General features: G+C 41.5%; 14 protein-coding genes, 2 long non-coding RNA genes and 2 other non-coding genes across 47 annotated transcripts; 7 read left to right on the top strand and 11 right to left on the bottom strand.

The window, feature by feature from the left end:
* Nucleotides 1-9,931: 9,931 nt before the first annotated feature.
* LOC143842623 (uncharacterized) lies at nt 9,932-15,674 on the bottom strand. 2 transcript variants are annotated; one of them, XR_013233231.1, is made up of 3 exons: nt 15,565-15,674; nt 11,752-11,843; nt 9,932-10,372 (listed from the first exon to the last, which is right to left on the bottom strand). It is a non-coding gene; the product is annotated as an uncharacterized LOC143842623 (long non-coding RNA). The 2 variants fall into 2 exon arrangements; XR_013233230.1 differs by having other exon boundaries at nt 11,752-11,837; nt 15,565-15,669.
* A 17,273-nt stretch (nt 15,675-32,947) lies between these two features.
* On the bottom strand, nt 32,948-86,490 carry UGGT1 (UDP-glucose glycoprotein glucosyltransferase 1). Of its 3 annotated transcripts, XM_077349348.1 has the most exons (42): nt 86,316-86,490; nt 85,004-85,143; nt 84,643-84,725; nt 82,828-82,958; nt 81,591-81,703; nt 80,269-80,443; nt 78,409-78,505; nt 77,560-77,638; nt 77,253-77,353; nt 76,300-76,399; nt 75,132-75,192; nt 73,374-73,465; nt 73,101-73,251; nt 72,040-72,159; nt 71,318-71,403; nt 70,103-70,238; nt 69,141-69,272; nt 67,746-67,910; nt 67,192-67,312; nt 66,359-66,457; nt 60,598-60,621; nt 60,024-60,118; nt 58,811-59,017; nt 57,624-57,755; nt 56,190-56,320; nt 55,427-55,522; nt 54,738-54,840; nt 53,486-53,565; nt 52,363-52,552; nt 51,223-51,381; nt 49,723-49,808; nt 48,695-48,779; nt 45,535-45,623; nt 44,694-44,798; nt 44,065-44,149; nt 41,825-42,007; nt 39,179-39,339; nt 37,638-37,752; nt 36,498-36,614; nt 34,885-35,053; nt 33,852-33,895; nt 32,948-33,726 (listed from the first exon to the last, which is right to left on the bottom strand). In XM_077349348.1, exons 2-41 carry the CDS (start codon nt 85,126-85,128, stop codon nt 33,870-33,872), a joined length of 4,605 nt encoding a protein of 1,534 aa, XP_077205463.1. In that variant the 5' UTR covers nt 85,129-85,143; nt 86,316-86,490; the 3' UTR covers nt 32,948-33,726; nt 33,852-33,869. The 3 variants fall into 3 exon arrangements, with proteins under 3 accessions (XP_077205463.1, XP_077205462.1, XP_077205464.1); XM_077349347.1 differs by having other exon boundaries at nt 32,948-33,895; XM_077349349.1 differs by lacking the exon at nt 60,598-60,621 and having other exon boundaries at nt 32,948-33,895.
* A 4,909-nt stretch (nt 86,491-91,399) lies between these two features.
* Nucleotides 91,400-117,841, top strand: SAP130 (Sin3A associated protein 130). Of its 4 annotated transcripts, none has more exons than XM_077349343.1 (21): nt 91,400-91,579; nt 94,284-94,398; nt 94,536-94,768; nt 95,964-96,122; nt 96,350-96,461; nt 97,251-97,375; nt 97,925-98,049; nt 99,096-99,246; nt 101,147-101,237; nt 103,983-104,087; nt 105,054-105,195; nt 106,053-106,171; nt 107,983-108,273; nt 110,849-111,023; nt 111,269-111,373; nt 112,441-112,799; nt 113,578-113,823; nt 114,201-114,326; nt 115,202-115,305; nt 116,142-116,255; nt 116,918-117,841. In XM_077349343.1, the coding sequence occupies exons 2-21, from the start codon at nt 94,290-94,292 to the stop codon at nt 117,074-117,076; spliced, it is 3,150 nt and encodes a 1,049-aa protein (XP_077205458.1). In that variant the 5' UTR covers nt 91,400-91,579; nt 94,284-94,289; the 3' UTR covers nt 117,077-117,841. The 4 variants fall into 4 exon arrangements, with proteins under 4 accessions (XP_077205458.1, XP_077205455.1, XP_077205457.1 ...); XM_077349340.1 differs by having other exon boundaries at nt 113,575-113,823; XM_077349342.1 differs by lacking the exon at nt 91,400-91,579 and adding an exon at nt 92,113-92,204 and having other exon boundaries at nt 113,575-113,823.
* A 2,645-nt stretch (nt 117,842-120,486) lies between these two features.
* On the top strand, nt 120,487-143,212 carry AMMECR1L (AMMECR1 like). 2 transcript variants are annotated; one of them, XM_077349344.1, is made up of 8 exons: nt 120,489-120,913; nt 122,188-122,299; nt 124,175-124,619; nt 132,987-133,097; nt 134,170-134,284; nt 134,703-134,793; nt 135,852-135,948; nt 139,237-143,212. In XM_077349344.1, exons 3-8 carry the CDS (start codon nt 124,213-124,215, stop codon nt 139,346-139,348), a joined length of 933 nt encoding a protein of 310 aa, XP_077205459.1. In that variant the 5' UTR covers nt 120,489-120,913; nt 122,188-122,299; nt 124,175-124,212; the 3' UTR covers nt 139,349-143,212. The 2 variants fall into 2 exon arrangements, with proteins under 2 accessions (XP_077205460.1, XP_077205459.1); XM_077349345.1 differs by lacking the exon at nt 122,188-122,299 and having other exon boundaries at nt 120,487-120,913.
* Nucleotides 143,213-153,945: 10,733 nt separating this feature from the next.
* POLR2D (RNA polymerase II subunit D) lies at nt 153,946-158,990 on the top strand. The gene is made up of 4 exons (XM_077349346.1): nt 153,946-154,117; nt 155,252-155,432; nt 156,836-156,931; nt 158,290-158,990. Exons 1-4 carry the CDS (start codon nt 154,045-154,047, stop codon nt 158,366-158,368), a joined length of 429 nt encoding a protein of 142 aa, XP_077205461.1. The 5' UTR covers nt 153,946-154,044; the 3' UTR covers nt 158,369-158,990.
* A 3,247-nt stretch (nt 158,991-162,237) lies between these two features.
* Nucleotides 162,238-226,884, top strand: WDR33 (WD repeat domain 33). 3 transcript variants are annotated; one of them, XM_077349331.1, is made up of 23 exons: nt 162,238-162,410; nt 168,549-168,657; nt 174,468-174,689; nt 175,191-175,259; nt 175,629-175,733; nt 176,072-176,167; nt 176,549-176,700; nt 178,335-178,432; nt 209,023-209,149; nt 210,122-210,276; nt 210,869-210,947; nt 211,523-211,633; nt 212,208-212,302; nt 213,217-213,303; nt 213,783-213,922; nt 214,099-214,251; nt 215,064-216,056; nt 217,794-217,896; nt 219,210-219,678; nt 221,044-221,210; nt 221,332-221,412; nt 222,279-222,467; nt 226,228-226,884. In XM_077349331.1, the coding sequence occupies exons 3-23, from the start codon at nt 174,486-174,488 to the stop codon at nt 226,455-226,457; spliced, it is 3,903 nt and encodes a 1,300-aa protein (XP_077205446.1). In that variant the 5' UTR covers nt 162,238-162,410; nt 168,549-168,657; nt 174,468-174,485; the 3' UTR covers nt 226,458-226,884. The 3 variants fall into 3 exon arrangements, with proteins under 3 accessions (XP_077205446.1, XP_077205448.1, XP_077205447.1); XM_077349333.1 differs by lacking the exons at nt 209,023-209,149; nt 210,122-210,276; nt 210,869-210,947; ... (10 more) ...; nt 222,279-222,467; nt 226,228-226,884 and adding an exon at nt 188,824-189,667 and having other exon boundaries at nt 162,239-162,410; XM_077349332.1 differs by lacking the exons at nt 209,023-209,149; nt 210,122-210,276; nt 210,869-210,947; ... (10 more) ...; nt 222,279-222,467; nt 226,228-226,884 and adding an exon at nt 180,145-188,817 and having other exon boundaries at nt 162,239-162,410.
* A 7,105-nt stretch (nt 226,885-233,989) lies between these two features.
* LIMS2 (LIM zinc finger domain containing 2) lies at nt 233,990-265,685 on the top strand. Of its 4 annotated transcripts, none has more exons than XM_077349336.1 (11): nt 233,990-234,293; nt 244,078-244,237; nt 244,874-244,940; nt 245,370-245,490; nt 253,403-253,441; nt 253,633-253,782; nt 254,420-254,570; nt 254,999-255,091; nt 256,304-256,352; nt 256,482-256,557; nt 259,098-265,685. In XM_077349336.1, exons 1-11 carry the CDS (start codon nt 234,283-234,285, stop codon nt 259,243-259,245), a joined length of 1,065 nt encoding a protein of 354 aa, XP_077205451.1. In that variant the 5' UTR covers nt 233,990-234,282; the 3' UTR covers nt 259,246-265,685. The 4 variants fall into 4 exon arrangements, with proteins under 4 accessions (XP_077205451.1, XP_077205452.1, XP_077205449.1 ...); XM_077349334.1 differs by lacking the exon at nt 233,990-234,293 and adding an exon at nt 234,748-237,426; XM_077349337.1 differs by lacking the exon at nt 253,403-253,441 and having other exon boundaries at nt 234,002-234,293.
* On the bottom strand, nt 246,460-253,001 carry GPR17 (G protein-coupled receptor 17). Of its 2 annotated transcripts, none has more exons than XM_077349339.1 (2): nt 252,301-253,001; nt 246,460-248,558 (listed from the first exon to the last, which is right to left on the bottom strand). In XM_077349339.1, exon 2 carries the CDS (start codon nt 248,530-248,532, stop codon nt 247,516-247,518), a length of 1,017 nt encoding a protein of 338 aa, XP_077205454.1. In that variant the 5' UTR covers nt 248,533-248,558; nt 252,301-253,001; the 3' UTR covers nt 246,460-247,515. The 2 variants fall into 2 exon arrangements, with proteins under 2 accessions (XP_077205454.1, XP_077205453.1); XM_077349338.1 differs by having other exon boundaries at nt 252,325-252,999.
* Nucleotides 265,686-266,488: 803 nt separating the features above from the next.
* On the bottom strand, nt 266,489-333,518 carry MYO7B (myosin VIIB). 2 transcript variants are annotated; one of them, XM_077349329.1, is made up of 49 exons: nt 333,054-333,518; nt 331,957-332,005; nt 330,337-330,450; nt 329,852-330,004; nt 328,810-328,994; nt 327,227-327,348; nt 325,383-325,525; nt 324,980-325,093; nt 323,504-323,657; nt 322,791-322,867; nt 321,517-321,636; nt 320,161-320,303; nt 319,371-319,581; nt 318,641-318,776; nt 317,530-317,696; nt 314,274-314,411; nt 312,427-312,579; nt 310,550-310,648; nt 309,879-309,973; nt 308,649-308,733; nt 306,963-307,181; nt 305,864-305,950; nt 305,221-305,403; nt 300,494-300,709; nt 299,454-299,615; nt 296,332-296,409; nt 293,425-293,552; nt 291,402-291,528; nt 290,369-290,488; nt 288,119-288,292; nt 286,923-287,150; nt 286,494-286,661; nt 285,692-285,809; nt 285,469-285,595; nt 284,478-284,647; nt 283,632-283,813; nt 281,862-281,989; nt 281,133-281,290; nt 280,257-280,410; nt 279,177-279,332; nt 277,546-277,651; nt 277,094-277,207; nt 276,717-276,804; nt 276,114-276,220; nt 274,225-274,410; nt 272,641-272,757; nt 271,746-271,829; nt 269,265-269,384; nt 266,489-268,093 (listed from the first exon to the last, which is right to left on the bottom strand). In XM_077349329.1, exons 2-49 carry the CDS (start codon nt 331,972-331,974, stop codon nt 267,986-267,988), a joined length of 6,540 nt encoding a protein of 2,179 aa, XP_077205444.1. In that variant the 5' UTR covers nt 331,975-332,005; nt 333,054-333,518; the 3' UTR covers nt 266,489-267,985. The 2 variants fall into 2 exon arrangements, with proteins under 2 accessions (XP_077205444.1, XP_077205445.1); XM_077349330.1 differs by lacking the exon at nt 331,957-332,005.
* A 2,742-nt stretch (nt 333,519-336,260) lies between these two features.
* Nucleotides 336,261-353,406, top strand: IWS1 (interacts with SUPT6H, CTD assembly factor 1). 7 transcript variants are annotated; one of them, XM_077349324.1, is made up of 16 exons: nt 336,367-336,727; nt 337,876-338,165; nt 338,286-338,334; nt 339,504-339,619; nt 340,095-340,890; nt 342,701-342,899; nt 343,094-343,151; nt 343,423-343,517; nt 344,375-344,525; nt 345,445-345,527; nt 346,529-346,658; nt 347,574-347,691; nt 348,584-348,695; nt 349,050-349,106; nt 349,257-349,368; nt 352,985-353,406. In XM_077349324.1, the coding sequence occupies exons 3-16, from the start codon at nt 338,322-338,324 to the stop codon at nt 353,114-353,116; spliced, it is 2,172 nt and encodes a 723-aa protein (XP_077205439.1). In that variant the 5' UTR covers nt 336,367-336,727; nt 337,876-338,165; nt 338,286-338,321; the 3' UTR covers nt 353,117-353,406. The 7 variants fall into 7 exon arrangements, with proteins under 7 accessions (XP_077205438.1, XP_077205440.1, XP_077205434.1 ...); XM_077349323.1 differs by lacking the exons at nt 336,367-336,727; nt 337,876-338,165 and adding an exon at nt 336,261-336,343; XM_077349325.1 differs by lacking the exons at nt 336,367-336,727; nt 337,876-338,165 and adding an exon at nt 336,267-336,343 and having other exon boundaries at nt 338,289-338,334.
* A 1,250-nt stretch (nt 353,407-354,656) lies between these two features.
* LOC143843362 (coagulation factor X-like) lies at nt 354,657-366,152 on the bottom strand. The gene is made up of 9 exons (XM_077349326.1): nt 366,056-366,152; nt 364,920-365,038; nt 364,443-364,603; nt 363,564-363,588; nt 362,194-362,307; nt 360,110-360,244; nt 356,658-356,995; nt 355,883-356,000; nt 354,657-355,255 (listed from the first exon to the last, which is right to left on the bottom strand). The coding sequence occupies exons 2-9, from the start codon at nt 365,008-365,010 to the stop codon at nt 354,708-354,710; spliced, it is 1,530 nt and encodes a 509-aa protein (XP_077205441.1). The 5' UTR covers nt 365,011-365,038; nt 366,056-366,152; the 3' UTR covers nt 354,657-354,707.
* Nucleotides 364,589-366,529, top strand: LOC143843364 (uncharacterized). Its single transcript, XR_013233540.1, has 2 exons — nt 364,589-364,746; nt 366,049-366,529. It is a non-coding gene; the product is annotated as an uncharacterized LOC143843364 (long non-coding RNA).
* Nucleotides 366,530-368,141: 1,612 nt separating this feature from the next.
* On the bottom strand, nt 368,142-383,847 carry LOC143843363 (vitamin K-dependent protein C-like). 2 transcript variants are annotated; one of them, XM_077349327.1, is made up of 9 exons: nt 383,688-383,844; nt 383,074-383,160; nt 379,525-379,685; nt 377,966-377,990; nt 377,365-377,475; nt 375,478-375,618; nt 371,312-371,418; nt 369,552-369,669; nt 368,142-368,799 (listed from the first exon to the last, which is right to left on the bottom strand). In XM_077349327.1, exons 2-9 carry the CDS (start codon nt 383,141-383,143, stop codon nt 368,219-368,221), a joined length of 1,314 nt encoding a protein of 437 aa, XP_077205442.1. In that variant the 5' UTR covers nt 383,144-383,160; nt 383,688-383,844; the 3' UTR covers nt 368,142-368,218. The 2 variants fall into 2 exon arrangements, with proteins under 2 accessions (XP_077205442.1, XP_077205443.1); XM_077349328.1 differs by lacking the exons at nt 369,552-369,669; nt 371,312-371,418 and having other exon boundaries at nt 383,688-383,847.
* A 5,064-nt stretch (nt 383,848-388,911) lies between these two features.
* Nucleotides 388,912-465,004, bottom strand: DGKD (diacylglycerol kinase delta). 6 transcript variants are annotated; one of them, XM_077349313.1, is made up of 30 exons: nt 464,787-465,004; nt 442,665-442,775; nt 440,207-440,287; nt 421,023-421,127; nt 418,722-418,854; nt 417,694-417,800; nt 416,073-416,198; nt 414,894-414,996; nt 413,910-414,072; nt 412,502-412,610; nt 411,126-411,265; nt 409,951-410,035; nt 409,050-409,138; nt 408,850-408,949; nt 408,493-408,766; nt 407,280-407,441; nt 405,652-405,780; nt 404,519-404,615; nt 403,433-403,543; nt 401,630-401,726; nt 400,182-400,289; nt 398,687-398,800; nt 398,233-398,367; nt 397,902-398,053; nt 397,701-397,812; nt 397,487-397,579; nt 396,450-396,569; nt 395,721-395,838; nt 393,675-393,805; nt 388,912-392,283 (listed from the first exon to the last, which is right to left on the bottom strand). In XM_077349313.1, the coding sequence occupies exons 1-30, from the start codon at nt 464,955-464,957 to the stop codon at nt 392,194-392,196; spliced, it is 3,666 nt and encodes a 1,221-aa protein (XP_077205428.1). In that variant the 5' UTR covers nt 464,958-465,004; the 3' UTR covers nt 388,912-392,193. The 6 variants fall into 6 exon arrangements, with proteins under 6 accessions (XP_077205428.1, XP_077205427.1, XP_077205431.1 ...); XM_077349312.1 differs by having other exon boundaries at nt 409,050-409,144; nt 464,787-465,003; XM_077349316.1 differs by lacking the exon at nt 464,787-465,004 and adding an exon at nt 450,000-450,018 and having other exon boundaries at nt 409,050-409,144.
* A 14,370-nt stretch (nt 465,005-479,374) lies between these two features.
* SAG (S-antigen visual arrestin) lies at nt 479,375-501,007 on the bottom strand. 2 transcript variants are annotated; one of them, XM_077349310.1, is made up of 15 exons: nt 500,904-500,970; nt 499,704-499,772; nt 497,443-497,590; nt 496,966-497,026; nt 496,417-496,461; nt 495,142-495,335; nt 491,443-491,502; nt 490,005-490,072; nt 488,930-489,065; nt 488,257-488,341; nt 487,627-487,699; nt 487,154-487,291; nt 486,151-486,228; nt 485,451-485,474; nt 479,375-484,289 (listed from the first exon to the last, which is right to left on the bottom strand). In XM_077349310.1, the coding sequence occupies exons 3-15, from the start codon at nt 497,551-497,553 to the stop codon at nt 484,217-484,219; spliced, it is 1,146 nt and encodes a 381-aa protein (XP_077205425.1). In that variant the 5' UTR covers nt 497,554-497,590; nt 499,704-499,772; nt 500,904-500,970; the 3' UTR covers nt 479,375-484,216. The 2 variants fall into 2 exon arrangements, with proteins under 2 accessions (XP_077205425.1, XP_077205424.1); XM_077349309.1 differs by lacking the exon at nt 499,704-499,772 and having other exon boundaries at nt 500,904-501,007.
* Nucleotides 501,008-506,894: 5,887 nt separating this feature from the next.
* Nucleotides 506,895-529,526, bottom strand: ATG16L1 (autophagy related 16 like 1). 3 transcript variants are annotated; one of them, XM_077349306.1, is made up of 20 exons: nt 529,362-529,526; nt 529,036-529,233; nt 527,515-527,608; nt 526,797-526,902; nt 525,903-525,976; nt 525,547-525,798; nt 524,421-524,486; nt 521,972-522,058; nt 520,683-520,739; nt 520,443-520,490; nt 519,575-519,677; nt 518,428-518,533; nt 516,453-516,523; nt 514,155-514,226; nt 513,245-513,365; nt 512,055-512,160; nt 510,929-511,078; nt 510,617-510,664; nt 509,338-509,439; nt 506,895-508,227 (listed from the first exon to the last, which is right to left on the bottom strand). In XM_077349306.1, exons 2-20 carry the CDS (start codon nt 529,148-529,150, stop codon nt 508,134-508,136), a joined length of 1,872 nt encoding a protein of 623 aa, XP_077205421.1. In that variant the 5' UTR covers nt 529,151-529,233; nt 529,362-529,526; the 3' UTR covers nt 506,895-508,133. The 3 variants fall into 3 exon arrangements, with proteins under 3 accessions (XP_077205421.1, XP_077205422.1, XP_077205423.1); XM_077349307.1 differs by lacking the exon at nt 520,443-520,490; XM_077349308.1 differs by lacking the exons at nt 520,443-520,490; nt 520,683-520,739.
* On the bottom strand, nt 515,899-516,162 carry LOC143844118 (small Cajal body-specific RNA 6). Its single transcript, XR_013233819.1, has one exon.
* Nucleotides 519,159-519,431, bottom strand: LOC143844119 (small Cajal body-specific RNA 6). The gene has a single exon (XR_013233820.1).
* Nucleotides 529,527-542,119: the final 12,593 nt, after the last annotated feature.

Here is a 542,119-nt window from a genome sequence, read left to right as displayed (position 1 = left end):
AAGGTGCCACTGGTCTCAAATTTTATTCTCTTGCTTCAGACCAACATGGTTACCCACCTGATTTTATCATCATAGTAATGACAGCAGTAAAATGTACATACTTGGAAAGCAAAACAGTAGGCTTCTGTAAATGGAGCAAGTTATTATATACACAAGATAAACTTCCAAAGCAGAATCAAAATATATTTATGGGCACAGTCTATGGTCCAAATCCTTTCAAGGAAAGTCACGCTAAGCTATGACATGGTGAGTTCTCATTAATCTAATCAGGACTTTAAGTGCCACAGTAAGTGTTATGCCCTTCTAACCCCACTGACTTCAGTCATCTTAGACGAATGTAACTCTTCTTAAGGGGGCACTAACTTTTATCTGACTTGACACTCCATATACATCAGTGTTGTTCCACATCTGTGGTAAAACTATTGTTTTATATATAAATCCCATTCACTATGTTCCATTCATGACTGACTCTTTTGAATGGTAGTAGGGAAACTACCAACAATGTTCCATCTGTCACCTCCACACATTTTCTTTTCTTCTTGCTCCCACTATACTTGATTCAATACTCTTCTCTTCCAGACAGTCTTAGCTCTTGTCCTTACTTTCAAAGTCCATCAAAGCCTTGTTGTTCTTTATTGCTCATGGCCCAAGCCAGCATTGCCTGTGTACCTCACTCACCTCTACCATCCTCAAGCCATCCAAAGTCTTCCTCTCTCTTAACTCTTTGTATGCCTAAATCTGCCTCGTATCTCTCAGGTACCAGGCTTTAAACCAATTTTTCCATCAAAGTATTTTACTCAACTCCTTAAACCATCATTTCTCAACATTTTTACATTTGAGGAACCCCACATTCTTCAGGCTTCAAGAAACCCAGAAGTGATATTAGTAGGCCACACCTCCCTGCCACGCCCCTGGAAGTCACATCACCAGAAGTGACATCACCCAGACACTCCAAACAGATGTAACACCATGCTCCATAGTCCCTACCCCCCAATACCAGAAATGACCCAGGAGCCCCTTCCCTTTCCACCCCAGGCCGATCACTGGCCATTTTGGGACAGGGAGGTAGGTTGACATAACCATATATGATCATATCACCCAATAATTATCTTATTATTGTTCTGGCTCCCAGTTGAATTCCGGATCAGGCTTAAGGTTTTGGTTATCACCTTTAAGGCCATACGCGGTCTGGGCCCAGTATACCTGAGGGATCGCCTCTCCGCCTATACCCCTCAAAGAGCCTTGTGCTCTACTACCTCCAACCTCCTGGTGATCTCTGGCCCCAAGGAAGCCCCCTTGACCTCAACCAGGGCCAGAGCTTTCTCCATTCTGGCCCCCACCTGGTGGAACAAGCTCCCAGAGGAGATCATGATGGAACCCAAACAGTTCCACAGGGCCTGCAAAAGGGAGCTCCTCCACCAGGCATTTGTTTGAGGTTGACCTGGACCATCGCTTCCAATTGGCCCTCAGGCCCCCCCCCGCCTCCTATTATGACCACCACTAATTGCCTAACGCACTGGGTCCCAGTAAGAGTTGAGCTGAGGCTCCTTTGCAGTTCTATCTTATTATAACAGCTATTATCATGTTGGAGTTATTATTGCAGTATTGTTATTGCTGTTGTCACATGTGTTTCCTTATGTTATCTGTACCTGTTTCTTGTTCCCTGTAAACCGCCCTGAACCTTCGGGGAAGGGCGGCATATAAATATATATATATATATATATATATATATATATATATATATATATATATATATATATATATATATATATATATATATATATATATATATATATATATATATATATATATATAAGGGCGGCATATAAATATATATATATATATATATATATATATATATATATATATATATATATATATATATATATATATATATATATATATATATATATATATATATATATATATTAAAAATTAACTCCCACCCAATCAGCAAAACCTTGTCAAGAAACACCAGGATTTCACAAAACCCCTGTAGAGAAAGCCTGCCTTAAACACGTGCAGTGAGAACTGACCCTATTCCTGACCTCTCTTCCTGTATTAATTACCTTTTGTCAGATTTTCCATTGTAAGCTTCTTGAAACAAAAACCTGCTGCCTTAAACTCTCTCTAAAGCACCATGTACACTCATGACACTACATTAATAATTGTGTATGATTGGGCACATACGAAGCTGCCTTACTCCTAATGCTGGGAGCGATTGAAGGCAAAAGAAGAAGGGGACGACAGAGAATGAGGTGGCTGGATGGAGTCACTGAAGCAGTCGGTGCAAACTTAAATGGACTCCGGGGAATGGTGGAGGACAGGAAGGCCTGGAGGATCATTGTCCTTGGGGTTGCGATGGGTCGGACACGACTTCGCACCTAGCAACAACAATGAAGCTGCCATTCTCCAAGAGAGGCAATACAAGGATAGGTGGGACCCAGTGAAAAAAACAGAACTCTAGCCAAAATAGGGGACACTGGGATGCCTGGATGGAAGCATCAACTAGCTGAATCCAGCGTAGTGCGTTGACACCCACAGAGTCTTCAATATCTTTTTAATAGTTCCCTTTGTGTTTTGCTACACGGCACTTTGTCAAGGAATTCTACAAACTGATATGTATTAGTTTGATATGTATTTGTCTATAGTCTAAATTTTATAACAGCCAGTAGAGTGGCTTAAGAGAACAGTTTCACAAACAGCTCTTCAAAGCTTGTAGGCGTTCCAGACAGAAAGACTTTGCAGGAAAAAAGTCTTTCCTAACACCTGCTACCTGAAAACACTTTTCCTGGAGGTGCCAAGGATTAAATCTAGACTTTTTCCAGCCAAAGAGGTGCTCAAAGTTAAGCTCTATGGAAACCTGCAGCTCTTCTTTAAGTTAAGGGCATTTTCACACAACTTTTTCCTCCTTCAGAATAAGTTTTTTTTTAATATGTAGTTCACATTTTGCATAGATCCTCGATTATTCAATTACTCATTTGTTCATTTGTGTACCACCCTGCCCAGCGAGCCAGCTCAGTTCAGTGTACATCATGTTATCGACAACCACAGTTAAAATAATTAAAATTTCAATCATAAAATATGAAATAAATACTTGAAAAGATACATTGCAGTTTAATATGACATCCGGTGTCAAAAAACAAACCCTCACATTTTCAGAGCAAACTCTTCCCCAGCACTATGTGGGCCTCACTTATAGAGCAGAGCTCATATTTTAGAGGTGAGGAGGTTAAGTGAGCAAACCACCTACTACTACTATTATTGCTAAAACAGCTGCCATTGTGCTAGCTAAGTCCTCCAGGGTGGATAAAATATAGTCGATATATTTTGAATGAACATGCAGGCAGGCCTTAGGACAAGTAGGACAAGTTTTGCCAATGACCAACTGCAGATCAGTTTATTAGGGTAGAGATCCAAATGAACATAAAAATGAAGCCACCTATTCCAGGCTCATTAGATTGCATTAGCTCACTGCGAGAGGTGAGAACCTTGAGACTGGAAGAACAGGTATCTGCCTCTTCTGGAAAAATTGACAGGTATGCACCCCTAATGCTATACTACTGACACATGATCTGTTTCCATTATGCTTTGCCGTATTACAGTTTCCAGAATGGACCCATGGGACAAGGGAGGATTGCTGCCTTAGGTCAATTGCCTTAGGTCTTCCTACTCTATATATCCAGGGCCTTCTCCTAACAATAAGCAGCTGCTCATTATTTTGCTGCCCCAGGTGACTGCCTGCTCTTCGAGGACTGAAAATCTGACCCTAACAATCCCAGCACCACAGCAGAAGAGGCAATTGTGAATTGCTGCCCAGAAATGCACATCTTTCTTTATCATGAACATATATTCTGTGTCTAATCTTGGATTTCCTTTTCTGTTCTTCTACCTGGCCTTGGGGATTATTTTTTGTTTGTTTTATTCACAAAGGTAATACAATTTAGTTATGATAAAGCATGACTATATTGCCTTTCTTCTTCCATCACATTGCCAGTCAGCATTCTACAGGTTAAAACTGATTTAACCATCATTGTATTGCCTGGGATCCCTTGGGACTGTAGTCCTGTGAAAGGAGCTAGGAATATCGAGCAGAAACTGCTTGACACCTTCAGGAAACCACAAATGATGAACAAAATAATTACAGTGGCCTGTGAAAAACTGGGTTGACATTGGGCATGAAAGATGGGGACATGGGAAGATCTGGAAGGGGAAGACTGTCATTGACAGCTGTCTCTTTCTTGGTTTGTTTGGAAACTTTATCCTCTCTTTTGATTAATTGTAACACCCAAGTGGTCACAGCAATTGGAGAATATATAGACAGGCATTCCATGGCCACTTAAAATGCAGCATTCACTCTGCTAACCAAGCGATCTGCTTCTCAAACCTTTCATTCAGATTGATTGTGGAAAGATGGTCACAGATTGAGAGTGACTACTGTGATGCCAAGAGTGAACTCACTATGTGCTCTAGATGGGTTGTTAAATTATCTTGGCACAACATGAGAAAAAGGCAAACTGGTAATCAGTAGGCCATGCCAAGAATATAGGGGAGTGTTGTTAGAATATTTAAGAAGTAGCAGGATTTTCTCTCTGCTCTTCTGCCCAAGTGCATTCTTCAGTCTGGCAGAGGTGATGAAAACCACATGCTTTGTTACTGACACGCAATGCACATAAAAAAGAAAGGCCAGAAAGGCCATTCTTGGTGTCCTTTTGAAGACCTCTTACAAATATTACCATCAGGGAGTAATTAGCCAAAACAGTGGAGCTCAATGATGAGATTCCCATCTCTTTAAAGTTCTATAAATAGTAGCTACCATGTATGTCTTGGATCAGGACCATGATGATGAAAGAGAAGGTTACCCTGTCTCCCCACACAGTTTTCCCTCTGTACATTGTCCCTGTAGCTGTTATTTGACCTTATAGGAGAAATGTACAGGTACTTTTGTTTTATTTCCCCTCTTGGGGAAAATGGCTCTGGGAGAACAGCAATATACAATGAAAAAATGGCATAGAGGAGAGACTTAGCTTTGCTCTCCCAGCACCACAGTCCTGATCCAATTCTTCCCTATCCCTTACCTCTGCTGTTTATAGAAATGTATACAGGTAGAAGATCAGTTCACAGAACTCTTAATACTTCTCTAGCTTTGCCTCCTCTAGCTTAGTTCCCGCAGTTGAATATGTCAGCCTTCATCCAGGCTGAACAACTTTGGACTGCAAGTGGTGACTCCCAGAAGCATGTCCAAAAACAAAAATCCCTGTATGGGAGAAGGAAGACTCTATATCTGAACTGGTGCACTACAGAAACAAGTCTAGATGATCTGGTGTTTGTGACCCTAAACCAAGGGTGCCCATGAGACCACACTTTAGAAAGTGGACAGGGCCAGCTGTGGCTGTTGCCAAACAAAGCTTCATCAGAGATCTGACTGTCGGGGAAGACTTCTAAAAAGTTACTTTGGCAGCAGCTGCCCCCGCAGCACAGTAAGTTCATTTTAAAAGGTATTCTGTTAAAGTTTCTGTGTTGTTGAAGAGTTTCTATTAGAATTATGCATACCCCCATTCCCTGACATTTTGTGGTTGGCTCTTATCTCTTGTGTCAGTCATTTTGAGGTTGATTCTTTTTGGTGTAGTGTCCACCACCTTGTGTCAGAAATCCAAAGGTGCTCACAGGCTCAAAATGGGTAAGGACCCTGCCCTAAATTGAAGAGCTATTTCTCAATGCTAATTTAAGCTTGGTACGTAACATCAAATGTAAATATATAATGTTTACACCAAACATGAAAATGCACTTGGATTATAACACACTCAAGATGAAAGGCAGACAGCTGCGGCTAAGCATAGATGTCTATCCCAAGAAGGATGGGTCAAAGGACAAAAGCATGACTCAACCCCTGGGGGCTCTTCAAAAAGCCAACACATCATAGAATCAGAGTTGTAAGGGCCCTCCATGGCAACCTACTCCAACCCCCTGCACAATGCAAGAACTAACAACTACCTGCCCACCAACAGTGACCTCAAATTCATGCCCAAATTGTCCCCCTTCCCACCAAAAATGTCCAGAATCCAGCCTGGCCTGGAGGGAATTCACCTAAGATCCTACAGTGGCAATCAGCAATTCCCTGGGTATGCAAGGAAGGGCCACAAGAAACAAACACTGGGATGTCCCTTCCTGCTCACCCACTCATAATCTGCCTAAGTTCATAAAATCAGCATTTCTGTCAGATGACTGTCTAGCCTCTGCTTTAAAACCTTCCAAAGGAGAACTCACCACCTCCTGAGGAAGCCGGTTCCACTGAGGAAGCACTCTAACTGTGAGGAACTTCTTCCAGATGTTTAGCCAAAAGTTCTTTTGAATTAATTTCAACCCATTGGTTCTGGTCTGACCCTCTGGCAGATAAAGCACAGGAGGGGGATGTCCAGTTAAGAAAGGACTGTCCACATCCCAGCACTGTCTCAAGTATATCAAGCATACGAAATGCTGCCAAGCTCACACCCTGTCACCAGCTCTCTAAAGGTGTGGCTGGTGCATAGTGCAACCCTACTTCCAAATAAGCCCAAGCTCCATGGTTTTGATGCAGAAAATACCCTTTACATTTTACCAGCCAGCAGCTACCAGCATCCCAGCTCTACTCCTATGCTCTTGCCCTAGTCCAGGGGTAGTCAACCTGTGGTCCTCCAGATGTTCATGGACTACAATTCCCATGAGTCCCTACCAGCATTTGCAGGCAGAGGCTCATGGGAATTGGAGTCCATGAACATCTGGAGGACCACAGGTTGACTCCCCCTGCCCTAGTCCTTCAGATTGTCTGCGGTTCAGATGGTCAAAGAGTGTTGCCTCCACACCTGCTGACTCTGCCCCAAAAATAAGAGCAAGTATTCAGATTGCAGCCATGACAATGCCATTGCAGCCCAGGATTGGGCTGCTAGCAATAGCCACTCAGAGCTCATCTGGGGGGGGCAGGTTAGCTGGCTAGGTGGCAAGCAATGGGAGGGCATATCCAGATGGGCTGGCCTAGGTCACCCAAAGTCCTCTGGCAACCCCTGCTTTTCAGAATTTAGGATACTAAGGACTAAGAGGCTCCTCCACCCAGAGTTTCCCCTTCTGCATCTCAGCAGCTCACTCTTGTGCATTAGGCAAGACAGGGGCATAAACTACTTGTTACATCTACCATGTGATTGCCAAAAGAACTTGCAGCCACATGGCTACTGTGATTGCCCATTGGGGCCCAAATCAGAAGTGCCACAGGAGCCCAGTTCAGATCAGGACTGTGCTGCAGGGAGAAGAAGAGCTCCTACATCCTTCCCCCTGGTCATTTCCGTGAGGCATTATTTGTTTGGTGGGGAGGGCTGCATGTTCCTTGAATATTTGCTCTTGCAGTCCCAAACAGGGCAAGTTAGGACCTGCATGGCCGTTTTGGGTCCTTGGGAAGACAGGAACTCCTCCTCCATCCTGCTGGGGACCCCATCCAAATTATGCTTCAGTGGCACTTCTGAACTGAGTTCCCATGGGGAACTCACAGCTGGCACCCTACTGCAGTTCCCTGTGGCACTTACATGGTAAAAGCAACATTCAGTTTGGCCCAGAGGAAAATGCAAGTCAAACTGAAGGAAAAGGGGGGGGAGGGAACTGTCTGGCCCAAGTGGCTGCCTTATCCAAGCATAAGTTAAGGGGCAAAATCAATATTGCAAACTCTTTAGCTTCTGCACGGCTTAAAAACAGAAGCGCCGTTGACATCCGGAACATTATGTAGTATCCCCTTTCCCACAACCAATTTGTGATCCTTATAGGGGATACTGCTGAACAGGTCCCCTGGGCTCTTATTTTTATTGTAATATTGCAATGTAATTAGCGATGAGCGTTACATCCTCCCCACCACCACTTTGCGTCTTTATATAAAGATGTATTTTTAATTTTTTTAAAGAACACTGGATATCTTTGTTCCCCTGTTAAGCAAACTCAGCACTGAAGTACTCAATCATTAAAAAAAAGTCTAGCAACCAAGAGCAAAACAGCTTTCCCTACAGCTCCATTATCCCACCAGAGTCATAACTCCTCACAGTTTTCCTTTAGCTGATAGCGTGCCCGGTATGCACACAAACATTGGAGTAATCCTTCACTCCCATTTTAAGGAGCACAAGTTATTCTTCCCCAGCCACACACAGCACAAATACTCCCATTACTTCAGGCTGAAATGTCATAGTACTGGCACCAGGCACATGGTAGTATCCTTCTGGGGGGTCTTTAACGCATTTTGGCTTCTTAAGGCAAATAGATTTTTTTAAAGGCTTCATGCACCTTAAGGATAAAACACTCTTAGCCTGCAATTAAACTTTAATTCGAGTTTTCCAAAGCCTGTTTTGGTTCTTTTTTTTCTTCTGCATTTTATCCTTAAGGTAAAGACATCCTCCGGAGTTCTAATTGTTCAGAAAAGCTCTTCGTTTTCTTTCTTTTCCTTTTCCTTTTCTTTCTTTCTTTCTTTCTTTCTTTTTGTCCTTTGCAGTCTCCTTTGCTGTTAAACATGTAGATATTTCAATCCATTATAGGAAGAGATATTTGACAGGCAAGGTATAAATAAATAAATAATAAATAAATAGATATGTTAAGAATGTATCTCTTGCCTGTCAATCTAAATTCTCAACAAGGCTGACAAAAGTGAAACAGGAAAGTCAAACCTTCAATAGAGGCCTGCAAGAAAGATTAATAACCAATGAATGTATACTCTTGCAATGTTTGTTTCCATTCGGAATCTCGTTAGGCGTGGATATTTTTCTACTAGAGAATTCACAGTGGTATGTTTCTGGCATGGGTAAGTCTTATTCTTCTGAAAACTTCTAAACCTAGCCAAAGCAAGAAGTTCAAAACTGTGTTACATTATTATTTTTGCTCTGTATGGAAGAGTAGACTTGGCAACCTTTCCCTCACTGCTCTAGTAGTTTCATTCCATCTTTATCTAGAGATATAACATTTCTGGAAATGTTGGAGCTGAACTGCATAATTTATAGTTTAGCTGAAAAATATTTGGTTATTTGGGGGGGTCCCAAGGGGGGCAGAGTTTGGAGAGGGAGCTTGGGAGTGATGTGATATCATAGAGTTCACCCCCTGAAGCCAAATTTTTCTCCAAGGGAACTGATCTCTGTCATCAGGAAATTAGCTGTAATTCTTGGAGAACTCCGTGTTCTACCTGATGTTGGGAACCCTAAATAAGTATTTTGTTCCCTACACTTTGGATTTCCATTGGATGCTATGAGTCAATATTAGGCTTTCTGCATTTGAGCTTTCCTCTCCTCATTTCCTAGGCTGAAAGTTGTTATATGTTTTCTGGATCTGATTTGGAAGGAGGCATCCTCCCATGATGTTTTGCTCCCTTCCTGTTCTCCCCCCAAAAATATTTTTTGCAAAATAGTGTCTGCTTGCACCTTTCTTTGGTTGCACCCCTTAATTCCACCATTCTGTGGTCACCATTCACCTCCCTCCCTTTCCCCCAAGTATACTGGATGTGATTTTTAAGTAGCTTATCGCTTTACACTACTGCAGTATAATGAGCAAGACTGCCACTATTTGTTATAGTTAGAAACAACATTGTAATGTGATCACCCCTTTAAAGAAAAGTCACATGTTTCAGGATGGCGGGAGGGAGGAGGGGGAAGGGAGGGGAGGGGAGAGAGAGTATGGCAACGAGGAACAGGTATGCATTTTAAAAAACTCCGAATGCAAGCATTTCTCCATTGGGCAGCCCTGAATTAGATTGCACCGTAAAAAGTGACATTTCTGTAACCAAGAAATCCTTAACCACGGGATAAGTGAGAAGGCAATTTGGGTCTGTGCCTGGAAAGACAGATTTCAGTGCAGAAATGGATGAAAAAGTCATCCCTTTAAGAAAGCAAACCCAAGTGAAATGATCATGGTCACTATAGGTAGGACTACCAGCATCTTTGGATATTAAGAGAAACTTTATTACATTGAGAACACAGAATTCTTTAATTATGTGCAATCATTACACATAGAGTGCTCAAAACTGTTTAATTTTAACAAAATATTATTGAGCGTGTTGTATATGTCTATAGTATACACTAGGATTATCTTTATGTAATACTGTAGATTCTTACATTTAAAAATTTGTACTATGCATTTTGAGTAAAACTTTGTATTTCCTGCCATTCATTCCAAAAGGGGAAAAATCATAGCTATTTCAGTGCTTCCCAAAATATCTTGTTAAGACATGGCTTTTTTTCACTCAAAAGGAGAAAATATTTCATGAGAGGTTTTTTCTAGTGCTCCTCCAAACGTCACAATGTTTCTATTAGTCCTCAAACTTCTTAATGCCGTCCAATTCAATGTGAAACCCTTTGTCTTAAGCAGCACTTCACTCAATCTGAAACAGAAAATATTTCATAGAATTTTTCTTTCAGCATCAGAAAAATTGAAAAAAGGGCCGCAGGGGGGAAAGTTTTTTCAGAATTTTTTCAGGCCTTCATATTGCTACCTACCCAAAAGTTCACTTAATTCTGCTGAACCCTATAACTACATTAAATCTCTCTAGCACTTTAACAAGAGGAAGACTTCATTTCCTGCCTTTAACAGTCAAGTATGAGGCTCACAAACACCTCAGTATTAAGATTCATATGAAGTTGGTTTCAAGGAAGAAGATTCTCCTGCAATCCAGATGACTTTTTAAAGCTCTGGTTAAAATATTATAACATGTCAAAATCTAAAAATCATTATTAGAGTTATGTGAAGTCTGTTTAAAAACCCAATTAATCTATCAAGGTCTCCTTAAATATAGATGAGAAGGGGGTGGCAGTAATTTTTAAGGGACGATGATTTTATGACACTGATGAGGAAGTCTGAACTCTCAAACTCTATTAGCATGAACGAATTGCATAGTTTCCTTGTGAGTTAATTAGAAAATCATTTTTCCTAATATAATGAAGTTGTGTTTGATTCTAAGATTGCTGTGGCTGTCAGATTTATTATATCTCCAGATGGCCTGGTGAGCTCCCCCACCCCACCCAGCAAAGATTTCTCAACGTATTATGAAGTGAGGCTATAAGCGCTATTCAATTTCCATTGTGTTAATACATTTTCTAGGATTCCTTCAAACTTTGAAAGAAAAACCTTGAGAAAGGTACAGTTCACCTTTTGGGACTTCAATCAGTTCCGCATGAGGGATGATTAATAGTCTGACAGAAGACTTTTAATTAATGAGGGCCAGAGGTCATTTCAGCCATAATTCTAACAAAATATTAAAATTATTAAAGGCAACATGTCCTTTAGATAAATTCTCAGTGCTCTGACAGTTCTCAACTGGCTTCTTACCAACAAGAACATAAAATGGCTTGGGGAAATGGGAACTGGGAGGCAAGACATTTGTATTCTAACTGCAGATCCCGGTAAAGGAGGGACCTGCCTTGCAGAAAGATAGACTCCAGTGAAACTCTGAGAGAATCATAGAATCATAGAATAACAGAGTTGGAAGGCACCTCCTAGGTGATCTAGTCTGACCCCGTGCACTGTGCAGGACACTCACGACCCTATCACTCATCCACTGTAACCTGCCACCCCCTTGAACCTTCACAGAACAAGATAAAAAACAAGATAAAAAGAAGAAAATTGCCCTCAACCAACCACAAAACAGAAAATGGAAAAAAACCCTAAGAATTTGAAACCAATGGGAGTTTTTTTAATAGTCTGTTGTTTATTTATAATCTATTTAGACTCTTCCTCAACTTTCATTTTGGGTTTTGATCCTACCTGTTTATGCCTTGTGTCATCATCTGCTCAGCTCTTTTTCTGGCAGTCAGTGTGCCAATCCTTGTGTCACCGCAGTTGTCATGATTCTAGAACTCAGAGAGATTGTAAACCGTGACTTGAACTAGAACTCTGAGAACATTGGGCCTTTTGTCCCATCATATACCAGTATTTGAGCAATATAAATGTTATTTTTCTCTAAAGTTGAGCATTTCCCCACCCCTGTCACCAATTTAGCACAGACATGCTCAAGCCAGACTTTACAATAAGATGTCTTCCTCTGGCTGTAACTGTTTTAACCTTTTTCCTATTCATTTTTTTTACACTAGTTGTGTGAGCTTCCCACTCTTGCATTTTCATTTTAAATGGGAGGAAGGAGAAGAAACATCTGTCTATCATGCATTAAACTGTGTGATGGTTTTCTGAAACTAATCATCCCAAGGATTTTAGTTGTTTTCCCACCTTTCCCACAGCACCAGGTTTCCTTGCAGGAATTAAGATTTGGAGATAGAGTCTGAGCCTTAGATATAAGCACCCATCTAAACTTGTGGCTGATAACTGAAGGATTAAGTAAACTGAGATAAAATGGAGTACATTAAAAAAAAACAATAAGAACCTTTGGTTAAAACAACATAGACCAAGGTCACTAGAAACAGTAGAGACAGACAGTTTCCTAGCAATGCATGACAGGCTGATGACTCTTTTACAGTCTTGTTAAAAAATGTTACATTTAATCCATAGTGCCCCAGTGCAATTTGCAGTACTATCCTAAGTAGTTACATCCTTCTCCTTTTAGTTTAAATGTATTTAAAAGGGCATCACTCTGTTATCTCTGTTTCCATTTTCCTGTTACACTAACCATATTTCAAACTTCTTTCTCACTACCAGCTTCCATCCTTCCACTGATAAAAATTTTACTGAATCCTGTTGCTCAGCCCACGACTTACAGGTTCTTAGCATGGGTTTTTTGGGGGTTTTGGTTGCTGAATAAGTTTTTCTTCTCTCTGTTTTATAAATAGGACCGTTTCCTTATGAGGAATTTGCCCCTGGACAGTCTGTAGGTGCTGGCGGGTTCTAGTGCTGCTTCCACATGACATCATCAGCAACCTGAGGCTATACAGGGACTGGCATGAGTTTTAGCCAGATTTGCATCGTGAGGAGGGATATCACCAAAACTGTATTTGCCCATGTGGAGAGAGAAACACACAGCAGTCTCGCTAGCATCCTGCCCTTATACCCACCCTCCCCTCTCCATTTCCTGCTTGGGATAATTTTTTAAAAAACAGTCCACATTGCTGCGGGACCACATAGCTAATTCCCCAAGTTATAATAAAATGTTTTGTTCATTGTCCTCATCTGTTTTGGAATTAGTTAGCCAAGACACATCCCTGTTTGTGTTTTCTGGCATTTGGGTTTTCACGGGGAAAGAGGATAGGTGTATATGATAAAGCAGCCCTTTCCTGATCAGCTAGGTATCCGAGCTCCTCATTTTTGAGCCTTACTGTTCACACAAAATCACTCATTGGGGTTCTGTTACTATGGCACGCCTCACACAAATCTACCCAAATATAAATAAAGCCCAAAAAAATAAGAATCCCCAAAAGGTGGGGGAATGCTTTATTGTTTTGGAATTTCTTCATATCAACACTGAAGTGTTAATTTTTTTTAATGCTCTTTTGTTGTGGCATTACCGCATAGCAATGCAGAAGTGCCATTTTTTATTTTAAAAATTACTTTCAGGGCTCAGGAGGGAAGGAAGTTTGAGTCCCTGAAACAACCACTGTGCTGGGATTGGTGGCTTGCGGTGACTGACAGGCCAAGGAGTAGGGGGAGAAGGGGTGTTTTTTGTGATGAGGCAGTGGGAAAATACACAAGGGGTCTCCCATCAGGAAGCTTACAAATGTGCGGCTTCTAACTGCTCATTGGTCATATCATCCAATATGTGTTTAACATTTTTAAAAATATATAAAAAATTAATTATCTCCCACCCATTTGGGAAACCCTTCCAGGGCCCTCAAGAAACGCTGGTTGAAAAAGCCTGACCTAGATAGCTATCTACTTGTTATTTCTTGAGAAATGTCCCATTTAAAGAAAGTCCTATAGTTCTAATATTATATATTTTATACCAAGGGAAACTTACTCCAGTTCTAGTTTTGCACTTCATACTGACTCAACAGTCTACCCAATGATAGTTTATGCTGTGCTGGGCTGTACCAGTAAACAGGATTTTCCCATGCATGGCAAATTAACATTTTGTTATTCAATGATCTGTTAGAATTCCATTCCAAACTCTTTATGATAATCAAGATTTTTTATGTTGTACATTTAGGATTTATTTCAAGAGGCTAGCCTATTATTTTATTAAAAATTGCCCATGCTCTTGTGATTTATCTGTTTCATCAGCAATGAACATTCAGCTCTACCCTGAACATGCTCAGCTACTGACCTATACTGGACCTCTGGTGACCAGCAGGATTCACTGCTTTGCATTTTAATTCTTAATTGCAAATAATGAGCAGAAGAGTCAGCAATAAGAGGGGTCCAGGACTTGTATATCTCTTTGTCATGATACTTTTGATAGCTCAGGATTTGCTGACAATGACAACAATATGTTTGATCTTATCACTTGTTCTGCCTTTCATTAAATTAACTTAAAATGATAGAATAAGGAATTTAGAAGCCTTAGCACCCTTGACCTATAGATGACAAGGGCAGAGCATCTATGGCACATCATTATGTCAAGGTATGCTAGTGGATCTCAGACTTTAGCAACCCAGAAAAACCCATTTTGATATTAAATGTTCCATTGACCTCTAAGCTCTCCCCTCCTCCCTCTCCAAAGTCACAGGACAGAGTGTGAACAAAAGTCAAGCATGCCCCCAGTGAGGCCTCTGTCCTTTAGTGTGCTCTAAACAAACCACTGTTGTTGTTTTTTAATAACTTAAGATGTTTCCATTAGGGCAGTCTTCAACAGAGTCCCCAACATGGCACCCATCCAAAGAGTGGGTGTGGCCGGGCTGGGCTCTTGACTCTTGGTCAGCAGGGCTTCTGATTGACCACTGGAGATCTGATCAGTTGGGCAGATTAAAGTAAAGTTTTGGCAACAGCTGCCAACACAGTGTAGATTTTGTTCTCTCACTCTACTTTCCTATTCTAATTACTTCTGATTTCCCCTGCATTTGAGATTCCCCTGGCTGGCTGCAGGCTCTGCCTCTTGCAGCAGCCATTTGAGTTTGCCCACAAACTCAAGAGTTAGGGACAAGGTCAGATCTCAGGCAGCTTATTTTATAGCTGATTCTATAGTGCTACCACTCAACAGCTATAACTGAGTTGTAATCAATCTTATCCATTGCCTGGATGATATTTTGCTTCAGAGACAGAGACAGAGAAAGCTATTGGTAGTAGCTTTTAGGTGGAGGCTAGCTGAACAAGCTTGGAAAAACCTTCAAAGCTTCTCACAGAAACAGCAAAAGACCACCATCAGGTATAACCTGGACTTTCAGTATTCAACTGAAAACTACCGCAAGTTGTTATTGCTTATGGATGCAGAGTGGCAATACTGTCTCTGTAGTTAAATGATTTGCAATGGAAAACAGAGTGAATATCAGTTCATTGTAATTTATTATTACAGTTTCTAAATTGTTGCTACCACAAAAATAAATATATATATTCACGTGTGTATGCACACAGGCACACAGACACACACAGGGGTAAGTTTGGGTGTCATCACAACAAAATGCCAATGTCTAGTCCAAATATAGAACTGCAGAAATGTAAAAAAACGAAAATCAAGCAGAACCCCAGGGGTTAACTTACCAATATCCCTAAGTGACTATTAGGAAGTAAAGCTATTCTCCAAAAGGAGATGCCTTACTGCCTGTCACCACTGCTGTGGGAAGAAATTGCGACAGCAAAATACAAGAATTGTTCCCATGATGAGACACAATTCAGAAGTGATGCCATCACAATATTCCAGCATTCTCTGGTTTTCATAAAGTTTAGGGTGAATGCTAGAGCATCACCCCGGTGTGATGACATCACATCAGGGTGATACAAGAAATTGTATTATTGTGCAGGGACAATGATCACATTCAGGAACTTGTTGAGCAGCAACCACTGCTGAAACAGCTCTATAACTACTGGTGCACCAGGGTCATTTGTACCCACGGTTTTGTCATGGAATAGTTCCAAAGTAATGGGTTGTCCCCTTGTCCTGTCACATGGAACCCAGACAGCTCTTTACCCTGTGCATTAGGTGATAATTAGGCTGTCAAACATTCTTTCAAGTTATAATTACAGTAGAAGTTAGACACAGTGAGAACACTACCCCCCCCTTTCCTGCTCAAATAGTTTCATCTTGAATTTAAATTACTCTTGATGCTTTTTCTGTTTGGTGCATTTGCAGAAATACGAGACTGCAAGGGACACTGGTTTTCAATAGCAGCTGTTCATCCAACATACCAGTAGAAATCATTCAGAATGACCAGATACAAACTGGTGATGGTGAATAAATAAGCATCTGCCACCCCCCATCCACAGACAGCTGTAAATTCTAATGGGCCACCTGCAGGTATATTATTCATTTCTTTGAGTTATTAATGACCTTGTAACTCTCCAGTGACACAGCAGATCCTGTCCACAAGCAAACTATGACAGGTCATAAATATTAGAAATAAATAATGTATCAAGCAGCAGGCAATGTATGCTTCGCCTAAACAATGGTGGTTTAACTTTATTCTATTTATTTCCCCCCCCCTACTCCTGTCCTGCACTTGGCTGTTCTCTGTCCTGCTTGACTAGGTACACCTAGGCTCCTTATGGCACAAATATTCTTGGGCACAAATATCATCCTCTACAAAAGATATCCCTGGAGGGGAAAATTCCTGGAAAAGACTATTTCCACCTTGAACCCCAGTACAAAAATATCTAGGAAGTGGGTTATTGTGGTGGAAAGTCACAGCTGAAGACAGGCAAAAGACATTCAGAGGTGATTTGCCAATATCTGGCTCTGCATCATGTCCCTGATGTTTCTTGGAGGTCTCCTGTCCAAATACTAGCCAGAGAGAACCCTGCTTGCCTTATAGCAGGGGTAGTCAACCCGTGGTCCTCCAGATGTTCATGAACTACAATTCCCATGAGCCTCTGCCAGCATTTGCTGGCAGGGGCTCATGGGAATTGTAGTTCATGAACATCTGGAGGACCACAGGTTGACTACCCCTGCCTTAGAGATCTAGTGATATTGGGCTTCCATGGACTACCCAGGACAAGAAGTGGATTATACTATCTCAGTTTGGTGTAGTGTTTAGGAGCACCAACTTCTAATCTAGCAAGCCAGGTTTGATTCTTCACTCCTCCTTCACATGCAGCCAGCTGAGTGACCTTGGGCTCCCCACAGCACTGAAAAATCAGTTCTGACCAAGCAGTAATATCAGGGCTCTCTCAGCCTCACCCACCTCACAGGGTGTCTGTTATGGGGAGAGGAAAGGGAAGGCGACTGTAAGCCACTTTGAGACTCCTCGGGTTGAGAAAAGTGGCATAGAAGAACCGACTCTTCTTCAACAAGTTATGGAAGATCATTTATGTTAAAATGTCTTATTATCCTCTCATGCCAAAATCTCTCTGCAACACTGACACTAGGAAGAATGTCACACTAGAAATCTTCTGGTATGTTAAGTCTTTCAAAAGCAAGGAGATTTTCACTTAAAGTCATTTTCACATGGAACAATCCCAAATGGTAAACATGTAATTTGGAGACTGAAACATGTAATTTGGAGACCAATGACATAGACAGAACTGGGGAAATCCCAATAACTTCACAATTTTGCCTGCTTCTGTAATAAATATTGACATAAAGTGGATGTACATATTTTGTATTTTACTGAGACCAATGGGGTCTCATACAGCAAAAAGAAAATAAAATTTCTCAGAGGGGTGATTTTTGTAAATGCCCACTTCTCATGGCAGACCTCCAATTCACCTCTCATGGTGGTTTGGGCTGTTCCCCAGGAGCAGCATTTCAGGGACATTTGATCTGCAGCCTTAGAGGGGAGGTAGAGAAATCAAATGTGTGAAGAAGAAGAAGAAGAAGAAGAAGAAGAAGAAGAAGAAGAAGAAGAAGAAGAAGAAGAAGAAGAAGAAGAAGCAGTAGCAGCGTTGGTTCTTAGATGCTGCTTTTCTCTACCCGAAGGAGGCTCAAAGAGGCTTACAGTCACCTTCCCTTTCCTCTCCCCACAACAGACACCCTGTGAGGTGGGGGAGGCTGACAGAGCCCTGATATCACTACTCAGTCAGAACAGTTTTATCAGTGCTGTGGAGCAGTGGTCCCCAACCTTTCTGAGGCTGGGGACCGGCAGGGCATTGGTCCGTGCCCGCTCGGACCGCGCCCGCTCATCAGGCCGCGCCCGCGGGCTGTGCCCGCACGGCTGCGTGGCCCGGCCCTGATTCCCTCTCCCCGCCCTCCCGCAGTAAGAAGCTTCCCGGGCCGCAAGCTTGCGGCCTGGGAAGTTTTTTACTGTGGGAGGGGCGGGGAGAGGGAGCCGCGGCCCGGCGCCATGGCCTTCGCGGCCCGGAACCGGGCCGCGGCCCGCAGGTTGGGGACCACTGCTGTGGAGAACCCAAGGTCACCCAGCTGCCTGCATGTGGGAGAGTGCAGAATCGAACCCGGCATGCCAGATTGGAAGACCACACTTCTAACCACTGCACCAAACTGGTTCAGAAGGGGAGAAAATGGGCATATGATCTTATTTATCTATCTATCCATTCATTCATTTAACTAAATTCTATACCACTCTCCTAGCAATCTGGCTTAGGGCAGGAGGAGGGAGATATGGTAAAGAAGGTGTAACGGCACATCCACAGCAAGAGGCTGGATGCAAAGTAGCTCATATAATGGGGAGAGGGATCAAAATGAAGGACTGTGACTTTGAACATAGATAGTTTTGCACACATGAAGCTGCCTTCTACTGAATCAGACTACTGGCCCATCAAAGTTGGCATTGTCTACTTAGACTAATGGCAGCAGCTCTCCAGAGCCTCAGGTGGAAGTCTTTCATTTCTTTTATAACCTGATCCCTCTGTTCAGAGTTTCTCTGTACAGAGCACATGAGTACTTCACAGGGGGCAATAAGAGTTAGCAAGGCTCAATAGATCTGTTCCTATATCCTTCCCATTGCCTGTTTTTCTGCTGTCTCTTTGTCATCCAGAATACAGGATATCTCAAGCAGGAGCTATGGCACAAATCTATTGCTGTAGTTTTAAGGTGACCAGATTGTCCCACTTTTGGAGGGACATCTGGGGGCACCTGGCAAATTGTACTTATGTTGCAAGTAAAAATGTATACTACAATACTACAATACTATTTTTCCATTCTATGCGTTCTATGAAAAATTTTGTTACTCCATATAGACCAAAATTTTAATCAAGAACCCCCCCCCCCAGTCAATGGTGTCCCGCTTTACCAATGTTAAAATCTGGTCACCTTACTCTAGTTGCATGTGTTATACTCACTTCAATTTAAAGCCACAAGTGATTAGCAGTGTGAGGAAGGAAAGCCACAGACTATGGCATCAGGATAAACCAGAGTTACTCAACTGGAAAGACCCTTAAAGTCATCTTCATCCCATTTCCATGAAGCAGCCTTTAGCTGATAAGCAATACAAAATTCCAGTCCCCCCCCCCCCACACACACACACACTCACACACAGTTTTGTCCTTTCAGGTATCATTGCTTCTGAAATACTCCCTATTGCTACAGTAGCACCTCTGAACCCACAGCCACCCAGCTCAGGGTCAGCAGAGTACTCTGCTTAATGCACCATGCAGCCATCTTGCTTTGCAGTGCCCGTAGCAGAACAGTTCGATCTGATTTTCTGCTGAATGGGCATTTAATTTTACAGCCCTAAATAAATGAACCAATGAAAAGAACATGCCAGACAGTTCTTAAGTGGCTAGAAGGTCAGGCCCTTCCAGAATGAGCTTTTGAAATAGTGAAGTGACAGTTTATTTTCTCTCCCCCCTGCTCTCCAGTCTTTATTTCTCCAAAATAACTTTGATTTGTTGCTTTTTAAATAAAATAACTAAAATTAAAACCCAGCAGCTCCAAACATGAGAGCAGCTTGTGCTCGATAGCAAAGAAACTACCGCATTTGCCAGTGTATAAGACGACTGGGTATATAAGACGACCCCCCAACATTTCCACTCAAAATACAGTACTATGGGCCACTATGGGCAGCTATGTCTATCCCAACTGAAGTGCACCCGGCGTATAAGACGACCCCCCCACTTGGAGGCATGATTTCCAGGGGGGAAAAGTAGTCTTATACGCCAGCAAATACTGTATGTCCAAATCATTTTTCCTGCTTGCAGAGCATCCTTTCTGCTTTGATCAACACCATAAAGGGAACAGGAGCATGTATTGTAAAGAGATGGAGGCAAACAAAAGAATCCTTGTTCACCTGTTCTTCACCTTGCACCCCTCTCCCAGCTCATTTAATGGTCAGAGGATCACGTTTTGTTAGCATGGGGTAAATACTGCAACCTCTTCAAAACATATAATTATACCAAATGTTCCAATGCTAGAGTTTTGGCTTTACTGCAGGATACAGCTACAGTAGCTGAAGCAAAAGAGTTATTTTTCAGAAAGTATTAGCTCTTTCAACAAGGTATCTTCAGAGGACTGTGTACTCTATCACTGACTGTACTGGGAAACAGTTGGAAAACAACTGACTTGGGCCAGCAAAGCCAATGTTTTTTTTCCATCCACAAAAAAAACCCTGTTCTTACAAACAAAATGAATCCCACAATAATTTTTTTGAAAAACCAGATGAATAGAACCACGATTTTCTGTCATTAGCAGCCCAGTGGAGGAATTTGACCTCGTTTGACATAATGGAACCAGGCAACCGATGGAGATAGCTGAAATTATACATTTGTGAATTAAGATTTTTTTTTAATCCAAGAGACACTTCTCTTCCAAACAAGACACTGATGCTGTAACAGCTGTCCTCTAAAGCCTTTCCTGTTCAGAAAAGTGGAACAGGGTATGGATTCACCTTGGTTGTTCAAAAACAAGAATGGACCCCAAAACTGCTGGTAAGACTGTAATTGTGCTGCACAGATTTTCTGTGGTCATGCAGATGATATTTAAGCCAGTACTTTCTGACTTGAAATGAACAGTGAGAAAAAGTTACTACACAGTAACAGCTCCTGAACCTAATCATCTGGCCAACATACCTCCTTCATATTTCAAAACTAGCATGTGGTAGATTCTCACAGCGATTCTGGAGGCTCATATGTGAAACACCACAAATGGTGTTGATACTGAATAACTATAATGCATTTCCTATACTGAGACCCAATTTGAGGAAGATCAGTAAGAGCCATTTGCCTTTCTTGTCTGTTAATTTCCCCAAGTTAAATGCCGTTTCAAACCACATGGAACAAATGTGTTTCCCAATTTAAAAGCACTGCTGGGAATGGTAGCTGGAGAGAAGTTTTCAGTAGCGCAAGTACTCCACCTATAGGTATTGTCCCCAAACGGCTCTTAAAAACTGCTACAGATAAAACTCAAATTGGCTACATGCACTGTTGAAAGCGTGGTTGTAAATTATTTACATCTCTGTACTAATCTGATCAAAGTTACTGCTTATTCTCACACTCGCTGGATTTCCCCTGACCGGGAATCCTACCCTCCGACCCAAGCGTATGCTGCTAGCTCTTTATTGACTTCACTGTTTGCCAGGACTGAGTTTATATGCTAACAGATTTCAGAGCTAAGCTCCAGTGAGCCCTTGTCAAACCAATTCTTTAAATCCAAGTTAGCTGATTAAAACAGAGAACAGCAGTCTTTGTTTACAAATGAGATAATGGATCCTGTACATGCTTTCTCTCCCTAGGCCTTTGAAAGAGGCAGTTATTAGACTTCTGCTCAGAAGGTCTTCATTGGCTAGGAATGAAGTGGCCAATCACAGGCCAATCTCCAATTTACCTTTCACAGTGAAGGTAATAGGGCATGGGGTGGCAGGGCACTGACAGGGTTTCCTGGTTGACAAATCTGCCCTTTGGTTTCAAGCCTGGGTTTGGTACTGAGACACTGTAAAAGGTAGCTCTTTGTTTAAAACTGTTGATAATGTTGGACTTTTCAGCAGCCTCCGATACAGTTGAACATTCCAATCATATCCATTGACTTGAACGTGGAGTTGTTATTAAGGGCTTGACTCTTTAGTGGTTTTACTCTTTTCCATCCGTCTGGACACTAAGAGTCTCTAACGGAGGTACAGGATCAGCTGAGTGCAATTTATCTTGTGGGGTGCCATGCCCTTCTCTATATGAGGCTGCTGAATGAGATTGCCTGGAGCTGGGTGTCACCAAAATGCAGACCACACCCATCTCTACATTTCATTAAACAAAGCCTCCAGGGGCATCTGACTTGGTTCTGCACTCTTTGAGGCTGTAGCCTGGTGGCTAAAACAGAACAAACTGAAGCTGAATCCAGACAAGACAGAGAGACTATTGGTTGAAAGGCTGATATGGGACTGAATCCACTTTTCCAAATGGGGGAACTTCGGGGGAGTTTCCAGAGCAGGTTAAGATGCTCATAGTGGTGATCATAGATCCTGCCTTGCTGTTTGAAAAGCAAGTTGGCCTGGTGGCCAGGAGTGCCTTGTATCAGCTGCATCTGATTTGCTGACTATCTTATTGTTATATGTTTGTGGAAGGGTGGTTATAAAGGAATTATTATTATTATTATTATTAGTAGTAGTAGTAGTAGTAGTAGTAGTATGCTTATGAACATATTTAGAGACTATAACGTTCACATATTAAGAACCTCTTCCACTTAGGCTGGTTTTGGGTACTTGTATGAGATGTCATTAGAATTCAAATATGATGTTTCTATCCTTTTGGTTCTTGTGCTATGCTTTGCTCCTCACCTTTCTGTATAAGCAATCCATAAGCCACCAGGGGAGTCAGCCCTCCAGTATGATACAATTACTTAGCAATATGCTCCATTAAGCACATGCTTGGTAGAAATGTGTACTTGGTTTGCAAGTCATAATTTGGCCATTTGAAGCTTTTCTCTCTAAGACTGTTTCCAGCTTTCATCTCAAGATTCCTTCTATTATTGTGGGCATTCATACTAAGCAGAGATGATGAGCCTTTTGCTGTACTTGTTTGATCTCCGGTGCACTCATCAGAGCTGATTAGTCCCGCTACTCATGACTACTCTGAAGGAATATGCATAGTGAGTGATCCAGTTATAATACATGTAACACTTCTGTAATCACTGCAGTCTAAATTTGTCTAATGTTTCTAAATAATGCATAATACATTTGACAGTCTCTAGATGTGTGGGATATTTTCTTTGGAAACAATAAAGCGAACCAGATTTACTCTGCAAACCTACCAGGTAGAAAGATGGACTGACTACAGTAGACCTTATCTTCAAATATATTTATTTATTAAAACATTTGTACTCTGCTCATATTCAAGGCAGCTTACTATAATAGTTAAAACATCTCCAGCTAGACACAAATATAAAACAATGGACTGCAAGCCCCCCACCCCACCCTCCGGTAAAGGATGCCTTTTATTCATAAGCTCTCAAAACCCCTGTCAAATAGGCAGTCCTTGCCCTCCTGAAGATTTCCAAGGAGGGGGCCCTTTTCACCTCTTCAGGGAGCCCATTCCACAGAGCTGGAGTCATGATGGAAAAGACCCAGGGTTTGGTTCATGTCAGGTGATCATAAGTGGCAGGATGACAAACAGATGGCTGCCTGATGACTGTAGATGGTACATGGGAGGTCCTTCCAATATGAGGATCCTAGGTCATGAAGGGCTTTAAATGTCACAACCAAGACCTTGAATTGAACTCAGAAACAGACTGGCAGCTAATGAAGCTGTTTCCAAATGGGCAGCAAATGTTCCTGGTGCCTTGCCCCTCATAACAGGTAGACTGCCACAATCTGGACTAGATGTAGTTTCTGGGTTGTCTTCAAGGGCAGCCCCACAAAAAGTGCATCGCGGTAATCCAACCATGAGGTTACAGAAGCATGGATCTGCATGGACAGATCAGATGAGTCTAGAAAATAATAGCGCTATGTAAACATTAAACAGAAATATAAACATTAAATTCATCATAATCTCCAATTAGATTAGAACAGATCTTGTAAACCACCTTCTCTATTGCTAATGAGTGGGGTGATAAGAGGGATGATGGGTTAGCTGATGTTCTGGGCAGAGAGGCCAGATTTCCCAGATTATTTCCAGCCTTAACCATAGGACTGGCAGAACAGCTCTGTCTTGCAGGCCCTGCTAAACTGTCCTGGGTCCTGAAGGACCCTGATCTTGCCAGGGAGAGAACATTCCATCAGACCTAGGACCAGGGCCAAAAAACCCCTAGTCCTGGTTGAGGCCGGTTTAACATTTTGGGGGCCTGGAATTTTGCTCACTAGGCCTTAATTTCCTTCGGGTCTTCTATCAAAACAACTGACTAAGTTTGCATGTGGGGAGGGAGATGTTACACGTGCTGGGCAGTTGGCTCACAGCAACAGTGCAAGGGAGCTGAAGCCAGCAGCACAGGAGGCATGCTCAGCAGCAGCAGTGGTTGCTCCCAGCCAGTCTCCATGCCCTTTTCCCCAGCAGCCAGATGCTATATCTTGGGAAGACTCAGTAACCCTGGGGAGGAGCTCATGGACACACTGAGTGCCTTGGTCCCCCAGCAGGTTAGGCAGCGCTCCCTTTACCTCCTTGGACTTCACACAGCATTGGGAGGAAGGGGGGATCAGCCTGCCCTGCCCTGCTCTGTTCAACCTGGACCTTGCACTGGCTTTCTTTGGCTCACTCACTCTGCCCCAAGAGTTGGAGGAGAGCTGTGAACTTCCAAGCCTCCCTGCTTGAAGAAAGATGCACTTCCCAGCTGAACATGGCCTCTCCTCCTGAGGGCATGAACTTTAAGGTGACCAGATTTTAACATTGGTAAAATGGGACACCATTGACCAGGGGGTTCTTGATTAAAAATTTGGTCTATATGGAGCAACAAAAAGTTTCATAGAACGCATAGAATACAAAAATAGAATTGTAATATATATATTTTAATTTCAACATAAGTACAATTTGCTAGGTGCCCCCAGATGTCCCTCCAAAAGCGGGACAATCTGATCACCTTACTTTAAACAGCACTCGCTCATATACAAGAAACATTTAAACCTTTCCCTGTCACTTAATTTCTCCCCAGCAGTCAAAGTTCAGCAAAAAAGCTGTATAGCTATACCAATCCTATTTACATTAAAAAAAATTACATGGTTATACATCAGTGAAACTTTACTACAGACAAAGTGAGGAAGAATGGCAGGAATTGCAGAATGGGAGGGATGATGTGGGCATTTGGAGCAGCCTCCAAAGGACAAGAAAGGGGCAGAGAGGAAATCAGATTGAATCTTTATGTTTTTGAATTAACTTCAGCTTAGCTGCGAAGCAAGGGCAAAAACTGCCTCAACACTCCTGGAAAACCTAGGGAAACAGTGACCAGAAAGTGAACTGAGCACTGAAAGGTGGAAAATCAGTGCAGATTTAGAAACAATAAAACTCAATGGACGTGCATGATGAAAGTGCAAAATGGGGAAAATGGGAAAGAAAACCTGAGAGGTATGCACAGCAAAAGCACAGGGGAAACCAGTGCATAAAAGACCATAATAAATGAATTTCTCTTGTCCATTAATAGGGCTCATGGGGGCGGGGGTGGACATTAGGTTTGCAAAAGTTGCCACCACTCTATAAAGCAGGAGTGGCCAAACTGTGGCTCTCCAGATGTCCATGGACTACAATTCCCATGAGCCCCTGCCATGCCACAGTTTGGCCACCCCTGCTGTAAGGGCTTGTTTAGATTTTTATAATATTGATGTTATGAACATGTAGATCAATACAAAATTGTTTGAAAGTTTAATTCATTCGTTTTATTTTCTCAACTTCCCCTCTTCACTATGACAATTAAATCTTTTTGGAAACATCCCTCATTAAGCATTTTTATATTCAAAGGCACACACCATTTGTACACATCAACATGGAAAATAAGTTTAAATTCATATATTGCTGGCCCTGCTCTTGTCCCTTTGAGAATTTGATTAGTAAATTTCAGAATAAATTCCTGAACAAAGGATCTGTGACAGTCCAGTTTAACAATCAGCATTGATAGGCAGAAGCAGTTTTGCTTCAGGTTCTTCTTTAGTATCCAGATAATTGAACAGAGTTCTTTCATAAGCATCTGGCATGCAAGCAGGAGGTAGGTATGGTGAGAAGTTTATAATCTTGGAGTCAAGAAAGATCAGCAAGCTGACTTGAACCAGATGGAGTGAAGAATGTACTAGCAGAATGTTCACCTTAGCAAAATAGGACCTCCCATCTTGGAGACTGAAAGCAAAACTGGCAGGATCTCATATAGAGATCCTTATTTATTGAACAGGACACCTGAGCCGTATGGGAGGGCAGTATAAAAATCTAAGAAATAAATAATGTAAATGCTAGTTTAGAATTGTGTGACAAAGAACATGGATAAATGCACTAGATAAATCCCACTTGGAAATGAAGAATGTATGTAAAATAGTGTGACTGCATGATGTTTCAGAGTTTTTAAAATTGCACTCCAGTCCTTGAATAACCAGTTCAAGTCAGACCTTGTTCTTCAACAATGCAAAGCCTAACCTCACCTAGTAATTCATAGCTGGACTCTTATGAGGCACAAGTCAACTGTGTCTTGCAAGAATCTCTTTCTTTACTTGTCCTGCATCCCAGAGGGAGTGAATACAATTGTAGTTGGAATGCACATGGTTGGTTATAAGAATGCAGAGAGGCAGCAAAACGTTCTCATGGACTGGAAAATGTGGAGTGACTTTTCACATGATAAAAAATATAGGTAACAGCGCAACTCACACTCACCTATCGCCTTCAAAATGTATGTGAGAATAAAGCTTTATCACAAAGCATTTGTAGAAAAATGCACTGGCAATGGCTACGAAAAAATTTGCATTTAACATTCAGTCTTCAAGAGGGTGTTCAAGGAGTTACATGAAAGTCTCTCAACCAGGTGCTGTCAAGATTCAAACATGCAAGGAAACTATAGCATGAACCCTGAGAACACCACTTCATATAAATTTTCTCACTAAGAGTTTTGTGACTGGCATGGAAGGGTTTAGGGCAAGTGGATTAAAGTTAATTCACATTATATATATATATATATATATATATATATATATATATATATATATATATATATATATATATATGCATAAATAAAATTATCAAGTAATATGAATACTTAATTTTTCTATCCCAACCTTCCCATGAAACTCAGGGTAACTACCATCAGTGCAAAAAAACAGTAGTTTTAAAATCACATTTTACACATAGTTCAACTGACCCGTTTGCCAACTAATATTAAATATTGAGGGCATTCCTTTTTGTGTCGATGTATTTTCCCTTATTGTTGATGGCTTTTATTCAAGGATTGTCTTCAAGGGAGGCCAGCCAATTAGATGTCAAATGTATGGTCATGTTGACCCCCCCCCCCAGCTCCCAAAATGGCCGAGGATGGGCCTGGGGGAGTGGGAAAGAGAAGGGGGCCCAGCCATACAAATCCTTGCTGGCCGAGGCTCATCACATGTGGTGGTGACTGGAACCCAGAGAAGTACTCTCATCTTAACAGCGTGGGGGGAGGCATAGGCCTGTCCAATTTCTGGTGTTGGGAGGGGGTAAAGGCAATGCAGCAGCATAGGCCAGCTCCAGTTCTGTTTCTGGCATTGGGGTGGGCATGGGGGCAATGGATCAACATAGGCCTGCCCCAGCTGTATTTTTGGTGTTGCATGAGGTGTGGAGGCAACAGAGCTGGCTTTCACTGGAAGCTCCCTTTGGTGAAGAAGAACAAACTGGTAGCCAGCCCAGAGCGCAGGTATTGCTCATAAATCACCTGCAAATATTTCTGTGCTGCCACTTCCTGTGATGTGGGAGTGACATGATAATGTCACCTCCCTCACAGGGTGCCTGTTGTGGGGAGAGGAAGGGAATGCAATTATAAACCTCTTTGAGACTCCTTCAAGTGGCGTATAAAAAACAACTTTTCTTCTTATAGCTATGCTCGGTAGGCCACATTTTACAGAAATGTCACACTGATATACTATTCTGCAATAGTAGCATATCAGTATGCTGCTATTTCTCTCATGCAAGCTTATATTTTGACTTCTGCCAAGGCACGCCTTATATTCTGATTGTGGTTTGTTGTGGTCAGTAGTCTGCCTTTCAGGTAAAAAGTCAGTATTTATCCTGAGCCCATAAAGACATTGGAGTAAATAAAAAGGGAAATCCTTGTATCAGAATTGTCACCCTCCTTTACTATAATGAGTTGAAATGTGAAGGGCAACCGTTTTAACCACTCGACATGTATTATCAAAACTCACCCTAAGAAAATGGGACACAGCCAGCATTTGCAGATGCAGCAGGCTTCTAGAAATACAGATGTACAGCGCCCCACCACCACCACCACCGTAACTCATTTACTGGAGTCCAAGAATCAGACATATCTCAAAAGATGAATGATGAAAAGACTTTATTGTGTTGAGCAGAACTAGGAAAATCAACCCTAACTTACTTTCTGTTAACATTCTGTAGACATTGAACATTTTGTATATCAAAACATTTTTACTCAGGGTGGTATTGTCAAACACAGGCAACTGGGAGTGGGGGGTGGGGGGGGGGGGTTACACAAATCCCTTGAAATCCTTGTCCAAACCATTTTCAGGTCCAAAAGCCAGCTAACATCTTGCATCCAAAGTTTCTGTTCTGCTAACAGTGGAGCCTTCTTCCAATACAAGGGACTCCTTCTGCTGAGAAAGGCTCTGCTGTTAGCAAAACCTGAATCCAATGATGACCTTTTACACTTTTCTTTTGTTAAAACTGCCCATTTTACTGTTCGCAGATGGAGAGAGCAGAAATCACTGCCAAAAAAAAGGAAGTTACAAAATGAAATCTGGAAAGATAACTTTTTTAAAAGTCTGCCATCTTCAGCAGCCAATGGTACTTTTGTAAAGCACCAGGTACACTGATGGATTTGTAAAATAATAATTTTGTAAGCCAGTACCCATTCCAGTTTAATAATTATACCCCCTTATAATTAATATCACTTTTCAGGCATAATGGGTGGAATGGGTACTGGAGTGAGCCTGCTTAAGTGGTGTGCTGGAATCACTTTGTGAACCACTTAAGCGGGCAACATTCTGTGGTGACACAAGCAGACTAAGGCACAGCCCAGCTATCTTACTTTGCTAAGGCCCCTCATTTTTATTCCTCCCCCCCCCCACATTTTATCAACTTGTCCTGTCACTACCTACATCTTCAACCACAGTCTTTGCTGCCTTAAATCACTCAGACATCAATTCCCAAGTGCCCTCTTCCACACCAGTGATCTATTTAGTTGGTGGGTAGAAGCACCCAAAATGGGGTGTTGTTTTTAACTTCAGTCAGCATTTAAAAGCGACTTTTTTCATAAAGAGAGCCCATCCAGTAGCTAAGGCTTAAGGCTTGCAAATATGCCGGAGTCATAGCTAAACAAAAAGGTTCTGCACCAAGTGGAACATACCCAGACCTGGGCTCCAGGTGGTAAGAGATGTGGGGAGCCCTCTTCCTATGGGACCTAATGCACAGGTGATCAGTGATGGCACTCTTGGCTGGTCTTCAGCATCAAAACATGACATAAAAAGTAGCTAAGAACATACTTTTCCCAGATGTCTGCACACGGTAAGTGCTACAAATAATTTACTTTGCTACTTAAAATGCCTCTGTGCATTTTCCTTGTGCCACTGAATTAACAGGACACAATAGAAGAGGTGACTAGTTCAAAGTCTGATACAGCAGCTGTCAGGACCAGTGAACCTACCCCTTAGCAGGCATCAGGGATTCCACAAATCAGAGTACAAACAACTGTAACTGCTCTAGTATCCTGCCTGAGGTTCAGGAGCTGTAGTGTGGGGGAGTGGCATTACATTGCCAATTCTAAGAGAAACATGTTTAAAGGAGATTGGTTTCGATTTAAAAAAAACCCTTCTATTTACTCAATACCAAAGCAAGCCTCAAACCTCTATAAAACGGGAATATATGTTGAACTTCTTCAAAAAGCATAATAGACACATAAAGCTGTGTCAATAGTTTCAGCCAGCTTAATAAATAGCTTTGCATATGCCATAATTTATTAAAAATTGCACAGCAATGTCGTACTTTATGCTCCCTTGGTGGCAGATATCTCAAGAAACCACAGTCCAGTCGTTGTTTTTTAAAAAGCTGCAAATGATGTTGCCCCTAGTCCACTTAAAAGCTAAGAAATTACATTAATTTCTTCTTTAATAAAGGGTTAGAACTAGAGGTTCAGTACAACATTTTGATTAGGACACACAAATCATCACATCCACCAATCTTCCAATAGTAAACGAGTTTTCCTTATTTCCCAGCAGCCTTTCCCATATTGCACATTAAAGGTAAAGCACCGGGTCATGTCTGACCCTTGGGGTGCAAGCACCGGGTCATGTCTGACCCTTGGGGTGACGCCCTCTAGCGTTTTCATGGCAGACTCAATACGGGGTGGTTTGCCAGTGCCTTTCCCAGTCATTACCGTTTACCCCCCAGCAAGCTGGGTACTCATTTTACCGACCTCGGAAGGATGGAAGGCTGAGTCAACCTTGAGCCGGCTGCTGGGATTGAACTCCCAGCCTCATGGGCAGAGCTTCAGACTGCATGTCTGCTACCTTACCACTCTTGTGCGCCTCTTGTGGCACATTACAGTTGACCAATTACATACAAGGGCATTGTCATCTCTGACAAATCGGACTGAGCCCTCATCCTGAGCCAGGGAAGCACATTCAGTGATGGAACAGAAGCATAGGCAGTAGCAAGACAAAGAAATATTTATGTTGTACAGAGCTAGCCCAATCTCATATCTTTGGAAGCTAAGCAGGGTCAGTCTTGGGCAGTATTTGGATGGGAGACCTCCAGGGTCTCTACGCAGAGGGAAGCAACATCAAACCACCCCTGAATGTACTGGGTATATTCTGGTGGTCAATAAGCAGTCTAGAAAATCTAACTTTTTTAAAGAACATGGTTTGTTGGCATTGCGTTTCCAGGGCATGTGAATAGCCCAGGGGCAGTCAAACTGCGGCCCCCCAGATGTTCATGGACTACAATTCCCATGAGTGAATGCTGGCAGGGGCTCACGGGAATTGTAGTCCTTGGACATCTGGAGGGCCGCAGTTTGACTACCCCTGGAATGGACTGACTAGCCCCAATGGGATCTTTTAAAAACTGCTGCTAAGGCCAGCTAGGGATTGTTATTTTACAAAGCGGAATCTGTACCAATATGCTGACATTTAATTTTAATTTTTAGAAGTTATCCCACTTTTCTCTCTACTGCACATGAAGAGTGATCGCAAAAGCTACAAAACTAGCCTCTCCTCGTTTTTAGTACAATGCTTTTTTATGATTGGGGAAAACATGGAATGCTGCTACCCAATAAACTTTTTTTTTAAACTATAAATCTCTTGGCTATTCTGTTCTGACACACCTCTGGGTTTAACTATGTTTAATTATAGTATTAGGTATGTGACAAAAATGGTGGTACTGATCAATCATTTTTAGACGCTGTGTTTTCCTAGGTATCAAGGGAGAGTTTATAGCAAAGGTCTATACAATTGCTAGCATCACACTGACATTTCGAATGCAAAAGACCTGTTTGCTCATTTATGCTCTTACATCCACTTTCCAGCCAATTAGTATGTTTTTGAGATTTTATCGGCATTTTAGGAGAGATTGGGCATGTGCTGCCCTTTCAACACCACCACCCAACCCACACTGGTCCATACCACACTTTCTCGCTTGCATTTCTTAAGGAATTTCCTTTTCCCTTACCTAGCTGCCCTAACACTTTCAGTCAGTTTTAAAGCATTCCAGACACGAGATCAGAAACACCACTATCAGAACCATTTGAGCAGGCTTGATGTGTCCTTTAGAAAAGATTCACTGAGTCTCCTGAGTAATTCCTGACCAAAGTATGGGAATACTAAGGAACAAAGGGTAGTAAGTACAAAAATGGGAGTGGTGAAAAACAGAAATGGTGTTAAAGTTTGTATGAAAAACACAGTAGGTATATGGACTGGACGGGGGGGAGGGGATAGATCCCCCCCCACTACTGAAGTCAAAGGCTCATCCTGACTTTTTGATCAGGCACTGGTGCTTCCTAGTTATGAAGGCTGCCCTGGATTTCTAGGAGAGGAGCTATGTAATTATCATAAAGAAACTCATCCCTCTCCATCACAAGTTTAAATCCATAGAGATTTGTTGGACTTTCTGCTCTAAAGCAGATACTTCAAATTGCAATATTCTTGCAAGCTTACTCTGGAAGCAACGGAACTAAAGCATGCATTTTTTAAAATGTTCTTATGAGCCACAAAATAGATACATCCTGTAACATGAAGATATCCTAGACTGCTTTAAAAAAAGAAAGACCCACCCAAAGCTGTAATTACAAAAATGTAGCAGTCATACGAATGAAAAGTAGCATTCTGTTCTTTTGTCTGCATGTCAGCTGTAGATCTATTTGGGAAAATCCAGTATTAGCCATAAACTATGAAGGTAATACTTTCCCATGGCAGAGCCTGCTACCACCAATGTCCAGACAGGAATGGATCTACAAATATGTCATCCTTTATATCAGGGGTAGTCAAACTGCGGCCCTCCAGATGTCCAAGGACTACAATTCCCAGGAGCCCCCTGCCAGCGAATGCTGGCAGGGGGCTCCTGGGAATTGTAGTCCATGGACATCTGGAGGGCCGCAGTTTGACTACCCCTGCTTTATATAGTGGCTGGACTAGATACCAAAACCCGATCACAAATGTTCCAACATAGTGTGAACATAGTATTTTTGTGCTGATCTACTTGTAACACATGACAGGCGAGAAAGATGTTAATGGAGTTAAACCCTCCCCAAAAACTCTTAACTCAGTGCAAAACATGTTCTGCTCTGTGCACCTGAAACGTAAAAAGAATACAAGTGGACATGAACCAAAAATGTGAACTTAGAACAATATTAACAAAAGAAGTCAAATGGTGCTTTATGTTAAAAAGCAATTGAAACATCAAAATAAAGTGACTAATAAGTTTCAAGACAGGAGAATTAGAAAAAAGATCTAGGAACACTAAGGCTTTATTCATCTGACATTGTTGAATTGAGGAAAAATAAATGTATGAAATTTACAAAACCCAAGACGTTTCCACAGATTCCCATCAACAAAGTACATTCATGAAATGACAAGTTCGCAAGAGTATTAATGCCCTAATTATTTTGCAGTCTTTAGGAACTTTGAGGAAAGATGTTAAGAGGACATCTCGACATCCTTCCCAGTTGGGGGGGGGGGGGGGGTGCCAGGTTCATTAAAATACACATGAATTTGCAAATGTACTTCACTGAGGATGCTGGGATTGCACTGACATTTTCTTGCGCAATGAGTTAAAATGCAATATTCACAATGTCCCATTTTAAGTGAAAGCACTGCAGTTTTGATATCAAAGACGAGGGTGTAACGTAAAGGCGGGGGGAAACCTGACTCTCATTTGACACCCGTGTGTCCACCAAACCAACCAAACATGTGACCAAGCCCAGTTTCAACCAGAATAAAACAACCTTAGCTCTATCTCAAAACCTCTAGCAAGGTATGAGCCTGCATATTCTCTGTTCCACCCTTTTTCCAAGTAGCGCGTTGCCTCTAGCCGTTCCAGAAAAGTCGACACAACCTTGATGCTCCATGTGGTCCTCTTCCAAAAGTCAATGAAGAGACCTACTGCTTGATTTTCAAAACATTACCAAAATTTACTTTCCTCAATCGGCTCTTCTTGCTCTTGCCGGTGCAAATAAAGCCAGTCACACTCCTTTTAAGCCTCCAGTTCCCATTCCATCTGCAGAAATCAATTCAAACAAGCAAGAAACATCAAAAATCCCTTTCAGTTTATTCAGCAGTTTCACAAACATACTAGAAAAAAACTAGCATTTGATAGAAAAATTGCCTATGGAACAGTCTCACTTGGTTTCTCTCCATGGATCATAATTCTATGTGTGCTGACACTCCTGCAGGGGGAGAAAAAGGAGGAGTGAATAGAGGAAGTCAACAAGCAAGTCACAGCTACATAGTTTTGGCTCCAAACTATTGTTTGCATTCCAAATATATAGCATGGTTTGTGGTCCCTGCCTGACTCCTACCAAATCTCTATAATACCTATATTTTTCATATTAGAGCAAGGGGGAAATGCAGGAGGAAGTGTAGGGGGAAGTATTAGCCCCCACCCTTCGTGGTGTTCCCAAATCAAAACTGAAGCCCTGTAGCTTCTTCTTGTCTTAAGAGGAAAAACTGACATATCAAGAAGTCCAGTCTAATCATAGGGGTGGATCTCAATTTCTGTAGGCCACAAGTCCCCCAGAATCCTTTTGCTGGGGTCTCCTTTCCCCGAGAACAGGATTTCAGGCCACTGCAGGAGTAGGGGAAATCATGCTCTGAGGGTAGAAATTCCTGCACCCACAGAAATGTCTAGTCTGGACCCATGCCACAGTGTAGTCTGCTCTCAAAGGGCATCTTAGGAATCCTTTAGATCAGTAGTTCCCAACACCCGGTCCGGGGACCGGTCCCGGTCCGTGGATCAGTTGATACCGGTCCATGGCTCCTCCTCGTCCTCCTCCCCAGCTGCTGCCTCAGGGGCTGCCCTGCCACTCTGCTGCTGGCTCACCTTTGGTGCTCTCCAGCAGCCGCCATGGTTGAGGCTCTCCCTCGCCGTGGCACTGCATGGCACTGTGCAGCAGTTGCTGGCAGCGCCCCCCAGTGGGTGGCGGGAAAGCAAGTGGATCAGGGGTTCAGGCGGCAGCGACATCCCTTGGCAAAAGACTACACTTCCCCGGGCTTCAGTAAAATTGTCAAGCATTGACCGGTCCCCAATGATAAAAAGGTTGGGGACCACTGCTTTAGATATATAGCCACTTTTGGGTCGTTCTATGCTGTCAGCAAATCCACTTGGATTAGGTGTCTCACAGATGCTTCTTTAAGTTATGTGAAGTAAAAAAGGTACCTTCTTGACTTGACTGTTTTGTTTCATTTGTTTTAGAGGGTTCTCCTGTTGTTTTATCTTTCAGGAAACGTCTGTACAGGTGCTTGATTTCTTGATCATAGTCCTGCCACTCAGGGACGATCCGCACAGCTGCCTCCAGCTTGGGCTCTTTGGTCATTGGGTTATTGCACTGCAACATAACACAGAGGTCAATGCCAAGGAACGTGTGGTCTTTCATGCATAATGGAAGAAAACACATGTCCCAAATATTATCTGCCACGAATTTAGGCAAAGGGACTGAAGGACTCAAAAGCTTAATTATGCCTTTTTCTACAAAAGATAGTTAACATTTATTTTCAAGTGCATACAATTAACACTACATAAACATGAGCTGATATAAACAAAAAGTAAACAGATTTTTAAACAAATGTGGATTCTAGTTGCCTTATCAGATTCTAACCGAGGTGTGCATTCCACACTCTAATGTTACTTGTATCTGTAAAGAATTTTTTAGCTGAGGGGTATGTGACACAGTGTATGGTAATGACTGGGGAAGGCACTGGCAAACCACCCTGTATTGGCTGCCATGAAAACGCTAGAGGGCGTCACCCCAAGGGTCAGACATGACCCGGTGCTTGCACAGGGGATACCTTTGCCTTTTATGTGACATAGGGATTCAGGGGGAAGGGAAGGGAAGAGGAAGGTCTGAGACAGAGAACATTGCTTCCCCAGCGTCTTTGAAGCCACCTGACTGCCATTTGCCTCTAAACAGCAGCTCACTCACAATGGGTAGCTGCTACTTATGTTTGCTTCAGCAGCATGTATACTAAACGCTAGGCTGCTACCAGCCTATTCCTTTGAAATCTTATGCAGAATCTGACAGAAAATGTTCTTCCTCTCTCTGCCATACACCTGCATGAACACATCCCTCTGCACAAACAGCCTGGCTCAACCAAGAGCTGGCATGTACAGAACCCAGCTCTTTTGCTCATGAGCAATTTGGGGACAACACAAGTTTTCTTAGTTTAAAAAGTTAACTTTTCTCAGACAACAGAAGGAGGGAAGTTGCATACAACTACAGGTTTGGGAGTGTAATGGAGTGTAATGAAGGATTTCAGCCACGTGGAAGAATGCAAAACACAGATAAAACATAGTATGCTAACACAACTGGACTAAACCTGTTTCCTAAGCTTAATAGCTTACAGTTTTCTACAGAAGCTGAGCCAAGCTGGCCTGACATGGGCCTATCCCACATGGTAATCTTCTTCCCTTGCTTGCTTCAGGGAAAAGTCACAGTAACTCCCACTCAGGGCTTTAGACATTTTATTACAAACCCCATTGCATTTTCTCCTGGATGACAGCCACCTTTATTTGAGGCCAGTTTGTGTGGCAAGACATGAGTCCAGTCTCTATACCAGCATGTGGCAACTAGCGTAACAACCAAGAATAGATGGCCAGTCCTGATGTCAGTGACTATGCCTTGCACGTGGGGCAGGTGGGGCGCTTGCCAAGAGCATACAAAAATGAAAGAACAGCCATCCTGCTTTTATAATTTATAGCACTTGACTCAGTTAAAAGTGTTCCCAAATTGTGGCACAATCCCCTTCTTACTCGGCACCTAGCAGGAGCCTTACCAGATCAATGGTTTTTGCTCTCTTCTTTGATGAATCATCACACCACGTTTCGCACCAAAGCCACTCTTGTGGAAGTGATTTAATGGGCACCTGATGGATCATGTTATTGGGCAAGTCCTAATGGAAGGAAAACAAAGCTGCAATTCTCGTAACATGATTAAATATATATATATATATTATGGAGGGCAACCTGCATAGTTACAATCGGCTGTACAACAAAAGTAGCAGAAATGTAAGTATTAAATAAACAGCAAGAAATTATACAATGGGAGTACAATTGCTTAATGTGATTTTCAATATATATATTATAAATAAAGGTGAAGTATGATGACATTTTAAAACAGGAAAGAATATTTATTATTATCCTTATTTTCCTTGTTTCAACCCCCGGCACAATCCACCACCATAAATTTTAATCATTTAACTTATAATTATAATCACATTATGATTTTTGCTTGTCTACATTTGAAAATCCATCAAAACACCACTGAGTATGCCTGTTTCCTGCTATAAAGTACTACACCTGTCTCTACAAACCCATGTCCTCTTTTCACACGCTATGAAACCAATGTTACTCTTAGAGCCTCATTTGTCCGCTTACCTGCAGCTATAGGATTTCTGCATCCTTTGTCATTCAGTCTCTTCCTGAGGCTATCCCCTCTCTCTCCACCATCCACATTTTCTCACCATCTGCCTCCACACTGCCTATGTTTTGTGCTCCACATAGCAACTCCACAACAGCTAGAGTCCGGAATAGGGTTGTGCAATTCGGCCACCAAAGCGGCCATTCCCTCCGGGCGCAGCCAGCGCCGCACCGCGCCGCGGAGGGGGGAGGGCAATGCCGGCATCGCCCTTCCCCCCCCGCAGCGCGGTGTTGGCTGCGCCCGGAGGGAACAGCTACTTTGGCAGCCGAATCGCACAACCCTAGTCCAGAATGCCTTCAAATTAGACTCCTTACAATTAGCTACAGCTGTCCTAAAAACACAAAATTCCATAGTATGTGAGCATTATAAAGTTTTATGGGCATAGCTATCAGATTCTTAAAATTTAAATTATGGCCTTGGATCCAAGGGTACTCACAGAGGGGCATTTCACAGCTTACATACAATTTTAAATAATTAAAACCTAGGAAGTTAGTACCTGATCAAGGTTAGACAGACTATTGGGATCTTGGCTAAGGCCTTGATATTGTCCTCGGAGTCGGTCACCAGCAGCGATCTTTCTGAACTTCTTCAGATCTACCACGTAGAGAGCACTATGAACAGATAAAGCAACTCTTCAGGTCAGTGAACTTGTATTTTATTTATTTTATTTATTTATTTATTTATAATTGTATTTATATACCGCCACTCATGGTGGTTTACATACAAGATAAAAACCCAATACATATAAAACCAAGTAAAACATTCTAATAACAAAATTCTAATCCAAATATCAAAAAGATCATTTTAGTTTCCAAGATGGTGGTGCTAATGACATCCACCGAGCCTAGATCTTATAAGAGTGCTGCATAACAGCGCTGCCGACATCAAACCCATAAAATGACAGAGGAATATCAAAACATTGTCAAAAACAGGGGGGAACAGCAATTAGTGGGGAGGAGCATGTTACTTTAATAGACCAAATGCAATAGATTTCAATCAAACCCTCATAATAATTAAATCAAAAGTGGTTAACTAAAAGAATATTCATAAGAACAGAAAATGCCACACTTTTCCCTCCTTATATTTGTTCCCTACTACTGACAAAAAGCAAACCTGGGTGCTTTCACAAGTTTTTATAGACAATTTTTTTTTATTTATAAGCAACTCTTACCTAAAACACTCAGTGAAGACACTATCTGTGTAATCCTAAACAGTTATACCCTTCAAAGCACAGGGACATTAACATATTTCAAAGGATGACACTGTGTAGGACTGCCAATGACACAACAGGTTGTGACAGTTTCAAAGCCTGTAATTCATACTTGAACCCCAACAACATGATTTCATCCGATCCACTGATGGCAGCCGGTATGATCCCCAAGCTTTTTGAGCCTGTAGGCATCTTTTGAACCCTGACACAGGGTGAACTCTGACACAGGCCCACAAAATGACCAAGTGGGAGACAGAGTGAACCACACAAGTGCAGGGGATAAGAGGAGTAAATTTTTAAAATATTCTGGGAAGGAAGATTCGGAGAGAGAGTAAACTAAGTACAGTAAGTAAATAAATAAATAATTAAAAAACCCAATGCTGTAGTGGCAACTGCTACTGAAATTTTAATCTGTACATCCCATCAGATCTCAAATGGGCAATCAAAAGCCCACCTGGATTCACCTACTTTCTAAAAAAGAAACTTGAAGGGTGCCAATAAAGGTTTTTGGCAGGCATCATAGAGCCTTTGGCCACCATGTTGAGGAACCCTGATGCAAAGGTTGAAGTGCTGGACTCTGAATACCTAACTTAGTCGTGAAGCTCACTGGAGTGACCTGGACAAGTCACTCTCCCTTGGCCTAATCTACCACTAAGGATTATTGCAAGGATAAATAATAGAAGGGAGACAATAGATGCCACTCTGTGCTCTCTGGAGGAACAGAAGGATGAAAGTATAACAGATGCCTCACTCGATGAAGCACAGTTTTCATTATGCTTTTAAAAGTAAACAAAAACAGTAATGAGTCAGAAACAGACATCAGTCACCTGATGTGGTATTTTCTTCCAGCCAAGTGACTTGCCCAGTATCCCGACTGCCAGAATCTGTAGCCATCCATCTCTCGCCGGCTGTCACAGAATGGTGTATAACCATATGGGGCACCATCCAAGTTGAAATCTCTCAGCTCCTTGAGGTCTGCCCGAACAATCTGTGAAAAAGTAGTTCACAGGTTACATTGAGTTCCAGTGTTCTGATAGGAAGCCTAAAACAGAGACCTCTGAGATGTTACTAGCTAAAGGTCCATCAAGATTGGGGGAGGGGCAGGAATACAGATGAAGAGTTCACCTCTCCATTTGCACCCTTCTTAGGCCATTGCTATTAAACAGGCCAAAGCTAGACTTGGTTTTTTCTAAACCAGGACTTTTTCATTTTATGGTAAAGAATCCTTCCACGTGCCTCCCATCATGAAACTCTGCTGCCTCTTTAATCTCTCCTGCCTTCAGAAAGAGCTTCTTTGAACGATGTGTGAACAGAAGATAGTTTTCAAAATATGTAGATTAATAAAGAAAGAAATACGTATCTACTGCCTGCATCCCACATCAAAAAAGTGCAGGAAACCAGACTATAAATGAAGCTAATCATAAAAACAGTCCTAAATCCACAGTGTGGTGTCCATAATCTTTTAAACTGATTTAATCTAACCTCATTTTGATCAATTTATATTCAGTTCTCTGAGCAAAAGGGGAGGCTGCTTGCTTACAAACATAGAAAGAAACCATTTCCCAGAAATGTTATGCATCCTCATCTTTGTCTTTCTCCATAAGGTGCATGCAAGTAAGAAAGAAGTGAAGCCTAAGGGTGCCATGAATGATATAATGTCAGTTCTTGACTGGGGGTGCAAACAGGCAGACAGGTAAAAAAGAAATACTGTATATACTCACATATAAGCTGACCTGCATATAAGCCATCTAATTTCACCACAAAATGCTGGAAAACCTTATTAACTCACATATAAGCCTAGGCTGGTATTTGGATAGTGGCTTTTCCCCCTTCCCTTCCCTTCCCTTCCCTTCCCTTCCCTTCCCTTCCCTTCCCTTCCCTTCCCTTCCCTTCCCTTCCCTTCCCTTCCCTTCCCTTCCCTTCCCTTCCCTTCCCTTCCCTTCCCTTCCCTTCCCTTCCCTTCCCTTCCCTTCCCTTCCCTTCCCTTCCCTTCCCTTCCCTTCCCTTCCCTTCCCTTCCCTTCCCTGCTGGATCTTTTTTTCCCTTTTTTTCCCATCCTCCTCCTCCCTCTTTCCCTCTGACCCCTCTTGCCTTTTTATATCCAATCCTCCTTCTTATCCCATTCCCTTCTTCTTAGCCAGGTGTTCTGTTCCCTCCACTTTCCATTTCTTCCTCTAGGGGCGTTTCTTCCTTCTGCTCTCTGCTCTCCCTCTGAGACAGAGGCTTCAGAGCTTCCTGCAGCAGCAACACATGCTAGCCTCGTTAAGGCAGTGAGGGGGGGGAGGCAGAGACTGCTCTTCCCTCCCCTCCCACTGTCACTCCAGGACTTGCTGGATTTCTTCCTGCCTCTGCTTCTTCAGTTAAGTATACTTGTCTCCCACCCCCAACAGCATGTCTAGTCTGGCAGCTTTTTTAAAAAACCCACATAAAAGACTAGGGAGACTTTTTCAGCTTTAAAAAATGGCTGAAAAACTCAGCTTACATATGTGAGTATATACGGTACAGTATTTGTTTACTGACTACTGACTAGGGATGAGCAAAAACAAAATTATATTTTTTGTGTTTGGGAATTCTGAACCCCAAAAATATCAGTATTTCCCAATATACCTGAATCCCAATACCAGCATGGTATTCAAATGTGGTAAATATTCAGGAATTGTGAATTTTATTTGCTCCACTATACTCTATGGAGGCCATTATAGTCAATGGTCCCCATAGGATATAATGGAAAATCGATCCAGAGATATTTGGGGACCTGGTAGGGCACCAAATTTGCAGCATAGCTCAAAATAGTTCAAAAATATTGGACCCGGGGGACCAATTCAATGGGCCCCCAAAGATGGCGCCCCATTTTCCATTGCTTTCAATTTAAAGAAAAAAACAACATTTAAAGGAAATGCAGTCAATTTAAATGCCTTTTGCAATGCCATTAGTCAACATCAAAAATACTTAAAGGGCTTTAAGCACCTTCTGCAAAAAGCAAGTTCACTCAGACGGTATTTAAAGGGATTGCAGTCCATTTAAGTGCCCCTTAAATTTGACTATCTGGCTGCCCTGAAATATCCCAAATATTTTCACGATTTTTCAGGCTCAGCCATTTTGGCTAGCAGAAATGTAGCCCCAATCTATATCTGCCTGAAAGAATAGCCAGAACATACCAATAAGGTATTTTATGGTCATTTTTTCAGCTTGGATATACCAAATGCACACCCCTACTACTGAAGTCAAAAAAGGCACTCAAGTCAGGCAATCAAGGTGTTTTGTAGCACACTGGAGTTCTCAAGAGGAAGGAAAATTTTGAGTATTTTGTCCCATATCATAAGCTGAGGATTCCACACCCCTTCCCCAAGGTTTTCTTCCTCCAAAGCCTTCTGAGAGTACTTTTATTTTACATGCCAGGTTAGCAATACAATATTCAGCATCATTTATATATTACTGGTGTTTGCTAGTATTGAGATTTCAAACCCATTTACCTGGTCAGCATCTACAAACAGGAATTTATCAACTGCAAGGGGGAAAAGCACATCCAGAAAGAGGATTTTGTATCCCCAGATGATACGCTGTTTCTCTGTTTGCTGGTGGAGCCATCGTGGCCATTTGTATTGGACTAGTTCATACTGGAAACTGTACTTCTCAGCCATATATGGGATGAATTCCTGGAAAGATACAATGGTTACAGATCTTAGCAGTTCCTAATACTTCAAAGACAAGTTCAGAGAAAATGTTACTTTATCAGTAAGAATAAAACATCCTTTCAAAAGCCAGATTGTTAAATTTCCCCAATGATGGAAGTTGAAACTTAAAAGGGATTCTAAGTTTGATTGGTCTTATTCCCAACCACTGTTTCTAATAGTCACTAATGTCTGGCTTTCTCATTTTCTGCTCCAGAGGCAAAGTATAAGTGTCTATTTTAGACCAATTGCCTGGCAACATAGCTTTACAATGAAGGAACAGTAGGAAGGTGTGTATTTCTAGCAACACTTCTGCAACCCACACCTTTGGATGCTGCAACTCAGTATAAGAGGAAGCCTGCTGCTCTATCAAAAGAGGCATATTCCTAGTTTCCATCTGCAGCTGGTCCATTTTTTATTTTCCTGGCTGATCGCTAAAATTGAGTTTACGGTCACCAATAACATTTGAGTATCCTAATATCCAATTACCATGTCATAATTTGTGCTTCAGAGCCCATGTTTCCAAAATCTTAATCAATGTTTTGAAATATGCCTGGGAATCCTCTAATTTATTGTTGGAATAAAAAAGATTTATTAAAGCAAAGTGCCATTTAACAACAATTGATACGATAAAGATCCTGGAATTACAATGTACCCTGCTATGAAACACAGTCCGCTATCTGCTAAATCCCTAATTTAATTTCTTTTCTAATATTATAGCAGAAGAGGTAGCTCTTGGCTCTCATTAACATGAGAGTACTAATGCAGGAGCAAGTTTTTGATTTGTTTTTTTCTCACTGAACTGTTGTGGACAGATTGTTACTTACTTCCCTAAGGTTCCATTTCAGCTAGAATTATCCCCTTTCTCTGTCTTAATGTACAAAACACCAATTTAGAATTATCATCATCTAAACCAGACTGGATAATGGTTCACCTTGAAAATTTATAATGTCCCCAAAAGTTCAAGGTTTTTTTGCTAAGAAGTAATCAGTTCAATTAGCAAAGCTTGCATGAAATCGTACGTATCCAAGCTCCAGATAGTTCCATATATCTGAATTTGCAGTAAAAATGTGTCTGGGACTGGATGGTATAAGGAGGAATCCAGAGAACATCTTTGCCTAGAGGCTTGCCTTGGTGACCTTTAACTTCCTTAACCAAGAACCCTAAACTACTAGCATCAGACATTCATAATATATGCAAGCATCCACAATTATGTAGTGTCAGTTCATTTTTTTGGAGAAATCCACTAGGGTAGATGAGATTGTATTTGTCCTCTCAGGCACCCTCTTCGTGTTCCCGAAACCTTCCGGGTAAGGACACCAAGGATAAGGCTTTTTCAATAGTACCTTCTCACTCATCTTCAGCTATGAAATGCCCTTCGCCACTCTCTGCCTGTGCCCCCATCTCTTGACATCTGCCAGTACCAGCCCTTTTTATCTCCAGGTAACTGTTAACTGACTGCATGACTGATGATTTTTCGGTCTTATTTAATGGTTTAATATTGATAACAGTTCTGAGGTGCCGCTGCTTTCCAATTAATTTTGAGTTTTCTGTTTTAATTTTTATGGCTTTGCTCGTTATGATTGTGGAATTGTTTTACTTGTTGTTAAGAACAGTTTTATTATCGTGTGAAATGCCTTGCACATATTTCCATAGAGAGATGGCAAAAAGAAATAAAGACAAAGAAATAAAGACAAAGAAAACAAAAAAAATGAAGACACAGTATATGTTTATCAAGGCCTTCAATCAGATAGGCCTTCAATCAGATAAGCATCCTATCTATTGTGGGAAATTCCTTACCAACCGAATTTTTAACATTTACGTGGCAGTTACCGTATATACTCGCATATAAGCCGAGGCACCTAATTACATGCTGGCATGGGAATTGTAGTCCATGGACATCTGGAGGACCGCAGTTTGACTACCCCTGGTCTAGATCCAACCCACTGATATACAGATAATACATTTTTAGGACGAAAGAATATTTTACAAATGCTTTGATTTATCTTTGAAGCAGCTAACACACTTTTGTTTGAACAGACCTTAAACGTAGGTGACAAGTAGTTCTTCAAGAACCAGAACTTCACTGGAGTCTTTGTGTGTTTCAGCACAGATAACATCATTATGCTGTTGAAAAAGAAGCAGTTTTTAAGCATTTATAATAACCAGAGCAAACCAGCAGTTCAGATACTACAAAGTGATTGTGTTACAACTCAGGTGTTCTCCCAGGTATGTCAGTAGAAGTACACTGCTGTTGACAGAGCAGGAGGACAATTTATGTCAGTTCCCTCCATATACGTACAGACCCTGATCTTAATCTCCCCCGCATGCGGTTAGGAAAGGCCCTGTTTCTCCAAGAACAGAATTTGGGGAAATCTCAATGAGCTACATCACTAGGGCATGTAGGAAAGTCCAGTCCTATGAGATTCTCTGCTTAATGAACTCTGGATTCAAACCTAAATGTTTTCCTTTGCATATAAATAATTGGCTATTTGTATATGAATATGACAGGTTAGTGTTAATGCAGCAGCCACTGTACATTTGTATCATGTTTACTTTGTGTTAAGAAATGTAATTAATGGAGAGACAATATACCAAGTCTTCAAACTGCCTCTTACAAGCGGCAGTATATTTTAAAAGTGAAACACCATACTATTGATCCTCAACTCACCGGAGAAATCTCTCATATAGATGTCCTGATGCCACAGAAAATATATTGATCACATCATCTTTATCCTGTTTCAGCTCTTCTTTCTTCTGTCCACCAGTAAATCCCCTATAGAGACACAAAATAATGTTTACACTGAACCTGCAATGACACCAAGGACAGATGGGTTTCTCCTTTTGCTCTGCGGTTAAAGAGCGCTTGTTACTAAGATGGAGAGAAATCGCAGTTAGCAGATGTGCCCACTCTGGGAAATTATGACAGAATGAAGTGAACTGAAAACTTCCATTTTCATTCTCCAATTGCAGGGGTGGGATGAGGGTGTCAGGAGGGAGCACATGAGCATGACAACTGACTAGGTTTGTACCCATCACATATAAAGTGAGGCTTGCTCACAAAATCTAAACTAAGCCTAGCTCTCAAGTGAAACTGATATTATTTGGGATTCCATAGGGAACTATTTGCTTGGATTTCAAGAAAAAGTAATTGCTTAGATTTATCATCAGCTTAAGTACATAATGCCCTGTATGATACTAGAAGATTTTGGTTGTGACATGACAAATATAAGGAAGCCAAGTGACCAAAATTCAAAGACAGAACATTCAACCTTTCCCAAACATAAAAAGTGCATGATTCAAAATAACAAAGGTATCTGATGAGTTTTCATTACTCTTGCCTGTGGACGCTGTTAGTCACTTGCAGACATTCTCCTGAGCCTCAGCAGCAGCACTTAGTTTTGTGAGAGGTACAGATGGAAGGCAGGGAAAATCTGCTACTCTGAACTCTTTCCATCCACAGTCAAGTTCAAGCAATATGAAAGAAGCAGAAAATAGGCAACCATGTTTACCATTTAAGAGATCCCCAAAATCCAGACTCATTCTCACTAGTTCCATCACTTAGCAAATCTTCATTTATCATATCTAGTTTCTTCTGAACCTACAAAGAGATAATGTGCTTTGATATTTTTTCAAGTAGAATTGTTAAATGGTTGTCTTGCACTTCATCAAGTTTCCTGCTGTATAAGGACTAAAAACCTTAATAATAACAGACAGAAAGGAAATAGAAGCAGTTAAACAGGCTAATATACTGCAAGTTCTACCATGTGGGGTAGACTGCTACAGACTAACCATGTGCATGCATACTGCCATACCATCACAGTTATAGTTTACCCCCCTAATTAGACAGATCATAAAACTGTATCTTTATACATCTTTGCCACAAAGAAGCAACACTTTTCTGCCATCTGTACCATATAGGTCAGCAGAGCTGCTCTGGTTGGTCAGGAGCAGTTGGAATCTAGCCTACAGGAGGGGGCGGCCTCAGGTGACTTTTGCTCAGCATTGTTGCAGATAATAGATAAATAAATATTTTATATCCCACCCTTCCTGAATGCTCAGGGTGGGTAACAACATGAATCAACAATCAGTAAAAATATAAAATCATACATAAATTTATAAACATTAAAACATTCTCTTTCAGTAAAGGTAAAGGTAAAGGTATCCCCTGTGCAAGCACCGAGTCATGTCTGACCCTTGGGGTGACGCCCTCTAGCGTTTTCATGGCAGACTCAATACGGGGTGGTTTGCCAGTGCCTTCCCCAGTCATTACCGTTTACCCCCCAGCAAGCTGGGGACTCATTTTACCGACCTCGGAAGGATGGAAGGCTGAGTCAACCTTGAACCGGCTGCTGGGATTGAACTCCCAACCTTATGGGCAGAAAGCTTCAGACAGCATATCGCTGCCTTACCACTCTGCGCCACTCTTTCAGTAACCCCCACCTATTTTAGATTGGGGGTCAGATCTTTAGAGGGCAGATCTAAGTTTGCAGTAGTGAGGTTAGCACTTCACGATGGTCCATCAGGGCCTTGACCAGCTCCATCGTGCAGGCTCTGTGGAACTGATTAAAGTGCTACAATGCCTTGATCTCTCTTGGCAGAACATTCTAGTCTGTGGGTGCTCTTAGACCTGGTCCTACTGATGGATAAGCAGGTGGCAGCTGTGGACAAGAGTGCCTTTTAGCAGCTCCAACTGGCTGGCAGGTGCAGCCTTTCCTGCACAGAAAAAGATCTGGTCGCTACGGTACATGCCCTGGTTACGTTCAGATTAGATAACGGCAATGCATGTTTTACATGGGGATATTATTGGAGAGAATTTGGAAACTTCAGTTAGTACAGAAGACTATGGTCATGATATTGGCTGATGTGGGTCATGGGGGCCATATCAATCCAGTCTTGGCCCTCCACACTGTCTCCCAATTTGTTTCCAGGCACACTCCAAGGTGCTGTTCATGACCTTCAAATGCTTTGGGATCAACATATTTGAAGGGCTTTCTACTGTCTTGTGAACTATCCAACCACCGCGGTCAGCTTCAGAAGCCCTGCTTCAAATGCCCCCCCCCTTCTGAAGTTAGGTTGGTAACAGCTTGTGAGTGGGTCTTCTCAATTCCAGCACCAGAACCATAGAACTCCCTCCCTCAGGATTTTTCATCTGTTACCATGTTAGCATCTTCCACCAGCAGACTTTTTTTTTTGTGTTTCATTTGGCATTCCCTCAGCGATCTCTTCTTTCTGATCAATGTTTGGTTGTTTTTATGCCCTTCGGTCTTTTAGCTCAGTTTATACTTATTTTAATAACATGTGTGTGGTTTGTGGGACAGAGGTTAAATGGTTTTAAAATGTGATATTATTATGTATCTTTTCATCTTTTAACTGCATTGGTGCCATTTTGAGAGCAGAAAGGCAAGAAATACATTTTGTAAATAAATGAAAATATAATCTTTAATATGCCCACTAATATCTGATAACACAAAGTTAAAGATGTTCTGTGTGGTGTGTTAGTTTAGAACATGGTCTAATCTCTTTTTTACCATGGTCTAATCTATTTTTTGTTCCCCTTCTGTGTTGCTTTGTGAGTGGGAATTTCCCTTCCACCACCTCTTCTCCACAAGAACAATCTTCCTGCAACTACATGTGTCTAACAGAGTACATAATGTTCTAACTAGATTACTTTTAAATAAGTACTGTTCAATGTGATAAAAATCAGCTATTACTAAACCACAGAGAAAGCAGCATAAACTGTAGGGGGGAAAAGACAAGTGTAAATTTAAATGTTGCTATTATGTATCCAACTCTCTGTTCTGCCAATACAACTAATTATACTTCAATTTATATACTGCCACTCCCTTTTAAAAGGCTCGAGGCAGTTTACATAACAATGAAACTCATAAAACATGATAAAAATCCCAACATTAACCCCCTTGACAGCGAAAAAACTCCCTCCCCCCTGCCCCGCTCCACAGAATGTCTAAAACCAAACCTCCGGGGAAATCTTCCTAGGGGGGAGCCAGATGACCTAGGTGAGGGGCCCCAGATTTCCCTTATCCTGGCCTCAACCAAAAACCTGGCAGAAGAGCTCCGTCTTGCAGGCACTGCTCTACTGCTGCTCTATCTAATTCAGGGGTGGCCAAACTGTGGCTCTCCAGATGCTGGCAGGGGCTTATGGTAATTGTAGTCCATAGACATCTGGAGAGCCTCAGTTTGCCCATCTCAGGAGTAGGAAAGTGGAAAAGAAGAGCCATGTTCTAAATTAAAAATTTTCAACTCTCAGCATGCTGCTATAGATACTAAATTGAACCCTACTGTGTTCAGTGGGACATGCTCCCAGATATAATACCTATGAATGCTGCCTCTGCCTTTCACCTCTCACTGCCTCCATTCTAGTAGTCCTTGAAAGGATTACAAGGTAAGATAAAAATTTAGCATTGGCAGCAAAAAAATATCACTCTACTCTTTCTGGAGGCAAGAGAAGATAAACATTACTTAGCTTACACAGCTGTTGTTCCATTCCCTTACTGTCTATAACTGAAAAAGATTTAGGCTTTACATTGCCCATAGGGTCCTCTATAAAATAAGTATATAGGAGCATAAGAATTTTTAAGAGTCTCTTATCCCATTACAAAACAAATCTTTCAAATAAAAAGCTACTTTACGGGGTCATTTTGAACTCACCTTCACTTTGATAATTTTACTCTTGAAGCTGTTCATAACAACGACAACTTCACTGGCATCGGGAAGAGAATCTGTGCCGTCATGGCTAAAAATTAAATACAATAATTCAAGATTTAGAGCTAGAAGAAGAGCTGGGTTTTTATATGCTGCTTTTCTCTACCCAAAGGAGTCTTAGAGCAGCTTACAATCGCCTTCCCTTTCCTCTCCCCACAACAGACACCCTGTGAGGTAGGTGAGGCTGAGAGAGCCCTGATATCACTGCTCGGTCAGAACAGCTTTATCCAGGGGTAGTCAAACTGCGGCCCTCCAGATGTCCGTGGACTACAATTCCCAGGAGCCCCTGCCAGCAAATGCTGGCAGGGGCTCCTGGGAATTGTAGTCCATGGACATCTGGAGGGCCGCAGTTTGACTACCCCTGGCTTTATCAGTGCTGCGGCAAGCCCAAGGTCACCCAGCTGGCTGCATGTGGGGGAGCATGCTTTGGGCTGATCCTGCTTTGAGCATTGGCTTGGACTAGATGGCCTGTATGGCCCCTTCCAACTCTATGATTCTGTGAGCCAGGAATCAAACCCAGCACACCAGATTAGAAACCACCGCTCTTAATCATTTCACCAAGCTAACTCCCAGCTAGGAATGCCTAGCATTCTTGACTAGGATCCAAAAGTACAAATCCCCACATGGTCATAAAGCTTCCCTCACAGGGTTGCTGTGAGGATAGCGAGCCTGAGTGAACAATGATTGCTACCCTGAGCTCTTTGTACATGGAAATGGGAAGGAAAGATTTTGCTTCTGGTTGTGCCATTCCTTTCTTCACTGTGAGTCCCTCTCAAACATGCTTTTTCTATAATACAGTTGCAAATAGAAATCCACTGTGTTGGTTTAGAGAAGTTAAGTGAAGCCTTAGTTCTGGGCCACTGTATACCACTGGCTATAGTAAAATGGAGAGTATAACCAACACCATGTTGATGGGCCATATTATTCGGAACGGATCTTGACCAAACCAAAAGCATTAATTCCCAGTACTCCACCTGTAGATTCTATAGATTTCCTCAGATCTCCCCTTTCTCAGTCTCAGAATCCAGGCACCAGGATTGGCTTTTAACTGGAAGTAGCCCTATAAAAAAAAGGGGGGGGGGGAGAAGAAAGAGACAAGCCATTCTAATCCAGTGACAGGAAAGTTGTGTAATATCAAATGAATAAAATACAGTAAGCCAAAAGACTGCCAAAAGACTGCCAATAATGAGCATATCATAGTATTGACAAACTAACACAGCAAACACTCTCAAAAATATGATAGGCACCGAATTACAATTAATGAAGAATACCCCTTTCTTCTATGAAAGATTTAGAACTTAAAAATAAACACCAGATACTGGTCTTGTATCATCACGATAACTGCAAGAATGCAACAGCAAAGATCTTCAGAACCAATAACAGTTTTTAGAAAAATATAAACTGGCCTTTGTAAGATTCTAATAAGCCCTACAAATGCACAGAATAATGTGAGTGAATATTGCCATGAATAAGAAGGGAGTTGATCTGCAAATGCCTGCCACTGGTTATGATCTATGAAATCTTTTTGAAAACTCTGGACTAGTATACCTTATGAGGTGTATTCCAATACAAGGTTCACAGACATCAGATAGTGCTGCCAATTATGATAAAGAGCTTGTAAATGACCCACTGCTTGCCTTTATAGAGCTCCCGCTATAAAGACACATGTCTTCATTTTAAGAAATGCTGCACTTATTCTAGAAGGTGTACTGATTACTACTACCATATGGCTGTCCTTTTTTAAATAGAAGATTGTATATGGTTTTTTGTTATAAGCAGAGTTATTTTGGGGTGAAATTTATAGAATGTTATTGAGATTTGCATGAACAAATTCAGAAATAACCCTTAAAGGATCTTAGCCTCTGTTTGTACACAAGGAGAACAGCAGACATTCTGAAAAGCAATGTAATGGCATCACGTAAAATCAGTGCTTCCTTTTTATTCCATTTTTTATTCCATTTATTCCATTATTCTTAAGCAAATTAAAGGATTGATGTATCATGTATATAGATATGATATATCAGAAATTCCCATGATTCCAAGTGATATCTTGATACCCTCTTATAAAAAAGCTGGTGCTACTTCAAGGTCTAGGCAGGGAAGGTTCATGTTTTCTTAATGACTGCTTGTTTTAAAATCCCCTCAAAGTAGAAAACTAGTTCAACAAGGAATGGGCAAAGCTACAACCTACAGGTGCTGAGTTGGATCCTATGACTGTGCTGTGCTAACAGCAGTGCTTTCCTCCAACACGGGGCATCTTCCACTGAAAGCCCCTTGTGCCAGAAGTAAGCAAAATGTTCATAAGGAATTCCCAACTGGCAGTCTGATGTAGTACAGTATAATTTGACCATCTCAGGAATCTACCAAACTTCCTTTGGTTGCACCTGTAGACCATGCCAAAGTTTCAAGCCCGCTGAGTACTTGTAAGTTTGTTTCAAGTTTACTCCTGTTTGGTTTGCAAGATAATCACTTACTAAGTTGGCCATGACAATGGTGTCAACCACCACAGGGCTTGTTGATGTCCCCAGTGTAAACTGAAGGCCTCGGGGAGGCTGCCCTGTAGTGATGTCATAGCAGTGTCCTTCCAGAAGGAGGTGCTCTAATTCATACTCAGCTGCCACTACATTGTCTACCTGTGATAAGGAAGGAAGAATTACTATTTAAACATTTGGAAAAGGATGACAAGATAAATGTCTTAGTCGCTGGTAACTCTCTGTAATTGAAAACAGGATGACATGAAATTCTGTTATGCATCTTGCAATTCAAGAAAACCATATATTCTAAGCATGCTACATATAAGTATAATAAGACAGCTCCTGGCTTTGCAATTAACACCCTAACTCTGAGATCCATAATGCATCTTTCAAAATTTATAGTGAAATATATTCCTGGAAGATGCAGGTATGATCAGAAAAGACTTCTTATAAGCAGCCCTTCTGCTTCTAACTCAACTATTTCCTTCTCTGGATTAGTGATAAAATTATGTAATTTAAAACATTTAAATATTTGGAGTTATTGAAAAAAGCTACAACCTCACTTTGCAATATTAAAATGAGAACTTAAGATGATAAAATTCTTCCAATGACATCCATCTCGCTTGAGGATTTTCTCTACATAAGAAATGATAAAGGAATCCCCGACTCTCAAGTTCTTACTGAACCACCATTTGTATCAAGTATTTTATTTAATTTTGCTTAAACCTCAAACTATGAAGTATCTTTCATGCTCTCCCTCACACCTATTTTGGAATAAGAAATATAAGATATGCTCTATGAAAGAAACAAACTGATGGTCAACGGAATTCAAAGACATGTAGGTTAATCTTCCACTAGTTTAGACTTTAAGTGGAAGATTTCAGCTCAGCACTATCAGCTTCAATGGCATATGACTTTCAGTGCTATAAAAGCCATAGCAGTTTTCTCTGAAATGGAAATATCAATCTTTGGCATCGAGAGGTGTCTCCTCAAATAAAACAAAAACAATTAATCAGGATTTAAATCTATCATTAAACTTCTTCAAAGCATGCAAGCCCAATCAAAATATTTCTAATCCTGAATAGCAACTTCCTCTCCAAAAATTAATGCAAGGAACTGGGAACCTGCCTAGTGTCTTACCTCCTCTAAATAGATGTTGTCAAGATCATACGTTGTTCTTACAGACTCCACCATCCAGCTCTCTGGAGTATTCAGATTCAAAGTAAATAAAGGAGATTGAGGCATGTCCAAAAATGTGGCAACTGGGCCAGGAATGAAAAGTTTTTCTGGTGTGAAAGTGATCTCTGGCTCCAAAACGTAGCGATAAAAACTGAAGTTTAAAACAGCATCAGCATGTTTTAATATCAAAACACAGTAATTAAGTCCATGTACCTTAAATGTACAAGTTTTCAAGTTATACAAGGCTCTTAGGTATTAGATATAAAATAAAACACATTATGCATTAATATATCATGTACAGATCCTAGTTTGCTGTTCTTATTACAAGGTTGTGCAATTATTTTTAGTCGTCATTCAATGAAATTTCAATTAGGAATGATTTACCAGACTATTACATTGTGTAAGTAACTTTTTTTCTCCATCTCCAATACAACTGCACCAGGTTGAATATCTTGCAACTTTAAATATAAATTCATAAAGGCATGATGCTTTTAGCTATGGGGAAGAAAATAAGGCCACAGCAGTAGATAGGACCAAAAAAAGAACCCTTAACTACAATTTTAGCAGTGTGCAAGGACATTCAAAGAACAGTGCAAAATGGACGCTCTCTACTTTCTTCAAGCGATGTTGCTGCATCTCATGAAATGCCTCCCCTAAAGATCAGAGGGGTCATCAGAACTACATTTTAAAGCAGCTACAAGAACAGAAAAATTGGGCACATTAATGAACACAATTCCCCAGTCCATAAACCAGGTGTACCTGACAAAGCCTAAATCTCAGGCAAATTAACTGTTGCAAGTTCTGCAGGCCTGTCTCCAAATTGTCTGAAAACTTACACAAATGTAGTGATAAAAGAAATTCTTCGATTGTGCAAATCTTGTTGGAATACAAATATCATCACCTTTCACACGTGGAAGAAATATGCCAATCGAAGAGAAGATAGCTTTCTTGGACTATTAGACCTGCCCATGAAATTTTTTTTGAATAGACAAAGAAACTGCTCTTTTCTGGCAGAAAAGCACTGCAGGACACATTCATTTAACATTGTTTTCTGTCCTATTCTGTAAAGTGCATCACTTCTCACCTTTTCAAAGGCATGTCAGAGAGTCTGGACTGGCAATTCATAAAAACTACGAGGTTCATGTTTATTACTTTGCTCAACACCTTTAAAAAAGGAACAAGATACAGAAAATTAATATTTACAGCGGAGAGGGCAGGGTTTTTTATAATCTTGTTCTTCTTTCTTATGCCTCAAATTATAACTTTCTAAATTATATTTCTATATTAACTCACTAAAGCTGCAATGCTCATATCACATGTCCCACTGAGGCTATCACAATATAATCTGGAGAGAATAAAAAGATTAGATTTTAAAAACAGAGTCAAAATTAATTGTCCAAATAAACTAATGCAAAAATGACATTAAAATGCCCCCAGAAAATACAAGCCTTTAGCCAATCATGCAGTTCAAACTATTAAGCATTAATCTTAAGGGATGGCATTCCTTCCTCTCACTGCAGACCCCCCCCCCCCCCCACTTTGCCTTCTATGGTGTTCCTGAGGGCACCAGAAACAACATTTCTTAAAGTTCAGGGGACTGCAGAAAAAAAGAGGGACTTGCCAAAAACTGTCAATACCCTCTCAAATGTTAACATCTGCAAGTCTCTGGAACTGTGTGATTGGATAAAGGCAATCAACATGGATCCAGAGAAATGGACTACCTATTTCCACAGTAACCTGCCTTGTCAAGGACTCCAGGACTGACTTTGTAAGTTCCCAGAGCAGGTGTGCAGAAGAAAACAGTCATTTAATAGGCCTCCCATCCAAATAGTACCCAGGCTTGGCCCTGCTTAGCATCTGAGACCTGATAAAAACAGGCTTTCCTGGGATACTCAGGGCTTGAACAATAGGGTACTATTACGGGTACAGAAGGCAGCGTAACTCATACAGGGAGGCAAGGATCCCACCATTTATATGGAATTCCTCTTGAGCAGTAGCTTCCCCTGCCATGCAACAAGCTAAACCCCCAAAGTTACTCCAATTCCCAGAAGCTGCCAGGAAGGGGGAGGTGTGAAGGGGGAGGTGGTGAAAGATCCATCACTCAACTACAGCCCTACTTGCCGTTCCCTGGCTCCACCCCATTATCTTTTGCATGCCAGTTTTATATGCCGTGAGAGTCAGTCTGCAACACTGTAGGCCTCACATAAAGTATGTAAATAATCACCATCCTGCCCATGATAAAGAGCATGAAGGAAGAATAAAACCTGTTACTACAAAAATATCAGGCTGCTTCTTCCTCCACTGCTGATTACTACAAGCCAACAGCATATACATACCATAAGTAATGGAGCCAATCTTTGTGCTTCTCTTGTAGAAGGGTCAACCACAGCCACAACATCAAAATATGTCTCCCCCTCCTTTGGTCTCAACTTTATTGCACTACAAGGGGGGGGAGCAGATTTTATAATTATATATATATATATGCATGTTAAAACATTTTCCCTTCACCCCATGTTGGAAACATGAGTAAAGACATTTGTCAAGAAATGCTTGACATGTTGTAAAATTATGTTTATCAATTACTTTAAATAAAGACTGAATTGTCATGGCATGGGGAGATACAACCCCTTAATAACGTCCCACTTCCCAGTAATTTGTTAGCATTTTAAATAAGCCATCACATCTTAGTCAATATCTTTATTATTATTATTACATTAATAATTAATTCATTTTTGTGCCACACTTCTGGCAAGCTGGCTCAGGGCAGTGAACAGCAGAATTCATTACAGAAATACAGTTTTTAAAAATGATAACATTATAGCATTAATAGCGATATTAAACTAGTTAAAAACCACATTCCATAAACTAGCAGCAATATCAATTAATATATTCCTAGCATAACCTTTGCTCAGTGATGTTTACATGGGAGTGGGGGGGGGAACTGATATTATCTGTATCAATTGACAAAGAGAAGTTATATGTTCCGCATATGTACAATTTATAATTTGTTCCACTAGTTTTTTACCTATGTTTGTCTTCAAAAAAAAGGTTTTCCATCCTCGTCTCTCCTTTTGGCTGAGCAGAAAGAAGAGCATCCACCTTCATCACAAGATCACTTGCACTAAAATAAAAGAGAAGTTCCATCTGCCCAAACAGTTCCTTTCCCAAATCACTATTCCTCACCATATAATATCTTCACAGGAAGCTACCTAATATGCACTCAGAACACGGGGTCAACTAACTCAGTACAGCCTTATCCCAATGGTCTCAGGCAGAGAAAAGCACAAGATCCTCTAACTGGAAGTGCTAGGGACTGAATAGGCAAAGTATGCACTCTGCCACTAAGGCAAAGATATATCTTGACAATCAAATTAAAAATCATTGTGAAAAGCAATCCACGTGGATCCTAAACATCTACATCCATACTCATAAAATGAAAGAATTGGCAAATCACACCATAAATCAAAAAGACAACAATAAAACATATACCAGGTAATATCAAGAGCCAGTCAAAAGGAACAAGAGGACATATTGTCAGGAGTATTCTCACTGAGTATTACATTTCTACAAAATACTGGACAGGGCAATGCATAACAATGCCCAGTAGCTCCTGAGTCACACAGGCAAAGCTGTGCTCTATAAAATATGCTATATTTACCACTGATTGCCCAGTTTGCAAACAAAATAAAAACTAATCTACCCAAATCTATTCTGTTCCTCTTGACCAACACCAGCAGAAGCCAAATAAACAGATGCCACAACCTGTAGCTTCTTATTTTTTTACTTACAGATCTTCTTCCACTCCTAGCTCCTGAACATGGGTTTTTATTTTCTGCCCAGAAGTCTTTAGCATAATATTCTCTAGTAAGTGGAAGTCATCTTGATTAAACAGCTCACCATCTTCCAATGGACCAATAATCTAAGACGAAAATGAAATAATGGAGACGAGGTCATGAAACTAAATCAACCACACTAAAAACCATCTAGCATTTATTAAGTCCTGTGACATACCCAAGACACCACAACTCATTATTGTTAAGAGTTCAAACAAATCAAGTGCCTTCAGCTGGATTCTAGAAACACTAAAGAGTCATGTGCTGTCGCAGGGACACTTTGCCATTCTGCATACACAGGAATTAAACTGGTTTCACTTTTGTCTTGCAAAACAGATCTTATTCAGTATTCACCACTATAAATGCTATTCATTAAATTCTCAACCTTCAGGAACACAACCAGGCATCTTGGGGGGGGGGGCAGGGATTGAGGGCTTGCGATTTTATATTGATTTTAATGAAAACTATTTTAACTATTATTGTAAGCTGCCTTGAACCATGAGTAAAGGTGGAATATAAATGTTTAAATAAATAAACAACCCTGCAAACCAAATATATGACTAATGCAATATATTAATTGAGAAGCATGAATTTTTTAGTGGCAATGTTTGAATGCATCAGATACTGGATTATTAATATAATGGCTCTGGAAACGTGTCTCACATACTCAGAGGTAGAATGCTACTGTAAAAGTCATCTTAAAGAAGACTTGGTTTTTATATTCCACTTTTATCTCAAAGCAGTTGACAATCACCATCCCTTCCACTTGGTGAAGTAGGTGGGGCTGTAGCACTTCTGCTAGGATTGGCTCAAGGTCACCTAGAAGCCTTCAGGTGAAGGAGGAGGGAAATCAAACCCAGGTCTCCAAATCAGAGTCCACTGGTCTTCACCACTACACCACACTGACTCTTGAATGAAAGAAACAAGCATGAAGGCTTTAAGTAGTACTTCTTCTGGATAATCTTCCTCACTCTTCTGGGATATGTTATTTAAAATAGCTCTGACACTGTTCAACAAAACTAACCCTAAATACTAATTTAGATCTGAAGTATACAACTCATTCAATTTCATTTGTATGTTTTTTTTCTGAAGCAAGACATTTGTGAACTGGGAAACTATCCAACACAGAGTGAAATTAGTCACTTATTCCACCCTGAACAAAGGCTAATAATTTTCACTAATAATTAACACTAATAATTTTCAGTTCCAATGATTAAGTCATAAGTCAAATCAAAAGATTAACAAAGCATCCAGATTTTGTCAGGACATGTGTAAGTATAAAATCCCAAACTATCTAACCATTAAGGCATGAGACAGGCTAGGCACGTGATTCAATATGCCTGACTGTGAGTCAGATCCTCCCTCTTGCTTTGGATCTAGTTTGCTCACCCTTCCATTGCTGATCACTGCCCTCTGCCCTTTCTTCAGCTTAAGAACATCCCTGCTGTACATAGCATGAGAAAGAAGAAAATCCACTTTAGGAGACTGAAAGGCATCTTCAAAGGTATCCATGTCCATACCCTAAAGGGAGAAAAAAACTATTTTCAGTCAGTCATTCGAGAGACAACACATTATTTCTTCACAATGTTTTATGAACAAATATTCAACAAAGTTAGACAGGCATTTTTACAAGGCCATCTAAAAAGTCTTTCAACCAGCAGGAGCACTAAACCTCCTTATCCTAGCTTCAAGGAGGAAGTACTATTTTTAGAGACTACTCCTAGCAATCTACAAAACTAATTATTCTGTAGAGATTATTGTATTCAGTTGGTGGGCTTAAAGAGGAAATCTGACATAGATGAAACACAGGTTACTGTAAGATTGGGGAGGTTCCAACCCCAGCTCAGCCGGAGCTAATATAGCTCACCCACAACTGTAGCGGGAGGACAGGGGAAAGGAGTCCGCGCAGAAAGGTTTTTTATTCTTCTAAAGAGTGGTTTGGATATGAAGCAGCACGACCTTGAAGACAACTTTCTCACCTCTTCCCTCCCACAGCAGCCTTCTGTGATCAGTGAAATTGTGTTCCCACAGATGAATAAATATCCAGGAACAGTGTGGTTGGACGAGTAGGAGTCTGCAACAGGGAAAAAATAGCCCTCCTTCCTTCCAAAACAGAGTTGATGTTCCATTGGAATAACTGTTTTTGTGCTGGCAGAATGGCACTTTAAGATTCAAGCCTATGACCAAATTTCAGCTAACAACTGGTTAAAAGGGGGTGCCACTTGAATGCCCAAATGTGAAATTTACAGCACCAACAAACCAAACCCTATTTCCAGGCACTGTCTTCTTGCTGAAATGTCCCAAATTCTGATGGGAACAGCTAACAGGTAAAAGCTGAGACACATTCATTTGGTGACAGGAGCCAGAATCTGCACCTAGGTCTTCTTAAATTTCTACACTTTGCATACTGTAGGCAGTGGAAACAGAAGTATAGTTCTGGCATGTGAAATTCAGGGACCGCAGTTCTACCACTGCTGTAGCCAGATTCCCAACATATAAACCAGCTGTGTAATAAGTAATCTAAAAAGCTAAATCAAAATATCTGTCTCATAACAGCATCCACATTGAACACTTACTCCAACAGCAAATTCAGTGATAGCCGCTCCAGCCTTCAGCTCCTTGGCATTTTCCTCTTTGGTCAATTTTGTGACAAAGTTTTTGGCAATGTTAGATGTTTGTGTCTGCAAGGCTGCCCATATGGCCCTGGCAATTACTGTATTCTCACTGGCCGGGTCTTCGCTGGGGTTATTAATGAAGCCAATCCGGACATGGTTACTGGATTTCTGCACAACAATGAAATTTACATTCAAGCAATTCTGTTCCTACACAGCTTTGAAGTTCAGCAAATAAAGGACATAACACCCAGAAGTTCATCATTAAGACTCTACCATATATACTTGCATCCTTTTCCCAGCACTACTTATCAACATACCTTACAAGTACGTGTGCTCAGAAAAAATAAAGCTATGAAAAGTTGCAATTCAAAAAGACTGTCATAATTTCTCAAAGCTGCTTTTTCGTCTTTTCCAAAAACATGTATCCCTGTCATGTGATGCTGAACTCAAAAATAAAAATTCACCCCTAATTTGATCAGCAAGACCATTTGTGGAAGGTCTAATTTTAATAAAGATGAAAAACAAAACGGGAACAAAACCCTAACTTGAGAAAGCAAGTTAAGAACTCAAAGGTTGAGCAGGTCTTTGGTGGGCTGCTGCAGACTCTCATGTTGCCTGCTTCTGCACTGAAGCACCTTCTACAGTTCAGGAGTTACCAGGCAATAGTTCCCATAGTATTTTTTAAAGGAGCAACAATAGTAAAATCCCTTATTAGGATCAGTTAAAAAGTTAAATAAGTAAAGAAGCTTTCAAGTTTACCAGACTTTTTGTCCAGCAAAGTTGACAACATGATAAAAAGCCACAACCTGCAGGCTATGATAGCCACATAAAATGGACAAGGCTTAGAGTTCACTCCTGTGCAGTTACTCTAGTTTAAGATCAATGATTTCAGCAAGCTTAGACGAAAATAACTTTCTACGTAGGACTGCATTGTCAATTAGGTTAGATGATGCCTAAGAAAGTAAAAAGGGGAGGGGGAAATCTCAAGTTGCAACAAATCATTAGTAGTATTAGTTTTACAGCTTTTAGTGATAGATCCAAATAATTGCTGGATTTGTATCTTTAAAGACAGAGCAGTCATTACACAAAACTAGTAAGAGTGGGGAGGCTTATTTCCCACTATATGGTAATACTGATTTCCCTGCCTTCCATTTAGGTGAAGATTGTGACCTACCTGGTGTTTGATTGCATCATACAACAACTGCCTGCCAGATGGTTTGTCAAAGTCTCCAACAATCCAGAAAGTCACGGGTCTAACAAAAGAATCATCTATGTAAGGAAAAATAATGCAGTTATGGAAAAAAACCTGATACTGATGTAATCACAATGCACATTCCCATCTCATGCTGGGCACACGAGGTATTTTTTATCATGGAAATTAAAGACCATGTGCACAACCCAATGACATTTAGTATTGCCAAGGGAAATATGTTAAGTAGATTCGTTTGTGAAAGTATATAAAGTACAGTGCATGCATGATTTTGTTATGAATTTGTCACCCTCTTTTAGAATATGACAAAGAAACTGTAAATAACAAGGTTCTCCATTAGAATATAAATAAATAATTTTTAATGAAATACTATGATCAGTTTTTTTTCCATACAGGGAAAACATGCATTATGGGGGGGGGGGGGGGGTCAATGAGGAGCTATCCTCACGCAGATTCTAATAAATACACAACTGAGTATCTAAGAACGCAAGCGTATTAATACAATAACAGAAAAGGAAAAAGCTTTTAAGCTCATTACCATAGATTTCCTTGGACGACATCCCTGAGCAGAAGTAAAACAGGGAAGAGTGGAGGAAATATTATTAATTTAGATAAAATGGACCTTATAGCAAGCAAAAACAAACAGAAAGTCTGGTAACACCTTAAAAATAATATTTTTATTCTACCATAAATTTCCATGGATGAAGCCTTTAGCAGACAGACATATGAGTGAACATACCATGAAATGTAAGAAGTATGAATCATTATGTAAAATCACTATGTAAAAATTAAAATAGAATAGAAAGTACAAAGATCATTCAAAACAACAGTAATCAACAGTAATTATGTTGTCAACTTTTTGCTCAGCTGCTTAACATCTCCAACAGCAAAGACATCCCAGATCCTTTTTAAAGCCTTAAGAGATGATAACAAACTTCCTGATCAATTCTAATTTAGCAGTTTCTCACTCTGAAGTTCTTTTGATGGAGAGCTAGATCTTTAGAGAGCAACAACAGAATGTCCTCAAAAACTAAATTATAGTCCATTTCTCAAAATTTTACAAAATTTTATATCCACTGTAAATACACATTTTGTCCCCTTACTTTAAAAACTCACTGAAATACCTGCAAAGCTTATATAGCTCACCTGAACTGAATCTACATTCACTTTTGAGAGGTACCCCCATATACAACTATTTCATTTCAGCAAGCAGCACCCAGACTGTAAAGGTGTTATATGCTGTTAAGTCACTTCCAGCTTGTGGTGACCTTTTAAATCAGGCACCCCCAGTGTGGTACCTGCTGACAACTTTCGCGCTACCCACCAAGTATTTTAAGAATATGGGTGTAGCCACTTGTAGATTTTGCCTAGAAAGGCTTCTAGTTAGCTATTACAGATGTGACTGTTGAGTTTTTAACTGTAGCTTTGGCAACCACTGCCAATACAGCACAAGGATCTTTCTTGTTGCTGAAGGTAAGATGGTAGCCATTTTATGGCTGCACCCACTACACTGTGTCAGAATTCCAAAGTGCCTGCAGGTTCAAAAAGGTTGGGGACTCCTGCAATAAATTAATGATCTCAAAAATATCCTATTTTTAACAGCCTTGGTTTGGTCTTGCAAACTCAAGGTCATGGCTGCTTTTATTGAGTCAATACATCTCAGCTTAAGTCTTCCTTTTTTTTTTTCTACTCCCTTCACTTTTTCCTGATCCGCCGTTTCCAGTGAGTCATTTTCTCATGATGTAACCAAAGTTTGCTATAGCCTCAATATAGTCACTTTTGCTTCTACGGAGAATTCAGGCTTGATTTGATGTAGAACCATCTTATTAATCTGTTTGGCAGTCACTGGTATCTTAAAATTCTCCACATTTCAATTAAATCAACTTTCTTCCTGTCAGCTTTCAAATCCATACACAGTAATGGGGAATACCATAGTATGAATTATCTTCATCTTGGTCTCCAGCAACACAGCTTTATACTTAATCTTTCTAATGCCTTCATGGCTGCCTTTCCCAGTCTCAATTCCTGGTTATCATCTTCCTTTTGGTTGATGACTGAGCAAAGGAACGGAAAATCTTGGACAATTTTAAAGTTGATTGTTGAGACAATTAAATTATTCAGTAGTCACTACACCTGGCATTTCTTGTTCTATATACAGTAAGAGAACTTTTGAGCATCACTTTGCTTATGTGGGGAATTAATGCAATGGTTCAATTGACAATGCAATCTTTGATGTCTTCTTCATTCAGAACTGGAACACAGACTGAACAATTCCACTGTGGGTGCCATTATAGAATAATAGAATCATAGAGTTAGAAGGGGCCATCTAGTCCAACCCCCTGCTCAACGCAGGATCAGCCCAAAGCATCCTAAATCATCCAAGAAAAGTGTGTATCCAACCTTTGCTTGAAGACTGCCAGTGAGGGGAGCTCACCACCTCCTTAGGCAGCCTATTCCACTGCTAAACTACTCTGACTGTGAAATTTTTTTCCTGATATCTAGCCTATATCATTGTACTTGTAGTTTAAACCCATTACTGCACGTCCTTTGCTCTGCAGCCAACAGAAACAGCATCCTGCCCTCCTCCAAGTGACAACCTTTCAAATACTAAAAGAGGGCTATCATGTCCCCTCTCAACCTCCTTTTCTCCAGGCTGAACATTCCCAAGTCCCTCAACCTATCTTCATAGGGCTCGGTCCCTTGGCCCCAGATCATCCTCATCGCTCTCCTCTGTACCCTTTCAATTTTATCTACGTCCTTCTTGAAGTGAGGCCTCCAGTGAGTGAGTGCCATTGCTGTGTTTTCTTATGGGTTGGCATAGTACTGTTAGGATTATGATGGGCACAAATTTCTTTAGCTTAAAATATCTCTATTGATATTCCACCTACAACTAACTCTATGAATTAGGCTCAGACTATAACTGGTAACAAGAGCAACTTTTTAACAACACAGAACTATGACAGACCGAAAAGACCTTACTCTTCGGGCTAAACCACATGCTTGGCTAAAGAAGGGTACTGAGGCACAAGTTGGGGGTAAGCTGACAGAAAGGGCCTCATTCTTTGTCTACTCCAGATAATAGCATATCCAGTTAAACATTAGCATAATAAAGGTTGGAATTCAAATAATACAATTATAGGTAAGGTGGGCTGGAGGAACTTCATGAGGGTAAAAGTGCACAATTCTACTGTCCAGTCCTGAGAACAACTGGTTAAAGGACTGGGGCTTATTACCTAGGCTGAATACAGACTACGTTATTATTATTATTAGATTTATTCCCCGCCACTCCCGAAGCTGGCTCGTGGCGGGTTACAATGGTCCTTCATAAAAACCCCCGATAAAACCCCATTAAAAACAGGACATCCAACAATAACCAAAAAACCACAGATGGTGAAACCTAACCCGACCCTCCTACCAATATCAAATCACGTGGGCTAGGAGGGGGCCATTGATGTTACATGGCCCAGTGCTCGAAAACAACAGCACTAGCACTTGAAGAGGCACCCAAAGGGGGGAGGCAATAATCTTCCTCACTGCCCTGGCCTCAACCGTAGACCCGGCAGAAGAGCTCAGTCTTGCAGGCCCTGTGGAACCCCAAAAGTAGTATAGTAGTATAAAGCCTTGCCTCTAACAATCTTGGCTGAAAATCTAATCCAAGGGAAATATTTATAACTAGTAATCAAGCCCGCTGCAGCTAAATGCAGCGGGCGCTAGGCACTTACTGTGGGTGGTTGTGTTTCCTCGTCGGCGGTGGCTGGCTTGGTCGGCGGCGGTGGGCTGGTCGGCGGCTTGGTCGGCGGCTTGGTCGGCGGCGTTCTTTTGGTGGCGGTGGCCTGACGCGGCGAGAGACGCTTTGCGCCTCTCGCCGCGCCAGGCCGCCACGCAGGGAGCCACCGGCAGCCGCGCTCCGAGCGACTGCCGGGGGCTCCCTCGGGTGGCGGCCTGACGCGGTGAGAGGCGCTTTGCGTCTCTCGCCGCGTCAGGCCGCCAGGCAGGGAACCCCCTTCCTCGGGCTGCGGCCTGACGCGGTGAGAGGCGCTTTGCGCCTCTCGCCGCGTCAGGCCGGGAGCAACTGCGAGCCGCGCTGCGCGCGGCTTGCAGTTGCTGGGGCTGGGAATCGGAGGGACCAATCGGCAGGCGCTTTGCGCCTGCCGATTGGTCCCTCCGATTGTCTGTCGTGAGGAAGGGTCCAATCCAGACCCTTCCTCATCACGGACAAAGCCCACCTCAAGGCCCCTTAACCATTTATTTAGTCCGTGGCGTCCGCGGCGCCACGGGCGGTTTAAAGATAATAAAAGCTAAATCAATAAAACTTACACACACAAAACTGAAACAGCACTAATTTTTCACCTAAATTTCTTGACAAATATTGAGCTATTTCCTCCCCAACTTTTTTTGAAGGTGAAGTGGTAAGAAATTGAAGAGTGCATTGCCAAAGATAATAGTTTTATTCTTTTGGTTGTTGTTACTGTCTCAGCAGCAGCCCTTATCGAGGCCAGAATCTCATAAACTTCTAGGGGAAACATTCCCAACAGTGAAGCTGCTGTAAAAAAGGTATGTGACTGAGCAGAGGGCCACTTGAGCCAGTACTAAAAGATTTTGGTGTCTGGAGTACAGCTGGTTTAAGGGCCATTGCCATTGCCAGGCTACTGAACATTAGCAGCTTTTAATACCACCTACTTTCTTTTCCCAGCCTCCTCAGACTGCAGAAGTCAATTAGAGCTGCAACAGAGGACTGCAAGGGAGGAAGAGTTTGTACAAACCTGTTGCTCCCCCTTCTAGCCACCTGCCCTTATCAATGTATAGAGAAAGCCTCAAGAGGAACATTCAAAAACAAAAAGCATCTCCTTCCACTGTGCTGGCAAGTGGATTTAAATGTATATTTACTGTTGTTTTGTGAAATGAGGTCTTAGGGGAGGGGGAGGGGAAGGAAAAACAAGAGTAGTTTAATTTTTGTGTTTGTGTGTGCCTGCAGGGAAGGGCTGTACTTGAAAATCTTGCCTAAGCTGGTACCCACAGCCAACCGGCTTCTGTATTTTCAGTATGTGGAAAGGCACGAAACTTCAGGGAAAGGCAGTCTGCCAATTCTCAGAAATACTTTGTTTCCCATATTCCAGGAATTTGCCCTGGTTTTGAAGACATACTCCTGGGCCATGCCTGGTGAGATCAGGTGCAAATTAAGTCAGAGAAGAACAAGCAATGAAACCTTTCCCATCCTGAGAAAAGGCAGAGGAAGGAAACACAAGCCTATTTTTGTGAAGCGCTGTTTGTGAAGCGCTGCTTAAGAGCAGATTTGACTGTTTTAAGGAATGGAACACATTGTAAGTATTTTGCAACCTGTGCTTAAATTGGTGTTGGGCTTTTATCTGCAAAGACGACACAACAGTCAAATCCTGATTTTTCACTATAAGCGCACTGAGGAAGTGAAGCCTACATGGTGGCTTGGGAAAACACTCCCCAGATGGTTAAGGGAAAGCTCTCTGGACATGCTCAGCAGTACTTCTTCATTCCCATCTATGACATGAATGTACTGAATGGCAATTGGAGATATAACTCATTGCTTATGTCATCTGGAGCTACCCTGCTGATTGTCACATATTTAAGTTATTCCCACCCCTGTTCATCAGACCTTGCTGCTAAGCTAATAGATACACCCTCAATTCCAATACACTCATGCAAGGGTGGGCCCTGTAAATTGTTGGGGGTAATGACATTGATTCATACCCAGGGTCCTGTTTTTCTTTGATTAGGAAGAAGAGTTGGTCTTTATATCCTGCTTACACTACCCAAAAAAGTTCCAAAGTGAGTTACAAGCACCTTTCCCTTTCTCCCCACAACAGACACCCCATGAAGTAAGTGGGGCTGAGAGGGCTCTGACGGGACTGCTCTGTGGAAACAGCTCTGATAGGACTGTTACTAGTCCAAGGTCACCCAGCTGGCTGCATGTGGAGGAGCAAGGAATCAATCCGGCTTGCCAGATTAAAAGCCACTACACTTAACCACTACACTAAGCTAGCTCCCTTGTTCCTGATTTCAACTGTTCCTTATTTCAAATGTTAACACAATACTGTTAGATCTCTAGTGTCATACAACAAACACATTAACTTGATCAGATAGGCTTGGATGCATGTGAAGAAGTATACTCATTTTAAAAATGAAATGGAACCACAATATGGATAAAAGCGAAACACCTTACTGTGGATTGCAACAAAGTAATTCTTGAAAAAGTAGCAGCATAAGCATTCACATGCATACAATGCAGAAGACAGAAAGGAGAAAAAAATCTCCCTTGACTATACCTTTCTTGGACAAGTAAGTCATACTGTTAGCTATAGCTGCTGTCTTGTCTTTGGAGTCTAGAAATGTAAATCTGGCAAAATCATCCACAAAGAAGTTATCTGCAATAAAAAATGAAAAAAAAACTCTTATACCAAACACCTGTTTGTCCAATAAGAATAGGAAAGTCAGGAAACTGACACACATATACACATATTTTATACAATGTTGACTAGGTTATAATTGCATTTTATGCATTTAACCTCAATAAACTCAGACAGTCTCATGTCCTCCAATGTTCTCCTCACCTATTTATTTTATGTTTTAAAATATATCTAGGGTGGTTCATAGGGGAACACTGTTAAGTAGGGGGGGGGCTCAAGGCCAAGTAGGAAGAACTGCAAGAGGAGAATCTAGATTACAGCTACATAAAGCAAAGGGGAAAGGGGGGAAAGAATGGTGCCACAGGAAGACCTCAAAAAACAGAAAAGAGTGAAGAGTTACTGCAGTCCTATCTATGAATTTAAGCGCAAGCAAAAATCCCGACTGATTCAAAGACCCAAATATCTTTGCTGTCAGACAAAAGCGACAAATTAGGCCGATCGCAACTCTGAAGTGCTTTCAGTGCTTTCAGAATATTTGCACAGTCATGATTGAGCAAAGACCAAGAAAGAAAGGAAACAGAACAGGGAGACAGCAAAGCAACAGAACACGGACTAGAAAGTTAGGAAGCATCAAAAGCCACACATGCAAAGTATTGCCCCTTGAATAGATAAGTCCTAAAGATTTGCACACCCATCTAAGTGTCAGCTAACAGGCTCTCATATGTAGCATTTCAACAGCAAATGGGTCTTACTAGTTGCAGTCAAATCCAGGTATTCTCTGTCAGCCATCAAGATTCGAGAGTTGATTCTTGGAACAACATTAGGCTGGTTCATGATATATTCAACCACATCCTGATCATTTGACAGTTCGCCCTAAAAAAAAAACAAAAAAACAGATACAGTTTCAGCAGCTTGTGGGCTTTTTGAAGCAAGCCTGTTGCATCAGCTTAAGAAATGTGGAATAACCTTGAAAAGCAAAACATTCCCACAGAAAGTACCATCTTCCCCAAAATCAGGAGGTATCATCTTACACAATACCGAGGCCAAAAGAGCTACTTTATGTGCAGGCCTTGGTATTACTGACTTATGTCTTGGAACAAGCAAACCTCCAAAACGTGCCGCAAACTACTTCTGAATCCCCATTCCTTTCCAAAAATGGTTTGTCATGTGGCATAGGACATTGTTCCAAGAAATGCACATTCCTTTCATGTACAGAACTATTATGTACAGGATTTTTAACCCCAGCCCTCATATTTAAGTTTACTAAAGACCCTGTAAACCCATGTTTACTGCTGGTGTATCTTACCAAGTACACAGCCCTTTGGAAAAAACTGGTGGTTTCCAGTATCTTATGCATGGTCACAGTTTCCAGTTCATCAGGATCTAGCTGTTCTTTCTGGAAGGGCATCCCATTAAAAAGCACAATCGGTAGGGGGCCCACACCAGTCTGCTTATAATAACCGTGTCCTTCCTGAAATACAGAGACATGATCATTTCTTCTGTCTTTCTTGTCCTCATTGCAACACACAGCACAGTGAAATGCATTCTGCATAAACTGTGCCTAAAGGGCACTGCAGTCTCACCACATCTGGCACTTCCTTCATGCAGCATTATCTGCCCTCAGAAACTGGTTGGAAACAGACGTCAGGCTTTACACACAAGCTCTTTAAACATGAGACAAATCTCACATGGCTCACTGGAAGCGGTTCTCTCAATTTGCCAATTTGCCTGGCAGTGCAAGTGGGCACAACACCCTGGCCTTTGTTGATTTGCACTCCCAAGATGTGAGCTGGGCAGCAATTTTTAAAAGGGCTGTTTATTGCAACAGTCTCCCAGAGATGCACCTCTGTCCTACATACTGCACAGAGGTCACTGATCAGAGTCAGGGCCCATCCTGCCTTCCAGTCTCTGATTTCTGCCATATATTACTGGGTAGTCAGGTCTCTTATTCCTGTGCCAGTACAGTTCAAATATTTGCTGGCACACTGGATGAGTGCCAGAGGAGCAATCCTTTTGCACCAACAGAAGCATCCTTTTGCACCAACAGAGGTTATGCCACTGGATCACTGCCAGTGCAAGGGGAAAAACAGACTGAATAGGGAGGATCAATTTTGACAGTAAATAGGGGGGATCCAGCTGTTCCACTGCAGAGCTGCCACTTTTTTTCCTTGCAGGGTTCCATGCCTTTCCAGAATTGTATGACAAACAGAAGTGTTAACATGAACCCTATTCACAAGCAATGGGAAAGCTGTACCTATTAACCCAAAACACATGCCCCAATCTGTTATCGCATTTTCAACTATAAAAATGTAATGGCTGGCCAAATCATTCATCATGGTCAGATCTTATTGCATGCTGTTTCATAAAAACCAGTTTCAGCTATCCCAATAATATTGATGGCTGTCCCCCGCCCTCACTTGCTGCTCACTACAGCTGTTTCTATAAAGGAGAGGGCACTATGGGAATAGGAGTAAAGAATTCACTCACCACCACCACCACCACCACCACCACCACCACAACCCAGCAGAATCCTCTTGCTCTTCCTTGGAAAAAGTGCTCCAAAGAAGAAATCCAAACAGGAAAGTATCTTAGTCTGACCACTAACACACTCAGTAATTTAGCAGGTACCTTACTATAAAAAGCAGAAAGAAGTAGAGATTGTGGAAGCATGCTTGCTAACCTATATACATGAACTCCTTACCTTTCGATTTTGATCATAAGCAGAATCAACTCCCAAGATGCTGGTTACTTCTACATAGGGATACTGCTTCTCAAGAACACTAACCACATGTTCCACTTTCAGTTTTTCCCCTGTGCTTACTTTATTATATATCTGTGGAAGGGGAAAGACATTAATCATCACAGCCGTGACCTTTGGGCCATTTATCTCGTCCTTCAAACCCCAGGCCAGAAGTGATTTCTTCCATGAAGTCTTTGGCTGAATACTTTTAATCTCACTCCCAAATGAAATGGTAGCCTGAGAAGTTTGGGGAGTGACCTATGTTTTTCTGTAAGCTGCTTTCATAGCCCCTTCCCCATCCTTGTGGAGAGGCTGTTGCTCAGTGGTATAGTCCATGCTGTGTCTGAAGCATGTTCTTGCTTCAGGCCCTGGCATCAACAATTAAAGGACCTTAGGAAATTTTCTCTTCCTGCGGCCTGAAAAAGTAGTACCAGTCAGAGGACACAGCTGTAAACGAGATGGACTAATGGACTGACCCAGTCTAGGGCAGCTATATAATACCACTGCATCCTGGCATACTAGTGTGAAGTAAGGACTGATTCACATAACACAACATAGATAAGTGAATATAATAAACATTGCACGGGCAAGCCATGTGTATACATTTCAATAGTAGACCACTATAAGTTCTTTCTGCCTCTGTATTTCCCTAAATGCTTAAGGAAATGTAGAGCAGAATCTCCCAGAGGGGGAAGGGGAGAGCTGATGGTGGCATGAGAGACACCTCTAATCATTTTCAAAAGCCAACTTCATAAAGAAGTTCAAGGTAAAAGCTACAGCTTCAGTGGCTATTCCCTAGGGGAAACCATCGCACTGCAGACACATAAACCATGAACAATGACTGCTGATAAAATGCCAATTCCTCTAATGGTCCAGTGTCACATACAAGCATAATTGAATTGCTTTGGCAAAGGAATACTTACAGATAGAACTGTCTGAAAGGCATAATTATGATCTACTTCTTGGGCAACATAATTGTACGCTCGAAGGAGGGCAACCCCAGCATCCTGTAACCCATCAACATCTTCCGAGTCATTAACCACAAAGACTAGACCAATCCTATATAAAAAAGAAACCCATAGCGCAGATTAAAATCCTTATCAAACACTCAAAGAACAAAAGACGATGCCTGCCAGATCAGACAGAAGTCCGTCTAATCCAACATCTTGTTCTCCATAGTGGCTTGAGGTCTACAGAAAGCACACAAGCAAGGTACAAAGACAAAAGTCTCCCACTACTGCTGCTCAACCACGCAACCGGTGTTCACAGGAATATTGCCTCTAAATAGGAGGGCTCCATTTACCCACTATAGTTTAATAGCCACCAACAGGTCAATCCTGAAAAACACAAATCACTAATAGTGGGAAATCTTTGGGCTTACGTATATTACCGGTGACTCTGAACATTACTATGAACTAGTTAAAGGGATTGGTAATTTGTTACAGGATCACACTTCCTTCCCCTCCCCTCTTATTGTGTATACGTACTCTCTCTCCTCTTATGTGCAAACTCCCCCACCAATCCAACAAAACTGGATATTATGATATTAGCAATGATTAATACCAACCAGGGTTTTCACCTGGTTGAAGCCCATATCACAGCCTTGTTCTTATTTCTGAGTTAGGAGCAAATACCAGTTAGCACTAACCACATTTAACATTAAAACAAAGCTTGAGTCCAGTGACACCTTTAAGACCAGCAAAGTTTAAGATTTCACGTGCAAGCGTGCTGTATCTGATGAAAAGTGCATGCACACAAAAGCTTATACCCAGAATTAAACATTATTGTTTTTAAAGGTGCCACAGAATTCAAACTTTGTTCTATTGCTTCAGACCAGCACAGCCACATAACTGAACATATTTTAATGTTTAACATTGATGCAGAGCGGTCTAAAGTTCAAACAGGATAATTTGTACAAAAAGCGGACAGTAGAAGTGCGCAATCCTACACTGTTATTGCTGCACAAGCCACTGGTTCGGCTTAAATTTGCACACACATACACACACTGCCCCAAGAATCCTATTTCCCTGGATCCCATGACACTTTTTCAGCATTATGAAGTTGTTTCAAACATTAATTGCAAAAAAAGGAAGTTCTTCAGTACTTAAAACTATACACCCACACACATTCATAATTACCGCAGAGGTATGTGGTTACTAAGGAACATTTCAGCCAAACTGAGCAATTCGACTGTGTTTTCATGGGACGGGTCCACTATGAGAACCTGACAATGAAAACAAAACAAATACAAGCATGAACTGTCATCACTTTAGAACACACAGGGCAATGTTACACTATCTGAAGGATAAAAATTGTCTTATCTAAGGAACAGAGACACAAATAATGTAAACAGATTTGGCTAACAGAGCAAAAAAACAATACCAGTGACTGAGTATTTTCAAAGACAGAGACTTGCCTGTCAAAATTTACTGAATGTTTCCATATGAAGGACTATCATGGAAGAGCATTCAAAACATTCAGCGACAGCACAGTAGGATGGCCATACCCATGGAGTTGCAGAAGGGCAGATCCTTATGAAAAGTGCTGGCTTGAATTTATAAATCCCTAAACGGTTCTAGCTTTACACACCTCAGAACCCACCATCTCCTCTGCATTTAATCACGTTTCATATGAGCTGAGGCTGCCTTTTTCAATATAGGCCATCTATAAGGTAGGTCTTATGTGAAGGAATGGGGCAAAAATAGACACTCTCAATGATCTTCTAATCAACGCAGTGCAGTTTGTTCCTAGGCATTGGGCCCTTAGAATGAAGGTTCAAAATATATTTCTGTTTAGTCCCACTTTCAGCCCACCACTGAAAACAAAGCAACTCTGTCAAGTGAGCAAACTTGTTACTTACAAAATTATGAAAGTTTTTCCTGATTTGTCTGATTACACCCGGAAAGGTAGGGCGCAGGAGCTCCTGGACGCTGGAAGGCCAAGAACTGTATTTGCTGTCAACTTCGAGATTATTGATCCACTAGAAACAAACATGAATTTTTTAAAATTGCACTGCTTAAGCTACCAGAACCTTCTGCATATTAAAATAAGGATTAACATTTCTCCAAACGTTGTGCTTGGATGCTAGCAAATCAATGAGACAGATCTACTGTATAAAGAGTTTTTCATATGCAAGTCTATATCCTGGCATTCTATTCCTAACTTTCTTCTTGTCAATATATTGCAGTGCTTGTCTTGCCAGTCTTGCCATTTCAGACTTCACTAAAGAGGCTGATAATGAATAAAGAAGAAATGATCCTGAATGACTGGGGCTGCCTGGGGCTCATATCAAGCACTGCAGGAAAAACAGGATTCAGCTAGATTGTTCTGCCCTGCTTGCCTCATCTGACAGGAAAGTGCCCTTGCTATAGTGGTGCCTTAGCAAGTCAAAAAATCACCCTTTAGGTTGCAGGAGAGGTTACATTTGGACTGCATTTGCCCCAGGATTAACACTGATAGCTTTGGTTGCTTTGACACAGTGGGCAGGACTGGCCTCTATATAGGAGCAAAGGAGTGAGCGGCCCCCTTGCACAAGGCCATGGATGCCCTGAGAACCATCCCATCTTCCATCCCGTTTAACACAATATATGGGTGGGATTGAGGGAAATTACGACTTGGCTCCTGTAGTAGAACATTGCCCTTACTCGGCTGCATCTACATTGCCATTATCTCTCAATCACTATCTGAAATTCCGGCTGTGATGCAAGAAGCATAGGACCAACACACACAAGTTTCCTTGCATGAAGATTTCTAGCATAAAGTTGTATCTTTCAGTCCATTTGCAGATCCTCTACTAAGCTAGCAATGCTTCAACATTATGCTAGTTCCTCCTCTGTATCTCTACTGCTAAGATGACACACCATATTGTGATGGCTTAGATTTTATAAAGGCTATTTGATGAAGGCTGGCACCTGTACTCACATAAATAGCAGGACTCCTGATATCTACAGCATAGTCAGAGTCTGATGGCTGGATGTTTAGCTTTAACACATTGTGCATAGATTGACCTACGATTCCTAAACTGTGCAGCCCTTCCATCACACGAGCTTCATTCCGCAGCACATCAAACAAACTAGAAAGAGCACAGATCAGACAGAAACTTTAAAATACGGCCACAGATTTGCTCCAGCCTTTTCAACTGGCATTTAATATAAGCAAGAACAGACCCTCTGAAGCATATGAAGGAGTTCATACCTAAATATGTCCTGTGTGTCTAGATCTATCTGAAATCCGTTGATGAACAGCGCAGAATCTCCAGGTTGTAATCCTAATGTCCCTTTGAAGAACTGAAGAAAAGTGCAACACAGCCATTAGTAGAACACTAAGCACTAAAAATAGCTCATTGATGAGCAGGCTCAGGAGCACAGAAAATTGTATCAAACCTTACACTGATTTGTATTTGAAAGCTGTTAGTACTACATTTCACAACTCAAAAGCAGCATTCTGAGGTGGCAATGCCAATCGATCAGCACAGGCAAGTAATAGGGAGCCTACACTTTGCGACAGATGGCCAATAGCTACTGCCCTGTCTCTGGCCGCCTCCCCTTCCCACTGGGCTACCTCAATAAGGTCAGCTGGGAGGGAGAGGCTGGGATGCAGGGTAGCCCCAGGGATTTGAGCCCTAAGATCTTGGCGGAGGGAATGGATAATGGGGAAAGGCTGCCCTACTGGGCCTGTGGCAGTGTGCACAGGACTCTCTGAGGCCTGCTGTACACTGGGGCAGCCCTCAGAGGCCCCAAAAATGCCATTTGCCGGCCCAGACGGGTCAATGCTGACGTGCACTCACTGCTCCAGGGGCCATACTGCTTTGGGGTGGCTATTTGAGTCTGCTCATCTTTACCCACTTTACATACATGCTAGGGGCAAAGCCCATTGCACCCAGGAATGCACTGGACACTAGGACTCAGCGTTGCAGTGTGTCCTTCCTGGGTGCTGGCCAGAGGAATGGGAAGGCGACTCTAAGCCGCTTTGAGCCTCCTTTGGGTAGGGAAAAGCAGCATATAAGAACCAACTCTTCTTCTTCTTCTATCCGTTCCTAGTCTTGAGATCCAGCATGGTAAAGTGGGTAAAGATGAGCTGACTCAGTGAATCCCTACACCCAATGAATCCCTGCAAAATAATGTAAAAATACTAATACATCACATGGCCTTTCCTAAACATGTCTCTAACTCAACCTTTCTGAACTTTTTTACCATTGAAAAATCCTTGAAACATTCTTCGGGCTTCGAGAAACCCCAGAAGTGATGCAATCTGAAGACTATGGATGGGAAGCATTGCTGTGTACATGCCACCCAGTACCCCTCTACTTCCCACCCCCTCCAGGCCCATCATCAGCTATTAATTAACTCCCACCCATTCAGGAAACCTGTCCAGGGCCGTCAAGAAACCCTTCCTTTGAGGATGGAGGCTTCAGGGACCTTGTTAAGGTAGAAAATGTACTACCCTTTCAGATTTTAAAAGCTCTGACTTTAAGACGCAGCACAACTGAGACCAATACTAGGAAGCCGTTACCAGGTTACAGTATTTACCAGCCCTGGTGAAAAATATGTAAATTGTGTAGGACATATGATTCATACTGTTATTCATTATGTTTATATCTGTTTAATTCCTAGAACATTTCACAAAAGCAATTTGCACTACACATCTGACATACTGGTATTTGCTCAAAAGCACGCACACACAAAGCCAAATTATTGTTCAGTAACTATTACTCTTCCTATCCAGCTTGAGCCAAAGCTTTTTGTTGATGGTGGTCCTACAAACCCCGCCGTTCACAATGCTTCTTAAGGGGAATGGAAGGCAGGGACAAATTCACTTTATTGTGTCCAGCCCCCTTATTTATATTTCAGGATGTTCCACATGAACATCTGAAAATAAAATATGCAACTTTTAATACTGAGTTACTAAATATGTCTGAAAATGCTTCCAGGTATATTTAAAAGGGAATGTTACCTTTTGGTTTCCTTCAACTTCTGACCTGAGTTCTGATGACACTACTGTCCTTGTTATTGCTCTGCAAAAATCAGAGATTTAGTTTGATTGTTATCATCTATCCATCTAACATAATCTCCTACTTGGAATTCAAACACTTTTTTGTACACACACAGTTGTTGCCCTTATGAGCAAATAGAGGCTGTACAATTTCCTTCATTCCTAATATTCTTAAAGTACAATTCTATCATAACAAGGAAATTATTATGAATAATAATCATATAGTCAAGCTCTATCATGATTTTAATAGAATGTGCAGTTCTCTATAACCCCCGGTCCATGGATCAGTCGGAACCGGGCCACAGCTCCTCCTCATCCTCCTCCCCAGCTGCTACCTCGGGGACTGCCCTGCCATTCTGCCGCTGGCTTACCTTTGGTGCTCTCCGGCAGCTGCCATGGCTGGGACTCCCTCTCGGCATGGCACTGCACAGCTGCTGCTGGCAGTGTCCCCAGTGGGCGATGGGAAGTCAGGGGCGCCGGCGGGAAAGCAAGCCGAGCAGGGGCTCAGGAGGAGGCGACATCCCTCAGCAAAAGACTACCCCCCCCCCCCGGGCCTCAGTAAAATTGTCAAGCGTTGACCGGCCCCGGTGATAAAAAGGTTGGGACCACTGCTCTATAACTCTAAAATGGGTACTGATTAGTACCAAAAGCAATAAATGACTCAAGTGCTGCTACTAGAATCATCTTTAGCCCACGTACAGACAACTTGTAAAAGCCAACTAAGCACTGACCATTTCTCATTTCATAGTAACCACTTTATGATTTGTATTTTAATACTAAAACAATTTTAAAAATCCATCTGTGGAAGCAACCCTGGAGTATTAGCTACAAGGTTAACAAATCAGAAGCCAAAGCAGATTTGAGAACCTGAACAACCATCTCCATTTTATGGATAAACAAATGCAAGGGGGTGTAGCTCAGTGGCAAAACATTTGCTTAGCATGCAGAAGGTCCTAGATTCAATCTGATTAAAAGGATCAGTTAGTAGGTGATAAGAAACAGCTCAGTCACAGAGCCTGTAGAGCCAATGACAGTTGATGGTACTGACTTTGATGGTCTAACATTTTGATTCAATATAAGACAGCTTCAATACTTTTCACAGATTTAACAGAAGAAGAGTAGGAATTACCTAGCCTTAGTTGGAAAATTCTGGCTTAAATCTTTCATCACCATCAAAGCATCCACAGTGGGAGCAGCTAGAATACGGGCAGCCGTTTGGAAACTTAGATCTGAAAATGGAAACCAATTATCATTCAATCATAAACCAGTCCTTCAAATGACCAAAAATTGTAAGGCCAAACTATGCGAGCACTCCCTGGACAGAGAAAGGCTATGGTAGAAACTCCTAAACCTGAGGGCTGATGTCCAGTTAGTCTACCTAATTAGACAACTCCACCTAAATACGAGTAAGAGTCAAAGTAAGGACATCAGGCTCACTAGCCAATGAAATACCAGTTCAAAGAGGCATGAAACAGGGATGTGTGCTGGCTCCCCTATTGTTCAGTCTGTACATCAATGACATAGCGTCCAAGGTAGGTGGTCCAGAATTCATGTCTCCATCTGTTGGCCAGTCAAAGGTGTCAATCTTGCTCTATGCAGATTACATGGTGTTGATCTTTCTAACTAAAATTGGCCTAAAGAGACTTTTGGACAAGCTGGGACTATACTGCAAAGAAGAGAGGCTAAATATAAATTACCCAAAAACCAAGGTGATTGTATTTAGGAGATGCCCCAAAAAATGTGTATGGAGCATTTGGGGTACACCAATTGAACAAAGTAGCTCCTACAAATACCTTGGAATAACTTTCAATGAAACACTCACCCGGAATACACATCTCCCTCTGATACAAGTGTCAGCATTGAGAAGTTTAGGGCCTATAGCTAAATTCTTTTTCTCCAAGGGAGGCTATCTAATTGATCCAGCCATCAAACTTTTCAACAGTAAGGTGTTTTCTTGTCTAGTATATGGATTAGAAATATGGGGTTGGGAGGGAAGATATACTGGCCAATCTAGAGAGAGTCCAAAATCTGTTCATGAGAAGTATTCTGGCATTACCAGTGGGAGTTATATGGAGTTATCACCTTGTAATTGCCACACTTTTAATGGTGCCATTTCATTGGTACTCTCAACAAGATATTTCCTGAATTCTTTTAATTCTTCTTGCAGGGTCGGATATAGCTGCCTGGAAGGGGAAAAATTAATTCAGGAACTATCAATAAAATATGATCAATAATTAGTAGACCAAAACAAAGCTTAATAAATGTGGATTTCAGCTCTTTCCACAGTAGTTTTTTGTTTGAGAATACTTTTTAACTTCTTGCATGCAAGTCATTTTCTGGAATGTTATAGATAGAAAAGTGAAAAAGTGCACAAAGTGAATAAGTTTACCTTAATTTTCCAAACAGAAATCCTAGCACTTCATCAATGGGGTCGTTGTCCCCTATTACTGTTGTATTCATATCTGCACCTATTAACATGAAGACCAGCCTGATTATGATGCTATTCAGGATACCTTCAGACATGTATCTACTGCAGCCTCTCTCAACTTTTTTATCTCTGAGAAACCCCTAAAACATTCTTCAGGCTTCGAGAAACCCCCACAAGTGGCACAATCATGCAGAATATGGTTGCGAAGCATAGCTGCGTAAATGCCCCCTAGGGTCCCTTCCCTTCCCATAAATTAAGCCATGGGCCACTGTGAGAAGACAGGGCCCCTAAGGGAAATCCTGCATACAGCTAACAGGCACACAGGCACTGAGCAAGTTAATACAGAGTCAGACACATCCAAAGCTTCAGTATCTCCTGGAAACTTTCCAAAACCTGTTAAAGCTCAAGGAAAGCCAATGGCTGCTTGGCTGAGCAATCACCCTGTAGCCCCGCCTAATCCAGAGGTCTGTCTGATCTACAAATTCACCACCTAGGGCAGCAAAGAATTAATCCAAAGATTCCTCATTCCAACCCAACAGCTCCTATGTAACCTACTGAAATGATAGGAAAATCAACCCAAAGTGTCCTTTCATTAAGGGACCTTGCAACTCAGTATTGTTTCATATCGGGTTGCATAGCATAGTGCTAATATACTGTAAAATAATAATCCAGACTTTCAAAAAGGATAAAGATAGCATTAAAATAATAATGATTAGTTTCTTTCAGCAAGATGTTAGTGAATGCGTGAAGAGTTTGAAGCATATTCCATTTTGGGGTGCAACCATTGTTTCTCTTAAGGTAGGAATTCACCTTTCACCTGGGTATCATCCTTGGCCTTATATTCTGTGCTTTTAATGGCCAGCTCCACTCCATAGCCTGACAGATAGACTTTTTCTTTGCTTGGATTCTAGGAGAAAAAGTAAAGCAAGATAACACTGTGCCAGCAAAAGTTTCTTGGGAAATCATCTGACTTTAAACCGCTCTTCTGGGGTAGGTAAGTTAAGAGATTATTTATAGCTTCTCTTCTGGGAAGAGGAACAAGCACAACTTCTATATGACAAGCAATTAACATTGAACAAGTAAATACAAAGCTCCAGAATCTCCTGGATACTGGTTAACAGCAGACTGTCAACAGTTCTCTGTTGGAAATGATGGGATGTCTACTGATCTGAACCAATTCTGATGCTCTTGGGCCACATTTATATTTGCAAGAAGGTGACATCTAGCTGATTGTGGGGTAGGAAGTGGGCAAGTGCTCCGTTTAAATATATAAGCATGCGGACTACCTCACTATAAAATCTGTGTCCAGTTTCTTGGACAGGAAGGAACACGGCCACTATAGGAAACAAGATTGCGGCTCATCATTCTTTCTCAGTTAACACAACTGAATGCAGGAACAAAGAGCAAAGGGAGGTGCGCCTGGCCTCAGCCAGGACCTTTTCGGTCCTGGCCCCAACCTGGTGGAATGAGCTCTTGGAGGAGCTTCCATCTTTCCACAGGGCCTATAAAATGGAGCTCTTTTGCCTGGTTGTTGGTTGAGGTCAGGCAGCAAGGGAAATCAGGGGCCCCTGTGGGATTGGAGTAACAGTAGTGAATGCCAACAGTGGTCTCTTTCTCCATCCCCTCCAGTACGGTTTCTTCGGGGTGGGGTGTATTTAGTTATTGTTTTTACCACCACATCCTTGTATTGTGTTTTATTGTGTACTAGTAATCAAGCCCGCTGCAGCTAAATGCAGTGGGCGCTAGGGACTCACTGTGGGTGGGTGCTCCCTCGGCGGCGTTCTTCCGGCGGCGGCGGCGGTCCGATGGGGCGGTGGCTGGCCTGGGCGGCGTTCTTTCGGCCGCGTCAGGCCGCCTGGCAGGGAGCCCCCGGCAGCCGCACTCTGCGCGACTGCTGGGGGCTCCCTCGGGCGGCGGCCTGACGCAGCGAGAGGCGCTTTGCGCCTCTCGCCGCGTCAGGCCGGGAGCAACTGCGAGCCCCAGTTGCTGGGGCTGGGAATCGGAGGGACCAATCGGCAGGCGCTTTGCGCCTGCCGATTGGTCCCTCCGATTGTCTGTCGTGAGGAAGGGTCTAATCCGGACCCTTCCTCATCACGGACAAATCCCACCTCGGCAGCCCTTAACCATTTATTTAGTCCGTGGCGCCCACGGCGCCACGGGCAGTTTAAAGATGGGGATGGAGATGGGGATTTTTATTGGTTTTTTTTTAACATTGTAACTCACCTCAAGCCTTTGGAGAGAGGCGAGTAATAAATTTAATAAATAATAATAATAAAGCCAAAGAGCACTAAGATCTTCCAACAAGCCAAAACAAAAGGAACCCAACCAGAAATTATATGATTGCCTCTCTAATTTAAGATGAAAAGGCCCAATTGATTTCAGGTCTCACACAGTTCACATTCCGTTTCCCAGTTGCTTTGTAGCGACAAGAAGAAGTTATCACATCTTCTGAAGTCCTGTTGAGTTGACTATTAGTGAGTGTATCATACAATTATTGCAAGCATTAATAAACTGATATAAAAACAACACTGCATCACAAAAGTAGCATTTCTAATTTTATGTCTTAATATTTTATTAAATGTTTAAAGGTACTTAAGCCACATACTTTAATAACTTCATATACAACTCTTGAAAACCACATGGCCCCTTCTAAATCGTAACAGTACTTACATCAATGTAATGCCGAAGGAAATAAGTGATTTCTCCTGCCCTGGCTTTTGACACAAGTTTCCTGTGGTATCTAGAAAATTCTTCTGAACCAATTTCAGCATACATTATTACAACAGGGCTTTCAGGGTTTGAAACTGGATACTTGTGGTCACCTTTGAACATAAAAGGCTTTGGCCTAAAACAAAGAGGCATAATTATGTTGAAGTGCAACATTTCTAAGCTTCTATTTAAGAATATGATGATATACTGGCTTAGATGCATCAATATTTTTAAAAATTAGATCAAAATCTAAACATAGTCCTAAAACTCAAATAGTCTATATATCCTGGAGGAAGAATCAAAGGTGATACACCGAGAACGATCTAAGTTAAATATTCAAATGAAACTTTGAGTACTCACTGCTCTGTTTCCTTAAAATTAGGGAGCTGAATTAATACCACAGAGTACCATCTCTGCTCCCTTTAGGATTTGAGAATCAAATCTTGATTCATGTTTTTCTCTTGCTCCACGTAAGTAAGGAAGTAACAAAGCTGAAGCAACAGTCAGAGCCAGCGTGGTGTAGTGGTTAGGAGCAGCATCTTCTAATCTGGCTTGCTGGGTTTGATTCCCCGCTCCCCCACATGCAGCTAGCTGGGTGACCTTGGGCTTGTCACAGCACTGATAGAGCTGTTCTGGCTGACCAATAATACCAGGGCTCCCTCAGCCTTACCTAACTAACAGGGTGTCTGTTGTGGGGAAAGGAAAGGGAAGATGACTGTAAGCTGCTTTGAGACTCCTGGTAGAGAAAAGCAGCATATAAAAAACCAAGTCTTCTTCTTAAACCATACTATAAATCAAGTATGCTTAAACATTACAGAAAACTATTTGCTGAAAACATTTCACAAACTATCAACGATCTTTCTTAGGAAAATCAAGGTACGCAAAGTTTGTATCCTGAAAGTTCAAGGACACTTTTGCATCTACAAGTCATTTCCAGAACACACCTAAATTGGCCAATTTTATCATAATCTTCGGATGGAAGCAAAATCTGGCAGAACAGTACATGCTCACTATGATTTTATTAGAATGGTAAAAGATTATATACAGTTGTATCCACCCACTGGTGCAAGAGGAAAGTAGAGCCTCCATTAACTTTTGAAAAAGCAACTCAAGAGCTCATGGGATCAACAAGGACAAAAATCTACACAGGATACGGCTGCAGTTAGAATTATATAAAATCTACTTTCCATTCTTTTGCATCAATGGAAACGTTGGTAGGATTGAGTCCAAAAAAGGAATAGTTGATTACTGATTAAAGGTTTATTTAAGATATATATGTATACCTTTCTGAAGCTGTTTGTAAAAGTATTTTAAGTTTGTCAAATTCACAAGTCTTCTCACCATGGACAACAAAGAATGTGCTGCATCCCTTCAGTGAAGGCTCATCAGCAGCTATCTGCATTAAAATGTTAAAATATTAGGGACACAGATTCCAATAGATTCATCCTTGCAGCATACTTTTGGAAATGGGAAGTAATAGTAATGTATGTATGACACCTTTCTATTCAAGATTCCCAAGGCAGTTCACAACAAAATCAGAACACAAAGCAAGAACAATTCATCCATGACAAAATTAAATCACACAAGAAAAGCAACAGTTAAGATCACTAATTAAAACCAGCATTGGTAAAACTACATTGCATAACAAAACAAAAGGAGGGCAAACCAACATCACTCACCTCTTGTGCTCAGAGAATACAAAATTTTAATGTAGCACTTCAAACACAAAGGTGAAGGCACCAGGTGAATAAATACAGGAAAAGAGTTACACACACTGGGCTATATCAAAATTGGTCTTGACGAAGCATCAGAGAGCCTACATCACCTTTGTCCTTCCCAGCCCAGAAGATACAAGCAAGGAAGGCAAAATCAACTGCTCAGATTCTTCCAAAGACACATAGCAGGCAAAATAAAGATCACTCCATTGCAGAGGCAATCAAAAGAGGGCATTCATCATGGAGCTATATGGAACATAGAGGGGTATTCTTATTGTAACATTCTTCCACAAGCTCCCTCCTCCTCCCCTCCCCAATTCCTTCCTGTCACTCTTAGCAATTAATTAAAGACAGTGGGTGGGAACTGTGAGGGGCAAGGGCACAGAAACATGCACAGTACTGGGGAAGTTTTCTCTGTGAAAACAATTTTTAAACCATTAAGGAAAAAAGAAAGAACAGTGCTTTGAATTTCTACAGCCTAACAGGGTTTTTTTTCTTGGCTGACAGGAAAGAAGAGGAATAGTATATGCATAATTCATCTCAAAACTGTGCCAGAAGAATTCTGGCCAGCAACCTGGGTGGGCATTTCATCCCCCAACTCAGAGTGGGCCATGAGCATATGATCAACCCTGATATAAGCAGGTGTTTTAGTCATTATCAGTTAAGGAGCAGGTTCAAATGCAAAGGGAAGGCAGGCAGTTCAAGGGATAGGGTACTTCAGAATTTCATTTATAGGCATAGACATTGTCTGCATAGAAAAACAACACTGTAAATGTCAGAAAAATCAGCAGAACTCTGTACTAACCTGCTGAAAGGCTTGGACAGTAGAAGAATAGGAACGCAAAGACAAAGCAAATTTCAACAAGTTTTGCTGCAAAGGTGAAAGATTCTGAGAAGCGGCCATCAGGACTGCATTATAATAGGAATACGCAGTACCTGCCAAAATACAATGTAAACTGTTTACCTGCTACACAGATTTTTTTTTATGATCATGAGTTCTCACAGTTCATCTAGGCGGAGTAAACAAGCAGGGCATTTTATTTATTTGAAATATTTATATCCCCTTTCATACTACCCCAAGATGGAGCTAAGCAACACCATCACTAGCCAATACAGCTAGATCTATAATTAAAATGACAACGAATTTCTACATGGCTCTCAATATATTGCACAGTATTTTTTTTCTTGGAACCCCAAATTACTTTCCTTCAGGCCTGTCACTTAGAAATTCACTCTTGAAACTTTATTGTTTGGTCACTGCAGAAAGAATAGTGTCCTGAGCTGCCCTGGTTTAGCATGGGATATGAGCCCTCAGAGGAAGAGCTCTGCCCTCAAGCCTTACTTTGACACACCCTCCCAGTGAGGTGGACTAAACCAGCTATGCCAATACCACTCCCAGAGACAGCAGAGCCCTCAGGCTGGAGGCTCCAGCACAGACCTGCCCATGATCACACCTGCCTACTGTGTCTTGAAGAACCCCAGGAGCAAACGAAGCAAAGGGCAAAAGGCTGAGGCATGGGATCAGGAACTCCCACTCGGGGCTTCCCTTCTGCTTATGAAATGCTAGGAGAGACCAATAAGGCATCACAGGATCTGAGCTTCAATATGACTCCTGAGTAGAGGTGCTGATGCCACTTGTGAATAGGAACAACAACACCTGTAGGGAAGGCTGCGGCCAGGAATCAACTTGGCTGTAGTCTTGCTGATGATCTACTGGCTTGCTTAGCTCTAGCAACTCTGTTACTTGACCTTGAGCTGAGACTCTGGACGGTGCTACTGGATCCCAAATTTCAACTTTGGCCTGGAACACTAGAACGCTTGCTGGCAGACCTTTTAAACACTAGGACTGGCCGCTAAGCTGGGGAGCAGGACATACATTACACTTATGTGGCTGCACACACAAGGGTGTTTAAATATTAAAAGTTCATATACCTTCTGGGCACTGTTTTTGTAGAAAATATTAAGGATATGCCCACAAGGAATTAAATGATAATCAATTTCTGTGATGCCAAACACTTCCAAGTTCGAGCTCTAATGCTACATTGTTCATTTCAAAGCTCTGCATAGTTGACACTTTCAAACTACTAGTCAACTTTTGAAAAGAGATTCCCATTTCAGCGGCCTAAAGGGAGAATCAGTAGACCTTATACAGCTTGTGTGAGAAACAGAGGATAAGATTTCTGCTGATGCCACCTTCTGGCATCAATCCACAAACCAAATGTTTCATAAAATTACTTTGGTCACAGTTCTTCATGATGCATTATTTAATGATGGGCTGTACAAACTATACATTTTATCTTTAGAATGAGGGGGGAAACAATGATTTCCTCCAATTCTGTACTTTACCTGCCAACAGTCACTTTACTCCCAACGTTGTTCCTGATAGTCTGTTGACTTCCAGGAACAAAATGGGAAGGCAGGCTAAATGGGATACAAAAGGAAGGGGGAAGCAGAACAGTCCTGCTCCACAAGGTCTACTCTCTGACTAGATCATGATAAATACAAACCAGTCTGTTACAAAAAATAATGAAAATTCAGTTCTTAATATGTCTCCTAAACATTTTATAAATAATTATATTAAAAATACTTTAAAAGAGCTACCAAGGAAGGCATCGATTACCGTCATGATTAGATGATCCAAAGTCTTGACAGGTTTCAACAAAATTCCAGAATTTCTCTTGACTTTCTTCTGCTAAAAATTCACTGAAGAAAAGGTAGTAAATTAACAAATGTTTCAAGAAAGGCTGCAGTATGTTGATTTAGAGAACAGGCCATGTACCAGAAAGTATCTGATTAAAATTTTACTCTGTTATCAAGCATGTAGTTATTCTCAGACTAGTTATCTCTTAGCTACCTCCAAATCTGGTTTAATGAGAATTATAAATATTGGGTTTACAGGGGATTTGCCAAGGCTACAGAAATTATGTACATGAAGTGCTTTGGAAGAGACCTTCCCTACCTCTTCCAGCCAAATGTCTTACCTTGCTTCAAGTAATAAAGGTGTGGAAAACCACTTAGTAGTCAAGGAGGTCGTCACTGCTTTTGAATCTGCATTTACTAGGGAACAGCTCACCCAAATTCCAATAAGTGCAATAAGAATTCCCATTGTATACAAAAATACCTGAAGGAAAAATGAAGATATTTTATCTTTGAGATCTGCCTCAAAAATGGAAGAACAAACTATTGCAATACAAATTAGGAAGTCTAAACCCAAGGGCCTACAATATTCTAAGAATCTAAAGACATTTCACTGCAGCTTACTCTGTCTGCCTCTTTTAAAGGAACAGGTTGAATCCAATCAGTCCCTTCAGGAGACTTTCTCAGAAGGGATTCACTGGCTCCAACACAGAAAGGCAGTGGTTCCAATACAACTTATTTAATTAAATCATATGTGAACATAATACTTTTGACACCCTTATGAAGTCCAGATATTTTTTTAAAAAATTTAAAGACATCAATGTATAAGAGTAGCAATCACTGAATAGTCTCATAAGCACATCAAGAGCCTTAGTATAAACAAATCAAAAGAAATATATGCCCCTTTAAAACATTACGAATTCTTTGCTGCAAGGCTGGCTAGCTGGAAACAAAAGAATCCATACAAAACTGGAGAAAAAGCAAAAGAAATGTGTACCAGGTGCACTGATGCACTTTTTCCTATGTTTTGGTGTTTAGGGAAAGAAAGATGGAAGAAGGCTGAGAGGCAAAGCAGAAGTGCTCTAGGTTCTCCAATTTCAAGATATCCAGTAGATCTATCAGTGGAAAGCACTAACAGTCAGGGTGACTAAAAATAAATGATTATTTAAAAATTGGCTTTATTTATTTAGAGATATATATCCTTTCTTCCATCTTATCCCCAGAAAAACCTTCTGAGGAATGTTAGTGTCCAGCCCACTGCAGAGAGGGAATTCAAATCTGGAACTTCCAAATGCTAGTCCGATATTCTAACCACCACACCACGCTAACTCTCCCTCTCTTCAAGGGAAAACTATCTGAAGATCATCATTTTAATTAAAATACACAGTGTCACAATTTCTCTGTTTCACTGATGCCAGTTGTGGCACTTAACACTGCAGCAGGCATGTTGCTCGAGACATAAACTACACGTGCTGAAAAAGCAGATGCCACCCATTCAGGCAAAACTGGCAATACAGCCGGGGACTTCAGGCAAGGTTTTGCCGCCTCTCCCGCCCTCTGCCCGTTCCTTGCGCCTCTGAGCCCGGCCGCACTTAGCTAGTCACGATCCAGAACAGCCTCTCCAAAGACGGCCTAAGCAGCAGGAAGCTCACGTACCGCTCCGTGCCCGGGACCGACGGGGGTGGCAGCACGGCCGGGCAGACGCGCCTCCTTCCTGCTTGTGCTTGGGCGCCTGCTGCACCTGTGAGCCACCGCCACGCTCCCTTCCTGCTCCAGCCGCTACGGCGCCTTCGGTCCCTGACACTCTTGCTTCCGCTTCCGGCCTGTTGCCGACTACCCGGAAGCCGCATCCCAAAGACAGTCAAAAACAACACATTGAGACGCCCTCTAGCCCCAAGGGGAGAACCGGTCTGGCAGCAGTGAGGGAGGCTGGCGGCGTCATCTTGTCTGTGGGCAGGTCTCCCTTAGGATGTGCTCAAAGTGGCCGCTAGGGGCGCTGCCATGTAGTAGCTGGAGCAAAGACCCACAGAAAGCTTCGCAGTGCTTCTCTTCACGCCAGAAGAATTTTAGAATTCAGCGGCATGGAAATGTCATGAGAAGCAGAGGCAGTGTGCGTGCACACGGAAGCTCATGCCTTGCATAAAACTCCATTGGTTTTTAAGGTGCCGAGAGACTCAGTTCAGTTCAAATTTCATTACAGTCGCTGAAACCAAGTTATATGAAGTTAATACATAAAAGACCAAAATAAAATGGTCATTTAATATAATACAATTTAAAACAGATCATAAAATAGAACTTAAAATTATGCTACTTTAGAGCATCGGATTTTTATGGCAGCGGCACAAAACTTAGCCAGCTGAGTTGTCACCTGGGGGGACACATCACTTAGCAGCCTCTTTGCTTGGTCTACATCATGATGTCCCGGCAACTTTTAAAGGAGTGGTTCAATCAAGTTGCTAGGAATGTCTACATAAGCAGGGCAGTAGAACAATATATGCTCTCTTGTATCAATTTTGCCACTCCCACAAAAATATTGTCTCGGTGTAAGGCGAATGTTCTTATAGTGACCCTCTACAAGACCTGAAGGCAAGACGGAGCATCTTGCAAGGGTAAACGCCCTTCTTTGTCCCTGCACTTTTGCATTGTTGTATGTACAGCAGAGACAAGGAATTTCATTCAGGTGGCCATATCCTTCTAGCAGACCACACGTCATTTAAGAATAAAAAATTAATGGATGACTATAAGTTATGCGGGACAATATAACAAAGGGCCAAGGAGCAATTTGATTATAGTTCTTTCCATCAATGCAGCTTCATATTGCAAACTAGCAGACTAAATAACCTGCATCATGTTTATGTCACATTAAGTAACAGTCATTCCCAGAAAGGCATGTTTAAGACTGAAAGGTTGGTATACTTGTCTGAGTTTTGTATGGTTTGTCTCAAGCTATGAAAGACATATTTCTGAATGCAAGTAAATTGGTAGGAAGAAAGCTTTTCCTGAGCAATTTGAAATAGTAGTGAAGGGTGCAATTCAGAGCAGGATGTACCTGGTTTTCTTTATTACCATTGAAGGCCACAGACTGATTCCTTTTTATAACTTTCTACAACTATCTACAAATCCAAAAGAGAACACATGACAGTTGCATGCAAAACTCTCAAAGCATTATTTAAACCAGTATATATAACAGAACCTTATTGGTATTTCATCTGCTCTGCTTTTCAGTGCAGTCCACCTTTCTTTGGTTCCTTGCAACTGGCACCACCTTCTACCCATCATATAATCAATTTGATTTATTTATTACTTATAGTCCATCTCTCTTATCAGGACTCAAGGTGGAATACGCAGAGGTCAAATCAACTAACAGAATGGGACATCCAGTAAACAGTACAATAGGGGTTGTTTATTTATGGGATTTCTATACCACCCTCCACTTGCGGCTCAGGGTGGTTTACATGAAACATGGGAGAACATAGAATCAGTACAGTACAGTTCAATAATACTGTCAGTAAAGCAACAGTAGTAATAGTGGTATCAATAGCAATGTTAACCTGTTAACCATGACCCCATATGTTGGTCAGTTCATGAGGAGCGGTTCTGGGGATACAGTAGATGTTGATTCAGTTGACCTCAACCAAATGCTTGCCATTTTGCAGGCCCTGTAGAACTGTGTTAGCTCCAGCTTCTAGAAATTTGACTTCAAGAAATCTTGAATTAAGCAGGTATCAGAAACAGCAGTGAAGCAAAGCATAAGTATTAACTTGAAATATTAAATCACACAAAAATTACATAGTAGGGAACTCCTTATAACAGATACTATAGACACAGTGGCATAGTATTTTTTAATAGTTTCAAAATTTATTTATAATTCACTATATTAAAATACATTTAACCATCTCCAAAATTACATGTTAATAGATTATATTACATTTACAAATAATAACCTCCAAGTGTATTTGTGGGATATACAAAAAAAATTAATTCTCCTGTTCAAAATTTAAATCTATTCTCATTTCCCCTTATAAATCATAACCAATAGTCATAAATCCACAACTATACTTTTTTCTAATATACTGTATACATAAATTCCATTTTATCTTAAAGTCCAGTATTTGTTTATCTTCGACATAAGTTGTCAATTTCGCCATCTGAGCTATTTCTAATGTTTTCAACTGCCAATCAAATATGGTGGGCATCTCTTTTAACTTCCATTTTTTTGCCCAGACTATCCTTGCCGCCGTTGTCAAATATCTAAATAACTCTCTATATTTTTTATCTTTTTCATTTACCAGAAAACCTAAAAGATAAGCTTCAGGATTTAGAGCTATGGAGTCCTTAAAGATTTTTGAGATTTCTTTATGGATATCCTGCCAAAAGTGTCTTGCTCTTTTGCAGGTCCACACAGTGGCATAGCCTTACAGTCACTGTCTCTTTCCCTCAAGCTCCTTTCTGAATAATTTGGCTACAATGCAGCACCATCTCCTATGCAAAAGGCCCTCTTGAATTTGCATAGCTTTCAGAAAGCCAGGAGGGTAGGAGCCTTCCTGAAGTCAACAGGCAGGTAATTTCATAAACTAGAAAATGCACAGGTATGTATAGGCAGTTGTTGATTTTGTACATTTGCACAGCAGCATTTACAGAAGGCCTACATGGGGAAACAGAGTCCTAGTTACGGTCATGGCATTGCAGACTTTCTGAAGTAAATACAATGTTTACACAGCCTTCCAGCAAATACTATTTTGGCCACCATGGAATCTCTGTATACCAACATCCCACACATAGATGGATTACAAGCCATAAGGAATATTATTTCTGATAACACGACAGTTTCGCAACCAAACTGTGTCACCTTGTTCTCACTCATAAACACTTCATATCTCGGGTCAAGTGGTTCCTTCAGATCAATGGTGCAGCCATGGGCACCTGCATGGCCCCTCAATATGCCAACATCTTTATGGCTAACTTGGAGCAATGCTTCTTTAACTCCCACCCATTCACACCTCTCTTATACCTGTGATACAGTGATTAAATTTTTATTGTCTGGACATATAGTAAAGCAGCCCTAGACATATTCCACCAGGAATTCAATGACTTTTGCTCCACTATCAACCTGACAATGAACCAATCTATGTAAGAAATACATTTTCTGGAGACTACTGCAAAAATACACAATGAATGCATAGTCACCACCTTATACTGGAAGCTTACTAAGTGACAAACATACCAGCATGCATCCAGCTACCACCTTAAACATACCAAATGATATATAATATATATATAATAGTTCTACGCTATAGCCACATCTGCTCCAATCCAACAGACTATGTTCTGTGAAGGGCATTACTTCCAAGCCTGAAGATGCCTTAAGTGTAGTTCACATCTTGCAGGGACCTTAAATGGTTTAGTAAGACACCTGTGCACATTTGGCAACCTAGATCCAAGTAGAAAATAGCCATATGTACCAACACAGCACTGTACACTCAAAACCATCCAAGACAGTGAGAAGCAGCCTGCTTTACAGAGCAAAAGGATTTGGTTTTCTCTGTGTGTGCTGAATGAGCAGTAGTTTTGCACAGGGACCCCTGACTCTTGATCACATTCTGGTCTAACAGGCTAGAAACAGAGATTGCAGAAATGCAAGTTATTACAACACTCAATAGTTTGACATACCCCTGGACTCAACAAGGACAAAGGTTTTTTTTAAATCTCACTATGCATGCTAACCTTATGTAACTTGTGTATCCACATTCCTCACAATTTATTTTAATTGGGATTATGTGACTGTTAGTAATATGTAATGTAATTTTGAATTCTACTTCCTGGTCCCAGGACAAGATAGCTGCCAGCTTAGCTTCTATTTGTAAGAAAGTTTCACACTGGTATGGAAACAGATGGGGCCGGCAGTAAATAGCACGGTGTGAGCCGTGGATCACTGGCTTTGACAGTTTTATTTCTAATATATGTCTTTGTGAGCTACATATGGGTTTGAGGGGTTTGATTGGCTGGTTTGGCAGAGAGTTATCATGTGGCTGTGTTTGGATGCTGTGACAGTTTACTAATGTAACAAGATTAACTTTTGCTTATATATTCCTACTATTATGATGTTCAGTTCTTAGTCTGACAAAGAGTGCTTGCACTCAAAACCTCATGCCTTGAACAAATCTTTGTTGGTCTTAAAGGTGCTACTGGATTCTGATTTTATTGGTCCCCTCTCCCTATTTTTCATTCCTTTTCTTTTCCTTTTTTTGTTTGTTTCCCGTCTTTTCGAAGCCACCTCTCCCTTTCCCAGACGGAACGTTGTTTCAAAACCTATTTGCTCAGCGGCAAAACGATACAATTATTTAAAAAGACTGAGATGGCAGCAACAGGCGCGACGAAACTTTCTGTTAAAGAAACAGATTTTTCTTCCGTTAAGACAGCCTAGGAAAACGCAAGTCAGTTCTGTCATACAACGCCTTTACGTGGCAAGTCCCAGGTCGAGGGGTTTGCCTTTTCCCGCCATCATTCCGAACTTCGCGTTCTCAATACTGCAAAGCTTCAGGGGAAACCAACCAATCCCAGCTTTGGCGGTCGAGAAGGAAAAATGAACGTTCCGCCTCTTGCACGACAGCCAATCTCATGCCACTTATGTTCTCTAACCTCTCGCGACATTAACTCCTGCGACGTTCGGCTCTCAAACTACAACTCCCAAGAACCTCTTCGCATCAACCACTTTAGCCAATCGCCGGGCACACTGAGGCGAAAGTCTCGCCCCAGTGGGCAGGATTCGTCAGACCCAAGCAATCTGAAGGGGGGGAAGGGGTGCTGTGCTGCGGCAGCGGAAGCAACACTCCCGACGGAGCCCCCTCAGTGTCAACGCAAGAAGTGACCGAGGGGGGGGGGGCGTCTTCCGAAAGTCGACGCCGCATCCTCGGCTGCAGGTAACTCGGTGGGTGAGGGAAGGGCTCGTCCTGGAAGCGGGGCTTCGGAGAGACCCGTCGCTGCTTCAAGCCAGCCGGCAGCAGCAGCGGATCTAAGTAGAGCGACTCGACCCCTCACGTTCGCGACGGTTACGCGGGGCTTTAAGGGGGGGATGCCGCAGCTTTTTTAGCCTTGCTGAACATCCGGGTCCCCGGCCCTGCGCGTTTTGTTTCACATAGTGATCAGGGAGGGAAAGAAGGCGGGCCCTGCCTACTCCTGATTAGCCATTGCTTGTCTCCCCATTGGTAGCTAGGCATAACGTATCCCGGCTTCTCCATTGGTTAGTCTCTTGTCTTGTACTCCGTCTGGAATTGGCCAATGTTGGAATGAGGAAATCTTCCCATTGGTTGGCTCGGGAAAGAGGCGGGGGCTTGACGCAGTATCTCGTAGGCGAAGAGGAGAGCCCAGCCCGAAGCGGGCGAAAGGGGCGGAGCCTCTGTGTGCTCCGCGCTCGTCACTTCTTCCTTGGCAGCCTCAGGCGGGGCGCTCTGGTGCCTCTGCTGGACTTCGGGTCGGGGATGCGGCGTTAAGGGCGTCCGCCCGCCTGTCTGCCTGCCTGCGGGTAGCGAGAGCCGATGGGGCTGGGTTAGTGCAAGAGGCGCTAAACGCCCTCCTGAGGCCCCGGGGGGGGGGGGGGTCGGGGAGAGAGGAGACGCGCCCCTTTGCTCTCGCCCCCGGGGAGCGCGCTGGCTCTGAGGGTGTCCGAAGGGAAAGCGGAGTGTCAGGCCGGGAGAATATCCTGCAAACGTCATTTTGCGCTCGCCGTTTCGCTCTCTGCAGCGACCCAAATCGTTGTGTGGTGCGGAGGCTTTCCTGCGTCGTGCTGCCTAGTGCTTAATAGGAGCGCGTATTGCCTGGCTGGAGAATTCGGGTGCAAAATTCCCAAACTCGGCCTGGGGGGTTACATCTGTTGGTCATGGGGAGGCGGGGGTTGCAAACAATGGCTGGGTAGGAAACACCTGAGGAGTGCCTGTTCATATAACTTTTGTGTGTGATCGCCAGTCGCTGCCAGTAAATGTTTAACCTGACCTTGAAATCAAAAGGAAGATCAGCTCTGTAGTGGAAAGTGGCTTGCCCTAAACTTCCATTGGCAGCCCACTGGGCTATCCCAGCCTGTGCAGGTGACTTCCACCGTGCTTAAGTGGAGCTTATACTGAATCTCAGTCCTGATGCTGGTGTTACAGAAGCCATTAGTACTGCTTAATGAGCACTCCCTCTGAGCCTTTTGCATGGTACAGCTGTGTGGTTCAAGTGGCTGCAGACTGCAAAAAGGAGAGGGAGGGAAGATTGCGTGGAGCCCCTGCTGCTTCTGGCCCTGTGCTCAGGACCCAAAGGGCTGAAGGGGGTTTAAGGTATTTTACAGCTTTCTATGGTATCACTTTGCCTATTAAAATATGCTACTGTAGCAGCAACACAGACATCTATGTTGCAGCAAATGGTGTAGTCTCACAATTACACTATGTAAACAGGAACAGTATAGCTTGCAGAGCTCTCAAATGACAAACACCCGTGTCTGTGAAGAATTTACAGTGCTGGACTACACAGGTCAATAGTCTTGATATAAGGTAGCTTTGCATGTTCATATATACAGGCCTATCAGTGGTTTTTTAAAAATATCTAGGTCAGAATTCCAGAAACTAAAAGCTGTTGTTGCGCTGATTCAGAGGAGTTTTCCTGGTTGCCTTTTTACATTTCTGATTTATTCTACTGCATTTGTTGTCATGGATAATTGTACAAGCTCTCAATTGGGTGTTTATAAACAATGGTTTTTTAATATCTCAATCTCATTTGTTCTGGAATGCAGTGTGATGATTCGATGCTATGCTGAAACTAGGAAATAAGTTCAGCAAAAAAAAAGTCTCACTGACTTAAGCATCTACTGTGTCTGGCTTCTCGTCATACACCAAATGCCATATAAGCTAAACAAGTAATTCTTAATATACCTTGTATGTATTTGTTAATGTGTGGTATAGTCTGTAGCATGATTAAATTCTTGTATCCCAATACTTTGAGGCCAATGTTAGACTGATGTAAGTATGCTTTAGGATGCTTTGGGCTGATCCTGCGTTGAGCAGGGGGGTTGGACTAGATGGCCTGTATGGCCCCTTCCAACTCTATGATTCTATAAGATGAACTATTTAGTTATTATATTTGTTTACTGCCGCTCTTGGTCCAACTGGCTCACATCAAGAGTATGCATCAAGAGTATTACAATTATTATTACTAGCATTGCGAACTTTGATATTAAATCCTGGGATCAGTATAACCTTGGAATAGTTAGATTTCTCCACTTCAGTATGATCCTTATTCTAGCATCTACTTCAGGCAAGCTGTAAACTTCAGTATGTGTCAAGCCCAGAATTTTATAGCTGTAGATTCTTTATCTAGAAATTGTAGCTATTTTTCAACCCATGACCTGTTTTTAGATGTTTCTGCATTCTTATATCTATTTAATATAAGATTTATTTAGCTCGATTAAACTATTAAATTTAGGGATTATGTACAGGGTCTGCTTAAGGAGAAACTTTCCTTGTTACTTGTTGGTAGCCACAGCCTAAACACATTAGAGTAGTCCAACTGAATTCATTAGGATTATTCATCAGCAAAGTATTCAAGACAGTAATCATATGAATGATGATCTATAATTCTTCATGTGTTTCACAGTTGGACATGAGTTCTCAACAGTTTCCCCGTTCAGGAGCCCCTCCCACAAGTTTAGGACCAGCTCCTCCGATCCCCACCAGTGGATCTACTGGACTGATAAACCCAACAACAACAGGTAAGGCAACTATTGAATTTATACTTGTCCTACCAAGTTTGCATACTGTCCTGGAAGTGTCTGCATTGAAATCTAAGATGATTGTGCACCTTAACCTTTTTGGTCTCTTCTTCATTGATTTATTTATCTTTTTTCAGTGGTAAGTGATGAATCTAGTAGAGAATCAGAAGTTCCTCCTAGAGACCACATAGTGCCAGGTGGTTCTCTGCAGTCTCGAGAAGAGAAGCAGGAAACAGTTGTTGTGCGCCCATACCCACAAATGTTGACTCAACACCACACAGTGCAGTCTGGTGCACCAGTTACAGTGACAGCTCCTCCAGCACATTTGGCTCCAGCAGTGCCACTTTCTTTTTCTGAAGGACTTATGAAGGTAATAATAGCTCATATTCCATATTAGAAAACAGAGGACAGTAAAAGTTATACTGTTGAGAGGTTTGTTTAGCCAAGTTTTAAGGCTGAAGGTCACCACTTCATTTTAGTAGTTAAGTGTCTGGATGGGATCATTCACTCTAGTCCTTGGGACAGGGCAGATTAAATTTACTTCATTTTTAAAAACTGAAATTTGGTGAAGGCTTTTCATTTGAAAACAGTTAAGCAAATAGAGTGGGTTAGTATAAATACTAAATCAAAATACCTGTACCACTGTAAATGTCCATTTTTGTTGGAATATTATTCAATTTCCTGACTAGAATTAACAATGCGATAATATAATATTGTTAATTCAGTCCTATTAAGTCCTAGATTTGCTTTTCTCAGAAAGCCACATATTAATTATCTTGCTAAATGTTGGGTAGTTAGTTCATTTATTACAGTACGTGCTGACTTTTAGTTGACATACTGTACTTGAATACAGGTATAGATTATATACAGGTGAGAATGCTTTAGTGTCCCCATCTGCTTTCCCATCACTCCCTTCTCCAAACATAAGATCTGCGAGAAGAAAACAGTAAGAAGTCTTCAGTCAGAGACAGTCTCGTTGCAAGTACCATGTCTGACAAAAGCTTTCCAAACATAGGATGTCAACTATCCCTCTTACAAGACAGCCAAGCAACTGGTGTTCCACAGTTTCACCTTAACAAATTACAGATCTTTTTTTATTTAAACATAGGAGGCGTGGCATAGGTTGTTATGACACAAAATAAGAAAATGAGCTAACACAGCAATTAAGTGAACAGTTGCAGCACTAGGTGAATGCTCTGCTTCCCCTGGATAAAGCTTGCATGGCAAATTGCATTAAATTGTCAAGTATAACCTGGCATTTTCCTTTTTTTTGTTCTGTTGGCACATTGCTGGGTGTAGCCCATTTTTTCATTATCCCTACAACATAAAATGTTATCAAGGAGGTTGACGAAGAGCCCTTTGTACTGTATCAATAAGATGACTCTTGTTTTCTGCAAAGTTCCTTAATTTAAATAAGGAATCTTATTTAATCTTATAAGGAAGCATATACAATACTCAGATAATGGTTACCATTTAATTGACAACCAGTGCATACTTGTACTGTTAACGTCTTATTTCTATGTCACAAAGCACAAATAGCAACCATATTTCTCTGTTCTTTGCAGCCACCTCTGAAGCCCACCATACCTAGCCGTCCCATTGCACCAGCTCCGCCCTCTACTCTGTCAGGTCCTACAAAAGTCCCTGGGCAGGTTACTGTAACAATGGAGAGCAGCATTCCACAGGCCTCTGCTATTCCTGTAGCAACAATCAGTGGTCAACAGGTTATCTCTTTTATTCTTTTAAAGTACATAGTTTCTTTTTAATGCCATACAAAGGAAAGAAAATTAGTCTGGAATGTTTGGTCTATCTTTATAATGTATATATATTTAATCTGTACCATCATGTCTTTTAAAAATATTGTAATTGTAAATTTTGTGTGCATGAAAAGTGTTTCCCCCCCATGGATTAGTTCTGGGAAGACTTCTAATGTGAACCTTCTTGCCTTCAGGGACATCCCAGCAATTTGCATCATATCATGGCAACCAATGTTCAAATGTCAATCATTCGAAGTAGTGCTCCTGGGCCCCCACTACACATTGGAGCCTCTCACTTACCTCGAGGTATGGAATGTAATGATACTTTCTGTGGAGGAATGGTCTTGGAGAAATAAATTTTGCACTCTAATACTACATATGCTGGAACATCTGGATGAGAAATGTACTCTGTCACTGCTTGCATTTTCAATTATCTTGTCTTAGAATAATCTCAGGACTTACTGTATACTAAGCATGTACAAAATACACTTAAAAACAGAAATATGCTTTTAGGGTATGCTATGGGATCATATACATCTTGTCAACCCTGCCTTTTGGAGTAAAAATTTCCACTAACTGTAGCACCAGTTAACCTCAGTGTTAGTTGTAGTTAAAGTAAAGGTATCCCCTGTGCAAGCACAGAGTCATGTCTGACCCTTGGGGTGACACCCTCCAGCATTTTCATGGCAGACTCAATACGGGTTTAAACTAAAGTAGTTGGTTTGCCAGTAGTTGTAGTTACAGGTATTTACATTTCTTGAACAAGGCTTGCTAATTGGTCTCTGCTTTGTTTCAAAAACTACTCTAATTAGTTTTAACATAGCTAATGTAGTATAGCTATAACACTAAACTTTAGTTTAAACCGCACTTCTGAAAGGAGCTAGAAGGTGGAATGCAATTCCGTAGCCCCAGAACACCAACTCTGTCTGATATGGTCAAATAATTTTTACTTTTATATAAACTATTTTGTTGAGTAGCTGTACTAATGGTCCTATTTCCTCTGTTAATCTTTCAAATAGTCTCTCTCACTTTTTTTTTGTAGTGGATCACCAAGCTGTATATTTTAATTACATGCATGTGGGTTTTCCCCCTCAGGTGCAGCAGCTGCTGCTGTGATGTCCAGTTCCAAAGTAACAACAGTCCTGAGGCCAGCTTCACAGTTGCCAAATACAGCCACAGCTCAACCAGCAGTTCAGCACATTATTCATCAACCAATCCAGGCAGGTGTCAATTACAGAATGTTGTAGTCTGACTGTTGTTGAATATTTACAATGCCTTCCAGGGGAAATATCAGTCAGAAGATTTACAGTATAATCCTGCAGAAGTAATACAAACCAAGGCCACTGATTTCTGAGTCTAATCTGTGAGTGTTGTGGACCTAGCTGTGGGGATATCACACAGAGACAAACAGTAACACCAAAAGGAGATTATCAAATTTACATTTAGCACTTAAGAGCTAAATGTATGGCTTAGTGCTTTTTGTTTCATATGTTTATAAAGTACTGTTGAATAATTGAAATTGGAATATTTTTCTTTACAAAACAGACCTATATATTTCTTAGTGAATAAACTGTGTGAGATACAAATTAGCTCACATTTGCAAGAGAAAAAATTCTCCTAAAGTTACCATTAAGTTTTTATATAGATGAAGAACAATTTAAATCTGTTAAAATCTTAACATTATCTCACTTTTTAAAACCTTTAATTGGCTGACAGCTGTATTGTTAACTAATCAATGATGATGATCATTTTTTTTCTGATCCTCACAGTCTCGAAACGCTGTCACAACTGCAAGCCCCATCCCCCCTGTAGTAGTAGCCACAGTCTCGGCTACAAGAGCTCAGTCCCCAGTGATTACAACTACAACAACTCATGCTACGGAATCCAGTCTCAGGTAACCACCACAGAAAGTAGCCTAATTACTTTTTATATGTATTGAAAAGTATAAAAAAGGTACATGTTGTAATGCAGCCAAGGACCACTGAGCACATGGACACAGCTTGGGGACTCTTTTATTTTTTTTCCAGGCTGCTTGTCCAGTCAACTATTTTGGATATGTAGCAGCTTTCTATGCAGAGCAGATAAACATTTTTCAGCATAGTAGTTATATATAATATATAATGGCCTTCCAAAAGATAATTCCTGCATCTGGTGTACTAATTCATATCATACACAGTAAGGAGATAAAGCAAAATTACATTTTTAATTATGCATTCTGAATTTGCTGAGGCTGTATTTGGGTATTACTTCTAGACAACCTTACACTGTGATATATGAAAACCCAGCTTGATGCTGTGCTCATGCACCTCACTTCTCCCTTCCATGTAAAGAGGAAGGAGTGAGGCATACACACAATGTTGTGCAGTGGGTGAGGAGCAGCAGCAAGTGATGCCACCCAGATCGCTCCTACATGTCACCTGTATGATGGGACAAGCATGCTACTGCTGACTCCAGCCTCATGGCTGGACCCTGCAGCTACACTGGGAGGGGCCGATTAAGGACAAACAGTGAGAGAGTGGTAGAAGGCTTTGGACATGACAGCAAAATCACAGCAGGAATTAAGAGAAGGTAAAAGAAATTGGGAAGGGGAATTTAGAAGAGGAGGAAGTGGTTCAGCAGGTTTGAGGAATGGCACACAAAAGGAAGGTGGAATGAGAGAGCAGAATTAGGAAGCACTATATGGGAAGGGGAATGCACAGGTGAGTTGGCCAAAGTGGAAGATCGAGGTAGCAAGGACGACAGGTCAATCCCTAAATGAGCATGAGTGAAGGTACATTATTTGTATTAGGGTTTTCTGTGTGTTAGTGAACAAAAGGGGAATTTAATGTGCTACTGCCCTCCATAGCCATTTCTACTGCAGTTTAATATAGTTAAAAGTGATTTCTGAATACAGACTTACTTGAGGAGCTTCAGAACTATTAACCTGGTTTTCTTTTCCAGTCGGCCAACATTGTCAATTCAGCAGCACCCACCTACTGCACCTATCAGTATTCAGCGTCCTGCACAGCCACGGGACACTGCAACCAGAATCACCTTACCATCCCATCCAGCCATAGGAACCCCAAAACAGCAGCTCCACCCTATGGCTCAGGTAAATCAGTACAAGCAGGATTAATTCAGCTTCTTCCCACGTGTCATCACCTCTGTTGCTATAGGTATTAAAGCTGTATGTTGAATAGATTGTTGTACTGGGTTTGAAAAGGACTTTCTATGACCCTGACATTGGGGAAAAAAGCAAGGCACTTTCAAGGGCTGCCCAGAAGGCCAGTAGCATGCATGCATGCATGTATGCATTTACTTATTTATTACATTTGCATGCCGCCCTCCCCTGAGGCTCAGGGCAGTTCACGTGGAACGTAAAGAACAATACGTTGAACTCAGTTTTTGTGGCAAATAGAATACAACAAGGGAAACAATAATAACAACAGAAGATAACAGGATAACAATCAAACGGGTCCATGGTTCAGTTCAGGTACGTGGATTCCTGGGAGGGAGGTTCAGGGGCCCAGCCGGTGTTGCTGTTTCCGGTCAATCATATGCCTGGTGGAAGAGCTCCCTTTTGCAGGCTCTGTGGAACTAAAACAGTTCCATCAGGGCCCTGATCTCTGGGAGCTCATTCCATTTGGGAGCCAGGACAGAGAAAACTTTGGCCCTGGTTGAGGTCAAGCAGCTTCTTTTGGTCCAGGGATCACTAGCCAGTTGGCAGTGGAAGAGTACAAAACCCTTTGAGGAGTGTAGGCAGAAAGGTGGTCCCTCAGGTACACTGGGCCCAGATCACATATGGCCTTGAAAGTGATTACCAGAACCTTTAGCCTGATCCAGAATTCGACTGGTAGCTGCTGCAGTTGATGGAGGATGGGACAGATATGGGATCTCTATCTTGTTGCTGTGAGGACCCTGGCTGCTGCATTTTGGACCAGCTGTAGTTTCTGGATCAGGGTTAAGGGCAGGCCTTGGGTAGAGTGAGTTGCAGAAGTCCAGTCTAAAGGTGACTGTCGCATAGATAACTCTGGTTGGATGTTCCAGGGCCAAGGAGGGTGCTAGTAGTTTGGCTTGGCGAAGGTGGTAAAATGCTATCGGTGCTGCCCTCGTGACCTTGAGCTTCCATTAAAAATGAAGCATCCAGGATCATGCCCAGGTTTCTGGCAGAATAAGCCACTAAAAGCTGCACACCATTGATGGGGGCCAGATGCAATTCCTCATGTGGTCCCTTCCTGCCCAGCCACAGGACCTCCATCTTTGAAGGATTAAGCTTCAAATGACTCTGCTTGAGCCATCTCGTCATTGTTTCCAGGCAGCTAGCTAATGCTTCTGGCGGAGAGTCAGGGAGGCCATCCATCAGGAGGAAGGGCTGGGTGTTATCTGCATATTGCTGACAACTCAGCCCCAACTTTCATACCATTTGGGCAAGAGGGCGCATGAAGATGTTGAATAAAATTGGAGAGAGGACCACTTCTTTGCCAGAAAGGCACTGGCTGGGAAGAGGTTGGCCGTTAGGGACTGGAACTGTCAGGTCAGAGGAGGGCATGCCTTTGGGGTGGGAAAGCTGGGGAGCATGGTGTAGTTGACGGCCTCACTGAGAACTCCCAGGTGTCAAGCTGAAGGAGAATTTAAGGGTGGCCATGAAGAAGAGTTGAGGTGTAGAGGACTGGCGCAGAACATGTGCCTGAGACCAGGAAAGGAAAGGGACTGAAGGTGTCTTGGTGTAAAGGGAATGCTGAAACCACCATGAGGGAGCCCTGCCTGTTATAATGTTACTAAATAAAATTTTGCTGTTGCAACCTGTGCTGTATCCATGGTGCCTATTCATTGGGAATTGAGACATGTCCTCAACTGAGATTTCTAAAGCCACCTAATTTGGTCTTGCAAGTGGGATGTGGGAACATGGAGTGAGACCCTTTTCATTTAGAACAAACAAAATAGAATGTTAAAGCAAGTCAGTGCGAAGCATACGAGCAATGGATTCCTAAAATGAGACTTTTTTCTTATAGAAAACCATTTTTAGTACTGGAACACCTGTGGCAGCAGCAACTGTGGCACCTATTTTAGCAACCAATACCATTCCTTCAGCAACCACAGCTGGTGAGTATCTGATAGGAAAATCAACTTGAAGTCAGTTCTATGTTCATAAGTCTGTGTTCAATGAATTTTATGGGGAGGGGGAGTAGAAATGTTCTGATGTTAAAGGAGCTAGAAAAATGATTTGTAGGGCTGCTTGGAGGAAAGTGTTCTGTCCCATTAATAGAGTTTGGTGTATAGAAATGGTCAGCTGAAGTTTTTCATGGCACAGAAATAAGTAGCAATGCCTGATAAATAGCCTATTGAATCTCTGTTAAAGTCATAGAGTATTTCTTTTGTCCCTAAACGTCCCTAACCAGTCCATACTGCTAATTCAGTCACCATATTGCAAAGCTATTTGAGGAAATGGCATGAGGTGGGTGTGAAAGACAGAAAAACAAAGGCAAAAGGAAGGAATATAAAAGGTGATAAATGAAAGAATAGATAGGAGGGAATGTGAACAGTGAAGGACGACCCTTGGAAAGAGAGTCAGGAAGCGAGTGGGAGAGCTCACATCTGGCTAGTGCCCCAATTGTGATAAATCATATCAAGAAAGATAGCTTTCGGGGAGTCCTGCCATGAGCTGTTAGAATGATTAGAAATCGTCTGCACAGAAATGTAAATGAGTGTAATTGACTGACTGTTAAGGATACATGGCAAGTAAGGTTTGATGGTATGCGCAATAAAAGTTTTGTTGTTGAGCACACATGGAGAATGGGTGTGTTGCTTAATTAAGTGTTCAAGCTCATTCTGCACCAACCCCCGCCCAGAGGAATCCATAGTGACCATACTCTGTATTATATGGTACTGTACCAAAGGGCTATTTCCTGCCTAAGGCAGGCAGCTCCACCCCTCTTTTTCAGTAGCATTATCTGATTTGTTTGTTTGTTACACTTCTGTACCCCTGCACTCCCCCCCCCATTGCAGCTCAGGACAATTTACAGTGAAATGTATGACTCACAGTTCATTGTGAACCTGGCATAGTACAGAGAACACAACATTTTTGGAGTTATAACATTTGAATAATTAGAACACAACAGTGTGACATTTTAAACACCATAACACTTTAACAGTCATTAACCATGTAACTGAGCTGTTATATTTACTGTCTTTGTTTAGTAGACATATAGTTCTAGAGTCTCCTTCTGGTGGTCTCTGTTGGGTGCTACTGGTCATTGGAAGGAAGCTATAGTTGGGAGGGGGCTATTGTGGTGATATTGCTCCAATTGGCCTCAACCAAAGACTTGGTGGAAGAGCTCCATTTTGCAGGCCCTCAGAACTGTTTCAGCTCTGGCAGGCCTCTGATCCTCTGGGAGCTCATTCCACCAAGTGGGGAGTCAGGACAGAGAAAGCCCTGGCTCTGGTTGAGGCCAAATGGGCTTTCTTGAGACCAGGGATTGCCAGCTTGTTAGAGTCTGTTAAGTGGAGTGCTCTCCGGGGGACAAAAAGTGAGGTGGTCCCTCAAGTACACAGGGCCCAGACCTCATATGGCCTTGAAGGTGATTACCAAGACCTTTGTTGTTGTTGTTAGGTGTGAAGTCGTTTCCGACCCATCGTGACCCTATGGACAGTGATCCTCCAGGCCTTCCTGTCCTCTACCATTCCCCAGAGTCCATTTAAGTTCACACCGACTGCTTCAGTGACTTCATCCAGTGACTCCACTCACATTCTTTGTCATCCCCTTCTTCTTTTGCCCTCAATCGCTCCCAGCATTAGGCTCTTCTCCAGGGAATCCTTCCATCTCATGAGCTGGCCAAAATATTTAAGTTTCATCTTCAGGATCTGGCCTTCTAAGGAGCAGTCCCAAGACCTTATGCCTGATCCAGAATTCAACTGGCAGCCAGTGCAGCTGTTGGAGACTGGGCTGGATGTGAACCCTCCAGGTTGTTGTTACAAAGACCCTGGCTGCTGCATTCTGTACCAGTTGGAATTTCCAGAGCAGGGATAAGGATAGGCCTGTGTAGACTGAATTGCAGAAATCTATTCTAGAGGTGACCATCACATGGAACACTGTAGCTAGGTGATCTGGGTCCAGGTAGGGCACTAGTATCACAGCTTGATGCAAGTAGAAGAACATGCTACTCTTGTGATTTGTTCCTCCATGGAAAAGGAGACATCAAAGATCACGCCCAAGTTCCTGGCTGAGTGTGCAGTTAGGACACACTCCACTTCCTCTCTTCCCAAGTCAGCTCTGGCCTCCCCATTAGCCACTATTTCTCCAACAGGCTTGGCAAAGGCTATACAGCAGAATGAAATTCTGCCACGTTTCTCCCTCATAGTGGCAGTAAGCTTATCCCAGGTGAAATGAGCAGCATTCCCTTGCCTATAGCTCGGGGTGGGGGCTAGCAGAGGGGCCAGTGGCAGTGCTCTTTTTCTACCGGCCGTACTGCATCCAGTCCCATCTATCTGGGCATACAACGAGGGACAGTGCTAAGTCCAGGGTGCAGACTTCAGACCACACGCACAGCATTGGGAACAGGAGCCTTCCTCTTCTTGGACTGAGCTACAAAGCCCTCCTACTCAGCAGGCAGGTGAAAGGGCCAGCTCCTGACAGCTTGAGGAATCCTGAGGGGGATGGAAGCACTGTCAGATGCTGTTGGCTGATAGTATCAGCTGACCCAAACTGGCCAGCTGGAGTGGTGCATGCATATATCCCCAAATGCATGGTGGCTGAGGGGGAGGAGTTTGCCCAGTGGATGATACCAGTTAGAGTGTTCCAGATAAGTGCCAGATAGTAAAGCTTTTATTGTATCTCCTTCTGCATTTCAGGTTCTGTCCCTCATACCCAAGCGCCTACAAATACAATTGTCACTGTGACTATGCCTTCACATTCTTCCCATGCCACTGCCGTGACAACCTCCAACATCCCAGTTGGTAAGAGCACTGGTTCAGAGCTATTCTTCTTTATGTTTGTACATTTTATTGAATGGCAGGGACAGCATGGTTTGGGGTACTAATGCATGGCAGCAAATGAAGCAAAAAAAGACTGCTCCTATTGGGAACAAGAAGCTGGCAGAATGTGCGATGTGGTCTGTTCCATTTTACTACTAATTACTGATAAATCAATCAGTGCTTTAAAGACCGTTTTGGAGAAGGATTTGGAATGGTTAAGCCCAATGAGTAGTTGCTTTGTACGATGTTATAGTGGATTTTCCTCATTTCCTATGAGGGAAAATAGCCTCCAACCATAAAACTATTTAAGACATGTGACCAAAGCAAGAGGACTGAGGAGAGAACAGTTTGCATAGCTGGCCCCTGCCCAAGCGCCATAGTGAGCTACCTTGAAGGCATGCTATAAGGCAGTGGTCCCCAACCTTTATTAGGCTGGGGACCGGCAGGGCATTGGGTCGCGCCCGCAGGGACCGCGCCCGCGCGGGCCACGCCCATGCTTCGGGCCGCGCCCATGGGCCGCACCCACGGATCGGGCCGCGCCCGCGGATCGGGCCGAGAGGGCGCGGGCGCGGCCTGCACGGGCGCGGCCCGGCCCTGATTCCCTCCCCGCCCTCCCGCAGTAAGTAGCTTCCTGGGCCGCAAGCTTGCGGCCTGGGAAGTTTTTTACTGCGGGGGGGGGGCGGGGAGAGGGAGCCGCGGCCTGGCGCCATGGCCTTTGCGGCCCGGCGCCGGGCCGCGGCCCGCAGGTTGGGGACCACTGCTATAAGGCATGCTTTAAATAACAACAATGGTCAAGATGTGCAAACATCACTACCTCTTTCCATTCAGCATCCCTGGGTTTTGAAATACAGGCTACTGGGACTTCTATGAAAGGAAATAATAAACTAGAGTATCTTATGTTCCACGTATGAGTTTTTAATAACCGTGGCATCCTTTCTCACTGTGCAGCTAAAGTGGTCCCTCAGCAAATCACACACACTTCTCCTCGTATCCAGTCTGATTATACTGCAGAGAGGAGCAATCTCATTCCTATATCAGGACACCGTGCATCTCCGAACCCCGTTGCAGTAGAAACTAGAAATGACAACAGGTAACTGAATACATTTGTGTACATAGCGTTAGTACTTGTTAATTTTGACCATATTCAAGCAAAGCCCATTGATTTTCATGGGGTTAGGCTGGAGTTAACTACATAGGGTGCTCTGTGCAGCATTTGCTATAACAAGGTTTCTTCTTGAGATCAGTGGCACCTTTAAGACCATTAAAACTTATATTTTGAATAAAACCATGTTGGTCTTAAAAGTGCCATTGTACTTGCCTGGCTTTTGCTTGTTTCTAGTAAGAACCACTTGTGATTCATAGCCTACCTGACTGAAAAGGCATCTTGAGTATGGAAACCACAATAAAAGCTTCTTGTTCTTCAAAAGCTATGGACATTGGGTCCTTCATTTCCTTAGTTTATTGATTCTGTGATGTCCTTTTCAGCAAAGAACTTTCTGACGAGTAAACAGATTCATCTTACAATCTTGCACAGCTATGAAAAGTGAGAGAAAAGGAAATGTATTACTGAGAGGTGAATAGGCATTGCTCTTTTGGTGCACATGCCCAGATCATAGCCAAGTTTCTTAGTCAAGAGATTAAATTTAAATAAAATCAACAGCATAATCTACTGATCAGTCTCAATACTAGTGGTACAGAGCACATGCAAGCCTGGCAACCCATCTACTTTTCTCTGTGAGTTTGCTTTTTTCCTTACACTGTGCTAGGCTGAAAGGTTTTTCTGGTGGCCTTCTAAGTAGAGGCCATGTTGTAAGAAAACATGATGATCTCCAGAGAACTGAGTAATCCAGAACAATAGCTTGCCTTATGACAAGGATTAATAATAATTGTCACAGCTTTAATAACTGTCATTGCAATGCTCAGTCTGACACCTCTTCCCTTTCATAGGCAGTCGGTGCCTGTTCAATTCCAGTACTTCTTACCAACATACCCACCTTCTTACCCTTTGGCTGCTCACACTTATACACCTATTACCAGCTCTGTGTCCACCATTCGTCAATATCCTGGTAAGCAACATAAATGAGCATAATATTTTTGCCAGTTAAAGGCGTAGTTTCAAATACAGTAAATGCAGTACGTATATATTTCTGAGAATTAACCCTCCTATCATTTTTTATAATAAAGGGGCCATTTTTTGCTGTGTGCAACAAATGTGTTATCAGCTAGTATGCAAAGCAGTAGATGTAATTTTTGAATCTATAACACACACACAATACCTTTATTGGCATAAAGCAGGTTAGCAAGATAAGCAGAGAATCTGTAACAGTGCTGCTGGTATACTTGTTTGTTAATGGGCTGATTTCGACATGAGCAGTAGCATTTAGAAATCACGTCCCTGCGGGACCTTTATCAGTTCCACAGGGCCTGCAAGACAGAGCTGTTCCACCGGGCTTATAGTCAGGGCCTAAAATAACCATCATGAAGTGCTGACCTCATTACTGGAGATGGGAAAGATCTATAAACTCTAGAATCCCTCCCCCCCCTCTGCTGTGTAATTAGTTGGGGTAAATTAGAGAATGTTATGTTTTAACTTATTGTTTTTAATGGTGTCACCTATCCTGAGCTGTATTGGAAGGGCAGGCTACAAAAATAAAATTTTATTTATTTAAATTCAATGTAAAAACACTAGTATGTATGCTAATGGGCACAATGGAATAAGTATATAAACCTAAAATGTATGGAGAATTATTCATTAAAGGCTTAAAGTCAATACATATGAAATCTCTTTGGCTGTCATTAACTATTGCAGAAAAGAAGGCTATAATATGCCACTTACACAAACTTGGACCCTGTACTGTGGAAGCCCAGTCACACTGCAGAAGAGAACTTCCTGATTGATACTCACTCCCCACCCATTACAGTATGGTGGGTGATGGGGGAGTCCTTAGCATAAGGGGGAAATCAGCAAAAAGTGCTTCTTCTCACCTTGCACTGGAGGAAAAAAACATAATTTGGATTGAAGCCATGGTCTTACAATTCAGATTGAACTCAATTCTGTCTATATGAACAGTGTATCAGGTGATGTGATTAATGAAGCTGTCAAAATCCAGAAATGCATTGTTTTAAATCCATATATAAATGCTCAGAGTACTTCACCTGCTTCATTTCATTTATTCTTGCACAGATCCTATAAAGTTGCCCAGTATTCTTATTCCCACAGTGCCTGGGGGTTACTCAGTAAATTTCTGATTTAAGTGATATTTAAATATGGGAACTTTCCAGGTCATGTTCATAATCTCTGCTACACTACATCATTATCTATTGGTTTTAACATCTCTTTTCCATGCATTAACCTAGCTCCTAAATGAACCATTTCTGAGCTGCTTCATCTCACTTGAAAAAATGTGATAGGATAATAATAATAATTATTATTATTATTTTAACCCACCCTTCCTGTGAGGTTATGGGCAGATAATATCAGTTTGTAAGCCAGCATAATTATAAATAGCATTAAAATATTCTAAAACAGTTAAAATGTTCTAGAGTTATCCGTAGATCTGCCAATTAACTCAAAGTGGAGAGTTTTCACTCTTTGGATAAGAGTAGGCCATAATTTTATTTGGGAGAGGCAGTGGTGGGACACAATATGTCTTTGCAGTTGTATTGTGATGGCCATAATGGTTATTGTAATGTGGCTTTTAGATATATAAAGCCTATAATTAAAGCGCTGCTGTATATATCGAAACTTCTTTTTCGGTACTTTCAGCAGAACTATAGATGTGTAAATAAAATATATGTTCATTGCATGTTTCTTGTAAATACAGGCTAATTAATGGTTTTTTGCAGGGAAATAATTGAGTCTGTTTGCTGTTTCCAGTTTCAGCTCAGGCTCCCAACTCTGCCATCACAGCTCAGACTGGTGTAGGAGTAGCTTCCACAGTCCACCTTAATCCCATGCAACTGATGACTGTGGATACCTCTCATGCTCGTCATATCCAGGGCATCCAGTCTGCACCAATTGGTGCACAGGGTATACAGCCGGCACAAGGAATGCAGTCAACGCCCATTGGAACCCAGGGGCTACATCCTACTGCACCGATTGTTACACAGGGTCTTCAGACTGCACCAATGAGTGCCCAGCAGCCACAAACTGAAACAAAGCCATCGGGTAACTAGCCAGTGGTATTTTTATTTATTCTATGATGTTAAAGAAATTAGAACACTTTCTTAGAGTTCTAATTTGTTATACCATACTTACAAGATGCTAAGACTGCATTTCTGTAAACTCTTGAAAACCTCATTGAAGTCAGTGGGAATTACTTCTGAGTAGACATGCAAGAGCCTCTTGTGGCGCAGAGTGGTAAGGCAGCCGTCTGAAAGCTTTGCCCATGAGGCTGGGAGTTCAATCCCAGCAGCCGGCTCAAGGTTGACTCAGTCTTCCATCCTTCCGAGGTCGGTAAAATGAGTACCCAGCTTGCTGGGGGGTAAACGGTAATGACTGGGGAAGGCACTGGCAAACCACCCCGTATTGAGTCTGCCATGAAAACGCTAGAGGGCGTCACCCCAAGGGTCAGACATGACTCGGTGCTTGCACAGGGGATACCTTTACCTTTAGACATGCAAAGGATTGGGCTTTCAGTAACAAGCATTTTACAGTTCCTTTTTAAAAAATAGTTCTTATTGATTTTTTTGGGTGAGAAGATTAAAAACTATAATAGTGAGGGGAAAGGATAAAGGTACATATATAGAGAGGGAGAACATCTGGGTTTATTTATGATAAATACAAGAAAACTTAAAAACTTACCACAATGATTATAACAAAACCCTCTTTTTCTCTCTATTCTCTGGACAGCTGGTCTGGAGCTATGGGTTGGATTGCCATCAATATGCAGATGACACCCAGCTATATCTCCTCATGGATGGCCACCTGGATTCCCTCCAGAATAAATTTGCCACTTGTTTGGAAGCCATTGCTGGATGGTTATAGCAGAGCCATCTGAAACTCAACCTCTCCAAGACAGAGGTCCTGTGGCTGAGCAGGAAAGGTGCAGGACAGGAAACGTGTCTTCCCACCTATGCAGAGGCACAGCTTAACATCTCGCCCACAGCAAGAAACTTGGGAGTGATCCTGGAGGCCACCCTTATGATGGAGGCACAGGTCACGGGCAGCACGCATGGCATTTTATCATCTTTGCCAAGCACAGCTACTAGCGCCCTACCTGCTCCCAGACTGTCTGGTCACAGTGATCCCTGAAATAGTCCCTTCTAGTCTAGATTTCTGTAACTTGCTGTACGCTGGCCTATCCTTCTCCTTGTTCTGGAAACTCCAGCTTATGCAGAATGCAGCTGCTAAGATCCTCACTGGTTCATCTTGGAGGACATATATCCAGCCAGTGCTGAGGCAGCTGCACTGGATACCAGTTTTGGACTGTGTCAAGTTCGAGGTCTTGATTCTGACCTTTAAGGCTATTCTCTTGGGCCCAGCCTATCTGAGGGACCACTTGTCTGTTTATGCCTCCCGCAGGGCCCTTCACTATGTGGGTACTGATCAGTTGGAGGTCCCTAGCCCCAGAGAGCAATGCTTGAGCTTGACCTGAGCCAAGACCTTTTTATTCCTGGCCCCAACCTGGTGGAATGAGCTCCCGAGAGAGCTGAGGGCCCAGATGGAGCTGACAAAGTTCCACGGGCCCTGCAAAATGGAGCTCTTCCACCACGTCTGTGGTTGAGGCCAAGCCAGCAAAAGCAATGGGCTCCCCTCAGGCTTGGCTATGCAACTTGTAGCACACCCCTTGTTAGATGACTGTGGGAGGTAGGAGGTACCTGGCCATCTTTGGTACCTTGGGAGTTCTACGGGTTAGGGGGTTTTATGGGATTTTATGGAATTTATATTTTTATGTAACCCGCTTGAGTCTTTGGAGGAAGGCGGGCTACAAATTTAATTAATAATCTATTATTTTTTCCTTTTTGTGCAAAAAGTCCATAAGATCTGTACTTTTATTTAAATTGTTTTCAAATAATTCTTAATATTATTTTTATGGTTGTTAACAATTGCCTCTTTTTGTAACAACCCTTAATTCAATCCCCATCTAAAAGTATTGACTTTTCTTTTAAAACAAAACTTACCAGGTTATGGTCTGAAAGAGTCTTAAGAAAAATCTCAACCTTAGAAACTTTGGTAGCTAAGTCTTTGGAAATCCAAATCATATTTATTTTTCAAAAGGATATGTGTCCTTGAAAAATAAGAATACTCTTTTGAGATCAAACCCAAATTTATCAAGTGAAAAATAAACCCTTTGCAATTTTTCTTCTGTAGTTTCATATTATTCCATTCCATCCTTCATCAAACACCAGCTTTTGTAAGGGAGATCTATTAGTCTGTTCATAAGATGTTTATAAAAGTTCTTTTTATCCTAATTTGAAGCATATATTTCCAACACAACGACCCCAAGTAAATCCATTTCTTCCTCCGCAAATCTGCCATCGTTCTCTGTCAATGCCAATTCTGGCTTTACTTGGTGGTTAAAATACAATGCAACTCATAATCCATGGGCTGCACTGTGGGGATGGGAGGAGGGAGCCAGGAAAGTTCCATTTTGCCTTTGGAAAGTTTAGTCTAAATCCAACACATAGGGTGGGCCAACACTCCCAATCATTATCTTATACTGACAACTTTTTATCTAACTTTATAGTGTTCTGCTGACTCCACTAGCTTCTCTTTATATTCCTTTTTTCTTATTATTCAGTGGTCCTGCCAGATGGAGCCACCATTGTGGCCAATCCAATCAGCAATACTTTCAACACTGCTCCAGCTTCAACAACTGTGGTGCAAACCCACAGCCAGAGTGCCAGTGCTAACACACCAGCCCAGGGTTCATCCCCTCGCCCAAGTATTCTCCGGAAAAAACCCACAACAGATGGGTGAGTAAAATTATTAGTTATATACAAATTTAATTTAAGGAATCTGATACCTTAGAAGAATACCTAGAACAGCTAAGGACTATATAAATCACTATTTTTAAACTCCTCAGGAAAGTACTTCTCAGTAGTTTCACTTCTAAGGCATCACAATGGAATCATTTCTATTTGGAATAAATGGAAATCTTAATTCATCTTTCAGTGATCCTAAGTAAATATTGCATGGCTATTTGCATTTAATTTTGCAGGCTGGCAGTTAGGAAGAGTCTCATTCCTCCTCAACCACCTGAAGTCACGGGCACTCGAGTAGAGAGCTCTATGAGGAGCGCATCTGGATCACCGAGACCAGCCAGGTAAGAAGTCACAACAAAATAAGATGTGGCAAAAATCAAAGTGATAGGAATTTTAGTTTCTAAGAGAGGAGGAACTGCAAGGCTATCAGCTCCTTCTGGAGATGGCTATTTGCACAAATGTGAATTGAGCCAGTTGATGCATACTGAGATGTTCAAGCTTATGAAATTTAATTTCATCCTCACTCTATTTTTCTTTAATGAATTCCTTTTAGACATTGGTAATCTACTCCCCACTCCATTCAGATATGATTTCCCCCCCCCAGTTGTTTGATTTTACTGACTAGTATTTCTGTCTTCCAAAAATGTAGTGTGATTGCATGACTAATATCTCTAATAGCTTCATTCCTATATCAAATCCATAGAAACTGTATCAAATCATATAATCTGATGGGGGGTAAAAGCCAAATCTGAATTTGGAATAAAGTATGCAAAATGTGAATGAAGTATTCTTGTTAATACTGTGTGTGCATGCCTGGGTGGAGAGTTTTGGGATAGAGGATTATATTTTTATGGTATAAAATTATATTTTAACGGTACCTTGAGGAGCAGGCAGCGATCTATTGGATATGCCAGCCATTGTAACAGAAACTGCATATAGGAAAACATGTATAAAATAGTTTTATTACTTGAAAATTAGCAGAATCACAGTGAATATGCATTCTAGTTAAGAGAGTTGAAAGATAACTGTATCATAGAACACATGCATATATTTGTTTCTTAACCTTTAGCAGAATTTACTTAAACATTTGGCACTATATGTTGGCACTATATGTTGATTTGGCACTATATGTTGCTACATTTTTCTGTGTTTTTAGAAGAGGCAGAGGAGCCAACATCTGAGTTACTATACTGCGCAATTTTAGTAGCCCTGTGGCTATTGAGATTTCGGGGATACACCCTTCATTTCTGCAAATGAGAGGGCAACTATGTCCATCATCAGCTTCATTTTGACTGAAAGAATGAAAGCAAAATAGAACTTTTAGAAGCTCTAACTTGGACATTTCTTTAATGTTCTGAAAAACTTTTTCCTAACACTAAGTTTTCCCCCCTTTGTGTTGTTTATTTAGTGCCAAACCTAAGCCAGAAATCCATGTGTCCATGGCCACTCCAGTAACTGTGCCTGTGGAGGCAGTATCAATTCAGAGCAACGAACAGCCTCCAATTGCAGTCCCTACTTCCCAGCAGCCGCCACCTGCCATTCCAACAATCATCACAGCAGCCAGTCCCCCATCACAGCCCGCAGCAGCACTGTCTACCATTCCAGGAACTGTTCCAGCTGCTCCACCCACTTCTACTACAATGGTGGCTCCTCCTCCACCTCCATCAACAATAGGTGGAGTTCTCTCCACAGTGCTGGGTCCTGTTGTATCAGAGATAAACATCAAAGAGGAAGTGGAGCCTATGGACATAATGCGACCAGTCTCAGGTAGCTTGCTGGTCACAAAGACACCTGACTTGGTTACAAAATTCAGACTGATCATCTTCTGCAGATTAGTTATAACAATGGAATGATGTTCTGCTTGCTTTTAATTCTAAATATTTTTAATGCAATGGCTTCCTATTTGAGTGCTGTGTGAAGGCTCATAACCTTGAATCACGGATGAGTGGTAAAACGCTCTTGGGCTCTGCATTTCATTGAAATTACAGTAAATACGGCTTCATTGAGAAATAACTGGCAAGAAAGATATGTTCACAATTAAATGCAGATGTTTGTGTAGTTGTGTATTTTGCAGTAAAAAAAAATAGGTAGCCTACCAACAAAAATGAAATAGCCTTAATTGCAAGCCCTTTAACTGTAATTTTGGTCTCTATGAACAACCAAAGGGATTCTAAAATCCCATTGTGGTGAACTTTCATAAAACAAGTTGTTTTATCCTTCCACAGTATGCCTAAAGTAAACAGACAGATTGTTTCTGTGTGAAGAACTAGAATTAATATAACTGTTCAAATAAACTATTCAGAATATTAGAAGGGAGTTAGTTCCATATTACAGGTTTTAAGATCTGCAGGCAAGTGAACAAAGCATTCCCCCCTTTAACAAAATACTGTCCTTGGAAAGGCACCACAATGGCAGTTTGCACTTGCGAAAAATACAGAACCTTTTTCGTTGCACTGATTGGAAGACAGAAGCAAGGGGGGTGGGGGTCCAGAGTATTTTTAATTTAAATGTTACACATATATCTTTTCCCCCTCCTTTCCAGCAGTTCCTCCTCTGACTACAAATACTGTGTCTCCATCTCTTACACTGCTGACCAACAGCCTTTCAATGCCCTCAAGTGACTTGCCACCTGGTGCCTCCCCAAGGAAAAAACCACGGAAACAGCAACATGTCATCTCTACAGAAGAAGGGGACATGATGGAGACCAATAGCACAGATGATGAGAAATCCACTACCAAAAATCTGCTGGTAAAAGCAGAAAAGCGCAAGTCACCACCGAAAGAATATATAGGTGATTACTGCTCTTCTACTGCAAAATATTCCTCCTTTGGTGCAGTCCACTGAAAATACAGCTTAGCAGATAAACAAGGAATCACAGTAAAGGAGGGGGGAGAGGGATTGATAGATATCTGGTATTCCAAATATCATTGTTTCATATATTTAAACAGAAACATGCGGAGGTCTCCTATGCAGTATTTCTCCAGGCTAAATCAATTGATTTCAATTATTTTAGATTGGAATAACTCTGCATACGATTGCACTGTTTGTACTGAAACTGAGTTCATCTATGGTTCAGGTGAAGTGTTTCATCCTGAGGTTGTCTTTCCAAGTTTAATCTGCAGACATATGGAGAACATTTGAATAGGGTTTGGTTTTTCCCTTCCTTAGATGAAGAAGGTGTCAGGTATGTGCCTGTTCGCCCAAGACCCCCCATAACACTGCTGCGTCATTACCGGAACCCGTGGAAAGCTGCCTATCATCACTTCCAACGATATAGTGATGTCCGGGTGAAAGGTACGTTTTCTAGTCACTGCATTTTGTGTGGTTCTGTGAACAGTCATAATTTGATAGTATGCCTAAATTCCTTCCTCCCTCCCTCCCTCTATATACCACCACTTCCCAACAGGTCTCGCAGCGGTTCACAGGATAAAACATTAAAATGCAATAAAAAGGCAGCAGTGGCCGTATCTTCTATATTAAATTCTGACCCGCCTTGTTCAGCCAGAAGCCATGCCATCCCTCCAGTGAGAGAGGGAGCTAGTCTGATGGACCTTGGGGATCCAAGATTGGAATCCCAGGTCTCTGCCCCGGCTTCAACCATACACCTAGAGGAAGAGCTCCATCATACAGACCCTGGAGAAAGCTGGTAATTCCGGCAGGGTCCTCAGCTCCTCCGGGAGCTTATTCCACCAGGTTGGTGCCAGGATCAAAAAGGTCCTGGCCCGGGTTGAGGCCAGGCAAACATCCTGGGGGCCCGGGACAACCAGAAAATTCATACCTGCGGAGTGAAGAGCTCTGCGGGGGGCATAAGCAACCAAGCGGTCCCGCAGGTAGGCAGAACCCAGGTCTTGTATGGCCTTAAAGGTTAATACTAATACCATAAACTTGACCCAGAAACAGACTGGTAACCAATGCAGATGATGAAGCACCGGCTGAATATGGGCCCTCCAAGATGTCCTAGTGAGGACCCCGGTAGCTGCATTTTGTACCAGCTGTAACTTCCGGATCAGAGTCAAGGGCAGGCCAGCGTAGAGCGAGTTACAGCAGTCTAGTCTGGAAGTGACCATTGCATAGATTTCAGTGGTTCAGGCATCAGATGCATATTGCATGAATAGCTCTTTTATTTTATTGCATCATGCTTGGTTTCCTTATCCTCTCTGACTTTCTAGAAGAGAAGAAGGCAATGCTTCAAGAGATAGCTAATCAGAAGGGAGTATCCTGTCGTGCACAGGGGTGGAAGGTCCATCTTTGTGCAGCACAACTGCTACAGCTGGTAAGTGGAAGAATCATACTAATTTTGTATCACATGGGAGAGCAAGAGAAAGTTTAGCCCAAAAAATCTGTTCAAAAGGGATACATTTGTATGTTTTAAAAATATATGACCACCAGGTTGATCACTGGGGCTACAATTTCTGTTAAGTGTTGTCAGGTTGTAACTGAGTAGATGTATATCCCATGAACCTGACTTTTGTTTGGATGGAGGTTTTGATCCAGGCATAAGAGCTGATACATTGCATACAGATGCTCAAAACTGGCAAATCCCTCCCTCTGGTGCACAGGTCTGAAGAAGTGTCTGGGATGGTGCCGCTGACTTGAGGAGGCAGCACTGCTCCACATTCCTGGATGCTTCTATTTCAGGTGGGGGTGAGGTAGGTGCTTTGAATTCTAGCACCAAGCTCCCCAAGCCATTCCTAGAGGAATTCTACAGAAAAGTGAGATTACCGTTCAGCTTTAGGAACCATGAAAAAAACCCTAAAGTTTTTGTATTGGTGGAAATTATTTTGTTCTAAGCATAAGTGCTGATGGTCAGAAGATGGAGAAATTCAGAGAACTTCTTTCACAGGCTTGGGTAAAGGGTTGGCTGATCTTTAGTTTGTTTCTAGATACACATGCTGGAATCACTGTTTCCACATCCAGGGATAGGGCAGTCCTGCTTCATTGTGAAGTATATTTAAGAAAACTTTGGATGGTAGATGCAAGTGAAATATGGTTATGAAAAATAATTCACATACAAACTAGAAAAATGGAATTTCTATTCTTTATGCAACCTTTTGTTATGAATCATTGTGAAAATGCGGGATGTTCTTGCCAAATTCTAATATCTTACAGACTAACCTAGAACATGATGTATATGAACGACTCACCTCCCTTCAAGAAGGGATCATTCCCAAGAAAAAGGCAGCAACTGATGATGACTTGCACCGAATAAATGAACTGATACAGGTAAGGGGACTGTAACTTGTTTTGTCAGTTTTAGCCTCTACTTGGATTAAATTGTTTTCAGTCTAAACTGTGTAGGCAAAGAATTATGAGAAAGAAGGGAAGGTTAAACTAAATTGAAAATATTGTATACCTGCTCAAAATATTCTAATAATAAACATACTGCCCTTTAAAAAGTAGAATCATTAAGAATACAGACACTGAAAGGTTCTGTGTGCCAGTGAAAATATAGGCAAACATTAAATATTTAGAAATAAATGTCTTCCATTTCCACACATCAATTTTTGTGCTTTGGAAGCCAGTCCACCAATTGATTTTGAATTACTTCTTCATGGAGACAATACATCCAAAGTATGTAAGTGCATACTAAATGATGGATGACTGGTGCAATCGCTTTATTCAACTAAATCTTTTTAACTATGAGAAAATACAAATGCATTGCTATGGTAGTCCCGTATCCTTAAAGCTTCGCTTCACTGTTCATTTTGAAAGGCAGATTATGTGCTGGGTTCAGGGGGAGTAAGCTATTACAGACTTTGAATTATTTGCTTTAATGTTTTTGAGATCATGTTCCTTCTGGTATTTCAAGAATTGCTAGTCTAAGATAATTTGCATGTCTTTAAAGAATTTTGATTTCTTAATGTCGGTGCTATGTTGTATTTCAGGGCAATATGCAAAGATGTAAGCTTGTAATGGATCAAATTAATGAGGCTCGAGAATCCATGTTAAAGGTCTTGGATCACAAAGAGCGTGTTCTGAAACTTCTCAACAAGAATGGATCTGTCAAGAAAGTGTCCAAATTGAAAAGAAAAGAGAAGGTCTAGAGCCAGAGGTAGAAGGACTTTGGAAACAAAAAGATTGTACAGAACAGTGTTAAGGCTCATTTATTTTGGGTTTTATTTTAGAGAGCTACATTTGAGTAAAAGGACGAGTTTCAGAGAAAGACAACAGATGGATGTGTGGAGCCCAGTGACCTTAAGGGATTGTTGTTGGCCTATCAAAGGAACAAATATTCTTCTCAGGCTTGTCCCTGTTTAAATTCTTCACAATCACATTTTGTTTAGTCCTCTTGATGTGCCAGTGCCTACTAATTGGAACCATTGATGCAAATGTGGTAGACAGTTCTCCTTCCATCTTACAATTTTAGCAGAAACTTCACAGATTTGTACAATGGATTCCTGCAACAGACCTCAAGAACCATGCATATGTTACTGAAAAACTGGGGGGTGGGGGATGACACTACTTCCATCTAGTCTATTCAGTTCTTGCTGTTTTTGACCTTGCAGTTGGCTGAAGCAGCCTTCATAAAGCAGTGCTGCTGCACAGGCAGTTCAGCTATATTTAGAATCTTAAGTGGTTCTAAAGTCATCTAGCTGTCAACTTTTTAAAAAAATACATTTCAAAGTGATTTGTAGTGTTGTGGAGTGTGTGTGTGTGTGACCATGTTGGTGCTCTGGGATATAATTGTTTTCAAAGTACTCATTCAGCACAGTACTTCCTGTAGCTGGTGTGATGCTGTTTCTTGTGTTATGTACAACTGTACTACATAGCATCCTGAAAACATTAAAGATTTGGAGGATTTTGTATAATAGTTCTGATTTTGTGCAGTGAGGAATCACTTTGAAAAACAGGTCATTGTAGCTATAGAAGATTAAATAAAATAGGGAGGATTAACTTATTTCTAGTGCTTTGAAGGAACAACAGAAGCCTCTCTCCCCTCATTTGTGCAAAAGCAGCTCAGCCCTTCATCCATTCTTTCCATTATGGTGCTAAAACATTAGTATAAAGGGAGGGGGAGATATCAATTTGAGGTGTTATTTCCATTTTCCTTTGTTACTGTTCCATTATACAGTTGTCAATATTATTTACAAAAGGCAAGACACAATCCATTCCCGATTTCTCATATGCAAGCTTTATAAAATGATGATAGTTCCCATTCTATTTCATATGAGCTGGTATAGAATATCCCAGTAGACTACAGTCATACCAGTTAAAATCTATAGAAAACGGTTGCAGTTGGATGACCTTGATTCACTTTAAGTTGTTGGGAGGATAAAGTCAGGAGGGAAGAAACATAACTAAGCTCAAAGAGCAGCATACAAGTGTATTCGATAGCTCTGGTACAAAACATTGTGGAAAGATAAGAAACACATTATGCATCTAAAATGTAGGAAGGATTAAACTCTAGATCATTCTGGGTTGCCTCATTCCAGATACTACCCTGTAGCATGACTGTATCAGTCTGGAGAATGGATGCTGTAATTCAGTCAATTTTAAAAGTTAGTTACAGATTACACACAACCATGCAAAGATTTAACAAAACTGTTCAACGGATTATGGGTGAGATTGTACCAGCTTTCTTATATATTCATTTAATGTATATGTTGCCCCTCACTATGATGTCTTGGGGTGGTGTACATAGAACTAGTAATAACAAAACATACATTGAACTATTTTGAAGTGAGAAAAAATAATAGTCAATAACAGTCAACATCAAACAAACCTGGGAGCATTGTATAGTTAAGTAACTGCTGCAGTCAACAGAGGAGAGACCAAGAGTTTAGGGATAATGAGCAGTAGAGTTGCCTAACGGATGAGTCCAGGCTACAGGGAGTCCCCCTCCCCGACATTCAGCCAAAAGCCTGATGAAAGAGCTGTTTTGCAGGCCCCATGGAACTGTTTGAGCTCCGATAGGGCCTTGATTTTGTTAGAGAGCTCGTTCCACCAGGCTAGGGTTACAGTTGAAAAGGCCCTGGCTCTTGTCGAGGCCAGGCATCATCAGTCTATTAGTGAATGAAGTGAGCAGCTCTTTAGGGAATGTAGGCAAGCAGACAGTCCTGGAGATATGGAGGACCTGGACACCATATGGCCTTCTTTGCGCAAGAGGGAGGTGGAGTCCATTTTATCCACCTAAGAGGCTTTGTCAGGGATCCTAGAACCCATGTGGGTAAAAGGCAGGAAATGGACCTAACTGAAGTAGGAAACAAATTTCCCCACCTCTTTACAGAGGAGCAAAACGCTGGTAGAATCTAACTGTTTGAATAGTACTGTGGAAGACAACTACCACCATGAAAGTATTACACCACTTATTTATTTTATTTAATTTATAAACCGTCCTCTCAGCTACAACAGACTACTGCCCAAATAGTTCGTTCACGTTTATTACAATTTTATTCTACCTTCCTCGAAAGAACATGTTTTTCCTTTTACTCTTATACAATCTTGTGAGGTCAATTAGGCTGTGGTTAGTCCATAGTCATTCAGTCATTTTCATGGGTTTCCTCAACCGTCTACGCACTTATACCACAATGTCCTTCCAGTGTGTTGTGGGCATCTTCAGTTAGCTGTAACAGTTAGCGCTGTCGATCTACTGGAGGGCAATGCTTCAAGATAATTTATTTCAACGGACATTACACATAACAGCGTAACCCTATGCAGCACTTAGGCTAGTACTGGATTCAGTCAGGCTTCTTCCAGGTAGATGCACACAGTCCAGTTTGTTCAACAGCAAAGATTATTGTGCCACTTTACAGGCTGTCAAATTTACTATACATACATTTTCATAAGCTATATTAAGTGTTGATTACCTTCTCACAGCAGCTGGATTTAGGAACAAAGCTACAAGCTGAAGAAGAGCAACAGAGAGGAAAAGTGAGGCCAAAATGTTTATAATTCCAGCACATAGCTGTGTTACTTTCATACTGAACAGATGAAAACAAAAATCAAGAAACGTATGCAGATGATCCAATCACATCCAGCTCTTGAGAAATTATCAAAATCTATCTCTGTCGTATATGTGAACCTACAAAGACAGTTGTTTACTGTAGGAAGTTAATACAGCTCCTATTGGCCTCGAGTCTCATTAATTAAATCTGCCCCTAAATTCCAGTTGAAGCAAAACACATACGAAGGCTGCGGTTCAAGGATCGAAGCCCCATCATCCTCTTTAGTGCAATCTACTAAGGAAACCCGCATCGGGAAAAGCAAAAACAAGCCAATCAATGACCAGGCATGTCCCCCTTGCACTGCCTTTGAACTTCATCTGCTACATAAGCTTCCCGATAACTGGTCTGTCAGAATCACGTGACGCGAAAAGCCCTCAGATCCTTCTGTCCGGGCTTGCTTTATGTCACGTGACTGCCTTCAACTGTTCACGCGATGCCGGAGGCGAGGCGGAAGTCTCGTTCATCCGAAGCTCTATGGTTTTCCTGTAGCGAGGCCGTCCTCGTGTTCAGTCTATGGTGTTCTCGGGGCCGATGGGCGGTCGGCGCAAAGATTCCACCCCCATGACTTCACCCTCAGCGCGGGGGCCGCTGGGATAGTGGAGGACCCGGGCTTTCCTGCCTTGCTTCAGCTCCCTTCTTAGCCGGCGGCGAGGCGGGGGTTGCTCGTCCGGTGTCACTGTGTAGTTCCCCACCACAGCCCGCCCGCCCGGCCTCGCCCCGCCCCGCCCTGCTGGGTCCACTTCTTCGGTGCTCCCCCGCCCCGGCCCATGGCTCCATGAAGCGCGGGGCGGTAGAGGTGGAGGCGGCGGCGGCGGCGGCGGCGGCGGCGGGGAGGCAAGAGCAGAAGCAGAAGCGGCGGCACTGGTGGCGGCGACGGTGGTTGGGCTGAAAAAGTGACCGGGCACAGAGCCGTCTCCGGGGCCAGGAAAAGAGAAGGTGGGGGTTGTGTCTCTCGGGCTGGACTGGGGGAGGGAGACCGAATGCCCCTGCAGACCTCTCCCCCCCCCCCCCGATCCTCTGGAGAAGCCCTTCGGCTTCAGTGCTGGAGCCTCGGCCCCGGCCCTTTCGCTGCCCATCGCCTCTGGTCTCCAGGGCGCCCGTTTTCTGACCCCCCCCATCCCCCCCGCCGAAATAACCCCGTGGGTCCTCTTACCAGGCCGTCACGTCCTCCCCTGCTTTCTCATGTCCCCTCACGTTTCCTCGTCCGCGTTCCTGTTCTTCTGGCCTTCGGTATCTTAACTCCTGGCTTAATGTAGTGGGTTTAGTTTGGGTTGCGGGGTGGGATAAGTACATAAGGCACATTCTGGCCTGAAAGCATGCAAGGAAGTGAGACAATTGCCTTTTCATTTTACCTTTGACGGTTACCTTACAGGTTTCCTTTCCCTTTCTCTGCCATGCATAGGCGGTAAACCTCAATAACACTCAGCTAACAAGTAAATTGCACTAAACTCAGTGGTCCTGACTCCAGAGTAAATATGTTTAGAATTCCCATGACAAACTGCCCAGTTACTTGAAGTCATCTACTGTAGACTTTTTTTTAATGCAACCTGTGTATTTGATATACCATGTTTAGTGCTTAAGTGCATCATGCAAATTGTCTTAAGGTAGCCTTCTAAGGCAAGTTAGCAATATTATTCCCATTTACTATACTCTGTGTCAGCACTGATAATCCTTTAATCCTTGACCCACCCAATTGGCTGTTCTGTAATACCAGCCTTCATATGCCTGAAAATATTTGGTGCTCCAATGCCTCCTATCAGTGTTCTCATTTTACTTATGCACCACTGCTCCTCTCTGTGTACATTATCTCTACCGTACCATAAAGTGGCAGCAACTGAGTTGAAGTGTCTTAAAATGATTAAGTGGCAGTAAGTTTTCTCTGTGTGTTCTTCTAATTGGGACATTATTAGCCTGGTCCAAGGGCAGAATATAGGAAGGCTGAATCCCCCCAATAGAGGCTCGCATATATAGGTGGATTCTATACACATTTACTGAAAGTTAAGTTCCTCAAACACCTTGTTTTACATGCTGTTATTTGTAGTACAGATGTACAGTGCATGTTATCTAGTAAATTTCTGTCTGAATTACAAGCAAATTAGCAAGGATGCCTTGGGTTGTTTTGTCCAATGGCTGAGCATTTATGTTCACCTTGTTTTTGTCTAGATATGACTGTAATAGTAAATTATTCCTGAAGTGCTTTTTTCCCCCAGGTTTAGGGAACAGGAATGGGCCATGAGAAGAGAAAATTCATTCCAGATATAAAATAGTTTCCCCTTGCTCCTGCCCACAACCCCCTTGGCAATAACAAGGTGTCTGCTTTCAGTAAGTATTATCTCCGATTTAGAAGCATGTTTGTAAAATAGGATGAGAACAGTGCAACTGAGAATGTGGCCTGCTGAAGTGGAGAGATCGTCATCTAGTTGTATGATTTCTGACCCTTATTGTTCTGCATGCTTCAGTCCCTTGCATGCTTCTCTCCCTGCTTCACCTCAAATTTCATTATTGCAACTGTCCCTTTGCTCAAAGGCTGTGCTAATATGTTGACGTCTCTCTGCTACTTAAATTGAGATTTAAAAATTAGCCAAACTATTGATGAGTAAAGTAATACAGTTTTTCAATATAAAGCTTTAAACTTCTACTGTTCTCTGCTGAGACTATTGCAGTTATGTGATTGTAAGGCAGGAGTGCATAAATCCTCATTAATCTTTAGACAAAGAAACACTGTTGTTTTCTATATGCTGATGTCCATAAATTTTCAGCATGTCATAGTTTCATCTGTGTCCACTTGAAAAGCTTTGCAAATACTTTCTTGTGTGGACATCATAAGCTTACAGTTACACTGTAATTACAATTTTGGGTATATTTATTCAGAACTGATTTGTTAGATGAGCATATGTAGAATTGGGCTGAGCCTCCAGTTATTATATTTATTTTTATGTTTATATTTTATTTAATATGCCCCTCCCCTCCTTCCCATTGAGGACCCAAAGTACCTTACAACATTTTCCTGCCCTCCTTTTTATACCTCAACTTTATGAGGTTGATTAGGCTGAGACTGTGTGACTGGCCAAAGATCCAGTCATAGTTGTCCAGTCCTGCTTCATTCTTTCATTGCTACAAGGCTTTCCAAAAATGAAAGGCAATTGGTTTGAAGATTATGTTTGCCAGCAAAACAGAAAAATTAAAGGGGAACATTTTCCTGTTTTGTGTATTTGAAATTAAATTAGTGAAATAGCACCCATCCAGGAAGAGACTTAGATCTTGACCCTTCAATATTGAAATTTTAGTCTGTGACAAATATCCTTACACAAACTCCTTGGTGTATGCTTGCATCCTGATTTCATTAGACAAATTATGCTGATTTCTGGGATGAAGTGGCAATCGCCAATCACCTTCTAGGATACTCTGACAGGTGGCTGCTAGGAATATTTATTTTCTTGGTCCTGTCAAGTTAAGGAGGAAAGATACATTCCTAAGCCTTTATGACAGAGGTACATTTCCTTGTTCCCTTGCTCCATTCTGTTCCTTTCTCATGATATCTTATTGGATTTTTGTGGATGAGAGCCAGCTTGTGTTAGCACTACCATATCAGACTTCTATGAGATACAACATAAAGCTGTGGTAAAACAGGAGGAATTTCACATAACTAACAGTTAACCAAACACCATTATATACTAGAGCATCTAGAAATTCCAAGAATAAAGTTGCACCATTATTCAGAAAGCTTCCACTTTTTCTGTTGAGATTAGAAAGGCTCTACTGAAATGTTGGTATAGTGTTTTTCTAGCTGTGGTTTGTTTGGTCTGAGTGCCAATGAGAAAACACATTGATGGTTTCACTACATGAGTATTATGAGATAAGAGGGTAAAAACCTGTGGACAGAGTATGCAGTTGGCATGTAGCTCTTGGATTACGTGTTGCTCATGCTAGCTTTATAGTGAAATACTGTGTCATGAATAAAGTGCACATAACCCATGTATAAGTTCTAATGTCTTGATGTATAACACATTAAAGTCTGTTTTCTATTTAGTTTTTCGTCTGTCTTGTGCAATTGTATGTGAATTTTCTTCTGAAAATCACAGATAGATGTTAATGTGAGAGATGCTGCTTTCTTAGTGTGGATGGAAAAAGTACATCCCTATAATTTGCTTTTCATTTAGTATAATGTGCTGTGTTGCATGTCATGTGTTTTGCCAGGGTTCTACAGTGCTCCAGACAGCAAGTGCTGAATCAGGATGGGAAAAAGACGCTGTGTTCCTCCACTTGAGCCCAAGTTGGCAGCAGGCTGTTGTGGGGTAAAGAAACCCAAATTGTCTGGAAGTGGAACACACAGCCACGGGAATCAAGCCACAACTGTGCCAGTCTCTAGTTCAGGTCCTCTTCAGAACCACCAGCATGCAGATGGGGGCAATGGAAGGGAAAACGTATCAGATTTGACTTTGTGCCCTGGAAACTCTCCAATTACTCGAATGAATCCCACTTCAGGAGCTTTGAGCCCACTCGCCCGGCCTAATGGAACTGCCAACAGCACCAAGAACCTAGTGGTGACAGCGGAGATGTGCTGCTACTGCTTTGATGTACTCTACTGTCATCTTTATGGTTTCCCTCAGCCACGACTTCCTCGGTTTACCAATGACCCCTAGTGAGTAAACCCCTGGGCATGGGAGGGAAACTGAAAATCCATCATCCAGGGTTCTATAATTGTGGGGTAAGAGGGATAAGGTAAGGGTATACTTTTATGGGGGAATTGACAATATTATTCTAATGTTTATAAAGTTGCTTAAAATGTGTATTGTGCTGTAAAACGGAGAATAGATTGACTTATGAAGTAGAACTTTATTACTTGGAAGTGTGTTTTTACAGGGAGAATGGGTCATGCTTTTTGTGCAGAAAGTCCTCTATTCAATCTCTGCTATCTTCAGATTTCAGGTACTGGGTACTAGAAAAAACCTTTCTGCACCCTGAAGAGCTAATGTCAGATAATACTGATCTAGACTGACCACTTGCTTGGCTCTATAAGGAAATGTCACATGTTTGATATTTTTTGTATGCCATAGCACTGCATCTTTAAAGGTGTTTGCTAATGTCATAATAAATTTTAACCAACATTAAGGGACTGGAAACAGGCCACAGGTTAAAGTTCTTTCTCTCCTCTCTAGCATTCTGTACCCTCAAGCACTTAGCTATGGTTTAGGCATATGTGATTTAGGCCCTAATCATTGTTTATACTTATTGAGCTTTGTTATTACACAGTGGCTTGAGAGCAAAGTGGTCTGCACCATATCTTTAAAAGATCAATTTGATTCAAGACAGTAAGACTATTCTAATGTGTGTAGTTTGATGAGCTGTATCCATGCTGTGCATCTTTTTTACTGTGAATGCAATTTTATTGGCTGTAATTGGAATGTCCATAATTGCAGACGCATAACTGGCAACACCATAGCACAACCTAACCTGTACTTAGGAAAAAGTCACATTTGATAAGGAAGACAAGAGGCTGAGGAATTTAAAACATGAAAACAACATTTTTAGAACAGTTGCACCTTTAAGACCAACAAAGTGCCACTGGACTCAAATTTCATTTTGCTAGTTCTGGCAACATAGCTACCCTTGTGGGTGTTTGTAGATTTGAATGAGGTGGTATGTTGAAGGGGAGGCGAGGAGATGATTTTGATAAATGTATAAATTCAGTGAGAAATATCCTTCACACTTCTAAAATGGTACCTAAAGGGATGTCATGAAGTAACTTAGAAGTTGCTCCTCCCAAAGCTCTGATCTTGTACTACACCTTTGATATGAGGAATATGTATGTTGAGGTAGTAATATCACTGTTCCCAACACTGAAAAAATGCATTTCTAGGCTATAAGGGCCTAAAAATGAAGAATATATGTATTTCTTTAAAAGTTGAAGTGTTATGGCAGCAGCTGGATCCTACCTTGCAAATATGGTAACCATCTCAGCATTCCTTAACTTAAGATCTTGCTTTTTAGAAATTAGTTATGCTCTGTAGATTTCTTAGATTTTTCTTTTTAAACCATGGCTTGGTACTATTTCAGGTTCAATAAGTGCGCTTATAAGAAGGCTGTATCAGGCAAGATTCCCTGCTTCCACAAAGACAGGATTTTGAGCTCTCAAGGAAAATACAAGGTACAGGCCAGGCACAAGTAGTTGTGTGTGACCAGAGCTGGGTCAGTTCATGATCTAAATTTTCTAGGCATTTTCAGGGAAAGAGTGCTGAGATGATAAGCTGACTTCAGTTGATCTAAAATCACAGCTTCAGAAAAAGCTTGATAATTTGGGTTAAATGCCAACTTTCATGCTGGAAAAACAGTATTGATTTAGTCTTATTTCGTGCATTATAGGCAGTGTGATTCTGAGATCTCATCCGTCCTTTCAGGTGCACATGTGTGTTTTAATTTCCTTTAAGTGGCATACAGCTGAGGCAGAAAATGTCTCAAATATACTTATTTGTATTTACTAAAATTATCTCAAATGTTTGTGTCCTTCCCTTTCTATAAGAACCAAAGTAATGAGTACCAAAGTAAGGCCTGGCAATGCCTGTGTAGTGATAAAGGGAGAGATTTTCCAGTAGCCCATAGCAGATTTGGTTTAGTTCACATCCTTCCCCAGCACTACAGTGGTATGATTCACAAATAAATAGGAACACTAGTATACTTTATCTATGATCTATGTGAACTAACACAGCCATGTTGACTTGAAAATCTGAGAAACAGACCTTTTCCACATATCTTGTTTTAGCCTCACTTTGGATTTCCTTTAGGTGCTGTGAGTCAACTCCAAGCTTTCCTCCCCTCGTTCCCCAGGCTGAAATTTGCCATATATGCTTTCTACATTTGAGTTGAAGGCAGCCTCCCATCATGCTTTGCTCCCTTCCCCTTTTCCAAAAATGTTTGTTTTGCAAAATGGTGCTTGCTTGCACTTAATTCCACCATTCTGTGCCCAAGTCCGTGATTTTTTAAAAGAAGTTATGTGGTTACAATGCTGCTGCTGCATAACCTCTAATTTTTTACAGCTATAAACAGCATTGTAATACACTCAAACTTTTTTAAAAATATAGATTTTTCTGGGGGGGAGGAAGAATGGCAGTGAGGAAGGGGGTTTGCACTTATGACTCAAAATGGCAGCTGCGTGGGGAAAAAACAAATGCAACCGTTTCCCCATTTGGCAACTGTGAATTAGATTCTGCCTTGGAAGATGAACTCGCGTAACTGGGAATTTCACTGCTGCAAGGGTGAGAGGGCAATTTGGGTCTGCACCTGGAAAGAGTGGAAATAGATGAGTGGAAATGGTGAACAAAATCACTAGTGCTGAAATGGTCACATGGTATTCTAAAATTTCAGTGTTGCCAAAGGACCATTATCCCTTATCTGTACTGGTCTGACATTTTAATTTTTGAATATCACTTTTAGGAACTTGCACATTTTTTCTAGGCTTGCCATAATATTAAGTTGGAGATAGAGAAAGATAAACCAAGATTGAAGTCCATTGGTACCATAAAGACTAACAGCATTTATTCTAGTATGAACTGTAATAGTCAAAGCTCACTTCGTCATATCCTAGAGAGCAAATAACTGAATTGAGGGGAAATTACTTCTGAATAAACATGTTAGGGGTCATCCTGTTATGTCCTGGATTTTTGGTTAGGTGGTTCAAGTTGTTTTCAGCCCTTCTAGATTCCCCACCCTGGTGTTCCCTAGCTAAGTAATTTGTCTGCTTTGAGCCACCCCTCCCTCATGGCTCCCCTGATTTGCCCTCCCTTCTCTTCCAGAGATTTATGCCTGTGGAATTAGCACAGGAACTGAAAGTGGATTGGCCATGATATCTTTTATATTTACAATTGTGTGTGCATAGCCTAGCTGTGCATACCCTCACCTTTGGGGGAAAAAAAGCTTTGAAGGTGTGTGTCAAATAGCAACACAAGACCACAAGTGGGCATCATGAGGAAGTGGAATCTTAAAGATCAGGAGTTACCACAAGGTGGGTAACAGTACTTCTTATTGGCTAATATATGCACTTACTGACTGTCAAATGTGGGAACAGTTAAGGAGGATTGATGTGAGCCAGTCACTAAAATTTTCTCATAGTCTTTCTCCTATACTTCCCAGTGTACATTTTTTCTGAAAACAAACTAAACTAAACTCTGACCTGAACCTTGAGCAGTATTTAAACATTTCTAAAGTAGATACAGCTAGAATGTTTTGCCCCAATCTAGACTCTGAATCTGGCCAATAGGAGGCACAGTCCAGTGGTGCCCTCTGTTGCCTTCTGAGTAACCTAGAGACTGACTAATGCAAGAGCCGAGTCCTTCTCCCCAGTAGGACCACTGTTCCTTAAAGAAAAAAGGCCATAGTCTCAGGCATGCCCCTTTATCTAGCTGTGTATGAAGTTGCCTTAATACCGACTTGTATCTGGCATAGTGAGTTAAGTAGATGTACCATTCAGCTCCCCTCCCATGTAAAAGAGTAAGTACCAAATACAGCAATGATTGCTGCTCAGGTATTTACCAGGCATCAAATGTGGCTTATTAACAAGATTGTAAATTACTGCATTTAAAAGGTGAGTAATTAAGTCAGCATGCTTAGGAGATTACCAGTGGAGGTTCTTCAAAAGTACATTATACATATTAACCAAATTCACAAGATGCTCGGGAGATAAAGATAATCAGGTTGTACACAGATGTCACTAGAGAATAGAAGGCTCAGTCTGTCAGGACTGGACTGATTTTTAGTCCTTTATTTGTTATATATGCTTTGGATTAGTGTGTGGGAGGGGGGTTAGGGTACTGATAGTAATCAAGTTTTCAGTTAGTTTGTGCATTCCCTGGGGAAAGTATGCGTATGCTTTAGTTACTATCTGATTTAAATAACTGATGTATTTTGTTGAAAACCAGACTCAAACTGTGATTGTGAAGTCCCATGTTCTTTTGCATTGCAGAATTATTCCTAGTTAGACAAGTGTGCAGTTGTGAATTTAATGGATTACATTAAATGTGCATGAAGGGACTTCAGACTTTTTTTATTATTATTATGCCTGAAATTGCGCAGAAAGGGCTGATGGCTGCAGAATAGTTCCTGAGAATATTATCATAAATAAATATCTTTCTTGGTTAATTGGTAGAATCATAAATATCATGTGTCCAGCTAATTAAAAGGCTATAAGAGAAATCCACATTCAGTGGAATACTGAATGGCCTCTTGGATTCTGGTGCATCCCTGGCTGTGGGTCCAAAAGACACAATATAACATGCAGTACAGTACATGATACTTTTACAGTGCTTGGCCTCAAAATGGATTACCCTTTTATGAATACAGTTTGTTTAATTAAAGTGTCAATTTAGGATTATAGGTGTGTCTAGTTTAATGGTGTTTATACTGTTGATTTAAGAAGCAACATTGACTATAATTGAAAATTTGATTTCAGCCATTGCTGGTATGTTCCCTGCAGCCTGTGTTTTTCTTGTTGTTTTAAGAAATTATTTTATAGGGAACAGTAAACTTTTTTTTTAGTTACCAAAACCAAACCACACACATGAACACAAAAAGCTGCCTTATACTGAGTCAGGTCCAAATTGAGATGAATCAGGTTGAGGGTTTGTGTTCCTCTTACAGTCAGATATGATATTGGAAAACGGTTGTGCCCAAGTGCATTGGGGATCAGCCAAAGTCAGTATTATCTATTATGCACTCTTGCAGAATTTTGGTTAGATATTTGTTACAGACACTAAACAATCTAAAATGCAACATAACCAATTAGCACAGAGATACACATAAGCATTCTAGTAAATGATCATATAATTAAATGAAATATAGATAACATTATTCATGGTCATTCACAATCAACCCACAGATCCTCATAGCAGCTAGGAAATGCCTGGCAACTTGGTTAGTAATGTCAGGATTCTGATCAGATAAGTGTGGTTTTTTAAATATTTAAATCTGGGTAACCTTGCAATCTGGATATATTTATTCCTGCAGCTTGTTGACTTTTAGCAACTCTTACTGCTTACCCAGATTTCTGCTGTGTCATTTGAAGCGCCATTCTCAGAAGTCCTTCCTTTATTTGGAAAGGTTTCCCATCCTTGAGTTGCAGCTATGACTGTCAGGTTAAAACCTTAAGTGTCCAGGTAGCCCAGTGTGCAACAATTCTAATTGCTTGGCATACTTGATTTACGTTGGATAACAAACAGAGTTTAACCTTTCAACACACTCAGTATTTCAGAACAATTCTTCAAAGTAGTGGATAGATGTTTTTGGTGGTAGAGTAGGTCCCAGAGGCTTATGCCATATGAGTTTTGCAATGTCAGCTGTTTTTGCATATAGTTATATCTGCACCTGTTCCATGAACTATCTGAATATCTGTTCTGCAAATGGAACAGTGTCTGAAGCAATTAGCTACCCTTTCTCTACCTTGAGTAAATTCAATAATGAGGCAAGAATACTGTACTGAGTTTATGGCTTGAATCCAGTGCAATGTTTTAATGGATAAAAGAATTTCCACCCACACAGTATGACTTTCTCACCTCCCCCTCCTGATTCAAACCAAATATTCCCCAGAATACTATTCCTGTGTGGTCCCCTGTTCTGTGACAGAATGGAAAGAGTCATGAGGCATTCCAGAAAAATTACTCTGTTTTAATAAATACATACGGCAAGAAGAGATGTTATTCCTCACCTGTTGTTGTATCACTTACTCCCCCTCCCCCCAGTCTCTATTTTTCTTGTTCTTTGCCTTTCACATTTTCTTAAGATATAATGGGACTATGAGGACGGGGTGGGAATGGTGATCAATCAGCCTGTCTAGTATGGCTTATTTGTATGGTAAAGTAAGAAAATCACCAAATAGGAAGACGGTGCAACGGTTGCCATGCCATTTGCACCCAAGGACAAAGAATAAATGCTATGGAGTCTGGAATCTTGTAAAATCTTGTAAAAGCTGGAATTAATTATTTCTGTTTTTCTTTAAATTACAAAGTTTATGTTAGTTTCATGACGTTTATGAGTTTTAAATCAAAATAGAGAAAGAAAACATTAACTATTGGAAAGAAAAAGGTGTGGAAGAATAAGAAGCTTGGGATAAATGATGTCAGAACCCCATAACACCTAGAATCTGGGTTCTAAAGCTGCTCACTTGTTGTGACTTGTGGTGTGATAAACTTGGAGGATTCTTGTCTGTCAGCATAGCCTGTGGGACATTTTACCTGTTTTTTTTTCAATCTGTGAAAAGGAAGTTTGCATATCATATATTAGTTGGAATGGGGGGAAATTCTGTGTGTACATATAGCATCATAATGGAGAGAACTTGCTCTCCAAAGAAAAAGTGAACATAGATACAGCTTCCTTTTTGAGAAATACATGGCAATTGAGTATGGAGTCAGTTTTTTGATGCTACTAATGCTTAAATCAATTCGCCAGCATTCAGTTCTTTTATAAAGCTGTTGCTATTAGGAGTAATTTTGAAAAAGTATCAATGATACAACTAGGTAACTAACAAGTAGCTTCCATAATCAGGTAATATTTTAAGAATTTGTGAGAAATGAATGAGATTCCACGTTATCAAGTTTCATTTCAACTTTTTATATGGGCAGTAGTATATAACACTGTGAGCCTGTTTACAGAATGACATTATTAACATAAATTATAAAATATATTTGAAAACATGTGTTTAAAAATTGGATGTCTGGATAGTTAGTGCAGATTTAAAAAGATCTTATTCAAGTTTGATATACTTAATAGGAAAGCAAAGAGAAATTGGCTGACAGATCCTCGTGTATCTGATGAATTGAGCTCAAGTTCCTAATAGCTGGATCCCATAATCTTTACGTGTCACATAACATGACATGACATTCTTTTTGGAGCTAAATAATTGAGCTTTGCATTCAGTGGGTTCTTTAGCTATATTATAGGCTTTTTACATTTATTGTTTGTTTGTATATTGGGTATCAGGAATACTGTTTATCATTTTGGAAAGTTATGTTAGGAAAAAAATCCTTTGAATTACAAAAGAAAATAAAAATCATTTTTCAAGTGCTTCCTCACTCAGAGGTGGAAATAACAAACAGGGAGAGGAACAAAGCATTCTTCACTTTCTAGCTGGTTCACATCATATTAGTCCTTTAAACTTTTAAGAAGAGCTTATTTTTACTACCTGAAGGAGTCTCAAAGCAGTTTACAATCATCTGTCCTTCCTCTCCCCACAACAGACTGTATGAGGTAGGTGAGTCTGAGAGAGCTCTGAGAGAACAGTCTGGTCCAAGGTTACCCAGCTGGCTACATGTGAAGGGGTGGGGAATCAGACTTGGTCCCCCAGGTGTCCTGTTCATTCCTGAGATTCTCCTAGTATTTAGGAACATCTTTTTTCTATTCCATAGGAAGAAACATGTAGAAAAGTATCTTCTTTGAAGGCTCGTCAGTTCACAGCTCTTGAAATTAAAATGGATTAAAACTTCCATAATTTTAAATTCAGATTTCATTGTAAACAATATTTTAGAAGGCAAATTTCCAATAAAGTTTAAAATATGCTTTAGTTGTTTTAGCCACTCTGAAGCACTGTGGATTTCAAACAGGCTAATGAAAGAGACGCAACTGTAACATGTGAGAGGTAGTATATATAAAAACAGTAGCAATCTTGAGTGCTTAATGAAGGATTATTATTGTTGTTATTGTTAGATTTATTTCCCGCCACTCCCCGTAGGCTCGTGGCGGGTAACAGTAGTCTTGTCCCCATTAAAATACCCATTAAAAGACTTCAAACCAATCCCAAAATGGTGGAAGACTCTCATTTTTCCCACCCCCTGCTTAATGAAAGGTGATGTGAATGAGAAGGAAAATGGTAACTTGCAAAGGTTTAGCTAAATAAAAATAAGCAAATTCTGTGTAGGCATATTTGCCTTATCATTACAAGAGCATTTGTATCCTTTTCATGCTTAAATTGGCTTCTGCACAGCATGGTTTATTTGAAGCTGGAGTTTTTGTGTTATACATTTTTCAGTCCTCTCTTTGTGACATGGAAGACAGGGCGAGACAAGCGACTTCGGGGCTGCATTGGAACTTTCTCTGCCATGAATCTTCACTCAGGACTCAGGGAATACACATTAACCAGGTAAAGACAAGAAACTGGATTTAGGGTCATCAGTGTTGTAGATATGTATATATCATGCTGTGTATGCCAGAATGGTGTCCTCCTGTCTGATTCTAACAGGATCATATAGTTTAGCTGATTATCCAGTACATTGTACTGTTGTCTCCAGACAGACAGGTGCACTGTGGTGTTCCATTTGTGACAGGAAGACAAGCTTCTGGAAGTTATGGCATGTATGCTAAGTAGCTAGTTTCGGCTACAAGCACAGTATATTAGTGCTCAAAGGACCACACTGGCTTTCTAGAATTTTGCAGGCACAATTTCAGGTACTTGTTATTTTGTTTTCTTTTGGTACAAAAGCTGTTGATATACTCAGCGTAAAAATGAATATATAAATATAAAAATCAATTAAAATAGTTCCCAGAACTCTGTTATAATTGGAAATTTTGCAACGTTTTTATGCCTTGCCATGAGAGACGATGAATGTACTCTGTCTGCCTCTAAAACATGATATCTGCTTTTGTTTACTCTGTATTGCAGTAGCCCTTTCTATATTCCCTCCCTTATATTGTACTTCTTTAAATATGCCAATTATGGGAACCAAACAAATAGGCTTTGTTGTTTTAATAAAAATATTTAAATTAATAAAAAATTGTAGTCCAAAAATTAGACCTTGATTTTCTAAGAACAAAACAACTCTTGAAATAGGACAATAAAAATGGTGTTTTCCTAAAAAGTCATAGTCACTATGTGTTTAAGAGGCCATTCGCCACATTCCCCAAAGCAGTGAAAGCATATTAAGATCTTCTCTGTCAGTACTTCATGATTATCAAATATTATTTCTCTGCGAGATTACCAGAAAATGAGTATTTTGGTAAGCTTTGTGTCTTCCCACCTGTTCATTTTAATGCCCCTGTATAGAAATCAGAACCCCAGCTGTAGCTTTGGTATATGCAGTGTTCTGTTTTGGTGGTACTTGGTTTTGCATGTAATGTATCTGAAACTTAAAGTCAGGATAATGTTAGTAAATGTTTTACTAATTAAGCCTCATAGGGTTTTGTTTTCAGCTGTGTTTATTGTGTTCTTACTCCAGTGCACTTAAGGACAGCAGATTTCCACCCCTGACCCGTGAGGAGCTGCCTAAACTTTTCTGCTCTGTCTCCCTCCTCACTAATTTTGAGGATGCTACTGACTACTTGGACTGGGAGGTAAGAACAGTTGCATTTGGGAAGCTGCATCACTGTTGCATATCATTTGGGTTCAAGGGCAGCTATAGGAAGGAGGGAAAGTGACAAACTGGATAAATGGGTACTCCAATAACTCTGTAGTAGGAATGGTTGAAAGTAAAATGCAAGAGGAGATGAGATTGTAATTAGATTTATGGCAGCATATATTTTTAGTTTTTCATTAGCAAGACTTGCTCAAACAATGGCTGATATAGTATACCACATCCATCCCTCTCCATGGCAGTACCTAATGGTATTACCAGAAAAGGAAACTTATGATACTGTGAGTGCAAGAAAGTGAGGCAAGATTGGTCCCCAGAGTGAATGCATGGCAATGGAAACTGTTTGGTACACTGTCATGGGAAGTACCCCTCAGCTGGCTTTATATTTCCATTATCAGGTGGGAATCCATGGCATCAGAATTGAATTCATCAATGAGAAAGGTGTCAAACGCACAGCCACATACTTACCTGAGGTTGCTAAGGAACAAGGTGGGTTTAAGATAAGCTTAATTTCCCCACTGAGCAGAAGTAGTCTGAATGTAAAGGTTTGGATTGTGAATCTAGCTTTTGCAGCAGCTATGAAAGCCACCTGAAGTCATTAATCTGTGGCTAAACAGTTCAGAAATACTTCATTTATGCTAGTTACACACTCAGTATGTTTTTTTTCAAGACTAACTGTGGTTTGACTGATACTTCCCTCTTGTAATTGTTTGGGCATTGCTTCCCATCCCTCAGAGTCAAAATGAAATGTTTAGTTCAATTCACCAACTGAATCCAAGGCTTTGCCATTCTGACATTTTCCAACACTCTGTGAGTTTCCTCTTCAGCTTCACCTCATCACACAAGCACAGCTCTAGAGGCCCCTTTTGTCCTCCCACAGTGTAAAGCACATTGCCACAAATGTGGTCAGCAGCTTGGCCTTCTTTGAAGAACACTGCAGCACCCATCACAGTAATTGTACAAAATGTTTCTTCTGTTCAGAGAAGTATATTTGTTCCTTTCAAAAACAAGTCACAGGATCAAAATAGTTTGTGCTGTATCAGGTCTCCAGCATGTTAATACACTGTTTTGTTACTGAGATGCTCAGGGGATTTTATCTGCCTTCATATTATATATGACTAAAATAGGATAGGCTGTGGTAAAATTTCTAATGACTTGCTACACTTGGTTGGATAAGGCTAGTAGATTAAATCTAATGGAGCTTAATCTACTAGTATACTTGCTGCTACATCAGTGGGATTATACTTATTTTAGGAGATGAGGGAAGAGCAATTGCTGGCAGTGCACCCAATCCCCCCCCCTCCTTTCTGAAGATCTTTTATTTTAGGAGCAGTATTTCAAAGGGCTTCAGGGAAGTCCGTCTCTGCTATGTTTTTGTGATGTTGCTTTGCACTCAACCCATTGTGTTTAAACATATTTAAGACAATGAATAATTAGATTATTTGATCAGCATCTGTGACAACCCGGACATGTTTATTTCCCTTCTGTGAAATACTCTTTTCTTAAAATGAATATGTATTTAGTTCTCTGCTGCTGTTTTTGAACAGATTGGGATCAGATTCAAACAATAGACTCCTTACTCAGGAAAGGTGGTTTCAAAGCTCCAATTACCAATGACTTTAGAAAAACGATTAAACTCACCAGGTAAGATGCATATTTTATTCTTGTGATTTTATCTGTTCAGTTGCTGCTGCAGCCATTCATATGGTAGAGCATGTTCGTGAAGGTTGATATTTCTGACATTTAAGGTTAAATGGCTTTGGGGGGGTTGTTCTCTGCATGGGATCGTCTGCTCAGGTTCAAGGTTGTATAGTAAGTTTCTGTCTCTGTTTTCATGCTTTGATTGTACAATACTTTGTATGCTGAAGTAGAGGGTTAACTTTGTAGAAAACTAAACATATGTCTGCTACCGAGACTGTTGTTAATGTTCTTGGCCTCAGACAAAACTCTACCAGTAAGCCACGGGAGGCAGCTGAATGGGCTAGTTGGGGTTCACTTTTCTCATTCTCCCCCAGTGTCAGCAGCAACAGCTCTTGCTGCCATTTCTAGCTTCCTCACTACATTTGTCTTCTTTGGGCCCAGTGACAGTGAGGTAGAATGGCAGCTTGCACATGCTTATGTGTTCTCTTTCTGCCCAGTGGGATTGGGGGTGATTAGCACCTCTGAGGGAGTGCCCATTGCCAGTCTGTTAATCCCAAAGAGGGAGAGCAGATGAACAAGGAGAAGAATGCTCTTAATAGCTGCTAATGCAATGAATAAGAAGAAGAGTTGGTTCTTATATGCTGCTTTTCTCTACCCGAAGGAGGCACAAAGCGGCTTACAGTCGTCTTCCCATTCCTCTCCCCACAACAGACACCCTGTGGGGTGGGTGAGGCTGAGAGAGCGCTGATATCACTGCCCGGTCAGAACAGTTTTATCAGTGCTGTGGTGAGCCCAAGGTCACCCAGCTGGTTGCATGTGGGGGAGCGCAGAATCGAACCTGGCATGCCTGATTAGAAGTCCGCACTCCTAACCACTACACCAAATTAGCTGAAAGTAAATGGGAGAAAGAGTTTGCAAATGGAATGTGAAGCTGCTGTTCTGAAAAATGGTGGGCCCTACCAGGAAGTGCGCCTTCTGAGTTGCTCAATTATGTCGATTTCTGACGGTGAACCACTCCACTCTTTAAACTATGTGGAAAGAGTCTTTATTTCAAGTGTCTCAAACCCAACCATAGATGTGCCCTACAGATGTGTGAGCTTTGAAAAATGGAGAAAGTTCTTTTGCTTTTTTGATTTGGTTTTATTTTTTATAATAATCTGCCTTGAATATAAGGTCAAAAGGCAGGTTGCAAGTAAAATAAAAAGAATGATAAAATGAGAACATCTTACATTTTTTTCAAGGGGAAAAACTAGGAACTTTGATGAATATTTTTTAAAAATAAGCATGAAAATTATGCAAGACAGTCTACGTATACTGTTACAACGTTAAATATACAACATATTTTAATTATATATGTTTAGATGTGAATAATTTTGGCAACAGTGTGTTTGATAATATATTATTAAAATTAATTGATTTCAAAATTGCAAAAATTAACTTAATATTCAGACATGCTGATAGTCCTGTTGTGGCATGTTTGCCAAATAATACATTTGTTTTGTTTAATACTCAGCTGCCCAGAGCCCTTTTTGGGAATGGCAGGCTAAAAATAAAATAATTAATTAATTAATTAAATATTGTTTTCTAATTTTAACTTATTTTCCATACCTTTCAGATGGCAAAAATGTAAGATACAAATGTTAAAGTGGCATTGGGTGCAGCTATCTTTCAAGTGTTGGGTCAATTTGCAGTTTTGCTTCTAAAAAAACTTTAAGGCATTTCTACTTCTAAATTCTATTAAAATGCCAAACAGTACAATTATGTATTTTACTTTTTCATAAATGCATTTTATTTTGCGTCAGTATAATATTAGATTTGATAGGGAAGTATGGCATAATTCTCAACTTCTCCCAGAATCTCTGGGGTTTTTTTCCTTCTGTTGCTTCAAAATCCTTGGAAAACTTGCATATCTGTCTGGTAAAACTTTCTTCAGCGTTTCAGAAGTAGTGAATTGGATGGCACAAGAGAGCTGCTTTTTGGAAAGTTCTAGGAGCTTAGAAGTTTGACTACAGGCATAGTTCTCATTGCACAGCATTGCCAATAAGATGTTCAGTCTCAAATAGAGATGCAGAATGTTACAAACCTGTGTATTGCACCATAAATCTTGGCGGCCTCCAATCATGTTGCGGAACAATTCTAAATGAAGCATTATGGGTGTATGTTAAGCTTATTTTGACAAATGATTGTAGAAAGGAAAGGACAGAATTATCTATTTAACAGTAACTTCCTTGTATTGCCTATGTTGTGGTACTTCCAAAGTTCAAACAGTTATATCCACTGAAGTGTTTGTCATATAGGAATCATGATGTTAAAAGGAGGAATTGTATCTGTGTCTTTTTTTACCTTTGGACAGTTATTTAGAGAAAAATGCATTTAGACTGTTTGCAGAAATCCAAAATGTAATAGATATTTATATACCCTTTCCATATAACTTGCAAATGGGACAGTTTTAAAAACAACTTTACAAGAAATATGACACAAAAATCTATATTAGAAGTGTTTCAAATGCAGCAAAAACCACCTCAGGCAGACTGTAAATTGTGACCTAGAAATGTTTAAATAACTTGCAGAGAAAATTTAACTTAGGACATAATTAAATCTGGATGATGTTAAAGGGGAGAATTTGGAACCTGTGTGCCCTGCCATCCATCTTTGTAACTGAGATGTAATAGCTTTAAAATTCTGCGCCAGTAAATAGCAGCTCACCTGTTGGAGAATAAGCATCTCCTCACGGTCATTGGGCAAGGAAACTTACCAAAAGGTTGTTTTTTTTTTCTTTTTGTGCCACAATTCTTTGCATGAATGTGTGGACGGATAAGTCAGTAAAAAAAAACTTTTGGCCAAAAAACATTTCTATGGACTTATCTCTAAGGAAGTGCTAAATATCTTACCCCACTTAAAGATTGTACAGTTCTTTAATATTGGAACAGAAGGAATGTATTTGTATATGGCACACATGCCCCAGATGGTTTTTAATTTTATTTTTATTATAGTTCTTGAACTCATGGAGATTGTATATGAATTGGACAGGTTTTAGTAGTGAATGAGTCAGACAGTGGAAGACACCCATTAGTCACTTGCTTGGAAAGTTTTGAGAAGCCCTTATAAAGAATTGTTTTATATGCTGAAACTGTCTCCTGCCATCAAACCAAAAGGCTAAGTAACATTTAAATCATAAAACTATGTTGTTTAATCTTAAAATAATTCTGCTGCAACAAATATTTGTCTTTACCTATGGAGCTATGGGTAACTAGATATGTCCTTTAATATATTTTTCAATACCTTTTTTAGGTATCGCAGTGAGAAGGTGACAATCAGTTATGCAGAATACATGGCTTCTCGTCAGCATTGTTTCCAGAATGGCACTCTTCATGCCCCGCCCCTCTACAATCATTACTCCTGACACAAGGCTGCATGACCAGTCCCACCCCCCAGCTGCCACTAACAGCTATGACATCATTGGGGCAGATGCCTCCTCTTCCTGGTCCAGTTACTTCTATTACTGCACCATTTTATGATGCTAGCTTCCGTTGCCAAGTCTGCCTTCCAGCTGACTGAGGGGTTGGGGGAGTGAGTGCAACTGAACTCCAGGGGGGCCAAGCCTTACCTCTTCCTTGCTTCAGAATGAAGGTCCAGTTGGGTTGAGGCTCCGAGACTAGCAGTTGCAGTTAGGTAGAAAGAACCTTGAGGAATGGCAGTACCACTTCAGATTGCTCTCTGTGTTAAATCGCACTGTGTTTATTTGAATTGTTAATTATGACAGCCCCCTTGGATCAAATTGGAGAGTTATCCTGGCAGTCTGGGCAACGGAGTCCATCAAACGATTTTTAGGTTGTGGGTTTTTGTTTTTTAACCTCTGATATTTACCTACCATGAGCTGATAGTCCTAACACATCCCAGGCAAGCAGATGACATGACATGTTGCAAGGAGGGTATGTCTGCAGGGATTCCTCCTCCTCCTCCTTGCAGAAGATGGCAATCGCTCAACACCTTGAAGGGGAAAAACAATTTACTGCAGATAAAATAATTACATATACATATTCAAGAAATTTCAGTTCATGTATCTAGCTGTTTTATTTTTGACACGGAAGGAAATTAGTCCCCTAGATATGGACCTAAAATACATGCATGAAGGCGTACTGGTTGTTTGTGGGAGTGGCTTAGGTTTCCTTTTGCCTCTAGAGTATGATCTCGTATTTCTTTGAAGTTGCTCTGGGTATCTAACCTAAACATTAGCAGCAGGGTCTGCAGTGGGACTGATCCAGATCTGTTCCCCACAGCGCCATTGTTATAGTCCTATAGGGGAAATATGTGAAAGTTGACTAAAGGAAGTATTCAACAGGGACTAAATTTAACAGGTAGCAACTTTCTCTGTCAAGATTCTGATATCCTCCAGATAATGAAATATGGTAAATACTAGCCTTTAAGTGGCTATCTATTACAGCTATACTGGTGATTCAGCCCTAAATACTTAATAAGTAAAATTGGTTTAAATTGAACTTGCTTCTAAGTAAATATACTTAGAATTGGAACCTGAAGACTGTTTGGCTGCCAAAAAAATGCATTAATTCAGATTTGCTTTTGGCTGACCTACAGATTTGTATCCTTTCCAATTATTGCTAAAAAGAATACCCAGAACACCAATTGTTACATGCATTCCATCCTTTTCTGTTCACCATCCTGGGTCCCTTGTGTGAGTTGCTGAATGATGTCATGAATGCAGCTGGCATTATGACTCCTTTTAAATGAATCCACAGGAACTATGGAATGGTAATGTCTGAATGTCACGATGATCATCACTAATGGGCAAAGAAAATTCTGGGGGGGAGAGCACAGTATAATGAATCTGATACCATGTGTGTATTAAAACTGGCGGATGATTAGAGGGCATTTATTGAGAATTCTCTTAGGTTGGGATATAGATCTTCAATCTTTACGTTGAATGAACATTGCCCTAGGAAAGGACAAATGCCTTTAAGAAAGTGTCAAGAGTTGCCTGAACTGATGTTGAATCATTGAAGTATAAATAGACATGAATAGCCCATAGTATTAAGCAATATTGGTCAATATCTGGTTTGGTTGCACAAGGAAAAAGGGAAGAGAGCAATTTGATACCATCTTTCTTGCAACAGGACAGTTCACAATCTAGGAAGTCTCCAAAAGTGCTAGCCTAAGCAGAGTTACACCCTTCTCAGCCTGTCAATGTCAGTGGACTAGAAGGATGTAATTCTGCATAGGATGGCACAGAAAATCACAACTTTTAGCACTACTGTTCCTTACATTGCCCCAGAAGAAGACACAGCCTTGAATTTCATTTGCCAATAAAAATTCACCCCGTTGTGAAACATGAAAAGGCACTCATCCCAGATAACTGCAGTATCAACAGCTTGAGAACTGTACTTGGTGTGGATTGCCACTTTCCCCTTCTGATGATGTTTAACTGTGTTTGGATATGAAGGGACTGTTTCATGATTTTCTGCTTCTGAGAATAAATTAGCCTTGTTACAAATTAGAGTGATTTTTTGTAGTTAATCTCCCAGATGCCCTGGACTGATAGGAAACTGTAGAGGGGAGAGGTGGGTTCAGCTCTGGTCATACCATCCATCTCAGCTCTCAGACAGTATTGAAACATAGGGCTACACTAATTACTATTCAAGTGTTCTATGTTAGAATTTAAAATGTAAAGATTTTTTAAAAGCAAAAAGGAAAATAAATAAATAAATGGTGCTAAACTTTCACCCCTGAGCACATTCGGTGAGACTGGTCATGCAGGCATATAGTGCCAGGCTATTCAATCCTGCTTTCTTTTTCCTTTTCAAATGTTTGCCCTGTTATGTGTCTTCAGCAGTGTAATAGTGTTAATCAATTTCATTTGGGGGGGCGGGGTAGGTGCCAGGTGGGGAGGGAGCTTTGCTGCCATTCAAAGGAACAGAATTTTAGGAGTGACTTGACCTACTTGGTTTAATTTTACCATTACACTGAAGTAAGTTAAATGGGTTTTGGAGTGAGAGGGTCTCATTCCCTGCCGCTGTTTCCATCCCAACCAACCACCCTAATATAAATGGAAATGCCTCTGTTAAAGTTGGATTGTGGTGTTTTCTTGTAGTAAGTAGCACAGCAACCAGGCCACAAAGCAGTAATCAGCCCTCTGAGGAGAAGGGCCTGTTTAGCAATGGTCTCACACAGAGTCCAATTACGATGCAGCTGAAGAAGAGGTTAGGTGTTCCTGCACAATGTGTGAATGAGTGGGATAGGCTGTCCTCAAAGAGAGCCCAACTTCTGTATCTTACATAGCAGTACTGCATGGAGTTGAGCACAAACTGAAATGTACTGCATTTCAGTTGACTAACAGGCATTTTTAACAAGACGTGGGAACCAACAAAACAGCCAACAGAAAACCACTTTTTCTAGAGTCCTAGTCTGTCGTTTTCCTCAGCTGAATAGTAAGTAATTTGATCATGTCAAGACCTTAGCAATAGCCTTCTGGTCTGACTGGGAACTGGCTCATCCTTATCTACAAGTAAGTGCCTTTTGGTCTTGATGGGTTTATTTCTGTGGTTGGGAATCTCCCTTGCTGCAGAGCTATGTAATTTTGGGAGGGGAAGGGTTTCCCAGTTACAACAGGGAATGTCTTTGATCACTGTAGTCTATTCATTTGGATGTTTCCCTTGGTGGCATTTCCTTTTTACAATGACTAGCAGCCAATCTCAATAGAGGCATTTCAGTCTGAAAGATTTCAAGGTCAAATTATCCTATCGGCAGATACCAGGTTGGATCATGCAGATCTTAATCAGAGCACCTTCTGCTGCTGCAAAGTGCCTTTCCCTGATGCAAGAGCCTCTTTCAGTAGTTACTTCTGTCAGAGAAAGTATTTGTACTAGAGAAATGTGCTGCCATTAACAGTGATACTGTAGGACCCAACCCAACATGTCTGCTGATAAGGACAAAGAATTCTGTTAATTTTAATATTCAGGATTTCTTAGATTCATATTTGTTTTTCCTAATTAATCTTAACATCAGTCTTCATTGACTGTTCTCTGTTTTGTTTTGTTTTTCAGAGCCAAAATGGTTAAGGTTTGGTTAACTTGAGTTTATTTCTTTTTTTAAAGCAAGAAACCTCCTTTGACCTTCATTGCAGAGATGTCAGACCAATTCTTTGTTATTACACTTGGTTGCCTCCTAGCTATATAACTTCTGAGTGTAAATCATTGAACTTTACCCTCTAATGAAGTATTGTAGAAAATAAATTGTAATGGATACATTTTTATCTTGTCCCTTTTTTATTGGTGTCTCCATTTGTTTTCAAGAGTAGTGGTCATTACACATTGAAACCTTTTTAAACCATTTCTGGAAACAAGTTTAAGTCTAAAGGCAAGCAATAAGGCAGAACCAATACAAACTGGATGCAATGCCATATTTTAAAAAAATGAAATAGTAAGAGTGGCCTATAAAAATAATAAAAGCCTACATGTTCATAATTCTGTCGTGTTTGTCTCCTGGTCTGTATATTAGTTTGAGTGATATGCTTGAGTGATAGGCTTGTGATTAATTTGTTGTGAATACCAGGGTATTTTATAAATTAGATTAAAGAACTGCCTCTTCTAAATATGGTTGATGCTGAAGCAAATAATTGAGATGATGGTTCTGAAGTACCTACTCATAATACAAAACAATGTATAAGTAACACACTGGCCCATTATGCACGGAGGGGAAGGTCCGCATTCGGGGTGGAATGGCGTCGCCTAAAATCACCGATAACGCACGGCGCCGGTTGCAACTGGCCGCAGATTCGGTGCATGCCGCCGAAAAAGCCACGTTAGTGAAACGCGGAAGAAAGCGGAGCTTCCGGGCGACCAGGGCACAACCAGAAGCGGCGCCAGGGTCGCCGCGTGCATAATCAGTTACTCTGAGTTTTGCCGCCGTTGCATCCCGTCCCATGTGTAAGCGGTTTGCTTCGCGTCTTCCCCCTCCGCGTTTTCCATGTGACCCGAAATCGCCATTTCGGCGGCCGTGCATAATAGGCTAACATGCATAATTTCAGTTCTATGTCAGTATATGTTAACTGTATTCAAAGAAAAATTGATTCAATGGATAGTAAATGCCAAGCTGGTATTTGGAGGAAGGTATAATTCAGTAGCAAAAGATATACTTTGCCTTCAGACGTCTCCAAATGAAACCCTCCCCTCTTCACTTAAAAGTTTCTCAGGTAAAATTAAGTCCTGGAGGGCCCACTCCCAATGAGTGTAGATGGTATTCCAAGGGACTCAACCTTTTTGAGATAGGGCAGACTGGGAAATGCCTGCCACTTCAATAGCTGCCATGAGAGCAAGGATATTCACAAAACGATGGCGATTTCAAAGTCAGTCATTTTTTTTTTATGGAGGCAGTGGCATTTTTAGCTTCCTCTCTTGTGCTACGACCCCACTCTAGAAATAGAGCACCTAATGTTTTCTCAAAGCAGAGTCATGCACAGTACACTCATTAGATTTTCCTTCCATCTGACCTATTGAAATAGATTATAATAAAAGGTGAACAAAATCTTGCTGAAGCTCAAAGTATTTTAGTAGGGGAATCATGCAGCTGTTTTGAAAATGAAAAAACTGCAACTGAAGCCATGTGGCAGAAAAGGAAAGATAACAAGTCTCAATCTTCCACAAGACATCTGCCAGTACAAAAGCAAAGGTGAAGTGAAATAGAGCTCTCCCTGCACCTGTTCATGGTTTTATGTACGTCTATAAGTTGTCTTAAGTAGCACTGATTTATTTAGGGTGCGTTCCCAAATAGGTGTGCAAAGGATGCAGTCCTACTAGGATAATGTTACAATCTCAGTCTCAAATAGACTCATACTGCAGTCCACATACGCTAAAGCTGGACAGATTTTTTTCCCATTCAGCAACATTCACATATATTTATCATGGTACATATTTTGCTCTTCTAACTTGTAGTGATTTTTTTTCATATTTCAGTTGGGTGTGCCTCTAGCTTTGTGTCAAACCTGTTTTTTTTTGGGTGATAGTAATGCTTCCATGTTTCCTTAATATACAAAGCAGCACAATACTAGGAGAAGTATGTCATGGAGATGCTTTAACTGCCTATGTTGTGTACCTCTGCAACACAGGTTTCCAAATATCCCTCGGAAGTTTCAAACACTGTCATCACTTTTTATCCTAGTTATGGGGGCAAGCAGGGCAGCCGTCCTGGGCTACATGCTGGAGTGCTGGTGCTGGAGTGCAGCTGCTCTGCTTAGCATCTCTGCAGATCCAGTAGCAACTTGAGAGACAAAGAAAGAGGCTTGAGGTCTTCCAAATTGCTGTGTTGCTGCCCGGGCACACAGCAACTAAGTGAAGATAAGGGAAAGAGGAAGTGCTACTTAGCAACCACCCAATCACTTGCTCCCCAGTTCAACCTGATGAGTGACTGAGCACAGTTCAGTGTGCCCTACTCTCCAGTGCCACCAGAGAGGGCCATGCCTCCAGCTGTCCTTATAGCTGCAGGGGAAAGAGGCAACACACATGCTTGCTTTTCACAGTTCATCCTTACCCTGTGCCTCACCTACTTCTCACACACTCAGTGCATTGAATCGCTGCCTAAAATGCTGTTCCTGAATTGGAAGGTTCAAGAACCAATGAGCAAAAGCTTTTATCGGACAAACCAAAACCCTGTGCATCACCTACTACTACCATAGCACCAAAAAACTCACAGGTCGCTGAGGAATGTGATGATGGACATCCTTGACTTTTGCCTGGAGCACCAGAATCACCAAGACCATACTGACTATGTCAGCTCTCCATTCATATGACATTCTCCCTTACATTAAAATCAGAGTCCAGTGGCACCGTTAACAAAGATTTATTCAAGGCGTGAGCTTTCTCGTGCAAGCACTCTTCCCTTACATGTGTAAGATGTGGCGGGGTTTTGGTTTGTCCGAAAAAAGCTTTTGCTCATTGGTTCTTGAACCTTACAATTCAGGGATAGCATTCTAGGCAGCGATTCAATGCACTGAGTGTGTGTGAAGGGCTGCAGTATCCATCACTTTGTCCTCATGCAGTCTTGCCATGAGGAAGGCTTCTATAGTACTTTGATCTTCATTCTAGTCCAACGCTAACGAATCTGCATCTCCATTCCGAGCAATACTCCAAATAAATTTATATATGTTATTTTGTGAACACGTGTGGTTGACTGCTGCTTTCTTTGAGCATCTAACATTCAACTGAAGGCTCTTTTTACCATTCTGCTATTCTGTCATTTCAGTCATGGCAGGTTTTTCTCCACTGGTATTAACTCCTCCATGTCCTAGGAACAAGATAATGTATCTTGAATCGAATCTCCTGTTGAAGGCAATCCAGTCTTCATTGCATCATTACACATTCTCCTTGTGTGAATCACAGCCCTCAAACACTTTCAAGCATCCCCAATTGCTGGGGGAAGATGAGAAAAGGATATGGTAAGGACTCAACAGAACAAGAGTATGCATGTCTCCTCTTCACCCCCAAACTAATGTTTTAAACTGTGCATTTATCTATCTTTATTCATTCTTTGTGTGTTCACTAACTTTGGCAACAGAAAACACATTGTGTATCTGTTACCATTGGCCTTCTCCCTATCTGATCATGTTTCATCTATAATGATTGTGCATTCCAGATGGACTTTAGAGAGTGCTCAGCTGTGTGTCTCAAACTGTTATATGAGGATACCTGTGATTCAGCCTGCTTTGAAAAGAGGCGGGGGAAAGTCTTGTTATGTATATTGCGTCCTTAAAATTGTTCTCTCATATACATTGACAGCACTGTCTGGGGGAGTTCCATAAGCCTCCTTACTGAGAATACTCCCCAAAACTGGTGTAAAATTACATCTATAAAAAGTTGTGCAGCCATAGGTGGCTATGTAGAGTGCTGTCCTGTAACTGAGGTCTCATCCACAATTCCTGGTGCAACTAAGGATGCCAACTAGAGTGCAAACAATCCTCCATACCCAATCACCCCCCACCCCCGCACACACAGTGCTACGTAAACTGCAGCTGGTATATTCAGAGTTCAGATGGAAGCTTGTGTGGCTTGAGGCTCTGTCTCCCAGGCCCCTGATGTGTACCCTTAAGCATTGTACCTTGGTTGTTGGAAAAGCACCTAAGGGAGAAAGCAAACACTGCAGTTTGACTAGTATGTTTCTCTGTCTAGAACCCCTGGAGGTACCTCGTCACTGCAGATACACATCAAACAGGAGGGCCTAACACTACAGCACTGACAGGTAAGATGGAACAGCAATCTGGCAGCCTTGGGCTGAGAGTCTGCACCCACTATTCCCTTCCCCCCACCCTATGTGCCACCCCAGGAATGTGGGCTTCTGCAGCTGAGGTGAATAGTGTGGACATATGAGGGCAACTTGAGGCAGGTCACTCACCTGTATGGCCCATGATATGCAATCTAGGAAAGTCTGTCTGAGAGCACCACCTACTGGGGGTATGGCAAGGGTATTGACAGTCTTTCTGGTTCTCAGTACTGTCCTTTGCCAGGGCACCCCCTCCAGACATGGGACTGGCTACAGCTGGCACTTGGGTGACTGGCGGCTATGTCTAGTGAAACTACTGGTAAAACACTCATAGCACATTTCCTTGCAGGACTGAAGCACTATGCAGCAGCCCCTGTGGAAGGAGTAGAGACAGCAAGTGACACTCCATACAGGGTAAGCATCAGTGAAGGGGTTTCCTGGCAAATGGAGCCTTCCTCCATGCTGATGGGGGGATCACTAACCTGCTGCTTTTGCACAGACATGGCTGTAGTTGGTGTCCACTCTCCTGTCTGTCATCATTGTCTATGTCTCAGTTTGGCATTTGCACAGGTGATGATTCAACAGGGAGGAGACCTGGGGAATTTTAATTGGGGGCATTCAGATAATTTTTAATGCTTTTAAATTTTCTGTATTTTTTATGTTGTTACCTGGTCTGAGCAACATAGAAGGGCAAATTAAATACAAGAATTATTATTATTAGTTATTTATTTTCAATTCAAATATTTAATTGTAATATCAAAAAATCAATACACATTACTAAATACATCAATACACAAAATCTATAACTCAAACACAGGTAAAGACTCATATGTAACCAGGGGGGAAATGGTATTTGAGACTTCTCTCCTAGTCCTAACAAATGGAATAGTAAACCCTAGATCTGTGACATAACATTGTACTTAAAAACTGCTGCTACTATATTGATTTTTACAGATCTTCACAAAGTCCAGAAATCATTTTTTTCATATAATTCCCAAAAATACCCATTAATTAAAGTGTTTTCCAAGATCCGGGTCTTTGTAAATGGCAGACAATTTGGCAATTTCAGCATAATCCAAAAATTTCCTTAGCCACTCTTCTGTCAAGGGGATATCGGGGCTCTTCCATTTGGAGGCAAAAACAATTCTGGCTGCAGAAGTTGCATACAAAAACAGAACTCTAAAATTCTTATGGACCCTGCCCTCAAGAAAATTCAACAAAAATAGCTGGGTATTTTTCAAAATTAAATGTTAATATTTATTAAATTCCTCATGTATATTACCCCCTCTTCATGTATATTATCTTGTCTTGCCTTCTTACACTCCCACCACATGTGGAAAAAATAACCCTTCTCATGTTTACATTTCCAACATTTATCACATATTTTTAATTTCCATTTTGCAAGCCTAACAGGAGAAAGATGCCAACAATAGATCATTTTATAAATATCCTCCATGATAGAATAGCAAGGGGAAAACCCCATATTAAACATCCATAACCTGTCCCAAGTATCCAAGCTCATTGAGTGATAAAAATCCCAAGCCCAAGAAATAATTACTTCCTTGACTCTTTCTTATTCCATATTCCATTCTAAAAGCTGCTTCTAGAGTTTTAAATTTTTTTACCATCTTTCTTTCTGAAATCTAGATATTTGAAAACATTCAAGGCCGTTGGAATTAGGTTTTAATAAAAATATCAGCTGGCACCAATATATTTGGCATGACAAAAGATACTATACATAAAGAGTTTAAGGATCATTACATAAGAAACTTAATAACAGTTTGGAAGAGACTGGCATATCTATAGGGAATTGATTTTATAGAGATGGAAAAACTGTTAAACTGAGATCAAGAGAAGATCTTTCGGGTGATAGGATAGATTGGTTTTTATATTACCAAATGTCGGAATTGTTGAAAATACACAAAGAAAAGGGCTTGAATGTACAAACATTTATTTATGGTTGGATTTATACCCCACCACTTCTCCAAGGACTCATGCTAGTGGCAGCAGCTTCATCATCATCATCATCATCATCATCATCATCATTTTTCAGGGTGCTGTATAAGCTGGCTAAGAGCCTCTTGTGGCGCAGAGTGGTAAGGCAGCCGTCTGAAAGCTCTGACCATGAGGCTGGGAGTTCAATCCCAGCAGCCGGCTCAAGGTTGACTCAGCCTTCCATCCTTCCGAGGTCGGTAAAATGAGTACCCAGCTTGCTGGGGGGTAAACGGTAATGACTGGGGAAGGCACTGGCAAACCACCCCGTATTGAGTCTGCCATGAAAACGCTGGAGGGCGTCACCCCAAGGGTCAGACATGACTCGGTGCTTGCACAGGGGATACCTTTACCTTTACCTTTATAAGCTGGCTACAGGGATTGGTGTCATCACTGCTGCTGCCATCTCATTGGTTCCAGTCCAGTTCCTGTACCGTTCAGTATATTCAGACGGCCATCCATCTCGTATATCCACCTCACTCAGGCAGGCTCTGATAGATAGAACTCACACTATCCTCCCAGAGCTCCCTTGAGCAGCTTGAAAAAGTGCAGGGGTTCTACAGGACAGAGGGAGTTCACTACCCTGCTCAGTGGATCTTATTAATATTTGTCTACTGCTCTTCAATAAAGTCTAGAGTGTTCAAAAGCAGTACCTCTATCTGGTGTTGGGCAACTACCCTTGTCCTCTCATGCCACGCTACTCTATGACCCAAGTCCCCCCCCCCCAATCCTGCTAGTGAATTCCCAATGGGATTTCTCTAAATGACTCCCTTTCACACATCTGAGGGAGCAGGCTTTGATTCATAAGAGGTTCATGCTGAAATGCATTTTCGTAGTCTGCATGGTGCTACTGGATTCCCATTGTATTCAGCTACAATAGACTGGCATAGACTGAGATGGTGGGGATGGTGTCCAGTCTCCTACTCTGGCCTCTCCTATAGATTCTTTAAACTCCAGCCACCCACAATCAAATAAGAAAGGGACATAAGGTTTGCTCCTTAAGGGCTTCTTATCTGGGAATCTGCCACGCCAAGGCAGTAATTAAAGGTAAAGGTACCCCCTGTGCAAGCACCCAGTCATGTCTGACCCTTGGGGTGACGCCCTCTAGCGTTTTCATGGCAGACTCAATATGGGTGGTTTGCCAGTGCCTTCCCCAAGGCAGTAATTATCTGTGAAGTAAAAAGAAATCACTTTTCCCTAGATTAAATCTAGGCATATAAAACACAAGGCGGGCAACAAAGGCTTATTACACAGAAAATAGAGTATTCAATAAGTTAAATGCCATATTTGGATGGCTTCAATATATAAAATGAAACTAGTTCTCAGCTTTACCTCTCAATAAAGTGTATAAATTAGTTCTCAGCCTCATATAAAGTGTATAAACCCTAAAGGGAGATTTGATTCTCTTTCTCCAGACAGATTAGCTCAACAGGTTCAAGGCTGCTCTTTTACCATACAGATACACTTTCCACAGAATGTGTATGCATGAGCTCAGAATATAGGGCCTTAACAGAATGCTTGTTTGTCTCAATGAAACAAGCTTTCTTCCCTAATTTGACTGCCAAAACCATAACTAAAAGCCAAATAAAAGTCTAACTGAATTGATGCTCTTATCTAGAGCCATGAAATCTGTCTGAGAAAATAAGCTTTTCTTCACCTTTCTTAAGCTGCTTTTGTGGTTACACAAGAGAGACATGAATACCCTCACAAAAGAGGGTACAAGGGAGGCGATTGCAGATGATACAGAGGGGTTGAAAAAGGATATGTCAGCCAAAATGTCAGTCTCAGAGGCTCATCAACTGGATCATCCCCTCTTCTTTTTCTCAGTTAGCGGAGGGGGGCAAAATATTTCCTGCGTTCTCCTCATGTGGGCATTAAACCAGGGGCCTTGGGCTATGACACCACAGCTGCAATGGAAGACCCAATGGTTGGTGATATTTCTGTGGCTTCATTTGGGGGGGTTCTACTTGACTGTGTCCAACTAGTGTCACTCAAAGGGACATAATTGATAGTGGGGTGAAGGGATTCTGACATGCTTAATATGAATTTCTGCCTGGTGGAAGTGCCTATGTTGTCCATACCCCCCCCCACACACACACACATACACAATTCATACAGAGTCAACCAGTGGCATAACTATTGCAATGGCAGCTGTTTTCCATTGCCAATGTAGCCCATAAGATGGGGCTGTTTAATGTATCCCTTTACAAGTATCAGTGGTTAAATGGCCATTTAACTTACAGGGGAATTTCCTGGTGCAATGCAGCCTGCAAGAGTTCCAGCAATTCTGCCACCACTTCAGGGACGTAGCCCCTTGAACACACTTAATTGCTGTTAGCTCACTGTGGGATGAGGCATTGTGTGAATCAATGCCCTTTATTGGCAACATTGAGTTCAGTAACTCCTGAAGTGCTGGCTTGTGGCATCGTAAGGGCTGATCTGGGCTTGTTCCAGAGCCATTTTCACCTCCTATTCTACTCCTGATGGGCATTGTGGTTGACAAACATCAGTTGACCACTCACACTAGCAGCCCCATTGTGTGTTCTGCTAGAAGAGTGTTGGTGCTTCATACTTTGTATTGTAAAGAAAGGCTCAGTTCCAGCATTATTGAGAGCTGACAATAAAAACTGCAGCTAACCATTCTGGTCTGTTAGGGGAAAACAGCAACAACATTGTGAATTTTATTTTAAAAACTGCAAACAATTAAAACAGCACAACCTAGTGAGTGACATAGAATTCACCAGTACTCTTCAGGCTAGAAGTTCAGGGGGAAAAGGAAAGGGGAAATGTTTTAGATCAGTAGTCCCCAACCTTTTTATCACCGGGGACCGGTCAACGCTTGACAATTATACTGAGGCCCGGGGGGGGGTAGTCTTTTGCTGAGGGACGTCGCTGCCGGCTGAGCCTCTGCTCCGCTTGCTTTCCCGCCAGCGCCCCTGACTTCCTGCAGCCCACTGGGAGGTGCTGCCAGCAGCAGCTGCGCAGTGCCACGCCGAGGGGGAGCCCCAGCCATGGCAGCTGCCGGAGACCGGCAAAGGTTAGCCGGTGGCAAATTGGCAGGGCAGCCCCCGAGGCAGCAGCTGGGGAGGAGGATGAGGAAGAGCTGCAGCCCGGTACTGACTGATCGACTGACCGGTACCGGTCTCCGGACCAGGGGTTAGGGACCACTGTTTTAGATGTTTTAGGTTTTCCCACAGTGCCCTCAACATCTGCAACTTGTAGACTCCTTAAGATGGAGTGAAGGAAATACTATGCTGACATCACATCAAAGTCTGCGCTGGGATAGAGAAACTAGGACTGGTTTCTTTCCTTTGAAGAGATAAACACCACAAATAATTTGGATCCACTGGTTATGATGACCCCAGGTACGTAATCTAATAAAACAGTAAACTATGAGCATTATTGTCTGGCTAGCTAATGGGAACATATCTAGTCTATTAAAACAGCTTCACTGGCTGCCAGTTTGTTGCCCAGTTCAATTCAAAGTGCCGGTTCCAACCTTCATGCCCAAGGGCCTACCTAACTAAAGGACCATCTCCCCCATATATGTTCCTGTACACCACTTGGGATCCCCAGGATGACACTTCCTAGCTAATGTCATAGTATATAGGCAAAGAGAAAGCCAGCAACAGCCCTTCTGGGCAGCAAATAACAATCCTATCAGCAGGAAGTGATCCCTTCAAGCGAAATTAAAATCTGTGATAGAGCAAGGATGCTGCTGCTAGTGGTGCAGCTGTTAGGCAGGTAACTGATGATAATCTCATGTCTTGCCAGTCCACAGAAGGATGAAAAATGCACCAGGTGTGGGCTCCTCTACCCCCACCCCAGAATGGTGATGACTGAAATAATTTTGATTAAATAGCATCTTGATTTTTCACTCTGAACAAAAGTACTGTGTCTCCCAGAAACGGTTTGTGTGTCAGAAGCAGATTACAATGAATGCTGGTAGACGGCCAGCTTTCCTGGGAATCAGCCTTATCGAACAGACCCCCATAGCATTGCCCCCATAGCATATGGCGTCGAGATGCTTAAGTGCAGACACACCATTGGGCAAATCTTGCAAATGTATGCAGCCAAAAAATGGGAACACAGAAGGCTGAAAGCCAAAGCCTACTTCCATTCTGCCGTAGGGAAAATGCGGCTCAGTTCCAATTTAACTCGTACAGCAGGAAGTCTCCACGGTTGGCTTCGGAGTTTGTTTCTTCTTGTAATCTATACCCCCCCCCCCCCCCCGGCCAACATGGCCTGGGATCAGCTTTCTGGGCATTTCAACTGGGAACGGGGGAGTTGAGGCACTTGGGGGGCGGAATAGGGGATAAATGGTTTCAGCCACCAAATTGTATCAATCTGTACTTTAGTGTGGGGCTAAATTTTTAATGCTTTATGTTTTTAATGTAAACCGCCACGAGCCGAGAGTGGCGGTATAAAAGTCGAATAATAAAGAAAAATAAAATAAACACATCAAGCTGCCTAGCGGCAAGTTCTGCTTTCGGGCTAATGTTTCTTCGGCAGCCTAAACCTGCGTGGTTCCATGGGCCGGTACATGCCCAGGGCGCTTAGTGGCGGCGCCTGCTCCAAGCGAAGAGCCCACAGACCCGCGTGCGTCTTCTTGCTTAGCTGCATTCCCTGGGAATGGGTGCAGACTGGGGAAAGGCACTGCGGGACTGAGGCGTCCCTTTCCTTGAGGGGCACAGAGATCCCGCTCGGGCGGGCCTAACACCGGCCGGCTTCGGCAACGGCGTCCTTCTCGCGAGTCTGGGGCCAGCCTCCTCCGCGAGAGGGCGTCCCTGCCGTCCGCTGCGCTTCCCCTTCCGCCCGAGTTTCCGGGGCTGGGTTGAGGCGATGGCGGCGGGCGGGACGGATCCGCGCACTGTGGACGCGGAGGAAGATGCTTCTCAGCTGGTCTTTCCGAAAGGTGAGCGCCGCCGCGCCCCGAGAAAGGGCTGCGGGAAGCAGCAGGGAGGATGCTCGGAAAAGCGGGAGCCGAAACAGGCGGAGAGAGTTCAGCTAGTCCGGTGCTCCCCGAGGGCTCGCGCGTGGTTAGCACGGACGGAGTCAGGGGGCTGGCAGGCTCATGGGCCAAAGCCCGGCTGGTAGGCAGCCTGCGTATCGTGCGTGGGCTGAGCGTTGAGGTCCGCGGAGGAAGAGAAATATATGAATGCAAACGGGCGCCACTTGATTTCCTGGGAATAGATTGAGGTGGGTAGCCTTGTTGGTCTTAAGTAGCAGAACAAAATGTGAGTCCAGTGGCACCTGTAAGACCAACAAAGTCTTATTCAAGGTGCGAGCTTTCATTTGCATGCACACTTCCTCAGATCCTGAGGAAGTGTGCATGCACATGAAAGCTCATATAGAATAAAACTTTGTTGGTCTTACAGGAGCCACTGGACTCATTTTGTTCTACTTCAGACCAACAAGGCTACCCACCTCAATCTCTGTAAGAACTTGTTAATCTTTACAGGGGTCGCATGATTCTTATGTACAGCGGACTACCATGGCTGCCATTTTGGAGAGGCTTTAATCATGGAAATGGCTTTAATCATGTTGTGACCCTTCCAAATTCTCTGGTATAAGTGATTTGTAAATTATAGTTTTATAGTTTCAAGCTAGCAGAGGACTCTACTTTTTTGGGGTGGAGGAAGCTAAGCGCTTGCTTAAGAGAACATATCATACGCATGAGGAAGTGAAAACAAATGCCACAATAAATGTATTGGTCTTTAATATGTACAAAGGAAAGAAGGGAGAGACATCACTGAAAACTGGAAAAGAAATACACAGCATCAGAAGCTTCTAAAAAAAAAAGGCACAAAGCAGTTTGTATTGATATTGGTTGTTACAAAATATCCAGACAAGTCAATTTGTAAATAAAAGTTAACTGCTGTGAAAAAACCAAAACAGAAAGGGTAAACAGTGAAGCAGTCTAAATAAAAAATTAGCTCCCTCCCATTCAGGAAACCCAGGGCCATCCAGAAATCTAGTCTTGTAGGATAATGAGTATACATCCTTCAACCACTGATGCATTGCAAACATTCTCTTTCTTTCAATACAGAATTTGAGACTGCTGAGACCCTTTTGAATTCAGAAGTACATATGCTTCTTGAGCATCGGAAACAGCAGAATGAGAGTGTAGAAGATGAACAGGAACTCTCAGAAGTCTTCATGAAAACATTGAATTACACTGCTCGCTTCAGCCGTTTCAAAAACCGTGAGACTATTGCTAGTGTCCGCAGGTGAGTAATATAACCAGTGGAAAAATACTTTATTTGAAGATGTGTGTGCCAAAATGGAAGAGTATGCCTACCACCTCTAAAATGAAAAAAGGGAATTTTGTTGTATGCATTTGCAAGTAAACTGTTTCAGAGTTCTAAAGAAAACTCATATAAAGAATGCACAACAGAACTAAATAGATCAGTCTGGCAGCTGTTTATATGTGGTAAGTATGAGTATGCTATTCCCCTCCAAACAATTGGAAAGTAGCATTTCTTATTTCTTAGTATATATAAGGTGCTATCAAACATAATTCCTAATATATGATCATATGCTTGCCTATTAAGAACTCCTACATTGGAGATAGCAGTCAGACACCTCCTTTCATTGAGGGGGAGTTCAAAGGTAGCAAACCATGAACACCCCTCCTATCATATTGTGTTAAATATTCTGTGTACTCCACTGCCTGGCCAGATATGACACTAAAATAGATGTCAACCACACATATTCACATAAGTGTGAATACACTTTCTGACTCAACAGGACACAGGCATGGATGCCAGTCTCCAGAATAGCCTGGACATATAGCTTTAGAACGTGTCAGAAGGAATGGCTGAACCGCTAGTGACCTTCCACTCCAGGGAAATGCATAATTCAGAACAGTAGGTTTCCCAGTAACTAGCAGTTCGGCAATTTCCCAGTCTTACTTCTGCTCTCCTTGATCTAGCAATACTTAACACCTCTCCTAAACTTGGTAGCTTTCCCATCCAGTAATTAAAGGGCCATAAAGACCCATTAGTTTATCCTGAGGAATGCAACAATTGTCTATCTCCTAGGAACCTGATTCTCATGGATCATTGTCTAAACTCCAGACATTCAATCACATCATTGTTTTTAAAGCAGACATGTCAGCATAGCTTGGCATAGCATTTTGCACTATATCAAGAGGTTTCCTGCCCCAGACTATGTGTGCGTGTGTTCTTGAACCCTTATATACACACAATGTGTTGTTCTCCTTCTTCCTTCTCCCATGAAATGCTGATTGTTTTGCTGCTGAATCTGTGGACCTCTCATAGATTTGTAAATATCACCTTCACCAAAATACTCTCTCCCCTTTACATCCTTATTCTCTTAGTCAACCTTGTGTATATGTTTTTGTTGTGTATGTGTTTTTGTTTGCATGTTGTACCCCTTTAATTCCCTGCATAAAATCATTTCCAGTTTAACTTTGGTTATTTTGAGTGTCTCTAATGGAGGCTCTTCCTTTCCTGAAAAATTGATTTTGGTAAAATATTCCTGCTAAGGCCTAACAAATAAATGAAACACATTTTTAAACCCTTCTAAATTCTTAGCCTTTCATTAAACTTTATGATTATTTTATTGGAAATTTCTATTTTTCCATTATAATTTGTTTTTCCCCCTGCAGCTTATTACTCCAGAAGAAGCTTCATAAATTTGAATTGGCATGTTTGGCTAATTTGTGTCCTGAGACAGCTGAGGAAGCCAAAGCTTTAATTCCCAGGTGAGTCATTCTGGGGAAACTCTTGGGGATTCAGAGTGCTGTTTAGAATGAGTGAACAACAGATATATCAGGATCGTGATGTTCCCATCCATCTGGTTCAAAACTTGGACTGGTATGATATTGTGTGTTGTACTACATAACTTTAGTGTGGCTTTCCCTCTGGTTTAACCTTGTTATGCTCCACATTTTTTTCCCCAGTCCCAAAACACAGACAGATACTGTCATGTTTTCCCTTTCCGCATGTCCTCCCCAGTTCCTAATCAGGAAGAGGCTGCTGTCATCAGAGGTGTGCTGCTTTCAACAGCGCAGTGCTAGTGGCGACTCTGGTCTTTTGTCTTTAAAACCTCATTGCTAAGAGAGAGACTCAGTCCATGGGCAGCCTTAAAATTTTCTCTTTGCCACCCCCAATACTTCCAAGAACAAGGAGATGCAATCCAGCATGAGTGGACAAGGTAGAATTTGGAATGCATGGCATGTGTGTAACTGTTGCCCTACCAGAAGGGGAGAGAAGGTAGCACCACACACTTCCTCCAGAAGTACAGGGCAAATCGGTCATATTCATGTTTCCTGCAAGAAGTAAAATTATATCTCACATGACACCTCTGACATTACAAAAGCTGATTGCCTGGAGACAATTCTTACAGATCAAGTGAATAATCAATTCAATCCCTGTTGTGTCATTTGATAAGAGGAGCCTTTCAGTGTATTTATTTCAAGCAATCAGTGGAAAGGCTAAGAGAGGACAGAACCTTAAAAATTGCTACAGTTGGTGTTCCTTAACCACAGAGAGAATGGGAGATGCTGAGTGATAAGAAGATAGCTGGGTTTAAACTCCAGCGTTTTGCCTCACTTACCTTATTGGGTTGTTGTGAAAATGGAGAATTATGTATGCCATCTTGGATCTCCATTGGAGGGAAAGGTGGGGTATAAATGAACTGAATTTAAAAAATAAGTATAAATAAATGAAGACTATAATTCACATTAAATGTAGTTCTATATAAATTAGTGTTGAGTAAGTAATAAAATCAGCTAATAATAAAATACATGGTAATTACAACAGCTGTTAATCCAAAACAAATGGTTCCAGTATCTAGTAATCTTACATGTGGGACTGTGATTTGATTATTCACAATATGCGTTTTGTGGGAAGGCTCATAAAGACGGTTCAGAAATTTCAAGTAGTGCCAAATGTTGCTGCTTGCCTCCTGATTAATGTAATACAAATGTCCCTTTCCACCATGCTGAGAAAGTACAGCTGACCTGGTCACATATCTGGGTCAAGAATCCCTGGCAAATTTGAGTATGTATGTGTGTGCCTATAAATTTTATGTAATTAACCACCACTAATTGTTCTTTAGCCTAGAGGGTCGGTTTGAAGATGAAGAGTTGCAGCAGATTCTTGATGACATTCAGACCAAAAGAAGCTTTCAGTATTAGAAGGGATTGCCAGATTCTTCTGTAGTCTGAACACTGAAAAAAAACAACATCATTTGTTCCCATGCAGTCTTGGACCAATCCTGAAACTGTTACTGGATAGATTCCAAAAAATATTTGGACTTGTTAAATATTGATGTAGTTGTAAAAGTTTATGTGGTATGAATGGCAGAGTTTTTTGGAGTTTGATCTCATTAGTTTCATACTTGTTTCCATGGGGGGGGGGGAACATGCAAAATAATTGTGAAATTGGGTGAAAAATAAATGAGGACATAGGTCCCCTTCTGAATATCTGTTGTCCATGAGAAACTTCCTGTTATTTCTTGAAACTGTATCAGTAGAATCAGGTCTGATAAATATCAGTGTATTCTTGATGAGTTTGATCAAGAAACTTCTTCCCTCAGGACTAATTTTATACATTGTGGGAAAAAGTCCCGTATTTGTAATTAAGGGTATGTGGCTTGTGAAGTGATCCACTAATTTTCATGTAAAACACTTTTAAAAAGAAACATTTTACTGGGGTGGTTGAAAAATGGTGTGTGAAGGAATTTATTAAATTGAATGTCTTTTCTGTATGTTGGAATGTTGATGTAATATATTAAAACCTATTGTATGTTTAATTATATACATATTTATGTTATGTTGTTATAAACCAATTGTCTACAAGTCTGTGTGTGGGCGAGAAAAAACTTAACGCATCTGTGCATTTTGAAACTGAGACTGAAAACTTATGCTTATGTTGAAAGGTCAAGCTGTGTTCTTGAGTTACCAAAAGTACCAGTTTTTAATTTCACAGGACTTGCTGTACTTGAAGTATGAAATTAACTTTGTTAATGTTCTTGCTAGTTTTATCATGGAAGTACATAGCATAATGGCATCTGTGTTGTAGAGTACACTAGAGTATACTACTGCTGTGTTTTACTTGTACAAGTTATTGGACATCACCCGGTTCATTTATGATGCCATGTTCCTCATTCCACTCACTAAAGATAAGTCTGATGAAGGGGTTCTATCTTCCTGTCTCTTTCTCTAAGTTCATTTCCAAAAGGATGAAATAGCTGTTAAAATTAATATCATCCATTACATTGATTTATCTCTTAGACATTAGTCTTCACTTATATGATATACTAGACGAATTATAGCATGGGAAAGTTCTAAATGATCATGCTGTAATATGGGTACCAGTGTCTGATTAAATCTCTCCTGTTATCAGTATGTGTGCAATGGGATAAAAGTGGGTACACCATACAATAGTTAATCCCTCTATAAATCATATTGGGAGGTCACTCAAATATATTTCAAAGTATGCATGCAGTCCTGTTTGGTACTCAAGAACTGCTCTTTTGCTTTTCTAACACTACTATTCAGCTGTCTGAATTCTAAAAATCTGTAAACTTAATGTGTAGAAGTTAATGTGTAGAAAATAGATATAATTTTTCTTCCTTGTAACATAGTTGCCACGGTCTCCATGAAGTCTTCTGGAAGTGTGAGACAGAGCTGAGTATAATCCATAGATTGATGACAACTTAGCCCAAATCTCTGAATTGTATCTTCCAGCTGTTTAATGTAGATGTAAAAAGCATGAGAGACAAGATGACAACTTGTTGGGTCCAAACTAGTCCCCAAGCACTACCATTTGAAACCTACCTTCCAGGTAGGACCAAAAGCACTGCAGAACAGTACCAACTCTAAAAGGCAATTTAGGAGGATACCATGATTGATTGCATAAAAGATGATGAGAGTTCCGGGAGAATCAACAGAGTTATGTTCCCCTTATCTACCAAGATCAAGGCTGTTTCAGCCCCATAGTCAGGCCTGAGCCAGACTGGAAAAAATCCTTGATATCATTCCTTGCTTACGGTCTTTTTGGCAGAAACTAACTGACCAATGAAGCAGAATTTTGGGTTAGAAGGACCTTTGATCTGAATCAGCAAAATTACACCAACATGAAGTTTATTCTTTAGCTCTTTTACAGGATGCTATAGTATTTAATTGTTGCCTCAGGACGCCCTGGTTAAATGTCCTAATTAGTCATGAGGCTTTTGGGATGACCTTAAGTCAGTCACATAGCCCAGTGGTCCCCAACCTGCGGGCTGCGGCCCGGTGGCGGGCCGCGGCTCCCTCTCCCCGCCCCCCCGCAGTAAAAAACTTCCCCGGCCGCAAGCTTGCGGCCCGGGAAGCTTCTTACTGCGGCAGGGCGGGGAGAGGGAATCGGGGCCAATGTGCGGGCGCAGCCCGATGCGGGGGCGTGGCCCGATGTGGGGGCGAGGCCTGATGTGCGGGCGCGGCCCGATGCGGGGGCGTGGCTCGCGGGCTGCGCCCCAATGCCCTGCCGGTCCCCAACCTCAGAAAGGTTGGGGACCACTGACATAGCCTAATCTACTCAACAAGGTTGTTGTAAAGATGAAATGGGAAAGCCATATATCTTGAGCTCTCCAGAGGAAGGCTGGGACTAAAATACAGGTATAACATATAGTAAGATTACAAGGTCCAGGTTCTCCCCTTAAGACACAGATAACAGCTTCTTTTTCTACTTTAACATGCCACCAAGAGTTTTCTTCATCTCATTCTCTACTTCAGGCTTCGGGCAACAATGCTTTTTCTGTCCTCTTGCCATCCATTGCTGAAATCTTTTATCTCCCTTGTAATAATTACAGAAGAAAAGTCAGGTTAATCTGTTGCAGCATGACTCATAACCCTTTGGTGGAAAGTGCCATCAAGTCACAGTCAATTTTATTTATTTATTCATATTTTTATACCGCCCTCCCTGAAGGCTTAGAGCGGTTTACATATAACAAACTATACATGAAACCATGACAACTCCATGAGGGTTTCAAGCAGCAAATAGAGGTGACGCCATTGCCTTGTCTCTACATAGCAAGATTGGACTTCCTTGGTGGTCTACCATCCAAGTACTAACCAGAACTGACTCTGCTTAGTTTCCAAGATCTGCCAAGCTCAGGCTATCTCACATCAGGTCTTTTGGTCCTCTAAACACTCCTCACAATTTATTCCAGGATTTCTCAGCTGTTACAGGTCTCGGTTTAGCGAAAATAAGAGGGTTGCATTACCAGTTATTGCCATAGGTACCTCTATAATTCACTTGACTCTGTATTATGCAATACTGTCTCACCCTATACTTCCTACATGTCAAGGCTGATTGTTTAAACCCTTCATCATAACCATATACATAAATGCCCTTCTAGTAAGGAACCACTTTATGCATTTCATAAATTGAACTCTAATCCAATAGATAAAAAAATAATACCTCTGTATTTTAAGTACTTTTACAACACTTTTCTCCTGGAATGGGACCAAAAATGATTTGCCTTCACGGTGGCACAAGTCCAGCGTGGGCCCCCCATCTCTTGTTCGCTTCTTTTTCCAGCTACATTGGCTCTAACAGCCTTTCTCCCTAACGTAATTATGTTGAACGGGTCTACTGCAAATCCATTGGTCTATTGGAGCAAAATTACACCAGCGTCAAGTAGCCCTTTAAAGACTTTATTTCAGTAGCGCATAAACTTTCTTGAGTCGACACTCTTTTTCAGATGTATGTGCAGCCACAGAGGGCACAATTTGATACATAGCATGAGGAGGGGGCGCTGCATACAACATCCCTTCATCTCAAGGCGAGTTCTGCTGATTCACCAACGTTTATGTCAAAATAGATTTTGCTGGGTGATACTTCACTCTTGTGCCCCGACGTTGATTACAGACTCTGCTCTCCTCTGCTTCCGGAGCGGGAACCGGAAACCATGGCTGCGCTGACTGACAGTCACAACCGTTCGTTCCTCCGACCCTCGAACTACAGGCTCTTCCTTCCGACGGCGCATGCGCACACTGAAAGCCCGTGCGCGCGCCTCTCTTTGGGTTTACTCCGCCGCTCTCGTGCGCGATGACGTTGTTCGTGTGCACCGCCTCTGCTGGTCGCTGGTGGGGAAGATGGCGGATGCTGGCGGCGGCTCGTGAGGTAGCAGCTTCCGGGACTGGAGAGCTCTGGGCGTCGGAGCCCCACGTACGGGGCTCCGTGTGCGGCTGTTTTGTGAGTGTCTCTCATCAGGGGGGCTGGGCGGCACGGGCATGGGGAAGAAAAGGCCCGGCGAGCCGGAAGGCCGTCTCTGCTCCGCCATCTTTAGGCCTCGAGGGCTGCTCCTGCTGAGGGATAGGGGTTTGCGGTTGTTCGCCGGCGTAGGAGCGGGTCGAATCTGAAAACAGAGATGCTGGCCTGGGGTTGGACGGGAGAGGCCTGCAGAGAGCGGAAACGACCTCTACTCTGGTCCAGTAGACATAGGAAGTCAAGTGCCTGGGATACAGGGACTGGGTATACCCTTCCCAACGCGAAAACTTTCTATTAGTTAGGACTAAATAAATGGTTACTACAGTCTGATCTTAAAGGTACCGGCGCTTTCGGTGAAGGGGAGTGGCTGTAAGTATGAACTGGGAAGGCTTCCATTCAGGCCTAACCTCAGCTGCACACTTACTCGGGGATCAAAGTAAATCACTGTCTCAGCAGCTTCTGCCCCTGTAATTTGGAGATGATGGTGATGGCCACTAAAATACATTACAGGGGTGTTTTGAGAATGAATCATTTGTTGCTGAAACATTCCTTTTTTATATGAGAGATAAATATAAGCAAGCATTTTTAGAATTAATGTATTAGTATAAACAGTGTGTGGACGTTTATGATCCATTTGCTAGAAAACGGAGGAAACAAGGGAAGGGTCTTAGTAAAGGCCAATGACTTCATTGCTCAGTTTCTGCTTAAGAATGTTCTGTCAGTCACATATTTATTTATTTATTTTCTTATGTTTATAGATCCCTTTTGGTATGTTTCATGTAATCACAACTATAGTTTCTGACTAATGTATATTTTTAAATCACTTTAATGTTGTGAATGCTTTAATACTATATTAATATAATGTTTGTACTTCATTTTTACATGCTTAAAATGTAAACTTTAGTGTTTATAAAACAATTAAACAAGTCAGTTAATTATTATTTCAACAGAATGGTTAGAAAGTGTGCTTAGGATCACGGTAAATTTGTTGGTAAATTCTGGCTTCTCAGTATCAGTTTTTGTAAGAAAGTAAGAGTTCTACAATTTTTAAAGAAATTTTTTTAAAGGTATGATGGTATTCTCACAGCTGTGTGTAAGACCATATTCAGAATTTATTCCTACCAATAATGTACAGTTATTGCAGGTTTATCATGTACAATCTTAAGAAGCCTTGTTATTGTATGGTAATGAATTATTCTTAGTATCCATCTGTTTACTGCACAATATGTTAATATGCTATTTTGTTATTAGTTGCTAACATGTATTTAAGAATTCCTTATATTGTGTTTTAAGTCATTTGGGGGAGGCCTCTCCTGAACTGGAAGGTATTGAAATTAACAATCGTGAGACAAGTGCTACATGTTTGGATAAAACCTCACTGAACTGATAGACTAACCTCATTTATTTTCTAATGCTTGCTTTTAAAAGTAGTCTGCTTTGAAATAGCTAATAATTCTGTTTCAGAAATTTGAAACTATACTAAATATTTTTAGCTTTTTAAGGGGATATTAGTTTCAGATAGTCACATGAAATCTCTAAATAAGATGATTTCTGCATAAGAAATGAACCTAACTTCTTGTGATTTTATTTTTCTGTCTGTACTTTCGGGTGTCATGCTATTTTACATTCATTTCCTGAATAATTCCCAGTGATGATGTATACAGAAGTCATTTAGGAGACAAACACAGGCAGTATACTTAAATCTTTTGCTGTGGTTCAAATACTCACTCCTTTATCATAAGTAATGATGATTTGGCAATTGTAGAGTAGAAACATCTATTTAAAATGAGTATAAATATCAATATCATCACTTAAAATTCAACACTACACAGTAATTATAGAGACCTTATTTTAAATTAATGAAAAATTGCTTTAATTTTTCTAAGGTCCCTATTGTATTTGTGCTATATTTTTCTTGCACTTCTTCAGCAGTATTACCATAAATGGAGAAATTAAACTTAACAATGTAAATTTTTCTAAGAATGAACATTAGCCCAGAAGTGCCAGGTTTTTCTGTTTGCTTGGTTTTTTTAACTGCTGCAGTTCTTAAACTTCATTGTGTTGCCACCTCAGCTCTGGTTTGCTTTGTTTTAGCAAGTTATCACATTTTCTTACATTATGTTCACTCCTGGGAAGTCAGCTTTGAATGAAATAAAGTCCAGGACCCATTCCACACATGTTGTATAATGCACTTTCAATGTGCTTTTGCAGCTGGAGTTTCCTGTGCAGAACAGGAAATCTACTTCTAAAATGCATTGAAAGTACATTATCCAGCATGTGCAGAATGGGCCCAGGTCCTTTTGTAACTTGTAGGGTAAAGGGAAAAGGAAATAGAAACGATGTATATTGTGTCACTGAGAATTTTGCCAGTTGGGGATGGGTGCTATTGTTGTGGATATCATGTGAAAACCTTTACATCCACCTGTACATTCAGTAAGGTAAAGGTAAAGGTATCCCCTGTGCAAGCACCGAGTCATGTCTGACCCTTGGGGTGACGCCCTCTAGCGTTTTCTTGGCAGACTCAATACGGGGTGGTTTGCCAGTGCCTTCCCCAGTCATTACCGTTTACCCCCCAGCAAGCTGGGTACTCATCAGTATAAGTGCTGAAGATATGAAGTATGTATTTGGTGTTTGCCACTTTGTTGAAAAGAATGTCTGACATGTTTCTTCATTTTTATCATGATTATGTTGATCACGTTAAAGTAAGGGTAAGAATCGCAATCTTTGCTTATTATAATTATTCATTTAATTGGGAGATACCATTAATTAAAATATATTTGCTTCCAAATACATAATAGTGAAAATACTTAGTGAAAAGCTTTGCAGAGGAGAAATGGAAGTCCATTAAATATGGTGAATGTTTTGAGATGTTCCAGTCTCCCTGAAGATTAGATGACTGAGATTTCTGCACTGAATGTCTTTCACAATATGGCCTTGCGTGGGAAGCACAGAATAAACTCATAAACAAGAATGTGTATGTATAGTTTGATTTAAGAATCAGAATGATGTTGATTTGATCATAATCATTCTATTCTTTTGAATGCTGGATTAGAAGAATCATATTTCTAAACAAATGTTCTTGCTAGTATTAAAAACTATGACTTTTGTGGAGAAGTGGGCTTCCTAGTAATACCAAAGAAGCTATGGGACTGGTTATCCCTAGAGATGGGGTCTAGCAGTGGTTCTAATTGTAAATTGTCAGTCTCCCGGGAAGCTGTTTAGCTTACCATAGCTTGGTGAGCTTCATTATTTTCCATGGTTATGTAGATATTTTGAGAGATTTATCTTGCTTAATTGCCAAGTTGGTTTTTGCACTCTGGAAAGGATGTGAGGTCACATTTGGGTTATGTTTCCTAGGCCACAGTATTTCCAAGTTATGTCACTTTTTAAAACAAGAAAGCACAGTATTTGAACTGCCTACATATTCACTGTTGGATAAATTTAGCTTCTAACACTTTCATGCAAGATACATTTAGACTACTTCTGGCCGTAGTATTCAAGGGAAATATGCCATAACTAGAAATGAAAGACAATTTAAATGACGAGAGAATCCAGTGGCACCTATAAGCCCTGTCATAATTGGAGATTTCAGGTAATTACTTTCAGCCTTCTGCAATTTAGAATACACTTGCCCATTAATCTCCAATTTTGACATATTATCTTCACTATATTCTCCCCTGAAGTTAAACTCAAACAGATGGTAACCTTATAAATTAAGCTTGTTATACCCATTTGGTCTTTGAATCTCTTTAACATAAAGCATAATTATAGTGTTTCTTTACTGCTCACCCTCTATATGGGTTGATAATTTCAATTTCATTGTATCTGAAGAGGTATGAGTACACTCAAAAGTGTATACTCTGAATAAAATATAGTTGGTCTTAAAGGTGCCACTGGACTCAAGCTTATTTAAGTGACAATAATTGAATGTAAAAGTGATGGGTCATACTCCAGTGTAGATCAAAAAAAATCTGCAGTGTGGGCCCATCTAGAGCCAGGCAATAGGTTTCTGCAAATTGAGTTATTCCTCAGGTTCACAAAGCAATATAACTAGTTAAAATAATCTACTAAATTCTACTGCCATGTCAGTATATGTACAGATGCTGCTTAAACAAAACTGTGAATGGAGAAAAAGTGGGGCACATCTAAGGGACCAGCCAGCAAAGGGGAAAGAGGGAAGAAAGTGGCTGATTATTTAGGTTGGGGGCACAGTAAAATGGACAGTTTAGAAAAAGCAGATGGAGAAGAAACATGATTCAAATAGGTAGGTGGATAGGTTTTCCAATTCTCCATGTTACTTTGGCCTTGTCTGACTTGTTTTTGTGCAAGGATATAGAGTATATTAACTTCTGCTCAGGGAAAAGTAACAGACGAGTGAAGTTCTGTCATCTACATCTGGAGCCAGGTTTCTATGGCACTTAACTGTCCATCCTATTGGATGGAGAGCCAGCTTGGTGTAGTGATTAGGAGTGTGGACTTCTAATCTGGCGAGCCGGGTTTAATTCCGTGCTCCCCCACATGTAGCCAGCTGCACTATTAGTTCTGACCGACTAGTAATATCAGAGCTCTCTCAGCCTCACCTACCTCACAAGGGTGTCTGTTGTGGGGAGAGGAAAGGGAAGCCACTTTGAGACTCCTTCAAGTGGAGAAAAGCAGCATATAAGAACCAACTCTTCTTCTTCATCCTAAATGTTGTCATCTGTGCTCCAGTTGTATGTACATGATTTATTTGCTACACATTTCCCATTTTTACTATAAAGTTCTGAAGGAAATAAGCAAATCTATAAAACATGATACTCCATTCCCTATGCTCAGTTGGTTGTAGCTATCTTTTTTAAACTTGTGTTTAAGGTATACTAGTATTATATCTAAGCCTGTATTATCCAGAATTACAACACTGTATTCTGTTTTATTCTTAAATATGTGTCTTTAGAATCAATTTATATCTTGGTTGAAAGAATATTCTTGGTTTATCTGCAATTGCATGGAGACATAAGCTTTTGGAAGCCAGTTTTGCCCCTTATGTACTGCCATAATGTATTTTTTAATTGGGTGTGTCCAGAACTGTTAGTGATGGGGAAGTTGCTGTATTTTTTAGTAGTATTTTCTGGAAATTTAAATTTAGTGTGTTAATATTTTTCACCTGTGTTGTCAAACTACTGGAATTCTGATGATAAAAGTTGTGGGAAATGGAGTGAGAACCTGCATGAACTATCTTCTAGAGCAGCGGTACCCAACCCCCAGGGGACCAAGACCGGTCTGTAGATCAGTCAGTACCGGGCCGCGGTTCCTCCTTCTCCTCCTCCCCGGCTGCTGCCTCGGGAGCTGCTCTGCCGCTAGCTCAGCTTTGGTGCTGTCCACCGGCAGGAAAGCAAGTGGAGCAGGGGCTCAGGCAGCAGCGACAACGTCCCTCAGCAAAAGACAACCCCCCCCCAGGCATCAGTAAAACTGTCAAGTGTTGACCTGTCCCCGGTGATAAAAAGGTTGGGGACCACTGTTCCAGAGTTCTCAGTGTCATTCCATATGATCCAGTACTCGGAGTGGAAAGGAGTAAATTTTTTAATTGAACATCAGTTTATTTGAATATATATTTAATTTGCAGGTACATAGCCTTGTGAGGAAACACTATTGTAAACCAAGCTGCCTGGGCAACATTTCAGTGATCAAGCCAATTGGAAAACAAGTAGCTACTGTGAAAGAACAGGCTGTTGACGTTTGGATGTTGCTAAAGTTGACTTCTTTTTCTTTGTATAAACATTAGAGATAAGCTAATGTAGCCTTTTAGGTTTCCAATGGCTGCTCATCCTCTGTTCATTTGCCTCCCAGTCTTGCTCCCTGTGCAATGCCACTTTCTGCAGCCTATACTAATCCTCCTCCTCTGAATTACACCATTTATGATTCTGTTCTCTAGCTAACAGAGAAGCAGAGGAACATAAGCTGGGATATTTTAGTGGCAGTGGATAAAGATAAAGCTATGTAATTTGTTCACATCTTGGCTTCATTTACCATCCTGGACAAAATGCAAAGTGCACCATTCAACTGATATATTATTTCACTGTCGATATATCCTTAGAAATGTTTATTGCTTAAACAGTGATTAACTTGTAGTCTTTTCTCCCACAGGCTCTGATTTCTTCTCTGCTCCATGAATGTCTGCTAGAATTCTGAACAAAACAAGTATCTGGCACGAATATTCCATTTGTTAAAGAAGTTGGCTGTTTCTGCTGTCCAGGTATTTAAAATTGCTTTTGTGACCTTTCTGCTCAAATGTACAGTGACTGGTCATAAATTTCAGCCATTATAGAAACACTTAAAATCAGAAAATATTCTAAAATGGTGCTTTGTGTTTTTTTTAATCATGTATGTTTCTAAAATTTTAAGGTACAGATAATTTGTAAGTTATAAAGTTGCTACTTGCTGTATAGTAACAGAATTTGGCAGGTGCTTTATGATCTCTCCTGTCCTCACCTTCACAATCACTCTTTGAGACAGGGGTTTCAAGCTGAAAGAGACTGACTCTATTCCTGGGGGGGGGGGGATCATTGTTATGTGTCTGGAATCCTGGTTCTCCTGCATACTTTTTAAATGTATTGTTTATATGTTCCATGTAAACCACCCTTAGCCTCCAGGGAGGGCGGTATATAAATAAAATACATTTTTAAAAATAAATAAAAATACTATTAATGAGTAGCCCATTCATGTAGGTGTCTAACACTCTTAAATGCTTTAATTATACCCTAATACATTTTCAAACAAAAATACAAGAAATTACAATTTTTTATAAATCTTGTATGTTTGCATATTGAGTATACTTGAAATACAATTTAAAAAAACAAACAGATAGGCAGGTCAAACAAGTCATAGTTTTAGATTGTGAACTGAAAATCCTCTGCCAATTTAATTGCCTGCAGCACTGTTATTCTGTAGAAGATAGTTAAATATTACAATACAATATTCATCATAGCTGCAGAAAAATTCCAATGTAGTCTTTTGCTGAGTGTTGTAATTCATAAGTGGAATACAGAAAAGCAGTTCCTTGTGACTAGAGCTCTGTGTAAGTAATGTTGGAGTGACCTGGAGTTCTCATTTTCTATCCAAACTCTTCTCTTGGAAATTATTTTCCAAGTTGTTTACATAAAATGTTCCACATACAATTCTTTTCATTTTTGATGATTTTGTAAATATCAGTCAAACACAGTCAAGTGACTCCATTCCTGACGAACAGTGTGTGTGTGTGATGGAGTATTCCTGTAGTAGGGCACTGATAGAGTGGACACCCTTAGATTATGCATATTCTTTCATCCCCATTTCAAGGCTCCCTTTACTTATCAAGGTTGGAGGGAAGGGGAAAGTGGCCCACTGTGGAACCAGTGTCTGTAAGATTTGGGAGAATTGACCATCAACTCTCCTGTTTTCTTCTTCTTTCCTAGCCCATCTAAGGGTTTTGGGGGACTTTGCATTCTCCCACCTGTCCATTGCTCTTCCTGTTTTCTCCAGCCAACTCCCCCAAGTAGTCCAAGCATAAACAAGCTTTTTGCTTAAGCTTTCTGGGATTTTCAGAGATGTGTGCTTGGTTAAAGGTGCAGAATCCCACTCCCATTGCTGTTCTCATCTGTAACATACCTGGCCACACAAGCACACATATCCTGGAGTCTTAATACAAATACATATAGTATATGCATCTGGTTTGTTTGCAGCCCTTGTATACCTTTGCCCTCTGTTTTTCAACACTTGGTTAATCATGCCTAGGATTCTTGTGCTAAACTAAAAAGCCCTAGCCATGTAAACAATTTTTCATTATAGAAATGGTTAAGGAACAAATCAGTAAGCCTTAATGTATCACTAATAAATCAGTACAACAAGATTCACAAATGTTTTCACTGTGACTTGAAACAGCATACAATAAATCTATAAATTGAGTCCCTTTTGTTGTTGATAAGTACAGCTGTAATATCAACGAACCTTGCCTCATGCGAGGTAATTATTGTATTACTTTATATATGAAGCACTTTCCCTAGAGTGTGAGTGTGATCAATTAGAGATAATTTTAATTATCCCACAAGGGAGAGCAAGCCTATTGTGGGAAATTATCCATTAATTTTTGGGTTCCCTCTGAAGAACAATTTAATGCATTAGGAAACAAGGAATAAAGTAGCATTAGATTAAACATTGCACAGTTTCTAGTACCATACCATATGTATCTGTGCCTGGCAGCTCAATAGATATTATTAGTAGGAACATCAGATTATGCACATTTAGCCTTTTGTTCCCTCCTCCTCAGCAGTCTTTTGAATCCCGAGAACGTTTTTTTCCAGGGTCATGGGGCCCATGTTGGGCTGGAAGCTCCAGTGGAGAAGGGGACAAAATCAGTTTTTCTTTCTCTTGCTGGAGAGAGGCAGGAGGGAATGATTTCACTTCCTTAATATTCCCTGTTGCAACCACCTGATTTGCATGGCTATTAATCTGGGCATATTTTGGGCATATCCAAGTATGTGGTACAATTATTAAAGCAGCCTTTGTCAATTTTTTTTAGCATTGAGAAACCCCTGAAAGGTTTTTCAGGCTTTGAGAAACCCCAGACGTGGAATGATCTTGCAGAATATGATTAGGAAATAGCTGTGTACATGCCCACCTGAGACCCCACCCCTTCTCAACCCCTCCAGGCCCATCATTGGCCATTTGTGTGTGGGGGGTAGATATGGTCATATCACCTAATAAATATTTAACCAATTTAAAAAATACATTTTAATATATTTATGTATTCATTCATTCATTTGATTTATATGCAACTCGCTCTATGCAGGCCTACCCTCATCCTTGATCCGGAAACTACAACTGGTGCAAAATGTTGTGGCCAGGATTCTCACTAAAACATCATGGAGATCTCACATCTGGCCGGTACTCCAGCAACTTGGCTGGCTCCCAGTTGAATTCCAGATTAAGCTTAAGGTTCTGGTAATCACCTAAAAGGCCATACGTGATTTGGGCCCAGTGTATTTGAGAGACCGCCTCCCTGCCTATACCACCTCCAACTGGCTGCGGATCCCTGGCCCCAGAGAAGTGCGTTGGATCTCAACAAGGGCCAGAGCCTTCTTGGTCCTGGCCCCCACCTGGTGGAACGAGCTCCCTGAGATCAGAGCCCTGCCCGAACTTCCACAGTTCCGCAGGGCTTGCAGAAGGGAGCTCCTCCACCAGGCATTCGCTTGAGGCTGATCGACTCAGAACACCTGCTGGTCCCCCCCTCAAGACGCCCTCCCATGACTGAAAAAATTGATCCCTCAAAGTTGTTGTTATTTATTATAAATGTTCCCATAGATTATTAAGATGATTATTGAAAATTACACGATGTATTGAACTGTTATAATGTTTTATTGAAAGTTGTACGATGTTACAGACTGTATAATGTTCCATGTAAAGTTATACAATGTCCAATGTAAACTGCCCAGAGCTGCAAAGAATTGGCAGCATAAAAATCCAAATAAATAAATACAGTCCCTCACTATAATGACTTGGGATAGTATACATGGAACAGCAGAACTAGTACATTTAAACATGTATAACAATATGAACAGAGGGTGTAATCAACAAGAACAGGCGAACAACAGTCAAAACTTGGGACTTTGTGCACAGTGTCAGGTCAGAGGAGGGGAAAGCAGCTGGGCAGTGTGTGCAGCATCAGAGTTGCTTGACAGGGGAGCTGGGTTGTCAAGAAACTCTGGGCTTCCTCTGATTGAGGAAGCCTGCATTAAAGTGTTAAGATGACATCTGGAAAACGCTAGTTTGATTCTTGCTCAGCTGTGACAAACTATTGATTGATCAGTGAGACTGCTTCAGGAATTCCTAAGACCTTGAATTGACCCGTGGTTCAGACTGAGTTATTGAGGCTATCCAGGTGTAGAGCAATCCAGTATTTATCTGAGAACAGAGGTTCAGACATATCAAACAAGAGTTCACAGATCCATTACGTTCCAGTTGCCCCAAACTTCAGACCCGCCGTCCTCTCCTGGAAGTTAATATGGCACAGTTTGAGACCACACAGAGTTTGGCCAAGGTGCCGCTTCTTTAGAGTCTTGCTAATTTTCAGCTGGCATAGGGCATGGATACTTGGAAGTACTGTTTGCTCTTTAGTTGCTCCATTGAATTTGGATCACAGATGCTCTGTGAGGTTGTGGCAGGAATTCATACAAGGCCAGTCAGCCATTCTGGAGTTGATTTCCTGGAATGTGGATACTTGGGTAACTGCTGCTACAGTCCACTTGCTTCCACCTATGATCTAGCAATGAGCTAGCTACCCAATCCTAACCATATTTACTTGGAAGTAAATCCTTGGGTTTAGCAGGCCCTTCTTCCAAATATGAATGTTTAGCGTTGTAGCCTAAATGACAGGCAATTCATAGCATAACAGATGATTTAATGTGTAGGGGATCATTAGCAAATGGCTTTAACAGTTGTATTGCTGTACTGAGAAGCACAACAAGAGAAAAAAAGAATCTGTCCAATGGGTTAATCAAAAAATATTCAAAATATAGGAGTCTCTGTTATCTCTCCATTATAATTTCCCCCAGGACTCAGCCAAAATGGTGTATAGATGATTTTTCCGTTTTTAATTCTTTCATCAGTGGCAATAATGAGTCCTAAATCACAAAATATCCTTAATAGTATAATATAATGTAACAAATAATAATTGGAAATGTACAAGAATAATCCATACCTCCAAAAAGTGGTACTAATAAATTCAATGCATATAAATTCAATTTATAGGCTTTTGGCAGTTAGTAAGTTTCATTTTAATATTTATTCTAACAGTTACTTTTATATTACAGGCAGAGTACATTGAGAGTGAATACATTGTACATAGATAGAAGGGTCACTGGGGGAAGGCCAAACAAAACAGTAAAATGTTCACCTGCTGACGGAAGACACTGATAAACAGGGATAATCTCCTTGGGGAGGGAATTCTACAGTTTCGATGCTATGATTGAGGCCAGTCATGGTGCTATGACTGTTGTTGTTGTTGTTGTTGTTGTTGTTGTTATTTCCACTGTTACTAGAACCCAAGGTGAATAACATGTATTATTAAACAAAAACTTCAGTTAACAAGCAAACAGAATACCAAATACAATGACAGGCAATCAGTAAACGCATGACAGCATTTGAATCTAACAGCAAAGATCCCTAGAATGACAAAATGTAATTGAGTTAGGATTATAGAACATGGGTGGGGGGAAGCATGGAAACATGTTTATTTAGTGCAACAAGATAATCAGTGTAAGAAATATTTTGTCCCAATCAGATCACCTCCTGGGCTAAATCATTACACCACAGCTATGCACCCAAAGTAAGACCTCCATAGATGAACATAGTGGCTAGGTTCATAGTGGAGTAGGCATATTTTCAGGAATGTTTGCCCCCAAGCTATTTAGGACTTTAAAGGCTAATACAAGCACCCCTATCAACCTTATTTAGAGGGAACACGGCCCCATCCAGAATAAGAGTAACATCAATTTCTGGGTCAGTTCTTCCCACCAGTAGCACCTCCATTTTTTCAGGATTAAGCTTTTGCTTGTTAGCCCTCATTCTCCAGATATCAGTTGATTCTTGCAGCCTCCCTTGGATCTGCTGGAAGACTGAGATAAAGCTGAGTACTGATGACAACCCAGCCCAAAAGTTCTGTGTGGGCATTAAGAAAATAAGAGGATGGAAACCTGCAGAATCCTGTAGGCAAGGGGCTAATGAGCAATCCCTCAGTACAGTCTTCTGGAACTTACCTTCTAGGAAGGACTGAAAGTAAAGGAAATATGATTGGTTGGTGGTGAGGGTGATGCAAATGGCAACAGCAATAAAAGACCAGTTTTCCAACACATCACAGCATATCAGTGGAGTCTTAAAACAAAGAAGAAAAGTGAGTTTTTAGAAATTCTAAAAGACATATGGTCCTGAAGCAAAGAAGCAGACTTTTGAATACTGATTTATATGTTCTGTACAGTTTTTTTTTCCAGTATTTCCAATTTTCTTGCTTTTTCTGTCATTTTTTTTCTAAAGCTTTCAAAGCAAGTCACCATGGCCACCGAGATTGGCTCACCACCGCGATTTTTCCATATGCCAAGGTTTCAGCACCAGGCACCTCGGCAGCTATTCTATAAAAGACCTGACTTTGCCCAACAACAGGCAATGCAGCAACTCACCTTTGATGGGAAACGCATGAGAAAAGCTGTGAATCGAAAAACTATAGATTACAATCCTTCTGTAATCAAGTATTTGGAGGTATGTTCCTAAGGTTTATACCGAGTTATTAAACTTTAGAGTGCCTAAGTGTACATAAGCATCTATTTTCACAGGAAAAAAGTACCATGCAAAGTGGTGTAATGCAGAGTACTGCAGAATGAAAGCATAGGGCTTTTTCGCATCAGCCATCTTGAAGAAAACTAAAAGACCTTGGGGGTAGTATTGATCTTTGTCTTTCCAGTAAAATGCTAAGACCAGTTTTCCTTCACATACTGATGGGACAGGAAAGATTGATAGGATAGAGCAGGATTTAAGTATTCTTTCCCAAAGGCTCTGATTTTTTAGATGGACTCTCATTTACTCAGAGCCTACATCAGGGTCATTGGTCAGTGTGACGAGGAAGGAAAGAATAGGTCTCTGGTGGCATTTATCTGGAAAATGAAATATTGTGTTGAACAGTATAGGCACATTTGTTTCTTATTCAAAACTCTCTAGAATTGTATAACTGATTAGTATTAATCAGAATTTTTTTCTTTTCAGAATAGAGTATGGCAGAGAGACCAACGGGATATGCGGGCAATTCAGCCTGATGCAGGATATTATAATGATGTGAGTACACATTGTTTGTCCTTTTGAAGTATGTGGACATTAAATCATTCTTCCTAATATGCTGAAAAATTTAGAATAAAGTGCATTTCTCCCTTTATCTGTGGGAGATGCGAATATTTATATCTATTAACTTATGTGACAGCCCTAGGTGAAATAAAATGTTTTCAATTTGTTAAACAGGGTCTTTGCATCCAAATTCTAGTGAGGAATATTAAGAATTTGGTTAAAGCTTTTTGTGCTTGAGATTCCAAGATGCTGTATAGTGTCTCCACAAAAAATTGGTCTTGATATTCTTGATACTGTGGGAGCAAAGTCTTGCATATTAATTTATTAAATGCAGCAATAAAAGTATTCTTTTTTTCCTTCCAGCTGGTTCCACCCATAGGAATGTTGAACAATCCTATGAATGCTGTAACAACAAAATTTGTTAGGACATCTACCAATAAAGTAAAATGCCCAGTGTTCGTTGTTAGGGTAAGTACAATGTGCATGGTATTGAATATCTCAGTAACATTCCTAAAACAGAGCTTTGTGACCCAGTGATTGCTAAGTGTTGTGCTTTTGGTGTATCACACTATGAGCAAATTTGACAGTGCTCAAAGTACTGTGAGGTCATCATCAGCAAAAATAAAGGACCAGCATGTGTCAGTGAGGTCTGTTTATGGTACATCAGAAGGAATATACGCAAGACGAAGAATACAGTTCTGCTGTATGACAGCTACATATTGTTCATTCCTGCATTAAAATCTGCATTTGTGATAGAATAGCAAATTATGCTCCGACAGATGATTAATTCATGTTTGCTCTTGCAGTGGACTCCTGAAGGAAGGCGCTTGGTCACTGGAGCTTCTAGTGGCGAGTTCACCTTATGGAATGGGCTTACTTTCAACTTTGAAACAATACTGCAGGTAATATATAGAAACTTGTGTAATTAATAGGTGGTTTAATATTGTCTTCTTTCTAACCCTTACAAAAAATTGAGAACAATATTGTAAATGGGCTTTGGATATGAGTTTTGGATAATTTGACTGGCTATTGAGGTTTGGGACCATTCACTTCATCTTGTGCATGCCATAAGAATTCTAGTTGCAGAACAATTTGCATTCATAAAATCACATTTCTAGACAAATCTCTAATTTATTGCTAAGTAATTTAATTTGATAATTGTTTCTGTCAAAATTATGTATGGATTCTACCTTGCTGTTCAGAATTCTTAGTTTTAGTGGGTTGACTGTACTTGACTCATTTCGATTGTTAACTAGAAATCCTTTTTTTTCTTGACTCTGCAGGCTCATGACAGCCCAGTAAGGGCTATGACTTGGTCACACAATGATATGTGGATGTTGACAGCAGACCATGGGGGATATGTGAAGTACTGGCAGTCCAACATGAACAACGTCAAGATGTTCCAGGCACATAAGGAGGCGATTAGAGAGGCCAGGTTTATACACAATATACCATTTTCTGTAGTTCCTATTTCCATGAGTAGACTGTTCTATAAGTGTATTCTGGATGCAGGCATGCATGGGTGCTGTCAGATTCTGGGAAATGTCCTGCACCATATAAACAGATTTTCTTTTGTTTCCACAATTTCATGGATTTGCTGGCATTTCTCTGAAATAGTGTTGTCCCAGTATCTGCCTCTGCAATATGTTAGAGATGTACTTGTCTGCCGCATTTTGCACTGGTATTGGTATCTTTTATATATGGTTGCAATGTATATTAGTTATTCTTTTTATACTCACTGTGTAAGATGACTATTTCATTCCAAATAAAGAATTAAATATTTAATAATATAATTGAATAAAATATAATCCAGAAATAAAACAGCTGCATAGTTCTCACAACATAAAAAAACTAAATAAAGTGAAGAACTGCTTGGCTTGGGGAGGCCAAGAAGTCCAGTAGCCTGAAGGACCCACACAGATTTCCACATCCAGAAGTCACGCTTAATGTTCAATTAAAGAATCTGATTAGATGACTTTAGGACGTCTTCATGGTTCAGTACCGAGTCTCCAAATGTGCAATTGTAAATATAAAAGTGAAGTGATATTCCCTCGCTAAGATGTATGTGAAGAATGTTTATAGTCTTTTGGCAAAGGATGTAAATAGAGGAAACTTGCGTGATTAAAGTGTGCCTGAAGAGGAGTTATAGAAGCAAATTAAACCTACAGCAGTCATTCCTCAGCTTTTGGTCCTGCCTGTTCAGAAAGAAGATTCACTACCACAGAAGCATTTTCCATTCAATTTGCCATTTTCCGTCACGATTTAAGACTTTCCTGACAAAGCTTTCAAGAAGTGTTTTACAGGTTATATAGGTTTACAGTATTGTAACTGTGTAGTGGATTTCTCCAAACTAAGTTCTTGTATGTAAAGATACAGCAGTTTCAGGGGGACTACAGCTGAAAAGAAACTTCCTTGGATCTTCAACTGCATCAGAAAGGAAGTGTCTGTCCATCCATACCTGGAGAAGGTCCAGCTAAAGCATTACAGAGATGCTGCCATGTCATATGAGAAGCTTCACAACTTCTGAAGCCTCTCTAATGGGGCTTTTATTTCACGGGAATGGCAACTCTTCTCTCATAACCTTTTTTGGACACATAAGATATACATGATTTTTTAACTACTACTTGTAGTGTTCCCTATTTTCTCTACCAGTTTTTGCTTCCCTTATTCCAAGAAGTCTGTGAATGAAGAAGGATCTATTACGAACTCTCCTGGAACTATTATTTCCATACCTCTTTCAGAAAACATGAAAGTCTTGCTATTATCACATTTGTACTGATATTGCAGAGAAAGAAGTATTCTGCAACCATAGGTGGAACTAAAAGGAAGTTGTACTGAAGTTTTCTCCATTTAGCTGGGGAACAAAATACAGTACTGAGCAGAACTCCATTATTCAAATAGTCTGGCTATGTGAACACCTTGGGATGAGGTGTGACTTCTCTGGCAGGATGTGTTCAGGTGCCTCCATCAGTTTATTAGCACTTAAGTTAAATTTTGCCCTGTCTGAGAAGTTTAGATAATCTGTTAAATGCTGACTTCTTTCCCCTGCTGTGTGTCTTCATGTAACAGTTTCTCACCCACGGATAATAAATTTGCTACATGCTCTGATGACGGCACTGTTAGAATCTGGGACTTTCTACGTTGCCATGAGGAGAGAATTCTTCGAGGTATGTGTACAAAAAGAACTGGTTGGGATATGTCAAAAAGGGAAAATTCTTTGTAACAATCCACGCTAGCTAAACAAGCCCTTCTCCACTTTGCCAGTTCTGTCTTAATTCTTCAAGCAACTGTATCACAAAGATTTCAGAAGTCTGTTGGTGGTTAATGTTTATGACCTATTTACATTACTTATATTGGAGCAGTGTACTGTGATTTCCCTGCTCCTTGAGTTACAAACATCTGTGTAGGAAGGAAAGCAAGTCTCACATTCTCATACCATCATTATATGATGGCTGCAACAAGTTCGGGTAGAAACACTTGAGTAAGTAAGTAGAATGGGCTTTCCCCCATAAAATAATGTGAAAGGCGTTTGTTCTTTTTTTTTAATGGAAGTCAGGTCATATGTTATTTGCCTACTACATTTTGCCCTACTGTTCACCAAAGGAACTCATATATGGTCTTATGTACTGCTGTTCTTATAGAAAGTATAGTTTTTCAACAATACTAGTAATCACATATGCACAGCATACCTGGAATACTTTGACTTCCCGATTTGTGAAATCACTACAGAAGTTTAGGGATAATATCTTCCATTAATATCTATTCTTATCCCACATCTCTCCCAGACACTGAAGACTCAAAAGTGGCTTTACAAAATAAATGATACATAAACTTTTAAACAATAATAGACAACCTCAGCAGGACCTCCGACTAACATAAAATAAATGATATCATGAGAACATCCTCAATAGGTGCTGGTTCTGTCAGCATGTCTCAGTGCAGAGATGCAGGGTCATGCATCTCGTGAAGGTCCCATCCCCCCCCCCACTGGCTTACACGCCCACAGTTCTAACCCTTCCTTACACCTCTCCCGACAATTCAGACAAAATGCATCTCCTGTAGACATGGTTCTTAGAGTGTCTTGAGCTTTAAGATATATCGAATACAAGGAAAAAGGATTGTAGCAGCACTGTTTTCATTTCCATAATGCCTCATATATGCTTTGAATTAATTGCATTGCAAAGTATATTTGGACTAGAGCTCCGAGCCTAGCTTCCGTAGCCTGATTTTACTTATGTAAATACAGAAGGTTCTAAAGTAAACTCTGTTTGGGGTTTGATTCTTGACATATGATCCACCAAATAGCTAAGCTGCAAAGAAGTTCTAAACTTAAAACTAAGCTTGCTTAGGCTTCCTGAAAGTGCCTCCCCCATTTACTTGGGTAATAGAAACAATTTCCAAGCAATATTATTGCTACAGCCCCCCAACATGTTTAAATTTGTTAATTTTGGCTGGAAAACATTTCACTGTTGAAATCCAAGTGTCAAGCTGTGATTTTCTGTCTGCATACCCTGCTTGCACTGCCTTCATTCAGAGTAAATGGGTGAAGTAGAGGATATATGTTTGTGTTAGTCAGTTACTGTTCTATCAATCACTTGCTTTCATACTTGAAAACTCTAGGACACTATATACAAAAGATTATACAAATTGGAACTAATTGGAATTTGAAGTTGCCACCTGGTGATCCCCCCCCCACACACACACACACCCTGCACCCTGTAAATGGTATTGCTGAGGGCTGGAAAATCAGACTGAGGGGAGGAGTGAGATTCCACTTACAAAAAAGAAGGGTGGGAGCATTCCATGCTTAGCATTAGACACTTCATTAGTAGCATCAAACACTTCATTTTCTTTTACATGCTGCTCTGTTTTTTTTCAGACTCCTTAGAAGCCAGCTTGGTGTAGTGGTTAGGAGTGCCCGGGTTTGATTCCGCGCTCCCCCACATGCAACCAGCTGGGTGACCTTGGGCTCACCACAGCACTGATAAGGCTGTTCGGACCGAGTAGTAATATCAGGGCTCTCTCTCAGCCTCAACCATCTCACAGGGTGCCCGTTGTGGGGAGACGAAAGCAGCTTTGAGACTCCTTCGGGTAGAGAAAAGCAGCATATAAGAACCAACTCTCCTCCTCCTCCTCCTGCAATTGGGTTTAAACTTTAGCAGATCATATAGGCCCTATGGAAAACCTCCTTTGCTTATGGGGGAAAACTTCTGATAATGAAAATAACCAGGATTGCAGCCTTGCTCATGTTTCAATGGGATAGATCTACTGTGTTAACTAGGATTGCAGGTGCAAAGAATTTTGCTACTCAAGGATTGACATACTGCTTAACATATGTCTATGTGTGTGAATCGGTATATAAATCAGTATATATTGACATTCTTTAAGCAGTGGCTGGACAGATACTTATCATGAATGCTTAGGCAGATCTTGCGTTGTGTGTGTGTGTGGGGGGGGGCTGGACTAGGTGGCCTGTATGGTACTTTCCAACTCTATGACTCTGCACACTTATCCACTTTTCATTTTTTGTCCTTTTGTTTCTGGATTTACAAATCTTGGCAAAGGTTTTAATTCTGATTAAATCCCTTAAATACTGTTCAGGAATTCTTGTTAACTGCCTTCAAACACAATCTTCCATTTATCCCAACGCCTTGAAAGACATTTTAATGTAGGTGCTAGAAGTAAAGCTTGAACTAAATGTAGACTAGAATCCTTAGTGGGAGGAAGAACACATCAGACACAACACAGTTCAACACCATCTGATTCTCTTTATGCAGGTTCTCTTTATGCAGTAGTGATGTTCTGTGGCAGACTTACTCTCCAGATATGTTAACTAATGCTTAAGCTATTGAAATTCACCATTCTGCATTTGAGTTTACAATCCAAGCTTTTAAAAATAATTATTCTATTAAATCAAAAAAATTCTTAATGCCTATATCTGTTCTGTTCAAAATATAAATATTACTTGGGGCCATTGTATATAAAAAAAACCTCCAGTTGAACCTGTTAACATAAAAGATACATGTTAACAGTTTCTCTGATATAGTCCACAGGATTTTACCCAGTACTACTTATACAAAATTCCTAGCATCTTGTTCAAGGTTTCTTTGTGGATCTGGTTTGACTGTGCTTCAGAGCTAAAGAAATGGATATCTGCAAGTGAATAATCCTAAAGTTTAACCTAAGATTACACCTGTGATGAACTGTTAGAAGGGACACCTTTCAAAGGAATAAAGAACTTCTGTTCTGTAGGACATGTACTAGAATGTTATTGGTTGGGTATAAAACTGAAGAATGGAAAGGTAAGGTAAATAGATAAAACTGAAAGTTATAATGTTTAATGAGATCAGATATAAAATTTTGGTCATCCTAGCTTTTCTCAAGGGTAACATCTGTTTATGAAATTAAAATATCTACTTTCGTTGAGCTAAGGTATCTTAATGAAAACTGTTTCTCAGCTTCCCCTGTCCCCCTTAAAGATATTTTTCTAGTGGTACCTCACCCGACTCCACACACACCTGACTTGGATAGCCCAGGCTAGACCTATCTCATAAAACCTTAGAAGTTAAGTAGGGTTGATGGGAGACCATCTAGCAAGACCAGGATTGTGATGCAGAGGCAGGCAGTGGCGAACTGCCTCTGTACATCTCTGTACAACCTCCCTATGAGGTTGCCCTGTCAGCTGTGACTTGACAGCAAAAAATAGTGCACATCCACACACCCTGGCTTAGAAAAATTAATTCAATTTAATCTTGCTTATAAAAGCAGTGACTTTCTGTAGCAATATACCTTAAAGACATCCTTAAGTCTCCCCAACATGTCAGTAAATGGTGCAGGTGCTATGTATAAGACCAATGATGTTGGCAGATGTCTTCATGTAACAAAATTATTTTGTTTGGTGTTCAAAAACAGTGGGCTGGATCCAAGTTGCTGTGACTGGAGTAGAACTTGGATAAGAGACTTTTACTGCTGTCTTCTTATGCATAGGAGTTTAAGCAAGCATGTGGATAGGGAATTACGCCAATGCCCCTTCTCAGTGCAGCCCTTTATGTTACATAGATTTGTTTTGGGACAGAAGGAAAGGAGGCAAAGATCTATTTCCGAAAATTGCATCTCTGTAATAGCAATCTCTTATTGCTTATTACACTGGAACTGTTAGAGTTCCTCAACTAAAAGATCAGTAGTAGTATAGAAACTATTATCTATTATAGGCCTGTTAGCTGTTCCAGGAGAAACTTCAATTCACATGAAGTAAGGCTTCATAGACCTTGCCAGCACCTTTCATTAACTGAATTTGTGCGTTACTACAATTCACAGAATCCCCTGCAACATCCACTGGCTCCTCAGTAAGCAAGCTGATGTGAGATGTATTTCTTGAAGCTAAAGAGCCTTGTTTGTTAAAAGAACTTGGATAACAGGTGTTGTGAAAGGTCTTTCCTAGTCTCATTCTGTTAGGAACTGATATGAATTCTGAGACAGTTGCTTAAATAAACCTAGCAACATACATTGTTCTGGGTTATGTGTAAGATGCTATTCAGTGAAATTGTTCTGGATAGGAATAGTTTTGAAAACTTGGATTTTATCTTGAATGTGAAATCTGTTCTATGATCGACTTGTTTGAATTTGAGGAGAAAATTCTCTTAGCTTTGTTCTCTGTGTGTTCCAGAATAGAAGGGGAGTGTGGAACATTACAGGCAACTGGTAGCAAATTAGCCTTGGCAATTAACTGGAGAATTGTTACCAGTCAAAAGCAATATTTCTCTGATACAATAGAATGCCAAGCAATCTTGAGTTTGTAATTTTCTGGCTGGTGTCGGAGAAATCCTCTCCTGGCTCCGTTTTTTTTGCTAGATATTATTTCGCGCTTTTACTCATATGATACAATGCCGTTGAATTTCTTTAACATTTCTATTTGGTTTCCGAGCTGGCCTTGATACTGATTTGGTATGTAGCCATAGCCTGCATTTGAAAGATGAGGTAGCCAGTTATGTCCTGTTTAGCATATTGCATTGTTCTGTGCATTGAAACCCACTGATGAGACAATGACATGACTGCTGAGTCAGGGCACTGCTTTACAAGTAGTTCTTGTTTATGATAGGAAAATTGCAGAGTGGTGATGGAGGACATACTTTCTTTGTGACTCTTAAAATGGTCTGTATCCTTTTCTAGCCATTCAGGCTTACAACCTGGAGTACTACTTCATTCCCAGGAATGAAGGTACACTTACCCTTCAGAGAGAATCATCTCCAGTTTTCCCTCTTAACTGGTTCTGCAATGAATTATAGGGCACAGTGATGGCAACTAGAGCATTTAGACATGTCTGAATCAGTGTTTCAGGCTCTGCACTAGTTTACTTTAACCTTCCAATTCAAAATGCTTTTTAAACTAATAAAATTAATTTGCTTAGTTTTCTTCTGTATGTATGATGTAGTAGTTTCTTTGTAACTATTGAGGTAGGGCCACATATTTATGAGAAGTGCCAGAAGGAATTCACAAATGATTAGGATATACATGTGAACTGGCAATTGCACCAGCTTCAAAGGTTGATGAAACATCTCATTCATATTATCCTGGAAGTGCAAAAACTAAAGAGATAAGGTCACAGAAATCCTAGTTCAAAGTGTTTTTTTGTGTGTTATCTTTGGGGGAGGCGGAAGCTTACAGAGCGTCATTCTAAGAATTGCTAGTTTGCATTTAATACAGTGTAAAACATTGCAAAACAGGCCTTTATTGGACAAACATAAAGGATTAACTGAGCATTTTGTATGTTTTATCATTTAAATACTTGGTATTTGTATCATTGATAATTATGCTAAACACAGGGGATAGCTTAAGTTAGAAATTAAGTAATTCTCTCATACTTGAAGATTTGGAAGAACTGGTATCAGTGTGAGTACTACTTTTTCCTATGCTTTTGTAAGCAAAGCTGTAATTAATAGAACTGCAACCACAGGAGTACTGCACCCTGTTACAGAGTAACTTTTTCAGTTCATCATATGTTAATCTGTCTTTTTGACAAGATTTAAGATATATCAATTCCTGAGCCTTTGGGGAGGGCAGTATATAAATCTAAATAAATAAATAAAATAAATAAATATATTTAAATTGATAACTAGTTTGTAGAAGAGATGGAAATTTTACTTGTTCTATCAAGTAATGATAGATTCATAATGATTTGAGTTGGCAGTCCCCTATAACTTCAGTCCCCTATAACTGACACAAAACCAAATTTGAAATACTTCTTCAGCTGGCACATTTTGGTCCATTTTACCCCTGCATGTTTAAAATACAGCACTTAACAAATCTCATTTAAAGTTGATGAAATTGATTTTTAAAGCTGGTTAAAATAATGACTTCTTCCCTGTATCTGTAGAGATCTGAGATCAACAAGTACCAAAGGAAATTATGCTTCCTTAATCACTGTGCAAGCACCTTTACAATGTATGGGAAAGCACAAAGTTTTTTCAAACAAAATGGTGTATCATGAGTTCCTTTGCACTTACTGTAAAAAATAGTAGATTCTAGCAGATAAAGCATTATAGGATCACTAGTATCAAAGCCCATTTTAAAAATGGGCTTTGAAAGGGGTGGCAGGTCGGAGGGCGTGAGAGGGTGCCCACAGTTCCCTTTGGCCTGCAAAGCAGGCTAAAGGGAGTTGAAAGCCCACCCTCGCCGGCAGAGACAGGGCTTTGTGGCACGCAGGAAGGCTGAAAACTCCCGTCTCCCTGGCTCCCTCACAGCAGGAGTGTACATGTGGGCCACAAAGCCCTGTCGCTGCCTCTCTCCTCGTGGGCGACAATGGAGGCTGCAGCCACAAGGCTTCTTGCAGGCAAGGAGGGAGGGTGGCAGCTGGAGGGGGAGGGCCTATCAGGGTGGACCTGGACAGACAGGGCCCTGGACAGACAGGGCCCAGGAGGCTGTTTCCCAAATATAAGGGGGCGAAATAGTGTTAAGGATGTCTTATTTTATCTCTGGTATCCATAGATTTGGATCCTATGGTTATGGAAGCAGAAAGCCTAACAAAGTTGGCCTTTGCTTTCACCTTCCTTAAGAAGTTCTCATGGACTGCTTTTATTTATGAAATGGCTGTCAGAAACTGGAGTAAGGAAGAAGGATCAGGTGGAAAATTTGCACCACTATACTTCATCTACCAGCAGAAAAGTAAAGTGGGAGTGATTTCACTTAATTCTTCCTTCTCACTTCAGCTCCCCTGCCTGGTGGTGTTCAGTCCATGGATCCCTTGAAATCCAGGCTGGATGCTGTTAAAGACATTTATCATGGTAATTGAGTTCTAAATGAAGTCTTGAACTATACTTTATGGACTATAAACTCCTCAATCACTTCATCATCTGTAGTGCTATCCTAGAATTTTCATAGACATTCTTATAGTGTAGTAGTAATCTGTGAACAAAGGATTGCGATGTTGATTTATATTGGAAAGGGATCAGAAAGGTGAAGAGGTTATATTTTCATTGTTCCCTTCTGCTTCCTCAGGTATATGCGTGTTTGTTTTGATTTTTCTCCATACTTTCTTTATTCTTGCATCCTAAAAGCCAGTTTGACATGTCTTACACTGTTTTTGGAAGATGTTTAGTCTTAGGCTTTGGTGTATCTAAACCTTGGTTCGATAGTGAATGTATGACTGCAAAAAAAAAAAAAACCTTACTAAGTCTTATACAAACTTTGTTAAAGCTCTAGGGAATCCAAGTCAGGAAGTCCGGGACAGCTTGCTAACTCATAAAAAAAGCAATAAAAAATTAGTTATCCGAAAGAAAAAAGAGTTCACAGGGATCCAGTGCAGAGTCTTAATTCAGGCAACTAGAGACAAAAACCCCTCCTTATTTCGGAAGATGATCGATAAACGTGATAGAACAGAGGCTACCCCACTTGACTCAATCATCCCAGCGGACAGATGGGTTACCTATTTTAAAAGCATGTATGGTGATGTTCCCCTCCATCCTATGCTAACTCCAGATCCTGCTAAGATCCTACCCAAATGGCTCCCCGTTTCCCCGAGTGAGATAACTGCCCACTTTGAGAGACTAAGGAAAGGGAAAGCCCCCAGGTGGGATGGCATCTCTTCAGAACTTCTTAAAGAATTCAAGGACTGGTGGGCTCCCTATCTAGCATCTGTTTTCACATTCATTGACTCCACTGGAAAGATACCTAGAGACTGGGAAATAGCCGTTGTGATCCCTTTCTTTAAAAAAGGGAAGAGAGATGACCCTGCCAATTATAGGCCAATAAGCTTACTAAGTGTTGTCAGCAAACTGTACACCAGACATCTGCTGGATAAATTTATCTTATGGCTGGAACAGGAAAGGATCATTGTACCCACGCAAGCAGGGTTCAGGAAGGGCAGAGATACTCTAGAGCACTGTCTAACACTACAACATCTGGTTGAAAAATATTCCTCCCGGAGTGTGACCTCATTATATGCAGCCTTTGTAGATTTCAATGCTGCATTTGATTCCATCTCAAGACCCAGATTATGGGAGAAACTGGAAGCTTCCACAATTGATAAAAGACTCAGTTTTCTGATACACTCTCTGTACGAGCAGACCACACTCAGAGTCAGATGCAGTAGGAAAGGTCACCTTAACAGAGCAGATTAAAACTCATAAAGGGGTCAGACAAGGCTGTTTATTGGCCCCTTTACTCTTTATTTTTTACATCAATGACTTAGAGAGCCACCTTGAGTCCATAGATTGTCACCCACCTAAATTAGCAGGGCAGCACATTCCTGCTCTCCTTTATGCTGATGATGTGGTCTTACTGTCCAGAACCCCTGTCGGTCCGAACAGAGCCCTGGCAAGCCTGGAGAAATACAGTGAGAAAGAAGTTCTGGTAATAAATTAATTAAAAACTAAGGTAATGGCCTTCGGCAATTGCCCCAGAGTTAGGACGTGGCGCTTAGCTGGAAAGAGGTTAGATCTGGTGAAGTCCTTCAAATACCTGGGAATTACTTTTCAGGCTTCAGGATTAAGGCATGAACACTGTAGACAGCTTGCGAACATAGGGGAGAGAAATGCCCTCAAAATTCCAATGGAGCCTATTTTGTTCCAGTGGCACTCAAACTCTTCCAATCTAAGACAATTGCTCAAATGGTGTACGAGACCTTTTTAAGGCCACCAACCTCTTGCTTTGCCCCACTTGAGCGGGTTCAAACAAAATTTCTTAGAGCATTACTTCAGGTTCCAAACTGTGTTTCGAACTCATGGATACATCTAGAGACAGGGTTTCCAAAATTCAAAGCGAAAGCAGTAACTTCATCCATCTCCCTATAGTTAAAGGCGCACTGGGCCACAGCTGGTTTACTTCCTTCAATCATCTGTGACAATTTTAAATCCCAGTGGCTGTTGGCCACCGAGAGGGAAATTATAAAATTAGGCTTTTCCTCACTTTCACTACTCAGGTTAGGTTACGATCAGGCAAAAATTGTAGTGAAACAAAGGATTGAGGACACAGAGCGTCAAACTGACCTTTCTTGCTCACCTAGGTATGGTGCACCACAGTGTTCCAGATATATTCAAGCCTCAGCAGACTATCTCTCCTATTTGGAAACAAAATACAATAGGAGAGCATTCACACTAGCTAGATGCTCTGCGTTACCTTCTGCCATGCTGGTGGGCCGCTTCATGAAAACCCCATTAGCTGAAAGACTGCCCCTGTAATTCTGGGGAGATAGTCAATCGAACACGTCCTCTTAAGGTGCCCTACCTTCAACTCTGCAAGAAATAAATTCATCCCCCCATTACTCAGGAATTCCTCCATCAGCTCAAACAAAGAAAAAGTAAAATTCCTCCTGTGGAATAGTAGGGGCCATATTATTAAGCAGGTTGCCAAATTTTGTGCGCATGTGCTTAGCACACGGGAAAGACAACTTAAGCTTAAGTGAAGATTTTTAGAGGAATTTTACTATGTATTTTTTATAATGTACCTATCAATTATACAATTTTATATATTTTAAATTTTATACTGGCTCCCTGATTATGCAATTTTCTACTTTGAAATGTTTTTTCTTGCTATCTGTTTTATCTGGCCGCAGTGCTGTATTAAAATAAATTTGAATTTGAATTAGGCTTTAGTGAGTCTCAGTGGAAGAGAATTCCTTAACTGAGGAATAGTCACTAAGAATGCTTCGTTGTGTTTCCTTGCCTATTTGGTTTGGTGACTAGATTATATACTTATGAGTGTTCCAGGTAGGTCTTAAAAGATATGGTGAAATATAGGGGTGGTGGTCTTAGATCTGTTGGGACTAGACCAATTAGGACTTGTCTGTAATAATTCCCATCCTGAATTACACTTAGCAAATAATTTGTAGCCAGTTCAGTCACTGGGAACACTGGTGTCATGTAAGATCAACCTACTTCTTCAGATTAAAGTATTCTGTACCTGTTAATGTCTCTTAACAGCTGTTAAAGGCAACTCCACATTTAGTGCATTAAATTTGTTATGAAGAAATAAATAAACATTTATAAGGTTGCATGTTGTATATTCCATAGCTTTTCACCAAGTAAAACTGGTAGATCATAACCACTGCACTCATGTAACCCAGGAATATCCTGAAACTGAGTTTGAATTACAAAAGAGATCTGGATCCCATCCATGCCAATTCAGCCTGCAAGGCCTGCTATTCATCATGTCTCAGTTTCAAGCCACAGCCAGACACTGGAAGGAAGAGGCCAGAGATGATTGGGCCTAAGCCAAGTAAAAGGAGAGGAGAGTGAGACCATGGAGTTACCAACATGCTAATTCCATCACATGCCTGTGTATGGTCTTACCTAGCAGCCTCACCTACATATTGAATAGAGAAGAGGGCAAAGTGGAATGCTGTCAGATTCTATACAGAACATTCTGAGATGATAAAGAATAGTTTCCCATAACTATCTTTTGTGACCTTTCTATTAAGGAGTTGAAAGTGTATGTTTTTTTATGTATTTGGTAGCTATTTCCCATGAAGAAAAGTTAGAATTGCATCAGTAGGTTCATATATCCAAAAGAGTTGTTCCATGTCAAAAATAATAAAATGTATCTGTTTTTTTAATAGTGTATCCTCTGTACAGTTATTTTAGAATATATAAATGGAATGTGGAAGTCTTTCACGTGACTACACATTTAGCATAAGAAAACATGATGGGTGTCAAAGCACAAGTGAATCAAAATAGTGGACTTCAAGAACATTTAAAAATTGCTGGACTATGTTGTGTGCATATAAATTACTTTAAATTATTCTGGCTTAAGATCTATTCTTTGAGTATTCCATTTGATAGACAAATAGTAAAGAACAACTGACTGATATAGAATATATATATTTAAAAACAATTGAAATTCATATTAGGTTATAATTAATTAACATGAGGACGTCAAACCAGGGTATTTCCTTTTTCACATGCAGATCTAATTAATTGATTAAGGGTTATACAGTGGATGTTAACATTTATATCTATCATCTTACCAAAGAAATCTTATTTGATTAATGGAATAACCTTTAATCAATTGATTAGATTTGCATGTGAAAAAGGAAATACCCTGCTTTCTTCGTTTAGATGATGTCCTCATGTATCACATTCTTTCTACTAATTGGGTTTTCCATCCAAATAAACATTTTCCAAAAGTCGACTAATTAATAATAAGGTTGCATTTTCATTTACTAAGTCAATCTGGTGCATTTTTAACCAATTGTCCTATTCAGTCCTAGAAATATGGCATTCCATAGCTGCTAATACCCTGACATTAGCAGATGAAGTTATTTTCTCTGACCAAAGCACATATTTTATGCTATTACTAGCAGTTTAGCTATAGAGAGCTGAAAACTCTTAGCAAAATGTTTGTCGTCCTGAATTTGTTTGGGTCAAAATAAAAGATTGGCCGATTCCTGCTTTAGTTGCAGAAGTGGTAATTCTGTCAAAAGAAAAGTTTAAAAGAAAATTAAGCTCTTTGACAAGGAAACAAAAAATGCTATTAAAATAAATGCTAAGACATTGTGTATTTTTCTTAACTATGGAAATTCCACTTACCTTTATTTATTTATTATATATTTCAGCTTCTATACTGCAACTCCCAAATGGCTTCCTTTAAAAGGAAGAAACAAATTTAACTAAATATGGGTCAAGGATTGTGGTGGTGAGACTGAACTGCATACAGAAGGCCTCTCCACTACCATTATCTGAACTGAGCTGATATTGTAACACACAATCTTGTGATAGGTTTGTGGAGAAGAAATTGGGTTGGGCCTGATGGAAAATAGGAACAATGACAGAGGAAGTTGGAAGGCTTGCAGAAGGTTGTGTGTCGAGGCATCAGGCCAAGGTAAAGAAGTGGTCCACAAGGATAAAGGCCCAAAGGAGTGTTCAAGAAAAGTGATTATATTTGGCCTTACATCTCCAAGGTGTTGATATTGAAAGTAGTACAGTGAACTTTCACATAGGACAATGGGGCAGTTGTATAAAACAGTGGTTTCTGGACTGTTTGAGGTAGTCTTGGAGTTCCTTGGAAGATTGCTGGAGATTATTCAATATCAATTCAATATCAATATTTGTGCACAAGTGTCCCTCAGGAGCAGCTTCCGCTATCTTTCCCTCCAATGTGCACCTACCAAAGGATTAGGGGGACCTCACTAATTAGCCTATATGAGCCAAGTGTTCACTAGTATAAGCCAACATCTTCCGCAACATGTTGGATGTTGTTGACAGACATGTCAGAATAGGAAATGATCTTTAAAGCTACAAAGTTTGAAAACCATTAATGCATGGTGGTTATTAAGTAGGATACAATCAAAGTTTTGCTCCAAGGAAAGTTGTGATCCGTACCACATTTTTGAAGAAAACTCACCTTCTGTGTACACAGCGTGTGGATATGCAGAATCTAAAGACTTTTCTGAAATTGTTTTAAAGACAATGTGGGATTAGTCATTTTTAAACATTTGGCTTTCAAGGAGTAAGTTTTCTGGAGAAGAAGCATGGTTATATAGTGGGCATTTTGGGTTTATCAAGAGAAGACGAAGTCATGCAGGGCATAGAAACCTGTATGCTGAAATTTGTCTTATTTTATGTCACACAATAGCTTTGAGACAATTCTTAACAATTGTTATAAATGTAGCTTTGAAAATTGACTTGCTCAGTATTGACTGCCAATTACCATGTTGTTGAGTCATATGATGCACTTTGTATGAAAGAACAAGAAGCTGTGAGCTCTCTGCCCTGCTTCATTTTTTATGGTGTAGAGCGGATAGAGCTGTTCAGGATCACTCTCCAGTGCTGATTATTCCTCCTTCAACACATTCATTACTTTGCTAAGTTTGGAGTTGTATATTTGATTGCATTCCAGAGCAAGAAGTAGATGCAGTACTTTATTGACTCCCTCCTTAACAAACCCATTTACAGTTTCATTGACATTCATGTTAGCATTACTTGAAATTGAGAAGACTTACAGTCATTAGGATGCATAGCTGTCTCTTTGAAGAATTGAATTCTATGTTATTTTTTAGTTTTTTGTAATAAGGAATGCTATACCTTTATTTTTTTTTAAATCACAGGTAGATTCCCTCTTCCCCTTTATTAACAGGGTGCAGTAGTTTACATATCCTGGCCAATTTATAGTTCTTGCTTTTCTGGTTAATCAGTTTGTAGCTTAAGTGTTATTGGAGGTGTTTAGATTTTGAGCTATTCATTTATTACATTAAAATGAAATTAAAATCAAATTTGGATACAACTTTCTCTCTACCTGAAGGGTTATATCTTGTAATCTAATGCAAAGCATTCAAGATATTCATCCACATCAGAAAATCTAAAGTTCTCACACGTGCTACACTGTATCTTTTCCAATTGTGCTAAAGGGTTTTTAAACTGATGATGAATTATGGATTATATTCACTTACACTTATAGTTTCCCTAGAAACATATGTGTTGCACCAATGTAGTCTTTGTGTATCTCAGTAAATTTAAGCAAAGAACCATTATTTCCCCCGATGATTTTCCCATGGATTACAAAAAGCCATCCTGAGTCTACAAGACATTCACTTTATACCACTTCATGCCATGTATGCTCTCAACCCCCTCATATGGGGGGGACGGGACGGGACAAAATAGATCCTTAGAATACTAAGAATCACTTTTAATATTCTATCCCTTTATGGTTGCAAAGGCAGTTCCAAGCAAGTTGTTTACCATGCAGTAGACTTTCATCAACACTGAGCAGCCTTAGTGTGCTTTCGCAGGGACTGGAATGGTGAACCACAGATTCCATTTTGTTGTTTTTTTGTGTGTGTGTGTGTGAGAAACAAGTGTGTATAAAAGGGTCATAGTTTTAATCATCTTCTCATAATTTTCACATAACATCTTCATTAGGCTTGCCAGCAAAAAAACATAAGAGTACTGCTGGATCAGACCAGTGGTCCATTTAGTCCAGCATTGTCTTGTCAGGTGACCAGTCAGTTCCTCAGGAGGGTCAACAACAGGACATAGAGGCTGAGAACTCCTTCCAGTATTGCCTCCTGGCACTGGTATTAAGTTTATTCCTGTGATTATAGAGGTTGTCTTTAGTCACTATGGTTAGTAGCTACTGATAGACCTATCTTCCATGATTTAAAAAAATATATTTTATTAATTACATGTATTAATTTCTGTCTAATCCCCTTATAAAGATGTTTATGCCTGTGGCCATCAGTACATAATCTGACTGCAAATTCCACATTTTAATCACTCATGTAAAGAACTATTTCCTTTTGTCCATCATGAATCCCCTGTCCATCAACTTCACTGGATAGCCTTAAATTTGGGGAGAAAAAGTTGTTTCTGTACACTCTCTCTACCCTGTTTGTAATTTTATAAAACTATCACACTAAAGTGCCAGACTCTTCAGCCTTCCTTCATAGGGAAATTTCTCGAGCATCTTAATCATCTTGGATGCTTTGTTTTGTACTTTTTCCAGCTCTGCTACAAAATAATGAGCAGAGCTTCACATAGTATTCCACAGTATGCTTCTTGTCATAAATCCATATTGAACAAACAATAAAGCACAAATAACATTTCTGACCCAAGTAAGTTTGACTTGTGCAGCCCCAAAACCTACATATCGGAAGAGCACATGTTTTTGCACCATAGTTTTATTGAAAAGGTTACAGATGGAATCCTTGCAGCAAGTCTGACTTGGTTTTGAATTGAGAAAAAATGAACATACAGGAAATACTAGTACTAGTAACCAAGCAAGCTTCTCAGATTTGCAGTGGTTTTCCAGGGTCTCACCCAGAGGTCTTTCATATCACCTACTAGTGGAGATGCTGGGGGATTTAAACTGGGGTCTTCTGTATACCAAACAGATGCACTGCCACTGAATCACACCCCCTCCCAAATATCTGCTTTCCCTGGTGACGTAGGATATCGAAATCAGGGCCTTCTCATGGAGTTGCTTGCTAAGGCTGGTATGCCTCTAAAGGTGAAGGTTCCCTTTAGTTACCAAGGCTAATATCCCTTGATGGACTTATCTTTGAAGGAACTGTCTAATCCTCTTTTAAAGCTACATGTGCTGTTGACATTACTATGTCCGCTGGTAGTGAATTCCACAGTTTAATTATTCATTGAGTAAAGATCTATTTCTTTTTGCCCATCCTGTACCAATTGCTCAGCAACTTCATTGGATGCCTCCAATTTCTAGTATTATAGAAGAGATGTGGAAAGTCCCTATCTAATTTCTCTACATCATTAATAATTTTTATCCTATTATGTCCCCCATCTTTTTTTCTAAACTGGAAAGTCCCAGTCTCCTTTGGACATTCTTGCCCTCTTTTTTTTGCAGCTCTGTGACCAGAACTGTATGCAGTACTCCAAATCAGTCTGTACCACAGATGTATACAAGGCATTACAAAATTAGACAAACAGTCCATTGCATAATCCTAGTACACATAGTTCATAGGGAAAAGCGGCATATAAGAACCAACTCTTCTTCTTCTTCTTCTTCATCTTTTTCACTGCTATCACAAACTGATTGAACGTTTGAATTGAACTACCCATTACAACCCCAAGAGGTTTTTCTGTGCCCACTAGTTCAGATCTCATCAGCATATATATAAAGTTAGGAATTGTTGTTTCAGTATGCCTCACTTTACATTTATATTAAACATTTGCCACATTATTGGCTACTCACCCAGTTCAGAGAAGTCCTCCTGAAGCTTGCAATCTACCTTGGTTTACATCATTCTGAATAATTTAGTATCATTCTTATACTTCAGTACTAGACTGCTAACTGTAGTTCCAGGTACAGAAATTAAAGAAATATTGTATCTATTTATTTATAGGTCAATTTATATGCCCCCCCCCCTTGGACTTGCTGTCTTGGGGTGGTGAACAACAGTTTAAAACTTACATTGGCAATAAAACAATAAGATTATATATTAATAATAAAACAATATCTACACAACTTTAAAACAGCAAATTAAAGCATCAGCAATTAATTATTTGATAGTTAAAATACTAGCATAGGTACCAAATAGGAGGTAAGAGTCAGGAAGGGGGGAATGGGAGGGAAGCTCAGTTGTGTTATAGTATGGTCCCCTAATTTGACTCAATTATAAGCCTGGTGGAACAGCTCCATCGTGTAGGCTCTGCAGAACTTGGCAAGGTCAGGGCCCTGATCTCTCTTGGGAGCTCATTCCACCAAGCAAGAGCCAGGGCTGAGAAGGCCCTGGCATTGGTGGGGCCAGACGTATTTCTTTAGGGCCAGGGATCTTTGGCTGGTTAGTGTTGCTAGATCAAAGTGCTCTCTGCGGAACGTATTCAGAGAGGCAGTCCCAGGCCCAGACGGTGTAAGAACTTGAACTAAATCTGGAACTCAACCGGGAGCCAGTGTAACTGCTACAGAAAAGGTCTTATGTGGACTCTCCATGGTGTCTGTGTGAGGACCTGGGTAGCTGGATTTTGGACCAGCTATAATTTATAAGAAAATCATATTCTGATGACATTCTGTATACTCATTCTCAAGAGGAGTTACATCAATGTAAAAGTTTAAACTGGTTTAAATGTCATATATTTCTATCATGGAAATTGTTGTTCATTGCAATTGTATTAACAAAGATGGTGCTGTGTTGGCAGAAGGCACTATCTAGAGGGGATATAGTTTTCCTTCAGCTTGTCTCTAGGACACTACCAAAACCAACCTGGCCTGGAGCGTCCCCAGCCCTCTGAAGCTAATTTGTCAGACGTTGACATGAGTGCATATCTGCAGCCTCCTTTGAGTGTGAAGTAGTGTCTTTAGAACAATCAGAAGATACTGAGATAGGATACATAGCTTAATGAGATGGTATTTAGTCTACTTTCACAAGAACATCTAAGAACTTTTTGTTTGCAGTGTAATTTTGGTGAGTAAAATGTTCAGTGATATCTTGAATTTGGGAAATAGTCATTTTTAATTTGAAATTATGATTCTGCAGTACAGCTTGTGTGAACTATTTCATGTGACTCTCAATGTGATATGGAGGAATGTGCTATTCAGTATTATTGCTTCATAATTCCCATCTTTGCTACCTAGAAATGTAGCATCCATTGTATTCACCAGTGGTATGGCCAATCCCTATAAAAGTTGGTGTGAAATTTCTAAGAAAAAAATGTTAATGGTTGAACATTTGTACTTGAGTTCCATCTGATGGAAAGTTCGAAAATTGATCTTTAGTGTCTCTTGTGAAAGTAGTTAGCAGACCACTTCTTTGGTTGTTGCTGTGCAAATCGAATGTTGTATTTGCAGCGAAAGCAGCAGCCTATGCTTGGGCCCAGATCTGTCTCTTGATATTTATATGTGGTGCCAAATTCCATATTATTAATGGAGGCATAATAATAGGGGTGACTATTAGATAAGAGGCTGTCGGTACTTTTATCTCAGACCTCAAAAAAAATGCCATCACAGTTGGCTTTTTGACTACTTGTTCACTGTTCTATAGGTTTCACTGTTTCAGAAACCAGTATTCCCTATATCTTGCTGCCATCTGAAATATCTGTTTTAGTAGAAGGTGAAGCAATCTAAGAAACACGCAAGCAATAATTTTGCAGAGATTTTAAAAGTAATATTGTAGACACATTGGTTCAATACATATGGTGTATATTTTTGTTCATAAACTTTCCATGGGGTTTACAAAGGGATTTTTCGGGATGTTCTGGCAGTAAGTGGAAAAAGCTGAAGTGAAATTTCCAAAAAGTACATTCAGTGCTATGGCAGTAAATATAGGTGCAGTTATTACTGGTACCTATTGGATAACTACAAGTAGTACACTTTCCTTTTCCCACTTATCTCCCATGTCTGGATCATTTTTTAAATGCACCTGTCAAGCCATCCTTATAATTTAATAGATTGCTGTGGCAAACTAACTTATTCCATAGGAACCCATTCCATTTGAAAAGGTAACTTAGGATGAGAATACTTTGTGTCTTGTCATTTTGCCTATAATGGCTGGAATATGTTGATAATTATTCTGTCATTCTGTTATCATGGCAACACCACAGTGCTCCCTCTCCTGCCATGCAGTTTGATGGCAATTTCAGTGCAACAGAACTTGGTAGATAAGGAAGTTTCACCTGGTTGCCTTGGTAATACACCATTGTGTTGCTTCTACTTTATTTCAGATTGATGGAAGTGTGAGAACTTCATATGCCCTCCAGATCTGATCAGTTATATGGTCCCGTGATACTAGTACCAACGCATACACACAAACAAGAGTACCCTTCTTTAAAAGGAGGATGGATAATTAAGGATTATTTTAGCTCCCTCAGGATGTATGAGGGTAATGATTTTATGTAGCCTTAATTATTTATCAGATTTATGTGCACACTTGTATAAAAATTTAATTTGAGATGCTAGGGACATTTAGTACTGATTAAAAATACATGTAGTGGAAAATTTACCACAACTGTAGTGGTTAGGCATTGCAGCACAATCATTTTTAGAATCTAGGAGATAAATTTAGTTAAACACCTTTTGTGATGATTCTTTGCTTTTCCTTGGATTTATTTGTTTACGGAATATATTTAACTATGGAGTAGCATATTGAGACTCAGGCAAATGCAGTCCTATCCCTGCAGCTTTAGCTGCTTCAGTATAATTGGAGGTATCCATTAAACCTGGTCAAACAATAGCCTGTCAGTTGCTATAAAACTAACTACAATGCACCTAAGTTTTCTGCTAGAACAAAGTTTTGCCATCCTAGGAAGTTGAAACCACACAACTATTATGCTGCACTAAATCATCTGTGCCCCACCTCATACTGGAAACACCCTTTTCTCCCCATTTCAGAGTAGCTTTGTATTCAGTGTGTTTTCAAATCTAGAATACATTTGTTTCTAGGTTCAGCACTCCAAAGATGAGATATCATTTACTGTGTGATCATAATGAAAAAATACAGAACTGTTAGTAAAGCAAACATATTAAAACATACGTTCCTAGCCCCAAAGAGATATGTTTGACTTCAATCAGGGCCAGGACATTTTCCGTCTTGGCCCCTACCTGGTGGAATGATTTTCTGGAACGTATCCAAGCCCTGTTGGAGCTAGCACAGTTCCGCAGGGCTTGTAAAGCGGAGCTTTTCTGCCAGGCTTTTGGTTGGTGCCAAATCTAAATAACATCTACCTGTTCCATGGCCCCACCCGTCCACCTACTAGTTCCTGAGTGGAAAAAAACCCAAATTATTGCCATGCTATTGCCTGATCTGAGGAATGAAATGCTACTGCTGATTTTAACCTGTTTCTGTCAACAATTTTTAAAATTAATTTACAGCTTAAATTTTATTCTTTTTTAACTTATTGTATTAAATAATTATATTGTACATCACCTTGAGCTGGCTTACTGGGTAGAATAGTATAGAAGTTAAATAATAAATAAACAAACAAACAAATAAATAAAAGTATTTGCATTAAGCATGCATTCCTAATTACAAATGCGAAGAGAGAACAGTTTTCCCATGGTCCATTCATGTAATATATGAGCTATAAATGTTGCTGAAGAAATATTTCCCAAGAAATTATACTTTCATATAGAACTAGTTGTTGTAAGGAGAAATAATACTGATTCTTTGTAAATTCTGACAGCTTATGAAGTACTTATTTTAATCATACTGTATCCATAGGTAAAGATTTAGGATTTCTGAAATTTTGAAACCACAGAGGAAAAAAATATTTTCTCCCCGGTTATTATCCCAACTCATCCTGGAAATTGGGGGGAGGGGGGAAGGTTGAAATATAAGCAATACATTTCTGTCAGATGTAAACGATATTTACTGATTTAACAATATAAACTATTCTATATAACTAATCTGGCACATAAAATTGCACCACCCAAATTTTTATGGAACTCTGAATGTCTTTGTTTCCTACAGAAAACAATTATACACATAGTTTCTCAAGTTGCAACCTGCTGCCCCCCCTCTTCTACCATCTTCTACCATAGCACATGTATGTTAATTTTAGCCACTCCGTAAGATAGGAAAAATAATTGGAAGGTGGAAAAAAATTGGTAGCAAACAAAAGAAAGTGTATTTGGACAAAAACATGCCCATATAGTCACAGTACCAGCATATTTTAATATTAAGCTAAGCCTTATAATATTCAAAACACTAAACTTTAAAATCCATTATTGCATATTGTTCTCAAGACTGTTGACCTTTAAACAAAAAAATCTTGGAAAATGTTGTCAATGATATACACAAGAATTATCATTGCCATAAAGATTTTCATACTTCACATTTTTTGTAAAGCTTTGTATTTTATTTCACTCATTTCACAGGGAGAAAAATCATAGTATTTTTGGGTGTTCCTCCAGATTTCCCACTTTTTCCACTGGAAAAACTGAAAAGTCCTTGAGGAGAAATGTGTATTTTCCTTAATTTTTCAGCATTTTTTCTTGGACCTTTGCCATGCTAGTCAGAGGCCAGACTGATTGTTTCTAAGAACCAGCTTACATGTTACCTTGAGCAGTGTAGTTGCCTTTCATTTAATGGTTGTTAACAACCTGCATCTAGTAATGCGTATCTGTATTGTTCATGTGATTAAGAGTAGATTACATAATAGTTTGTCAACATCTGACTGACAAATCTCAGAATTTGGTGTGGCTTTGATTATAGCCTCAATTCCAATGTGGACTTGGGCATGGTCTGCTTAGCAGTTATGTATTTGGGTTATTCATCCAATACATCTTTATGCCTCCATCTGTGGAGGTCCACACACACTTTGCCCATCACCATATTATCCTCAGAACAGTTGATATTTGAACCCAGGTCACCCAGTTCCCAGTTTGATATGCTGATCAGCACACACACATGTTGATCGCTACACACTCCCTCAGTGGGAGATCTGGGAATCGTGTATAATATCTTGAGTTATCAGGTGGGGAAAATCCAGGGTATAACTGAAATAATGAATTAAGTATTTCAGCTGCAAATAAATAAATGTACTTGGCAACACTTTTTTATGTGCATAACTGCTGGCACTTTCCCACCAGCTCAGTAAAATCAACATCTAGCTTTGTATTTGAGAATATGTTCTTTAATTTTTTAAAAAAAGGGAAATATCTTGCAAGGACTATGAAATACATATTGTATGTATTTCAGTAAGAGAAATTAGGCAGGCCGCAGAGGTGAATGGTCACACTGTTTCATCAGCAAGGGAATAATGCTTACTTAGGTTTGGCCCAAACAGTAAAAAACACTTAAAATCTCTTTCTCCTTATTCATATATGTTTTTAATAATTTGAAATCATAAAGCTGTTTCAGTATTTTAATCCTGTGAGAAGTTCCTAACAAACTGGGTGTTTTGGACAAACTCACAGTTTTCAAATTAGAGATGTCAGATTGTTAAAAACATAAGAATGGATCAAAAGTTGTCCTTCCTACTGTAGAAGGCAGCTTTCACAAGAAGAATAAAGCTAAATCCACAAAATATGTACCAAATTACTACTTTAACTTTAATACTAAGCATAGTGCATTTGGACCGTCACTCCAGTATCACTAAGTTCTTTTATAGGTGAGCAGACCATTTTGAAATGTCTTTACTATATTTTTGACCATTTAAAAGGTCACATTTTTAACAGGTAAAATATTCAGCAGTTGTCCATTTTTTCTGCCTGATTTTTAGCAGAGGCCAATGTTCATGCTCTATCCAACCAGCATTTTTGCATACAGGCAATAGACATGTCTGTGTATGCCCAAAAAAAGCACTGATATGACTAATGTAGTTATCATAGGAAGAAGAAACAAATATTACTATGTATTTTAAAATATTTGTATCTTGCACTTCAAGTAGATCGTTCACAAACCAGCTGATGTTGGAGAGTGCTGTCAAGCCATTGCTGATTTGTCAATTCCTTAGGATTTTCAATGCAAGAGATATACAGAGGTGGTTTGCCATTTCCTGCCTCTGCATAGCAACCTTGGAGTTCCTAGGTGGTCTCCCATCTAAATACTAATCAAGACAGACCCTGCTTAGCTTCTGAAAACTGATGAGATTACGCCGGCCTATAGCATTGAGGGTGCAAACCAGCTAATGATCCCAAAAGTATAAAAATGTAAAAATATAAAAGTTAAGCAAACACAATCAAAATCAGTAAGTACTGTCAACTAAATAAAAAGAGAAATCAGAAGAACTGAGTACTAGCCAACAATTTATATGGAGCTGCATACAAGGATATGGAGATGCTGTGGTTCAATGGTAGAGCATCTGCTTTGCATGCAGAAATCCTTGCTATTTCCATTTGAAAAATACCTGGTAGCAGGTGAAAGAGGTTCCAGAGAGTTGCCACCTTTATAAAAGTGGATCCCTGCTCATTTCAACAGTTAGCAGGTCATATATGCAGTTCATAGCTTTTATTTACCTGCTGTTCCTGGAAGGGGGAAAGGCATTTAAACTTAAAAGGGAAAATTGTTCCTTTAACATTTAAATACCTTTTGCAAGCTGTGGTGGTAGTATGAGTTCCTGAAAGAGGGTTTTGTGATGGCCCTGGAAGGGTTTCACTGATTGGATGGGAGTTAATTACTTATATAAAATTATATTTTAAAATTTGGGTCTGCAGCAGGCTTTGTGGTGATTCTTGCAGACATGAATATGAGCATCTACAGAGAACATCATGCTGATTCAGCATCTTTCCAGTGTGAATAGAGGTACTCCCTCCCTCTCCACTCACACACTCAGCTTTGTTGTTTCTCAGAAATGGCAGGTAGGAATTGCCATGTTCTCTCATACACACCCCTTCCCTGTTTTCTTTGCACATGCCCAAAGCAGTTTTAGTCACCTCTATGCACAGGCAAAGCTGACCCATCTTCAGTTGCATGACTGTTCTGCCAGTGCTCAAACATGGCTGTTCAAGTATATTTTTAAACCATAAATAGTAGCAATATTTATTTTACTAGCCGATGCCTGTCATTTGGTAGTGACATTTGCTTACAAAGTAATGTTTTGGCTTAAACAGTAATTGTCTGCATTAATTCTGACTAAAAACACAAACCAGAACTTCAGTAGGAGACAAAGTGTATAACATAAATAATTTGAAATGGCAGGGTATGTAAAGCCCTGGTTGATAGGCTGTCTAATGTTGTTTGATTAAATTGTTACTTGTTTTCGTAGTCTGCCTTATGTCTCAGTGAATAAGGCAGGCTATGAAGTCAATAAATAGTGTTTACAAAAGCATGAATTTCTTTGTTCAGTACAGTGTGGACAGCTCCATGCATGTAATTGCTGTGTGCTAAAGGAGCTGTTCATATAATTGACCTGAATGAGGAAACGTTTGAATGCATATGAATTTCTTGTATTAATCAGACTCTCTGCATAAGCAGAATATTATGGATTTTTGTACAGAATTTAATTGTTTCAGCAGAATTTTGAGACTAGGGTCATCCTAAAAACCAGTTCATAACTGCAGATCCATCTTAAAAACATCTTGCTAACTTTTGCCAAAAACCTAGAAAACAAAGAGGATCTCTGTAGGAGTACCAGTGGCAATAATAATTTTGGTGTTCTGCCATAGCTCAAATTTGTTGCTTTCCAGACCTGGTACTCCTCATGACAGCCAGTGGGTTTTTGTATCAGTGTTAAACTAGGAGTACAGGGACCTGGGTTCAGATGCCATTTTGCTGTGAACTGCTCAATGGATGTCTTTGGGCCAGTCATTCTATCTCAACCTCTTCTACCTCATAGGGTCATTATGAGGCTAAAGTGAAGATGTGTTGGAAAAAGTTGCTTTAGCAGAGTGTAATGTAATGCAGCTTTAGTAATACAGTTGACACATGTGTTTAGCATTACAAAAGAAGTTTATTACAATAACTTAAGAAGGGATTACAAGGAGAAAACAATAACAGCCTTATATCTGTATCTCTAACCTATTGCATCTAGTTCTCTGTGCTTATTCTTCAAGATCCAAACTTTGACTCTAGCTCTCAGGAATAGAGGACTGGCAGCCCTCCCCCCATAGGCTCTGCCCGCTTGGTGGGAAGACTCCCAACTCAATTATCTATGGTAAGCTAGTTGGAAGACTTTAACCCCTTCATGACAAAGGGTGATACTTGTTAAAATACCCAGTACCCATTCTCAGGTATCATACAGTGAAGTCATGAAGGTTCAGTTTCTTCTGCAGGTACTGGAACTTCCCTCTGGCAAGTGTCAGCAACCATCTCTTCCAAAGTTCAATCAGTCCTTGTTGCTGCAGCTCTCTCATGGAATTATACTTGATGGCGATATGCTTGCTTTTTGCTCTGATCCTTTTCAGATCGTAGCTGGTAGACTTCTTTGCGTCTTCTCTGGCTCTCTTCTTCCTTCTTTCTCAAGACAGCTGCCATATCTCTCTAGCCCTTCCTTTATTTGGGTGTGGTCAGCCAAAGGTTGGCTCTTAGGCTAACCAGCCTCTGGATCTTCTGAAGCTCTTGCTAGCAATTTGCTGCCTTGATGCTCAGTTCTCTTTTGAGGTCTTTAATAGTGTAGCTGAGCCCCCGTTTTAAGGCTTCCACCTGCTCCACTAGGATATACTGGCCCTGGAGGCAACTCTGGACTATGATGGTTTCAGACACTGCCTGCTGCTTTCCTCCTGGAGCCACTTCTTTTCACATTTTATTTTTGCAAGTTTCAGCTTCCAGAGCAGATAGTTTAATAATTTCTTTCCAGCTTGAGGCTTCATTTGCAGGTTATACCTCTGCACACAAGGAAAATTTCTGTGATGCTATTCCTTTATTGCTTTTTTGTGATTGTGTCATAGTAGTCTCTGGCTTCAATAGCCTGGCTTCTACTGTCTCTCTCTTTTTAATTGTGGGGTCTCTTGTTGATCTTCTTATTGATTAGCAGTCCTTGTAGGTACCCATCTGACCATATTAGTAAAAGAGACTTCAGCTTCTTGGCTGATTTTCACTGTGGACTCGGTTGGTTTAGAAGCTTTGGAGTACATTACTTTCATCAATATGTACCACATAGCATACATTAACTTAAAAGGATCCACTTCCACCTTGAACATATCCAACAGGGATTCCCACTTCAGCTCCGGGGTCCAAGTTTTGTCTTCTTTCTTTGGGTATATGGGCAAATGCTGTAGAGACAAATGCCTTCAAATGCTTTAAGCCTGGTTTTCTTCCAAACCACAGTTCAAATGGTGCTTTTCCCGGAGCTTTAGTAGTAATTCTGTTGTGCAGATCAGCTGCTGTATTTACTGCTTCTGCCCATTAAGGGTCAGGCAGGCCAGCTTATTATAGTACACAATGTGCCATTTCTTGGAGACTTCTATTAAGGCATTCAGCTGAATATTCCTTCCTCCTCCTCCAGGAATCTTTTGTAGCAGTCGTCCATTGTACACACCGTGACAGTTCTATAACTTTTCAAGCAAATTTCACAAGCTTACACTTAGCTCACATTCTGTTTATTCAGTTTATATACCGCTCCTTCCTGTGAAGCAGTATCACACTCCTGCAACAGATTATGCCCAGGCTGATGATTTCTGTGTCCTAGTCTCTTGTGCCACATTAATTTGCAATCAGAATGGGAGCATTCATTTTTGCATAATACACTGGTTCACCAACATGCTTCAAATGGTTGAAATCACCAATATTTTTATAACCCACCCTTCCCAATTGACTCAGGGCAGGTAACAAGAACATAAATATTTTTTATATTGATAAGCATTTGTAGAATGTTTAAATTAAATATATATTAATTAAATTATTATGTTGTTAAACCACCTTCTTAAAACTTTTCTAGAGGGAACCCAATTTTGGTAGCCGCGTTGCTGTTTTTCATAGAATCATAGAATCATAGAGTTGGAAGGGGCCATACAGGCCATCTAGTCCAACCCCCTGCTCAACACAGGATTAGCCCTAAGCATCCTAAAGCATCCAAGAAAAGTGTGTATCCAACCTTTGCTTGAAGACTTCCAGTGAGGGGGAGCTCACCACCTCCTTAGGCAGCCTATTCCACTGCTGAACTACTCTGACTGTGAAAAACTTTTACCTGATATCTAGCCTATATCGTTGTACTTGAAGTTTAAACCCATTACTGCGTGTCCTCTCCTCTGCAGCCAGCAGAAACAGCATCCTGCCCTCCTCCAAGTGACAACCTTTCAAATACTTAAAGAGGGCTATCATGTCCCCTCTCAACCTCCTTTTCTCCAGGCTGAACATTCCCAAGTCCCTCAACCTATCTTCATAGGGCTTGGTCCCTTGGCCCCAGATCATCTTCGTCGCTCTCCTCTGTACCCTTTCAATTTTATCTACGTCCTTCTTGAAGTGAGGCCTCCAGAACTGCACACAGTACTCCAGGTGTGGTCTGACCAGTGCCGTATACAATGGGACTATGACATCTTGTGATTTTGATATGATGCCTCTGTTGATACAGCCCAAAATGGCATTTGCCTTTTTTACCGCTGCATCACACTGCCTGCTCATGTTTAGTTTACAATCCACAAGTACCCCAAGGTCTCGTTCACACACAGTGCTACCTAGAAGCGTATCCCCCATCCAGTAGGCATGCTTTTCATTTTTCTGACCCAGATGCAGAACTTTACACTTATCTTTATTAAATTGCATCTTGTTCTCATTTGCCCATTTTTCCATTGTGTTCAGATCTCGTTGAACTCTGTCTCTATCTTCCGGAGTATTTGCCAGTCCTCCCAATTTGGTGTCATCTGCAAACTTGATGAGTAGTCCCTCCACCCCCTCATCTAGATCATTAATAAATATGTTAAAAAGTACCGGGCCGAGCACCGAGCCCTGAGGTACCCCGCTACTCACCTCTCTCCAGTCTGATGAAACACTGTTTTTGTGGATGGTGTGTTGCTATTTTGTGAGCAGGGAAGCCAGCAGTGTTAATTTCTGGCCTCAACCATAGGCCAGGCAGAGTAGTTCTGTCTTGCAGGCCCTCTGGAATTCTTTAAGGCCCCAGAGGGCCCTGATCTCATCAGGGAGGACATTTTACCTGGTTGGAGCCAGGACCAAAAAGGCTCTCACTCTGGTTGAGTCCAGTTTTACTTCTTTTGGGCCAGGGATCGTGACTAATTGCTGATCACTGAAACTTAGTGCTCATTGGGTATAGTGGAAGAGGTGGGCATGCAAGTACAGGGGTGCCAGACCATTTAGATTATTTTAAAGGTTAGCACTATTCAGAATGAAAAATACTACAGATATTGTTTTTGATCCAAAGCTGGGTTTTCTTTTTCACAATCCTTCCCATGGACACTGGATTCTAATTAACTCATGGTATGAAAACGCAGTCCTTTGGGAGAATTTCAACAAAAATGCCTGTAACATTTAATACTCTCAATTTAGCTGTCCCCATTCCTTCTATGAGTAATGGATTTCCATCTACCTGGACCAAATCATGCCCACTTTCTTCATGCAGTGCTACCAAGCACTTTTCATTATTGCAAGCAATGATCTAGAATCTAACAGCTAAAATTTCTTCATATTTGAGCCTTTATTGCAAACAAAAATATTTAAACTGAGGGGGCCTTCTCTCATGTTTATTACTGTCTCTCCTCCAGTTTAAAGCTGCAGTGTGTGTGGGAATATATGCATTCTCATCTCAATGCTTCACAGTGCTTTTCTTCTGCAAAACCTTGCAGTGTTGCCCCTTCTGTTTGCAATTATTACATACAGCATTTTCATTTCCACACTTCAATTTCAAAACAGACATAGCTCCTATTGTCTCTGAAGTTGATCTCTTTATACCCTCATTCCAGAGGTAATTCAAAGTATACCCAATATCTATTTGATCTCATGACTCTAAGATGGCAATCTGATTAGAATAGGAGCTTGGTAAACAATTCAGTATTGTTGGCTTTATTTCTCCTGGAGTGAGTTCTACTCCAGCAGCTTGTAGTTCTATCACTTGCTCTGTTATTTCTTGCATCTCTTCCCTCACACAGCTTAATATTATATATAGTCTCCTTCCTAAAAGCAACGAATGCTTATTGGAGTTTTTACAGTATAATAAATAAATATTTTATTTGTACACTGCCATATTCTGTTTAGCTCCTAGCTTCTATAGTGCTCTCCTTATTTTTTATTGGAGGCAAGTATTACAAAGTATTCTTTTGCATCAGCTTCCTGGAATTTCTTCCTTGCATTCAGAGGGGGATAATCTGTAATAGCATGTGGTACTCTGAATTTCCAGTGCTCAGAGAACTCTTGGTTTCCACATTTAAATAGTTCTGGTCATTTAGCTTTGGAACTTGAAGGAGGGATTTTCATTTACACAGGCTGTTGAGCTGTGTTGCTTTCACAATTGGTAGACATTTTCTCTTCTATTGGCACACAGTTCTAAGTCTCGTTTCTCTGTGGTTTCAATTGCTTCCCATAAATTAAACAAAGGGATGTCTTCCTGCTGTTTTTCTCTAAAGCATGCTCTAAGGAGGACTCCTGCTTGCAAATTCAATAGGCCTTGGCAAAATGCATCCCCAAAGCTATTCTGCCAGCTAAACACACACAGCTGCTTTCTATAGAAGGTTGGGCCCATAACCAAAATTGTTAGAAAAATTGGGTTTAGCAGAGATAAATGTAGCACAGCTTTAGGAGTACAGCTTACACATGTGCTTAGCTTATTACAATAACTTAAGGAAGGATTACAAGGAGAAAAAACAATAACAGCCTTACTGTCTCTATCTCTTATCTACTGCACCTAGTTCACTATGCTTACACTTCCATTCATACTAGATTCTAATTCTCAGGAATAGAAGACTGGCAGCCTTCCCCCATAGGCTCCACCCCTTTGGCAAGAAGACTTCCTGCCCAATGAACTGTATTCTAAGTTAGTTAAAAGACCAATTAAAATCCATTGAAAACCAAGGGGATACTTGCTAAAATAAATACTAAAATACTCAACAAGATGGGATAAGAGAATCATGTATGTTAGTTCTTTGTAGGAAAGGCAGCATAATAATAGACAGATTTTTGGGAGGCTGAGTCCTAATTATTTTTGCCCCATGTTTGGAAAAGCAATATAAGAACCAAAAATTTGGCCTACATTTTTACATCTGTGGATTGCCTTTATTGATTGTGCCATAGTGTTGTACTCTCTTTTTAGAATGTAGGGTTTACACAAACCCTAGTGATGTGCTAACAAAATGAACATGAAATAATTATTTCAGAAACAAATCTCAACATTTTTAATAGAAAAGGACAAAAAGTGCACTTCTCAAACCACACATGGCTTGGTGTAGCGTAATAACTAAACAGCAAATCCTTAATTTTAATTTTATTCTTTTGTATGCTGCTTTTAATGTTTTGTGGTTTTATGTGTAAATTATTTTAAAGTGCTTTTATCTTATCAAATATATATTGTAAATTTGTTGTCTATATTATTATTATTTTGTAAAGGCCTATAGCCATATACAGAGCCTCTTGTGGCGCAGAGTGGTAAGGCAGCCATCTGAAAGCTTTGCACATGAGGCTGGGAGTTCAATCCCAGCAGCTGGCTCAAGGTTGACTCAGCCTTCCATCCTTCCGAGGTCGGTAAAATGAGTATCCAGCTTGCTGGGGGGTAAAAGGTAATGACTGGGGAAGGCACTGGCAAACCACCCCGTATTGAGTCTGCCATGAAAACGCTAGAGGGCGTCACCCCAAGGATCAGACATGACCCAGTGCTTGCACAGGGGATACCTTTATCTTTAGCCATATACAAATAAATATTATTACTTACTTACTAGTAGCTAAGGAGCTGAGCTATGATTCGCGAAGTCATCAGTTTTAGTCTATGCCACAAACTCATGAACAATGTTGATACAGTTGCACCCTTCTAAAGTCAGTGTTTTGAAGTCAGTGTGCGTAGAAGGGTATAATTCTTAGAATGGCTCCGGAGTCCAGCTGGATTCAGTATCATATCCTCACACTACTTGAGTCATAGAACAGTTTTATAAAATGTTTATGTTTAATATAAATGTAAAATGTTTTTTTAAATTGCTGAAGTCTTGTTACAGAGTTCTTGGAATAGTGTCATTTATTTTCTGTCAGCACTGAGCCTATTGTTCATATGCATTATTAGAACTGATGATGGCCAAATACATGTCCTTGTAGCCTTCCGCTCCAGATAATTTTAAATGTGAACTAGTACGCAGTGACACTAAATTTACCACCGTAGTGGTAAATTCTTCAGAAATAATGTTTGTATGCATTTGGTTAGTTTGAAATAAGCTGAGATGCAGTATATGAATTGTGGTGCATTTTGTGGCTGTCTTGTATTGTTGCATAATATAGATATATTGTTTTGCTATCATTTCAGTTGTTATGTAAAATGTTTTAAACAGTGTTTTTGTTCTTCAACAGGCCATGGCGCTGATGTCAAGTGTGTTGACTGGCATCCAACAAAGGGATTGGTCGTTTCTGGAAGTAAAGACAGTCAACAGCCAATCAAGTTCTGGGATCCAAAGACTGGTCAGAGTCTTGCTACACTGTAAGTGAGATAATGTTTTTGTCTGTACTCTTGTTAACAAATCGTTTTATGGTTTAAAGCAGTGTTTCCCATCCTGTAGATCAGGGCCCAAACATGGGTTCTGAAAGTGAATTGCAACATAAAGCCATCCCACTCCAGTGGCCATCCCTGCCCTGTCCATTGCTTTTTTTAATTTTGGAAGCCAAGATGTGACCCGGGAATGGTATCTTCCATGTCACACATTAGGTGCTATTTTTTGTTTGCTGTGTAAACTTGTTGAACAAATAAAATGTGTCCTAGTGATTACTAGAATGAGTTTTTAAGAAACTTAATGGGAATTAAAAGGAGTAATGGAGGTGTTCAGAAGTTGGTATTTAATCTCTGTATGCAAATATCGGAATGCCACTTGCTAGGGGGTCATAGTGGGAGCAGCTGTGCATTTTTTGTGATATTGCCTGGTTTCTCAAAATATCTGACTAGCCACTGTAGGAAATGGAATGCTGAACTAGATGGGTGCCAAAGTCATTGCTTGCCTTGGGCACCAACAAACCTTGGACCAGCCTTGGATAGTTTACCACACCAAGTAAATTTGGACTTGTGGGCTAGCATGCCAGAAAGGTTGGGACCTTGTGGTGTAAACCTTTTCAGAATTACTGAGTACTGGTTTTATCCCTTTAAAATCCTTTTGGGTTGATAACAAGTCTTTAGGCATGAAAGTGGTACAAGAATTCAAGTAAGTTTCACTTTTCCATTTTATAAAATCTGTATTTTACAGGAATTCTTTCTATTGTTTTAGGTAGGCCTAAATTTGATATATAAAAATGTGCCATGGAGATGAAAAAAGTCATATTTCTTGATTTTTGCTTTTCTTTTAAATGGTTTGTTTAATTCCCAAAGTTTTTTGAAAAAGAGTGATAATTATGATTTCTATTGGCTTGTTGTAGTTGCTTATATATTAATTCTGTACAGTCATTCTCTTTAAATCTCTCCCAGACATGCTCATAAAAATACAGTGATGGAGGTCAAATTGAACCTAAATGGCAACTGGCTACTTACAGCATCCCGTGATCATCTCTGCAAACTCTTTGATATTCGAAATCTGAAAGAAGAGCTTCAGGTCTTCCGGGGTCATAAAAAAGAGGCCACAGGTTTTAAAAATATTTACTTTCCTTTTAATTATTTCTGAGTAGGCTGCATGGATAGTCAAATTTCTAGAAATCCATTGAAGTTTTCAAAAAGCAGTCAGCTGCTACTTATCCTAGTGTTCTAGGATCTTCCTATGTAGTGTGCCATTGCTAGATTAAGTCATCATCAAAGACATGGATGTGCAAAACTGACATAGTTATGCATGGAATCTTAGCTCAGCTTTATGAATAGGATAACTGCTTGAAGAAATATGCAACAACTGTCACCTGGAAAATTAACTGGACCTTTTAACTGGCTGCTAGAGTAGCCTCTCTTCATTCATCAAACCATTTTCTTCTCCTGTGAGATCTCCTCCTTTAACAGGTTGCCCTGAATGGCAAACCAAAGTTCCCTTTCTTGCAATGATGCTTGGTTCCCCATACGGCTTATTTTTAATCCCTGGCTTCTTTCTTCTTTCCTTCCTCATCCCCTGCAAGCACTTCAGTGGAATGTAAAATGTAATTTGTGTGTTTACATTGTAGTGTGAACCATGTTAAAGCTCACTGATGGTAAAGTGTAACTGCATAGTAATAATTATGAAATTCTCTATTGTAGCGGTTGCCTGGCATCCTGTTCATGAAGGTCTTTTTGCCAGTGGAGGATCTGATGGCTCTTTGTTGTTCTGGCATGTTGGGTATGTATTTCAGTTGCTGGCCTAATTGCAAATTACAACTGATTGGCTCCTATTTTTTCTTTAGTCATTTTAGTAATGTTTAATGTTTTTATCTAATACTTTTTAAATTGTATTATTATCCACCTTTGGATGTCCCTAATAGGAACGTATACATGAATTAAATAATCTTTCAGCTTTAGGTAATATTTGAGTGTCTTCATACTAAGCAAACTCAGAGTTCTTCTACAGTGATATGAGAAACTAAGAAAATAAGGATTAGTCATACTTTGTGGAATAAGAGATTACCTTTTCTACATCAATTAGGGTTTTTCTTGAAAATAAAATGGAAATAAAAGGCATCTTTTTGCATTGACACGCATGAAAATAACATTTATTAGGTGTTGTGTGTCACTGTCCAACAGCCTTCTGGAAAGATAAACACTCCTATGTAATTTCCCCCCTAAGTTTATACTATTTATAATACCAGAACTGCATCCACATTACAGAAAGTAACTTCCGCTGAGAAAAATTGAAAACTAGTGTAACCAAAAACATAATGGTCCATCTGTTTAATTACTGTTTTTAATATATTTCAGGGTGGAAAAGGAAGTGGGAGGTATGGAAATGGCACATGAAGGAATGATCTGGAGTCTAGCTTGGCATCCTTTAGGACACATTCTGTGCTCGGGATCAAATGATCACACCAGGTATTTCCTTTAAATATACCGTTTTGAATGTTTTGGCCCAAATAGTATTTTACTTTTATTTAGCAGCTCTAAATCTGTTTCACTGGTGTTCTCCTCAGGATTCATGTGCATGCACCCATTTAAATCCTTTCTGTAGGAAGGTTCACGAGATGAAGTCAAAACAATTCTTTCATGGTACAAAAGACCTCAACTTTGTCTGCAAGTGAACTGGTTTTGCCACTTTCATGATTGATTGGGGAGGGTTTGTGACCCCTTGTTACTGTTGAAAATCATGACACAAATTTTACATCCTCTTGTCCTGGGTAATGATAACTTTCCATTCCTTCCTTTGGTGGAGAACAAATTGCCCTTTTCTGCTGTAAAACAGCTTAAAATTTAGGCCACCTGGTCATTTTATTGAGTGGCCTAATGTGTTCTACACAGAATCCTACTGAATTATACTCAATGGGGCTTACTCTATGGAAGTGGGAGTTACTTATCCTTTATGTAACGTTAGAAGGTGACAAACTCTGAGACATAAAAGTTCAGCCTACAAATCAACAAAAGATACTATCTATTAGTTTTATTTTGACAGCAAATTCTGGACCCGCAATCGTCCTGGAGATAAAATGCGAGATCGTTACAACTTAAACCTGCTTCCAGGAATGTCAGAGGATGGCGTGGAATATGGTATATATACAAGATTCATTAAAATCATGAAAGATTGTTTAAATTAATAATAGATTGAGTGGACAAATCAAGCAGGTAGTTATTTGAGAGTGCCTGTGTGTAGACTTCTTAACAATGTGGTGGTGTTTACTGTTTGTGTTTTTAGTTCAGTTCTTAAGTCTAGTTAAATGTAATATATTCCATGGTTGTGCTTCCTTAACTTCAATTAACTATTGTAACCTTTATCTAGAATCTTTAACCTCATTGAAGAAGACAGATAAAAGCCTCCCCTTGGGGGTATTACTAGATCCTTGTCTGTTCACCTCAAAGTGAGTGTAACACCTTCCAAAACAGACTGACTCCTAATGATGTCAGAAGGGTACCATAGTGGATGGTGCCAAAAACCACCAAGAGGTCCATTGAGTATCAGGAGTCTCACACTCTCTCTGTGTCTGTTCCAGGGACTTGTCAGTCAGTACCGTAATACAGTTTCAGATCCTAAACAAACCTGGAAACAAATTGATCCATTTCATCCATAAACTGGGAATTATATAGCTATCACATGGTCCAACTGCTTGTGACAGCACTTTGTCTTTGAAATATCTGGTGATTTCCCCCCCCCCTATATATTTGTCCTAAGCCTCCCCCTACCCCCCGGTTTTGCTGCTATTCATTTTTATGCTTTTAATTTTTTTTTACATATTAAAATTCTTAACATAATTAAAACTAAGGTAAAAGCCCACCTTTGCCCCCTGAACTGAGTGAGAGGAACAGAAACTCTCTTAATGTGCTTTTATCTTTGGTGTTTGTCAGCTACTTTGGAAACTTCAATTTGGAATTATATAGGGTATAAAATTTTAAGTGAAAATGTTAAATTAAAGCTGTCTAAGAAATGTAGACTATTTAGTAATCATCGGTGTATTTTCCATTTCCAGATGACCTAGAACCTAATAGTCTTGCAGTGATTCCAGGGATGGGAATACCTGAGCAACTGAAGCTAGCCATGGAACAAGAGCAAATGGGTAAGAAAGAAATTTATATTTAGAAGTTCATCTTCATGTACTACAAAAACATTGGATGCATATGTCCTATATCTTTTTGTTTTGAGGTAATTTTTAGCTGAAAAACTTAACCTTTTAACAAAAATCAGTGGATTGAAGACATTTGCTATCAATATTTGAACACATGGCATATAGATGGCAATTGCATATGAACTTATTTTTAGGTATTTGAAAACTTATGTGTAGCTCCATCACCACTGTTGTTATATTTTTGTCTTGTCTTCCCCCTTTTTTCTTTTTAAACATTTTATTTAGTTGTTGAAGTTTAAGCTATTTCCCCCTTGTTTTTTTCTGTTTTTTGAAATAAATTGTCAAAATTGCGACCTTTCTTTACAATGTTCTTCTCTAACATGAAGTGAGAATAGAATTGTGTAGAGGTTTAACTTTTGGCAATATAATTTGTTCACTACATTCAATGATATGAATTATTGTTGTTGAAGGGAAAGATGAGGCAAATGAAATTGAGATGACTATCCCAGGATTGGACTGGGGAATGGAAGAGGTGATGCAAAAGGACCAAAAGAAAGTACCACAAAAGAAAGTTCCCTATGCAAAGCCAATCCCAGCACAGTTTCAGCAGGTTAGTAGTTATATGTAATGGGTCTAGACGATAAAATCATCTGTGTTCTGATAGAGTAGGATCCAAACATGTTTTGTAAGAGGAAGGACTCCTTCCTTGAGTGGAAATCTATCTTTGTACTCATCCCAGTGTATTTTGTCGTCAATACTTAGATCTTATGCTTTTATTATCTTCAGGCATGGATGCAAAATAAAGTTCCCATCCCTACACCTGCTGAGCCATTGAATGACCGAAAGGAGGATCTTAAACTAGAGGAGAAAAAGAAGTCACAGGCAGAGATTGAGCAGGAAATGGCAGCTCTTCAGTATACTAACCCACAGCTTCTCGAGGTATGTAACAGGGCCAGCATCAGCATACTCTCTTATGAGGACAGTTGCTGATCCTGGGCTTCCAGCAGGACTCACTGCTGGACTCCACACACTCGGCATTGCACAGGACTTTCAGTGGAAAGTTTGCAGTTCATAGGTGCATTAAGAACTCTTTAGATGAAGAGTTACAGGTTTGGTGCCATTATAGATGTTTTCTAAATGTAGTCATTTTTGGTGAATAAATTATGCCACAAAACATTGTGGAAAAGATTTATCTTCTTCTGACAAATATCTAATTGACAGATGAAGTCATGATATGGTAAAAGTTCTTGATAGAGAATTGCATCACTACCTAGCCACATTTTTCAGTTGAACTCTGTAGATAAAGCTGTAATCTGAATTCAGAGCCTGTATACTTCAATTTCCAAAAGTTCCTAAGCAGTATATATGCTTGAATCATTATTAGTCAGAGGCCCACAAGGAAGAGCATAGGAACAGGGACAGTTTGGAAATTCCCTTATATAGTCGTCAGTCTTCTTCGCCAGAACTCTATTAGGCCATTGTCCCTGTCTTCCTGGGTTTGTTTTGTTTTTTACTTGACTGTAAACTACTGTCAGCATTATTTGCCTCTTGAGGAATGTTGAAGGTTTTTTTTTTAATTTATGTTTTGTCTTTTAATACACATACATATGTTTCTGCATATTTGAGGAATTCCTTGAATATTTACAAACTTCTTTGTCTCAGATGGGGCAGGGGGTGGAGCTGCTTTCATTTATTAGCATTAGGCATCTATTTTACTATTAAAGCTAGGTGTTTGATTTTTTTTTTTGCAGCAACTGAAGATTGAGAGGCTTGCACAAAAACAAGCTGAGCAAGGTCAACCACAGCCTCCTGCAGGAGGACCTATTCATGGACCCCAGCATTTCCCAGGTCAAGGTCCAATGTCTCAGGTGCCTCAAGGCTTTCAGCAGGCCCATCCACCTCAGCAGATGCCAATGAATATGCCTCAAATGGGACCACCAGGGCCACAGGGACAATTCAGACCTCCAGGACCTCAAGGACAAATGGGGCCACAAGGTCCTCCTTTGCATCAAGGAGGTAGTGGCCCACAAGGGTTTGGGCCACAAGGACCTCCGCAAGGACTACCAAGGCCCCAAGAACTTCATGGACATCAAGGAATGCAGAGACATCCTGGTCCCCATGGGCCAGTGGGACCTCCAGGACCACCTGGTCCACAGAATAGTTCTGGACCTCAAGGACACTTAGGTCCACAAGGCCCACCTGGTCCTCAGAGCCATATAGGACAACAAGGCCCACCTGGGCCACAAGGCCACTTAGGTCCTCAAGGACCACCTGCTGGTCAAGGACCACCTGGCCCAAGAGGAATGCAAGGACCTCATGGAGTTCAAGGGATGCAAGGTCCTGTATCTCAAGGGCCCTTGATGGGACTTAATCCTAGAGGCATGCAAGGACCTCCAGGGCCACGAGAGAACCAAGGACCTGGTCCCCAAGGAATGATGATGAGTCATCCATCACAAGAAATTAGAGGACCTCATGGTTTACTGGGGCATGGTCCACAGGAGATGAGGGGTCCCCCACCTCAGGGTTCAATGATGGGGCCTCCTCAAGAATTGCGTGGGCCACCAGGTACACAAGGACAGCAGGGACCTCCACAAGGCACTATGGTAGGACCTCAAGCAAACATGCCAGGACCTCAGGGTCAGCAGAATCCTTCAAGGGGACCACATCCTTCCCAGGGCCCTCCACCTTTCCCTCAACAGAAAACACCTTTGCTTGGTGATGGTCCTCGGGCCCCATTCAATCAGGTATGATTAGTAAAGATGGTTCTTTATGATACATTGTCAGCGGGACAATAATATCTTTTTAAAATATATGATGATTATTAAAATGTATAAGCACAAAATTCCAGTACAATAATTCCAGTGCAAGGTAAATTAGATGAAGTTTGGATTACACAGTATATTGTTCATTATGGAATATGGTAGTATGATTTATAATTACTAAAATGAAGCTCAAGTAGAAATGAATATAATACAGCAACTGAGCATCTAAGATTGCAAGACTATTTGTAAAGTTTATTTTTCTGGGAGTCCTAATTAACAGCCACATTCCAGAGTGCCATGAAGCAACCTCCAGTCAGCTAGACTTGTGACCTTTTTTTATTTCCAAGTGGATCACCTCTCCAACATCATTACACAAACTACTTTTTAAAGTCTAGAACATTTGAAAAGCAGTTTTTGATGGGAGGACTTGAAGATTTATTGATTGATTGATTTGATTTTTATACCGCCCACCCCACTAGACTGGCTCATCCCTTGTGCTCACCTGAAGCAATATTGAGATCATAGCCCATGTGGCTCAAAGATGGCTTATGTATTGTTAAATTTTACTGTAACCAGATTTGTATAGTTGTACAACATAATATTTTCATATTTGATTTCATTCTGAAGTCATATCTTTATCTAAACACATTACTGCAGAATACACTAAAACTGAATTATAATTGTGTTATATTAGAGAACATTTGTTTTATGAATAGTGAGATGTTTGTTGAGAGCTGATGGAATGAGAAGTGAAAACAGAAGTAGCCAGTAGGGGAATCTGTAGAGAAATAACAGATAAGAGTGTTCCAGGCTGTAGCTCTGCCCACATTATGTTGTGATGGTGTGTGGCATGGACTGCAGCAGGACTTGTGAATGCTTCCTCGTGCAGGTTCACACCTCTTGCAAGGTGTTGTAATGCATTTCTTTGTCTAACCCTTAGTAAAGTGGGGTGCCTGTTACTATGAGTGAATGAGATTAGCAAACTTATTGTGAGTCCCTGGTTTTTTTTTTTGAGGAAGACTGAATTCTTTCAAGACTATGTGATTTCTTTGTCAGTCCAAGCTCTGTGGCATTGCTAGGGAGGAGGGGAGAATTACAAAATGCTCTAGGATTCTCTAGATTTTCCATTTATGAGTGTGCATAGAATAACCAAATGCAGGGAAGAAAAGGGTTTCACTGCTTTTCCAAAAGTCAGGAACCTCAGATTCTCTGTATGGCTACTCATGTCCTGTCTGTTCTGAGAGCCACCCTAGGATCTTGCTTTGGAATAGGATCTTTTGGAACAGGATATAGTCTACTCTTCTCCTCCTAGATGAGAAAGATCAGTTGAACTTAATGTCCCTTCAGCCTTAACAGGTAGGTTAGCAACCAGACTCAAGAGAAGATGAGGATATATACTTGAGGGTGAGGGGCAAGGGTGAGGGACCTGTGGTTTCATGCAAGAATATGCTACAATAAGCCCTGCTTAGGCTTTCCTGGATTATTCAGTTCATTTTTTAACTATGGACATCCTTTTCCATGGTAGTTCTATCCTAGTCTGTTATTTCTAGATAAATTTATCTCAAAAATTGGAAGTTAGCTAAACTCTGGAAGGGGATGTTAAAATTGTTTGGCCATGCTTCACAGAGATTCAGTGTATCCTCCTTGCTCTAAGAAATATTTTTCATGGTAAGCCATACTTTCTATTTCATTAACACCTTTTTTATATTTAACTTGCAGGAAGGACAGAATCCAGGTCCACCTCCATTGATACCAGGTTTGGGACAGCATGGAGGGCCTGGCCGTCATGGCCCCCATAACCAAGGACCTGGTCCTAATAAAGGTAATTAAACATACTGTTCACTTTGAATGAAAAGCTCCATGTGATTACCAGAATAACAATAGTAAATTAAACAATGTTTAACAAACAAAAGTGCAAAATAGTGTATTAGCAAAGTGAAAAAACATCAATACTACAAATGACTTGCATCACAATAGCCAAGTTAACCATTCTGCTACAAAGCCTGGAAGGAACCGTTTCTCGATGGCAGAAAACAATCTTGGATTTGTAGGATGCCAGAAATGTGATGGCAGACCTCCCAGGTTTGATTTGTCCGTTTCAAGCTCTCTTAATGTCCAGATATTTAATGAGTCAGTCTTCATTCTTTTAAAACACAAGGGCAGATAAAGACACAAGTATATTTCAACGGTAAATGCTAAACACACCTCTGCTAGCAATTTAGACAAACAATAGCAAAAAACAGCAGTGACATAAAACAGCTGCTAGTATTCTGGTGAGGTTAAAATTGAAGGTTAAAATTGTGATCAGAATCAAACCGGTAACTAATTCAGCACTTTCAGTAGTAGAGTTGCATATTTTTATTTTATTATTATTTATTTGATTTGTACAACTGCTGCTCTCGGAGAACTGGCTTGCGGCGGTTTACAATATTTCAGATACAAATCAGTACATTAAAGCCATCAAAATTCCCCTTAAAAAAAACCCTAAACAATAACTCTCTCACAGTGATGGTGATATAATAACAACAACTTTTCCCCGCACAGGCCCATTATTACAAGTAAGTGGCTCTTATCAGCAGTCTGGCATATAAATTCTGAGCCAGCTGTAGTTTCACAAATCATCTTCAAGCACATCCTATCATCTTCAAGGGTGTTTCCAGATATTCTTTGGAAGTTATCATGGCATGTTGAGTGATAGTGGCAAAATACCAATCTGGTAAACTGGTAAAAGCACCCCTAGCTTGCAGTTAATTTTGCAGACATCAAATGGCTGGCATACATTGGTTGGCATAAATTTCTGATTTGAATAACATTTATGATTTGAGTAAAAAATTGATTCTGCTAAAGCAACAGGAAGGCAAGTAATATGTACAAGGTCCAAGTTGAACAGTATAGTAAAAGAATAAAGTCTCTTTTTAAAATAAACTTTGTTCTAATGGATTGTTGCAATGGAATGAGTATAAAAATCTATCACGGAAGTAACGGGACTGAAAACTCAAATGATTGCCTAAGTGGTAATAAACTACACTGTGGGAAATAGCTAACTTTCAATCCTTACAGAAAAGTAGAACTCTCTAAGACAATTAATTTTAAAGATTTTGTTACTAAGAGAAATTTGTGTATGTATTTGTCAAGGTGATTCTCGTGGTCCACCAAACCATCATATGGGCCCTCACTCAGAAAGAAGGCATGATCAAAACAGTGGTGGTCCTGATCATGGCCCTGAAAGGGGTCCCTTTCGAGGTGGCCAAGACTGGGGTGATAGTAGAGACAGTAGAGGCATGCAAGACAGACGAGGACCTCATCCAGATTTCCATGATGACTTTGACCGACCAGATGAATTTCGTGATGACTTCCATCCAGACAAGCGGTTTGGCCACCGTTTGCGTGAATTTGAGGGACGGGGAGGCCCGTCCCAAGAAGAGAAATGGAGACGCAGTGGTCCAGGTCCTCCTTTCCCCCCTGACCACAGAGAATTTAATGAAGGAGATGGACGGGGCCCAAATCGTGGACCTTCTGGACCTTGGGATGGACGGAGACCTTCAGATGAGCGATTTCCTCATGATTCTGAAGATGCACGATACCGGGGAAGAAGAGATGAAAGGTAAGACTAGTTTTCACTAATTGAAAATTAAGTAAGACATATCTCTCGTGGTACATCTATAACAACTGTAATTGATTGTCTATATTTATGGAAAAAATTATTTACAAGTTACTGAATGACCCATTATTAAAAAATAGTTTCGAAAAACACACTGTACCGACAACAGTTCAGTTCTCTGAGGATATCAAAAGAATAGGAAAACTCAGAATTAAAGGAACTGCAGATTTGGTGTATCAAAGGTGCTATGAAGTTGTACCTCAGTTCTGACAACCCTATAGAAATTTTAAAGCAAGAGACAGAGGTGGTTTGCCATTGTCTTCCTCTGCATAGTGACCCTGGGATTCCTTGATGGTCTCCCATCCAGTTATTAACCAGGAGCAGCCCTGCTCAGCTTCCAAGATCCGATGAGATCAAGGTAACCTGGGCCATCTAGGTCAGGGCAAGAATGTTCAGGGTAAACTGGAAAACCTCTTAGAGAATACATTCAAACAGCTAATGAATAGGGGTCTTGTTTTCTTAATAAAGCACACAGAGTGAAATACGTGACATTTATTGAATTGCTTTAGAATTGTTACAATTTATCCAGCCCGTTTGAATTTTAAATGTGGATTCTCCATGTGTGCATATGCACCTGCAAGAGAAACCGAGAGATGTAATGCTACAGCTTTCTGTCCCTTTCTCCCATTGTATTTTTCTTTCTGTTGTGCATGTTAATAGTCATGCCTGTCTGTCTGTCTATTTATTTGCCACCACTCCCTTTAAGAAGTACTCAAGGTGGTTTACAACTCATGAAATGTTAGTTAAAGTAGCTAATAATATGATTAAATTGCTGCTTGGATTAGTATAAAACTTTTTGCTGATAAATGCTGAGTCAGTAATAAGTGGCAAATCTTATGAGGAATCAGTATGCTCAATTAAATGATACTGCATTATGTCTGTTCATTAATAACCTCTTCAGTACATTTTGATTCTTGTAGAATGCTCTGTGTCTGTGCACAACACTTCCTTCAACTGCTACTGTAACAATTTCTTGGGCTGTATTGAAACCCCCCCCCCCCCCCAAATTTCAGATACCTATACTGGTGTGGTATTCAGATCCACGATTTTAAGGAAAATCTAATCTTTTTTTCAAGTTCAATAAACCCGAAAAGAAAAAATGGGAGGGGGGGCGGAATTGCACACCATAAGCTATGCAGTTTGCTCCCTGTGGGCAGAGCTGATCCTGAGCTGACTTCTCATGCCAGAGCTGCAAGAAGAGCCAGTCCCAGTTGAGGTGACATGGAGATTTCAGATCCTGCCACCCCTACTGACCCTGAACTGTTCTGTATAACACTATATAATTTGTACCTTTTTTCTTTGGTGCAGTTTCAGGAGAGGTACACCCTCAAGACACGAGGGCCGTGGACCCAGGGGGAGGGACAATTATCCCGGTCCTGATGACTTTGTGCCAGAAGATAATTTTGACTCATCAGAGGAGAACACAAGAGGAAGAGATCATGGTGTCCGGGCACGAGGTCGGGGCACTCCAAGAGGTAAGGCAACGTTGTTTCTTGGTAGAGATGTAAAATCTCATGTCCAGCTGGGAACTGGAATTTCTGTTGCAGTACCTGAGTTATTTACACATCTTCATATTCGATATCTGTTGTTATGCAGGAGGTCGAAAAGGACTGCTTCCTACGCCAGATGAGTTTCCACACTTTGAAGGAACTCGAATGGATGGAAATCGAGACCCAGGTGAAATTTGATTAATTTATACAGTGGTCATTCTCAGATGTCTCATCTCGATCATTCTCTTCTATTTGTATCATTGTAGCAGCTTTCACTGTTCAATTTGCCTATCTGAATACACTAGATGCCTTGGTGACCATAACTGGGCAGAAATGCAGGATATCAAAGCTGTAATGGAATAAATCTAATAATTTAACTAGATTTTTATTTTAGGATTTTTCTATTATCTTTTTTTAAAGGTAGCAGTATAGATTATTATAGCCTGTGCCTCCCTTCTTTCATGCTGTTTTTGTTACTATCATATATATGAAACTATAGATCCTAAACCTGGCTTGCTTTTTCTGTCGTAGTCCAGCACTAGACCATCTGTGTTAGATCCCTCCAAGAAGCTTCTCCAACATCCCTTCCAAGACACTCTCAGCCCTTGTTACTGCATCCACTTCCCTGCACCATGAGTCTGCCAGCTATTTCATCCCACCTTTCTGAGAAATTGTGAGCCCTCTGCAATCTGCAATGTTTTACTCACCTTCATCCCAATCTTGCCCAAATATCGGTAGTTTGGTTTTCCACTGCATGGTGTTTTAATTCTCCCCTAGAAAAACATGCTCACATTCTTAATCTCCTTCCAAGATCTAGAACTTAGTGACCTTACTGCAAGGGCTGTTGTTCTTTTTCCTGTCCCTTAAGAGAGATGCCCACAGTCTGTATGCCTTTCATCTCTGATGCTATTTGATAAAGGCAGCCTCCCTTGAACAGGAGGTGAGGAAAATTTGGAACAGTGTACACTCTGAAATTTTATTTTCTCTCAAAGGATTCTGTCTGTCTAATATTGTAATACACTAGTAAATCTTTGTGTATCGCAACATTTTCAGGCCCACGCCAGGATCACCCTCCTCATGATGGTCACTCTCCTGCAAGTCGAGAACGTTCTTCTTCAATCCAGGGGATGGACATGGCCTCATTGCCACCTCGCAAGCGTCCTTGGCATGATGGACCAGGAACCTCTGATCATCGAGATATGGACCATATCCAAGGAGGGCCTCCAGAGGAGAGAGGAAAGGGTAAGAATCATTCCTTCAAAAGCTAGACAATTGCCTTCAAAAATAGCCTTTGAATAATAAAGGGAAAAGATTTCAACAATATTAATATTTATTATCTATATAAAGCACCAACACTAGGTATTTAGTGGTGAAAGTGTCAGACTAAGAGTTGGGAGACTTGGGTTCAAATCCCATCTCAGACATGGAACTCACTGTGGGTAACCTTGAGTCAGTCACTCTCTCAGCGTTACCTGCCATGGAGGATTGTTGGTAGAATAAAATGGAGGAGAGGAGAATGATGTGTGCCACCCAGAGTTCTTTAAAGATAAGCTGGGATAAAAATATATTAAATAAATTTATTTAAAGACTTGTTCTGAGTGCAGCTTAGTTTTTACCACGCATACCTGAAGAATAATTGAATGTGGTTACTAATTTCCCCCGCAAATTTTTCTCATTTTGCATCAGAGAACCTGCAAGTAACAGCAAATACTTTGTTTATTGAAATGCTCATGAAATCACACCAAAGGCCATCCATTCTTATTCCCATAGCTGGCCTTGGTAATTAGCTACTGTTTGTGGGCAACCACTAACCCCATGTGGGAAACATTTTGTAAAATATCTCACATTTGTAGGCAATAATAAGAAGAAGATGAGGCATTATTTACACTACTGCCCATTATATGAGCAGCTGGGAGAGATGTACACATGACTCTTAATAAATGGTAGAGAGCAGCCAGATTTATGAGTGCTGGTAGTGCACAAAGGGCTCTTTGCGAGTGATTATAGTCAAACCTCAACTCTCAGAATTGCCATGCTCTAAATTACAATTGTAAACAGTTGCTTTTCTGCAAGAGGGGACCCCCCCCCCCCCGCCGCCGCCTCAGGATACTGCTGGCTTCCATTTCTCAGTGATCCTCCTGTGACATGTTGCTGTAAAATATCTGGCAAACAGAGAACTGATAGCTGCAGAATTGGATATGGTTGCTCTGATGGCTCCCTTGGTGGAATCTTGTTTGTTTATTCTATCAAAACACATTCTTTTGAATGTTCAGCCAATATCAGGTTCAGTTGCCAACAATGCTTCTGTTCTCTTGATCATGTTTCTGCGTTCAAATATTAAGAAGATTTCCTCACCATATAGTAAGTTTGCACTGGTCACCTAGAGCAAATAAAAATTATGTTCAGGCAGCCAAGTGTGAGAGTCCTATGTGCAGCGTCTCATTGGATGCTCTTCCTTGAAGGGGGAAAAAATATTCTAGCAGGCATTCCCCAGCAGAGCTCTGCTTAAGGTCACTGTGTTCTGAGTGCAGACTATGGCACTGTTTATTTCCCTTACTTCTTGCTGGGCTGTCACTGCTACTAGGAGAAAAAAGAATATTCCCATGTACTTCCTCCAGTTGAGAGCTGTCTTAAATGGAGTCCCATTCTAACACAATGTATTGACTGGAGAAACGTAATTCCTTGTTTTGTCCCTCAGAAAAGAAGAGAAAGCAAGGCCCAATAATTCTTAGTAATATAGGAAGTATAATTCTAGTAAAATGATTTACCGCTGTGTTTCATTCTATTTCTCTTTGCGTGGTGGGTTAGGAACAGGTCAGGAGTTCCATCAGTGCTCTGTATTTACCCAACTGACCAGTACAGGCTGACTGCTTTTGCCTTCTCTCCTTGTGCAAAAGAGAATGCAAGCTCATACTCAGCTTCCAGTATAATGATACGGGAAGGCTGAGGCTGATATTAAATCATAATAGATAACCAGCTGTCCCCTGCAAAATAGTAGTATATTACATTGGGCCCTTCTCTGAGTGACTTCAGACAACTCACGCTGACTGAAGTGGACAGGATGCTAACAGCAGCGAAGCCAACCACATGCCTGCTAGACCCCTGCCCATCGTGGCTCCTAAAAACACCTGATAGAATAAGGGGCCCCCTCTGGGAGATAACCTATCTCTCACAACGGGAAGATTCCCAGAGGGGCTGAAAGAAGCAGTGCTATGCCCACTACTGAAAAAAAAACATCTTTAGATCTGCAAGAGGTTGACAACTACCGACCCATCTCACACCTAGCGTTTCTCAGGAAGATTCTAGAAAGGGCTGTTGCAGATCAATTATCAGCATTCCTGGAAGACGTTTCAGTCCTAGACCCATCTCAGTCATGTGTCCAGCTGGGCCGTGGGGTGGAGACAGCTTTAGTCGCCCTTATGGACAACCTCTGTTACCAGTTGGAATGAGGCGGGTTGGCGTTGCTGATATTACTAGACCTCTCAGCAGCGTTTAACACAGTTGACCACAAGCTTTTAGCTCACTGCCTCGCCGACACTGGAATACGGGGGACAGCCCTTCAATGGCTGATATCCTTCCTCCGGAGTTATGGACAGAGGGTTGCAATAGGAGAGAGAACATCAAACTGCCAACAGCTTGCTTGTGGAGTCCCACAGGGAGAGGTCCTCTCTCCTATTTTATTCAACATCTTCATGCACCCTCTTGCACAACTGGTACAGCTGGGTTTTATTTATTTATTTATTGTATTGATATACCACCCTCCCTGAAGGCTCAATATGCAGATGACACCCAGCTCTTCCTCCTGATGGATGGCCACCCTGACTTTCCCCCAGAAGTATTAGCCAGCTGCCTGGAAGCAGTGATGAGATGGCTCACACAGAGTCACTTGAAGCTCAATCCTTCAAAGATGGAGGTCCTGTGGCTGGGTAGGAAGGGTCCATGTGAGGAAGCACGTCTGCCCACCCTGGATGGTGTGCAGCTCTCAGCAGCTCACTCTGCCAGGAACCTCACAATGGAATCCCAGGTCATAAAGGTAGCCACAGTGATTCATGTGATTGTCACCTCTAGACTGGACTTCTACAACTCACTCTACGCAGACCTGCCCCTAGCCTTGATCCGGAAACCACAGCTGGTCCAAAATGCAGCAGCTATAGTCCTCACAGTAACACCATGGAGGTTCCACATTTGGCCCATCCCCCATCATCTACAGTGGCTTCCAGTTGAATTCTGGATCAGGCTAAATGTTCTGGTAATTACCTTTAAGGCCATACAAAGGCAGGGCACAGTCTATCTGAGGGACCACATTTCTGTCTATGCCCCTCAAAAAGCTTTACACTCTGCCACTGCCAACTGGATAATGATCTCTGTCCCTAAAGAAGCCCGCTTGGCCTCAACCAGGGCTAGAGCTTTCTCATTCCTGGCCCTCACCTTGTAGAATATGTTCCCAGAGGAGATCAGGGCCCTGATGGAGCTAAAACAGTTCCACAGGGTCTGCAAAAGGGAGCTCTTCTGCCAGACATTTGGTTGTGGCTTACTATAATCAGCAACATCTACAGGGCCCCTGCACCCTCCCTCCCAGGAATCCATACACTCATTCTGAACCTTGGACCTGTTTGTTATAGACTGTTACCCTCTATTGTACTTGATAACGTTAATGTCATTATTGCAATTCATTCATATGTTATGTAGAAACTAATTTCCATGTATTGTTTACATTCCATGTAAATCGCCTTGAGCCTCAGGGGAGCGCAGTATATAAATATATAAATAAATAGCTGTACCTTACCACAGTGAGAGGACCTAACTTTGAATAGCCAGTTTTGCTTCTCTAAACAGTTGGATTTGACCAATCATTTTACTTTTTCTATACTGATTGATTTCACAAGAGTTTTTATTTGCCATAGTGGGGACATTGCATCAACACTATATTATGTATATGTCACAATTTAAAAAAAACTGTGCAAATTAGAAGAAAGTGTAATGCTCTCTGTTCTTATTCTAGGGCGTGGGAAATCGGGACCTTCACAGAGAATGTTAAAATCTGGGAGATCCAGTTCTTTAGATGGAGAGCACCATGATGGATATCACAGAGAAGAATCTTTTGGCGGACCCCCAGGAGGCAATAACCCTTCGAGAGGAGGGAGGAGCGGAAGTAACTGGGGAAGAGGAAGCAGTATGAACTCGAGCCAGTCAAGGCGAGGAGCTTCTAGAGGTGGCGGAAGGGGTCGATAGAAGAGGTTACGACTGGGCAAGATCCAGTCTTTCAAGGACAGTATTTAAATACATCTGTTGCAGAATCATTGAGAAAGTAATTCTGCAATCCCACACACCTGGACTCTAAATGGAGATAAATGAATGTGCATTAGTTCCTAAAAAGGTCTTTTCAAAGATTAAATGCCACCTAGTAATGCTATCACAACTGGCTTTATTTCATTCTCCTTTCCATCCTAACCCAACTCTTCCATACTTCCTGCATTGATTTTTGAAGATAAAAGCTGGAATTTTTTTAGTGTTGTGAGACATGGAGCACCTCCACAGATTTCAGTTCATGTCCAGAACTTGTTTCTATATGTACAGTTGTCAGGAAAAAGTTAAGTTGTTTTTGTATGAATACAGAATGCAATTTGTCCAAAACTTAACAAATGAATTGAGTGTGTGATTTTTGTTTGTACTTCTTCATATCTCACTAGAGAAAGCATCTTTCTTCTAGAATGTCCATATTGTAATATATGGTATACGTTAAGCCCCAGAACTGTTAGTTCTGTTTAGATACAGAATCATTTCAGCCACAGAGATTCTGTTCATATTTGGAAAGATTATGCAGATTTCCCCCATCTGTAGTTAAGGGAGCTCCGTTCCCTTAGAAGTGTAAGCCAGAGATTGCACACACTGATTCCCTCAGCATGTAAGCTCATCCATTGTCTGAGTTTACAAAAAGCAGTTAATATATCCACTTGTACCCATCAGCTCCACATACTAGTTATGACCTCATGTTCAACAAGGAGACCGTGATCATATGCTGCCTCCCCTCTGCCAAGGATGGCTTACGTGCCACAAAAGCAATGAAAGATCTACATTAAACCATTAAAATATGACTAAGCCTTAATGAAGACTGTTAGCAGCCAGTTTTTAATTTAGAGATGCAACCTGTAGTCTTCTAGATTGAATGGCTGCAAAAAGATTCTAATACTTTGGTTTATGAAAAGTAGTAATTTAACCAGCCATTCCAAACAGATATTATATTGTTGTTCATGCAGTAAAACGTCAGGCTCCACTGTCAAGAAAGTAGTGTAGCTACATTCTGGTACATTCTTAATATTTATCCAGCAGAAAAGAATTTAAGACTTTTCCCATAAGGACAGTAGTTCCATCCCCTTGCAGTGTTTGTCTGTTTATTACCTTTTATTTTTGCAATAAAATGTTCTCAGATGAGGTGTTAGTCATCCACCATTCTAACCTTGAGACAGTTGGACTTTTCTCATCAGCCTGTTGTGCAACTCAGTCCTTTGGATGTTAGTTTGAAGCTAATTCCCAAGTAAGTATGCATAGGATTGTGGCCTAATTACTTACAGATTATTTCTGTGACTATCAAATCTTGTGAGTTTATTGTCAGACTATCAAGTAGAATCACTGATTTTTCAGGAAATATTGGTTTGGAAAAGGATCTAGCATGGACCGAAAAATGAATTAGGGATTGCATCTTTGAATAAAGAGTAATAAATCTTTATAGAATCATTAGCACTCCAGGAGAACGTTTTAAAATTGGCTATCCTTTTGTTTGAATTCAATTAGCTCATATAAAAAACATCCTCATTCAATCTTTAAAGGAAAAATGTGGCGATCCTTGTGCCACATTTAATTTTAATAATTATATAAAGTCTTTTCTCAGTTTCTAATCCAAAATAGCAATAAAGGAGGGGAGATCTGATGCCAGCAGGCTCTAACTCTGAAACAAATGTAACTGGAATTTTCAGAATTAACAACGCTTTCAACAAAATGAATTTCACAGGGATTTTTTAATTTGTGTGCTATACAAATAACATTGCTGAGCATTGAAGTCTTACATTGCCACAACCCCTTGGCTCTGTGCTTCCAATTAATGTACCAGATTGAGCAAGTTATTATGGAGACCTCACTGCACATAGCTATAAACCAAGACAAGTCTAGAGGAAACAACAAATGCTTCCCATTTTACATTTTCCCATTCTTTATTGGGAGACATTTTATTCCAGTAATGAAGACTGCTTATTTTAGAGCAAAGACACTTGCAGTGGTTTAAATTCCAAACAAGATTATGCTGGAGTTTATATGTTCTGTCTGAAATTTTATTAAATCTTTGTATGTAAATTCCTCAGCTGCAGGAATAGTAGAGCTCTTCTATTTATATAGTTTTTACCAGGGAAGACCTGATAGCATTTAAGATCCTGAAAATGCTTAAAACTAGTGCATACATAAAACTAGAGTTAATCCTGGCATGCTTCCCCCTTCTTTCCCCTCCCAAGTAGGAATTCATTGATTACAATTAAGGAAGAAACAGACAACTATAACCATTGCTATTATTTTGTCAAATTCATCCATTTAACCAGGAACTGAAACCACTCTGTAATGCTGGGTTACAATCCTGATTAAATAGATCCCTGGGTTGTGCTAGGCATGATTTTCTTTTGTACCAATATACCTTAACAGCAATTAAAGAGACAGGGGAAAACTTACTGTTGGCAAGAAAGCAAGTTTATGTATCCATAGCTGGCACCAGGTGGTAGTGATTAAGAGGAAGAGAGTCATGTTTGTGTTGATTTGATTTACCATTGTATATAAAAGACCTACACATTTCAACCGGTAGCAATAACAAGTGGCTTTATCTTGCCATGCATGCATGGTTACTGATTTTCTCATATTCCTCTCAATTCCTGCAGCCACTTCTGACCAGCCACCAGAAATATAGTTCCTGTGGTTGCAGCAATCAAGTAAAGGAATAGCTATGTAGGTCACGGGAATGCAGGGAGGAGAAGTAACGGTTACATTGCTCCTTCTGCATCTTCCACAAGCACAGTTCCTCTGATGGAGATGAGGGGAATTTCACCCCTTTACTTGCAGTGCCACAACCTAGACAGCTGTGGTGCACACCGATCTTGTTGCCCTAGGAATAGCCTTTTTTCAGGTTGCTTGGACATGGGAAAATGCCCCGTCTTCCATGCATTCAGGTTTGGACTGAGGCCAACCTTTTAACTATCTATGGATCAAAGCTTAAGGCCATAATCCTGTGCATACTTATTCAAGAGGAGTTACATGTTGCACGAGTCTCCTTCAAAGTTTGTTGTACAATGGGTCAACTTTAAAAAGGGCACCAGCAGCCAAATTTCTGCTTCCAAATTCTTTCCTTCATATATCACAGTGATGTACTTGCATATGACAGCTAATTCTCATTGCAGTAAAAAGAGGCCTGCATTGCATGTTTTTGAATTTGCATATTGTTTTTATTTTATTGTTGTCAAATGGTATTTTCACATTCTGCTGTAATTCCATACTCATTTTCAAAGGCATTGCTCAGAGACTTTAAATCCACTGGAAAAAGTTAATGAGAGACTACTTTGAAAGCTACTTTAAAAGTATAAGCTGCAGGTACACAATGAAATACAATGTTTACAATGCCCCCAAATAAACTTCAGTTTGTTTATAAATTGCTCTTGAAGTAAAGCTGTGAACAGACAAGTCAGTACTTTCTACAAACCTGGAAAACATTCTAGGTTGCATACAAATCTGAAATTAAAAAATAAACCCAAATAATAGAAGCAGCCCCTGTAATTTTAAGAAACAAATGCCCTCAGTGACCATTGCTGGGCAACCACAATGGTATTGCTAGCTGTCGGTCCTTGCTTTCTGTCAGTAAAGGCCAGAAGTGGAGAAGCAGCAGGCCCCTTTCCAGGGTGGTTCTGGCCTTTGAGGCCAGCAATCACAAGGCAACTTGCTACCACACAAGTTACTTGACTCACCCAGAATTTGCTGTTTGCTACTGTTCAGCAGCAGCTTCCCTCCACCCAAAAAAGCCAGTGCACACAGTGATTGGACTTGGAGATTAGAATCTGAATGATCCAGATTTAAATCACCACTCTGCAGTGGAAGCTAGGATCCCATATTCTCAGCCTAACCCACATCAGGGTTGTGAGGATAAAAGGCCCCCCTCCCAATTGCAGAGAAGGATGTGATGAAAATTAGATATCAATATAACCAATGACAGCAGGCAGATAAAAAGGTTGATTGGTGGATGAGTTGGAAAGAGAAAGAAGCATGGAAAGGTGGAGATATGGGGATTAGCAGGAGGAGAAATTAAGAAATCTATGGGGATAGGGATACAGGAAGTCCTGCAAGTCCTTTTGGACCCCCACTTGTGTTTCACTAAAGTTTAATGAACTGCTGCAGGAATAACTTACAGTGATTAAGCAGTGCAATCCTAAACTGAGTTATACCCTTCCAAGTCCATTGAAGTCTATGAGTGGGTTTGGGGCTGCTGTCATTTATTTTCTGTGGACTAGAGCCCACTTATTCAGCTGGCAGATATGCATGTCATATAGAGATTTTTAAAAGGTTTTACAGAGGATCAAAAGGCCAAATAATAAACATGCTAGATATGTCATTGATCTTCTCTAAGGGGTCATCTGTGCATTCACACTGCTTGGCTTTACATCTGCATAGAGGTATAAGGTATAAAAATTTCCTCCTTTGTATTGCAGTTTTTACTTGCATGCTTGAGGGGGCAGAGCTGTAGCTTCTCACTAAGTTCTTCCAAGAAAAAGAACACAAATTCAAGTTAAAAGCAGTTTGTATGAATACATTGATGAACACTTGCATGAATGTAATTTAAGTGTAAGTAACCTGCATCATGATGACAAAGAGCAGCTTGCTTGATCTACCTGGAGCTGAGTACAGGCACAGTTAAGAAAGCACTGACCACTCCTCCTGAAGAATGTATTTGTTCTAGTGTAGTGCCTTGCAAGGGTGAAAGGCTGGGCCAAGTCACTGATCTGCCTTTTTAAAAATGGAAGATATGGTGACTGCTCTTGTGGAATTAAGTCTGTCCTAAGAAGTGCCTTATTATGGGGCAGCTCAGCAAAACTTCATGGTAACTGTGAATGACTGAACCACTGGACTCAGTAGCAAACTGATAGGTTTAAGTACGTTCTGAAAGTGGCAGTCCTGTCCAAATAGAATGACCATGCCCAGGGCCACAGATTGAAAAATGTTAAATGAGTCCAAAGGCTTCAGGGGGGGGGGGGGGGCTGGTAAGTGAATCAATTAAATACCATTTTGTTAAGGATGATGTCATTAAATGCTAGAATGTTCAACCTTCATTAAGGGAAAGGAAAATATACAATCTGTTCCTTTGTGTGCATTCAAGGAAAAAAAGATAAGGAACATTGAGTATAGTTAGTTCACTCTTAGCTTTAGCCTTTTTTAGACTAGCTCATTGCACGAGTGGGCCCTGGAACCTGAGAAGAACTCCTAAAAGGGCCATGGCCCCCAAAATGTTGAGAATGACTGTTCTAGATGGTCTTTATGCAGACCACCATTTACTTAGATATACATCTAGAGTCTGCTGTAGTTCAGGGAAGCTTATGCCATAACAAATGTCTTAAACTTTAGGGAACTACAATATTCTTTTTGTTTTCACTTGGGAGTAAATTCATCAAGACTTACTATTCAGTAAAAGAGAACAGAATTACAGACTTTATGGCTCACAACAGGCACTCAGGCTGAAAAACTTGTGAGTTTGGCTGGAAATTTAGGTGGTGGTGTTCTCCTTGGCTAGAACTTTTAGCAGATGAATACTTTGGAATGTTCTGGAACAGCAAAGATAAAAGGGTCAATGCACAATGTTTTAACCACTAAAGTCCTAATGGGAGATGATCCCACTGAGGTATAATGCTACAAATTCTTCCTTGAGCATACTAGCCAGAAAGCTGACAGGAAGACATTCCTTCAGAACATGGTGCTGGAGTTAGTTTTATGGATACTGTGGACCAAAGACAAATTGGTTCTAGACCAAATTAAGCTTGAACTCTCCCTAGGAGTTAAAATGACTAACCTATTGTATTGTGAGGCTATTGTAATTCTAGTAATAGTCTGTTCCACTTAATATTTTTGGTAAGGCCTAGGAGGAGGAGGCTGTTCTCATGGCTTAAGTGCCCACTTTGGGCAGCTGTCCCACCCCTGAGTGCCTGTTTGTCTAAAAGTTTGTCCAGCGGACAGCCAATTGCCTTCCATCCCCCACCCCTGACCACCGCCTCCTCCTTCCACTTCCCATGGAGGCTCAGAGGCTGCAGATCCCTGCTGCATGAGAGCTGCCCCTGCCAGTGAGTTCCCTGCCTGGAAGCCTCCAGCCTGCAGCCTTTCCTAGTCCTGGGGGGGAGAGGCCATCCACAGAGTTCTTCCATCCCCCCCTCCCAATCTAGCGCCCATTGTATTCCTGAATGCAATGAGCTTTGTCCCTAGTGCTAGATAATAATGCTAGTTGAAGGCAGCAGGAAAAGAGGAAGGCCCAACATGAAGTGGCCTGACTCAATAATGAAGAAGCCACAGCCCTCAGTTTGCAAAAGCTGAACAAGGCTGTTAATGATAGGGCATTTAGGAGACATCAATGAGCAACAGTTACAGGTAAACTACATTGTTCTATTGATTAATCCCACAAGATATTAAGAGTATCAAGCATCTGAATTCATTTATTGCATGCAATACATCATGATGCAACAAAATTACTAGACATATGACAGGTAGCATGTTTTGCAGGAACAGCCTCTCAGTATGCCCTCAATCCTTAAATATCTTAAATATCCAGAGGAGCGGGAGAAATAAAGGAGTAAGGGCAAGTCGGGAGGATTTAGGGTGGACCCTGTCCGTGATAAAAACTCAGAGGGCCCTCCATCATGCTAGGGCCTGCTGTATTTTGGCCACAGCGGGCTTAATATCTAGTCCTTAAATAATGCTACATCCAACGGTTGTTAATCTCTGCTTCCTTGCATTTTGATTAGGAATGTTTATGAGCCTTCATTTGTGTGGTGGGTGGCATAAGTTACCAGGAGACTTCACAGAACACAAAAGTCAACTATTATAGAGGGGTATTCAGGAAGAGTGTAGAAGGCTGACCAGGTGATGGGTCAAACTTGTCCCTGTCAAGGGACTATCAGGATATTTATTTTTAAAATATATTGGTAATTGACACATTTTTATACACCTTGTCACCAATTTAACTTCTGCGTTCTGTTTTAAGGTGGTAGTTATATTGCAGTGTTATGAGGTTGTTAATGTGAATGCTCTGAAGCTAGACAGATTCAGGTGGTCTGAAGTAGCACAACAAAATTTGAGTCCAATTTAAGTCCAAAATTTGAGTCCTTTAAGACCCACAAAGATTTATTCAAGGTGTGACTTTCATGTGCATTAAATCTTTGTTAGTCTTAAAGGTGCTATTGGACTCAGATGTCGTGCTGAACCTAGACAGGCATCTTTCAACAAATTCGTCATTCACTTTCAGGGCGTCCCCCCCCCCCCATGAAATCAAACTGGGTCTGGGTACACCTTATGTGGCCTAATAACGTCTCCTCACATGTGTGGGTTGCTCGTCCCTCCAGCATCCGCTCAAGAGCCGTAGACCCTTCATAGGGGCGCAGAGGAAATGTCGCCGGAGCCTCAGGGAGGTCTGCAGAACGGTTCACTCCCGCCTGCAATTCCCTACAAGTCCGTCGTCTCTCTCCCTGCGGGGCTTGGCTTCTCCCGGCAACCCCCCCCCTCCGCCCTCGCCATTTCATTATTTATTATTTCCTTCCCTTTCTAGGAAAAGTATGTGCTAGGCCGAGGGGCGGGGGGAGGACGAGGCCGCCTGCCTTGAGCCACGGGGGCGGCCCGCGACTGCAGCCAACGCAGGGCGGAGAACACAGAACTTGGCCGGCCGGGCGCTGCCTGGACGGACCTGGAGCCCTGGCGGATGTGCCGCTCCAGCGCCGCCTGCTAAGCAGCTCCAAGGCCGCCTCACGGTGCAGCCGCCGCCGCCGCCGCCTCAGCCATCATGACGGGCAGGTAGGAAACGAAGACGCCGCCGCCGCCGCCGCCCATTGCATTGCCTGAGATTCCGCTTGGCCGCCCGCCGCTGGGACTGAGCGGCGGAAACGCGTGACGTTCCGCTCCCAGGAGCGATAAGAGCGGCCGGACTGCGGCCTCTGCTGGAGAGAGGAGCCCAGCCCTGGTCCCGCTTGGGAGGGAGGGAGGCCTCCCGGGGCGAGGCGGGGAACGTGGGTGCGCTGGCGGATCCTCTCCCGCGCGCCCCTCGAAAGCGCTGCATCAGGATCAGCAGACTCGTTTGCTAATCCGGTGTTGTCAGGAAGAAAGGTTTAATGTGGGTCTTCGTGGGAGGGAAGGGAGCCAGCAGGAATAGCGTGCGTCAGGCTTTTCACTCACGTGTAGCAAAACATCGGAGCAGCTGGGCTCTTGGCTCCTGAAGTGACTCAAAATATCCCACAGCTTGAGTTGTAATATTGTGTAGCTTGAGTTTTGCCTAGAAGGATCACAGATTCTCCATTCCATTCATGACGTTTTGGTCCCACTGTTTACATCATCTCTCTGGGGGCATAAGGGACTGGTAGGCTAGTCAATAAACACAATGGATTTCTGTCACACTAAAGTGCCACAAAACTTACTCATCTTTTGGTTGGGAGCAAGGGATTAGCATGGCTGCCTGTGTTTTTTTCTTTTTTCTTTTAAAGAGTTGGTAATTGTCTCATTAAAAGCTCGAGAGTGCCCACAGAGAGTGAATTTCCCTCAGCAAATGACTGCCAAGACCACTTCCATATAGTGAAATGAGGGAAAGGGCCTTTTAATGGCAAAGTTTCCTGTGGAGTGCTTGAAACTGACATCTCTCCTTTTAATTTTTTTTAATGTATTTATAAACTAGGCAGTATAAAAAAGGTTGGGGACCACTGGTATAAATTGTTAGTGTTCTGAAATATAACAGCAGCAAGTATTCAGACACTAAAAGTAAATGCTGTTGTTGATTTGTGCTATTTTATAAAATGAGTGAGTTATCTCTCCTGAAATTTGTGAGGCTAGTGGGGAAAACAAAGTCTGATTTTCCACAGGATTACTCAGAACTGAGTTCAAGGGGACATGTAAATAATCATGGAGCTGCGGCTTTACATTCCATTCTTAAATGTGTCTACTTAGAAGAAAATCTAATTTACTTAAATAGAATATTTCCAAATAAATGTACTTAAAATTGGAGCATAGATTTGTAAATGTTCTAACCATAGATATAAGTATGGCTTTAACTTTGGTAGATGCATTATTTCCACAGAAACTCAAAACACTCATGAGATCTGACTTTACATTTTGTTCAAGACAAATGCATTGCTTCTTTAACCTCAGAAAAATATTTCTTATATAAATTTTAACTGTATTTATTCAGTTGTCTAGTAACTCACTTTTTCTGTTTATGCCATATAGCATGGACTCTCTTTTCTCACTGCACAAGAATTACTGTTCTCAGAATGCCTCACTTAAACATTATGCCCCATAATATGCATTATCTTCTTTGTGTGCCACCAAAAATCTGTATTCCCCTTAGTTATAGAAAAAGGGTAATCTGCTTGACTGGTTTCCCAACTTCTGTTTCCTCACTCTGCAGTTCTCTTTGCATCCTGTGTTATCCCCTTTCTTCCTTTATGGAGCCCTTAATAAATGAAAACCAATATAAATTATTGTAGAACTACAGATAGGAACATCTCTGCCAGCAAGCAAGAACTGGGCTGATCTTCTCTTTCCTTCCTTGTTACAGTAATTTAAGACTAGGGTTGGCAGAACAAGATAATCATATAGATTTCCTTTGCACACTCACCTGCTTTCTGCAGTATATTCTTCCCTTTGGGATTGTAGTTTGAAGAAGAAGAGTTGGTTCTTATATGCCACTTTTCTCTACTCAAAGGAGTCTCAAAGTGGCTTATAATCACCCTCCCTTTCCTCTCCCAACAACAGGAACTCTGTGAGGTAGGTGAGGCTGAAAGAGAACTGATTTTACTGCTGGATCAGAACAGCTTTATCAGTGCTGTGGTGAGCCCAAGGTCACCCAGCTGGCTGCATGTGTGTGAGCGGGGAATCAAACCTGGCTTGGCAGACTAGAAATCTGCACTCCTAACCACTACACCCATCTGGCTTGGAACTCTAATTTCTGATAGACTGTACCTCTAATTACAGTCCCAATTATAGCTGGGAATGCTTGGAAAACCCTGTTCCTTCTGTACACTTCATATTTTAAGCAACCAGATGTCTATTTGTAGATATCATAACATTAAATGATAACAAAGCTATAGAGAAAGAAAAGGAGAAAGGGCCAATGTGAAACATTCTGGTTCCATTTTGTGTATTGTTATCCTTTTTCTAGGGTAGGCGGGGAGGTGGAGCCTTGTAAAAGGACAGCTTGAGCCTATAACAGTTCTGCAGTGCCCGAGTGAATGTAGTGGGAAATGGAATGTAAAGTATGTTTATTTGCTCAGCTTCTTCACGTTGTGATACAATGTGACTTTTGCTGATTCAAGTGAACCTGAAAGACAGATGTCTATCAGTTTTTCAACACTTTTGCCTAAGTGACATACAGAACAGTAGATAGTACAGGACTATGGTGAAACTGGTGGAAGAAGACTGGTACAGAGGAGTCTGTTTCTGCAAGTAGCTGTAGTATTGTTTGTTTATTATTACTGTATTGCTAGAGATGCCCACTTTGTTTCACTGTTATTGTGATTTTAGTGAATGATTTAAGTTACCTAAAGAATAAGATGTTGACATTCAGTTCTTGTTCACTTGGCACTAATTCCAAATTCACATGCTTATTAGTGGCAGGGTGCAGCAAAGGAAAAAAATGTATAGGTTTGAAGTAGAGACAGAACAGAAAGTTCTGCATGAGAAGAGTTGACTTCATTCTAATCTGTGTTTTAGAAAAGTACAGTTCTCTGGAAGAAACAGAGTCTTTGGAACTTAGTATTGTTTGTGCAAAGCTCTTTGATTATCCTTATATAGTTGTCTTTCCAGAAGTAATAAGGTCCATGGCTGGTGTGAGACTTCGGGGACTGACATCTTCTAAACTTTATCAACGCCGGCAAGATCGTCTGAGTGGCACAGGGTCACTATTGAATGATGGGAGAGACAGGGGAGCTGGGATATTTGGGTAGGTTATTTGGATAGCAGATTAATGATTAAGGGTTAATGGAGAGTTTTCCTAGGCTTCTTTTGATGCAGGAAGTGAAGAAAACTGTACCGACGGAATCAGCTATGTTTTAATTTCCACTCTTTGTTTGAGGAAAAAGGTTTCCTTTAATTTCTGCACAATAGCAGGAAAACCACCATGGAAACTTTTATCATTAATTATCATGAGCTGACTAATACAGAGTTGTAAGCACTATATAAACAAAAGCTGGTGGTTTGTAGTTTTGTGGTTATTGTAGTTTTGTTATATTCAACTTAAACTTCGATAAGCATCTGGAATTGACCAGTGAAGACTTAAAATAAAATTATTTTAGTATGTATTGTTTTCTAAGTAAGTTATTGCTTGTCTGCTCTTTAGAGTTTTTAAAAGGGACAATAGCTGTGTCCTTTTCCGAAGATGATCATCCACAGTTTAGATTGAACACACACATTCATGCCTATCTAGGGAACTCCTTATAGGAGACCCAGCTATGTAGCAAAGCTTTAAGATCTGTCACCCCTGTCTTACATGTTGTTGTTTCAAGCTCTACACAGGTTTGTTTGTTTTTTAAGTGTGTGTGTTGTTTGCTATGTGAATTTAAAAGCATGCCAGGCTTTGGAAAACAGCTCTTTATGCTCATGTACAAAGGAGCTCAGTAACCTGGAGTCATTATAGTTAAAATTATTTGCACTGAAGTAAGCATATTGTCAGCATATTGAAGTGCCTTGTGGCGCAGAGTGGTAAGCAGCAGAAATGCTGTCTGAAGCGATGTTCGTGAGGTTGGGAGTTCGATCCCAGCAGCTGGCTCAAGGTTGACTCAGCCTTCCATCCTTCCGAGGTCGGTAAAATGAGTACCCAGCTTGCTGGGGGGGTAAAACAGTTATGACTGGGGAAGGGACTGGCAGGGCCACCCTGTATTGAGTCTGCCATGAGAACGCTGGAGGGCGTCACCCCAAGGGTCAGACATGACTCGGTGCTTGCACAGGGGATACCTTTACCTTAAATTCTAGCTTCCAAAGCTTGTTGGTCTCTAAGGTGCTACTGCACTCAAATCTAGCTGCTCTAAAACTGTCGAAATAGAAGAGCCCAGTCTCCTTTTCTTCAGAAGGCTGTGCTCCTGTACTTTTATAGCTTTATGGGGAAAGTTTGGCTAATGTAGCATCCATGAAAACAATAAGGAAATCTGACATTGACAAATCCTTCAACTTCTTCCATTTAAAAGAAAAATTCCTAGATAACATGCATGTGAAGGTAACCAAGGACTCTGTAACTTGTTTTCACCAAGCTAAAAACATGGAACACCCTTGCATTGTAGCCTACCGAGCATTCAGCAGCCTTCCTGTTTTGCAGTGATTTGTTAAATCCCTGGTGGCTGAATTAAGGTCATAAATTATGCAAGTCTGATAAAAATCAAAAAGCCATTGTCTTCCTAGTCAACTGGTCAATGTCTGCTTAAAGATTTCACTAATTTTATGTTTTGGTCTCTAAAAGTGCCTTTTTAGTATTTAAGTAAACTGACACAAACTATTTTATTCATTTTTAATTGAACATATGATTCTGGGATGTTGTGGCAACAGTATTTTATGGACAAGAAACAGAGTATTTTTTTCTCTCTTAGAGCCAATGAAAATTCAAAATTTCATATACTGGTAATTAAAAGGTAAAGGTACCCCTGTGCAAGCACCGAGTCATGTCTGACCCTACTAAATCAGACAATAGTGGTACCTTTTATTCTGACTTTATAACATATACTTTGATTTTGTGATTGGATTCTAGGTTGTGTATTTTAATGTAATTTACTGATTTAATTATGCTCTTTTGATTGTCCTGATTTGTTTAGATCCTCAGTAAAAAGCTTCATGTTGTGGATATCACTTAGAGAAGAAAGTTATAGTGTAAATACCCTGAGATAGTTTAGAAGGACAAGAATAGCAGGTAAAGTGAAAGGTGTAAAACAGTCGTTTTCAAATTGTGTTCCCAGAAATTGCCTGAGGAGTTTGTCTGAATTCTCAAATGTAACACAGTCAATAATCTTGGCTGGATTTCCAGGCAATTTGGGAGTGCACTAAATACCAACAGCTTTTTGAATCTTCTATAATTCCTTGGAATAGAAATGTAGCCATATAGCTAGGACTGCTAGTCTATAGGTGATAGCTGAAGATTTCCTGGGATTACAACTGATCTCCAGGTGACAGATATTAGTTCATCTAGAGTGGTGATCCCCAACCTGTGGGCCGCGGACCACATGTGGTCCTTCGACTAATTGGAGGTGGGCCCCGAAGGACGCCTTCCCCCCTCCAGCCCTTTACTTCACCCCCCCCCCGGCCCTTTACAACACACTTTGGGTATCATTGTCTCTCATCACTCCCAGATGGGACTATCTCATTGCAGAGAAACAATTTCCATGAAAATAAAATGTTCCTTATGTTCATTGTTGTGGCGTGTCTGTATCTTATTTTGAAGGGATGTTTAAACATTACCATAGCGATCAGAGAGCGTTAGGGCAGTGGTTGAGAGTAGAGGAGTAAACTACCCCCCCCACCGGGCCTCAGTAAAAGGCGTTGAGTGGTCCCCGGTGATAAAAAGGTTGGGAACCACTGATCTAGAGCAGTGGTTCTCAACCTTCCTAATGCTGCAACCCTTTAGCACAGTTCCTCATGTTGTGGTGACCCCCAACCATAAAATTATGCAAGTGTTCGTTCACAGAAATTAAACCGAAACTGACCAATGGCATGAAGATCCATTGTTCATGATTGTATATAAATTGGTGGGCGCCTCCAGGAGGAGCAGCAACAGTGGCAGTGCGCCCCCCCCCGCCAAGCTGCTTGCCCTGCCGCGACCCCTGTGAAACGGTTGTTTGACCCCCAAAGGGGTCCCGGTCCCCAGGTTGAGAACCACTGATCTAGAGGAAATGGCTGCTTTGGAACTTGGACTGTACAGCATTATACCCCACTGAAATCCCTCCCATCCCAAACTCTTCCCTCATCAGGCTCCACCCCCCAAATCTTCATGTATCTCCCAACTCAGAGCTGGCAGCCCTACACTTAGACATCTTCAAAGCTTCCTCTCTGTACACATTGACCATATGAAGTAATCATGGACTGCTACAAGGGAGATGGTCTTTCAAGAGTGTAACTATTTCATTGAAACTCCTTGTCAAGAGAGGTCAGCCCAGCCCTAAGACTTCTTAAGAAAGCATTTAGATTTGAATTGTTGGTGTTATTTCTGTAATTTGGACTGGAAGCACTTATTGCATGAGGATGGTGACTGGTTCTTATGCTCTTGTCTTTGTTATGAAGTTGTGCTGATTGTCCTGTCATTTGTTTCTGTCATTTGTTTTAATGTCTGTTACAAGTGCTTGCCTTCACCTAGATAGTTCATGTTAGTCCAAGATCTTGGAAGCTAAACAAGGTGGGCTCTGGTTAGTATTTGAATGGAAGACCACCCAGGAATACCACGAGCACTGTTCAGAGGCAGTCAATGGCAAACCATCTCTGAACATCACTTGCCTCTAAAATGAACAGTCACCATAAATTGGTTATGTACATTAAAAACAAAACCATGTCAAAGTCTCTTGAAGTTAGGAAGTTTGGGAGCCACTCATAAAGAGGACAAAGTAATGAGAAATAATAGCCTCTAAGGAATTAGAAATATTTGAGGGGAGGAAGCAAGCGCTGAATAGAACAGGATCAAATACACTGTAGTTTACAATGGTTGGAAAGGAAAGGAAGTGAACCGAAGATATGAGGGTCAGAAATGTGGACCAAGAAAGCATGGGATAATATATATTTTGAACATTTTGAATGCCAAAATTATTAAAGAAAAAGTTAGTTAAATACTGTATATAATAGTTACTGTCAAGTTAATCCTAAGAAGCTATTCTCGTAAGCACGGTCTTTATTCTTTTTGTTCTGAATAAATTTTGAATGAAATTGAGACTGAAACAACAGTAACTTATGGTGAAAGCATGGGCTCTTGATGTCTCTCTTTCATATATATTGGGAAGTTTAATCATATAAATAAAAAGAGAAATGTTACATCTGAAATGCAGAAATCGTTGTCTTGCAAAGTTCATTGAAAGGGCTGGGATAATGAGCAAGTACGTAGAGTTAGAAGGTTGCCAAATTTACTTGTCTGTATCAAAGGGGTTATGATTTGTATATTTCTCACGATATAAGACACTTTTGTGTTGTTAAGAAATGTTAACTGACATAGCTCTAGTATCTTTCTAATTTTTCCTTCATTCTGATAGGATTGCTTGGATAGTTGAGCTTTTGTAGCTTTATGGTAAATGTTTTCACACTTGACATTTTTAGCCTATTTTATGTGGGTAGATGGGTGGAATGAATGCACTTAAGATCTGCAAGAATCCAGAAATATTTCTGAGGTCAAAAAGAAAGGAACTTCCTTTCTTTATTAGAGAACATGACCCCACAAAGAAGCAGATAATTTGACTGTGGGTAGGAGTTCTAATTTCTCTGAGTTGAATCCTATGGTGACAAGTTTAAATAGATTTCCCCCTACCTTCAAAAACTGTTGTTGAGCTATGGAGGATTCTTGTAACCAAAACGTACCACTGCACAAGGGACTGCAATGAGAATAGGAATCTGCTAAAATTGTGTCCTTACCTCCCTTTTGTATGAATGAAAAGCTTACTCCATCAGGATTCCTTTCGGGGGGGCTCTATTTTGCTAAATTCAGCAACCTCATCAGTGGGTTTTTAGGGCGTGCCTGGGGAAAATAGGAAGATCTGCCTTCACAACCTTTTTTTACTTGGATTGTATGCCACTGTCTGGCAAGGTCCAGTAGTTTAGGTCTTAAAATAAGCAGTTCTTCAGTACTTGTTCCAAAACAAAACCCTATTGCAAAGTTCTTGATCCTGTAATCTGTAGGAGTTTGTGCAGTTTTTGTCATGAAAGTTGTTATTGAATGTTAAACACTCATTTTTACACTGTTCCTGCACCACTGCTCTTCCATCATGAGATATAGCTGTGCCAAGGTAGAGGTATAAGTATTACGGTTGTGCGGAAGAAGCACTGTGTTAGCAAATGTGGCACTGTGGTACTGGTTTTACTAGCTCTGGGATCCTAACATCTGATCCTGTTTACGCTATGTGTCACATTGGTCTGCAAATTCATGTGGTTTTCATGAATTCTGTTGCAGATGCCCAACTCTGTTGCATATATTGTATTTATACATTATTTCCATACTTATGCTTCAGGTGATATCTGAGAGTATAGCTTTGCATCTGAAATGGAGAGAGTGTGTTTGCTAGTTGATATCTGTGGTAAAAACACCGAAAGGACATCACTGAACTGAAGAGTGAGGTCCTTTTGAATTTTGATATGCAGGACTGTTGTTGATTAACAATATCCAGTTTTGTCATTCGTTTGTATTTATAAGTCTCAATTGATGCAAAGCAGACATTTAACCGAATATGAGAATAGTGGATTATAGGAATTTTTTCTCATATCCAGTAACTATGAACTGGTGCTGTCCATTGGTTTAAGCTGTAGTGTAGAGTTCTGGAAAACTGAAGAGCTTGTTTTCTGTGTGTTCCTAATTTCACTATATATTTAAAAAGTGGGCAACAGTTAGCATCTTAATGTAATTGAGCAGTTTGGTCACACATCGTGTTGTAGTGAATTTTTCTAAAGTTTGTTTTTTGCTGCGAAAAATGTTGTTTTGGGAAAGGGGGCAAAACTGTTCACAACATCCTATTTTCACTTGTATAATGAACACTTAGTAGTGTGCCAGGACATAAATAAATCCATAAACATGGGCTTGATTATGATTTAGTTACACAAAGTTATTTTGTACTCAGGAACCTACAGAAAGGTATAAGTAAGTAATGTTAATATTTTCAAGAAAATTCTATTCATGTTTTTAAGCCATAAAACAAACTACACAATTATTTCTTACCTTTTGCCTCTTTTCTGCTTCTTGTCACTTCATTATTCTATAGCTAAATATATTTAAACTAGTAATCAAGCCCGCTGCAGCTAAATGCAGCGGGCGCTAGGCACTTACTGTGGGAGGCTGTTTCTTCGGTGTCTGTGTTTCTGCGTCGGCGGTCCGATGGGCGGTGGCTGGCTTGGTCGCATTCTCTCGGCGGTGGCGGCCTGACGCGGCAAGAGGCGCGAAGCGCCTCTCGCTGCGTCAGGCCGCCAGGCAGGCAACCTCCGGCAGCCGCGCTTCGCGCGACTGCCAGGGGCTAGCTCGGGCGGCGGCCTGACGCGGCGAGAGGCGCAAAGCGCCTCTCGCCGCATCAGGCCGGGAGCAACTGCGAGCCGCGCTGCGCGCGGCTCACAGTTGCTGGGGCTGGGAATCGGAGGGACCAATCGGCAGGCGCTTCGCGCCTGCCGATTGGTCCCTACGATTGTCTGTCGTGAGGAAGGGTCCAATCCAGACCCTTCCTCATCACGGACAAATCCCACCTCAAGGCCCCTTAACCATTTATTTAGTCTGTGGCGCCCGTGGCGCCACGGGCGGTTTAAAGATGTGTAAAATGAATCAACATACATTTTTAAGAATTAAACATGAGAAAATGTTCTGTTAATTTTGTTGAAAATGAGGCCAGACTTCTTATTTCCTGTGTGGTGATTGTAGTGATGCTTTTGTTTTTATTCCTAGTAACATGTCAGATGCTCTTGCAAATGCTGTTTGCGAGCGCTGTCACTCTCGCTTTGACCCCACGGAGCGAATTGTGAACAGCAATGGGGAGCTGTATCATGAAAACTGCTTTGTCTGTGCCCAGTGCTTCCGTCAGTTTCCAGATGGACTTTTTTATGAGGTAAGATTCCTATTTTTCGTAACAAAGAGGAAAGTTACTTTATGTTTCTTCCACAGATCTGGTCCTGTAAGGATTAATGGAACTGAGTTTATTTTTAATGGCGCTTCTGGTGGACCTGTATTCTTCACACACTTTTTTCCTAACAAGTGAACAGAGTATTTCACTATGAAAGCCATAAAGAAAACTAGGCCACCAAAAGCCACGTCCCCCTGTCTTAATAAATATCATAATTGATTTCATGGAAGCATAGGTCAGAAACATGCTTTAGGCCATCTAACAATCCTATGTGTTGAAAAATCCTGGACTCCCTAAAAAAATTATTCAGATTAGAGAGAGCTGCAAGGCAAGCATCAATGTAACAGTTGCTCATGGGATAAGGCATAATGGTACTGAATAAAACTCATCCACCCCAAATTTTTAGGATTACTATGTTTCCTATTGGGTACAGTAACATGGAGAATAAAAGGGATTGGAAAATGTTGTTAAATCCAGTCTGCAAAAGCATAGAAAGAATTGTATGAAGTTCCCACATACAGGTAAGAATGATGTTTGTACTACACTTACATATACTATACAAACCCATAATGTAATAATGGACATTTTGTAAGGGTATGTTCTCCTGTATCTGTCTTACAGTTTGAAGGGAGAAAGTATTGTGAACATGACTTCCAGATGCTCTTTGCACCCTGTTGTGGTGAATGTGGTAAGGACCCTAATTGCAATTAGCTATATCTTCTCTTTTGGTGCAACTCTTTGGGGCTTATTTCTCTGGGGTCCTGGATGAGAGTAGAAAAATATAATGAAGAAACATAGTATTAGTTACACTGCATAATTCAGCTTTGTGTTTCTAAGCCATGGTTCCTGAGAGTGAGGAAACTTTTGTGGCTTAGTGGTACTGATGTTGGTCTTAAACTTGGCAAACGTGGCTTTGATGGCCTTAGTTTGTCATCCATAAAATGGGGATAACATGGTGGCTTTGAGACTGAGCAAGGTCCTTGTAAAGCACTGTGAACAATAAGAAGTGCTCCATAAATAATATAAATCTTAACAATGAGATTCTGAGAGAATCTTGATGGGGACAGAGAAAATTCTCCTGCAGTAAAAGGCCTCTAAGTCATGTTTCTTTTCCAAGGTGAGTTCATCATTGGCCGTGTTATCAAGGCAATGAACAACAACTGGCACCCAGAATGCTTTCGTTGTGAGATTTGTGATGTGGCTCTTGCTGATTTGGGCTTTGTGAAGAATGCTGGCAGGTAAGAAGGGGCAGAAGGCATGAACATGAGAGGCTTGGTGGGCTGATGGAGAACGGTGTGATTCAATTTGAGTCTGCAGTGCAATGCTAATTAGATGCAAGAACTCTTTCAGTTTCTGTAAGATGACAGGAGGAAAGAGATTACTAATCATATTTCCTAAAAAAACGTGTGCCCTGACAAAGAGATCTAAAAATCATTGACACAAACACATTCCCTTTTATGGCACTTACCATTTCTTTCAAAACAAACCATTTTCTATACATATTATGAAGTTTATATATGTGCTAAATATATAATACGTAAGACAGAATTATGAACAGCAAAGTGTCTATAGACTTAAAGTGACCGTTACATGCCGTATAGAGAGCAGAAGGAATGAGATAGGGGAGAGTTTAACAAATCACAAAGAGTAGGATGCAGGTCAAGTCAGGGAACCTTCATCAAAATCATGGGAAGTTCTTTAGACAAAGAGCCAAAGAAGGATACTTTTGAGCATCTGGATACTTACTAATAGCAAATGGAAGGACAGATTACTGCTCAGTTTTCTCTTTGAATTATAACTTTTTTCACTTTTAACAAGATACACAATATGAAGATAAAGGAATAAAAATAGACCTACTCAGAATTCTTCAAATAACATACCTACCCCAGCCTAGTAATTAATGCATTACACAAAAATTAAAAGAGAACTTCGGGCTTTCCTGCATCTGATGTCTTGGACAGTCTCTTTTCCTCAGGTGGTATTAAGTGCAAACAACTATGGAAAAGTGTATGTATAACATTACAAGTCCTTATATATATTAATAGTATAATACTGGCCACAGGCTCACATAGATATGGGGATACCGGTCTGTATTGACACGTATGTGACTTGTCACTGATGAAAGAATCTCAGTGAAAATGGATATTACCTGAATTCCGTTTTGACAGAAGTCCTAAAGAATAAAGAAACAAGGAAAACTACAAAAATAGGACACTTTTCTTTCTTTTATGAACATATTTATCATATTGCCATTGGATAGGTCTGTTTCTCTCTGTCTGGTTTAATTATTAGACCGCCCTTCTTATACTCTTGTATAACATTACAGCCCCACCTTGAAACGCCAGGCACAGCACTTTAACACCACAGCATGTAGATGAACTGGTGTGATTATTCAGTATTGAGGATCTCTGCGCTGCTTTAAGTGGACACTTTAGGTGATAGGATATGACAGTAATGGCAAGTGCATCAGAAAGGGTAGCCTCACTTACTGTTAAAATGAACTAGATTAGTGATTTGTATCAAGCTACCAGAAATCTTTTAGTTCTTATGCAATTCATTAATCATACACATTCAAATAGAAGCCACATAAAGCTGCAGAGCTTTGTTCTAATTCTGTTTCTGTAAACAGTACTCTATAAACAAGGCCCAAACAAAGAGTATTAAGTGCTAGTGTGGTATTTATAACCTGCTCAGCATTCTGCATGGCCCAAAAAGTGGACAGTGAGAAATTGTTAGAGCTCTCTAAAGAATCCAAACATTCTTCTTTTGCTAACATTGTGGTAAAGTTGTAGATTTCCTTTAGTACATAAAAATCCATATTCAGTCTTCACAAAGCCCCTAGACAAATCACCTTAATAGATTCTTAGATCCTTTGGAGAATATTCCTTGCATGCACAGCATGGAATTGCAAGAAACAGTGCATGTCAGACTTCTTGAAATGTAGATGTCTGAGACAATTCACATTTGCTTCAGTTGTCTTTCAGTGCAGTTTTTTTTTTAATGGAGCAACTATGCATATTAAGCGCTTGTTTCTTTCCCGAATCTCCAGTTCAGTAATGCAGGTTATAGTTTGATGTGTTAAATTGCACAGGGAATTATCTCTGGCTGGTGGCAGCCATGTGACATCTCTACGTTTCATTCCTTGGTATTCAAGAGTGAAGCATGAGCTCTGGCTGTGATCTTGGCGGAATACAACTGTGCTAGCTAGTTAATGTCACTGTAATGGTTTGGAAAGTATGCAAAAATAAGTTATTTTGCTATATTTACAATTCAGATTTAGCACTTAAGGAGCTGTCATTTGTTTTTCCATCACAACTTGACGGTAGCCTGGCAGACTTTTTGCTGCAAAATAAACCACATAGAGCTTCTCGGAACTTCTCTGCTACAAAGAAATACATTATCGGATCTAGGGCACCATTAAGACTGGTGAGGCAGGAAGTGATGCGATTGCCAAGTGCCAGGATCCGCTGCATTTCACAGGAAGTCTTCATGCCATCGTAACTGAGGATATAAATGTAACGGTTTATGTGGTAGGGCACAAAGCAGATGAGGAAGATCATGAGAACCATGATGATCATTTTGATGGCTTTTTCCTTGAGATGTTTCTCAACTCTGTTCCCGCTCTTCAGGCTGCGTATGATCAATAAGTAGCAAGTAACCGTGGTAAAAAATGGAAGCGTAAATGCCACAGCTAAGGACACAAGAGCATGGCGTGAGGCCTTTTCTCTGTAAAGCTGCAGGCAGACAGTGCTGTTGTTCAGCTCAGCAGTCTGCACACTGACCAAAAGAGGCGCCATTGCCACAGCCACTATAACCCACAGAAAGGCACAGGCCAGATGGGCATAGAGTGACCTGCGGAGTTTGATGGACTTTACTGGGTGCACAATAGCTAGGAAGCGATCTATGCTGATGCACATAAGGAAGTAGATGCTGGCATACATGTTGAGGTAGAAAAGGAAGCCTGTGAGTCGGCACGGGATCTCCCCAAATGGCCAGTGATTGCCTGAAAAGTGATATACCAGTCGAGTTGGTAAGACCAGCACAAAAGACAGGTCGGCTACAGCGAGGTGCATCAGAAAAATGTTGGCTGGGGTGTCTGACTTTTGGTCCCGGATAAAAAGCCAGAGAGCCAGAGCATTGCCAACAAAGGCTAGGACGAAATCCAGTAAATAGAACGTAGCAAAAAGGATGTTCTCCATATGGGTCTCTTTGCCACATTGCTCTGAACTTTCCAGAGAAGTGTTGAATAGCACATCCAAAGAGTCTGCTAGGCTGTTCATTCCTCACTGTAGATCTTTCTGTAAACCTGAAATAATAAAAAAAAGAAAAAAAAACCCTAGAAACTTGTCTTTATAATCTTAGAAAGCAATATGGAAGCAAAACAAGCCTGTTTGCTAAATTTATATCAGTCACAGGCCAGATTCTACAGGGGCTTTTCAGATTCCTTCTGCTTTCAGTAGCAGCCCTTCTTACACCCCCAAACAGAGCAGGACCCTCGGGAGCAGAAGTTCAAGTGGCTGCTTGATAGTTCACTTTCTTTTTGGTGATCGTAATATCTTCTCAAAGTTATTTATTTACTTTATTGGTAGTACACTTCTCTCACTGGGGTTTAAAGTGAATTACATGGTATAAATTGATGCAGTCAATAAAATTACTAATAGGATTAGGTTAATACAAATCTGAAACCATACAGAAATCTGAATAGAACATAACTACCAGACATGACTTGTTAAGCAAATGGTAAATGGTATCACTATTTGAATTGTATTTTGCTACTAAGAAACAAAGAGCCTCTTGTGGCGCAGAGTGGTAAGGCAGCGATATGCTGTCTGAATCTGTCTGCCCATGAGGTTGGGAGTTCAATCCCAGCAGCCGGCTCGAGGTTGACTCAGCCTTCCATCCTTCCGAGGTCGGTAAAATGAGGACCCAGCTTGCTGGGGGGTAAACGGTGATGACTGGGGAAGGCACTGGCAAACCACCCCGTATTGAGTCTGCCAAGAAAACGCTAGAGGGCGTCACCCCAAGGGTCAGACATGACTCGGTGCTTGCACAGGGGATACCTTTACCTTTACCTTACTAAGAAACAAGAACTTAAAGTATAAAGTAAAAATACCATTGTGGTCGATCCCTTAAAAAAACAAACAACAAGAAGACATAATACCTTTTATTAAGATTAACTAAAAAGTCCCAAAATAATGAGCAAGCTTTCAAGTTCATGAGAACTTTTTTTCAAGCTGATATTGAGAAATAAAGAAGGGGGGGGGGTGTTACTGGGTATAATGAAAACCTCAACCTGCAGCGGACTTTACATGGAATGGAGGAGACTTAATTAGATAACCACTATTTGCCCCCAAATACTTCTTTTTACAAGGAATTAATTCAATAAAATACAGTGTAATTCCTCCATATGACCACAGAGTGGTTCCTTGTACAAAAAGAAATTTTACAAAAAGAAAAAGAAAGAGCTGTTCTCTTCTGTTCATTCCAAAGGAATTTGAGCAGTCAAAACATATTTATACTTAAAGAGGACAATGCACCAAGCTTTACAGAATCATTAAGATCAGTAAGGTTCTACAAACACAGTCCAATTTTTGACATATGAGAACTTCTTTTCCCTCTTATAAAAAGTCATTTTTAAAAGAGAATGCCATAATGCTGGAGCACTTAATTTCTGTGAGGCTGCAATACATATTTATGAAGCAAGCAAATCTTCTGGTGGATTGCAAGATCTGCAGAGGCACAGAATGGTTTAGTATTTTTGGAATTCTGATCCCATGTTTGCTAAGAGTAAAAACCATGCAATGAGTAGAGGAAAGTGTAATATCTGCATCAGATACAGTTTCAGAAATCCAAGCTTCTGTTTTTTCTCAAAGTTACTTCTGCAAGTCCACCATGTTCCATAGTGTACACCACACACGCCACTGGTCTTTTGTGATTACATTCCCCAGTGTGCATTACAACTACAAAAAGCAACCATTGAGAGTGAGAAGATTGGCAATAGTGCTGGGAAAAGAAGGTTTAACTATTGCATCTGGGCTGTTCCCCAATCTGAAACTACTAAGCCCAGAAGAAAAAAGAAAAGTGCATATATTGGGCTGTCTTTTTCTCTTCCTGGAGCTTAAAACATCTGTTGAGTGAGGACAGGGGAAATTGCTCAGTAGCAAAATTAACTCCTCCCTCTCTAGCACCTTGACCCTGATCTATAACAGGATACCACACAACTGTTTTTTGCAATGAAAGTACACATCTGTTGCTCCCATCACAAGTCTGCATTAACATCTCATTTGATTAGTTAACTTGAAAATTAAGGAACAAAGTATGCAAACAAGTATGTTGTTTTAACTTTTTCACATGTAATTGATTAACATTAAACTTTTGGGATAAGATTGCTAACTTCATGGTGTTAGTATAATTATATATAGAAGGGCTTCTGGGTAATTCACTTGTAAATATTATTATTGTACAGGTTTTGAATCAATCCATAGATAATTAACGTAGCATTTTCTTATGAGCTATCCTTGTTTGCTATAGACTGTTGTGAGAGAACCAGATACAGTTTATTCTAAGTCTTTTGGATTTATACTGTTGGGTGGTGGTATTTGAAGTGTGACTGCACATTGCAGCTCATTTCATGCTTGGCACTTAAGCCCAACAAGTTATGCACGTTACTCACATTGCTCTGGAGAGTTGCTGTGGTTTCCACAAGAAACCACATGTTGGGTGTTTTAAAAGGTAAAAATGACTCTACTGTTATGATTTCTGCAGCATACATAATTATATCAGTTTTACCAACCATATCTCTTTCTGTAGAAACATGTACCCTGATAACTTCCAGAGTAGATAATTAGATAATTATAATGCGCTGAGTATGGGACTCCCTTTTATATGTTCTCAGAAAATGTAGCTGGTGTAAAAACCAACCACCTTGTTGTCATGCTGAGCATATTGCATCACATTTTGCTCAGCTTCATTGGCTCTAGTTTCTAAGCTCAATTCAAAGTATTGGGTTTGACTTGTAAGCCCATTAACAGATTGGTACCGTTCGCTTAAAGGTTTGTCTCTTGTGTCCACATACTGAGGCCATCTGATGAGTCTCTGCTACTGCCATCAGATGCTCAGAAAGTGGCCATATATGATGGGATACTTTTGGTATTATAGAATTCCCTCTTTCACAAAATGCACAAAGTTTGAGATCTTTTCAGGCTTAAGTAACACTTAATTGTATTTGTAGTTCATTTGGCTTTTTGTCTGTTAATTGGTTTAATGCTCTGTGGGTTTCATTTTATTCTATTTTACTATGTTCGTTCTTTGGTTACTGGGTGATTGTTCTTTTTCTCTTCATTAGTGTGGCGTTAAGAAAAATTAACTTTTAATTAATATTGTATTTTATTGTAATCTACTTTGGGGATATTTCATACTTAAAAGTAGGATAAATTTTGATAATAGAGAAAATAAAATGGGGTCTGTATCTAAATCAATTTGCAGTAAAACCAAGATGATATTATTCATTTTTTCCTTCTGAAGCCAAGGGTATTATTTTCTCCAAGAAAGCAGAATGATTTTTTTAAACCATCATGTTAGAAACACTTTATCAACAAGAGGGTATCCTAACTGTAAAAAAATGTTGAAATTGTTTTATAATGCTAGCTATCTGCCCTTGACCTGGAGAGATTCCTTGAAAAATTCAAGGAATTTTTAATAGACTAGTGCATGCTCTTTTTAGCTTCAGGTTCTTAGACCATTTTCACACAATTTTTTAAAAAGTGCTTTTGAATATCTCTTGCACTGTATGCTTTATGTTATCCATGAAACATAAAATGCAGAAGAAAATAAAATGTACATATAGGTTTTTTATTTGGATCACACATCAAAGTCACTTTAGCTTCTTTTGGAAAATGCCTTTGCATTATGCATAGGCTGCTCTTTGTACTTTATCTTCCAGCTCCTATAATTTGTAGACACCACAAAACTACTTATCGCTGTAAGTGACAAACTGTTCTAGTGCAAAACAAAGAGATCTTCCTCCCCATTGGAGCCAAAACTCTTACCTCTTGAGGAGCCAAAACTCTTACCTCTTGCAGCCCTGCGAAGGTGATGGACAAAGATCTGGTTCAAATGCTGGCAGATGAAAGAAAGAGAACACGGCTGGCAAAACTGTGATGATCCTGCAGACCCGCTCAATGGGAGAAGAAGAGGAAGCCCCACTTTATAGAGCCTTGCTAATGATGATAGTCCATTATCATCTGGCTTGCATAAGAGTAGGGTAGATAACACATTTGCTGAGAAAGAGTTTTTATTTCAGCAGAGCTCTTGGAAGGGGGAGTTGCTGTTGTATTTATGAATATTCCAGTGTTTGTTCTTCTGTCTCTGACTCCCTCTGAACTCCAGCCTTTTAGACCAAGTCTTTGGAGCCCTCTGACCATTTTAGAGGGCTTGGAAAGAGTTACAGAAAGGGAGGGGAAGTTTGGTGTTGCAGACACAACAGGACATTTCAGAAGGGGATAATTCCATAATGGTAGGAGTGGGGGAGAGTAGACTGGCTGCCATAGTAACGGCTCTGTGATTCCAAGACCTCCCTTTGCCTGCAGTGGAGGAGGGCCTATAGGGTGGCAGAGCGGGGCTCCTGAATGAGCAGGGGTGATAATGGTTTGTCAGTGGAAAGGGCTGAAGGCCCCTTATTCAGTTGAATGAGAGGGATCTCTCTTTAGGACATTTGCTATAGGGTCTTAGTGTCCTGCCCTGTATAATTAGTCTCCATTCCACTGTGTGGAGTAAAATTGATGCCATTATGCTGAGATGAACACAGCTGCATGCTCCCTTTTATAAAGGCACGCTGTCTGCTTTCTTTCTAGGGACTGGGGCTCTTGTCTGGATTTACAGTATCTTCAACAAGGGAGGGAAAGAAGAGAGAGGATTTGTGAAGAGGGGGTGTTAATAACATTCCTTTCCACTTATGCTCACAGGGACTTTCTATTTGAGGCTTGTAAAAATACAAAGCCACACAACAACTTTGTGGCATGGGAGGCTATTATTAGCTCCGTTTTCTGACAGGGGCCTGGAGGCAAAATGACCTGCCTGCATCTCTCAGGAAGCCTGGGAGACAGCTTGGAATAAGACCTCAGGCTCCTGACCCATTAATATTTCTTATAGATACTGGCAACTTCTAGATCCATGCACCTTGCTTGACAGGTAAGCAAAGCTGGATATATCAAGAGACTTCCAATTGTGGTGGCAAAATTGTGTGCAGTGGACTTGGACTTGCACATACTTGCATTTATATCAACAAACTGCTTTTTGTCACACTAACATTAAGAAATAAAGCATGAAAAATGATGGATGAGGCCTCCCAGTTCTTTGCTTTCTTTGCATTTGTACTCTAGGCACCTCTGTAGGCCTTGCCATAATCGTGAGAAAGCCAAGGGCCTGGGCAAGTATATTTGCCAGAAATGCCACCTGATAATTGATGAGCAGCCACTGATGTTCAGGAATGACTCCTATCATCCGGACCACTTCAGCTGCACCCACTGTGGGTATGTCAACCAGATCTGTCCCAGTTACAGCTAAGGAACAAACAAAAAAAAGACAGAGTGGGTAATCATGCTGTCTCTTTCGAGGATGAGTGCTCTTCAGACTAAAATTGCTGCCTTAGTTTTAGCAGATTGGCCGCAATTTGTTTTAAAAATGAAAGACTAAAAAGCTGTTGAACCAGAAAACTAGAGAAACTGTAATCATTGTGCTGAACTTTCATAAACTTTCCCTTACACAATATCCCCCCCAAGTTGGATCTTTTCTGATACAGCATGAAAACTGGGTTTTAAGAAGTTTGTTGAGAAAATTCTGTACTGAAACATAACTAAGGCTTCCTTGAACACCATAATTTATAATGGTTTAGAATTCTTCTCATCCCTATTATACAGAAAAACTACCATTATAAAATGGCTTTACGCAATGTATTTCATAACCTTGTTATTAGTCATGAAGTGGAGGGGTCAAAATAAGGACCTTTGTTTTTAATATTTTCTCTTGAGACCTTTATCCTTATTTGGCTGGAGGCTCAGAAGAATACTGGGATTTAGTTCTCAAGTAACCATTAGCTTGTATCAAAGCATAAAGAATTTTCTCCCAACATTCCTCATCATTTTTTGGGGGGGGGCATTGTTTGTGCAGGAAGGAGCTGACAGCAGATGCCCGGGAACTGAAGGGGGAGCTCTATTGCCTTCCATGCCATGATAAGATGGGCATACCAATCTGTGGAGCCTGCCGCAGGCCAATTGAGGGTCGCGTGGTCAATGCTCTAGGGAAGCAATGGCATGTGGAGGTGAGAATGTTTCCATTGCACTACTTACTGCATTTTGCAGCAGGGCTGCTGACAAAGGCTGTTAGGTATCAAAACTAATGCCCAATAATTCCACTGTCTGTGTGAAGTTGTAAGTGCATGCCATTTTTGAATGTATTTTTCAGATCTCTAGAATACCTCATTCCAAGAGATCGGGGACAGGAAAAAATGCTGAAAAGTTATTAAGAGTAATAACATTGCTAGAAATAATCAACACAATAAAAGCCGACCTGACTAAATCTATTGACTGCACTGAATTTAGAGTTGTTTTGTTCTGCTTAGGATCTCTTTAATAGTGATAAAAGATTAGAGGTTACTACATTCTCCACTGGTTTGATCCAGGCTGTTTCCCAATCTAAGGTTATCGCCAAAATAGACTCCAAGACCTAACATACTCCTTAATTTTACAGCATTTTGTTTGTGCCAAGTGTGAGAAGCCATTCCTAGGACACCGGCACTATGAGAAAAAGGGTCTGGCTTACTGTGAAACTCACTACAACCAGGTAAAGTCTGCAAATTTTGTATCAAATACATTTGTTTTTGATGAGGAGAACAGCTAGAAGGCAGTTGCCCATGGAAAAATTGGGAAAATGTTCATTTGAAACAATCTGATACATGTAAAATTTCATAATGTTCCATGTAAACCGCCCGGAGCTGTAAAGAATGGGTGGTATAAAAATCCAAATAAATGAATGAATGAATGAATGAATGTACAAATTGTTTACAGTGTTAATAGATACAGTTTAAAACATTGGGATGCAAAGCAAAATGCTTCAAATACCTTGAACCATAAACAGCCAATTTCTGCGCTTCCTTCTTTGTGTATATTGCGTAACTGCTGCTGACAGATGACACTTTGTCAAGTCAGGCTGTCCAGCATGGCCAGTTGATGGAAGCAGAGGGTCTCATGATGGATACTTGAATAGAGATGTTTTCGAGAACTCGGAGAGGGTGACACTTCTCCAGGTGAACAGAAGAAGCATAAAGGCAACCAAACAGCAGTTTGCAGTTGAATTGACAGAGGTAGAGACCCCTGACTGTTTTCTACCTGAATTAAAACTGGAGATGCAGCCTGGAAAGAGAGAATTAAACACTGACCTTGGAGATCAGCCATCTGTTGTAGAATTGCCCATTTGATTCTGCTCTGCTGGTGTATTTTAAAATAAATATTATAAAGGTTCTGTAATTCTCAAGTGTTCACTCAGAGGATACTAAATTCCGTGTACTTGGAGAAATGGGCAGCGTGTAACATTGAGAGAGAGGGTACCATTAGGCTTTGGAAACATTCGGGGATGTTATTCATTATTCTTGAATATATGTCTCATGAAAGAACTGATCTGAATATTGTAGCCAGATTTCTGTTTTCTCCATTAGTAAACAGTCTCAGAGCAAAACATAGTTAGAAAAATTCCAGCATTTGCCTTATTTGTTCAGGAATCTAGTTTTTAAAATATTACCTTTTTTTTGTCTTGGTCTTTGTTTACTGATATAAAAGAATGATGAATTGCCTTTGTGAAAGTATCAGAATCAACCTTCAGTGACTAACAATTTAAATGTGATGGATAGGTAACAAGTTTGCAGATGTGTGGGACAAACTGAAATGTGTTGTGGCTTGGGGACATTATTGCATTGCACATAATTAACCAGCGCTGAAGATTCCACTAGTGAAAGGCCTCTCATTTTGGGTTGTTTGTTTATTTTGTTTTTCTCTACAGCTCTTTGGAGATGTCTGCTATAACTGCAGTCATGTGATTGAGGGGGATGGTAAGTTTGGGGCTGTTGGTTAGTGCAGCTGTTGCAGTCCTGCATGGACAAGGCATCAGTGATTCCTTTTACATCTGGCCTCACTGACTCCACAGTTTGATACTCTCCTCGTTTGATATTTCTCATTAGTGGTATCGGCTCTCAACAAAGCATGGTGTGTGAACTGCTTCTCCTGTTCCACCTGCAACATCAAGCTCACACTGAAGTAAGTAGCAACCCAAGAGGGTTACTGCAGAGTCTGTGGCGATACTGCATTGTGCTAAGAGGCACCTGGCAATTGGAACTGATTTAAATTTGGGGTGTTCTTGACTAAGATATGTATATAAGGAACAGGAGAAGCTCCTGGTAATCTGAGAAAACCATCTTGTATATAAAGGTTAATCAAAACTATCATAGAATCATAGAGTTGGAAGGGGCCATACAGGCCATCTAATCCAACCCCCTGCTCAACACAGGATCAGCACAAAGCATCCTAAAGCAAAACCAGGGTTATGCAGTGTCACTTCTCCATGGTATAGCAAGATCAGCATTAGTTATGCCTTCACCAGTAGGGTCTTTCATATTTCCATCTAGGGCAAGTAGGTCTGAACTAGATTCCTCCTTGTCTCAAAATGTTTCCGCACTGCCCTCTGTGTATTTTTCAAATGCATGTTCTCAGGTAAGTCAGCCCAGCATTCTGTTTTAAACATTAGATGGGAATCTTACTTAGAAGTAGAACTGCTCAGGAGGTAGTAGAAGGTACAGCATCTTCTATATGTATAGCTGATCCCTGGTTCAATCCCAAATTCAATCTCGGGTATCTCCAATTAAAGGGACTAAGTAGCATGTGATATGAAAGACCTCTTCCTGAAACCTTGGAGACCAGTTGCCAGTCAAAGGAGACAGTATTTATTTTAATAGACAGATGCTTTGACTTAGCATAATGTGTTAAGTAGGCAACTTTATAAGACTACAGATTGGCACACCCACTCACCACCAAATCTGCTTGGGTTGGTGTACACATCCTGTAGAAATGAGTGCTGAGATAATGGAGACTGCTAGGGATGTTTGTTCAAATACTTCTGGTCCAAATATATATCCAAAAATATATTTAGGTGTCCAGACGGTGTCTGGAATTATTCAGGAGTAATCAGGAATATCAGGAGACACAGTTTTAAGGTTTCCATGACTTTTTTTGCTTTATTTTTGCTGCGTGTCAGTGTCTTCTTGGCACGGCTGGATATCAGGTTGCCAGGTTTCTTTGGCTTGGATTCTGTACTTCGAAATTAGCTCTGTGGTTCTTGCAAGTGCAATACTGTTTTCTTTGCTCAGGTTGGTTTGCATTGGATTTGTGGATTTGAAGTTGGCTTGGATTCTCTGATGATGTTGGCTGGATTCTCTGATTTGACACTCGTTGGGCTTGCAGCCGCTCCTTCACTTGGCTTGGATTCTCTGGTTTGGCATTTATTATGTTAAGCTTGCCAAACTGCCTCATGCATCTATTGGGATTCCCTGGTTCTACCCTGATTCGTGGGGGTTGTTGGTTATGCTTGCTTTGAGATGCTTTTGGTCAGTAGCTGCTTTGCTTGATCTTAAGTAGTTACTGCCTGCCCTGGAGAAAGCTTGGAATCCTCTCCCAGAAACAATTGAGAATAGTTGGGACAATAGCATGTTTAGGGCCCATAGAATTGGACCACTTGGTCCAATTCCCTTGAAACTTAGGTGTTTTTCTTAGTGAACAGGCACTAGCAGTTCTGCGGCAACTATGATACAATCTGCTTTAAAACACCTTTGCCTAAAAACATCCAGCCCCCTGGATAGATTCCTTGTAGGCAACAATGGAGCCAAATAATATCAGAAACCTGAAAAAAATGGATCCAAATACCAAACTGCGATTTGGACCTGAATAACCACATTTCCAGCTCTCTAATATCCAAATCTGATTTTTTCCCCCTGGGGTATACATCATGACCAAGGATGGCCAAACTGTAGCTCTCCAGAGAGCCATGGTTTGGCTACCCCTGCCACCATTTCAATTTAGAGATGAGAGATTACATTTTAAAGTTTCCCTATCTTTATTTCCTGTAATTAGAAAATTAGAATTTATTGAATGACCTAGAATGTCTTTCTTAATTGTCAGGGAGCTTTTACACGATGGGGGATTAAAAATGCCTTCTCATACCTGCAGCTCACTTGACCACTGCAGAATTTGATTCATCATTTGGCTTCAGGGTTATACCAGGTCCAAGTGCAAGCTGGAACAAGTAGCTAAGAGCAGGTCTAGTCATATGTAAGCACCCTTACCTGTCATGTCAAGTTCTTGTGATGTCTAGATAGATTTGAAAAAATACCAGGACTTTAGCCTGGCATTGAATTATGGGGTTTATTCTTGCAGAATCTTTTTTAAAACATATTTTAATTAAGATTACGGTCTTCCAGGAGGGCAGTTGTGGTGATTCTTTTTCTTCCAAGGGAATTGTCTTGGGACTCCTTCTCTGTGACCGTATCAGACAGAAGTGGGAAGTGTTGCATCTAATGTCAGTTCCAGCACGCAGTAGCTGTTTGAGCTTCAGGGAGGAGGGTTTTCACAGTCTTGTAACTAGAGATGCTGATCACTAAACATAGAACCACCTTCTTTAATAGCATTTTCTCATGAAGTTGGAAAGGATTTGTATCATAGACAATAGTTTTTAAAAGTTATAAGTGGATATTAAACCTCTAATGATTTTGTGAATAAAGTTTAATGACTGCGTATTTCTTTGAAAGGAATAAGTTTGTGGAATTTGACATGAAGCCAGTGTGCAAGAAATGCTATGAGAAATTCCCCTTGGAGCTGAAGAAACGACTGAAAAAGTTGTCCGAGCTGGCCACTAAGAAAACTCATCCTAAAGGGCTGGATTTAAACTCTGCTTAACATCTAAGTGGTTTCTGCTGACTTCACTTGTGCTAACTAACTGCAAAAGAGAACTATAAGAATGGCTTAAAGCACACAAGGCAAGCAAATACCGGTAATATCTTGCACCCTGCATGTTTTTCTTGTTTGGAGTATGATGTGGAGACTGGGCTCTCCAAAGCAGCTGGGAAAGACTGTACTAGCCTATGAACAAAGTTATGTCTTTAAGATTTTCACCATTTGTCTCTTGTTCTTTTATTGTGTTTCAGGCTCAAATTGCTAGTTTCCTCCTTTCCTTTTTTCCCTTTGACCAAGAAAAACCAAGCAAAACTGACCCAGAGCAGTACGAGGGTTAGCCTTCACTCTAAATCGGGCTAAGCCCTTTCTAAAGGCAGTGGAATCGTTTAACCGTGCCCTGAGTAACCCTTCTCTGAGACACAATGAAGAGGTCATCCAGGTGTTAATATATGAAATTTGTTGGAATCAGCAACAGAACACATCATTTAAAAAGCACACCTCTGAAGTGGTTTGGATTAACTAAGTATAGAATAATTCATCCTACAATATTTGAAAGTGAACTTCTGAGGCAGCAATACTTTTATTACAGAATTGATTCACACATGCCCTACTGAAATATTTTTCACCATGGCAAAATGAAACAAACATACCCCATGTTATGAATGACACAACCTGGTTTAAAGTCCCTGATATCCAAACAAATTGTCAGTGCTAGCATTATCCTCATTGATGCATCCCCTCTTGTTTCAAACCTATCCAGGGTTCTCAGAAGTTTCCCCAAGTTCCTTCCCTTGATGACCCTGAGGAAGCAAAGAGAGAATATAGGAAGTAGACCATAGGTGAACTTCCAGAGGAGCCTCTTACATCCACACATTTGTAATTGTTGAATCAATAGACAATTCGAAGGGGTCTGTTGAAGTAAGACATGTAAAGGCTGATCAGAAATCCAAAATAAAGGATGCTTTTCGGAATAACAAGACAGATGCCTTAGCGAAGGTCTCCGCAACAGCAAGCATAGGACAGGAGGAAGGGGAACAGAAGTTGGCTACTGCAACTACAAGACTTTTCAATAGCACTCAGATTTAGCTACATTGCCAGTTGTGCGGAATGGCCCTCAGTTTGTACATGAGCAAGCACATTTAGGTAACACAGGAACTATGCCAATTACTAGGAATAAACAACGTCTGCATGTTGCTTATAATTCCACATGTTCTGGGTTAGCTGAAAGAAGTAAAAGAAGTATTAAAGAGACGCTTAGGAAAAAGGTTAAGGCTGATGGGAATGATTAGGATCAAAAATATTGATGGTTCTCAGAGCATCCACTGCTGCTCATGGGTATAGACCCTTTGAAGTTATGACAGGCAGGTTAATAAATACTCTTTAGCTATGGTAGTGTCCTGTGCCATGTCAATCTTTCCTGTGTTTTTCCCAGGCTGAAGCACTCCTCCACTCCACCCCTACCTTCCCATTTTCTTTGTGCTTTCACACAGGCACTGTGTGAAATGCAGGACTCTCGCTCTCCTTGTCCTTGCTTCGAGGTGTAGACATCTGAGCTGCTTGCTAGAGGCAGCTGGGGAAATCTGGCCAGGGCAGCCAGACCATTCATCTCCATGTTTTACATATTTGTTGATCAAATAGTTCTGTTGTGGGAACCAGTTTTCCTGCACAGTCTTGGGGGGGGGGAACCCAAAGCTATTATATAAGCCCCAACCTGTCCCTTGTACCCCATCATCGACAATACTTGATTCTGTGAGTGCCTACTGATATGTGTTCCTGTAAAGTGGCTTCAATAAAGACTAACGTCAGCTCTGTTCCTACTGCCTGGGACTCTTATCCTGTTAGTTTGGAGTGTGGGCTCCTGGACCTCATTCCACAGGTCATGACAGGTAGGTGGGCACTGAACTTCCAGATGAATGGCAGCCTAAGGTCCTAGCAGATGAATGGCAGCCTAAGGTCCTAGCAGATCAGGAGGTTCAACGATTGTCTGAAAAGTTGCAAGAGGCCCATTTGGATGTTGCAAATCAATTGGGGCTAAATGTAGAACAAATGGACAAATATTTTGGTTGGGTTCGAAATCCTGAGGTGCGGCAAGTAGGGACCAAGGTGAGGTACAGAGATTTGTCAAAAAAGAAACACTCCTTGGCTCTGAAATGGAACAGTCTGTGCCACATAGCTGATAAAGCCTCACCCAAGGTATATTTAGTGGAAATAAAACAGGAGCCAGGTGCTCAGAGAAAATGATTCCACTCCTCCCAGTTGAAAGCCTGGAAGGGGCAATAGAGTGGATGTTCTATACCTGGGGTAGTCAAACTGCGGCCCTCCAGATGTCCATAGACTACAATTCCCATGAGCATTCGCTGGCAGGGGCTCATGGGAATTGTAGTCCATGGACACCTGGAGGGCTGCAGTTTGACTACCCCTGTTCAATACTTAACAGTCAATCCAAACCATCTGAAAAATTTCTTCAATAGTGTGCTTTTCAGATGAAAAGTATGTATTCTATTGCTGCTTCTAATAAATTTCATAAATTCACATCTTGGTGGCCTTCATTGTGTCTCAAAGAAGGGTTTTTTAGGGCAACGTGAAATGATTCTACTACCTTTAGAAAAGGCTTAGCCTGACTTAGACTGAAGGCTAACACTAGGTTGATCCAGGCATTTTTCAGCTCCCCCTTCCCAAGCTGTCTTTTCCCTTACAGGGAGAAAAAAATTCAGGCTGATGCAAACTGTTTTTCACTTGTAGGCTTGAGGAAGGTGGTTTTGAGCTGATAATCGGATGTAGAATTACGGACAAATCAGACTTTCTCTCCTTACCTTTCATTCACCAACTTGTCGCTTGCCTTGACTATTTAAAACAAACTCAGAAGAACTGAATGTGGAACTCCATGCAGCCATAGCTGGTTCTTTGTTATCTTAAAACTTGCTGGTAACTAATGTGTGGGGCCAATGAGAATTAAGTAGTCCTTAGAACATTTACAAATTAAATTATTTGAATGTTTATATTGTTGAGCACAAACTTACATTGTTGACCATTGTCACCTACTAAAGTAGCTAAGCTGCTGATTACTTTTTTATACTAAAGAAATACATTGGCTGCTGAAAAAGTTCATGATGGTTAGATTTCCTGCCTCTGCTTTCTCAAAGATATGAACTAGGAATGGAGGGACTGAATGGACCAAAGACATGAACTGTAAGCCTATAATTGTAGACACAGAGAGACACTTTTTTGGAGCCTGCATTTATAACAGTTAGGAGGAGGGTTGTTTCTAAGCTTTTATACATTTGCTCTTTGTTCTGCTTCTTTAGTCTCTGGGCATCAGTAAGTTAATATGAATAAGAGATCTGGAAATCTCTGGGATTTCAGCCTAGGCATGATTTACCTTACAACTCACCTTCATTTTAGTGTTGGTTGTAATATGATCCCGCTTAGCTGTTCCTGCAGGGACACAAAACACCCCATTTGGCTTTGCAGTGCTGTGGACCCAAACAGGGCATTTCTACACCCCCACATTATTTCCATTTCTACACCCCCACATCCTGCAGTGGGACCCCCGTGGCCTCTGCCCCCCCCCCACTACTGTGAGGCACAGCAGAACTTTCCCACCTTGGAGTTCTGCATGTGCACGTACAACTCTGAGGCGTGCCGTGTGTGCTGGGGTTATTCTTCCCCAGCGCGTACATGGGACATGGTGGGGCATGCTACTCCACCGCTAGGAATTGGCGGCAGCCCCGTGTGGCTGCCACCATGCATAATCAGCCTTAGCAAATCCCAAACCCTGGGGAAGGCATGCTTAATTTGACTGCCTCTTTTCCATAACAAGACTTCCCCCATCCTCAACCAATTTCCCATAAATTAGACATTTCCCACCTGGGGAGAGGCTGGGAGGGAGATTGTTGGAAGGAGCAGCTGGTGGGTGAAGGGTGACCACCCCACCTCCTCCACTCACTGTTTTTTTCTTCAAATGCTCAGCAATACATGGCAAATCCACCTTTAGGAAGCACTTATTTGCAAGGTTATGTGCAGTTCCAGCCAAAGCGGCATTGTTCTTACAAATTTCCACAACAGTTAAACTGAACTATTTACAGTTCTATGATAGAAAGATATAAGAGGAAAAATCCGCCACTATGTAATAGTTATTTAAAACACTAACTTGCCTTCATTAATGTCTTTACTGCAGCAACTGAGTATTGTGCAGTTTCCACTGCGACACAGGAGGATCTATTTTTATATTTTTCTTACCAATTAAGCTATAGCAGCACATCTAATAGCACAAGCTGGTTGTTTTTCTGGGGAATAATTTGAATAGAAACACAGAAGTATGTCATGGCATGCTCACTGATTTCACTTGTCCCTATTCAGAGCCCTCTGTGTGCTCTGATTAACACATGGAAATGTGTGCATATTTGCTGCCATATTCATTTCAATGGAGAACACACATATATGTGTATCTGGTAATTCAGTTGAAAGGCATGAGGCAGCTCCAGTGGGTGGGGAAGCGTTGTGTGACCATTGAAGTTTCCATCCCTAATAACTTTCCACAATGCAACTGAAAGAACAAAGCACAAATTCTGTCTGGAATCCAAGGCTCAATTCATGTTGAGTCTTCCAATCTTGGAAAACGTGGAGCGTACCTGTATCCTCATCCTACAAGCACAACTCTTGTTCTGTGATCCAGTTTTATGATGTGAAGAAATGGTATTTATGAATAACTAGTTGAGCCAGATGGGCAATGCAGTTTACTGGGCATCTCTTATTAAGTAATGGATGATGAAAGGCAACATACAGACATAGATTTATGCACTGTTTTTTTTTTTCATCCAGCAAATTATATTGATCTGCTTATCTGGATTGGGGTGATTTGCTTAAACAATTTTAATGTGGTGATCTGTGGAATCACTAGTTTTATGATATCCTTTTTCCTTCATAAGACTACAAAGACTGGGTGCCACTTCAGACAGATATTTCAAGCCAGCTGTATTACTGTATGATGTTATGCTTTCAAAATAAAATAATGTAATGGGCGAAATGCGACATTAAAATTTGATCAGTGGTAAATGGTAATACCCTGGTTTCTTGTTATAAGGAAGGTTATCTTTGAAATTCCATGTCTCGCTCTGGCTTCTGTGGAATTGCAAGAGAGTAAGTGCTTTGATAATTACAGTCCCACTCTGTACAGTTTTCCAGTGTGAAGACTCAAACGCCTTCAAGTGCCTTCTATTTGACTTTGTTTTATGTTAGATGGATAATTACATGTGTGTATGTTAGAAGTGCCATCAAGTTGCTTCTGTCCATGGAAATATTCTATCATTAACAGGTCTTGCAATACTATACATTAATAGTATTTTCCAAGTATAGAATCTCTTTGTTGGGGGAAAACCCCTGGCAGATGTAATAGAAATTAATTTTCCTTCCATGTCCCATTTCTGGAAAAAGTAAATGGTAAATCAATAATCTAGGGCAGTTTGACCAATAGATTGGAGCCTAATCAGGTGGCCAGGCTTTGTGGATTCAGTAATTTTGGAGGTGGGAGTAACTCAGAAGATATATGTTACAATAAAATTTGCTGTAGCAAATCTGAATAGTTTCATAACATCAACATGTTCACTAATGACAGGGAATCGTGTAGTAAGAGAAAGAAATCACATTAAAATTGGTGCTGATGGCCTGATTTGGGAAGCCATGTCAATGAATGTATGAGAAACATTGCAGAAAGTGGGAGGAATTGGTTTTGGACTGTTTTCTGTACCCCTCTTGAAGTTATGCCTATTTCACTTTTAAAATGGTTGAGATGGGTGAGAATTTAAGTACAGCTCTCAGACCATGGCAACTGGCACATCATACGCAGAAATTAAAAGCAATCTCTTAGTGTCAAAAAGTGGCAAGTCAAATTAATAATGTACTTGTTATCTTTTTGCTACATTGCACTGAATGTGGAATTATTCACTTACAATATATTGTTAAACAAAAATGTTTAGTGTTAATGTCTTTTATGGATATATGCATCACTTTTCACAGGTTATCCTTGAAGATATATCAAATACTTCAAGAAAGCATTAGCTTTCTGAATTAAAATCACTAACTTTTGCAGCATAATTGCATTTTGTTATCAAGGGTATGAGGTGCTAAATATTTTGCAAAAGAAGTTTATAACTCCTATTTGTAATGTTCATTTCCAAGTCTTTATTAATAGTGGCACATGGCTAAACCTATTTTGCTGAAAATGCTGAACTGTGGTCATGAAGTCATATGAGTAAGCCATCAGCGTACAGTGTGCCTTTTTTACTTATGAAAGTTGCTTGAAGTGCTTTGCCTTCGGAGCTTGCAATTTAGATAGAAAAAGCATACATACGCTTGGATTAATAAACTATTTCATTTTCACGTATGTTTTTCAAATTAGTTCTGTATCTGTACATTCTTCACATTAAAGGTTTTTAAAGTTATAATGGTGAATTGCTTGTTTCGGAATTTGAATTATTTGCAAATTGCAGTTCCAACCTTTCTTTCAGGAGTAATTACAGTGGATATGTATTGCTATGCTACAACTCCCCAAGTTAAATTCATTTGAATGTTGTCTGTAATATTCAGGTCTACTCCATGTTTTGTTCTAGGGTTCCAGAATTTGGTGCAGTTGCAGTTCAGGCTTTCCTTCTTGTTCTTTCTACAAGCTTGTGGAAGGCATGCTGCTATGAGGGACTCTGGTAACCCCCCTCTCCCTTTCCACTGTGCCACTCAAATAAAGTCCCCAAGGTGTTTATCGGAGAAGACCCTCAGCAAATTCCTGTGATGGCATCTTACCATTTTACTGGCAAAAATGTGTATTTTCATTACAAAGAGTAGTGTAGGAATTTGTTGCAGTAAACACGTTTTAGGGGGGAAATGTATAATTACCATTTAAGAGGTCTGAATATCATAGTAAAGGGATTTGACATGGTGTCATAGATCAGTCTAACGTTTCCACCAATGCAAAGGCTTTTGTCTGCAGAATAGTTTTTCTCCCCCAGGGGGGCCTCCTATCCACTGGTCCCTCATCTTGAGCAACCTCACTGACCCCAGCAACTCGTTCACTTTGGTTCCTGAGTGCAGAAACTTGTGCATTGTGTGTTAATTTATATCTCAAAATACACTTCAGCCCTCCAAGAATACTGAAGTTGGCTGCCCTGTTTTATAGAAAATGGACTATAGCAAGGATTTCTTTGTGCCAGACTGCAGCATTAAGTGCATGCTAATACAAGACTCTAATCATGTCTTTAAGATTTTCAGTTTATTGATGTATACTGAGTTTAATACAGCATATATTTCTGGAAGGAAGATGACAGCAACACTCTTGCCATCCTGCATTTTTTAAAAGTGAAAATAATTTTAATGTTAAGCCGAATTCAGGAAAATACCACATTGATGGTCAGCTGCTGGATCCATCTAGTTTTAAACAATCCACTTCCAGCAATGGCTGCTAAACATGGAGCAGGTGACTGATAGTCTGCAAGAGGTCAAGGATTCTGAAAACTGGCACTGATTAGCTGTGCAGAGATAGTGACACTGTAATCTCCCATCAAACACACACACAAAAAGCCTGTTTGTAAGAATCACACACCCATTTCTAGGAACAACAGATAACAACTTTGGCAAATGACAGATGGGAAGCAAACAGAGTTGTTTTTCTACAGCTGCTGAAATGTCCATAGAATTTGGTGTAAAACTACAGCATTTGACATTTCGTAGTTGGTCTTTTCTTTCTACAGTGAAGTGTAGCTTTCCAGTTTTTTATTTATAGAAGCATTTTTACTGTAAGAACAATCTTGTTAACTAAAGAGTTTGTGACTGACAAGATTAAAAAAAACAGTTGAATTGCTGAAATGATCAGACACAAAGCAAGCAGGGGAAATGCCCAAGGATATATTTAAGAAACTGCAATTCTGGTAACTACTATTGCTTTGTCTCTGCAGATTGTGAATAAATCTATAAGACTAAGAAAATTACAGTTCAAAGAATGCTTTTTCTCTAAGGAAGATATTCACCCTATATATGTGTGAATTCTAGCAGAGAAACATAAAGTTGCGGCCAGTTGTCTTGCTGGCCAGTTTCAAGGTGGGAAGAGAAAACTGTTAGCTGGACACAATTAGATGGTGTAGAAACACTTTAGTAAGTTTATGCTAAGGCAGTGTTTACAGGGCAGTCTGAAGCCTGACTTCAGGGAGATTCTGCTACTCTTCAATGTTATTCCTCTGCAAATAAAGTATAGGACACTTTGTTGTTGTTGTTGTTGTAGTGTGGTGAGGTTCATATGATAGAGTTAAGCAAGATGAAGTCCTTACCTGCTGAGGCAGTAGGGTCTGTGTAAAGCTAGTGAGTTACTGTGGTATGGCTCAAGTGTCAGAGTAGGAAGGCCAAGACCTGGGTTCAAACACTCAGTCAATAATTAAACTCAAGATGACTTAGGACTCTGTTTAAACCTACTCAGAGTTTTTGTTAGGGTGAAATACAGAAAGGGAGAACTATGCACATTTTATAATAGATAGATAAACCACTGTAGGCTATAGGCCTGGAAAAGAGAATACTATTGTTGAACTCCCTGAGAGATTGCTTTGGAATAAAAACCAGCTACATTAAAATCTTTGAGCTGGTACATCAACCCAAGAGTGATTAAACTGTGCAGTCAACATAAGTACACATGTGGCTTCGCGACAGCACGAGATGCCATTGGAGCTGACACATGCAAACTAAAAAAATTATTTCTTCTAGGATATTATTGGTAATTTGGCAAAGAGGCAGGAACACTGAGGTTTTTATGTTTGTTAACAGTATTCATTAACAGGTGTACATACGATGTCAACAAGTCATCCATTTTGTATCCCTAGAGGAAAAATAAAGGACATGTAACCATCACGCTGGGAAAGGGCTGCAAAGACACAAGTCAGCCTGGAAGATCGTGAAACAGTCCTCAATAGCACCCCCAACTGTCCTGGAAAGCAGTCAACCTAATAATTTAGTGGTCCTGATAAGACAAACATCTAATTTCCCACATGTGCGCCTATGTATCATTAGCCCATCCCATTCCCTTCCTTACTCATCCTCGGTTGGAATGTGTCCAGGGAAAGATGGGGAAATATAAATATTCCCTCTAGCTGATCTGGATTAGAAAAGTCTTGACCAAGAGGTGGCCAAGGAAAAAATGAAGAGAGGGTGCTGCTATTGCAGAATTTTCTCTCACACATTTTCAAATAAGAACTATTAACCAGATTTTTTGTTTTATTTTGACTACTTGCAAGCCCTTCTTTGCATGACTTCATTTGTTACTCTCACTGAGAAGCAAGTTCAGTTAAGGGGCAGACATCATTTTCTTGGGAACAGTTTCCCAAGTGTTGGCTTACTTCCACACAAAAACTGCAGTTAAATCTACTTTTTTAAAAGCAAGTGAGTAGTAAGAAGTACATTTTTGGCACTTTTATTGTGCAGAATTGTACCTAGATGTGCAGTCTGTGATAACAGCACCTAGAGTTCAGCTGAAAACTGTCCACACCCAGTAAACACTATCCTCATGCCCCTGGCCGTATAGCTCTGAAAAAGCCAAAGGCAATATTTTCCTGTAAAGATTAACAGGCATCAATAAAGGGTGAAGCAATCTTACTGAAGCTTTCATGCTTTGGTTTAGGAACACAGTCCTCCTGATCCCCTTGAATGAAAAAAAAAAACCCTTTAGAGAGCAGATTCAGGAGCTGAAAAATCTCTCTGTGCAGACAAAGTTGGCCATACTGTGGACATTACTGTATGATTCAATTAAGCTACCTTGATGCATCTCTGGCTAAAGCCATTTTGTTAGCATGAGCACACATTTGTCCTCTGCCAAAATTGCACAGGTGTAACTGCTGCACGAAGGTCAAGTGTTACTTTCACAGTGCAGCAGTCTTTCTAGAGGCTGCTTGGGGACTCTCTGGGGATGAATTTGTAAATGTCTCGGATGGTCCTCTGAGGATCCTCTTCGGTGAATAGTCCTAAACTCATCTGGAATCACATGTTATTCTTACCAAAGACGTCTCACAAAGAAGCCGACTGCCTCGTATCAGGTTCCCTATGGTCATATGGAAATAAGTGCTGCCACTGCTCCAGTTCGAGATTTTATTGAAGGGGTGAACTGTCAAGATCTCCTGCAAGTCAACATAAAGATTATGCACATGATTTATTTCTGTATGAAAAGACTTTAATGGCACAAAAGATACAGCGGTTCATTGGGAACAAATATATCTTTTTATATACATCAGCAGTTTTAAACCGCCCTGATGCCATGACCCCTACATCCTGGCCCCTCCGCAACTACTATGACCTCTCGGGCAGCGCAGAGGAGGCCAGGGCCATGCAGCAGCCACCACCATTGCCAAGCTGTCTCGGTGACCCCCAGGAAAAGGCCAAACGACCACTCGAGGGGATGCAACCCCCACGTTGAGAACCACTGGTTAAGTGGGAGCAGTAGTGTTAGGGAATTATTCTGACATCGAATAGGGAGGGTTGTGTGGTGTATAAGTATTATTTGACATTATTGTACATGTAAAAATAGATGCATTTATATTAGCGTAAACTGTCAGGTTAGGGTTAGGGTTAGCTTAGGTATGGGGTCGGATAGGGAGTTTGCAAGTTTTGGGGGAAGTTTAGAGATGGAAAAATGTTGTGACATGGTTAGGAATGGCTACTGACATTATAGTACAGATAAAAATAGAGGTATTTATATTCTTTTAAATTCTCAGGTTATGGTTAGGGTTAGTTTATGTATGGGTCCGAATGGGGAGTTTGTGGGTTTCGTAGGAGCATTGGGGATGGGGAAGATGTTGTGACATGGTTAAAAAAGGCCATGGGATGTTTAAGTATTTTTTGACATTATACTTCATATAAAAATAGAGGGATTTATATTCCCATAAATTCTCAGGTTAGGGTTAGGGTTAGCTTATTTATTTATTTATTTATTTATTTATTTATTTATTTATTTATTTATTTATCATACTTATATACCGCCCTCCCCGGAGGCTCAGGGGATGTGACATGCAAGATGTGACAAAAACTACAAACTCCCCATCTGGACACATACATAAGCTAACCCTAAAAGAGTTGTTTGACATTATAGTATATGTAAAAATAGGAGGTTATATATTAGTGTAAATAACCTGGTTAGGTTTAGGATTAATTTAGATATGGTTCTGGATAGGGAGTTTGTATGTTTGGGGAGTATAAGGGGTGGGGAAGATGTTGTGTCATGGTTAGGATAGGCCATGGGATGTTTAAGTACTTTGTGTCTTTATAGTGCACATAAAAATAGAGTGAATCATATTAGCGCAGATTCTCTGGCCAGGGTTACAGTTAGCTTAGGCATGGGACCGGATGGTGAGTTTGTGGGAGCGATGAGGAAGATGTTGTGTCATGGTTAGGACAGGCCATGTGAAGGTTTAAGTATTTTTACATTATAGTACTTGTAAAAATCGAGGGATTTATATTAGCGTAAATTTTCTGGATAGGGTTAAGGTTAGGTAAGTCATGTAACCAGTTGGGGAGTTTGTAGTTTTAGTGTAGAGGTTCTCAATCGCCCTAATGCTGCGACTCCTACAGCAGGCCTTATCCATGGCTTCCATTACCTCTGAGGCAGAGCAGAGGTGACCTGCCTCAGAGGTAATGGAAGCCATGGAGAAGGCCTGCTGTAGGAGTCGCAGCATTAGGGCGATTGAGAACCTCTACACTAAAACTACAAACTCCCCAACTGGTTACATGACTTACCTAACCTTACCTAACCATGCGGCAGCCACCTCCGCCTCCAAGCTGTCTCAGCAACCCCCCCAGGAAAGGGCCAAATTACCCCTAGAGGGGTCATGACCCTATGTTGAGAACCACTGCTATATAGAGACATCAGCTTGCGAATTTCCAGAAGGCAATTCAATGTAGGCACTTCTTAGTATTATCCTTCTCCCCACTACATATAGCCATTGGTTAAATGTAGCAAGTTTTAGTAAGATTTGTGTTGTACTTCCTTGAGGTCCAGCTTGTCTAATTGAATGTAATTCCTTAAATGTCATATTTTCCAAAATGTATGTGAAGAATTGAACTCTGATTGTGGGAAGTTTATTCTGGAACAAATGTTGTTCGTGATTAAAGTGCCTCTGAACTTCTGTTTTGTTATCTCTGATCAGCCAAGCTTTTATTAATGTGCTGTCTGACAATTTATCATTCTTCCAGGAATCCAGCACAAGATGGTATTCATTTTGCAAGATTCTATTTCCTGACTACACAGATTTCTTGCTTATCACCTTTTAATAGAATTACTTCCAGATTTTCTGATGATGATATTAGTTGTAACAGCAAATGGAGAAATGGTTCAAACTAGTACAAGCTGTTTTGGCCAGCATAAAGTCTGTCATCAACAGAGGCAGTACACTTGCTGCAAGGCAGGCTGCTGGTGACATCTCTTTATGTTTTTACTCTAACGGGCTACTTTCAGGACCTTGTTAGCAGCAAAAAAGAACTCTTACCTTAGTCTTTGGATGTATTAAAGAAACTCCTTGTTTGTTGATAGCAATCAGGACAATGTCTGGAAAACCTGGCTCTGAAGTTTGCTAGATAGGAGAAGCAAACACAGGTGGGCTATTGTAAGGAATTATTCTGATCACTGACATTCTTGCTATCCACTAAATCTAATTCACTTCATATTATTGCTATATATACACTAAAATGTACGCTTTTTCTACCTGCCTTCTCTTTACTCCAAATTGCCCTGCCAAATGGTTTTGGTATCCTCAAAGTTTCAAATGTATGTTTGCCTTCATAAACAAGTTTGAGACCCTGCAAGAGGGGAAAGTAGCATAATGGGAGTCATTTGGATAATGAAAACGATGGGCCAAAAGAGACTGAAGTGTCCTTCTCCAATCCCCTCCTGAATCAGATTTTCATAAGGCGTGTGAGAGGAGACCGATAATTTCACAGGGTTGTAGGTACTACATATAACACACGCACAATCTAATCTAGATTTATTTTATACTGATGTTATACTGATTTTATTTTTTAAAAATTGTAAATAAATAAATGGAGTGGCCCCAACCATTATCCAAATAGTCTTCCATTGTGTTATCCACTTGCAGCCCATGGGGGTCACATCCCAAGGAGACAGTGTGATTCACAGTAATATATAGACTGTGCAAATCAATTATTTGCATGTCAGTACTTGGGACTGATATACCAAAAAGCAGATCCACTCAGAGTTTTTACAAGTTTTAACAAGCACAGAGGATTCCAAATCAGAATTGTCCATTAGAATGGAATGACATCTTACCTAAGAGGATAAAGAAGGTTAAAAGACACATCAAGGTGGCAGATGCTTTTGTTATCTAAAAAATTTTTTAACTATGGTGTACAATTTTTGAGACTTACCTTCACTTCAAAGAAGGCTGAGCCAAATGTTGGCCAATGACAGATGTACTTCAAGAAGGCAATCTTGGCCTCATCATCAGTTTTCTGTTCATGTTTACTACATGCAGAAATAATGCTCTGTATAAGACATACACATGTGAGTCAAAACTGTAGGCAGCTTTTATTGAATCATAGATTTGGATTTGCTAACTGTGCTAGTTCTCAAGTGTTTGCTGAGGGAGTTCTCCATTCTCAAATTCAAAGCAGAGACCCATGAGGAACTTGTGGGAGCAGCCATCCTATTACCCCTGCTTTTGCTTCCTCCCCTGTGCCCCACCTATTCTTTCACTCTCTCTTCCACACCATCACCATTTCGCTTGTTCTCCCTCCCCCACAACACTTCCTGCCACTTTTCCTCTTTCTCTCCCCAAGCACCTGTCAGTCTTTTGTTCTCCCCTTCCCAACAGCCACTGCCACTGATTCTCTCCCTTTAGCTCTCTCTTTCTCCCTCCCTAGTTCCTACAGTCACACTCTCAAACACATACGCTTTGTCCCTCCCTCTCTTGCTTTGTTCCACCCTGCCCATCTGGATTTTCCCAACACCTGGAGGGGCTTTTCTCCTCAGTTCAACTACCACTACCACATGATCTTTGTAGGAATTGCACACTGGGGGGGGGCAGGCCTCCCAACTTCCCTTCCATGTTCTGAAGCCTTGCCTCTATGTCTCTCACTACTCAATGGGGACAGCTTGCTGCCCTGTGCACCACTAGAGGAGTAGCCATTTGCCAACTGATTCCTCCCCTTCCTCCTTTTACAATAGTGTGTCTAAGACAGTGAAGATCTATGTAGCACAAAGAAGGATCAAAAGTTACAAAATAATAAAGAAAATGTTCACAAACAGACTCAGACAACCTTTATTGGCATATAAAACATACTTTTAGCACAGCACCAGACTGAGCATGAGATTCTAAAGAAAAGGGTGAAACACAATTTTGCTGACCTTCCTTCTAAATATGCTGGATCTGTTGTTAAATATAAGGCAGCCTAGAAAGTTATGAGATGTTTAGAGGCGTTCCATTACCTTCAGACCTCCATGCCAGAACATGGAAATGGCCACCTCCTCTAGACCACAGTTAAGAGTTCTATCTGCTTCAATTGAATCAACACCTGAGGGATCTTCCCCACTTGCTCCAAGGGGTTTTATCCTATCTCTTTCCCCACCCATTTGACTAGGTCAGGCTGCGTCAAAGAATCTCTTCCTGAAGTTTCCAGAAGTTTCTTCCTGAATCTTTTAAATAGTTAATACCTTCAAATTTCTGTTCCTTGCTTGTGGGAGAGGGAGAGCTTGACCATCCTATTGTCTAGATCTATTAGCATTTGTATTACGGTGGACTGTTAAGTCTGGAAAGCAACTGAACTGACTTTTCCCTGCCTATTCTTTGCCCAAAGAGGGAAAAATACTTTTAAAACTCAGAGTGAAGGTTTTGCTCATTTCAAACAACAAAAAATGCATGTTTCACACCAACTATAGCAGACTGACCACATACTGTGACATATTCCTTGAATCTCCAGAGTAGAATTCTGAACTAATCAATGGAGTCTTACCCTTTTCCATTCCTCTGGAGATGTTGTTCGGATCAGATTCTCAGGCACTAGTTCCTTCAACATTTTGGGGATTATTGCCTGCTGCATTTGACAATCCTTAAAGTGAACTTTAAATATTAGGCTACCTAGCTGGATGGCATCTTCTTTTGAGCACTTGTGATAGCCTCTTAGATATTTGGGCAGTTCCTGAAAGATACAATTATTGATGATAAACATTCTGCATTTGGGGGCAATGACCTTCCACTCTGCAATTTTGCTGAGGCGTGTATGTGAAAGAATGTTTGCACTGGTTTCATGATACATATTTTCCCCTATAAAAATAAGCCATTGCTTATGATTGACGAGAACAACATTAAAATGCCTTTAAAAGGTCCAAGATACCACAGGGGCTACTTGAGAATCTATTTTACTGGCCTGGCAGTAGACAATAACTGCAGCCACAGACTGATCAGACCAGAAGACCTTACAGTCTAAGAATAAAGGGGATTGCTTTAGGGAATCATAAACAGTTAGCATACCTGTGAATCTTCAACCCAATTTGGGTTACTGTTTTGGGTGTTATTACTTGTAAAAAGGAAAGACAAAAATTTCCTCAACCAATAATGATCCCCCTATGTCTGCAAGGCTTATACAGAAGCAACAGTGGCCAAGAATCACCCTTGGTTCAGTCACCTTATCTTTAATGTTGTTGTTTTTAATCTTCTAGTTAATGCTGGAGAAATTCATGAAACAGAATTTCTCCTTTTGCTTCCAAGGATTGGATAATAAACAGGACTTAGAATTTTTAAATTTATAGATTATTGTATACTATGAACACACAAACTATTTTTTGCTGTTAATGTCTATTTGTGCACCCTCTATTATCAGTCCATTCCATCCATTTAAAAATGGCTTTGTTTTAAATCTTGAAAAACCCTGGTGTTTCCTGGGCAGGACACTATCAACAGAAGCAGTTTCTTGTGTCTGAAGGGGAAACGGCATAACTACAAAACTTTGGTGAAAGGCTAGTCTTAATTACTGTTTTCATCTATTGATGACTGCAAGGGGCCAGTCCTTTGCAGCACCAAACCTAACAAAACAGAATCATCTGCCTTAAGAGACTTAAAAGATATTGAATTATTTCTATGCAGCATTTGGCATATTTGTGGTATTTTTTAATAAAACAGAAAATAACCCCACACATCTCATCCTGCCTTTTTGACAGCAGGGGATTAGTCTTCAAAAAAATAACATGGTGAGAAGAGAATCCTGATTGTCACATGAGATCACTGGGGGGGGGAGCTTCAATGTACATCAGGTGTGATAGGGAAACCACCGCTAAATAGTGAGAGAAAACCTATTACACTCTGCCCTCTAGGACCTTTTGTGTGATTTCAGACACCATCATATAAGCAACCTGATCACTGCAGAAAACAACCCGGGTGTGGAAGCAGCCATGTTCACACAATCCCCTCTCAACTGGAATGGCGTTTTCAACTCCTGATTGATCCTAATTTTAAGAAGGTTTCTTTTGAACTTCCAGTATAACACAATGTGCAAAACTGAAGATAAGACAGGTTTCTGTGCCAAAACAATCTTGAGGTGGATATTTGACACCTTAGTCTTCCAGAAGGCAGAAATGCTGCCTATAATTCAGTTGCTGAATAAGCCCTGAAGTAAATTCCCTTCATTCTAGGCCCTGCCCTTATAGTAACTCTTTCCCGGTAACAAAAAAGGAAAATGTGCAATTTTTACTGCCAAATTTTAGAGATCCTGGACTTAATCACACTTACATATCCCAAAGATGTCCTCCTAGTTCCCACCAGTTGCACTGAAGAAGCAACTGTTATACCAAACAAATTACCTCATCATCAACCTCAGTGGTTTTCTATAGCCATCAATGCAGTTACCTGGTGGTAATGAAAGATGCAGTCAGCCTTCAAGTCTTTCCCAGGAGCCACATTTAGCCATAATTTTCTCATGAAATATACTTGGTAATTCACAATCACAGGAACCACTAGAAAAACACAGTTGTCATGATTTCAGAGGGCGGGGGGACTAGCCTTTTTATTCATTTTAATCAATAGGATGCGGAAACTGTGCAATGGAATTAGGACTGTAAAAATCTGGAGCCAAACAGGGATGAAGCAGAGCATAAGAATTAACACAACACATTAAATGATACAAAATTAAATAGCAGGATCCTGCATAAAGCAAGCTGTTCACAGCAGCACTGACCACAGCCCCTGATCATTTATCCAAGATTCTGAGGCTTCAAAACTGAGTTTCAAGAAAGAAGGAAACATGAATGAGAAATTTGATGCTGGCCAGCAAACATTTGAAAAGCTGCTATAAACAGACTAGTAGATGCCAGATACAAAGAGCATGTGTAGAGACCTGAGGGCAATCAAAATAAATCCAGAGGAAGGTGATTAATCCTGAGGGCACAAGCATTCACAACTTTCCTCACAAGCCCCAGGTTAAGCTCTCCATCCACCCATTTCTATCCATACCATCTTTGCCAGGCTTGTTCTTTCTCATCCAGTCGGTCACCTGTCTCAAGGAGTCAAAGAAGTAATCAGCTTCATTCTGACTGATCACCTAGAAGACACAGGAATGGGAGGCCAAGTTAGCACACAGAGTCAGGTCTTGCCTCATGACTTCCACTGCAGGAACACCAAGGTGCAGCCTCAAGACTGAAATTGACATATCAACAGGAACATGCCTCACGGTTTGGGACACAAGTCACACTGAACAGAAGCTAAGCCAAAGCAGCAAATGGCAACATATATCCTATATCTATAAGGGTTAGCTGAAATGTGGCTTATTATCAGAGTTGGGATGCCACTAAGGGAGTTTGTCCTATTCTACTGCATTCTTAACTTATTACCTTGTCTGAAATCTTGACAAAGAGGCTGAATCCTTCCCAGGAACTCAGTTCGAGCTTGCCGGCAATTGTCTGACACAGCATCCTTACTTTTGTGTGTGTCCCTACTTCAAACACCTGGAACACAACAGTGGAGACCAATGTGAGAAGGAAAGAAAATAGATTTTCATTGGTTTGGTACAGCTAAGAGTTGATCATCTGCCTCCTTGGCAATGAGCAACAGCAGACATTAATTAAGCAAAATATCTAAAGTCCATGTCCAAAAGAAGGAGATTGCCTGATCCCGTTTGTGCAGCCCACTCAGGAGCAATCTGTTTGACCCCTGCTAGAGAGAAATTTAGTCTACATGAATTTTTGGTTTGATCCAACAAGGTATGTCTTGTGTTCACATGATATGAAAAGCAGCCCATACAATGAATTTAACAGGCATGTACAGGTAAGAGAGTTTTTCTCACCTGCTCTGTATCATTTGGAAAGGAAACCTTGTGGGATATCTTTGTGATGTTCTTCTGGATCGCCTCCACTTCCACACTGTGAGGGGCCCACTTCCGAGAGCCACTCCTGGAATAAAGTTCGTGCACACCAACATCTCAGAAGTAGGCATGGCATAGTCTCACTTGGGGGTGCATGGCCTGTTTAACCTGAATATCAGGCCACTTACCCTATACCCCTACTTAATAAATATATGCTATGGAGGTAGCACAGATATGAAGTGCACAACCAGATGAAACTGGGGCATCCTTGTGATTTTATTCATTTAGTAATGCTCTACTGCTTTAAACAGTTTTGTCCTGGCCAACTCCAGTACAGGGAGTTGAACTGGAAGAAAAATGTTTCAGATAATGGAGTGCAGCCAGATAGGAAGGGGGAGGGTTTTCCTACTAGAATTCTCCTACTAGAATTGCAGCCTAAGACAAGAAGAGGGGGGAAACCCTACAATCCAGACATGGGCAGTGCTAGCCATAGGACATATGGATCATCTGCCTCATGCCCACACTGCTGTGCTGTCCTGCAGCCAGCTGCCTCAGTCAGTACTCCAGAGCTGATCCTCAGCACTGCCTGAAATTCGGAGGGGGGGGTCAGTGATCAGCCTTAGAGTGGCCAAGAAGCCCTGATTGCCCTACAGCTGACCACCTGCACTCCATGCTGCCTGGCATTCAGGCAGTGAGAGGAAGGGCAGGGAACTCCAGGGCAGTCAAAGGACCCTAGCCACCCCACTGCTGATCCCTACGTGCTGCCTGAGACTTGGGGAGTGATCATCTTCAGGGCTCCCCAGGCTTTCAGCTAATCACCCTCCCACTCTGCCAGAGTGATTATGGGGGCCCATCATCATTAAGACCCCTTTCAAACACAGGATTTGAATAGCTTCTGCTGCAAAATCAAACTATGACCAGCAGTTGATTTTCTATATACCAAAGCATCTGCTAATTCTTATGTGTAAAGAGAATATGGAATGAACATCACTGGAAATGGGAATTATACAAACTATATGTGAAGTTGCTTTAAAGAAGGATCTGCTAGTTTCCTGATCTGAGCAGACAAGGAAAGAGTGGCAAAGGCTGAAGCGCAGAAGTGTTCAAAGTATGTCTTTCATGCCCAGACAAGGCAGGTTCATGCATGAGGTGTATGCAGAAGATATACTTCTTAAATGCTCCTACTGCAATAATGTCCATGGATACTATTTAGTGAAGGTGACACTCTTGGAGGGTACAAATACATTTCAGAAACTTAGTTATCATCGAGTGATTGACCTTCCCCATCATTTTGTTTATAGAGAAAATACCATTTGTTTCTATGACATTTTCTATACAAAAACTGCAGGTAAATCTCAAATCCAGAAAAATTCACAGGCACGGATTCTGTTTACTGAGAGTGGCACGGTGCTTGCAGAAGCAAAGTTCATGTTCAGTTTGCTCACTCCTCAAATGGAAGGAATTCCTGGGCTTCCATATGTTTTTAAAAAATTACATGATATACCTCATACACCAGAAATACCATTCCTATGAGCATGTACCATTGACACTGAAGCCTTACTGAACAGGGACATGGGGAATCAAAAGTACTTAGAAAGCCCTTCTAAAGTTACCTCATCACCCTCTGGATTCTACGTCGGCAGTCTAAAGCCAGGTTCTCCTTCTGACGAGTCTCTATGAACTTCTGAGCATGTTTCAGCAGAGATTTACTAGGAGGGAAAAGGCCTGTGCAGAGCCAGAGTAACTGCCAGCCATTGTTCACACTGTACCTGTAGTTTTGACAATAATTTCAAAGCTTTATTGTCTACATAGGATTCATGCCAAAGGTGATTTACCCATCTTAGTAGAACTTCAGGCTTAGAAATCCATGCATTGTCAACAGGAATGAAAGAACTAATGCTGTCACCCAGTCTGGAGAACAGAAGCAAAGAAGAATGGCAGCCAGCTTCACTAGTAGCCTGGACTGTCCATTGGAGCAGACACCAAATCCTGACTACTTGGATTGTGTATCCTGATCCTGCATCTATAGCTACTTGATAATATGATCTTCAGTTGATTGTCTAAGCTGGGGGAAGCAGTCTGTGGGCTATCATCACCACATACATTTTTCTAAGTAATACAAACCAGTATGTCACAGATTAATTATGCAGTTTAAGGGCTGAGGTCGTAGCATAGGTCAGTGCTTTTCAAAACTTTCATTTCTTATATATTACCTTCCAGACCAGAATTAATGACAATGGAATCAGCCATAATACAGCCATGAGGTAGCCTTAAATATGCATGTCGCAAACCAAAAGATGGTGACCACAGCAAAGGACTTTCAAGGCAAGTGAGAAATAGATGTGATTTCTCATTGCTTCATCTGCAGAGCCTTCTTTGATGGTCTCTCATCCAAGTACCGACGTGGTTTAAGTTCTGAGCTCTAACGAGACTTGCCTGTATCCTATGCCCCCTTCCTTCTATCAGTCTTCAATCTCTTAAGTAGAAGAGATTTAAAATACTGTGTTCTCAATTTTAGTTCATTTTACCTCTCCAGCTTTCTGTTTATGATTCTTGGTTGAATGGGGATGCATCTTAAGTTTCCAGCCTTATGCAGTCTGAATCATTTATAAGAAACTGGAATTTGTTGCTTATTGCTGATTGTGTTGGTTATTGTCCTGCAGGAGAAGGTCAGGAATGCTTTGTCTTGTTACCTGTTGCTGTTTTCTGTGAGTTGCTTCATGATCTGACAGTAGATCTCATCATGCAGGACTTCCTCCTGAATAGCCACTACAAATATCTGGTCAGTGAGTTCCACAGGGGATCTCTCTTGTTTTGAAGGGTAATCTCCCATGTATTTCATGATAGGTGAACAAATAGATAAGGAAAAATTTATGGAGAAGATGCAGAATTAAAAGCGATTCCGGGCTAATATTAGAGGCTGCATATCCTTCCTATTTTGATGATCAGCTAAACTATTATTGTTATGAGAATTATTAATCCTCCTCCTTATTAGGCTCAGTGTGGTATACAGCATATTAAGATTAACATAACCATTTGATAAAACCATACAAAATAAAACATTTTATTTATTTATTTATTTATTTATTTATTTATATTTATATACCACCCTCCCCCAAAAGCTCAGGGCGGTTTACAGGGAACAGGAAACAGGTACAGATAACATGAAGAAACCCTCACCCCATTGCTTGCTGAGTTTCTCAACTGGTCTTATATCTGACTTAAGTCATTGGCCAATTTTGCTGACAAGGGTGTGTGGGGGGTATGTTCTGAGTATTATGTGTACTGGCCTCAACTGTATTCCTGGTGGAACAGTGATGTCCTCCAGATTCTGCGGAATTGCAATAGTTCCATCAGGGCCCAAGTCTCTGGTGGCAGCATGTTCCACCAGGCTGGGACCAGGGCTGAAAAAGACCTGGCTCTGGTTGAGGCCAGATGGACTTATTTTGGACCAGGGATCAATATTGTTTTGGCACTTGATGATCCATTGTAAAGCTGACCTGTCATACCTTAACAATTCCCTTTTTGTGCTTAATAAATCATCCTGAGGATAACTGTTGAAAGGATATCAATGAATGTCTGGCAAGAAGAATCGCAAAGGTCTGGATTGGCGCATACCTTCTTCAGTAAAGGCTGTTTCAAGGGCTCCCGAGAGTGAGCCCACAGGGGACTCCGCCCACGGGACTTGTGTAAGACAGCCCTGCTAACGGATTCTTTCTCTGGAACTCTGGACAAACACAGAAGAGCACTGTTTTCTCAAAGAACTGCCTCATCTCTGGCAACAGAGCACTCACACACCTGCCATCCTGACCCAGGTTTGCTTACAACAGAAAGAACCTTGAATTCTGTGTGGTACCACTACCCACCAACTCCTTAGGCTTGCTTTAGTCATTACCAGAGCTGCCACATTGCTCTGATAATATCTGCAGGAAGGAATCTTGTGAGTTAACTTCCCAGGTGATCCCATCCTGTAGCTATGACTGAAGCAGTGGGCAAAGTGCTGGAGTGCCTTTGGTAGTGGGGCTTGTCTCTCGGTGAGCAGCTGTCCAAAACATCTAGACTTGCTGATCAAGTAGCCTGCCTCCCAGCTTGCCCAGTGAGCCAGCAATCATGACACAGTGAGGGTTGCAGCCATGTGGAAGACAGACCCTGATTACAGACTAATTGGCATTGAGAGAAGGTTGTACAACATATGTAAACTCAAACAGGGTAGTGGAAACATTGAGAGAGGTCTAAGCCAGGGGTAGTCAACCTGTGGTCCTCCAAATTCTGAAAGAAATAATGTTGTGCACATGTACCTGAAGTGCTCATAGGAGAATTCCTCAAGAGTATAAGGTTTCACCTTCAATTCCTCTTCCTCAGGCTCCTCGGTGCGAGAGTTTAATGATGCCAGTCGCCGTTGTTCAGGTGACATCATCAGTAAACTCTGAAAAGACATGGCCTTAAATAATCCATGTTTATTGGCATGGAGGCAACATTATGCCAGGACTGTCCATTCATATGCTTATAGATTTTCCTCAGCAAAAACTACATAGAGTACCTGGCCTAGCGACATTTCCCAAGTGTTCACCAACATATCCATAAATGTAGGGTCACCACAGACAAAATTTAAATAGATGTTGAACCCAATATCGCTTCTGAGGGAAGTGGCCCTGCCTTTCTCAGTACCATTTCTATACCTCATAAATCAAAGAGGTACATATGGGACAAGGTAATCCCAAAACTGGACCAGAAATAAATTGCTTCTTATAACACTGATGTTATATGTCAGTACCTGCAATATATCTGGCCTCCACAATTTGTACCAACAGACCAACCATTATGTCCTCAAAAAGGCTCTCAGATCTAGCAATCAAAATCTGCTTAGGATCCCCAGCCCCAAAGAAATCAAATTGGCCTCAAAAGGCCCTGGCAACACTGTACCTGGTGAGATCAGGCCCTGCAGACCCTTAAGCAGTTATGCTAGACCTATGGCTGAGACCTTAGGTTAGACCTATGGCTGAGGCCTCCCTGCCTGACTCTAGTAAATTCTGTTACAGAGTTGACATCCTTATACACTGCCCCCTCCTCTATCTTCAGACAGGATGCAGAAGCAGGCAAACAATGTTATATCTTTATATTTGCAAAGTTATATATTTTTGGTTCTTTTATTTTAAACATATTTATAGTATAATTTAGTGTAAGAATTTATATGCAAATGTTATGGAATTATTAAATTGTATATTTGTATTTGTTGTAACCCATTCTGAGCCCCTAGACTAAAAGCAAATGAATGAATGAATGAATGAATGAATGAATGCACGCATGCAAGCAAGCAAGCAAGCAAGCAAGCAAGCAAGCAAGCAAGCAAGCAAGCAAGCAAGCAAGCAAGCAAGCAAGCAAGCAAGCAAGAAAGCAAGAAAGCAAGAAAGCAAGAAAGCAAGAAAGCAAGGGCATTACAGCAGACTTGTCTAGAGATCAGCATAGCATATTCAAAAATGAGGTGGCTGGATGGAGTCACTGAAGCTGCTGGTGCGAGCTTAAATGGACTCTGGGGAATGGTAGAGGACAGGAAAGTCTGGAGGATCATTCTCCGTGAGGTCATGATGGGTTGGAAATGACTTTGCACCTAACAACAACAAATTCAAAAATGACAAAGACGCTGTTTCCTAAGAAGGAATGGAGGAAGCTATTACAATGTAGCCCACCAGTTAAGGTTCTTTTCTCAAGTATTGTCTCTGCCGTCCTTGACCATATTGATGAGGTAGGAAACTTGTGATGGGATTTTCTTGGTGGTAGCACCCTGCCTGTGGAATTCCATCCCCTTTGAAGCTTGCCTGACATTTCATGGCAGCCAAAAATATTTTTTTGCTCACCTAGGATTCATCCAGCATAGACATTTCCATCCTCCTATTGTTTTGTGACCATGAGGTGGTCTTGTTTTTCACTACTAGTCACAGTGGATACATGAATAAGAGGACATATTTCAGCATGTTCTATTTTTTCTGGGTATTAATACATCAGTAACAGCAAAAGAGAGGAATGATGGCCATTTTTTTCAGTCAGAGGCTGCATCAATTGCTCCTTACCAGTATTTGACTAGAAGGTTTTGTCACAGAAGGGATGATGTAGATAGACTCTTCTGAGACAAGTCCAGATTTGTTGGTGCGCTCATTCTGAGCATGGACCCAGCCTTGATTTTCTTCTACTCCTTTTTCCCGGTTTAGAATAAGCAAATCTCCTTTTTTAAAAGCCAGGATTGTTAGGTCCTCTGATGTGCAAAAAGACAAATACAACATGCTACTCAGAGAGAAAAATCTGAGGGAGACATCAAGACATCATCAGCTGGCAGGAGCTGAGGGTGGGGCTATAATTAACCAACATTCTATCAATCATTTTGCTGCTAAATTAACAGCCAGCCAAAAGAGGATCCCAAATCAGTCATCCACTGCTCACCACTGTTTCCCCAGACACAGTAACCCCCAGCTGGGTGACCTTGAACTAGTCATAGTTCTCTTAGAGCTGTTCTTACAGAGCAGTTCTGTTAGAGCTTTCTCACCCTCATCTACCATATATGGTGTCTATTGTGGGGAGAGGAAGGGAAAGGTGTTCATAAGCCCCTTTGCGACTCCTTCAGGTAGTGAAAAGCAGAGAATAAAAAAATAATTCTTCTCTTTTCAAAGTCTTAAAAAAAAGAACTTCAAACACAGAGGTGTGACAGTTTTTTTATTGGCTTCATGCCACAGTGCCGTTTGATTTATACAATTTTGGCCAGCAGCCACAATGATGCAGAATACCTAACATTTGGGGAACCTTTTCCTTCTGAAAGCATGATAAGGATCTGCTTATTACTTCCTTCTACTAGAATTAAGTATCACAACAGACCTTCTCTTTTGCCTCCTGACGTTCTGCCAGAGTTACCACCCTGCAGTTACCTTGCTGCCTGTTGTCCTGCATTGCTATAGCATATTGTGATCTCTTCTTTAGTCCTTCCAGGAACAAGACCACTAGTTCTGCAATGACAACACTGTTGACTGATGTCAAGACAAATTCTTCAGAACGCAGTGTGGTCAGGGTGCAACTTTGCCCAAATGTCTTGACTGCCCTGCAGATCATAAAACAACAGCTTCTAGAGACACAGGGAATTGAATCTCTGCACACAGCCCTAAAATAATACAGGCTCAAACTATATGCAGCTAAACATGTGGCGTAGAGTGTCATTACATCAGAGGAAAGAGGGTAGGAAGAAAAAAGGTTGCCTAGAAGGTTGCCATTTTTCATTTTAATTTCTCCATGTTTCTTACAACAGTAATTAACAGGCTGGAGGTGCATCATGCTAAAAAGTGGTATAAATATAAATATATAAATGCAAATAAGGTATATGAGGATGGAGCTCCACACCTGCTCCTTTGTGCAGAGGGTACTCTCTAAAACTAGAAATTGGAAACTTCCTCCTTAACTCTGCATTCTTTGGCAATTGTGGTGATAGGAAAACAGAGGAATCAAGTGTGGGAAAAAGTACAAAGATGGGATGGATAGTTTTTGCTTCCAGGGATGGTTTATGTGGGGACTGTGCCACTGTGCTGCACGTAAAGTTAGCACACAAGGGTCAAAAAATCTCTCTGCAGCAGTGCACAGTACCTTGAATGGTGCACTGGATACCAGACTTCACATCCTACTCTTGCTGTACAAGATTCTCAATCAGACTTCTACCACTAATGGTTTTACCTGAAATAAGGGACATCTTTTCTAAAACTTTACATGGAAATCAACTAATTATTTCTACACTGTCCTCCCTCACTGTAATGCCTATTTTACAACAAAGTTTCCTGAATCAGTCCTATCATGAAAAGCACTTAAAAAACAATTATTTGTAGAATTTTGGCAGAGATGCAGCCATTCTTTGTCTGGCCCAGGTAGACTTACCTGCTGGTATGAATGCCAGTAATTTCTGGGAATGAGAGATCTAGAAGCCTTTTTTCTGTATCATCCAGAAAGCAAATACCTTTCCAATGAATTGCCACTACGAATTGGTTCTTGGGCAGGCTGGGCCCTGCAAATTCAATAAAAAGGGGCTGTAAAAAAACTATTCTTGCCTCAAGTAGTCCTCCCTCAGTGCTCTCACCCACAACCAACCTGATGCCATTACCTGAAAATTTGGAAACTTCAAAGAACCTAGAAAAGAGTAGGGGCCACTGAAACCGAGCAAAATCCACCAGCTGTTCCTTCACACTCTGAGGTGATTGCTTGTCTTGCGTGTACAGGGCCTGCAATAAAGTAGCAGCATACTGGATTCCTTTGTGCACATTGCCCTCAAGGTACCAAGGCCTTCAGCCCTCCTAGAGTGTGTTTGAGGTCCTTTAGCTAGCACTGACATCCATGCACATAAAGCTCAGCACTTTGCACTGTAGCTTGAACCTCACGATTTAAAAATAAAATAAAGCAGACTCAGACTTATGTTTCCAAAAACACCCACAAAGCAGGAATTATGGCCCTGCTTATTTGTTTTCAAAATGTATACCCTGCTTGTCAAAAATATATTCAAAGCAGCATACAGCAGTCAATTATAAAGCGGAAAAGTTTTAAATAACATTACAAAAGCAGTACAGAAACATTACAAACGCAGACATTTTAAAAGCTGGTAGTGGGAGCCTTCACAGTTTCTTCTGAAGCTCCACATTTAAGGTATGTAAAAGCTACTTGGGAAAGTTAAGGCAGTGTTGGGTTTGAATGCAGCTGCTCAGCTATTACACTCGTCATTTGTGTTTCTTAAATAATTAAAATTATGGATGTTAGGGAATCCAGTTCTGATGCAGCACGGTCCACCCACAGATGTATCTATCTCATTTGGAACACTGCCTTCTATTCCTCGACATAGATCTCATAAAGAGATCTAAGTGAAGCAGAAGCTAAAATAACAGTCAGTTCTTTTACTTGCTGAGTGCGCATACCTTGGCATGAGCATATGTGATGAGGCTCACCCACTTCTCCTGGGTTTTGGACCTTAGCAGCTTTGCTGGGATACATTCCTGTAGTAAATTCCTAACCAAGTCATTCTGGATGGATTCCCCAAACTTGATATAACAATATTTGGCTCCTATCTCCACCAAGTCTTCCTCCTAAAACAGTCAAAGAGATTAAGTGATTTGCCAGGGAAAGTCTTTAACCTGAACTCTGCATTTTTCAGAATTACATTGCTGTGTCTGACAAATTAGAGTAATCTTTCCCCATAAGGACAGATGTAAGAATCTGTACATCACAGTGCATAGAAGTTATACAACAAGACATTCAAAGGGATGGTAAACCAAAAGCCATGTGGCAAGGAGTGGTCTTTAGGAGGAATTCTATATGTTGTCCCTCCGGATGAAATACCAACCCACCTTCTCACAACGATATTCTCCAAACCGGATCCCCCGTATGATTTGATGATAGATGAGCTCAGTGCTGACCGGATCTTCTTTAGAGTTGTGCCAGGGAGAGAAGATCTCTTTCCTAAAGTAGAGACGCCAGGGAGTGTAGCGCTCATGGCCGCCCTTCTCCTTTTCCAGTTGTTCACACTGGGAAATGGCATCCATTATATGGTCCCGTCCACTACCAAGTGACCAAACCTAAGAACAAGGTCTCTTTTAAGTATAAATATGCTATTAACAGAATGTATTAATAAGCATGGAAAATCCCTTCTGGAATCATTTCATTTATTGGTAAAAGTTAAGAATGGGATTAACTACCAGCAAAGGTAGTGACAGAGGGGAAAATATGTTGTATCAGAAGAGTTATTTAGCAATGTGGTGTAAAGCAATGTACTTATGGAATAGTTGGAGAAGCCTCATTTTATGCCTCCTAGGCTGATTGTTCTTTGTTTCTTCAGCTCATTAGATATTTTTGTATATTGTAATATATTTTTTCACAAGGCACTTAAAATTCAAGATAAACCAAGTGTAAATTCTTAAATAAATAAATTTATTGGCACATGGCTGACATGCAAGACAACAGCCTACAGTCTGTTTCACTATTTTGAAACTAAGAGAAATGCTACACTGAGCTTCCATCATTTGAGCATCTAGCAAACTGAATGTGCATGTTGTGAATCAGATATATGAACAGTGGGCCATGACCATAAAATCTGTAGAAACTATGTGACAAACTGAGTCAGAACATATATACACAACATAAACAGGCAGGCAATTTTTTCCTCACACGATGCAGTTAACATGTCATAGATAATTAGAAGCAAATTCCATCCAACCTGGAGAAAAAATATGTTTAAAAGCTCAGATTGTGCTTTTGTGGTCCCAAACTGTTCTTTCCTTTCTATAATTGCGAGATGACAGGTCATTCAGGCTTGGATTTATGATACATTACCAAGTGAAGAGTAAAATACAGGAAATTGGATTCCACTGGATAAGCTTAGTGTGCAAAGATGGTTAAAAGTTATGGAAAGCAGAGGATACCAACAGAGTGCTGCAGAAACATAACTTTCCATTAAGGGATGGAAAAATACAACCACCAGAAAATCTATTATTCAACAGAGCTCTAGGAAAACAGGATGTCGTTCATTACAAGTTATATACATCACCTTGTCATACAAAGCAATGTAGAGGGAGAACCCAAAGGTGTCCTTTAACTTCATTTTATCAGCTATCGCCTGGCAGATCTCCTTTGCTGTAGAGGCTGAATCTACAGAGACTGTGATGCTGCTTCCATTCATCAGTGTCACACTGAGCATGATGGACTTCTTGTTCTTTGTTTCCTGAAGGGCAGAGTTAAACAAATGTAATGCTGTACCTGAGGTGATGTGGCACAGAGTGGTAAGGCAGCAGTCTGAAAGCTCTGCCCATGAGGCTGGGAGTTCAATCCCAGCAGCCGGCTCAAGGTTGACTCAGCCTTCCATCCTTCCGAGGTTGGTAAAATGAGTACCCAGCTTGCTGGGGGGTAAATGGTAATGACTGGGGAAGGCACTGGCAAACCACCCCATATTGAGTCTGCCAAGAAAACGCTAGAGGGCGTCACCCCAAGGGTCAGACATGACCCGGTGCTTGCATAGGGATACCTTTACCTTTACCTTTTAACCTGAGGTGATGCTGACACATTTGCCCCCAAAACAATACCTGGATTGGCTGTTGGGAGGTGCACAATGACTTTGGGAGACATGTGGAGTAAATATTTCCTGATGACCCTGTGATTACTGGGTCAGTGAATTCTCAGTCTGCATTTTTTTTAAGTTTCTAGCCACTTCCCTTACAGAGATATTAGGAAAATGGCATATCCTTTGCAACCAAAGGAGATAATTACTTTTTCAAAAAAGAAAGAAAGCTGGGAGTTTAGAGAACCTGCTACATCTGTTATCACAACGGTATATCAATATCCTATTGGTGATTTTTTTTTAATTGCAGCATCCCAGGTGGTTCAAGGAATGAGGGCACTGCTGGGGGAACTGGGGCAGAGAAACATGCCACATGGAGGCCCCATTGATGCCATGCTTTATCTGCAGCTGCGCCAGCAATGGGGGAAACTACAACATTCTGCCCCACATAGAAGACACCATTGATTTTTGCTTGAGACATATGCATTGTGTTTGTATTTGAGAACATGTAATCAATGAATGGATGTTAAACTTTGGACTGGATGACCTCAATTTTACTTCTTCCTAACATGCTAGGAGCCTCTTGTGGTGCAGCGTGGTAAGCGGCAGAAATGCTGTCTGAAGCTGTCTGTCCATGAGGTTGGGAGTTCGATCCAAGCAGACGGCTCAAGGTTGACTCAGCCTTCCATCCTTCTGAGGTTGGTAAAATGAGTACCCAGCTTGCTGCTGGGGGGTAAAACTGTAATGACTGGGGAAGGCACTGGCAAGGCCACCCTGTATTGAGTCTGCCATGAAAACACTGGAGGGCATCACCCCAAGGATCAGACATGACCCGGTGCTTGCACAGGGGATACCTTTACCTTTAACATGCTAGGGTACAACCTTATATCAGCTAGCCATGTTGTGTGCCCAGTAAAGTCAGCATTCTATATACATCTGGCCCTTTACATCAGGGCCTGAAAGATGTAGCCGTCACCCACATCCTTTTTTTAACCATTTAGGTCGACTAAAACTTCTGGAGAATTTGATAGAATCACAGAAACATTGAGTTGGAAGGGACCTCCAGGGTCATCTAGTTCAACCTCCTGCACAATGCAGGAACTTACCACTACCTGCCTACCCACAGTGACCCCAATTTCATGTCCAAATGATCCCTCCCATCAAAAATCCCCAGAATTCAGTCTGGCCTGCAAGAACATCCCTTCCTGCCCACCCACTCACAAGCTGCCTAAGTTCATAAAATCAGCATTTCTGTCAGATGACTATCTAGCCTCTGCTTAAAAACTTCCAAAGAAGGAGAACCCAAACTTCCAAAGAAGGAGAATTTAAATAATCCATTGCTGCTTTCATTGACTACAGCAGCTCAAACAGTGGACACCGCACTACCTTGGGGAGGACAGACCATAAAACTGAAGCTGCTTCCAAACAGACTGGACTCCAGCTGCAGCCAAATGGACATCATCATCAGAAGGCTCAACTAGGAAGTTGCCCAGGGAGGACCAGGCTCATGACAAGTTTGTTAAAAAGAACATAAAATAGCACTTCATAAAGGCAACTTTGATAGGTATATATATTATATGTGCATACAGATTTCAAGTATATGTTCCGTGAGAACCTTATTCCTAATAGCTTTCAACCAGATCCTAGATTTAATTTCTACTTGCTGTGTGTCTCTTTTTCATTAACCTTTTTCACGAGGGAAAATCTAGACTCTGGAAATGAGTACTATGAAATAACAGCTACCTGAAGCTCCAGCCAGCTGGGTGGCTCAGACCGTGCTCCATTGACATAGGTGCGCCTTAACCTTTCAGCACAGTATGTTGCATACACTGATGGTCCACTTCGGATGAAATTCAACAGGAACTGAAAGTACAAAGTGTAACAAAGCATAAAAACCGAATGTAAAACATAGATGTTCGTGAGCCTCCGGGGAGGGTAGCAAATAAATAAACAAACAAACAAACAAATAAAGTTTTGGGGGCACTATCTCAGGCAGTTCCTAGAATTATTGGATATTTATTATCACTTCCATAGCTCTTGGTGTACTAAAGTTTCCGCCAAGATGGTGAAATGGTTCTAAAGAACCTAATGAGAGTTTTCTATGTAAGTGTCATTTTCAGATACCATCGCTATAGTGAAGCTAGCAGAGGGAAGGGAGGAGGGACATGGGAAGGTACTATTGACAGAGCAACAACTATTAATTTTAGAATCATATACTCTTAAAGTTTTCTATATACACTCTTCAGCTACCAACTGGTATTCTGGAGATTGCCTTATATTTTGGAATCCAATGTACCCAGGGTCATCTGAAGACCCAAAAAAGCGTAGGTCCGAAATTCACTATGGAAATCTATTACCGAGAACATCCAACACCAAGATCAAAACAAGATTTCTTCTGATAATCTCAAGAGCTAAGTTAAAGGATAGGGAATGAGAAAGGAGGAAAGGAACTACCCTACTTTTTCACTACACAAAGGAGTCCCAAAGCAAGGCAGGGCAAAATATTTTATTTTTTTAGTTGGATATTTATATTGCCTCCCTCAGTAAATAAAATAATGGTCAGATTTCCATTCCTCCATTTCTCATGTGAATGCCTCAAGTCCTGCCTTTTAGAGGTCAATCTAGCTAATATATGCAAACAAAATTGCCGTAGATATTTAAGCAGCTGCACTGTACTGACTTCAAGCCAAACTATCTCTCATGTTGAAGGCATGGCTAATATCTAAATACCAAAGTTGGTGCTATGAGCAAGGGTAAACAACTGTATAATAAATACCTTCACAAACTTTTCTGAAGGAGGAAAAGAACCAAGACAGAGAGATAGCAGTATCCAGCCTCTGAGATAACTGGTTTTATTGTTATTTTCACTAAGCTGCTTGCAGATCTGGCAGTAAATCTCATCTCTGTGGGAAAAAATATAAGCAAGATGATTCTCATTCCAAAGAATGATTCTCATGTAAATTCCCCTGCCATCAAGTGCATATCATTGTGTGTGTGTTTCTTAAATACTGTTTTGTTTACTGTACTTTTTTCTTTTATATAGAATAATAATCATAATAATGCACCTCATAATGTATCTGCCAGAGATTTACATGCTAGCTGTTTTCATACTTCAAATTTGGCTCTCAAGGAACATGCACTACCTGTGATCTTCTTGATGTGTGTGCTTCGCATTTTGTGTCAGTGGGTAATAGTATGTATTTTTCATGTGTGTGCAGTTTTAGTACATGTGAATGGAATTTTAGATGTTTGAAGAATACGTTTGTGCTTACTGAAACTGTACTCACCTGGAAAATATGTACTGGGAAAGTCAGGCACAGTGTGCATTCAAGTTGCATGTCTGGAGAACCAAAATCAAATCTCTCAAAAGAGTTAGTCTCTTTAGACAATGTGAATTTCAGTGTGAAAAAGGAGGATCTTTTCACCTCCAGACTAGACCCCTATAACTTGCTCTACATGGGCCTTCCTTTGTCCCTACTTCAAAGTTACAATCGGCTCCAAAATGCAGCTGCCAGAGTTCTCTCCAGACTAACATACACCCTGCGCTCAGGCAGCTGCACTGGCTGGTTTTGACCCTTAAGGCCGTTTGGCAGGTAGGAGGCCAGTATTGGCAGTGAAGACACGACATCTGATATGGCTTAAATATGGCCAGGGCTTTATTTAACAGCCTCCCAAAAACATGGGTTGGCGCAACATGAAACAGAGCCTGGCCTACACAGCCCGCTGGCTGGAAACCCAAGTCCAAGAGCGTTCAGGATCCATCGCCCTTCCCCGCTGGGAAACACGGCCTGCTGTACTCTTGGACTCTATACCATGGGAGATGGCCCATATAGCAGGGACCAAAGGGCGCAAACCTCCTTGGTTGCCCCGCCTAGGGCCATCTGGTTGCCATGAGCAAGTATGCCCCCCCACCGGGTGGGCCTCTTGCTCAAACACCACCTTCTTAAGAAGGCCCCACTCCCATGGGAGTCCAATTGCACACCGGCTCCCATAAACAGGTTCTGTTCATGTTAAAATCCGCTGTCCGGTGTGCAGGGAAAGAGGCCGGGGCCCAGCATGTGACGCTATTTTTAGTAGCTGAAGCCCCGCCTCCTGCACGCCGCCAAAAGACAGCCGAGGTAAGTCTTCGCTGCCCATTGTGCTCTGGGCCCGGCCTACCTAAGGAACTGCTTCTCTGACTACACCTCCCAAAGAATGCTGTGCTCTGCTGGTTCCAATAGGCTAGAGGTTCTTGGCTCAAGAAGGGAAGTCTGCCTGGCCTCAACCAGAACATGCTTTTACAAGAGTTTCACAGGGCTTTCAGGATGGAACTGTTCTGTTGGGTTGAGCCCAGGCCACAAGCAACATCTAAGACCTCCATAACACCCAGATAGATAACTAGTTTGACCAGGCCTGGGAATCAAGAGGATGCAAACTGCTGTTCTGTGAGTTTTAAAGCATCTTCTTCATTGTTTCATTGTATTTCTGATTTTTAAATTGTTGTAGACAAAAAGAGCCTGTCATCTAATATGCTTGCACTGACCACATCTCTCCCTAGAGGTGGTTGTTGAGATATACCGAATGCTTGGTTCAAACAGTGCCGTGAAACTAGGCAAAACATGTTGCTGGAAAGATAACCCCCCTCCCCCACCGTTAACATCCTTGTTCCTTCAAAAATATCTGCTGAGCATCTAAAATACAGAAATATATGAAAAAAACTTAACCAAACCGGTAGATAATTATACTATAATCTGGAAATAGACACCAGGTGTTGCATAATCCAGTTCAATGGACAGCTAACCCTGATACGAGTTTCATACCTGATAGCAGGACGCAAGATAGCATTGCCGATAATGAAGTGCACTTTTTCAAGGTTAGACATAGATTTCTCAGTTGCACTGCTCTCTTCATGAAGCATTTCTTCCCCATTTGCCAGGTGGCTTGCCACCTAAATTATAGCAGAAGACCATTTTACTCCTTTCTATTATTAAAATTAAATTTCTATACCGCCCCTCTCGGTATTACCAGCTCGGCGCAGTTTACATTATTTAAAATAATAAAAAAAAAACAATACACACCTAAACCTTAAACAGATAAAAAGCAGTTAAAATACCCCAGACACACATCAGCAAAAAAATCTCAATTTCTGCATCTTCCTGTCCTATTCAAGGGTAGGATTATTCCTAAGGAGATCTTATTGTTTAGTTGTTTACTTGTCTCAACCAAAAAGGGTGCTTTGAAAGATACCTTGGGGCAATCTCATGGCTTACTCTCTTCTTAGAAACTAACTACTAACCATTTTCTCACACAAACTCCGCTGGATGCAGCTCAGTTCAAATTGTGTGCATATAAAAAGTGCTATTGAGTCAACATATAGTCAGTCAACTTATGGTGACCCCAAAGGGTTTTCAAGGCAAGTGAATAAGCAGAGGTAGTTTGCCACTGATTTCCTCTACAAAGTCTTCCTTGGTGGCCTCCCATCTGTCCCGACCCAGCTTAGCTTCCAAGAGCTGATAAGACTGGGCTACACTATACAGTCAGTCAGAAAATCTATACCATACCATTTCATCCCTCTTGGGTTCCAACTAAGTAGCCTTAATTCTTTCCGTATTTTGCTTTCAGAGCAAAGCTCCAAATCCACTACCACGATTGCCTTCATCCCTTTTGATACCCTTACATTACTCTGACAATTCTTTCTGTTAATATTCAATCTAGAAGATTAGTTTTTTTTTCCTGCCATTAAGTTACCTGGCCTGTAATCGCCTGAACTATTCTCTTTGTTAAACAGAGATTGAATGTTAATTACTCTGCATTCACTGGTACCCCTTCCAGAGAGGATTAAAACTGCTATTGGATATATGACTTTCTAATAATTTAGGCAGAGATTCTGTTTCCAGATTTGAATACAATAAGAGGTTAAAGTTTCTATTTACATTCTTGCTTTGGGCTCCGTTAAGCAATATCAGTCCTCCCCTACCTTCTTTTGATTATATATAGCCTTGTATAGCCTTGTACTAGAACTGGATATTTAGGTCATGCTCAAATTACCTTTGTAGCCCCATCACATGCATGCCTGCTTGGAGGTTAAGTCCCACTATCCAGCCAAGTGGATTGCTGGACTAGTAATTAGCCTTAATGGGGCTTGCTCCCAGGCCTTTTACACCCTCTGCACTTGCTCCTGCATCCCCCTTTCTTAAAGTAGCTTTTAAATGCTACTTATTTTACTTTGGACTTCATCCTGGTTTATTTTGATGTATTTATTCTGGTTTTGTGGCTGTTTTAATTGTTTGTCTATTGTTGATAGTTTATCTGTTTTTTAACATATTGTTCTGTAAAGTGACCTCATATTTCACCACAGAGAAAGTCAATGCAAAAATATATTTATAAATTCATAGTATTGCAACTATAATCTCCTTTCTAAAGATACTATTGCTCCCTCTCCCATATTTGTGCTTTCTTTTTAATGCATACAATACTAATATATTTCTGTTTGTCTTTGGAGTTCAGCAAGGAACTAAAGTCTCCCATTATTTCTTACCATAAATATTTCTCACCATAAATATTTCCTTTGTAATTTTACTATTCGTTTGGGATCTTGACTCTGAGCCAAACCAGGTGTGATTACGGGAACTGCATGAATGACCTCCCTAGCGGTTTTCCCTCCTTTTAAAAAGTGGCTACTGACTGTCTTTCACCTTGCTCAGTCTTTTGAACCTGAACCTGAAATGGCCTTGGAGCTGCTATTTGCCTTGTTGGGTAAGGTGACCAGATAGTCCCACTTTTGGAGGGACATCTGGGGGTACCTGGCAAATTGTACTTATGTTGAAATTAAAAAATATATATTGAAATACTATTTTTGCGTTCTATGCATTCTATGAAACTTTTCGTTGCTCCACATAGGCCAAATTTTTAATCAAGAACCCCCCGCCCGGTCAATGGTGTCCCGCATTACCAACGTTAAAATCTGGTCACCTTATTGTTGGGGCAACCATACAGGTCCTGATTGGGTTACCCCACTGAGTAAATGCCAGCTCTTTAGGAAAACAGCATGGGAAAGAGAGTTAACCTCTCTCCTCTGGCACCACAAGGCTGATTTGGATCAGGGCCCACATGCCTGCTTCTTAAAAGGATGAAACACTCAGAGCTTATTCACATAACTCTCAGCATCACCTCTGGGTTTTATATCTGAGTCCCATGTGCCCTGTCTTTATGGGTACACCAAAGTGCATTTTGAACAGGTATATTATAATATGAAATACAATTACCCATGATGCAATTAGTAGAAATTTTTATGTTGATTTTCAAGTAAAAACAGAAAAGATGGAGGGAAAATAAGACTTTAGGAAGTTTAACAATTTGAAGTACCTTGTGGAAGTTCTGTACAAAGAGTGGAATGGCACCTCCCCCTACTTTGTGATGTAATTTGAGATGAAAGGAGTACCATACACAGCTAGATGTATAAAATGTGAATTTTCATGAACCTTCCAACTCTTTTTTTGAGGTAGACTAACCATGAAAATTGGAAATTTGCATGTACATCTCAGAGTACATATTATATCACAGATCTGTAGGTGATAAACTTGTGTAGGCCTTCTGTCCTATAACGCACTTAGAAGAAAAATATGAAGGCCAGTAAGCTACAAAAAAAGACATTTTTAATTTTGCCTGGGAAGTCACAATTCTAGGAAAGCTACAGGAGATTGAAGAACAGACAACAGAAACTCTACCTTTCCAGTTTTCTTGGAGTCGCGTTTTAGCTTCACAGAGGAAACCACCTTCGAAAACTTGTTATCCTTCTTGCCTCTCTAAAATTAACACATACTCGTTGTAAAGTTTGATCCCCAAAAGACAAGGGAAACCACAGATTAAGGAAAGTGATCCAGAACGTAAAAATAGGCCTAGGCAAAGTGAAGTACTGTTAATTGAAGCCCCTTATCTGCAGTCTTGAGAACTTTTGCTTGTGAACTTTTCAATCGTATAGTAGAGGCATATCAGCCTGCTCCCTTCTTCATGTAAAACTGCATCTCTTGATGGTGGATGCTGCTAACCAAGTTGGATTTAGGTTTCACAGGAATACGAAGATGCAGTTACATTCCTCATTAGACTAACCATTTGAGACATTTTGCAATGGTTCAGATTAGAAAACATTTTATATAGTAATAAGTAATAGTAGGCAAGCCCGGTGGTAGGAGGCTGGGGAGAGCAGTGCAGCTGCTGTGAAGGGCACTTGAATGGCCTTCCTAGCCCTCCCTCAGTCACTAGGCCAGTGAGAGTTGTGTGGCTAATGAGAAGTGTACCTGGTCAGCCTTCTCTGGCCACCCCCAGCGGCCAGGAGGCTGGGGAGAAAGGTATGGGCAGAGCAGAGCATGCTCGGAGAGCAAGGGGTAGCCATGGTGGAGCACAGCTTGATGGCATTCCCCATCACCCAGGCTTACCTCCTGGCTGCTCTTCCTCTTTACTGTAAGTGCTGGGAAGCAGCATGGAGGAGGAGCAGAAGGACAGGGCAGAGCCTCTGACTGGCCCTCATTTGGGGACTACTATCATCCTATTGGGGGCATGTCCGAGCAACATCAGAAGGACCATGCAGTTTTTATGTCGTATGATAGGCAATCACAACAAAAACATGAAATATTGTTTGCACCATGTCTTACTAAATGATAGCTCTCTGCCTGGCCCATGTACCCTCAAAATAGAAGACATTATTGTGCTGGGCAGCATGGCTGACTTTTGGAGGATAATTGCACAGTGAAGAACATTGCCTAGCTTTCAGAATATACAACAGGTTCCAGTAAATTCAGCACCATCCTGGATCATAAATGGGAAGGCCTTTGGAGGACTTGCACACAAAAAGATCTGGTTGCTGCAAAACAGTTTTGGGGAGGTGGCCTGAGACATTCTCTAGTTTACCGAAACTGCTTTTGAAACTCTGCTCCCACTCCAGAGAGCAGAGCACGATGAGGGTCATGCTGCGAGCTTTAAAAAAAAACAAAAAACTCCAGACTATCTTCCTTCCATTGCTATAAAATGTGTAGTGAGCAATGTAATTGGAATGTAGCACTTTCTTTTCACAGAGCCCTAATGAACTATGACCCAATTTTCTGGCAAAATCAGAATGCGTTGCAACTAACAATGGTACATTTACTGACAGGCTAGACTGTCTCTATTAATTATACTGATTCAAGTTTGCCAGCACTAATTGCAGGAAGTTAAGCAAATCTCAGCTAAACCAGGGACTAATTATCTATTCCTTTAATCTTCACTGATCAAATTCGTAGCCCCTGGTTCATAACATCTATGTAATATGGCCATACTAAGTGCTAGATGAATCCCCTCTTTTTGAAACCATCTCATAGGCCTTAATATTTAGTAGATATGTCATATGCATATTCAGGGTGATGCATTCAACAGATTTACTTTAATTTGAATAAATCACTCTGTGTGACGGTAGCAAAAATCAAATGCAGACTTTTGGCTTTCTAGTGATCAGTGAGATGTTTGTCCTCCTGGCCCCAGTATCTAAAGGAAACATAAGCAGCAGGAGTAGTTCTCCCCCACCCACAATAAATACATGGCTCCAGTCTGAATGGGAATTGTGTGCAAGCCCATGAGCTGGAGGAAATTTAAGGGAGATGCACGATATATGACCCAAATAATTTTGAGAGTAAGTGTGAATATATTCTGCAGACAATGCTGGTTGCTCGTATGTGATACGCTCATGTCCATTGGCTATTTATCGCAAATCAGTGCTAATCATAATGGGATTAATCACACATGAGCTAAACTGAACATTTTACCCAGAGCTCTTCTAGCAGGCCTTCCATAGCCCAGAAGTAAAGATTGCAGCTTCCTCAATTTTATCTGTTTTCTGCTAGTATGATGTTGGATTTGATTTCAAATCTACATAAGCCACTTTGAGCCCCATTGATCAGGAAAAAGGCAGGATATAAATATTTTAAATAAGTACGTACATAAATAGACAAATCACCACAAGTTCTTGTTTGTCTACATGTCCTGGAGGCAGATTTTATAACCTGGCAAGTATCTACTCCTAGCTGGAAGAATACTTCAATCTTGTGACTTTACCAGGAGAGAAACTCCCTACCTTTCCAGACTTCCATTCCGCTCCCTGCTCAATTGTAAATGTATTAAGAACAATGTTCCCTTTCCAGACTTCCATTTTGCCTGCTTAGAACATGGATATATAACTTGGATAGAACTTGTCAAAATTAAAGGAAAACTTTATGGGGTGGTATGGGCATTCTTCTTGAACTGTCTCAAAAGTAAAAAACTAGCCTCCAGATATCTAAGAGAGAAACTTCAGTTTTCAAGAAGGGCACATTCGGCATTTCAAATTACTTCACTATGGAAATACAGAAAGTTAGAAATCCTAAATAACAACCATAGACATCACCTGGCATGTATTTGTTCTCCCTCCTGCCCAGGTAACTTTCCCCCCTCTTCTCTGGTATTACAAAGAGGTAAGAAATGAAAAAAGGTCAAAAAAGTCACAGGCAAATGCAGTCATATATGCTAAGGGGTAGCCCAATTGCACACATCTAAACCAAATTATATAGAAATAAAGAAAATATCATCATATATACGAGCAGCTGATACAAGAAAAATGTTGTTTAAATATCCAATGAAAACTAAAACGACACAAGTCAGAGCTGGGATATGTGGCACTTCACTCACAATTTACAATGCAATCTTTTACAATGTTATACTAAGTTCATTGAAGTCAATTGGTTTAGAAGAATGTAAGTCTGCTAAGCATTGCACTGTTAGACATGGAAAGAGTAAACACACTGAATCATATTCATATTCTTGTTTTAATGAACCACTAGCTTACCAGATCAGCACTGGTGTTGGTTGCCTGTAGAAGATGGCTTTTGTTGCTATGGCTATCATAGATCTGTGTTACTTCAGAGCTGCTCTTGCTGCTGACGTTTTTTGTTGGTTCTGGTAAATCACCCATGAATTGCAAGATGACAGTCCAAACAGCTAGAGATGCCTAGAGAGGACAGAACACCCCCATCAGACTGTTTCCAATTATATTTAGTTAGCATCTATGTGACAGGTTCTACGTAAAACACCTCTGATTGGTGCTATTGATGGCCAAAAGGAAAGCATTGCATTCTTGCCAGTGGGTCATTTGGTGATATTCATACCCATAACTTCTGTTTGCCACATGGGTGAATTACTGGGTAGTTAACAGGTATGGTTTCTGTGAACATGTAACAGTGTGTTCTCATGCTCCTTCCCTAGTGCTTGCATCTACCTTGGCTGCCAAAATGCTGGTATCCTTCACCTCTACCCATCAATATCAAAACCATATTTTCTATTAGCTAGTGAGCTGCAGAGCTGTGGGGTGATGTGGTTAAAATAACCAGGACTTCATGTCTGCGTGTCTACCACATAAGCATATGATTGCAACAGAGGAATCAAACCTTCATCTCTGGAACTCCCTGAAGTGTGTTCGTTCAAAAGTTATCCCTGCCACATGCCATGGCCTGCTCTGTAGTGGGGTATGTGTGCTGTGCTTCTTTTGTTTTCTGCCATGTTGAGTACTATGCATGGGTGCCAGCAGACTGGCATTAGTGAGCATTGACTGGCTGCTTTCATGTACGGCTGTCACAAGGGTGTTATCAATATGCTGCTCCATGATTGGTGAGTTATGTGTAGTCTGGTGTAATTGCTATTTTCTTCGCTCTTTTTTGTCCCCTCTGCCTGGTTAAGTACAGCCTACTATCAAGCACCGACATGACTCAAATTTGTGTTCCTACCTTTATGCTCTGCTGAGGATTTTTAAAAATCCTATTTTTGATACCTGCATGAAAAAACAACAACCAGGAGTACTGTTGGCACAGTTTATAAGAATATTTACATTACCAGAATATCATCCTTCACATCATGGTACAGCAGCGGGTGGCGCAGTGCCCGCCGAATGTGTGTGTGTGTAGAGGATCCCTGGAAGTAAGTAGCTGCAAATTTGGGAAATGTGTATTCTGCTAGGTCATCAGTCTCGTCTTCTTCTTCCAGCTCCAGAGTCATTGGGACCATATCCAGGTCTACCTCATCCAGCTTGGGTATCTTTGTCTCCAAGTCCTACAGACAAACAGAGAGCACAGCTTGGTTCGACCCCTCTACTGCTTGTTTCATATTGTGCCATCATAAGCTGCGGATAACCCATACAGATACCTTGCAAATAATGTCAACATTGGACGCGTCAGAAACTGATATGCATGGCGTGTACCATTAAGCATGGTGTTCAGTTCACTGTGAAACAGTACCTTTGTGTTACATTTGATAATATGAAGACTAATTTCCAACATCCTGGAAAATGGCCCTGGGAAGCTGGTGCATATAAACCAATACAAAAGAGTAAGAGTCCAGTAGCTCCTTAAAGTAACAAAATTTGTGGCGGGGTATGAGCTTTCGTGAGTCACTCCTCACTTCTTCAGCAAGAATATGAGTCCTTCTGTGATTTGAGATGCCGAATGACAATAGCAGGCAAATGACAGGGTGTTAGGCATGGAGAAATCAGCATTGGTAATGAGACAGGAAATAACACAGCTCAAGATCCAATCTCAGCCACACAGAAAATGCTATAAGCAGCCTGAAAAATAATCTAGTCTAGGTATTATAATAAAACAAACTGGCAAGGTAAGAACCCTTGTCATAATGGACAAAACAAATTATACATGAGAAGCTCATCAACAACTCTCAAACACTAATATCTATCGGTCCCCTCAGACCCCACACATGACCCCACACATGATTACCAGTGAGAACTCAACAAAATCATGACAAAACTGACAACATACACAGAGGAACAAATTTATATGGATACATCCCTAAGAATATTGACTAGACATTTTTTACCACCTGCCAAAGCTGCATAAACCTTAGCAACCCTAAAGCACAGGCACCATCACTGTAGGAACATCAGGATATATAGACTGTATCCTGAGACCATACTTCATTAATATCCCCAGCCATGTTGGGATGGCACAGACTTCCTGAAGAAGTCCTCCCCTGCTAGTGTCATTCATTGGCTGTTGCCATTTGCCTGCTATTGTAGAATCATAGAATCATACAGTTGGAAGGGACCTCCTGGTCATCTAGTCGAACTCCCTACACCATGCAAGACACCCACAACCCTATCGCTGACAGTGTATCCTGCCACCCCCTTGAATTTTCAGAGAATCAGCCTCTCCATCAGCCTCTGTTTAAAAATTTCCAAAGATGGAGAACCCACCACCTCCGTCACCAATTGGATCGGGGCAGTACAGCCATGCTGGTTCTATTAGATCTGTCGTCTGCGTTTGATGTCGTCGACCATGAAATGCTGGCGTGCAGCCTTGTTGGGACGGGGATATGGGCACAGCCTTGAGCTGGATACGCTCCTTTCTCCTAAACCGGACCCAGAGGGTGGCAGTGGGGGAAGAGTTGTCTGGCCCAGTTTGGCTCCCTTGTGGGGTCCCACAAGGCTCGATCCTCTCCCCTACGTTTTAACATCTTTATGGGCCCTCTGGCCCAATTGGTGTGGAGTTACGGCTTGGGTTGTCATCAATATGCAGATGACACCCAGCTGTATCTCCTGATGGACAGCCACCCGGACTCTCCCCCGGAACCATTCGCCAGATCTTTGGAAGCCATGGCTGGGTGGCTCGTGCAGAGACGGCTGAAACTCAACCCCTCCAAGAGGTCCCTTGGTTGGGTGCTAGGGGACAGTTCAGGAAGCGCGCCTTCCCACCCTGGCAGGGATGCGACTAGTCATCACGTCCCAGGCCAGGAATCTGGGTGTGACCTTTGATGCCTCATTAACATTGGAGGCCCAGATAAAAAAGAATCCAGCCAGGCTTTATATATCCTTTTTCCATCTTCTAGGCCAGGGGTAATCAACCTGTGGTCCTCACAAACTACAAATGCTGGCAGGGGCTCATGGGAATTGTAGCCCATGAACATCTGGAGGACCACAGGTTGACTACTCCTGTTCTAGGCTACTAACTCCCTATCTGTCCCCTGAACACTTGGTCACAGTGATCCATGCGACGGTCACCTCCAGAATAGATTTCTGTAACTCGCTCTACGTGGGCCTGCCCTGGAAGTTACAGCTTGTGCAACATGCGGCTGCTAGGGTCCTCACTGGAACACCTTGGAGGGCCCACATCCAGCCTTTGCTGAGGTAGCTGCATTGGCTTCCGGTTGCTGCCCAGATCCAGTTCAAGGTTTTGGTTCTTACCTTTAAGGACCTCTGTGGTCTGGGCCCCACATACCACAAGGACCGCCTTCTGCCCTATGCAGAAGGAAGCTAACTTATTGGTCATACCCGGCCGCAGGGAAGTACACTTGGCCTCGACCAGGGCCAGGGCCTTTTTGGTCTTGGCCCCTACCTGGTGGAATGAGCTCCCAGAAGAGCTGCAGGCCCTGTGGGAACTTTCGGGGTTCCACAGGGCCTGCAAGATGGAGCTCTTCCGCCAGGTTTATGGTTGAGGCCGGTGCACTAAGGAACATCTGGACCCTCCTCCTGGATCACTCTATTGGTGGCTTGAGATCTGTTCTCCCATGTCCATCCCCGGAGGTGGTATTTGGGTGGAGGGGAGGTTAGTTGCTTTTACATCACCACATTATATTACATCTTGGATATTGGATAGGAAACTGTGGATTGTATATTTTTAGGGGTAATGTTTTAACTGGGGATTTTATCTGCTGTAACCTGCCACGAGCCTTGTGGGAATGGCAGGCTAAAAATCAATTAAACTAAACTAAGCCTGTTTCATGGAGAGACCACTCTAACTGCCAGGAACTTCTTCCTAATGTTTAGATGGAATTTCTTTTGAATTAATTTCATCGCAAATCTGCTCCATCCTCTATATGGCACCCTTTTAAATACTTGAAGATGGTTATCAGATCCCCTCTCACTCGTCTCCCCTCCAGGCTAAACAGACCAAGTTCCTCCAACCTTTCCTCATACATCTTGGTCTCCAAACCCCTCACCATCTTTGTTGCCCTCCTCTGGACATGCTCCAGTTTGTCTACATCCCTCTTCAACTGGGGTGCCCAAAACTGAACATGCCCAGAACTCCATGTGAGGCCGAACCAGAGCAGAGTCATCTGAAATTACTCCATTTTCAGAGTACTCCATTTACCAAGCTATAAGGACAGATGGATTCACATTATAGCTGTATCTGAAGAAGTGAGCAGTGATCCACGAAAACTCATACCCTGACACAAATGTTGTTAGTCTTTAAGACTCTTGCTGTTTTCTACAGCCACTGACAGTTTAACACAGCTACTCATCTTGATCTATATGTATATATACCAACCACATACAAGCATCTGGAACAGGGGTAGTCAAACTGCGGCCCTCCAGATGTCCATGGACTACAATTCCCAGGAGCCCCTGCCAGCGAATGCTGGCAGGGGGCTCCTGGGAATTGTAGTCCATGGACATCTGGAGGGCCGCAGTTTGACTACCCCTGATCTGGAACAAACAAATTCCTTCTTTTTGACCACCGGAAATTGTTTGTTGATTTTAATTCACTGTTCTGTCTGGAATATAGAAAAATCTCACTCAGAGTCCTCTGGAGTTCCATTTTATTTTGTCTTTATTTTCTGTTCAGGTTAATCTGTTAGTTAATGATTAGTATAGCAGTCATCACACTTGAGAAAATGACAAAAATCTTTACAGCAGTAGACAGATGGAACAATAAACTACTTCATTTACTACCCAGGGAGTCCTCAGAATGAGACAGCGGCATGATCATGCAGCTTCTCCAAAGGTTTAGTCTATTGGAAAATTGCCACAGCAATGACAGATTGGCTACAGGCAACTCCCTGCTTAGAAGGAAAGAACAGAAACAACCGGGAGGCATGCAAAACTTGCTGTGCTGCCTTAAAGGGGATGAGAAGGAGAGATGTCTTAGCCAATGGCAACTGGAAGGGAGGGATGCCTGCCCCATATCACAAGCTTGTGGTGGGTGTTCACACCTGCCCTGTCTGAGTTTTGGGCAGTTGGCTTCCGGTGGCAGCTCCCAACTTCCCACCTTACATCTGATGAAGTCTGCCCTGTGCTTGGCCCGGCGTATAAGACGACTGGGTGTATAAGACGACCCCTCAACATTTCCACTCAAAATACAGTACTATGGGCAGCTATGTCTATCCCAACTGAAGTGCACCCGGCGTATAAGATGACCCCCCCACTTGGAGGCATGTTTTTCAGGGGGGAAAAGTAGTCTTATATGCCAGTAAATACTGTACTTTCTAATACTGAGGCCAATGGAAGGCACTGACAAGGGGCATTGGGAGGTGAGATAATAAAGAAGTGAGTCTTCAACCCTCCCTCCAGACCAATAGTCAATGGAGTGCTTATGCAGGAAGGCTAGGTTGGAAAAAATTTGCAGAACAATTTGTTTATTTATTTATTTATTTATTTATTTATTTACATTTATATATCGTCCTCCCCGAAGGCTCAGGGCGGTTTATAAATTTAAAAATATATATTTTTGTTCCATTTTTTATCAGTTCTATTTACACTTTGTAAAAAAAAAAAGGTTAAGTTTAATTCTAGTAAAGCTTCCCGAATGCCTTCAATTTATTTATGGCTGTTTTACCTCAAAGCCCAGGGGAGCTTGTCCTTCTTGACCTCCAATTAAAGAAGGTAAAAATCCAAACACTCTGTCCACCATTTCCTGATCACTGATAACGTCATAAAGTGCATCATATTTGCTGTCAACAGCATCCTCTTTTTTTTGCTTGGCAGAACTTTTTTCTGGCTCCACAGCTTCTAGGTACTCCTGTAAATACACATTAGAAATCCACTGAGCGGAAACTAGGAGCTTTTTGAGATAGGAACGTTTACATGTATCCAACATTCCACAGAGACAGATCTTTCTGAAGACACTTCTGAAAGTTTTGATTTACTGGCAAAAGCAGGGTTATAATAGTAGTTACTAAGTGCATGTAGGAAGCAGAACACAAACCAGAATCCAATAGAAAGTGTAAGGCTGAAAGTATGTAGGTAATGAAATTCAACCTAGAGGAATTGTTTTTATACTGCACTTTTCACTACTCCAAGGAGTCACAAAGTAGCTTACAATCACAACAGATGCCTTGTGAGGTAAGTGGGGCTGAGAGAGCCCTGATAGCTCTGTGAAAACAGCACTATCAGGACTGTAACTGGCCCAAGGTCACCCAGCTGGCTGCATGTGAAACTCGTGATGAAATTGTTACTTGATCACGCCTGGCCTTTCCTACCTTTTTCTTTGCTTTAATGGCTCCAGTTCTTTGAAGGAGATGCTTTTTGTCCTCCAAGTGTAGCTTTCTGCCATCAAGTAGGCATTGCTGTGGCAGGTAACAGAAACTATGGTTATTTTCAGTGACCTTTATCACTTTGCATTCTCTCTTTCTCATATGATTCCCACCTGGACATTCACACACCAGCTGTCAAGGCAAAACGTGCACTGGAGCTGGGCTTGCCTTTTGTACTTATGTGTGACTATTGAAGTCTGCTGTTAAAACCCAACTGCAGATCTGTGCCCTTATATTTTCATGACTGTTGACAGACTACTGACAAAATCTTAGAAGACGCTAAATTCAATTTTCCCTCAATAAACCCTCAGAAATGTTTAAGACAATGTTTCTTTTTAAACTGACTTGTGTAATTTGGGGGTAAGGACACATATTTTTATTTTATTTTCACAAGCTCTTAAGACGAATATATACGATATATCAAATCAAATAAAAATACCTTTATTGGCACTGTTAAAACATGGACATATAGAAGTATAATTTAAAACATTCAGGCTGAAATTTAAATCTGCTCTAACTTTTTAGCATATTTGAACAGAGCTACATAGAAAAATCTGGCGATGGCTTCAGTTATCTGGGGATTTGAGTCGCTCAATAAATATTGAAGCAGTGCTGTGGAATCATGGGAGTCAACCTCTCTCATTAAAGGCTTTATAATATGGTCCCTGAGGAGGGCATGACACTCACAGTATAGCAGGATATGTTCCACCGTCTCTGGTTTGTTTTACTGTGCAGGAGCATATCCTCTCAGTAAACAGCACTTTTAATATATACAATATGTCTAACTTAGTGGTTTGGATAAAAACAGCAAATCACAATTTGCTAGTGTGTGAACAAGCCTGGGTGGAGCAGGTGGGTGGAGAATTTTAATGCTTCCATGCTACCGTTGCCTCTCATGTGCTAATAATTATTTGCTTTCACAGCAAACTGTTGTTGCCACTACATCCAAATGGGCGGACTATGACTTGTGCATTCTCTGCAAAACAGAATTCCAAGGCAGGTTTTCATGCATCATAGAGACATTGCAGCCCCAATCCATCCATACCTCTCTCTTCATTCTTTGGAAACTCCTACGGGCAAGCATTCCCCTGGCATAAGCCTGAATGACACACACAGCTTTCAGCTGTTCCGCTTTTTTCTGACGCATCAGGTAACCTCTGCACAAGGCTTGGAACTTAATCACCCTTGCTCGGGCTGCCTCATACTGTTTTGCAAGTTGTCTGCTCCGGAAAACAGCTTGCAGGCGCTCAAATCCCAGCATGATCTACCCCAAAAGAGAAGAAAAAGACACAATAGGAAGGGGCAGGCCTGATGCAAATAAGGATGAATATGAGTACAACAACATAGAAGGGTATTAGGGAAAAAGATGAAATATGGGCGTGGAAGATATAAAGCCAGGATATAATGAAGATGAAGGAGATTAACTATGGAACCATTGAGCATAGAATAGACAATGCACAGTATCTGTGTGCTATGCCAGACTATTTTGCTTGACTTGTAGCTCCATTATTGCACCTTCAAAATAGGGATATTGTTGAGTTGGGATGGGCTTTTGTAATGCTGGGAAGCTGAAGGGAAGGCTGGAAGCCACCAGTGTGCTCAGGAGGGATCCCCTCCTGCACAACCACAACTATTTCAACTTATAATTTGAAGCATGATAGTTCTGAAAGTGAAAGTGTCAGTAGTAATTCTCCCACTTGCACCCCCACCAGAACCCTGCTCATTAGCCATCTTTTAGGACCACACTTTGCCCTATTTTCATTCATTGCAATGAGTCCACACTGGAGTGGATTTCTGTGGATATAGTCTAGGACAGTCTTTTCAATCTTTTGACAATGGAGGAGACTCTGAAATATATTTTCAGATATCAAGGACCCCCAGAAGTGATGTCCGCTGGCCACACCTCCCTGCCACACCCCCAGAACTAACATGTCACAAAAAATGACATCACTACCTGTATCCTTTGCCTTCCTTTCACTCCCTCCCCTCCCCTGTACTACTTGCATGGCAGCTCTACCTCATGTCCTGGCTCTGGCCTCCACTTGGTGGAATGAGCTCCCAGAAGAGATCAGAGCCCTGCAAAGCTAATACAATTCTTCTGGGCCTGCAAAATGGAGCTCTTCCATCAAGCTTTCGGTCAAAGCCAATTCAACAGCATGCTGACCTGAGCCCCCAGAGGAGAAACCTTTGCTATAGCTAGAAAACAGGTTCACGCAGGGCACTTTAGTTTTTCCATCAGGAATACATGGAATCAGTTGTTTTCCCTGGAAGATAAAGGAAGTATCTGATAAAAGCTGGATATCTTTTGCATGAACTAGTAATACTCCAAAGAACTACATAAGGTGTCCCTAAGGGCTTCGGCACATCCCATGGGATTTTTGAAATATTCCCTTAAATTCAAAAGCAGTTTGTCCTGCAACTGGAAGGGCTGGTATTCAAGAAACTCAGAGACTTGTTGGGCATGTCTAGTTGGGTATTCTTTTGGATTCTTTTGGATAGGCCAAGTCATGTTCTGAGCACTACTGATACGTTTTTCTAATGCTGTGATCTGGAGGTATCTTGAATTTCAAAGCATAACGAGGGTTATTATCTTAATTAAGATTGACAGGAGCATTACAGTTGCCTTCTTAGATACAAATAGAAAGACACTTGTTCAGTGAAAATTGTGTCTGTTACCATCTCTCTCATAACCCTCTCTGAATGCTTATGCATAGTTTGTACTTTTTTTTACCATCTTGAAGTTCTTCCGACAGTAATATCCCCGCCAGGCTGTCTGGATAACCACAGCACAGTGCCTCTGCTTCAGAAACTGTTTCCTACAAGCAGAAAGAATTAGGAAACTGCTCATTTTATACAAGGTTTAGAAGAATAATATGCTAAATACAACTGTCTCAAAAGTGGAAACAGTGGAAGAAGAAGAAGAGTTGGTTCTTATATGCCACTTTTCTCTACCCGAAGGAATCTCAAAGCAGCTTACAATCACCTTTCCTCCCACAACAGACACCCTGTGGGGTGGGTGAGGTTGAGAGAGCCCTGATATTGCTGCTCGGTTAGAGCAGTTTTATCAGTGCCGTGGCGAGCCCAAGGTCACCCATCTGGCTGCATGTGGGGGAGTGCAGAATCGAACCTGGCTTGCCAGATTAGAAGTCTGCACTCCTAACCACTACACCAAACTGGCTCTCATCAACAACTGATAATGAGACTTGTAAGCATGTAGGTAAATAGATCAAGGATCTCCAAAAAGAAAGAAAGAAAGAAAGAAAGAAAGAAAGAAAGAAAGAAAGAAAGAAAGAAAGAAAGAAAGAAAGAAAGAAAGAAAGAAAGAAAGAAACAGCAAACTTTTGTATTTGCACTAAGTATAAATTCAATGTAATTTTTATTCTAGTCAGTTTGCTTTTTTAAAAAAAGAACAGTTGCAGCAGAATTCTCTGATCCATGTATGTATACAAGCAGTGTCCCCAGGATCACCAGCTCCGCAGATTTTCCCTTCTTTTTATGTTGTAGTTTTAATGTTCAGTATTGATGATATACTTCCAGTCCAAAGACAGGCACCTAGTACTCTCTCTTTTTGTCTACACATGTAGGAATGTATGTATTTATATGTAAAAATTACATATATTTACCAAGGCTGTTTTAAGGTATTTGTACCTCATTCTCCCAATAAACCGCTGAGACTTGTCCAGCAGTAATACAATAAACAGTGAATAATGGAATAAAATTAAAACTTCTTTATCCTGCTCCACAGCCTGTTTACAAAGTAGCTGTTACCCCTTTCCTTCACTCTGCCCACTCTGGCATGAACACATGCTCCTCTTGGCTGGACAGCAGCCTGAGAAGCCACAAGCCAGTCCTTTGTTGACTTTTCCTTTTCAGGCTTTGCATAGGCTGGAGATATAAAGGAGATGAATCATCTGTTTTTGTTCGTCACTTTTAAGAGCACAGCTTTTGTTTACGTTTTTACCTGTCTTTGAATCCTCTTAGAACTTTCTGAATAAGGATCGCTTTCTCAGTGAGCGCTTTGTCTCGTTGCACCTCCAGTACTGTGTCATGATAGTCCTATTGAAGAATATTAAAGAAATCCTCACATATGGCCATAACATAACAGAACCAGGAAACATACTAAGCATAGAACTATACTAGAGTTTAATTATTCCTCTTTGGAACAAAGTGCATTTGTGTGTTTAGTGCCATCAAGTTGTTTCTGACTTATGGTGAACCTTTGAATTAATGATCTCCAAAATGTCCTTTTGCTAACTGCCTTGCTCAGGTCAGCTCTGTTCTGTTGTTCTGTAACTAACAGCACACATCATTGTTTATTATACTTTCTGATGGCCTGTGCAGGAGTTATTAAGAGCAGCAAACATGAAATCCATTTATGATGAAGTGACACAGGTTCAGTGACACTCTCAAGGAATTAGATTCTGTGATGAAGCTGGCAGGCCACACAAGCACTTGAATAGTGTGCAGTCCTATGCCAAATTACTCTAGTCTAAACCAAGTGATTTCTTGACTCCTCATTGGGCTCTGCTGACCCTACTTGTGCTGGGGATGGAGTGGGCTACTTAGGGATGCATGTATATGTGTGTGCTTTATGTACAATGTAAAAACTATTAGATGATCTTTGCAACTTACTTTCAGGAAAAGTTTGGTTTTTCCAATTTTCCATTCATCATCTTTTCCCAACACTTTCTCACATATGAAAATACAGCCCTGACGAGCATCATTCTTCACCTGGAATGCAAATCCATTTGACTTGGGCAGGTAAAACAGACACTGTATGAAGCAATTCTATAAAAATGGCACTTTGAAATAGCCTGGAAATGGCCCTGCTTTGGAGGTTCCTTCTTACATGAAATGTAATTTTGATATGCTCCTTTTTCTTAATCATGAATTGCAACCTTTAACATGGGAATTAATTATGTCATCATCAGCACTGTCATTAAAAAGTAGTATTAAAATTTAAAATTCTACCACAACTGCAAAAAAAGAACTAAGGGTGAACGAACATGTGATGCAACAGTTCTGTAATTACAGATGGGTATCCTTGTGAGGACCAAGATGCATGATATGCCCAACATGAGTCAGGTCCCAGGGGCACTCACTGCTAGATGTACATCAAGGGAACTCACCTCAAACAGTGCTTGCTTGCTCAGTGCATTAAATGGGGAGAAAGACTTTGTTTTCCTTCTTGTGCATTTTTGCCAGCAGAAATGACAAGCTCCTTCCCTTCCCTTGATGCACTCCCCCATTGTGCCAAGCAAATGAGTACTGTTTTAAGGCAAGCCCTCCAGATATGTCTTGGGGTGTTTTGCAAGCTAATTAGCAGTGCCTTCTGGCTGTGTTATCAGGGATGAGTCATCAAGGGAATTGTAAGATTTGCTTCCTATGCCTCCTTTATCAGTTCAATGACCCCTTAAAGCTGCATTTAACTCTGTGGGCAGAAAAGTGCCATATTTGTTTGACAAAGGAAACTGAATCTTGAGAGCTTATACTCTTGTTGGTCTGAAAGGTGCTTCTGGACTCAAATATAACCATTATGCTAAATGCTGCTTCAGAGGTGTTATTCATATAAAAGAGGCATGGGAGGAAAGGGTTAAATACTCCCTTTCCAATGACTAGTATCTGATGCTCAGTGTAGCTCCCTGTGGATGTTAATTAGCTTTCAAAAATTGTAGATTGTAGTTGTGGAACTGTAACATCGTGTGTATTTTGGCCCTACAAAAAATTCTACCCTGTGAATATGTAAAGAGAAAGAAGAAATGCATGTAGCTATACCAGCCTTTCTCAACTTTTTTACCATTGAGAAACCCCTGAAACTTTCTTCAAGCTTTGCAAAACTCCAGAAGTGACACAATAATGCAGAATATGGTTGGGAAGCATAGGTGTGTACATGCCCAACCAGGGCCTCTCCCCATGTCCCTCCAGGACCATCACTGGCCATTGGGGGGGGGCGGGTTTGACATGACCATATATGGTCAATATCATCCAAAAATGTTTAATTAATTTAATTTAAAATTAACTGATTTAACTCATTCAGGAAGCCCTTCCAGGGCCATCAAGAAACCTCCGGGTTTCATGAAACATGATTGAGAAAGCCTGAGCTATGCAGATCTAGACATTATCTTTAACATATGACTGATATGGAAACTTACAGTTAGATGTTAGTGAGTTCCCCTTGGATGGATCCCTGATTTGGACTAGAATCACGGGGGAAGCGGAGGAGAAGGTGGTTTAGCCTTCTGCCCTGCATCCCTTTTCCCAACCTGAAACAGCTCTGTGGGTTGCTATTTTCCCTATTGGGGGTCTACACGTGTACTGGTGGGCTATATGCAGCTCCCAAAATCAGAAATCACACCCACTTGAGCGTGCTTGTTAATTCCGTTGCCAGTTACAGGGAACTCACAGCTGCCATCTGATTGCAAGTTTCTCTGATATGCCATGTGTGTAATGTAGCATATAGCTCAGCCTTAAAATGAAATTTCAGTGAATTCCTCTTCCTTCTTACATACCTTTTTTTGAGCAGACACAGGCTGCAGGACTCGGTATCTCTCAAAGAATTCGGCAAAACTGTAGCGAATTGGATAACCAGCCTTCCTAATGCGAATGGTTTCCATCATCCCAGAATAACGGAGTTGTCGGATGCAGAGTTCTCGATCAAACAACTGAAATTAAAGGAAACATATAGCCAATTTTAACCATATAAACAAACGGTGCATGTATCACAGACAAGAGTGTTCCTGCCTATTCCTTCATGTATCAGATAAACATTTCTCTGGTATAGAGCCATATTTACAGCAAACAGATTAAGTGCAGCAGTGGACAAGGAATGCCAATAGCTCTCCATTAGGTTGAATTTTAATTCATTTTCCCCCACTTAAATTAATAGGGCTACTAAAGTAGTTTAAGTGTCACAATCATTTGGTCTATTTAGCTAAAGTTCAAACTAGGCATGACAGATATATGCATCTTACCCTCCCTGTCCTTTTAAGTTTGAGAGGAGGGCAGCAGGGGAAGATTGGCCATTATGGCCACCTGTATAGCTCCTTATATCAGAAGATACACAATATATCTTCTTAGTGATGGGTAGCCATTTATTTTCTCCCACAGGAAAATCAAGAGTTAAGGAGGTGGAATTTGAGTAGAAAAATGTATAGTGTGGGTGAAGTTTGATTTTCTACTTGTGACATCCTACTTCTGATGATTTTTTAATTATTGTAGGACAAAAAATACATATAGCTATATAACACAGCTAAATAGCGTACTTAAGAAGTTGATATTATAAATCAGTAATGGATCTTATCATCCAACCATGTTAGTGCTGCATTACAGGGAAGCTGTTTGTGTTAACTGGTTTCTTATGCAGCTGGCTCATTTTAGCTACACCATCACAATTCCTTTTTTGGTGATGATCTGGCCAAAATCAGTTAAACCCTGTTGCCAGGACAATTCATATGAACATCTTCATAAGGATGTGTTAAAAATACCTACCCACATAGATCCCTATGGGAAACTGTACAAACTGCCCCTGGGAGGCAAACACCTGTGTATGTGTACAGATCCATGGGGGTAGGTATTTGTAATCTGCCCCAATTTTGGTACTGTTGCTGTTTCTCCGACCTGCTCTGGCATGTTCCCCCATTCTCTGGAATGGCTTGAATTCTTGACATAAGCTATCCCTTGAAGCTTCTATGCCTTAGGAATGTTCTAGCAGGATTAGAATTCAGTGACTTGTTGGTTGATTTCAAGTAGGAATGAGCCATATGCCACTGAAGCCCCAATTCAAATGATGTAGCTTGATGCCTACCTGTCCGTAACACCTCCAACTGTTCCCCAAACACTAATCATTTTTTACTTGTTGCAATAGTTCTCACTAAGAACACTGTAACAGATGTTGCTGGCTTGATTTTTTGGGGAACATGCCAAATCCAGTATATGCATAGTCAAGACATGGTGCGATTATGCCAATGGATCCCAGTTGTCAATTAATAGGGAGAATGGCAGTACCCATAATTTTGGATCTGATTCCATATGCATGGTCTACATGGACACAGCCACTTGGCATGGATGGGAGGTCTCCTGAACATGCTGTGAGACTAGTACCAGAAACAACCAAACAGGTACAAATTCAGAATGAATTCAGGTAACATTCTCACCTGTCTCTACCAATTTCACTTATTTTAATTGGCTTGTTTATTATTACATTTATTTTCATCGATTAGTATAGAGCTGAATTTGGCAAAACGACAGAATTTAAACAAATAACATAATCCATTCATTCTATGCATTCGTAACAAATGAGTCACCTCCTCCCAAAACTACAGAAAAGAGCAGTCTACATATTTGAATGAAAAATTACCATTGGCTTCTTTTGGTCATTGGGTTTGAGGCAGCGGATAAAATATGGCTGGCACATACTCAGGATTTTCATTAATTGCTCCAGGGACTGTTTGAACTGACCTCCTAGTGTGGAAAGGCGTTTTATAGTATCGGCTCCCTGTGTCAAATAAACAGAGGCTGCTTGAATACAGTTTAACATCCACAAGTCACTCAAAAACAGTACTGTCTGGCGGCTGGCGGCTTTCCCACATTTTCACTGCCATAGTGCCCACCGTATAGGGTGGTGGTGGTGATTCAAAGGCTTAAAAATAGAAATGGACATACCGATATACCATTATATAGATATGTCACTGATTTTTTAAGACCCTTTAGAAAGTACCCTTGTGGCATGGATGAAGAGAGGGGAAGAGCTGAGGCAGGGGAAATGGCAGTTATGTGGACAGGGCTGGAGAAATCCAGAAGTCCTGCTCACACAACAGCCAACCTCACATTGCTGTGATCTTTTCCCAAACAACGTAGCAAAGTAGAACTGGGAAAGTTTGCAGAAAATTTAAGGGAAGCCCATGTTGACCATGGAAGTATCATGATACTGCAGAGAAAACCCCACAGCTCCTAACAGCATCAAAGCTAAGGCAAATCTCCCACGTGGAAACAGCATCTGTAGCATTTGACTATTACCCCTCCTCCCATGCCTATATAGATTTGTATTTACCTTTAAAACATTACAGCATTCACCATCAAAGACTTGGTGGACACTGGAATATCAGAAAGTGTATAATGTGTCAATCAGCCATTAGCCTTTCTGAGTCTATAACTGATAACTTAATATCACTAAATCTGTTGGTTTATATATGAAGTACTACTGCCCTCCCATGGCTCTACAAAGGAAATTAGGTGATCCTTTTACAAGATCTGTTAATACAATTTCGTAGTGCCCATATATATGTTTGGAGTTGTATGTCTGTGCTGGGCTTAATCTTCTAGTAAAGTAGATGTTGAAATTCTTTAAACACACTGGTCTCCAACAGTCAGCCTTTGAGTCTGGTACACGAAGAATGATTTGAATCAGTCCACAGCTCATTCTCTGAAACCTACTTCCGCTGCCAAACGTCTGAACAAGCCTGTATCGAAGGCTGCAGTTAAATCCAGCAGGAGCAACAAACAGGCATGGCCTTTTGTCTATGTTCAGATGGAAGTCATCAACTAAAGCCACCATGACTAGCCTGGAATGACTAAAGGAATTTACTCCCTTTATGCTAGCATGCTCAAAACAAACCATGAAAACGTGTGTGCATGTAGCACATGGGTGCATATTAGTCTCTTACAGGACAAATAGCCACTTTGTATTTGGACCCACTTGTTCTTGGGAATTAAGTTCCAGCCACAGAATAAGGGAGACTGGCTTAGAAGACTGGGACAGACGTGGAGGACATATGGATGTTGTGTGGTTATGGCCTGTGGGTAGGGGATGCAGCATAAGGCTGTCACTTAAAGCAAGTAATTCGCAGAAATTTGTGGACACTTAAGTGATGGAAAGTGGCAGCCAATTTATGGCATCTCCATAACATTTTCAAGATGAGGGATATTCAGAGGTGGTTTACCATTGCCTGAGTCTGGTTTCTTAGAGAAATATAAAAACACCCTGCTGAATCATCTGAAGCCAAACTGAAAAGCATTTCGAGCACAGGAGTTATCCAAGAAGGCTTTGAGTTGGTCCATTACTACTCTCTCAATCTCTTTGTCCGGAAAGGGCAGATTAAAGACTGGGCAATGACTGGCCAAATCACTTTAGCGTAGGGACTTTTAAAAAGTAGTAGATGGATAACCACTTCTTTGGGTGGCTGAGGGAAGAAGCATTATAGTGATTGATTTATGATAGACACCAGGGGCTCATTGATGTGCTCCTTATGTATTTTAGCAGCCATGAGTAGTGGTTTTCATTGTTACCAAGATCCTGTCAACATCCATCATGGTAACAAGGTCAGAATGGTCCATAAACAGACCAGACAATGTATTGTATGTCACAACTGGCATCAAGATCAGAATGTATTATCTTATTAGCAAAAAAGCTTTGCAAAATATGACAGCTAATTGTCCATTCCTGAGACAATAGCAGTTTAGCAGAAGCCGTGGAATGTTTAACCATATAAATATATGTTTTTTGCTTTTGTTCACCTTTTTTTGTACTGTATCTTTGGGTGATACTTCCCACCCCCAACATTTTGTGTGTTAGAGTTGAATGATCTTAAGGTTGCTCCTTGGTAACCCAAGATATGAACAGCTGGTAGTTTCTTAACAGTTGGTACAACCCAACAGAAGCTGGAATATGAGACACTGAAATAAAAAGCAGCTGCTATAGAAATAGTAAGAGTCAGTTGCTGAAAACTGTATAAAAGCAACTGCAGAAACTCTTTGGTGCATATCTGTCTGTTGTGGCAGTTCTTCTCTAAGCCACTTACCTGCCCAAAAGCAGGAGGTAATGTTCTGGATTGCACATGGCCACAGCGGTACAGTGACTGATGGCGAAAGGACAGTAGAGGATAGGATTGTTAAAGAACAAAGAGTGAAATGAGCAGACAGGTAAAAGGAAGTGCAGCAAGATAATTCATCATGAGATGTGGAGCACTGCTCTTACTGGTGCTGAATCAAAGCAAATGCATATATGGCACTAATGGAGTGCAGCCACATTTGCAGTCCGATCCCAGACCTAAACCAGGCTAATGTCCCTATAGTACAGTATATCCCATTGCATTGCTACAGTGTTCTACCTGGCATCCCATCTTTTGTTTTGTGGCATGAGTTTGTGACAATGAATTTCATGGATGAGTGGGAATTTGAAGCCAAATTTCCCTGATTCATCTCCAACCTCTATTTGATATGCCATGTTGACTCAGTGTTTACATATACCTTCGTCTGATCTGCCAATGTTGAAAGGTTCTAGTACCTGTACTGTATGGACAAAGCTTATTCTTCCTCCTCAGTCACATTTGAATTAGGGATCATGATTCTGCCTTAATAATGACCCCAATAGTATATTCTTTCAGCTGTCACTGTTATTATGAGATAACATTGCAATCACTTTCAGACACTTCTCCCCTCCAAACAACAAAGCGAAGCAGTGATATGATATAAACTGCTTTGGAATTAATATTATTAAAAATGCCTATAGCATCTGACCTATAGTGATTTAAAGCTGACACAGGAGGCAAATTGCAGCTAGAATCTGCCCAAGACTGAAAAGGGACTTGTGTTCAAACAGACATGAAAAGATTAACCTTGAAGGTGGGATCAGCTCCAAGATGCCTGATGCTGCCCCGTCCAAAAGTAACAACGTTCATTGCTGCATCCACCTGGAAGATTTGCCTGAGGAATTTGTTTTTGGATGAATGAACCAACTGCATTACATCAGAACTAAGCATATCACGATTTTTCTCAAGAAAGCCTATGAATAAAAAATAAGAGGTCATCTGTTTCTATCTGATACTGATTCTGGTTTGATGCTCAGTTCCCATTCTTTCAGTTCACAGGGACACATCCTCTCTTCACACCAATAATTTCCTTTTCTACTCCAGTTAAATTGATCTTCTTTACAGTATAGAACTTTAGCTAAATAATGAAACAGCTCTTTGTAAGGTATCAGAAATACATTAATGGTGATCAGAAGGGTGCATAACAATTAGGGGCGTGCATTTGGCTAATCTGAGGCTATCATTTCAGCCAGATATAGATGTTGATGTTTTTGGCTATCTGAAATGGCCAAGTTTGAAAAATCTCCCAAATATTTTGGACTGCTAGAACAGTGAAGTTGGAGTGATTAAAAGGGTTGCAGTCTCTTTAAACACATTCTACATGAACTTGTGGAATGGAGAAGTTGTTTAAAGGGATTGCAATCTCTTTAAATACCTTCAACATTTACTTGTACAGCAGCTTGCAAAAGGCATTTAAATTTTAAAGAGACCATGTTCCCTTTAATATGTAAATTTCTCCTCTCATTCATGGAAAGCAATGGAGGATGAGGGCATCTTCTTTGGGGACCCTCAGAATTGAGCCCCCTAGTCCAATCTTTTCCAAACTTTTATTTGGGGGGGGGTTGAGGAGAGGCACCTCAAATTTGTATATTTGTCTACCTCAAGAAAAAAAAATCAGCATTCCTGAATATTTACTGAATCTGAAAATTACACCAATATTGTGATTTGGTGATATCAGAGAATTTTTCTTTTTCCCCCGGGACTCCCCAGAGAATACAGCTTTCCCCCCCGGGTTCAATACACCTGAACCTTGAAAAATACTGGCCTTTTTGGGGGGGGGTTGCCTACCCCTGGCAACAATCCTTGGAAAGGAAAAGTCTTTGAACTGAGGGATGACAGGCAACTGTTACCCCCTTACCTTTAGACTGATAATAAACAATACCAGCAAAATGATTGATTCCAAAGATAGTGTCATGAACATTTTTTGGTGCAATATAGATTTTGCTTCGGCCATGATGAGAGTTAATTTTGTTTAACATGGTAGTGTCAGTGCCCTGGAAACAAACACAATATGAAATGAAATATATTTACTCCCTTTATGCTAGCATGCTCAAAACAAACCATGAAAACATGTGTGCATGTAGCACATGGGTGCATATTAGTCTCTTACAGGACAAATAGCCACTTTGTATTGGGACCCACTTGTTCTTGGGAATTAAGTTCCAGCCACAGAATAAGGGAGACTGGCTGAGAAGACTGGGACAGATGTGGAGGACATATGGATGTTGTGTGGTTATGGCCTGTGGGAAGGGGATGCAGCATAAGGCTGTCACTTAAGCAAGTAATTCACAGAAATTTGTGGACACATAAGTGATGGAAAGTGGCAGCCAATTTATGGCATCTCCATAACATTTTCAAGATGAGGGATATTCAGAGGTGGTTTGCCATTGCCCGAGTCTGGTTTCTTAGAGAAATATAAGAACACCCTGCTGAATCATCTGTTATTTGCTATGGAGCACTTCAGGGCCTTGTATGTCTGCCTCCAGATGGCCAGTGGATTTCTCGATTCAAAGAACCCATAAAAAATCCAATTACTCCCTCTGGGAACCCAGAAAATAAAATAAATAAAAAACCACAATGATGCTCACCTTAGGGAACCTGCTTTCCTCATCAATGAGTGACAGAATATTAATGGGCTTGAGTGCAATCACTTCTAAGGCAGTATAGTTATCAGTGAAGTCAATGTGGTTCCAGGAGATCTGCTCAGCCAGGTATTCTTCTTGTTCCAACTTGAAGACATGTTGTACAAAGAACTGCTGGAGATGCTCATTGGCAAAGTTGATACACAGCTGCTCAAAACTGTAGGGAACCACAACCCAGAGAATCACATACATTACTGTGTTGTCAGTATTACAGTTTTTGTTAATGTCTAGAACAGTGCCAGTTTACACTCATCTTTTCAGAATAGCATAATTTGTGACAATGACCACTATGTAAACTGATGCCCATTCTTCACGCATTGGATAATGCACTTTCAATGCATTTTAGAAGTAGATATTCCTGTTTTGCACAGGAAAATCCAGCTGCAAAAACATATAAAAGCACATGAAAGAGACAATATCAGATCAGGCCTAATAGTGTCATAATGCTAAAAAAAACCTTGATAAGTTAAGCTAGCCTTTGCAGTTGTAAATGATTTTATTCCTTCAAAGATTTTAAAGTATCACTAATGATTTTGTGGCATTACCAGGCACTTGCCCAATTCAAATGTACATTTCAGTATGATACTTATTCAGTATAAATCAACATCTATCATCCTCACTGCAGAGATATATTTCCCAATACATCATTCCTCTCAATAGTGGTAGCTAAAATCTTCTGCCATTTTGAAGGATGCAGATTACATTCCACAAACAAATTAATTATGAATGGCCATACCTGTTGGTATTAAAATTTTCAAAGCCAAAAATATCTAGTAGTCCAATGGACCTGCAAACGTTCTTATTATCTTGTGAGGATGGCTTGTAGATTGCAGCATTGATCTTATTCACTATCCACAAAAAGAGGAAGCCATAAATCCCCTGCAGAAGGGTTTAAAAGCAATGTGAAAGCTCTGTGGTTTTGAAAACTAACCATTTCATTATCAGTATATGAGGATCTGATAAGCTGGGGAATGGTAGTTCTTTGGAACTTGCCAGGGCGTTCAGGCTCTGATCTCTGCTAAACAAACGTGCCTCTGACTGTTTCCACACTAGGAGACATACCTTATTTTAGCCTCACTTTGGATTTCCTTTGGATGCTGCTAACTTATTCCGGGGGAGTGCCATCTTTGCAAAGAAAAATTCTGTCTCCCTCTTAAAAAGTACAAAACAAAAACAAAAACAAGCAGCTTGTCTGTGTGTGTGTGTATGTATGTGTGTGTGTGTATACACGCACACACACATTAATACAATAAGTTGTTAATTAAGAGTTATGAGTCCTGTTTATTTCCAATCTTTGGTAAGCCAGAGGAAAAATTCTCAATAATACACGCCGAACAGGATTCCAGTATGAAGCCTGTTTCAGTAGTTTCTTAAGCAGCATTAACAAAATATCAAGACAAGAGCTCTCAATGGAACCTGACTCACAGTGGCTTGTGTCTCAGTCCTTAACTACGGAAGTATTCTTGTTTCTACTGATCCCCTTAAAGAGGCCTCTGTCCCCCTCCCATACCACAGGCATTTATCAGTTGAAGCCACCATGGCTATCAGGCCTGGGGCAAAACCCATTCGTACCCCAAGCCTACTCCAGGGGCCCTGCTATTGCTGTGGGATCCTTTGGGCTGTTGCAGTAGTATTCTGCAGGCCTAGAGGACTAGGGTCTCTAAATTACATCACTTCGTAAGGAGGTATGTGAGGGGCACTGGATGGGTATGGATGAATCCAGGTCCACAGGTCAGGGTTCAGACATGTTATTTAAAAAGTCATATGAAGCATGAAGGCCTGAGTCATGGATAGAAAGAACTAAGGAAAGGAAACTTATTATTCTTGACCTTACAGTCATGTAACTGTTACTTGGTACTTTTTTATCAGATCAAAGAAAGAAGCAAAATTGCATGATTATCTTCAAATAACTATTATTATTATTGTTATTATTATTATTACATCCCGCCACTCTCACAAGTATTTATATCCCACAACTCCCACAATGCTATTACTGTTATAATTAATGCATGTATTAGGCTTAGGAAACATTCACAACTCTTAGTGATCATAACTGAAAAACACACCTGAAGACAGTGGTTGATTTACTTACCTTCACAAAAGCATCTCTCACATCAGCAGCTTGGGCAACACTTAAGGGCATGGAGACACTTTCCCCTCGGATGATGATGGAATGATTTGTAAGACTATTCTGCAGTTCCCTAGAAGCCACCTCAAGGAATTAATATTACATTGGGTCATTTAATGCAAGTGATGCAGGGGGGGAAATAAGTGGTATCTGATTCAGAAGAACAGATAGACACAAGAGAAGGCAACAAAACAAAGCTACCATCATGAGAATTACTTTTGTTAATGATAATACAAGAAACCATCCATCAGCAATGAATTTTTGCATCAAAGTTTTTTTTTCATAAGAACTAGTCCAACATTCTTTTTCACACAGTGGCCAATCACATGCTCCTCAAAGGTCCACATACAGTTCATGGATGACTTCTGTATCTCCTAGAACTGGTATTCAGAGGGTTACTGTCTGTGAACATGAAGCTTCCATTTAATAATTGTGGCTCTCCTCCATGAGTCTGTCTAATCCCCTGAAATACACTAAACTAGGAGCCATCACTACATCATGTAGCAGAGAATGCCACAAATTAATTATGCTTTAAGTGAATTATTTTTTAGTATTGATACCTGTGAATTCTCATATTACGGGAGAGATAGAAATTATCTCTGTCTACTTTCTCTGCATAATTTAGTGCACCTTAATCCTTCCCACCCTTAGATAACTTTCCCCTTAGTAACTAGTTTCAGACTCCTTAGCCTTTCCTTGCAGGAAAAGTATTGTAAACCAGGGGTAGTCAACCGGTGGTCCTCCAGATGTTTATGGACTACAGTTCCCATGAGCCCCTGCCAGCAAATGCTGGCAGGGGCTCGTGGGAATTGTAGTCCATGAACATCTGGAGGACCACAGGTTGACCACCCCTGTTGTAAACCTTTAATCACCTTCTCAGCATCTTCTCCAGTGCTAAATCATCACGTTTCAGGTACAGCTACCAGAACCGTGCAAAATATTCCAAATGTGTCCACATCATAGATTTATATACAAGCATTAAGATATTGGCCATTTTGCTGTCAGTTCTTTTCCTAATAATCTCTAGATCAGAATTCACTCCCTCTCCATGCATAGGGTGTCAAAATTTTCATCAAGTTATTCACTATGACCCCTAAATTTCTTTTCTGGCACCCTATGTTAGGATGTACGCCATATGTTAGGATTTTTTGCCCTGATACACTTCTTTTTCTAGACTATATAAACTCTTACAGAGTCAGCAAACTGGTAGCAAGTGAGATAATTCATAAAGCCAATACCTCAAGTAGTTTGGTTGCAATGGAAAAGTTTGCAGAATCAAGCACACCTGAACAGTCCAAATTATCATACACAGCAGCTACAAAAGAAAGAGCAAACCTTAGTAAATATATGTAACATTAAGGATGTACGATGAAACATGAGAACTAAATTGTATCATTTATATAAGACAGTGTGACCTGTTTTAAAACAGCACAATGTTTCTGAATGGAATGGACTCTGAGGATGGTAATCTTCTTACAATCATATCTAAGGAAGTGCAATATATACTTTAAGGAGTAGTAGTAGTGTCATAGCAACTGTGGTGAATGGAATTGTTACAAAGATGCTTATCATCTCGTTCCCAGACTACAGCTCCTCATTGATATTTCCTTCAAAAAATACTGATTCTAACACATGGCTACAATTTTGCATTATTCAGTGTTTTCCCCCATATATGATTTTGTGATTATATTTTATTAGCTCTGTGCTATAAACAACTTTGCATTACCAGATTTCTCTGTAACTAAAATGCATTTTTTTATCATATTATGTATCAAAATACACTTAGGATAAATTATGTGTATAGAGTAAGCAGGTCTTAGATGAGAACTACTGTAGCTATCTTTCCACTTCATCTACCTTTTCCAGAAAATTGCCTTTAAGTAGTCCCCCCAACCCATAATTTTATCCTTTTTGGGGTCTGTGTTTCTGCATGCACATGCCTCTGGCTCACCTTCAAACTGTATATTCCCCAGATGCAAAATAGCTGCCAGCAGTTTGCTGATTTCCCAGTGCTCAGAGTCGGAAAACATGAGGATCTTCATAGCAGAGCAGATATGAGCATATTCCTTGGCGTCATTGTGGCTTTCACAGGAAATACAGTTACCCTACAAAGCAACATAGATGCAAAGCAGTCCCCAAACCAGTCCCCAAACTGCAAGATCAGTAGATGGGTCTCTTCTGCTTCAACAACCTAGAAAACTGCTAGGGTTGATTTCCTATTTCACAACCTAAAAATCCCCAATTTTAATTTTTCTTTTCCTTGTGTGAATTGAACTTGTGCTTATTTATTTTTGTATCATTTTTCCTTCCTCACACCAAAATGTTCCCATGAAACGTATGCACTTATCAACATTATTTGTGCATCACTAGATTAGTATTATATATCGTCTATATACATTATATAATGGTATATATAAATACATTATATAATGGTATATATAAATAAATCGTATAAATAAATACAAAATACCATACCTACAAATTCAATACAAATAAATGAAAACCAAAACCACAGACAAAAATATAAGCAATTTTTAGAAAAATAAAAAAGGGAACATTAGGAATCACATGGCAGGAGAGGAGAGAAGACACACATTTCATTATTGATTTCTGTTTTTTAAGCCTCAAATCTCTGTGAGTCTGGATCTGTGCCTCACCCACAAAGGTAACTAATAGCTGCATAATTTCAATACACTCTGTTATTCTGCAGCTATGTTTCTCTGAAGGGACTCAGGACCAAGCCAAGTCCAAAAGTCCCAACACCTTCCCTGTAGAAGAAAGCATATCAACACAGATGTAAAATCCCATAGGAAGACAAGGCATTCAGGATAAGTCTGAAGCACAGAAAAGTACAATAGGGTTAACTCCCTCCCCCTACCAAATCCAAAGGGGCTTTTAAAGCAAAGAGGGCTCTGGGTTAAAGTTAAAACATATTTGCATGTAATGAGTGAGTAGTTTGGCTCTCAGGTGTAGTTTCAGAATTTGTAACTGAAGAGACAAGCGTATGTAGTGGAAAAAATTAAATTCAGATTCTCATTTAGCAACATTCTTTATCACCTGTCAACCTAACCTATTTCATAAGTTTAATATATGGATCAGATTAAATATTCTCATGCCCATTGCTCTGATTATTTTACCAGAAGGGTAGTTTATTAAAAATGTAAAAAATAAACTCTGTTGTACTCTTTCTCCATTTGATATAAGGAACTAGTTTTTATCCAGCACCTTGCTTTCAAGCGTTTGTAAGCAATACTTGTTGATTCCTCTTCTCATTGCAGACTTCAAATCAGACCCATCATAGTTCTCAGATGTAGCTTTATCAGGGACATGGTGGCTTGCTGTGGAGGGGAAAGGACCTATACAATCGGAGGTTCACTAGTGGTTCATTGACTACAGCTCAATGAATAAACTGGGAGCAAACACTTACCATCGTGAGATAGGTGTACTCAGAAGCAGTGCCCAGATTTAGCTTCTTTTTCTGTTCTAGATTCATCCCCATTAACATGTAATAAAAAATGTGATAGTTCCTTTCCTCTGGAGCCTAGAATAGTAAAAATACTTCATAAACACAACTGTTGGCATACTTAAAGTCAAAACACGGTTAATATGTACAGTATTTGCTGGCGTATAAGACTACTTTTCCCCCCTGAAAAACATGCCTCCAAGTGGGGGGGTCGTTCTATATGCCGGGTGCACTTCAGTTGGGATAGACATAGCTGCCCATAGTGGCCCATAGTACTGTATTTTGAGTGGGAATGTTGGGGGGTCGTCTTATACGCCCAGTCGTCTTATACGCCGGCAAATACGGTACATGAAAAATATGCCTTTACCTGGCGACAAACCCGTGACTTCTCCAGAAGGAACTGTTCTATCCTGGCTCCTTCAATCACCCCATTTTGAGTGAAGTGAATTTCAAGGTACTTCCCAAAGCGACTTGAATTGTCATTTTTAATTGTCTTGGCATTTCCAAAAGCTGTAGAGAATGAGATAGTATTCCAAAACACAGACTGACCATGTAGAGTTTTTTATAAACAGGATCATTCCTTGCCAATTTGAAATTACTTGGCAGTATCTTACAAACAGGAGACATTTTTTTCACTTTGCATTAAACCAAGCTGGGACAGATGGCATTGTAAAGGTTTAAACGCTCCAGTGAAACAGTCTCATCAAATATTATTTTTATTTACAAAATTTATATACCAGCTTTCTGCATTCACAAGGGCCATCAAGGTAGCTAACAATTTAAAACATACAAGATAAAATATTTAACCACATTAAAATCAACCTCCCAAACACGCATCATTAAAAGAATTAAAACACAATTCTTGACGTCCAGGCACAATTCTTGACGTTCAAAATCCTATGTTTGGAACCACTCCCTTATGAACCTGCCAACTCCTATGATCACCCTTGGAGGCCCTGCTTTGGGTTCCCTGAAGACAAATGACTGGCAGCCTAGGAGAGGGTTTTCTCAGTCATGATACTAAAGCTGTGGAACTTTCACCCTATGGAAATTCATCTGTCCCCTTCTGTCACTATCTTCTGCCAATGGGTTAAGACTTTTTTTGTTTCATTTGGCATGTTCTCAGTGATTCCTCCTTGCTAATCAATGTTTTAACTGCTGCCTTTATGTTTTGTATGTATTTTAACTCTTGGCCATACCCTCCAGGTTGTATTGGAGCCACTGCAGAATGATGCCTTCCAATTCCAGCCTAGATAGGCAGTCCAGAGGAATACCATGATCAATGTTACTGAAAGTCAAGAGAATCAATAAGAGTGGCACTCCTTCTGTCCATCACCTAGTGCAAGTCAGCCACCAGAGCACCCAAGGCTGTTTCTGTCCTAAAACATTATGATTCCTTTGTACAGGTTACTGAAAAGCTCTCACCTGTATTGGTATTCCATCACATGGACCCAACACTTTAAAAGCTCTTGTCTTGTGCTCTTGTTTATTTGTGTTTAAGTGTCTGAATATCAGGGCTGTGGTAGCAGTTGTGCCAATAAAACAGATGTTCAGTATCACATTTAAAACTAAAGGCACTGTTGAGCTTTCATGAGCCAGAATTCACTTCTTCAGATGCAAATCTAAAGGAAATCATTTTGCACACATTTATGGTGTGGAACCTGCCATAAATCTTTGAGGGCTAATTCTCTATGCAGGAGGCTGAAACAGATAAGGTTGTTACAAGTAACAGATGACAAGTGAAGTCAGCCTCCCTCTCATGAAATGCCAACAAACAAAAGTGAACTTTTGTGTTATTTTGCTACAACAGACTGACAGCACTGACCCTCTGGAAGTGCTAATGTGCACACACCGGACTAGGTTCATTTGATAAAACCCATTTAGATATTATGTCCATTGTATGAATTTTTGGTAGGCTCCCTGTATGTTTCTGTGAAAGGATGGAAAGGGAGGATAAAAATGTTTCAGATGGGTCCACTTGGGGGGGGGGGGGGGGAGAGAGAGAGAAAATCTGGATGTTTGAGCATTGCCACTAGATATACACTAATTAAATGGAATCTGGGGAATGGTAGAGGACAGGAAGGCCTGGAGGATCATTGTCCATGGAGTTGCAATGGGTCGGACACGACTTCGCACCTAACAACAACAATACACTACATCTGCTTTCTTACTCCCACCACAGCAAATATCCACATGTATGTGTAAGCCTACCTTCTAAAATAGGATTGGCCTCTAGAATCTGCTGTTCAATCCAAGAATGCTGACCACTGACAGAAGCCAAGAACTGCAGTATAAGCTTTGTGCTTTCAGTCTTCCCAGCACCAGATTCCCCACTGTAATAAAATTAAAAATTTGAAAACAAACCAATAATTGGTTCTTTTGACCAACCAGAATAAGAGGTGATGTCTATTTTCCTTGTTCTTAGGGGGAAAATGATTCTATGTCTGAGGAAATGCCCAGGATCAGAAATTGAGAAGCCAAGGCTTAAGCAAGGTGACAGGCCATTTCCTTAAATGGCTTCTAGGTAAGAATGAGTTAAATTCACTTATTTCCCCCTAAAGCGTTTAGTTACCAAAGCTACTCAGTTACATAAAATGACTTGTACTCTAAGGAGGGGATTACTAGGCAAGGGAGTCTTACATGTAGTTGATAGCAGCACATGTACATTTCAAAAGGGCAAGTGACAGCGCCTCAGAGCCATTTTAGACTGCATAGCACTAAAGTGATGTTCCAGCTCCTATTCGGCTGCCCCCTATGGGATTCAACAATAAATTTGTTGAGGGTGTTCAGTCTGCATTCTATAGGCAAATTGTGGGTGTCCCCAATTGTGTCTCCTATCAAGCCACTTGTGCATAATTTGGCCAAATCAATGTGGAGACAAGGACCTGGATCGCTACCTTTAAATTTTAGGTCAGACTCTATTTTGGAGTGCGAACTGAATATCTTTTTACTTGTCTAAAAAGCGATGCTTTTAAATTTCGGTGATTTGGGGCTATTGAACAAAAACTAGCTCATATAGATACTGATTTTGATTCTCTTAGCTTTAGAGGAAAATGTATCTTCCGGATTATTAAGCAGAGAACACTAGATCAGGAGCATCAAGAACTTATGCCCATTCAGCCCTGGGTCTGCTTTCCATTCACTTGACGACCCATTCCAAAGAAAAGCATTTTTCCTTGCACAGATTCCCCTCAAAGGTTGTGGAGGGAAAGTTTAATTACATCCCATCCCATGCAAGAACTTGTCTGTGTGGCTCCAGCTGCCCTGATTTTATCTCATATTTTGGTAAACTGCTCTTAATATGAACAATTGACAATTCCAGCCTAGATTGACAAACCCCTGAAACATTCTTCAGCCTTTAAAAAACCCCAGAAGTGGTGTGATTGTGCAGAATGTGTTTAGGAAACAGCTGTGTACTTGCCCACCTGGAGCCTCTTCCCTTCCCATCCCTCCTAGGCCCATCATTGGCCATTTGGGGAGGGGGGGAGGTCAACATGACTATATATGATCATATCACCCAATAAATGTTTAACAAATTTTAAAAATATAAAATATAATTAACTCCCACCCATTTGGAAACCCTTCTGGGGCCATCAAAAAACCCCAGGGTTTCACAAACCTCTGGTTGAGAATGCCTGCTTTATACACATCCCCTCTAATGAGGGGAATTGCTGTAGATGAAGGTATCATAAGAAACAGTTCTTGGTCTCAGTTTTATTTGTTGCCTCCCCCAGGCTATTTAAATATTTTCTCTTTAGCACAGCATCAGACTTCTGTCACTCCTTGCCTATTACCTGATGACACAGCACTGATCTCTCTTATTTCTCTTCATGTTGAAATAACAGTTGTCAGCAATGGCAAATACATGAGGAGGCAGTTCCCCAATCCTTTTGTTACAGTAGAGTGTGATTTGTTCCATGGTATACAACGGCAACTCTTGGTATGGATTCACTGCTACCAAGATAGAGCCTGTATAGGTCTAAAATGTGAAGACACTGTTGATATGAATTCTAACAAAAGGAAAAACAAACAGCTGAAACTATAAGAGGAACCGAATATAACTCTGCCTTAAGAAGCAGTAATGAATGAATAAGAGTCAGTACTGAACATATTCACACAAAGTATAATGCTGTTTGCTTAATTTCTTTTACATAATAGGAAACCAGGTTTACATTTTATTCGAGAATTATGTCATCTCCAGAACGAAGGTAAAAAAATTGATGTGCAGTTTATTAAACATTATTATAAAAATCCCACTGAATTTAATAGACCAAAGTCGTAAACTGAATTTCTTGCGTAAATACAAAGAGAAGAAAACGTCTTTTGACATATATAGTTTTTTGAAAATGTATTCAAATAACTTGTTGGTATACTGACTTGGAAAAATTCTTATTTAATCAAATTATATATTTTTTCAATCCTTTAAAATGACTTAAAATCTAGAGAAACAAAATAATTATGATACATAGATAATAAAATGAAAATAAATAGAATAAATAAAATAAAATGAAAATGAAAATAAATAGAAAATAAAATGAAGAAATTGTCATTTTACTGAAAATCTTTATACAGCTATTGCTGTATAAACATAACAGGCTAATTGGGTGGAGAGTGGGCGGGGCCGGTCCAGGTGAGGGGCCAATTGGAAGCCCTCACCAGCACAAGCCAGAGCTCTGCCCAGAAGCTGAACCGACCGCCGTAAGTACGCAGTCAGTCCGGCTGCTCGGCTCACCGCCAGGGAGGGGGCCTGGGAAAGGATCAGGGCTCTGTCAGTCTAGAAGTCCTTGTGATCAGACAAAGCATAAGCATTTGAACAATAAATTATAATGTCCTTACATAGATTTTGTGCTCCTTATAGCGAATAAGGAGGTTGTGCACAATGCCAGCTTCATTGAGGTCTCCAAGGCGTATCATGTCTTCAACTCCTTGGACAGAGGTGGGATGCATTGGTCGCATAGCACTGCTGTTCCGAGCCATGATCCAGTGTTCCTTAAACATAACTACTTTTAACAAATCAACTTGGATTTTACATATTATCTCAGCCCATTCAGTAAGAAAATACATTCTTAAGCAATATTAGATGCGGGATTATTGATCACAGTGCTTTCCCGTGTGCATGTAAACACTACTTCAAATAGTGGGCAATCATATAATGGAGTTTTGGATGATCCACTACATCATACAACACATATCTTGTTCAGAGCAGAACCATTTCCAGAGCTCCAAATCCAAGACCATTGGAATAGGGGATGGTATTGAGATCCATCTCTACTAGTATATAACATGTCTTGATCTACTGAATTAAATTTTGCATACCCTACCTTGCCTTCATCATCCTCTATTAAAAACCGTCCGGATTCAGAAACCTTCACAACTGCCCCAATGGGCACATTGTGTTCACCGCTTGAAGGGGATTCCATCCATATGTGATCGCCCTGAAGAGAAAAGCGTAGCAATCAAATTCTCAGCCTCAGTCCCACTTACCTAAGGACTCTCCCACACACACAAACCTCAGACCACAAACCTCAGGCCATCCCCCTTCTTAGGACAGCCCATCAAGCATCAACCAGAGCCTGAGCCTTTTCTACCATAGTTTGCTTAGAAATATTATTTATAAATAAATAATAAAATAATAAAATGGTTTCTGCTTTGTGATACTGGCTTCATGAAGAAGCTAGGGGGCGCTGTCTTGAGAAATTTTCAGGGCTTTCAGAGATGACTGCAGGTATCTTTTGCTGAGAGGGAAAGTATTTTGTACATTTTACTTGCAATGCTTTTCATTGTGATTTGTAATCTCCCTTGAGTACAAATATTTTAATTAGTAAATAAATATGAAATATTCTTATGGGCATATGCCATTTCCTTAAGTGTTATTAGGTGGGCTGCCTGCAATTACTTGATCAAGTTGTAGGAAACTTTGTTACTGTCAGGATCAGTCCCTGCTCTCTGCCATGATTATTGTTCAGTGAACCTGTCTGACTCCATCTTGAATGCTGTGTCTTTGCTGAACCGTTCCCATGTAACCAAATGCCTGTAGTTTTCCTTTGATTCCCCCCCTTCTTTGATCCTTGCATTTTCACACTGCAAATTCTCCCCGCTGTGAAACAATGTTGCCTGGTTCCTGTAAACGTCTTATCAGCTAGCCTGAGGCGCCGGCCTGACCAAGGCCGCGCTAACTTTAACACCTTGGCAGGAAGCCTGGGATGGCCCCTGGGTGAGGGGCTTCCCCCCTCCCTTGGGAACGCTCAAGTTTTGAGCGGGAGAAAAGTATTGAAAAGTGCTTATTGTTCTTGTATCGAACAGACTTGACTTCAAATGTTATAGTGAACTGATCTGCTTCCAATGAAAGCTTTCTTCTTATAGAAGTTTTGTTTGTGAGTTTTGTCAGCGCTTGACAGTTACTGATTTAAAGAGGATTGATCTTCGGTATTTATTCATCTAGTGTGTGTAAAGTGCCATCAAGTCACAGCCAACTTATGGTAACCCCAAGGGGGTTTTACTTAAATTACCGTCAAATAAAAAAGGAAAGAATATAGGAGCCACAATAATCACAGAACAAACTTCCTCATTAGGTGGGTGGTTCTCCTTCTTTGGAAGTTCTAAGCAGAGGCTAGATAACCATCTGACTGAAATACTGATTCTGTAAACTTAGGCAGATTGTCAGTGGGTGGGCAGGAAGGGTTGTGTCAGTGCTTGGCTCTTGTGGCCCTTTCTTGCATGCCAAAATGCCTGTCACCACTTTAGGGTTAAGAGGAGAATTTCCCCCAGGCCAGTGTAGCCACAGATTCATCTGGGTATGGAATTTGGGTCACCTTGGGTGGGCAAATGTTGAATTTCTTTTTTAAAAATCAGAGAAAATACAGGAGACTGCATAACTAGTTCAGGCCTTACTGTACCACTGCCTAAATGCATTTCATATCAAGGCCAACAACTGGACTCACTTTTCTGAGGATCACCATCCTGCTTCAGGGTGACACATTAATCTGTGTTCTAAAAGAAACAAACATAATCAAAGCAAAAAATAATAATTTTCATTATAACGGGGAAAAATCCAATAAATAAGTTACAGAGTTAAGAGACAGGACAGATATAAATTCTTTATTTAGAAGACAGGAAGGTAGGTGGTATGATGTGCGAATTGGTGATACTGAGACAAATACTATAAAATGTAAACTTTGAATAGATTGTATTTTGAACAGATTATCACATATAATGTTTAATATACATGTATGTGCTAACTTTATCTAATAGAATTAATAGTATTCTGTGAGGCTCCACTCCACCTTTTAGGCACCAGATATAGTTTTGGCTCCTATGATTCAAATAAATGCTTAAACTGAATCATAGGATTAAAGAAAAACAGGTACAATATGATGTTGATCTCATGTAGACTCCATTTTTAATAACAGAAATAATACAGTATAACTACACAATCGGCCCAAACCTGAATTAAAAACAGTTCATCATTTCGATTGTATTAAATGCTGGACAGATTTCAACATAAGGCTCTTCGGTATGTAGTAATATTTTTCTTATATCACAGTGCGGCAACAGACACCTTAAAAGCCCCATGGCAGACTTCTCAACAAGTAGTCAAAGGATAAGATAATCTTTTAGACATGGCAGTTATGGTGCTCTATAGCACAGCTTCAAATATTGAGAAAATGTCTACAAAAAAACAGTATTTTTGCTTGCAGTTCTCTTGATTTAACTCTTGTACATTTCTGATGCAGGAGCGGAGGCTTCCATCTGATCTTATCCATATTTATTAAGACGTTAGTCCCACTGTGTTCAGTCTGGCTTTTTCAAACAAATGTTATTGACTGGATTCACTTATTACCAATTAGCATTAAGAAATATATGAATTATTAAGTATATATATATAAGAGAAAAAAAGGGCCAGTCTGACAAGGAACAACCTGTAAATTGTTCAGATGGTTTTGTCATAATTTGTCCTCATCCCAAATGAATTCATTTCTCTAATAAATTATTTAAAAATCCACCAGACCAAAGGGAAGCAACAGAGAGAACATATTACCTGTACAGAAGAATGGTTGTGATATCTGGCTTCCACTTTCCTCTTTCACAGAAATAGCTTAAAAAGAAAAGAGGGAGCAGTGCAGAAAGCCAGTGGTGGAACCGGTGAAGACCTCTGTCCCCTGTTCCAAGAGGAAGGAGGAAATGACTGAAGCTCCATTCACAGTTATTTATTATAGGACTTTGGCCCCAGTTCAGAATATATTCCATTTCTCAGCTGGCGTCGTTAGGTGAGGTTAATTACTAGCTTCATGGTGCATGATGAATGTGTCTAACTAGGGTTATAATTTATCAGGTCCACCCTAGCCACTAGCAGGGATGGGGGGGGGGTAGGTTTGCCTGATCCAGGTTGGGAAACTCCTGGGGAGGACAGGGGTCTCAGGGGTGTGGGTACAATACCATATAGTCCAGTCTCCAAAGCATCCATTTTCTCCAGGGGATAACCTGGGTGTAAACTGTAATTCTCCAGCAACACCAATGTACAAATAACCCTAACCTTGTGCAGAAATAACAGAATAACAGCACCATGATTGTCTACACATAGATGGGTTCAGTGAGCAGTTAAGTAGATCATTTGGCACACAAACATATTAGAAGGTGTATTGGGAGGCAAAAGAGAGCAAAAATATGACATGGGCAATCTATAGGATAAACAAATTCATCAGTAATGTGGACCTTGATCTGTATAATGCTAGATGACATTAATTATGCTATCCGTGTAGAACGAAAACCCACCTAGAAGAGCATACATTGACAGTGTAACGCAGCAGTTTCTTAATTGAATCTGCCACTCAGATCAAAGGATTTAACTAGCACCTCGCTTTTGCACTGGTCTGCTTTAAAACAAAACAAAACAGAGTAGTATTGTTACTTGTATGCTGTACATATTAAATAAACATTAATCTGAACTTCTTGTATGTTGTACTATTGTTATTTGTATGTTGTACACATAAAATAAACATTAATCTGAACTACTTAGACAGTAGTCTATGGCTTTTATATTCCCTGGTATATCCATAGCTAAATAGTAGTTTAACAGTGTGCACAGTGTGCACCGTTTGCCTTCTGCAATTTCGTTAACAGCCTTAAGCAGCTTTGTACGGCTAAGTCACTGAAGGCTGCAGTTAAACTTGAAAAGGATAAGGCCAAAAGGAAAAAACAAAATACTTACTAACAGATGAGGTTATTCCCCCAATTTTCTTCAGCATGTTAACCTTAGCTAGATTTAATCCTTCCAGTTTATTGAGGACACAGTGAAATTAACAAAATCAGGATTATTCTAAGGTGCATCGCATTAGACCAATGCATACAGGCATCAATGAAGTGAAGCTTCTTGCTTAGTTGTTCCCAGGTAGGTCATTCTTCCTTGCTGTGCAATCTCATTAGGACCTAAGTGTCATCCATCCTTCACTTTGGGATGCAGCCAACTAAGTATTAAACACTGACTATTCTTTACAGGCTGGAACCAGCTATCACAAATTAAAGAAGCAAGCAAATAATATCATTAGCATTTATACAATTGAGCAAGGACAACAGCAGTACTAATTTATTATTATTTTGTTATCCACAATTTGTTTTTCCACAAAAGCTCACACCTTGAATAAAACTTAGTTGGGTCTTAAAGGTACCATTGGACTCAGATTCAGGTTTTATTTTTAGTTATGTGTTCATTTAGAAATTTCTATGCTGCCCCTGTTGGGGCGGTTCACAACCAATTCATAAACAATAAAACAGATAAAATCCATTTACAATAAAATGTTACAGCTAAACAATGTTACCAGGAGCAATTTGCAAGGGGAAATGCGTGGGGGAGACCAAGGTGGGGGGACCAAGGGGGGGGGAGGCCTGGCATTTTACACTGATCTATCCTCTAGTCCTGGATGGCTTCAACCATAGGAGAAGGGCTTCGTCTTATAGGCCCTGTGAAACTTAACATGCTCCTGCAGGGCCCTGATAACTATCAGAAGCTCATTTCACCAGGCAGGAGCCAGATGCACCTTTCACCTTTCGCTAGATGCAAAATAGGGCTGTTAACTGGGTCTTATAATTTTTTTTTTCCAGGGGTGGACCACAGCCTTTTTAAGCCTACCTGGGAATTCACCTAACCCTTCCCTCTCCTCCAGCCCACAAACTCTCAAAATATTTCTGAAGCCAAAGCTGGCAGCTCTAAACCTTCCAGACTCAGTTCAAAGTGCTTCTTTTTACTTTTAAAGCCCTAAATATCTTGGGGTTCTCTTCCCACATTGTTTAGTAAACTCTGTTTTCTATGCCCCTAAGTGGTTCCTTGCATGTGTAATTCCCTTCTACTCAAGGCTTGCCAGCACTATCAGGCCAAAACATTTATCTTCACCCAGGCTTTTAATTAAACGATTGAGTTTTAAACATTACTGATTTTTTTATTAGAGTCCAGTGGCACCTTTAAGACCAACACAAATTTATTCAAGGCGCGAGGAAAAGTGCTTGCACTCGAAAGCTCATGCCTTGAATAAATCTTTGCTGGTCTTAAAAGTGCCACTGGACTGATTTTGTTTTGTTGTGCTGCTTCAGATCAACACGACTACCCACATGAACCTTCATTTTTTTATGTTGGATTGAGTCTTAATGCTGGATTTTAGGTAATTTCTTATTTTGTGAGCTGCATCAGGCAGTTTTCTGGAGAGATACTATATATATTCTACATAAATAATAATTTTTGTAGTTCATAAAAAGACATAGCTTTGAGGTTTGATTGGCTGGTTTGGCAGAGAGTTATCATGTGGCTGTGCTTGGATGTTGTGACAGAGTTTACTAATGTTACAAGATCAACTTTTTGCTTATATATTTCTACTGTTATGATGGTCAGTTCTTAGTCTGACGAAAAGCGCTTGCTCTCGAAAGCTCACGCCTTGAATAAATCTTTGTTGGTCTTAAAGGTGCTACTGGACTTTGATTTTATTGTGCTACATAAATAATATAAATTAAGAATAAAATACAACAAGCTCTGAGCCCCGCAAATCCGATAGCACTGCGTGGCAGGCTCTCTTGTACTAGACACCTCCGACAGTACAGACCGCGCGGTCCCAGTTCCCGCCTAACAAAAGCTAGATAAAACTCCCACGGAAAGAGCCTGCGGGCCTTCCAAATCAGGCCACGCGAGATATAGTCTCAACTCTCGCGAGAACATTTCATCCATTCTATTGGTTCTCAAGTCACGCGAACGTTTGACATGTCCATCCATCTCCCACATTGGCTGGGAGAGCTAGAGTGGCGGAGTCAGAACTTCCGGTAAACAATCGAAAGCCATGTTTCTCGGTAGGTGAAGAGCGGCGTCGACTCAGCCCTTATCTCTCAGCGGAAGACTCCGCCCGTGTGGCGCTCCTGGATCCGCGTGAGGTTGCCCGGGCATCGTGTTCCCACCCCAGAGAGAAGGGCGTAATGGCACTGCGCATGCGCAAGGGACTCTGAGCTCGCGGTTGGCGTCATTTCCGCTTTGCGGAAGTGCCTTGTCGTAGAGCGGGGGCCCATGGGAATGCAGTGGGTATTGTTGCTTCCGGTGTAGAACCTGGAAGTTGATTTCGTTCCTATCCCAGCTCTTTCCTGTCCGGTTCCCGCTGCGAAAATCCGAGCCCCGCCCCCTCCGATCGGCAGTGGGAGGCGGGGCTATGGACACGGAGTATTACGGCGAGGAACCATCAGGTACAAGCGGAGCGGTTGGGAGCGCGATTGGCGGGCCCCGCCAGCATGACACGCGGAGAGGGGCTGCGGGAGGGCACGGGGTGGGCCGCGCCCGAGGGAAGGACGGGGTAGCCTGGCTGCCAGGAGGAGAGCGGGACGGAAAGGCGACCTTAGCTTCATTTGCTCTTCTGGGGAAGGGGGTGTTGCAGACTTTGGTGGGTTAGCTTCATCGGCTAGGGCAGGGGGGGCCAAACTGGGGCTCTCCAGAGGCCCATGGACCACAATTCCCATGAGCCCGTGGCCCATGGGCCTCTGGAGAGCCCCAGTTTGGCCACCCCTGGGCTAGGGAACAGAATCTCTGCGGTGCTTTCATCCCGACAGTCTTCAAGTTAAGGTGACATAAATGTGGGTTCTTTAGTTGCCCGCATCTAGTATGTCACCAGCCGTTTGGACAAGTTCAGATTGGCCATAATGTACATACCATAATGTACAGACTCCGAGGCTCTAGAGTCTCAGCGAAAGGAACCACTAACTCCCATCAGATCCCTTCCATTTGCTACCTGTGACATGAATGGTCAGCCCAGTTTTACCGGATCTCAGAAATGTGGGAGACCACTAAGGGAGTCTTGCCTTGCTACATAAAGGCCAGCGATGGAAAACTGCCTCTGTACATGCCTTAACACTCCTATGGGGTCAGCATAAGTTGGTTGCCTCTTGGTAGCAGTTTCCACGGCCACCAAGCTTAGACCTTCATATTCATGGTTTCTGAGTAGGCCTAGTTAGGCCTGTGCAAGACAGTGAAGCTCAGTTAAGCCCAGATGCTCATAGTCTGGCATGCTGTTCCCTGTTCATCTTGGGAAGGAGCAAAGCTTAATAATAAAGCGCAGCAGTAATAAGGTTACCACCATCACCTTCTAGTACTGGTAGCTCAGTGGTTTAACTTGTGCTTAATAACTTTTGTTAGATGGTATAGAGAGTGGGGTTGAGTAAACATGAGCCCTGTCTTCGTTAACCCTGGAGCAACTGAATGCTGTACTTAACATCCGTGCCTGCCAGCCCCAGATACATGTGTCTAATTTACTTATTTGTGGTTGGATCCACTCATCTGGACTTTGTAAAATTTCCTTCCTGTCTTCCATTTGCATCAACACTTTTTCTTTGCTTTACAGCAGCATGAAGAACTAATTCCAACATTTTTATTTACATTCTTTTATATATTTACCCTGTCCTTCTGCCAGTAATTAACTCCCGAAGAGATCCAAAGGAATAAAAATGTAGTATAAATTATAGAGCTCAATGAACAATATTCCTTGGGAAAGTGTTCTTAGCTGAACTGGCTTCAAGCATGATGGAGGGGTATCTGACTGCTGCCTCCCCTCCGTCTGTGATGGCCTCAACAATGGCAGAAGTAGGAGGCAGAGGGCCTTCAACTGGATCTGAATCCAAGCACCGTGGAGGGGTACCTACTTCCTCTTGACATATTGTTGTTGGTTATAGATATCCAAGTTTTAAAAGCATGCAAACTTCCTCAAGTGTGAATGGCATATTTGCATATAAAATTTAATTCATGTCTCCTCAGAAGTAGTGACAAAGAAAGGATTGAGACCTTGCCCCTATGGATTTTAAAGGTATGTGTGCATCTCACTTCAAACAAAGTTTCTTTCTGTTGAGTGCACACTGATACTGTCATCCTAAGCAGAGTTACATCCTTCTCAGTCCATTGAAGTTAATGGACTTAGAAGGATGTACCTCTATTTAGGATCGCATTGCAACTTTCTGACAAGTATAACAGATGCTGTTGAAATGTTTGGAGATACTTTGGTTTTATAGTAATACCAACACCACATTTATGGCATTGTATTTCTGCTAGTTTGTAGAGAATGTTAAAGCTTATATATATTTTGTATAAAACAGTTACATGATTACAGTCTACTGAAGTGCAATTCTATTATGAAAGCTATCGTTTGTCCATAAAAAGTGTGTGGTCCTTACAGCTGACATTGTTTTATTTTACTGAAGTTTTAATTCCAAAAAAAAAATAACATAGGTGTTGTAGGTGTGCAAATATCCATTTTTCAGATAACTGTGTCTAGTTATTGGTTTCATTGATATTAAATTTCATATTTGGTGAGTCTGAATAATTGTAATTCCAATCAGGTAAAAGAACAAAATCTGCAAAATGGAGCCTGATACAGATAGGGAAGATGCCCCTCAAATCCTGAAGGAAATCCTAGATTTGCAGAAAATCTGAAATCTAAAACAAATAGTATTGGAAAACTAAAACTCCCCAAAAGAACCATAACAATACCTGTAGCTTAAGAAAAGAATTTCCACTGAGATTACATTCTGAGGTCTCAGGGCCATTTTGGGAGTTGCTAGGCAACCACAGCTATACAGCCCAGTCTTCTAAGCTGTGGTTTCTGAAAAGTAAAGTTACAGGGAAGACTTGGAGGCTAAAACAGCTCCCTCTCTGGTGAGTTGGTGCTGGTAGGCATTGGACAACTTTGCTGGCCTTTTTCCAGAGCAAGAAAAGAAAGAAAAGCTTGGAGGGGGGGAGATAAATGTAGGTTGATGAGGTTAGAAAGGGGGAAAGACTGTGAGGGTTGCCAAAAAGAGGAAATAGTGGTGGAAAATGAGGTGCCCACTACAAGTCCTTGCGGATTCCCACTTATATTTCTCTAATTCTGAATGTGGATGTCTTAGCTAGGAGCTTCAGCTGTCTTGGCAATCAAAATATCTAGCTGTTTCTATGTACTGAAAGATATTTTAAGGTTAATTTAAAAAAAAATTGTTGCAGATGATGGTGGAGCCACTCCAGTGCAGGATGAGCGTGATTCAGGATCAGACATGGAGGAAAATGGAAATGAACAGCACTCTGGATCAGAGAATGAAAGCATAGGACAACATTCAGAGGTAGATCATCAAGAAGAAGTCATCATATGTAAAGGATGAAAGGCATTACTGGGAATTTAGAAATGGTGGTTTTTAAAGTTTGTTTTGTTGAATGAAAAATCCTCTGTGTTATGAGTGTGGTGTATGTGTACAATAAATATGCAACCAGCATAAGGAAACCCTGGAACTATAATCTTTATTCAGTGCATTCTTGTGCCCCAGTTGACGTTACAGGTATTCCTTGTTGCATATACTGGATGTTAGTATGTTATCTATTCTAACACATAAGCTGGAAGAATAACAGTCTGCCAACATCCTATGCAGAAAGTTTGCTTTTATTGTTTTGACCCACCTGATTGAATGATGTACAGAAGGCAATATTTGAGAGACCAAGAAGCTAATTCTTCTTTTTCTTTATGCAGTAGTTCCAACTATAATTCTTCATACAGCATATCTTTTTGTGCATTGCCTGGAACGTTTCTTTTTCCCTTCCCAGAATGAACTCAGTGATGAAGAAGATGATAGACAAACCAGAGGACATCCTGTGACAGACTCTGAAAATGAAGATACTCCAAGGCAAAAACAGAGTGATTCAGAAAATGAGGATGTCCCAAATCACAATGCCAGTGACTCAGAAAATGAAGGGGCTCATACAGCTAAAGACACTGATTCTGAGAATGAGGATCACCCCGTTCACCATGCCAGTGACTCTGAGAACGAGGATGCTCTAAATGCTCAAGGCAGTGATTCTGAGCATGATGAGCCTCCCAAGGGCCATTACAGTGATTCTGAAAATGAGGAACCTCAGAAGCTCATGGCCAGCGACTCTGAAAATGAGAGCTCACACAAAGAGCACACCAGTGACCTAGAAAACGAGGAGCCCCCAAAACACCCAACTAGTGACTCAGAGAATGAAGACCACCCAAAAATTCACAACAGTGATTCAGAGAATGAGGTGGTGCCAAAACCTCTTGCCAGCGACTCTGAAACCGAAGAGCCAAAGGCTCAGCCCAGTGACTCTGAAACCGAAGATCACCACGGAAGCAAGCAAAGAACAGAGTTGGCTGACAATGACATAGAGAATAAGAAAGAGGAGGAAACCGAGAATGGTGCTCACCTTTCAGACACTGATCAACCAGGCAAGAGAGCTCATGGCTCTGATAGCGAGGAAGAAGAGGGCCCTAAAAAACGGAAGATAGCGGACAGTGATGAGGAAGAAGGGGGAGAGGAGGAAAAATCGGCAAAGAGGAAAACTGCTGTACTCTCTGATAGTGAAGATGAGGAGAAAACACGTAAGGAGATGCAGATTTTGGCCTAGTGCTTGTAGATTGTTTATTCACCACTTTACGAACAGGTTGCAGTGGAGTGTGTGAAATGAGCTGATTGAAATGCACAATAATTGTTCTTATGGTATTTGTTCTGGAATGGTTCATTTGCACCTGAAGATCATTAGTTGCTTCTTCAAGCGGTGGTGGTGCAGATGTGGGCTGACCCTCTTTTAGAACTCAGTGTTTTAGTATGAGAAACTGTGATGTAGAGAGATTCATCCTAAAGTGTCAGAGGTAGGTAATGCTTGGTCAATTAGAGCAGTGATGGCGAACCTTTTAGGGACCAAGTGTCCAAACCGCAACCCAAAACCCACTTATTTATTGCAAAGTGCCAACACGGCAATTTAACCTGAATACTCTGGTTTTAGTTTAGAAAAAACAACTCACACATTAACGTCTTTTGTCCTAAAAGAAAAACACAGTAACAGACCCCTTTGTTGTTGGGAGGTTTATTTTTAGGTTTTGTTTCTCCCCCTCCCTTTTCCCCCTGCATCTTCACCTTCCCTCCCCTTGTTCTTCACCTTTGCTCCGTTGAGGGGAGCTGGCGAGAATGAGCATGCCTGCGGGCAACACTGTGTGGCATCTCTGGTGGGGGTCTGGCCCAGCTCTGCTCTCCCTGGGCTCCATTTCAGGCTTCCTGCTCCCACCTGTGCTTACAGACACCAGCCCAGCTGAGTGACCTAAACCAGCCAACTTCTTCCTGGGCCAGGGAACATGTGGGAAGAGTCCTCCGCAACCTCTGGGCAATGGGAAGCCAGAACTCATGCAGACTGACTCATGTGCTGGGGTGATGGCACACATGCCCACAGAGAGGGCTCTTACTGCCTCTGGCACACATGCCATAGGTTTGCCACCACTAAACTAGAGTGAAGGCATCAGTAGTCCTTTTTAGCTGCTTCAGTAGGGAAGTTCTGAGAGTATTACAGAAAGATCAAACCTATATATTGTACCCCTTTTCCTGATGGGATCAGCTGCCTTTACTTTAGGGGAGGAAGAAAGTATAGGGATCAGTGGCAGGTTCTACCACATCTGTAGCCAGCCTAACTTTGAATGAGCTTGATCCACAGCTCTAGCACTGTGACATTTATGTGTTCAGTTTCATATATACTTTTTTCACGGTTGAGCAAAAGTAAATAGGCAGTGAGTGTAGTACTTTGCCTTGGCTGAACTCAGTAAATGAGAGGAATAGGAGGGAGATAAACTTGATATATTCAGTGCAAACCACCAACTTACAATGCGTAAGTTCCCTTGGACATTTTCATACGTAATCATGTGTGCTTTAAGCTTTATCCAAAAAACTGTATTTTGCCTTTAATGTTGAAGATGTTTGACTTCTCCAAACTGCACGAGTCTAAAACTATTATTGGTGACTGGATCCAAAATAAAATGTTAGAAATTCATTGTTCATTAAGCAGCCTTTGGTCACTAGGTAAAAACGTTGCACTATTCCATGTACCCAGGTCACACTTGAGTTAATGTACTGCATAATTGCTACCATTTCTTACTGTTCTAAGGGTCTTGTCATTTTTGGTGTGACAGTCTTGTTTGGAGAATATTTAGCGAGGAATATTTTTGAATTAGAAATCTGTCATAATTTGATGTGAGACTGGGTACACAAATTACTTTCTTCTGCACGGTTCAGTTGAGTAAGAAGTCATTTGATTAGTTTGTTTCATGATTTCTATTCCTTCTCTTTGCAATGTTAATTGAAGGGTATTCTACCCAAGTCACATTGACTGCTGGGTTCCTTACTGGTTCATTGGTTAATCTGCAGCTGTGAAAAAGGGGCGCCTGATCTCTGATGGTGAAGAATCAGATAGTGATGCTGCATCGGAGAAATACGAGAAGCAAAAGAAACCCGTAGCATCAGATAGCGAGGAGCAGGAAGATGATGACAAGGGCGATGATGCTGGGAAGAAGAAGGAAGAGAAAGACCTCTTCGGGAGTGACAGCGAGTCAGGAAATGAGCAAGAGTAAGTGCCTCTCATTTAAGAAAGGTACAAGTGAATGTCCTAGATGTGCTCCCAGATGGATACCAGAAATTGCTGGTATCCCAATCTTAGGCTTACAGCTCAGTTAGAAACCTAAGTGTGTGATACTTTTCTGTGTAATGTTGAAATAACACCTTTTTGGAAACGAAGAAAATAAGTCATATAATTTTCCACAGAAACCTCATTGCGGATATATTTGGAGAGTCTGGAGATGAAGAAGAGGAAGAGTTCACAGTAAGTTTGTTGTGAATATTTTTTCTCTTCTTTCCTCTGTGTGTGTATGAGAGAGAGGGAGATTGCTTTTGTTTGTCCCATTTTTCTGAATTTGTATAATACTTCAACTGGGTTTATAGTGGAAGTTTCTAAATGCAGTCAGTTTCACTGTGTGGGAGATGCTCTCTAGATATCCCTTTATAGGCTGGAAACTGATGGCCTAGACTCAAGGCCTGCATGAAGTGTCTGTTGCTGCCAGGGCTATCCATTGACTTGTTATTTTTAATCCAAGGGCTTCAACCAAGAGGATTTGGAAGAAGAGAAAGGAGAACGGAAAGAAACAGCAGATGATTCAGACTCCGATGACAATATCAAACGAGGAAAACAGTGAGTCTTCACTGTGGTTGCTACAACAGAAATTCCTATTCCTTCAGAAAATAGGCTGCCCAGTGATGAGAAATTAGGGAGAGCTATGCTGGTTTAAAGAGCAAACCCGTAGTATATTTTTGATGTTATTTATTTTGTCAGCAGTGGACTGCTGTAATTAAGTGAAGTCAGTGTAATCTTCTAAGCCTGGGGAAACATAAATACCTGTAAGTATAGGGATCTTTGTTAGTCAATGAGTGCAAGGGATATAACCAGGGAGAATATTTTACTCATTTGTGTACAATGTTTATCCCCACTTTCCCTGATGTGCTAAAATTAGCTACCAATCATCAAAAGCATACAGTATACTCATAACGCAAGAAATCAATTCAACCCTAAGAGAAACATTAAAACCAGTCTCCTCCAACTCAGACACTGTGTCTTGGGTTCCACTTGTGTTCTTATTTTCCCTTTGGCCCACAGATTATTTAATTTTTGTTCATTAAAGAGCATTCCAGTTTGGCTTGTAAGGTCTTTGATTTCAGTTTGCCACAAATTTCCATGACCAGATATGGGATGTCTAAAATCCCCTCTGTTCCTTGACACACAAGCCAGTGTTGACAAAGCAGGTCATACAGTAATTTCTCAAGGCTACTGGCCTATTTTTTCTCTTTAGATATCAAGTGCAGTTCTCTTCTTAGAATGGCAGCTTACCAAAAATTATAGCACCTGCAAGCTGACAACGTGGCCGTATTTGTCATGGTGTAGATCAGTTCAGATGGTGCTCAGATTTATATCCTGACGGCAACGTTTCCTAGGACTGCAAAATGGGCTCGATTTCCAGGCTGACGTCATGAAAACCTCCTTCTGCATTTCAGTCTGGACTTCATGTCAGATTTCGATATGATGCTGCAGCGGAAAAAGAGCATGAGTGGCAAGCGCCGGCGCAACCGTGATGGAGGGACTTTTATTAGCGATGCTGATGACGTCGTCAGTGCTATGATCGTCAAGATGAATGAAGCGGCAGAGGTGTGTTGCTCGTGTCCAAAACCTGTGCTCCTTCAGTTCACTCAAAGGGATTTTTTTCACCACCAGGTTACCTTGAGCAATTAAGTTGGCATGTGTAGCCCTCAGCAAGTGGAGCTGAAGAAACCTGTACACTCTCTGTACGGTTAAGTTCCTGTCTGCTAGTTAATTAACAGAGATTCTTGAGTCTTGAGTGGGGGAAAGCCACAGCAGCACATCACTCTTTTCCCTTCTCAAACTGCTTGCATTCCATGGAGTAGGAATGGGGGCACACAGGCAGCACATGAGCCAACTAGCAAAGCCTCCATCATTCAGTCCACAATGATCCATACGGTAGGCCAGGAGGTGGGAGCAATGGAAGCGGCTGATTGGTAGGCAAGTGGGGGTAGGAAAGCAGCAGGATTAAACTGTCTGTTCGTAGGCAAGAAAGAAACCACAGTGTGTCATTTTTGCCCAATTTGGACATCACAAGAAACTGGAGTTAGTTGTGAACCATGAGGAGGTCTGTTTTCCAGCTGCACAGGAGTGGGGCTGGGAGCCTGTGATTGTTTCTCAATCACAAACCAGGGCTTGCTGTTTTGTGGCTTCTGAATGCAGCCTGTGTCTGGTCTGTAACCAAAGTAATCATATTATGTTCAAGATTGCTAAATAAAAGCAGAAAAATCTCTTAAGAATGTACTGGTGTCCCTGTGCCAGGATATCATAAGAGACTCTGCCATTGCTGGCTACAGTGCCAGTGAAATTAACAGAAATGTAGTGGCCGCTTGGTTCCTATTTTTCAACTTGTTCTGTGACCTGGGGGTTATTATTCCGGTTGCCTTGCATGTCTTCTGAAAGTGTGTGTGTGTGTGTGGGAGGGGGGCATGATTGAGTGTTCTGATGGCTTTCCGGCTGTTCTAATTAAATCATAAACTTCCCACAGGAGGACAGGCAGTTGAACATACAGAAGAAACCAGCGCTTAAAAAGTTAACTCTGCTTCCAACTGTAGTTATGCATCTGAAAAAGTACGTAGAACTTGGGCTAATTTTCCAATGTAGTTTGGAGAGGGAGAGGCTTGGTGTGATGTGCTAAACAGTGCACAATCCTCCAGTTCGGCTTACTCTTAAGTATGTTTGCTTTACTCCTAAATTAAACATTGTTTCATGGACTTAACATTTCCTTGCTAAAATGTATGTTGTAATGGTATTATTTGCCTTGAGAAAGTCAGACCATAAGCACTGTAAATAAAGTTTTAAATATTGTAATTTTTTCCCCATCAATTGGAACTTTTAAATATTTTTATTAAATTCAGTTTTGTTTGAAACGACATGACTGCTACTGAATTTCACCTAAAGTTAAATTGAAGATGAATTTGGAGGAATTCCAAAGGGATTTCCCAAGACATCGCAGTGAGGGGCAGTCTATAAATCAACTGACTCAATAAATAAAGAAAAGAAAATGAAAAAATAAACCGGTGTCTATATATTTAGCAAAACATTTCAGTGGCATTTCTGCTGTGTCTAGTTTGGAGCCAGCCACCTTACCTACATGCTCGTATATTCATACATATGCAAGGAAGGATGGAAGCCATGGCTTTCCAGCAATAAATAAAGCATGCAATGGGGAAATGGCTTGGATACAGAGGTGTGTGTATGTACCAGGGCTACCCAGACCTTCTGTTTTCTCCTATATCACTGTCCCTCTGAGCCGCTTGGGAGGGTGGTATACAAATCCAATAAATATATAAATAATAATGTTTTTAAAGGTCAGGAGACCCAATGCAGTGCAGTATTGGGCTGGAACCAGAAAGGCAAATGAATGTTCACCTTTAGGGTATGCATGGTGGTAACTTAAGCCCATGCAAGATGCTCCCCAGCCCGCAATTCACTTTTACATATGGGCAGTTCACCCTGGCTTTGCTTGGGAATAAGAGTGCAACGATCGTATGGGTGGGGTGTTGTTGGAAGGATTCCTCTTCCTCTTGTTCTGATTGGAGTTGCTAATAGTTTTTATTCTGATTTTCCAGACAGGACCTGAAGGAAACTTTCATTGACAGTGGTGTGATGTCTGCTATCAAAGAGTGGCTTTCTCCCCTGCCAGACCGGAGTCTTCCAGCACTGAAAATTCGAGAGGAACTCCTGAAGATTCTGCAAGAGGTGAAAATCTTATATGTAGCTGTTGGAGCCAATGCATGTATGCCATTAATGTTAGGCTTCTGACAGCACAGATGAGAAGTTAGTATGTATGTGCACCAGAGAATTGTAAATGGTTGAATCTCTTTAGTCTCCATCTGTTCGGTACAGTTGAATATGTGAGATGCAGACACTCTTGGGGTATAGAAATGGAACTTTTTTCTAAAGCCAAAATGGAGGGGAACACAAAGAGTCCTAACCCCAGCATGGGCATTTAGACTTCCAGTAGATATCCATCTATGCAGTTAAGATTCTGCAGCTTCCTTGGACAAACTGTACTGCTGCCTGGCTATATTTGCTGCTAAGACCACCGTCCTCTTGTTTCTCTCCCATTTCAAACCTTTGTTTCTTCTAGAACAGGAGATATCCATGCAGCACCCATAAGTGCCATGGCACCTGCCCAATAGCCTTCCTGGCGCCCACCAAGGGTTTTTAGAAAGTGGGCAGGGCCAGAGGGAGGCTTTTCCCCAGCAGGGCTTCTGATTGGCCATTGGTCATCTATGCATCTGTTGCTCAACCTGTATAAAGTTCCTTTGGCAGGAGCAGCCATCACCGCACAAGGACATTCGTTGCATGACTGAAAGTATCCTGAGTGTAGACAAGAAAATATATTTAAATCATGTTTTAAAAGGGTTACTGTTAGCATTATGTATGACTTTACTCCTGATACTTTGTGGCTGGCTGTGCCTCTTGCAGAACTGTGCTTTAAGTTGGTGCCACCTCCTCAGGCAGCCATGTCGCAGCCTCACCCACCACCCTCTGTCAGAATTCCAAAGTTACCCACAGGCTTAAGAAGGCTGGAGAAAATGCAAAACCCCCACTTGGGGCCTAGCAGGTGATGGTTTCCTAAGTGTGTGTCTTGTTCCCCCCATCCACCAGCTGCCTAGTGTGAGCCAAGAGACCTTAAAGCACAGTGGGATTGGGCGAGCAGTGATGTATCTCTACAAACACCCGAAGGAATCACGGCCCAACAAGGACATGGCAGGGAAACTAATTAGTAAGTAAATCTCAGCTGTCACATGGTGCATTGCTGCTCCCGGGTCCCTCTTGAGCTGTTGCCACTGACATCGGTGTTTACTCTTGCTGGGAAGAAAATATGTGATGCAAGAATCTGTAACCTCCTGTATGGCATATGCTGAAGGTGCACATACTTCAGAAGGACAAGTTGCACTTCTTTATGTTAGATAATATAATATGTGGGTAGTGAATGGCAGAGGGAAGTTGGCTCATGGAAATTGCTTTCCTTTCGTTTGTTAATGCATATATTTTCATGAAGGTGATGGCCACTATACTGCAAATAGGGTGCATGGGCATATTTAAATGCTGCCACGCACCCATGATGACTTAGAAACATTTAGAAAGGAAAGGAAAGCTGGGGTTCTTGCAACAGACACAAAAGTACTTGGGAGCTTTCCTTACCTGTTCCCCCCACCCCCCAGATTGCTTCTTTGGAGATGGAAGAGGCTTGATGGCTTAGAGCAGGGGTAGTCAAACTGCGGCCCTCCAGATGTCCATGGACTACAATTCCCTGGAGCCTCTGCCAGCTTTCGCTGGCAGGGGCTGGCAGGGAATTGTAGTCCATGGACATCTGGAGGGCCGCAGTTTGACTACCCCTGGCTTAGAGAGTGGGAGGACTGATGGGGAAATGATGTTTGCTGGAGTGTTTAAACGTCTGATAAAAATGCCGTTGAGATATAAGTAATAAAAATTGCTTGGGAGGACCTTTGGGAGTGAGCTTTGACTCTATCTGAAATATTAAGCAAGGCAGGCAGATACCTGAGGATGGTGACTTATTGGGCAGTAGGAACTCCACATAGTTGCAGGGTAGATGTGCTATTCTAGTGCTTGAAATTCACTGATTTTTGTTTGAATTTAACGCAAAAAAACAGATGAGTGGTCTCGGCCTATTTTTGGCCTAACCTCAAACTACAAAGGAATGACAAGAGAAGAAAGAGAACAGAGGGATCTGGAACAGATGCCACAGCGAAGGCGGTTGAGCAGGTTTGTGTGTGTGCAGAATTTTCAACACTTGTTGTTTTTCCCCCTGTAGCCTAAGCCAGTTACCATTCACCTCCACTCTCCAGCATCATTCCCAGGAGTACTTTGACATTTTCATTGTGTTTGGTGGTGAATCATGATTTTCATAAGTGTCCTTGACATTTTCACAGACCTGTTTTTCTGTATTGTATCCTTTTCTTCTTCTAACATGTGTAGCATCTCTATGTTCTGTCTCTTTCAATGTGAGGCACATTAGTTCTCCTAAAAGAAACTTTTGTGCATACCTACTAAATGCTTTGCAATTTTGGAAATTATTATTGTCCAGTAATTAAAAATCTTTTCCTTCTTCCTTTACAGCTCTGGTGGTCAAACACCCCGCAGGGACTTGGAGAAGGTGTTGACAGGAGAGGAGAAGTAAGTATATCCCTCCCCCTTCCTTCAAGAACTGATTTGCATATTTTTGTTTTGTGTTTTGGAGGGTGTCTAGGAAGGTAATCTAAGAGAGATGATTAAAGGTTGAGCAACTGTGTGCTACTTAGCAACATCCTTGTCCTGTTTCCTTAGAGCTCTTAGGCCTGGTGATCCAGGATTTTGTGCTCGTGCAAGAGTTCCGATGCCCTCCAACAAAGATTATGTCGTCCGACCAAAGTGGAACGTGGAAATGGAAACTTCCAGGGTAAGTGGACAAGAAATTTGTTCTGCATAACAGAGTGTAGATCAGTTGTAGTAAAATATTCCAGATTTCAGTATCAATTCAGCTTCTCCTCACTACTACTTTGTTTTCAGGCATCATATCAGTGTTTCTATCCATTTGCCTTACAAGGCCACTATCCTGCCTGGTCTGAAAATTCAGCCAGTAGTTCCTGTTGTCAAAGGTAGCAAAGGTAGTCAAAGGGAACATCATATCTACGCTACTGCTCTGATTTTGGGTGACTCTGGAACCCAAAGGCAGGGGATGAGCTGTCCGGATGCAACTCTTTTCCCTTTTCCAGATTTTCTTTTTTATTGCTCCCATTCCTAGTAGCCTGAAGTTTATGAAGTCCCTGAGTCCTCCTTACCTCTCCGTAAATCAGCACAGTGTTATAGCATTAGATGCAATCTATTCATATCCAAAAGTTCTTGATTGTTGGTTCGAATCCAAGGCCCAATGAAGGAGCTGTCATCAAATGGTTTACAGTTTTTTGTTCTGATCAGTTGTCCTTCCTTTAATTAAATGAGATGTTGTTTCTAGCCTGGAACTATTAAGAAAGGTATTACTCGGTTGGAAAAGCACAAGAGGCGGTTTGCGGAACAGAAACGACTTGGCAAAATGCATCGGGCTGTCAAATTCAGCATTGAAGGCAACAGGATGCCCTTATAGCCATGTAATTCTGCTTGCCTCAGGTTTGAGAGGTATCCTCAAAGGAAGTGTGGCCAGTGCATGTGCTTTAGTTGCTGGCTGTGCACATTCAGACAAAGCAGCATGACTACTAACTGTCCAAAAAACAGGGAAAAGAAATTAGTGCACCTAAATCATATGCATGAAGATAAGAATATTTTGAACGTAGTTTAAACACAGTGCTATATCAATAAACAATATATTGATCTAAACAGGCTCCTTATAGCAGCTGACTAGTTCAGCAAATGTTCTGAGCAATGACTAGGCTTGATTTACTATTTTGTGATGAGAGACTGCATGTGTAGGAGGCCCTACTCAGATTCTAGTATTACCCTCCATTTATGCTCAAGCATTATTTTTCTTTATTTATACTTTGAAAAAATGTTACCCCCATCTTTTTGCCCTCATAAGGGCCATTGAGAAAGCTAACAAATTAAAAATAAAACCATATCTTAAAAACCATTAAAACCAAGAAAAATGCATCATTAAATTTAAAAAAAAACACTGTTAAAACATTGGGCAGGAAGGAGGGTTCACCAAGGGAATGTTAAAGTTGCCCGATTTTAGGGTCTAGCAGGTAAAAATTTGGATTTGTATTTTGCTATGACATTTGCTGAATTTGGGAAATTCAGGTATCTTTCAGACTAACCTACTTCACAGAGATGTAAAATTATAGTTTGACTGAGTTTTTTGGATAACAATTTGCTGGTGTATAAGACTACTTTTCCCCCCTGAAAAACATGCCTCCAAGTGGGGGGGTCGTCCTATACGCCGGGTGCACTTCAGTTGGGATAGACATAGCTGCCCATAGTGGCCCATAGTACTGTATTTTGAGTGGAAATGTTGGGGGGGTCGTCTTATACGCCCAGTCGTCTTATACGCCGGCAAATACGGTAGGTGCAAATGTAACAAGTATTATGTACTAATCTTTTGTTTCAAGGACCTCTTTTAAGTTGTGGCCCAAGTATATGATACACATAAGTGTTAGATTTGCTCAGGGTTCAAAGAATGTAAATTAATAAATCTCTTAAGAAAAGTAAAGGGTAAGTTATAGAAACATTTCCCAAGAACAAAATGTTGGTAATGTTTGTAAGACCCATTTACTAATTATTTAATCATTATAGAAGGCTGATTTGGGGGGAAATGAGCCTTTACAGCAGTGCCTCGCGTCAGCTAGTTTGGATTATGAATAAGAAATGCTCATTTTGAATATGAGAGTCATTGTGTTGTAACCTTGATCTTAGAAATGGAAAAACCCATTTTGGAATCTCTACTCAGCTGCAAAATTCATTGTAAGGATTTGGGCCAGACATGCTCTGAGTGTGACTGGTTTGGGAAGATACCCGAGATAAGAATTGTAAAACATGCCATGTACTTAAATGAGCCATTAAGTAGTATAACTAATAATAATTTAGACTATAAGGATATCAGTGCAATCACTTTAAAGTGAGAAGGTTGTGTTCCTTCTCCAGTTAATTATGATACAAATTTCCCTTTAATCAGTGCCTGATTTCTACAATAAAAGGTGCTGGGCCTGGAGGTCACATATTCTAGACATGGTAAAGGTAAAGCTAAAGGTATCCCCTGTGACCCTTGGGGTGATGCCCTCCAGCGTTTTCATGGCAGACTCAATACGGGGTGGTTTGCCAGTGCCTTCCCCAGTCATTACCGTTTACCCCCCAGCAAGCTGGGTACTCATTTTACCGACCTCGGAAGTATGGAAGGCTGAGTCAACCTTGATCCGACTGCAGGGATTGAACTCCCAGCCTCATGGGCAGACAGCTTCAGACAGCATGTTGCCTGCCTTACCACCCTGCGCCACAAGAGGCTCATCTAGACATGGTAGATTTCTCTTTAATCTCAGCCTTTGTAAGTATTACTTGGTAGTGAGGGAAATAAATGCTGCACATGCTTAGAGGTATTTTTATTATTTCAGGCCTTTCTTTGAACTGCATGGAGCTGAATTCACTTTGTAAATATGTTGCCATGGAAATGTTTGAATACCACCACCCCCTACTTGGCTGTTAGATAATTAGCCATTCGTTAATTGAAATGTATGAAGTCTAGCCTACAGTTGCAGCCTGTGCTATTGGGTGGCTTTCTTAATGTTTTCATTATTGCGATGTCTGTGTTGGAGCACTCAGAAGGGCAGCAGGTGAAAGCAATACAGCTGTTAGAGAAGAGCTGTAGCTCAGTGATAAAAAAAGTATTCTTTGCATACGGAAGGTACCAGGTTCAGTCACCTGCATCTCCAGTGGGAAAAGATATTGGGTTACAGGGCTGTGATTATCTATATTTGAGACTTAGTGGAGTCACTGCCAGTTGGGATAAACAGTACAAAGCTAGATGGGCCAGTGACCTAGCTTGGTATAAGGCAGGTTCATGAATCGGTGCGTGCCCCCTTTTTGCCCTGGGTACATGAGAAAACAGTATATTGCTCTGTTAGTAGTGCTATGCAAGTCTATTGCTTGCTGCTTGAGCAAACCATCATTGGCTGAATGAGGCCCAGATCTTGTACATCAGCAGAGTTTGTGTACTTTCCCTCCTTGCCTGCTAAGCTGATGTTTTAGGATCGGTTGCTGTGTGGAATTGTTCAGTTAACTGATATTTAATGAGAAGTGCTGTGGCAGTCCTCGTTGCCTTCCATTATCAAATGTGTGCTTTATAGCACTGGTGGTAGACTTCCAGCATGTGGTGAATAAAATGCTCAATTTTTTTAAAACAGAAAAGTTTGCAATTATGTAACTCCTGTGAGCAATGCATCTTTTTCAGTATTCATCTGGAATTATGCTGATGAGATTATTCTCAGGGTTTTAAGCCTCTAGAAGAATTAAGCACGCATGCTTTGCACCCTTTTTTTAAAAAAGTGGTGGTGTGGTCTTTTCCTAAAGCTAATCTTAATTTTTATTTCAAGTTCCAGGCCAGCTCTAAGAAAGGGGTCAGTCGACTGGACAAACAGATGCGCAAGTTCACAGACATCCGGAAAAAAAGCAGAACGTCCCATGCTGTAAAGATCAGCATTGAAGGCAACAAAATGCCTTTGTGATGTCACACCGGATCCTTTTGGAATCCTTCTGAAAGAAGTGCACCTAGAGACTCTCTGAAGATGGCTACCTTTTTAAAATAACGTTGGATGTTTTTTTTTTTAAGTGTGTCTTCAAATTGTTGGTTCAGCTAATAGTAACATGTCGTCTGAGGCTTTTGACTCCCTTACCCACCACCCAGGCTGTTGTTCTTTATGATTGTATTTAATTAACTCCAGTCTCCTGTGTCCTTTGTACAGACAGAACCATGTATTGCTACAGCCCTCAGACAATAAAATCTCTTTTGGATGTTGTGGGGCTCAGTGGTGCTTAGTAAGATGAATCTGCAGTTCAGAAGATTCAGGACAACATGCTGCCCCCTGAAAGTATATAGGAGAGGAGAGGAGATCATATGAATATTTTTTACACATCCAAATGTATCTGCTGTGCATTCACAAGTGCAAATTACAAGTAGCTGGGTAGCTTAATAACAGCAGGATCCAGTCTTCCATTTGTTTGGGACTGTTGAAGAAAATAAAAACTCCTGTGCTACTTTTGAAATCTAATCAGTCCTACCTAATTGTCATGTTGTGATCTATATGAGGGACAAACCGCTGGAGCTATTTAACTATGTTCTTTGAATCCATTGATTTCAGTGGAACTGATATTTACCTAACTCCTGTTGGATTATTTACTAAAAAATAAGTCCTTGACAGATATTAGTGAGTATCCCAGAACCCTCTAGAGTTAAGTGGTATAGCATCCAGGCTTGGGGGATGCAATAATGCTTTGGAAGAGTTTTTTTTTACACATCTTTAGTGTTTTTTTTTTCTTCTTGACAGCAAGAGCACCTTTGAATTTTTTGGTTGTTGGTTGTACCTGGGGATCATAATTGGATGTGTATGAAGTCCTGTATTCTGCTAGAATTATTCATCCATTCCAGTGTTTCCAAAGTTTGGGTGTATATCTTTGTCTGCTATGCAGATAATAGCAATGGTTACTAGAAGTCATTCCATTGTTTCACATTTCATTTTAATTGTAAAGATTTACCAGGGTGTTTTAGTGATTAATAGGCTGCTTATTAACCTTTTAGAAGATAATTGTGAAATGTCCATGAGAACACTAACCATCCATAAACGGGATTACTTGAAATATAGGGCCGATCCTCCAGCTCAATCAGCTCTTTAAAGTAGTTTTCTTTTGAAATGAATTCCATGGCATTGCCCCCCCCCCTTTTATGCAAAGTAAAATGGAAATAGAAAAATGGAAAATGGCTGTCATTTTTAGCAAGATGATGTGGGTTAGGACAAGGTAAGAGAAGCGCCGAGGTAAAACATTTTTATACTATCACACCACATGTTGTGTTCAAATTTTTCAGTTCTGCTTAATTTTACAGGATGTGACTCATGCCAGGCACAGTTTTCATAAACTGTTCTTATGTGTTGTTTTCAGTCTGGAAGCTACTTCCATTAGCATTTAAAAAGTTGTTCTCTGGTGTAATCAACAAGGCAAACAAATCTCAACCCATATTGTAGTAAATTAAATATACAAATACATAGTATGTTTAATATTAAAAATAGCTTTAATTTCAACCCATGTAAAAATCCTTCAGAATTAATTCACGCTTTCAGTAACTTCTTTTATCCATGAAAGGTAATTGGACACACGAGTGTAAGCCCCGTATTTTCCTGCTGTAGCACAACCTTCTCCCCAGCTGACAATTCCCAAGAGGAACCAAGTATTACGATAAAGTACAGCAAAAGGTCCCCCACTGTCACCTTTGCAAGAATCTTGAGTTGCTTCAGGATAACCTGCACAGAACATGTTGTCAGTAATGAGTTTTTTTGTGGATTGTCTGCAAGTATCCATGCTCACCACAGGTAGCTTAACTTTCAGGAGAAAGCGAGTTGATGGCCCCTTGACATGAGTACTGCCCCATCCACTCACTGTTCCTACTGTTCCTTTTTCTGTCAGTAAAGTAGACAGGTTTGGGTTGGGGAGGCAAATTGGCAGTACATGCTGGCTGAAAACGACATTGCTGGTCAGCTGAACCAAAGCGATGTCGTTGTTGAAGTTGTCTGGGTCATACTGGGGGTGCTGCCAGAACTGACGCACTCTAACTTTTTGTTCATCCCGTTCTCTCTGGTGCTTGTCAAAGTCTCCTGAGAAGCAAATGAAAGTATAATAGATTTAATACCTTTGAAACTAGTTATAGTGAAGAGAAAGGAATGAAAGATGGGTTTTAGCAGAAAAAGGGAAAGTCCCCCCAAATGCTACCGCTATGAGTGCTATTTAAAAGAAGGAGTTGGTTCTTATATGCCGCTTTTCTCTACCAGGAGTCTCAAAGTGGCTTACAATTGCCTTCCCTTTTCTCTCCCCTATAAGGGAGGTGAGGTTGAGAGAGCCCTGATATTACTACTCGGTCAGAACAGATTTTATCAATGCTGTGGCAAGCCCAAGGTCACCCAGCTGGCTGCATGTGGGGGAGCGGGGAATCAAACCCGGCTTGCCAGATTAGAAGTCTGCACTCCTAACCACTACACCAAGTTGACTCTAAATCTATCATGTTTAACATCAGACTCTTCATTGTGGAATTATCCTACTTCAGGAGCAAATATTTTCTTTTAATTGAAACCGCACACACTGCTGTCAGATTTCCCTTGTAATGGAAATGGATGATTTGTTTACAACATTGAGATCCACTGTTGATCCAGGCTCAGCTCCAGTATAAACATGCTGATCTTGTGGGTGTGTACAATGAGTAATGTTTATGGCTACAAGGCACTCACCAACGGTAACCTGATGGGGTGTAACCGTATCAAGGCAGTGTGCTGCAGTGAGTACCCACAGGTTGCTGATTAAGCTGCCCCCACAAAAGCCATAGCCTCTCTTGTTTTGGATCAGTACCTAGAAGAAAACGCAGCGCTCGTTAAAGTCAACTAATTTTAATACCAGGAACAATTAGCTAGCTGGGCACAAAAGCTGGAATCTAAAGAAGAGGAAATAGCTGTAACTGGTAAGCTGCTATGTGGGAAAAGCTTGAGATACATTTGTAGACAAGCGTCATGTACTTACAGTTCAGTTTGTTGTTGCTGAAATACAGAAAGGTTTATAGAAAGACATTGTAAGGTGTGACGATGTATGTATTGAAACCTGTGCTCGCAGGACTAAGCAGCTCCTCCTCTTTATAGGATATACAGAGGTCCCAGTAGTGGCAGGATGACACATCATTGTTCCTTGGCTCATCTATAATGACCCAACCCAAGCTAGAGCTGGCCCAGCCCCCTTCACTCTTTTGAGGATGAAACTGTGTTACTCAAGGGAAGTTCATGATGAGTTACTTCAGGATGGTTAAGACCAATTTTTGTTCACTTAAAAAAAAATATCCAGCCTGATGCAGAGTTCTGGATAGCTCAAAAGCTTGCATACTTCTTTATTGGGTCGTAATAAAAAATATAATACTTTACAATTACTTTACATCAGCTAAACTACTTGCAATCTCTTGAATAAATGGAGTGTGAGTGAAGGCAATTTTGTCAGAACTCTCAAGAAAAATCTCTTTACCTGCCAGGGACAGTCTCCTGGGCGGCAGAAGGATCCTCCAATTATCCGTGGATCATCATGTTCATCAGTGTAAGTGATGTTCAGCCAACTGTGAAGATCCACTCCTGTGATGTTCCTTTCAATCTCTTTAAAATTGATATCCTCATTCTCTTCCTCTGTGACAGTCTGGTTCCATTCTACCAAGGCCTGAATTAGTGTCTGGTTCCAACTGCTTAAGTTCTTCTGAGACAATGTTTGGTTCATCCCATTCTTAATCCAAGCATTAGTTTGGTTGTGTCCAAAAGGTTCTTCTTCATAAGAGCGTGTAGATCCTTTAGCCAACCCACATGGAAAGTGATCTTAAAGGAAGAAAAGTTAAATAAACCCATTTACTTTAATGTAGTCTATTCAGAAGCCATCATAAACCTCATGGCTTTTATTCGTGGTTTCCTAAAATGAGAAAAGCTGCAATGAACTGAAGCGATCAGTGAAGTGAATCTCCCCCTCAACTGATCACTGAGGGGGGAAAAACCCTTATATATAAATTTATAAGCTTAACTGTATACAAAGCATTCAAACTAAAATTATTGAGACATGCAGATAAATTAAAATACTATTTGTTAACTTAAACCTCTTTTTAATCACATATTTATATCAGTGAAAATAATATGGCCTTATAGTTAAAACCATTTGTATGCCAATGCTCTAGAAACAAAATGCCATTTTTTACAGATCTGACAGAAACCTTATTCCTCCTTTTTATAGTATGTCTTTTTAGTCAAGAGTGCTACAGTCCAGATCCTTTTCTTCCAGTCAGTTATCAGTGGTGGATCCTTCCAAATACTTGCTAAACGTATTCTCGCTGCAGTTAACAAAGTTGTGACCAGTTTTAATCCCCAGTTCTAATTTTTTTAAACACTCTTACAGAAGAACCTTACACTCCAATGGTATTTCTTCCACAAATCTATTTATTGCATTTTTGGAGATGTGTTCCAAATCCAGTCCCATTTGTATTGTAAAAGAGGATTTATTTGCGCAAGGATTGTGGATCTTCCCTAGTTGCCTGTTCTAGAAGCCATTGCCATTCTGACCCCAGGAGAGCTGATTCCTGCAGCTGCAGGAATCCTTGTTCCTTGTGGAACAAAAGAGAGGGATGATACAGCCCTCCTTTTCTCTTCACCTCCTGCTCTCTGTAGCCCACTGACCCTTGTGGCAATTAGTCCAAAGGATATTGTGATCCCAGGGATCAGCTTTCCCGGTTTTTGAAATGGCATCTGCTGGGATGTGAAAAGCAGGGAAGATACAAGACAGTCAGCACCTTCTGCCAGATCCAACCCAAGCAGCTGCCAGTCTGAGTAGACAATACTGATCTTGATGCATCAATGGCCGGATCCAGTATATGGCAGCTTCATGTGTTCATGTGAGTGTGTTCATATGAGTCTCAAGAGGTAGGGCGGGAAACAAATATATAATCTTTAAACTGCCCATGGCGCCACGGGTGCCACGGACTAAATAAAAGGCTAAGGGGTTCTAGGGCGGGATGTGTCCGTGATGAGGACGGGCAGCGAAGGAAGCCGCTGGGAGCCGCCGCCGCTGCCGCTGCCGCGAAAGGACACAGACAGGCGGGGAGACGAGCTGCGTCGGAGCCCACAGGGACGGCCGTCTGGCCGAGCGTGGCGCGCCTCGCTTCCCCGGGGACCCTCCGGCCCAACCGCCTGGCGCGCTTCGGTGTGCGATCCTCTCCGCCCGCAAAACGCCTCCTGATCTTCCCCCCTCTGCGCTCCGAAACAGCTGTCCGCCCGCCGCCAATACCTGCAAGCCTTGCAAGGCCGCAGTTCGCCGCTGCCCCTACCAACACATCGCCCCCCGGCCCAGCCAGCCAGCAGCGGCCGGCGGGGGATGCTTCGGGACCGCCGCCGGCACTGACACGACCCACCATGGAGCGCCAGCCGCCCAGCTCCCATGACGCCGGCTGAGGCTGCTCCTGCCTGCCATGCACACGCAGGACGCCCCGCTGCCGCCCATCACTACTCGCCCACTGGACCAGCCCACCAGCAGTGGCCGGTGGAGGAAGCTTCGGGGCATCCGGCAGCACCGGTGGCGCACTCCACCATGCGGCCCAAGCTGCCCACCTCCAGCGCCACCTGCGCCGCCGCCCACCGGACACAGCCTGAGTGCCCAGCCAGCTTCCCAGCCGCAGCCCGTCCACTTCCTCCTGCCCTCCAGCTTGCCCGCCGCTCGCCCCCCAGGACACCAGGTAGGCCGCGAGGTCCCACCCCTCCCGGACGACCCCGGACTTCCAAAGCCCCGCCGCACAGCCCTGACGCCCTCATCGCGCGCCCTGCTAGCGCCCGCTGCATTTTGCCTGCAGCGGGCTTATTTTCTAGTTATAAATAAAACGTTCATGTGTATAGCCCACCACTGACAGTACTAGAGTAGAGGGGAACAAAATCCACCCATTTTATCTGATATTTGCTCACAAGACAAAATCACAAATTCCCCTCCAACCAATCATTAACATTTATAAATACGCATTAAATTCATTTCTATCTCTAATAATGAGTGGCAAATAGGAAAATACGTAGGTTAGAGGTTCTGTGTAGCTGAGAGTGATTGGCTAATTGTTAGTAGCAGTGAGATTAAAAAAAACACACCTAGGTTGTGTTTTTGCCTATCTGTGAATCAATCAAAAGGAAACTGCAACCAAGAAGTCAGAAGGAGTTTGAGACTGGGAAGGGCAGCCATGCAGGAGCTACTAAAGATTCTTAAGTGTAAGGCTGTGACGCTGGTGAACAGGATCAAGTTAATTCAGGCCTTAGTATTCCCCGTTACTATGGATGGGCGTGAACATTGGACAGTGAAGAAAGCTGACAGGAAGAATGTTGATTGATTTGAAATGTGGCAATGGGGAGACTTGTACAGCTACTGTGGACCGCCTAAAAGACAAATAAGTGGGTTCTAGATCAAATCAAACCTAACTCTCCCTAGAAGCAAAAATGACTAAAACGAGGATATTATGCTTTGATTATATAATACATGGACACAAGAATCAATGGAAACATTATAATGCAGGGAAAAGTTGATGGCAGGAGGAAAAATAGAAGACCCTATGTACTGATTCTATAAAGGAAGCTATAGCCTTCACTTTGCAAGGCTGTTAATGATAGAATGTTTTGGAGGACATTAATTTATAGAATGTTTTGGAGGACATTAATTCATAGGGTCGCCAGAAGTCAGAAGAGACTTAGAATCATAGAATCATAGAGTTGGAAGGGGCCACACAGGCCATCTAGTCCAACCCCCTGCTCAACACAGGATCAGCCCAAAGCATCCTAAAGCATCCTAAAGCACTTGAAGACACTTCACACACACAACAGGTAAATTACAACTGCACAGCACAACACACGGTATGATATAATTCATTTGGGGCATCAGACCCACTGTCTTCTCAGTGAGTAAGGTTCAACCATTACCTGTAGGTATGCACTGCTTCCCATCTTCATTTAGTGTATAACCCAAAGCACAGGAGCAGGTCACCTGAAGGGATTGTTCATTATCTTGGCAGTATTGCGCACAATTGCCATTCTTGTACCAGCATTCTACCTTCTCTGCATAACAAGAATATTTTAATGTTATTAGTTGGACAGCAGCCAATTGCTAATGTTGACTTTTCAGTGTCAACTTCTTATGCCAGTAGCAGGAATTAAAATCACAACTCAGGGCTATTATACATTTATTTATTCATTCCATTCATTTTAAATGTTTATCAGCTGCCTTTATCCCTTATCCCTTGAAAAGCCTGAAGCCATCTTATCCTTTGGTCTATCAAGGTCTGTTCTGCCTGGAAGCAGCTGCATGAGGTCTCAGGTAGAGGACTTTCACAAAACCTAGTACCTGACCTTGTCTAACTAGGGAGTGAAACTCGGACCTTCAGCAAAGAAGTCAGATGCCCCATTCCTGAGCAGCAGTGAAGAAGGGTGGCAATTTAGTTTTTTCCATGAATGCATGAAAGGAGATTATCAGAGTCATAGTCCCTGGCTAAGCCCTTCATGTATGCAGCACCCATGTGCATAGGTGGGACCCTAGAAATTCACTGTATAAACATAGGTCTCTTGACCATATGAGTGCCATTCACAAATTACAGTGATTCTATGTACATTCATGTACATTATTCACTTTATGTTGCTTTATATGTATACTGAGTAACTGAGTAACTGAGAGCCAGTTTGGTGTAGTGGTTAGGACTGCGGACTTCTAATCTGGCATGCCGGGTTCGATTCTGCACTCCCCCACATGCAGCCAGCTGGGTGACCTTGGGCTTGCCACGGCACTGATAAAACAGTTCTGCCCGAGCAGTGATATCAGGGCTCTCTCAGCCTCACCCACCCCACAGGGTGTCTGTTGTGGGGAGAGGAAAGGGAAGGTGACTGTAAACTGCTTTGAGCCTCCTTCGGGTAGGGAAAAGCGGCATATAAGAACCAACTCTTCTTCTTCTTCTTCTTCTTCTTCTTCTTCTTCTATCACATTGCATTCAACATATTAACACATTATTTAAATCCCACATTTGTCCAGGTACTGGTCTCTAGTTTCATTTGTAAAGTGAATGTGTGTTGGCTCTTACATACAAACAGATGAATGCTATACCTACAGGAATATGCAGATTTGCATTGAGGACAGCAGCTATGATCCTAACTCCCCATACTAGAGTGTGTAGCCTGAAAGATGCTACTGTGTCACTAGTTCATAAAGGTAGTGGTTAACAGCAACACCAATCTTTTGTTCATATGCAATATTTGATTTATACTCCTTTTTTCTCCCCAATGGGACCCCCAAGCTGCTTACATTGTTCTCCTCATCTTCATTTTGGCTGAATGTGAATGGCATAAGATTACTCAGCAAGCTTCCATGGCAGGATGGTACTTCAAACCTGGGTCTCCCAGATCTTAGTCCAACATTCTAACCACTGGTTCTTATTCCTTTAGCTGAGGAAAGGGAACAGGTGTGTGTGTGTGAACAATATTTTGGAACAAGGCGAAAGGCCAATAGAGAAAGTCAAGAAATGGCTCAAGGTGAAAACCCATTGGTCTCTTCTACTAGGGTAATGTTGTTGCCTTGTAAGAATGTCTTCTTTGCCTCTAACAAGGATTTGCTTGCATATTTGTAAATAAAGCACATATTGCAAAGAGACCATAAAATCTCCAGTGTCCTCTTAGCCAAAGAAACCTATACTCCAAAACCCCTTGCCATTTGGGGGAACAGGAAAAACAGGCTGGTGCCGTGGTTAAAATGTCAGCCTAGGATCTGGAAAACTCAGGTTCAAGTCCTTTCTGTCTGATTAAGCCTATTGGGTAACCTTGGTTTAGACACACTTATCCTACCTTACATCACAGGGTGTATTTGAGAATAAATAAAGGAGGGGAGGAAGGGTAAAATGCAAATGTACTAGATTTAAATATAAATAAGCATAATATTGTCATGATATTGTTGTAATAGCCAAGATGCAAGAGCTCCTGAAAATCCACAGTGCATTATTTAAAAATTAATCTATTCCTCTTACCTAATTGACACTCATTCCCTGCAAATCTTGGAAGACAAATGCAGGAATGTTGGTAGTGCTTAACTTTGCAGACTCCACCGTTCTTACAGGGATTCTCTTTGCAGGGGTTTAAATCTGTTTGGAAGAGGAGAAATGTAATGGGATAAACATCAAGGCAAGAGACAAATGACAAACTGATAATCTTCTGAATGCGGACAAATGTTACAATAAAGAAGGCTATCATACCCATCAAGAATTTGGAGATGATCTTTGATGTTTGCCTTTCAAAGGAGGCTCAGATTGCAAAGGTAACTCACCAGGCATTCTTCTATCTTTGTAAGGCAAAGTTACTAGCACCCTACCTGACCCCGGGGAACCCAGTCACGGTGATCCATGCAATGCTTATATCTAAGCTGGATTACTGTAACTCACTCTATGAGGGTGTACCACTGACCTTGACCTGGAAACTGCAACTGGTGCAAAAAGTAGTTGCACAGATCCTTACTAGGACACTGTGGAGGACTCATATTCAACCTGCCCTCCAACAGCTGCACTGGCTACCAGTTGAATTCTGGATCAAGTTCAAGGTTTTAGTCTTAACCTTCAAGGCCCTACACAGTATGGGCCCTGCATAGCTAAGGGACCACCTCTTCCCGTATACCCCCCCAGAAGAAAATTAAGATCTTAAATTACTAATATGTTGGTGGTCCCTGGTCCTTTAAAAGTGTACCTTTTTAAGGACCCCTGCCCCTAAGTGGAATATGCTGCTGGTAGAAAACTGGGCCCTGTCAGAGCTATCAAAGATCCACAAGGTCAGCAAAAGGGCACTGTTCCACCAAGCATGTGGTTGAGGACAGGAGAAAGTAAACAAAATCAAGCCCCCCCCCTTTTTACCACAGATATCAGCTGGAGAGATAGGAAAAGAAACAAGGCCCAAGAAATGCATATAAATGGAGCACTTAGGATACTGTTCTATATTTTTACTGTTTTTATCAGAATTTTGTATTATGATGGCTGTACACAGCTCCAAGCTTGATTTGAAAGAGTGTTCTATAAAGCAATAAAATAATAATGATGATGATAATGAAATTTGCATCACTATGACTGTTCTTAAAATATGAACTACCACCATTCATTCAGTACTAGGATAATCATGCAGCAATCCTGTTAAATGTGTGTATTTTAATTTATGCTTTAAAATGCATTATTTGTTTCTTAAATTCAGGGATATTATGTTCCTTCATAGTTTATGTTCCTTCATAGACATTTTTATTTGTCTAAAAAAATGTGCTTTTTGAGACTAAAGAAAGAAATGGCAAATTCTTTGGAAGTCATCACATTAGTTCCCAGTTAACCATAGCAGGAAAAAAAAATCAAAGATAACCTCCTACCTTTGTAATCAAACCAAAACTCCATCTGCAAAATAATTACATAAGTATTGGTGAATTAGTCAAAGGACACCCACCCAAAACATTTGCCTGAACATCTTGCTCTATTTACATAGCACAATGGTACCAGAGTAGCCTTCTAGAATGAGATCCCATACGAACTGGTGTAAAACTGGACCAAATAACATGCTTTGTAGAGAGGGGGGAAAGACAGTGCTAATTAGCTAAAGGGGCCCCCACCTCCAACCTGTGCTAATGCAGCTATACTGGTTGCCAATTGCATCCTGGATCAGATTTAAGGTTCTAGTTTTGACCTTCAAGGCCATCCGTGGTCTGCCCCCTGCATATCTTAGGGACTGCTTATTGTCTTATGCCCCCCACAGGGCCCTTCACTCTGTGGGTGCAAATCTGTTGGTGGTTCCCCAGCCCAAAGGTCTTCTCGATCCTGGCCCTGACCTGATGGAACGAGCTCCTGGAAGAGCTGAGGGCCCTGCAGGAACGTTCTCAGTTCTGCAGGGCCTACAAAATGAAGCTCTTCCACGTATTTGGTTGAGGCCAGATCTTTGGATCCTCCTCGCCAGAGCTGTAACATCACACTATCTGCCCGCTTATCCCCCTGAGGCACTGGATATGGCGGGGGTCTGCTGAGTTTGGGCAGTGAGTAGGGCCTTGGGGCCTGGATTGCTGTCATTGTTAATTTTAGGGGTGGTATGTTTTATTGTGGGGATCTTTATTGTAACCCACCACGAGCTAGCTAATCCAGAAGTGGCAGGTAATAAATCAAATAAGTAAGTAAATAAATTAACAAATAAAGTTTCAGATATGACAGTTCAGTTTAGTCACAGATGCCAACTCTTGTAGGTTCCTGAAAAATCAGCTCACTGTTTTCTCCTGTGATTTGAAAATCTCTTTTGCCTCCTCAAAAGAACACTTTTCTTCAATACATTCTCTTTCCAGATCTCCTGGACGGATTTCCTCCAAGAAGTGGTTGGCACGTTTACGAATCCTCAGAACATGGTTTGCTTCTTCTGGCCCCAAGAAAACTATGAAAACAGAGTGATGCCATTATGAATCCTGCTTCCTGAATACAATCTGTTTATAGACCTGAAGAAGGGAATGGGAGTAAACATGAAGTGATTGCTTAAAAAAATAAATAAAGGGATGTGTTTTGGTAGCACATTTGCAGGTATTTGACTGGGATTTAACCCCAAACTTAATCTCAGTATGGGAAAGATATAGGTAAAATTGAAGCTACAAATGGATTTGGGACAGAATACCTAAAATAATGGGTGCTAGCTCTGATTGACTGGTGTTCAAATCTACAGTCAGAGCCTCATTTTGTGATAAATACATACCCACCTGAAAATGAAAATGCTAGGCTGTTGTAGGATATTAGTAAAAGAAAGGTCACGCTCAAGGAAATTCCAGTCATTCTACAGACCAAATGCATAGAATTGTATCGTTTTGTTGCAGGTCACCTACACAGAAGAGAATGAACAAGTTCCTCTCAAAGCAAGTGAGATGAGAAAGAATGAGGGTTGGAGGGAGTGAGGAGAGGGAGGAATGAGGAGAGAGGGAAACAGAAATTAAGGAATGAAAGGCCAAGCAAGTTTCCCAGACATGAAATATTTAATCAAAACAAGCAGTTAAATGCACTGCAATAACAGCTCACGTAATCTGCATGTGCAGCAAAATCTGCACCCTGGAAGGCAGAAACATTTGTTAGTAGAGTTAGTCCAACCCCAAACACAGAACTTTGCCTGGACTGCTAAGGGCTTGCAGCAATGCCCAGAGCAGATAGAAGCCCATCCTTTCATCTTTCCTGTTTGATGAAGGGCATCAGATTGACTGAGTTTGTCTATTCTCCTCCTATTAGTTGCTCTAAATTCTAGATGTCATCAGTCAAGCAAGGACTGAACTACCTGTTACCCTGGAGACCCATGAGAGAATTGCCTGAGGTTTTTGTTTCACTTTCTTGGGGCTGTAGAGGGCTCTACATTTTATTGTAGTAGAGGTGATGGAAGGTGGTTATTTAACTCCCAAAGTTTACAGGTTAAAGTCATCCAGCAACTGAAACCTAATCCCTCCCCAACATGGAGCACTATGGGTTCTGAGGGGGAAAGTGGACATGAAGAGACCCAGCAATGACCTTAAGTTATCAACATTCTTTTCCTAAAGGAAACAACCCCAGTTCATCATAATATAAAAAGACTGTATTCTCTTACCTGATTCAGAAGGACAAAGCGCCATTTAGATCAACACCAAAGAAAATGGTGCAAATTTCATTGTTGATTATTAATCTAGTACAAATATTGACAATGAGGCCATGGTACATCGACTTTCCAGCCCAAAGAAATTTCATTTAATTAAAACAAAGACAAAAAGCAATTCTTAACATTCCATTAGAATAACTACAGCACTGTGCTTATATTGTTCATACTTTTGTGGCAAGCCTGCTGACTGAAGTCTGCCCTTTTTGTCATTGCAGTACTTACACTCCTGAAGATGCTGTGAACTTTCCCACTAAATCCTCGACTGTGCGGAAGAAGAAGGCAATTGTGCTTCCCTTTCCCCAGCTCCAACCCCAGCTGTGGTTATTCATTGACTTTCTAGATCTTCTGCTTTTTCTGATACTTCAGATTACATCACTGCAGGAGAAAACAATATTTGGAAGAGAGAGAGGAAAGATAATTAATTTGGTGGATTCATCTTTAGTGTGATGGATAGCCCCAGAACTCTTGTATATTTAAGCAAATAAGAGGGTTGTGGGTTTGGGGTTGTTGTTGTTTTTTTTGCTTCTTTGTTTTTGTTCAAATTCCTTACATTATAATGCTTTCATTCAAGGCAAACCTTCTTAAATTGAGGCTTGAATTAAACTTTGGGGAAGTCCACACTAGGAAGTATACATGAGTATTCTAAAACTGGAATGTCCTAGGTGGCAAGAAATAAATTCATATTTAAGCATGAAAGCCCTTTCTATGCATGTGCCTACTGTCGGTTTTGTGTAACTTCTTGAAATAATTGGCATACACATATTTTTTGTTTTTCCTGACCCTTCACCCCTGCAGTGATACACGGGAAGGGAGTTTGGTGGGTTCGTAATGCCAGAGTCTGCTTTCCAATACTGCCATTTCCTCCAGGGGAACTGATTGTAGTCTGGACTCTCTGGAGATTCTGGGAAGACTTTGGGCTCTGCCGAGGCTAGTAACTCTAGGTAGGAATGACAGCTCTGGGTTGGTAGATTCCTGAAAAGGTGGGAATTGGATCCTCCAGAGATCAGCATATGGAGAAGAGAGGAGATGGGTATGATGCCATAGCATCCAGGGAAACTGGTCACTGTTAATATGGAAATCCAGGATTTCCAGAAGACCTCCAAGCCCCACCTGGTGAATGGCCACTCTGCCAATGAGAATGAAAAGCAGTCCCTGGACCAAGCCTGTGCAACTGGTGATTCACTGAGCCAAATTCAGCCCTGGCAGCTACTTCCCTCATCTACTTGCTCATTCCCAAACACATTTATTTTTAAGTTATAATACTAATTATGAAGTCCATTTCAGTAGTTCCAGGGTTCCAGATCTGGAGCAGTTCCAGCTCAGGTTTTACTTATGCCCCTGGGTAAGTTTATGGTTGGGGACTCCAGTAGGCACTGGGTTCCTTTTTTCTAACCTGATAGAATCAGCTCATGTGACAAACAGTAAATCAATAACCAATAAACAGTAATACATCCTGTTGCATGTGTATATCAGGAGTGGTCTGAATGTTTAAAAAGTCACCAAGAATCTCTAGATTTATAAAGGAAGAATTCAACATACAAAATTCTATTTGGTTTGGGAACAACATAACCTAAGGACCACCTACTCCTGAACTTACCCAACCACTGAGATCAACTCCAGGGGCTCTTTGGGTTCATTGGCTATCTAAGGCCAGATGGCAGCAACCTGAGAAAGGGCCTTCTTGGTCATGTCACCAAAATGATAGAATCCATCTGTCCCCCTCTTTCATTGTCTTCTGCCAACGTTTGAAGATTTACCTCACTGACCCACTTTATTTATTTATATATATATATATATATATATATACATACATACATACATACATATATATATATATTTATTTAGATTTATATACCGCCTTCCCCGAAGGCTCCGGTACAAATGTTTTGACTTTGTATGTGCTCTGCTTAGGTGTTGTTTTTAATAGTTTTTATACTAGGTATTTTGCTTGTTTTAATGTTTTTGACTTTGGGGATCCTAAACTGGATGGAAAGAAGGTATAGAAAAGTTTTAAATAAATACATCTCTTAAAGGATAATATATCTATGCCGAGTCCACATACATATGCATACCTTAAAGGCTTAGGAATTGTTTTGCCAAATCAGCCCAGCACTGTTTGTAAGAATAAATTGGTAAGAATAAATGGAAAACGGCAGAGACAAGGTGATCCACCAGAAATTGGTCTGCTGGGAATCATGGCTTACCTTCTGCCCAACTGTGAGAGGACTACTCACGAGGGTGCAGTATAAAAATCCCAAAATAAATACATAAATGCACACTGAGGAAATAATTAAGGAACGCAACACACTTTTATGTGGTATACTCTGTATTTATTAGCAGAAGATACTAGGCAAACGATTGCTGGGCACATTATTATAGTGATCATTATGCTCCTTTTTTAAATTTCGGTTTTTGTGGTGTTTTTAGTTGCTGATCAATCCATTCGAGGTAAGAGCTGATTTTGGTGTAGATTCCAAAGTTATCAGGATTCCCACAGCCTTCTCCCCAGCTCACCAGCCCCACTAGGAACCAGGTCTTTTTGAACTGAGTTACCATAGGACCGCCACTGTCCCCATGACAGGAATCCCTCTTATCGCCTAAGATCCCCGCACACAGCATGTTGTCTGAGATTAAATTCTGCATGGCATGGGCACATTCATTCCGAGGTGCCACAGGGACTTCAATATAGTTGAGGACAGAGGTGTAGTTAGTTGCAGAGTTCTCACTCTGGGTACCCCAGCCAGTCACCACCGTTTGTGTCCCTTCTTTCGTCAGCTCCTGCTTGGCAAGGTTCTTGACAGGTAGGCATATGGGCAGCACGTACTTGTTGAAGAACACTGGACGGGCCAGGTGCAACAGTGCAATGTCATTATCAGAGCTAGTCTTGTTGTAGTTTTCATGAGGCACAAGCTTGTCAGTTAAGATAGCTTGTTCGCCATCATCTGATCGCCAGCGATGGTATTTGCCTGTAAGGGCAACAAGAAAACAGAGAGATTTTTCCATACTTCAGATGGAGCATTCATCATTCCTTCAGCCTGCTCACCCACTCTTTCTTACATACATCTGAATCCTAAATCCTAATCCAGCAAAGGTTTTCCACTTTATTCTGCTAGCTGTATGCACTGAGTTTAAAAGATCTGATATAGTGGGAAACGGCTACCTAGGCTTCAAGATTTGTGAGCAGCAATAAAGCAAGCTTGGATTTTATCTTTATGTTAGCTTCAAGAAGTGATGGTAAATCACACACCATCTCACAAAACAACTGATAATTCTTTGGGTCCCCCATAATTGAATTAATATCTGCCACCCTATCTCTTCCTATTTTTTTTTCCAATCCACTCTTGAGGTCATATTCTATGTCCCCAGGAGTAGACTAGGAGGAGAAAACATTATTCTGGAAAAGAACCCCACCCCACAGTTCCCCTCAGAAGGGGCAAAGGGAAGAAGAACAGGCTCAACTCATGGTAGCAGCTTGCACCAGTTTCCCACAGGACTGCCTTCTGTGATGTGAATCTCGCCTCAGTTGGGGCCAGAGTAGTCTAACAAAGGGGGAGTCCTGGAGCCCATGGGGCCAGTGGAACTTTTCCTGGTGGTCTTAATGACCATTTCATCCTTCCATGTCTCTATGGGTTGCCCATTCTTTTCTTTGAAAGGCAAAGCCCTGATGTATTAATTGAAGTGTCCCATATTACAAAGAAAGGCAGTCCTTTTTCCATACCAAATTTCAATTTGAGTATTTCTTCTCCTTCCAAACAATGAGCAGCTGTCAGCACCCAGGTGGGGTGTATAAGAACGCCCCCACACTTAAATTTCCCTGCTCCATTGAACAGCATAACCTGAAACGGAAAAGAAGAAGTACAGGGCCACTGTTTCTTTTTCACGCATTATTTACCTCACAGAACACGTTCAACATTGCTTTGTTGGAGGTCCCAGCATCTAATATTTTGCTTTCTGTGCCTAGTGATAAAAGCCCCAATTCCTTTCTAGTCAAAGAAGATAGAGGAGAAAATGGAAAAAAATTATGGTAGAATGCTCTTTTAGTGTCACTATTTCATCTTTTACTTTCTTTTTCTTTTCTAAGACTTTGTTTTACTCTGCAATCTTTTATTAATGAAAATCTTTAATAAAAATAATTTTAAAACACCTGTCTAAACAAGATATTTTAAAATGGCCCAGAATACATAACACCAGATTTTCTTCTCAATTTTTATGCAACTGTGTTCCTCTGCCAGTGCGGTGTTGAAATTTGTACGGGAGGCTAAATCCACACATGAGTTGGTTATTGTGCTACAGAAGCAGTCATTTGAAACCAAATTTTCCTGTTTGGACAAACTGTGAATGGCTGCAACAACAGTATCACGTCCAACAATGTGTGGAATTAGCTTCTGCCGAGGACTGGGATAAGATCATCAATCAGCTTGAAGGTGACCCAGAGACAGTCATGTTCTCTCAGCTTAACCTACCAACCAGGATAAAATGGAAATGGGGAGAACCATGCCCTGAACTTCTTGAGGAAAGGACACATATAAGTAGGTATGTAGGCATACAGACTGACACAGCAGAACAAGTCTGCCAAACTGCAGAAACCGTCTTGTTCTACTTGAGTTAAATCATACAGAAGATAATTACCCCCAAGTCTAACATTTACCAAATATTACATGACTCCATTGTAATTCACGTTTCCATTAAGACAACTTTCTCCCATCAGGAATCCATGTATGAGTTCAGTAAATGTCATATTCTCTCCTATGTATAAACAGCCATCATACTGTGTACAGGATTTTGGTATATCAGGGTGATTCTGTATGGGGTTATTACCTTTGACAGTTCAGCCTAATTTTGTTTTTTTTTAATAACTGCTCCTGAAGCTCCACGCAGTGTATCTGAACTCTTGAGCTGGTGATGCAGCTGGAGGTCACGATGGCAGACAGACACGATCTTTGAAGTGATTATGTTCCCACCCTTCACAGGAGTCAGAACCAGAGCTTAGGTACAGGTTAAGTAAGTTACTGTCGTTTAAGTGTGCCACTCGCATGTACATGGTCCACTCGCATGGTCTATATCTCAATGATTAGTCTAGGCTATCTTGATCTCATTAGATCTTGCTTGGCCCTGGTTAGAACTTGGATGGGAGACCAACAAGAAGTCCAGGGTTGTAGAGGCAAGCAATGGTGCACCAGCTCTGATTGTCTTATGCCTTGGAAACCCTATGGGATTGCCATGTCAGTTGTGACTTGATGGCAAAAAGGTTTTTTTGTATGTTATGGCATGATAATACTGGTGGTTCTCTATTGGTCTGTCAAGTAAGATGGTTGAACAAGAAAAAAATATTCCTTAGCAAACAGTAGCAACATATATGGGGGGGGGGGGGTGTCTTGGAATGCCTGATTGGGAAGTTTTGTGCCAGCTTCTAGGAAAAGTGAAATCTTCCCAAGGAAGCGACTGTAGGTAATTGAAGAATTCCTTGAAACTCCTTACTTGCCATGGGCTGCTTCCTTTCTTTCCGGCTTTTCCTGCAATGAGTTTAATTTTCATCCCACTAGTTGAAGCATGGGGATCCACAACTCTCCCACAGGGGAACTCCACTGTAAAAAAGTAATTGAAGGATTGTATAGAAAGATTAAAATATATATGTGGTAGTCCCTATGAGATCATATTTAGAAAAAAAATTCCACTCTACTATTCAATCAAAATCATCTTATATTTTCTTTATTTCTGGGAACTGTGTGAATCCAGTTAATTATTCCATTCTCAGCTTCCCATTGAATCAATCTGAAGTAAATTCCCAGTCCTTTTTAGCAATCAAAATGAATTTTTAGCAAGAGCTATTTTGCACAAGGTATTACTGTTTTGTTCATTTTCTGTACCTATGAGGTATCCACAGTATTGCTATTTAATGAATTATTATTATTATTATTATTATTATTATTATTATTATTATTATTATTATTATTATTATTATTATTATTATTTTGATTTATTTCCCGCCACTCCCAAATGGCTCGTGGTGGGTGTCTTAAAACCCCATTAAAACTCCCATTAAAAGACTTTAAAATATTAATATTTTCAGGGCTCAGATTCTCTCTCTGTGATCAGGATGGCAATAAATGTTTTTATTTCAATGATTTAAATACCGCTTTATTATTAAATTGTCATTGGTGAAATGTACATATGGAGACACTGTCTACAAACTGTGGCTCTCCAGATGTCCATGAACTACAATTACCATGAACCCCTGCCAGCACTATGTTGGTGGGGGCTCATGGACAAAAACAAAAAGCTGGTATGGCAAAAGAAATGGGTGCCAACCTCCAGGTGTGCATGGAGATCTTCTGAAATTACAACTGATCCTTTAGCAAATGGCTGCTTTGGAGGGTGTGCTCAATACTGAAGCTCCTCCCCTCTGCAAACCCCACCATCCCCAGGCTCCACCCCCTAATCTCCAAGAATTTTGTAGCCTAGAGTTGGCAACCCTAACTATTTATGTAACTCTGCATATACCCAGCATTTATTTAGCTGGAGTTGTTTTTGTACAAATCAATGACAAGTGAAAATTAGTACAGTAAAGATTTATAGCCAGGTGGCATGCTAATACTGTATTTGTAACTGTTTTGCAGGAGTGGCAGCCAAATTTAAATAAGCCACTAGGTATATGCAGTGCAAAGCACCAGTAAATTCCTTCCGGCGGCATCCTGTTTACATCAGTCCTTCTGGACTGTACCACTATTCAAACTGTAGGTGGAGGTTAATGTACTTGAAATTCACTCATTTAAAAACTCGCATGCATTAGAGTTGACCATATATAAGGAGAATTTTTTTAACATACACAAAACTATTTTGATGTGCTAATTTAATATATACAAAGAGGTTTTGCTTTTACAGGGGGGTGAGGTGAGATCAAAAATACAATTCCTCTCTCAACTACAGTTGATACCCCAACTAACTCATTATACCACTTCCTTCTGCACAATGTACAGAATGCTTCTCCTATTCTGACCACTAGGATCGGAATGCTTAACTGTGTGCTTTACAGACCAGAGTACACAGTGGACTATATATGTATTGTCCTCTATATATTTATTGAGAATTCCTACCCAGGAAGATATGATCCCACGTCAACACCATTATTGGCATGGCCAGTTGTCATACCCCCTAGTCGCCCCAATTGGTAGCTGTTTTGTTAGGGTGGGCATATAGTTATAGGGTGGGCTTATAATTATTTCCTCCAAATTGTTTTGTACGTTTCCTGAAAAGTTTTTATGGGTTTTTTAAATGGGGTTTGTAACAGAGGATTGTATTTTATTGTATAGGGATTGTTATGTAACCTGCCACCAGCTGGCATGCCAAGAGTGACAGGTAACAAATCCAATAATAAATAAGAACCAAGAATAAATAAGAACCAAGCCCTCATTTCCTTGTATGGCTGCTTAAGTCGTGTTCTTGGGAAGCATTATGGGTTGAATCAGCTATCTTTTTCATTCAATTTCGTTCCATTCCCTTTATGACTACAGCATTTGTTCCACATTGCTTTTGTCTATGCGATTCCCATGATCCTGAGCATAACCTATGTAGTGGTCACTTTCCATTTTCATGGACAGAAAAGCTGGTTGCATCTACCCCATTGTGTACCTAACCATCTTTCTCTGATTTATACCTAGTTCTACATGCAACAGCACAATAATTCATGCCCACTAGGTTTTATGAATAGCAATAATTCTAATCACTCAGATTAAACTGTTTCCTTTGTTACTCTCCATAGTAATTAACAAGACTTTCTTGTGAAGGCAGCTAATGAAGCACCACAGGGAAGAATCACACTACTCATCTATCTCATGCAGAGATTTGGATTGGGTGATTATGCAAACAACACTCAACTCCATATCATCATACCAGGGAGGCAGTGGATATGTTGAGCCAGCATCTGGAAGCAGCAAGGGACTAATTGAGGATAAGCAAACTGAAATGCAATCCAGGCAAAGTGGAAGAGCTTTGGTAGTAAAACTCTGGGGAAAAGCATTTAAAATATTTTGCATTTTTATTACCACAATTATGGAGTTAGAGTGTATAAGAAACTATTGCTTTGAGCTACCTTTCAAGGTTTTTTTTAGAATTATGTGGCAATAAATAAATAAATAAATATAACGAGGAACTACTGAAAAAGGACAAGGAACGAGGAACTACTGAAAAAGGTGCCTTTAAATTAACATTCATATGTTAAAAGATTCTATATAGGGTTAGAATTACAGAATCATACTGTTGGAAGGGACCTCCAGAGTCATCTAGTCCAACCCCCTGCATAATGCAGGAACTCACAACTATCTGCCTACCCACAGTGAGCCCAATTTCATGCCCAAATGATTCCTGCCACCACCAAAAATCTCCAGAATCTCCAGCGTAGCCTGGAGGAAATTCACCTACCATCCCACAATGGTAATTAGCAATTCCCTGGGCCACAAGAGACAAACACCTTCCTGCCCACCCACTCACAATCTGCCTAAGTTCATAAAATCAGCATTTCTGTCAGATGACTATCTAGCCTCTGTTTAAAAACTTCCAAAGAAGAAGAACCCACCAGCTCCCAAGGAAGCCTGTTCCACTGAGGAACCGCTCTGTCAGGAATTTCTTCGGGATGTTTAGCCAAAAATTCTTTTGAATTAATTGGTTCTGGTCCAACACTGGAGCAACAAAAATAACTCTGCTCCATCTTCTATATGACAGCCCTTCAAGTATTTGAAGATGGTTATCATATCAGTCATCTTCTCTCCAAGCTAAACAGATCAAGCTCCCTCAACCTTTCCTCCTATGACTTGGTCTCCAAACCCCTCACCATCTTTGTAGCCCTCCTCTGGACACACTCCAGTTTCTCTACATCTTTCTTCAGATGTGGTGCCCAAAATTGAACACAGTACTCCAAGTGAGGTCTTATCAGAGCAAAGTGGTAACATCACCTCCTGTGATCTAGACACTGTACTTCTTTTAATACAGCCCAAAATCCCATTTGCCTTTTTAGCTACCAAGTCACGCTGCTGACTCATGTTCAGTCTATCCTTTTCTGCCAAGACAAGTCTCACCCATCCTATTGTGATGCATTTGATTTTTTTTTAACCCAAATGCAGAACTTTACATTTTTCACTATCAAAATTCATTTTATCTCAGTTTTCCAGCCTGTCAAGATCATCCTGTATCCTGATTCTGTCTTCTCGTGTGTTTGCTATCCCTCCCAGTTTAGTATCATCTGCAAATTTAATAAGCCCCCCCCCCACTATTCCTTCATCCAAATTATTTATGACTATGTTGAATAACACAAGGCCCAGGTCAGATCCTTGAGGCACTCTACTCATCATTCCTCTCCAAGAAGATTATGAACCATTTACAAGCCTGTTCTGGGTTGGAAAAACCCTGGGGGTGGGCTAGAAGAAGGTGGGGTTTAGAGATGAGAAGGCACTCAGCAGGATAGAATGGCATAGATCCCACCCTCAAAGGCAGCCATTTTCTCCAGGTGAACAGATCTCTGTAATCTAGTAATTCCAGGATATCTCCAGGGTCCACCTGGAGGTTCACAACCCTCATTCAGTAATCAGGATGCATGTTATTTGAAATGCCTTGGACTGATGCCAAGCAAGCTAGTGTGAATCCTTCCTTACCAACAGGCTGACATGAAATATGATCATCCTTCAGCTGGTACCCTGAAGCACAACTGCAATAACGTCGGCCCTTCTCCTGATCTTCATGACAGAAATGCTCACAGCCACCATAGTCAACGGAGCAGTTGGTGTAGTTGGTCACTGCATAGCAAAATCATTAAAATATGTAATAAAAAAGCATTATTTATCACAAAAATATTCACTGGAGTGGTCACTTTAATGTCCCCTTTAAAGCTGTACAGAAATACAAATGTTTGAGGGCCAGTTCAGATTACCCCAGCCTGCTCTGTCGGCAGTGTAAGGTCATCAGGAACATGTGTTGGATCCATATGAATATTCCTGCCCATTGAGTGTAGTTTCCCCTCCTCTCACTACCTTTTTGTGGAAACTTGAAATGCCCCTAAATCTTTTACCCCAGGGAGTGGGCACCCTTAGGAACAGGAACAGAGGGCATGTGGGGTTATCACAAGAGAAGCAAAAAAACTGCATTCAGTGGGCAGAAGTGTTTGGATCCCAGCCCCAAATGAGGCTGCCTCAAACTCTCTTTGGTCCAGCCAACCAGTTCAGTATTGCCTGCCAGCAGTAGTGCTCCAGGACATCATGCAGAGGAACAAGGCTGGCTTCAGGTTTGGGGGAGATAGGCAGAAATTTCCTAGGGCTCCCTTTCCTTTCCTCTTCCTACCACTTGGCACTGATACTAGGAATGATATCCTCCAAGTGGGACCTGGGGATCCCCCAGAATTATAACTCATCTCCAGGCAATAGAGATCATCTGGAGAAAAGAGATATATTGGAGGGTGGAATTTATGGCCTTGTACCCACTGAGGTCTCTGTCCTCCAAGTCTCTAGCCTTACTCCATCCCCTGCTGGTAGCTGGGGGGGAGGGGTTGACACCCTAACTGATACCTCCCACCCACTTGCATTCCTCTCACCTGTTTGTATGTCCTTCCTTTATCTGAGCACAAGCCTTCCCACTAGCCATGTTCACAGATGCCTGTAGCCCTTTACCCAGCCTAGGCAATGCATGCATGCAAGGAAGGATGGCTGGTGGAGTGGTAGCAAATGAGTGGGCAGAGGGTCTGACAGCACCCCCCTCCCTTCGGTGGAAGCTATTTTTCAATATATGCCAACATAGATCTTTCTAGCATGTTTTGCACTGTAGTTTATAGCAATGGGTATAGACTCTGCATATGGCATGTTTTGTCCAGTGCAAATGAACCCCGAGGCAGCTCCTATGGGACACAGATTTAGAATATTGTGATTGAGCTTCAGATGAGAGGTTGGCCACTAGTGAGGGGAAAATTGTAACTTTTCCAGAATTCAAACCACCCTATTTAGTGTTGGGAAACTGCAGTCTTGCCTCTGGCTCCAGCAAGATATGCCCACTTAGAACACACAAGAGAGCTAAACTACAGTTTGCCAGCCTCTTCCAACAGCACATGAGGGAAAACCTTCCTGCAAGGTTATTCCTTCACTGCTAAGAAGCAAAAACTTGATTTTCGCTTGGTAGGACTTTCCTGGTTTCACAGCCTGTAGCAAATATACATCTAGAAAGACCTTTGGATCAGCATATATTTTCTGCAATGATTTAATTATTAGGGGTTCCATGTTTTGAACAGCAAAACAGAGGACATATTTCCCAACTGACTACTTCAAACAAGAGGCCACAATGACACATCTAATTTTAAATACCTCTTTGATTTAACCTGCAGAATATTCCTGATCTTTCAACGCCAAAACAGGACATTTTCTTCTGTTTTTAAAAAAGAGCCCAAACGAGGACATACACCAAAAAAAGAGAGCTGAACTTTAAACAGTACAAAGCACATTATACAGCAACAATGTTTGTGTTATATACAACAATAGAGGACTGAGGCATATAATTACCATGTTGACACAGCTGTCCCTCCCAACCTGCATTACAAACGCATTGAAATCTCTCAAAGCCGTCCACACAGGTTCCATTGAAACATGTGACATTTTCACATTGATCTCCATCTAAAAAAAAATTTGCAGAGAAACTCAGATCATGAGCCATGTAGTTTCACTACATGTTAACGGCCAAATACATCTCCTGTAGGTTTTCCCAACACACAGACAAGGACAGACAGACTGAGAGAGGTTACTTCCTTTGTTGTAATCCATCTCCTTTATGAGTATGGGATTCCCAAAAATACCAACTGCCCCCAAAAGCAGTACATTTGGAAGGAACAATGGAGAAATTTTGGATGCAACCCTGGTTCCAAATTATCAAATCACTAGATGCACACAAAGTCCATTGCTACAGCTGAGTCATTTGTAGCTTTTGAAGTACAGATCATGGAAAGTACCCACATAATTCCCTTTTAGCACAAACCGCAGCAAGGAACAATAGCTAACTTAATGCACCTGGTCACAACAATCCTTTGGAGTACAAAAATAAATGAATGGGGAGGAAAGAAATAAATTTCCCACTATAAACATGCAAAGTGAACACTTCTTTACTTACCAACATACTTTGTCCAAAAACCCATCTGCAAAAACACAAAATCTAAGTTAAAGTGGGAAACAGATTATTGTTCCATGAATGGTGTCACATCACGTCCATCATCCTTGATGGAGTCATTATGAGAACGAACTAGTCTTGGGGCCCCACCAATGTGTACCGCAAGAATTTGTGCTCAGGAGTCTTGCATACAAGAAGCACAATTTTTTGCCAGGAAGGACATGGTCAGAAGAAATATCCTTTTCTATATTGCCTCACATCTCAGTACTCCCATTGCAGTGCTGGAACTAGCTAATTCTTCTGTAAACAAAAGATTGCAAGGTATTGTTGTTTAATGAAATATTAATATTTTCAGAGCTCATATTCTCTCTCTGTGATAAGGATGGCAATCAATACATTTTTAAATTTCAACGATTTAAATACCGCTTTATTATTAAATTGTCATTGGAGACATATGGAGACACTGTCTACAGCAGGGGTGGCTGAACTGTGGCTCCCCAGATGTCCATGCATTACAATTACTGTGAGCCCCTGCCAGCACCATGTTGGTAAGGGCTCATGTTAATAATCCATGTACAAAAACAAAAAGCTGGTATGGCAAAAGAAATGGGCGCCAACCTCCAGGTGGGCATGGAGATCTTGTGAAATTACAACTGATCCTTTAGCAAATGGCTGCTTTACAGGGTGTGCTCTATACTGAAGCTCCTCCCCTCCCCAAACCTCACCACCCCCAGGCTCCACCTCCCAATCTCCAAGAATTTTGTAGCCTACAATTGGCAACTCTATTTATGCAACTCTGTATATTCCCAGCATTTATTTAACTGGAATCATTCTTGTACAAATCAATGACAAGTGAAAATTAGTACAGTAAAGATTTATAGCCAGGTGGCATGCTAATACTGTATTTGTAACTGTTTTGCAGGAGTGGCAGCCAAAGCACCAGTGAATGCCTTCCGGCGGCATCCTGTGCTGGAACTAGCAGTGCTGGAACTAGCTAATGGATAACATTTTCAGGGCAATTCTTCTGCTAACAACAAAATGCAACTCTAAGTGGCATCCACCATTATAGTTCTATAGAGACCACATTGTCCAACCCAGCATCATATTGCCTTCAGTGACATTCTGTAGATTGTTCACACAGCCAAATCAAAGGTGTGAAAAATGGGAATCGATAGATCACAGTCATAGTCTTGCTTTCCCAGATGCCCATCTTACAACTGAACAAATATGTTCAAAGACACTGAAAGTGGGTTGGGAATGGGAGAGAAGGTAGATGTGACTATATAACCACTGTGCCACATATGCAATTCTACCTGCAGCTACACATCCCTGTAGATATCCAACAAGTAGCTCAAGAGACTGCCTGGGATGACAATGCCTTTAAGGGTGCCAACGAAGCAGCATCCAGTCCAAGAGCATTTCCAAAATCACTTGCAACACTACATTGATGGGATGAATACTACTTGGGCCACAGAGTGATTTGGGTTGGCCTCACTGAAACCATAGGACAATCAACATGGCAATGTCATTTGATCCTCAACCATCATATGATAACAACTTACAGTTGCTTCTTTGGTTTTAAATATCTCATTGGCTTCCTCAAAGTCACATCGTTCCTCATAACATTCTCGCTCCAACGAGCCTCCCTTGAGCTCCTCCAAGAAAGTATTTTCCCTCTTCTGTATTTTCAGCACTTGATTTGCTTCCCTGCCACTGTAAAACACTTTGAACAACAATGGAAAAGCCATACAAGCCAGTAAGGCCACCTTGCTAGCAGTAAGCATGGTCAGACATCTTGTCTAATTTATGGTAACTGAGGCAGAAGCAAGTATTTTTGAGAGTTCTGAATAGAAAATAATGAATGCTTTTGAAGTTACTAAATGGACAAACTCAACACAATCCTAAAGCCAGTATGTGCTTAAACCAGTAAGTAATCTCCACACTATATTGGAAATGTGCTGCCACTGTCCCTGCTGATACAAACAAGTGTTACCATGGTGACACATTATAGCCATATTGGTGCAGAGTCCCAAGTCTATAAATCCCAGCTAGGATACATGTAGCTTAAATGATGGCATGGGGTTACATTCCTCTGGTTTAATGTTGTGCATACTTTGAAAGCATGTACACAAGGGGCCTTTGGTAATGGGAACTATAGAGAAATGGCAATTTGTACCAAAAAGGAGCACTATGCACAGTCAAGGCAGACATTGTTATTTGTACCATCTGTATCTGTATCATAAATAAAGCCAGACAGGGATGGTGGGAGGAGTTGGGACTCATCGAGTGCCTGATTTGCTGACTGTCCAATGAGCAGTCAGTCAGGTAGGCTGTCCTGCCCTGGCTGCCTCCCCCTCCAACTTCTTCCACGTGGAAGAAGTGCCAGCCTGTTCTAATGTGCAGATGCCCAGAGGTGAGCGAGCTGGGAGGAAGGGATAGATGCCCTGGGACTACAGTCAGGGGGAGGGCAGTCACCCAGCCAGCGGCTGGAGCATGGGAGGGAGAGGAGACCAACACTAGTTGCCACAATGTGTGTGTGTGGGGAAACAGAACTCCCTCCACTCTAGGTGTTGCCTTACCTGGCTGGCTCCTGGGCCTGATCTAGGTGCTGCAGGTGGGGAGACATGGGCCCTCACCGCTGCCTGCCCCCTAGTGTACCCAGCCCACCTCCAAGCTGCACTCTCGGCCAGTTGTGCAGCTCAGGCAGGTGTTGGCCTGCTGTGTGGAGGCTGGTCAGCTGGCGGCCGGCAGCTGGGGTGGTGGTGAGCCATGGGGAGTTGCCATGGGGAGGCAGGGAGGGGACCTGGAGCAGCCGTGAAACCAGTTGTCTGTCTGCCCTCCCTCCCCTGAGCTGCATGCTCAGCTGGCTGCATTGCCCAGGAAGGTCATACAGAGTCCATCCATTTGGTAGGCAGGGGCTGGATGGGAACAACTCCGGTCTTGCCTGTGCCACCTTTGAAATTCCTACCCCTTTCCTCACTTCCCCTTTCTTTACCCCCTTCTTTCCTTCCTCCCCCCTCCTTTAGCCTTTCCTTCCTTCTTCCTTCATTCTCTGTCCTTTACAGCTTTCCTTCGTTTCTTCCTTCCTCCCCCACACCTTTACCCCCTTTCCTTCCTTCCTTCCTTCCTTCCTTCCTTCCTTCCTTCCTTCCTTCCTTCCTTCCTTCCTTCCTTCCTTCCTTCCTTCCTTCCTTCCTTCCTTCCTTCCTTCCTTACTTCCTTACTTCCTTACTTCCTTCATCCTTCAATCAGAGCTGGTTCCCCCTCCTTTACCCCCTTTCTTTCCTCCCCCCTCCCTCCACCTGGAGATCCTAGCAACCATTGTATTCTGAGGTACAATGGGCTTTGTTCCTAGTAACATAATACTACTTAAACTGGAGCACATCTCTAAGCCTTGGAGTTGCAGCTACTGGTGTGCCCAGGGACACAGAATTCCTTCCTGAGGAGCAGAATGGAAACTTGCAATCCTGCTGAAGAGTTTCATTAAGACGCCCATCAACTTCTGTAGTGAGCCAGCTTGGTGTAGTGGTTAAGAGCAGCAGCTTCTAATCTGGCGAGCTGGGTTTGATTCCCTGCTCCCCCACATGCAACCATTTGGGTGACCTTGGGCTCTCCACAGCACTGATAAAGCTGTTCTGATCAAGCAGTGACATCAGGGCTCTCTCAGCCTCACTGCCCTCACAGTGGGGAGAGGAAAAGGAAGGAGGCAGCGTGATGTCAAAAAAGCATGAATTCCAGGGGGGCTGACCTGGCTATAAGGTGGGCATGGCTGTTCTCCAGGCCAGCAGACCAGTGTTTCAGGGCAAACTGTTTCCATACATGTTGTATGGGGTGTCTGGGAGTTCTGCAGTGCAGAAAGACAGCTAACAAATGCTTTAAATAAATAAATCCCTGCTTTATTTAGGGACTTGGTGCCTAGGGACTCCAAAGCCATTGCTGCGCTCTCAGTCCTTTGAGTCTGTGGGAATCTCTTTTCTCTTTCGAGAGAGAGAGATCATGGGGTTCTGACTAGCCATGCCAGAGCAATGCTGGTGATGCATCCGCACCCACAACTTAGGCTGATGTTTCCCACTACAGACTTTTAAGAACCCAAGCTCAATGGCTAAAGAATATCAGAACAATCAGAGCTGGTTCCAGATTTTGGGAGACCTTTGATAGAGTTCCCAGGGCCTCCCTCCCCTCTTTTGACCACCAACTGGCCCTGCTCACAGCTTAACGCCCTCCCACCCATCCTCATGTCTCCCCCCTGCCTGGGTCTCCTTCCCCCGCCTGTTTATGAAACCTCCCGCCTCCCATGCTCACAATTGCCTGCACCAGGCTGCAACCATTTCCCTGGCGAGACCAGGAAGTATGTGCAACTGCAGCTGTGGCTGATAGAGAGGGAGCGGGTAGACGGGGAGGTTGGTGGCAGTGGGCCCTCCTATACATCCTGGGCCCTGGCAGCATCTCCTCCTGAGGGTATACTGATGCCTTCCCTGAGTGCAAATTTAAATTTGAAGCCATTGTTTTATCTTTATCACATGTTGTTGAGGAAAACGAGGCAGCTTGCTGGGAGGGGGGGGGGGTATATAAATCAAATAAATAAATAGTTTCCCATCAGCAAAAATAGCGGCATCACATTATATGTGGAATAGACCAGTAACATTTAATTAAAGTTCAAGGGCCAGAAAAGCCTATGCTTAGTAACATAATTCGGATTCCCTCCAGTCTCAGGACAGCTTGGAAATGAGCTAAAAACTTTTCTGCTTGCAAGATTTGACTTGTAAGTTGCTTGTGAGTTGGAAGGGTTACATTTTGATGCCCATTTACCCAATTGAAGCACCATCAGTCCTAAAGTCTACGGCACTCCAAACAGTGTGCAGCTGTAAAATGATATCAATGCATGTAGGATCCTCCTAAGCTATACATAACAACGAAGTATAAACGTTTGAGCATTTCCTTTTTCACTTTACCTGCACATTCAGGTGACATCAGCCACTCCTACTGTCTCATCTCAACTTATTTTGAGGGGAATTCCCTATACATGATCATGAGTTTAAACAGGCAATGGGGACAGCATGCAGGATAGAGAGTTTCTCCAACAAGACCAAATCAAGAAAGAAAGATGTTACCTGAGGCTTCATGTCCACCACGCAATACAAAGGTAGCTGAAAATACCCAAATGTTCACAATTTTCCACATCGTACCACACTTAAAACCTAAGAGAATAACCACAAAAGGAGACAACAGTTTTTAGGGCAATATATGCTCCTTTTATTATATTTCTAAAAAATATTTCTATTCCTTTATCTAAACACATTCCATTATGTGAACTGGCATACAAAATATGGTTCATAATCCAGTAGTTAGTTGTGTTTTTATATTTAGACTTGCACCCCCTTATAAAAACTGGCAGTAATTTTATCCTGTTGTGGCCCCTCATTAACTAATTAATTGGCATGATTGTGACTGTTCATGAGAGTATATCACTCTTCGTGTTCTATGGACTTTTATGTTCCTATCTGAAAATGACTCAACTAACTTACGAGAGGGTTTGTGTTTCCAAAGCCAGAGGCGATATCAGAGAACCCAATTTTATGCTGAACATATTTACTTTTCTTTTTTGTTTTACCAACTTCCCACAGTTATTTCCCACACATACTACCTTTAATATCTTTAGCTAGTTTGTAAAAAAAATTACTCCAAGAAAGAAAAGCAAAGGCAGAAATACTTCCAAAAGACTTACTGATTTCAGCAGCTGACTCAGTGTTGCCCACAGTTCTGCCATTAGATCCAGAGGCCACTTAGTTAATACACAACCTCAAATATTTACTCATCAGACAGACACTGGTATTTCCTTTCAGTCAAACAAAAAACGCTTCTATGGGATTTAACAGGGGTGATACCAGGGATCACTTGATTTTTGGCATCTTCTCCGCTTTTGCTGAATGTAGGAAAACCAGGTAACAGAAAGGAAAAATTACTCTAGTTTTTTGCCCTTCTTCCAAGGACCATGGATAATAATTTAAGGATCAGTCTAAATTACCTTGGTGTGTTTTTGTCTATTTTGCTTTTGTTTTGTACTTTCACAGCTTTGAATAGTTTTCCTACGGGCCGTTCCTCTCCTGTTCCCTCCATCCACTACTCTACTCAACAGGGAAAAATAATTAACTTGCAAAAGAGATTCCTTCCCTAGTTATCTCAGACTTAGTGGTTTGATAGGCAGAGCTGGTAATAGGAGGGAACTGGGGGAGGTTGCCAGCCTGTGAGTGGTGGGTGGACATCTCTTAGAATTACAATTGATCTCCAGACTGCAATAATCATACCATTTATTTAGATATTTATTCTACTTCTCCTGAAGAAAACAGCTCTTTTGGAAGGTGGATTATATGGCATGATACCCCACCAAGGTGCCTAATCTCCCCAAATCCCATTCTCCCAGGTACCACCCTAAAATCCCCAGGTATTTCTGAATCCAGAGTTGGAAATCCTGGACTGTAAAGTGACCAGATTGTCCCACTTTTGGAGGGACATCTGGGGGCACCTGGCAAATTGTACTTATGTTGAAATTAAAATATATATATTACAATACTATTTTTGCGTTCTATTAAAATTTTTGTTGCTCCATATAGACCAAATTTTTAATCAAGAACCCCCCTGGTCAATGGTGTTCCGCTTTACCATTGTTAAAATCTGGTCACCTTAGGCAAAAGTCAACTGGAGGGCTCTGGAAGTCAGCCTCATGAAGATTTGAATTCAGTTCTGCATTGCCTTCCACATGTCTCTAATGCAGTGGTTCTCAACCTTCCTAATGCGGTGGGCCCGCAACCCTTTAATACAGTTCCTCATGTTGTAGCGAACCCCCAACCATAAAATTATGCAAGTGTTCTTTCACAGAAATTAAACCAAAACTGACCAATGGTGTGAAGATCCATTGTAAAAAGGTAAAGGTATCCCCTGTGCAAGCACCGGGTCATGTCTGACCCTTGGGGTGACACCCTGTAGTGTTTTCATGGCAGACTCAATACGGGGTGGTTTGCCAGTGCCTTCCCCAGTCATTACCATTTACCCCCCAGCAAGCTGGGTCCTCATTTTACCAACCTCAGAAGGATGGAAGGCTGAGTCAACCTTGATCTGACTGCTGGGATTGAACTCCCAAACTCATGGGCAGAGCTTCAGACTGTATGTCTGCTGCCTTACCACTCTGCGCCACAAGAGGCTCTACTGATCCATTGTACATGATTGTATATAAACTGTTTTTTCCCGCGGTTTCTCAGTTCAGCTCTGCCTCTTGTCCCACCATGCTGATCTCGCTCTTGTCTGCTGCCCCAGACAGACGAACACTATCTCAATCTACCCCGCAAAGCTGTTGTGTGGATGGCGTCCCCCGCCAGGCAAACTGCTTGCCTTGCCACGACCCCTGTGAAAGGGTAGTTTGACCCCCAAAGGGGTCTCGACCTCCAGATTGAGAACCAGTGCTCTAAGGGTTGCAGAGCACAGTAAATAGGGAACCCTTCTGCAAAGTCTTCTACAAGGTGGCAAATGCTTGCCTGTCACCAAGCCAGCACTGAAGGAAGGCAAGATCAGCCAGCACAGCTCATGGCTGCTACAGTCATGGTCAGGCTGTGGTTTCCTAAGCTTGATGTTTGTATGTTTGTTTCCCTCTTCCTTTCCTTCCACTCAGCTCAACCAGATCTTTCCTGTAAACCTTTCCTCTTTTCAACACTTTCCCTCCTTTTATGGTATGCCTTTATCCTCTCCGGGCGCAGGGTGACCTGTGAGTGGGCTCCGAGTGGTGGAGTGGGCCCTGCACTCCGTGGCCTTCCTGCAACTGCAGGGTGGCAGCTGCCAGTGGAGGCGGGCAGCCTGGAGTGCAGGAGCGAGCCTGCGGGGCAAGTCTGGAGTGTGCTGCGGTGCCAGGGGTGCGGCGGCGGCTGCTGGTGGCAGCGAGTCCAACAGCGGTCCGCGAGGTAAAGCAGCGGTCTGGGGTGGCTGCTTGCGGCGGGGCTACGGCTGCCGGACGGCGTGGTGCCGGCCCCTGGCGGCTCTGTTGGTCTGCGGGCGAGCTGTGGTGGGTGCGGGCAAGGTGGGCGGCGGCCGCGGCGATGGCGATGTTTCTGGCGGCGGTGCAGCCCGCTCTTGGGTTGGGCATCTGGCGGGGAGGCATCATATTGGTGGGGGCCACAGCGGCGGCCGCTGGGCCCTCCTTGGCGCGCGGGCAGGCGGCGACCTAGTGTGTGCAGAGGAAGCTAGGTAATGGTGGCGGGCGGCCGCATGCCGGTGAACTGGGAGGGGGAAGAGCCTCCCGATTCGTCAGTCCGGGGGAAGGGGCCTATCGGCACCCTTCCTCATCCTGGACAGGGCCCACTCTCGGGGCCCTTACTGCTTTATTTTATCCGCTCCGCTAGGAGTGGTTAAAGATGACACAATCTTTTTAGAAAATGTCAGCAAAATCAATCACAGTATTTTTCATCCAGCACAACTACACAGTAAATTTGATCTTGCTTTTGTGCAAGCTAAAGATACAAGTCTAAAGTTAAATAGATTTCTTACTGATTTACTTACTAATAATTTGTGATATATACTTTTAACGACAGCCTGCTTCATGAGATGTAAGAAGTGTGCCTTATGTTGGTACACACATATATGTATGTACAAATATAAAATCACAAAATTAGACATAGTTTGGGGATCAAGGTCATATGGGGCAGGGAGCACAGTGGTTCTCAGCAGCCCTGATGGCAGGGAGCTGAGTTGTTTGTTTTTCCTAGTAATCCAACCTTGTGCATTTGCAAAACATTTAGTGTACAAGGCCAAAGGCCATTACAATTAGGGCACAGAGGGATATACACAACTACAGCAAAACCAAGAACATAATGTTTTTAATATTCAGCCTTATTTGCTTGTTCCCCAAGCAAAGGGTGTTCATGTAAAGTGAAGAGAGTAATAGCAGCACATTAAAGACTAAGAAAATCTGTGGTAGGGTATGAGCTTACCACAATTTTTTTCAGTCTTTTAAGGTTCTCCAGGACTTTTACTCTTTTCTACTGCTACGAACAAACACTGCTACCCATCTCGACTCCACACCTCTCTGTTTATGTGATACATCATGCACACTGGCTCCTACATTGCCATTCCTGCTGCCTCCCCACCATGATTCCCTATTCCAGTATTTATCAGGAGTAAAACTGAAGATATTGTTGATCCAATCCAGGAAATATCAGGCTGGCAATATCTGGTTGGACCTCCTGACACTTATTACTGCTCCTCCTATACTTCAGTGCAATACCTGCACTCATCTGAGCAATGCCTGTTAAAAAATGCCACCCTACAAATTGCTAAAATCAGAGCCACTGGTACCCAAGCATCCACTTTGGTGGCTACCACTTTGTAGAATGACTTACCTGAGGTGATCAGGTGAGTTCCCACACTTTTATCATACAGCAGAATGCATAAAAAGGAATTATTCAGGAAGACTTTTATGAAGGGACAAGAACTGTAGCTTATGGTACTGCTTATTGTCTACTATTCTTGTGTGTGTGTGTGTGTTTTTGTGTACTTCCCCCCAACATATTTATCCCAATGGCCCCAGTCTCAAACAAGTGAGAGACTGTCACTGTAAGTACAGGATGGCCAAGAAAGTACCACCTACTAATAATGGCCTCATTCTATACGAGTGCTAATCTTGAAAATTACTCATTTGTACTGCCTGGAGATTTTTGTGTGTCTCAGCATCCCTGTTAACAAAGAGTTAGACCAGAGAGAAAACACAATGGTTGGGAAATAAAACATGTGCATTTATCCCTGGACATGAAATATGGCTGATGCAGGTCTCCCCCCGCCCCCGCCCAACCACCACCACTTCTGTCCCATCCACCACTGAAGTAGTGGCATCTGGAAAAATAGACAGTAAAAGGATCTCTTCCTCCCTGTCAATCACGGAGATAAAGACTGCTGCCTTGGAATGTTTGGGAGAAAAGCTGCAAGTAGTCACCAGGTATCACTGAAGACATGGAACGTCCACAGGTACCTGCAATGGAAGCGAAACTGAATTCTTGTAACATACCAAGGCTCATGCTTTCATGTTTTCTGTTTTCTCAAAGACATCTTACTTAAATGTCATGATTAGAAACAGTTTAAAGCTTCTGTCTCTACCCAAGACCACAATCAGGTTTTAAATCGACTGCCAAAAGAGGTGGCGAGCTCCCTCTCACTGGCAGTCTTCAAGCAGAGGTTGGACAGATACTTATCCTGGATGCTTTAGACTGATCCTGCATTGAGCAGTGGGCTGGACTACATGGCCTGTATGGCCCCTTGCCTGCTGCTATCAGCAAAGCCATCTCGCAGTGGGTTACATGTGATAAAATCCCACAATAAAATATTAATTAAAAAACAATTAAATGACAACCCAGCGGCAAAATCCCCCCCCCCCAAATCCAATAGCTCCCCTCTGTGCCTTATGGGAGAACTAAGGGGAAGCTGCGAATCCAGGTGCATAGGCTAAGAAGGTTGTCTGGCCTGGAGGGGCCCCTCTCATCTTCCGCACTCTGGCCTCAACAAACGACCTGGCAGAAGAGCTCCATCTTGCAGGTCCTGCAGAAATATATATTATTCTAAATATATATGTTACTTCCCAGCCAGTAAATATAATCAGCTGGAAGAACCAGTCCTGTCTGGTCTAGAATTGCCATGGGCTTGGGGGGGGGTAGAGAAATACTTGTAAATTCTGCCTCATGTGGGAACCTAGAATGCCCACCCATATGTTGCTCCTAGGAGAAATTGGGGTGGGGGGAATCAGAGGTCTCATAAGGGAAGGGGGAATTGGCAAAAATCTTCCCCCTCCTTGTATCTAACACAAATTGTAAACAAGATCCGAGCCAGTATCTCTTAACTTTTTAGGAAGATCAACACTGGTTTCCTTTTGACTAGCTGACGTATTTTATGATAATCTCAATAAATGGAACAACAAATTCTTTATAGGGAAGCTCAGAAACAGATTTTCTTTATATACAAGAACAATGTATTTACACCAATCAGTTGCAAAATATGTACATACAAGAGGTGTTTCCATTGTAATCACTGTATAAATTAAAATAATAAATAACAGGTCCCATTCTTAAGGCACCAAACCTTCTTCCCTAGACTGTACAGGACTGAAATGCTTCCCTATGCTTTTAACAGGTCACCAGAATGGTCACAACACCCCTGAGGAACAGCCGTTGGTGGGCAACAATACAGACATCAAATGACTTATAAAAACAATTTTCTTGCTTTTCTTTTCTTTTGTACATCACATGTCCATTACGATACAAGGTACTTTGTGTAAACAGTCTTTCAATTATCACTCACACTATATTAATTTTTAAACAATACTCAAACAATTTTAGCGTGATTTAGATGGTCAGAGCTTTTCAAGATACTGGCACAATGCCTCTTTACAGTTTCTATTAGAGATGCAAGAGCTAGTGGCATTTTTACTTCTTGAGTATCCACAGACCAACAAGATGAATATACCTACTAGAATGGAACATAATGAGTAACTTTGGCTGCAACCCTAGGCATTCTTATTTGGGAGTAAGCACCAATGAATTCAGTGGAAAGTATTTCCAACTAAACATGCATATGGCCGTGCTGTACATTCATGTATGAGTCTTATAGTGGCATTAAACTGGAGGTGGATATTTTGGGCACAAAAGAGCAACTTCAGATTTAAAAACACACAAACACTAGACCATGTTATTTTTTCCCAAAGGTGTTTAGGATTACACTTTCTTGGATGAATTTATTCTTCTACTTACTTTGAATATACCCCCTATGAATGCAATGGACCCAACAGAAGATACTAGGTGGTAATATTCCAGTGTAGTGCCATGCAAAAAAGGGCACAAGACATCCAAAATTGTGTTATATTTCCCTAAGGAGAATACCATTCTCCCTCTAATTCAGAGTACATTTTAATGGTGCAAAATAACTGGTGTCCAGGAAATGTTTATTTTATGCATTATGTCCTTTCTTTTATATCTTTTATATTTATTTATATAAATCATAAAAAATATGCTTGAAATTCTAAAGTCCCCGAAGTGCGATGTCCAGCTTGCCATGGCAAATGTAAGTATGCCTTTCTCACCTATCATTTTTCATTCGTCTTGCTTAGCAGTAGCCATTTACTGGTAACACTACTAGACACCAATGTTGTGCTGGCATCTTTTTATGATGTATATGGTGCACAAAAGAGACTGTGGCACATAACATATTTAGGATCTGCTTTAGGCCTAAATCAGCTCTTGTTATGAATCCAAAAGTTCAGCTCAAAAACAGAAGTCTCATTTTTTTGCCCAGCAGAGAAAAAGAACACTTTCCAAAGGTCCAAGGTATCTAGTGATCATTACAAAGCAATATGCTGTGGTGCATTGCAAAGAGGATCACATGTGCAGAGAGCTCATTCTGTGAGAAAACCTGCCATTACAGAATTCAGAAGTCACTGAAGAGAGTAGATGCAACCAGATGATGATACCGCCTCACAGCATTACAGGCAAAAAGGCCTCCATAGCATTTGAGCTATTCCCTCTTAGGGCAAGACCGATCATGAAAAAATAATTCCACATGAGATTTTTGGGAGACGCACAAGAGCAAGCCTTGCAAGTATTTACACAATTAAAGGACTAGAGATCCCCACCCCAATATCTTTCCCCAAAGTTATTACACAGTGATTCTTTTCCCTGAGGTGTTCACCAGGAAACGGGAAAGGCAGCCTTATGGTTATCACCAATAAAGTGCAGAAATAATCTTTACCATCTTCTATTTAATGGTGGTTTATCATCAAGCCTTACACAGAATTTTATTAGTATCCTAATAAATGAACATGTGGAAGGTGAGCATGCTAGTTTAACAGCATGTGCCTTGAATTTCACAATGCTCCACTGTGTGCAAGGAATCCTAAATAACATGAGTAATCTGTACCTTGAAGGTCAAACATCCCTGCATACAATAATGGAACAGAGCCAGAGATGTTGGGCTCAAGTTTAAGGAGTTGTCCGCAACCCAACCCTGATTTATATAAAAAATTATAGTACAGATTTAACTGTTGTTTTTATAAATAAGACCATGTCATCCTCTGTTGTAAAATAAGAGTCAGAAGGAAACAATACTAGACAACCAAGGTAAAATTTGAAGGATTCTGAAAAGTTACACTAATAAGAAATTTGGCCAAAGTTCTCTTAAAACAGAGAAAAATGTGTACATCTCAAGCAGTGATGCTCTGTTTTCATAAAATTTGGGAAACAGCTATGGAAAGAGAATAAATATTATACCCTGCCTAAACCCATGCACAGAAGGACCCAAGCTTCAACAGTGGGTTATCCTCCATAAGTGTTTCCAGAAATGCCAATGCTATTTTCTTTAATTTGTTAAAATCAGAGGCTATGCACTGAAAAGCCCAAATTCAACAGGAATCAGAACATTCTCCCATTCTGGATGTGCTTCTGGGATATTTCAGTATTTGTAGGCACTTGATGTTCTAAGCATTCGGTGCAAGCCTCCAGAATATCATGTAATCCCATTCCTTCCACATTTACAAGCATTACAGAGCTAGAAGATGACACCGTTTTAGACCTAGTGACAAAATCATATCCTTGGAGAGGGCAGAAAGAGAAACTACACTTATATATCACTCTGGCACCAACTGAGAGGAATCAGTTCCTAACGTCAAACAAGTTGGTGCTTTGGACAAAGATTGTGTATATGCACATCTGGGGGAATTTATTATTTAAACCACCCCATACAGTTCTCCTACACACACCCTTTTTTCACCCCAATGATCCGTTTTGACAGTCTTGTGTGCATGTGTCATGAACAGGTGCTTTCATTTCTTTTAAAATTTGGCACAATATTCAGAATACTAGGATAGTTTAAAATATTGGCTTCTGTGCTTAGCTGGGATGTTCAGCTGTGCACAAAATTTGCAAAATCCACAGGCTGTTTTACTGAGCTTGGCACGCATGGAGTGTCCCCATTCAGATGTGAAGGGAGGAAAGTGGTGGCTGGTGACAGCAAAATAACACTGGCTTTGGAATGCAAGGTTGGAGTGCTGTACCTCACAACAGAAAGGTAAAACCTTGATGTTAGATATGAGCTCTGGACACTGGCAAGTGTTTGGCGGGTCCATGCAAACAATTCTGAGAAAATCCGCTTCTTGAGGTGTCAGTTTTGCAGACATCAATGGGAATGATACATACAGGCTCTGAAAACAGAAGTCAGGCCTCGCTGACAGGAATATTCCTGCTCAGTTCCTTGATCCCATGCAATATCCTCTTCATATGGCCCACTTTGGTCACTCCAAGGTCCTGAAAAATAACATGAAAAATAATCTGAGGCCAGCCTATCAGCCGTAGACTACACAGCTCACTTATAAGAACAAACAAAAAAAATGAAGTTGAGAAAAATGAAAATGTGATAAATGGAATATTTCTAAAGCCAAGCACTTAGGTTAAAGCACTTGAAAAAAGTAATAAATCATTAGGTTCAAATCAATGACTAAGTGTTCAAGGCAAGCTAACAGAAATTGCACCCCAGAAGATTTGTAGAGAGCTGAGGAACCAAGGTAGCACTACAAAGGTAGTGAAACAGAAAATAAATCAAGCACCACCAAAAAAAACAAAAACCTGTTCAGTTATCTCATGTACCAAATAAACAGCTCAAGGAAACATGAAACTTGAAGACATCTGCAAAATCAGAATGTGTCAGAATGACATTTCGTACCAGTGCAGAATTGCATTAAGTTTCTGTAACACAGACTGCACTACAGAATGGCGGTGCCAGATAAAAGCTTAGCAGGGCACTGGAACACATGAGTCAAGCCATTCATCCAACTATCTCAGTATTCTGACTGGCAGCAGTTCTCCAGAGCCCGACACAGCCCCACCCATGCCAGGATCTTCTTAACTGGAGAGACTGGGATTAAACCTGGGACCTTTTGCATATTTTATTGGACCTAATTTTGTATTCCTCAAAGATGAATTTATATCTCAATAGTTCCGGAGGACCTGCAAGACAGAGCTGTTCTGCCAGGCCTACAGTTGAGGTCAGGAAATTATGCACCAAGGAAACGCCGGCCTCTCTGCTCACAAGTTAGTCAATGAGCCATCCACAACACATCAACCCACCCAACAGAAATGGGTTCCCCTTTATAAGGAACAATTATCACACTGGAATGTGAACCGAACTGTTGCCTCCATCTTGAAATGGACATTGATTGGTTGAGCAACCCGTAATTGCCCATAAATTGCCTTATAATTTGTCCAGGAAAAGTCAAAGTCTGAATACCTGTCGGTGGCAGTGTTCCATATTTCCTCAATTATCTGCCTTACCTAAAATACAGCTATTTACTCAATTCCATTTAATATAAGTTTCTACATTATGAAAAGTGATGATTTCAGTCAAGGAACAGCATTCAGAAGTTAAAAATGTTCTAGAATACAGTGGTGAATTGCACGCTTGATCTACAACTTGAGTGGTCAATTTTAGAAGATTTGGATGCTGGCCCAAGAACTGTGTTCCTAATCTGACTCAGCTAATCTATACCTGTAAAATATTCTGTTACTCTGTCCTTTTTACTTTATTACTCTGTCTAAAGCCACCTAGAACGGAGAGTCTATACACGAGATCCAAGCATAGTCAGCACAAATGGCCGTGACAATGCAGATGGCTACTCTTGATGAGTTGCTCATGAAAGTACCTTGAGGTCTCTCCGTTCGAGATGCAGGAGCTCAGAGCCCCGGACGTCATGCCGGATGAAGATATCCTTATACTCACAAAGACTGAGATGCTCAAGCCAGGCCGCAACCTCCTCCGTTCCCCAGAGGTGAACTGTCAGAGATGGAAAAGCAGGAGTGTGTTGAGTACCCAAAGCCCAGAGGAAAGACAGTGAGAAAAGGTGACCACCAGCAAAAGCCAAAGCAGCACGTGATGAGAGTTGAAAACAACACCTTAACCTCACAGCAGGGGAAAAAAGAAAAAGAAATATGGTGCAAAACCCCTCCAAACCAAGAGAACTAAAAGTGGAAGATAGTATTAGAGGCCAAGTGCTCTGGACCAGGGGTATTCAACCTGTGGTCCTCCAGATGTTCGTGGACTACAATTCCCATGAGCCCTTGCCAGCAAACGCTGGCAAGGGCTCATGGTGTCCACGAACATCTGGAGGACCACAGATGTCCATGAACATCTGGAGGACCACAGGTTGACTACTCCTGCTCTGGATGCTGATTTTTTTTAAAAACCAAATACAACTCTGTTGAGTTATCTTGGACCACTGGATGCTTATTATAGTATCCAAGAATAATTTTAATGCAATTTAATGTAAGCAAGAACAGAACAGACAAGCACAAAATTATCAAAGAATCCAGCCAATGTGGATGGCTCTTATTCTTCATACTCTCACTGGTACAGTAAAAAGTTCTAAATATTTTTTTAAAATAATATGTGCTTTGTAAAAATGTGGCCATGTTCATAGACGTACATACCCTTTAGAGTTTCTATAGAGTGAGACTAGGAGCAAGCCTCATGCTTGTGTGACTTCTCTCTTAGCCTTCCCCCTCAACACCCAGAGAAAAATAATCCCTGGAAATACCACAGAATTACAAGGTCGGGAAAATCCCATGGTCCAGTAAATGTGGTAGCCCAGGTATAATGGGTTACATGCAATGAAGGAGGCCTGAGTGAAAATAAACAACTCTAAAACCTTTCCAATCTCACTGTGCAGAAAAGCTCAGAGGAAAAAATCCTGTCTTTACCCCAGTTATCCTGAGACACTGTGTGCTTCTATAGCTCTTCCCATAAGTGGAGGAACTTGAAGAGTTAATACTTTTTTTCTCATCCTTGTATTGTGAACAATGCCTTAATGTTAATGTTCTGCGTCAGCAAAATTCAGCCGCATTCATTCATGCAATAAATAATTTCTAAACATATAATGTCCTCTGCCTGCATAGGGAAGGAGAACTGGTCATCAACACATATAGCATCTCTGCTGGTCTCTAAGCAAAACCAAGAATAACACCTTTACAGTGCAGAGAAAAAAAGATATGCTGTAAAAAATCAGCAATACAGAGGATGATACCATTAGCACTGAAGGATAAACTGCTCTTTCAGGAATTAAAGACAGAAATTCTTCATAAAATGGAATATAAGCCAACAAATCAACCCAGTAGCAAGGAATGTGTTTTAATACTATTTGATTCTTGATTTGAAGATCTAATTTTAACATCACATTAACCGACAGAATTAAAGTTTAGGATGCACCAAAGGTGATGCAGGATCCACAGATAATTATGAATGAGCGTTGATTAAGAGCCTGGGAATGAATCAATCAGAGAAAATCATTAACCACGTTAAACAGCATCAGCAATAGTAGAGCAGGAGTTATGCGGATGGGCCCTACAGCTCCTTTGACTTCTAAGCATCTCTCAGATCCTGAATTATATGTTCCGATATGTACCTTCTGAATGATATGTACCTTGGAGGGTGCAATCAATTTTTTAATCTGGGAGTAGCCACTCAGTATGTTACTATTATATAGCCTCAAGAGACATCCCAGAAAATATGATTCTGTTATGGAATGTCAGATACCTTTAAAGGTAAATTAAACGGGTAAACTCAGAAGAGAGTGAAGAAAGAAGCAGATGGCAGTCATAGGAGAGGCATTTTGTGCAGAAAGGTAACACACATGCGTGCATGTGCGTATGCATGGGAAAGGGGGGCGAAGGGGAAATACACAGGCAGGTGGTACCCGGCAATCCCAGACTGCTACGGGTTTCCTTGTTCTTGTTGTTCTTTTCCTTTTTAAACTTGGTCACTAGACGAAACTTGCCACTCCGGCTGCGTTTTGAATAGTCCAACATCTGGTTCTGCAGCAAATAAATAAAATTTAAAAAGAATCAGAAATCATAATTCTAGTAATCTGTATATCTCCAGCCAGCACAATATTTTCATAACAAGGAATAATATAATAATAGAATCATAGAATTGGAAGGTACCTCCTGGGTCATCTAGTCCAACCCCCTGCACCATGCAGGACACCCACAACCCTATCGCTCAGCCACTGTAACCTGCCACCCCCTTGAGCCTTCACGGAATCAGCCTCTCTATCAAATGGCTCTCCAGCCTCTGTTCAAAAATATCCAAAGATGGACAACCCACCACCTCCCGAGGAAGCCTGTTCCACTAAGAAACTGCTCTAACTGTCAGGAACTTCTTGATAATCGGGTTTATCAACCACCCCTCCCTAAAAGGCTTGGGGCGGTGTTCAACTTATTAAAATTAATATAACAGTAGAGGAGGACCCTAGTGTAGTGACGAGAAATTGCATTATTCCTGATCAATTCATGACAGCCCAATATAGTTAATTTCATTAGCTTAAGGACCTTGGTAAGAATAAAGTATCAACACCCATCCCTTGTACCTCACTGAGCTATCCCACTAGGTCCTCTCTATAGGGAATGTTTTCTTTACAAGTTACCTCTTCATCACTGGGCTCCATGAGCTGCCACAGCCAAGGAATATCTGCTAACTTCCTCATGTGAAAGTCCATTTCTGTCAGGGCTGCTAGAAGCTGCTCTTTCTGTGGAGGATCCAGCTGCTGCAACAGAGACACACAAGCACAGTGAAGAGCTGTGAGAATTCCCTAGAGCTTACTTCTTCAGATGTCTCATGGAATGACCCTCCCTATGCTGTCACTGTAAATAGGAGGTCCGAAAACAGACACCAGAGTCTGGGGACCATGAAAAACATCAACATCTTTATTCAGCTGAAATATTAGCCAAGTGAACACCCCTAATTGTCAGTATGCAACCGTTCTGGGAATATATTCAGCTTTGCTGCTTGATATTTTGTAAACTTTGGGAAAAAATCCTGCCATTTGCCTTTATAATGCAACAAGCACCAGCAACCTATGTGCTGGTTGATTTCACATGATGGCCACACACTTTTCCCATTCAGAAACCACATAACTATCCCCATAGGGAAGCAACTAGTAGTGCTGCAGGACAGGCACAACACAGGATTGCTCTGTCCATCTGTCGTCTGGGTAGAAAATGGACATGCCTAGTACCAAATCATTTTTGTTTCAGACAAAGTGAATGCTAGAAGCATGCAGAAGTGCTAAAGGGCAGTCTTGTTTTGGAAAACAGAGCAATGACAACAACTTGACAGGAATGCAATCAGACGCCTCCAAATATTTTGGAACCATTAAGGAATGCTAAACACTGCTCCTGAAACTATGTTACACCATTTTCAATGGCACCAACAACAATCCCTACAAATTCCATCAAAGGTAACATCACAGTCCAGCCACTAGGTAAATCAGATTCAGCCCATTATTGTTAATTTGGAGGCATGTTACATGCATTTGAATTAAGCAGGGTATATTTTAAGGATGGTATCACAATATTTACAGTCAAAACTGAGTGGCAATCTTAAATGATCTTCACAATAAGGAACAAGGATGAGAAAACCAGCAGAAATATCAAAACACTTTTACAGAAAACTATTCCTTACCAGGGCCATTTTGCCGGCCAGGAGCAGTTCCGTCTCATTATGCAACGCTTTAACATTATTCATCATTTCCACAACAAGATTGCAGTTTAGGCCCTGTCAAATGAACAAATGCATAAGGAGTGAATGTTACAAGCCAGCCTTCAACAAAATAAGCCAGTCAGAGCATCCACCCAATGGGAACAAGATGAGCAAACTAAGAGAACCCAGGTAATACCTCTGCAGATTTGGATTTGGCATACACTTGATCCATAGATTTGGAGCTAGCATTAACTGCGTGAGCAAGTTCTTGTTCCATGTCCTGGTATGACTGAGCTATTTCTCGAATGCTGTAGAAAAGGGGAGGGAAATGGATGAGTTTCCAAATTGCTATGACCCTTGCCCCACTTGAATTCAGAAAACAAAGAAGACCCTCTACCTGTGAATCAGAGCTCCTGCTGCTTGGCAGAACTGATTGACCTGAGTGGACTCTTCTTCAGATATCGTCTCTGGGTGCAGCGAGAAAGAGGGAGGTCTGGGAAGGTCACATTTTTGTTTGTCTTCCCAGGACTTCAAGGTGTTCTCAAATGCCTGAAAGACAAATCAAATAGTTCCATGCCTTCTGTGACCATTTAAGAGAAGCTGTATGCTGCATATCTTGGAGGCATGCATGTAGTCATACCTGTGTATTTCTGCAAAGACAAGCATGATACTGCACCACACTATCGGTATGGTTTGCTACGTTCAGATTGTAAGAAAGCTGCTCTTACCCTATCGCGGGTTAACGTCTGCGCTCTGTTTTTATGCACAATCCAAATATATCCGGGGGGCTGTATCCAGGCTTCGCCATCAACTTGCACAGGAACTCCCTCATCTCCCAGGATTGCTATCTTCACTGTCCGGCACTGTGAGAAATTCATCTGTTATATGCCTTCTAATTCATAAGACTAATGTGTTTTGCACATGCCAAACATTTCCACAGCAATTACTAATTTCCACAGTCTCATTCCTCCTGTACAACCAGACATTTGACTGTTGTGGCTAGTCAGAACATGAAACCACACATCTGAGAAACATTTAGAAGACAGTCCGTGCCTAATGCTGCAGATCACTGCTTCTGTTAGCCTTAGTCTTTGCAACAATTGCTGTATATACGTAACAGTCAATACTTCTTGAAAAGAACCAGATACCACCTCATGCGAAACGTGCAGAAGGATGAAATACCTGTGCAATCCGATGATGCTGAAGGTTAATTACACGGGACACAGCCATTTGCATACTACCAAACACCGCTACCACTTCGAGAATCTTGTCATCAAAAGATGGCGCTGTAAATGTCTGGAAAAATAAAGAAGAGAAAGGAATCCAGCTTCTGCTTCAAGGGTACTGGGTTTTCTTTCATCACAATAATGTACAGGATGTCTCTATCTTACAAGGGGAAAATAATCTGGGGAGGCACATATTAACCCATAGGCATGGGGACCTGGAGAAACTATTGCCAGCATAATACTGAGATTGGTGGGTGGAACTGGAATTCCCATGATACTGAAAGAAGCTTTTGGAGAGCAGCTGTGTTGGACTGCAGTAGAACAACTAGATACAAGTCCCACGGCATTTTAGAGACCAATAAGATTTTGGGGGTATGGGTGTGGACTCTCAAAAGCTCATTCCCCCCCACCCCCAAAGTGTTATTGGTCTTTAAGGTACTTCTTGAGGTGCTATGCTGGAAATGGGTAGGACGGCAACTATATAAACCTGGCAGAGCAGCCACCACTACAGTGGGACCATGGGACTGGCTTGAGTGAGTCTTGCCTCATCAGCCTTCTCAGTGACTGGCCATTTCTTCAGGCCCTCAATTTAAAAATCACTCCAAGACTGAGCTGCCTCTGCAACAACATACATGAAGTATAAATACTTTTGTACTAAAAATTAGTTAAAGTAAAGGCATCCCCTGTGCAAGCACCAAGTCATGTCTGACCCTTGGGGTGACACCCTCTAGCGTTTTCACGGCAGACTCAATACGGGGTGGTTTGCCAGTGCCTTCCCCAGTCATTACCGTTTATCCCCCAGCAAGCTGGATACTCATTTTACCGACCTCGGAAGGATGGAAGGCTGAGTCAACCTTGAGATGGCTGCTGGGATCAAACTCCCAGCCTCATGGTCAGAGCTTCAGACAGCATGTCAGCTGCCTTACCACCCGGCACCACAAGAGGCTTGTGCGCCCCAAGAGGCTCGGGAAAATAAATTAGTATATACCGCAATTCACTTATATCCTTTTGGGTTTTTTTCCATGAACAAACCCACAATTTTTATGATGCTAATGGTGGCTGCTCCCTGCATTCCTTCTGTTCTGAAAGTTCTTGTTTGCTCAAAGAGTTTGTTTAGTCACAAATAAAACAGAGTTGTGAGCATGAGTCAAACATTGCATTATTCTGTTTTAAAATAGATCTTTCTTGGGAAGATTAAAAGATGCAATACTAAGAGGGGGGGAAAAGAGCACAGATATATAAAGGAAAGACTTCCGATCGCATCTACGACAAATATAAAGTTACAAACTTATCACTTACTTTACAGATCCATCACAGCATTCTTATCGACTCAAAAGACTGTCTTGCTCTCAAGGTACATGGAAATTTGCTTCAGAAATTTTTGTACAAAGCAAAAAATATGAAACAAAGACTACCCCATTTTTATTAACAAAAGACTCAGAAATACTCACATCGTCTTCCTTGGTGCCTCCCCAGAAGTTGGTCCCGCCAGCGTAACTGGGGATGTTGAGAACAGCAATGCCTTGGAGACTAGGCAAAGGGATTGGGCGCCCATCACACTGCATGATACAAAGACAATTTTTATACCATAAGTCATTCCAGGTTTAATCAGCAGATTGCCTGCCTGTCAAATGATAAAGAAAGAAACCAATGGCCCAGAGTAGGACAATACTGAATTCTCTAATCAGAAACTCTTGTCTCCAAACATGGTCCATGCTAGAATGAAGCAAAGATATTCTAAGGATACAGCAAAGGGAAAAGGTCTTAATTTATCAGTAACAAGATATCTTCAAGAAGACATCAGTGCTGGTCCTTCTTAATTTTCCTACCAATTCCTCAGATAAGGAAGACAGGTTCTTTGAAACCCATACTGAAATTCCATTGAGTTTCTGACCATAAGCATTTTTAGACTATGAGAAAGCCTGCATGGAAATTGTCCTGTACATGATATACATAATGAACCCTTCTGCCTGCAAGTGGTAACAGTATGAAAGGTGTTCAGATTTTACAATAAAAAGTACAAAGAAGATAAGGAAGAAGGGATCACTATATATATCAGATGCTCAATTCAGAGTGAATAGGGATCCAACAACCTCTCCCCCACTGCCACCCTCTGTGACCTGTTCTTAAGGAAGGAGGTCAGCCATTTTAAGGCCATACCTCCTATCCCCAGGTCAGCAAGACGGCAAACCAAAATCTCATGATCGACCACATCAAATGCTGTTATCTTCTTTTGCATATATTATTTGAATATATGTATAATTTTCAATTAATGGGCTCAGTATGGTTTATTGCCTATATACCTATATATACCTATATACCTGTACTTCTGTTTTATCCACTGAATCCACTGTTTTATCCACTGAATTCTGAAAACATTTTAAAGATGCAGACATTATTTATATTTGGGAAGCGGGTAAACCAGTTAAATATTTTAAATCACATTTTCCTGAAAATTGGGGCTCTATCAAAATTCGTCCAAATTTGTCCCTGGTCTTATTGTGTAGATTTTTTTATCTGCACTTTAGAACGAGGTTCAGATTAGATATCTAGCCTGACTCTCTGTTGGTGTTACTATCAGTCACTGGTAATCATCAATGAATGGAAATGAGCTTTTGAATACTCAAAGTAAGAAAAAGGTTTAAGTAACCAGGCACAGAACCATTCAGTTTCACTACACGTAGTCTACAATTTATGTTTTATAAGACAGAAAAAAGAATTTGATAACAGCAGAATATAGTAGATTAATGTATTCAGGCTTTGCATTTAAGCAAACTGCTAACACACACTGATTAAGCAAGCAAGATATATTGGGGGATCCAACAGATTTCTGTTGCCTTACTATGGAGAATCAAACTTGAAGGGCAAACTGGCTGTGGACAATTCTGGAATCCATTACCTCTAGCAAAACTTTCTGTTCCAGGTTCTTGTAAGTTCTGTGTAGCAGCTCCTTAGTCCCAAGAACTCCATACCACATCATGTTTTTTGTACGACTTCTGATAAGAGAAAGCAAGGAGACATGGAATGTGATAACCCACAACACATACTACAGTCTCTTATGCTCAAAGGAAGAAAAAGTCAGTGAAACACCTGATAGGAACGTACTTTTGGATATATCCCAATATATAAACAAAAAATACCTTATTGGTATTTTCTGGATATTTTCAGGTCTCAGGATGGTATCCAGGATTTTTTGGGATACTGGGAAATGGGTCCTGAAAAATCCTGTAAATATTCAGGAATAACTGAAAATATTGAAAGCCTGCATTTTAAGACTCCCTGGATTCTTGTGTCTTCCTGGGGTTTGGTATTGGATTGTCATGTTGTTTTGATGCTGATTCTGTCCTTTTAAACAGCTTTTGTTGGTCTTGTAACACTGTATTCTTTGTGTGAATTGCTTTTTATCAGGTTTGCTTTTTGTGGAGAATACCTGACCTTAACATTGCTTTCAATTTTTGGTTTGCATTCTGGCTCAGATTCTCTGGTTTTACATATGCTGGGTTTATAATAGCAATTCTACACAGGTTGGATGATTCTCTGGTTTGACATCGATTTAGATTCTCAGATTGCACATTTATTATCCTAGGCTTGTTGTGGAAGTATTCCCTGGTTCTGCATTGGTAATTTGTTTTTGCTGATTCTGTCTGTTTTTTGAGGCTTCTGGCCAGGGCTTGCTTTGTTTGCTCTTGTATATTTGGCTATTCTTTATCCTGCAAAAAGCATCTCCCCAATTTAAGATGGCTGGAGATGCCTTCAGGGGCTCCTAGCATTGGTCCTCTTTGTCCAATTCACTTGAAATTAGGGGGGATATTTAAAGGACAAGCACTAGCAGCTCCACTGAGATTTTGGTGCTATTAGTTCAAAAAACAGCCCTTCCAGCCCTCTGGATATATTCTCCATAAGGAATAATATTGCCAAATACTATCAGAACACCTCTCGCCAATCCCAGAACTGAATTCCAAACTGGTTGTTTGAATGTATAAAACTGTGAACACTGGTATTTTTTAGCTCCTAATTCTCAGATCTGAAAAATACTGATTTTTTCCAAGCTGTACATCCCTAAACCTGAATCCAATTTCCTAGAGCAAGACTTTTTCAAGGAACAAGAATATCATGCACTATGGCTTGTTTATACAGGAAAAACCACAGACTTGAAAAACAGAATTACTGTACAATGCAGCAATGCAAATCATCACAGTTATTCATTTATAACTTCTAACCAAGAAGTACAGAATGGGCATCACACTTTATGGTCCTGGTCTCTAGAGTGATACCGAGGTCTTCAGGGATATGATTACATTAGGGCAGGTAGCATTAAGTAAAGCTTACCACTAAAATAGAGTTCAGAACAGGTGTTTAAATCAGTAAGAACACAGTTCAGACAGGTGCCTTATCCACTTTGACCAGCATGGCCTCTAGTTCTCTAGAAGTGAAAGCAGCTCTATGAGCACATCCACCAGAGCAGTTGTGAAGCAAACAGAAACTGCTGCATCCAGTTCTCATTGCTTTTTGCAAACAATCCGAAGGCATAAGATATCCAGTGTAGTCCAGTTCCTTCCCAATGAGCCACGGACACTGATCACTGTGACTATAAGAGATCTATGCAAGTAATCCGATGAGCCTCTAAACAGATTCTTAACTACAATTGACACAAGCCATGCAGTTTCTAAAGAGGCTCAGAGCGCCTCAATGAATAACCTACCTGCACTTTTCTGGGTGCTCATCGCGCTTGTTGTTGAAGTCCAAAGAGATTTTTGCATCCAATCCAATTCCAAAATAGTTGTTCATTACACATTTCTCTACGTAGCAGTCACTGTGAAGTACAAGGCAGACACTTTGACTCAACATGGCAGAACGTTTCAACATCCCTCACATGCTACTATCAGCAACAGAAATGAAATCCAGTATTTTACTTGTAAATTGCCTTAAGTAGGTTTTCTGGATAGGTGAAATTAAATAAATCCAAGGAGTTTCCAGAATTATGTCTCCATGAGGCCAACAGCCAAGAAAAATGTAGCAAAAATAAAACTGGAAAGCTAAGAACGAAGTCTTTGGATGATTAACTGAAATCAGAAGGTAAATATTATATAGGAAATTCCTTCTGATCTAAATGTCCAGCTTCAGGATACTAGACAGACTTGATCCTCTCCCCTGTTTTCTTCCTTTAATTGACACTCAGCTGTCCCCAGCATTCCATGCCTCCTTCAGCATGCTTGGCCATCATCATGGTCCTTCTTTTCTACTTAGCTACTTCTGCATGTATTCAGAAGCCTCAGTTGTGTTTGTCTGATTCTAAGGGCTGATTACTTTGATAAAAACTTAGATTTCCATTTGCCTTTTAATGCTGAATCAGGAGGCTAGGATATGAAATCATATTTCAAACTTTTCTAAATTTGCCCCCTTTTCTTCTTGAGCACTAAAAGTTTTATATATCTCCTCGGCAGAAGATAACTTCAGTTTCCCCTCTAATCTTAACTTGGCAGCTGTCATTGCTGAAAAAATAAATGTGTATGAGAGCAGACATCAGGATAGTCAGAATCTATTCTTACTTGCATGTTCATCTGAACTCTAGGACAAGACATCTCTGCCGGAGCTGAACAAAGCTGTTTTCACATTTGTCATTTTCAGAATAATCCAAATAATGTCAAGGCTAAATTTGTTAGAGAATACATATACTCTTGCTGCCAAAGGAATGTTCTCTTTTATTTGCTCTTGAAATTATTTCCTCATCAATAATGTAATGTTAGAAGGCAATGACCTATCCCTTCCTTTCTCTTTGAATACTCACAGATTTTCAGGTTCAGAGTTAAATGGGTCTGCATTGATCAACAACCGGCTGATAACAGATCCTCCAGGTAGAGAGCCAGATGTCCCAGCACGCATATCTACCAAACAGAAAAATTACAGGAAATGAAATGCAATTTATGATGTGCAGCAGGATAGAATGTACTTGTAACTAGCAAAACAGCCAGCTTGGTGTAGTCGTTAGGAGTGCAGTCCTATAATCTGGCGAGCCGGGTTTGATTCCGCACTTCCCCACATGCAACCAGCTGGGTGACCTTGGGCTTGCCACAGCCCTGATAAAGCTGTTCTGACCGAGCAGTAATATTAGGGCTCTCAGCCTCACCTACCTCACAGGGTGCCTGTTGTGGGGAGAGGAAAGGGAAGGAGAGAAAAGTGGCATATAAGAACCAACTCTTCTTCTTCTATGCAGTTTCTACAAGTAATGTCATTTCTGGAGCATGACTATTACTGCATATTTATACTGTTGCTGAACAATGGAGGGAAATCAAGACTTCAGACTATTAAAAACTTCAGGCTTGTTCTACAGAGCAGCAGTTTAAAATCAAAGACATCCTCACACTGTTTCTATTTATGATATAATGAAATACTGAGAAAATTCTGCACATTTGGGAAAGAACTTTCCATACAGTCCTTTAAACATGAATTTAAAAAGCAGGAAGACGGATTAATGCTCTGAAATGGGACCAGCTTCCCTAAGGATGGAAAGTGTGGAAGAGCCTTCGAGTTGGTTTGTACCAAATTGCAATTCTCTCATGCTCTTGAACAGGGAATGCACTAGAGAAGGAACAGAAATGGATTTCAAGGTTGCGTTGTGCGGCCTTTGGAAAACGTAGCCGTTTCAACACTTGCTACTCACATGACCTGCTAAAACTTGAGAAACTGGTTTTGAATACAAGCAAAACTGTATGAACAAGCAAGGGCTGTTACTCAAAGCAAAGAGGCATGCATCAATTTCTGGGCAAAAGCAACCTTCATACATTGATGATCAACCAAAGCAAACCTAAATCGTGTGAGAACCCAATGGGGAAGGATCAGAACAACCTTCATCATTTCTAGTTGAGCTCATTTGTTTGTCACTTCTAGCTGAGCTCAATTGGGTAATGGTGTTGTACTCACTGGGGTAGAGGATCTTTGCATTCAGCATTGGCAAATTGTCCCGGGTTCCTGCCTGGGGGGGAAGAGAGGCAGAGCTTCCCACTGATAAACCTCCTTTACTTATTAATCTTTCACAAGGAGACTTGATCACTGTAAGATATCAGCACAAACCACAAATACCATTAGTATGCTACTGAAACTGTAATAATAGTAAATAAATAAATAAAACAGAGTAGGAGACGGTGGAATCACAAACCAAAAACCCACCCTCAAAGGAGTTGGGGTGGTAGTGCAGAAACTTTATTCTTTGGTTGATGCTGAGAATAATTTTAACTGTGCTAATTGTTTTAGGTTATTCATTTTTATCTTGTTTTATTAAATGATGTGAACTGCCCCAAGTTGGTACTACTGAAAGGGGCTGTATAGAAATGTAACTATAAATAAGCAAATAAATAAATAGCGCTGTGTCACCACTTTCCAGCTAGGAGCTCATCAGAATGAAGTGGAAGTACAATTGTTAGTGTTGGGACTAGAATCAGGGGCCCCAGTTTTGAGCCCACGGAAGCTCACTGGGTGATTATGGGCTAGTCACTCTCCCTCAGCCTAAACCACCTCACAAAGTAGTTGCTGTGGCGATAGATGGTACAGGGCAGAACAGCTGCTAAATATACCCACTGAGCAGCTAACATTCCCTAACACAGAACTGACAGCATTGCAGCTTTGGCTTATTTTGCAATTTCCTGTTGTTGGAATGGTTGCTTTGCTCTTAAAAAAAAATTTCGACCAGCAAAAAATGTTCCAAGAAACAAACTCTCCAGACATTAAGAGACTGAAGTTTATATCTGAATATATTCCAAGTTATTAGCTTGTACAGGCTAGAGGACAAAAGAAGAAGAGAGAGAGAGAGAGATGGGAAGGAAGTCTGGCTTTGCTGTTTCTTTGATTGATACAAACCACCCACTTGACTATTTGTTCCACTGATAATTGGTATTGATGTGCATTCAAGGAGCCAAAAAACTAACATTAAAGCCCCTGTTAATTATGTGTGAATCAAGGGTACGTTTCTACCAAGAACTAGATTACTTGCAAAACTAAGAGACTGGGAGGGGGGGGGGAGCGTGGTTTAAATATTTGGGACTTCTAGTCTTAAAATGTTACAGTTCCACAGCCATCATGAAGCCTGCAGCTCCTGAAAGGGAGCTGATGTATTTGGAGCTTTTGTATCTTGTCCTACACATCAATCCAAGTAGTCTTGTCTCGCTTGCATGCAAAACATTTTATAACTGAAAAGTACAAAAAGTAAAGAAGATCAATAATTTAAAGGAAGAATATAGAATTACGTTTATGACGATGAAGCTAGTTACCGTGAATTGCAGAATCAACAACTTCCGCCATGTTTCTAATCCTACTGTTGAGATCTCAACCACTACCTTAAGTTGTCTCAAGAATTTTTAGCTGAGGGAGAGGCTCGAAGCTATGCCACTTGACTGAGATGATGCACCAAGGGGTAGTGCAACTTGACAGAGAAATCTCTGGTTTTGCGGTAATGTAAAAATAAAATGCTGATGCTAGGAAGGAGCTTACAGCGACACTGGCTGTGGTTGCTTGGTTTCTTACTAATTCAGTCCCCCAGGAAACTTAGATTTTACCTTTCCGATGGCTTCTCCCTTTTGGAAATCCATAGCTGCCAGAGTGTGAAGACTGCAATGAAGCTTTATTCTCATTCCTCAGCTCCTTCCCCTCTTCGGTGGCGGTGAGGCCCAGGATAAAGCTCTCTTGTTCTTGGGTTTGAGCGTTCTGTTCATCTACAGCTAAACAATGAAACAGTGGCAAAGTCAAGGCACACTCTTTCATAACTATCATGGTACTGAAGAAATCAAGTAACTTAAGATCAACAATACAGGAAGGATTCTTTTATGGCTTTTCCAGAGTGCATAGGCTTGCTTACTTGTTTTTAAAGGGCCCAAATAATTTTAGATTAGCAAGAATATGTAAACACCAGGTTCCAGGGATGACAGTCAAGATCTTCAAAGGTTGAATGTCTGTATTAATGTTAAATTTGAAGCGCCTGACTCTCATCAGTTGAGTTTTTACGGTTCCAGTTCAAATTTTTTCCTCTCCTTTTGGTGTTTGTTCCAGAGGAAAACGACCTGATTATACCCTAAGGGTGAACAGGGGCAACAATACAATATGGCTACCCAGAGCCACAATTTATTTATTTATTACATTTTTATACTGCCACTCCAAACACAGATGGCTCATGGTGGTTTACACTCAAAAAAGCATAGCACAAAACATTACAACATCATACTAATAATATCCCAAAAGTTACAAAATCAATGGTGGTTAAAACATATGGGTCCTCCCCAAAGTCTCAATGCGTTGGCATCAGAATGGTACACAATCCATATTACTTATAATGTAGCCCGGGGGGGAGTAGATCGTCTAGTGGTTCCGAACACGGTCTAGCACCCAGTCCAGGAACCTGGGGGCGGGGTGGTGGTGGCCGATCTTATCACCCCAGAAAAATCCTAATAAAATTATAGTAATTAATCATTGATTCTTAATTGTTTAAACACCAACTGTATTGTTGTTTTAATTGTTGTTGTAGGGGTTTTGTAAGCAGTATAATTTTAGGGGGATTTTATTGCATTAGCGAATGTCGAAATAGTTGAAATTTTTGGTATATTTTATATGACGTGAACCACTGCGAGCCAGCTTGCTGGGAGTGGCGGCATACAAATATAATAAACAAACCAACAAACAAAACAAACAAATTTTGATTCCACTATGTCTTTGAAATTAAGGACGTATGGACTTCCAAGCTCCCCCTGAAATATATTCATGATTCCCAAAGTTTACCTTTTTCTGCATGCTCTATAATCTGACGAATGGCTTTTTTCAGACTATTTGCTCTTAGCATTAACTGCTCACGTGGCCGGAATATCTGAGGACGGGCAGTGCACGATGATCCCACTGAACGCTCACTAGAGGAATCGCAAATACCGCCAGAACCTTCACCATCTTCTGTCTCCTCAGCAATGGTAGGCGGTGGGTTTGGCAGAGAAGTTGACGCTTGAGATTCTTCATTCAATGTCTTCAAAAGAGAGTCCAGCTTCTCTTTCAAAACAGAACACTATGAGCACAAAGCACAAGGGTTTGATGACAATTGAGCAACTAACCCTTCTACACACAGGTTATTTGAAAGCCTCTAAATACCTTTCTGGCCATAACTTCTGACTCCTCAGAACTTTCTGTTGCTTTCTCATAGGCCTTGCCTACCCGAGCCACAAAATCTTTCACAGTCTCACAGAGCACCCTAGAGAAAAAACAAAACAGAGAGAAAAGCAGTAGCCATATGCCTACCATTCACAATGCGACTGGCTGTTGCATTTAATCATATCCCCTTGAATACTCACTTGGCTGATGAGATGACCACTGAGTGTTGGTCAGATGTCAAGATTTTGGATAAATGAGCAGCCACGGAATCTTCATAGAAGAGAATCTGCTGCACCTTGTGATATTCAGAAATCAATTAAAGTATCGTAATTTTCAGAACTGCTCATTCCAGAGTCCTCACAATATATAATACTGTAGTAATTATTTATTTTATATTCTAAGCCAGGGGTAGTCAAACCTGTGGTCCTCCAGATGTCCATGACTACAATTCCCATGAGCCCCTGCCAGCAAATGCTGGCAGGGGCTCATGAGAATTGTAGTCCATGAACATCTGGAGGACCACAGGTTGACTACCCCTGTTCTAAGCTACCCTCAGTCATTATTTCAGCATATTCTATGCTGAACCCTTAAGAAGAGTTGTTTTTTATACCCCACTTTTCACTAACCGAAAAAATCTCAGTGGCTTGCAATCTCCTTCCCTTCCTCTCCCCACAACAGACACCCTTTGAGGGAGGTGAGGCTGAGAGAGCTCTGGCAGAACTGCTCTGTGAGAATAGTTCCAACAGGACTATGCCTAGCCCAAGGTCACCCAGCTGGCTGCATGTGGAGGAGTGGGTAAACAAACCCGGCTCTCAAGATTAGAAGCCGCTGCTCTTAAGCACTACACCAAGCTGGCTCTCCCAAAATGCCACGGTAAGTTTGGCAAACACACCACAATGGTATCAGACGGGCAAATAACTGCTGTCTTGGAACTCTGAAAAAGCTTTTGTTTTTAGGAACTCCAAGCCATTTCCATGCACATCCCTTTACTTAGTGGCCATCCCTTCCTTTATAGCTCCCCATAGCACTCCCATTTGATTTCCCCCCTCATTGTGTAATTTCTCTAGTTCTGAGTTGTTCAGCTTTTGTAATGTTGTCTACCTCAGAGTCTTCACTGAAATCTTCAGCAACTGTAGAAGCGGATGCTTGGCGAGGGAGTTTTGTTTCGTACACCATGATGCTCCACCTAATGAAGAAGAATCATCACAGTGTTTTAAAGAAATCTGGTGCTGGTTGTCATAGCCCTTTAATGGGCCCTACCCAAAAACTGACATGAAAGGTAACAGATTCCAGATGGAGTGCAGGTTTAGTGGCCTCCAAACTACCTCCATGCTTTCAAAAACATGAACATGGGAAGTAGGACATTTTGACTTGTTCAGTTCAGGTGCAGAATGGCCAAGGGTATCTCTCCTGCTCAGCCTTTTCCCTTCAAACACAGCCCAAATGGAAAGGGTCTAAAATGAATGAAAAAGAAGGGGACAGATACTATCTAAACAGGCCTCCCCTCTACGATCAAGACATAATAGGAACATGCACAGCATGAGTCTTCTAGGGAACATGATTTTTTGTTAAACGGTCCGATTCTAAAGAACAGATAGTCAATAAAATGCTAAGAAAAAGAAAAAAAGAAAAAAAAATCAAATACAGACAGTATCTTTAGCCTTTCTATATTTCACATATTGAAGACTGCTTTCACTCACAGCACAATGAACTGAACCAGAGCAGAAAAAATATAACCATTTCCCAATTCATGTTGTTTGTCATGAATATATACATTTTAACCCAAACAAATAATAGAACCCAAACATATAATAATAGTGTCACCAGGAATTCCCTTTTACTTACCTGTAAAAGGAATATAACTTATTTGCGTAAAACTACAAACTTTTTAGGCTACTTAAATCCTACAGACTCTAACTGAATTCAAGCAGTCTGTAGGGGAATGCAGCTGAGCTTTGCTAATGCACATACAGAACTGGGGTATATTATGAGGACAGACAGATTTCACCACTGTATTTCAGGAGCTTTCAGGCTTTCTTATGGAGACTATAATATTCTGGCAGCTTCGGAAACTTCTAATTCTGTCCCTCTCTAGGTGGAAATTAAGATACAAGGAGAAGAATGCTACAATAAATGCAAATAAAAAGTAAAAGAATGTAAGCAAGTCAGGGATCATGTCTGCCTTCCACAGAAGGCACTTCTGAAGAAGTGACACAATGTTCAGGTTTCAAGTGAAAATCAGGTGCTTGGTCATGGCACCTTGGAGCAGCACTCACCTGTCAAGCATTTTGGTGCTGGCCCTTTCAAGCTTTTCCAGTATCTGTGGGAGCTGGGTGTCGTCATCACAAGCAGATCCCCAGCCCAGTACACGAGCAAGGTCATTGCCTGTGCCCAGAGGTAACACCCCTAACTGACACTACACAAAGAAGAGATTACAAACAATGGATAGTTAAAAGGGGTATATAATCTACTAGCCTTCCCCTCCCAAAATTAGTTTATTTCCAGCATACCAGTCACTGTGTGAAAATGATATGCCATCCATATTTCAGTTATATCCTTTCAACATCTTAATTTTTCATTCTCTCATTTTGCATAATGGAGCTTATTCCCAGAATATCTACTCTAGGCATTCTCTTATCCTTGTTTAAGCAGATTCCTCCTACTCAAAACACCTCAAAACCGCCTCTTCTGCAAACACTTCCTCCTAGCCTTCCTTGTAATTAGGCAAATGTAACATTGACTGCATTTGCTCACAGTCTCATCTATCTCCTTGCACTGTTCTCATTATTTCACTTCCTCGTGTAACCGCCAATTAAGAAAATAAGTAGCTTTAACTTTAGAAAGCCATTGTATACATTAATGGAACTAACAATCACCATCACTAGGATGCAATACCCAAATCATATCTGGCAATAAAACTTCCCTGTTACTAAAAGCTATAATACAGTGAGAGAATCAGTTCTAATAACACTTGCAATATATCCATTGATGATAGCACAAATCTGTCCACATCACTGGTGAAAGTTCAGTGCTTCATTTTTCACCACCTGGTGGTGCTATCACCCTTTTCAAGCAGGCCTTGTAAAGGGGGGCATCAGAAGAAATTAAGTTCAACAGATGCAGTACTTTTCACTTCCAAGAAAATAGGTCCTTCATGGTTACATATTGTTTATATAACCAAGGCCACTTTAAATCTACCTGTGTGGAAGCTGCTCATGCAGAGGCTCCCCACTGAGCCCCCTCTTATTCCCATCATGGAACAGCAAACTGCAATAAAAGCAATGTGAGTTAACAAGCCATGGTTAAAGGTGGAGGTTTCTGCATGGTGAAAACCTACAGATGAATGGCTCCATATTTTGCATAGTCTCCTCACAGATGGATTTAAAGAGGCCATTTTTCTTTAAAACCGAGCCCTGGGGGAAATGGTCATACAAGGGAAGCAGTTATAGGTGAAAGCAAACCCTTTCCCAGCGGCTTGTCCCTTATAGATTCCCCATCCCCCTTCACATTACATGGCAAATAAAAAAATCAAACACCATCTGTTGTCCATATAACATCTTGGTTTGTCCTTATTACTCTATTATTTCTGGCAAAACTGTGTGACATGATGTTGTCCTGTTCTATAAGCAGGAAAAATACTTTGGTAACATACCTGCTTGTGGAGACTGAGGCTGTCAATTTCAGAGAGAACCCATCCAACACTTCCATCCCCACCACACACCAGAATTCGGAATGTGTCGAATTTCTGGAATAAACGTAAACTGCACAGGGGGGACAACAAAACAAAATCAGAATCCAAAGGCACCTTTAAGACCAACAAAGATTTATTCAAGGCGTGAGCTTTCGACTCTTCCTCAGACTGAAAGGGGGGGGAGGAAATGACCAGCTATTTAACATATTATTACTGAAGTGAATGTGATTAAGAATTAAAATCCCTTCTATGGGTTATGCCGGTTACACAAGTGATCTATTCGCATCACAGAGAGGTAGGAAATTCTGCATGAGCATGCCTGTTCTTAAGGAAGCAAGATCTTTAAACACAAGCCCACAAATATCATAAATGCATAAAGGAGGATATAGCCTACAAAATGCTAACGGAAAACAAAACTAAGTCATTCAAAGACACAGAGAAACATTAATTGCTCTCCAGCAACAAAACGTCTAGTAGAAAACTGGCTGCAGGGAGGTAAGAAAAATCTCATCAGGAATCAATCCTTAGACTTAGCAGCCTCCAAACTGCTTATGGAAAGATAAATCTTGATGCTTCCTAATCTTATTGAGCATGGCACCATGAATTTTGGTGAAAGGACTGAGGAAACATCAGTTCCTAAAAGCGATCAATGCAGACACAAAAACGAGCCCTTACAATTACTCCTATTAAGTACCGAGAACATCTACAGCAGATAACAGAGGCCTGTGCTAGGGGCTGCATTGGTGCCCCTGTGTCACACAACAAGTAGTCTGGATGAAGCAGCAACATCATGGCAAAGGAAATTCAACACAAGTCTCAAGAAACCTCCTTGCAGTTGGACTACCCTTCTTGGGTTCTTTTGCCCCTTACTGGATTGTATTAGGGTCTGCTCATGTTACAGTGGATCCCATGCCACCTCCCATTTCTGCAGGTGGTGCATAATGTCACAACAATATCAGTTGAATCAATTTTTACATGCTAAATTAATATTACGGGTCAAGCCTAAAAATTGGGAAGAATTTTTTTTTACAGCCTGTAAAACAGAGGTCTTCTGCCAAAGCTTTTGGCTTGGGCCAGTGATCTGATATTATGTATCCTCCAGAACCCCCATCAGAAATGCCCAATAGGAACACCTGAAATTATGTTAAAAGTTGTTTTAATGAAGTATGTTTGGGGGAAGGGTTTATTATAATCATTTTATAATGTACTTTATCACGTATGCTTTACATTGCTGGCCACCTTGGGCAGGAAGTCAGGATCTAAATTCGGTAAATAAAAAAATAATCATTGCTACCTTAGGGAAACAGAACATGCTGAGGAATTTACGTATTGTTTCCAAATAACTACACATCAAGATAACAGCTTTTACCCGAGGTGAGGTCCTCCATTCATGAGATCAAAGACCTGTGCAGGATTCAGCAATTGTTTGAATCTTCGTAGGAATTTTACACCCTGGTTGTCTCCACTTTTGGAATTGACAAATACCAGCAAAGGACTTGTGCAAGATGGGGGACAAGTGGCTTTCCAGAAACCTGTGTGGAAAACCAAGAACGGGTTAAGCTCTTCTGTCACAGGGTGGCTAGCAGCCCACAGCACAACAGGGCAGGCAAACAGTATGTTCATATGCTGCCATCTTGTCCCATGTATTACCAGGACTGACTTCCAAGGTTTTCTAAATATATATTAAAGATGAAATACATCAGAATTGTAATATACATATAAATACACACAGGGTTGGAGCCTAAAGATACCACTGCATGAGCCAAAGGTATTTTTGCTCACGTAAGAGGGTGTGTGCCTGTGATTTCAGCAGATTTCACACTCAAGCTACAGCCCCCTGGGCTGCATCCCATGATGTTTACAAGAGTTCCCCAACCCTCAGGAGCAGCTTTTCAGGTGGAGCAGGAGGCTGAAGAAGACAGAGAGAAGAATGAAACATCCATTCTGTAAAAAGGACTTTGCTCACAGTCCCTTTGATCTATTGGACAGTTTTGAGAATGGATCTGCATATACTCAGCTGTACTATATGCCAGGATTTTATCAAGAAGTTTACTGAAATGTCTATTTTATAAGCTGCAACAAAACAAATGTAAGTAGAAACATTTAGATTAATTAAAAACAAATATATCTTTGAGTGGAAGAGATGGCGAACCCTTGTTAATCTTTTGACCTCTTAATTTGCAATCTACATAAATAAGAAAATAAAATAATGAAGGCAGGAAGGTTTTGTCCTGTGTTCGTTCTTATATTATGAGATAGCAGCTTTTTGTGTTGTACCAACACCGCCAATGAAACAATAGAACAGTGGAGAGGGATGCAAAGCTAACACCAAGAAGCATCATCTGATACTTACCATCTGAATCAATGCTGTTGAGAGCCGTAGGGGGGATGACAGATACTTTACACAGGCCAAGTGGGCACTTGGTTGGTAACAAGTCTCTACATGAGGTGTGTACCTGGAACAACAAAACTATATCATTTAAAGTGTTTAAAGTCTTGCCTTAACTGGTAGATTTTTTTTGTTGTTGATTTCTATTTGAAAGCCCAAGAAACTAAAATGGCACAGGAAATAAAGAAGAACACAGAGTTATTTGAAGAACTGATGCCTAAATAATTAATGCCTAGAAGATATACATCTGTTTCACAAACTCTTATCAGTTCTATTTATTTTGTTGTACCTTTTGATCTGGATAGCCCTGGCTAATTTGATCTTGTCAGAACAGAGGCTAAGTAGGGTCAGCCCTGATCTTAACATATGATTTAAACATTTGTGCTAAACATTTCTGAATGCTAGTTCAAAATTAAATTGAAAGCAGTTTGAAAATTAATTCATTAAAATCATTCTTTAAAAAATAATAATGCTCAGGACAACCCTAAAACATTAGTTTCAGAAACATAATTGTTTATATTGATAGCTGTTGTTTATTTGCCTCTTTTGCTGGTGCTTGTTTCCAGCTAGATACATGTGTGCAAACCAGCAAAGAAATTCATTATTTCCTATTAAGAACAAGTGAGACATTCAAAAAAATTCAATTCTGTTGCACTAGGCTATCAAGCCAGGCTCTTAAATAACTGATTCCCAAATGTAAGAAAAACTTACATTTAGGTATCAAATTCTGCTATCTGAAAGATTCAGTTCATATTTACATGCACCTAGATTTCCAGTAATCTAATTCTGTTTGTTGAACACAGTGAGATTTTCCTGGCAGGATGCCACATGGGAGATTTCTTCCCACTGTAGAGTCAGTGGATAGTATCCTGAAATTCAGAGAAGATACTATATATGGTTACACACTTGGTCTGTCCAGTTTCCCATACCACTTTGGCTAAAAATTGATCAAAGCCACTTAAAACATTAAAAAGCGTTTTATAAAGAAGCCATTGGCTAGACAAAATCCAAGTCAGAAGAAGAGGTATCTCTTTGGAGGAATGAATTTGAAACCTTCCCTTTAAACGGGTGGCATTAGCAGAAAGCATATGTACAGTGCAAAAAGAAAAATGCATAGAGGCCCAATGGGTACGATTAACTCACCATGGCTTTGCACCAAAGGCAGCGCCAGTCTTGCAAGCGCAAGACACTGCCACAAGTTTTATCACACACTGTGCATTTGGCACTCACAGGGAGATTTCCTTCAAGCCACTGGTGTGGCATTGAAATCTGCAACAAATCAAGCAAAGGACAAGTCTCTTTATAGGGTTATTCTAAGAGATAGTAAAGCATGAACAAATGTAATTAATAAGGGCATTATCTTAGAGATTTTAACACAACCAGCTAATTCCTTAGAACCATCAGGGGCAGTATACTGTTAACAATGTGATTATTTGTTCTTGAGAATGTAAGAAGCTGAGAATTTTTCTAACCCAGCATCTTAGCAGCAGCCAGTTTGATATTTCTATGTATCTTAAAGAAATCTGTCTCTCCTGATTCTCCTTTCAACTTCCTTTTAACTAATTCCTTTGACCATGTTGAATCTTCTGAGCAACATTCCTTTTTAAATAAATGTTGCACTGGATAAGATTATGGTCATTATTCTATAGATCTTGGGGGTGATATACAAGCCGAATGAATGAATGAATGAATGAATGAATGAATGAATGAGAAGTCAAGAGTCAGCTCAATGGACTATTAAGAACATAACAGAAGCCATGTTGGATCAGGCCAATGGCCTACTGAAGACAGTGGCCAAAATCTAGGTGTCATCAGGAGGTCCACAACTCTAAAAGCCCTTCCACTGTGCCCCCCAGGCACCAAGAATGCAGAGTAGGCAAGTTTGCAGATGACACAAAATACTTCAGTGGTAAAAGCCAAGGCTTTCTGTGAAGACCTCCACAATCTGGGTGAGTGGGAGACAATGTGGCAAATTGAATCTTCACAGGTGTCAGTACTAGGTCCAGAGCTTTTCAACTGATTCATTAATGATTTGGAGTTGGGAGTAAGCAGTGAAGTGGCTAAGTTTGCAGATAATGCTAAATTGTTCAGGACAGTGAAAATCAGGGAGAACTGTGAGGCACTCCTTGGGATCTGTTGAGGCTGGGTGAGTGGGCATCAGCATGGCAAATGAGTTTCATTGTGGTCAAGTACAAAGTAATAGAGCCAAAATCCCAACTATAAACTATGAGGAAAGGTTAAAGCAGTTAAGACTCTTTAGCTGGTAGAAATAATGACTGAGGGGTGATGATAGACATTTACAAAATTATACATGGGATAGCAAAGATACCAAGCATTTCTAGGGATCTGACACTCTTGTGTTTTCCCTTCAGGTGCCTTTTTACTATTCCTCCCATTTTTGTAAAGTTCCCTCTTTGAAATAAAACGTTATAATTTTGGACTTTAGGAGTATCTTTCAATTGACCGGAATGCTGAATTTAATAGCACTGTGGTCCATCTTCCCAATTAGTGTAACAACCTTTATATCTCTCACTAGGTTTTGAGAACTGCTTAGAACCAAGTCCAAGATTACTACCCTTCTGGTTGGCTCTGTGACCAATTGTTCCAGCACACAGTCATTTATGATGACCAGGGATCTTTTTCTACAACATACATGTTCCTCTCCAAAATGACCAGAATATCTGAGCGGAGCTAAAGACAAACATAAAATGATTTATACAGTTTCTGACATCCTTTCCAACATGAGAAATGGTCTGAAACATACCCCATCTTCATCCTCAATGATATCTTTTCCAATAGATGCTAGTGTTGTCCACTTGCAGTTATTAGTGGCCCGTACAGCACATCGCTTGTGGGCTTTAAATTTGCACACTAGTGAAGAAAGGAAGGGAAGGGGGGGGGAACACATCATTTCATACTACGGTAGACATGATGAGGAGTTTGAGTGAAAGAACTTTTTATTTAAGCCTAAAGAAACCCAGAGCTAACAATCTGATTTGATCCAGATTTAGCAACACTAGACCAATGTAATTTAAAGAGACTGTTAGCTAAAAGCCATTTTAAACCTGCTTTTAATTACGCAATAATGCCTGTCTTTGGATGTTTAAAACATTGTTGTCATTTACACTAAACATTACATGCACATGCACCTATTCTTTTTTGTCACATATTTTACAAAAAACCTCCCAACAATCTAAAAGGTTACAGTGATGTGATAAACTACAAGGAAAAAAAACAAACAAACCCCAAAGCCCTTCCATGCGTATCAAGTTCTATTTTTAAAACAGCCAGGTTTTTCTGAAGGGGGGTACAGACATACTCCCTCCCCCACAAGAACCTTGAGGCATATGTTTATATAATCCCCAGCTTCCATGAGTTAATGGTATCAAAGCCAAATAAACGTAGATTAAAGCCCTTTAAGAATTCACCTTGCAACTTCCACCCAACTTCCATTGATAAGTATGATTTTGTGGACCTATGCTCAGCAGATTCTAGAATCTGACAGACCACATTTTAGATTTACACCAATATTAAATGGCTGTTGACAGGTTCAATTTGCAGCATCCTATTTAAAAGGATCACATAATAATAGAGGACATAAAAGACCTCAGCTTGAGCGCTGCTGCCAGTCAGAGCAGCCAATACTGACCTTGACAAACTAATGTTCAGACTCAGTATAAGATGTTCCAGGTCTGATTGATGCCTTCCTGCAAATTTAACCACTATACGTCCCAAGCAGAAAACAAAGAAGTTTTACAATTTCTAGTATGTAAAAGTGGGGTTTTTTTTTACCTTCACAAGACAGTCCATGAGATGTAACGCCAGATAATGCCTCCCGACACACGTTGCAGTACGTTGGCCGAGCATGTGAACAGGCGTACCAATTATGCATCCCTGAGAAATGGTCCATACTATACTGGGTGGACTAAAAATGAATTAATGACAAAAAAAGAAAAACCCAACTAAGAAGAAATTCCTCTGAACCACTAAAATAATAAACATCACAAAATATAAAATAAAGGGAGAACATTTATCTTGACGAGAAAGAATGTTATTTTGGTGGACTCTACCACCAACATTGTTGATTTTATGCCAAAAGCGTTAAGTTTTTGTTTGTTGTTTTTAATTGGATTTTCTTGAAATTGTGTTTTTATAATAGGTACTCTGTCTTGCAATTGTGTTAGTTACCTAGAGCCACATGCTGTGAGAGAGGTGGAATAAAAATCGAAGAGTAAATAAATAAATATACCATATGCTGTCTAGAACACAGAAGATCAGAGCAAATAGGGCAGAATTAAAACATACAGCATGAAATGAAATGGTAAGCCCTACGAAACCATTTTTGCATAGAGCTTTTGAGTACAACCTGTGTATGTAGGCTGATGTGGGAAACAGCAAGTATGCCAGCTATAAACAAGAGGGACAATGAGACTGAAACGTCTTTTCATAAGCACAACATTCTTTCCCTAATCAGAGTGTGAATGGATCAAAAGGCCATCTCTTGTCTAATTCTCTGCTGCAGGGCAGAACCATCTATTTTCCTGTGAAGATTCTTGCTTAGGTTTGTAAAAAAAAAAACAATTAATGGGATATCCTTAGAGCTATAGGGAAGCAATAATTGCTTGTTATAACCAGAAACAAGCATATTTCTAGTTGTTTGCTGCATGCCAGTGATTTCTGTAAGACAACTCTGTGGCTGTTAGGTGGTTAAAGGGGCACTACTGAACAATAAGCCTAAAATACTGGTGGCCTCCATGTTAACAGAGTCCACATGTAAGTCTGCCAACCTTCAGGTGGTGTCTGGAGATCTCTGGCATTTACAACTGATCTCCAGACAAGAGAGATCAGTTCACTTTGAGAAAATGGCTGCCTTGGAAGGTGCTTTCTATGGCATTGTACCCTACTGAAGTCCTTTCCTTCCACAAACCTTCCTTCCTCAGGCTCCAGCCTCCAAATCATCAGGTATTTTCCAGCCCGGAGCTAGCAACCCAGCCACACGACAGTGGGGAATTATGTCAAGGGAGTAACTAAGGAAGGACAATATCCTACCAGGAGAATGCCTGATACATATTCTATCCATCCATCTACATCTCCACCTTGAATCACAGTATATAGCTGAAGTAAAGACAGTAACTGAAGTAAACAGAAGACTGAATCATATTAACTGACAGTCCTCAGTATATATGAATTCCTGAGTCCACTGAAAGGGGAAGGAGGGCTGATGCATGTTAAAGTAAGAAATATTAACATGAGGGAACCTGCAAAGGCCCATGAAAGGTGTCTCCTTTTCCTCTGGGTCCCCTTGCCAACATTTCCTCTTTTCCTTCTCTGTCAGCCCCCATTGCTTTAACCCTTTTGCTGTTTCCTTCTTTTCTTCCCACACACCAGCCAACCAATGTTTATCCACCTCTCTGCCTTCACCTTTCCCTCCCCAAGCAACCATTCCCCAAGAAAAAAAAACTGGCCAAGTTGGACAGTAGCCGCTAAGCTAAACTAAGCAGTATGGAGTCATTCCCATTAAAGGGGGAGGAGGGATGTTAATACCATGAAGTACTTTTTTTTTAAATTTCAGATTTTTATGCAAACTTGGAACTTCCTTCAGGTTTGTAGAGATATCCTCCTTATCTTTCTCTAGCTCCATTTTGCTGATCTACATTTGATGGCCTGATTTAAAATTACACATGTAGGAATGGAAACTCATGAAAGTCATGGAGTAATGGCTGGCCTGCTCCTCCCTGCTGCTGGGGTGCCATCCGCCTGTTTCTCGCAGGCAAATCTCTATCAAAGCATCCCTGCCTGGGCACAAAATGAACCGTGGGAGCAAATGGGGGGCAGCAGGGTTTAACCATAGAGATTATCTAATCCTAGAGTGTTACTGATGCCACTTCTGGGTTTTTGCTAAAAGTGATGAAATCCTTTGCCCCCATGCCCAGCCCCTTAAAGACTCCTCAGGGTTCCAGACATGCACCTGGCAAACCCTATCACCAATCTGCCTGTCTGCTGACTGCCCTCCTCTCTGTCAGTTTGCCTGCCCAGCCACATGCAGATGGCTTCATGCTGACTGTTACATGTGGGCAGACAGAGATATATTACTTCAAAATGCTCCTGATTCTGCACAGTCTTCAGTGCCGCAATCCAGTCTTCCATTTCTTTTCTGTTGTCAGCACATAGGATAAGCTTCCGACATGGAGTAATAACCTGTAAGGTAAAAAAATCCAGTAGGTAAATGACGAAGAAGATGAAGCTAGGGAACCTTTGACGTATTCTATTCATGCCTTTTTTACTCAGGTGAACAATTGCTGCTGATTCCCCAATCTTACTAAAAATCTCCTACTCTATTCCGGAGGGTTTACCACTCTCCCCCGGATTAGAATCTCAGTAAATATAGCTGACTGCGGCAGCAAGAGAAAGATGAAAACCTTAATTCTCCCAGTACTACTGTGATCTGTTGAAGTGCATAGAATCTAACCCAAAACATTTCAACATCTTACAGCCGTCTCTGCATTACTGTGACTTAAGCTTGTGTAGACATCAGATTACTTCATCAACTGCAGGAGAAGAACCAATACATGCTTGGAGCAATGATATATATCATATGAGAGTTAAGAAAAATAAGGATTTTTAACAGTGATTAAACAAATGCTCTTCTCTTAGTGCTTTTGAAGCACTAACCCAAATAAACCACTAGAGGGATGTTATTCCTCCCCTCCCCCCATGAATTGCCTTGCAGCGATGGATAGAATGTGTTTTTTTCTGCTGCTTTTTTTCCATTTTTAAACATGGAGAGATATTTACCCCTAGAGAAAGGTGGGATGCAGTTTGTTAAAGCATCACTACTGTGCCAGACATATGCACACTGAATATCATTGTGCACTGGTCCTTTGTGGCTTATGTTAAACAATGAATGAGCCCACCTGACTATCCCAAATGTCCTATGAAGAAAAAAAATAAGTATCAAGAGAAAGGCCTTAATTCTAAGAGCAGCAGAGCAAGCCAATAACTTGCCCAGGGATGAGGCAGATTCAGCCCCTCCCTGTGTCTGTATAGCTACCCAAGCTGAGCACCTATTTTTCACGCCTCGGAGATCCTTTCAGCTCAGGAGATGGAACTAAGTGACTTGAATATCAGAAGCTCCAACATTCATATTTTTATATTAGGCTTAATGTTTAATTGCCTCACTACAGCAAGGAACACGGGTTCCCACCATTGATGTGGACGCCATCATGCATTACTAAGCTCATCCAGCTCTCAGTGAACTTTTTACTTGTTCTAAATTTACCAATCAGTAATCCCATCAAATGACCTTTTGTTCTCACATAATGGGACAGGATTAAAAATAAGAAGCAGATTAGATAAACATCAAAGTCTCTTATTAGCCAAACAAACGACACAAGAATACCCCAATAAACCCATTAAATAAATCTTGTGTACTTTCTTCAGGCTTTAGAGTTGGCAGCACTTCTAACCTTGCTCAGATTTATTCTAATTTTTAAAAAAGAAATGGCTTTTTTCATAACAGAGGAATGTCAAATGCTAAACAGAAGGTTCACAGAGACTTTTCAGAAGACTTTTAAATTCTGGATCTAGATTTTACATAGATTTTACTAAAGTCTTGATTTATAGCTTTAAGCTTAGGTTAGTTTTGAACACAGCCTACACAGATGCTACAGATTTGTGGAACAAGCTGTCCAATATGGCCTAGTGAAATGTGGCTAGGTTCAGAATTAGCTAAGAAACATATCTTTTTGTGGTCCCCCTTCGGCCCTTCTTGAGACAAGCTCTTCCTGAACAAGCTTAAAATTAGCTCAAGTAGAGAAATGTGTTTCACACTTTCAACCAAAACAATATCTTGCAAAGAAAAACTATTCTTTTCTGCATACTCAACTAAGGTGGTATTTTTAAAAATTAATGTCTTTATTTTGCCATCAAGTTGCAGCTGATTTATATAGAATCCATAGGTTTTTCAAAGCACAAGGTGTTCAGAGGTAGTTTGTCATGCTTGTCTGTGCCCAGCAAACCTGGTATTCCTTGGTGGTTTCCCATCCAAATACAGACCAGGGCTAACCATGAAAAATCTGATGAGATTGGGTGAGGGTTAGGATTGTGCCGCAAGATTCCGCTGTGCTAAGGGGCGCCTGGGGAAATTTTGATTTGTAAGAACAGCGTATTGCGTTACAATGCAATATCCCATTAAAATAAATAAATAAATAAATGGCTCAGGCAGTTCTGGCACGCTGCATAGCCACCTGGGGAATTTTTTGTCCCTTCTGGGATGCCATAGTTGTGGCTGCAGATTGGGAGGAGCCAGAACAGGACAGCCTGACTCTTTCCCTTCCCATATTCCAGGCCCAACATGCCCTGTCAGTGCCTAGGGCAAAAAAGGGAACATGGAATTATCAACATTCCCTTGCCGTGGGGCAAATGAGGGTCAGGCCAGGCCTGGGATGGCCCAGTCCAGTGACGACATCTTGTGTAACTGGGAATTTGCTTGCCACCAGAAGAGTGGTAAGGCCTGAGAGAGGCAAAAAGCCTGAGAGAGGCAAAGATGCATTTTTTTTAAAGTTTTTTAGTTAAGAATAAAAAATCTTCATTTTGATTACTGTTCCAGACTTAGGGCCTTTTTGCACGGGGATCTTTGTTGCAAATTGGTCACTGAGTGAAAAATCGCCATTTAAAATAGTGGAATTCGTCGTTATGCATACCTGCCTTTGTAGTGGAATCAGTTGCGTTTTTTAGCATTTCCCACAGGCTTCCGGTCTCGGCAGAAATCGCTAGAAAGGAAGCGCTATTGCCAAGCTCGTCCCGCCCCTGGCCGTCAAGCAGCCAATGGGCAGCCGTTAGCATGCTCCCAAACAGCCCCTTTCCCTTTAAGGAAGGTTTTAAAAAAAAAAAAAAAAAAACAGACCCATTGTAACGAATCTGGGTAGATTCGTTGCAACGGAGAGACCCATCCAGCTGCCTGGGGTGTTTGAGCTGTCGTTTGATCGGTTGATCGTTAACACGCTGCCTCAGAGTGAAACCCCCCCCCCCCTCACGGGCCCGATTTTCGGCTGAATGGAATGTGTGAAATGTGTGTGCTTAGTGACTGAAGGGGAGGGACTGAAGCCGGGAAGCCTCTGTTTGAGCTGTCATTTGATCGTGGCCACGCTGCCTCCGAGTGGGAACCCCCCCCCCTCACGGGCGCGATTTTCAGCCGAAACAGTGTGAAAAATAAAGGGAAAATACATCAGCAAACGGGCTTCTGCGGGCTTCTTGTGCTTAGTGACTGTAAACAGCTCTGAGGAGGGACTGCAGCCTGGGAAGCCTCACTGGCTAAACGGAGGCTCGCCGGTGCGTTGATCTCCACTCGCTCGGGGAAAAAAAAATGGCGATCGCTTCGCCGGAAGTTTGGAGGACAGGCTCAGGAGGAGGGACTTTGAAGAAACCGCAACAATGGGAACGCACAGGTCTTTTTCGCTACTGTTGCAGATTGGTTGCAGGAGTGTATCGCTTTCCGGAGGGTGAATCCACTTTTTGGGATTCCCCGAAAAGCGCTACAACGAAGCGCTTTTTGCTGATTGGTTTCAGGAGTGGTGCAGATTGTCTACGACGTCGTGCGTTAAGGCAAATTAGTAGCGTTTTCAATTAGCAACCATTGTGCTATTTTGAAGCCGTGCAAAAAGCCCCTTAATGTGGCACTAAGATCTGAAATTGTACAGTCATATTGGGACAAAATAAATGAGTCTAAAAAGGTATACCTAGAAGTAAGTCTCATGTTGGTCAATGGGGCTTACTCCCAAGAAAGTGTCTTGGGAGCTCAGGAAACTGATCAAAACTCTGCAGACTCTTATAGGGTAGAGAATAAAGCAATAATGTAGTAATCCTATTCTCTACATTAACTACTACCATTTTACAGTAAGCAGCCCTGAAGCTGTTGCTGAGATATGTGGACCCAAGTCCAGCTTCTGAAATGGTGGCCTTCCCTCCCTTACTTACAATAAGAAATCTTTTCCTACTTCAAGCACACACATATACTCAACATGACAGAGGAAAACAGAAGAGAAACAAACCTGGAGTCTCATTTAGACACATACAAATGCATGTGACAGCAAGGCATGGGAGAAAAGGATTGGTTGGTTGTCCTCTCCTAGTACTAAAATGTTTTTTAAACATCTTGACCCAAATATTGTATTAACATACATTTTAGAGTCAAGTTAGATGGAAAACAATGAAGATTGCTAATTTTACCTCAGAATAGATATCCTGCTCCAATAAACAGTTCCAGGCATACTACATAACACAGACTAGAATGACAATCCATTAAAACAGGTTTCTTTAGTTCAAAATGTTGATTGAGGAGTTTTATCTCAAACAATTTCCTACATTCAATTTCATCAACAAGACAGAAATGTAAGGTTTATTTCTACACCTTCTTTAGTGTCATGAGGCATTCTTACTCACTGCTGTCTCCAGGTCTTTCCCAGCTTTCCTAAGAACTCTCAGCAACAAAACAATGTTTTCTGGCCAAATGCAAGGTGAATGTCCTTTGTTAGAGTGGATGTTGCAGTGACCACGAGAGGCAGGAAAATAACTTAAATACACACAGGGATTTAGACTATCTCAAAATTTACAAAACCATATCCAGAAATAGAGGTGGTCTAGATGTATCTGCTAAATATAGCTACTCCAAGTCAGCACACTTCTGAAAGAAGCCAACTCCAGAGCGTGATAGGGACTGATAACTACAGTGGTTTCCTTTTTACTCACATCCTGCCTGAATACAGCCCTATGTACTATTTGTCAACCTTGAGGTCCCCTAGAGACTGTCAAGTATTTAAAAATAACTAAAAATGTATGGAAGTTGTTTTATTTAAAAAAATGTCCTACACATAGACCCCATTGATCTTACCGGGGCTTAGGAGACTGTTATAAAGGTAGGAGTTTGCATGTGCTTCAGTTATCACTTGGCATTTTTCTCTGGCTCCAGTTAATGCATATTAACCATCAATGACAAATTATGCTTTCCCCACTTCAAATGTCACCCCACACACGTAACTTTAATAAAGGTGGCAGAAGATAATTTTCTACCCAGAATGCTGAACTACTGTGTCCTGCAGCTAAACTTGAACACAAACCCCAAATATCTGTGTATTATTTCCCCCCTTCCTTTCTGCACAGTGTGTCCAGTCGCCCACAAGACAATCCCCTTACACAAAGAAAACTTACTCGTCAGTTTCACCTCTATAGTTACCTATGGCTTGCAAAACAACTGGTCATAAGGAAGTTTAACCAGTAAAATAAGTCCAATACTGATGTATTCGCACAGTAATCAAAGCAACAAAGATGGCATCTGTTCATAGTGCTCAAAGACACATTTCCATACAGGAAGAAGTTAAAAGGCTAAACAGATAGATGCACCTTTCCCGTGATCATCAAATTCAAAAGCTGACACAAATTCCTTAAAAATCCCACCACCCATTTTCACATAGGCATAAGAAGCATAAGAAGAAGCAGAAGCAGAAGAACAAGCAGAAGAAGCAGCAGCAGCAGAAGAGTTTGTTCTTATATGTTGCTTTTCTCTACCCGAAGGAGGTTCAAAGTGGCTTACAGTCGCCTTGCCTTCCCTTTCCTCTCCCCACAAGAGACACCCTGTGAGGTGGGTGAGCTGAGAGAGTCCTGATATTACTGCTCGGCCAGAACAGTTTTATCAGTGCCATGGTGAGCCCAAGGTCACCCAGCTGGTTGCATGTGGGGGAGTGCAGAATCAAACCCGGCATGCCAGATTAGAAGTCCGCACTCCTAACCACTACACCAAACTGGCACATATGCAACTAATCTAAGCACTGATCTAAGCACTGCATTACAGAAACTGTTCAGGAACTGAACTTTCACCAATTATGAGATTTATTTGACATGAAATTTTAACAGATTACTTTGCCCCTAGCCTCTATTTAGAACTACGTACCTTTGTTCTCAGTCTATCATCTCAGTTTCACTATGATGATGATTTCTGTAGAGGAAGGGGCTCAATTTCCTCCTACCTGTGTTGGAACCTGGCTAACATGGCACTTGCCCAGTTACGGCATTTGCATTTTTATATAAGCATAATGTGGAAGCCTAGTGGGTCGTGGTTCACCTTGCATTTCAATCCTAATCTCAGATGCTTCCCCTGTTCTCTGCAAATCAACAATACAGTAAAATTAACAAATTGAGAGCACTAGTTGACTGGTAATTTTACAAGGAAAAAAACCTAGGTTAAATTTAAAATGGCAATTCATTTCTTTGAGGAAATCTGTTACTCCATGAGGACATCCTTGTTATTCATATAAACGGATACAAGCATACTGTCCACTATATTCTTTAAAAGGGGGGCAAGGGGGGGCAATTAGGATTGTATTATTCGTTTACAGTGCTACCATAAATGTAGAAGTGCACAGAACATTTTTATACATCTATTGCAGCAGTGTTGACTTGATTTCCTGAGAGCTAATTTCAAATTTTTCTAGGTACTGCATGCATAGCAACACTCAGTGTGATGGGACAACCCAGCAAGATAGAAAAAATGAATGTCTGAATACTGTGTCTGAACAGTACACAGGCAGAAAGACAGAGAGGCTGTTTCCAACATGTGTGTAGGAAAAGCCACTGCGAGGCAAAAGCAAATGGGGTGGAGGGGGCAGAGACAGGTTATGCTAACCCATGTCCTAACGCTGCTCACTGATGCCCCTGCCCTGGTCCCTCTGTTCCACGGGAGTTCAAGTGCCAAGAATTTTGCCATCACCAGCTCATGAATGGTTAAACCCTGTTCCACTTCACCACTGAGCCACAGCTCAGTTACAAACGAAAAAGAAAAAGTGCTTGCTCAAGTGCAGAAGGGCGGGAGAAAATCTGTAAATTGGCTGTGAGCAGAATTTCCATATAAAGGCTCTGCTCATAGCTAACCCTCATAGCTAACCTCCGTTTAAAACAGAGAAAAAGAGGTTTTCCTTCAGTTTAAAGGGAAAAGTTATGGAGTTCCATACACTGTGCTCAGAAAGAGCGCAACATCATGTGAAAGTTCCCTAAACAAGTGGGACCATGTTGCGTTCCAACTGGAGGGAAATCCCAGCGTGGAAGTTGCCAGAAAAAACTAAGGAAAAACCATGCATGCCTATAAACAACAAAGATTTCTTAGGAGCAAACGGAATAGCCTTCCAGTTACCTCTCTTGTTAATATTTTAAGTCAGCAACATCCCCTCATAAAGTTTACACTCAGTCTGGTTGAGTGAGATCTTTTCCGAGCTGGAAGTGGAAAAGCTGACATAATACTGCTTTTTCTAGGAAAGGAATAATCTCTCAAACCAGAGTCTACTTCTTTTATGCATCTGAACTTTCATTTGTGACCAAGCTCAAACAGTTAGACTCAGACAACCTTTACTGGCATACAACTCAAACTGTTAGAAATCTAACAATCTATTTCTATTTCTAAAGCTGTGAGGAAAAGTGAAGTTGCAAACAGAACTAAAATATATTAAAAAGACATAAAAGCAGCGATTTTCACACTGGTCAAGACAGAAGGATCACTGAGGGAAAGCTAAATAAAACAAAAATGTCTTCACTCACTGGCAGAAGATGGTAACAAAAGGGGACAAACAGATTTCTTTGGGAAGGGGATGACAAAGAGTGTTTTGTCAAGCCTGAGAAGATCCTGTCACCCTCCTAAATTCAGAAAGAGGAGGCATCCAAAGTAGAGCCTCTGAAGAGGATCAGAGTGGTTGAGTGGGTTCATAAGGGAATAGGTGGTACCTTCAAGTATTTTGATCCCAAATTATATATGGCTTTGATTGAAGGTCAAAACCAGAACCTTGAACTGTGCCCAGAAATAAGTGACAAGACTGGAATAATATAGGCCCCACCGATCCAACACCCGCCAATGTTGATGATAGCATTCTATACCAAATGAAGTTACCAAACATGTCTTAAGGGCAGTCCTATGTACAACACATTGTAGTAATTTAATCTAGGTATAACCAGGACATGCATCACACTGATCAGATCTTTTCTATCAAGGAAAAGCTGCAGATAGTGCAAGGCATTTCTGGCCACAGCTGCTATCTGCTTATACAGCAGTAGAACCATAGTCCAAGATCTATGGACCTGTTTGTTCAAGGGAAGTACAACACCATCCCAAACAGATGACACATTAAATCCGGAGTCAGACCTTCTACTCAGAAGAACAGTTGGTTTTTATACCCCAGTTTTCACTGCCTGAAGGAATCTTGAAGCGGCTTACAATCACCTTCCCTTCCTCTTCTCACAACAGGCACCAGAGATACCAGGTGAGGCTGAGACAGCTCTGACAGGGCTGCTTGGTCAGAACAGCACTTTTAGGGCTGTGACTAGCTCAAGGTCACCCAGCTGGCTGCATGTGGAGGAGCGGAGAATCAAACCCTGCTCACCAGATTAGAAGCCACTACACCAAGATGGCCAGTACCACTTTCATCTTGTCAGGATGAAGCTGCAGTTGACCTCCTGTTTCCCCTCTTCATGCCCTTTTTGCCTTTTCTTTCTCCTAATCCAGAATGATTAAAGAGACAATTGGAGCAATGGAAATGGTGAAAATATTCCATTTTAAATTGTTTTATTATGTTTTTAAATGATTTTAACATGAATGTATGGTGTGAGCTGTCCTCAGCCTGATTGTGGGGAGAGGCAACTTAGAAATCATCAAAGTATAAATAAAATAAAGTTTAGTAGCCTGAATTTACCCTAAAACTGCCTCCAGGCACCAGTTCTACATTCTCTGGGATCAGCTGGAACCAAGGGTCATCTGCATACTGATGGCTATACAACCCAAATCTTCAGACGCTTTCACACACATTTTTAAAAAGCAGAGGGGACAAGATGGAACCTTGCAAGACCCCACAGGCCAAAAGTCTGTAGGACTGTGTGCCCATAAGTGGACTGAGTGTGTGAAATGGCACTATACTATTTTCACTGGCAAACATGAAGTCAGAAAGCCTGTTTACCAAAGGTCTGTCTCTAAGTTATATCTTTAACTGGTCTATCAGGTTTAATATGCAAATAATAAAACAATATTAAGAGATCAGATCAATTTACTTAGGACTAAAACTGCTTGCACTGAAAGCAGTGTAAGAATAAGATAAAATATAAAAATTAAATCAGAGGATATAGAGTCCTATTAAGTCAAAGCAGAAAAATTTATGCTAAGATCTTACTACTTATGTTAGTCATGTTTATCTGTAACAGGAATGTATGAAGAAATACATTTTTTCTTTGGGGGTTTGAAATGAGTAAAACTTTCCTCTGAGTTCGAAAAGATTTTTCCCTCTCTCTCTTTGGTCAAAGAACAGGCAAGAAGAGGGGAAGACAGTTCAGTTCCTTTCTAGACTACCTTCCAACCCACCTTCACACAAATGCTAATAAATCTAGCAGGAAAGGCAATGAGTGCGTCAAGTTCTCACCCTTCTCCAAGTAGGGAGCAGAGACTTGGAGGACTTTGGACTGGAAAGGCACCAGGAATAATCAATCTCCAGGACCCACTTCTCTGACCCAGTTTGACCTGGTCATTGGGTGAGAAAAGAGAGGTGCTTAAGGAAGCAAGGAGGAGGGTCTCTTTTGTGCTCAATCCATCAGAGTAGGCAGGAAACTTAACTAAGATCTAGAGGAGGCAGCCATTACCATCTGATGGCCTGAACAGCCTAATGAAGCTGCAAGGTAATGGATACTCTGTACAGATCTATAGCATTCTAAGCTATAAACTAAACCAGGCACATAGAGAGAGGGACAGAGGAATTGTGTTTTACCCATTTCTTTTGAATTCCTTGCTCAGTCTGATGATGTTCTTAAAGTATGCTTCTAAACATTTCCCTTTAAAGACTTTATAACTTTTGATTCTGGCAGTGGTTTTCTGTACCTCATAGACCTCCACTGTCTTGGACATGCTATTTTAAAAGGAGTGCCAGGGGAAGGCAGTCAGTAGGCTACTGGCTAATCCTCCAGTGGGGCACAAGGCGGTAAACTGTCCCTGTGGCGACGTGGTGCTGGGCAGTGAGAGACACAGAGGCAAGGCCTCAGAAAGGAAGCTGGGAGTCCTGACTCTCCTAGTGAGCAACTCCTAAACTAAAAGCCTCCCCAGATGTTGAGAAAACCTTAAAGGGCAGGGTGGAACAAGGCCTGCCGGCCAAAGCAGAACTGTTCTGCCACAGCACACCCAATTGGAATTTCTTCGGCTGAATCCAGAGTTTGAAGCAAGTTTACAGGTTCATGAATAAAACTGCAATATCTGATTGTATGAGTGGCATAAATCAAATTTATCATGGAGGACAGCTGCATTACACTGACCCATGGATTATGCTCTGGGAAGAGTACAACCCCAAGAACACAGAGGATGACCATCAAAGAATGATTTAAAAACCATATATTTTCTCACTGAGAGATCAAAAAGAAACATTCCAAAACTTTCTGGAGGCTTTCTTGTATGTTTTTCCCACAGATTTTTTTATCTCCAGAAAATGCTTCCATAACCACAAACACTCCAGACCAAGCACTGTTCCCATCCTCCCAGGGTCATTCTGAGGCTGAAAGACCACTGAGTATCTTCAAAGAATGTAAGAACTATACAACGTAATAAAAGAAATAAAAGAAATAAATGGAATCAGAGAGACTAAGCTCAAAGAACTTCCTAGCAAGTCTAGAGTATTTTACCAAGTAAATGTTTGCAAGCAAAGTTCTCAGATCAACTATCAAACCACCACTACCCAAATACAGAAAGAAACCTTCGAAAGAAACCAAACCAATCAAGTATTTACTTTGTTAATGAATGCTAAAGGACCAATGTCTAATCCAAGTACAGATATGATACATGCCTGCTTCATCATTAGTTTTGTTAAGTACATTTTATATAAGAAGTGATGAAAGAAAGGCTCGAATATTCACTCAGAAGAAAAAGCAAGGAACTACCACTGTTCTTCATGTGGAACCGTTTTCACTATTTTAGTAACAATAAAAAGTGAGAAAAGTCAGGCAGGCTCCCATCAAATAAGAGTCTGAATAAACACAAATGCAAGATTCAAAGGAAGAATCACAGTTCCTATTCCATTTCATGAACAATGAACACAAAAGTATTCAGATCCAGTATTTCAGGCACAGTGAGTGATATACACTACTGTTTCCCATGTCAGATATCTTAGGAACTTGTCTTCTCCATATATTGCAATGCAAGTTCTAAAAAGCTGGATCACCACCCCACCCCCACAAAAGCATGGTTCTCTTAAAGTCCTACCTACTGTTTAGGGAATGGTTCTAATTCTGCTACCACAGCTCGGGACTTTAACATAAACAATTTGTGTATTCTTTAGATGGGGAGAGAGGCAGGAAACTCAAGCTTAAAGAAAGCTTAAGGGGATTTTGTTTTTCCTTTCCTACAGAACATGGGATGTTTTTGGAACACACTGTTTTTTAAGGAAAGAGCAGAAATGGCAGAAAGTAAAAATCCATATCACTCCCTGCTTGGCGAAGTTGAGCCAATTATTTTTTTTGGCAAACAAGGGATGTGTATTATGCCTTGGACAGGTGTTAAGAAGAGCTGGGTGGTGGTGGTTGTACCCTTCTTGTTACAACCTGAAAGACACTCAAAGTGGCTTACCATCACCTACCCTTCCTTCCTCCACAACAGGCACCCTGTAAGGTAGGTGAGGCTGAGAGAGCTCTGAGAGAACTGGGAATTGTCCAAGGTCACCCAGCTGGCTGCATGTGGAGGACGTGGAAATCAAAATCAGTTCTCCAAATTAGAGGCTGCCGTTCTTAACCAAGTACACTGGGTATATAACATGCTAGTGCAGGTGGTAGCTATGTTAGCTTTGGGGAGCTTAGGCTCAAGAGAAATCAGAATAAAGGATTCAGTAATTTCGGTAGCAAGACAGGAAGGGCAGCCAGGGATTTGGGGATGAAATAAAAGGATTGTTAACTGGGGATGGGCACGAACTGGAAAAATGTGGTTTGTGTCCATCCAGGAGGTTCATTTGTAAGTCGAACTAGTTTGTGGTTCATGGCCTTTGCAAGCCCCATTAAAAGGACCACAGTCCCCTTAAATGAGTTTTGTAGAAAGCACAAAATAATGGCATCAGGGCCTCCTTATATTTCTTTATATTTTCCTTATGTTCAAGTCATCTGAAGAATCAAATGTGCTCCTATGTAAATCTTGTCCCAGAATAGTGGATTAAATTGGACGTGAATAATTTGGAGGAATAAATTAGTATGACGCCCCTCTCAGGAACAGATGATGTCAGGGACCCTCTCCATTCATTCCACAGATTCTGTGCTCAGTCTCTGACTGAGCACAGAACATTCTCTGCCATTCAAAGATCACTTCTAAAGAGAAGGATACCTTAACCATTCTTCAAGGATGTGGATAGTTCCCCCATTTTACATAGTATATATGTATTTTAATCTTGCTTTTCCTCCATGGAGTTTAGGGCAAGTAAATTGTTCTACTGCCTTCCTTTTGTTCACACAATAACCAGCCTGTCGTTATTTATAGACCCTCACAGGTCCAACTCAGTACAATTAACAGAATGAGACATTCAGTAAGCAATGCTTTTTTACGAGTCTGGAACCATCAAAAAGAACTGAAACATCACACAAGTATTCACATTAGTTGCACAGCAATTATGTAAACTGGATCCTACTCTGAATAAGGTATATACGGCAGTATAGACCATAGCCCCTAATAATTTATCCAAGCAAGTTTGTGAGATCATTTTGTACAGTGCAACCCTATTGCCTGCACAGAAAAGCTCTCTTGAATAATTAAGTTTTGCATAGTTTGCAAAAAGTGAGCAGACTGGGAGTTTTCCTGACTCCTTGGGTAAGCTGTTCCACAAGGTGTGAGCCACTATAGTGACAGTACATGGACAAGCAATTATTGATTATGCCCATTTGCAGGTTAGCACTTGCAGAAGCTCCTGCTGTCCTGAGCAAACTTGTCAAGGCAGAACATAAGAAGGCAGTCGCACAAATTGGAGGGGCCATGAAAGGCTTTGTATGTGATAGCCAATACCTTAAACTGAGACAAGTAACACATGAGCAGTCAATGGAGCATCTGCATAATGGGACTAATAGACCGTTTATACACTGGGAACTTCACTGCCCTAGCTCACATGCAGGAGCACAAATCTGGGACGGATGAGGTGCACCAGGCCAAATGCTCCCCCATGTGGGTGCAGGAAGAGGTGGGGCAACCTGCCACGACTAAAACTCCAGCCTGCAGCCTGGTACGAAACCTCCAGTGCATAAGCGGTCATCTAGCTCCAGTTAACAGGCTAGGTTGAATTGGCAGGAAATCTTTTTTGTAGCTACATTAATTTGTTTCTCCAGGGTCAACTGAACTCCAACGAAAGTGGGGGAAACAATGACCTCAAAAACCTTCCCCTTCCCAACCAGCATTACCTCTGTCAATTCAGGGATTAGTTTCAATTTGTTCACTTTTAGGCAGTTAACTACCTTTACTGAATCACCAGAATATATAAAGCTGAGTTATCATCAGCATACTGATGACAACCAACCCCAAATCTATGAATGATTTCTTCTAAGAGTTTTACATAGACACTGAATTTTCTAAGAGTTTTACTTAGACATGGGGGATAAAACGGCATCCTTTGGAACCCCACGATATAGAAGAGTTGTTTTTATAGCCTTCTTTTCACTACCCGAAAGGGTCTCAAGGCAGCTGACTATCCCCTCCCTCTCCCCAAAAAAGACACCCTGTGAGGTATGTGGGGCTGAGAGAACTCTAAGAAGAGTGACTCACTCAAGGTCACCCAGCTGGCTTCATGTGGAGGATTGGGGAATCAAACCTGGTTCTCTAGATTAGAGACCTCTGATAATACTGGTTCCTGAAAGCAACCCTCTGAATCTGATCCATGAGGAATTATTTGAACTACTTCACACTTCCCCTGATACCTACTTCTGCAGCCAGCTGCCTTAACTGACATGACCTACTGTATCAAAGGGTGCAAAATAATCCAATAACAGTAACAGAGGCTTGGTCTTTACTCAGACGGAGGTCATCAAGCAAAAATAGCTGTGCTGTCTCTGTCCCATAGCCTAGCCTGAAGCCAGACTGAAATGGTGTTGGGCAGATAAGTTATCCAAGAAAACCTGGATTTCATTTGCTATAACTCTCTCAATCTCTTTACCAGGGATAGGCACAAACCAGTTCATGAGTCAAAACACAGTATGAACTTGGCCTGGTTTGGACCCCCCAAAACCGATGTTCAGGGAAGACACTATCTGGTTTTATCTGGTTTAGGCCAATTAAACCACTTTTGTTTACCAGGTGATGGGTACGGCTGCCTCACTTAGCACAAATTAGTTCACAAGCCAAAATTTGGCATGAACTTAGTGCCTTCCTGAACATGTATTAGACTTTTGTCCAGTTCGGCTGTTCAGGCTATTTAAACCTAATGGCTGAGCAGTGTGCGTTCACAGCTGACTTGTTAGGTTTAAATGGCTGCAAGCCACCAGTTGATTTTACTTCCCCCTGATTTTACTTCCAAATGGGAAGTGAAATTGTCTGGTGAAATGACTACTGTTAGGGTGTTAGGCTGAAATGGCTGCAAGCCATTTAGCCTACCAGCTTTGCTCCCCCTTCCTGCCTCAAAGCAAGGGAAAGCAAAATGGATTGACTATTCTCCCCTTCTCCTAGCCATAGCAAGCTACTCCAAACCAAACCAGAATTTTTAGGTTTGTGCCCATCCCTACAGGACATTTTCAGAAGACTCTGTCCAAACAGCTTGGAGTACTGAGTATTCACGAACCTCTTTGTGGAGAGGAGTTGGATGGGCATATAGAATGGTTTCTGGTCAAAGTACAGCATCAATATCAGATAACAAAGCAGGTATTCATAAGGGAAGTACACCCATTGCTAAAAATAATATAACACTGCAGGAGACATTTTGTTTCTTATATTAAAGGTATAATGAAGGTCACAAGAAAAGCAAATGATAGTGATTCTAGAGTAGAAGTTATACTGCAAGTGAATAACAAAGAAATCAGAATTTTTGACTTACTCTTTCGTCTACAGATGAGGACATTCTTTCACACCTGAGAGCCTATAATTACATACATGCTATCACACACCTCTAAAACTAGAAGAACAATTCTCAACCCAGTTGTACAAGAGAAAAAATAGATCACACAATAGACCCAAACCTCTTCCTGTGCTGGAAAAGATGACAGCATGTCTATTTCAGGCAACAGAGAGCTTTCCTTTGTACTTTCAATCCCACAAAATACATGCTGTACATCAGCATGGATAACAACTATTGATTTCACCACAAGAAAATAAGTGAAAAAACTCCCCAGATCTACTTACTCCAAGGTATCTGAATTCCTAATAGATTCTAGCAAAACAGCAGATGTTGTCTTCAGAACAGAACACTCAGGTCACTTTTCTTGTCTTAATATTTGCACTTCACATTTGTATTCCTCCCGTTCACAGTCCTGGCCCCCTCTGTTTCCTCTCTTCTACATGGCAAATAAGTTGCTGAGAGTTTGCTATAGCATTGCTAAGATTAAGCCTTCACTCAGCCAGTTTCTGCGAATTCTGTTTGACTCTCCACAAGCTGATTAGCTGTCTGCTTAAGGAGAAGCAGGGACAGATTGGCTCCTGCTGGCAGTGAACTCAGGAGACAGGCACTGACTGTGAAAACATGCCTCTTCCGGTCTGCGGTAGAAGTAAGAAGTGCTTCCCAATTCAAGAGTATAGAAAGGATCCAAGTCCGATCTCTGCCTGTTTAAACACCAACCTGGAGAGCGGCTCTGCAATAAGTAGCAGGATTATTGACAGCTCAGCTGTATGTCATTAATATGCTAGCCCCAAAGAGCTTTTACGGTAGCGCCAATGGTAGAGGATCAAGGAAGCAGTTCTGCCCACTCACTGCTTGTCTCAGTTTACATCTGGTAACTTTCGCCTGCACAATCTCTAATGTCTGAGAAAGCAATGGGGAATTGATGTTGAAATCTTCAAAAGGTCACTCAAGAGTGGTGAGTAAACTGGATTCTAGACAATTTGGCTGGAATTTCTGTAAAGGCATCATATTCCAGAGGCACTGTCTGGAAATTAAATTACAGAAAGGGGTTTTAAAAACAGATAAAAATGAGGAAATTCCTGATACCAACTCTACAGATAGGAGGTATTTTTATGGTCTTCAAAAAGACACTTAGACATTAGAAGGTTTCTTGTGCTATTAAACAACTCTGTAACATTCTCTCTCACTGACCTTCGCTTTAATTCCCTTACAGAACACTTATGTGGCGCCATTCACCCCCTTTTCTCACTTCACACTCAAAACTCACCTTTACTGTGAACATTTGGCTGAGTCCTGTGCTGGATTTAATTATCCCACTTTTCAAAACAGTTCACGTCAATCAATACACATCAGTCCCTGCTCTCAGGCTTACAAACTCAATCAAATAAAAAGAGACACAAAAGACAGGGAGAGGAGGTGAAAGGCAGAGGTAGAGTATTAGCCCAACAGTGTCACAGCACAATTCTTTATATCTTACAATCAGTTGTATTTCGCAAGCCAAATTTTTAAACTGCATGCTATCCTTTCCCAAAGGCTTAGGGCAGATGACACATGGGAAAACTAAGACAAGAAATATAAGAACAGAATAGGCTTAAAAACCCCACAGAATTAAAATGACTTTGTACTAACCAACTAAACAGGAACTAGAAACTTAGTATTACCACAGTTAACTGGTCTATTACATTAATGTTCCACCTTTTTAATGGTTTGTCCTGCTTACAGTTGGCTATAGTTGGATACCAAGTGAGGCCAAATGGGATGCCTATGTCTATTTTTATCTCTTGCATAACATAGTGAAGCATTTCACCCAATAATTGCAACAATATGGATTATGTTCTCTTACAAAGTGTACATTAACTATTTCAGCAAATGATGCCTACTTCACATACCATAATCATGTTTGTCACTATCACACATGCATGAAGAATTAGTTACCACTACTTGGAAGCAATGACTACGTATTGTATTTAGCCAGCTTTTTCACCCACATTGATAAATATGATAAATAAAGTATGATAAATAAATAATAAATAAATTCATTGCATTTCCTTTTATTAAAGTCACCATCCCACAAGGCTTTTGTTCATGTCAGACCCATTAGCCCTTTTTGGATGGAACCCCTCCCCCTTCGCCCCAGCAGAGAAGCTGTACCAAAAACATAACTGCATCAAGCAAGGCATAATAAAACTAGATACTTGGTCATAAACTTGCAATACTGTTCAATAGTCAATGCTATTGCAATACTCTAACGTTCAAAGCAAAGGCAGAGATGGGGGAGATGGTTTGCAAGGGAAAAGTGTGCCTGCAGGGTGCTTAACCCTACCCTGTCTACCACTTTTTCTTTGCAATTTCTCTGGTGATAGAAAAGACTTGAGAAAGCTGCTTCCCCTCCTCCATTATGGTAACCTGCATCATTTGGGCTGCTGGCCCGTTTTATTCTGTAAACCATCCCGAGCCCCACATTGTCGGGAGCGGCAGGGTATAAACCTAATCTTTAAACCGCCCGTGGCGCCACGGGCGCCACGGACTATATAAAACGCTAAGGGGTTCTAGGGCGGGATGTGTCCGTGATGAGGAAGGGTCCGAATTGGACCCTTCCTCTGGACAGACAATCGGAGGGACCAATCGGCAGGCGCGCAGCGCCTGCCGATTGGTCCCTCCGATTCCCAGTCCCAGCAACCGCGAGCCGCGCACAGTGCGGCTCACGGTTGCTCCTTGCCGGCGGCCTGACGCGTCGGGGGGCGCAAAGCGCCTGCCGCCGCGTCAGGCCACCGGCAACGGAGTCCACCTGCCTTTCCGCAGCTGCACCCCCCAGCCCCAGCAGCAGTGGCGGCGGCGGCGTCCCCCAAGGCAGCCAACGGCCGAAGAAAAGCAGCAGGAAAGCGTCGGGGGAGGGGCTGGCCAGCAGGCGCCTCTCCGAGGCCGCATCTCCTCCGTGCTGCCCGGCCTCCTCGCCCACGCTCCTCCACCTCCACCCATGGCGCGGCGAGAAGCCGCCCGCAACTGAGTCCGAGCTGCCTTCCCGCAGCCGGACCCCCGAGCCCCACCAGCACCAGCAGCAGCGGCGTCCCCGAAGGCAGCCAACAGCCGCAGAATAGCCGGAGTCCGAGCTGCCTTCCCGCAGCCGGACCCCCGAGCCCCAGCAGCAGCAGCAGCAGCGCTGTCCCCCGAGCCAGCCAACAGCCAAAGAAAAGCCTCATGGAGGGGGCTGGGCAGCAGGCGCATGCGCAGCCCTGCTTACGAAGAACAGTGAGGAGCGGCGTTCAATTGCTCTCAGCCGGGTCGAAGTGGAAGGTGCGAGGAGCGCTTGAGGCGGGTCGGGGAGGGCCGAGGCTGCTGTGCGACGAGAGCGCAGGGTGCCCTCCGGCCTGCCTGGGGCAGCCCTCTGGTTTCCGCCCTTGCCCGCCGAGCCCTGTTTGCCTTCGGGCCGGGTGGGGAAGGTCTGTAAACCATCCCGAGCCCCACATTGTCGGGAGCGGCAGGGTATAAACCTAATCTTTAAACCGCCCGTGGCGCCGCGGGCACCACGGACTATATAAAACGCTAAGGGGTTCTAGGGCGGGATGTGTCCGTGATGAGGAAGGGTCCGAATTGGGGGAGGAAGCGCTCCTCCTCCTCCTCCTCCCGGGGTACGGCAAGCCGAGGCGGAAGGGCTCTGCTGGGGCGTGGGTGCTGGCCTCGGAGCCCAAGCAGGAAGCCGGGGCGGGGTGTTGCTTTCACGGCCTGCGGCTTTCACGCCTTTCTTCCCCCCTAGCGGTTCTGTCTCAGCTTGGGAGGGAGGAGCACGGAGCCACATTTCAGGGGAGCCTCTGGGAGAGGGCGTGGGTGCGTGGGAGCGTGTCCCTTACCCTTCCCCCTTCTCCCCTTTCAAAGCCCATTTTTATAAATGGGCTTTGAAACTAGTAATAAATAAATCATCACCCTTCCCACTCAAGCCTATCCCCAAAACGTTGCTTCCAAATCAAGTGAAGAACAAAAAGGGCAGAGAAAAGAACCACTCGGCCACTGACCATTTCTCCACCGTAACCCATCCTATATTGTGCAATGATGACAAATAATTTAATATTTTACTTAAAGTACCTGAAATTCACTTACTACATTTTCAAAAATAAAACTAAGAATGGAATTTCATTCCACATCACGTTGGTAAGGAAAGACTGGGTAAGACATAGAAACACACTGGGAATGTAGTGAGAGAAATCTTACCGTGAAGCTGTTGTTAACATTTTTAGTGCTGGATTCTGCCACGCTGGCATCTGTCAGGTCCACCTCATCAAAAATGATTGACTGGGGAGGAAACGAAAGCTTCAATTAAAATGAAATTTGACCATGTCTATAAGATTTGGGATTACTGGTGATTTGTGCTGACTAGCATTAATGGTATGAGACAGATATACTGCATGCAAGAGACTTGGTAAATCACAATCCCCAGGGGCATATTTTCTTTATAGAGATATAATTTTTTTCCAGAGTTGCAGAACAGACAAGATACAATCCTGTACTATGTGTGTGCTGGAAGCAGGGTAAGGAACAATTCTCATGTCTGCTACCCTTTATCCATTGTTGGGCATGCTCTGCACCGGAGTATTTGACACATTTGAGGGAGAATTGCAAGAGTTTCATGGGGGCTCATCCATGTTGTATTCCCAAGGAACACAGGTTGCAGGAGCATGTGACTTCTGATAGGACTTTTGCTTAGACAAATATTAGCATCTGGAATTGGGATCATCTGCCTGCCACAGGAAAGAAAACCACTGTGTTCACCTGGTGGTGGCACCTCTCTTATTCATCCCACCACTTCCTCTTTCCTTTCCTGATGCTCTTTCAGTCACTGAGATGCCTGTCTGCTTACTCAGTCATAGAACTGCTAACTCCATCTGCTTGACTCACCTACCAGTGCCTCTGTCCCTGCCACCTTTCCCATTTCTTGTTATCCATACTGTCACAGTGGCTCCTCCTCCTGATGTGTCCAGCAGCAGCACCTCCAGCCACTCCTTCTGGTGTATGTAGTTGCCTCAAAAAGACAGCTGTAATCTTACATAGCAGTGGAAATCTTTTTTCCTTCTGTAAATTACCTTTTAAAAATCTTTTTGGATCTTTGGATCAGTGTGTTGATGTTCTGATTTACACTTCATGGGTCGTGTTCAGAATAAGATAGAACCACCATCCCCCACTACATACTCTTCCTCTTTCCTGAAAACCCCATATCCTCTCCTCCTTTCCTACTTCCTTCTCTCATTCCCACCCACCAGTCAACCTACCTTTTTCTACCCTGCCTATCTTGAGTTTTCTGTCCTTCCCTCCCCTTAGCAGCCTCTACCAGGCAAAACTACGTCCCAGCTGCACTGTGCTGGCCAGTAGGGCAGGAGCAGTTTCATGGTGGGGAACCTGCAAGTATTTTCAGTGACACCCATTCCCCCTGTATCCCCTCTCCCTCTCTCTTTCTACCTCGGTCTTCTTGGTAAGCCCCACATCCTCACCTTTTCCCGCTTTATTCTCTCCTTTCCTTCCATCCACTCATCAACCTTTTTTATCTGATTCCCTCATCTTCAGCTGTATTTATTATTTCATTTATACTGTGCCCTGATGAGGCTTTCCTCAAGGGTCAAAACAACCCTGGAAAGGACCACCACCACCCCAGTCATCAATAGTGTTGTGGTTGCCAGAAAGTGCCATTGAGTCATTTGTTTCTCAGAACTAGAGGCACTCATTTATCATTTGGGGAGATTAACCTCCCCCAATGTTTATTGCTCTTCTCATGTCTGAAGAAAGTTCTGTCTTACCTGCCTAAGGCACCAATCTCAGAGGATACCCAGAGGAGGAGCTATGTTAAGAATTAGATAAATTCACATGTGGGAACCCACAAGAATTGGGCGTGGGAATTCCTCCAACAATCCAGGTACCAGCTTTGCCACAGAATCTCCCCCTACCCTGCTGAACTCCAGCCTCAATGGCAATGGCTAAACAGAAAGAAATTTCCAAGCTGGCAATGGCAAAAAGCTTTATTCAGAACGAGTTCCTAGGTATAAAATCTCGTTTTCGTATTTTACTTCCTCAGTAAACTTATTTCTTAATTGGTTTTTTTCAGGGATACAAACAAAGTCTTCAACCCACTACCTATTTCTTATATTTTATATACCTTATACTTTTATATTTTAAACCATATAATTTGGGTCTATTAGTATCAAAGATCCATAAAGGTAACTAACTTATAAATGGCAATGGCAGCAGCTCCTCCTGAGCTCTCATGACCCCAACAGAAAAGCTTTGTCTGCACATGTGCAGACAACATTCCTTTGTTTTTGGAATTTACTTCTCCTTCTATTTTATCCTTCAGCTTTCAGACACTTCTGCAGACTTGTAGAAGTTCCCCAAATCTGTAGAAAAATCTTCCTTTGGTTTAAATGGGCCTGATCCACTGATTTAAGTGTCCGCAGATGGGCCCATGCTTCAATATCAGATATAACAATAGCGTTTATGAAGTAAAAAAGCAATTATGAACTATCATAAACCACAGTTTTGTGAAACTGAGCCTTTCAAGTAAGTTACCAATCTGCTGCATTGGAGTTTTACAACCCACCTGATACACATTCCATAGTTTCACCCCCCCCACACACACACACAGACACCCTCTATATTCACAAGCTTGGAGTCAGCAACATACCTTTGCTGTTTTTGCGTAGTATAGAGTTCGTCCTCGTAACTTGAAGTATCGTCTTTTCCAGCGCTGAAATGAGCTTGTCTGTTTCATCAGCATGCCCTCTTTTATGACTGTCTAGAAGCCAAGAAGATGCATCTTAATAATTTTTGTAAAGCCCATGCCCTCACTCTCCCCCAACTCTGAAAGGTTCCAATGGGTATTCTGGTCTCAGTTTGAGATCACTTCCTTGCATGTTCTCACAGGGGAAGCAGGAAGAAAAACTGAGGATGGTAGACACTCCCTTCCATCTACAGACAGAAAGTCATCCTACTTTCTGCCTCCAGGGAAAATGGATAGGAGAGTCCCCAATCAAATATTCCAGAACATCATCCTATCCTCAAGCCAGAATTAATAGTGACAGGGATTTTACTTCCCATACGCCCCTTCCTGACTGAAAGAACTCCCCTCTAATTGCCCAGAAACTGTAGAGGTGAGGGGAAGGGCACTTTGGCCTCTGTCAATAGCAAGAGGACTAAGAGCCACAGGAGAGCTGCACACCTCCATGAGAGCAAGGACAGCCATTAAAAGAAGATCAGCTCAGTCTCAGTTAGATACACACTCTTTCCTTTGCGTGTCCTGCCTTTTTAAACTTGTAAGCCTGAAATCCGGGGCTCCTGCCTGTTGATTAATGTGAACAGCTTTGCGAGACAACTGTCTGAAAAGCAGAATGTAAATATATAATAAATAAAAGTGCAGAGTATTGCACTAGAAAGCAATATATTTATTGTTAGACTGCCCTCTCCTGGAAACAGCCAGCACAAACACAAAACAGAGCTGGGGATCTTATCTATATCCAAGGCAACAACAAACAACAATAAAACGCACAGTGCAGATATTTCTTTCCTGTGTTGGAGATGGTGTGAGAAAGATACGATTCTTTACGTTTGTCCGGGTGAACTTAACCAACTTTGATGATACACAAAGTACCAAAGTCATCAGGAAGCACCGAAGTCTCAGAGGCTGAGGTGAAAACCCCATCCTGTCAAATCAGGATTCTGATCTCATCTGTTTGACTAAAGTTAGCACACAGCAGTAAAGTGATGCTGATCATCTGACTACCACAGGAAATGATCTGCATATTTAAGGAACAGAGGAGGGCAGTAATAAAAAGGCAAGAATAATCTTTCCAGCGTTTATATTTGGTATTATTTTCACATATTCCTGGCTCTGACTCATCGCAGACTGGCTGGCTGCCATTTCCCAAGGCTGAAGTGCCAAATTTGTCTGCACACGGAATTCTCAACTTATTTTCACTAACCCACAGCTAGACACATAGACACAGCCTCCCCTGTCTACACTCATTCATATAATATGCACATCCAAGCTACACTGCTATGTTTAGCCCACATTCATTTAGTCTCCCTGTATGAGACATATTCGTTAAAGCAGCTGGGGAAAGATAATAACTACCCAAACATTTTAAATTACTGAAAGATAGAACCTTTAAAAACAGGTCAAAGGCATAAATCAAAAGAAAAGGCTTCAGCATGAATTAATTACTGATGCAGAGCTTTTGCCACTGGCAAGTGACAAAAATTAGGTTTGAGTTTTGTACTTATCACTTCCTCTCTCCCCCTTGCAATTGCTAGAGGCATGGTTTCAGCAGTTTGGTCTAGCAAAACCCTGTTGGGTGGCAAATTTGCAATAATGTCATAAAGTTCACTATTTTATTTTATTAATTTATTTTATTACATTATATTTATATATACCGCCCTCCCTTGTGGCTCAGAGTGGTTTACATTGGAACTTTCATAAATCAGCATATTATAATAGACATCTTGATTTGAATATATAACATTCTTAACAATACAAGCTTGCATCAGAAAACAGAACAGTTGAAAAATTAACATTCAACAATGGAACATTTGACTCAGTTTTACTGCACTGTGGTTCAGTTCTTTTCTGTGGGTACAGCTGATGTGGGAGAGATCTCTGGGCTCTGACTGGTGGTAGGTTTACTTAAAGGCAAAGGTAAAGATATCCCCTGTGCAAGCACTGAGTCATGTCTGACCCTTGGGGTGATTCCCTCTAGCGTTTTAATGGCAGACTCAATACGGGGTAGTTTGCCAGTGCCTTCCCTAGTCATTACCGTTTACCCCCCAGCAAGCTGGGTCCTCATTTTACCAACCTCGGAAGGATGGAAGGCTGAGTCAACCTTGAGCCAGCTGCTGGGATTTAACTCCCAGCCTCATGGGCAAAGCTTTCAGACGGCTGCCTTACCACACTGCGCCACAAGAGGCTCTTCTATGTTTACTTACCTTGACCAAATATCCTGGTGGAAGAGCTACACTTTGCAGGCCCTGCAGAATTGTTTTAGCTCCAACAGGGCCCTGATGTTGTCTGGGAGGTCATTCCTCCCAAGTAGAGGCCAGGACAGGGAAAGTCCTGGCTCTGGTCAAGGTCAGACAGTCCTCCCTGGGGCTAGGGATCACCAGTTTGTTTATGTTTGTGGAGCTGCTTTCTGGGCAGCATAGGTAGAGAGACAATTTCTAGGGTACTCAGGGCCCAGACCATGCATGGCCTTAAAAGTGATTACCAAAACCTTAAGCCTGATCCGGTAGTCAACTCAGCAGTTGGAGTGTGGGCCCTCCAAGGTGTTCCTGTAAGAACCCTGTTAGCTGCATTCTGCATCATTTGAAGTTTCCAGATCAGGAATAAGGGAAGGCTTGCATAGAGTCAGTTCCAGAAATCCAGCCTACAGGTGACCATTGCCTGGATCACTGTGGCTATGTGTTCTGGGTCCGGGTAGGGCGCTAGTAGGTTAGGTTGATGCAGATGAAAGAGCACTAGCTGAACTACTCTTGTGATCTGTTCCTCCATGGAGAGATCATGCTCAGATTCGTGGCTGAGTGTCCAACTGATAGTTGTACCCCATCAAGGTAGAGCAGTCACGCTTCCTCGCCTGGACCTTTCCTACCAAACCACAGGACCTCTGTCTCTGAAAGATTTAGCTGCAGACGGCTCTGCTTGAGCCAGCCTGCCACTGCTTCGAAACATCTGGCTAATGAGTCTGGGAGAAAGTCAGGATGGTCGTCCATCATGAGGAAAAGCTGTGTGTCATCAGCATATTGATGGCCTCCCAGTCCAAAACGCCATATGAGCTGGGCAAGGGGTGCATAAAAATGTTGAATAGGATTGAGGAGAGAACTGCTCCTTGCGGCTCCCCAGATAGGAGCTGCCAGAAACAAGATTGGTTCTAGCCTACTGCTACTCTCTGTCCATGACCCCGAAGGAAAGAGATCAGCCACTGAAGGGCTGCCCACATATCTGGGGGTTGGCGAGGTGGTGAGCTAGTAGCTATGAGGTTATCCTGTTATCAGAGGCTTTCAGTAGAAGTCATGAACTGATACCTGACAGCAAATACAAGAATTAACATAAATTACTATTGTCATTACATAGTGCTACTAACATTCCAACTCAGTGACAGAAACAAAGCTGTTACTAATCATCCTAGATTTGAACATTATTTTAAGACAAACGTTATTTCTGAAGTAGGTAAACGAACTTTGCAAAAAAGATAAAAAAAGAAAAAAAATTACTAAGGGGCTCTTTCCCCCCTTTTCTAACCAGACTGTCACAAAACACCATATTCATAATTGAGTTGATATCAACATATAGCAAGAAATGAATCAAAATATTCCCACCTACGAAAACTTCCCATCTTGGTCAACTGGATATAATTTTTGTCGGCAAGTGGCTATTTACAAGCCTGGTCCAAGGCACATGGGATGAACTAGGGATACCTCCCTTTGCCAACAATTGTGGACTTCCAGTTTTGGCACAGTTCCCCTTGGCCAAAGTCAATTTTACCAGCAACTAGTGAAAAAAGATCACCAATGTCGTCCAGTACAGCCTCCAACTCCCTTCTACAGGTAACTTGAACAAGAAAGACAATGAAAAAATGAAAATGTGCCAATTTGATGGAATACAACCCCCCCCAAAAAAAAAGGGCAAATGAGGAAAGAATGGAAACACATGACTATTAAGCACACACTTCTCACACTAGAATACCAAATAATCAGCAAATAAATCCTGGTAAGATCTATGTAAAATGAAGTTAGACACTAACCTCTCAAAAATCCTCATTAAAGTTGAAGAAATTACTTCAAAATACTGCTTCAATAAATAATTATTTTATTTATTTACAGAAACCCTCTCATGTCTCTACCAGCACTTCACTAACATCAAAACCAGAAATTTCAGGACTTCTAATTAAACAAAAAATAACAACCAATCACCCCCCCCCCCTCCAAAAAAACAACAACACATATCCTGGCACAATGATGCAATTCTACCGCTACAGAAACAAATCACAGGGTTGGAAAAAACAAAACAATAGCTGTCTAGTCTATTTTTATTCCATCCTTCCTCTGTGAAGCTCTGTGGTATACATTGTCCTCACTTCCTCATTTTATCCTCACAATAACCCTTTGAGGTAGGTAAGGCTGTTTGTGCCCAGCCCAGGAGCACCCAGCAAACTGAGATATGAATCTGGGTCTCCAAGATCCAAATAACCACTACACCACTCCGGCTTTAGATACTTTATTTATTTAAAACATGCATTAGCTGCCTTTCTGCCTTGTGATACTCAAGGCAGCTTACAACTTAAATAAAAGTACAGGTACAAAAAGCATAAAATATGACAATTTAAAATCCTCAGACCACCAATAAATAAAACTAAATTAGTCTAAAGCAGTACTAACTAAAACTGCGTACAGGAGTCTCCCGACAACAGAAAGAGAGGGGGGCCAGGCGCATCTTCCTGTGGAGGTTCTTCCATAATTGCCACCAAAAACACCCTTATGTGCCCACCAGATGCGCTTCTTTTTCTTCTTTGGCAGAACCCCTGGGAAAGTACCTCCCTATGATCTTAATTCCCATGCAGGGACATATGGAAGAAGGCAGCTCTTCAGACAACCATTCAGGAGTGACTCAGTAGCTAGTGCAACTGCTATACTATTGAGGTCACATGCTTCTGATAGTTGGCTCCAACTAGCAGTCTAGCCACAGCATTCTGCACTAGCTGCAGCTTTCAAACATTCTTCAAGAGTAGCCCCAAATAGAATGCATTGCAGTTGTCCAGTCTGTTTCCATCTACTCATTATCCAACTAGTCAGTTCATACAATCCATTCCATGCCGCAACCAAAGTGTTCTGCAAAAAATGAGCTAGCAGATTAGATTGTTCCAAGATACTCTGATACTCAAGCAAGTAAGTCAAATGACAATCTACAGGGGGCAAAGTTGAAACCAAAATCAGGTCAAGGTGTGCTAGCCATACCTATCTTGCTATATCAGTAATGGTAAGAGCTAATATCCTCTTGAGCAATATAAACCTACTGAAAATATAAATGAGCAAAAATCCAAATTGACTCAGAGAACTTTGGTGTCAAACCTCTAAAAAGCAAACTGAAAGAAAATCCTAGAATGGAAAGCTTACACCAGGGACAGATACCTGAAGGAATGAAAATAGCTGCACAAGGACTACTAGAAACTTACTGCCGTTTTATGAGTTCCATCATGCATCAGATAAAGTTCAAAAGAGGAGTCCAAGGGATTTAATGCTATGTCTAGGACTACAAGAAACCTTGCCTTTCTTTCTTCATCAAGAAGAGATGGACAAGCTTCAGAGGAAATAAATCAGGCTGCAATCTTATAAATAATTACTGGCGATGAATATTGTGAATATGTGGGTTTAGAAAAGGTAACTGAAGAATGTTCAAAAAGAGCTCCGTACTTGTCTCAATTTTGACTTGCAGAATAAAGTGATCTTAGATTCCAGAAGAAAAAAAAACCACTGATATATTTTATCCTATAACTGAAATATTAAAATAGCCTAAATACTAAGGCTGTAGTAGTAAAAGTTAAGGACACTAGCTTAATGAACCAATGGAATTGTAAGCTGAATAATTCAGTTTCAGCAGCAACAACAGAAACAAGGGGTTGTCCTTAAAAGGATGGCTGCAGGTCTTGAACCACGCCATGATCAACCTCCTTACCTATACAGTCCATTCTAAGAAAGATTTCAGGCTCTGCCTGCAGTATGTTCGTTGGATGGTACATTTTACTAGCCTGCTGTAGAAGTGCAAAGTTTGTAAGATGAATAGTTACTGCAACATTCCATCCTCAATCACCATTCTGTTCTACTCACGCCTCAGAGCTTTGTGGTATCCCTTCTTAAAGCCCAACAGGGTGTTCATTCACATCCACAGAATAAACTCACCTGTGAAAATGACAAGCACTCCTCCATCTTTTTTAAAATATCATTCTTGCAAAGAAATCAACCCCCCCTCCAAAAAAAAACATTACTATCCCCACCACCACCACCAAGTAAAATATTTCAAGGCATTTCCCTGCATTGGATTCTCTATACTGGAACCCCTCAGGTTCCTCAGACACGAAAGGCCAGCAAAAAGCCTTGCATGGCTGTTATGCTGCCTCTCATGCAATACAGATGCTGCCTGGGGGAAAATAAACCTGCCCTTTACAGCTGCCCATCTCTGCAAGAGAGCTGCTGTTCTATTTATAGACAGACAGCTTAGTAAATACTCTGGTGGGTTTGGGCGGAAAAGGCTGGAGATAAGATCAAAATGACTTTACAGCATTTTTTAAAAGACACTGCTGCTTTTCTTTGGCTTGATGGTCATTTCCCAGACCAAGCATTGCTAAGCCTTTTCCATGGAGTGAAATACTTAGGAGCCATGAGTTCTATAGACAGAGGGACAGATGAAAGCAAGGTAATATTTTTCTTTCTCCTTCAAAATACTGAGGGATCTCTCTTCAATAAATGGTCAGGATTCCCACAAGGGGGGGGAACAGCAATTGCTTAAGGGGGGATAATTTATTCTACCTCATCACGCAAAAATAATGCATGGATTTCCTAACAATCAACTGTTCTTATGGAAAAACCTGATATTTTAATTATCTGTACCATACCAGGAATAACTGAAAATATTAAACAACCAATGTTAAACAGTTAATCAAAATTTATTTGTAGTTGAACGAACCTACTTGATTCCCAAAGGATGCACCGATTTCTCCAAGCAGAAATAAGATGGCCACTATCACAGACTAACCTTTCAGCCCCCAAAAGAGTAATTATAATCCAATGCCTTAGAGATGACTCTGTTCATTCAGGTATTTGTGCCAGAGGTATGTACAATTCGCAAAGGTATTGTAAAATCATAACTAAGAATGGAAACAGTTTGGTTGTAAATACATAAAATAAACAAAGCTGCTTGACATTCTCGTGCATATTTATAACAACCTTTAAAAAAAATCTAGACTGAGAAGTAACTCACCCAAGGGGATCCAGTGAATGAAAGTCTATACTTGGTCTTCCCACGTCAATGCCAAACATTTTTGGAATACCACTTGACCAGAGCTCAATTATGTAGAAAGAGGAAGATCGAGGAAACTGACTTATAGCTAGCAGATTTGTTCTCTAGCTGTCAATAATGATATTTCTGGCCAACAAAAAACAATTACTGCACATCAATCCATAGTCTTTAAAAAGGACACACAGGTGATGACGGTAGGTAACTATGATTGGTCTATTTAAAATTCCAAACACAATAGCTGTGTAATGGACCAAACACAAAATAGAAAGGTTTAAATTTCCCCTGAGCACTTCATCAGGCTGTTTGGTAAGGTGTGTGTGTGTGTGGTGGTGGTGGGGGGGATAAAAGACGCTTAAGAACATGGTAGAAAAGCCCCAAGCTTGCTGCTTCAAGAGTCTTAAAGACATGCACACAGGATGAATTGCAGAATTAACTGGATAGTATTTGGTGCAAAACACATTTAAGATTACTGGGAGAGACAAGGGGGCAGAAAAGTCCCCAAGCTGGAAAAGCATCTGATTAACTGATAGCGTTTATATTCTCAAAGAGAAGTTAAATTGCTGTGGACAGTTCCACTGCCAGGTGAATATTCTGATTTTCTTTTCTTTCTGTCCATTTTCTGCTAAAGCAATATGATGTTCAGAGGGTCTTCTACATGTATGATGACATCAGACAATGCACACTGCAGGAATTACAATACCAATGAGAAAAAATGCATATCCTACTGAGAGGCCGTGCACAGCAATCTATATAAGCGCACATCATTTAAATACACTGTCCATCTGTTTTTACTTCTGTAAATTTAAATATGCCAAAAATATTTTGTGACTCGCAACACAAACCTGCATAAAAATCAGTAAGTGCTCTTAGCACATGGCCTCCTAATAGAGCCTCTGCCAGAGTGCGGAATGTGAAAGCTTCCTTTGTGTTACCACCAGGCTGAGCCTGTGATGCTCAGCATGCTGCCCACATGCATCTTTCCTAAATCAAATTGCCAGTTCTAGCTTTTCTTCACCAGGATGGAGCAAGAGGTACTTCAGAAGAGCCTTTGAGGCATTTGTGCCTGCAGGGTACTATTCAGGTGCAACACATACCGTCTTTCACATTCTGTGGCTCCACTGACCATCCTCAAATTTCTGAAAATGACCACAGGCTAATGGAAACCTTTGGCTAAGCAGTTAGACCACACAATCACTAAGCATGTAGACCACACAATCATTAATTAGTCAATCAGAAAGCTAAGGGATCTCAATATATCTAATCCTCAACATGGACTCTCTGTGGATCGAGAGACTGGTGACAGGGACAGACAAGACAGATCTGTCTACAAACCTGGGAAAAGCTCAAGATCTGCAAAAATCTGCAAATATATATATTGGGGGTTAATCCCCCCCCCCCGATAGAAGCAGGGACTATAGCTAAGGGGAAAATGCTCTCTGTAGTTGTTCCTGAGCAACCACAACAGCATTGCCAGCCTTCAAACTTCAGTTTCTGAGTAGGGAGCAAGGCCATTTCCCGGGCTATACTGGGCTTTGAAGGAGGAATCACTGGCGCCAGGCACAGCAGCAGCCATGAGCAACTTGATATTATATGATTTGTATGACTCACCCAGAACTGGCTGCTTAGTACTGTTCCACAGCAGTCACCCTACAAAAGCCAGCACAGTGCAGCATTTAGAGTTTCAGACTAGGTTGTGTAAAATCCAGGTTCAAATCACAAGTATTCCACAAAAGCTCACTCGATGACTTTGGCCCAGTCATACACAGTTAACTTAACCTAACTCACAGAGGTTTTGTGAGGATAAAATGCAGGAGAGGTAATCTGTTTTGGTTCCCCACTGGGGAGAAAGGCGGAGTATATATAAAGTAAATAAATGTAGCTAAAGATAGGAAGCAGATAAAGGCAGGTTGACCAGTAGCTGGAAAGGAAGGAAGAAAATAGAGAAAGGGGAGGTTGGGGATTGTCAGAAGGAAGGAAAGAAGGAATAGTGTGAAGAAGTATATGTAGGGGAAATGAGGTGCTTCCAGAAAGTCCCTGCTGGTTCCCCACCATGCAATGTGGGCAATAGCTTTCCAGGGTACAGGTAACCAAGGAGAGGGCAGGGCAGCAGATAAAAGGGCAGCAGATAAAAGTAGGCTGGCTGGCAGGTGGAAAGAAGAGACAGAAGCAAGAAAATAGGAGAGGCTTTCTGGAAGAAAAGAGGAAATAATAAAATATAGGGAAGTAAGACGTCTCCCATATGTCCTTGCAGGTTCCCTACTCGTGTAAAAATGACAATGTTAATATACATATAGAGAGATATAGAATATCCACTTGAAAGAAATTTGGTGCTTTAAAGACTACTACATGCAAGTAGCCATCAGTATTAACAAATAGAACAATAAGGACCATAAGGCAGCAGAAACAACAGAGACCACTAAAAGCACCCTCTCTGTCCAATACTCTGAATGCAGACACCATAATTAACTGAATGGTAATAAGACCAACATTATGTGTGGAGGTTTGCTGGAAACAGCAATACAGATCAATTCTACAGTGGTAAGACTTGTGAAACTTGAAGGAATCTTAGGGTCTTGTAAACTTGAGAGCTAGTTGGTGTTTTTAGTTTGTTTGTTTGTTTGTTTTTACAAGATATGGAAAGGCTAAGCAGCTGGAAATACAACAGGAGTGGGAGAAGGGGAGACCTTGACAGAACACACTACATGGGCCAGAAAAATTAACAGTAACAACAATACTCCAGCAAAACTCAAGCTTCTACCTGGACTTTTGCATGCAGTGCTGCATTCAAATGCCATGTGGCTTAAAGCCAATGTACTATTTCTGCTTCCTGACGTTGCATGCAGCTGCATTTGTGTATGATGGGAAAAGAGAAAATCTGGGGCAAGTATATAACAGCATGTGTAATTTCTGCAGCCCAGTTCAATCCCCACATGTAGATATTCAGATAACAGATACCAAGTGAACTCTCTCATGTATTACATTTCTATTTCCAGTTAAGTATGCAATATTTTTAAAGCCTGTTGCTATTGTTTCTCACCACATCCTGTTGCAATTCTACACACAGGTAAACTATGCTATTAAAAATAAAACTGAGTAAAAATTATCTGTCTTGGATTGGCCTTCTTAACTCATGAAGACATCTTTAAACCGCTTGGGGAGCAGTATACATAATTGGTTAAGGGTTAAGTGGGCGGAGCTCATCCAGGTGAGGGCCCAATCGGAATGCGCAAAGCGCCTTCCAATTGGGCTCTCACCAGGACAGGACAGAGCTCTACCCAGTCGGGACAAAGCCTCAGATTTCATTCTTCTATACTATATATGGCAATATATGGTAAGTATCAGAAAGCAGGCAGAAAGTTCCTTTGAGTGTTTTAAATGTAAATTAGGATGCCTATGTGGGCCTGCCCTTGTCCTTGACCCGGAAATTGCAGCTGGTACAAAATGTGGCTGCTAGGGGAATCTTGAGGGACCCATTATCCAGCCCGTGCTGAGGCAGCAGTATTGGTTGCCAGTTGTATCCCTGGATCAGGTTCAAGGTTTTGTTTTTAACCCTTAAGGTCCTTCATGGTCTGGGACACACTTATCTGAGGGACTGCATGTCACTCTATGCCCCCTGCAGGGCCTTGCACTTGCACTCTGCGGGTACCAACTTGTTGGTTGTTCCCGGCCCCAGGGAAGCTCGACTGGCCTTGACCAGGGCTAGGGCCTTTTGGGTCCTGGCCCCCAGCTGGTGGAATGAGCTCCTGGAAGAGCTATGGGCCCTGCGGGAGCTTGTGGTGTTCCGCAGAGCCTGTAAGATGGAGCTCTTCCACCAGGTATATGGTTGAGGTCAGTGCAGTCAAAAGATAAAATGCCCCCCTCCCCATTGGAAGATGTGTCACCCACCATACTGAACAAAATTGGTGACCAGTGGATGCTGTCACCTTGACGCCTGTCTGGCAGTCAGCTATGGTGGGATGAGAGTTGGTTTCAACTGCTATGATTTATTTTTACCACCATTATTTATATACTGTTGTATGTTGTTTTAATGGGATTTTATTGGGGGTTTATTGTAATTGGGGACCAGTTTTTGTAACCCGCCACAAGCCACATGTTGAGAGTAGTGGGAAATAAATAAATAAATAAATTTGATTATTTTAAAATGTTAGATGGTTTCATGACAAATAAATGTTTTCATGATCCATTGTAAGCCACTCTGAGCCCTCAGGGAAAGGTGGCATATAAAGTTGAAAAATAAATAAGCAATTTTTTTTGAATTCCTACTTAAAAAGAAAAAGCAAACATCACCTCTGATCAAATCATACAATCACAGAGCTTGTCACTGGGCCAACCTGAACTTGCTAGTGGTTGGCCAATTTCAGGTAAAACTGTTGCACCTGTTCTCAATATAATTTACATGGAGCATGTCACCTCAGCTGATTGTTTTCATCTCTGATTCAAGACAAGCCTACAAGTCATGCAGATGCAGAACAGTGTTAATTAATTACCTAAAATATATTGTTACATATGCCATTCATCTTAGTACATTAGACAATGAAAAGAGTAGAGGTTATCAAAGAGAATTATACACAGGACATTATCTCAACCTGTATTTTCCTACCAGAGGTCAAAAACTTAGCTACTTGTACAGTAATTCTTTGATCAACCAAAGTGAATAAAATTTTAAGATTCTCCTACTCAGAAAACAGTTTTTCTAAGCCAAAACAGATTCCAGCATATTCAAGACGTCAGTAAATCCAGTTGTGCTAGTATAAATTAAACAATACCTGAGCCAGTGTTGTAATCAAAATTATCAGAGCAGAGATAAAATCTGCAATTAGCTGGAATATTTTATATCTTACTCTCATCGATACAGGTGGTAAAATATTAACTCTGGCCATCATAAAAGCATAGTAATATCCTTAAATGGTAATATCCTTAAATTAACATTGTTAATGTTAATAAGGAGCCTCTTGTGGCGCAGAGTGGTAAGCGGCAGAAATGCTGTCTGAAGCTGTCTGTCCATGAGGTTCTGAGTTCAATCCCAGCAGCTGGCTCAAGGTTGACTCAGCCTTCCATCCTTCCGAGGTTGGTAAAATGAGTACCCAGCTTGCTGCTGGGGGGTAAAACAGTAATGACTGAGGAAGGCACTGGCAAACCACCCTGTATTGAGTCTGCCATGAAAACACTGGAGGGCGTCACCCCAAGGGTCAGACATGACTCGGTGCTTGCACAGGGGATACCTTTACCTTTACTTTAATGTTAATAAACAACATGCATATTAATGTGGAGTTGGAGCCATACTGAATAACAGAGGGGTTAATCTCCAACTCTATGGCTTCAGCCAACCAATAGACATAAATTCAAATCAGTTTAGAAACCTATTAGAAGCCAAATCCAAGGATTATTTCAACAGACTGACCGTTTATGCACTGGGAACTTCACTGCCCCAACTCCAATGCAGAAGCACAAATAGGGGGCGGATGAGGTGCAGCGAGCCAAATGCTCCCCCATGTGGGTGCAGGAAGAGGTGGGGCAACCTGCCACAACTAAAACTCCAGCCTGCAGCCTGGCATGAAACCTCCAGTGCGTAAACGGTCACTGCAAAAGATCCTTGATATGGCATACAAAGAAATACTGCTGATTCCTTGCAATTTTCCTTGCAACATCCTAATTTACCTCCAGAATTGTTGACTTCTGAAAGCTGCATCCTGTCTACTATGTTGCAGTGCATGAAAAATGATACTTCTATCTTTAAGATATAGCCCTCTCATTCTAATTTATAACATTCACTTTCTACATTGACTTCCCAACAAGTGCTTAAGATAACATTCAATCATACACATTTTATTTTCACTGCCTAAGTGAGAATTAGGCTACTTGCTCAAAGCCACCAGTGAGATTCATGGATGAGAATTTAAACCTGGTTCTCCAATCATCATATCCAGCACTCTAGTTACCAGACCACACATGGGTTTGCTGAAAGAAAATCTAAAAATAAAAGACAGTTAAACTGTTACATCTATTCTGCGCTGGAATAACTATGTTTTACAAAAAGATCTATGATTGGAACTCCAGATATATAATTTGGCCTTTCAACTGTGTGTGTGAGGGGGGGGGGATATAAATCAGAGTCATAATGCTGGAATAATTCCCACCCCCCTGCACCAATTCCCTGATAAAAATGCTCCCTTAAGCTATTTTAAACTTTTGTAGACAAACACAGCAAGTCAGGGTCCCCAACCTTTTTGAGCTTGCAGCCACCTTAGAAGTTATGACATAAGAGGGTTGGTATAGCCACTAAATAGTTGTCACAAGCAGTGGAGCCAGATACAAAATGTCTGCCATGGTTTACCTGCAGACGCACAGTGAATATCCTTATGCTGGGCTGGCATCTGTTGTCAAAGCAACATTAAAAAAAATCTGCACAGCCAATTCCCAGCTGGCCTTGTTTACTTTCTAAAAACATTTGGTAGGCACCAGGAGGGGAATCTGTGGGCAGCTTGGTGCCCACAGGCACCATGTTACTGACTCCTGCAACAAGTAATTAAGTTCTAGTGAAATAGCACTGACTTCTTTCTTAAATCACCTACCTTAGAACAGCCCTTTTTTTCAGTCCACGGAGTCAGGGCTCTACCACATCACAAAGAGATTTGGATGAAATATAGAACTCAGGAAAGTCACCATACAGAAGAGAGCCAATCCCAATTATTTGTCCTACAGGCTTTATATATGATTAATGATTTGTCCTACAGGCTTCATATAAAGACTAGAATTAAAGCCCATTTTATTAGGAAATAAAATGGGCGCTAGACCCCCCTCCCCGGGGAAGCCTTCGCAGGGGCTGGACCTGGGGTGTTCTCCCAGCCCTGGGAACAGGCTCGCTGCGTCTGCCCACCCACTGCCCCAGCAGTGACCCGGGGCCTTCTCCCGGCCCCAGGAGGCCGCTGGCCATCCACGCACTCTGGCAACGACCCGGGGGCGGGAGAAGAGTCGCGTTGTTGGGGGGGGGGCGGCAAGGAACAGGGACGCCATGTCTTCGACGCGACATCCCTGCTCCTTTCCCAACGGGGAGGAGAGGTCGCCAGAAGGACTCGCCGCTTCAGAGGTCTTCTCCATCTTCACGGCAACTCCCCTGGCAGCCGAGGCCAGGCCGGGCCAAGCAGCCAATGGGGAGTCGCTCTATTGGCCACCTGGCCCCTGATTGCCACTTGGAGGCGGCACTCCTGATTCGCCCCTCGCAGCTCCTGATTCGCCCCTCCGAGTTTTTATCCCGGACAGGGCCCGCCCTAACTCCTCCCCAGGAGCCCGTATCCTTTTATTTAATCCGCTCCGCAGGATCGGTTAAAGATTAAAAAGAATGGGACACTGTGAAAGATGAGAGCAGGTTCCACACTAATAATAAGAGGTTTCCAATGCCAAGCCTCTGAGTCCAGTTCATGAAGAATTATTTGAATCAGTCCAATACATATATTAAAGTCAACAGATAAATCCAATAGGACCAACAAAGAGGCACGGCTTTTGTCATTATTCAGATGGAGGGAGGCTGAGGGGCCTTGGCAGAGCATCTGCTTTGCGTGCAGGTCCAAGGTACAGACCTCAGTGCCTCCAGGCAGTAGGTGATGTGAAAGACTTTACCCTGAGAACCTGAAGAATTGCTACCAGTCTGAGAAGACAATACTGACACTGATAAGACTGATGATCTGATTCAGTATAAGGTAGCTTCATGTGTTGGTTGTCAAGTAAAGCCAATAGGGTCATCTCCATCCTATATTACAGTGGTCCCCAACCTGCGGGCCGTGGCCCGGTGCCGGGCCGCAAAGGCCATGGCGCCGGGCCACAGCTCCCTCTCCCCGCCCCCCCCTGCAGTAAAAAACTTCCCAGGCCGCAAGCTTGCGGCCCGGGAAGCTTCTTACTGTGGGAGGGCGGGGAGAGGGAATCAGGGCCGCGCCGCGCATCACGCATGCGCGGCCGAAATCGCACATGCTCGGCACATTTGCGCATGCGTGATTTCGGCTGCGCATGGCGCATTCGCGTATGCGCATGGTGCATTCGCATATGCGCATGACACATTCACATGCGCATGGTGCATTCGTGTATGCACGGCCCGGCCGTGCATGCGCGATGCGCGGGCGGGGCAGTTGCCCTGCCGGTCCCCAGCCTCAGAAAGGTTGGGGACCACTGCTATATTAGACTAAAAAGGGTTCAGAGCACGTAAATTATCCAAAAAGACCTGGAAGTCTTCTACTACTTCTCAATTACTTTACCTAGAATGGCTAGAGTACAGACTGGGTGATAATGGACGAACAGCCACCTGAGGAAAGCTGTATTGGGTTAGTGATTGATTTATAATAGATACTTGGGGTCATTGATGTGATCCTGAAATGATTTTAGCAGACAGGATTTATCAGCAAGAAAACAGAGCAAAAGTTGTAGTCCTCACACATCCAGGATCCTGTCAACATCAATCACAGAAACTGATCAAAATGACCTTCAATTAATACTTCTTGCTAAATTCACTGTTCTTTGCAGGTGTCAGTCATCCCATCAGATTGGCAGTTACTCACATAGTTCAGCTTTGAATCTGGTGTGGTTCAGCTTTGAATCTGGTTTGAATCTAGAATGTTCCATGGGTATAATAGCCCAGTGACTGGTTGAGGAGGTCAGGAGGTTATGGCTTTTCTAGAAATATAATCTGTTACAAAGATGTATCCCTACCTTTTACCTTTTCCTCCCTATTCCTCCTTGCTGCCAAGTAATATACTCCGGAAATTTATGCTTTAGGAAACAAAACTGTGCTCTGTTAGGACACAAGTAAATCAGACAGCTAGGCAGTTCTGTTATTTTTGTGCATTTACACTGCCACTGAACTATATTCCTTTTTTAAAAATACCTTTTCTTGAATGTCTTTAATAAAGCCTTATGCTGCTTCAGGAAATTACTGAGAACAAATCCAGGTAAAGCTTGGTTACATTACTGCGCCAAGGCTAGACCAGCCTTGACAATGGTCTATGGAAATAACAGGCTTTGCAAATATATCACAACTAATTGTTCACAAGACAACTAGTTTCAGAGTCGGAAGATTCCAAGCTAGCTTGAGCAACTAGGATACTCATGAACTTGCTGATGCAACAGTTGCAAAGAAATAACATATCATAGGTGCTCCAATGAGCTCAATAACATGATGTCAGATTCTGATTGAGTTCCTCACCCTCATCATTCTAGACACCTCCCAGCTTCCTCAGGTTATCCAGCTCCATGGTAAAGCAGGTGGCTGGTTCTGCCCAAGGGCACAAGAAGTTGTCAAGGAGCAACCCTGCTGATACCATCAAGCAGTTGCAGATTCCTTACTGCCACTACAGCCTCTACAGAGCACATATTTGGAATTAAAAAATCTCTTAGATCATTATGGAATCCAGTAGGTTTTATGAGCCTTTATCAGCAGACCATTTAACTGAACCCCTCCTTTTCAGAAGGGACCACTTTCACCTTTGTCTTGAGTAGGTAGTGGTCAGACCAGTCTTCAGGCCACATCTCCAATCCCAAAAGGAAACCTTCCTTCAGAGGCTCAGGGCGATAGATTAAGTCCAAAGTGTGACCTCTTACATATGTTGGGCCCACTGTGCTTTTGAGAGAGGCGCAAGGCAGTCAAGGAAGCTATGAAATCCTGGGCCAGCCTTGGCAAGGTATCCTTAGGAAGAATGTTGAAATCCCCCAGAATGATCAGTCTAGGTGTCTCCAACATCACAGCTGAGGGTACCTCTGTTAACTCAGAGAGAACTAGGTGGATGGTAAACAAGTAGAATGCCTTACTTATTTATCCTTAGTCCCTAACGTATACACAGCATACAGTCAATGCCAGAGATAGTGTGCACTAGAAATCTGCAGAAGCTGAAGGGCTCAGAGTAATAGCCATGCCCCCTACCCAGCCCCATAAGCTGGGTTGGTGGAGAACCACATAAAAATAGGTCGCATTAATTGCCTCAGACACACTACATCATTTCCATCCAACAACATCTCTGTTATAAGAGCTAGATCAAATTCCTCTTCTTGTCAAGTCCCATAAAGACATGCAGTTTTGTGCTGTACTGACCTCGTACTGCACAGTATTAGTGCAGAAGAGTGGAACAGGGACCCTTGTAACAGAATTATTACACAATTCAAGAAACTAAATCCATGGTTGTGAACTAATTCTATAATACTGATCTTAGTATTCATATATCTAATTATACACCATATATATATAGCATATTTTTATCCTTCAGTGTTCAAACACTTCATATATTATTTTCTTTATACTTCATATTTCCACAACAGGGACCCAGTGCTACCTTTATATATTTTTTCCTTCTCCAATTTTTTTAGGCTCAGAGTGTGCAACTAGCCCAAAATCATCCAACAAGCATCCATGATGGAGCAGTGGATTCAAACCTGGCTCTCCAGATATACTGTATTTGCCAGCGTATAAGACTACTTTTCTCCCCCTGAAAAACATGCCTCCAGGTGGGGGGGGGTCGCCCTATACGCCAGGTGCACTTCAGTTGGGATAGACATAGCTGCCCATAGTGGCCTCCCGATGCCCACCCGGTGCCCATAGTGGCTTCCTGATGCCCACCCACCTCATTCTGTATACCATCCAGTATCGCGTGGTATCTAGCATGGCTGCGGCAAGCATCAGCAGTGAGACAGGGGTGCCAACCTTTTCAGCGTGACCGGCCCATTCTGCTCAGCCGGTCACAGGGAGATGCAGGGGCAGGGCGGAGGTGCTGCAGTCACGCTGCGGCCGTACAATGGTGACAATGACAGGTACTGTAATGTAACACTCTATATTTTGAGTGGAAATGTTGGGGGGTCGTTTTATACGCCGGCAAATACGGTAATATCGGGGATCTGTAAGTAATTAGTGTTATTTCCATACAATAGAAAGGAGGAGTAACTTGTTTTAGACCATCCAATGGAATTGTGGAGAGGTGAAAAACTAACAGGGAGGAGCCTGCTGTTTGTAGCCATTATACTGCAATCACCTTATGTCCCGGAAAACTATTCAAAGAAAAATAAGTATGTACACACACATTTCTTTGCCAATATACAACACCCTCCTATAGTTTGAGGGGCCAGTCTTTTCTGATTGAGTACTTGAAGGGTTGAAGTTTAATAAAAAGTGGGGGGGAAACCCAAACTTTTTCCTGTACAGTCCCCAATCTCAAAACAACATAATCAATGTGCACCAACACAATCAATGTGTTGAAGATCATGCTTCTGTTCTTCCTTTTTCTCCTGTTTCAGACTGGGAGGAAAAGATGACTAAAACCTAAGAGGGAAGTAGATGAAGAAATGCATATATGAGGAAGGCAGAAAGCCGCACAAGAAAGCACTTGATAAATCTGAAATATCCCAAATTGCCTTGAGAATCTGTCAGTGCTTAGCTAAAGATTTTCAGCAGATTAAAGCAGTGCAAGCTTAATAGCTATACATAATTTCTGTTTACAATCCTTGTACTTAAAGTGTTTATGTTCACATAGCACAAGCAGAGTGTTTAGGCTTTTTCCAGCCACATTGACGTAGGAAATGATGCAAAACATGGTAAGTGATTAAGAGGGGATTCAGCCTCATTTGAACTGCAGCAAAAGACAAGACATCCCTAACTGTCCCGTCTCAAAAGCCTCTCAATTAGAACAGGAGCTTGTTAGATGTTAGAAAAGGATTGTACCTTGCTGTTTTCTTTTCCAACCATGCTTACATGAGCAAGATTATACATGTGCAAGATTGCTGCATCCTTCCTGCCTATTCCTAAGGGACTTTCTGCAACATGAGAATGTAGTATTTGAACACAAAGTGTTCACCCTCAAAAAGAATGAAATGCATAGGCTTTCTCCAGCTGCAAAAGGACAAATTATAGGCTTCAAAACATAGATTAGAACATAGAATGTGTTCAAGTCATTCAAAGGATTCAGCTACTTGAGTAAACAGGGTGGGACCAAAGAATAAGGAACATTTTACAATGTGCAAAGCATGGCCAGTGACTCTAAGCCAGGGCTGCTTTCAGACCAAAATGATGTTTCATGGTAGTCTGTTTGATGATGTGATTCTGTGTGCAATCACCCTTGCAACAGACTCCATTTATCCTTTCACACGGGCACGGAGGTGCCCTCCCCAGCTGTGCTGTCATGTGACTCTCAGAATTCTTTGCCCACTTTAGTTCCAGGAGCATAAGTAATGCAGCACTGCACAGAATATAATTCCTTTTTTTAAAGTTTTTTCTTTAATCTCTATTCATTTGCAGTCACCTCCAACAATCCTATCCCCTCTTCCCTAAAAGGCAGTCTGAGTTGTGAGTGATTATCTTCTGTTTTTTTTTAAAATCATCAATAAAGATGGGCAGGAATAACACAATACCTTCAATAACATTTTTTTAAATTGCAGCATCTCCAACAATTCATCTTCTCTGTCTAAAAGACAAAATTCTCTTCTGTTGTGTAGCTAGGTTGGTCTACAGCAGTAGAACCAAGTCTGAGTCCAGTGGCGCCTTTAAAAACGTTTTATTTAAGGTAAAAGATTTGTGTGCTTCTGACATGTGCATCCACACAAGATCTTCTACCTTGTACAAAACTTGGTCTTAAAAGTGCAATTGGGCACAAACTTTTTTATAATTCTCTTAATGGTATTTTATTGCTAGGAACTGGTCCTCCGGGGTCATCAACAAATGAAATTATTAACTGACTCCTTCAGACACAAGAAAATGCTCCTGCTAATAGTATCCTGCTCAGGAAATTACTTTACAGGTTTAACATAAAGCAGATATTTGGGGTTTTTCTTGGTGTGATCTGTGCATAACCAGAGGATGACAACGTATATCACAGGGAAACAGCCCAGTATCCAAGAAGGGGGGGGGGAGCTCAGAATGCTCTACTACTGTAATGTCAATAACTTGTTTTGACTATAATGATTGTATGAGATTTTTCCTCCCACTGTTCAAGTACACCTGACAGCAGTTTCTAGACTTAATACAAGAAAAACACCATATTCAGAAGCTTAGGGCTCCAAATTTCCCCTTAAGCTTTTCAAACTGATACTGATGCAATCTGCCTAAAATAGCTAGTAGTCTTCTTATACCTTACTTACACTGAGGATTACTGTATGTATCCCCGTGATCCATGGGGGGGGGTGAATATAAATCCAGCATATATTATATCCCACATGGATTACACTGTCTGTATTCAGTCTGTACTGGACCCCTTCCCATCTGCACTGCAGATAGAATACAATCATGTATCCCACAAAACAAATGCACCCAGCATGACTGCAGAAATAGTATCAATGCAGGATTCTATATTTATTATATATGTTTACACTTCTCACACTGCCACACTGTTCCTATGTTTTGGGGCACCCAATCCCACACTCCTGCTTGAGTTAAAATGCCAGAATGCTGAATGTTGCCTGTTCAGATTCTGCAGAATCTTAGAACTGAGGTCCATTAAGGCTATGTTTGCTTACAAGTTTTGCAGGCACCTTGATTTGTTTATTTGGGACAAAACTGAGAATGAAGAAGCAGTACCTGAAGAAAGATACAAGGCATTGTGGGGTTTTTTTTTTACTTCAATTGTACTTGGACACACCTGGCATAGACACGTGGGGTGCCTCTGCTATGGGAACAATCACAGATAACCTGCTTAGAAAGATTGGTTACATCTCCAGAGGGAAGTACAGTTAGATTGTTTCTCCCATTAAATGAAATGGATATTTATGACCTACGCACCACTACACCTAAATCACCATCAGCACCCCAACATATGCTACACCGACCCTTTAGAAGACAGCAGATCCTTTCAACCCACCTGTTCTTTTTTTAATTGGTTCCCAACCATGACTTCCAGTTCAGACTCAGATCATACTATGTCAGAGGCACAAGCATTTTAACTGAAGCCGGATATCCTTCCAAAATACATAGCAGTGACTTGAGGTGCTAGTTTCAAAGGCTGCAGCAAAACCCTACTCTTTTCAAGTTCCTCAAAGAGATGAGTATAACAAGACCACCACCTTTCCCCTCTGCACTTTTAACAGGCTGATGGCATGCAGAAATCCAACAGGTACAGCTCTTCATGGCAAAAGTCTGCAAGGTTTCTCCAGTTGAATTTCAGCCTACCATGCAACCAGTCAAAAGAATCCCAGGAATTCTGGGATTCCAAAAGCAGCAACCTGTTTCATGCTTCCTGGATACACAGCAGGGACCTCAGATGCTGGGTCCAGGGCACAAGACACTACACATCCCTAGCTCGCTAGAGGACACCCACACAGGCAGGAGGCACAATGAGAACGGTGTGATGGGAGCCTGAAAGGAGGCCCCGGAGGCACCATCGGAGCAATTGAAACGTCCTGAGAAAAAGCTGGGAGGGAGGGAGGGAGGGAGGGGGGGCGGCGGCATTAATCCTGTCAAAGACAGCGGCGGTAATTGGGGGGGGGGAGAGAATGACAAAACTGAGCTCTAAGTATTAGCTCTGGTGGGAATTCAGGGTGGGAAGGCTACTGCAACCGGGGGGGGGGGGAGTCATGGTGGGAGCAAGGATAGAGAGACGCCTCAGAAAGCGACTGGAGTCTCCAGGCCTCACGGGGGCGGGCAGATCGCCTTAGGAAAGAGTGCATGGGAAGAAATGGAGGAAAGGCAGGCCGGGAGGGAGGGAGGGAGGGAGGGAGGGAGGGAGGGGGGCAGCCCCACAGTCCCCTCCAGGCCCGACCCCCACCGCCCCCCCTCCTCCCCCCCGTCCTCACCTTCTGGCGGATCTGGCCAGACGTGGAGACCTTGCGAATCAGCTTCTGCGGGGAGCCGGGCTCTTGCTCGGGCTCGCTGTCCGACGACTCTTCCGCCGCCACCGGGGGGGCTGCAGCGGCTGCAGCGGCGGCGGCCCCGGCCTGAGGCTGCGAGGGACCCGCCGCCGCCATGCTGCACCGTAAGGAGCAGGGCGGGCAGCGCCACCTAGCGCCCCGAGCGCCGCTTCGCCAGTCTGCCGAGGGAACTAGGCCGCGGGACGGGAGGCGGGGGAGGGGGGAGCGGGTGGGCAGGCGGTGGCGCGGAGGCCGCCCCCTGGCGGGGGCTCCCTGAATTGCTGAGGCGCGCCTCGCAGATGGTTGCCGCAGGAGGACCGAGAGCCCAGGGAACGGCTGGACACGGATGCTCTGCACAGACGGTGGGACATGCGCAGATAATGAGCACCTGCAGCGCTGGTGCAGCTCTAGTCAGACGCTCCCCTGCTGATGGGGAAGGAGGACGTTCGGGCTGTCCCTGCCCCTCACGCATTTAATAGAACTTGAGACAACACTGGCAGTTTTATTGCACATTGTGACTCGCACCAGTCATACCCGTTGGCAGGCTGACATACAGTCGTTACAAAAGCAAAAGTGTCTTCTGTGTAGGAATAGTGTAATATGCAAAGCATCAATAGTATAAAATCTGAATGCAAGTCCTGGGTCTGGATGGAACTCCGTGTTTACAGTGTTCATCTCTTCAAACAAAGAGAAGGAAATACAGTGTTATCTTTTAGAGACTGCTTGGCATCAATAGGACAAGCTGCTCAGCTGATAGAACACTTTTAAAAGGCCTTTTATCATACATACATACATACATACATACATACATACATACATACATACATACATACATACATACATACATACATACATACATACAAACAAAACATCAGGTGATAAGACCATAGATGGTCATGTCAACCTTCCCCCCCCCCAAAAAAAATGGCCAATGATGGGCCAGGAGGGGTGGGAAGGAGAGGGCCCCCAGGTGGGTGTGTACACAGCTATGCTTCCCAATCATATTCAGCATGATTTCACCACTTCTGGTGTTTCTCAAAGCCTGAAGAATTTTTCAGGGGTTTCTCAAGGGTAAAAAAGTTAAGAAAGGTTACCCTAAAGTTTATGGCTTAAGTGGGGATTTGAAACTAGGATCCCCTTTACTGGTCCAACACGCTAACCACCACATCATTGTGGCTCTATATTTTCTACAGGAAACCCAAATCTCAGGAATATATGTTCAGTTTTGGGAAAGGTATTGGAGATACGTATACTCTGCACCAGTCATATAATGTGACCTATGCAGAAGCTTCCATTACTGCTTTGAAACGAGGTGTTCAAACCATGTCACTCTGGTCACTAGCTGGGAATGGGAAGGCAGGGTTGCCAGATTCAGGGTGCGTAACTCCAGGAGATTTGGGAATGGAGCCTGGGAAGGACAGGGACCTCAGTGGGGTACAATGCCATGAAGTCCACCCTCCAAAGAATCCATCTTCTCCAGGGGAACTCACCTCTATAGTCTGCAGATGAGCTGTCATTCTGGTAGATCTCCAGGTATAAGATGATCAGCTATAAGAACTTTGCAGCTTTGATCCTTGAAGCCATTCATGAAGTTGACCCAGCCATTCCATTGCACCCTAATAGTAGCTCTCATACTCTAAAGCCATATCAGAATGGGAGCAGACATAATCCAGGGTAGTTGTCAAGAGAGAAGCCATTTTAAAGGCCAATTTTACTATTCAATAGAATAATAGATGTGAACTGCTTTGACCTTTATTTTCTCAGATGGAAAAGTGGAATGGTGGTTTCTGCTGATTGTTCATGTTTGGAGTTCTGACATGAGTCAACTGAAAAGGATCTGAGCTTGGTGTAGTGGTTAAGAATGGCAGGTTCTAATATGACAAGCTGGGCTTGATTCCCTACTCCTCTACTGGTAGCACTGTACTGACTGAGCAGTCCAGGGCTTTCTCAGACCCACTTGACTCACAGAGTGCCTGTTGTGGGGAGTGGAAGCTCTTCTTCTTCAGACAAGTGTTAGCAGTATGGTTTATTAATATTATTAATATTAGCTATCTTACCAATATGCACAAATTGCCTTTCTACATGGCATCCATCACCAACATTTTCTAAGGTGCTATTACATGAGGTGAAAGAGATGCAGCATACCATGTCATGTGGATTATGGGCATCTGGCCAGGGTTATATATATGGATGATGATGAGCTCTGGATTGTTGCAAAATGAGTTGGGATTCTCTGCTCCCACAAAGGTTGCTTGGAAATTGCAAGAAGGGTGATGGAAAGTCTGTTTGTCTCTTCCTTGACTGAAACCAGGTATGCAATTATATCAGAGCCTTTTTGCTCCTCTGCTGGGTGCTGAGAAGAATTAGGGGGCAAAATTCCTGGTGCTTATGCATCTGGACAAGTCATTCATTGTTTGGATTTGGATCTGGAAAGGGTGAGAGAGTCTCAGAAAGAATCTTTGGCTGGGATCCATAGTAGCTCTCAGCAATCCTATCTGGTGGCAGAGTTGAGAAACCGACCCAGAGGACCATGGGATCAAGATTAAGTTGGCCCCTTCTCTGCTTCTTTCCTTATATGCCCCTTTCCCTTCCCATTTCTGCCCATTCATTCATTCATTCATTCATTCATTCATTCATTCTCTAATATCACTCTTTCCAGGGGCTCAGGGCAGTTTACATTATGGAAATACATTAAAACATACAGTTACATCACCATAGTTTAAATTGTTATTCAAATGTACAACATTGTAAATAAAAGTTACCTCTCTTAATACCTCTATAACTTTGATTTATGTTTTAAAGTATTTAGACCTTTTCCTGTCCTCTTCATCTGAGTGGTGTAACTTGCAGAAAGGATTACTCTGTCAGTTCTAAAAGGAAAACAAGCAGATCTTTTACAATCTGCTAGGAGCTGCTAGCAATAACTAAGTACTGGAATGAAACAGGCTAATCAATAAGAAAAGCTTGGGACATTACATTAGAAGGATTTCCCCACACACAAAATTGATCTTTTATTGCACAGCAGAAATCTACAAAACAACACAAATAATAATTTGCATTAGATGCTTCGTATATTATATGGAATTCCTTTTTTAAAAGTCAGACATTGGAGTCTTTTGCCAATCTCTTTTGTTATCTAGTTTACACTTTAGTCAAAACCATAATGACAGACCCTTTCTTAATCCCTCAAGGCAAAACTCAACATTATTTTCCTACAGTCCTTCACAATGACAGTATAGCTGGTCAAGATAGTGCTTTTCTTCCTCTATAGACCCTTTCTGGACAACAGGGCTGTGTACCTTTTTTGCTATTTTATTTCACAAAACTCTAGTTATAGAGCCAGTGGAATATAAGGATTAAGAGTGTCAGACTAGTATCTGGGAGACAGAGGTTTGAACCCCCATTCACACGATGGAAGCTCATTGAGTGAATCTTGGCTGGACATACTCTCTTAGCCTAATCTACTTGACAGGGCTGTTGTGAGGAGTGAAATACTTCCAAGGCAATAGCTTCATCAGTTTAAAAAGAAATCCCCACTTCACTCATCTTCTCTTGCACTACTGGAAGTATTTTGGACAATGTAAAATATTTTCTCCTTTGGTTGGGCACTATGCCCAGAATTGTTACTTCAGAAGGCATGGGGCAGCTATGTGTAAGCCGGTTTCAATACACACTGTGACCAGTCCTATCTCTCTGCCAGGTACATGATCACAGATTTGCTGTTTTCCTAGTATTTCATTTTTTGAAATCCAAGCAAAGTAAGCATAGGATGAAAGGGAATTTATAACCATATTATAAATCACTCCATAAAGCTGCAGGCCACATGCAGAACCAGTTTTTAGAGGAATTTAAAGCAGATCTACTCATTCTATTCCATGAGACTTACTCCTAGGAAAGTGTTATTTGGATTGCACTGTTAATTTCTAAATAAAGAAAAAGGATCCATTCTCTTAGCGAAGAAATACATTTAATAAAAAACAACATTATTTCATTCAAAGTTAACCTTTCTGTTTTTTTTATTCTAAACATGATTGTTTAATTGACATAAAAGCTTTATAGTTTAATATAATTACTTTCTACTTGATATACTGTTCTAAAGAACTCTTGTGGCTTCCTTAGCTGATCCGCACACGAGTCACTCGTCTTTTGGAGAGTCAGCCTGAAAGTCCTCCTCAGAGTTTGGATTGTTGAGCTTTTGACCAGCGAACTCCTCAAAGGACAGATCATCTTGGTCACTAAAGGGGGGGAAAGGTTGCTCTGAGATTGCTCAGTAAACTATGGTTGCACAAAAAAATGGTTTGTCTACTGGACTCTAATGCCAATTTGTGCTGGGCTAGACTAAGAGGGGCTGTCTATACATCTATCCCTGGTTATTCTTGCACCTAAAGCAAATAAGACTCTTTGTAGATAATGTGAGGGTCTACATCTGACAACCACATGCACAATATTTCAGTCTTTGTATGCCCATTACACATAACAAGCACATCTCCCAAAAATTTGGAAGCATATAATGAAGCATATAATGAATAAGATCTTCTCCAGCTGGTTCCCCACAGACACATATCCATAGATCTACCAGTTTCTGGGAATATCTACCATCCAGATAAGCGGTAGGCATAGTCTGGAAATGCAGAGCAGTAAAACCCATTCTAATTTTAAATTGCTGATGTTACTTAGGTATGTTGCACAATCAGTCTTTTAAAATTATGACACATTATGATCAGTAAAAAGTGTGTAGCAACTGGCTACAGATCCTAGTTTAAAAGCAAAATTTGATGCTGGCCAATTGTAAATTGATTAATCATCTACACTCAGAAGTAACAACTAACCAGTGTTTGACCAAGTCATAGTTTACAGTGATGTCTGAATGCAGCCTGCACTTTCACATATCTTGCACTTTCCCTCTACTGCCATGCATGAATACTGCTCTTTGGCATGACCTAATTGGCTATGAATCAATACCCACTGAGTAGAGGTATTGTTATGAAGACTTGAGTTAGATTTTTTAACATTAGAACTAAAGGTCATAGTTGTTTCCATTAGGGATGGGCATGAACTGTGATGAATTTTGACTGTTTTGTGGTTTGCAAACTGAAGTCTGTGGCAGGCCAACCAGCACAAATATCCCCCTTTCAAGCAGTTCATGAATGGATATATTTCCAGGCAGACTGTCTACACGCAATCAAAATATCTTCCGAATTTCAAAGGTGGTAAATTCCCCTGTGCTTGGTGTGTGTAGTTTCTAAGGGGTCCATTCTATATACTTTTGAACCTGTATTTTCCGCAAAAGAACTTTCCTGTGATAATCTTTGGGGGCCATAACTCATATCCCTGAAGTCCAATCTGCATATACACTGGAGGGCATGTAGAAGGGCATCAGGGGGAGGTCCCCTGTGAGTCTGAAGACTCTAGCTTGCACAAGTTGAACCTGTACCTGTAATTTCCTGGGGTCACCTTTGGGGAGTTGTTGTCAAGCGCACAGGAAACTCACAACAAAACTTATTCAAAAGAAAAATAGTTTTATTGATTAGCACTACACGCAATGGACTGAAAAGTCAAATCTGACTAGAAGCCAGATTTGCCTCAGCTTATCAATACATTTCTCCCGCCCAAAACTTGACAGTTCCCAAGGGGGGGAGGTGAGTGAGAAAAGACATATGTGAAACCAAAACAGGATTCCAAACTCCCATCCTTGAAAGAGGTAACAAACAGCCCTTTCTGCCCATAACAAGATAAGGTTAACATAACATCACTATTCTATTTTATTGCTTACAAACTACAAGGCCGGGACTAGCAGGCGCCGGGCCCCATCTAGTAATATAACTGACATGGAGGAACTCAGGCTAATTTATGACAGAGATTCTACAATCCTGACATCCCTCCGCATTAAAACAAACTTCACTCCTCCACCTAGCCGGCATCAACCGGGCGAGGACAATCAGGAAATGCTCGATGGAAAGCCCGGAGAAGGCGGGGTGCCTTCACATTCCCAGCCTCAACCCACTCTTTATCCCCAGAGGGGAAATCCTTCCAATCGACCAAATATTGAAGGCGACCCTTATGCAAGCGAGAGTCTAAGATTTGGTTGACTTCATAGTGGGTGTCCTTATCGATGTAAATTGGAACAGGCATAGATGGAGGAGGGTGCCACTCGTCCGGGGCTGGAGCTCTTCGCAGCAGGCTGGAATGAAAAACCGGATGCACATTCCTGTAAGTTTTTGGTAGAGCTAGCTCCACAGTCACAGCATTTATCAATTTCACCACTTTAAATGGTCCCACAAACTTTGGACCAAGTTTCCTGGATTTCTGCTGGCACCTTAAGTTCTTGGTAGACAGGTAGGCTAAATCACCCACTTTCCAATCAGGGGCAGGTACCCTCTTCTTGTCAGCTTGAGCCTTATAGGCATCTTTGGCTTCCTTGAGGCTAGCAACGATTTCTGGCCAGCCCGTACTGATGGAGGCTGCCCATTTATTTATGTCAGGGACCTCTGCGGAGCTAAGTCCCCAAGTGGGGGCTGACACTAAATCAGTTCCATACACCACCTTGAAGGGCGATACCCCAGTTGAGGAGTGGACCCCATTGTTATAGGCGAATTCAGCAAGTGGCAATAAAGAAACCCAATCATCCTGCTGGTGGTTGATAAAACAGCGCAAATACTGCTCCAGGATTTGGTTTACTCTCTCGGTCTGGCCATTTGACTCCGGGTGATAGCCCGAGGTGAGGGCTTGCTCCACACCCAATAGTTTAAGAAGCTCCCTCCAAAACTTAGAAACGAACTGGGGGCCCCGATCCGTCAGGACACGTGTCGGGATCCCGTGCAGACGTACCACGTGTTTAATAAAAAGAGAGGCCAGCTTTGGTGCTGAGGGCACGCCCGTACAGGGGATGAAATGAGCCTGTTTGGAAAAAGCATCCACTACAACCCATATGACGGTGTTCCCTTGGCTGGGGGGCAGGTCTGTAATAAAGTCCATAGTTACATCAGTCCATGGACGTGAGGGGGTGGGCTGCGGCTGCAAAAGTCCCTTCCTCTTGCCCCCAATTGACTTTGAAGCAATACAAATGGGACACCCCTGCACATATTTCTCCACATCTTTGCGCAAAGATGGCCACCAGTACTGTCTCCTGACCAGGTGCAGAGTTTTCACAAAACCAAAATGTCCAGCGGTTTTAGCATCGTGGCAAAGTTTCAAAACCTTCCCCCGGGCCACGGCAGGCACAAAGAGTCTTTCGCCTTTGAAAAAGAGCCCCCCCTTCTCAGACAAATCAGGGCGGAGGGAACAAAACTCTGGGTCAGTTGACAAGTCCTTTTGGACCCAGCCCCCTGGGATGGGCGTAACAGTCTTTGTGTGGCTGCGCGTCACAGCGGCCATCCCCAGTTGGGCGGGAGTAAAGACGGTATCTACCAATGGGTCTCGTTTGCTGTTGTACTGAGGCAGGCGCGATAGTGCATCAGCCAAAAAATTCAGTTTGCCAGGAAGATGCTTTAGGGAGAAGTTGAAACGAGCGAAAAACTCCGCCCATCTCATTTGTTTGGCTGAAAGCGAGCGGGGCTGTTTGAGTGCCTGAAGGTTTTTATGATCTGTCCAGACTACAAACGGGATTGTGGACCCCTCCAGCCAATGCCGCCACGTGGAAAGGGCCAATTTCACTGCAGCCGCCTCTTTTTCCCAAATTGCCCAATTTCTTTCTGCCGCTGAAAATTTCTTTGATAAATAGGCCAGGGGGTGCAATTTCCCGTCTCCCCCCTCTTGGAGGATCACGGCCCCCATTGCTACGTCCGAGGAATCTACTTGTACTGTAAATTGCTTAGAGGGGTCGGCATGGGCCAACACCGGTTCAGACGTGAATAACAGCTTTAGTTTGTCAAAAGCCTCCTGACAGGAGGGAGTCCAGGAGAGAGGCGCCCCAGGTCGGCTTGCCGTCTTCCCCCCTTTGGTTTTTAACAAGTCAGTGAGGGGCAGCGCAACCTTGGCAAAGTTGGGGATGAAGGTCCTGTAAAAATTAGCGAACCCTAAGAAACTTTGTAATTGCCTCCTGGTGCGGGGAGGCTCCCATGCCAGCAAATCACGCACTTTGCCAGGGTCCATTTCGATCCCAGTCTGGGAGACCCGGAAACCCAAGAACTCCACTGCCTCGCGGTGGAACTCACATTTTGACAATTTAGCGAACAACTGGTGCTTCCGCAAGCGGCGGAGCACTTCGCGGACCAGCTTAGTATGACTCTCAACATTCTCTGAATACACAAGAATATCATCAATGTAAACCAACACCCCTTGGTACAATAAATCATGCATAATTTCATTTATCATATTCATGAACACGCCCGGAGCGCCGGCGAGGCCGAACGGCATTACGGTGTATTCAAACTGCCCCAGGGGCGTATTAAAAGCTGTTAAATATTCATGCCCTTTCTTGATCCGAACTCGATAGTAGGCTTCCCTTAAGTCCAGTTTCGAAAAAACGCGCGCCTTCCCCAAGTGGCCCAGCAAGTCTTTTATCAGGGGAAGCGGGTAGGCGTTGCAGGTGGAGACCGCGTTCAACCCGCGGTAGTCGGTGCACAACCTCAGCGAACCGTCCTTCTTTTTTACGAAAAGGACCGGGGCTGCCAAGGAAGATGTGGCTGGTCTGATAAAACCCCTCGCTAGGTTCTTATCCAAAAATTCTCTAAGCTCTGCCATCTCTCGCGGGCTCATGGAATACAGTTTGGCTTTGGGGAGAGGCTCCCCCTTCTTTAATTCGATGGCACAGTCAGTTTTGCGGTGGGGGGGGAGCTGGTTGCACTCCACCTCCGCGAACACATCACCAAAGTCCCGGTATTCAAGAGGGAGCGCGTCCACCCCCACCCCCAAAGCAGCCACCACCCCGGATCTCGGAGGACCCTGCTGCCGCGTGTGCTGCTCGCAAGCGGCGGAGGTAAATTCCACAGTCCCTTCCTTCCACTTCACAAGGGGATCATGTTCCCTCAGCCAATCCAACCCCAACACGCATGGGAAGGCAGAGTGAGGGGCCACCAAAGGTTGGATTTGCTCCCAATGTTTTTTTATGTCCAAGTCCATGGGGCGAGTCTTTGCCGTGGCTTCCCCACCGGGAGCGCATTTCCCATCTAACTGGGTGATTGGCAAGGGTTCTTTCAGTGCCACTTTCCTCACCCCCAAAGTCTCGGCCAGTGCCGGGCTCACTAGGGATTGGGTGCACCCCGAGTCCACAATACATCGGATTCCCACCGTTTTCCCCGACTTGGGGTTAGAAAGGTTGGCCGGTAGGAGTAGCAAGGGGGAATCACTCACCACGCGTTTGCCCCTGTTGGCGGCCTGCTGGCGGGGCGCCTTTACAGCAGACCGTCCTCGTTTCCCGACTGCTCCTCAGCTTGATCCTCGTCCTCCAGCCCGCTTCCCTCCTCCGAGTCGTCCACCGCTGGCACGGCAGCCACTGGAACCAGGAGAGATTTGGTGCTTTTCTTGGTGGTGGTTTTCTTGGCAGGCGTGGCTTTCGATGGGGCGCTGCTCGCAGCTTTCGGGGTTGATGCCACTTTCGTTGGGCAGTGTGCGAGGAAATGCCCGGCTTGGCCACATCCCAAGCACAGCCCTTTCTCCATGCGCCGAGTGCGCTCCGCCGGTTCCAATTTGGTTCGGGGCTTGGTCTTCACCGGGGTGGAAGTCTTCGCCATGGTTTTCCCGGCCAGGGCTTGCACCATTGAGGCCCGTTCCAAGCGGTTTTCCATTTCTCCAGCCAGCTGGACCCACCCTTCGACAGTGAGGGGGTCTTCCAGGAGGAGGCACTTGTCAGCCAGAGTGGGATTGAGGCCCCCTACAAACGCCAGCACACGTTGGGGCTCCGTCCAGTCTGGTACAGAGGAAGCCAGCTCTTTAAATTCCCTGGCGTACTCCACCACAGACAACTTTCCCTGCCGGTGAGCCCGGAGTTTCTTCTCCGCAGTCTCCCGTTCAAACGGTTCCACGTACATCTGGCGCAGGGCCCTCATAAAATGGTTGTAGTCGCGGGTGGCTTGGGGATGGTAACGGTACAAATCCACGAACCATTTGGCAGCTTTGCCTTCCAGGGCTTGCCCCACGAAACGCACCCGTTCGGCGTCGTCTTGGAAAGTGAACCCCATGTCCATCATGTAGGCTTGGAGGTGCACCAGGAACGTGGGGAAATCGGAGGGGTCCCCAGAAAACTTTGCCTTGAACTTATAGGTGTTCCGCATTTCCACTCCACGGAGGTGGGCAGGTAGGCGCCCTGGGCCCCAGTCCGCCGGTGCTGGGGCCGGGGCCGGGGGTCTTGCACCCCGGCCAATGCCTCTCCCTCTCCCAGCCGCCACTCTCGCTCGTTCCGCTGCCTGCGCCGCTGCTGCTGCTCGCGCGGCCGCTCGCGCTGCTTCACGCGCCGCCGCCGCTGCCGCCGCCTCGGCTCCCGCGACATCCGCCGCTGCCCGTGCCGCCGCCGCCGCTGCTGCGTCCTCGCCTCCGTCCGCGCCGTCTCCACCAGCACCGTCGCCGCCAGCGCCACCTTCGTCCTCTCGTTCCTCGCCTTCGTCTTCTCTCTCCCTCTGCGCCCTTGCGCGTGCTTCCGCCTCGGCTTCGATCTCTAGCTGAGCCCGGGCTCTGGCCAGCGCCTCAGCCGCCTCTGCCGTTGCTTGCGCGGCCGCCATGCCGTGCTCCTGCAGTGCAAACCCACCGCTCTCTCTCCGTGCACTGGTATCGTGTGCACCCCCACCGAGCACGTCCCTTAGCAGGCGTTGTGTTCGGCGTCTCTCCTCCGGATCCAGCCGACCCGAGAGGTCCTGCAGCCAGTTAGCCACCCTGTCCAGCTTGTACTGCAAGTCCTGCGTCTCACCCACAGGCTCCAGCGCGTAGCTAGGCAGTCCCAGGTGCTCCGGCCAACGTTCATCCCCAGTAGGGCGGTCGTATTTTGACAACCGCCTGCGCTGGGTGATGTGACGTTCCAAAAATTCCTCGGGTCCCGGGGTTGCCCCCGAGACAGCCCGCATCATGGCCGAGCTGTGCGGCCCCGCACCAGCGCCTTCGGCCTGGGAGAGGTCCCAATCCAGGCCCTCTCCCTGATCAGAAAAAGTATGTCCCTCGCCCTGCATTTTGCAGGTGAAAGGAGTTGTGAGATTTGACTTGATGTCAAGCGCACAGGAAACTCACAACAAAACTTATTCAAAAGAAAAATAGTTTTATTGATTAGCACTACACGCAATGGACTGAAAAGTCAAATCTGACTAGAAGCCAGATTTGCCTCAGCTTATCAATACATTTCTCCCGCCCAAAACTTGACAGTTCCCAAGGGGGGGAGGTGAGTGAGAAAAGACATATGTGAAACCAAAACAGGATTCCAAACTCCCATCCTTGAAAGAGGTAACAAACAGCCCTTTCTGCCCATAACAAGATAAGGTTAACATAACATCACTATTCTATTTTATTGCTTACAAACTACAAGGCCGGGACTAGCAGGCGCCGGGCCCCATCTAGTAATATAACTGACATGGAGGAACTCAGGCTAATTTATGACAGAGATTCTACAATCCTGACAGTTGTAAGTTGGACCCCATAAATCCAATCATCAACAAACAAGAGAGAGCTGAGATCCCCTGTGAGTTTGGTGTCCCTAGCACACCAAGGGAACATTCTACCACATCAGTAATCTTACAAATAGAATGAGTTAATTTGGTACCTAGAATGTGACGGTTTGTGGCACACGTACTAGGCATGCCACAAACCACAAATCAAAAGGAACCACAGTTCATGCCAATCCCTAGTTTTCTTTGGGTTCAATACAGTGCAGCATTTTTGTGAGTATGAAGACATGCACATGATCAGGCTGTACAACATCTTTCACCCCCTCTTAGCTACTGAAATGTCATCCTGCTACACCAGAGACGGACAGCTTTTCAGCCATGGTTACTTTTCAGTTTGTAAAAGGGTCTTAGAGAGTCTGAACTGAATCTAACTATGCAGGGTAATCCATCTCTCTGGCATCATTTTGCAATGTTAATAAAAGGTGGTAAATCAAAAAGATTGTTATTACTTCATGAAAAAGGTTAACAAGAATATGGCTAGCAAGAAAAAGTTCTTACCTTTCCTTTCCTGTAATAATTGAAATGCATTAAAAAGAAATGATAGTCTTATTGTAGAAACTTGACTAACAATATTATCTGTAAAATTAAAAGAATAAAGATCCACCTTCTAATGAGGGTGATTGGTCTTTTACATGCTGGAAGATTTGCTGCAGTGCAGCAGAACAGAAACCACAAACGGGCACTTGATAATGTGTGTCAACAGCTAGACAGACAGAGGGGCAGACTTAGTGGCTGTAGCAGGCAGAACCATCTGCCTGGAAAGGTGCCCATGTGGTCTCCTGTCAGTGCTACTGGAACATTGAGTTCCTATTAGCTGGTCAATGATTAATTTACACAGTGAGCTGATCATAACAGATAGGCCGTTGGGGGTACTTAAGACTATCAAATCAAGTGCTGGGTGCTGAAAAGGAAGCAAGAGATGATGTAGTTCAGCTTGCCTGTTTGTGATTCAGCCATTTGCACAAATCAGCATCTGAAATTTTGGATTGTCTTTAAAAGCCTCACATTTGACCATCTGGCACAGCCCAAATATGTACATGTCAGGGACGGTCTCTAGTAGTAGGGCCCTTGTGACCACCCTTGCTTATGACTCATCAGATGCATCTTAGAAAGTGATCTCTGACATATGGAAGCCTATGTTGGAATAAATGTTGATTACCTTTAATAAGCCAGTGGACTTCTGCACTCTTAAAGGAAGGTCCTGTGATTAGGGTGGTGTCAACAGGATGTTTTGCCCCATTTGCCAACCATTTCAACACAACTGACAATAGCCATTTTCTTTGTCTCCTTAAAAACCACCCTGAGCTTCCGGGGACGGCAATAAATAAATGAATGAATGAATGAATGAATGAAAGAGACTTATTATAGTTAGCAATTCATGAATGAATGAATGAATGAAAGAGACTTATTATAGTTAGCAATTCTGTTATACTAATCCCTTTGCCATGCCCTTAATATAGATAAATTAAGAATGTGTAGGTTTCCTCCTATCACTGAATGCCAGGAAGTTCTTGACCTGAAGTTTTTACTTGTTTCACTGCTATTTTACAAGCAAGGCTGCTAAAGAAAAAGTTGAGAATCTTATGAGTATATTCAAGTCATTTTGTATTTTCATCCAATATATCCCCTGCTGATACATAAGAATATAATCAGAAATGTAGAAACCATGCCACCTTTTCTAATGCACAGTGCAGTTTTCGGTTATTTTTATTTCAGTGGGTTTAGTCTGGAATAACTATGAATATATTGTACATTAAATACCCACAAGTGCCACCCCAGGCATATTCAGTGTCATCCTATTAGGAAACATCATACTTTTTTTTAAAGCCTTAAAATGCAGACTTTAATATAATCCCATGTGTCTCATATATTAAGGGCAAATAACTTACTAAATTAACTTTAAGGCAGAAATTGTTGACCAGTTCTGGAGAAAGAAGATGAACAACAGTGGAACTTGTATTTGTTATACAACAGTCCAATCCTATGCATATTTACTTAAAAGCATGTCTCACTGTATTCAGATTCCAGGTAACTGTGCATGAGATTGCCGTCCATGTTGAATTTGTTTTGGTATTGAGAAGGTGGGGTGCCATCAATATGCAGACGACACCCAGTTCTACCTCTGATTTAAGGAGCATCTTGCTTGGATGCAGCAGCTAGGTGAGAGTTGGTTGAAGCTAAATCCATCTGAAACAGAGATTATGTGGCTGGAGAAGCCCAGACAACTGGGGTAGCCACTTCTACCGACCCTTCATGGGGTCTGTCTTTCTACAGTCAATTTGGTCAGGTATTTGGGAGTATGGCTCGATTCTTTGCTCTCCATGGACAAACATGTCCTCAGTGACAAATACTAGATTTTACCATGTATGCTAGGTTCGCCAACTGACTCTCTATCTATCTTGGGAGGACCTTGCCATGATAATTCAAAAGTTACTTAGATAGTGGACTACAGTAACCAGTTCTCTGCAGGGTTTCCTTTGAAGATGCTGTGAAAGCCTCAAGTGGCTCAGAACACAGCTACCAGATCGCTGACAGGAGTGTTCTAGTCAGCACATATAACACCTACACTACAGCAGCTGTACTGGCTCCCAATTAATTTCAGGTGCCCATTCAAAGTGTTGGTACTTACCTAAACAGACTGGGACCCTCATATTTTCAGGACTGCCTCTCCTGGCATGATCCTCCCTGTCTTCTCTAATCTTCATCTTGTCCTTTATTGAAGGTCCCTGATCCACAAACTGCCCACCTCATTTCAAAAAGGGTGAGGGGCTTCTCAGAAGTGGCCCCTGTTTTGTGGAACCAGCTTTGTGGGAAGTGCCTTGTGGGAATTCCCTAGGTTCCTTAGGGCAGGGGTAGTCAACCTATGGTCCTCCAGATGTTCATGGACTACAATTCCCATGAGCCCCTGCCAGCAAATGCTGGCAGAGGCTCATGGGAATTGTAGTCCATGAACATCTGGAGGACCACAGGTTGACTACCCCTGCCTTAGGGCAAGCAAGACTGCTCTTTTTCAGGTGGCCTTTGGATGCTTGTGATCCACCAGGCAGCTGGTATGCTTCAGCTACTTCCTCACCATCCGTGCATTCTACCCTGTTTGATAGTGGATAGATTTTAATAGGAATAGATTTTTAACTATTTTATACTTTAAAGATTTTATAAAACCACTTTATATTTTAAAGATTTATTATATATTGTTACGTATTATTGGTGTATTTTATATGCAGAAAATGAATAAATGCATAAAATAAATAATGGCTAGGAGTGGTGGCATAAAAATTTAATTAATTAATTGGTGATGATGATGATGGTTAGGTTTTAAAGCTGTTGGGATATTCTTGATTTCAGTTTCACAGAACTATAGCAGCACACATAAAAGCCACGGTACTATCCAGCATGTTCAATATGAGACCCAAGGAAATAAATATTTTTTCATTTGATTTGTGTTTTTTTTTAAAGAAAATGCCAAATGTAAGCAAGCAAAGAAAAGGCAATAGGACAGAAATAGTTATGTGTTCCTGCTTTCCACAAAATCTTCTTTCAGGCTGTGGCGTGAACGTGAACAATGTACTTTTAAATAATTTATTTAACTGCATTTATATACTGCTTTCTATAAAGGCACTCAAGGTGGTTTACAATTTTAAACTCAAAGAAAGACACACAGAAAATAAAACAATGCAATCCTCTCAGACTGTTGGTGGTCTCATTAAGAGCTGATGGATTGAATTCCCTGCCCTGGACTTTTTTTTCTTCTGTGTTCCCCTCAGGGCACACAACAGCCTTAAGCATTCTTAGGACAATGGGTGAGGGAGTGACTATTGCAGCTGGATTCTCTTCAGGAGCTGATGGCCTGCGAGTCCTGGTTAAGGCTTCTCTGTGCTAGTTAACACACTACATTGCTTTACAACAACCTTCAGAATAAGCAGTTCTCCTCTGTTCCGGTTTTGACAGGTACCCATGCTTAATTCCTCAGATGAGAAGTGTTGGCACTCAAGCTTTCCTGGAAAATTCTTTGTTCAGCCAGTGTTTAAAATAAATACCAAGACTCACATTTCTCTGAACTTCAATTTTGTCACCTGGAAATTATGCTCCTTAATCTTTAGTGCACTAAACACTTGGTTGTGAAGGAAATACAATCTGCATGAACTCAGGAGCACTTTTATTTCTACTTCACACTTTGCGGAACTTGAGAGAGGTCTCAGGACTGATCTAACTGAGCCTTGATAATTAAAGTAGGTACTAAAATTCTAGGGAAGGAAAGTATTTTCTTCCAGGTCAAAACCAAGTGATATAACTTATCAATATGTTAGGAAAGTTAACCTTAATTATTATACAACACCCACAGCTCTTGATGTATAATTACAGCCAATGCCGTTCTCTTAACATTTGATAAGGGAATAATTTCAAAAATATTTGACAAATATGAAGTGTGTGGAGGATTAAATTACTGAAAGCGTCCATGTAACACAGGTACCCTGAGGCTTTTCCATGGAATTGCAATGTACCTCAACATTTACCAGCAAATACACAATGGTCACAACATTTGGACTAGCAAACAAAGGCTGGGGCATGACTGGCAATCTGTATAATTTTGACAATGTTTACTCTCCCTACAGTTCTTATGCTATGGTGACATACAGAGATTCTTTTCATCTTACTCATAAATGACTGCAATGCATCAGCAATGTTGCCAAAGAGAGAGAATCAGTTCTCCTGAAGAAGATGGATATGTTGGAGTGGGGCACTGTACTCCACTGAAATCCCTGTCCTCCCCAGGCTGTATCCCTGAATCCTCAGGAGTTTCCGAACCCAACCCCCACATCCCCTGCCAGTGCCCAGGGAGTACCTGGCAACCTCAGCCCAAAGTGATTGTCGGAATAGCTTAGAAAATAATTGAATAACGGTAAAATAAGAAAACAAGACCATAAAACACACATAAAGCAATATTCAATGAATATTTTTTTTTGCACCATGAATAATCAAGCAGGCACAAAACAATTTTAAACTAGTCGATGTCTATAGAAGGATATAGTAAAACATCTGGGTTACAAAAATGATGAGTGAGCCACAAAATCAAATCAGCCACCAGATGAAAAGAGCAAAGAGATGACCACAAGCCAGAAGCCTGAGCAAATTTTCATCTGATTCTGAAAACTCAAGAGAAATGCTGTCAAGTAAAAGCTCAGTGGATGCTGTTCTATCATAGGAAGGGCCGAGGTGTGACCCTCTTAGCATCTTTGTATCATAGGTATTCCCAGCATGGATGAGTTGCCTGGGATTCTTCCTGAAGCAGCCTTTTGACTCATGTGCTTTTTTCTTGCTTTTGTGGTTTCCACATGAGCATTCTCAAGTGCTCTGCTCACAGACACTAACTCAGACTCAACAGCAATAAATCTAAGTGTTCAACCTTTCTTTGCATAGCTTCCACCAAAGAATACAGTAAAGCTCTCAAAATAAATTGTGTAGACTAAAAATGCTCTGCAATAAACATCTGGGGCTTGAGCCAGTCAAACAAAGGCATAAGGACTCCTTTGTGGGTGCCATAATGTTCAGCAGAGCCCTGTTTTCCCTCTCCACATGTCACCAATGAGAATAGATGGGCAATGCAACAGGACACTGCAGGGAATCAGAGGTGCCTGACTGTGCATCTTCCAAATCCCCATATGTCCTCCCCCTCCCATATCTTATTATTTGCATGGAACAGAGAGGAATGACTTAAAAGAGATGGGTACTTCATAGAGTCCGTGGAACACTCCCATTCTTTTCCGTGCTCTTTTTTTGCAAATTGGGACAGCAAGGGATTGTTAACAAAGCTGTGTGGAAACAACAATGATGGTTTTAAAACACATTTTTACAGAGTTTCTTATTCAAGTTTTCAACATTGGTTCAGGCTTTTGGCCTAGTAAAATGGCCCAGTAAAGAGGCCTTGCAAAACAAAAGTTTTTCCGCCCCTGAAACAGAGCAAGCTATTAGAAGCTACAGAGACACTGCACGTGGTGGACATGTAGTAGAGCCCGGAAATTCTGGGTACAGGTACATACTTGTATACAAAAGACCTTAGACTAATATATGTTTGAGATCTGAAGCATTTTTGTTGGGTCTGATTGAAATGAATCATGGCACTCTGTTTGGATATATGACAACAGGAGCAAGAACTCTATATGCACAGAACTGGAAAAACACAACACAAATTTACCCACAATAGAAGACTGGATAGTCAAATTGTTAGAATGGCTGAAATGGCAAAGCTTACTGCTTTGGTTTGAGAAAGATCACCATCTGCTTTTGTGACACAATGGAAATCTTTTATTGATTTTCTACAGGGAAGGGAAAAAATAGATGGACAATCTGTGGATTTGAAGATTAAAGCATGTATATATTTGACTTTGTATACTGAAAAGTGACTAATGATCAGAGGGTGGACAAGACTTAATTTCACTAGCAGTACAGTAAAATAATGATGTATCAAATACCAACTAATGTAATCCTATATTGTAATGTAAAAGATATATGATGTCTGTACTTTGTTCTTTTTCTTATAACCTTTTTCTAAGTTGTTGTATCCTATATTGAAATTTTAAAACCCCTTTTTTAAAAAAAGCGACACAGAGAAGAGAGCTGGGAGGTAATCCTACTGCTGGTCAGACCTGGTAGCTCCAAGGACATGGGATAGGGGAGAGTTCTTACTAGCACCTGAAATCATGAGTGGGAGAGAGGTCTTTATTCATTTGAACTCAACAAACCTGTACAACATCCTGTTGACAAGCCCTCCAAATGGTCACATCATTACCTTAGCAACATCTCTGGTGTTTAGATTGCGTAATTTGCCCTATCCCTGATTGGCTGATTAGAAGCAGGCCAGCCCTCGTCCTGGGGTATAAAATAAAGGTCTTCATTCTAGTTATTTGCTACAGGCTATGTGATGGCTGCCAGCCAGGAGGGCTTCAGTAAAGCCATTGCTGCAAGTACTGAGTGGACCATTGTGTTGGGCCACAGGACACTGCCTCAGACATTTGCTGTGACTGACCCTGGGCTTGGATTAGCCTGGGCGCTGTTTTGGGTGATGTGTCTTGGTTAAGGTGACCAGATTGTCCCACTTTTGGAGGGACATCTGGGGGTACTTATGTTGAAATCAAACATTATATATTACAATACTATTTTTGCATTCTATGCGTTCTATGAAACGTTTTGTTGCTCCATATAGACCAAATTTTTAATCAAGAACCCCCCCGTCAATGGTGTCCCACTTTACCAATGTTGAAATCTGGTCACCTTAGTCTTGGTTGTTGGCTGAACTTGAATATGCAGAGAAAGCAGAGCACCAGGCTGCTTAAAGTAGTTTATCTGGAAAAAAACCAAGGTTGTATAGCAAGAGAGAGGAGAGGTACCTAACTAACTGTTAGAGGATGTCTGCAGTCATTCTGTTGTTCAACAGCTGTTTTGGAGCCATTGAACTGTGATGTTACGTGTAAGCACAGTGCCAAATTACTTCTCCCTGCAATCTCCTGTTGAGTGCCAATGTTGCATTAGCAATCATTTCAGGAACACATGGGCTCTCACTTGGAGGCATGCAAAGAAAATGGACAACTGTAGCCACTTTCCTTTCTGTACCACCTAAACACACTTCCCAAAGTTTTGTGTTTCAGGGCTGGATGAACAGACTCTTTTTATATTGTCTGCTTCCCACTTCAAGAGAAGAATCTTCCTTTGAGTGCTGCAGAACCAGGACGATATCATTCCAAATGTTACATGCGAAGACGGGAAAGCATGAGTTGAAAAAGAAAAGGTAATACCCTACTGACCTGTTGCATTTACCTCCTCTGGCTTAGGGTGCATGAGACGGAAGGGCAATTCCATGCCTACATCACTTTTCGATATGGAAGAAAGAAGAGAATCCATCATACTTGCCTACCAAAGAATCTCAGCTGCCTCCTACTCCGTCCTAGTATAGCCATTATACTAAACAATGAATCTATAACTAAAATACTGTATGTCACCCAGGAATCAGTCAAGAAAACCTCAATGAGAACACAATAATAGAAGGTCTAGTCCTTTAAATGATGCTTTGAAATGTCAGGGGGTACAGGGGGCATCTTTTGGAACATGTACATTCGTGCATGTCACAAGAGATGTGCCCTGGCATATACAGATTGATATTCACAACTAAAAAAAAATACAACCACTGCCAAGAGATAAAGCAGCAACTCAGAGAGAAAAGGAAGGTGGCTGAGGAGTGGAGTGGGATGAGGGCAGGCACATTAAAAATGCAGCAAGCGGTCCAGACTGCAAAAAATGCTTCAGGTACATTCCTTCCAGAAACAGCAGTGAAAAGATGGTCTGAAAAAAACATGAGGGAAACTTGGGAGGAAAACAGCAGAACAATTATGTGGTTAAGAAGCCAAGCTGCACAAAAAACTCCATATGAAAATGACCCCACTTAGCTAGTGAATGATGGATGCTTTCAGACATATTTTTTTCTCAACAGACAATAATTCTTATAGAATCATAGAGTTGGAAGGGGCCATACAGGCCATCTAGTCCAACCCCCTGCTCAATGCAGGATCAGCATAAAGCATCCAGGATAAGGATCTGTCCAGCAGCTGCTTGAAGACCGCTGGTAAGGGGGAGCTCACCACCTTCTTAGGCAGTCAATTCCACAGCTGAACTACTCTGATTGCATAATGATAGCTTTGTTCAAGTACTCATGCAAACTTGGAGAAGTTGACCAGAAGTGATAGTGGGGAGAGTATGAAAAAGAGAGAGGCAGCTTAAATTGAATGAAGCATCTTGGGCTACTGGATATTTCTTGGGAGATCTGACATGAGCTAGCAGATCTGTCTCTTTGTCTACACACGTGCTTTACATGCATATTCATAAATAAAGCAAACGTCTTTTAAAAACCATAAATCTCCAAGTATTTTCTCATGCAAAAGAAACCAAGCTCATGCACTGTTTTGTCTTGAACCTGTCAGTACTTGGGGAATGGGGGAAACACACTAGTGAAAAAGAGGAAAGACAATAGATTTACCTTGAAATAAAATCTCCTAGCAAGCTGGGAAATAAGCAAACACAAAATATAATACTTATAATATTTCCCAACAGAGATACTCTAGCCACTTGGCTATACTTCATACCTTTTTTCTAGAAAATGCAGCTCAGAGGAGATGGTTTTTAATGCTTGCTATAGTATTTGAGCCTCTTGTGGCACAGAGTGATAAGGCAGCAGACGTGCAGTCTGAAATCTCTGCCCATGAGGCTGGGAGTTCAATCCCAGCAGCCGGCTCAAGATTGACTCAGCCTTCCATCCTTCTGAGGTCGGTAAAATGAGTACCCAGCTTGCTGGGGGGTAAACGGTAATGACTGGGGAAGGCACTGGCAAACCACCCCATATTTAGTCTGCCATGAAAACGCTAGAGGGCGTCTCCCCAAGGGTCAGACATGCCCCAGTGCTTGCACAGGGGATACCTTTACCTTTATAGTATTTGTACACTATCCCATTACAATAATCTCTTTGATCCAGTTCAGCAGCTATTCTACTTATTTTGAGAACACTCAAACAAATATCAAAGTAGAATGTTTTTACCTGCTAAATATGGGATAATTATTTATGATTGGCCATAACATGTTTGAGGACCTAATGAGGATGCTCTTTTGCCTTCATTCATCCTGGTTTGACAAACAAAAGACAGACTACTTGTGATAGGTAACTAAAATACTTCCAAGCTTACCCTGAGACTGTGAGTTTCACCTTGATCTTGTAAGCAACCAGGATTCCCAAAACTGTCTTGTCTATCCCTTCTTTAATGCTATTGGGGGGAAAAATGGAGGATTGTGATTTATTATTATAATGAATAAAGATTGCTTTTAGGGGAAAATACAGACACAATCTTGTTTTTTCTACCAGAGCTTAAAACATCCTAAGAAAGCAATTTTCAATTAGGAAAACAGCATTTGAAGAGGTTAATTGTATTTTAAGCCTGTGGAGATCCAGTTTGCCTCAGGACTATGGCATCAGGGGAGGGGGTCCTGCCTTCTCCTCATGCCACAGGAAGGAGTTATTTGCCCCATTTTGGAGTTGTACATGGACAGAATGCTTCCAATGTGGTTTTCAAGTTATGGAAATGACTCCTTCCCCAGTGCCATTTCAACTCAGGAAAATGGCACCGGGGAAAGGAGAAATCCCTTTCCCATGCCATGGTCCAGAACCAAATCAGGATACCACTGCTATGTTGCTGAGGAAAACACAAGTTGGGAACCTGGACCAACGTCATTCAAAGTGCTTTGTGTAATTTATGCACGGCCGCCGAAACGGCGATTTCGGGTCACATGGAAAATGCAGAGGGGGAAGACGCGACGCACACCGGTTATGCACGGGGCGGGGCGTGATGGCAGCAAAACCCAGAGTAACCGATTATGCATGCGGCGATCCGGGCGCTGCTTCTGGTTGCACCCCGGTCACCCGGAAGCTGCGCTTTCTTCCGCATTTCACTGACGCGGCTTTTTCAGCGGCATGCACCGAAGCTCTGGCCGGTTGCAGCCGGCACTGTGCGTTATCGGTGATTTTAGTCGCCGCCATTCCACCCCAAATGTGCGTTATTCCCCCCGTGCATAATGGGTCTTAGTGAGAGCCCAATTGAATGTAAATAGGGCTCTTTTGTTTGACATGAGAGATGTTCTCTTGCCAATGCTTTCCCTTTGATTACAGCTGATGCCTTTTCTGATTGGACTCACATGGTACTGGATGCCAAGTTAGTGTCTTCATCCTTTAGCTTCCCATCCAGCGCTATGCCCCGTTTCTCTCGGTTATTTGCAAGCAAGGGCAGAATTGTCATTGTCTTCGTGAAGGTGGAGTTTGGCTGTATCTTAACCCTGGAGTGCCCATGGCATGGAGAGACAGAAGGTAATTTTTGTTCCAACCCAACAGGATCATCTACTTTCCTATCAACTTCATCTATACAAAGAAATTTATACTAGTTTTTTGTTAAGTAATGCATATCTTTCAGGTGGCATCTTTGTCACAAACTATTTACCAAGACAGAAATCAGTCCTGTTCCTAAAAACATGCCAAAGCTTACCTTAGCCAGATTGGAATCAGGAAACAACATAAGATATAGTTTTAAATCTATATATTATCAAGGACAGATAATGCAAAATAACAGGAGAAAATTAATAGTGCAAGGAAGGACAACTCATGGTATACTCACTCAGCTTCTTCCAGAGCTACTGTTTTGGTGTAAAAGTCACTGGAGTACAGTACCACGTTAGCAACTTGCACCACTGAAGAAGGAAATGGGAAAAGAATTTCAGTTCAACAGAAAGAAAAGTGGGAAACTGCAGGCAAACAAGGACGGCCTAATGGGTTGGCACTTCCCAGTATCATCCTAAATATTCAGAATGATGCTGTACATGCATCATATCTCTCTAGGCCTCTCCTCCTCCTGTCTTTGGCCTCATGTACAAAACCTGTAAACTGTTTATCTTATCAGCCAGCTGCAGAACAGTAGCATAACTTAATGAATATAATGACATGCAAGGGTTTGAATGGCTCTGGGTAATCCAGTGTTTGCAATGTCATACCTGCCTTTCAATGTATAAATCATGCTATTGATCTATAGATTCATAAAGCATGCTTAGCACACTGGTAAAGCAAAGCTAATGTTATGAAAACAAGAGGGCTGCATCAGTCACCCAGGTGAAAGAAGGCAAAGCAAAATGCCAATGGTGCAGAAGGAAAGAGAAAAATATTATTTACTGCATGCGAAATGTAAAGGGGCTTTTTTTTTTAGTGTGCTTTGGGAACAACTCCTAGTTTACAATGAAAACCCACACTGTACCTGAGACACCAATCTTCTTAACCACTTTATCGGTGTTGTTGATCACGGTCACAGTGACAGGAATTGGCTCACCATGATAAAACACCTGGAATAATTGATCTGGTTTAGCAGGAGGGCTCATCAGGTCAATGTAATAAAACTTTATTCCAACTAATTTGTCAGCAGGTCCATGTAACCACATTTTATTCCAACTAATTTGCTTGGTAGATGGGGACCTGGGCCTTACCCACACCTTGTGAAAACCAGCAGAAGCATTTATCCTTGAGTTCAAGTGTATCCTAGCATGAACCAGTGTTGCAAACAAACTCAAGACAGAAAATAGGTACACTGAAAAATTCCAGAGGACTTAAAGCATGCTCTTCAGTTAAGAAGAAGAAGAGTTGGTTCTTATATGCTGCTTTTCTCTACCCGAAGGAGGCTCAAAGCAGCTTACAGTCGCCTTCCCATTTCTCTCCCCTCAACAGACACCCTGTGAGGTGGGTGAGGCTGAGAGAGCCCTGATATCACTGCTCGGTCAAGACAGCTTCATCAATGCTGTAGCGAGCCCAAGGTCACCCAACTGGCTGCATGTGGGGGAGTGCAGAATCAAACCTGGCATGCCAGATTATAAGTCTGCACTCATAACCACTACACCAAACTGTCTCTTAAGTTCCAAGGGAAGAAAGCCCCTCACCTCTTTGCTGAGGTATGCTTTCAAGTGCAATGGCTTCTTGGAGAGGAAAAACTGCCGGGTGGTCTCTGCTTGTGGGCGAGGGCCTGACACTTCGGGGGCATGCTGCACTTTCCGGACCAGTAAGCGCACAGAGCTCCTGAGGAGCAGAAAACACAATATGACTAAGTGCAAGAAGACTGAGATGATGGCAGCCATGGGCAGCAATGGAAACTGTGGAGATGGGAATGGGGCTGTTAAACAACCGTGAAAGAGGTAGCAGGAGATATAGAAGCCAGGGAGTAGTAATATGAAAACACAATGTTAACAGTCATCAGGGTACTGGTAGAGCAATACAAAGAGAAAACCAATTCCTTTCATGTGCAGACTTTCACAAAGACTGAATGTTGGCGGTTCTGGTAGTGGGGGGTGTGTGCCTATTTTCAAAGTTTGAACCACAATCCAGTTATGCAGAAGTTCCTGGACAGATTCAGAGCAATTGAAGTGCAGTCTAAGCACACTCACACAATCTTTTAAAGCCCAATGACTACAGCAGTCTTAAGATGTTACTATGTTTAGGACTGTTCAATGCTAAAGATTTCTCTTGAATTACCCTAATTTGCTCCCTTACCAACTTTACATCCAGGCAAGTCATTGCCGTGGGCTTGAGGGATTCTGCCCGCAGAGCAGAGCTTTCTCCTGGGAGCTAGAAATTCCCCACAAGATGATGTTCCTGGGGATTCCCATTACCCCCAAACAGAATTTTGGGTGCAATTTGGGATGCCACGGAAGGCAGGGGGGAAATCATACTCCACAGGCATAAGTCCTTTGAACCCACCAAAATGTCTAGTCTCCAAGTCTCTGTGTAACTAGAGATCAATCCAACAAAAGGCAATCTGTTAACATGTTTTATATAATTCTTTTTAAAATCCACTTTTTTGTTTACACGCTTAAACAGCTAATCAAAATATTATTTGGGTTACCCAATGGTAAAAATGTATGGAAATTTAAAATAAAATGTTCAGGAAAGGTCTTTTTTATTTAACAGTTTCTCATCTTTCTCTAGTCTTCACCTACTGTCCATCAAACAAAATATTACCTCTTAAGAATTCTCTCTTCCACATTGTCTGTAGAGAAAGCTTTGACTTCGAAATCCACCCCACAGCACTGTGGAAAAAGATTGGGGTAGGGAGGAAATGCTGAGTAGGTTAAACATTTGAGAGCAAAAAGAACCCTGTCAAGAAAGAGTCTTTCAGTTAATACAAGTGCTTGAGAGCATTTCTAAAACTCCCTGTCTCTCCCCTCCGCAAGACATTGGGCTCCTCAGATAGGAACCTATAAGGGGATATTATTGTCCTCTTGCTGAATGGGACAGTGGGGTATTCACTATCACAGTGGGGTTTTCACTCTGCATGTCATCCAGTGCTACTGTAGGCAAACTTGCACTTTGCAAGCTTTCCAACCTCCGGATGGGGCCTGGAGATCCGATCTCCAGGTGAAAGAGGTCCCTTTTCCTGGAGAAAATGGCTGCCTTGTAAAGTGATTACATCCCTGCTGAGCTCCCTCCTCTCCCCTCCCCAGACCATTACCTATCCCTAAATCTACAGAAATTTCTCAACCAGAAATTGGCAACCCTAGTAGTGGGTGTCTGGTAAGATCCAAGCAGGGCAAATCCAGCCTTTTCAAGAACCTCCTGCAAAGTTTTTGAGGGCAAAGGAGCAAGCATCTCTCCCCCACCTCTTTGTTGAAGAGTCATACTGACGCTACCTAGATGACTCGTGTGAATGGAAAATGGTGGCAGAGTGCTACAAAGACCTAGCTTCCTGAACTCTAGTACCAATCATGCTACCTTCTAAGCTTGAGGTATGTTTCAAAAATAGCATGTAATAGAAACATTTTATAACCTTAAATTTATAGTCTGTTGGGCTATCTCGGTCTGCTGTGGGGTCTGCTGTGGAGGGTCTGCTAAATTTCCCCTCTAGTTGCAGTCTATTGTGTTGCTTCCTTTGTGTTTCTTATTCAATGGGACAAGGTTAATGCCAGCCTAAGACAAAACTGAACATGATTTTTGGTAATCCACCCCTGGATCCTCCCCACATTTTAAAAAGACTTAATTGCAGCACAGGGCCTTGATTTTGGTCCGGACTGCAGTGCTTAACTACTCTCTTCAATACAAAATGAAACTGGGCATTTTCTGCACCCCTCAAAAGAAGAAAAGGTAGGCACACTCTCTCTTTGTCATTCTTTTTCCTTTTTCATAGCTGGTAAGAGCGCAGTGGATCAATTGTGTTTAGCTGAGAAAGTTAGGAAGGTCACCAGGCATCATCTCTCAAGCCCAACATTTATTTGCTTTAAAACCTGGTCGCCTCCAACTGAACGACAGAAAAAGAGCTCAACTCACACCTTTGAGAGTGAGAATATATTTGCATTCTGCATTAATTTGTGGGAAATGCATTCTTCTCAAACTAGCAGTCCTGTTTCCCGAGTGTCGCCATTTTATTCCTTTCCTAATATTACTTAAATATAATTTGATGTACCTTCCCGACATCATGAGGAGCTGGTTGCAGGGAGACCGAACATGGCAGATAGTCTGGAAACTGTATGGCAAGGAAAAGTAGAAACTTAACACAAAGAATGATGGCAGCAAAGTTGGCAGCTGATACAGTTTAGTGCTCAAGGTACTACATAACCAGCAGGCCTAGAAAATGCAAGCCTGCCTCATGTCATACTCAAGAAGGTTCACTTAAAGGACTTTTTCCGATCCTTGTATTACAACACACTTCTGTAACTGCAGAGCAGCCACATTTAGTATTCCGTGTACAGATCTCAAAAAAGAAGAGCTGGGGTTTTGTACTCTTTTGTACTTTTTGCTACCTGAAGGAGTCTCAAAGCAGCTTACAATGACCTTTCCCTGTAACAGACACCCTGTGAGGTAGGTGAGGCTGAAAGACCTGTGACTGGCCAAAATTCACCCAGCCAGCTGCATGTGGAAGAACGGGGAATCAAACCTGGTTCTCCAGATTAGTGGCCGTTGCTGTTTAACCACTACACCAAGCAGGCTCTCTTAGAGCTAGAAAAAGGCTATCCTACTAATCAGCATGTTGGAGTGCAGCTTCACCTTCCTAACCTGGAAAGCCTAAAGAATGGAGGGCTTTGCAGTGCATGGCAAATGACTAAGGGAATATGACAAAAGTTTATACAATTATGCATGGGATGAAGAGAGTGAATAGAGAGGCTTTAAAAGGATACTAGGGGCCGTTCCGCATTCGTCCAAAATAGCACAATGGTTACTAATTGAAATCGCTACAGTTTTGCCATTATGCACAACGTCGTTGACAATCTGCAACACTAGCAGGAAAGTTCTGTGCATTACCATTGTTGCGGTTTCTACAAAGTCCCTCCCCCTGGCTCTCTCCTCTGATCTTCCGGCGAAGCGATCGCCATTTTTTTTTCTCCGAGCGAGCGGAGATCAACGCACCAGCGAGCCTTCGTTTACCCAGCGAGGCTTCCCTGGCTGCAGCCCCTCTGTTTAAAGTCACCAAGCACAAGCATCGCAGAGGCCCGTTTGCTGGTTTATTTTCACTTTATTTTTCACACTGTTTTCGGCCGAAAATTGCGTCCGTGAGGGGGGGAAATTTTTTTTTCCACTCGGGGGGAGCGTGGCAATGATGAAACGGCAGCTCAAACACCACCTGCTAGCTGGATGGGTCTCTCCGTTGCAATGAATCAATGCATATTCGTTGCAACGGGTGTGCTTTTTTAAAAAAAAAAACCTTCCTTAAAGGGAAAGGGGCTGTTTGGGAGCATGATAACGGCCGCCCATTGGCTGCTTGACGGCCAGGGGCGGGACACAGCTTAGCAATAGCACTTCCTGGCTAGCGATTTTTGCAGAGACCGGAACCCTGTGGGAAACGATAGAAACGCAACTGGATTCCACTACAAAGTGGATCCATACCAGTCTGGCTTCCGTCCTGGCCATGGGGTGGAGACTGTGCTGGTCGCCCTGACAGATGATCTCCGGCGCCAGCTGGACCGGGGCGGGTCGGCCATTCTCGTGCTATTAGACCTGTCAGCCGCATTTGATGTGGTTGACCACGAGCTCTTGGTTCACCGCCTCGCTGATACTGGGATTGGAAGGGTGGCTCTTAAATGGCTATCCTCCTTTCTAGAGAACAGATCACAGAGGGTCGCTGTGGGGGAGGAGTTATCCGACTCCTTTGCACTCCCATGTGGGGTGCTCTCCCCCACGTTATTTAACATCTATATGCGTCCCCTGGCTCAGCTGGTACGGAGTTATGGGCTTGGGTGTCACCAGTACGCTGATGATACCCAGCTCTATCTCTTGATGGATGGCCGGCCAGATCTCCCCCCAGAAAAATTCGCCAGTTGTTTGGAAGCAGTGGCTGGATGGATCAGGAAGAGCCGCCTGAGACTCAACCCCTCTAAGACGGAGGTCCTTTGGCTAGGCCGAAGGGAGCAGGAACAGGAAGCGCGTCTTCCCTGCCTGGACGGGGTACAATTGTCATCTGTGCCCCAAGCCAGGAATTTGGGAGTGATTCTGGATGCCTCACTTTCCATGGAGGCCCAGGTCACTAAGGTAGCCCGGACGGCGTTTCTCCATCTACGCCAAGCTCGGCTACTAGCGCCCTACCTGCCCCCGGAACACCTGGCCACTGTGATCCATGCAACGGTTACTTCTAGATTAGACTTCTGTAACTCGCTCTACGCGGGCCTACCCTTGTCTCTAACCCGGAAGTTACAGCTGGTACAGAATGCAGCTGCACGGGTCCTCACTAAATCATCTTGGAGGTCCCATGTTCAGCCTCTGCTGAAGCAGCTGCACTGGTTGCCAGTTTGTTTCCGGATCAGGTTCAAGGTTTTGGTACTAACCTTTAAGACTATACGCGGCTTGGGTCCTGCATACTTGAGGGACCGCCTATCTCCTTATGCCCCCCGCAGGGCACTTCGCTCTGCGGGTAAGAATCTGCTGATGATCCCAGGACCCCGGGAGGCACGCCTGGCCTCGACAAGGGCCAGGGCCTTTTCGGTCCTGGCCCCTACCTGGTGGAATGAGCTCCCTGAAGAGCTGCGGGCCCTGTCGGAGCTCTCTGAGTTCCGCAGAGCCTGCAAAACGGAGCTCTTCCGCCAGGCGTTTGTCTAAGGCCGGGTGATGGCCCGGGGCTAAGATCGGACCCCTCTCCCCGGAGGGGGGAGGCCAGTACTAAACTGACCTGGTTCCCCAGAGTGTTCCATCCTATGCCCAATTATCCTCCGTTCCCTTCTGCTCATCCAGTGGGCCTGTACGGGAATAGTTTTAATCGCCATCATTGTGACTTAGTCATTGTTTTAATGGGGTTTTAATGGGGAATTTTAATGGTTAATATATTGTATTTGTATTAAAATGTTGTGAACCGCCGCGAGCCGGTTTCCGAGAGCGGCGGTCATACAAATCAAATAAATAATAATAATAATAAAAAGGCAGGTATGCGTTACGCCGAATTCCACTATTTAAAATGGCGATTTTTCGTTCAGCAAACAATTTGCTACATGGATCCCGATGCGGAATGGCTCTAGATAAATTCATGGAATCAATGGCTATTTACCATGAGAGCTAAATGGATACAGATTTTCTGCTAACTAAACACCCTTCTGCCAGGAATACAACTTTCCTGCCTTTGTTCCTTCTGCAGCTACCCATTGAGCTCCGTGAAATGCTGCTTTTAGGGGACAGGGAACCCTCAGGAATGGCATGCGGTGGAAGTAAAGAGTCTGTATCAAGAGGATGGGATTGGCAGAAGTTACATCTCCACTTCCAGTAGACTGGACCCCTCAGGGTTCAGAGACAATATATTTCTGATAACCAGTGACTGATGGGGGGAGAGCCAATAAAAGCATAGAATGGGTCTGTGTCCTGCTTGTAGGCTTTCTAGAACATTTGTTAGAGTAGTGTGGGAAGCATAATGCAGGAGTAGATGGATACTGATCCAATCCAGCACGGTGTCTCTTACATTTCTTCAGGTGACCATATTTTAAAAGCTAGGCTCTAGAATCAACAACTGCTGGATATGAAGTAGCTTAAACAGCTGCTTTATTTTTTTTTTTTTGGGGGGGAAGCAGATGTAAGAGACACCTAGATAGAAAAGTAAAGATGAATATATTGTCAATCTGTTTTCTGATCAACTTTTCAAACCCAATACAAAATGTAAAACAAAGAAACAAACCCTCAGAGTACTTACAGTTAAGAAAAATGGATATGCATTTTCTCCCAGCTTACTCAGTAGACATGTCTGCAAGTCAGAACTTGGTCGTTGCTTTTCTAGTGATGGATACACCTGTGTCCTAGAGAAATACAGGTCCTTCCGGAAAGTGAGGCCCATAATATCAATATCTTCTTGCCCATATCGAAAAGCACAAGTGAGTGTCACATACACTGTGGAGACACACGGAATGTTACAGATTTCATGCCTGATGTGCTATAAATATTGCCGTTTCATCCAGAAGGTGCACTTAGAGCTCTGAGAGTGGCCATTTGCAAGCTGTGGCTGTACTAAGAGTAATTTTTTTTAGAGTAACAAACACGTTCCTACACTCACACTACACAGTGAAAAGTACCAGAGCTATGGATAGCTATCTTGGGGAAGACAAAATGTTAGCTAACTTGAAGGATATAAATTTCAGGACCCAGTTAAATAAAATCTAATCCCAGCAGTGATGCCTCAGTTACTGTCTCATATTCAAGTTCTCATATTCTAGGGGAGGTAAGTGAAAGGGTAGCCTTTCAGCAGTATTTGAGAGTGGTGTGGTCGGGGCAGAGTGTGGCTTCTTGCTGTTTCCTGGCCTCTGCTGTCGGTCAGGACGCCAGTGAAAGCCAGGGCCAGGGTGGAGTGCACCAACTCTGTCCTCCAGTGGGGAAAAGCGCTCACCTCATTGGGGGCATGCTCCCCTCCCCAGTGAGGGCCAATCAAAGATGCACATTGTTGGAAGGACCCATTACTTTTTATGTGGTATGACTGTTGTGATTTAGAATGTAGGCCTGTAGAGTAAGAAATAGCAGGGCTGAATGGGTGATTTTAGTGTGCTGTGATTGGATGGTAACTGTACCCTAGGGGATGGCATTGATTGCTTTGTTCAGAGAGAAGGAGAAAATTGTGTGTGTGTGTGTATGTATTGAGAAAAGAGAGACTACAGGCTGTAAAGTGCTGTGAGAGTAATATGTGCTCTTTGTGGAAGTTATGAGGAAACTAAGCCTGTGTGGAAGTTATAAGCCTAAGAGGCTAATGAGGAAATTAAACTTTATACAAGTTATTAAATGGACTCTGGGAATGGTAGAGGACAGGAAGGCCTGGAGGATCATTGTCCATGGGGTTGTGATGGGTCGGACACGACTTTGCACCTAACAACATAACAACAACAACAACAAGTTATTAGCCTAAGTGGCAGGTGGGGAAAAAATAGCAGCACACTGATATTTTGCGCAATAATTGCTAACACAACTAGGTAAGCTGTTTGACCTTTTTTCTCCTTGACAATTTCGGGATCCACCAGTACTACACCATCTGCAGAATAAACAAAATAAACAAAAAATAAACAAAATAAACAAAATAAACAAAAAAAGAAAGAAAACCACTCTAAGTCACAGGATACTCGGCCTCTTTAATAGCCTTTTCCAACCTTTTGACTGTGGAGGTACCACTAAAATGTTTTTCAGGTTTTGTGGTACCAGGAAGTGATGGTAGCTGGCCACTCCTCCATGCCATGCCCCCAGAAGTGAGAGGAGCCTTGGGCGGCCAAAGTTTATATGGCTGGGGCCCATCCCATCCCCTCCAGAATCCTCATTGATCACTTTGGGAAGGGGTGGGTTCCTGTCCAAATAAGGGTAGAATTTAAAAAAAAACTTTTTCTTTCACAGGTTGGGAGGGCTCTCCCTAGTCGCCATTTTGAAAAACCCTTGCCATGCTACCATTGACAGGACTTTGAGGTACCGTATGGTATCTTGATACTATGGGTGGGAAACCCTACTCTGTAAACTGAAAAGAAGCCTGCAGCCAAACTGAGCTCACCTACAGGTTCCACATCATCAACGTGGTCAATGAAATCTCGCTTTCCCAGGTAAATAGTGACCTGTAAGATTTAAGAAATCATGACTGAACAAGATCACCCCAAAAACTCACTAAACTCAGCATACAAGGATGTAATGTGATTCTAACAAAGTATCAAAATTGAAGGGGCATCTCTGAGCCATTCTAGCTGCTCAAGACCCTGACTCAATACTCAAAGTATGCTAAACCTATACAGCTAAGATATAGGAGAACTTTGGCAGGTACAGCTGAGAAAAGCTGCAGTTCCACAGTCCCTTCCCCTCCCTCAAACAAGCCTCATAGTTTTTTGTATGTAGAGACCCTAAAGAAAACATTTTGCTTCTACATCAATAATAAAGAACAAAGCTTGTTTGCATGCCTAGCAAGGAAGCATCAGCATAAAGGTTGCCATCTTTCAGGCAACTACACATAAGGAGAATCACTTGCTGTGCTACTTACTCCTTTGTCACGAGAGATCTTCTTGTAGATAACATGTGTTTGAGCAGACATGGTGTTCTTCACTGAGATCTGGGAAACAGAGACCATCTTTGGAGGTTCAGGGCAGCTCATCTCTACAGTTATATGCCCTGGTAAGAATGAAGCTTTCCTATATCCAGATAAGACCAGTGTCAGCAAAGCCATGGGAGGCATAAGAATAGCTATATTTAAACAGGATTAAAAATTAATAACTTTGTACAACACATCAAACACCAACCGATTAGATATAGATTCAAGTCTGCTATCTGATTAGAATGGATACTTTAGGATTTCCATGTCCTCCTTTTTCTTGTTATTTTTTTGCTCTCTCTGGTAACAGTGCTTTCTTCTACCATCTTTTTAAATGCTGGGCATTCAAGTGACAGCTGTTGGGACACAGCCTTGCCACTGAAGACTTTTCCTTTTCATTTGTAGGAAGGTCTCTTTTGCAAAGAACAAATGCATGGCCTCCATATTTATTTATTTATTTTATTTATTTTTATGCCCCCACACATAACAGGGCATCTTGTGGTGGTTTACATCACAAAACCCAGTAAAAATTACAATATAAAAGTCCATGAAAACCCCTTAAACAATACAAGCAAAAGTAGAAATAAAAATAGCAATAGATGGCATTAATTCCTTAACTTCTCAAAAAACAGTGGTTGTTTCAGCCAATGATCTGAATAGATGACCCAGTTAATCCTATTATTCCAAGATGTTAAAGTAATCTTTCCTCTAGAAAGAAAATTCAAGATAACTGATCCTTTCCCAGCCTCCACCCCCTCACAAAAAAACTCTTTTGGGGAAGACATTCAAGACAATTCAAAATGGGTTTGAAGGACCGCTTGATGTCTTGCATTAATGGCAAAAGCACCATCCGAAAGGTGCCTCATGGCACTTGAGCGGCCACTATCCACATCCTGTTTTCAATGGTGTCATAATTATTGGAATTGGGAATCACTGTTTCCCAAGGACTATGGTAGCTATTGGCCCTAGCGATTAATATTAATTGGGCAACAGCAATTTTTTTTTTGCAGCATGATTTGTTGCTAATTTAGCTGTGTTCTGTAGCCCTTTCACTATAATTCCAGGATCTCAGCCAGACCTTTTAATATCTTTTCATTAAAGGCTATCCATGTTTACGAGATAACATTTGGAGTTACGCCATATATTCTCATGCCAGATTTTGATGGGTCTGTGATGACGATAAAGTATTGAGAAGAAATAAAAGAGAAAAACAACAAACAGTGTAATGCTTTTAGAATGCACCCAGTAGGAATAAGAGATTATAGTGAACACGTTGGTTCTAATCAAATCTCATCGATTTCAAACATACTGTAACACTGGCCCTGGGCAATGTTTTCTGAAAGTGGCTTCAGTCTATATCAAATAAAATGAACTGTGCAGTGGGACAGTAAAGGTATTCTGCTGCTCACAATCCTCACCTGCCAAGGGTCCATGCATACAATTACTGGAATACAAAAGTTGGGGCAAATAATGGATGAAATTAGCATGTCCTGGAAGATGACGAATTATAAAGATATTCATTGCTTGCTTTTGGAATAGATTTGCTTGGAACAATAAGCATTTGCTGATATTTTACTGATTGATTATAACGTGAAAATAGAAAACAGGAAAGATTGGCTGTTAGAATGTTAAATACAAGGATTTGGTTAATTCGGCTACATAATTTCAACATCTATTCAAGACATGTAACCCTTTAAAATTTTGATCACATTAAGAATCATGGAATTTTATTTATAAAATTATAAATTAAGCTTAAAGTTGCTGACAGTACGAAAGGTTATTATCATATCTAATCAACTGGGGCACATTCTCCCCCCTCCCAACCAATAACAAGCCTTGTTTACACCAATGAACTCCATCTTATGTCTTTTATTTAAAAGCGCATAGATAGATATTACATAAGCAAAAATTGCTTCTGAATTTACCTATATTTTAAACAAACATAGCACAACAATTTACAGCAAACTATAGGAATAAACTCTGATCCCTTTCCCAAACTTGGTCCATGCAGTTCTACAACGAAGTATTTCAGTATTGGTGAGATTTTTTCTATATTTACAATGATACAAGAGTGAGTTCTCCCTCTCCCAGTACAGGAGCAGGGTGGTTCAAGCTCATCATAAGATTGTTATGAGATTATAAGATTGTTTTTTTAAAAAGCATTGCTGCACTCGAAAAACTGGGAATGAAAAAACTATGGAGCAATCAAATACCTGTTTATTATTTAGAAATTAAACCTCACTGAATTCAATGGCTAGGAATATTGCATTAAATGGCCACATCTGCAATAAAAAGAAATACCTGTCAGGATTCCAAATGCCCCCAAAGCCAGCAGAGGTGAGAGAAAGTTCCAGCAGTAAAACAAAGACACCTTCTAACTTATTATACAGGGCTGAATAATCCAGACACAGATGTGTTTGACTTGACTTTCCTTTCTATATAAAGGTGAAGCATTATCTCTTTCAGTGGCTAGGGTGGCAACTTGCAGTAGACTGAAGCTTAGGTTTTGGCTTTTCAACTATAAATCCAAACACAGGTGTTATACCTGGATTAGCGGATCAGAATCTGGTAAAACCGGCAGTGCTGGTGGGCATTACCTTAGAGACCGTGGTCCTACAATGTCAGGCTCCCTGATTTCATAAAGCACAGGGACAACACAGAGAAGATTTAGCAAGGAGGTTATTGAAAGCAGCTTTGTTTTAAATCTCTACATCTCCTCCTTACTAGGGATGAAAACCATCCAGCCTGCTAATGAGCTAAAGATAAAGCACTGTTTGTACACCATTGATTTTGTAAACATATCTTTTTCAGAGCACAGGCATTGCATAGAACCATAGATGCATCTGTGCTGGCTAGCGTCTAACCAAAATCCATCCTATTTAGAAGATGACTTATCTATTGATGTCCCAGTCTTTTTACTCTAGCTGAAAGCCCACCATTAGGATAGACAGTTACAATACTCTCTAATCACACTTGATATAAAGGAGCTGCAGAAGGTGCAAATCATGCCCAGGATTGCAGGGAAATTTCAAACTGTGGGCTCATCCAACCTTAAAGAAAACACAATTAAATCAATATGGCTAACCAGAGTCTTTTAAACAGAAGGTAGCCGGGGAAATAAATGCATCAACAAAACAATTTGCTATTGTTAAAAAAAAAAATCTTTCTACAGCCAAATGAATTTAGACCAACATATCTATCAGTGGAAAATTGTCTCTCTCTGCTAGTCTCTCAGCTACCATTATGACAGGCAGGTGTAATAATCTCAAAACCCAAAGATGCTGCCACACAGTCTCTGCAAAAACAAAACAAAAGCTCCAGACATCTTGTAGTTACTATGAGCGATCTTGCTCCTCTCGAGGTAATGTCCGGATTCTTAGCTCTTTCCACACCCCCAGGCTTTTCAGATTTACCTGTTTCTCTTCTTGTCCTTCAGCTTCACCAGCTACCATTCACTGCTCCCTTTTCCCCCCTCCTGGCTTCTCCAACATTCCATGCCACTCCTTCCTTGTTCGTCTCCCCCCCCACCCCCCAGTCCGAGGATACATACAAAACCAACCCTGTCACTAATAAGAAGGGTACGGCCTGTGGAAAGGTTTAAGAATAAAGTGATTGGTACCAATACATCGTGGTTTGAATACTTGTAAGCCACTTAACATGGTTAATGTGATAATACAAACGAATTTCCATTCAAATGAAGAAAGCCTTTCGATAACACAAAGCATGCTACTGTACAGGTAAAAGGATTGAATTGTAACAAGATATTTCAGAACAATGCTTTGGTAAACAGACAGACTGTGGACTGTATGAACCTACAGGGTAACTTCAATCGTGTGAATGCTTATCCTTTGTTTCAGCTGTTTCAGATTTCTACAATCCAAATCCTATCGCGCTGTTTACTGGATGTCCCATATTATTGATTGTTTTGACTTGTGCTGTGTAATCTACCTTGAGTCTCAGGATGGACTATAAATAACATAAATAAAAAGATTACAAAAAAACCAAAAAGGTGAAAAACAGCAGTTGGAGACTTGCATGTTGGAAGGAATCTATCACATATAGGTACATTGAGGCACAATGGTAATCCTGCCCCAAACTACTTATAAAACCCTCAAAAGCCAAGTAGTACTAGGAATATTTCAGATCAAATGTGAAGGATATTTATGTCTGACATACAATTAAAGCCCTTATTGTATTGACTAACACACACACAAAAATCAATATCTTGAGTCAATCTTAATCAGTTGCATATATTATTGCTGTGGCTGGAATATCAGGTGTCAATGTTGGAAAGAGAACAAGGGATGGATATAAAATGTAAGAATGCCAAGAATAACAAATTACATCCTGATTAAAAAGACAGATCTTTACATGTTTGATCATTGATTTATTGAGTTTTGTAATACAATAATATAAACATGTCTATTACAAGCAAAAATATGTTATCAGATACAGCTGCATACAACTGACACATTATACTAACGTGTAGCTATTACTCTTGGTTAATGCAAACACGGGACATGTTCCATTCAGTTGAAGGACCCTAGGGGAAGGGTGTAGTGCTCTTCAGACAAGGTCAGATCACATCCCTTCATGAAGCTGTTGCTTGTGGAAGTGGGAAAACCAGTATCAGCTCATTGAAACTCTAGTTCAAAACTTTTATTCATGAGTGGATGGTGGCACTGATTTATATGGAAGAACATTGGGATAGGGAACTGAAATTCTCCCCCACCTATAATAATTATAGTTCCGTTCCTTTATTGGCAAAAATTATAAACTTAACAGGAGAAAGAAAAATGTAAGTGTTACAAAGGGAGAACTTCCCCCACCAGAGGATTTTACCTTCTGCTCCTGAATCCTCTTAGCAGATGCCTCGCTACTGAACAAGTAATATAAGGGTACGGATTCACAGAAGATATGAAACAAGTCTCTCATCAGATATCCATGAAAGTTGTGCAGAAGACAATTAAAGAATCTCGCAGTATAACATAAAGTCACCACTGAGCAAAACATGGGATACAGATCCAAGATTTCTATAAGGACAGTCTTTCATGATAAGGAACATTTGTAAATCTTCCAAAAAGAATGAGGGGAAAGCATAAAAACTTGACATAATTGAGAAGTTGTTAAGTGTGAAAAATAGGATGCTAGAACCCCATGATCAGGTGTGATACCAAACTCCGGTGGGGATTTTGTCCTATTTGCTAAAGAGGAGAGTTTGCTTTTCAATATCCAAACGTCCCTGTTTCAATGATCTAAAAGTTGGTAATTCTAAAATAAGGAGAGACTCAAGAGAACCTACAATCAACTATGCCTGGGGCAGGGACCAACTGTTTCAATTTACAGCTCACATATTGGGAGCAACGGTGAAAAGTATGACACTCCTCCATGTTCACAGAGCCTATCACCTGCCACAGCCTCTGCCACAGAGGTTCAGGGTTACAGGTAAACCAGGCAGTCAGAGTTTGCCACCCATCTTGCCCCTTTTTAAATATATAGCTAGCCTTAACCCTTTTGACATATCAGGTCCCCTGTCTCATTCACAGAGATACCACCACACAGGGGAGGCCAGTCCATGGAGACACTTCACAAGGCTATTGAGGCTGAAACTCAAATGCAGCTTCAAAGCTCACACTGCCACTACTTATTCGTCCATATATCTCTATATAGACTAAGTTCTTAGTTTCACTGTGTAAGCGTCTTTTCCTGAGAACATACACATCCAGCCAGGGTTAATAAAGCAAGTTAACATTTATTTAAGGGCTTAAGCACAACATTGAAGGGAACCAGCTAGATGAATACGAAATTCCTTCCACACTTGAACTTTTGAACCATAACTCTGTTCAGGCATTCAGGATGGTTACAGGTTTACTTTCTTAGTGTTGAGCTGCTCTGCTGGTTTGAAGCTTCTCTCTCCTTCTCTGAATCAGTTCCCCCAGCTAGCTGAACTAAGAGAGTTTTAACTTGTTATCTCTCACCAACATTTGGGCATATCTGTTTTGTCATTCTTAGGGAGACGTGGAATCAAAGTTGTCCCTTTGCCCAGCAGATATTGAAAATATGTTGAAATACCCACCATCTCCTTGAGTTTGGCTTACCTAAAAAAAGGAACCTCCAAATATTTTCAGCCTGTGGGGAGCTTTGGAATTCTGACATAGGATGCTGGGCATAACTGTAAAATGGCCACCACAGGAGACAGAACCGAACAGAAAATATCAAGGAGTAAGGTTTATGCTTAACTCTGATAGGAAGTCTTCAACATTCCAGACAGAAACTGTTTAACAGGAAGCCTTTTAAAACAGAGATATTGTTTTAAAGTATTTTGTTGCATACACTCAGTTTACTGTCAATCATGCTGGAAAGATTCTTGCACTGTGGTGGCAGCTGTTGCCAAAGCAATCTTTGTATGCGCACAGCCAATTAGATCAGAAGCCCTGATTGACAAGAGTCCTGCCCATTTTCTGAAAAACTGGTGGGCACCAGAACAGTGTAACACAGGAGCACTGTTCCAATATCCATAAATCTGTGATGGATGTTGCTGTCTGTGGACAACAGATCAATCATCTATATGCACACATTGGACACTACTGTAGACATGGACACTGATCTATGCAGATATAAGTGCCAACAAGCAGACACAAGAAATCAACATGTCTTCTCTGACACAGCCCCATTGTCTACACCAGGGGTAGTCAAACTGTGGCCCTCCAGATGTCCATGGGCTACAATTCCCATGAGCCCCTGCCAGCATTTGCTGGCAGGGATTCATGGGACTTGTAGTCCATGGACATCTGGAGGACTGCAGTTTGACCACCTCTGGACACTCTCTGGATGACGGTTCCCACTTCCACTCATGTCTTTGTAAAGTTCCTGCACAACTTTCAATAAAATCAAATTTCTCAATTTCCCAAAAAGATTTGCAGTAGCGTGCATTATTTCTGATGGTTATGAAGACAAAATGCTGAAGCATTGTGGAGAAAGAGGCTAGTTCAGAGCACTAAAGGCCTGGGGAAAATGGGGAAGCATTTGATAAAGAATAATAGCTAGTAATCTAATGTTAAGAGTGTGGCTGTGTCTCTGAGGTTAGTTGGGAAAAAGTCCCAGTACTGTGTGAAGGTCATGACCTTTCTCTTGAAGGTAAGCCTATCTTTCCATACTTATGATGCATTAAACATGTTTGATGCAAACTCTCTTTCCAAGAGGAAACTCGTTACTTAGAATAGGAATACCCAGAAATATGTCTTACTATTTCCCCCAATTTCTATTTCTAACATTGGCAATATTTATTGGCCCAACTGTTGCATGCTCAGTATGATTTTTCAATTTGTACTCTCCATAACAAGACCGACATTACATGGAATCTTGCACTAGGCTGCCACTATGTCTACGCTGGCATAATTCATGAACCAGCATGAACCTTGAATCTCTCTTGTACAACACCTTACCTCTCCGACTCTAGCCTGTAGTTGTCCTCCTTTGGAAAACAGATTTAACAGTCTTGTGCATTTGTTATACCTTGGAGGCTAGCAGCACATGCAGCAAGTATCTTACCTAGAATTATGCAAAGTCTAATTTTTATACAGCACCAGTCATTGTGAGAGGCTGTTGCATACATATTCTCAAAGGGCCCGGTACCAGTCTGATGGATTTCCTTCCCCATTCTGCAACAGCACTGTGCAATAAATCACATGATTGGCCAGGGTTATATGTACAGTGGTTTGAGAGAGATGAATGACCTGTAATTCTCACACTGAAGGAAGAGCCCACACCAGCAGAATTTTCAGTGTTACCATCACTCACTGTTCAGCCCACGTTCCTCCCCAGAGGGATTGTGTAAGTGGCTTCCCAAAGAGCACAATGAGACAGCTAGCTCGGGTTTCTTTCATGTTTTAAGCAGACTGCAGCTAACTCCTATTTCAGATTCCCATGGTGCTCCTAGCAGCTGTATGTATACTGGAGGACTGCAGAAGACCTATCAGTAGGGGAAACCACAGCAGCAGTTTGCCTAAACCACCCATTTACTCCTTCCTAGTCCTTACTCAGATTGAAGAATGCTGATTTCTGCTGTACTGAAGATTCATTTCACCCCAAGAAACTGATAATGCATGATGGTGCTGCAGTAGAAGGCAACAGTAAAGAGTCTATAAGGCTGAGAATTTGAAGCTTTCATGCCATCTTTACTGTAAACAACTATCACACCACCCAGCTGCTGCATCACCAAGAAGTGAAACAACCAACTACTTGTCCCCTCCATCATCCAAACTGATGCACACAATCCAATGACTAAGCTGCTCTTATACAACCAGAAGGAAAAGAGGATTTTTTGTACCCCCTTTTTACTACCCAAAAGAGTCTCAAAGCGGTTTACAATTGCCTACACCACAACAGGCACCCTGTAAGGTAGGTGAGGCTGAGAGAGCACTGAGAGAACTGTGACTGGCCCAAGGTCACCTAGCTGGCTGCAAGTGGAGGAATGTGGAATCAAAGCCGGCTTTCCAGATTAGAGTCCACTGCTCTTAATCACTACACCAAGCGGGCTCTTTGACAAAGGATGGCAAGGTATGATGGCCCCCAAGGTCAATTGTGGTGGCTGTTCCCTTATTCAGAGGAGAACATACAGATTTGGAAAGCAGGTACACAAAACTCATGTGGGAAAGAGATAGCTGGGAGATAGACACTTCAGAGCTTTGAATCAAAGGAGAATGGTCCTGTGGATAATGGAATTGTCTGGTCACCAACAAAGGTTAGTCCTCGGCTGAATTTGCTTCAATTGCCTACGTATCACCTGGAGTGGTGTAGGAAAGGTTAGAAAGCAGAATAAACCAAAGGTTAAAGCACTGCCAGCTACCCTAAGCCTCATACGTGGGCCTGTATATGTGGGCATATGCATGCCTGCGCATGGTCACAATACACGCAAAAGAAGTAAAGACCTAATCTCCCTTTCCCAGTACATGGAAAAACTTATTTGCCACCTTTCAAGCAGGTTCTACCATTACTGTTGAGCAGTGAAGAACTGGCTGCACGATGCTACCTGCCTTCACCATCTTATGACTTCCAGAGAATGGAGAGTTGTTGGGCAGTTTCAGAGAGTACCTCTCTTGCTCTGCAGTCATTTGCTATGGTCTGATGAAGGGAACTCTGACTCTCAAAAGCTCGTTTCCCCAAAATCTTGTGGGTTTCTAAGGTGCTACTGGATTCGAGTCATGTTGGTGGGCACCACTGCAGCTGGCACAGCCTGTTGTGCTCTTGGAAAAGCTTTCCATCTCCCTTTCCCCAAGCAGCATATCATCCCAAAACTTCCGAAGCACCTGCTGCGCAGCCAAATTTGCCTCAAACTCTTTTGCCATTTCCCCTGCCCACACCCACCCTGAGCAGATAAAAGAACAAAGGAAGGGAAAGTGCTGTGAGTTTGGAAGCAGGACACAGGTTTATTTATAATCAGTTAAGAACTAAAGGGCGGATTAATACAATAAATAAGGTTTGTCCTGTTTTACTCAGCAGATGCTTTCAAAAAATTAAAAGGTCCATTACTGAGAACCCAACAGAGAGAATTCCTGCTCACCTCTGCCCTTCAATACGAACACACTTCCATATAAAACAAGCTTAGGAAGGAAGCAAAATTAAAGTGCAAATTAAAAGGCAATTAAATGCTGGTAGCTTGTCTTGAGGCCCAGTGGAATTGGAAAAAGTGTTTGGTTGGACATATGCACAACGGCACAAGTTAGTTCTCCCCAGACCATGCTCTGCATTTGATTGCCGGGAGACACGGGTCAAACCTGCTCGCAGGCAGAGGGAGAGCTCCAGCACAGGAAGAATATTGCACACGTAGGCAAGTGATCTGGATTTGCCAGCACCAGAACATTTACATTCAGGGCCCTATTTCCCCTCACTCTTCTGTGCTCGAGCCTCTGGTACGGAAGGACAGTGGAAATAATCACATACTTGATGCCCAAGTCATGTTTTTAATACATTCGTTACCACAGCAGCAGTCACTCCCCACAATTAATACCCAAGACAAAACTGGGCTAAATTTTAAAAAGCTTCTGTTCCACTGCTACCTGGAAAGCCTTTGGAGGATGCAGGATCTCTGCAAAACGGGCAGCTCCCCCAATTACACGCAAAGTCAATGCAGGGAGCTGTGATTCACTAAGTGCTTGAGGCACTGTGGACACAGCTGCCAAAACCATGAACTCGTTCAGGTACTATCACAGCTGAGACCCACCCCTTTCTATGCTTCAGGACTTGTCAGCTCACATCTTTAGCTAATCCACAGAAGAGAACATGGATGACAGTACATGCATAACATCAGTATACACAGGAACCTTGCTCAAGCACTCCAAAGCATGAAGTGCTCTACATAATTATTTAAGGAATCGTTTGGCACTGCTCTCTGGCGCACGAACTCTTTCCAGTGCACAAACGGTGCATCTTAAAGCCTATTGGTTCTCCTCCCAATCCTTTACAGAGGCCGCATCCCAGCACCATCCTTTAGAGCGGAAGGGCTTGTCTTCCTTAGTTGCTGCATCAGAGTTCTTTCCTATGCATTTAGCAAATGATCACTGACTGGAATGCCAATCCTGTCCAGACACAGACCTCTGCTCTCCCAAGTAGGTTTTTGGCATGCTGGCACTTGCGCCTTCATATCAAAAGTCAGACCACAGGACCGCTTTGTTTCCTTTATCCACACTGACCACATGGGCTCCCGATGGTGACCACGCCACAGCATTGATAGAGTTGCTGAAACAAAACGCAAAAGTCAGTCTATATCCATGAGACTCCACGTACTCTTGGAGACATGCTAAATGTGGTCCTAATAACGCCATTTTCCCCCCAAAAAACCAATTTTTCAACAGCTGTGCTGCTACTTGAACCTCTCACATTTTCTTATGACTATGGCTATCACTGATTTTTCAATTACATTGATTGGCTCAATCCACCAGTAACTCAGGGAATTTATAATCTGATTTTACCAGTGATTCCTCAGCAACTCAATATTTCCTGCACTGTTGTGCCATTCATGCTTAGTCTGTTTTTACCTGTAGTGGATGTCAGAAATTCCAAATCATCCATGCCAGAGCAGAGAATTCTTCACTCAGATTTCATGTTAATAGCTATGGCTAGTATAAGCCAATTAACAGAAAATGACACCAGGGTTTTCCCAAATTCATTGTGAAGAACTGCTTCTGACCTAGGGTTATATACGGTTAGAATGGCAAACCCAAAATTAGGTCACTATCTAATGAGGCACTCCTGTACACTCATTGATAAGATCTCTCAATCAGCTTAGGACAAATAGAATTTATCATAGAAGAAGAAGAGTTGGTTCTTATATGCCGCTTTTCTCTACCTGAAGGAGGCTCAAAGTGGCTTACAGTTGTCTTCCCATTCCTCTCCCCACAACAGACACCCTGTGAGGTGGGCGAGGCTGAGAGAACCCTGATATCACTGCTCGGTCAGAACAGTTTTATCAGTGCTGTGGCAAGCCCAAGGTCACCCAGCTGGTTGCTTGTGGGGGAGCGCAGAATCGAACCTGGCATGCCAGATTAGAAGTCCGCACTCCTAACCACTACACCAAACTGGCTCATAAGATTTGCCCTTCCCCCTAGAAAAAGAGAAACAAGAAATGGGCATGATATTTAGCATTCAAATAAGATGGGGTGAAGGGGACGATAACCAAGACACCTGCAGACATCTTACTCTGTACAAAGGTCAGCCTGAAAGAAATGCCATTTTCTAGTGATAGGAGAACTAAAGCTTACTCCATCATTCAGAACGAATCTCCCATTTGTGAGTTCCTCAAAGACTTCATTAAATGACAAGCTGACTTCAGTTACTATCTTGCCTCACCTGTGATGTTTGGAGAGCACCTTCTCCACTTTTCCAGTGAGCCCATTCCAAATATAGAGGGACCCATCTACTGAGCCGGCCGCCACATAATTACCATCAGGGCTGGAAAATCATAGATTAGGAGTAAAGGAAAAATAGGTTATTATCTTACTGAACATACAAGTTCAATTACTAAATTACTATTCTGGCATTTTCCATAATAGGTGATAAAGAAACAGCAATGTATATAACAATGTTATAAGTACTGAACAAAAAATTGGTGTCATTTTGTCAACATCAACTTACATGATTGAAGAACAAAGACTAATCAAGGGATGCTTGCTTTCTTTGGGAAGGGGAGGGGTACAAGCATCCTTTCTGCCCCAAGGAAGGGGACACATTTGGTCACAAAGCAGCACAAAAGTGGGGTTGAACTGAATACATGACTAATGAGTCAGATGTCTAATCTACAGTCAGTACAATCTTCTACTCTGAATGGCAGGCAGTGGCTTTCTAGGGCCTCAGGTAGAAGTCCTGCACATCACGCCCTACTCTCTTTAACTACAGATGCTGAGGATTGGAACAGGGACCTTCTGCATGCAAAAAGGGTGTCTACTAAAGAGCCATGATCCCTTCTATTACTCTCCATTTGTTTGGAGTGCCTTACATAGGGCAAACACCTTGTAGCCTTGCAAGTCAACTAAGGCTTCTCGGAATCACACACCCCACCCCAGCAAATTGGGAGATTCTAACCAGCTCAGTGTAATAAAATACAGCTGAAGTGAAAGAAGAGAGCCATACTTCATGTGAGCCTTCATACAAAAGTCCTTAATCAACCTGATTATGGAAAAATCCACACCTGTACGTTTATTAAGAAGTATCTCTCACTGTGGGAACCCTGCCAGCTAGACCCATCTAGTCATCATATGCAAAAGAAAAAAAAAGACACCCAATTCATACAAGCAAGCCAAAATTCTGCTGCTAGAAGTAGAATTTGTTCTTGGAAAGCAAGAGACAGAATATTAGTTACCTCACGAAGAAGAAGAAAAGCGGCTTTTTATACCCCTTAAGGAGTCTCAAAGCGCCTTACAATCACTTTCCCTTCCTCTCCCCACAACTGGCACCTTGTGAGGTAGGTGAGGCTGAGAGAATTCTGAGGGCTGCGACTGGCCCAAGGCCACCCAGGAGCCCTCATGTGGAGGAGTGGGGAATCAAACCCACTTCTCCAGCTTAGAGTTTGCCACTCTTAACCACGCTGGCTGTTAGTGAGGATGTATCAAGAGCTTGTTGAGTTTCTTACCTGAATACTACTCTGGTCCAGTCAGACCCACATTTAAATCCTTGAGCACTAGACAAGAAAATGAAAAAACATGGAGCATTCAATAAAATTAATTTTCAAATATTATTTTTAGAGTAGCAGATGCTTAACTACTACAAAACAGATATCTCACCTCTGCTAATCTGTACAGGAATCAGCAAATTACCTCAAATTCTTCTCCTAGCACATCTTTTCATCTTGGATACAGCACCCTTCCAGCACACGCTGGTATGTGCATGGACACACACTCTCGTAATTTTACAGCCAGCTTATGTGCTTAAGACTCACACTCACCTAAACGTCTGTTTAACAGCATTGACACGAAGATCAATAATCTTCAACAAATCATCTCGAGAACAGGAAAGGAGCTCTGTTCTTTCTGGATTGAGATCTAGAGCTGTTATCCTACCAAGCAGTTCCATTTCTAGTACTGTGCTCTCGGTTCTAAAATCAAAACAGAGAGGGAGAGATTCTTTTAGAGCACCAACATAAATATTCTGCAACACATGAGAAAAGGAGCACCTCACCTTGCTGAAGCATTACAGCCATGAAGTGAGCATCATGATTTACATAGTTTATGGAACTGGCTGTATTTCCTGCTTGCTATTATCCTTGCAGCCTACAACTAATTTTGCTTCTTTTGGAATGTTCTCACTAGAATCACATCAAGTTTACTATGTTAAAGTTTGTGAAGGTAGTGGGATTTCACATTCTTTCCTTTCCTCAGCAGTACATATTATTCTGCTCTTAAGTTACATACCTCTGTCTGAAACTGTTCTCTCTCTCTTGCTCTTTAGTCCCATTCTATTTGCCAAAAAAATTCAAATTTCACTATTCTGAGTGATTTAGAAGAAGAAGAGTTGGTTCTTATATGCCGCTTTTCTCTACCTGAAGGAGGCTCAAAGCGGCTTACCCTTCCCTCTCCTCACAACAGACACCCTGTGAGGTAGGTGAGGCTGAGCACCCCTGATATCACTGCCCGGTCAGAACAGCTTTATCAGTGCTGTGGTGAGCCCAAGGTCACCCAGCTGGCAGCATGTGGGGGAGTGGGAAATCAAACCCGGCATGCCAGATTAGAAATCCGCATTCCTAACCACTACACCAAACTGGCTCTTAAACACACTTCTTCATATATAACTCTGGATAAGAGATGGGCCTGTTCAACATATATCCCTCTACAAATGTATGTATTGATACTCGCTTCTCCCCACCTTCTGGCCTAGTTCCTCTGAACTTGCCAGAAAGGCAGACATGTTTTGAGCTTACTCGTTTTTAAACCATCCACTTAGCAGAAGTATCCTTCTAAAAGCAGAGATGTAAAGATATTAATGTATTCCTAGCAGAACCCCATGGTCACAGATGCCCCCCAGGCAGTTATTGTGAGTCTTTCAGTGCAGCAGGCCATAAAAGAACGGCTTACCTAATATCCCAAAAGCGAATTTTCTTGTCAAAGTGTCCACTCATCACACATTGTTCTGTGCAGACCAGATCATTGCAGCTGGAGCCTGCAAATATAGTCTTTATACCTTAAAAGTAAACAGATGAACACACAGGGGAAATTGGAATTACTAACAGTGGATCGATGCTCTAGGCTCAGATCTCAGTTGAACACCATCACCCCAATACCACTTTGGAACCAGGTGTTGGTCTGAAGCAACAGAACAAAGTTGGAGTCGAGTGGCACCTTTAAGTTTCATTCTGGGTGCAAGCTTTTGTGACGAAGTGTGCACACACATGAAAGCTTATATCCAGAATTTAACTTTTTGAGGTGCCACTGGACTCAAACTTGCAATACATGAATGTTGCATCTACACAGAAGTTGTTGCATTGTAACTGCAGTTATACACTAGTATAGAACATCAGCCATATAAACCACCCAATATGCTAATATGGGAAGCCACAGAGATGTACTGTCACCTCAACTGATTATTTTTCATGCAAATACTTCCCAGAGGGCTTCTAAAGCTCACCAACTACACAGATGTGTAGAATCTAGAGGGTAAAAAGAATGACAGCTCAGTGATCTTCCCTCCAAGCTGGTCACTACAGTAAAGCAGTGATTCAACTAGAGGACTGGTATGAAAACACCATTTTGAAGGTTTTATAAACCAAGAATTCATTAATCTATGAAGGCACAAGACAGCTCTCTTGCTCTACTGCTTAAAGGTTCGGTAGCTACTCTAAGATCCTTGCAGTATAAAACAGAAACTGATTGAGATCTAGAGCTGTTATTTTATGTTAAGAAAAGCAGCAGTCAAGTGAGTAATGTCAACAAAAATGTTCAACATATGAGTCTTCTTCTAAAAGGCACCAAGACCAGACCATTCATGGCCATTTTCCTCTTGCCAATGTACAAAGGCACTCCAATAGCAACCAATGTCAAAAGCCCAGACCAACTGGGCTACAACAACTGTCTAACTTTGGGCTCTGGCCCTTATCAAACTTTGAACATGCAAGGGAAAAGCCTGCATTGGCCCTGGTAAACATTAGCCTTTTAGCAGAAGAGTGACCAGTAGTGGTTCTGAACATTCAGAGAGCCCAGCAGTCACAAGGAATTCTGGGAACATACTATAAAGCAAACTACGTCTGCTTGTGAAATGTTTGCCTTACAGACTTTGCTGCGTAGGTCCCACAGTTTGAGGGTTCTGTCGTGGCTCCCAGACACAATGCGTGCATTGTCCAGCAGAAATTTGGCTGACAAGACTTTTCCACTGTGGCCTGTAAGAGTGTGCTAGAAAGAAATCGACACAACATGGTGAAAAAATATTTCCTACAGTTACTCTTTCTAGCCTTCAGTGCCCTATCAGGTACAGAACTATTCTACCTACACTATAGCCCAGCTATATATATGATATATAATATTATAATAAAGTATAAAAAGCCAGTTTGGAAGCTGTTGGTCTGTGATGTTGGAAGCTTGGTCTGGTTGTTCCTAATACAAGCACCCTGAAAACCTGTATGAATGCCACATCAGTACCTTTAACATGGGCAAGTCATGGAGGATAGATCTATGAAAAGCGATTGACTATGAAGATTCCATTTAAGAGAAGCTGTCAATTTTTAATTACTGTTACTGCTGGGAAACCACAAACGATGGCTAATGCAGCCAGACTCCAGTTCTGAGATTCACCTGGCCAAGCAATGTTGGAGACCAAATGCTAAGCCTAATGAATTTTTATATGAATCTGCAAAAGAGTTACCTTCTCAGATTCACACATTACAGTATTTGCAAAGCCCAAACATTGGACCAAGCCAGCAGCTCTTTGTCATCTCAATGAGTAGTTCTCTAAAGACTTAGGCCTTTCCCAGTGCTGTTACCCAGTGGCCAGAGGTTCAACCTGGAATTTTCTGCACAGAAAGCATGTGTTATTCACCACTGAGCCATGGCAGAAGAATGTCAGCTAAAATAATGAAACAGACCACTTATAAATGTGCCTACATGCAAGTTTCTAACTTCGTTTCATCTTACAGGTCTAGGGGAAATCAACCACTGAAGGTATGCTTCAGGCAGGACACTCACCCGTAACCGATTATCATCTACAGTCCAGATCCTGCTGGCAAAGTCATTTGAAGATGCTAATAGGTAAGAACCCTGAGAAAACAAAAAGAATTTAAAAAAGCAAAAAAATCATTTTCTGGAACAACAATCTGGCCAGTTCTATACCTAAACAAAGTTTCTTCTATTGCCTCAGAGCCTTGTCAAGTGCTGCCACTAGTATTTCTTGGTCTCCTTTGCAGTCTCTGTCAAGGTACTCTCTGGTCATGACTGATGTAATCTTCTCCTGTTCCCATATTCTTTTTTGATGCTTTGTGTGAGAGTGAGCAATTCTTAACATTATTTATACTTGCTCCTTAATACTTTCTTGATGACCTCTTATTCCATAGATTCAAAGCTTCCCGATCTCTCTGTTCCAATTAGTTTCTTTCTTATTTTCCAGAGATGAGGCAGGTAGTATTAGAAAAGGGAAATTTTCTATGGTGGCACCTCACCTCTGGAATGCTCCCTTCCTTGATACTCACCTGGCATCTATTTTACTTTCTCTTAGGTGCCAGGACAAAACACATATTTTAGAGATTCTCTCTCACCAGCTATGAAATGTCTGCTTCTGTTTTATATATAGTTTTAATGTCATGCTGTTTTATGTCCCAGTGCCTTGTTTCTAAGCTTTCTCATGCAGGACATAGCATAGACATAATGCTATGTTTCCTACTATGCTTTTTCCTACTATGCACAAAATATGGAAAACAGCAGTTTCCAACTGGCAAAGGTGTCAGAGAAGTTATATTTTATCTCCCTTTCTAATCAATCCATATTCAAAACATGTAATAAGGAAAATGGGATTAGATTTAGACAAAGCTGGAGTGCAAATCTGTGGAAAGATCATAAACAAATTGAGAAATGCAGATGACACCACATTAATGGCAGAAAGCAAAGAAGTCTTTAAATGACTTTTACTGAAGGTTAAAGTAGAAAGTGTCAAAGCAGGATTACAGCCGAACATCACAAAGACACAAATAATGACTACTGGGGAATTATACAATTTAAGGCTGATGATGAAAAAACTGAAATTTCCATTCCTGGGCTCAATCATCAACTAAAAGGGAGACTGCAACCAAGAAATCAAAGGAGATTGAGACTGGGAAGGGCAGTCAAGGAGCTAGAAAAGATTCTGAAGTGCTAAGATGTGTTGTTGGTGACCAAGATCAAGACAAATCATACCATAATATTCCCTACTTCTATGCACTGAAGACAGCTGACAGGAAGGAAATTGATTCAGTTGAAATGTGATGTTGGAAGATCATTTTACCAAGATGACAGGCTACCAAAAAGACAAATAAATGGGCTCTTCGTCAAATCATATCTGAACTCTCACTAGAAGCTTAAATGACTAAACTGAGGCATCGTACTTTGGTCACATCATGAGAAGGTAAGAGTTGCTGGAAAGGACAATAATGCTAAGAGAAGCTGAAGACAGCAGGAATAGAGGAAGTTCAAATAGTTGGACTGACTCAATAAAAGGAAGCCACAACCCACAGTTTGCAAGACCTGAGCAAGGCCTGAGCAATAGGATGAACGGGTGGTCATTAATCCATAGGGTCGCCATAAGTCAGAAGCATCTTGACAATGCTTTACACACATTGTGCAGTCTTATCTATATTTAACATTTCCCCATTCCAGGGTCTCTTCTTCCACTCCCACCTTCACATCTGTTCTGCCAATGTCCCTTACTTGAAGAATAGGAAGGTTATTTTGGTCCAAACGAGGTCTCAGCTAAAATTTTCAGATCAGATACCCAGGTACAGAGCCAATACCTCAAACTCCTGTATCTATTTATGTTGGACAGCAATTTCAGCAGTGTTTACCCACGACTCTGGGTAACACCAGCTGAGTATATCACTACTTATCAGCAAATGGTGACCCCATCATAGCATTTCTAGAGCATGATGGAAGAGAAAATGCTGGGAGTTGTGAAGGTAAAACAGGCAAACCACTGGGCAATCAGACCTTTTACTGTTCATCATTGACCTCAGAAAAACGGCTGTAAGATGTGGAAGCTTCTGCCATGTCCTCAGATTTACTGTGCAGGAAGGAAGCCCAGCTACAATTTACTGTGCTTCAATGAGGTACATAGAGAAAGTCTAACCAATTCAGGGATTCTCTGTAAAGTGAAATTCAGAGGAATGCTTCACCAAACGAGCTCCTTGGCACAACATTATTTCTACATAATGGTGCCATTCCCCAGAAATATTCTGTGCAACATTTAGCTATGTGGCTGGGGTAGAAAACAGGTATCAAAATGGCCACATGTATACTTACAGCACTATCAAACTCTATGCTTGTAATACCCGCATTACTGCCAGACAGGGAACCTTTAAATTCACACTTGTCTGTGAAAAGAAACAAGAACTGTCAGTCAGGAAGAGTACTGACTCCTTTGCTTCCTTCATTCAACCTGATTAAAGGAAAACATTTGAGACAGAAATGATTGAAACCACAATCAATAGCATTCAACAATAACTTATATGCTCTTCAGTAGTAAGCAAGTTTGGAGCAGGAGATTTCAGCTCTCAACATTTCTTAGTTCTGTGCTATATCTGCAGAAAAGGCCAACTACCAAGTCAACCTGAAGATAACCCTCCTTTTGATTCATAGACCTGGCCATTCAAATGTTAGGAACATGAAGATTGAGCTATTGGGATAGTTTTAAAATGCAAATATTTATTACAATAAAGTGCACAAGTCAAAAATTAAAAACATTGATAAAAACACAATTGTATACTGCATATGAGAATGCACTGTCGAATGAGAGCTGGACAAATGCAGAGTGGGGGCCTTTGGAATTATATTTTAAACTGTGGGCTCCAAACCGGACATTTTTTATACTACATAGAAGACTAGTTGGAGCAGCACCACACAGACTTTCCTTATCACCCAGCAAGCCCCAAATTTTTCTGTATTAGTGCCTTTTAAAATAACTTGACCCCTGAGGAAGACCCTTTGGGTTTAAATGTGTTTGAACTCAGTTCCATGTGTAGTTGTGGAATTATATGCAGTAATACAACTGTAACTTTACTGATGCCCTAATTTTGACTTGTGTACTTTACTGTACACTTTATTGTAGAGCCTCTTGTGGCACAGAGTGGTAAGGCAGCAGACATGCAGTCTGAAAGCTCTGGGAGTTCAATCTCAGCAGCTGGCTCAAGGTTGACTCAGCCTTCCATCCTTCCGAGGTCAGTAAAATGAGTACCCAGCTTGCTGGGGGGTAAATGGTAATGACTGGGGAAGGCACTGTCAAACCACCCAGTATTAAGTCTGCCATGAAAACGCTAGAGGGCGTCACCCCAAGGGTTAGACATGACTCGGTGCTTGCACAGGGGATACCTTTATCTTTACTTTATTGTAGTAAATATTTACATTTTAAAATTATCCTTGGAGCCTTCGGGTTCCTAGCTTGTCTAGTTAGGTTGGGTTTTGGTTCCCTTTTTGGTTTTGTACTGGCCATTCATATGCCCAAAAAGCCAACCAAACATCACTTAAGAATTCTTATAGCATTATATTTATTTAATTATTATTTATTTATTTGGATTTTTATACCGCCCATTCTTTACAGCTCTGGGTAGTTCAAAGCTTCAAGAACAAAAAAGAAGACAGTTTAATCTACCGAGACAAACAAATTGGAGTATGATGAAACAATGTAACAAACTTTTGAAAATTGCAATGCTTGTAACAATGTTGGGTATGAGCTATATAGATGTGAACACTATACTAAATAATTCTTCTCTTTGGGACAGACAGGCTAGAAGTTCAATTTCTTCCAATAGTTAAGCACAAAACAAAGAAGAGTAACAAAAGCTATTACGTAAGTAAGTCAGTGCAGTTGTGCTGAGTAGACAATAAGCCAATGCTACCTTTTTGGACAATCCAGCATGTATAGAGATTAGGGAGTAAGAGAAACACTCCTATGCAGCTGCAGGGTTAGGGGACAAGCCATTCCCTTTCCCTTGCAACAGATGATACCATAATGAAAGCTAATAGGATAAACAATGCATTTTTAGCACCTTTGCAGGGGCAGTCTTATCTCTGTGGAGAAGTTGACTGGTTTACTGACCAATGTGATTTCAATGAGATAGCCATGTTTAGCTGTTGTGGCAAACCGAAACAGGAAAGACCAACAACATTTATTCCAGTAGGACCTTTTATGAGTCAGAGCTCCCTTCCACAATGGGAGGAAACTGACAATGTGCCAACCACAATGATTTCTCACGGCGCGCTTCCTCTTATTGTAGCTTACCTCCAAAGACTTCCCAGAGTTTTACTCTCCGGTCCAAGCCACCTGTTGCCAGTAACCGAGAGCCAGGACTGAACTGGACTGCATTCACTTCCCCATCGTGAGCATCCTATCAGGCAGGTGGGGAGAAGAATTGAGACATACACCACAATTATTATAGATAATATCAGGGAAGATAAATCTGCTTTGTCAGCTGTCCAGTAGCCTACATAAATTCAGTAGCCTGCATAAATACATTGTTTAAGGGAGTAAACACCCAAGTTACATAATTAGTTGTGCAATTTACATTTTCCCCTTATTAATAAATTAGAACAATTGTTTTTTATACCCTGGCTTTCACTATCCCAAGGAGTCTCAAAGTGGCTTAAATTGCCTTCCCATCCTCTCTCCACAACAGACACCCTGTGTGGTATGTGGGGCGGAGAGAACTCTGACAGAAGTACTCTGTGAGAACAACTCTAACAGGATTGTGACTAGCCCAAGGTCACCCATTTGGCTGCATGTGCAGGAGTAGGAAATCAACCCAGCCTTTCTAGATGAGAGGCTTCTCTTCTTAACCTTTACTGGCGTGGGGGGGGGGGGGGGACCTGTATGCCTGTATATACACACGCATGTTCTTTCCAAGCCATTTTATGTGACTTCTCTAATAAAAGCAATCACATATAAATCACACAGAACACTGCTATTGAGACAAAACGGAATCCCTTCTGCCAACAACAAAATTAAAATTAGGAGGTCTCAGCTTGAAAACCGAAGATCATGCACATTAAGACAACCCGAAACTGACAGCTCCGGGACTGACTATGTTGGATGGCAGCTGATACAAAGCCTCCAGTACTGTGGGTAACATGTACCAACATCATCCATGTAATATCAGCAGCTTCATAATATCTCATAACATTACTGGAACATGAGATAAGAGCAAAAGAAATATACTGCTGGGAGCTGAGAAAGCTACGGGTATGTAACTGTAGTGCAATCAGTACTTCTTCTTATCATCACTGACCTCTAGACATCTCATAACTAATCTGAATCTCTGACTTGTTTTTGGAGCTAAAACCTACTTTAAGTTGCTTAAAGCGACATATAGCCTCAATGGGGACATATTCCAAAGTAGCTTTTTTTTAAGTCATTTCCTAAACATACTTACAAAAACACACACTGCAGTGGTAGGGACTCGCACATCTTTGCTTGCACCAGGATGTTTATCAACATTATCTTGGGGGACGGAAATTGAGGACTGAGAGCGTCTCCTGGGAAAAGATATACACAATAAACACAGAAGCACAAGGAAGAAGAAATCTTGTTTCTCAATTATGGGTGGGGGAAAGAACAGGGATAATCTCAACTACACAATAAGGTAAGAATGGGGGGGGAGGTAAGAAGGGGTGCAGAGACTCAGGCCCACCTTGGACTTTTATGGTAGCTTGATGGTTGCACCCCACAAGACATTACTGCATAGCTGGGACTCCATACAGTGGCCATAAAAGCCTGTCAGATTACCCCAACTTTCACAGGCCCAACTGCCATATACCCTGATAGGTTAATGATACTGGACTGGGAGGGGGGGGGGGGGCTTGATAACTTGACAGCAGCTCTGTGGATCCCTAAATTAAAATGAGCTGATTCTGGGCTCACCAATGTACCAAGCTATTTTGAACAGTGCTTATTTTTTTAATCATACAAAGTAATCTAAGAAGACTTCAAAGAGACAAGCTATCAGAACTGCCTATATAAAAAGCTCACACTGCATCACTACTCCTAGATATTTAACTAATTTTATTTATTCATTCACATATTTATATCCTGTCCTTCCTCATGTCTCAAGGCGGATCTTCCTCTTAATGCATGAGGAAACTACAGTGACTGGCCACAGCATAATCACTGAGAAGTCCAAAGCATTTTTTTACATCAATGAAAGCTTTTAATTGCTGCTAATATGTCAAACAATGCAATTATTTCAACATCCCTGGCTCACATACTGGAGTAAATGTGAATAATTTCAAGTGAATTTTCACCTGGCGGTATCAGAAGAGTGATGTCCCAAAAGGGGAGACTCAGACAGACTGGAGGGAAAAGTCAGAGGTCAGCAAACAGCAGAAGGAACAGGAAGTTCAAAACAAAAACAAAACAAGAAGAGGCAAAAGCTGGAAAAAAGGCTGACATAAAGACAAGTGTTTGCATTCCTTGAATCACTGAAATAGTGGTGTATATTGAACCAATTATGTAACAAAAGAGGCAAATGTATTCTAACCTACCCAAAGATATTAGTGATAGAGTCCAGAAGGCCTCCAGCTGGCTGGGAAAGTCGCTTACTAAAGAGGAGGGGAGGACAGATTTAAATCTTAATTGTTCAAGCAGAAGTCAAAACACACATAGCCTGCAACATGCATCAGGAAGAACAATCCTCCTCCTCAAGGCCCAAATTCACCATGGAAAATCAATCACCACAAGACAGTCTAGAAGACCAATCATGTTGAGATTGCAGAAATAAGAACATTCACATAGGCCAACGTTACTGTATTCCGTTGGATAAGAGCAAAACAATAATAGAAGCACCTTAATCATCTAAGATCTCGAGAATAGAATTGACGGGCGGAGCAAGTTATTAGGGTGAACTGAAGTTTTGGGCACTGAGAACAATTACCCCAGGAGGGAGGCTGGATGCATACCGGTGCTTTCTATTCAGGTGTTCTCAGGGATCAACACGGGACTGAAAACTAGTTCCTTATTTCTTAACAGTACATAAAGAAAATAAGCCCATTTTCACTGTGATTCTCAGGATTCATACAGACATTCAATTTTTTCTACCAATCCATTCTTACAGATACCTAGAAAGCCTGTCTCATGCACTACAGCTACCACCATAAGACGCTTGACCCATCCAGAATAAGAGGGATGGACTCTCCCAGTGCTCTGATGCGGTGACAGGAAGCTGGACTTTTAGCCTAGGGCAGAACAGCTCCACATCATGCCTTTTTCTGAACTGGAAGAGTACCATGGAATGGGCAGCATTTGAATGCTTGGCCTTGCAGAACTCTTTCGGGTCCTGGAAAAAGGAGCACATGCTCTCTGGTTCCCTGGGGGAGACTGACAGATGAATATTAACTCTAATAAAATCACAAAGGATTTATACAGAAATTGTGTAATGAAAATGGTGAGGCATTTCCCATACCAAAGATCTGGAACAGTTTTCTGCTAACATTCTGAATACCACAGGCATAATTCTCTGGATTTTGCCTGTTCAACCAATGCATGTAGGCAACAAACAAGCTACCTCCATTTTATTTTAATGAAGCCTAGGTATGAGAGATGTTTAACATGTCTCCTTTTCTGACCACCCTTTAGTAATGACTTCTTTAGTTTATCAGTGCAAGAAGATCTAACTTTCATGCATTTCTCGTGTATCTCCCATTTCAAGCCACAGACGAAGGGAGTTCACATAGTTGTGCTATTAATGATAGCTACAGTTCCTCCCTCTCTGCCAAAGTGTTTTGTAGCCCTCTCTGGAAAAGAACATCTTCATTCTTTTCTATTCCCTTCTTACCTGGCTGTCCGGCTGACAGCACGCACTGGAGATGTATCCTCAGTAGCATCGGAAGTTTCATCTGCAAGCACTTCAATATCATCGTCCCTGAAGAACAACAAGATCATGCCTTCTTTTGGATCATTTGAGAGCTAAAGGAAATTCAGGTATTTTCTTCTTACAACCTTATGAAACATTTCCTTCCTAGAAAGTAAAGCAGGAAAAAACTTCCCATGCACAGAAATTCACCATTCTCTCTATAATCAAAATAGCATTAAAAGATGATACTCTAACTGGAAACACTATGATGCTGTTTGTTTTTAATTACTTGTTTTTAGTGTATTTGCAAAATGAAGCATTGAACAGATGCCTGAAGCTTCAGGAAAAGATGGGATATATATTCAAGTAACGTAAAATGTGCTAATTTCAAACAAATAAATCTTTTATGGATGGTTCTGTCTTTTATGGAGTAGTCATGCTAGTCTATTGTGGCAAAACAACAGTGAACTTTGAAGATTAACAACATTTATTCCAACATGGACTTTCATATCTATGCTTCCTTAGCATTTGAAGAAGTGAGCTTTAACTCATGAAAGCTCATCCTGGTATAAATTCGGTTTGTATTTAAGGTGCCCCTTGACTTCCTGTTTAATTCCATTTCCAGCCAGTCTGACATTCATATTTTTGTTTGTTTGTTTTATTACACATTTGTATCCTGCCCTCCCCTAAGGCTCAGGGTGGTTACATAGAATGTAACAGAACAATACATTAAAATGATTTATTATATATATATATATAAATATAACCATAGTATAATAACAATAAACCGAGAATAACATTCTAAGAGTGAACAATCTAACATGCCAAATCAGTTGCATGGTTTCAAGGGAGAGAGGATTGGGGACCCTGTAGGTGTTGTTTAGACCTCAACCGAATGCCTAGTGGAGGAGTTGCCTTTTGCAGGCCCTGCGGAACTGTTATAGTTCCATCAGCGACCTGATCTCTGGGAATTTGTTACACCAGGTGGGGTCCAGACAGAAAAGGCTTTGGCCCTGGTTGAGGTCACACAAACGTCCTTGGGGCCAGGAATCATTAGCCAGTTGGAGTTGGCGGAGCGCAGGGCTCTTTGAGGGGTGTAGGCAGGTACACTGGGCCCAAACTGTATATGGCCCTGAAGGTATCCTTAAGTCTGATCCGGAATTTGATTAGTAGCCAGCGCAGGTGTTGGAGGACAGGCCAGATGTGGGACCTCCATGGCGTTGCTGTGAGGACCCTGGCCACTGCATTCTGGACCAGTTGCACTTTACGGATCAAAGTTAAAGGTAGGCCTGCTTAGAGTTGCAGAAGTCTAGCCTGGAGCTGAGTGCTGCATGGATCACTGTGGCTAGGTGTTCCAGGGCCAAGTAGGGCACTAGTAGTTTGGCTTGGTGAAGGTGGTAAAATGCCATGCTCACTACTCTTGTGACCTGGGCCTTCATGGAGACAGAAGCATCCAGGATCACGCCCAGGTTCCCGATAAAGTGAGCCACTGATAGTTGCACTCCATCCAGGTTGCCCAGCCACAGGACCTCTTTGAAGGACTGAGCTTCAGATGACTCTGATAGAGCCACCTTGTCACTGCTTCCGAGCAGATGGCTAATGCTTCTGGGGGAGAATCAGGGAGGTCATCCATCAGGAGGAAGAGCTGGGAGTCAACCGCTTTTAAATACTAATTTGCTTTTAAATAACTGTGATTACTGAGCACTCTCCATATAAAAGAAAAATAAAGGAAAACCAGCTTAAGGCTCTGTAATATGGTAACTTTTATTAGCGTGTAAAGACTTTTATTAGCGTGCAAAACTGTGACCAGCAGTGTTCTGTTAACTTTCCTAGTCAAAAGAAACACTGTTTCACAAATCACCATGTAGAACAGACACAGATAGAAGGCACTGGCTGGATACCAAGTTTGTGTGAGGCAGGTGGAGATTTCAGGGGGAAGAAAATTAAACTTTCTCGAGCCCATTCTGGGACAGAGGTGATATAAATGTTCAATACTAATAGGGTGCAACAGAAACTTCCCCTCTCAACAGAAGCCTCTGAGGGAAGATAAACACATTTTAAAGCTCCTTTTCCTTAAGGCTATCCACTAAGGTGGATGCGAAGGTTCAAGGGGGTGGTAGGTTACGGTGGATGAGCAATAAGGTTGTGAGTGTCCTGCACAGAGCAGGGGGTTGGACTAGATGAGCAAGGAGGTGCCTTCCAACTCTATTATTCTATGATTCCTCATAAACCACACTAAATTCCAACTTTTTAACTAAACTAATGCAATTCCCAGTACCTCCCTAATTCTTTTTTGTGATGAAACAATGCAAACCTGATTACAGAGATTATGAGCAGAACCACTTGCTTGTCTATTCTGACTGGCCAAATTAAGTACCTTTATCACAGTTGCTACAAATTTTAAAAGCTGAACAGATGAGGGATAACTTACTGTTCGACTGGCAATGGTTCCTTGGCAGCTTCTGCTAGTTCTTTCTGAAGTCTGGCCTGTCGCCTTCTATAAGGACAGAAACAAAAATGCTGGGAAATTCCACATCGACATGGCCACAGTCTGCTAAATTCTTGGAAGGTGAATTTCAAGTGTGCTGTAAAATGGTAACCAGAAAAACACACTCGAAAGACCATAATGAGTTAAGTGCACACACTCAGAAGTGCTAATCCACAGACTTGTTGCTTCAGTAAGTTTTGTTTTGAAGATTTGGATACAGAAAACATTTCAAAGGGTGATACACAGAATACATTTCTTGTCCACACAAGAACTCCTTATCTACCCTGGAAAGCTTTCACATGGATAGAAACTGCTAGTGAGTTGTTAAATGTACTGAGTAGCAATTAATCCAGTTCTGGCATGATTTTCCATGTCATTTTAATTTGAGCACTTGGACAGGAAGAAGTGGTACCCTATTACAGACACTTGATGCATTATGAGAACCAGCTTTAACTAACCCACATTCAGATCAACTTTGTTGGAACAGTATTTTTAAATATTTTGCATCTAGTCATTAGAAAACAACCAGGATACTAGATTACCCTTATAAATCCATTTTACTGCTATGGTAGTCTTTGGTGATTCTCCTTCAGGTGCCCCCACATGCTGAGATTATGCAGTGGCAGCCCAGGAGAGGGCTGCCTTAGTCATGGTACTAAAACTATGGAACCCTTTCTTCCCCTTTGTTGCCATCTTCTACTGGCAAGTGAAGACTTCTTTGTTTCATTTGGCATTTCCTCAGTAATTCCTATTCCTGATCAATATTTTAATGTCTTTGTAAATATTTAGCTCTGCTTTTGTTTTAATGATATGTTTCTTGTGTATTGGGTGGCTTTGCTGGCCCTTGTAAGAATAGAAAGGTGAGATATAAATTTTATAAATAAAAAACTATGATCAATACCATTACTATTCATCCACATAAGACTTTGAAAACTTATTGAAGCTTCTCTTACATAGTTACTTACATAGTAAGCTTCTCTTACATAGAATCAAAGGAAGAAAGGGGCTTCGAGCCTTTGAATATTCATATTCAAAATGATTTACTCAGAGCACAGTGCTACTATCACACCTTGAATCTTTCTCATTTTCTGCGTTGAGACGATTAGCTTCCTGAGCCTTCTCTGCCATCCAACGAGTCACCAGTTCTTGGTTATCTTCAGTTGTCTTCCTTAATTTCTCTTCTAGTGCTGTGAAGGTGATCTGAAGAGCATCATACTCATCCTTAAGAGTCTGATTGGCTCGTTCAAGATCTTGCAGCATGTTGCGCAGTTCCTGGCATTCTGTTTCTAGCTCAGATATCTTTTGCAAATATTCCGCAATCCTTCAAGAGAAGCAACCAATACATGAAATTCCAACAAGAAGGCAACAGGCTGGTTTCTAGTATTTAGAATGAATTATGGGAAGAAAAAAAATTATTCTACTCACTTTGCTTCGTTAATTTGCATTTCCCTGTCCTTCTGTTGTATTTGGTTGTTCAGATCAATCACAGATTGAGCCAACTATAAAGACAAAAGCTACCTTAGTGAGTAAAATAAACACTGTTTTAAGAAGTACTTTAGGACCAACAATCACTGTCACATTGTTAGCATATGTGCATTTACACAGAAAACCCCGCCGCAGTAAATAAATCAAACAATTGAAGAACACAAAAATCAATTATGACATTTATAAGAGATTATATATTTTTAGAACAAGGGATTTCTCATCTGACACTAAGCTATTCAACCGTCAACATACTACCATACTTTAGATATTTCAAACATAAAGCCACCCTTATTTATGTTTGGTAATTACATGCCTATGGCATTTTAAACTCTTCCAGCGAAGAGTCTGGGGTATTTCAAGAGTGACCAGAAAATAAACCTCAAAATTAGGCAGAACCCACTCTTCCAGCATCCTGACAACAACAGGAAACAATTTTAAACACATAAGGGATGAATCCTAATAAAAATACATTCACACATTTTCTGTACCTATCAGAATGCATTTTGAACTGTCACACAAGGATAAAAGTGTGGCTGAGGCTGCAAGAGTCATAACTCACTGCCTAATGAAATGCACACAAACATTTCAATTTGAGATACTGCTGAATCCCATAGAACACGGGTAGTCAACCTGTGGTCCTCCAGATGTTCATGGACTACAATTCCCATGAGCCCCTGCCAGAGGTTGCTGGCAGGGGCTTATGGGAATTGTAGACCATGGACATCTGGAGGACCACAGGTTGACTACCCCTGCCATAGAAAACAAAAACAGCAAACACTACTACAAAAGAACCCTCTTGAAATAGAATATGTCAGTGGACAAAGTAATCCTAACCTCGCCACGTTTCTTGTGTAGCTCTGTCAATTCTTCTTGATGTTTAATTCTTAGCTGGGCTATTTCTTGCAAGTGAACATCATTCCTTGTACCATCATGTCCTGGACTGGAATTTTTGAAAGGAAAAGAAGAGGAAATGCTTGGTCTCTCTAATACATACAGCATTTCCAATCATATCTCATTGATGATACAATCCCAGAAATCTTTTTCATTGAAATTTAATTTTTAATTCATACTTGTAGCACAAACCACTAATTACTATTTTAAAATAATCATGGTAAATTCTTAAGGTAGTAAGATCATGTCAGTGATGCCCTGTATTAAAATCTTCTCCTTAGAAGCTTACATTTTCTGTACATTTGTGGTTTTATAGATATTGGGTGGTTATATCAACAATAGGTTAACTGATCTCTAAAGATCAGAGCTTGCAATTCCTACAGATCTATGGACCTTAAGAAACAAGGCATCACCATCTTATCTCCTGCTGAGAGCAAGACTTACTTGGGGAAAAGCCCAAGTGAACTGAAAGCATACACTTTCAGGCTATAATCAAGCTATAAATATCAAGACAGTTAGACATACTTTGAGTTAACTTGTACACAGACAAGACTATATCAGTGGTCAGAATTACACATAAAATATTACAGATGCTGCTTTACTTCTTCTATATATAGATAACGTACTGACTCATATCTTTACTGGTCTTCTCGACAAATACCTGATCTCATGCCGGCTTGGCAAATCATATTTTTCAGCTTGTAGTTTGTCAGCCAGTACTGCATGGAAATCTGACTTCTCCAGCAATTTGTTATCTATTGGAAAAAGGATTTCCATTAAAGAAGAGCAAAACAAAACAGAAATTTTACAGTTCTGAACAAAGAACACAATTATTAACTATTGTAATATTTGTATTATAAACCAACCAAATAATCAAATATAATATAAAATAATACGCTCTAAACATTCAGTTATTATTTATATATGTTATACTTATAGCCCTTTCTTACTGAGAGCATAGGCTGATTACACAGTGCAAGTCCATACAATCAACAGGGTGGGGCATTCAATAAACAATGCAAAAGTTTGGTTTCCAGAAATCTGAAGAAGAGTTGAAATTCAATATATGTCTTTAAATGTGGCAGATTAAATAATGCAGAAATTACACAGTAGGGGCATATGCATAGCAGAGAGTACACAGCACTTTCTATCTGAACCACGGTCTCTATCTGAACCATTTTATTACCATACTGCCCTATTAACTGTGTATCAAGGTCACAATGGAGAATATACGTGTACAGGCAGTTGCTGAATTTGCCAATCCTATCACACACAGTGGTCAGCCAATTATGATGGTAGGCCAACAGCAGGTCATACAAGATGAGATCTTTGGCAGATTTTGCCTCTTGGCAATGGCATTCATAAATTTACTACTTCAGTATGTGGAGATTCCCTTTAGTCACTCATCGCATAAATATTTTATTTTGTTCAATATTCCTTCTGAATCTACTGATCATTAACTCCAAAAGTTGTCCCTGCTCATTATACCCCCCAACTGTCTCTTTTTTAATTGACAAGTCCCAAACTCCCTGGCCTTTCCTCATAGGGATGGTGTTCCAACCCCTTAAAACCCTTAATTTCAAAGATGCTCAAAAGTGCAACAAGGTCCCTTAAATAGTCCCTCCTGTTCTGCTGAAGTTCTTAGGGATAACACAATCAGGCAACTCTTGCAAATCATCCACGTGTCTTCTGTTGTGCATACAGACTGTAAATGAGTACCCCCAGAAAAGTTTTTTCCGTTCTTACAGTTAGTACACTAACTAGCTTTTTAACAAAGGCAAATTGAAAACCAAAAGCTACCACCAGTTCATACAGACAATGATCTACATTTTATTTTGAATCCATCAAAAATCCATCCAGAACTGGACTCAAACATAGATACGATCTGGTACTGGAGATGCCAAGTTCGGAAAAGAAAAAAAGGGCAAAGAGATGCACTCTACGAATCAGAAATCCCAGGTCTTAGCGTCCAACTTTGCAAAGGCCATTGTCCCAGATAGAACCCCAAGGGCAATCCAGCCACCCAGAGACCACAGTCCAAGAAGCAGAAGCGCCAGTTTTGTCCAGGCCATCACAACAACCACGCCATTCTTCTCCCTCGGATCGCTCCCGCGTCACTTTCCACCCCTCCCCACCCACCCACCCCCGGCGCTTCCAAGGGCTATCCAAACGCGTGGCTCACACTGCACGATGATCTCCTCAAAGGCCTGCCTCTGGAGCCGGTCCCGTCGCCTCAGCTGGTCCAGGATGTGGCGCTTCCAGGCGGGGGAGTCGGCTGTCCTCAGCCCAGAAGACATCTTCCCCCCCACAGACGGCTCCTCTCACTGCCGTCCTTCCCGCTCTGCACAGGAGCGAGCGAAGTGGGCCTGCGGGACGGGCTCTGAGGGAGAAGCGGGAGAAGGAAACGACCACTCAAGCGCCGGCAGAGAAGCCGCCGGCCCCGGCTGAGGCCACCCCCGCCCCCGGGGCGCACATGGGCAGAGCGAGCGGGGCGTGCAGAGCGCTTACCGCCGCTCCCGTCCAGCACGGAGGCGAAGAGGAGCCGCCCTTAGTCGGCCGGGTCCTTCCGCCCACGCCTTAGCCGGGCCGTAGCCCCCATCCAGCCCCGCGCCCTCTTCCCGCAAGCAAGCACGGTGCAGGCCGGGTGCGATGACGTCACGAGGGGGCCTTCCCATGCCGGACTCGCAGGTTAACTTCGTCAGAGGCGTGCCAACCGATGCCTGACTAAAACTAACGAATCAGACCGGCTTCCCTATTATACTACACCTAGCGGCCTAATAGTTCCGTTGCTCTTCCTCTGTGCCAGCCTCTCTCGGTGTATCAGCTCTCCCCTTTAAGAAAAACAGCAGGAACCCGCTCGCTTTGTAATCTGGCAAATACGTTAGGTGGCTCCGAGCAAGAGAGGGACCTTGGCGAAACGCCATCTTAGGAAGGGATTAATGGGGCCTCCCAGATGGCGCCTCTGCGGTCGCCATCTTAGGAGGGATTCTTTAGCCAAGCCGATTCCGCGGAAAAGACCAATCGTCTTTGAGACCAAGCGAGTCCCGGGGCGGTTTCCATATTTGGAGATTGAGAAGGCCCGTGATTGACAATTGTTATTTAAACTGCACACATTAAAGCTGCTTCTTTCAAAGTCGTAGAAGAGCTCAATCTTTGTTCCCATTGTCAAGCGTGGTTTGTGCGTCACGAGAATTTCTTTAGTCCTGCGATGGTTTTTTTAAGTGCCGTGATAATTCGTTGCAGCAAAAGAAGCAGGTCGTCTGCATGGGGTGGGCTTGGATGCGGCCGCCTGACGCTGCAATACTTATGTGCGGAGACAGTATACTTAGGTCAGTAAAATGGTACTAATGTTGTACCATTTGCTTCTGATATTACTTTAATTAGATTTCTTAATCGTCACTCTTGTAAGATCTCTTGCAGCTGGTTACAAAATAAAAACCCACATCAATTAAAATATTAAAAACATTAACATTAAACATAGATAACAAGCTCTGGTAGTGAAAAAATCAAGAACTCCCTCCCCCAAGTTGATGTTAGCCGTTCAGTCGAGTCCGACTCTTGGCAATCCTATGGCTCAGTTGTCGTCACAATTTCCAGTCTTGCTCTGCTTTTTTTAGTTGTGTGATGCTCTGCCTGGTGTCCATTTTGATCAATTTGTAACCCGCCACAAGCCATTCTTGGGAGTGGCGGGAAATAAAATTGAATAATAATATCTAACCACTGTATTCTTTGTCGGCCTGTTTCCCTTTTCCAATTCCCTTTTTCGTCTTCTGCAGTAAGCCTAATGAGAAGTCAGGTTTCATTTTGAAAGGCAAATAAAACAATTCTCCCTCTCTCCTTTCAAATGCCTTCCTTGATTTTTGAGGGATTCAGGGTACCGGGCATTCTGACCTTGTCCTCTCACTTGATGGAGGGTGGAAAAGTGGATGTTGGAGGCAATGGCACAATACTCCTGCTTGCCAGGGCTGACACAGTGAAGTTGGGCACTGTTGTCCTGGGGTCCAATGCTCAAGCCAGCTTTTCTCAACATTTTTACTGTTGAGAAACCCCAGTTTCTGTGATTGTGCAGAATATGGTTGGGAAGCATAACTGTGAACGCACCTGTCTGGGGCCCTCCCCTCCCCTTCCAGGCCCATCATTGGTCAGTTTTGGGGACACACACCTGATAAATGGTTCACAAATTTAAAAAATATATAAAAGTTAATAAACTCCCACCCATTCAGGAAACCCCTCCAGGGCTGCCAAGAAACCCCAGGGTTTCACAAAACTCTGGTTGAGAAAGCCTGGCTCAAGCTTTGCCCTGCTGGCCTGAGGGCAGAATAACCCAGGAACACAGCCAATACGCTCCTCCTCACCAACTACACAGGGCCTGGGTCTGAACAGGGAGGCTGGACTGCTGTTCCTCCTCATTCCCTTTCCTTCAGACTTGGGCACAGAGCATCAGGGAAAGATCTTGGCCTCTATGCCCTGTTGTTTGCCGTCCAGAGGAACTGGTTGACCACTGTGTGAGACAGGATGCTGGACTAGATTAAGGTGACCAGATTGTAACATTGGTAAAGTGGGACATCATTGACCGGGGGAGGTCTTGATTAAAAATTTGGTCTATATGGAGCAACAAAAATTCCCATGAAGATGTATCTTTGTGGGCACAGCAGTGCTTCTGCAGTAAACAAACACCTAGTTCAAGCTGGCCTCTTTGCTTTAGGAAGAACCAAAATGGGGCAAGTAAGTAATGGACATGTTTATGAAAACTCCATTTTGGAATTCAAGGGCTGGTTGATGCAGAGATGATGGAGACCCTGGTGGAGGCTGGGACACAGTAGTTAAGGAAAGCACATGGTGATTCCTGAAGTACTGCAAAACCATAGGAAAGGGTGCCTGACCCCGTCACAAGATGATAGGTTGCCTGCCCCCTTTGAAACTCAAGCACTATGTAAGACAAGAGGGTTGGCCACTGTTTTTATCTGGATGCCATCCTCCTACTTATGGGTCTGCAATAGGGTTGCCAGCTCCAGTTTGGGAAATTCCTGGATATTTGGGGGTAGGGTCTGGGGAGGGTGGAGTTGGGTGAGCATCAACTGGATATAATGCCATAGAGTCCACCCGCCACAACCATCATTTTCTTCATGGGAACAGATCTCTGTTGCTGGAGATGTTGTAATTCCAGGTGATCTCCAGAGCCCACCTGGAGGCTGGTAACCATCACAAAGCAGACATCATTTGAGCATATTTCCCTCGCAAGGGATGCCAGACTTCCAAGTGGAACCTGGGGATTCCCAGGAATTACACTGCGGTTTCCCCTGAAGAAAAGGGTTGCTTTGGAGGGTGGTGTCTAATTCTATGGCCTGGTGCAAGAGCTCCGTTTTGCAGGCCCTGTGGAAAGCTGGTAAATCCTGCAGAGTTCGCAGCTCTTCCAGGAGCTCATTCCACCATGTGGAATAATAATATCTAACCCAAGGGCCGAAAAGGCCCTGGCCCTGGTCGAGGCCAGACACACCTCCTGGGGGCTGGGAACCACCAACAAGTCAGTCCCCATCGAACGTAAGGCCCTGTGGGGGGCATAGGGCGTTAGGCATCAGGTAACTGCCCCCCTTCCCGCTCTCCTGTGAAAGGTCTGCTTTGACTTCGTAAAAATTCTTGCTTCCTCTTCCTTTCCCTGTTTCTTTGGGGCCAGCTGCTCTGAAGTTTCTCTCTGGGTCTTTGCATTTGGTGAGAGCGCTCCCTGTCTCTCCCCCCTCCCCGGTCACTGCTTAGCTTGTTGTGCATTCTGTTCAAAAATTGGGTCTTTTAAAAAATGCCGTGGAACTTGGGACAAAATGTCAAAAATCGGGACTGTCCGGCCACAAGTGGGATGTCTGGTCACCTTAGACTAGATGGGTCTGATTCAGCAGGGCTCTTTTTATATGTAAAATGAAAGCCACGTTACAGAGTTCTCCAGAATGCTTAATTAGGCATGGACAGGGGAGGTTGAAAGAAAAAAGGTGTTTAGACTAAATAATCCCCATCTCCTTCACATCTAGCATCTGGAGAAAACAAAAACTTCTACTCTGCTGGTGCTATTTTGGTTGTTCTTACATGTTGGGATTTTGCCTGTTGAGGTACTAATAGTTACTGAACCTGTGTCAGGCCCAGCCAGTTCATAAATCCAGCTTCTTGGTGCCAGTTGTAAGCAATGGAACACTTTGCCTTAGGAAGCATGACTGACATCATCAGTATAGCCTTCCTGGCACCATTTGCAAACATACTTGTTGCAAAAGGCCACTGGGAAAAAATTCTGATTGTCATGCCTAGGATTTTAATTGTCTTTACAAATATTTTTGCTTTTAAATCTGTACTATATTATATGAACAATAACATCAGAGTCCAGTAGCACCTTTAAGACCAACAAAGATTTGTTCAAGGCATGATTCAGACCAACTTCAGACCAACATGGCTACCCATTTTGAATATATTCTGTGCAGGGAGTTAAACTGAATTTGAGCCCTGATAGTTCAGGACTGAGGCAACAAAGAACCTGTTAAGGTTCTGATTCACAACCATCTCCTTGAACTGGTTTTTGAGTGTGAGTTTATAAGCTGCCTTGAGCATGCTATAAAGGGAAAGATGTCATTGGTACCATTAAATACATAAATTAAATTAGAAGATTAAAAAAAAACACCTTGTTAACTTATAATTTCCTTTTCAGGATCCAGTGTAGGATGGCCTTTTACAGGTCATAGAACACTATAATAGTGATAGAGTAGAGTCTCAGGCTGTTTTGTATCCTTGGTAAAAAATTTTAAAAAGAAAAGTTTAATGAATTCTCTGCCCTCCTATATTGGCTCAGAAGGACAGGCACTGCTATTTTGTGAAAGGCAGAAGAAAACTCCTCTACTGGCTTGATCCAACCACCAAATGCATGCATAAACACCAAAGTTTTATGCAAGTTTCCAAAAAAGTAATATTCTAAGATATGCATCTAGACATGTCTGAAGTGAAGCAGCTACTGAGAAAGCCTGATTTGGTTCTGTGCCAGCTTTACAAGCGTTATACAACTAGCCTGAATATGGTTGTCCAACACCGTAGGTTAGAGATTAAAAGTATTGATTTTGGAATTTCCCTAAGGGCTCTGAGTAACACATTGTCAAGTGATACAATTAATCTGTTTCCTTTTTCCAAGAAGCAGAACAGAGAGAGGATTCAACGTCTTCTGCAGGAATTAACAATGCTTCTAATTTTTAATAGGTGGTGAAAGAATGCCATTTCGAGAAGCATGACTCAGAGTGTATAAATAGATGCTCTAAGAGCACAACAAAAGCTTTGTCACTGTCTTGCACAGCAGAGCAAAAAGTACATGACAGATTAATGGGTGTTTGTCGCAATAAATAGCTGATGTATATATACCATAGAGCTACTTTGCAGTAGTTGTTTCAGTTTTTCCCCCGTGCTCTCTTTAATGTAAATATGAATAAAGCTAAAATAATGTTTGGTATCAAGTGGTAGGTGTATCCCACCTTGGTCCAAGTATGCTTTCAAAAAGCAATCCAAAACCTTCTTGTTTAGGTTAATGTTTAATAATAGAGTGGCCAGATGCCCCATGGCCACCAGCAGTATGTGTGTGTGTGGAAGGGGGGTAGGGTTGCCAGCTTCAGATTTTGGAACTCCTGGAGATTTGGGGGTGGAGTTGAGGGAATGGGGAGACTGCAGTGGGGTACAATACTATGGAGTCTTCAAAGTATCCATTTTCTCCAGAGGAACTGATCTCTGTAGTCTAGAAATGAGGTGCAGTTCTGGGGAATTCCCAGGTCCTACCTGGAGGATGGTACCTTTACTTAGTAACCATGTGGGGTTACTAAGTATGGGAATTTTAATGGGGTTAGTTGTTATAACCCACCTCGAACCTGTCGGGAGAGGTGGGAAATAAATCTAATAATAATAATAATAAATAATAATGTATAGAAATGTCTAAGTTTATGTTTTCCTTGATTTTAACAGTTTAATAAATTAGCATATACATGTGTTTAAATTAAAATGTTAATATTCTCCCTATTTTTCAGTCATGTTTATTCTCTGCCCCAGAAACATAAGTTCACACTCTTAAATCTAAGCTAGATGAGAGGATGGGTTTACTGTGATTTACAGTGCCATCCTAAGCAGAGTTACTTTCTTCTAAGCCCATTGACTTTAATGGATTTAAAAGGATATAACTCTGCTGTGGATGGCACTGTTAAGTAGATTTACTCAGAATCTTTCTTAGATCTGTTCAGTAAGGTTTACTCACAGGAAGGTGTTTTTAGGATTGTACCCAATGCAAGACGGGAGTGCCATTGGAAAGCAGAAGGTCCGACCTAGGATTTAAGGTATCACCCATTCTTGATAGGGCTGCATTACCCTTGAAGAAACAGATCCATAAGCCAAGTGGTGCTGTTGGAACAGGGCCTCCTGCTGTAGCCAGGAGTGCCTTTTACCAGATTCAACTAGTCAGCCAGGTATGGCTTTTCCTGGTTAGAAAAGAACTGTCATGCATACTCTGGTTACACCTAGATTAGGTTACTACAGAGTGCTCTACATGGGGCTGCACTTGAGAAATGTTTGGACACTTCAATTGGTGCAGAATGCTGCAGCCAGGATGTTGAGTGAACTGGGTCATAGGAAAAATGTCACTCCAGTCTTGTTCCACCTACACTGGCTCCAAATTTGTTTCTGGGAACAACTCAAGGTGCTGGGGCTGACATTTAAAGCCCTATATAGTTTGGGACCAACATACCTGAGGGACCACCCCATGAACCTATCTAGGATTCCAGCCCCTCACAGGCCAACAGGGGAGACTTGCTAGGAACAGAAGATGAGATATAATTCCAGGATGTAAGACTTGCAACACGGTAATATCGGAAACACCGCAAATGACATCATGTTGATGACATCTCCGTGAAATTCTGGTATTTGGGACAAAACTCAGTTAGAGGCCATTTTTACCACAGAGCTTTTGCTAAAGTACCAAAGTGTTGCTGTGATGGTGCAATATGATGACTTCACTTCTAGCACACCCAATGAAGCCTGGGTTTCCTCCTGCTTCTGGTAAGGTCCCCCTTCCCCCCTGCTGATTGCCAGGAGGAACCTGGCAACTCTAAAACTACTTGACCACTGAGGTCTGATTTTCCCTTCACATATCTGAGGACATGGCTCTGGAAAGCTCATCTGTAACCACTATGCCACAATTCCCAAAGGTCAGTCCTCTCCCACAATCAACGAACATTCCACACCACAGGTTCTTGACACCCATATCTCCACACCCATGGCCTCATTTGCCACCATGCCACCACAACCTCCCACACAACACACATGACAACCCCATGCCCTTACAGACTGGACAACTCCTCCCCTTCCTCTTCCCACTGCCAAGCTCTAGCGCCCGTTGTATTCTTGGAGACAACGGGCTTTGCCCCTAGTTACTATAATAATATAATATAATTATAATTATAAATTTTATTTTAGCCCATTCTCCCCCATGGGCTCAAGGCAGCTAACAACATTTTTAAGCAATAAAATAATTCAATAAAACATATCATTAACAGCCATAATAGATCCCTTAAGTCCATAACTGTTTCCTTCGTATGGTGGGAGGGTTGATATAAGTTTAGATTTCAAGGTCTGATGTAAATTTGGCTTGTGTTTTACCCATCCCCTCTTTGTTCTGCTTGACATTCTTTCAGTGATCTCTCCTCCTTCCCTAATACTTTAGCTGTTGTTTCTATCTTTCGTATTTATGTTATAAGCCTTGGTTTTAACTTGTTTAATGATGGATTTCAGTGTTGGTTTTAATGGCTTGTAAGATAGTATGTTGTAAGATAGTATGGTTTTAATGGCTTGTAAGATAGTATGCACAGGGGATACCTTTACCTTTTTTTTAAGAGCCTCTTGTGGCACAGAGTGATAAGGCAGCCTTCTGAAAGCTTTGCCAATGAGGCTGGGAGTTCGATCCCAGCAGCCGGCTCAAGGTTGACTCAGCCTTCCATCCTTCCGAGGTCGGTAAAATGAGTACCCAGCTTGCTGAGGGGTAAATGGTAATGACTGGGGAAGGCACTGGCAAACCACCCCGTATTGAGTCTGCCATGAAAACGCTACAGGGCGTCACCCCAAGGGTCAGACATGACTCGGTGCTTGCACAGGGGATACCTTTACCTTTAAGATAGTATTTTAACTTATATATTCTGTTAATTGCCTTGGTGACCTTATGGGGGAGAAAGGCAAGTAAAAACCTTGTAAATAAATACATTCTGAGGAAACCAGTTTAAGATTGCTGTCTAGTTCTCCCAAGCATTCTGAGAGTAAGTGTGCTCATCAGAGGCTGAACTAAATGAACTGGAAGAGGGCAGAAGGAGACTTCAATAAGACATTTGGGGACATTCCAGTTGGATAGCTTCTGTGCACTGTAGGGGAGAACAAAAGTATTGAGTTCTTCTTTATCCATAGTAACCCTAGCTATGTGTGTCTTCTGCCTTAATTATATTTCCTACAGTTGTGGCTGGAATGGTCTTATTGTATTTTCCAGTTTTACTGAAGTTTATTATTTGAATGCAGTCAATAAATCAGTTGAAATTGATAGCAATTTGCCATGTCAAAGGGGGAATTAATATACAAAGACATTTAAAAAGAGACTAAATGTCTAGGCTAGTAGTTAACATAAATTTCTTACAAATTACTTTTGTAATATCTGGACTCCCAATCCTTCCCCTCATTCTTCATGGGTACTCCAGAATGTGCCTTACAAATAAGAGCTGGATTTCCAGTAGAACAGATGACCCCTTAGGTTCCTTGCTCACCTTTGTACATCTGATTCTGGACATCTCATTTAAGTTACCCAAATTTCAACTGTGCCTTGATGATTACATGCTCAGGACTGCAAATATTCTTTGCTTTTCTGTGTATATTGCCTAGCATATTGAATCCTAATGAGACAAATATATTTACTGATCACAACAAGAATGCTTAGTTTAAAAATGACTGTGCTTAAGCAAATTGGTGGTATATTAAAATCCATGACTGGCAGAAATTTTTCTGCAGTCCTGTTAGTGTTCTCCATATGCTTGTTTATATACAACTTATTCAAAAATTAAGTGAATCTTGGGGGGGGGGCGACTACATTAAAGTACCCTTATGAGCTGTGTAAATTGTTGCCTAATTAGATGCTGCTGAAGCACTCATGTATGATCAGCTTTAATTGAGTTATGTGGGACAAAACTCCTTTTGCTCGCTGTTAGAGGCTGTAACACAAAATTAGATATAATTGGGAAAGAAAACCATAATTAAGACAAAAGTTATGTAGATTTCATCATGTCAGCAGATATGGCTGTGTGGGTGAATGAATTCTTGTATTGTCTATTGCACAGCTTTTGTTGTGCCATCTATTGAATTGCCGACATGGATTGTAAATAAAATTTGAAAGAGGCAGAGCAAAAATAGCAAAGTTCTCAAACAATTCTAATGATGTGGATTTGGGTTTTTGTTTTTGTTGTTGTTGTTCCAGCTGTCATCTTATACTATATATTCCATTTGTTCCATCAACTCACAAGTGGGTTACAGGAATGTATGGTATGTGATAGGGGAATTATCATTTGTTGGGCTCAATTGAAGAGGTCCAGATAAGCAAACTAAGTTCAATCTTTATTTAGTCCATCACCATTAAGGAAGGTATCTATTCCTACAATGTTCAAGACAGTGACCCTGTTCCTTTGTCCAGACTGAACACATAGCAAGTTTTATATCACATAAATATATCAACACACACCAATAGCATCAGGCCAGTAAAGATCTTGCAGAGGGTATCATCCAATCCTGGCAAAGTTCTTTGTTCTCCAGGCCTGTTGGCACCAGTACCACACATAATTCTTACCCACCTTTCTCAACTTCCCATCTTATCTATACATTACACAACAGATAACAGAAAGGCAGTATGTTGGTGAAGAAAGCTCTGTCAATTTAGAGAGAGGTATGCAGACTAGCTGTCTCTATAAGATAAGAATGAAGGTTAGCAAAGCAATTCAAGCTTTACCTGAGTCAACTCTCTATGTCTGAGGCTTGTCTTTTTTTGTTTTGTTTTATTGCTCCTTAAAAATAATGGCTTTACTACTATCCAAACTATATTTCCAGTAGTTCCTCCATCAGGGAGCAGCAGAAGACTGTTAGATAGGATAGTGAGATCAGGACCTTCTCTCTTGTTAAGTCTCATTCTTTGTCTGTCTCCAGATTGCTACTCTTAGACCGTTTATGCACTGGGAACTTCACTGGAGCACAAATCGGGGGCGGATGAAGTGCACTGGGCCAAATGCTCCCCCATATGGGTGCAGGAAGAGATGGGGCAACCTGTCTTGACTAAAACTCCAGCCTGCAGCCTGGCATGAAACCCCCAGTGCATAAACAGTCTTAGGGACAATTTCCTTTTTTCTCGGAAGCCACAGTCCCAATCTCTCTCTCTCTTAGTTAGGCATGTAGCCAGCTCCTATCTCTGTCTCTCCTCTGTGCTTTCAAGTATGGTAATTCCTGTATAAACCTTTGCCTACTCTTAAATCAGGGTGTTGAACATCACTGCCATATTTACTCTGCTAACAATTCTTGGGCAGTGTTGAGACAGCTTTAGCTGATTTTTACAGTCTGGCGATAGTTATAATTATAAGAGCTCTGCAGGCCCCCCTAGGTTGGCAACTATTTCCTGCTTTCTCATTTGTGCACTGCACACTGCTGAGCCTAGGGTTGCCAGCTTCTAGGTAGGGCCTGGAGACCTTCTGGAATTATAACAGATCTCCCGGCAACAGAGAAATGGCTGCTTTGGAGGATGGACTATATGCCATGATATCCTACTGAGGTCCCTTCCCCAATCCTGCCCTACCCAGGTTCCACCCCAAATGCCCAGAAATTTACCTACCTGGAGCTGACAACCCTAGCTGAGCCAGAAGCCTGGGGAGCAGTTTCCTGGAAGGGACCAATATTAAACAGGGATAGTTTTATGTGCAACCAACCCTCAACTCCTAGCAGACATAGCTGTAACTTGTAATAGCTATTAGCTCAGCATGTCACTGAGAAAATGGGTAGGCCATCTTGAAGAAGTGGCAAAACAAATCTGAATGGCAAACACTCTGGAGCAGGGGTAGTCAAACTGCGGCCCTCCAGATGTCCATGGACTACAGTTCCTATGAGCCCCTGCCAGCGTATGCTGGCAGGGGCTTATGGGAATTGTAGTCCATGGACATCTGGAGGGACGCAGTTTGACTACCCCTGCTGGAGGATCGACCTGGGAATTACAGATAAAGCTCTGGACAAGATCTCTGTTGGGGAGGAAAGAGCCATGCTTCCCTCATCGCCATGGTCTTCTGCATGTTATAAACTGGAGCTGAAACTTTCAAGCTCTCCAGACAGCTGGATCTCCATGGAAATTAGCACACTAAAGAACATAGCTATTTTAAGAATGGGGCTAAAGTTGGGAAATGTATCTGTTGGAAACAAGCTGCTTATGAGCACTCACAGTAATTTAGCAGGGAAATGGCTAGAATAAATGGGCTGTGTGGCACGAGCAGCATGTTTGAACCTTGGAAGAATGCTTCCTCCCTCTCAGTCAAATATAACCTTTCAGAGGCAGCTATGGTGTACTCTATATTGAGGATCTTTTGTTTCATTCGAGGGGATCCAGTGCCAATCAGGAAAAGGAAACTGATTTAGCAATTATGCTCCATAATTTTTCTTTCATATGGAAAAACAGGGTTGTTAACCATATTTTCCTCTTCAGAGTATTAAAAGGGGAGGGGTGGGAACACTTGATAGAGCTAAATCCTTCACTTAGTGGATATTATGTCTCTATGATTAACATGTTTCTCGGGAGACTTGTGACTGATCTCCCATGTGGTTTTTTAGACTGAAATGTAATTACAGAATCTGCTAGTTTGTTTGGACAATGTTGTGTATGTATGTGTATAAAATCCTTCCCCATATCATTTCCCACTCACCTCCTCCCACCTGCTGTTTGCCTGTCAGGATCAGCCCCCTGCTCTCTGCCATGGTTGGTTCAGGTTGACATGAGAGACTCCATCTTGGTGTGTGTACCCTCTTTTGCTTTATGACTCTGTAGCAACTCTTTGAACCTCTGCTCCCCTTTGATAACCTTGAGCTTTTTTGCACCGCATTCTCCCCTGCTGTGACACTTTGTTGCAAATGTGAACATCTTATCTACAAAGAGAGGCGCCAATTCGACCAAGGCCACTGGAGCCAGGGACGGTCTGGCAGGAAGCCTGGGATGGCACCTGGTGTGGGGGGGGGGGAATATTCCTCCCTGGGAACTGGGGACATTTTGGGTGGGAGAATTGCATTGATAACTGCTTCCTTTTCCTATATCAATCAGTCTTGACTTCAGACATTAGAGTGATCAGAGCTACCAATTAAAGCTTTTGATTAAACCAGAAGCCTTGTTGTGAGTCTGTCAGCCTTTGACATTGCCTCATGAACGTGTTGAAATATGCAAGATCTGTAGTGCGCATGATTCAAAAGGAACATGAAGGAGATCTTATAAGGGCCATCGGAAGAGATGTGCATTTAGCATAGTTAGAATAGGAACTTCCTGATATTATCCAAATAATCTTCTCCAGCATCCTGATTGGCTCAGTTGGAGACTTCCTTCCTGCTCTTCCTGTTCCTTCCTGCTTCCTCTCTGCTTGCCTCCAAAACAGACTTACTGACAGACTTACTATACAAAGTTGGTTTCTCCTCTTAATCAAACTATTTTATTCTTTTATAAGCAGTCTGATGTTTCTTTGCCAACAGGAAGAAATATAGGTTCCTCGATTTGTCTCCCACAAGTAGCGTTGCTGACCACAAGGCAGGGTCCAGAGAATAACATTGTACCTCACTGAGGCTCATTCCCTCACCAAACTCCACCTTCTTCAGAGTCCACCCACACATTTCCAAGAATTTCCCAATCTGGACGATAACCCTAGGGCAAGCCACACATGGGGGTATGTGCAATGACCGCCTGACCAACGAGAGGATGTGGATGCTGCACTTTGTGAGCAGCTTGAGAAAATATCCAAGCGGCAGGACCTTGTCATCATGGGTGACTTCAATTTCCCAGATGTGTGCTGGGAAACAAACTCTGCGAAGCGTCCTTAGTCATGCAACTTTCTGACCTGCCTGGCTGACAATTTCATTTATCAAATGGTAGATGAACCCACAAGAGGTTCAGCCATACTGGACTTAATACTGACCAACAGGCAAGAGTTGGTGGATGAGGTGAAGGAGGTGGG

This window comes from Paroedura picta, chromosome 8 (assembly GCF_049243985.1).
Source record: "Paroedura picta isolate Pp20150507F chromosome 8, Ppicta_v3.0, whole genome shotgun sequence".
In the NCBI taxonomy this organism is placed as follows: Eukaryota; Metazoa; Chordata; class Lepidosauria; order Squamata; family Gekkonidae; genus Paroedura; species Paroedura picta.
Note: the sequence above shows the minus strand (reverse complement) of the source record. Positions and strands in the feature narration are given on the sequence as shown.

Bases quoted from the DNA above. Each gene is read 5' to 3' on its own strand.
- WDR33 (XM_077349331.1), top strand. From the start codon at position 174,486: ATGGCCACCGAGATTGGCTCACCACCGCGATTTTTCCATATGCCAAGG. The intron at 176,701-178,334 runs GTTTATACACAA...TTCATGTAACAG, and splicing joins GAGGCGATTAGAGAGGCCAG to TTTCTCACCCACGGATAATA. The intron at 221,413-222,278 runs GTGAAATTTGAT...CAACATTTTCAG, and splicing joins GGATGGAAATCGAGACCCAG to GCCCACGCCAGGATCACCCT.
- SAP130 (XM_077349340.1), top strand. From the start codon at position 94,290: ATGAGTTCTCAACAGTTTCCCCGTTCAGGAGCCCCTCCCACAAGTTTA. The intron at 94,769-95,963 runs GTAATAATAGCT...TGTTCTTTGCAG, and splicing joins TTTCTGAAGGACTTATGAAG to CCACCTCTGAAGCCCACCAT. The intron at 105,196-106,052 runs GTAACTGAATAC...TCCCTTTCATAG, and splicing joins GAAACTAGAAATGACAACAG to GCAGTCGGTGCCTGTTCAAT.
- LIMS2 (XM_077349334.1), top strand. From the start codon at position 237,161: ATGAGAAGAGTTGACTTCATTCTAATCTGTGTTTTAGAAAAGTACAGT. The intron at 254,571-254,998 runs GTGAGAATGTTT...TTAATTTTACAG, and splicing joins GGAAGCAATGGCATGTGGAG to CATTTTGTTTGTGCCAAGTG. The intron at 255,092-256,303 runs GTAAAGTCTGCA...TTTTCTCTACAG, and splicing joins GTGAAACTCACTACAACCAG to CTCTTTGGAGATGTCTGCTA.
- GPR17 (XM_077349339.1), bottom strand. From the start codon at position 248,532: ATGAACAGCCTAGCAGACTCTTTGGATGTGCTATTCAACACTTCTCTG.
- AMMECR1L (XM_077349345.1), top strand. From the start codon at position 124,213: ATGGGAAAAAGACGCTGTGTTCCTCCACTTGAGCCCAAGTTGGCAGCA. The intron at 124,620-132,986 runs GTGAGTAAACCC...TACATTTTTCAG, and splicing joins CGGTTTACCAATGACCCCTA to TCCTCTCTTTGTGACATGGA. The intron at 135,949-139,236 runs GTAAGATGCATA...TACCTTTTTTAG, and splicing joins AAAACGATTAAACTCACCAG to GTATCGCAGTGAGAAGGTGA.
- LOC143843362 (XM_077349326.1), bottom strand. From the start codon at position 365,010: ATGCATTTGGTCTGTAGAATGACTGGAATTTCCTTGAGCGTGACCTTT. The intron at 356,996-360,109 runs GTAATGGTTGAA...TCTTCCTTTAAG, and splicing joins GAAGCAGTGCATACCTACAG to ATCACTTTCCATGTGGGTTG. The intron at 355,256-355,882 runs GTGAGTGCCTTG...TTTGCTTCTCAG, and splicing joins ACCCCATCAGGTTACCGTTG to GAGACTTTGACAAGCACCAG.
- MYO7B (XM_077349329.1), bottom strand. The intron at 299,616-300,493 runs GTAATGTAAATA...TGTCCTCTCTAG, and splicing joins ATGTGAAGGATGATATTCTG to GCATCTCTAGCTGTTTGGAC. The intron at 286,662-286,922 runs GTGGGTTGGTAT...TGACTGTTTTAG, and splicing joins GAGAATATCGTTGTGAGAAG to GAGGAAGACTTGGTGGAGAT.
- UGGT1 (XM_077349347.1), bottom strand. From the start codon at position 85,128: ATGGGAATTCTTATTGCACTTATTGGAATTTGGGTGAGCTGTTCCCTA. The intron at 70,239-71,317 runs GTAATTATGAAT...TTTTTTATATAG, and splicing joins AGTAACCACATACCTCTGCG to GATTGGTCTAGTCTTTGTGG. The intron at 67,313-67,745 runs GTAAGATACACC...TTTTTTTTTTAG, and splicing joins TCCAAAGGGCTGTGTACTTG to GGCGAACTGTCAAATGATCA.
- LOC143843363 (XM_077349327.1), bottom strand. From the start codon at position 383,143: ATGTGGAAAATTGTGAACATTTGGGTATTTTCAGCTACCTTTGTATTG. The intron at 375,619-377,364 runs GTAATTATATGC...TTTGCTATGCAG, and splicing joins GGGACAGCTGTGTCAACATG to TGACCAACTACACCAACTGC. The intron at 371,419-375,477 runs GTAAGGAAGGAT...ACTTTTTTACAG, and splicing joins TATTTCATGTCAGCCTGTTG to TGGAGTTCCCCTGTGGGAGA.
- ATG16L1 (XM_077349306.1), bottom strand. From the start codon at position 529,150: ATGTCTTCTGGGCTGAGGACAGCCGACTCCCCCGCCTGGAAGCGCCAC. The intron at 513,366-514,154 runs GTGAGTGTCCTG...ATTTCTTTCTAG, and splicing joins TAGATGATAATCGGTTACGG to CACACTCTTACAGGCCACAG. The intron at 511,079-512,054 runs GTAAGCCGTTCT...TTTTGATTTTAG, and splicing joins ATTCGCTTTTGGGATATTAG to AACCGAGAGCACAGTACTAG.
- DGKD (XM_077349312.1), bottom strand. From the start codon at position 464,957: ATGGCGGCGGCGGGTCCCTCGCAGCCTCAGGCCGGGGCCGCCGCCGCT. The intron at 442,776-464,786 runs GTGAGGACGGGG...CTTGGCTTCTAG, and splicing joins CTGGCCAGATCCGCCAGAAG to ACAGTCATAAAAGAGGGCAT. The intron at 404,616-405,651 runs GTGAGTACAACA...TCTGTTTGGTAG, and splicing joins TGCAAAGATCCTCTACCCCA to ATATGCGTGCTGGGACATCT.
- SAG (XM_077349309.1), bottom strand. From the start codon at position 497,553: ATGAGCTGCCCTGAACCTCCAAAGATGGTCTCTGTTTCCCAGATCTCA. The intron at 496,462-496,965 runs GTGAGCTCAGTT...TTTATTCTGCAG, and splicing joins TGATGATGTGGAACCTGTAG to ATGGTGTAGTACTGGTGGAT. The intron at 490,073-491,442 runs GTACATCAAATT...CTTTTTCCACAG, and splicing joins CTCCTCATGATGTCGGGAAG to TGCTGTGGGGTGGATTTCGA.
- IWS1 (XM_077349318.1), top strand. From the start codon at position 336,694: ATGGACACGGAGTATTACGGCGAGGAACCATCAG. The intron at 343,152-343,422 runs GTAAGTTTGTTG...TTTTAATCCAAG, and splicing joins AAGAAGAGGAAGAGTTCACA to GGCTTCAACCAAGAGGATTT. The intron at 345,528-346,528 runs GTACGTAGAACT...CTGATTTTCCAG, and splicing joins GTAGTTATGCATCTGAAAAA to ACAGGACCTGAAGGAAACTT.
- POLR2D (XM_077349346.1), top strand. From the start codon at position 154,045: ATGGCGGCGGGCGGGACGGATCCGCGCACTGTGGACGCGGAGGAAGAT. The intron at 154,118-155,251 runs GTGAGCGCCGCC...CTTTCAATACAG, and splicing joins TCAGCTGGTCTTTCCGAAAG to AATTTGAGACTGCTGAGACC. The intron at 156,932-158,289 runs GTGAGTCATTCT...ATTGTTCTTTAG, and splicing joins GCCAAAGCTTTAATTCCCAG to CCTAGAGGGTCGGTTTGAAG.